Source organism: Phalangium opilio, unplaced genomic scaffold, assembly GCF_054372755.1.
Source record: "Phalangium opilio isolate 3A_F unplaced genomic scaffold, DU_Popi_V2 ptg000089l_1, whole genome shotgun sequence".
Lineage (NCBI taxonomy): Eukaryota > Metazoa > Arthropoda > Arachnida > Opiliones > Phalangiidae > Phalangium > Phalangium opilio.
In genome coordinates, this window is record NW_028324194.1 from 8,199,761 (window position 1) to 8,751,485 (window position 551,725).

Here is a 551,725-nt window from a genome sequence, read left to right on the forward strand (position 1 = left end):
ATGTCCAACGGTAATATTTTAAACATGTGAATCTGTTATATATTAAACATGTGCATCGGTAGTATTTTAAACATGTCCAACGGTAATATTTTAAACATGTCCAACAGTAATATTTTAAACATGTCCAACGGTAATATTTTAAACATGACCAACGGTAATATTTTAAACATGACCAACGGTAATATTTTAAACATGTCCAACGGTAATATTTTAAACATGTGAATCTGTAATATATTAAACATGTGCATCGGTAGTATTTTAAACATGTCCAACGGTAATATTTTAAACATGTCCAACAGTAATATTTTAAACATGTCCAACGGTAATATTTTAAACATGACCAACGGTAATATTTTAAACATGACCAACGGTAATATTTTAAACATGACCAACGGTAATATTTTAAACATGACCAACTGTAATATTTTAAACATGTCCAACGGTAATATTTTAAACATGTCCAACGGTACTATTTTAAACATGTCCAACGGTACTATTTTAAGCATGTCTTACGGTAATATTTTAAACATGTGAATCTGTAATATATTAAACATGTGCATCGGTAGTATTTTAAACATGTCCAACGGTAATATTTTAAACATGTCCAACAGTAATATTTTAAACATGTCCAACGGTAATATTTTAAACATGTCCAACGGTAATATTTTAAACATGTCCAACGGTAATATTTTAAACATGACCAACGGTAATATTTTAAACATGTCCAACGGTAATATTTTAAACATGACCAACGGTAATATTTTAAACATGACCAACGGTAATATTTTAAACATGTGAATCTGTAATATATTAAACATGTGAATCTGTAATATATTAAACATGTGAATCTGTAATATATTAAACATGTGAATCTGTAATATATTAAACATGTGAATCTGTAACATATTAAACATGTGCATCGGTAATATTTTAAACATGTGAATCTGTAATATATTAAACATGTGAATCTGTAATATATTAAACATGTGAATCTGTAATATATTAAACATGTGCATCGGTAATATTTTAAACATGTGCATCGGTAATATTTTAAACATGTGAATCTGTAATATATTAAACATGTGAAACTGTAATATATTAAACATGTGAATATGTAATATATTAAACATGTCCAACGGTAATATTTTAAACATGTACATCGGTAATATTTTAAACACGTGCATTGGTAATATTTTAAGATTACATCATGACACGTAAAAGTTATACACGTTATTTTCAGTTTTGATTTAAAACGGATTGAAAGGTTTCAATCCAATGTTACTGGCATTGAAAAGCGTTAAATTTCTTACCGAACGAGTTATGATATTGGCCTTTCCAATTAAAACGAAAGGAATCCTGGGTGAATGTTCTTATGGCTCGCGCACTTACGCTAATTGAAAGGCTGTATTACATTTGAGTAAAAGAACTAACCAGATATCAACGACCAACTAAGTGTCTTTCGGTCGTGTTTATCAACTTTGCGCACTTGTGGCGGGACCATTTAAACGTTGTCCGGACACCTATTGCAAGTTACAATATCTATTGAAGGGGTGAAACCCTCTTTATTTGTGGGGGGGGGGGGAATTTATATCTTTGGGATCTTTATATTTATTTTGTTTTTATCTACGCGCTATTATAATTAAATAGATAACGATGTGGCTACTACTATCGCCCAGCCCTTGGCTCAGCTTGTCCAATCTCTCTTTATGGACAGAATGCAGATTGTTAATTTTTCGATGGGTGATATAAAATGGATGCTCGACCAACCTTACGGATTACGCGTATTTTTTTTTTTTTTTTATCATTTCGTCACAAAATATTTTCATCAAAGTTACGCAACTTTGATGAAAAAAGGTATAAATTATTTTTATAAAACAATTGATATTTATAATCATGTTGTCAAAGTAAAAATTTGAGTATCCAATATGGCCCCTTAATGTTTAGTTTTTCAAGTCTTTGTCTACAAAAACAGTACTTTTTAAATAACCCAAAATGACCTCGGTTAGCATTAAAACATTGCTCTAATTAAAATAAAATTAGTTCATTAAACTAGAGACTAGCATATTGAAAGAAGAGACTTATAAATGTCGATAGCTAGAAGGGAGCCCTTTTTCAATGGTTGGCGAAAAGGAGGGTGAATTTTAATTCTATCTCAGTGCTTCCCAAAGTTTTCAAAGTTACGACACATATTTAGTTTGATTATGAATGCGTGACACATATTTCCAAGTGAAGTTTTTATTCTTGTCAATTTCAGAGAGGTATATTTTGAAAAGATTCCATATTTGGTATCCTCTATACTACCAAAATAAGGTGGTGAGAATACGAATGATAAAGCGTGTGTTAAAAAAAGTCCCTAGACAGACTGTAAGTCAAATATTATTTATAAGGCAGTAAGGACATACTGAACTACCACGTGGAATGTTTTATAGTAATACATTTTGTCAATAGACCCAACCAACAAATCTTTTGAAGTTTTATAACGGCTCAGATCTCGTTCTCGGGTTTTGAGGCGAGAAAGGGATAACCTAATTGGCTTGAATTTGCCATGCGCAGAACCTGTTTCACCCCAAGAGTCAGAAAAATAAAAGGTTAAATTTCGACGCTCAACGACAGATGGTACTAGAGTCAACTTTGTTAGTCACGTGATCCTATCCCTTAGATGGAGACGAGACCAAGCCAACTTTTTACCTCTCCGTGTGACGTAGTCCAGGATGACGTTGGTCAAGTTCCGATACTTTTTCTAAGCGGTCGACGCGTCGAGCGAGTGATAGTGGTTTTAGACTCGGACGAGGAGTTAGGATCATGGTGAAATCGGAATTATCAAACTATTAACTAAAGGTATCGTCGATTTCAAATTTCAAACGTCCAAAACGTTTCATAAACTTATGACTTACATATTATAAAAGATAAAGAGATGTCGAATCACCAAAGTATCGCTAAGCCTAGGTCAAAGAAATTTACCTAGATTTTCTCGTAGTTCAAGGCTTTCACTCTCAAATTAATATATTACACGCACTGGTAACAGTTTCTTTTAACAGACGCGATAATCTTCTAACATCATGCTAAGAATTTTTTCAATTGCTGGCGAACATTCGTTTTTCATTCTTAAAACATTTCCTACTTTAGCACTTAAGCGGCATAAATAACCAAAAATAGAAGTTCTCACTCTCGGCCCCCATAAACTTGTCGTCTGCTATTTGGATGTCCAAGTGTTTTGATTTTGATTGGCTACCGCGATGACGTAAACCGCGTGCGAGTCTAGAAAAGTACTGCCTATCCTGAACTAACATGATAGAAGGGCTAATGATACAGATATATATTCATGTTAATAAATAAATTCATGGTGTTACTATATCTTTGGCTTTGATATGGACAAATGTTACCAATCATACTGGCAAACCAAGAAAATTGTTGGAGTATAGCGAGAGAGTAGAGTTTCCACAGCAAGTTAGAGATATTGAAAACGTTTGAACAATTTACTATTATAAAATAAACTTCCTGCGGTTGCGAAGCAATAAAAAGCGATAGATGCATATTTAGGTTGTTAAAGGGGGTAGTGATAGTCATCTCGACACGGAGAGGTAATATTTTGGTTTTTCCAACTTGTTTATTTGTTGGTTGGGTCTATTAATGATTTTCTAATTCGACATTTAAAAGATGGTCTAAAACTCGATCTCACGACTCAAGAACGTGTCACGAATAAAAACTTTGGGAAACAGGGTCCTAAATCTTCTACGTCACTAGAAACACTAATTTAACTAAATCAATTTTAACAAGAAAACAATAATGTAAATCAATGTTTTGTCCTTTTCAAGTGGGATCAGATCTTTAGTTCATCCTGTAGTTCCTCAGTTCAAGAGCTTGGAGTCTTCGTTTCACGTGTCAATTGTTAAAAGCGTGTCGTAACTGGACAAGCATTACCAAGAAGGAAATCATCATTGAAGATAAGTACACGAGAATTATGGCGCCAAAATCACCCAGAGACATCTTCGAAAACGTTAAACCTTGCTTTGTCTTCAGGTATTTTGAGCAGGCGTTTTTAGTCAACAGAGAATTGGCTCTGATTTTATGTCCAGTCTCCCAAAAGTTCATTATTCTGTCGCGTAATGAAAATGTCAGCGAATGATTTTACCAATAATATTGTCTCTCTATACCTTATATTGATCAAGTCTTTCACTGTAGTCGAAGCCGCCTTGGACACTTGGAAAGCGACGGGGCACGATAAGAAAATATCTCTGCCGTAATGCAAGGCTTTTCCCGCTCTGTAACCGTGAAGGCAAAAGTATTCCAAATGGTGAACGGTGCCTATGTAGACGGCGTTCCCTTGATTGAAGACGTCGTCCTCGTCTCCCTTCTTTTGATTCATCTTTCGGAATCGTCTTTCGAATTCTAGCACATGGTCTTTATGATATTCCTAATTAGAATGAAAATTACTTTTTAATTGAACAGTGTAGGATCCTATTTGTAACGGAGAATAATAATTGCACTTGTGAACTATCATTCCTATTACAGAAGACTCAAAGCTGTCCGGGTACTCGCTAACCATGCACTATTGGAGTTTGCGAGAAACGTACGAGTGGTGTCTATGGGAATTCTAGGGGAAAGTTATAATTAGGTAGCTTTAAAGTAATAGAGGTTATTGAGATTGGCCAAGAAAAATTATTTAACCACGATCTACTTTTACTACCTCCTAACGTTAGGTAACAACTAACTAAAATTAATTAAATAATACTATTTCTTATACAAACTAACATTAATGAAATAATACTATTACTTATACATATTATTGTATAATATGTAAAACATGGACCTTAAACGTATTAAATACGAGGGCGTTAATTCAACGCTTAACATAAATAGCAAATGGTTTAAGAGTAACTTATCAACTTTGTCACGGAGAGACACGTCTTTTTCAACTGGATCCATTAGTCTTAGCGTCAATCCTTTTACTTTTAGTTTTCATCTTAGACCGTGATTGTTTTAAATGCGCGCACGACGATTAGGTTTTAGGCGCACGACGATTAGGTTTTAGGCGCACGACGATTAGGTTTTAGGCGCACGACGATTAGGTTTTAGGCGCACGACGATTAGGTTTTAGGCGCACGACGATTAGGTTTTAGGCGCACGACGATTAGGTTTTAGGCGCACGACGATTAGGTTTTAGGCGCACGACGATTAGGTTTTAGGCGCACGACGATTAGGTTTTAGGCGCACGACGATTAGGTTTTAGGCGCACGACGATTAGGTTGTACGCGCACACAAGACGGAGCAAATGATTATAAGCCGTATTATTAGTTACTATCGCGGTAACCGATGTTCGTTTCGGACGGATTTGACAATGGGCGCCAATGGACGACAGGCGCTCCAGACCTGGCAACGGCCGGACTTGGTAGTTGTGGTGTCGAGGTACGAGGTTAACGCCGACCGCTTAGGGTCCTCGTTCCACTCAGGCATCCAGAACTGCTTCCCAAAGTACGACTAGGGTCAGGGCTCAGGGATCTGGTTCTTTCCCCCGCACAGCTCCGACTGGAAGCGCGTCATCATCAATCTTGCCTCGTCCGTCCGCTCCGCTTACCATGCCTTATCAAGTGAGTTGGACAATGGGGCTTGCAACCCTTTTATAGTTTTTTCGTTCATCATATAACATTATGAGGACTAATCATCATGCGCCTTTTTGCGGTGTTCATGCGCACGAGGGGGGCCAATCATTGTTGCTCTTTTGCACGTCTTCTTAAACGGGTCGCGATTCCTTGGTACACGCACGAGGCATCAGTTTTTCGTTTCTTACCGTTTACTAATATAATCCGATAATGCGACATACACTTTAAAGGGAGCCATCGGAGGGTTTGCATTTCCCTCCCGCGGATTTCCGAGCCCTCTTCTAGCTACGAGGGGAGTGAATAGAAAGTATCCCCCTATGGCCACCTAGAACCAGGCTTCTCCCACAGAAAACTGAAACAAAGTTGGACGTGCAGATTCAGCGCCACAAAAGTGCAGCGTCGAAATTTGAAACGAATAGGCAGACTGGCTAGCATACCCTCCGGTGGCTCCCTTTAAATATCCTGACAATAAAAACAGATAAAATGTAATACACCATGGCTTGGCCAGCCTCAATATTTTCTATTATATTCCTTCACAACGGGGTAGGGGTTTTACAGAATTAGGTCGGATGTCTCTTGCCACCACCGAATATACCAAACCATCCTAGTTAGGCCCATGGTGACTGTGCACGGTCACCTTACTTTGTTTTCGACCAGCAGTAATAAAACAGCGTTACCAGATTAACCAATGCAACTTGGGGGGTCAAGGTTCAACAAACCTTTACCCAGAGATATTTTCCATTGAGCCTCCAAGAAAGCATCCAAAGCCCTGTCTAAATAATGCCTTACTTATTCATTACCTCTCCGAGTGACGATGACGTCATGGAGAGGTATTACGCTAGACGTCTATGTGTGTCTGTCACCGCGTTCGAAGTTAGCAAATTGGAGCAAACGTGTTCGATATTTCTGGACCTCGTATACGTATTTCACAGAAAATTGTACTTCGTTACTTTATCTATCTCACTTAAGCGCCACTCATTAACTAGCCATTATACCTTCATCGGCTACCTATTCGCGTAGATACCAATCTACAACATTGGCTCCTAATCCGTTAACATCTTTAGAGCTAAGACGTACGGGGCGATCGGCTAGGGTTACGAGGAACGTCTAGCCTCCCAATGGCAGGGCTTCCACCAAAAGGTTCAAGGAATTGCGGTTTTTCTTATCCCTTACAGTGAATCAACTAACTAAATAATTAAATAGATAAAATTGAATCTAATTACTTTAATCGTCATTAATTTACCTTAATTCTAGTTAAATCGTTTTAAGAAACTTTATTCCTAAAACCATTTTAACTTTGAACAAGTTGGGTAAACCAAAATACCACCTCTCCGAGTCGAGAGAAAGACTCTATTCGCTAGCGAAAACTACGTAGACGCCACCTATCCACACTGCGTGGAAGTATATAGTGTTGATCAGAATAAATCAGTTGTCCCGAATTCGGCATTGCCGGCTCTCCGCGTTATTAATGCACTGAAACTATGGAATCTCAAATAGCTATGCCATCATCAAAGGGAGTGTGAAAAAGAAAATCAAGTGATTTTTCATCGATTCTGCTAATTATAAGACCAATCTGCCTAGTGAAATACATCCGTATGGTTTAAAATCGTGGATAATTTTAAATAAGTCCCTGCCTTCCTTTTTACAAAATTCTTGTGGCACGCTCCATGTCTTGAGCCACGATTGTCACAAATTTTATCAAACCTCTCGATAAATTTCTTTCGATATGGAGCGTTCTTGGTTGGAGGAACTTATTTAAAATCTATATCTATTATTATATAAATCAAAGTCCTGACTGACAGACTAAACCGCTTGCCCTAGAAGGCTGAAAATTTTCAGTACATTACTCATACGTAGTAAGCTTGTACTAAGAAGGATTTTTCTAATCCGCCGCCATCTTAATAAATGGCGCCCAGAAATGTAAAAAATCTTCTCTATGCAACAAAGTCCGCGCTTTTCAAACGATTTCGCAAATATTTAGCACACTAGTTTTCTTTAACCTATAGACGGTCTGAATGGTCTTTTGGGTTTGATTTGTTGCCATCTTTCTAAATGGCGGCCAAAAACTTAAAAACCCTTCTTTATGGAATAATGTCCGCGTGAAAAGTAATAAAAAATGTCCCGACGGGCTGACGGGCAACGCCGAGTGCCTTCGATCCTAGGGTGCTACAAAAATATCAGTCGTCAGTAAAATCATAGAGAAAGAAAGATGTTACTGGAGTGGCCGATACAATGCCTACAACACGCGTATGTTGTACCGATGTGTAGCACAGAATCCACGCCGCTACATGTTACGGTTGGTGCGTACGACTATAGCGTCTTCTATGGCGAAAATAATTTAAAAATATTCAAAGAAACTTTGAAATATTTTAGTACAAATTTTAGTACACAGATGGCAGCACTATATTACGCACCAACCCAAACTTAGGCTGCTCATGGAGCGTCCACTCGGCCACTCCAGTAACATCTTTCTTTCTCTATGGTAAAATTACCAATTCTTTATATCATTTTGATGGACGTTCTTATTACACGTGAGCGACGCCGCGGGTAACAGATAGTTATCCATAAAATTTAAAACTAATTTTAATTTTAAAATCATTCTGTGATACATCTTGGATATTTCACTATGTAGTTTCGTCTTATAATTAGTAGAAGAATCGATTAAAAATCACTTGATTTTCCATTTGACCCTTTTTTTAAAATTATTATTTAATTAATTACTATGTAATTATTTTTTTTCATAATTGTGAATCTCACCATGTTTGAAATTCTAAAATACATAAGAGAAAGTCAGGAGCATTAAAAGAAGGGGAAAGAATCATAAGAATGTTCAGGCAGAACCAGAAAGGATCTCTAAAATTATATTTTTGGCTAACGAAAAAGACGACGTCATTTTAATTAATGTGTGAAATGATAACTCCGACTTTTGTCATTATTATTTTGAGTTCCAGTATTATTAAAAAAAAAAAAAAAAAAGAACAGCGCAATTTCTTCCGCCTCTAGTGTTAATACAAGCGGCCATAGCCCATATGTTTTGGTTGGTTTGATCACCACTATACGCAGGAAAACCAAGCTGCAGGGGTAGCGATTGCGGCGCCCCCTATTCCCGTTTCGCTAGCGAATAGTATCTGCCTCAATATTTTAACGCTAACCCTATATTTTTCACTTAGCTTCAGTGAATCATTGAATCATTTTCTCTACACTGTCTAAGATTCGCCCCATCTATCGATCATCACCTCTAGATTAATAACTTGCTGTTTCTACCTGTAAAATAGCACCGTGCTGAATAGAAATGCGCATGTTGGGGTACTTGAAGATATCATCGAAGATATTTATGTTTCGATCGATGTCCACCGTCAATTTTGTCGACAGGTTCGCTTTGAAGATTTCCATCAAAATGAAACAGCCGACGAAGTAGGTGGCCAAAATAACCTTCTTGGCAGCTTCATATCTGTCCCCCAAGTTGTCGGAGACCCCGAAAATAAAACGGCGTACTCTCGGTACCAATCGCTTGGCAATCGTCAAGAAATTGAACAAGAAGAGAAAGAGAATAACAATCGTCCACACCTTCGAAAGACAGTGATTGTGTTAGAAGAAGTCTCCTAAAGATGAACCGGGTACGCACCTTCGGCTTAAAGACTTCAATGATTCCACTCAGTGATATTTGGTATTCGGCTTCTTGGAAATAAGACAATATTTTATGTTCGTCATACCTAATCGGGTGGCTATAACTTCGGTTTATCCATTCCAGATTACGTAAGTCATAGTAAATAACTACTGTCGGAATAGGATAAACATCTCCTTGCTAAAACAGGATACGAAACAAATGAAATTGTTTTCTTCATTTCGCAGTTCGACCTGCACGACTAAGACCGTTCCACTTCGAATTTAAGACTTACCGGCGGGTTATCGATATTATCCCAGGGAATGTACGTTACGTTCATACTGCCAAAAAATATTCAACACTTATTCTAAACGCCAGTAAGCGGTTAACGTCTTCAAAATTTACCGGCCTTTCGGATATCCTAAGAATTCCACAATGAGCCTATCTCCCGGGACATAATTTCTCAGCTTAATAATTTTCTTCCCAGCGTCATACAAGCCCTAAAATGAAACTATCAATTTATTTTGGAACTCATGTCGCCAAGATAGGTAATGAGGTCGTCACCATCGTGGCCTTGCCTAAATCTCAACTAGGCATATAGGCCAGGACAGATAGGCTAAAAAGGCCTTGACCTAGAACATAAATCAAAGTCCTGACTGACAGACAGGCTGACTGATAATCAACGCCCAGCCCAAACCGCTTGCCCTAGAAGGCTGAAAATTTGCAGGAACGTAAGTAGTAGGCGCGTACTAAGAAAGATTTCCCCCAATCCGCCGCCATCTTAATAAATGGCGCCCAGAAATGTAAAAATCTTCTCTATGCAACAAAGTCCGCGCGTTTCAACCGATTTCGCAAATATTTCGTTCACTGGTCCCCTTTCACCTATAGACGAGCTGAATGGTCTTTCGGGCTCGATTTGTTGCCACCTTTTTAAACGGCGGCCAGAAATTAGAAAACCCTTGTCCTGGGTGCTACAAAAATGTTAATCATCAGTAAAATCTACCCATTCTTTATGTCATTTTGATGGAAGTTCTTATTACACGCGAGCGCTGCCGCTGTTTGAACATAAAGATGAAAATTGGTACATGGGTTGTTTTTGGCAAAACCAAAAATATACTAAAAGTCCCCTGCTGTAGAGCGCGAGTTTTCGCCACGATCTTGGAAAATGGCCGCCGGGAGCTACAATGTATTCCACACTCTTCTTCAAAAATTATGAAAATTGGTGCACATTATGATTGGAACCACATGAACATCATAGTAAAATTTTACAGCTCCGTGTTCGATAGTTTGGTCGCCATATTGAAAAATGGCCGCCGTGAATGATATATTACGGTATATTTCACCATAGTGTTCGAAAATTGTGGAAATTTATAGATATTATAATGAGAGCTGTGTGAACCTCACAGTAAAATATTGAAGCCTTTTATTAGATATTTTGGCCGCCATGTTGGAAAATGGCCACCGGGAATGCCATTTAGCTAGAGTGTATTCTTCAAAAATTATGATAATTGGTAAATATTATGATTAAGACCATCAGAACATCATACTAGATATTAAAGACGTGCTACTTAAAGGGGCTGTCCGACCCCCTCTCCTTTTTTACCCACCCGCTATGCTAAGCTCTACGAGGAAGATCGTCGTTTGTCCAACGGTCCGAACGGCCCCTTTAACGTTTGGGTGCCATTTCGGAAAATGACTGTGGGAAATGCCAAATATATTTCAAATATATAAATCTTTTCGAAAAAAAAAATTGAGTAGATGATTCACGGCGGTCACCTTCTAACAGCTCTTATCTGTGAAATTTTACGATGATGTTCATGTGGTTCCAATCATATTGCGCACCAATTTTCATAATTTTTGAAGAAGAGTGTGGAATACATTGTAGCTGGCATTCCCGGCGGCCATTTTCCACAGCAGAGGATTTCTTGTAGGTCCAAAAACAACCCATGTACCAATTTTCATCTTTGTGTCCAAATGTTCTAAATCAAAACCTAAAGGTCCTGCAGGGCTAATACGCGATACTCACTCTTCGCACCACATATCTCATGGACTCGTTCATGGTGTACTACGAAGTTCCTAGACTGACACGGAGATGGAAGAAAAGCGCGGGCAACGACTCACTCAGATTGCTGCAAGACGAGACGCGATGTTAATTATCTTCCACGCTTTGGACAGACGGTCTGATACCAGGATTTTTAAATTTAAGTATTAAAGGTCGACTTCCATCGAAAAGAGTTCTAGCGAACAGAAAACCGAGCATCGAGACTAACAATGGAGCGACCGTGCCGATTTTCGAATCCCCGCTGGGGTAAAAGATGGAAGGGTTCTAGCTAGGTGAAAGCCGTGCAATGTGGTTCTAGCGAACTGAATATACACAATAGAGAATTTCCTTCAGGGGAAAGCAAAAATTCGAGAGGAAATAAATTTAAAAGGATTTCTATTGTTCATCTTCAGTTCGCTAGAACCACATTGCACGGCTTTCAGTTAGCGAGAACCCTTCCAACTTTTGACCCAGCGGGGCTTCGAAAATCGGCACGGTCGCTTCATTGTTAGTCTCGATGCTCGGTTTTCAGTTCGCTAGAACCCTTTTCGCTGGAAGTCGGCCTTTAAAATAGTAATTTTTGTTCGATGAAGAATTGGTTCGGATACATTTTAGTTCAAGGTTGTGTAGGCCTAAATAAAGCAGAATGCGATGGCATAATAATAAACGATTACATTCTGCTAGTTTATTTAAGCGTGTGTGTGTAATTGTGTACACTTCTTACCTCCTTCTGAAGAAGAAGATATTCCTCAGAAGTCAGTGCTAACAATTAAACCCCGTTCCCCTCGGTAAGCGACTTATAATTTCAGTCGTCAACGTGAAAACTCCTCTCAATTACAGAAACCAAAATTTTACCGAGTCAAGCTAATGTCAAAGGTCTTGAAAAGGTCATCGGGAAAAGTTTAAGGGAAACAACTTTATAATTTCCCCGAAAAATACGCTTTGGTCCCATTGAACCGAATTCCCATTCGACAGAAGGGGGGGTTTTTTTGGGGTCCCATTCGACCGAACGTAGCCAAAGGTGCGATTTTATTATAGTCCCATTGGACCGAAATTCTATTGAACTGGAAGAAGACATACTGTGTGGTTTTGCATTAAATATATTTTTAATTTCACAACTTATTATTGTTAAAATAAATGTGAGTTGAAAATGTATTACTGCACTTATTTTAACTACGTTTTATTACGGCGAACCTCACCTCACCTACCCTAGCCTAACCTAACCTAACCTAACCTAACCTAACCTAACCCAACGTAACCTAACCTAACCCAACCCAACCTTGTTTGGAGGTAAAAAGATTATTTATATGAGTATTAAAAGCCCGCCTCTTACCACGAACAATTTATTAGCAATAATAGAAATATTTTGGAAAAGATGTCAGATAATTAATTGGAGAATATTTTGGAAAAGATGTCAGATAATTAATTGGAGAATATTTTGGAAAAGGTTGCAGCTAATTAATAGGAGAATATTTTGGAAAAGGTGGCAGCTAATTAATAGGAAAATCTTTTGGAAAAGGTGGCAGCTAATTAATAGGAGAATATTTTAGAAAAGGTGGTAGCTAATTAAAAGGAGAATATTTTGGAAAATGTGGCAGCTAATTAGTAGGAGAATGTTTTGGAAAAGGTTGCAGCTAATTAATAGGAGAATATTTTGGAAAAGGTGGTAGCTAATTAAAAGGAGCATATTTTGGAAAAGGTGGCAGCTAATTAATAGGAAAATCTTTTGGAAAAGGCGGGAGCTAATTAATAGGAGAAAATTTTTGGAAAAGGTGGTAGCTATTTAAAGGGAGAATATTTTGGAAAAGGTGGTAGCTAATTAAAAGGAGCATATTTTGGAAAAGGTGTCAACGAATTATTGGAAACAAACCAAACCTAACCTAACCAAACCTAACCTAACCTAACCTAACCTAACCTAACCTAAGCTAACCTAACCTAACCTAAGCTAACCTAAAATAACCTAACCTAACCTAACCTAACCTAACCTAAGCTAAGCTAACCTAACCTAACCTAACCTAAGCTAACCTAACCTAAGCTAACCTAACCTAACCTAACCTAACCCACCCGAAACCAAAATATTAAAATTTTAATTTAAAGACATTGATGGAACTACCATTAAGACTGTACTTCATTTTAAGCACAATTTGTTTATTAATTCTATATATCTCTTGCCTTGAAAGGAATGAAAGTGAGCGTTTTAATTAGTATCTCGAAACATTTACTTTTAATATTATTAACATACCTTTCGGAGATTCGAACCAACAACCTATCGCTTCGCAGTCCAACATCGTATCCACTACACCACCGAATCGCTGCCGGCTACAGTGTTTCAAGTTATATTCATGTATTTTTTAGGGGCGTATTCGGACGATTGGGATTTCGGTCCATCGGGAATATAGCCATTGGGCTGGAAATCTAAAATCATTGCGGGATATTCGGTCGAATGGGATTTCGGTCCATTGGGAATTCGGTTGAAAGGAACGATACCAAAAATACTAGCCCGGTAACAACCCATAATTCCACGCGATATAATTTCTGCCCGAACAGTTAAAATTTCGATAGCATTTCCCCATCTCGTTCAATTGCAAAACTAAAATGAACAGTAAAGCTTGATTTCTTTAAAAATCAGACTGAATATTGACCTTGATTGTAAAGCTTTGTCCACATTGAACTCGCGCTCGCGTGTCCGCGCCTTCGCCTATTCGCATCTTCGCAACGGATCACGAAAAACATTTGCACTTCTGTTCTGACACACGCAAATATTTTGCTTTTCCCATTCTGAGAGCCAATAAAGTTTGAGCAATCATTGCGCCATCTGCCCTTCTCCATCGACGTTGCCCAAAGAGAAAAACGAAACGAATCGCCCCAGCCTTCCTCTCATCTGTGATTGGTGCTTTTCTCGAGAGGGCGCGAAACTCTTGGCCTAGTTGCGAGAAATTTGTATAAGGTGAGGACCCAAAGTAGCGAAAACCCAATGTGAACAGCAGCGCGATCTTGCAAACAAGCAAAGCGAAGATGCGAACTCGCAAAATGTGTCAGTCTGGACAGGCCTTAAAGGGGCTAACCGGAGCTGTTGGGGGTGAAGTCCGCCCTTAGTTCAGGGGAAAACACCCAGCTCTTTGGCCATAAGGAATGGCGCCACCGTCGCGGTGGGCGGGTAAGCAATATGCTAACCAACAGTTTGACCCCCCCCCCTTCACCCCGACAGCTCCGGCCAGCCCCTTTAAGAAAACGAACCGGGCTCGTTTTGATGCGCGATCTAACCAATGACAAAGTGGAGATTAACAATTTAGGACTACGCCCGGATTCCGCGAAGCTGATTTACATAAATTGTGCAAGTTCACAGAGAGGTCCATTTCAGAATCATTACTATACATAACAAATGAGCTCTCTGTTTACCCCGAGATACTAATCATCAGCTTTTAAAGTAAATTTTTCACTATCTTGATTAGAAATGCGCTTCATTACAGCAAAATTGCATATTCTCGTGTCACTTCACCATTAGCATGCATATATATTCGACAAATGAGCTCGCTGTTTACCTCAAAGAGAGAAGTAATGATCTTTTCACCATCTTGATTAGAAATGCGCTTCATTACAGCAAAATTGCATATTCTCGTGTCACTTCACCATTAGCATGCATATATATTCGACAAATGAGCTCGCTGTTTACCCCAAAGAGAGAAGTAATGATCTTTTCATTATCTTGATTAGAAATGCGCTTCATTACAGCAAAATTGCATATTCTCGTGTCACTTCACCATTAGCATGCATATATATTCGACAAATGAGCTCGCTGTTTACCCCAAAGAGAGAAGTAATGATCTTTTCACTATCTTGATTAGAAATGCGCTTCATTACAGCAAAATTGCATATTCTCGTGTCACTTCACCATTAGCATGCATATATATTCGACAAATGAGCTCGCTGTTTACCCCAAAGAGAGAAGTAATGATCTTTTCACTATCTTGATTAGAAATGCGCTTCATTACAGCAAAATTGCATATTCTCGTGTCACTTCACCATTAGCATGCATATATATTCGACAAATGAGCTCGCTGTTTACCCCAAAGAGAGAAGTAATGATCTTTTCATTATCTTGATTAGAAATGCGCTTCATTACAGCAAAATTGCATATTCTCGTGTCACTTCACCATTAGCATGCATATATATTCGACAAATGAGCTCGCTGTTTACCCCAAAGAGAGAAGTAATGATCTTTTCACTATCTTGATTAGAAATGCGCTTCATTACAGCAAAATTGCATATTCTCGTGTCACTTCACCATTAGCATGCATATATATTCGACAAATGAGCTCGCTGTTTACCCCAAAGAGAGAAGTAATGATCTTTTCACTATCTTGATTAGAAATGCGCTTCATTACAGCAAAATTGCATATTCTCGTGTCACTTCACCATTAGCATGCATATATATTCGACAAATGAGCTCGCTGTTTACCCCAAAGAGAGAAGTAATGATCTTTTCATGTATCTTGATTAGAAATGCGCTTCATTACAGCAAAATTGCATATTCTCGTGTCACTTCACCATTAGCATGCATATATATTCGACAAATGAGCTCGCTGTTTACCCCAAAGAGAGAAGTAATGATCTTTTCATGTATCTTGATTAGAAATGCGCGTCTTTACAGCAAATGCGTGTTCTCACTTCCTTCAGATTTTAGTAATATTAGCGGAAGTTACTAAGATCTTCCATGAGAAAATAGATGAGAGTGTAATACTTGGGTCAAAATTAAACTTTAACCCCTCGGCACTTTCAACCCCGTTTTATACAATTATACGGTTTTAGTAAACGAAGCTTGAAAGATAAAATATGACTCAAATCCATATTCCTTACGATGTTCCTGCTTTGAAGCTAATTAAAAATTAATCACGTTTGTAATTAAACAAATAGTAGTGATTAATTCTGACTTCTGTAAGGTTTGGATCGTTTGAAATACTGGAAATTCTGAATATTTACAAGTATTTTTTAAAATATAATTGGATTAAAACAAAGGGTTGATTTTGAGGCGCTATGTTATTTTTCTAAAAGTTGCGTATACTCTCTTTGGTTGCTTTTCTATTAAATTATTGAGACAGACACTTCATTTTAGGGTTTCACGTAAATATCTTTATTTGTTTTAAGTTATAGATAAATGTATGACTATGGAATTTATTTCGGTAAAAGTGCATTTAGTGAAATGAGTATCCACTCTTTCCCTTGATTTGAGCACTGGGAACGCTGAACAAGTATTCCTTGACGCTCACTCTGGGGGTCAAAGTGCGGAGGGTGTGGCCAACGCGGTACACCATTGGTTTCTAGAAAGAAGGAAAAAACATCAGTATAATCTTACATCAAAATTGTATTGGAAGCTTCAACTTCAAATGCATGGTACCATGTTTTACAGCACTTTTTCGATTATATCAGGGATAGATTTAATTTTAGAAGTAGGAATGGAGAGCAGAGTAATGTGGGCGCGCGTCAAAGTCCCAGACCCCCTTCCACTGGACGGAGGGGTATGAAAGCGACAGAGGTAAAAAGTAATTACTTATTTTTCGCCGTCCCCGTCAGATCATTTAAAATTTTCGTTCGAGGGAGTGGTTCTATACTGGGACTGAAATACTAACCATTCTCCATTCCATGGTAAATCTCTTTGGCTATCAGAGAACTATATTTTGAACTATTTCTACTGTAGTGACCTTTGATCTTAAACGATAATTTCAATGAGTTGGTGAAAATCTGATGGTCATATGACCTGTGTTAACACAAGGTCACTAGACTAGACTCCTAGAGTCTGTAAGCCATGATTTATATGTAGGCCAATAATGACCTAAAACTATCTCGTTTTAGTATGTCTATGAACCCTATTTGCGATTTTTTCTGTCGAAATATAAAAGTTGAACTGAAATTTTCAAGCCGCAGTAACGTGTCTATGCGCAGCATTTGGGATACACTGTTGAAATAGTGCCCCTTAACAGTCTAGGAAATAAGAGTGTTTCTCAAACTACTCCTTGGGACTAGTAACCTCCTGTGTGCGAAATAATAAACTGGTCTCCGAACTGGTCCCCCTTATACATTTTGCAATTAATAAACTGGTCCCGAGGACCAGTAACCTCCAATTCTTGAATTAAAAAACTAGTCCTAGCAACTAATAAACTGGTTTTGGACCAGAAGAAGAGTGCTTTTTCCCAGATTGCCCCTTAAAAGCGTATGGAAATTCTTACGTGTTGAACAATGGGCCTTGGGACGTAGAAGACGGGTTGAGGAACTCTGAAGAGGACATCCTTCTCTCTGATGATTGGTCCAGGGGCTTCAACGACGGGACTGGGCAAGTCAACGAGCAAGTCCTTGTTTTCAATGGAGTTTCCGGGAAGAACAATGTTAGCTTGAGGAACGTCGACGACTTCTTGGGCTCCCTTGGGCAAGTCGATGGTGGGTGCGATGGCATCGTGGACCGGGACAGGGTATTCGATTGTTTCGCCAGCTAGGTTTTCGCCAACAACGGCTCCAACTTCAGGGGCTACCTCAATGGGAAGGGCTCCGGGAATACCAAAAGGTCCACCTACTCCGACATTAACCCCATGGGGGCCACCGACTCCGACGTTAACCCCATGGGGACCACCGACTCCGACGTTAACCCCATGGGGACCACCGACTCCGACGTTGACCCCAGCGGGACCGACGCCGACATCTACAGATTTTTGGGCAATGCACTGAAAAAGACAGGTGATACATTTTAAAACAAAGGGCGGTATGTATTCAATTCTTTATATCTTCTCTAGGCCTATGTGTTTTTCAGAAAGTGATTCTATTTTTTCCACATTTTTGCACAGTCACATTTCATTAAACCACCAAAAGTGTATAGATATAAAACCAAAAAGTACACTTCATTAACAATTCCCTGCCTCATGGCTGTAGACAATATGTTAACTGAGAAGCCTGCAAGAACTAACCAATCAGTGAAGAGGTTCTTGACGTCATAGGTTTCTAGACAGTAATACATGATGCTAGCGATTCAAACGTTAATTTTTGGTTCTAGAGCTAGCATCTGCTACCTTATGAGACTTTTCACGGCTTGTTCCCTGTGCCGAGGTCTTTAAGGTAATCACACACAGAGGGGGTCGACACTATTCTGAGTGGTAAAGGAGTTAGGGCTTCTCATATTACACGGCGCGAGCAAGTTTCAACGAAGTATACTTTTTGTTTTTATTCTATATACTTTTGGTAACACTAGGCAAATTTAGGTTCTGTTCGGTGGTTGAGTTCTTAAAAGGTTGAGACGGAGACGAACCTCTAGTCATTAAGCCTATTAAGAACGTACTATTCTAGAACCCTTAGTAATTTATTAATTTGCTTTATTTACTAAAATAATTAACTGAAATCATTGTTTAAAACTGCAGGAGCGCGAGTGGGGAGTAAATGAACATCTGTGTTTTTTATGTTATATCAATGTCACTTCAACTAATTTAAATGAACTCACTGTTAAATGGATGGGAAGAAAAAGGAAGCTAATTAAATTCGTGCTAGGAAATTGGGACTCTACTTCTAGGCTAGTCCTAGCTCTTTAGAGTTACAATATAAAGAAAGTAATGAAAGTAAAGCTTACCACGGCAGCCAACGCCAAAACAGTCAAAATCTGGAACATATTGGAGATTTTTACGATGTTTCGAAAGAACAAAGAGAAAGGAATTGTGATTTCTACATAAAAAGTTTTTGCTTTTATACTATTTTTTTCTTAATAGACTATATTGTATGTATCGAGCAAATTGATCTCTTGTTTGACAAGTTATTGACTCCTTCATGATGTTTGCTTTAAAGGACCAGCGACGTTCGCGTCGAGTTCCTCAGATCAGCTTTAGACCTTTTCGATGTAAAAAAGGGGTGGGCAACCCTCGGTATCGGGATATACAAGAGGGTTTATACATTGCCATCTCTGCATGCGCACTCTCGTGATACAAAAGACTGCAGCGCAGGCGCTGGAAAGCGAGATGGAAGGCGAAGTTTTAGCCCCGTGTTAGTTACGTGGAAATGGTCTATATGAGAAAAGGTGAAAGACCAATGTCATCGCGGTTTCAAATACATTATGCATGACGTCAAAGGTGACGATTTCCACAACTCCTCCCATTTTATTCAAACACAAAGGTACAGAAAATGACCTGTTAAAGATTCTATACTTTTTTATCCTCTTATGTCGCTGGTTCTTTAGTATCAAAATGTTTGTATGAGGCTGTGTTCGAGTGCTGAGAAATATGCTGGAAATTTTTATAGGACAAATAAGATCAAGTGTCGTACGCCGAATTACCAAGTAACCAATCTGAAACACTCCATTTATTTCGAAGAATTAAGCATTGCGAATCAGTCCGCCTCAGCTTTCGCCGTGTTGCAATTTGCTCTTGAATGGGTAGGGTGTGTAAATTACCCGATTTAATTCTTAGTTTTAAATCCCCAATAAGCTACAGATAAATCGTCATCTACTTGATAATAATGTAAATATCTAGGGAAAGTAAAAGATAATAAGTTCATGAGATATGTTGCCCATAAGTTTGTCACTGGTTAAGCTTGTCATGGAGTGACGTAGGTCATAGATTCTCTTAAAGTGACGCCTGGTGAGGCGCTGTCAAAGACTTAGTAATGCAGACTAAATAGGAGCTAGATGGAAGTCCTGCAAAATTAACCACCGAGTGTAGGACTTCAATTCTCGCTTCCGTCGTTCACTCGAACTAGCTCGAGCAGTAAGTCTCTGGCATTACGAAGTATAGGAAGTGTCCTACTTATGGAAGGAACATATCTTATTACTTATGATAGTGCTAAACTTCATTGCGATGAAAGTAGTCATTGTCAAGATAGGGTGAGAGGTGCACTTGACTTTTGTTAACTGCGTGTCATTAAGAAGGGCATGGTAAATTTTATTTTCGCCAATCATTTTGGTACATTTAAAGACGTGAAAATTAAGAACTTAACTTTGTTAAAGTGTTGTTTAAAATTAATAAATAAAGAAATTAGGCGTAAAGCGCGTCATTAGACAGGATGATGACGTCATATTTATGTCGCCTTCTGTTGGAAAGGATCTGTCGGTCTTACCAGCAGGGACTTATCAACTTGGAGAAAGTAGATATTTGCGCTTATTGGATTTAGATTGCAACTGGCGTTTGCGCCAGAGGGCGTAAGGGGTGTGACGCGTTAACTTCAGTTAATGGAAGAGGCCTTCAAGAATTATTGATAGGCCAATTTCTTAAATATGAAAATTAAAGTTTTTCATTTATTTTATTCTATTCGAAAACAACCGATGTTTCGACACAAAAAAGTTTTTTATGGCTTAATGCGTTTAAGTATTTGAAAAAAATTAGATAAATTGTTAATACTATATTATTAACTCATGATACTGCGAACACGTTTGCCCCGATTTGCTAACTGCGATCGCGGTGACAAACACACACACAGATACGTCCAGTGTAGTACCTATCCGAGACGTCATCATCACTCGGAGAGGTAAAAATATTGCTAGGGCCGGCCCTTGAAGGGAGAACATCCAAGTACGTCAGGAGTCTCAGCCTCTCAGGACTCAGGACCGCGACGTGCAGCGTGGGAAATAAGGCGGTGGCACAGGGCAAATGACCAGTTTAAAAATTGCCTGGACCAGTTTAAAAATTTTGTCAGTGGTCCACGGGACCACTAAGAAAATTCAAGGGTAACCAGAGTCCAGACATTATCTCAACTATTTAAATTACCCAGTTCTTTAGTTTAACATGGACCAGTTTATTTATTCTAGGCCAGGGGGGTTGCTGGCACAGTGTCCAGATTAAAAAATATCCTTATTTCCCACCCTGGCGACGTGCATAGTTTTACTATATCTATGACGACGTGTTCTATTTATTTATTTATTTATTTATTTATTTATCAAACACTGTTCGTGAAGCCAGCAGAGTGGCTTATGTACGAACATCGGATACAAAGTGAGATGTAAGAACAAGTTAATTAATGAATATAGGGCTAAGAAACAGTGTAGTATAATGAATGAGATTAAGTAGACTAACAGTATAAAAATAATAGGAACATAAGGGAATGGAATAAACGTTAGTATGAGGGAATAATCAGAACAAAAAAAAATTAAAAAAGTAAAAATTGAACTAGTCGAGGAAAGAGCGAAAATGGTCCGAGAGTTTGCGCCGGAAAGTGGCTTTATTGGTTAGGGTAACAATGTCCTCTGGCAAAGAATTCCAATCGTTTATGACTGTGCACGTGAAATGGGATTGGCGGAAGGAAGTACGGGCTCTAGGCTTAACTAACTTTTTGGAGTGGCCCCGGGTACGCGAATCGGAATGGCGGGTGAAAAAGACAGAGAAATCCAAATCAAGTTTAAGGTGGAAGAAATCGTGAACTAAACAGAGATTATTAATACGGTGTCGCGTGGAGACAGGGTCAATGGCGAGAAGGGACAGGCGGGTAGGGGCTGGCTTTTTACAAACGTTACTAGTGAGTTTGGTGAAGGCGTTTTGAGCTTTCTGTAAGACCTGTAGGTCAGTGGAGGTTTGAGGCATCCAAATAGGGGAACAATAGTCAATTATGGGGAGCGCGAGGGAGTTAAATTGTTGTCTCATTGTAGACACTAGACAAACACATTTTCGGTTTTTATCAGAATATAGGCCTAGCTCTTTTGTATTTATATCGGTTCTCTTTAAATGTCAAACAATAATCGGAAGTGATTTTAATTAATCTGTAAGATAACGAGACAATTACAGAAAATGCAATACTTTTTAAATAATATTACAGCTGCTTCTCCTGTAGTTTTTCTCCACATAATTCATTAATTCTCGAACCGCTAGATGGCGAGAGAAGTCCATATCAAAGAACTTGGAACATATGGTCCATACCCTCAACCTTGGAAGAGGTAAGTACTTCTCTCTTCCAAGCCTCAACCTCCTTGCCTGTTGGAATATGCACTATGGAGTATTATCAGATGAGTGACATATATTACGTTACTTACTATTTTAAGATTACGCTGCCCCTACCGTAAAACTACTCCATGCATATGGTAGAGTCTTTTATAATTCATACCTCAGCGATAATCGCCACTTCCGGGGACCGGAGTGAACTGTGACAGATTGCTTGTAGTAGTTTGTGGGTTGAGTTGCGCGAATGACGAGTCATGGAAAGTGAACTGTTGCGCTGCTAACTGATAATAAATTTTAATAAAATGATTGTTAAATTAAATTAAATTAATTGTTCCAAATTAAATTCGGAATGGAAATAAATCGGGAAGTTTAAATTAATCATTGGAATAATACCATCTTTTTGTTAAAATAAATTAAAATTAAAGCCAAACCGAAACTCGTAAGTACTGTCGCTACTCGCTTGTTAATGTTTTGTCAATATTTTCGCTAAGCCTTGGTCATTTTCAAAATATGTTTTAAGGGATTAGCTATCATAATTTTCAAACTAGTTCGTTCCAGTTAATAACCTTGAAAATTTAGTTATTTCCGAAGTGAATTAACGTTGTTTTTTATTTATTTTTAATCTTACAGTCGCAAATTTCATCAAAATGTACATAATTAAGCAATCGGAAGAAGTTAATCCCAATCCCAAGTTGTTACATCGAACGGCATCGATATCGGGGTCGGGCTTCGAAATCAAGTCGATGCTGGCTCTGATTTTAACGGCGATCTTCGTGTCCCTGATTTCGATCTATCTAGTCAGCCCTCGGTCTCCGATAAGTTCCTACAATGAGATTGAAACTAAAGAAGCCTCCTTCGATGAACGGGACAGGTTTCACTACGTCATTTTCTTTGATGCTGGGAGTACGGGAACCAGAGTCCACGTTTTGACCTTTTATAATAAAACAGGTAGGTGATTCTTTTCATTATTTTGGTTTTTTATGTAATTGGGGGGTAATATGACAGCGTGACACCTTTATTGCGTGATTAAACTAGGTTAGGCTTAGCATTTAAAGTTTTATCGATGACAAGTCACAAGTCTATGGGAGTAATGCAGTTTTTTGGCAATAATTCTGAAAATTCTGGTTAAAATCTCTTGAAATTTTAATGAGATGTGTAGAATAAGGTTTTTTATATTTGTGCAAAGTTTCAAAAGTTTCTCTTTTATAGTTTTTTTGTAAAAAAATTAAAACGAAAATTAGCCGTAATTAAAGGGCAAGCTTGGTCTTCAAACGGTTTAAATGGGTTTTCTTCTGTTTCACTGGTTCGAATCTCTTGAAATTTTAATGGGATGTGTAGAATAAGGTTAGTTATATGTATGCAAAGTTTCAAAAGTTTCTCTTTTATAGTTTTTTTGTAAAATAATTAAAACGTAAATTAGCCATAATTAAATTGCAAGCTTCGTCTTCAAACAGCTTAAATGGGTTTTTCTTCAGCTTCACTGGTTCGAATCTCTTGAAATTTTAGGGAGAGGAATATTGAAGTGTTCTAAATAATCGTGCAAAGTTTCTAAGTTTTAAATCGAATATTTCATTTACTAAAAATTCCCTAAATTACTAAATTTTTGTGAATTTTTATGAAAAAAACTATTTATTTTAAAACTTTGAAACTTTGCACGATCGTTTAAAACCCTTCAATAAGCCTCTTCGTAAAATTTCAAGAGATTCGAACCAGTGCAACCAAAGAAAACACGTTTAAACCGTTTGAAGACTAAGCCTTAGCTTTAATTATGGCTAATTTTCGTTTTAAAATTTTTACAAAAAAGCTGTATAAGAGAAACTTTTGAAACTTTGCACAAACTTAACAAACCTTAGTCTACACATCCCATTAAAATTTCAAGAGATTTGAACCAGTATTTTCAAAATTAGCGCCAAAAAACCATGTTCCTCCAGTAGACGCCATGTTAAAATGTTCGATTAAAGGGAGGGTGAAGTAGAAAATCAAGTGATTTTTTATCGATTCTTCTACTAATTATAATAGCAGTCTGCATAGTGAAACATTCAGGAAATACTTCCGAATGATTTTAAAATTCAAATTAGGTTCAGATTTTAAGGATAATTTGAAATAAGTCCCTCCGACCAATCGCGTAACGCCCTGCCTTTCTGTTAACAAAATTCTCGTGGCACGTTCCGTGTCGAATAATATTTATCACGAGATTTGATAAAATTAGGCGCGCCACGTGACAATCGTGGCGCGAGACACGGAGCGTGCCACGAGAATCTTGTTGATAAAAAGGCAGGGCGTTACGCGATTGGTCGGAGGTCCTTATTTAAAATTATCCTTAAAATCTGAACCTAATTGTAATTTTAAAATCATTCGGAGACTGTATTTCCTGGATGTTTCACTGTGCCGAATGTTCTTATAATTAGTAGAAGAATCGATAAAAAAATCACTTGATTTCCTGCTTCACCCTCCCTTTAGAATGTGTGATACGCATTTTGAGGGAGGCCCCCTGATTTGAGGGGCTTCTAATAGCGCGTGCAGCCAAAGCGTGATCAAGTGGGCTGTGGTTATATAACGAAGTCCGTGTTAACTTGGTTGGGGAATTTTATATTAATGTGGAAAGTTTCTCAAGTTTCTAATAGGCCTAATAGCAATTTAAACATTCAAGCCATAGCGATATACTGTATATCTTAGAAAACCTAATTGTCTAAATGAGGAGTTGACTCAATTATAACCAAAAGTATATAGATATAAAACAAGAAGTATCCTACACTTTGTTGAAACTGTATAATATGAGAAGCCCTAGGCGTAACTCCTTTACCACTTAGAATAGTGTCGAACCCCCTCTGCGTAAGATCGTTAGTGAACAATTAAACATTAAGGAGGTTATTTTCAAAATAAATGCTTATGAGCACATCGTCTGCTCATGGATTTATAATAGAAGCTTACGCTTCCTGGATATTTCACTGTAGCCTTCAGTAAGACATTTTGATTTTAAACACATTTATGTCATAAAATTCGCGCGGATGGGGACTGGGGGGGGGGCTGATGACGTAGAAATTGAGGCAAACTTTTTTCTCTCGGCGCGCGTGCGCGTGTGCTTTTCTAAAAATTGTTTAGCGCGCGCTATTAAAAATTAAAACTCAAGCGCGTGAAAAACTTCCACCCCCCCCCCTCTGAATTTGCCTCAAATTCTACGTCACAAACGCGCGTGCCAGGCTGGTACTGGCTCGCGCCATTTCAGACGAGGGATAAATGTGGTGCGCGTTTTAAAGTGAGTGAAGTATCCATGAAGTGTAAGCTTCTATTATAAATCCATGGTCTGCTAAAGTTATAATTAAGCCTTGGATTCGAGTATTTCTCGAGCAGTTGAAAAGCTACTCGATTGCCACTGCTTTTGAATGATAATTTCTACAATACACGCAACTGTTAAATGTTCAAAATAAAAACCCCAATAAAACCCGGGTTTTTCCAAACGCTGCCTTAATTAGAAGTTTCAACGCGAGTGAAATTTTCAGCAATTTCCATGAGGAAACTAATTTATTTCAGAGCAAATGGATTTAACGGCTGGAGATTACTTTTACACGCAGCCTGGTCTTTCCAGTTTCGCTAACAACCCTGAGCAAGTACGCGCCCACCATACGTTTTTAACGACCCCTTAAAGAGAGGGTGAAGTAGAAAATCAAGTGATTTTTTATCGATTCTTCTACTAATTACAAGGCCAGTCTGCATAGTGAAACATTCAGGAAATACCAGTTCCGAATGATTTTAAAATTATTTCAAATTAGGTTCACATTTGAAGGGTAGTTTTAAATAAGCCCCTCCGACCAATCGCGTAACGCCCCGCCTTCCTGTTAACAAAATTCTCGTGGCACGTTCCATGTTGAATGAAATTTATCACGAGATTTGATAAAATTCGCTCGCGACGTGATAGTCGTGGCGCGAGACGTGGAGCGTGCCACGAGAATTTTCTTAACAGAAAGGCAGGGCGTTACGCGATTGGTCGGGGGTCCTTGTTTAAAATTACCCTTAAAATCGGAACCTAATTTGAATTTTAAAATCATTCGGAGACTGTATTTCTTGAATGTTTCACTATACAGACTGGTCTTGTAATTAGTAGAACAATCGATAAAAAATCACTTGATTTTCTACTTCACCCTCCCTTTAAAAGGAAAAGGTCACGTGACATAACTGATTATACCTTAATTTAAAGAACGACCTTTTTCTAAATATAAAAGAAATTAAATATTAAAATAAATGATCTCGTATTACAAATGATAATTAATTAGCATTTAATTAGTCTTAAAAAATCGAGGACTACTACGCCAACCGCCATTAGTTTAGTGTCGTCTGCTAAATCTAACGTCTTACGCGCGTAATCGAGTGGACTATGCCCTACCTAACCCCGTACCAGTCTGGGAAATAGCAGTGCACTCCCTCTGGTCCAAAACCCGAGTATTAATTGCTTAGACGAGTTTTCAAATTAAAGAAGTGGGGGTTACTAACTGGTCCTGGGGACCAGTTTATTAATTGATAATCTATAGTAAAACTAAGGCTGGGGCACTAGTCATGTGACCAGTTTATAATTTGGGACACTAGGAGCAGTCACTGGTCCTAAGGACTAGTTTAAAAAAATACCCTTATTTCCCAGACTGTGAGAGAGATCCGATAACTTGGGTAAGGTAGGGGATAGCATAGCCCACTCGATCACGCGCGTAAGTGTTTCGATTTAGCAGACGCCACTAAACCAATGGCGGATGGCGAAGTAGTCCTTGATTATTTTTAAGACTAATTAAATGTAGGCCTACTAATTATCATTTGTAATAAGAGATAATTTTAATATTTAATTCCTTATATATTTAGAAAAAGTCCGATCTTTTAATTAAGGTATAATCAGTTATGTCACGTGACCTTAATTAACTTTTCCTTTTAATTATTCTCCTGTTCAAAACGAAATAATTAATTATCGAATGGGCGCGGGGGTATTTAGATTCCAGATAGCTTGATGCCTTTGTTACGCGAAGCGCAGCGCATTATCCCCAGTCATTTTTGGCAACGGACCCCCATCTGCCTGAAGGCCACCGCCGGCCTCAGACTCTTGCCAGAAATTAAAGCCGATAAAATTTTAGAAACAGTTGAGTAATCAAAATCATTTTTTTAATTCGTTATCTCAATTCAAGTTGAAACGCGAGCGAAAGTTCTGTATAAAGACCCTTTCAGACTGTACAACTTTTGACTCAACTAAATCCGGGTCAAAAGGTTGAGTCAGTGATCGTTTTTGAATTTGGGCGCTGGTTTAACTAATGTTAAAGGGACTGCAAAGAAGGCATCGGTGAGTGGGTAAAAATTATTTGAAATACGTCACAGACATCACGTGATGCCAAGATACAAAGACTCCTCATGGAGTGGGACTAGTTAACATCTAGTCCTTGTTTTTCGCGAGATTGCAGCGCCAATTCCATGAAGTGGTGGTTTTCGAAATAAAACGAACTAAGCTTCTTTGAACCACGCCTCTTCTTGGTCACGTGACTCTGACGTATTTCAAATAATTTTTACCCACCCGCCGATGCCTTCTTTACAGTTCCTTTAACAGAAGTTGGTTGGGCAAGTTGAATCAAGAAGCGATATCTAGTTTATTAGGGAGAAGGTTTAAGATGCTTATACTAAGTATTGGCGCGCGTCATAGTCAAAGGGGGGAGGGGCGTAAAAGGAGGCCACCGGGCTATAGGGTCTTTGCGCGAGAGTAAAAAGGGAGAAGAAATAGGGGGCGAAAACCGGTTTTCAGGGCATGTCAACATGGCGTCCTAACGTGGCCAGAGCGGGCAGCCGGCAAGGGGAGAGGAAAGGGGGTAGGTAACCTGACGTCACGCGCAAAGACCCTATTTCGCCTCTCCTCAGTCGGACAAATATGACTGTAATTTTCGATATCATTGGCGTCGCGCTGGCGTGAGTTTTCAAGAACCAATGAGATGCTGGCTTGTAATTTAGAGGCGGGGATTAACTCCGGACCTACAATAGGGAGCTAACAGTTCTGACCCTGAAACGTCACACCCTTCTATCTCTTACTGGAGTTTCATCCCCCTAACGGTTGGAAGCAGGTATTCTACGCGCAAAAATTCCAACCAGAGAGGGGCTGCGTGACGTCAGACTATCTCTTCCCCCTAGCCAGTTGTTAGCTCCCTATACGTTTGGACTGGAGATAAAGAGCTGGAAATGTGACGCGGATTTATATAACTTCTCTCTAATAAACTATGGATATCACTTCTTGGTTGAATCGCCACCGAATTATAAATTGATCACTCTACCAATTTTTATTTACTGACTCAACTTTTTGACCCATCTAGTTAGGTCAAAAGTTGTATCGTCTGAAAGGGTCTTTAATCTTACGGATTTTTGCATTTGAAGGTTCGTGCCTTTTTCGCCGCCACTCATTTTAAGTACGATCCAGAATGCGTCTCCATCTTAGACGGAACTGACGAAGGTTAGTACGCGTAATTATGGGAAAAGGTCACGTGACATAACTGATTATACCTTAATTAAAAGAACGGCTGCTTTTTCTAAATATAAAAGGAATTAAATATTAAAAAGAAAATAAATGATTTCTTATTACAATATGATAATTAGTACATTTAATTAGTCTTAAAAATAATCAAGGACTACTGCGCCATCCACCATTGGTTTAGTGGCGTCTGCTAAACAGAACCACTTACGCGCGTGACCGAGTGTGCTATGTTCTACCTTTACCTTACTCCTTATCTCTCTCAGCTTGTAAGAATTCAACCAATACCGTTTGGGGGTAAGATTGGGTTCGATTTAGCAGACGCCACAAAGCAATGGCGGCGGGGTGGCGCAGTGGTCCTTGATTATATTTAAGACTAATTAAATGTACTAATTATCATTTGTAATCGAGTGGGTTATGCCCTACCTTACCCTTACCTCCCTCAGCCTGTGAGAATTCAACCAATCACTATAGGGGTAAGATACGATTCTATTTAGCAGACGCCAATTAATCTCGTTCAGGCCAGGATAAGATAGGGTTCTATTTAGCAGACGCCAACCAATCCCGTTTGGGGCAAGATAGGGTTCTATTTAGCAGACGCCAACCAATCCCGTTTGGGGCAAGATAGGGTTCTATTAAGCAGACGCCACTTAAACCAATGGCGGCGGGGTGGCGTAGTAGTCCTTGATAGTTTTTAAGACTAATTAAATGCACTAATTATCATTTGTAATAAGAGACGATTAATTTTAATTGTTTAATATTTAATTCCTTTTATATTTAGAAAAAGTCCGTTCTTTTAATTAAGGTATAATGTCACGTGACCTTTTAATTTAAACCATTCTTGTCGCGTCTTGTTTTTAGGAATATTTGCCTGGCAGACTGTTAACTTCTTACTCGGTAAGTTCGCCATAGACTTGTGGCACCTCGCGTTGTTTATCCCGTAGAGCGAAATAGGGTCGAAGGTGGGAGGCTGCCATTACTCTATACCGTTTCTTTTGGGGGTCTTCAGAGAGGAATGATTTGACGCACAGCGACACCGTTGTGACGTTAGATCTGGGCGGTGGTTCCACGCAAATTACTTTTCTACCCAATGAGCTTAATACGTTGATGCTGAGCCCCAAGTCCCATTTTGCATCGGCTATTGAACCCAGGTTAGGGAAACCAGTCACAGTCTATTCCAAAAGGTAAGTTCTTTTTTTTTCGTGATGGAGTATGTGGGTGCAATGCGTTTCGTATTGGGTTGCCACAAAGGTCAGGGGAATGTCAGGGGATGTAAAATAGGGGTTAAAAAGGTCAGGGGAATGTCAGGGTGTGTAATAAAGGGGTTAAAAAGGTCGGGGAATGTCAGGGTGTGTAAAAAGGGGTTAAAAAGGTCAGGGAAATGTCAGGGTATGTAATAAAGGGGGCAAGAAGGTCAGGGGATGTTAAAAAAGGGGGCAAATGGTCAGGGAAATGTCAGGGTGTGTAAAATACGGGTTAAAAAGGTCGGGGGAATTTCAGGGTGTGTACAATACGGGGTTAAAAAGGTCAGGGGAATGTCAGGGTATGTAATAAAGGGGGCAAGAAGGTCAGGGGAATGTCAGGGGATGTTAAAAAAGGGGGCAAATGGTCAGGGAAATGTCAGGGTGTGTAAAATACGGGTTAAAAAGGTCGGGGGAATTTCAGGGTGTGTACAATACGGGGTTAAAAAGGTCAGGGGAATGTCAGGGTATGTAATAAAGGGGGCAAGAAGGTCAGGGGAATGTCAGGGGATGTTAAAAAAGGGGGCAAATGGTCAGGGAAATGTCAGGGTGTGTAAAATACGGGTTAAAAAGGTCGGGGGAATTTCAGGGTGTGTAAAATACGGGTGAAAAAGGTCGGGGAATGTCAGGGTGTGTAAAATATGGGTTAAAAAGGTCGGGGAATGTCAGGGTGTGTAAAAATGGGGTTTAAAAGGTCAGGGAAATGTCAGGGTATGTAATAAAGGGGGCAAAAAGGTCAGGGTGTGTAAGAAAGGGGGACAAAAGGTCGGGGAAATGTCATGGAATGTAAAATTATGCAACAAAGGTCAGGGAAATGTCGGGTATGTAAACAATTCGATCAAAAAGGGCAAGGGATGTGAAAATTGGGTCTGAAAGGTCAGGGAAGTGTCGGGAACTAAAATTGAGACAAAAAAGGTCAGGGAAACATCAGGAAATGTAAAATTGGCACAAAGAAAGGTCAGGAAAATGTCGGGAATGTAAAATTGAGACAAAAAGATCAGGGAAACATTGGAAAAATAGGTCCAAAAAAAGGTCAGGGAAACATGGGAAAAATAGGTCCAAAAAAGGTCAGGCAAACATCGGATAATGGGCCCAAAAAGGTCAGGGAAATATCAGGGACTGTAAAATTAGGCCAAAAAGGTCAGGGAAGTGTCGGGAATGTAAAATAAGGCCAAAAAGGTCAGGGAAATATCAGGGACTGTAAAATTAGGCCGAAAAGCTCGGGGAAGTGTCGGGAATGTAAAATAAGGCCAAAAAGGTCAGGGAAGTGTCGGGAATGTAAAATAAGGCCAAAAAGGTCAGGGAAGTGTCGGGAATGTAAAATAAGGCCAAAAAGGTCAGGGAAGTGTCGGGAATGTAAAATAAGGCCAAAAAGGTCATGGAAAAGTAAAATTGGATCAAAAAGGTCAGGGGAATGTCAGGAATGTAAAATTTGTCTATAAAAGGTCAGGGAAACTTCGGGAATGTAAAATTTGTTCAAAAAAGGTCAGGGAAACTTCGGGAATGTAAAATTTGTTCAAAAAAGGTCAGGGAAATGTCGGGAATGTAAAATTTGTTCAAAAAAGGTCAGGGAAATGTCGGGAATGTAAAATTGGGCCCAAAAAAGGTCAGGGAAATGTCGGGAATGTAAAATTGGGCCCAAAAAAGATTAGGGAAACATGCGAAAATATGCAATTTCTATCCTGTTTTGTAGTTATCTTGGATTTGGTTTGATGTCTGCCAGACTGGGCATGCTACTCTCGACAAATCCAACTCTAGATTTCGGTAAGTCTATCTGTTTTTCCTCTCTCTCCTGTCAGCACGCGTATAAGCTGTCGTTCGAGATAGGGAGTTGCCTATCCTATAGCGCGAAAACAAGCTTCCCCAAGCGCATTATTTATCCATGGTAATACAGCGGCGTCTCAATAGCAGCATTTTTGAACACGTTTTAGGAATCACGTGTAATAACAAATATTAGTAATCTAGTGTCCTCCTTGTGTACATACTTTGTACTAGAAACAATATAGTAACGATCTATTTTAAAGGGAAAGCATCATTTAGGCCTAAATTGTACAATCTTAAACACGCCGATAAACGTTACGTTTCTATTACCAAGAAGTGATATCTAGTTTATTAGGGAGAAGGTGTAAGATGCCTATTAGTATTCGCGCGCCTCGCCATAGTCCCAGTCCCCCTTTCATTTTGAAAGGGGGACTGGGACTATGGCGAGGTCAAAGGAGGCCGGGCTATTTCGCCAGCTCTCCTCAGTCGGAAAATATGACTGTAATTTTCGTCATTCGCGTCGCCACGCTGACGTGAGTTTTCAAGCACCAATCAGATGCTGGTTGTAATTTAGAGGCGGCGGGGATTAACTCCGTCCGGACAGACTACGTGTTGGACTGGAGAGAAAGAGCTAGAAATTAGTGATCGTACGGGGTGAGATTTTTGTCGGGTCGGGTTCCGGGTCGGGTTGCGAAAAAAACCCGGAAAATCGGGTCGGGTCGGGTCGGGGTTTTCCTTTTTAATAATATAAATGTAATTAACATATTCTAAAAAATTATACATAGTAACTATGTACTATGCAATGCAAGGAATTTATTTTCTGTAATTTAGTTCCAAGTTATCACTGCTTTAGTGAATCCAATAGTAGGCTAATCTGCCAATTGCTTTAGTGAATCCAATAGTAGGCGAATCTGCCATATCATTGCTATCTGATAGAACGTCGTGGGAGGGATTGGGGTAACTAATTGTCCCAGAACAGGCGCAACTTCCATCTGTGAAGTTTCCAAATTGTCCTTGTCCTATGTCTTTGGCAGTGGCTGAAAGGGGTTTCTGGAACTCGTGAAACTCTTCTACCACTTTTTCAATTTCGAAATCAATTGCTCGCAACTTTACACACAATTAATACATTGGCGTTTGAGGGACGACCATGAAATTGCCGACATATATCAGTTTTCTACTGGCTTTCGAAGCCTCGAGACAGAAAAAAATTAAATATTCAAGCTCGCCCTAATCAGATTCGAGTTCCTATCTACTGTATCACAAAGCGCGACCGTCAATAATAGCTTACCCTCTACTACGGGTCCACCCCAATTTTTTTTAAACCCGACTTCAAAATTGACTGGCCGGGTCGGGTCGGGTCGGGTTGGAAAAAGCCGGGGATCCCCGACTTCCCGGGTCGGGTTCGGGTTCCCCGTACGATCACTACTAGAAATGGGCGCGAATTTATACCTTCTCCCTAATAAACTAGATATCACTTCTTGTTGTTACCTAGTACATATAAATACAATAATAATACTTCAATATTTTCCAAATTTTATGGGGTTTATTTAAATAATTTGTATCTTGGTTAAATATTAACTGATTTGATAGAAATTAGTCTTAATTTTAAGAGAATAATAGCCCTTAATTGAATTTGAGTGAGACTTGCCCTTTAAGAACTCGAAACGCGCTATTAGTTCTGTTGGTAATCTGATTAGTTATCGGTGCCTTGAAATCACGTGTAACGAATTTTATTATTTATCTGACAAGATGCCTTCCTGCCTGACCTTATCTTAATATGCTTTGTGTAAATTCCTGACGTCAGTGATTTGGTTTCTATTAAAGGTTGCCTTTTAATTCCTATAGTTAATAGCATAAGTTTATAAGATATGTTCACCATAAGTTAAGTTTGTCACTAGTAAAAGCTGGAGCCTGGTGACTGGGGCGCTGTCAAAGGCTTAGTAATGCATACAAACTAAATAGGAGCTAGATGGAACTTGGTCCTGCAAAATTAACCACCACCGAGTGTAGGACTTCAATTGACTCCCTTCCGTCGTTCCCCCTCGAACTCTAACTCGAGCTGTAAGTCTCTCAATAGCATTACGAACTTGTATAGTTAGTGACGTCATCCTTATGGAAAGAACATATCACTTATAAACTTATGCACTCACAGAGTACCTCGTGGCACACGCAATTTTGTCCATAAACGCTATTTTAAAAGTTTACCTAGGCCTATAAATGCCACTACACAGCCAAGAAGTGATATCTAGTTTACTAGGGAGAAGGTATAAGATGTCTAAGTATTAGCGCGCCATAGTCCCAGCCCCCCATTTCAAAATACCAGGGAGGGGGCGTAAAAGGAGGCCGGACTATTTCGCCTCTCCCAGTCGGAAAATACAGAATTTTCGTCATTCGCGTTGGGCTGACGTGAGTTTTCAAGAACCAATGAGATGCTGCTGGTTGTAATTTAGAGGCGGCGGGGATTAACTCCGGACAGGCTACGTCTTTTGGACTGGAGATAAAGAGCTGAAAATGTGGACGCGAATTTATACCTTCTCCCTAATAAACTAGATATCACTTGTTGACACGGCGTTTTGCAAAAGCTGAATTAGATCATCGCGTATTGTTTAAAAAATAAACATTTTATCAATTCGGGTGCAGTTCCGATTGCCCCGAATTTAGGCATAAATCACGTTGATTAGATAAAGCGTATTTTGAAAATTGAGTAGAGCACAAACGAATGCCCCCAAGTTCAACGTTATTTAATCAAAAATGTAAAGATTCGAGGGTTCAACTGATAATTTTGAAAAGGGAGAATGAAGTCGTCATTTCAGGCGCGAAATAATCGGGCTCTTGGCAGTATTTTGACAGAAGCAATATTTGCATCATCAAAAACAATTCGCCCTGTTATATTGCGGCAACACTCAAATTTTCGTTTAATTTGATGGACGACTGTATCGAAACCGATTTGGGTTAGCGAGGGGTATGGGGGGCAGTATTTTGACAGAAGCAACATTGGCATCGTCAAATAATTCACCTAGCTGTTATATTGCGGCAACAATCAAATTTTATTGATTAATTAATTTGATGGACGACTGTATCGAAAGCTGATTGATTAGAATGCCTTTTAAAATTAAAATATTTTCTCTAAACTCCGGTTTTAGGGTTAGCGAGGGGAGATGGGGGGGGCAGTATTTTGACAGAAGCCACATTGGCATCGTCAAAGAATTCACCTAGCTGTTATATTGCGCGGCAACACTCAAATTTTGGTTTAATTTGATGGACGACTGTATCGAAGCCGATTTATTAGAAAGCGTTTCATATTAAAATATTTTCTCTAAACTCCGGTTTTTGGGGTATGCGAGGGGAGATGGGGGCAGTATTTTGACAGAAACAACAGTCATTGGCACGGTCAAACAATTCACCCTGTTGCTATATTGCGGCAACCCTCAAATTTTGGTTTAATTTGATGGACGACTGTATCGAAACCGATTAATTGGAAAGCCTTTCAAATTAAAATATTTTCTCTAAACTCCGGTTTTATGGTTAGGTGGCTAGAATGATAGATTCAGTTTCAGGCGGAAAGGGCACTGTGTGTAAAGGCTGGGTTGCTGTAATTTATTATAGTTGTCTTTGAAAACTGTATAGGGGAAACCTTCATTTGCATGACTTGCTTTTTTTTGTTGTGTCGGTGCAGATAATCTACCTGAAGATGTGACATTATATACGCCTTGCTTCTACCCTGGGTCCCAAAGACAATGGGTTTACGGTGATACCACCTATCGCGTCAAGTAAGTCAAACCTTCTTTATAAATCTGTCAGCTTAAACTAATTTCTAAGAGAAAACGGACCTTCGTAAGTGACATAATCGCGATAAGTATGACATGACACGCGAACTTCCATCAAAAAAGTAGCCTAACTAGTAATTAAATTTCTGTCCTTGTAAAACTACTATTCAGTCTTCCTATCAGGGCTTCATTAGCAATTAGTCAGTCTTTTATCTATAGATAATGTACGTCATACCGTAAGTTTATGAGATATGTTGGCCATAAGTTTGTCAGTGGTTACAAACTGGAGCTTGTCATGAAGTGAGTGACGTGGGTCATAGATTCAGGGTAAAGCGACAGACGCCCGGTGAAGCGATGCTGTCAAAGGCTTAGTAATGGAGACTAAATAGGACGATGAAAGTCCTGCAAAATCCACCTTATTCTCTATCGCCGCGAGTTAGGCTTATCTCGGGATTTGTGGACGAAGGGGAAGAAATTCGTCTGTCGTCTGCTACAAAGGCCAAAAATATGTACTGCAGCAGACGACAGACGAATTTCTTCCCGTTCGTCCACAAATCCCGAGGTAAGCCAAACTTCCAGCGATAGGGAATAAGGTGGATTAATCGAGTGTAGGACTTCACTTCTCGCTTCCGTCGTTCTCGAACTAGCTCGAGCTGTTAGTCTCTCAGTAGCATTACGAACGTGTATAGGAAGTGTCATACTCGTGGAATATATCTTATAAACTTGTGATCAAGAAGAGATATCTAGTTTACTAGGGAGAAGGTATAAGATGCATATACTAAGTATTCGCGGGCGCCTAGTCCCAGTCCCCCTTTCAAAATACAAGGGGGGGACGTAAAAGGAGGCCACCGGGCTATAGAGCTATCTCGGTTGCGATGTCAGTGCCTAGGTAAAACGTCACGGGCTTAGCTTTGGCAGTGGGCGGCCATGTTTGGTACCGCTTTGGTTCTATGGGCAAATAGCATGGGTGACGTCGCAATAAGGCTTCTGAGATAGCTCTATTTCGCCTCTCCTCAGTCGGGAAATATGACTGTAATTTTCATTATCATTCGCGTCGCGCTGACGTGAGATTTCAAGAACTAATGAGATGCTGCTGGTTGTAATTTAGAGGTGGCGGGGATTAACTCCGGACAGGCTACGTTTGTTTGGACTGGAGATAAAGCTAGATTATAAATGTGGAGGCGAATTTATTTACCTTCTCCCTAGTAAACTAGATATCGCTTCTTGCTTGTGGTCATACTTATTGGTTTTAAGTTACTTATGATTTAAAGTACGTTGTTATACTAAGAATGTTGGTTGGTGCTTGCGTTCGCGTGTGTTATTTTAGAGGCATCAATTCTACTTTTTTCGGTTATCACGCTTGTTATCATCAAGCGAAAGCCTTCTTAAGCGACAATATCTTTGTCCCCGAGGAAGCTGATAGCCGAGATATTTACGCTATGTCATACTATTTTGATAGAGCCGCCGATGCCGGCATTATCGGCAAGTAACCAATTCCATTTCCTTTCTTATCTTATCTTATCTTTCTATTCGTGGCACTCTGCCAGAAAAAAAACACTCTTTCAAATCTCTATTGTCAATGGCAAATAGAAAATACGAGAAAGTTAGCATAGGCAGAGCAGGGATAGATTTAATTTTAGAAGTAGGAATGGAGAACGGTTAGTATTTACTCATAGTCCAGTAAGCCCCTCCCTCCAACACGCAACGAAAAGTTTAAATGATCTTTGACTTATTGGCTCAGTTAAAGTACGTTTTGATGACGTTGCTGACGGGGACGGCGAAAAATAATGACGTAATTCCTTTTTACCTCTGTCGCTATGACCCTCCCACCTCTTCTTTCATAACCCCCCTCCCCGTTACGTGATAGGGGGTCCGGGACTTTGACGCGCTCTGTTCTCCATTCCTACTTCTAAAATTAAATCTATCCCTGGTAGAGTTACGAGCTCACTTTGCGATTATCACGTGATCGTCTGACGTCTGCTTAAACCAAAAGTATATAGATATAAAAACAAAAAGTACACTTCATTATCAATTCCTTGGCTGCCTTTGGTTAACTGTAGTAGACGACATATAAACTGAAATAAGCAAAATACCCTCCAATCAATTAACCCCCTATACGAATTAACCAATCAGGAAGGAGCTTCTTGACGTCATAGGCTTATAGAAAGTAGTAAATACATGATGCTGGCGATCCATACGTTCATTTTTGGTACTAGAGCTAACATCTGCAGCTACTTTATGAGCCTATAGAGCTATCTCAGTTATGACGTCAGTACTTAGGTAAAACGTCAGGGGCTTAGCTTTGTCAGTGGGCGGCCATGTTTGGTACCACTTTGACTCTATAGTGTGCTACCGCGAAGCTGGGGGGGAGGAAACTGTGACGTCAATATTGTGCCCCGAATTTGTATTGCCCAAGCTGACGACGTCTCGCGACTGCCAATATGGCCGCCTGAAAATAAGGTAAGAGATAAGAGCATGTGACGTCACTACAAAGTTCGTGTTAACACACTATGGGCAAATAGCATGGATGACGTCACACTAAGGCTTCTGGGATAGCTCTATTCATGGCTTGTTCCGGACCCTGTCCCACGGTCTGGTTTAGAGGGGGGGTCGACATTAGCGATGAGTTTCAATTCAACGAAGTGTAGGCATAGTCTACTTTTTGTTCTTAACACTATATACTTTTGCTTAAACGTAGACCTCTAGTAAACTGGAACCATTCCGCCAAGGCCTAATTACTTTACGTTATTTCTATTAGCCTTTGATGTTTCTAGCCGAGCAATTAGCGGAGATTATCACCGCATTAATTGTACTTCTAATATAATTAAAGATCGTTTTCTTTGGGTTCTAAATTTAGATCGTCAGTCAGGGGGAGTCGTTAAGGTGGATGATTTTGTCAGAGCCGCAAAATTAGGTCAGCTTAATTTTATCATACCTCTTTGTCTATTGTTCTTCTTCCCGAATGCTCAATTAAAGTTAAATGAACTAATTATCGCGCTTAGTTTGTTCGAGGTTAAACGAGAACGAATTGTTTCTGTGTTTGGATCTAACTTATATCGCCGCCTTTTTGAAGAATGGATTGGGCTTGCATCATCAAAAAGAATTACAGGTCAGGGGTCACACGCCTTTTTTTATCTTTCAGTCGCTTATAATTTAGAGGGGCGTGGTTTAGTTAACGTAATATTATACCTTAATTAAAAGAACGGCTGCTTTTTCTAAATATAAAAGGAATTAAATATTAAATGATCTCTAATTACAAATGATAATTAGTAGGCCTACATTTAATTAGTCTTAAAAGTAATCAATTACTACTGCGCCATCCGCCATTGTTTTAGTGGCGTCTGCTAAATAGAACCATATACCCCTAAAGGATTGGTTGGCGTCTGCTAAATAGAACCCTATCTTACCTCAAACGGAATTGGTTGGCGTCTGCTAAATAGAACCCTATCTTACCCCCAAACGGGATTGGTTGGCGTCTGCTAAATAGAACCCTATCTTACCCCCAAACGGGATTGGTTGGCGTCTGCTAAATAGAACCCTATCTTACCCCCAAACGGGATTGGTTGGCGTCTGCTAAATAGAACCTTATCTTACCCCAAACGGGATTGGTTGGAGTCTGCTAAATAGAACCCTATCTTACCCCCAAACGGGATTGGTTGGCGTCTGCTAAATAGAACCCTATCTTACCCCCAAACGGGATTGGTTGGCGTCTGCTAAATAGAACCCTATCTTACCCCAAAACGGGATTGGTTGGCGTCTGCTAAATAGAACCCTATCTTACCCCAAAACGGGATTGGTTGGCGTCTGCTAAATAGAACCTTATCTTACCCCAAACGGGATTGGTTGGCGTCTGCTAAATAGAACCCTATCTTACCCCCAAACGGGATTGGTTGGCGTCTGCTAAATAGAACCCTATCTTACCCCCAAACGGGATTGGTTGGCGTCTGCTAAATAGAACCCTATCTTACCCCAAAACGGGATTGGTTGGCGTCTGCTAAATAGAACCCTATCTTACCCCAAAACGGGATTGGTTGGCGTCTGCTAAATAGAACCCTATCTTACCCCAAACGGGATTGGTTAGCGTCTGCTAAATCGAACCCTATCTTACCCCAAACGGGATTGGTTGGCGTCTGCTAAATTGAACCCTATCTTACCCCCAAACGGGATTGGTTGGCGTCTGCTAAATAGAACCCTATCTTACCCCAAACGGGATTGGTTGGCGTCTGCTAAGGGATTGGTTGAATTCTCACAGGCTGAGAGAAGTAAGTTTAAGGTATGGCATAGCCAACTCGATCACGCGCTTAAAAGGTTCGGATTAGCAGACGCCACTAAACAAATGGCGGATGGCGCAGTAATCCTTGATTATTTTTAAAAACTAATTAAATGTACTAATTATTATTTATTTTCCTTTTGATATTTAATTCCTTTTATATTTAGAAAAAGCAGCCGTTCTTTTATTTAAGGTATAATCAGTTATGTTACCTGAACTTTAAACTTTAAGGGGGCGTGGCTAAGTCGAGCCAAGGATATTAAAATGGCGGATGGTTCTTTACCTACAAACTGATTTCATTTCATTTTTTCTTTCAGCTAATAAAGAAGTTACAGGGTATGGAAGCGAGCTGGGTATTAGGCGCGGCTTTTCAATTGTTGCGCTAATTAATAGTTAATCATAATTTAATTAATTAATATAAAAATTAATAGAAATAGTTTTTGTAAAAAGAAGTAAGTTTTGAGTCAGCGATAGTTAATTCATTTTTAAACAAACTAAATTAATTAAAATGGGATAATTAAATCTGAGAACAATTTGATTAAAAGGTTTAATTATCCCTTTAATTCAATTAGTTAAGATTAATTATTGAACGTAAAATATTCTATATTTTTTCTTAAAAAAAAAACCTTTTTTTTTTCTTTTTAATTATCATTCCCATTTTAATTGTTTAAGTCTTTAATTAATTAATTAATTTCTTGTTGTTGCTTGGATCGAGTAGAGTAAATGATCCCGAGTTTAGATAGCCAAGCTATTCAATATTTTTCTTATTACGTTCCTTGTAACTGTTAATTGTAGTTGTTAAAACGAAGAAAAAACAATTAGCTCGTTAATCTAATTAAATATGTTTAATTAATATGAGCGCGTAATTACAGTCGAGAGATTGAAGGATCTGTGATACATTTTCTTGAAAGTCGCGATTGATTTCAGAGATAAAGGCTATTTTTTTAGCACGACTCCATTATTTTTGTTGTACGCCTACGCCTATTAACGTAAGTCTTATGTCCGGTTTAAATCTTGGAAGTTGGAACACCTTTTGGTAATCACTGGATGTTTCAGTGCCAAATAATTTACTCAAGGTAATAAGAATAGCAATATAGGAATTCTGAATTGTCTACCCATTTTCAGACTGCTATGGTACTCATTTTCTAGAAAGAAGCCCTAACTCCGTACGCCCCGACGTTTCCCCTAACTTTGAACACCACACGTTTCCCCTAACTTTGAACACCACACGTTTCCCCTAACTTTGAACACCACACGTTTCCCCTAACTTTGAACACCACACGTTTCCCCTAACTTAATTTTGAACGCTCCCGGAATTTGAACACCCCCGACATCCCCCTAACATTGAACGTCCCCGAACTTCGAACACCCCGATGTCCCCCTAACATTGAACGTCCCCGAACTTCGAACACCCCGATGTCCCCCTAACATTGAACGTCCCCGAACTTCGAACACCCCGATGTCCCCCTAACATTGAACGTCCCCGAACTTCGAACACCCCGATGTCCCCCTAACATTGAACGTCCCCGAACTTCGAACACCCCGATGTCCCCCTAACATTGAACGTCCCCGAACTTCGAACACCCCGATGTCCCCCTAACATTGAACGTCCCCGAACTTCGAACACCCCGATGTCCCCCTAACATTGAACGTCCCCGAACTTCGAACACCCCGATGTCCCCCTAACATTGAACGTCCCCGAACTTCGAACACCCCGATGTCCCCCTAACATTGAACGTCCCCGAACTTCGAACACCCCGATGTCCCCCTAACATTGAACGTCCCCGAACTTCGAACACCCCGATGTCCCCCTAACATTGAACGTCCCCGAACTTCGAACACCCCGATGTCCCCCTAACATTGAACGTCCCCGAACTTCGAACACCCCGATGTCCCCCTAACATTGAACGTCCCCGAACTTTGAACACCTCCGACGTCCCTGAACTTTGAACACCCTCGACATCGCCCAAACTTTGAACACCCCCGACGTCCCCCTAACATTGAACGTCCCCGAACTTTGAACACCCCCGACATCCCCCTAACATTGAACGTCCCCGAACTTTGAACACCTCCGACGTCCCCCAAACTTTGAACACCTCCGACGTCCCCCAAACTTTGAACACCTCCGACGTCCCCCAAACTTTGAACACCTCCGACGTCCCCCAAACTTTGAACACCTCCGACGTCCCCCAAACTTTGAACACCTCCGACGTCCCCCAAACTTTGAACACCTCCGACGTCCCCCAAACTTTGAACACCTCCGACGTCCCCCAAACTTTGAACACCTCCGACGTCCCCCAAACTTTAAACACCTCCGACGTCCCCCAAACTTTGAACACCTCCGACGTCCCCCTAACATTGATGAACGTCCCCGAACTTTGAACACCCCCGACATCCCCCTAACATTGAACGTCCCCGAACTTTGAACACCCCCGACATCCCCCTAACATTGAACGTCCCCGAACTTCGAACACCCCGATGTCCCCCTAACATTGAACGTCCCCGAACTTTGAACACCTCCGACGTCCCCCAAACTTTGAACACCTCCGACGTCCCCCAAACTTTGAACACCTCCGACGTCCCCCTAACATTGATGAACGTCCCCGAACTTTGAACACCCCCGACATCCCCCTAACATTGAACGTCCCCGAACTTTGAACACCCCCGACATCCCCCTAACATTGAACGTCCCCGAACTTTGAACACCTCCGACGTCCCCCAAACTTTGAACACCTCCGACGTCCCCCAAACTTTGAACACCTCCGACGTCCCCCAAACTTTGAACACCTCCGACGTCCCCCAAACTTTGAACACCTCCGACGTCCCCCTAACATTGGTGAACGTCCCCGAACTTTGAACACCCCCGACATCCCCCTAACATTGAACGTCCCCGAACTTTGAACACCCCGATGTCCCCCTAACATTGAACGTCCCCGAACTTTGAATACCCCGATGTCCCCCTAACATTGAACACCCCCCTAACATTGAACGCCCCCGAACTTTGAACACCCCCCTAACATTGAACGCCCCCGAACTTTGAACACCCCCCCTAACATTGAACGCCCCCGAACTTTGAACACCCAACACGTTCCCCTAACTTAATTTTGAACGTCCCCGAACTTTGAACACCCCCGACATCCCCCTAACATTGAACGTCCCCGAACTTTGAACACCCCCGACATCCCCCTAACATTGAACGTCCCCGAACTTTGAACACCCCCGACATCCCCCTAACATTGAACGCCCCCGAACTTTAAACACCCAACACGTTCCCCTAACTTAATTTTGAACGTCCCCGAACTTTGAACACCCCCGACATCCCCCTAACATTGAACGTCCCCGAACTTCGAACACCCCGATGTCCCCCTAACATTGAACGTCCCCGAACTTTGAACACCTCCGACGTCCCCCAAACTTTGAACACCTCCGACGTCCCCCAAACTTTGAACACCTCCGACGTCCCCCAAACTTTGAACACCTCCGACGTCCCCCAAACTTTGAACACCTCCGACGTCCCCCTAACATTGGTGAACGTCCCCGAACTTCGAACACCCCCGACATCCCCCTAACATTGAACGTCCCCGAACTTCGAACACCCCGACATCCCCCTAACATTGAACGTCCCCGAACTTCGAACACCCCGACATCCCCCTAACATTGAACGCCCCCGATACTTTGAACACCCAACACGTTCCCCTAACTTAATTTTGAACGTCCCCGAACTTGGAACTCCCCGATGTCCCCCTAACATTGAACGCCCCCGATACTTTGAACACCCAACACGTTCCCCTAACTTAATTTTGAACGTCCCCGAACTTGGAACACCCCGATGTCCCCCTAACATTGAACGTCCCCGAACTTTGAACACCCCCGACATCCCCCTAACATTGAACGTCCCCGAACTTCGAACACCCCGATGTCCCCCTAACATTGAACGTCCCCGAACTTCGAACACCCCGATGTCCCCCTAACATTGAACGTCCCCGAACTTTGAACACCTCCGACGTCCCCCAAACTTTGAACACCTCCGACGTCCCCCAAACTTTGAACACCTCCGACGTCCCCCAAACTTTGAACACCTCCGACGTCCCCCAAACTTTGAACACCTCCGACGTCCCCCAAACTTTGAACACCTCCGACGTCCCCCAAACTTTAAACACCTCCGACGTCCCCCAAACTTTGAACACCTCCGACGTCCCCCTAACATTGATGAACGTCCCCGAACTTTGAACACCCCCGACATCCCCCTAACATTGAACGTCCCCGAACTTTGAACACCCCCGACATCCCCCTAACATTGAACGTCCCCGAACTTCGAACACCCCGATGTCCCCCTAACATTGAACGTCCCCGAACTTTGAACACCTCCGACGTCCCCCAAACTTTGAACACCTCCGACGTCCCCCAAACTTTGAACACCTCCGACGTCCCCCTAACATTGATGAACGTCCCCGAACTTTGAACACCCCCGACATCCCCCTAACATTGAACGTCCCCGAACTTTGAACACCCCCGACATCCCCCTAACATTGAACGTCCCCGAACTTTGAACACCTCCGACGTCCCCCAAACTTTGAACACCTCCGACGTCCCCCTAACATTGGTGAACGTCCCCGAACTTTGAACACCCCCGACATCCCCCTAACATTGAACGTCCCCGAACTTTGAACACCCCGATGTCCCCCTAACATTGAACGTCCCCGAACTTTGAATACCCCGATGTCCCCCTAACATTGAACACCCCCCTAACATTGAACGCCCCCGAACTTTGAACACCCCCCCTAACATTGAACGCCCCCGAACTTTGAACACCCCCCCCTAACATTGAACGCCCCCGAACTTTGAACACCCAACACGTTCCCCTAACTTAATTTTGAACGTCCCCGAACTTTGAACACCCCCGACATCCCCCTAACATTGAACGTCCCCGAACTTTGAACACCCCCGACATCCCCCTAACATTGAACGTCCCCGAACTTTGAACACCCCCGACATCCCCCTAACATTGAACGCCCCCGAACTTTAAACACCCAACACGTTCCCCTAACTTAATTTTGAACGTCCCCGAACTTTGAACACCCCCGACATCCCCCTAACATTGAACGTCCCCGAACTTCGAACACCCCGATGTCCCCCTAACATTGAACGTCCCCGAACTTTGAACACCTCCGACGTCCCCCAAACTTTGAACACCTCCGACGTCCCCCAAACTTTGAACACCTCCGACGTCCCCCAAACTTTGAACACCTCCGACGTCCCCCAAACTTTGAACACCTCCGACGTCCCCCAAACTTTGAACACCTCCGACGTCCCCCTAACATTGGTGAACGTCCCCGAACTTCGAACACCCCCGACATCCCCCTAACATTGAACGTCCCCGAACTTCGAACACCCCGACATCCCCCTAACATTGAACGTCCCCGAACTTCGAACACCCCGACATCCCCCTAACATTGAACGTCCCCGAACTTTGAACACCCCCGATGTTCCCCTAACATTGAACGTCCCCGAACTGTGAACACCCTCGACGTCCCCGAACTGTGAACACCCTCGACGTCCCCGAACTGTGAACACCCTCGACGTCCCCGAACTGTGAACACCCTCGACGTCCCCGAACTGTGAACACCCTCGACGTCCCCGAACTGTGAACACCCTCGACGTCCCCGAACTGTGAACACCCTCGACGTCCCCGAACTGTGAACATCCTCGACGTCCCCGAACATTGAACACCCCCGACATCCCCCTAACATTGAACACCCCCGACATCCCCCTAACATTGAACGTCCCCAAACTTTGAACACCCCCGACATCCCTGAACTTTGAACGCCCCACACGTTCCCCCGACGTTTCCCTAAAACTTGGAACACCAAGCGTCCCCCTAAATAAAGCTTAGCGATATTTGAACAACCTTTATTGAAATGTACAGCCAATTTAATTAATAACATTTTGAGATTTTTTTTATTATAATTATTATTTTTGATCCTTAATTAACTAACAGGCGGAATTTCCTTAGTTTTATGCGCAGCGTCTAGTAAAGGATTTTCGGTTCCCGACTGAAATCCGCTGCTAAATTCGCCTTCATCCGAGAACTCCTCGTCGCTAGCGTAACGCGGAGAAAACTTACAACCGCGATTTAAGAAGCTGGACAATTTGCCGCACGATGCCAAGATAAGACCCAAGTAAGGAGGGGACGGTTTAATGGGACGAGAGACGTATTCTGGGTGGAATTGAACCCCAACAAAGAACGGGTGCCCTGAAAGTACAATATTATAATAACCTGAGACCAATGAACACGTATGAACATTGGACAACACTGTCTTATATCAAACCTGTACCTGTGAGTTCCATGATCTCCATTCTTTTCCCCGAGACGTCCTGTCCAATGAACTTCATCCCCTTTTCTTCTAATTGGGGAACGTAGTCAGGGTTGACTTCGTATCGATGTCTGTGACGTTCCTCGACTATTTGTTTGCAGTTGTACAGTTTAACTATATTAACGAGATATTAATTCTCTTTTAAGTTAATTAATTAATTAATTAATTAATTGATTTGCTATTTATTTGAGGTGGTCGGGGATTAATGAACTCTTACTGACACATGATTGAGGATTCTTCTTTGAAAAGAGTTTCGCGTTTTCCCAGTCTCATGGTTCCTCCCATTTGACCAGGGTTGTGTTCGGGCATGTCAATTATCTACCATTAAGTTAAAAAGAAAAAACCAGTTTTGAACCGAAACATTTTGCTTAATTACTCGGCCCCTGTTTGTCGTAGCCCTAAGGCTTTAGTATGGTTAGATGGGGGACAAATAGGACTATAACATACCCAAAGGACATCCCCGTATCTCTAGTAGAACCAGAGTTACGAGCCTCCAAAGTTTAGTGTAATGATATTCCTCTGGAGGGGGTATGTTCACGAACATTTTGCTTAATTACTCGGCCCCTGTTTGTCGTAGCATTACGTTTATAGTATGGTTAGATGGGGGGCAAATAGGACTATAACATACTCAAAGGACATCCACGTATCCCCAGTAGAACCAGAGTTATGAGCCTCCAAAGTTGGGTGTAATTAAAGCGATGTTAACAATATGGAGGGACTGTTAACGTACATTTTGCTTAAGTACTCGGCCCCTGTTTGTCGTAGCCCAAAGTCTTTAGTATGGTTAGATGGGGGACAAATTGGACTATAACATACTCAAAGGACATCCCCGTATCTCTACTAGAACCAGAGTTATGAGCCTCCAAAATTGGGTGTGACGTTACTCCTATGGAGGGTATGTTAATGAACATTTTGCTTAATTACTCGGCCCCTGTTTGTCGTAGTCCTAAGTTTTTAGTATGCTTAGATGGGGGACAAATTGGGCTATAACATACTCAAAGGACATCCCCGTATCTCTAGTAGAACCAGAGTTATGAGCCTCCAAAATTGGGTGTAATGCTATTCCTATGGAGGGTGGTATGTTTATGAACATTTTGCTTAATTACTCGGCCCCTGTTTGTCGTAGCCCTAAGTTATTAGTATGGTTGGAGGGGGGACAAATAGGACTATAACATACTCAAAGGGCATCCCCTTATCTCTAGTAGAACCAGAGTTATGAGCCTCCAAAGTTTAGTGTAATGTTAATCCTATGGAGGGGACTATGTTTGTTTACGTTTTACTTAATTACTCGGCCCCTGTTTGACGCAACTCCAAGTTTTTAGTATGGTTGGAAAGGGGACAAATAGGACTATAACATATTCAAAGGGCATCCCCATATCTCTTTTAGAACCAGAGTTACGAGCCTCCAAAGTTGAGAGTGTAAAGCTATTCCTATGGAGTGGGTATGTTTGTGAACATTTTCCCTAATTACTCGGTCCCTGTTTGACGCAACCCCAAGTTTTTAGAATTGATGGAAAGGCTACATATAGGGTTATAACATACTCAAAGGACATCCCCGTATCTCTAGAAGAACCAGAGTTACGAGCCTCCAAAGTTGGGTGTAATGCTATTCCTATGGTGGAAGCTATGTTTTGTGAACATTTTGTTTAATTACTCGGCCCCTGTTTTTTCGTAGCCCTACGTTTTTAGTATGGTTGGATGGGGGGCAAATAGAGCTATAACATACTCAAAGGACATCCCCCTATCTCCAGTAGAACCAGAGTTATGAGCCTCCAAAGTTGGGTGTAATGCTATTCCTATGGAGGGTGGTATGTTTATGAACATTTTGCTTAATTACTCGGCCCCTGTTTGTCTTAATCCCAAGTCTTTAGTATGGTTGGATGGGGGATAAATAGGACTATAACACCCTCAAAGGTCATCCCCGTATCTCTAATATAACCAGAGTTATGAGCCTCCAAAGTTTAGTGTAACGCTATTCCTATGGAGGGGGGTATGTTTACGTTTTGCTTAATTACTCGGCCCCTGTTTGTCTTAATCCCAAGTCTTTAGTATGGTTGGATGGGGGACAAATGGGACTATAACATACTCAAAGGAGATCCCCATATCTCCAGTAGAACCAGAGTTATGAGCCTGCAAAGTATAGTTTAATGCATTTCCTATGGAGGGGTTTGTTTCTTTACGTTTTGCTTAAGTACACGGTCCCTGTTTGTCGTAGCCCTAAGTTTTTAGTATGGTTGGATGGGGGCAAATAGGACTATAACATACCCAAAGGACATCCCCGTATCTGTAGTAGAACCAAAGTTATGGGCCTCCAAAGTTGGGTGTAATTGTTACAGTTGAAGCAAACTTCCTAAATTTCCCTGACCTTTTCCTGGTACGTATGAACCCTACTCGCCCCCACCACTGACATTAATCCATTTTAATTAAAAAGGGTTAATAGTACTTACAACGGGTGTTTTAGTATCAGGATTAACTTCAGTTGATTCGGCATCTTCTAAGCCCAATACATTACGAGCGTACTCGACCACCGCGCACTGAAATCCCAGACATACTCCTGATCAAATTAACAAACATTAATATTAATTACTGAAATAAACTGATTAACTAAAAAGAATCTTAATTAATCTGTCAGACCCAAAAATGGTTTCTTGTTTTTTCTGGCCCATTCAATGGCGGCCACTTTGCCCTCAATGCCGCGAGTACCAAAACCACCAGGAACTAAGACACCGCTAACAAAATAAAATATCAAAATGTGCTATCACTGGTCCAGAATTATTTGTTAATTATTCATAGGAAGCATGGGATGATTTATAGGAAATTCGGGCATTGTTTGTAAGGGGGAACGGGCATTGTTTATGTGGGAAAACGGCCATCGCTTATGGGGGAAAAACGGGCATTGGTTATGGGGGAAAAACGGGCATTGGTTATGGGGGAAAAACGGGCATTGTTTATGGGAGAAATTCGGGCATTGTTTGAGGAAAATACGGGCATTAATTATGGGAAAATACGGGCATTATAGAAAATACGGGCATTATAGAAAATACGGGCATTATAGAAAATACGGGCATTAATTATGGGGAAATACGGGCATTAATTATGGGGAAATACGGGCATTAATTATGGGGAAATACGGGCATTAATTATGGGGAAATACGGGCATTAATTATAGGGAAATACGGGCATTAATTATTTATAGGGAAATACGGGCATTAATTATTTATAGGGAAATACGGGCATTAATTATTTATAGGGAAATACGGGCATTAATTATTTCTAGGAAACACGGGCATTAATTATAGGGAAATACGGGCATTAATTATTTGGAAATACGGGCATTAATTATTTGGAAATACGGGCATTAATTATTTGGAAATACGGGCATTAATTATAGGATTTTATAGTTTATTTATATGTCCAAAATAAAGGATGTTATTGCAAATAATTGGTTGGTAAGCATAGGAATTTCTATGAACTTACTCGGCCTTGCAAAGACACTGCCAAGCTTCGTGAAATAGAACTGGGTTCACATCCTTGGTTTTCGGTTCCAAATCGGCAGCTTCAATATACTACAAACAGAACATATCATAAACTATTTCATTAACCCTTTTAACCATTAACTTAATTACCATTAACGATAAATAAATCAATTAAATTAAATTAAATTGCAACGTACTTTTAAATTAAGTTTATGATTAATGGCGAGCGAGGCGTGTTGCAGCGATTTGGTGACGGAGGCGTAAGCGTCTTCCAACTTGGTGTATTTGCCGACTAAAGCGATGGTGACTTCCTTGTTCATGTTCTCGGACCTGAGGGCCAAATCCCTCCATTTGCACATCAGGCCCCTGGGCATCAATAGGGGTAACTTGACCCCCAATTGCTGAGTAATTAACTGGACCACGTTTTGTTGTTCCATCAGTAAGGGCACGTGATAAATCGTTTTGACGTCGTGGATACAAATGACTTGTTCGGGACTGACGTGGCAAAAGTTCGACACTTTCTCACGGACGCCTTGCGAGATCGGTTGTTCGCTGCGACATACGATCTTTGGAATAGCAATAAGATTTAGTGTTAAGTCACGTGATAACCATGAGGGCGATTCTTATTCCTGTCGTCTGCTAGAGATTTGTAGCTCGAATTATTAATTTTTCTTACCAAATCGGGTGAAATTCCGAGCCCGCGAAGTTCCCTGACGCTGGCTTGAGTTGGTTTCGTTTTTTGTTCGCCCGTACTTCGAGGCTATTGCATTGAATAACTTTTATAATTCCGGGTCGAGTACTCGCGTAATTTCGGGTCGAGTACTCGGCGATTTCGGGCCGAGTACGCGGCGATTTCGGGCCGAGTATGCCGCGTAATTTTAGGTCGAGTACTCGGGTAATTTTGGGTCGAGTACGCGGGTCTTTCGGGTCGAGTACGCGGCAAATTCGGGTCGAGTACTCGGGTAATTTTGGGTCTAGTACGCGGGTCTTTCGGGTCGAGTACGCGGCAAATTCGGGTCGAGTACGCGGCAAATTCGGGTCGAGTACGCGGCAAATTCGGGTCGAGTACGCGGCAAATTCGGGTCGAGTACGCGGCAAATTCGGGTCGAGTACGCGGCAAATTCGGGTCGAGTACGCGGCAAATTCGGGTCGAGTACGCGGCAAATTCGGGTCGAGTACTCGGCAAATTCGGGCCGAGTACGCGGGTCTTTCGGGTCAAGTACTCGGTCATTTCGGGTCGAGTACGCAGGCCTTTCGAGTCGAGTACGTGGCAAAATCGGGTCTGGTACGCGGCCATTTCGGGTCGAATACTCGGTCATTTCGGGTCGAGTATTCGGCAAATTCGGGTCGAGTACGCCGTAGTTTCGGGCCGAGTACGCCGTAGTTTCGGGCCGAGTACGCGGCGATTTCGGGTCGGGTACGCCGCGATTTCAGGCCGAGTACTCGCTTAATTTCGGGTCGGGTACGTGGAAATTTCGGACCGAGTAAGCGGAAATTTCGGGCCGAGTACGCGGAAATTTCGGGCCGAGTACTCGGCTAATTTTAGGTCGAGTACGCGGCATTTCGGTTCAAGTACCCGCGTAATTTTAGGTCGAGTACACATCTATTTTGGGTCGAGTACGGCGCAATTTCGGGCCGAGTACTCTTCTAATTTTAGGTCGAGTACGCCGTAGTTTCGGGCCGGGTACGCCGCAATTTCGGGCCGAGTACGCCGTGATTTCAGGCAGAGTACTCGAGTAATTTCGAGGCGAGTACTCTTCCAAATTTCGGGACGAGTACTAACGTAATTTAGGTCGAGTACGCGGCAATTTCGATTAAAGTACTCGCGTAATTTTAGGTCGATTTCGCGGCAAATTCGGGCCGAGTACTCGGCTATTCCGCTTCGAGTACTCGGCGTTATTTCGAGCCGAGTACGCCTCAATTTCAGGCCGAGTACTCTATAATTTGAGGATGAGTAGAATCTTACTTGAGGCACAAGACTGACATGAACTGAGCAAAAATTATCCTTCTTTACTCTGAACTGAAACTGTCGGAATGCTTCAACAAATGGCATGCCTTCAATATCACCAATGGTTCCACCCAGCTACAATTTCAAAAGCTCAATTTCGAGTACTCAATTCAGCAAGAGTCACGTGACATACCTCAATAATGCAGATTTCCGGCACTCGATCTTCAACTACAGGAATCTTCGCGACTCGTTCAACCCATTCTTGAATAGCGTCAGTTATATGAGGGATAACCTGAATCAAGCTTGAACCCGTTTTACCCCAGTTCAAGTTCATTAAAAATGCAGTTCATCATTACCTGAACTGTTTTTCCAAGGTAGTCTCCTTTCCTTTCCTTATTAATCACATGCTGATAAATTTTCCCCGTTGTAATATTATTATCTCGATGCAACGTTACATCGAGGAATCTCTCGTAATTGCCTAAATCTAAATCTACTTCTCCTCCATCATCCAGCACAAAAACTTCCCCTGTAAGATACTAATTAACTTAAAATTAACATTAAATTAATTAAACATACCATGTTCGTATGGCGAGAATGTTCCCGCGTCGATGTTAATATAAGGATCAATTTTAATTGACGTAACTTGAAATCCAAACGCCTTCAATATGGTTCCAATACTGCTTGCAATTATTCCTTTACCAATTCCACTAATTACACCTCCCGTTACTAATATATACTTCATGGTATTTCTTAATTTAGTGCCTAAAATATAACGCAATTAATTAAATTATTATTTCTAATTTAAATTGCGACTGTGGCTGTGGCACAACGCCAGTTCCAGTTCCCGCCTTACCAAGGAACATGTGCTCCGGGCTTCCTAATCAAAGTGACTAGGCTTATAGGGGGAAGGGGGGTACAAAAATTCAATAATGGCGCGCCGCTAACCTTGGAGTATAGAGACCTACAGGCGCCCGCCCAACTCCCAAGTAACACTCTGGAAAAACACACGTGACGTTTATCCAATTAATGATTTTTAAAACCTTTACGTAAAGTGGAGTAATATTTAATGGAGTTTAAACAGTGAAGTGTGGAATAAACTTGGTGGGGCATGGGCATTGGGCAAATACTCCGGCATAAGTACCATAATTACCCCTGATAAGTAAAACACGGCCGTTGGACTAATGTAACCGGCATTTTCACCCAAAAAACGAAGGAGGCGGCCTCTTGTAGTCACTTGAAATTGTAAATCGTCCGCGGAGGCTCATATTCAGACCTCCCCTACAGATATCTTGTAGGCCACGGACCAGTGTTGGTGTAATGGCGGCCTTCAAGCGCGCGAGTGTAGGCATGGTTTAGGGTTGTAATTAAAACATTATTTTTGTTGCGACATATGTTAAGCAATGATGGATAACGGTACTAATTCAGCAATTTATGTAGGTTAAATAACAATAATCATTAACGCTTAAACGATATTTGTAGCTTAGGCTTCCGTGCCCATTAGTATAGCAGACGAAACCTTAATGTTTACTTACTCAGAATTCAGACTGAGAATCTAAGAATTCTATCCATTTACCGAGATTCTAAGTCAGACTTCTGAGAAGCTAGAGGCACCCTTAGAAACGTCTCCCATTGGCTAAAAAAGTTGGGACAAAAAAGGCCGCACGGCGTCGCATATACCTAACTTGTATAGGACGCGGATGAACATGCTGGTTACATTAGTCCAACGGGCGTGTTTTACTTATCAGGGGTAATTATGGTACTTATGACTCCGGCGAATGACAGTGGACGAACTTGGAGGTATGTTTGTTCTTAATCAGGGTGGGAAATAAGGATGTTTTTAAAACTGGACGTTGGGCCTGGGCTAGCAACCCCTCTGGCCTGGAATAAATAAACTGGTCCATGACCACTGACCAGGGCGCGTCGTCTGCTAAATTGAAGAAGTGGATAGTAAAAATATATTAGCTAATGTCTGGACTCTGCAAACCCCTGAATTTTCTGACCCCCCTCCGATTTCATTTTTAAACTGGTCTAGGCAAGTTTTAAACTGGTCATTTGCCCTGTGCCACCGCCTTAATCTTGACTTGGAGCACAGCCCACTCGATCACGGGCTTTGCTTGCTTTGAATCCATTTTGCAATTATTATTTAAAAAACTCCCAGTTCTAAAATTGTGATACTTTTGCAGACAGGTAAAAGACCTCACATTAAAGTTGTAGGTCATTTGAATCAAATCAATTTCAATTCATTTATTTATTTATATTTGGGTACAACATCCGCAAAGACAGCTTGGTGACCAGCGTGGGAAATAAGGCGGTGGCACAGGGCACATGACCAGTTTTAAAATTGCCTGGACCAGTTTAAAAATTAAATCAGAGGGGGGTCAGTGGTCCACGGGACCACTAAGAAAATTGAAGGGTAACGACAGTCCAGACATTAATTCAAATATTTTCATTATCCACTTCTTTAGTTTAGCAGACGACGTGCTCATTGGTCATGGACCAGGGCTCTACATAAGGATATTTTTTTTAGTAGTCAGCCCTTGAAGGAGAGAGGAATGGAGTGGAAACCCCCATACCTATAGCGTTGCCTGTGTACTCCCACCTACGGCACCGTAGTCCTCCCAGCATCCTCAGCGGTTAGGTAGGGTCGTACGTCACTCGTACTGGATGAAATTGTAAAGGGCGCTCCCTCTATCTTAAAAATAGAAACTAGCTCTCATACAAATAAAATGACGCTACGCGGCAGCACTTAGCAATCGCCTACCGAAGGGTAGGGGCGTGCGCGAGGTACATTGGGAGAGATACGGTGCCGCAGGTCGCCCATCATCATTTCCAATCGATCTCAACTCCCTTATCCCTGGTCAGCCTGACTAGTGAGCCCCCCTATCCCAATTTATTTTTAGTAGTCACTGTCCCAGGGCTCCGCCTTTTTTCTCATCCCTGTCTTTATATCCCTGATGTACTTTAGTCATTACTAGCAGACAGCCTTTTCCCCTTTTGACAGTTAAGCCTTGTCTATGGTTCGAACTTCGAAGTTGTCAATCATTGACTGATTTGTCATCGCATTTTAAAATCCAAATACTTGTACCATTATGGCTGGTTCCCCAAATTTAGGGCGCTTAGTATCTAAATCCCGGCTTTTATGTCGTTCAATTTCAACTCCAGCCCGCCCGCACCCTTTTAATAAAACTAGCGGGAAATGGTCCTTAATATCCATCGGTGCCACGACTGCTGTTGGCCTTGCTAGTGTCATGGCCTGGAAAAACTATAATTCTAATGTTGGTGTGGTTTACGCTAGACAGCGACCGACGGTGAGACTAATTAATTAAGTTTAATTTAATTTAGTTTAATGAAGATTTTGAAAGATATATTGAGTTTGGTTTGGGTTTGGTTTTAGATTGAGGAACAGCAAGCATCACAGTTAACGCCCAGGGAACGCAGATTTATAAGATTTGCGTCTGTCGAGTACGAGGGACAACTTTACATGACGCCGCAAGATTTCTTGGAATCTGTCACTGATTCTGAGCCAAGACGTGAGTAAATCTAGCGTTTTTGAGGGGCCATTAATCTAAAGAGAATGGGAGAAGGTTTGAAAATCTCCATTTTTAAATACAAGGCTTAGCCAATCAGGTGGAAAGGGGAGGAGCCATATTAAGTCACTATTCTTTATTTCTATTTTTGAGGCGACCAAAGCGCCATCTAACGGATTTCAAAATTTTGTCGAAATGTCTTATTTAAAAATAAAATCGGCCACAGCCAACTCGATCACGCAGGCTGCACGCGCTATAGCGTGATCGATTGGGCTGTAGATAGGCCAATCTCTGTTATAACTTTGCTAGTTATTAACTACTATAGGCCTAGAAAGGGTTGAGGAAGATACCAGGAAATTATTAGTGAAAATCCACCTTATTCCCCAATCCAAATGCATGTGTTCAGTTGTTCACAAATCTTGTTCGAAATTATGCGTCGTCTGCTATAGCGTGTGTGGCCTAAGCGTGATGGAGTGGGCTGTGGCTTGACAAGTTCACAGTAGAAAATATTGGAGTTTACTTTCTACTCTGAAGCAGACGACGCATTATTTCCAACAACATCAGTTAAAAAAAGCGCGTTAAGCCTTGGCGCAGACATCAAGAATAAAGTGGATTTTGTAGCTATGAACATCAACTTCTAAAATCCTCAAAGGGAGAATGAAATGGTCAGACAACCTAAGTCTCAGTTTTGAAAGAAACAGGGTTAACGCGATTAACCATTCCACCAGCTTCCCAATGCGTATGCCAAGGCTTAACGCGCGGTTTTTAACTGACAAATCGGGCTTGGTGAAAATGATCCGTCGTCTGCTTGAGAGACGAAAATAATGAAATTGATCCGTCGTCTGCTTGAGAGACGAAAATATTGAAATTGATCCGTCGTCTGCTTGAGAGACAAAAATATTGAAATTGATCCGTCGTCTGCTTGAGAGACGAAAATATTGAAATTGATCCGTCGTCTGCTTGAGTGACGAAAATATTGAATATGAATATGAAAACTTTTTGCGTGTTAAGCCTTGGCACACACATTGGTAATAAGGGGTGGTTTTGTTAACTTTACTTAGCGAGAGTTAAAAGGAAGAAGCTAACGAAGAAGGAATTGGACCACCTACACGACAAAACACCCCCCAGGAAGAAGGGAAGCATCAAACTTTTCAGATCGCTGCATGACACAGGTAAATACGATTTTATAAATTAGCGCGTATAAGCCTTGGGGTTGGAGTTCAAAGATCATAAAGTGCTCGCAAAGGGTGGGGTAAAAATTCGATACTACCTTTAAAGCCGCGGTTTCCCCGCGTGAAATAATCGTCGCCAGATGTCGCTATGACCCTAATGCAAACTTTGGCGCCATTTTTCAAACTTATACGCTACGCAAGACTTTGTTTTGACCTTTGACTACTTAAATACCCCGACTGTTACTAGCTAGATAGCAGCCACCCGTCATGGTTTAGAGTTAACGCGTCATAGTCTTGGTTTATATTAGAGCGAGCAGCTTGCGTCGTCGTGCGCGTGATCGAGTGGGCTATGGCTTAAGGTAGGCTGCCGCAGGGTTCATACAAACCTGGAAAAATCAGGGAAATAAATAGTTGACAAAATCCGAAGGGAAATTTTAGAATTTTTGTGAAATTCAGGGAAATCAGGGAAATTTGCATCAAACCGGGGGCCGAGTAATTAAGCAAAATGTTCGTGAACATTCCCTCCATAGGATTAACATTACGTCCAACTTTGGAGGCTCATAACTCTGGTTCTACTAATGATACGAGGATGTCCTTTGAGTATGTTATAGTCCTATCGGCCCCCCACCCTCCTTCGTTAAAATGCTCCCTTGAATACGCCATGTACGGGAAAAACCTGGAAAACTCAGGGAAATTCGAGGGGTCGGACGTTTGTCAAAATCCCGTACACTTCGTTTGAAATCTGTTTAAAATCTCTTTCGAAAATCTCGAAATCCCGAAATCTCACGTCAAAATCTAAAAATCTTAAAATCTCACGTCAAAATCTGAAAATTTTAAAATCTCACGTCAAAATCTGAAAATTTTAAAATCTCACGTCAAAATCTAAAAATCCCAAAATCCCTATTTTAAAATCTGAAAATCCCGAAATCTTCACCTAAAATCCCGAAATCTCACATTAAAATCTAGAAATCCCGAAATCTTAACGTAAAATCCTGAAATCTCATCCTAAAATATCAAAATCAGAAAATCTCCTCGAAATCCGAAAATCTCCTCGAAATCTGAAAATCTCCTCAAAATCTGAAAATCTCCTTCAAAATCTGAAAATCTTGTTCCAAAGCCCGAAATCTCCTTCAAAATCTGAAAATCCTGAACAAAATCCCGAAATCTCCTTCAAAATCTGAAAATCTCCTTCAAAATCTGCAAATCTTGTTCCAAAGCCCGAAATCTCCTTCAAAATCTGAAAATCCTGAACAAAATCCCGAAATCATCTTCGAAATCTGAAAATCTCCTTCAAAATCTGGAAATCTTAAAATCTTGGAGTAGATTTCCAGATTTCTAAAATCTGAGTCAGAATCTCAAAATCTGGGGCAAAATCTCAAAATCTTTGTCAAAATCTTGAAATCTCAAAATCCCGTACACTAAAATGCCGAACGTCCGACCCCTCGGGGAAATTGGTTTTCCAAAGGTTGTATGATCCCTGTGCCGGTCGCGAGCTACAAATCATTCAGGGTTCGTATGGAACCTGGTTAGCCTGAATAAGTCAGGGATTTGGAAAATGGGGATAGAAGTCAGGGATAGGTCAGGGATTTCGTTTGGTATATCAAACCATGATTGCTTCGAGCAATGCTTAATATGGGCTGCAGGTGTCATCGTGAAGTGGGCTCTGGGTAAACACGTACTTAAAGGGAGGGTGAAGTAGAAAATCAAGTGATTTTTTTATCGATTCTTCTACTAATTACAAGACCATTCTGCATGGTGAAACATTCAGGAAATACCAGCTCCGAATGATTTTAAAATTATTTCAAATTAGGTTCAGATTTTAAGGATAATTTTAAATAAGGACCTCCGACCAATCGCGTAACGCCCCGCCTTTTTATCAACAAAATTCTCGTGGCACGATCCGTGCCCAATGAAATTTAGCGCGAGATTTGATAAAATTCGCGCGCGACGTGATAATCGCGGCACGAGACATGGAGCGTGCCACGAGAATTTTGTTAATAAAAAGGCGGGGCGTTACGCGATTGGTCGGAGGTCCTTATTTAAATTTATCCATAAAATCTGAACCTAATTTGAAATAATTTTAAAATCATTCGGAGACTGTATTTCCTGAATGTTTCACTGTGCAGAATGGTCTTATAATTAGTAGAAGAATCGATAAAAAATCACTTGATTTTCTACTTCACCCTCCCTTTAAAATGGCAAAATTTGGTCAGGGATAAGCTGGTAAAGTCGGGTATTTTCAATTTCGTCCGAACCCTGTCATTCCTCATTTGCGTTACGTAATGCATAAAATTAATGTTCTAGGGATCATATCGTACACTGAATACTTGTTTCTGCTGTCTGTCCTTACAAGTAAGCGTCGGCGCGTTTAAGTAATTGATAAAAACATTATGGCCAGGTTTTTAAGTGTCCCTTGTTTAACGTTAACTTTAAGAACCACATTCTGGGTTCCATATTGCCTTCAACATGTTTGACACCGATGGTAATCAACGCGTTGATAAACGGGAGTTTCTAGTGGTAAGTATACGGGATACGCCCACTTTTGCTTAATTTTAATTTTAATTTTAATTTCCCTCAAACAAATCCACTTGGCAGTCAGTAAATTGCAGCTAGCCTTAATTTGGCAATTAAGAATTGCAGCTAGGATTTTATTTTATTTAGTTCAATTTAGTTCATATTATTACTGGGTTGCCATAGTAACTCCTAGAAATTATCGGGCCTTAGCTTAAATTAAAAGGTCACGTGTCATAACTGATTATACCTTAATTAAAAGAACGGCTGCTTTTTCTAATTATAAAAGGAATTAAATATTAAATTATCTCTTATTACAAATGATAATTAGTAGGCCTACATTTAATTAGTCTTAAAAATAATCAAGGACTACTACTATTGATTTAGTGGCGTCTGCTAAATCGAACCACTTACGTGCGTGATCGAGTTGGCTATGCCCTACCTTACCCATACCCAGTCTGGGGAAATAAGGATATTTTTTAAACTAGTCCTTGGGACCAGTGATCCCTAGTGTCCGAAATTATAAACTGGTCCCAGCCTTTGTTCTCCTAAAGATTTGTAATTAATAAACTGGTCCCGAGGACCAGTAACCCCCACTTTTTGAATTAAAAAATTAGTCCTAGCAATTAATAAACTGGTTTTGGACCAGAGGAAGTGCACTGCTATTTCTCAGACTGCCCTTACCCAGCTTGCGAAATAAGGCGGTGGCACAGGGCAAATGACCAGTTTAAAAATTGCCTGGACCAGTTTGAAAATTAAATCTGAGGGGGTCAGTGGTCCACTTGACCACTACCAAAATTCAAGGGTAGCCAGAGTCCAGACATTATCTCAACTATTTTAATTATCCACTTCTTTAGTTTAGCAGACGACGCTCCCTGGTCAATGGCCATGGACCAGTTTATTTATTCCAGACCAGGGGGTCGCTGGCCCCATGTCCAGTTTTAAAAAAAAAATCCTTATTTCCCGCGCTGATCTTACCTCTATCTCAGCCTGTGAGAATGTAACCAATCCCGTTTGGAGTAAGATTGGGTTCGATTTAGCAGACGCCACTAAAGCAATGGCGGCGGGATGGCGCAGCTCTGTTGGAAATTTATAGTAAAACTAAGGAGGCACTGATCATGTGACCAGTTCATAATTTAGGAGTCACTGGTCCCAAGGACTAGTTCATAATTTAGGAGTCACTGGTCATGTGTCCAGTTCATAATTTAGGAGTCACTGGTCATGTGTCCAGTTCATAATTTAGGAGTCACTGGTCATGTGTCCAGTTCATAATTTAGGAGTCACTGGTCATGTGTCCAGTTCATAATTTAGGAGTCACTGGTCATGTGTCCAGTTCATAATTTAGGTGGCACTGGTCATGTGTCCAGTTCATAATTTAGGTGGCACTGGTCATGTGTCCAGTTCATAATTTAGGAGGCACTGGTCATGTGTCCAGTTCATAATTTAGGATGCACTGGTCATGTGACCAGTTCATAATTTAGGAGTCACTGGTCCCAAGGACTAGTTTAAAAATATATCCCTATTTCCCAGACTGGTAGAGTGGTCAGATAACTTGTGTAAGGTAGGGGATAGCATAGCCCACTCGATCACGCGCGTAAGAGGTTCGATTTAGCAGACGCCACTAAAGCAATGGCGGCGGGGTGGCGCAGTAATCCTTGATTATTTTTAAGACTAATTAAATGTTCTAATTATCATTTGTAATTAGAGATCATTTAATATTTAATTCCTTTTATATTTCGAAAAAGGCACTTTTATTTTAATTAAGGTATATATTAATTAACTTAAATTAATTTAAACTTGAGAAATTAAAATTAAATCCGTGGCAGCCCAGAAATATAATTATATTATTATTATTTTGTATCACACATTATTTGCATGTTATATTTTTGATCCGTCGTCGTCGTCGCCGATGACGTATTTCTTTAGGTTCTGCATGTTTTAGCGTCATCTTTCTTTAGAAAAAGCGCCGCTAAGATGGGCGCCTATCAAGGAGTTCCTGGTGAACTAGTAAGTTTAGGAACGCACTAGCGCACACCCACCCACCCATCTCTAATTAACTAACCCTAATTAGTAGAATTGCTTAATTTCTCTTTGGCACTAAATCACGCCGCCCTCCATTAACTCTTTTAACTCTTAAAAACAACTGGTAAAGGTATTTTATTTAAATGCACGTTAAAAAGAAACAAAATTAACTTAATTTTCTAAGGAAACTAAGCCAGTGATTTTTTTCGGTTCACCCTCCCTTTAAAAAGAATTACACTTCATTGTCCCTTTAAACAGTAGATTTAAAAGGTTAACATTAAATTGTTTTTCCAGTTTTTAACATTAATTAAAATTAATTACATTTTCGTTATTTAGCCCTACCTTGAATGAATAATTACTCTTTATTATTCCTTTAAACCATAGCCCACTCGATCACGCGCTCACTGTCGTAAGCCGCTCGCTCTAGCGTCGTTGAGCGCGTCATCGAGTGGGCTATGTTTAAACCAAAAGTATACAACATTAACGTGAAACTTGAGTTTTTATCTAACATAAAATAACATTAATTAAAAGTGATTCCATTTCCGTTATTTCACGCTACCTTGAATGAATAATTACTCTTTATTATTCCTTTAAACCATAGCCCACTCGATCACGCGCTCACTGTCGTAAGCCGCTCGCTCTAGCGTCGTTGTGCGCGAGATCGAGTGGGCTATGTTTAAACCAAAAGTATACAACATTAACGTGAAACTTGAGTTTTTATTTAACTTAAAATAACATTAAATAAAAGTGATTCCATTTCCGTTATTTCACGCTACCTTGAATGAATAACTTCCTTTAAATCATAGCCTACTCAATCACGCGCCCACTGACGCAAGCTGCTCGCTCTAGCGTCGTTGAGCGCGTCATCGAGTGGGCTATAAGAAGGGGTATACAACATTAACGTGAAACTTGAGTTTTTATCTAACTTAAAATAACATTAATTAAAAGTAATTCCATTTCCGTTATTTCACGCTACCTTGAATGAATAATTACTCTTTATTATTCCGTCAAACCATAGCCCACTCCATCACGCGCTCACTGTCGTAAGCTGCTGGCTGTAGCGTAGTTGAGCGCGTCATCGAGTGGGCTATGTTTGAACGAAAGGGGTATACAACATTAACGTCGAATTGAGTTCTTAATTAACATATAAAACGAAACTAATCATTATAATTAAAGTTTAGACGCAAAATGCTCATTTTTAATTGATAGCTTGAAAAGATTTTCTCGACTGTTGCCAGAAAGGGTAACATTCTTCGCGGATCCACAACTTCCATGGAAGGCCGGGAACTCGTAAGTACATTTTTAATTAACATTTAAAGGGACAATTAAATTGGCCAAACATTTATTAAATCTTCATCGGTTTAGATTGATAGATTAACATCAAAGTCATTTACAAATGTATTTCGTTAATTTGATTTAAATTATAATCCACCTTATTCCCGATGCTTATGCCAAGGCTTAACGCGTGACTTGGGCCCAATAAACACGCTCTTTCATTATTGAGGGACAATTCCGTGTTAAAATTATGTTTCGTCTGCTTCACAGTAGAGAATTATTTTTTCTGTGAAGCGGAAGACGCATTATTTGGAACAAGATTTGTCAGTTAATAGTCACGCGTTAAGCCTTGCCACAACATCGGGAATAAGTTGAATGAAGTTTCAGAAGTTGATTTTGATATCAATTTAAAGCCATTAACAATTAAGATTATGTAGTATTAAGAAAAATCTTCAAACCTGCTATGATTTTAAAGTGCGAAAATATAAAACGTCAGGCCAATGCTTAGCCAATCAGTTGTATTCCGCGCCGCCATTTTTCCTAAAAGGGGCGGAGCTATTTTGAGTCAAACTACTCCATTCTCTCCCTATTCGATGTGTGGGAAATCAAGTGATTTTTTAATCGATTCTTCTGCTAATTATAAAAATATCCCTTTATCATTTTAAAATTCAGCTTAGTTTGAGATTCCATGGATAATTTTAAATTTGCACCTCCGACCAATCACATAACGCCCCGCTTACTCGTTAAGAAAATCCCCGTGGCGCGTTTCCAATGAAATTTAGCGCGAGATTTGATTGAAATTGCGCGCCACGTGAAAATTTTGTTAACAAGAAGGTGATTGGTCGGAGGTGCAAATTTAAAATTATCCATGAAATCTATGAAACTTCAGTTGAATTTTAAAATAATAATGGGATATTTCCTGGATTTTTCACTATATGCGCATAGATTGGTATGTCTTGGTGTATAGATTAAAAATCACTTGATTTTCCATTTCACCCTCCCTTTAAACAGGGTTCGTACGGAGCCTGGATAAGCCAGGGATTTGAAAAATGGGGGTAGTAAGTCAGGGATTTAAAGTTTTGTCCTGAAACGTCCGGGTTTCGTTTGGTATTATAAAACCATGATTGTTTCGAGCTATGCTTAATATGGGCCAAGAAGTGATATCTAGTTTATTAGGGAGAAGGTATAAGATGCCTAAGTATTCGCGTGCCATAGTCCCAGTCCCCCTTTCAAAATACAAGGGGGGGGACGTAAAAGGAGGCCGGGCTATTTCGCTACACTCTCCTCAGTCGGACAAATATGACTGTAATTTTCGTCATCATTCTGGTCGCGCTGACGTGCACGAGTTTTCAAGAACCAATGAGATGCTGGGTGTAATTTAGAGGCGGCGGGGATTAACTCCGGAACTACGTTTGGACTGCTGAGATAAAGAGCTAGAAATGTGGAGGCGAATTTATACCTTCTCCCTAATAAACTAGATATCACTTCTTGGTATGATCATGAAGTTAAAATGGTCCCAGGGATATTTGATCAGGGATAAGACGCATGAAAAGTCAGGCATTTTCAATATATTAAAATTTCGTCTGAACCCTGTTAAAAATTAAACGCACTGCGCGATGTCGCGATTAAAATATTATTCGTTAAATTAAATTAAATCATAATTAAAGGCTTCGTTAAAATCTCCGAACTTGTTCCTCCGATTCCCCCTTATCTCTTGAACCTGTTGGAAAGGTAATTTGAAGTAGTTCCTTATTTCGTTTGTCAACAGGTTTTATATTCAAGACAGGCGCTGGCAGCAGTAAGCAGTCCAAATATATATTATTTTTACCACTTTTAAATTAATTATCTTTCGCTAATTAATTATATCTAATTAGTCTGGCCTATCATTCTTAATTATATTAACCAGCATGTAACGTCCGTTTTTTAATATTAATCCGCACTTTATTCGACTCTTGCTCGTCTCGTCTCGTGAAAATGGCTTTTTCAAACATTAACATTTGCGTCATCATGTCTTTTTAGTATGCGCTTAGATGTAACCATATTAGTCATGGGCACAAACCATTATGATATCGGTATCGGTGACCAATATGGCGCTTAAACTTTGCCATAATCCATATATCGGTTCAAGCAAAAGTATATAGATATAAAAACAAAAAGTGCACTTCGTTAACAATTCCCTAGCTGCCTTTGGTTAACTGTAGTCGACATACGTAAACTGAGATTCAAACTACCGTCCGTCCTCTCAACCCCCTGAACGAATAGAGTTATCTCAGTTGTGACGTCAATGCCCAAGTAAAACTTCACGGTGTTAGCTTTGACAGTGGGGCGGTTATGTTTGGTACCGCTTTGGTTCTATTGACAAATAGTATATGTGACGTCACACTAAAGCTTCTCAGATAGCTCTATTAAGCAATCAGGGAAGGGCTTCTTGACGTCATAAGTTTATAGAAAGTAGTACATGATGCTGGCGATCTAAACGTTAATTCATGGTACTAGAGCTAGCATCCGCGGCTTTAGGAGCCTATTCACGGCTTGTTCCCTGTGCCACGGTCGGGATGGTAATCATCCGCAAAGGGGGGGAGGTCGACACTATTCTGAGTTACATGGCGCGAGCAAGTTTCAACGAAGTGTACTTTTCGTTTTTATAACTGTATACTTTTGGTTCAAGGTTAATTTACCGATTTATCGGTCGATATTCGGTAAATCCCTCAAATTTAGCCACAGCGGGGATTTGAAAATGGGCTCAGTTTTCAGTTCGCTGCTAGTACCCTTTACTTTACAAATGAACCATCTGATTCAAAAATAAAGTTAAATTTAACACATTGTTATAAGTATAGTAAAACTTCAAATGCCGTCACTCATTAAGATAATTATAATCGTAATTATTTTAAACTTGTATGTCCTATGACCATTTAAATTCGTCACAAATTTTATTCTCACATTTTACTAATTCCGCTTCTAATTAATTTCACACCTACGAATTTAGAGCTATCTCAGTTGCGACGTCAGAAAATTATGCTCTCCATTATTACGTCATTAGACCTACCTACCATAAGTTCATAAGTTATGTTGGCCATAAGTAACACTGGTTACAAACTGGAGCTTAGCATATGTGTAGTGTCATACTTATGGAAGGAACATATCATTTATAAACTTATGGACTGGGCTGGGATGGCTCTATTTCTGCAGTTTGTCAAACGAACGAAAGACGTCGGGTTAATTTCTCGGACGTACTTGTTAATTAACTTTTCGTTTGACAAACTAAGCATGGTTCTACAATTATTGTTCTGATTAATTAATTTACGTTTATTTATTAATTATTAACATTTTTAACTAATTTGAATGATTCCACTTTGGTAATTATATTTTGGTTTTTCGGTTAATTTGTTTCGTCATTAATTAATTAATTTAGGATGATAATCCGTTGATTCCGATGAACACTGTGGACACCACTTTGTTGATTCATCTCTTCGGGCGAAAAGGGAACGAAGATCTGAATTACAAGGATTTTTACAAGTAAGTTATCATTCACAAAAATCCTTGGTTAGATTAGATGACGTAGGCCTTGTATTTCTTACTAACAAAAGCAAATAGGAATAGCGGAAAGTGACGCCAAGTCTCGCGCCCTGTTTAGACTCCCCCTTCCCCCCCCCAATCATTGACGTCAGCAGCTATTGTAAAACCGCACGTCAAAGAGGAATTATTTCGTGGTTGTAAAGCGGACGGTTAATCTCTCTTGTGATTGGTTGAACCCCCCCCCGTCCCCACTCCCGAGAGTTGTAGACCCCCGCTGCGTTTGCTAGAACCGTCGACCGTAGTAGCAATAGCTAAGGCGCTGTGATTGGCCCAATTGTAAAACCTGCCCGATAAGGCTGTCGGCTGGATAACGCAAATAAGGGAAAAAGCCTTAACAATATACCCTGCATAGGAATAGCATTACACCCAACTTTGGAGGCTCATAACTTTGGTTCTACTAGAGGTACGGGGATGCTCTTTGAGTATGTTATAGTCCTATTTTTCCCCCATCCAATCATACTAAAAACTTGGGGATCGAGTAAACAGGGGCCGAGTAATTAAGCAAAATGTTCATAAACATACCCTCCATAGATTAACATTGCACTAAACTTTGGAGGCTCATAACTCTGGTTCTACTAGAGGTGCGGGGATGCTCTTTGAGTATGTTATAGTCCTATTTGCCCCCCATCCAACCATACTATAAACTTAGGGCTACGACAAACAGGGGCCAAGTAATTAAGCAAAATGTTCAAAAACATACCCTCCATAGGAATAGCATTACACCCAACTTTGGAGGCTCATAACTTTGGTTCTACTAGAGATATGGGGATGCTCTTTGAGTATGTTATAGTCCTATTTGCCTCCCATCCAACCATACTAAAAACCTAGGGCTACGACAAACAGCGGCTGAGTAATTAAGCAAAATGTTCAAAAACATACCCTCCATAGGAATAGCATTACACCCAAATTTGGAGGCTAATAACTTTGGTTCTATTAGAGATACGGGGATGTCCTTTAAGTATGTTATAGTCCTATTTGTCCCCCATCCAACCATACTATAAACTTAAGTGGGCGCGCATTATCTCGGCCCCCTGGTGCAAAATTGCTCCGACTTCTTAACAGTCCCTTTAAGTTCGTGGACATGTCTGTGTAATTGTATAGATTCATGGACAACCTTCAAACGGAGGTTTTGGAGCTGGAATTTACGGAGTTTTCGCGGGGCATGCCCACCATTTCGGAGGTTGATTTTGCCCGTATTCTGTTGCGATATACTTACGTTCATAGTGATGACTACGAAGCCTACATTCAGAGAGTCGAGGAACGCATTCCCGATGAAAAGGTATGGACTTCCATCGCAATGCGCGGCGTCAATTTATTTATCTCTCCGCGATGTTCGTCCATCTGACGTACGTCATTGGTGTCTTTATAACTATATATACGCTTCTTATCTTTTGTGTGTTGCCCCCTAAAGGAATTTCAGGTATGACTCGCGCCCCATTTGTGCCCCATTTACCATTTACACCTACCAATCAAAATGAATTTTATATTTAGCTAGAATCTATAGTACTAGTTTCGTTTTGACCCCGTGACGCCCTAATTTCAAATTGAGCATGTAGTCTGTTGTCGAGTATCATTTGACCCATCCATAACTTCATAAGATATGTTCCATCCATAAGTTTGTAAATTCTGGTAACTTAGAAACCGGAGCTTGTCATGGAGTGAATGAAGTAGGTCATAGGTTCAGGGTAAAGCGACATACGCCTGGTGAGGCGCTGCTGTCAAAGGGGGCTTAGTAATGCAGACTAAATAGGACCTAGATGGAACTTGGTCCTGCAAAATTAACCACCACCGAGTGTAGGACTTCAATTGACTCCCTTCCATCGCTCTCGAACTAGCTCGAGCTGTAAGTCTCTCAATAGCATTACGAAGCATAAGTTCATAAGATATGTTCCATTAACTATGACGTACACTTCCTATACACGTTCGTAATGCTACTGAGAGACTTACAGCTCGAGATAACTAGTTCGAGGGAGAACGACGGAAGCGAGTCAATTGAAGTCCTACACTCGGTGGTGGTTAATTTTCAGGACTTCCATCTTCCTATATAGTCTTCATTACTAAGCCTTTGACAGCAGCGCCTCAACAGGCGTCTGTCGCTTTACCTCGAATCTATGATGACCTACCTCGAATCTATGATGACCTACCTCGAATCTATGATGACCTACCTCGAATCTATGATGACCTACCTCACTCACTTCATGAAAAGCTCCAGTTTGTAATCAGTGACCAGTGACCAACATATCTTATGAACTTACGTCATTAGTACCCCTCAAAGTTTATTATGTTGTTAATCATTTCCTTATTGTCCTTGCATAAATTTATCATTAAAATGTCTAATTAATTATAATTCTCGTATCATACGATACACTTGCCAATATGAACAAATTTATTTTGTTAAATATATTAGTTAAGCTTATCTAGGCTTAATAATTTCTAGGGAATCACGTTTGAGCAATTCAAAGCATTTTGCCAATTTCTGAACAATTTGGAAGATTTTGCCATCGCAATGAGAATGTTTACGTTTGCGAATCAACCGATATCCCAAGGTTAGCAAACGTCAATATAAGCACTCGAGAATAAAATCCCCTGGTCTCAAAAAGGCCATACATACATGGCAACGCGTTGCCGTTGCAATCCCAACATGTATGAAAGTTGGGTATTTTGTTTTAATTCCTTCAGAGGAATTTCATCGTGCCGTGAGAATCTGCACCGGTCACAGTTTGGACAGTAATCTGGTGGACACTGTCTTTCAAATATTTGACGAGGATGGTGACGGGCATTTGTCCTACAAGGAGTTCATCGCCATTATGCGCGACAGAATCCACAGAGGATTCAGGGTTAGAGAAGTGCACTTGTTATAATTTATCGACGCTAACAATCTAACCAATTAATTTTATCCTGGGAAGTTACTTGTTAGAGTTGTTAGGGAGGTGGTGGAACCCTTAGAGGGTGTTTTGGAGTAGGCGGAACCCTTATGGCGTGTTGGGGACGCGGCGGATCCCTTATGGCGTGTTGGGGACGCGGCGGAACCCTTATGGCGCGTTGGGGAGGCGGCGGAACCCTTATGGCGTGTCGGGGAGGCGGCGGAACCCTTATGGCGCGTTGGGGAGGCGGCGGAACCCTTATGGCGCGTTGGGGAGGCGGCGGAACCCTTATGGCGTGTCGGGGAGGCGGCGGAACCTTTATGGCGTGTTTTGGAGGTGGCGGAACCCTTCTGGCGTGTTGGGGAGGCGGCGGAAACCCTTATGGCGTGTTGGGGAGGCGGCGGAAACCCTTATGGCGTGTTGGGGAGGCGGCGGAAACCCTTATAGCGTGTTGGGGAGGCGGCGGAACCCTTATGGCGTGTTGAGGAGGCGACGGAACCCTTATGGCGCGTTGGGGAGGCGGCGGAACCCTTATGGCGTGTCGGGGAGGCGGCGGAACCTTTATGGCGTGTTTTGGAGGTGGCGGAACCCTTCTGGCGTGTTGGGGAGGCGGCGGAAACCCTTATGGCGTGTTGGGGAGGCGGCGGAAACCCTTATGGCGTGTTGGGGAGGCGGCGGAAACCCTTATAGCGTGTTGGGGAGGCGGCGGAACCCTTATGGCGTGTTGGGGACGCGGCGGAACCCTTATGGCGTGTTGGGGACGCGGCGGAACCCTTATGGCGTGTTGGGGACGCGGCGGAACCCTTATGGCGTGTTGGGGACGCGGCGGAACCCTTATGGCGTGTTGGGGAGGCGACGGAACCCTTATGGCGTGTTGGGGACGCGGCGGAACTTTTATGGCGTGTTGGGGACGCGGCGGAACCCTTATGGCGTGTTGGGGACGCGGCGGAACCCTTATGGCGTGTTGGGGACGCGGCGGAACCCTTATGGCGTGTTGGGGGCGCGGCCGAACCCTTATGGCATGTTAGAAGAAAACTTGAAGTATTCTTGTACTTATTTCAGTCTCATTTGGTGAAAACGGAAGGCTGGGACGCTTTCAAGTCATGCGTCAAAACTGAAATGCGCAATTAAAGTTGTATTAATTTGAGAGATTATTCAAATTTGTTTTTTAAAAAATTTGAAAACATTTGTTGAACTAACTTGTTTGTATTTTAAAAATATTTATTTAAAATGTTTTAATTATCGCGTTTTCAATTTTCTCAATAAAATTTCTAATGTTTACTGAAATCACGAAGTAGCTCTCAGGAAAAGGCGGACGAATACGTAATGTTAAATCTCGTAAGAAAAAGCGATGTTCTTCTTCCTTGTACCGCCATATTGAGGAGTTCATGAAATGTTATTATATTTGTGGTTATATGGAATTAGTTTAAGCAGTTTTAACCACCGCGGTGTGTTCAAGTTTTGTAAATACTCTGTAAATTTTACAGTATTATAAAATTAAAAGTGAAATTTATGATGAAAATTAAGGAGATTGATTCCAAAAAAGCGCGAACAGCTGGTGTCGTGGAGCACGTGATCCAGTGGGCTATGGCCAGTCAGTATTGCGCAGTCTGGGAAATAGCAGCACACTTCCTCTGGTCCAAAACCAGTTTATTAATTGCTAGGACTAGTTTTTTAATTCAAAAAGTGGGGGTTACTGGTCCTGGGGACCAGTTTATTAATTGCAAATCTTTAGGAGAACAAAGGCTTGGACCACTCCAGAGACCAGTTTATTATTTAGGACACTAGGGGGGTCACTGGTCCCAAGGACTAGTTTAAAAATTATCCTTATTTCTAAGTCTGGTATGCGGCTTTGGGGTTCAATTCAATTCAGCGTGGGAAACAAGGCGCTTTAAAAATTAAATCAGAGGGCGTCAATGGTAAGTATCCGCTTCATTAGTTTAGCAAACGACGTGCACTGGTCATGGACCAGTTTAAATAACAATCCTTATTTCCCACCCTGGTTCAAACTTTGAATGTTGCTTATTTCTGGCCCTTGACTGCTTGAAATCAAAGAGAATATAAGGGAGGAGTGGAAGCTCCCCGCTCCACAAGCGTAAATAGATATGTCTCGCCTAAATTATACTAGCGGTACGAGGGAGTTTCAGGCTCAGTCGCGCCACCTACGATACCGTTTAATGTCTCAAACGGAAATGCCTCGGTACTGCGCATTGAAGATGCGCGGTAGAAAAGCGTGACAAGATTTTCCCCTCTTTCGACTCCTCCCCTATACTCTCTTTGTTGAAATGCTGTCGCTATCGTCACTATCGTCTGCTACAAAAAAAGGCGCGAAATGAGTATTTAACCTGAGTCAATGAGTACAAGAAGCTCATTTCATTCGTAGCTTTCGTAGATGTTAAATACGCTTAACTTTAATTAATTGCGCGGTATTTTTAATCGAAAATAAAGTTTAATTTCTTTAAGTAATAATATTTGACGGAGCGAAACTTTTGAAACTGAACAACTTGCATTATTCGTGAAATATTTGAATTTTCGTGGGGACTCTTTCGGAGTGTAAAACCGCGCTAATTGAAATCATTTTGGATTAAATTCCACTCTGAACTTTGTATTTTGAATAAATTACTCGCGGAACTTCATTAGTATCGCTAGAAAATGAATATCGCGAACGGCAGCTCGAGTCAGAGTGAGGGCGAAATGCAGGAGGACGAAGAGATGGAAGTTTTTGAAAGAACGAACGGAGAAACCAACGAAGAGGATGAACGTGAACTTAAGATAAAAAACCAAGAAACCCGTCGAAAATATCGAGAAATTATAACTAAAATCCAGAATAATGGTAGGTTTTTGGAATCAAATTTAATTTAACGCCTCCTGTATTACGTTACTTATTGTTAAAACCTTAATTAATGTTAATGTAGAGGATAAAACTGCTTGCGAACGTAAAGACACCTTGGACAATATTGAAAATCTCTTTGAGGGTGGTAAGTTGTTCTTTAACCATTTTAATCGTTTTCATTGAATATTTTTGTTAAGTTTAATGTCTCAATCACATTTGGGCCTAATTCTGATTAGTTAAGATTTGAATGTAATGTTTATTGTTTGAAGTTACTCGAACGCGCGAGATGTCCTACGACGCCGAAGCCTTGGAACTCTTTTCACGAAGGGAATTGGATTCTATTGATAAAATGCAAACGAATTTAGTTCAATTCAATGAACTAGAGTTTTGCACAAATTTGGTAAGTAAGATTTCAATAAATGGTGGGAATTATTCTTTGTTTTGAGTATGGCGGACGGCATAGCAGACGACAGTTTCAAAATGACGTCATCTATGCAATTTTAAAAAATTAAAAATAGGCCAAAAATGAAAATTAGAGGAAAATATATTAAAATTAATTAGCATTTAATTAGTCTTAAAAATAATCAAGGACTACTGCGCAATCCGACATCATAGCCCACTCGATCACGCGCATCACGACGCGAGCTGCTCGCCCAGCGTGGTTCGAGTGGGCTATGCCGCCATTGCTTTAGTGGCGTCTGCTAAATCGAACCTCCCTAACCCCTAACGGGATTGGTTGAATTCTCATAGGCTGAGAGAGCTAATTAAAAGTAAGGTAGGGCATAGCCCACTCGATCACGCGCCTAAATGGTTCGATTTAGCAGACGCCATTAAACCAATGGCGGTTGGCGCAATAATCATCGTTTTTTTCCCCTGAAATGTTCAGGAAATAAGTTCGAATTTAAAATTCAAATTAGTTAGCTAGCTCATAGTTTTAGGCCGCCATTTTAAAAGATGGCGGAAGGCATGTTATTTTAAACCAAAAGTTTACCGTAAAGGTTGTCTATAAGATCAATCAATAGTATACTAAATGTTAGTGAAATATATTGAAATTTATGAAGGTCTTTATTCCGAAAGAAAGATTTTTATATTTCTGTCCGCCATTTTAAAAAATGGCGGAAGCGTAAGGACATATTACACCCTAAAAGTTCAGAATAAAGCCCATCTTTAGGATATAAATATTAAACCAGTCTATTAAATATAAATTAAATGTGTTGAAATATAGAAAGGTTTCTGCATATTTGGCCGCCATCTTACAAAATGGCTGCGGATTGGAAAAAATCTTTCCTATTACGTATTACTAGGCCTATTAACTTCTTAAGAGTAATGTCCCCACAAAATATCAGCAGCGTTTCCTGTCAATACATATTTCGAGCGCCATTTTGAAATATGGCGGAATGATATATTAAAACCCAATTTGCATTGCAGTTGCGTGTATTGGGGGCGACCAATGAAAACGAGATCGAGAATGCGAGAAATGACGATGAAGAATTTGATGGCGACTGTTTGGTCAAACTTGGCCACAAAGTCTGTCAATTTTTCAAGGAACCACCCACGTTTAGTTTCATGTAAGCCTGCTAAATCTCATTTCAAAATTAGGCTTAAAACGATTGGGTTTCTTCAAATTAGGCTTAAAACGTTTGGGTTTCTTCAAATTAGGCTTAAAACGATTGGGTTTCTTCAAATTAGGCTTAAAACGTTTGGGTTTCTTCAAATTAGGCTTAAAACGATTGGGTTTCTTCAAATTAGGCTTAAAACGTTTGGGTTTCTTCAAATTAGGCTTAAAACGATTGGGTTTCTTCAAATTAGGCTTAAAACGATTGGGTTTCTTCAAATTAGGCTTAAAACGTTTGGGTTTCTTCAAATTAGGCTTAAAACGATTGGGTTTCTTCAAATTAGGCTTAAAACGATTGGGTTTCTTCAAATTAGGCTTAAAACGTTTGGGTTTCTTCAAATTAGGCTTAAAACGTTTGGGTTTCTTCAAATTAGGCTTAAAACGTTTGGGTTTCTTCAAATTAGGCTTAAAACGTTTGGGTTTCTTCAAATTAGGCTTAAAACGTTTGGGTTTCTTCAAATTAGGCTTAAAACGTTTGGGTTTCTTCAAATTAGGCTTAAAACGTTTGGGTTTCTTCAAATTAGGCTTAAAACGTTTGGGTTTCTTCAAATTAGGCTTAAAACGATTGGGTTTCTTCAAATTAGGCTTAAAACGTTTGGGTTTCTTCAAATTAGGCTTAAAACGTTTGGGTTTCTTCAAATTAGGCTTAAAACGATTGGGTTTCTTCAAATTAGGCTTAAAACGATTGGGTTTCTTCAAATTAGGCTTAAAACGTTTGGGTTTCTTCAAATTAGGCTTAAAACGTTTGGGTTTCTTCAAATTAGGCTTAAAACGTTTGGGTTTCTTCAAATTAGGCTTAAAACGTTTGGGTTTCTTCAAATTAGGCTTAAAACGTTTGGGTTTCTTCAAATTAGGCTTAAAACGTTTGGGTTTCTTCAAATTAGGCTTAAAACGTTTGGGTTTCTTCAAATTAGGCTTAAAACGTTTGGGTTTCTTCAAATTAGGCTTAAAACGTTTGGGTTTCTTCAAATTAGGCTTAAAACGTTTGGGTTTCTTCAAATTAGGCTTAAAACGTTTGGGTTTCTTCAAATTAGGCTTAAAACGTTTGGGTTTCTTCAAATTAGGCTTAAAACGTTTGGGTTTCTTCAAATTAGGCTTAAAACGTTTGGGTTTCTTCAAATTAGGCTTAAAACGTTTGGGTTTCTTCAAATTAGGCTTAAAACGTTTGGGTTTCTTCAAATTAGGCTTAAAACGTTTGGGTTTCTTCAAATTAGGCTTAAAACGTTTGGGTTTCTTCAAATTAGGCTTAAAACGTTTGGGTTTCTTCAAATTAGGCTTAAAACGTTTGGGTTTCTTCAAATTAGGCTTAAAACGTTTGGGTTTCTTCAAATTAGGCTTAAAACGTTTGGGTTTCTTCAAATTAGGCTTAAAACGTTTGGGTTTCTTCAAATTAGGCTTAAAACGTTTGGGTTTCTTCAAATTAGGCTTAAAACGTTTGGGTTTCTTCAAATTAGGCTTAAAACGTTTGGGTTTCTTCAAATTAGGCTTAAAACGTTTGGGTTTCTTCAAATTAGGCTTAAAACGTTTGGGTTTCTTCAAATTAGGCTTAAAACGTTTGGGTTTCTTCAAATTAGGCTTAAAACGTTTGGGTTTCTTCAAATTAGGCTTAAAACGTTTGGGTTTCTTCAAATTAGGCTTAAAACGTTTGGGTTTCTTCAAATTAGGCTTAAAACGTTTGGGTTTCTTCAAATTAGGCTTAAAACGTTTGGGTTTCTTCAAATTAGGCTTAAAACGTTTGGGTTTCTTCAAATTAGGCTTAAAACGTTTGGGTTTCTTCAAATTAGGCTTAAAACGTTTGGGTTTCTTCAAATTAGGCTTAAAACGTTTGGGTTTCTTCAAATTAGGCTTAAAACGTTTGGGTTTCTTCAAATTAGGCTTAAAACGTTTGGGTTTCTTCAAATTAGGCTTAAAACGTTTGGGTTTCTTCAAATTAGGCTTAAAACGTTTGGGTTTCTTCAAATTAGGCTTAAAACGTTTGGGTTTCTTCAAATTAGGCTTAAAACGTTTGGGTTTCTTCAAATTAGGCTTAAAACGTTTGGGTTTCTTCAAATTAGGCTTAAAACGTTTGGGTTTCTTCAAATTAGGCTTAAAACGTTTGGGTTTCTTCAAATTAGGCTTAAAACGTTTGGGTTTCTTCAAATTAGGCTTAAAACGTTTGGGTTTCTTCAAATTAGGCTTAAAACGTTTGGGTTTCTTCAAATTAGGCTTAAAACGTTTGGGTTTCTTCAAATTAGGCTTAAAACGTTTGGGTTTCTTCAAATTAGGCTTAAAACGTTTGGGTTTCTTCAAATTAGGCTTAAAACGTTTGGGTTTCTTCAAATTAGGCTTAAAACGTTTGGGTTTCTTCAAATTAGGCTTAAAACGTTTGGGTTTCTTCAAATTAGGCTTAAAACGTTTGGGTTTCTTCAAATTAGGCTTAAAACGTTTGGGTTTCTTCAAATTAGGCTTAAAACGTTTGGGTTTCTTCAAATTAGGCTTAAAACGTTTGGGTTTCTTCAAATTAGGCTTAAAACGTTTGGGTGCCTTCAAATTAGGCTTAAAACGTTTGGGTGCCTTCAAATTAGGCTTAAAACGTTTGGGTGCCTTCAAATTAGGCTTAAAACGTTTGGGTGCCTTCAAATTAGGCTTAAAACGTTTGGGTGCCTTCAAATTAGGCTTAAAACGTTTGGGTTCCTTCAAATTAGGCTTAAAACGTTTGGGTTCCTTCAAATTAGGCTTAAAACGTTTGGGTTCCTTCAAATTAGGCTTAAAACGTTTGGGTTCCTCCAAATTAGGCTTAAAACGTTTGGGTTCCTCCAAATTAGGCCTAAAACGTTTGGGTTCCTCCAAATTAGGCTTAAAACGTTTGGGTTCCTCCAAATTAGGCCTAAAACGTTTGGGTTCCTCCAAATTAGGCCTAAAACGTTTGGGTTCCTCCAAATTAGGCCTAAAACGTTTGGGTTCCTCCAAATTAGGCCTAAAACGTTTGGGTTCCTCCAAATTAGGCCTAAAACGTTTGGGTTCCTCCAAATTAGGCCTAAAACGTTTGGGTTCCTCCAAATTAGGCCTAAAACGTTTGGGTTCCTCCAAATTAGGCCTAAAACGTTTGGGTTCCTCCAAATTAGGCCTAAAACGTTTGGGTTCCTCCAAATTAGGCCTAAAACGTTTGGGTTCCTCCAAATTAGGCCTAAAACGTTTGGGTTCCTCCAAATTAGGCCTAAAACGTTTGGGTTCCTCCAAATTAGGCCTAAAACGTTTGGGTTCCTCCAAATTAGGCCTAAAACGTTTGGGTTCCTCCAAATTAGGCCTAAAACGTTTGGGTTCCTCCAAATTAGGCCTAAAACGTTTGGGTTCCTCCAAATTAGGCCTAAAACGTTTGGGTTCCTCCAAATTAGGCCTAAAACGTTTGGGTTCCTCCAAATTAGGCCTAAAACGTTTGGGTTCCTCCAAATTAGGCCTAAAACGTTTGGGTTCCTCCAAATTAGGCCTAAAACGTTTGGGTTCCTCCAAATTAGGCCTAAAACGTTTGGGTTCCTCCAAATTAGGCCTAAAACGTTTGGGTTCCTCCAAATTAGGCCTAAAACGTTTGGGTTCCTCCAAATTAGGCCTAAAACGTTTGGGTTCCTCCAAATTAGGCCTAAAACGTTTGGGTTCCTCCAAATTAGGCCTAAAACGTTTGGGTTCCTCCAAATTAGGCCTAAAACGTTTGGGTTCCTCCAAATTAGGCCTAAAACGTTTGGGTTCCTCCAAATTAGGCCTAAAACGTTTGGGTTCCTCCAAATTAGGCCTAAAACGTTTGGGTTCCTCCAAATTAGGCCTAAAACGTTTGGGTTCCTTCAAATTAGGCCTAAAACGTTTGGGTTCCTTCAAATTAGGCCTAAAACGTTTGGGTTCCTTCAAATTAGGCCTAAAACGTTTGGGTTCCTTCAAATTAGGCCTAAAACGTTTGGGTTCCTTCAAATTAGGCCTAAAACGTTTGGGTTCCTTCAATGTCTTTCAGGTACGGGTCCTTTGAAACGCGCGAAGTTGAAGTGAAGCAACGTACCGTTCGAGTTCGAGAAGCCAGAGACAAAACCACGCCTCACACTCAACCTTCAGAGGTAAGCAATATCTTATTAATTATAGTTAAAAGTAAGGTAACCGCGTTTTGCGAATCCACCTTGTCCTTATTCCCTATCGCCACCGGAAGTTAGGCTTATCTCGGGATAAGTAGAGGCAGGGGAGTAACCGGAAGTATCATACCATAAGTTTATTATAAGTGATATGTTCCATAAGTTTGACAGACGTCGCTTTACCTCGAATCTATGACCTACCTCACTCACTTCATCTTATGAACTTATGGTCATTGTTACCTTTATGGTGTAATATAATTCTCCCTTGACGCGGCGCAGGTATCGCAGTTGGGTCAAGAGCAAGTGGACAAGACGACCGAAGAAGTCGAGTACATTTACGAGCTTCTCCATAGTGCTTACGTCCAAAATGGAGGTTAGATTCAATTCCTTTCCTTTTATTTTAATTATTTGATTAATTCAGGCATTTATTGTTGTCCATTGACAAATTCATTGTTAAAATAACCTTTGACCTAATTGCGGGGTGCTGAAAGGTCATGTAGAAAAATTAGATATACGGGGGGGGGGGTAGAAAACGTTCGTTGACCGGACTTTTAAAACGCGAGTAGCCTGCGTCCGCGAGTCGCGTGATCCAGTTGGCTATGGTTCGTTAGAATTAGCATTAGCCAGTCCGCTTGTGCTCCCGGTCAGGGTCAGTCTGGGAAATAGCAGTGCACTTCCTCTGGTCCAAAACCAGTTTATTAATTGCTTGGACTAGTTTTTTAATTCAAAAAGTGGGGGTTACTGGTCCTCGGGACCAGTTTATTAATTGCAAATCTATTGGAGAACAAAGGCTGGCACCACTCCGGGGACCAGTTTATTATTTAGGACACTAGGGGGTCACTGGTCCCAAGGACTAGTTTAAAAAATATCCTTATTTCCCAGACTGGTCAGGGTGGTAAGATTTTTTTAAACTGGACATTAGGCCAGCAAATCCCCTCCTCCCTGACTTGGTATAAATAAATAAACTGGTCCATGACCACTGGCCAGGGCACGTCGTCTGCTAAGCTAAAGAAGTGGGTAATTAAAGTATTTGAGTCGAATTTTCCTAGTGGTCCATGGGACCATTGACCCCCCCCCCCCTTGACATAATTTTTAAACTGGACCAGGCAATTTTTAAACTGGTCCTCTGCCCCTGTGCCACCGCCTTATTTGCCAGGACGAGTTAAACCGCAATTATGCAATACTGCATTTGTCTGGACATAGCCCATTCGATCACGCGCTCCACGACGCAAGCTGCTGCTGCTGCTGCTCGCGCGCGGAATTTTTACAAACTGGTCCTCGAGACTTGTCCGGTTGTCCCTGGTGTCTTGAATAGTTAAACTAGTCATAGGGACCAGTTCCCCTTACCCTATGTTCAAAGTTAAAAGTTTTTATGTTTAAAGTAGTCTAGCTTATACTAGCCCTCATTAGTTGTCTAGCTTTTGGGGCTAATAAGGCTCGGGGTTTGAAATAAAATAAAAGTGGTCCAAGGAATTAAAGTGGGTTTGGACAAGTTTGTGCCTGCTCCTGCCCCGTTATATGTAAAAAAAAAGTTTTCAATGCAGAAACCTGGGGTGGGTTTACAGGTGCAAATTAGGGTTTAACACGGATATTTCGTTTTGTATGATGTAGAGCAGCCAATATGTTATTTCAAGTTCTGCTTTGACCCCACTTCATTTGGGACCACCATTGAAAACATGTTCTACGTTTCATTTTTAATCAAGGTGAAATATGTTTCTTTTTTCTTAATTTCGTTCTAAAAGGGTTAAATCAGGGATAGAGAACAGTTAGTATTTACTTCAGTTATACCGACTCATAGACCACCCAGTATAGAGCCCCTCCCACCAACACGTAACGAAAAGTTTAAATTATCTTATTGGTTGGCTCACTTAAACAGCTACGTTTTGATGACGTTGTTGACGGGGACGGTGGTGAAAAATAGTGACGTAATTCTTTTTACCTCTGTCGTTATGACCCTCCCGCCTCTTCATTCATACCCCCCCCCCCTCCTCGTTCCGTGGAAGGGGGTCCGTCCGGGATTTGACGCGCGCCCACATAACATTACCGATCTGTTCTCCATTCCTGCTTCTAAAATTACATCTATCCCTGGTTGAACTTATGATATTACAGAGTGTTATACTTATGAAATAGACCGTATCTTATTGGCTTATGTTAATGCAGGAATAAGCATATATTTTTTATGGTATTTGTTGCAGGATGGTTTCGCTGCTTTTTCTCTTAGTCAACCTAATGGTTTACCCGTGCTCAGTAAGTACTATACCCCCAAATGTAAATAGAAAATACGAGAAAGTAATTGGGTACTTTAGAGGGTAATGAAAGCGCCCGGTAAATTACCATTGGGTTTTTTTTTAGTTTTTTAATTTTAAAATGCTGACAAAACGGTTATTGAACACAGTTTGATATTAAACGAAAGGTCCGCCATTGTCAAATGCTAACGTAAGAAAACTCTTCAAGTCTTCAGTAAACCCAAAAACAATTAAAATTTCGGTTCTAAGATCTTTTTGCCTTTCGATGGTAATTTACCGCGGTAATTTACGGTTGTTTAATGGGGTTATTTACGGTTATTAACGATTTATTTACCGAGGTAATTTAGCCAGCTTATTTACCGCGGTAATTTAGCTTTACTCAAGGGTAAAAATGTGGTATTAGAAAATCGGTAATTTACCACGATATTTTGTAAATGATCGGTAATTTACCACGATATTTTGTAAATGATCGGTAATTTACCACGATATTTTGTAAATGATCGGTAATTTACCACGATATTTTGTAAATGATCGGTAATTTACCACGATATTTTGTAAATGATCGGTAATTTACCACGATATTTTGTAAATGATCGGTAATTTACCACGATATTTTGTAAATGATCGGTAATTTACCACGATATTTTGTAAATGATCGGTAATTTACCACGATATTTTGTAAATGATCGGTAATTTACCACGATATTTTGTAAATGATCGGTAATTTACCACGATATTTTGTAAATGATTGGTAAATTATCGATTTACATCCCCATCTAATTTCACTTTCTATTTGCATTTGGTATCAGTAACTCGCGCATTTCCTATTTTAATCATTTTAATTTTAGTTCCATTAATGAAAAACGCGGAAAATAACGTTGATTCAGTGAGTTCATCTCAAGTTATTACTTCCGTCACGAAAGGAGAATACGATGTAAGTCCACTTATGACCTTACTTAAGCCTCGCCCCGTTCACACTAGAGCAGGAATACGTAGATTTCTTCTACTTGAGATCTTTAGGCTTAGAAAGCGCGCTATTTCTATGAAGTATTTAGGCTTAGAAAGCGCGCTATTTCTATGAAGTATTTAGGCTTAGAAAGCGCGCTATTTCTATGAAGTATTTAGGCTTAGAAAGCGCGCTATTTATATGAAGTCTTTAGGCTTAGAATGCGCGCTATTTATATGAAATCTTTAGGCTTAGAATGCGCGCTATTTATATGAAATCTTTAGGCTTAAGAATGTTTGTTTAAATGGTTGTTTTCAGGAAATTATAGAAGCTCTTAACATTAGAAGTTGCATCATTCAAAGACGCCAATCATAATCAAGAGAAAATAATTATTTTATAAAATTGATTTTGAAAAAAAATAATCCCAATTTCTAACTTATTATTTTGAATAATTCACGTTTTAGTTATTTTGTAAAATTCACATTATAGTTATTTGTAATATTGACATTTTAGTTAATTCTTTTTAATTTTGACGTTTTAGTTATTTGTAAATTTCACATTTTAATTATTTGTAAAAAATGAATTAAATTTAATTATCTATATTATAGTAAGTATTTAACATTCAAGAACCAATGTTTTCTTATGGAACAGATTTACCTTGCTGCTATTGGATTTGAGGTAAGTCGCCATTTTGGGAAAGAAACCTTAGCGGACGGAGTTACCTGGAGAGGTAAGTCGCCATTTTGGGAAAGAAACCTTAGCGGACGGAGTTACCTGGAGAGGTAAGTCGCCATTTTGGGAAAGAAACCTTTAGAGGACAAAGTTACCTGGAGAGGTGAGTTGTCATTTGGGGGAAAAAATTGAAGGACAAAGTTAAATGGAGAGGAGGACCCAAGAAGTGATATCTAGTTTACTAGGGAGAAGGTATAAGATGCCTAAGTATTCGCGCGCCATAGTCCCAGTCCCCCTTTCAACAGTACAAGGGGGGAGGGGCGTAAAAGGAGGCCGGGCTATTTCGCTACACTCTCCTCAGTCGGAAAATATGACAGTAATTTTCGTCATTCGCGTCGCGGTGACGTGAGTTTTCAAGAACCAATGAGATGCTAATAGCCCCTTCCAAAAAGTTTGACTGCCTTGTGCATCTTGTTGTTTAAGTTCTTCGCGCATGCGCACTTGGAGCTAAAAAACGTCATATGTAGGTTGTGAACTAGTCTATGCGGGGAAACTACCTGTTTGTAGTAAGAACTGAACTGACTCAAGACTAAGAACATTTTTTCAAAACTTTTTGGAAGGGGCTATTGTAATTTAGTGGCGGCGGGGATTAACTCCGGACAGGCTACGTTTGGACTGCAGAGATAAAGAGCATGGCGAATTTATACCTTCTCCCTAATAAACTAGATATTGCTTCTTGCTATAACCTTGTCCCTCCCCCAAGCTCAAACCTGCTTGCCCAAAGGTGTTGCTTTGGTGGTATCACGTGATTGCGCCAAACTCCCAACCTATTACTTAATTGGTATTTAAGAGATTTAATGTGAAATTAACGAAATTACCGCACAATTTCGAATAATGAAAGAACATCAAAATCAATCGGAAAAACATCCGTTAATCTTAATAAGTTATAATTAAAGTTGATCTCTAATTCTAACCAATCAACGACCGCGACACCACGTGACTCGCGTGGTTTTTATTTCTGTAAGATGTAATTGCTTAGAGGTCATTTAAATACGAGCGTCAGGCTTAGCCCCTCTATCTTTGAATTTCAATTATAATTTATTGAATAGTAGTCGAGTTAGCCGCCATTGCTCGGGTGTGTTTAAGCTACAGGAAAGAGTTTCGTGTCCATGTAACCAGAAGTGGATTATAGAAGAAGGATTACAGTACTCTGAGTCTGTATCCTCTTAATATAACATGATTCTTTTGCTCTTGAGTCTTCCGCTCATCAAACCTCAGATGGGCATCGCATCGTGAGGGGTGAATTCTATAACTGTTTGGTACTTAGGTCCTCAGCCAGCAATCAACCCACAAACCTTCATTGTCTTGACGTGGGATAAAAATCCATGCACATAGGCATGCGCCTTGGCAAATAATTATGCGCTAATAGAGTAATGATGAGGGAACTATGTGCATGATTCGTTTTAGTAACCTTGTTCACTCCAAATGTTGGGTATGATGTTTTGGAAGAATCATATGCCAGAATTACCCACCCCGATTTGTGCAAGTACACTTCCTTCGAAGAGAAGTATTATATACTTCTGAAGTAACATAATCATCAGTCTAGCTCCTCCCTCAAAGCCCGCCTAGATACGTTGACAGTATGGCTACACAATATTAGCTTATGAATTCCTAACAGAACAAACGTACAAACACTTTTTCAAATGCATATAATGAATCAAAGGTAGATAATAATTTATTTTTTATCAGCGTGTGAATTTAGTTTAGGGCAGTAAGTCAAGCCGTGTAAATGTTACAGTTACATAAATGTGTTTCGCGTACTGTTATTGACGCATGCGCGTCGTTTCCATGACAACCTTAAACCAGCTCTTTGGTAACATAACGCTTTCGCGGTCCGTTCGTTTTTCTAAAGTGACTTTACTCCAATCAGATCGCGATCCCCAGATCGGACAGTGGTCAAGCCAAGTCCGGGAAATATGCGGAAAGCCAAGCGACACCGCCGCGGATTGTGAAACTTAAATTCAACGGTGACCAACAGCGCGCGTTGCAAAGACAATTGGATTAAAGAAACGAAACTTGCCATTAAATTTGAACCAGAAATCTTGCCGCAATTTTAGGATACTCGGAGACGAAAGCTCTTAAGTCTTATCAAATTGGTGAGTAAAAATATTTGTTAATTTTAAATTAGTATGTCGGGACACAAGTGTGGCGTAGGGTTCGTACCAGTATGGCAGGGTTACTACGGAACCTGGATAACACGGATTAGTCAGGGATTTGGAAAAAGGGAAAAATGTCAGCGATAAGTCAGGGAGTTCGTTTGGTATCTGAAACCATGATTGCTTCGAGCAATGCTAATTATGGACTGCAGGTGTAATTATGAAGTGGGCTCTGGTAAACACGTACTTCAAATGGTCCCAGGGATTTTCAATATAAATATTTCGTCCGAACCCTGTGAAATGGGAAGCGGGACGGTTTGGGGGTAAAAAGCCTCAGCCAGGGTTGCCACCGTCAGGGAAATTTCAAAAGGTCAGGGAAAGGTGGGGGAGTTTTAAGAATTTCAAGGAAGTTGGGAAATTTGATTAAAGTTGTTAAAATATGCGTGGTTCAACCATCCAGATGGGTGACGTTTTAAACGGGCCGTTTTAACGAAATCGCGTTTACGTTAAATAATTATGAAATGCCATTTGTGCGAAATTATTCTATTTTAAACAAAAACAATTGCTCCTGAAAAGGTCAGGGAAAATCGCACAAAAAAGTCAGGTAAAATCGTAGTAAAAGGTCAGGGAAATTCGTAGTAAAAGGTCAGGGAAAATCGTAGTAAAAGGTCAGGGAAATTCGTAATAAAAGGTCAGGGAAAATCGTAGTAAAAGGTCAGGGAAATTCGTAGTAAAAGGTCAGGGAAATTCGTAGTAAAAGGTCAGGGAAATTCGTAGTAAAAGGTCAGGGAAATTCGTAGTAACAGGTCAGGGAAAATCGTAGTAAAAGGTCAGGGAAAATCATAGTAAAAGGTTAGGGAAAATCGCATAAGAAGGCCGGGGAAAATCGTAGAAAAAGGTCAGGGAAAATCGTGGGAAAAGGTCAGGGAAAATCGTAGAAAAAGGTTAGGGAAAATCGCATAAGAAGGCCGGGGAAAATCGTAGAAAAAGGTCAGGGAAAATTGTAGAAAAAAGGTCAGGGAAATTGTAAAAAGTGCATGGGAAAATCTTAGAAAAAGTCATTGAATTTGAATCCGAGGAAGAGGTGATCTGGATTTACCAACGGAACGCAGCAAAAAAACTTTTGAAGGCGGTCCGAACAGTACAATAGAATTCGCTGTAAATCGTCCATGGGCCATGGAACCCACTGTACATACCACCCTTTTTTTAACAACCTTTATTGCTCTAGTGTGAATGGGTCTTTAAGCTAAATTTCATAAGAAAGAAGAAGAGAAACTTGTAGCGAAGGTCGCGTGCTTTAATCGCGCAATTAAGCACGTGGGGTGTCGGTCGCTAATTGGTCACTCGCATGACCAATGATTATAAAACAAAATCAGTCCTAAGCTAAGCGTGTCAACTTTTGAAACTCGGGAGTTAAATTATACAAAATTAACTTAAAGGTTTTGGTAGGGCAGATCGAACCCCAAAAAGCTTACCATAAAGCACTTTGATAGGATTTAGGAACCACTGTACTGAATATTAGTGAAATATGTTGAAATATACAAAACAAAATTCCAAAAATAGGATTTTTTTTACATTTCTGGTCGCCATTTTCCAAGATGGCGGCCGATTGAAAAAATCTTTCTATAGGACTTTCTTCTACTTAAGAGTAACGTCCATGCAAAGTTTCACCCTTCTAGGTAAGGCGGTTTAGTCTTGGCGTTGATTAACAGTTGTCAGTCAAATATAGATTTTGCGAATTCCGTTTAGATATAATATACGATGTGGCCTTGTTTGATTAGAGTCCATTAGTACGAGCTGTCTGTCTGTCTACGCTTGACAAAGATCGATTCATTTTGTCGAAGGAAAATCGATAACTAGGTACAGATAATAACTTCATTTACTCCCTTTACCCTACAAGATAAAAAACAAGTTGGGAAACCAAAAGATACCTCTCCGAGTCGAGACGCAATTAAGACGTTTTTCTTAAATAAATAATTAAATAAATATAATTAATATTAATTATTTTTATCGTCAATAATTTACCTTAATTATAGTTAAATCGTTTTAAGAAACTTTATTCCTAATATCATGTTAAACATAACTATTGTTGACGTTTGAATTCAAGTCTATGCCTCTAACAATGTTTGCAAATTTAGGGTATATAAAAGGCGATTGATTCACTGTAAGTTATAAAAAATACCGCAATTGTGTGAGCCTTTGGTAGAAGCCCTTCCATTGGGAAGCTAGACGTTTCTCGTAACCCTACCCTAGCCGATCATCGCGTACTTCTTAATCCAAACGATGATAAAGGAGTAGAAGCCAAAAACTGCGTTCTGCGAACACGTTTGCTCCGATTTGCCAACTGCAAACGCGGTGACAGACACACACACAGACACGTCCAGTGTAATATGTCTCCGTGACGTTATTGTCACTCGGAGAGGTGAAAAGAATGAGAAATCTGAGGGAAGATAAAGTGTCAAGTATATTTATTTTTTCTTAATAATAGCCAAACAAACTTTCGATAATAATATCTTAATGGGCCAATTTGAAAAGGGGCCGTTCAATCTCCTTTCCATATTTTAATAAATATTAATATATACTCGTACGGTATAAATATAATTAGGTATATTCATAAGATATGTTGGCCATAAGTTTGTCACTGGTATCTTAGAAACTGGAGCTTGTCATGAAGTGAGTGAGGTAGGTCATAGATTCAGGGTAAAGCGACATACGCCTGGTCAGGCGCTGCTGTCAAAGGCTTAGTAATGCAGACTAAATAGGATTAGATGGAAGTCCTGCAAAATTAACCACCACCTAGTGTAGGACTTCAATTGACTCGCTTCCGTCGTTCTCCCTCGAACTAGCTCGAGCTGTAAGTCTCTAGCATTACGAAGTATAGGAAGTGTCATACTTATATGGAACATATCTTATAAACTTATGGGTTACTTATAGTTTTACACTAATCGAGAAAGTTTCGAATGTATTTCGTTTTGTTAGTTTAAGACTTGGAGTGAGAAGAAACAGTTCAACTCTGTTACAGTAAAAAGGGAGTTATTACCAGACGTTAATGGGTAGGTCTGGTCGTTAAGTAGACCGAGGTCCATGTAGAATTGACACCAAATATTTGCCAAGCTGCTACAGTCAGAACTAAGAGAACAAACCATGATGACCTATCGCGCTATCTATTCTTAACTAAACAAACTGTATCAAAGATAAAACACCTAAAGCTGCTGAAGATATATTTGCCAAGGCCTTTTTTTAAAAAAAAGTGTTAGTTTTGAGTTTAAGTGAAAATCGAGCAAATCAGGGAAAACCTTTGAAAACCCAGCGAAATAAATAGTTGACAAAAATTTCAGAGAAAGCTTTGTGAAATAAAGAATTTTCAGTAAAATTTCAGCGAAAACTCAGGGGAATAAATAGTTGACAAAAATTTCAGGGAAAACTCAGAGAAATACAGAATTTTCAGTAAGATTCAGGGAAATCTCAGGATAATAAATAGTTGACAAAAATTTCATGAAAAACTCTGAGAAATACAGATTTTTCAGAAGTCATTAACTTCTGTTTCCATTAATATTCATGGAAACCAGGGAAATTTGTGAGGTTTCTGTAAGTTTCCTCCGAAGATGTTGCTTCAACTTTGAAAGACCACTCCCGTTGTCATTACTTCATATATGGATGGGAAAAACTTGGAAAACTCAGGTAATTCGGTTTTCCAAAAGTTGTACGAACCCGGCAATTGATCAAATTTATATCAGCTAACGAAAATACGACTAATAATTTTAAGTTAAAGGTGCGGACTACTAAACAGACAACGCGAATCACTAAAGCTCGGGATTAATATACTAGTCCTCTGGCGTGGTATATTCTCTTTGGTCGCTTAGAGCCCCTATGGCAGACCAATACTTAGGCATTACAAGGTTATAAATTTATTTAAGTACAATTTTTGATTGAAGGGACGCCATTTTCAGGGTTAAACCTCTTTAGTGTCGGCGTTTAGACTGCTGTCTGCTTCCCGGTTAAAACTAAACGAGACGGACAACAAAATCAAATGATAAAGTAGCGCAATTCTCGTCTATTGATTTCAGGAATGTTTTCGTTCTCCCGCTTTATTTCCCACGGTGTTTTCAAACGCTAACTAAACTAGGGCCTAGTCGATAATACAGAGGCGATGTCGGTCAAACCTCTACCATTGACACATACCCGAGTATATCTCAACTCTATCACGCTCTAGTCGTACTCTAGCAGACCATTTTCAAAATTATATTTCTTAATGAGTTCCTACAAATGTCAAGGTCTATATAGTGTTAATGTTTATGTCAATAATGATGTTGTTCATGATATTGTGAATTTAAACGAAAAATACTTTGTTTCCTTAATGATTTTTTCTAACAAGTTAAGGAAGTTGAAACCGAGCAGTGTCTTCGCCTTTTAAGGTGGTCTTCAAGGGTAAGCTGAATAGGTTTTACAGCAAGAGCTGGTCATTCCATAAGTATGAACACTACTTATACTTCGTAATGCTACTGAGAGACTTACAGTCCTCGAGCTAGTTCGAGGGAGAACGACGGAAGTGAGTCAATTGAAGTCCTAAGTACACTCGGTGGTGGTTAATTTTGCAGGACTTCCATCTAGGTCCTATTTAGTCTGTCCGTACTAAGCCCCCTTTGACAGCAGCGCCTCACCAGGCGTATGTCGTTTTACCTCGAATCTATGACCTACCTCACTCACTTCATGACAAGCTACAGTTCAGTAACCAGAGATTAACAAACTTATGGCGAACATATCTTATGAATTTATGTTCACAGTCAATCAGAACTTGTGCTCTGATATGTTGTACCCTTTCAATATCTTCCTCTAAACCTCGTATCTCTAAATAGAGGGTTTTCATTTTCAATTGTCGTTGCAGAGTATGATAAAATGACGTCACTGACAGATTGGGGTGACTTTGGAGTTGGGGTTGGATACGATAAAGGTGGTACCCTACGCTTACGAGATAGATGGAAGCTTTGTTCATTAGACTATAAGATAATCAGTTCAGAGCTCGGCATTGCAAATTGCACTAACAATCGGCGCGTGACCCCCATTGCAAAACAACTCGACCAGGAAGACCCGCGTACATTCTGTCGAGGGCTCGGATAATTGCTCCAGTTACTGGCAGTTTAATTGCGTGGATCAATGTTTCCCAAAGTTTAATTTGCCTATTTATAAATACACGAATATATCTTGTTTGGGATTAAACCATTTCTATAATACGTTTTGCCCCATACGATACGACTTGCGAGCCAATAATTAACTGTAATCCAATAATGAATTAAAACTACCACACGGCATAGACATATACGTTTGTTAGTAATATATTCTACTAGCTGTTACCCGCGGCGTCGCTCGCGTGTAATAAGAACTTCCATCAAAATGATATAAAGAATGGGTAGATTTTACTGATTCGACTAACATTTTTGTAGCACCTTAGGAGCGAAGGCACTCGGCGTTGCCCGTCAGCCCCTAGGGATGCATTTTTGTGATTACTTTTCATGGGGACATTTTTCCATAAAAAGGGTTTTTAAGTTTTTAGCCGCCATTTAAAAAGATGGCAACAAATCGAACCCGAAAGACCATTCAGCCCGTCTATATGTTAAAGAAAACCAGCAGTGTACTAAATATTTGCAAAATCGGTTGAAACGCGCGGACTTTGTTGCATAGAGAAGATTGTTTTACATTTCTGGACGCCATTTTTTAAAATGGCGGCGGATTTGAAAAATCTTTCTTAGTTCTTGGGCAAGCGGTTCGGGCTGGGCGTGGATTATCAGTCAGTCAGTCAGTTAGGACTTTGATTTATATAGATATAGATAAATTTTAGCTCTCAGTAAGTCCTTAGTATTACGAAGTACAGGAAGTGTCATACTTATGGAACATACCTTATAAACTTATGTAGACATTTAGATAAGTCATCGATGAAAATTTATCTTAAATTTATTTCAAGTCGTGTTAATGCCGCCTAACCACATATTTTGAATCTTTTCTTCGCCATATTTTTTGACATGTGCATATTCTTGTTTGAAATGCTTGCTATACCCCTTGGTCAGAAAGATTATAACCTTGGTCAGCGAGCGATATAAGCGCCGTTCTTGATTGAGTTAACGCGACGTGGTAAAACACGTCTGGCAGATAGCCAAAAGGCACCACGTCACCATTTAACAAATTAAATTTTCCGCTACGATGACAAAAGTGATAAACTTCCACTTTGCAGAGTTTCGCACCCAACACGAAGAACGAAATTTGAGCGATTCGCCGCCACTTTCGAAGAAAATGGACCTTTTCCAATTGCCTTTTAATTGGTCGCGAGCGTAACGCGTTCAGACGTAGATACGGCTATTTTTGGGTGAAAAGGGAGCGTCAAATGGTTTTAGAATATAATCAAAATCTTTGAATGAAACTTTATCGGGGGAAAACTCTGGGGAAATAAATTGTTCACTAAAAACTCGAGGGAAATAAATTGTTCGCTAAAGATGTCAGGGAGATAAATTGTTGAGTAAGAACACATGAGAAATCAGGGATATAAATTGTTCGCTAAGGATGTCAGGGATATAAATTGTTGACTAAGAATTCAGGGGAAATCAGGGATATAAATTGTTGACTAAGAATTCAGGGGAAATCAGGGATATAAATTGTTGACTAAGAATTCAGGGGAAATCAGGGATATAAATTGTTGACTAAGAATTCAGGGAAAACTAAGGGAAATAAATTGTTGGCTAAAAATTAAGGGGAAATCAGGGAAGTAAATTGTTGACTAAGAACTCAAGGGAAATTTGGGGAAATTAATTGTTGACTAAGAATTCGGGGAAATTTCAGGGGAACAAATAGTTGTTTAAGAATTCAGGGAAAACTAAGGGAAAATAAGTTGTTGATTAAGAATTGCAGGGAAAACAAAGGGAAAATAAATTATTGGCTAAGAATTCAGGGAAAACAAAGGGAAATAAATTTTTGGCTAAGAATTGCAGGGAAAACAAAAGGAAAATAAATTGTTGGGTAAGAATTCTGGGGAAATCTGGGAAATAAATAGTTGACTAAGAATTCAAGGAAAATTAAGGGAAATAATTTGTTGGCTAAGAATTCAGGGGAAATCCGAGAAATAAATAGTGGACTAAGAATTCAGGAAAAACTCTGGAAAATAAATTGTGGACAGGGAAAATTCAGGGAAATATATAGTTGACTAAGAATTCTGGGAAATCGTTTTTCCAAAATTTGTACGAAACATGATTAATGTTATTGTGATCTAAAATAGGATTTTCGTAAGAGACATAATGGCTAGATCGTTCGGCTTATTCCCAACCTTGAGAAGAATTCAACCTAAAAAATCACTTCTAATGAATATTAATCGTGCAGTTTATAATTAATAAAATTGGTAAATTAACGAACTCTGCCCGTGCATTATGAACAAACGTCAAAACAATCAACGAAAGAAAAGAAATATCTTTTTAACAGTAGTGTACGGTTTGAAAAAATGCCTTTCCATATAAATATTTCGGGCCGGAGCTCCCGTTTTAGATTGTCATGGATTTCGCTGTCCATGCAACGCGTCTCGAATTCGAAATGAACTTTGAAAACCGTTAGCTCATTTTTATCGTTTTTTATTTGGCGAGTACAGTGGTCATTTCGGCGGCCAGCTCTAAGCCCCGCCCCCAAGTTTTGTTCCCAAGTTCGTAACTTTTATATTCGCGACGTCCATTTCTTTTTCGTTTTTAGACGTTTTCCCATTTTTATGTTCTTCAGACACGATCATCCTTTGCAAGTAAAAGTCCCGACTTACGCCGTTTTCCATTGGCTGCTAACAAAATTGCCACCATGGAGGAATATAAAATTATAAATAGATGCATTTAATGCAATTTTTAAGGGACTTTCGTTCTCAATCCAAGAAAATTACTCCATAGAAAATGCCTATGGAAAACGGCATTACTGATAACAGGGATAGATTTAATTTTAGAAGTAGGAATGGAGAACAGAGTAATGTCGGGGCGCGCGTCAAAGTCCCGGACCCCCTTCGACTAGACGGGGGGGGGGGGTTATGAAAGTAGAGGCGGGTCATAGCGACAGAGGTAAAAAGGAATTATTACGTACGTCATCAAAACGTAGATTAGAACTGAGCCAATAAGATAAATTAAACTTTCGTTACGTGTTGGAGGGAGGGGCGAGTCTATACTGGGCTATCGGCTATGAGTCGGACTGAAGTAAATACTAACCGTTGTCCATTCCTGCTTCTAAAATTAAATCTATCCCTACTGATAATAAACGCTGGCAAGCCCATGTCCCCTCTATCGCTTAGCCCATTGGAAGATGAACGCTAATGTTTTGGCAGGGACAGAAATTTGTATCTCAAGAAATAAAAGCTATACACACTAACGAAAGATATAACTCGCAATATTGGAAAATCTCGACAAGAAAGTGAAGTTTAATTTGATAATTTTTAAACCAAAAGTTGAGATAACATAACTGATTGTATCTTAAAAGAATGGCCTTTTTCTAAATATACAAGGAAAAAATATGAAAAACAATAAATAAATGATGTCTTATGATGAATAGCATTTCATTAGTCTTAAAAATAATCAAGGACTACTGCGCCAACCGCCATTGGGTTAGTGACGTCTGCTAAACCGAACCTCTTACCCTTACCTATCTCAGCCTGTGAGCATTCAACCAATCCCTTTAGGAATAAGTGGTTCGATTTAGCAAACACCACTAAACCAATAACGGATGGGGCAGTAGTACTTGATTATTTTTAAGAATAATTAAATGCTAATTGTTTTGTAATAAGAGATAGTTTAATATTTTAATATTTAATTCCTTTTATATTTAGAAAAAGGCCTTTCTTTTAAGGTGTAATTAGTTATGGTAAATATACTTTTCCTTTAATTTGGTCGGGAAGTGTCGAGATGGCACCACTTCGTTAGCTCGCCTTTTCTTTAGCCATAGCTCACACGATCATGCTTAACTGACGCGTGATTGAGTGAGCTATGTATTAGCAGACTATACATGAAAAGTCTTGGGAATCATTCATGGCGGTATTTGTAATTTTGGGTTCGACTATTTTAGTATTCGTAAGCTTTGCTTCAAAAATCACCATACACGCGACTCGTTTAAAGTCGTCTGCTCTCACGTCTAAACAGGGGAATGAACCTACCGACGTCGACGCGACCAAATCGAAATTTACTGTTGTGTGAATGGACCTTTAAAGACCTATATTTTTAGACTATGCAGCTTTGTGGACTTACGCTCGTACATTTATGATCCTTTGAAGTTTTAAAAATATAGAAATGGCCTGGCCGGACACTCCGCCCATTACGTCGTTATAAATAGGATTCACTGAAAATATTGACTGAGTTTTTCAGTTTTTAAAAAGGGTTGAAAGACTGCGTTTTTGCGGAATTTCCAATATTCTAATTCTTTTTAAATGTTTTTCCGATAACCTAAATTGATCGGTTGGTGTTTTGAAACCCCATAACACGCGCTTTTCGACGAAATCCCATTACTATAAGTTTACGATCATAAGTTTTTCTTATTTATTGAAATCGTGACCCATTGAAGTATAGCCCACTGCGTTTCTTGGACGCGAAATAAAGCTAGGTAAAGCTTGTTAATAGGGAGCTAACAGTTTGAACCCTGAAACGTCACACCCTTCTATCTCTTACTGGAGTTTCATCCCCCCCAACGGTTGGAAACAGTATTCTACGCGCAAAAATGCCAACCAGAGAGGGGGGGTGCTGCGTGACGTCAGACTATCTCTTCCCCCTAGCCAGTTGTTAGCTCCCTATTAAAGAAATAATTCTAATTCAAAGTCCTGACTGAGAGACTGACTGATAATCAACACCCAGCCCAAAGCGCTTGCCCTAGAAGACTGAAAATTTGCAGGAACGTTACTCATAAGTAGTAGGCGCGTACTAAGAAAGATTCCCCCCAATCCGCCGCCATCTTAATAAATGGCGCCCAAAAATGTAAAAAACCTTCTCTATGCAACAAAGTCCGCGCTTTTCAACCGATTTCGCAAATATTTAGTACACTGGTTTCCTTTAAACTATAGACGGGCTGAATGGTCTTTTCGGTTCGAATTGACGCCATCTTTTTAAATGGCGGCCAGAAACTTAAAAACCCTTCTTTATGGAATAATGTCCGCGTGAAAAGTTTAATAAAAAATGCATCCCTAGGGGCTGAGGGGCAACGCCGAGTACCTTCGCTCCTAGGGTGCTACAAAAATATTAGTCGAATCAGTAAAATCTACCCATTCTTTATATCACTTTGATGGAAGTTCTTATTACACGCGAGCGACGCCGCGGGTAACAGCTAGTACATTTATAATGGGGTAAAAGAAGGGCACTTTTCTCTCCAACGTTTTTACTCCATGGCGTCAAATTCCCAGGGTCTAATTTAAATAATTCAAATGATTTCAGTTGTATTCAATGAATCGATGATTCTAAAACGCGAAATAGGTTGACGTTGAATGCAAAGTTAAATATTGGTTAAAGAGAAGGGTTGGGCGACCTTGAAGCCCACAAACATCATAGTCCTGAAATAATGATTAAAGGCCGAGATCCAGTTACGAAAAGAGTTCCAGAATAGTGAAAATAAAACCCAGTGTCGAAGTAACAATGTGTGAAAGAGCTAATTTCAGAGTAACCCCTATGGCAAACCAAAGATATATTCCAAGGGCCTTCCAGTTTAAGGGACATTCCATACAGTTGGCTCCTGGTGATTGGCTTATTTTAAACACGTATGAAATTTGTCGTCTGCTTAGAAACTGAATCCGTTTTAGTCTTTGCGTTAGAAGAGCCATAAGTTCATAAGATATGTTGGCCATAAGTTTTTCACTGGTTACAAACTGGAGCTTGTCATGAAGTGATTGAGGTAGGTCATAGATTCGAGGTAGAGCGAGGGAGGCCTGGTCAGGCGCTGCTGTCAATGCAGACTAAATAGGACCTAGATGGAAGTCCTGTAAAATTAACCGAGTGTAGGCCTAGTCAATTGTCGAACTAACTCTCAGTAAGCCTCTAACATTACCGTTTTTCAGTACGCCCAATTAATGTTTTGCTGGATCTGGGCCTTGACTCGGCTATGCCATTATATCATGATCGTACAAATTTTAATCTCGCGTCCAAAACAATCAAATTTGCATTTTTGTATGATGCATGACGTGTCTCTCATTTCGGTCGATACTTTTCACGGCCAAGATGAAATTAACCCGCATTTCAGGCATCTTGGCCAAGTTTGAAAAGCAACTCTTGTATTAAACAATAGCAACTTACTATTTAGGGCAATATCTCAATTAGATACGTTAATGAAAGTTGGTCTACGAGTGAAACCAGTTCATAAACACGATATATTTGATATACAGGGTGTTTGTGAAAGGTCCATCAATAATGAAAGGGCGTATTTATTGGGCCATTTTGAGTCGAAAATGTTCTATGACATTTTTCCGTTCGGGCCACTGTTTTCAAGTTATGATTGGAGTAATTTACGGATGACCCCTTAAATTTAATTAAGAAATTGAAAGACAGCGCTAATTTAATGAAGGGGTCATCCCTAAAATATTCAAATCATAACTCGAAAACCGTGGCACGGACGGCAAAATATCATAGAACATTTTCGACTCAAAATGACCCAATAAATACGCCCTTTCATTATTGATGGACTTTTCACAAACACCCTGTATAGGTTAATCCAGGTCGTAGTCTACCTGCGTACCAAATTTCATTCAAATCAGTTCTGCCGTTAAAGAGGGAGATTGAGTAACGAGCATCCAAACTTTCACATTTATAATATTAGTTGCTCATAACCGACTTCACTAACTAACCACGTGACATCTATATCTACATAAATCAAACTCCTGACTGACTGATAATGAACGCCCAGCCCAAACTGCTTACCCATAGAAGGCTGAAAATTTGCAGGAACGTTACTCATAAGTAGTAGGCGCGTACTAAGAAAGATTTCCCCCCAATCCGTTGCCATCTTAATAAATGGCGCCCAGAAATGTAAGAAATTTTCTCTATGCAACAAAACCCGTGCCTTTCAACCGATTTCACAAATATTTAGTACACTGGTTTCCTTTAACCTATTGACGGGCTGAAAGGTCTTTTGGGTTCCATTTTGTTGCCATCTTTTTAAATGGCGGCCAAAAACTTAAAAACCCTTCTTTATGGAATAATGTCCGCGTGAAAAGTAATAAAAAATGCATCCCTAGGGGCTGACGGGCAACGCCGAGTTCCTTCGCTCCTAGGGTGCTACAAAAATATTGGTCGAATCAGTAAAATCTACCCATTCTTTATATCATTTTGAGGGAAGTTCTTATTACACGCGAGCAACGCCGCGGGTAACAGCCAGTTACTCCATAAATCCTTAAAGCCGGGGAATTTCAAAAATTGAAAAAAAAAAAAGCCCGAGGCTTCACAATCACAAAGCACACGCAATTAGGAATTGAAGTTCGTCAAATTTGTGGAGACGAACCTGCAGGGGTGAAACTACCTATGTATTTCTTACGGGCCCCTGTAAAACTCCCACCCGCAATACACCGGTGTGTAATTTTTTAATATAGTTCGTTTAATTTCGTACTTTATCAAATTGTCATTTTTGAAATAACACTGAATCCCAAATTATACTTTAAATGTATCTGCAAAACACGTGATGTGACATTAAAATTGTTATAGCGGCCGAAACTGATACAATGTATTTTCGAATATTCTAGTATAGCTCGACCCAAAGCAAATCGCAATTAAAATAGCTATTGTTAAAGAAGAGAAAAGTGAACGCGTTTATAGCGGCTTACCCTTTCCTTTGGAATTAACGATTTTTTTGTACTTTGCTTTGCTAGCAGCCGAGTCAGTCATCATACGGCCTTTTCTTTTGTTTGACAGCATTCTGGAGCTTCGGGTAAAATATCAAAGAGAATATACCAAGTAGAGGAGTGGAGTGGAAGGTTTAGTTACCTCGAGTTCTATAGTTATAGTTTTGGTGAATCACGTGATTCGCTTCGTCCGATTAAACATATATGGTAATTATATATGTGTAGCCATTTTGTCAACTTATTTAGGCACCGTAACTCTCCCAGTGTACCTCGCGCACGCCCCTATCCTTCAGCAGGCGATTGCCAAGTGCTGCCACCTAGCGCCATTGTATTTGTATCAGAACTAGCTTCTGTTTTTAATACAGAGGGGGCGCCTTTTACGATTCCATACCCCACCTAAACGCTTACCGAGGATTCTGGGAGGACTTCGGTGCCGTAGAAGCAACGTTATAGGAATGACTAGGGTTACCACTCATCCCTCTTTCTTTCAAGCCTAAAGTGGGAAGGCATATTATGTTAAAACCTCGGCCAAGACTTAACCTTCTTCTCCTCCTCTTGACATATTCTCTTTAGGGTAGAATATATAGTCATTGCGACGCTTTTGCGAGTGATACGTGACCTGAAAGAAGGAACTTGGATAAATAAAAATGATTGATTGTTATAGGAATTGGGAATAGCAAAACTACAGAGAGGGACGCGATCCTTTAAGACCATTATCGTCGGCCCAAGAGTGTCTCCGATTTACCGCAAATAAAAACCGTTCCACCGCTCACTCACAAAGATCTATATTTATATTTATATACACATGTACTGTACATACGTGTCAGGGTTTCTTGGTGTAATGGTTAAGACAGTCTTTCGGAAAAAAGTATGTTGTAACTTTTTAAAATGTTCAATAGCGTTCTAAATTGGTGCGTAATGTATTGCCGAAAGACGTGTGTGGTATACCGCATTAAGTCTATTATTGGCCTAAAAATAATTCATAGCTCCCTGTCTCTAGGAGTCTTTTCTAGTGAGTGTTGTGTTTCTTTAGTAAGGGCTATAACAAGAAGTGATATCTAGTTTATTAGGGAGAAGGTATAAATTCGCCACATTTCCCGCGGTAATTTTCGAACCCTAATTATTACTTATTTGACTCTGACCCGCTAAATACCTTTAATGTACGGATTGGTAGGATTTGGCACGTTAGAAACTTTATTTATGATTTTGGAATCGAAATTAAATATTAATCTGAAAATCTCACGACGCAATTTTCAAATCTGGAAACTTTTTTTTTCCTGAACTCATGCGGCTAGTAATTTCGGTTTCGTCCCTGTCATCGCTTGTGCCTATTTTAGAGCAAGGTTAAAAACCTATTTTCTTTACGTGGTAGACCTTTATTTTTGGTTGAGGCGGGTGGAGTTGGCTTTATTTGGCGGTGTGCACCGTTATTGAACGTTAACCGTGACCTAATAACATTTGAAAAAAAACTCTGTCCCTCCTTTAACCCTCAAATAATAGTCCGCCTAAAATATACAGTGTGGAACGGATCAAATCAAGATGTATTTTAAGTCGAATGGCCTTGTTCATAAGATATGTTCCATAAGTTTGTCAATTCTGGTTACAAACTGGGGCTTGTCATGAAGTGAGTGAGGTAGGTCATAGATTCGAGGTTAAGCGACGCCTGGTGTGGCGCTGCTGTCAAAGGCTTAGTAATGCAGACTAAATAGGACCTAGATGGACTTTGAACCGAGTGTAGGACTTCAATTCTCGCTTCCGTCGCTCTCGAACTAGCTCGAGCTGTAAGTCTCTAGCGTTACGAAGTATATTTAGTGTCATACTTATGGAACATATCAGTTATAAACCTACGCTTTTACTGCATTTATTTTAAAAGATGGTGGTATCTATGTAGTTTGCTAGTAATATTAAATATTAATGAATTTGTTTGAAAGGTACTAATGTTATTCCATAAAGATGATTGTATACATTTCTGGTCGCCATTTTTTAACATGGCCGCAGCTTCATATACTTTTTTCGTCAAAAAGAAACATTTTACTCGAAATAAAGGCCTTTTCAGACACTACAACTTTTGACTCAACTAGATGGGTCAAAAGGTCGAGTTAACAAAAATTGCTCAGTGAGCAATTTATAATTTGGTGATTCAACTTGTACAACCAATTTCTGTTCACACGTCCCCCACTAGTTTACCGAACTCAGGTTGACTCATAAATAGGTCATTAAGTTGTATCGTCTGAAAAGGCCTTTAGTTCGGCGTCAGAGATCTGTTCCACCCTGCTTTTTCATGTTTTTTTGGTCGCCGAAGGGCTATTTTACTACTATTGCCTACACCCTTGTAATTTCGCTGATGCGTGAATATTTTATAGGCTACGTCTATGGACGGTCCGTTTAAATCTTGATGATCATAGCGTTGAAAGGTCACTCGTAATGATTGGTCAAGCTCTAGACCTTGAAATTCGATCCTAACGGAGCTTTTCTAACGTTTATGTCGTGAAATTTTCAACAAAACTTAAATTTCCAAACAAAAATCATTACTAGCTGTGGTTTATAGAGAAATCGATCCACAATATTTTACTGAGAAAGGTCTATGCCAAGTGGTATTTCTTAAGTCTATTTTTGACCTACAAATTATTCATGGCTCACTGGACATCTCTAAAGGGTTGTTTTAATGTTTATACCGATTGAAACTTGCATTATGAATAAAGAGCGCGAGCTCCATTGTGAAGACCAAGGCTTAGTAGCTTTCATGTTGAATTCCACCAATAGCAACCCATCGATTTTGTATCGTGTAAATAATGATGCAGCCGAATTTCTTCGACAAAGGCTTCGCTTAGAAATTAAAATGGTCAAGGTTTTAAAAATGGCGTCGAAAAAACTTCTCGCGAGCTGACCAAAACCAGGCCTATGACGTCACTCATTCGTCTTATAGGGCAAAGTTCAATATAAAAATTGTTCAACGTAAATTTCTCTTAAATCCCCCAAAACCAAATCACAAGAGAAGAGTAATATATTTATAACTGAGACCAAGAAGCTGTATCTAGTTTACTAGGGAGAAGTTATAAGATGCTTGAGTATTCGCGCGCCATAGTCCCAGTCCCCCTTTCAAAATACAAGGGGGGGGGGACGTAAAAGGAGGCCGGGCTATTTCGTCTCTCCTCAGTCGGAAAATATGTAATTTTCGTCATTCGCGTCGCGCTGACGTGAGTTTTCAAGAACTAATGAGATGCTGGTTGTAATTTAGAGGCGGCGGAGATTAAATCCGGACAAGCTACGTTTGGACTGGAGATAAAGAGCTGGAAATGTGGCGAATATAAACCTTCTCCCTAATAGTGACAGTACTTGTAATGGCCAACGTTAAGGCGCATATATAGATAAACGTTAAATCTCATAGAAATAAAATAGTCGTGTTTCTCAAGTGTTATGTTTTATTGAGAGCAAAAGCGTCATTAGCAGCATGCGGTGGTCAAAGCCGACTAAAGTGAAGAAAATGTTCTCTCGTGTTGAGTTTCACTGAATATAGATTCATATTTAATGTTTTGAGAACTACAAGCTCATTCAGGTTCATTGGCCATGAGAAATTCGTGGGCGATGGAGCCGACAGTATAGCACGCAACCTCGGGAGATTTTCCGTTTCTTTCATTAAAATCCCTTGAAACTTTGCAATTAAATGGAGAAATCAACCAAGTCGAAAAACGTAATAAATTCGTTGAAACCCTGGCAAAATATCAAATATATACTTAAGGAAGATTAGGAAATCTCAAATAATATCGGTCAAAGTCGAGGGGTCGGACGTTTTTGAAAAGTGTACGGGATTTCGAAATCCAATTTGATTTCATCGGATTTTGTTTGATTTCAAAATTTGATAAAATCCAACGGATTCCGTCGCATTTTGCTATTTTTCCCGTGATTTCTTCGGATTTTGTGATTTTTTTTTTTTGATTTTGGATTTCGCGATTTCTTTGTTCATTTTGTGATTTCTTTGTTGATTTTGTGATTTTTTTGTTGATATTGTGATTTCTTTGTTCATTTTGTGATTTCTTTGTTGATTTTGTGATTTTTTTATTGATTTCGGATTTTTTATGGGATTTCGAAATCAGCATTGAATTTGGATTTCTTTGTTGATTTTGTGATTTCTTCGTGATTTTGTGATTTCTTTACTGATTTCGTATTTTTTATGAGATTTCTTAAGTTGAGTACAACATCAGGAAATCTCAAATAGTATAGGTCTAAATCTTTAACAACATCGGTAAATCTCAAATGAAATAGCTAAATCAAGGTGGTTCTATATTTAATTTGAGCACTAATTTTTTAATAGTACGCTCTGTTTTGTTCAATCAGCAGTTTCCTTTGCTTACCATCTATAACTTCCAGTCAATTTAATTCTATTCAATATTCAATATTTAATAAATTCTTCAAAAAAAAGTATCAAATTCCATTATCAGTCTTTGTGAACGTCAAAGTTGACATTGGCCCGTATACGGTGTAACGCGCTGACCACTGTCCAAAAAAACAATAAAGTGTATTGTTGGTCAATACGTCAATCATCGATTTGGGCTGGGTTCCTTGAAGTTATGGTTACGAAACCACTATGATGAATCACACTATCAAAATTACGAGAGCTCAAAATGACCATCCAAAATTTCTGATTACGTCAAAGTTACAGCAAAAAGTGATATCTAGTTTATTAGGAAGAAGGTATAAATTCGCCACATTTCCTGCTCTTTATCTCCAGTCCAAACGTAGCCTGTCCGGATTTAATCCCCGCCGCCTCTAAATTACAACCAGCATCTCATTGGTTCTTGAAAACTCACGTCAGCGCGACGCGAATGATGACGAAAATTACTTGTATTTTTCCGACTGAGGAGAGGCTGCGAAATAGCCCGGCGGCCTCCTTTTACGTTCCCCCTTGTATTTTGAAAAGGGAGACTGGGACTATGGCCCGCGCGAATACTTATGCATCTTAAACCTTCTCCCTAATAAACTAGATATCACTTCTTGGTTACAGTAGTGGCAAATTGATTACAGTTTAATAAACGTTGTTTTTCTTTAGTTTCATTTGTAGCAAAGCGGTTTCCACGTAATCATCGAGATTTTTTTGATTTGAATTGCATTTTTTTTCATTGCCCTATGCGGCCAAACATTTTTATTGCAAAATGGTCCTATAAATTCTATAAAAGCCTATATTATCCTCTAATTTCATGAAAGGTCCTGATTTATCCAATATTTTTGACTTATTCGAAGTTTTCGTATAGTTTAGCATCAAATTTATCAATATTTAGCTATTTTATCGAGATCACATTTGACTAGACAGTAGACCTTGAAATTGCGGAGCTCCCTAAATTATATTATATCATCAACTTACTCTTCTAAAAGTAAAATACAATTTATTTGTTTTTTGAGATTTATTACATAGTTTAAGCCAGTATTACGTTATATGAACATTTTTATTCCTACATTTTCCTTTAAAAAACACATTTTTTCCTATAAAATCCTATATTTTCCTATAAAACACATTTTTGCCCTATAAAATCCTATATTTTCCCATAAAAACTCATTTATTGTCCTATAAAATCCTTTATTGTCCTATAAAATCCTTTATTGTCCTATAAAATCCTTTATTGTCCTATAAAATCCTTTATTTTCCCATAAAAACTCATTTATTGTCCTATAAAATCCTTTATTTTCCCATAAAAACTCATATATTGTCCTATAAAATCCAATAATTCCGGGAATAAAATCCATTTTTCATATTAGTTTTTGACTGAGCGTTAACGCAAACAGTCACTAGACAAGCCTAATGGAGACAGTAAGCCATGACTTATATTATATGTAGGCCAATAATAGACTTAGCCAACTACCACATGACGCACTCCTTTATGGCAATAAATTATACCTAATTTGTCTACACTATGTGAACACTATTGACGCTTCTGACTATAGTCATTTAAAATCTGATACGAAAATCTCCGTTTGAAGAGACTTCGTTTGGTATTTGAACCATTTCTTCTTGGAACCCTGTTTTCTAAGGCAGGGGGGGGGAATCATTGGTTATGATTATATTGGAATAATCTTAGTGTTGGGGGCAAACCTCCGCAATTTCGCCACTGAATGGAAACAAAGGAATACAGCGATAAAAAGAATAAATATCGAAAAAGTCCAGTCGCGGCGTGTGTCCGGCTAAAGGTCCCCGCATCGATCGTCCACGCTGGTACAGGCACGCTTCCCACCACGCTCTCTACCAACCTCACCTTACCTGACTGACCAGCCCCCCACCAGCTTCTATAGAAACTTAACAAAGTAGGCGAGCCAGTTGTTAATGTTGTATTCAAAACCAAAGTATACGAATTGAAAATTATTTTTGATTTTAAAACAATATATCACTTGAGATTTTTCAAACGATGCATGCGTTGCGAGTTTTTCAAGTCAACTTTCAAATTTTGAGTTAATAAAGTAAATAGAGTTCGTAAGTTTATAAGTGATATGTCCTATAAGCATGACACTAGATATACTTCGTACTGCTAGAGACTTACAGCTCGAGCTAGTTCGAAGGAGAACGACGGAAGCGAGTCAATTGAAGTCCTACACTCGGTGGTTAATTAAATTTTGCAGGACTTCCATCTTCCTATTTAGTCCGCGTTACTAAGCCTTTGACAGCACCAAAACCAGGCGTCGCTTTACCCTGAATCTATGACCTACCTCCTTCACTTCATGACAAGCTCCAGTTTCTAAGTTACCAGTGACAAACTTATGGATGGAACATATCTTATGAACTTATGATAATATGGCATTGAAAAAATGTGTATGCCACGAGACCGTTCATTATGTCTATTATTGGCCTATAATTAATATCTCGCTGTCGAGTCGCGTCTAGTCTTGTGACTGATCGCGTTAACACGTGAATATAAAATCATCTATTCACCACCACACTCAAAATGATCGTATGGGGCAAAGGTCGATAAAGAAATTGTTCCAAATACAGTTCTATCAAATCCACATAACTCGCGTGTGATTTAAGATATGAACTTGCAACTACAAAAACCTTTGAAAACCTTTTTATAAGAAACTAATGGCGTTTTCCTTTGGGTCCTCGCGGAGCGCTCCCATGGAGGAATAAAACTAGGAGATCCTATTCTTCAAAAACAGTCTTTAACGAAGCTGGAAACTACTACTACCATTTTTATTGCTCCTTGGGAGCGCTCCGCGAGGACCCAAAGGAAAACGCTATAACATTTTAATCTATCAAATTCAGTAAACCGAGGTTAATCATAATGCTTAAATGTTTCGGGTCTAGATTAGAACTTCCTTAAGAGGTTTCATGGTTAGGGGTTTGCCTCGGACTCGGTCACAAACCTGCAATGTTGTTACTTCTCGCGAAAGTGGTTGTCTCTACTTGAGCGGCGCGTGTGGCGGACAAGGCTCTGTTGGTGCAGCAATCTAAATTGAGTATAAGCGTTTTTCTAATATAGATCGGGGTCCGGCGTTGCAAAATTAGGTCTAGGCCTTCCGAGTTAAAACTCTAATGATTTTTAGCCGCGGCGAACTTGCTCCGAAGCAACGCGCACCTCGATCGAAAGCAACCCATTTCCCAGAACGCCGAACGCCTAACACGACTCGCAACGAGTCAATAAGTACGCGTCATAAGTTAAGTCCACGTCTCCTAGCTCCTTAGGGAACCGTCCGTGTTTGTCGTCTTAAATGGTGCCCGATGTTGTCATTTACACCCTGCTGTGGATAACGTTACCCGATTGGAAAATTTTAAGCGCGATTATCTCGATGGTTTTCTAGTTCGGTAAATTGAATTTGAATTAAGTTGTGTTCGTGATTTGGTGCGTTGAAGGATTAACGCTACGCGTCTGTGAATTGGTGAATGGTGATTTTCATTTCAACACCCTTAAAAGACAATTAACGTTTAGTTTTTTAAAGTTATAACGAGGTAATTTGAAAGGTTTAGAGACTCATGGTAATAAGTTACACCATGAATCTGGTTACTCGTAGAACGGCAATTTAATTTTTATAATAATCAATTATTAGTCAACGATTTCAAAGTCTTTACATTTGTTCCTACTTCTCGAAACTTATACCAAATTTAAGTAAAACAAATAGAAGGATCCAGGGACTAATGTGTATTCTATAGAACTGAGTGGGTAATTTATCAAATACTGTAGCGGATTACAAACCAATTTATAACATATCTTAATTACATGGTAATTAACCATGGCTAATTACGAAATACTTTCGTCATTTCTTTGAACGGCAATTTTTAATTTGTAATTATTTTTGGTATTGATCAGAACGGTAATATAATTTTCCCAACATTTTAATACATAATTCCCTCCGTAGCACAGGGAACACGCGTGAATAGGCTCAGTATAGTAGCCTAGAATTAACGTTGTAATCGACACCATAGAGAACTATTTTCTATAGACCTTTGACACACAAAAAACCTCTTCTATGATTGGTTAATTCGTCTAAGAGTTGAGAGGAGGGTCATTTGTTTCTCATCTTACACGGCGTCTACAGCCAATGGCTGGAAGCTGTGAAAGAAGTAAACTTCTGGTTTTTATTTATGAACTTTCGGTGTTATACAGGGTCTGGCGGATTTACAGGGAGTAGAGAATTTGTATTGCTAATGTGTAGGCAAGAAAACTACCAGACGCCGACTTGATCACTGTTCAACGAGCTACCTTTTTGTCGATTTTTGATTGAAGTGATCCTATATAACATACTGTCTTCCTGAAAGTTTTCGAAGTTGCTAGTGAAATTTTGCCAGATCAAAATTAAATTTAATTATTTTATTAATAACTGAATAGTTTCTTAACTAAGGGGTCATCCTTAAAACACTCCGATGATCGTAACTTGAAAACGGTGTCCCTTCTATCAAAATGTCATTGAACATTTTCTATTCAAAATCGCCCAATGAACACCACCTATAAATTTTGACAGACCTTTTGAAAAACAAAATGAATTATATCAATATGTTTTATGAACCCCATCTAGGATTTTCGTAGTTGATCCGATAATCTCGGTTCGCGGTGTTTAAGGGAAATCTGAATTATAGAATGACTGAGTTTGTTTTAAGGGGTGGGGTGCGTGTTGTACGAGAAACTTCCGCTTGCTTAACAAGAGCAATTTCCCATTTCATTCATTTCCTACAAGGTGCGCCTTTAATCGCGTCTACCGGAAGTGCGGGGCGTCCCTTCCGTCGCTAGTGGTCAACGCTAATTTCCTTCCTTCCTTTCTACCCATTTCACTTAATAAGAAAATGTAATAATCATTGTTAATTAATTACGATGGACAACAGAGGGAAAGAAATTCATAAGGGACATCTTTGGCTTTCTTTTCATTATCAGTTATACCATAAGTTTATAAGATATGTTCCATAAGTATGACACCACACTTAATGAGGGCTAGTTCGAGAACCATAAGCGAGAATTAAATAATCTGTACTAAGTCTTTGACAGCGTCTCACCAGACTTGGCTTTAGGAGAATCTATGACCTACGTCACTTCATGACAAGCTCCAGTTTGTAACCAGTGACAAACATACGGAACATATCTTTTATAAGGAAGTGGAAAACCCGGAAGTGTTTCCTGTCTATCTTGACACTGAACATCAAATAATTTTTATCCTCATTCCCTAGAAAGAATATCTGCATGATGTTGTTATATTTTTAGAAACAAATTTTTCGCAGCTTTCAAGGTCAATAAAACGGTGTTTAGTTCGGGGTTACTCATAACGCTAAAATGTTACGGGGTCTAGAAGATAACATTCTTTGCAGTCTTATTAGCTAGGGTATCTATCACCTCTGTCCCAACCTAGAAAGAGAAGAACTGAAGCAAACTGCAAAATTTTATCGCGATCAACGACGTATCTTTTTATAAATGATTTCATTCCAATTTATTGTAGAACTGCGTTGAAGATTGGAAGTGGATATTGTAGCTTAGAAGTCGAGTTGGGGCGTGTCGTGCCATGGGCTGCGGGAGCAGCCGGGCTGGAAGCCACGTTGTTTCCCCGCTGAGCAAAGCCGTCATCTTACCGCACATCGCTTGGATCAGCCCCAATGGAACCAACGGAAACAAGACACCCGCTGCTAAGGCCAGCGATGTCCTTCTACTCGAAAAGGGAGTTCAGGTAACCAACCACTCGATTACTTGGGTCCATTGCGTCATGGAGCTGTATTGTAGACACTTTACCTTAGCGTACTAGGGTTCTGAGCCTACCGTGCTTACGCAAACCATCTCTGACGTAATTTCTCTTAAAGCTCGTGTGTTAACCGAAATTTTTGGCTATATTTCTCAGGTCGACAACTTGCTCGATCTGGTTGACAGAACAACACAAACAGATTTGCCTTTCGCGTACACGGAGGATATCCAAGAACTTCTGGACGACAATCAGAACTACGTCCACCATCACAAGAACCAAGTGGTGCGGGAGTCGAAGAGTTCGGGCGGATTACCGGGCTTGTCCTCGGCGGGTAGCGGCCACATCAACCCGATGATGCCCTTGAGGCCGCTGATCTCGGACGTTGAAACGCAAACCCACCACTCGACGGAATCTCCCACCGACGATGTTAAGAGCGTTCTGGTCCAGACAGAGCATCATATAGTCGTCCTGGGGCGACGCATGATGCACTTGGACATTAAACAACAAGCCAATAAAGTGACAATAGATATCGGGATACAAGTGGTCAACAGCAAGACTGACCATTTCACGCAAACGGACATTATGGTCATCGCCAGAAAGACCAATGATAATAACGAGCTAAAAAATGTTAGGAACCTGCTCAGAGTAAGATCAAATTGTTATACCAAGTTTTTTTTTAACTAATTTTAAGCCTCTGACAAATTACCTAACAGTAAGGGTTACCAATTCTTTCAAGTTTAATTTATCAAAACCTAAAATCTTCCATCTAGTTTTTGTCTAGTACAATAATTTTAATGGCGCTTTTAGGTAAAGTCTTCCGATCCATCCGTAAACTTCAGGAGGGACAAGCAATTACTATTAAAGAACAAAAACTACCTGGAGCTGCCAACGACGGCGGACTTTGAGGCTCAGACGGACCCAGTAACGCGAGCCCTCGCCGCCAACGCCGCCGACTCCGACCTCAACATCTTCGACACCATTGACGCCTCACCCATCGCGCACATTGAGAAAGAATTAGAAAGTGAGACATACTTCATGTTTTATCAAATTGTTTTTAGAAACGAGCGTTGAGGTTCTTGGATTTCTTATTTATTTATTGGTTTAAACATAAAGGAGTAGACGCATTAGCCTTTAAGGGAATATCTTGCCAAAAATATTCCTGAATTTCTGGTTTTCACATTGGCTGATTGCGTTCTATACTAAACACGTTGGTGCCGTGAGTGATTTAGACATTGATAATCAGGTGTATACCAAGAAAATTAGTGCCGGAAGTAGCTCCAAAAACACAACAAGAACTGAATATAACGCGGTAAAGTAAGAGTCACTCACCCTTTGGGAAACACTGCCATGGTTCAAGCAGTAAGAGGGCGCTCTTACCGGTAGTTGAGAGTATAACTTACAAAGCGAGAACTATCCAGGCTATCGTTCTACTCCGTTTCTTTATATCCTCTTTCGTTACTTTCACTTTTACCGCGGTTTCTTTCGCTAATCTATTTCGCAACGTATCTTTTCAGATGGGCAGATGACGATAAAGGGCGCTGGTATCCACGACAGTATAGCTAGGCTGTTAGAAGATGTTGAGGACTCATTGACCGAGCCCTCGGTGTCCGTCTCCTATCGGGTAGTGGAGGTTCCTAAACGCGACTCGGCCGTCCAGACCGACAACGATCCCATCACGGATGAGGCCCCCGAGTTCGCCGCACATCCGCCCCCTTGCAAGAAGAGGGAAATGATCCCCAATATGGCGGTCTTCAAGGAAATCGACGAACACGTTAGCGAGGTAGGATTGCTAATTTTTATTATAAATGTTAAAAAGTCGAAAATGAAATCGAACCTTCATAATGGGTAGGGGTTCGAATCCGTTCCAACCTTGAGAAGAATTCATTCAAACCACTTGTAATTTTAACCTCCCTCTAGTGTTACCATTAGTTCATAAGATATGTTCCATAAGTTTGTCACTGGTTACTGAGAGTTTGTCATGAAGTGGTGGATGGGTCATAGATTCTCGTAAAGCGGCGACGTGTGGTCAGGCGCTGTCGAAGGCTTAGTACAGACTAAATAGGACGATGGACTGCAAAACCGGGTGTTTTCAATTCTACACTTGTCCTTCCCGCACTAGCATTACGAAGTGTGGGAACATATGGGACATATCTATTGGTGTTACTGAATATCAAATTACTGAGGTCAAATTTGGAAAATAACGAATTTAGAAATAACAATCCCACGCTTGAAATAGATATAAGCAGAAGGATATAATACTTCTCTTCCAGAGAAGTGTACCACAAAGCGGGTAATTGTAACATTATTCTTCCCAACATCATTTTACATTTGGAGACGTTTACTAAACCGAATCACATACGCGATAAATAGTTCCCTCATCATTACTCTATTAGCGCTGAACTATATGCCAAGGTGCATGAGCTTGTGGATTTTTGCCCCACATCAAGACAATCAAAGTTTGTGGGTTGATTGCTGAGGATTTAGTAAATACCAAACAGTTATTGAATTCACCCCTCACGATGCCATGCCCATCTGAATTAAATTTGATGAGCAGAAGAGCAAACAAAAAGGGGTGAGCCTGGGAAGAATGACGTTACACAACTAAAGTATTGAGACGATACAGAGTGTCATCCTTCTTGTATTATCCCCTTCTGATATAAGTTTATATATTGAGTTATATAAAAATCCAATTACGAAATCAGTGCAAAATAGAGAAATCTTGCCTATACAAAGTATATATGACGTGTCTTCAACTATATGTCGGATGCATTGTTAGCAAAAAGGGGAGGGTGCCGTTCCGTAGCTATGCTTCTAGGCGACCTTGAACGTTTCCTTTGTTCGTTGAAGGTCCAGTAATAGTCTTTGTTGGATTACAATGGTTATGAAGAATCAATACATTAGGGGCAGGGATCAGCGGAAACGATATATACGGAGATCCCCGTGACACACCTAAGACCATAAAAGACCACATGCAGTGTTTCATCTTTGCCCAAGACCACCACGAGGAAACCAAAATATTAAGCCATGAATCAAATAAAACCATAAGTTCCTAAGATATCTTCTTTAAGTTTGTCATTTGAGAGCCTTTCATGAAGTGACGTAGCTAGGTCATAGATTCAGGGTAAAGTGACGCCTGGTGAGACGCTGTCAAAGGCTTGGTACAGACTAAATAGAAAGATGGACTGCAAAACCGAGTGTAGTCAGTTCTCGCTTGTCGTTCTCGAACTAGCTCGAGATGTAAGTCTCTAGCATTGGAACATATCTTATAAACTTATGCTTTTATATAATAATTGAAACGTAGTGGTGAATATACGAATGTTATATGGCCTACACTCCCAGAGACAGTGAGTCAATAATTACTTTTAGGCCAATAATAGACTTAAAACTACCCCGACTCTGTGATATATACACCGGTTATGTCAGTTTGAACCCTTTTTAGTAACGTTTTAATTCATCTTTCGTGACAAAACGTTGAATTCCGTTTTGAAAACACTACTTCGTGGACTCCCACTCCGAGTATGTGAGAATTGAAAGCTTTTCTGAAGGCATATGCCCTTGAATAACTGTACGCTTTCTTAATGCGGGGGAGGTAACGGTAGCGAGAGAGAGAGAATAAGAGGGAGAGAGAGAGAGAGAGAGAAAGAGAGAGAGAGAGAGAAAGAGAGAGAGAGAAAGAGAGAGAGAGAGAAAGAGAGAGAGAGAGCTTTTAAAATGGCTATTGATTAATTAACGATCCATCCGAGTCTAGAGCTTTCGTTGGCACGCGTTACGTCTACCCGTCTTCTACCTTGGAAGGTATTGGCTCCAATTTGGGACCAATTTTCCCCACCCATTTAATCAATCTAAATCAAATCAACTAGTAGGCAGACCGACAGACGGTATTTGCATATTGGAATTTTCATCGAGTGTCACTTTTGTCAGATTCAATTTAGCCTGGCCTCCCTGACTTCATTTGAACTTGACATCGGAGACCCTGAACCCCAACGACTTTGAAAGGCGGGGGACTGTAATTGAAGTTAATACCTGTAATTGAATGAAGTGTTTAACGATTTAAGAAGTGATTGTTTACAATTATAGCCACGTCTATATACCAACGTTTGCTTCTTAGTGGTTATGAAATCTGCGTCACTAGAGTGGCGTGAAAATATGGTTCCTCTTTTAGCAGTTGAGAATGAACTATAGGGTGTTAGTGTTTATTGTCTAGGAAACAATTCCCAGTTTGCACTCCTTTAAAACACCATGGCAAGCCGTTCTTTACCACTCAGAATAGTGTCGACCCCCCTCTGCGTATGATTATCTTCCCGACCGTGGCACAGGGAACAAGCCGTGAATTGGCTTCTAAAGTAGCATTACCATAATTAACGTTTGGATTGCCAGCATTATGTACTACTTTCTAAAGACCTATGACTTCAGGAAGCTCTTCCCTGATTAGTTAATTCGTGTAGGTGGTGATTGAGCGGAGGGTAGTTTGCTTCTCAGTTCACACATGTCGTCTACAGTCAAAGGCAGGGAATTGTTAATGAAGTGTACCTTTTGTTTTTATATTCTATATACTTTTGACACCATGTATGTAATATGACCAAAATTGCGGAACAAATTATAATAAACCCTTGAACTTTTATGGTAAAATTTCGGTTAATACGATTCCAAGAAAATCCACGTTCGGTATATACATGTCAAATTGAAAAAAGCTATACTGCAAAACGCTTTCGAGTTCAAGTCAAGGCGTGATAAATGAAGCATTCGGGATTTTGAACTCGTTTCATCACGCGAAGGAGAAAAGGGGGGACCGTCGTACCATTTCGTATGACCTCTTGGTAGATCAACGAACCAACGTTCACGAAATAATGAATTACCCGGCAATGCATGCAGTGGCAATTAAGGCATGCATGCACGCTTCGAAGGCCTTTCAGCGCGATTCAAGAAAACTGGGGCAAACTTAAAGGCCGCTTGACCGTATCGCCTTAATTATTGATTACCTTACTTCCTTTACGACTCTTACAAAATTAAGCGCCGGAAGAAAAAGCAGCAAAAAGATACCCACTTCCTGTTGCTAATTGATAATTAAGGGAATTAACATTTGGCGAGTGAACGAAGATCAGCCTAAGTAAAAAAGACTGGTAGGGGACAGTCTCGGGGACAGTTTGGTCAGTTTCCTCGTCGTCTTCCGTAGGGGAACACGACAATTGAGTGAAAGAATGATTTGGGTGACGACGATAGGGTGTCTGACAATTGGGAACGTGACAATTTGAAGCCTTGAAAATTGGTTGTCCGAAAATTGGATGAGCGACAATTTGGTGTCAATGAAACTGACAGACGCGTCAATTGGATGAATAAATTTTTATTTTTTTAAAAATGACAAGTATCTTGTCATTCTCAGTTATAATTTAAAACAATGAACTCTATGATAAATTGTGAGCAATAGCCTCGTAAATATGAAAGTGCTTAGGTTTGGTTGAGATAGGTTAGGTTTTGTCTTTTGCCAAACTGTTATTGTTTTACCACCAATATGTACTTTTTGAAAAATAATTTATCAATTCGTCCAATTGACTCTCTATCTGTTTCATCGACACCAAATTGTCGCTCACCCAATTTTAAATTCTCCAAATTTTCGAACACCCAATTCCAACACTCCCAAATGTCTTTCACCCAATTGCCGTAGTAGACCCATATAAGGCAATAAATACCACGACCAATACCGCGGCAAGAGCCGGCATGCACTCGACTGTTTCACGTGAATCAGTAAACAAGACAGGTCCCAGCTCCATACAGCAATATTTCTCATATAAATAAATACGTTATTCAAAACTTATTTAGTCTACGCCAGGTCAGGCTGTTGGTCTATGAGAATTTCGGCGTGTACTTTCTCGTTCCATTTGTGTCGATCGCCCATTTCCAAATCCGAGTACAGAAACTTAAATGTCAATCAATATCGCGTTAGAAATGAAACGCACGTCGCTGTACAGCGCGTACGAAGGCTGATCCTTCGGGTGCTATAAACAGCGCTTAATGTCAGGTGTTGAAGGGATTAGACTTTGTCACGCTAGCGTTTAACAAACAAGCCTTTAGGCCTCGGTTGCACGAAAACAAGCGTTGACACGTTTCTATGGTAACTGAATATGAAATAGATTTTATTTTATTTTACCATAAGTTTACAAGATACGTTCCATAAGTACGGCATTTTCTATACTTCGTATTGCTAGAGACTTACAGCTCGAGCTAGTTCGAGAACGACAATTCCTACACTCGGTTTTGCATTCCATCTTCCTGTTTAGTCTGCATTACTAAGCCCTTGACAGCGCCCCAGTCACCAGACGTCGCTTTTCCTCGAATCTATGACCTACGTAACTTCATGACAAGCTCTCATTAACCAGTAACGAACTTATGGAACATGTCTTATGAACTTATTATTTTACCCTTATTTCCGCCGTTTCTCTTGGTTTTTGCCAACATTCAGTTTATACTAATTTCGGATTGCACTGTATCACGCCGTTTCAAACGAACTTTTTATTATTTAAAGCAGCGGCTTAATGAAGCGAAACAGTTAATGGAAAGCTTAATCAAATGTCCTGAAAGACTCGTATTTTGTATTAAAATTTAATTTCCCGTAAGATTCTGCAAGATCACGATTTACCGTTAGGCCCTTTTAGAAGCACGCCGTGTATTCCAAATTTTAAGGGCAACTAAATGATAAGTTGTGCCTGGATTATCTGTTCTACTACTAATACTTTATTAACGTAATTTAACCTAGTCTTATACCTAACAAAGCCTAGCCTAGCCTAGACTAACCTAACCGAACCTAGCCAAACGTAATCTTACCTAACCTAATCTTAAGAAAAAATAACTTACATCGGTAAGATCATAAGAAATGTTCCATAATTTTGTAACTGCTTACTGAGAGATTATCATGAAGTATCTTAGGTCATAGTTTCTTGTAAACCGTCGCCTGGTGAGGCGCTTTCAAAGGCTTAGCATTACAGACTAAATAGGAAGATGGACTTCAAAATTAACCGAGTGTAGTCAATTCTCGCTTGTTGTTCTCGACTTAGCTCGAGCTGTAATTACGAGGTATAGGTAATGCCAAACTTATGGAACATATCTTATAAACTTATGGTAACTATGTTTTGGCAAGTACTGCAATTGGGGGAAACACGTATGGGTGGAGCAGGGAATGAATAGTTTTAGATGAATTCTAAAGATTGTTGGTTAGCATGTTTAATCTGAAAGTTTACGAGGGAAGTGTGTTATCTTTTTAGGTTCCAGAGTCGGCCAGATCTTCTCTGAAGAACTTGGTTCCGTACTTGACCTCGAAGTGCGTCAACGACTTGCAGAAAGTGAGGGCCTTCTTCAAATGGATCGCCAACAACATCACCTACGATTGGAGGTACATGGAGATCAAAATGTCCGCCGAAGAAGTTCTCCGAAGAGGAGAAGGTGTCTGCAAAGACTACTGCAAGCTTTTTAGCGAAATGTGCAAGTAAGAATCGAGACCAACTTCTTTTTTAAAGCTATGTTTTCACGCAATAACAAACCGACGCCATCTTTTCAGATTGGCAGATATTCGATGTAAAAAGCTTCACGGTTTTGCCAAGGGTTACGACTACCGACCCGGACACTGTTTCACGCCTGGAGAAGATATTACGCACGCCTGGAACGCCGTCTTCATCTTTGGTGCTTGGAGGCTCATCGACACCACGTGGGGCACAGGTATATCAGTCACAACATCAAGGGAAACTAGTGAAATTCCAATCGCTTTAGATATGCAATAACGTAAGTTCATAAGATATGTTCCATAAGTTTGTCACGGGTTACAAACTGGAGCTTGTCATGAAGTGACGTAGGTCATAGATTCGAGGTAAAGTAACGCCTGGTGAGGCGCTGTCAAAGGCTAAGTACAGACTAAATAGGACTAGATGGACTGCAATTATTACCGAGTGTAGTCTGCAATTCTCGCTTCCGTCGTTCTCGAACTAGCTCTCACTTGTAAGCCTCTAGCATTACGAAGTATATGAAGTGTATATACTCATACTTATGGAACATATCTTATAAACTTATCATAATAAACATAAATAATTTTCAAAACATGTCGTTAGTTTCAATAAATGATTATAAACCTCCATAGAAAACTCTTACTTACAACGATTGCAAAATCAATTGTTCCATTTTAATTTTACACGGAATTTTATTCCGTTAAAATTTAAGAAACGGCACCAAAACCCCTGTCCCTGTCCCTGTCCCTGTGCCGGACGAACGCTTACGATGAGAGAGAGAGGGAAACCGGTCGCGTCCGCGAAACGTACGCTTACGATGAGAGAGAGAGAGATCGCTAGCGTACGCGTGGCGATACGAAGCTCCGCGGAAAGAGAGAGAACTGCCTGCCTGGTATATTAGTGAGAGGGGGAAGAGGGAGAGGGGGCATCCCGCTCGGAGAGAGAGGAAAGAAAGGTAGTTTAAATCTCGCGGGCTTTTTTGAGTGAAGGGAAACAAGATGATAATTTTCGTGCACTACTGCACTTTGTGCGCGTGATACATCAGAGATTATGCTGGATGGTTAGGTTAGGTTTCGTAAAATAGAGGGGACGCTTTACGGTCATAGTGATTTCTGGTTTAGGGGATCCAGGATTTTGTTTAAATACATTATTTGATTCGTATGGTTTTTAAAAATTATACTTTAGTGGGGTGCACAATTTAGTTTCATTAATATTATTTGAAATGTGACGTTATTAGAAATTAAAGGGATACACGATTGTGTTTCAGAAATGTTTTTAGTTGTACGATTTATTGGAGATCAACTATACGGGGGGTCACGTGAGCCGTGTAAAATTACTATTAAGGCCCAGCGCTTGGGCCATCTTGTTGCTAATATTGCGGGCTTTTATTCTCGTTACTGTCGAAGAGTTTCCTATGGTGATTTTGTAAAAATTACGCTTAGTTTATCGAAAACTCCCCATCGTTAACCTGATGTTTTTAGTAATTGGAAATAGGTAGACATCAGTTATAATTTCCTAGAAAACAATACTATAACGCGTTCCTATTTGTTTTGTAGGCTACACGGACCACACGGGTCGCTTTCAGCGCAAAATCAACGAACACTTCTTCCTAACAGATCCAGAAATCATGGTTTGGACACATTTCCCTTATGACGAAGTTGAACAAAATTATTCCAGGTTTGTTGCCCAATATACGAATTTGTGCGCTAGAAGACGGCACCCTAACACCCCTTCCCATTAGGCCTAACCTAAGCCTAACCCAAACCTTGGGCCAATAACAGTGCCTATGGAAGTGCCTTTCCCTTTGGCAAGGCAAATGAAGCGTGCTATAAAAGGCTCGAAAAAAAGGGGGTGCAATAGTGTTTCTCAAAAATGCTTATAAAAAGCACTTTCGGTAGACTTCATGAACCGTCACGTGACTACAAAAGCTTGTCTCATTTTTGGTGTCACGTGAACGTAAATCGAGACATTACTCGAAACGTCAGTGAAAATCAAAAGGCACTTTCCAAAGAGCATTCATTAATCACTTGCAGACAAGTTAATACACAAGAGGAAGGCCGCCATCTGAGGTTATTTCCCTCCCTCGAAGAGCCAACGCCAGATGGAGCCCGAGTACACTAGACGCGGGAGGCTAGCCAACTATCACTGCCTCTAGCTATACTTCTTGGCGCAAGAGAAATTACCTAAGATGTTGGCCTGCCCTTTGCGTGTACTGTTTGCTTCTGGAAGGGTCTATCTCCCAGACCAAATTTAAGATTAACCTAAACTTGACCCTACGTGTTGCTTTCACTAACCCTAGTGCCCGACTTTCTATTATTTGTATTTGCTTTTGGTCTGATTGAAAAACTAATTTTGTAACACGTTACATGTTAGATGGCAACTGATTGATAAACCGATCAGCATCGAAGTATTCAACTCTTTACCTAAAGTGACTCCTTTCTTCTTCGAGTACTGTTTGAAAGTTCGCACCAAACCGCAGAACCCGGTCACGTTCAAAGTTCAAACGGAAATCAAATTGTCGTCGCACGAGCCGATGCGCTACAAGTTCAAGCTGTACCCGGCAGACGAACTGGAAAACTCCTCCCTCAACAGTTATGTCTTTTGTCAACTTAAAGAAGACCGCCTCGTCGGTTCATTCTCTGTAATACCGCCCATCGAAGGCACCTACTATCTCAAAATCTACGCCAAGTCCGAAAGGGAAATGAGGAACGACACTAGTTTGCACAACGTCGTCATTTTCTACTTGGACTGCATTCGCGCGCGCAAGTACCTCCAACCCTACCCCGTCAATGAGATACCTTGGGGTCCCACGCAAACCTTCTTCGACTACAAGGTGAGATAATTAAAGTCAATCTATCCCCCTCCAGCCCAAGTTCGTCGCTTTTTCCTTAAATGGGTTTTTGTCCTACTTCCGGGAGAGGTTCAAGGTTAAATTCGGTTATGGGTTTCCTGATACGATAATAAAACCACTCTAAACGTTTGTACCAGTCTGGACTCTCGCCTTCTCTTTATAGTGTAGGCAAAACATTAATTGTGTTCAGTCACTGCAAGTGTCACTTATAAGGATACCTCTAATATGAAATAACTACAGTTATTTTTCCATTTGAATTGAGTTTTATTGTAATTATTAATGCTATTTATCTCATTGCTTCTTATCGGAGACTTGTCTAAATACTAGTTTCTTCATACATATTCTAATCCACCACAGTTTTACTGATAGTTATTGCCCTCATTTCAGATGAAGCTAATAAACCACTCGGGTCCGGTCATCGCGACATGGGGTGGACGTCGAAAACTAACCTTGGAGTACAATGAAAACATGGTGGTAACCATTCAACTATTTGACGCGGACGCTATGGAAATGGACGTCAAAGGAACCATCCAAAGAGAAGACAGCGACAAACGAGTCATCTTCACGGTAACGCCCATCAGGATGGGTTATTTCAAGTTCCTCATCTTCGGCATGCCCAAACCCAAAAGCAAGGGAAAATGGAGAATGCCCTTATTGGCCTCATTCTTGATTGACTGTAAATTGTGCCGGACACCCGACGAAGATAATCCGGCCAAGGTCCAACAAGAACAGAAAAGTGACGCCGAAGCCAAAGACCCCAAGAAGAAAGAAAAGAAGAAGATGAGGCCCATGATGATGCGATAGACATTGACGCGCCACGTGGTAATGCAGAGACTAATGTAACACAACGCGTGATAGCTCTGGCCTAGTGTGCCATACGTTCGAACTTCTTCAAGAAGATGAAGCCACTGATGACATTGGCGCGTCATGTGGTCCTGTACTAAAGAAGACTAGTTAATAACAACGTGTCATAGTTCGTTCTGGCCAATATGGTAGAAGGTTTGGCCTACGTCGCAGACGCGTATGTCACACCTTAACAACGTGATATTGGGGTGGTATTACGTACCTAATGGATGATACGTCACATCTAAATAACACGTGGTACTGTGAAAATTGGTAGGTGACTTACCCAATGACGTAACTTATTCACAAAAACTGTAGGGCGTTGATATGCCCAGTTGTGGCCGACCATCATTAGCGAGTCCAGTGACCCGACGCGTAATATCTCCGTGTCACGAGACAGTATGAGGTCAATCGACTCGAATGTCACGTGACATTATTGAAACGCTGTGGAAATCGAATTTATAACTATTACGCGTGAACTATTTACTCCATAAATGAAATTATTTTAGAGATAGAAACCCGTATTTAACCTTGGCGTATTATTGAAAGCGCAACAATACAATAAGCATTTTGCAGCTTTGCAATACTACCGCAATTCCGTCCTGTTTAACTTCAGTTACGTCATAAAGCAATACATAATAATGGACTATAAGTCAATCGGCAAATGCTCAAATACCAAGAAATCGTGAGTCTGGTGACGAACGAACATTTCTTGATATACTTTCGTGAATGAATGCAAGTATTAAAACGAAGAAAACAATCAAAGTGACGAAGCGTGGTTTGTCTCCACATTCAAATCCGTCCAATAAGTGTTGAGTTGGGATGGTAACAATATCAGAATCCGCGCAGTCAAACGTTTATGGTCATAGGTCTCCGTTCAACATAGAAGGAAGGAATTAATTCGCCTAATTTTAAACTTTATCTCTTATGGTCCTGATGTTAGGCCCGCGCCTCTTAAAATCAAGCGGCATCTAATTGGTCATCTTAAACCCGCGACAGCGCGACGAAATTAACGAAAATTAAGCACGAGGCAAAATAGCCCTCGCCTTCTTTAGAGGCCGGACTATCGTGCGTGCCGATCTAGGGAATGAATTCCTTCTTTCTACCTTTAAGATCAGCTCCCTGAACGTCTCGGCAGTAATTCTTAAATTTGTGAACTCCGCGGCCCCTCTTCTTAAAGAACTCTTTGTTGTTCTTGGGAAATTTCCAAGTCCAACTTTAACCATGGATGAGAGAGTTAAATGGAGAACTGTTGGTGGCAGTGAAAGTCTCAAAGAATACCCCGGCAGGGGCGTGGCAAGTGCTGCCGCGTAGTGCCATTTTCTGAGACTGTTTCTCATTTTCATTTTGTGAAAACTAGCTTATTGTTTGAATACACAGGGTTGTGTGAATCGTATGACTCTACCGAAACACCGAGGAAGCTGGGGGGGGGGGACTGCGGACAACGTGATATGTTTTATGATTACCTCTCCATTTAACTCTCTCCTCTAAGCTCTAGCCATCTTTGACTTCGCTGTTCTTGATACTGGAATACATTTGCATAAATATTTTTGTCTCTTCTACGGAGTTAACTATACCATCTAGCTCGAGTGACGTTAATGGTTACATTCGTCGGGTTGCCTCATTATTTGTCTAATTCAAGTCGAAAGTTTTGTCCATCCGAAGCAATAGTACCAGCGTGAAAAATAAGTTCGAGGGTCTCGAGTCGACTTATTTTTGTAACCATTAAGATCACGCGACCTCCTTGGTGAAAATCTATTTATCTAAAATCTCGCGAAAGTACAGTTATGCCCGAGGCATCTTGTTTAAAATCGAAATGGTCTTGCGCACTATTACACCGCTAAATCTCGAAATTATACGTTACATAATCGAAAAAATGTTTCCCTACCCAGAATGCAACGCGACTCTCTTTAACGATACCGTTATAGATTGCCATTTTACACGATGTATCTTCAAGTGCCTTGCACTGGAGCATATAGTGGCGGAAATCTAACAGCCAATTAAAAACCTATTAATTAATATTTTCCTACTATTATCCCTCTTCATACGACAAGTCAAGATTACACTGTCGTAGTCGTTAGCTATGAGAACTATGATCATAAACGTTACTTGAAAAGATGAAACCATGCAGTACACGAACAAGACTGGACGCGGACTTAATGAACATACATTTTCTCTAAATAATATTGGTGTCTGTGATTCGTGATATAAATATTTACAGCGATATTGGGTTACGAAAGTAATCCAAATCCGCTTTTTATTTTACAAGCTTTTAGGTGTTGTCCTCTTTAATTTAAATAAGAGTTTTATATATTTTATTAATAACATTAGTAACGTAGTAAGAGTAAATATGACGTTTCACATCAAAACGGGAATATTAGCAAATTCTCCGTTCTAACCATATCGCTCCTTGGTACGTATTGGCTCCAGGAGTTGATGTCGCCTATGAAATATTTGACAGATGGTTGGCCACATTAACGAATGTCATACTCGCATTCTTACGTTACTTATGTTAATAAGAAGTTAAGTTTCGAAAATTAAATTCTTGATTTCTGGAAAGTCTCTAATTGGAAAGGAGAAAGCAAGTTAAAAACCAAAGGCCCGGTCTTTGTTCCAACGCTGGTCACGTGACCCGTCCTGCACCTACAAAGACGCGCGCGCTGTGTCTTTTTAAAAAGAGCCAATACTTAGACTTTGGTTAGAATTCTAGACTGGTAGCTGGTGAAAGATTTCACCGTGTCCATCGCGTAAATACTGGTTTGCTCAATTGGAAATCTTGAATTTAATTTGTCAGTTTAGATGTTGGGTCACTCGAATCGTCTCAGAAGGACTATCAGTATTTATTCTAAAGCTAGTTTTAGAGATCAAATTATCTCGTATGAACAAATCACTAATTAAGAAATTAAAGACTTTTCAATTTCAATAGAAAATAGAGTTATTTTTGAAAAGTCAATCACTCGATGTACCGAATGGTTTTCTATTTATAAATTGTAAATATTTTCAAAATAAAATCCTTAACTCTTAATGTATCTATTTTAAAAAGGCAATAAAACATCAAAATGAAATTTAATCAATTGTTTTTTCTGTTTTAAAGTCGTTTTATTGTGTTTTTTTACTGTTTAATTGTGTTTTTATACTGTTTCATTGTGTATTTATGTCTTTTTTGCTTTTATGCTGATTTATTGCGTTTTTATGCTGTTATTTGCAATTTTATGTTGTTTTATTGTGTTTTCATGATATTTTATCGTGTTTTTATGCCGTATTATTGTGTTTTTTGCTGTTTTATTATGTTTTAGGCTATTTTATTATGTTTTTAGGCTATTTTATTATGTTTTAGGCTATTTTATTATGTTTTTAGGCTGTTTTATTATGTTTTTAAGCTATTTTATTATGCTTTTATGCTGTTTTATTATGTTTTTATGCTGTTTTATTATGTTTTTATGCTGTTTTATAGTGTATTATTATGTAAGCAGGCGTCGGTTTATGAGAATCTATGACGTTTCACCTACGTTACTTCATGACAAGCTCTAGTCAGTAACCGGTGACAAGCTTATGAACTTATGCTCTAACTTAAGTCAGTATATTTTAAACTAAATGACAAATATTAGACGCGCTTTGTAGAATAATAAATAAGTCCGATAGTGGCCCGTTCTTGGTAGTTCTATCGAAGTTGAAAGGTGACGGGCAGTCCGCCAATCGGTTTTTGCACCATTTCTACTGATAAAAGTATTTTATCACGTGGTAATGTTGATTTTACAGTGAAACGTCTCAGTATCGTGCTCAACACCACTTTCATTTCCAACAAAGCATAGCGATATCCTGGAAAAGGTAAAGAAGTCTAGTTGGAATCTTTAAGAGGCTATAGACACCATACAAAAAACTGATTGAAGGTTATAACTGGTTAACATTGAAATAAATCGCGGTGATCTTAGCAATGGTGGACTTCTGGCTAATACATTTAATGATCTAATTTAAGGTTTTTAATTTGTATTACCTGGGCAGCCTCTGGGTCCCGACGAGAAGGCGAGAAATGCGAAAGGGTTAATGGGTCTTTCGGCATTGGGCAGGAAGCGTTCGGGCAAAAAGAACTCGGGGTCCGAGTAGACATCCGGATCACGGTGAACTTCGTCTATAACTACGACACAATCGGTTCCCTTCGGTACTACCACGTCACCTGTCAATTAAAAGCAAAACGCTTTGAGATTTACGGTTTAAGAACGTCCAAGTGGTGATATGAAATACCAATCAACAAGTCTTCGTCCAAACGTCTCGCAACTCCCGGTGCCGGAGCGTAAAGCCTAGCTGCTTCCTGCCAAAATTGAAACCACAATGATAAGACTATTTCTGTGTACATTCTCCAATAGGCACTGTCATAGAATATAATCTTAACTCAGCAGTGACAACCATATCACTTCTTCACTCGCGCCATTACTAATTTTGCTATAAGTAAAATAAGATCTTTGTTGCACGTACTTTGATGACGCAGTCTAAGTAGGGTAGTCTTTTGATGTCGTCCAGCTCTACGGGAGATTCGTTGTAGGAACCAAGCACTTCGTCCAGTTCTTGGTGCACTTTAATTTGGGCTGACTCGTTTTGTCCTAACAAAAACAACACCCAACTCATATTGAGTGCCACCGTGTCGTGACCCTGAAGACGTTACAATAAGTTAGATGCTTCTAAATGGTGTCTAAATTAACCAAAGATTTCACCCCGAAAAGAACAATTTCAACTTCATCTTGAACATCTTCTAGGAGGAAGTCTTCGCCCTTCAAATGCATATCCAAAAGGAGGTCCAAAAGTGAAACTTTTTGTTTAAATTCGGGATCCACTTTAGGAGCTTCTTTCTTCAACGCCAAGAACTCTGATTTTCTTTTCTCAATAATCTGACGATGAATGAGTGAATTTTAGAAAACAATTATCTCAAGCTTCTATTTCATCGCATGCTGACCTTCATTGTCAAATTCCTGGCGTAGTCGAGGGCCTTAAAGTATCGTTTACCCATTGGGAAGAATTTGAATAACCAATCGACCATGTACAGCGGATATACTAATCGAATGAGGAAGGCGCTGCTTAATCTAGTGGTTTTTAGAAATAGTTATAGTTCTTATATGACCCGCTACATGCTTGCCTCTCTAGAAGGCATATACTTAATACATGACTCATTGTTCCCGTTTATCAAGACAGGAAGTTTGCTCACTTACGATTGAATGCTTTTCAAGTACTCTGAGTCCTCGTTATTCTGAAATTCCAATTTCACTCCCATCGCAGTTTCTGTAAAATTAAATGTTTCAAAACATCCATCCAACATGTCAATTCTCTTAGAACTATAGTGGCCAATGGGTGAATTAGAATCGAATAACAAGCTTGGGTGATAAAGTGAAAAAATTAAGGTTGCACAAAGCAAAAGTGTATAGATATAAAACAAAAAGTACACTTTGTTGAATTGAAACTAGCTGTTGCACTGTAATATGAGAAACCCAGCCTCCTTAATCCCCCAGAATAGTATCGACCCCCTCAGCGTATGATTACCTTCCCGACCGTGTCACAGGGAACAAGCCGTAAATGAGCTCATAAAGTAGCAGATACTAGCTCCAGTACCAAAAATTAACGTTTGCATCGCCAGCATCATGTACTACTTTCTATAAACCTATGACGTCAAGAAGCTCTTCCCTGATTGGTTAGTTCATGTAGGCGAATGAGAGGAGGGTAGTTTGAGTCTCATAGCGTTTTCCATTGGGGTCGCCTGGGAGCACTCCAAGATCGCTCCGTATTTTGTTGATACGTCATCTCTCTAGCTCGGAGAACCTGATCTAGTTTGCTCCCGTGAAAGACAAAAGTTTTTTCAGGGTGGTTTTGTGACGTCTTCAGGCGCTCCATTTTAGTCGCTCCGTCTCTCGTGTCGGAGCCGTTGGGATCAATCCGGGAGCAAACCGTGACGGAGCGACTGGTGAAATAGAAAACGCGCCTCTGTCTCAGAGCCGCTCGTTTTTTCCCTATGAAAGACGTAATTCTTTTCGGAGCACTTTGGCAGTGCTCGGATCACCCCTATGGAAAACGTTATCGGTTTACACGTCGTCTTCAGCCAAAGGCCTAAAATTGTTAATGAAGTATACTTTTGGTTTTTATATCTATATACTTTTGCACAAAGGAACCCATGTAAATAATAAAATATAATACCAATAACTATGTCGAGTGCGCAGTAGCTCATAAGAGGCAGAATGTCCACTTCTTGACCCTGTGTTTTAGCTAACTTGTTCGCTAGAGTCAGGGCGCATTCCTGGAAAATAGGCAAGTAAGAGTTGACCATTTTCGGATGCAATGTTGGCGCTAACTTCTTCCGGCGATTTCGCCACAATTTTTTCTCGCTACAAAAGTCTCATTCAATATTAACGTAAGTATATTATTAGAATCATAAGTTCATCAGATATGTTGGCCATAAGTTTCTCACAGGTTACAAACTGGAGCTTGTCATGAAGTAACGTTGGTCATAGATTCGAGGTAAAGCGACGATGGTGAGGCGCAATCAAAGGCTTAGTACAGACTAAATACAAAAATTGTGGGACATTTTACAATTTTATTGGACAATGTCCAGTGTCCTGTGCTTATTTCTGGCCCTGATTACAGACTAACTTGGAAGAGGAACTGCAAAATTAACCGAGTGTAGTCAATTCTCGTATCCGTCGTTCTGGAAGTAGCTCGAGTCTCTTAGTAGCATTACGAAGTATACGTAGTGTCAAACTTATGGAACATATCTTATAAACTTATGTTAAAATCAATACGTTAAATATCTCTCGACTTCTCTTACCTGGTAAACAGCCCGTTTCGAAGCCATGGTTTTATGAAACGGTAAATGAATGACTTCTCAACATTTTCCTTGCTAGACAAAAGGCTCTGCAAGAATAAACAATGATCATAAACACTACGTTTCTGGCTAAAATGAAAATTATAGTGGTATTATAAGTTATTCTAATATTACTTGGACTGTTGAGGCTTTCGTAAGAACCACAACTGGCTTGAATAAAAAGCTCGTTAAGAGAATTCCTTTTTTCTCCCAATTCGAAATGCCGTGAGCCACCTCGAGGTACACTGAAATTGGTAATAAAAATTCTTTTTAATTATAAAACCAAAATTATGCCAGCAGCCATAGTAATAAAAAATGAAGACTTTGATCGGCTGACAAGGCTAGAATAAAGAAAGTAGAGGTGTGCGGTTAACCGTTTCAATCGAATAATTCGATCCGGTATTCGATAATCCTATTTTCACTATTCGATATGAATATCGAATACCGAACTGACTATTCGGTTAAAGTTCGACTACCATATATTTAGGTCCTTGGCACTAGAGAGACCCACCTTATTTTAAAAAATATCATCCAATTTTATTTGTCTTCCATTAAAGGGGCTAACCGGACCTTTCCCAATGTAAGTCTGCCTTCATTTCCTCTTATCGCCACTGTTTCTATTTTGGCGCTGCTGTCGGGCAAATGTCTCAAAGCTTTATACCCCTACTCCAACAGATCCGTTGGATATTGAAAAGATGGCGCCACCATAGACCAATTTACTACTTTTGGAAATTAGTGTCCCAACCCCAATTAAAAGTAGTACCCGGGAAAGGTCCGGTTAGCCCCTTTAAAAACTACTAACAAGTGCCTAGGAAAATTTTAACAAATACTTGGCCACCAATGAGGAAAGGTATTTTGAAATTTAGGAGCTTCTAAATGTTTTTCTCCTTGCTTTGTATTAACTATTCGCGAATATTAGGGAACTACCCGATTAATTGCGAATAGTTAGCATAGTATTCACGAGTATTAGGGTTAACTATTCGCGAATACTAGGCCCAACTATTCGCGATTAATCGGTTAGTAAAAAATTTACCAAGGCCTAACTATTCGGTATTCGATTTGGAATAAACTATTTGATTCGGTATTTGATAAGGAAAATGTTTAAGTATTCGGTAACCGGTTCGATACCCAAAAAGTGCTATTCGCACACCCCCAAAAGAAAGCTGGGTTAACTGAATGTGTCACCAGACCAGAGTTTTGTAAAACCGACGGCAATTTATTTAAACTGGGATGGGTAAGAATCCTATAATCGGATTCCGATCACAGCGTAGTATCACGTGATTATACCAACTTTACTATCGAGTCATGTCACAGAAACCTTCCCCAAGAAGTTTATAATATTTTGGATTTTGTCTCAAAACCTTTTTAAAAATGTATTTTTTTATAAAAAAAAAAATGACATATCGCACAAAGAACGAAAGGAAGGGGGAAAAAAGCACCCAGCCGCGCAACTGGACTGCACAATAGTTTTACAGCCCTAAAGAGCGCAAAACTAAAAATGAGCTTTATGGCTGAGCAAGCCTTTTTGAAACTTAATTATAATTTATATAAATTTAAAGGGAACAATTAATGCTATGTTATTCATTGATTTAAAAATGATTGTCACAATATCTTTAAGAAAATTAATATTTCTTTTCATCTATTTAAAATTCTGGTTTGACCTTGCAAGCCAAAACTAGTTTTTAATAATATATCTTGTACGCACGTATTAGTGCATAATTAGAAGAGTGTTTACGAAAACTGAAGGAAAACGCTTAAAGCGCCGGCCCAGACGTTCCGCGAATTATGTTTGTAACGATTGAAATTAAACCGTTTTATGAGGGAATTATTTTTTTTTAATTTGTTTTAAACCGATCCTTAAAGGGAGGGTGAAAAGGAAAATCAAGTGATTTTTTTATCGATTCTTCCACTAATTACAAGACCAATCTGCATAGTGAAACATACAGGAAATACCTTAAAATTACAATTAATTTCAAATTTTGAGGATAATTTTAAGTAAGTACCTCCGACCAATCGCGTAACTCCCTGCCTTTTTATTAACGAAAGTCTCGTGGCACGCAAAGTTTATCAAACCATACGATAAATTTCATTCGAACGCAAAGTTTTTGACAATTTTCAATTCCAATCAAACAATGCTTAATTGGGGTCACAAATAGGTCATTGTTAAAAGGCTTAATAGCTACGGGGCTCGCCTCCCTTCCAACCTCGTGAAGAACTCAAACAACAAACCACCCATTTTTGAAAGAACCTAGCTTCTGAAAGGGTTACCATAAGTTTATAAGATATGTTCATTCCATAAGTATGACACAACCTATACTTCGTAATGCTACTGAGAGACTTACAGCAAGAGCTAGTTCGAAGGAGAACGACGGAAGCGAGAATTGCAGCCTACACTCGGTGGTTAATTTTGCAGGACTTCCATCTAGGTCCTATTTAGTCCGCATTACTAAGCCTTTGACAGCAGCGCCTCACTAGGCTTCACTTTACCTCGAATCTATGACCTACCTCACTCACTTCATGCCAAGCTCTCAGTAACCAGTTCGACAAACTTATGGAAGGAACATATCTTATAAACTTATTGTGTTACTCATTGATACATTTCACGCTAATAGAAATAAATAGTTACTCACTGACATTATTGGGAATATTTCTAGTGTTGAAATGAAAAAAGCGTAGCAGTTGAAAGGTGCTGGCGTATCCAAGACCGAATTTGGGTATAGACTTCATAGAATTGTAAATTTTAATATTTTTTGGAATCGACGTGACAAAATCGAACACAAAAGTCACGGCGTAAGACACGATCTCGAAAACATTATCCAAAAATATAACCAGGGATTTAATGTCAAATTTCATCTCCGATATTAATAAAATTAACTAACTAACCGTTTTTAAGAAGGAATACAAAAATTCCGTTTGAAATATATCAACGATAAAATTCAATACACAAATTTCTATAAAACTTTTATCACGAACCGCTTCAAGAATTAAATTTATATTTTAAATATCTTATAAGTATCATATAGTCAGTAATTACCCCTTTATTTATTTGGGTCAAGATTAATTACAATTTTCTATTGAAAAACTCCCACTTTCAAATTTACGCAATTATTATATTTAAGCTATTGGTAAAATTTAAGAAAGATATTCTAAGAATTGTCACGTGAATACTAATTTTGAAGTAAGTTGCTTGGTTTATCATACTTAATACGATTTTATGCAATTTCTATTAAAATGTCGCAAAAATGGTGTAAGAAAACTAATTTCTCACTTCCACAAAATTACGTGGTAATAAAAGGTGTAGAATTAAAGCGGTTCAAGGTTTTGAAGGCATTTGAAAGTAAAATGGTATTTAAATTTAAAACTCTGCGGTTTTTATCTAGGCCTAGGTACTTCTCTCAAAAATAAATAAAATCAAAATGTTTATAACCCGAATTCTTTCCTGCCTTTCTGCGTGCATATGTTACGCTATTTGGAAGTCAGAAGAGCACGTGATTGAGGCTAGCCAATAAGGTATCTTTTCAATGAGGTAATCCTTTCCCAAAAGTAACGCTCGCCCGAAGGCTCACGGGATGAGATTCAAAAGCGAATACATACATAATTGCCTCGTTTGCGCATGGTCGGAAATCGACTATTGAGCATATCGTATCAGACTAGAGATGTGAAATTATCGTAATTTATGGTATTTTATCATTTTACAGGCTTATTACCGCGGTAATTTACGTAATTTAAATTACTATATTTCTAAAGTATTCCCCACAATATTTCTAAAGAATTCCCCACAATATTTTTAAAGAATTCCCCACAATATTTTTAAAGAATTCCCCACAATAATTTTAAAGAATTCCCCACAATAATTTTAAAGCATTCCCCACAATAATTTTAAAGAATTCCCCACAATAATTTTAAAGAATTCCCCACAATATTTTCGAAGAATTCCAAACAATATTTTCGAAGAATTCCCCACAATATTTCTGAAGAATTCCCCACAATATTTTTGAAGAATTCCCCACAATATTTTTGAAGAATTCCCCACAATATTTTTGAAGAATTCCCCACAATATTTCTGAAGAATGCCCCACAATATTTCTGTAGAATTCCCCACAATATTTCTGTAGAATTCCCCACAATATTTCTGTAGAATTCCCCACAATATTTTTGAAGAATTCCCCACAATATTTTTTAAAGAATTCCCCACAATATTTTTGAAGAATTCCCCACAATATTTTTGAAGAATCCCCACAATATCTTTGAAAAATTCCCCAAAATGTTTTTGAAGAATCCCCACAATATTTTTTGAAGAATTCCCCAAAATATTTTTGAAGAATTCCCCACAATATCTTTGAAGAATTTCTCAAAATCTCTGCTGTATAGAACGGAGGTGGCAGAGTCTGAATTCGCGACCAAGGTCAAAACGTTTCTTTGTGCCGTCGCCCTTGGTAAAAGTCCACAAGGGACCGGCAATGTGCTGTGAGATGAACCCCAGCAGATTACGCTGGACATTCGTGACTAAGTCGTATTTATAGCTAATAAAGGACCATTGTATCCTAATCTCCACACTTCGGAATGAACCGAGTCACCCAAGTGCTACTTCTCTACAAACGCTGATTGTGCAGCAAAATAAGGGCTCCAGCCAATACCCCAAAATAAGTTTGTCGATTACTCAACTGGCTTCTTAACTGTTCAGCTTGTGTCTCGGAGCGAAGTACCACTAATTGACTTCCACGTTCACGAAACATTACACCCAAAATATTCATGAAAAGGTTTTTCAACAACTATTACTAATTTCTAATTTCGTTCCTTTTATCAACTAATTAGCGACATAATTAAGAATAATTTGATACATTCGAAATGTATTTAAAAGTGTACCCATTCTCTTGAAACAAATTCTTAAGAGTGAGCTATTTTCTATTCGCGTGTAACGACAGGTCAAAGTTCAGGTAACTCTAAGTTAATGATAGACGTAAATAGTGATTTTAAATTATTACATTTTTAATGGAATGCACATACCGTCTAGTAAAAGATCTCAATGCCCGATAGAAAACGGATTAACCTTTTAATATTTTACACGCTGACATTAAATTCATTAATGAAGAATAAAGATCTAAGGAATAGAAAAATATATTGGGAAAATAAAAAATAATTTATCATTCGAAAATTTATTTTGGATAGAGAAATGCAAATTTGAGCCGACAAATTTTGAAAAGCGGCTAAGCCCTAAAAGCATTTTTGCGTTCCCAGTAACGCTTTCCATTTGGCTAGTAAAATGGAAATTCCCTATAGAAAAATAAAGAATTGCAGCTGCAAATAACCAAGATCGGGTCTATCAACGTGACATATATTTCACATGGCCAACTCTATCAGTCAATATTAAAATTCATACGTACTTTTCTCACGTATTTCGCCTTTCATATGACTAGGAAAATGCAAATTCACTGTCGAATATTATGAATTGCAGCTGGATTTAAAAATAAGCGATAAGAGCTTTTCGAAGGACTTTCCATCAATGCGACCTACATTCAAATATGACTTTAGATGAGCTCTAAATTACAATTTCAAAATTTTGTCACGTAATTCCTGTTGAAAAATAAGGGATTCCCGTTAAGTGCTAAGTGCTTTCCCGTGTTCCATCAACGTGATCAAGGGTGGTTGTCAGAGGGGAGCGAAGCCAGGGGGAAACCCACCTTTGACAGTGCTAAAACTCACCTATCGATAAACGTGCTTTTTTGGCTATAAATTGACAGGGTTGAGGCTAGACTTATCACCTTAGACCTTCATCACTGATCCTCGCCGAACTTCACGGAGAGCTCCTGACAGGTAAGCAATATATTCTATGGTCATCGGTTTAAACTTTGCTGGTGGCGGTGGTGTTTAGGCGACTTGCCTAGCTCTTCCCTAGATCTTCACCACTTAGTTAAAATAATTTGACGTTGATATTTGAAATCTTATCGTGGACCGGGTTCGAACGCGATGCCTTTCCTGAACCGGGCAGCTTGGCGCGGTTAACTTTAAGATTATATTTAAGTAAAGATAAGATTATATTGTTAAGTTAAAGTTCAGAGCTTTTCTTTATCCTTCTTTGGTGGTTTATTTGAGATTGTCCATCGGTAGGCCGTTGGTGGGCTGGACTCGATAGACTTACTTACGAATGCCATGGGATTCCCTAAGAACAGAAAATTTACGCAAAAGGCCGGGTTGTCGGCAGCCCCCTCTCTTTATCTAACCCAAGTGATACATTCTTGTTTAGCTCGTAATACGACCATTCTCTCCGATACAATAAATTCATTCTTGCTTAGTTACTAACCTAGACCGTTTAAATTTGTGACCCTATCTATCCACGCTGACCAACAGCGTTTCTTCGTTCCACCAAACCTTACTGAGATAGTATGGGGCTTTGTTAGCAGTCGCAAACAGGGCTAGCCACCACCTTTCAAGGAATGTTAAAGGGACCTACCCTTAAGAAATGCCACAGGTATTGGATAGCCAGGGAGAAAAAAAGCAAGCTGGAGTGGAAATGGATATGGCCAACCTGCGGAAATGAAAATCTCCCAGTGTACCATGAGCACGCCCCTACCCTTGGGTAGGTGATTGTTAAGTGCTGCCTGGAACCGCCATTGTATTTGTATGATAACTAGCTTCTATTTTTAAGACAGAGGGGACATCCTTTACGATTTCGAACTAATACGACCCTAACTAAACGCTGAGGATGCTGGGAGGACTTCGGTGCCGTTCAATAGGTGGGGGTAAAGAGGCAAAGTTATAGGAATGGGGGTTTCAACTCCATAATTGGGTATTTCTCAGTAATACCGACCCTTGGTACAGGGATAGTTTCAGAACCCCAAGCTCTCCAATTAGTTATGGTTTTGACGAATAGTTGACCCTACTAAGAGAGGTCCTTTCAAATTTATTAATTAGACATTTTTATATTTGAACAGATTTTGTTTCGAAGACCTTTTGATCTAATAAAAGATGAGGGATTTACTTTTCTCGCTGTTGTCGTTGTTGCTGTGGCCGTCGTCATGACTGGCAGTTACCAGGTGTCTGCTCAACGTACGTGTACATAAAGGTTTCTCTAGACGCGTTTGACTCATTCGCTTCCGCGCTTTTCAAACACGAAGTTCCCATCCGAGGCTTATTGATCAATTCTCGATATTTATCGCCTTTTGTATTTATAACGATATACAGGTAAAAAGACGCGTGCATAACATGATCGAGTTTGTTCTAGTCAGGCATTGTATAGCCGCGGGCAGTTTCAGAAATAGAGCGGATCAAAATAAAGTTTAATAATTTTCTTGAAGCAGTTTTTAAAATTACGAACTGGGATCAGTTTATTAGTTTGCAATTTTAATTAAAATGGACGGTGAACAACTCTAAATAATGGATATCAGGAATACATGGATTCTTTTTCACGTGGAATGTTAAACTGGTCATTTTCTTGGCCCTTCTGCTTGAATTAAAGGGGAGGGGGGTAGAAACCGCCATTATTGACGTCATGCATAATGTATTTGTAACCGCGTGTCGCGTGATATCGACTTAGCTAGCAACCTGTGTTGTTTAGTGACCAACGCGACCTCTGAGCGCCAAACCAGAATACGAACAAGTTCTCTTTGCGTCGACGTTTGTCCTATATAATTTTAATCAAAAATATAATATTGTAAGATTTTAACGAGGAATTTGCTTTTTACAGCCCCGCCAGGTTGCGATGGAACGTAAGTAATATTAGAAATTATTCTTCTTTGGTCAACTTAAAATTATTTATTTCTTCTTGGCACGCCTACTTTTAGCCTACTTCGTGACAAGTTCCCAGTAATCAGTAACAAACCTATGAAACGCACTTTAAGCAAAAATTTAATTCGAAGCCAAGACGCAATTGCAAAACGGTTAAATTTTCTAGTTTTAAAAAAAGGATGAGATCTTATACTCGCACAAGAAATTTTTCTAATCGTGCAATCAAATCTTGAAGGAGAGAGAGGGTGGAGTGATAATCCCTATAGCTATAACGTTGCAGTCTGTACCCCCACCTACGGAATGGCACCGAAGTCCTCCCAGCATCCTCAGCGTCGTACAGTACGGAATCCAAATACAATGGCGCTACGCGCCAGCACTTAACAATCGCCTACCGAAGGACAGCGGCTTGCACGCGGTACACGGGGAGGCTTTCATGACCACTCCATCTTACCTTTTCATCTCTATTTGACACTCGCTTAAAAATGTAAACTCTCATTCAAGTAAAAATAAAAATATATATTTTTAGAAACGTCACGGAAGCATTTGGCAACGGATTACAATGCCTAACCATTGGTCTTGGAGTTTTTGCGGCAGGTTCAGGGAAAGTTGCCACAAGCGCCCTTCAGTTACTTGGCCCTGTAATAGCGAATCCAACAATGCTAACTAACCAACAGATCTCTGATGTGATTAAGAGCCTCCTTAAACTTGTCGAACAGTATCTCAGTAGCGGGCAAACATAAAAATGAAGTACTTTGACTGTTTGAAGGGTGTTCAAGAAGAAGTATAAAAAATAAAAGAAATGATCGAATACTTCAATTCTGTCTCTGCTTCTTTCTCTTTCTCCCTGACAATTCAAAACAACTTATTCACATTCAGAGAAAATTCGATTAGGTGCTGCACCTAGCTGGGGCCTTATCAGCACCCCCCCCCCAATTGTCGCGCACCATTGTTCCCAATGGTACCTGCGGAATCACCGTCAAGGCACACGGGCTCGGCCAGCGGGTGACGAGAGCGCTATACCGGCGAAAGCGAGCCCAGCCAGGAGGAGGTCGGTGACAGGGAAGGACTAAGGCAGCAGAAGGCTCAAGGGGAAGTGCCATACCGTCCAAAGAATGTATCCGCTGTTGAAATCGCTTCGAACTTCTAATGAAGATGCTTTCAAAACTAGTTAGGCAAACAAGTTAACCGACTTATTCGTGATGCTGACACATATAAGTTGGACCATAAGTTCATAAGATATGTTGACCATAAGTTTGTCACTGGTTACAAACTGGAGCTTGTCATGAAGTGAAGTAGGTCATAGATTCTCGTAAAGTGACGCCTGGTCAGGCGCTGTTAAAAGCTTAGTACTGTCTATATTGGATGATGGGCTGCAAAATTAACCACCGAGCGTAGGACTTCAATTCTCGCTTCCGTCAACGAAACATTGATCGACCCTCGCAAGACACAAGAGGGTTTCTTTTTGCAAGTTTCGAATAAAAGTTCAGTTAACATAACTGATAATACCTCAAAATAACTGCCTTTAAAAAAGGTAAAATATTAAAAAAAAATAAATGTTTTCTTATTAGAAAAATAATTAATTGGCATTTAATTAGTCTTGAAAATAATCAAGGACTAATGCACCATCCGCCATTGGTTTAGTGGTGTCTGCTAAATCGAACTTCTTACCCTTACGTCTCTCAGGCTGTGAGAATTCAACCAATCCATTTAGGGATAAGCGGTTCGGCGCAGTAGTCCTAGTTTTTAAGACAAACTAAATGCTAATTATTTTTCATTTTGTATTAAGAAAAAGGCCGTTCATTTAAGGTATAATGTTACGTAACCTGAAATTTTCCTTTAATAATTTGCCCAACTCTTTAATTAACCTCAATAATTTAATGCTTGAGGGTCAACTGTCCATGTGGACACTTAGCCTAATTAATTAGAAAAGTTCCAAGGTTTCGCGATATTAAGTGGCCAATGTTCAGTTTTTTAATTTAAAGTTCTTGGGCTCTACTGGCCAGTTTAAATAAAATCCTTATTTCTCAACCTGGACTTGGCCCTGATATATTATCCTAAGACTGTAAATTTATCTTTGAATCCAACGTAAAAAATAATCATAACCTATTTTTGAAGCCGTCAAAACCCCACGCTAACCAGATAGATTTAAGCATGGGTGAAGCGAAGAAGAGAATACGTGTTCTTCAAATTGATCAAATTTTTCTTGTTCATTAGATTTCATCACCAAGAAATTTTGAATTTAGGGATAAAAATGAAAGGATATACTTTGGCGACTCGCGTCTCTCTTGGGTTGGTCGCCATCGTATGTGTCGTCGCCCAAGTGTCTGCTCAAGGTACAGGCTAATAAAAATTTTTGAACAACTTCCCTATCGTGTTTGCAGCGCCGAACCTTTATACCCTCAGGACACCTAACCATGGACAGGCAACTGAATAGGTTTTGCTTAGAGCAACGCTTGACACTAGCGCGGTGGATTATCACCGAACCCTAGTAAAGAATTATAACTAGGCGATAAGTTGCAATTTCTTAACGAGGGTTTAAGACGGCTTTGCCTGTCCATGGTTAGGTGTTCTGAGCTTTATCCTTCCTAAAACATTCTTCTTAATGATTACAAATATAATCTTGCAGATCTACCACGTTGCGCTATAAATTAAGTAATATTATATAATGATTTTGTTAACTTTCATGGTCCTGGTCAGCAAGTTCCGTTTTCTCGTTTGGGCTCAAATAAGTATGGCAAGTTTTGAAAAGAAAAGAACTAGATCCTTCGCGTCTTTCTCTGAAGCTATGTTTACAGTTACACGGGAATCGGTTTAGAACTGGTTTGCTGAACTTGTGAAGCCTAAAACGCTTAATCCAATAGGGATTTTTTTATATTTAGTGGCACCAATACGGTAAAATTTGCTGGTGGAATAAATTGCATATTCGATGCAGTAGGAGGGTCAGTGTCGGCTTACGGGGCCAACATTCAGAAGATTTCAGTGGCTCTTACATACATATTAGCGTCAAAAAATCCGGCAGAGCTCTTTGAAAATGTAAAAACACTTTTAGACGCGGTTCTAGGATGTTCCCAGGCTCTTGGTGGTAAACCGACATTTGCCTAAATAAAAGATCCAACCAGTATTTTAATTCTGTCTTCGTTTCTTTTCCTCTAACAATTGAAAACTATTTTTAAACACCATGGTTAGAATCTATTTCTTATGCCATGAATTAATTTTGGGGGTAAACGGTAATTGGAGCAACTAATTTTGGGGGAAACGGCAATTGTAGCGATTAATTTTGGGGTGAAACGGTAATTGGAGCGATTAATATTGGGGGAAACGGTAATTGGAGCGATTAATTTGGGGGGGGGGTAACTAGTAATTGGAGCAATTAATTTTTGGGGTAACTGTTGATTGGAGCAATTAATTTTTGGGGTAACTGGTAATTGGAGCAATTAATTTTTGGGGTAACTGGTAATTGGAGCAATTAATTTTTGGGGTAACTGTTGATTGGAGCAATTAATTTTTGGGGTAACTGGTAATTGGAGCAATTAATTTTTGGGGTAACTGGTACAGGGTTCATACAAACCTAGAAAACAGGGAAAACCTGGAAAAATCAGGGAAATAAATAGTTGACAAAAAAGTCAGGGAAAACTCAGGGGAAATTTTGAATTTTTAGTAAAATTCAGGGAAATCAGGGAATTTGCGTCGAACAGGGCCCGAGTAATTAAGTAAAATGTTCATAAACATACCCTCCATGGGATTAACATTACACTATATTTGGAGGCTCGTAACTCTGTTTCTACTAGAGAAACGGGGATGTCCTTTGAATATGTAATTTAGTCATATTTGCCAGTCATCCAACCATACTATAAACTTGGGGAAAGAGAAAACAGGGGCCGAGATATTAAGGAAAATGTTCATAAACATACCACCCTCCATTGGATTAACATTGCACTATATTTTGGAGGCTCATAACTCTGGATAATTTGAGCAATTAATTTTTGGGGTAACTGGTAATTGGAGCAATTAGTTTTGGGGGAAACGGTTGAATTGAGTTTCTTTCTCTCTAACAATTGAAAATATCTTATTAAGTTACCTTTGAAATAAATAATATCGGTATTTTACATTTTTCAATTCAAGATATTAGAAAATATTTTACATTATTTCAATTAAAGAAAATACTCTGGTACTATAAAAGATTATATGAATTCACATAAAATTTTCCATTTGAAATTTTCCCGACTTAATTTCGATATATCCTAAACATACTTCTATTTTGCTAATATATGAAAATCCCCATCTTAAAATGACGAATCCAACCAATTAAATATCGAAAAGATAAAATAATTTCTGTGCTCAATAAAACGTTTCAAACTTTATTTAGGAGTGTTTCAGAACTAGTTAGGTCTAGTCAAACAAGTTCTGTGTGGATACAAAACTTAATGACCATGAAAACATTTTCTACCATTTAAGAGATAAAATAATTATAATCGTTTCTCGTATTTTACATTATCTTCCTAGACGTGTCAAATTAAATGTAATTACGCTAATCTCATATGCTAATCAATTTTATTTTCAATAATAAATGGCAAGAAAAGTAACTATGGTCAGTAGCCCTATCTTGGAACACTTTCTCAAACTTTTTGGAAAGTCAGATTTTTCAGTAACAAATAAGTTACTGAAGTGAACAAGCAGACCATTACAATAAGTTTGAACTATTGCCGATCGATTGCACCCATTTTCAGATTGCTAAGACGCGTACTTTTCCTGCAAAATGGGTTTTAAAAAAGATCGATTTCAGCCCTAACTTGGAACAGTTCGTCCTAAATTGGAACGCCCCCGTCCTAAATTGGAACACCCCGTCCTAATTTGGAACACCCTAATTTGAATACGAAAATATCCGTGTTTTTGCAACTAATAATAAGCAAATATAATTTGTTAGCGATGCTACGACCATCTAGCGACCAACGCTTTCCATTTTATACCTGTACATATATTTTAAAGGGCACCGAGTGTCATCTGCTTAAAGCTTCAAAAATTGGCGCGCTGTCAGTTCACTACGGTTAAACATTGTAAATTAAATGCACTCTAACGGTATTTCGAATGAAATAATTACCAAGTTAGATCAAAGTAACCTACACTGTTATGTTTTTGTGGCGTAATTGTGTCGAATCTACATTTTACATCAAATGAGTCATGATACGGTGTTTGAAACCCAATATCACTAGGCGAAACATGCTAAATCAGCTAAAATTGGCATCACGTTTATGACTAAATCTGGACACTGGGCTGATAATACCCGTATCTTTTCCGCATCTTAATCTACGCTAACGGGACCAAAAGTATTAAACAGGTAATGAATCAACGCATCTTCTAAGGTCTTTTTGTTGTCCTTTAGTGAGTAAAACATTAGTTATGGATGTAAAAAGATAGATTAAATTTTCGTGTATCGGGGTGTTCCATTTTAGGCAAATGAGGACATATTTTCTATTCGAGTTTTCTCAATAATTTTTGGGCCTAACCTGGCGTTTAAAGTGTTTAATTTGAAGAGAAAGATCCGAAGTTTTCAATGGAATCATTTTCGTAAGCCTATGTTTCTCCCATTGGCCGTGAAAGCTTATTTCCCGAGACCCATGGGAGAACTTTCCCTTCATTTTGGAAAAAATAAATTATGCAAAATATGAGGTTGTCTAATTATGCTTGTATCTTATCTGGAATTTATGATAGGGTCTTGAGGCCGTGTTATATGGATAGAGGGATGTTCATTCTTCCAAATGAGCCCTTAAAATATTAATTTGAAGCTCTCAAACTTAAGTTATGACGATTTTAAGAAAAGTGTTCCAAATTAGAGCTGTTCCAAATTAGGGCAGCTGACCCTACTTTCTATAATTCTTTAAATTCAATATGTTAAGGCTGGTTTTCACCGACCAAAGTTTCATGGAACCATGAATCAAACAATTCAGGATATTTTTTGGGGGGAAAATTCCTTCTAACCAACAACAAGTTGTAATACGAAAGAGTACGAACACCATTGTGGAGACAAATTGCACTAACAGCAATCCATCAATTTTTTTTAAAGCCTGGTGCCCACTGAGGAATTTTAACGCGGCTCATGCTGGTGCGTCCATTGAAATATATGGGTGCATGAGCGCCAAACGCGCGAAAACTATTCAGTAGTCATCAGGCTTAGATATAGTGCTTGCGTGCCTACAGTACAGGGTAACGTCCCTGCAAAATTGCACCCTTTTTACCTCTCCGTGTGACGTAGTCCAGGAGAGGTTCTGTAACGGCCGTGTCTGTCTGTCTGTCTGTGTGTCTGTCCGTTGTTACACCCACGTGACCGCGTTCGCAGTTTGCGTATCGGAGCAAACGTGTTCGCCATTTCCGAACTGCTTTCACAGTCACGGAAATGGCTCCTCTACTTGAGTTCTCACACCACCATCTTCTGGTCTTTGTCCATCCCACACGGACACTAGTCTGTTCTTACTGGCTTCTAATCTTCGTCCATTCCACGTGGACACCAGTTTGTACAACTGGCTTCTAATCACCACCATCTTCTGTTCTTTGTCAATCCCACATTGACCCCCGTCTGCACTTACACTGGCTTCTAACACCACCATCCACTGGTCTTGCGTCTATTCCACATAGACACCAATCTGTATCATTGGCTTCTACTCCAATATCATCGTTTGGTTTTACGATATACGCGGCGATCAGCTAGGGTTACGAGAAACGTCTAGCCTCCCTAAGGTGGGAAACGTCAATATTAGCAAAGTTTGAGATGATAATAGGTATAACTTTATTTTAAACGATTTAACTATTATTAATGTTAATTATTGAAGATTAAAATAATTAAAAATAATTATATTTATTTAAATATTAAAGATAAACCTCTCGTGCAAAGAGAGAGATTATCATTGCCTCCTATATCTACCAAGGCCCGTGCATGCGATATATTTCCTTCATTGCCTCCCATATCTATCAAGGCCCGTGCATTGTGATATATTTCATTCATTGCCTCCTATATCTATCAAGGCACGTGCATTGTGATATATTTCATTCATTGCCTCCTATATATATCAAGGCCCGTGCATTGCGATATTTTTTTCAAAACAACAACAAAAATGGGAAGCTCCTCTCAGAAACATAATAATTTCTTTTCTCTGTATATGAAATGAAAATATGGATAGTATTGCGCTCCTTTAATGGTATGAATCCTTGCCTGTCTATTGATATTTTCCGTAGGAGTAATACGTTTTTAGCGAAGTCTAGAGAGGATAAACATAAGCGAGATTGTTTCGGGAAAAAAATACTGCTTCCACTAATGGATTTATACTCCTTGTTACTGTTGTATAGAGTAATCATGATAAAAGCTTAAAAAATTACGAGAGGACAGACCTTTTTTATCCACTTGTTTTATTCTTAATAAGAATATAAAACATTTATTTTGTATCAAAAAATATTTTTTGGTGCTAAGATTGCTTTAAAAAATCCAAACGGTTAGGCATTGGTAAAAAAAAACAAATGATTTTTTTCAAATCTAATGAGATAACGCCCACCTAGTTCAAAATTGCCCTTTTTTATCCGCGGGAGCCATTCTCAATGAGAATTTCGATGCTAGTAGGTTGTCAATTAAACTACCGGTATATTATTGTTGTTGGAAATTGGATATTAAGTCAAATTAGGTGGTTGTAAAGAGCCAGCAGGTTTTTGCCACTTCTTTTTGTGAGTGTTTGATTTTTGTATGTAAAATGGAGGAAGATAATGTTGAGAGTAAGGATGAAATGCGGAAGCGCAAAGCGCGGGAAAGGATGAGGGCAAAAAGGTTGACGTTTTCATTGGATACTTAAGATTATATAATCTTCTCGACACGGAGAGGTAATATTTTGGTTTTCCCAACTTGTAGTTAAGCGGTTTGCGATGGGCGTCCATTATTTTTAGTCAATTAGTCACGGATTTTCAATCACAGATGTGCTAAACTGATCCTAAAATAAACAAAAACGGGGCTCATCGTCTGAAGCTCTTCAAACTCACGGATGGCTAACACTCAACCAACTACATAGATTGCATTTATCTATTTTTATGCTAAAGGTTTTTAACAATAAGTGTCCCGCCCGAGTACATAAAGACTATGCTACCAGAAGGGGATAATATAAGAAGGATGAAACTCCGAATCCTCTTAATACTTTAGTTATGTAGCGTCATTCTTCCCAGGCTCACCCTTTCTGTTGGCTCTCCCGCTCAACCGTAAGGTGAATTCTATATCTTTTGGCACTAAATCAACCCTTGGGGTGGGACGAAAATCCACGAGCGCGCCTTGGCACATAGTTAAGCGCTAATAGAGTAATGATGAGGGAACTATTTATCGTGTGAGTGATTCGGTTTAGAAAACTTGCTCCAAATGTTAAGGGATGTTGGGAAGAATGACGTTACGCTTACCCCGCTATGTGGTACACTTCTCTCGAAGATAAGTATTATATACTTCTGATGCTACTCGTGGTTCGGTAAATAACTTTTATGTCTGCCAGAACCCAAGTACTCATAGTTCTCGGAGCCTCGAAACCAGGGGAATAAAATCATGAAACTCTGTTCCAGGCGATAAAAGAAAATTTAATTCAATATCTGATTTTAAAACAAAGATCCTAGAATATGTCAAAGATAGTTTTTAATTTTGATTAACATTTTTAACTTAAATCAGATTCCTACGTTAACCAGTTGTAAACTGATTGAAATATCCACGAAATGAAGCTATTATTACATAGATAATGATCGATGTGACACGCAAATCCGAGTCTTCAACGTCATGGCAGGGAGTAAGGTACGTTAGAGGGAGTTTTGATTTAATGCTAAAAAAACCGTCATACAGTGGCAAATGGTAAAGAAAGTGGGGGGTAGGAATTTTTATCTCCGTTCCTCAATTTTTGCTAACGCGCAGGCGCGAGTGACGTCGTTTACTACCGCCAGCAGAGAGAATTTAAAAATTATCTCTGCAGCCAGCGCCAGCTTCTGCTTCCATCGACTGCTGCCCCACTCACTCTGTTCGACTCGCCGTCGAGATAACCGGGAAGCCCGGAAGGCGAATTTGCGGTATCGTTCGGTAGGCGTTATAAAATATTCAACGTTTTAAAGCTCAAGTTTCGAAATTTTTTGAGACATTTACCAAGTCTTCAACTAAATATTATAACATTTTCTTTAAATTTCAACATAAATATAGCTCTGAGAATAAAATTAGACACGAAAACTACACTAAGCCTTGGTTAGATATCATCGGCTGAGGCCGAGCGGCGCATCTCGAGCCGCCGGCGGCCGGGCTTGCCGTAACGGCGAGAACAGAAAAATACCTCGTTAAAAAACAGATGCACGACGGTTTTTAAATTTGACGCATGCGCGCGGACACCGCGTTGAGTCCCCGAGTCAGCGCCAGAGAGAGACGATTTTAGCCACGAATCTAACGAACGCGCCTATTCACTTTAATACTCCCTCTAATGTTCCTTACTCCCTGGTCATGGTACAACTTTGCCAACCTTAAGGCCTTTTCAGACGATACAACATTTGACTCGACTAGATGGATCAAAAAGTTGAGTCAGCAAAAATTGGTAGAGTGATCAATTTTTAATTGGTGATTCAACTCGCGAAACCAACTTCTGTTCACACGGCCCCACCAGTTTACTCAACTCCATCTAATAGAGTCAAAAAGTTGTATCGTCTGAAAAGGCCTTTAATTTAAATTGCTTTCTTTTCTTTTGAAATTTTACCATGTTTTATTAAGAAAAAAGGATTACATTAAATGACCTTGTGTTAAAATAAATCATGAAAATTATAATCATTCTTAGATATCAACTGATTTCCCTCAATAATTAAAATACCAACCGACATATAATTACGGTTATAAACGAGTATGTGAAAAATGAAAACGTGATAGCACGCGAAGTAAAATTATTGGCCTTGCCGTCTTCGTTGTTGGGTGAAGGTTTCTTCTATATTATTTTAATAAGAATTTAAAATACTCTGGCGCGACACACGATATCGCTACTACTACGTTATTAAGGTTTATTAAAAAGTTCACTTGATTATTGCAAATTTTCTCTCAGAGAAAGATCAGTCGACATTAGGATCAGAGATGAAATTTGATTTTAAATCCTTGTTTAAATTTTTGGAAAATGTTTTCGAGATCGTATCTTACGCCGTGGCTTTTATCTACGATTATATCACGTCGATTCCGAGGAATATTAAAATTTACAATTCTATGAAGTCGATACCCAAATTTGGTCGTTTCTGCGCCAGCACCTATCAACTGCTACGCTTTCTAAGATTCCACAAGAGAGATGTCCCCAGCACTGTCAGTGAGTAACTATTTCGAGCTTTCTGTTACGACAAAGAACGTAAAAATATTTGGAGAATATTAGTTTCAGGAGGTTGGGTTGGTACTAGTAACTGTGAAAACGTTTTACAAATCTTTGAATAACTTTAGTTTCGCTAACGTTAGACACCTGAAACTTTCAGGATATGAAATATGATTCTTGAGACGCAATCCACCAAAAGTTCAGATTTTTAACTCTTTTAAATTTTGCACAATATCACAATTCCCAAATTCCTTAGATGACCCCAGATTTGAACAATCTCTGGTAAATATGAACACCCTGTCCCAAAATATTGAGCATTGGTGTTCGCATTTGTGTCCAATAATAGTTGAAGTCTTTGAAGCTGAAAAATTTTAATACCTGGACTTCAGGCAATTAAATTTTAATAACGTTAATTGGCTTAACCTTGTCGGCTAACCAAAATGTTGATATTGTTATGACGAGAAAAGTTGTTTACTTATTTTCAATTTCAGTGTATCTCGAGGTTATTCGTGGCTATTCGGTTTTGGAGAAAAAAGGAATTCTCTTAACAAGCTTGATTTTCAAGCCAATGGTGTTCCTATCGAAAGTCTCTACAGTTCAGGTAAAATATGTATATTCAAAAACTGATTTATGTACTAAGAACGTCGGATCGTAGCTTTAGCCTCTAGTACTATCCTCGCATACTTTATTGAGAAACTTCGTCTGCTTATATTTTGACTCCTCCCACAAATTCTGTATATAGCGACTTCTAGAGATCGAAAATGTCATTCTTATCTCTATTTTCGTGGTTAAATATTTTGTTCCGAAATTGCGCCAGTGGCAAAAAAGCAAAGTGGACAACAATGCGATATAACTCCCGATTTAGTGGAACTAAGTTGTAAAGTTAAGAATATAAATAATTGATGTTTCTTTTTTTTAAGTATCTAGTTTTCTCCAACATCAATTATTTATATTCTTAACTTTAAAACTTAGTTCCACTATATACAGAATCTGTGGGTGAAGTCAAAATATAAGCAGACGAAGTTTCCCAATAAAGTATGCGAGGATGGTACTAGAGGCTAAAGCTATGATCCGACGTTATTAGTACATAAATCCGTTTTTGATTAAAGTCAGTATGAAGTCTTATCTAAGAGAGCTACTGCCGCTCTCTTAGAATAATAGACCATATTATATACAAGTTTTCATAGTTATTAAAGACTACCTGTTCCCCGCGGCGTCGCTCGCGTGTAATAAGAACTTCCATGAAAATGATGTAAAGAATGGGTAGATTTTACTGATGACTAATATTTTTGTAGCATTCTACGAGCGAAGGCACTCGGCGTTGCCCGTCAGCCCGTCGGGACATTTTTTATTAGTTTTATGCGGACATTATTCTAAAAAGAAGGGTTTTTAAATTTAAGATCGCTATTTAAAAAGATGACATCAAATCGAACCCGAAAGACCATTCAGCCCGTCTATAGGTTAAAGCATAAGTTTATAAGATATGTTCCATAAGTATGTCACTACCCATACTTCGTAATGTTAGAGGCTTAATGAGAGCTAGTTCAAGAACGACGCGAGAATTGACTACACTCGGTTTTGCAGTCCATCCTCCTCTTTAGTCTGTACTAAGCCTTTGACAGCGCGTCACTAGGCGTCGCTTTACGAGAATCTATGACGTTTCACCTACGTCACTTCATGACAAGCTCTCATTAACGAGTGACACACTTATGGAACATATCTTATAAACTTATGGTTAAAGGAAACCAGTGTACTAAATATTTGCGAAATCGGTTGAAACGCGCGGACTTTGTTGCATAGAGAAGATTTTTTACATTTCTGGGCGCCATTTATTAATATGGCGGCGGATTTGAAACATCTTTCTTAGTATGTGTCTACTACTTATGAGTAACGTTCCTGCAAATAGGGCCAGCGGTTTGGGCTGGGCGTTGATTATCAGTCAGTCAGTCAGTCAGGACTTTGATTTATATAGATATAGATTATGGTTATTGTTTATTCTTTCAGAGCCTTTTGTCTAACAAGGAAAATGTTGAGAAGTCATTCGTTTACCATTTCATGAAACCATGGCTTCGAAACGGGCTGTTTGTCAGGTAAAAAGATGCAACGTCTTTTTGATAAAAAAGACAAAAGTTGAAATTGAATGGCACTTTTGTAGTGGAAAGGAATTGTGGCGAGATCGTAGGAAGAAGATAGCGCCATCATTGCATCCGAAATTGGTCAACTCTTACTTTCCCATATTTCAGGAATGCGCCCTGACTCTAGCGAACAAGTTAGCTAAAACACAGGGTCAAGAAGTGGACATTCTGCCTCTTATGAGCTACTGCGCACTCGACATAGTCATTGGTATTAAATTTCAGCGCCAGTTCACTGATATCCAATACATAAATTCTTTGTCACTAACCTAGCTGGCATGTTTGAAAAGCTAATTTAAAAGATGCATTTTACTCCTCAGAAAGTACCATGGGAGTTAAATTGGGAATTCAGAACAACGAGGACTCTAAGTATTTGGAAAGTATTCATTTGTAAGTACAGGCGGTCCACGGTGAACAGTGGGGAACTTACCATTTTTAAAAACCACTAGATTGAGCAGTGCCTTCTTATTTCGGTTATTAAATCCGCTTTACTTGGTCGATTGGATTTTCAAGCTCTGTCCAACGGGTAAACGATACTTTAAAGCCCTCGACTACGCCAGGAATTTTACAATGACGGCAAGTATACGATGTATTGTTTTAACAATTGATTGGACTAAATATTCACTCATGCATTGTCAGATCATTGAGGAAAGAAAATTCGTGTTCTTGGCGTTGAAGAAAGAAGCTCCTAAAGATGTTTTCGATTTTAAGTCAAAGGTTTCGCTTTTGGATTTCCTTTTGGAGATGCATCTTAGCGACGACAACTTCCGGTTGGAAGACGTTCAAGACGAAGTTGAAGCGGCCTTGTTCGGGGTAAAATCTTTCCATAATTTAAACACCATTTTGAAGCGTCAGATTTTTTTAAACCTCTTTTAAGGGTCACGACACTGTGGCAGTCAATATGAGTTGGGTGTTGTTCTTGTTGGGACAAAACGAGTCAGCACAAATGAAAGTGCACCAAGAACTGGACGAAGTGCTTGGTTCCTACAACGAATCTCCCGTTGAGCTAGATGACCTCAAAAGACTACCCTACTTAGACTGCGTCATCAAAGTATGTGGAACCAAGAACTAATTTTAAATATAACAAAAACAGTAATATCAAAAGCATAAAAATGATAAAGCCGTCAGTGCTGAGCCATACGTATATTATGTAACATTGCCTATAGACCTATTCACATTAAGGGCCGCGCATGAGAAGTTGCAATGTTTGGGGGCATGAGTTATAGCGCTTCTATGGAGTTAAACGTGTAAGCTAAACTACGATGGACGTATGGGAGACCTTTTGAAATTTAATATTAAAATAAAATGCCTAGTATTTAAAACCGAGATAGTACAATTAAAATCATGTTAAGAAATGAAGTGTTTAAGTTCTAATGGAAACGGTGCATTGATATTAGTAGGCCGCTATAACTCACTAAGCCTTGGCGACGGTACGGGATCATCGATTCATCGGCGAATAGACGGCGATGTCCGCCGTTGCCGTGCCGAAAGCGCTGTGTATAAATGCCCGTAAGCCCTGGCGCCCAATTTAGTGTGTAGAATTTCATTAAATGCCCTAATTTTAGGTCTATCAATTGAATTCGATAAAATTTCACCTCGGAAGTTCAATTAATACTTTTACAACAAGTAATACAACACTGTTTTATAAAAATAAACTCGAATGCGTAGCAAATAAGGCAAAAGGAATGGTTAAAAGTACTGCACTGCCCCCAAACCTTCTTTCTACGCATGCTCACCTCTCGAAATTTTTCCCCCCTTTTCACCCCCGCTCTACCGGTGAAAAGGTCTATTGAGCCCAATAAACATTGCCTGAATTTAGGGTGTGTCGAGACACTTTTGAAAACAGACAGAAGGAATCTTATCATTTTATTTCAATTTTTGGCAGGAAGCAGCTCGGCTGTACACTCCGGCACCGGCAATAGGGAGGCGTTTGGACGAAGACTTGTTGATTGGTATTTCATATCACCACTTGGACGTCCCATAACCGTAAATCTCAAAGGGTTCTGCTTTTAATTTATAGATGACGTGGTGGTACCGAAGGGAACCGAATGTATCGTAGTTATAGACATAGTTCACCGTGATCCGGATGTCTACTCCGACCCCGAGTTTTTTTTGCCCGAACGCTTTCTGCCCAACGCCGAAAAATCCTTGAACTCTTTCGCATTTCTCGCCTTCTCATCGGGACCCAGAGGATGCCCAGGTAATAACTTGTTGACTTCCTTAAATTATTTGGCAATGTAATCTCCAATTTTCTGAGCAGTGTTCCAAGATATTGCCTCGATCTGTCCATTGTTATAATTACGCCTTTTAAATTTATCGTTAGCATCGCGCTATAAACATGCCTTGAAGGGTATAATTGTCGGGGACACAGCGTTTGGAAAACACTGCCTTAGAACAATCACCTAACTCTAAATGAGGCCAAGCATTATCGGTTGCGGCAAAATTGGGCAAACTCTTAATCTCGATTAATTTAAAAACTTCTTAGGACTTAAGAGCTCTGCCAGTTTAAAGATCAAAATGTGATGGTCAACAGTGACGTCATCAAACTGACATGAATTATAGAAAGTTCTTTGATAATAAAACACTGTTCTTTCTTATTACAGGATATCGCTACGCCTTGCTGGATATGAAAGTGGTGTTGAGTACGATACTGAGACGCTTCACCGTAAAATCTACGCTACCACGTGACAAAATTCTCTTCTCCTTTGAAATGGTTCAAAAACCGATTGGCGGATTGCCAGTCACCTTTCTGCCTCGATAGAGCAGGGAGCACGTTTTGGTGCATGAGCGTGGGAACGGGGACAAAAAGATTCAGCGCAATATGGGGGGGGGGCAGGTCACAATGAACACTATATCTCTAGAGGGATTGGAACAGGGTAGGTTTTTCTCGTGTAGCGCATTAACTTAGGCAGTAGCGAGATAGTTTCATTTTTGAAAATGTTTTACGTTCTATTCTTGGCGATATGCCAGAAATATCACTTTGTGTTCCATTTTAGAGGGCCGGTAGCGGCTGTAGGCCTTTCTAGGTATGGACCCACAGTCCCACACGCTCCCTTAATGTTAAAGAAAAAACAAAACCCGGTTTTTAGGCTTAGCTTCCCATAAAAAACAAATAAATTTTATTCGTGATTCTATAGCGCTCAAGTAATGGCTAAGAATGGCTCAAGCAATTTACAATAAAGTCACATCATTTTGTGTCAAACATAAGCCGCTACTTTACTTTGTTTAGAGGTTAAAGCAAAGCTCGGGTCAAGCGGATCCCCTTTCATTTATAAAGGTCAGAATCAAGACGACAGAAAACATTTTAGGGCCTTAAGAAACGCCATTTTCCAAGATGGCCTCGAATTCGAAAAATCTTTCTTGGTGCGCGACTATTATTTAAGAATAACGTCTCTGACAAATAATTTCGGGGAAACGGTAATTGGAGAAAATAATATTGGGGTAAACGGTAATTGGAGAAAATAATATTGGGGTAAACGGTAATTGGAGAAAATAATATTGGGGTAAACGGTAATTGGAGAAAATAATATTGGGGTAAACGGTAATTGGAGAAAATAATATTGGGGTAAACGGTAATTGGAGAAAATAATATTGGGGTAAACGGTAATTGGAGAAAATAATATTGGGGTAAACGGTAATTGGAGAAAATAATATTGGGGTAAACGGTAATTGGAGAAAATAATATTGGGGAAAAGGGTAATTGGAGAAAATAATATTGGGGTAAACGGTAATTGGAGAAAATAATATTGGGGTAAACGGTAATTGGAGAAAATAATATTGGGGTAAACGGTAATTGGAGAAAATAATATTGGGGAAAAGGGTAATTGGAGGAAATAATATTGGGGTAAACGGTAATTGGAGAAAATAATATTGGGGTAAACGGTAATTGGAGAAAATAATATTGGGGTATACGGTAATTGGAACAATTAATATCGGGGTAAATGGTAATTGGAACAATTAATATCGGGGTAAATGGTAATTGGATCAATTAATATCGGGGTAAACGGTAATTGGATCAATTAATTTTGGGGTAAACGGTAATTGGATCAATTAATTTTGGGGTAAACGGTAATTGGATCAATTAATTTTGGGGTAAACGGTAATTGGATAAATTAATACTAGGGTAAACGGTAATTGGAACAATTAATACTGGGGTAAACGGTAATTGGAACAATTAATACTGGGGTAAACGGTTATTGGAACAATTAATACTGGGGTAAACGGTTATTGGAACAATTAATACTGGGGTAAACGGTAATTGGAACAATTAATACTGGGGTAAACGGTAATTGGAACAATTAATACTGGGGTAAACGGTAATTGGAACAATTAATACTGGGGTAAACGGTAATTGGAACAATTAATACTGGGGTAAACGGTAATTGGAACAATTAATACTGGGGTAAACGGTAATTGGAACAATTAATACTGGGGTAAACGGTAATTGGAACAATTAATACTGGGGTAAACGGTAATTGGAACAATTAACACTGGGGTAAACGGTAATTGGAACAATTAATACTGGGGTAAACGGTAATTGGATATTCTCTACACTTTCTATCTCTTCTAAACGTGCAGGCGTCCGGCAAGGACAGACGCTTGGGCCTTTTCTTAGAATTCACCGGTATTAAATTTGCATATAAAATTAAAAAAGGACATCGAATTTTTTGGTTACTCTTGTGGTTGGAAATGCAGAAGATATGGTTATGATAAGCCTATGATCAAATGTCAAACAAATTCAAATGATACCTTGCCATTAGAAAATTTCTTCAAGTGATTCTCGAGTCTTTCAACTATTGAACTTTGCAGTCGAAAAATGACAATGTCTGGCTATTGGGCTGCCAGACAACCAACGATCATTGCAGCACTCACTCAACAAACGGTCATACTGAAATAAATTCCCTATGACCTAGTTGAAAGCTCACTAACAAATTCATTCGAAAAGTTCGTCACGTACTTTCTCTGATATGTGAATAGTGAAATGGAACTACGGTGTCAAAAATGATTAGTTCTCCTTGGAAAACAAACAAACTAAAAGCATTTCTATGTTCAATCAACTGCGCCAAATGAACTACATGTCAGTTTGGCCTAGTTGAGCTGTATCATAGATAACATCTTTATTCGAAAGTTAGGTCGCGTTACGTTTTTTGACCTAGTGGAAGTATGACCCATTTCAACTACAAAAGGGTCAAAACGTTAAGTGGATTTTTGTGTTTTGATAAATGACCCAATTGAGTTCTCAATAACTGGGTGATTGTTAGGGGGAACGAAAAGAGGGAGGGGACGTACCTTTGGCAGCGCTAAAATCGAGTTGATCGACACACGTTCCTCTATTTGTATAAATTGAGGGGGATCAAGCGACATGGATCACCTGAAATTGACACCGCTGATCATCACAGAACTCCACGGCGAAGAAGGTAAGCTAGGCTTTAATATGGGTGACTGTTACTTTGCACCGGGTTCGTCATGAATTTTTAGTTTTTAATGGTGCTGGTGTCCCAAATGTCTCGCCTTTTCCCGTAGTCTCAATTTTTTCAGAGGTGCTGGTTTTCCCGTGGTTTCTCTTGGTACTTGGACGACCAAAATTAAGATCGCTCTCCTTTTAGTACCCCAAGTCCTTGTGGTTATGAGATTCGACAACATTCTTGTTTCTTGTCGTGGTGTGGTAGCGCAACCTGTTTGCAGTCCGTGTAATGTGACCCATCTATAGGTGGTGGTCTTTAAAGGAATCGTTTTCTCCACACTCCATGTCTCCCATTAGTACCTCAATTCATTCCTTATGGCAGAAGTGAGATGAGACTAGAAGTACTGAGCTAACCAAATTCTTCACTCGGCGAAAGTGAATATTCTTGATAATACACCAACGGTTGGCCCTCAAGTGGCGGTTTCAGAATTTCCCCTCCAAAACGTGGGACGCACGTGGCGGTAGACGGCCGAACTAGATTCAAGCACCCGCGTCCGTGTTCGACCGCTTTAGGTTGAGGGGAAGGGGGTAGGGAATTTTTTGGCACTCGACCAATTTTTTTCTCTCTAGCGTAGGTGCGCTTGAAGCGGCATAAAATCCTGAAATTTGTTCACTAGTGCCAGGATCTACTACCAATGCTAGAGCCCTTCACTTCTAGTCTCATCTCACTTCTGCTTATGGTTAAGGACCCTTGAACATAATTTTTCCTTGTCGTGGTGAGGCGGCACAGCCTCGCTGTCCCTGATCTGTCCCCGTAGGCGAACCACAAGAGCAATGGGCTCTTCTTGTGGGTCGATGTAATAAGGTGATATTTTCGATATGTAAAGATTTTTTGTTGTTGAACAGATTTCATTGCGAAGAAATTTCAACCTTAAGAAAAAATGAACGGATACACTTTGTCCACTTGCGTCGCTCTTGGCTTGGTCGTCATCATGTCCGGCATCTTCCAAATGTCTGCTGAAGGTACAGGCTCCATAAATTTACTCTTTGAGGTTCTATCAATCATCGATAACACATCAAGTTACCCGCCAAGGCTTATATGAGCAGTTTTAACTAGGCCTAGTTCTTTGTATTTAAACGATTTGGCTGAATCAGAGATTTCACACATGGTAGTAGTTGGAAAGTTGAAGACAGGAAAAGTTATAAAATGTCTGCAGCATCAAAAGCAGTGTTTCCCATAGTTTTCATGACACATCTTATCTTAATTCCATGTCAATTTAAATTTGGAATTCTGAGAACTTTAATCAGACTGATACCATGTACACCAGGAGGCGAGGCTAACTTTTACTGCACCATTGTTCGCCACAGGGTGGGAAATAAGGATTTTTTTAAACTGGAAATTGGGCCAGCGACCCCCCTGGTCTAGAATAAATAAACTGGTCCATGACCATTGACCAGGGCGTGTCGTCTGCTAAACTATAGAAGGGGATAATTAAAATAGTTAAGATAATGTCTGGACTCTCGCTACCCTTGAATTTTAATAGTGGTCAAGTGGACCACTGACCCCCTCCAATTTAATTTTTAAACTGGTCCAGGCAATTTTTAAACTGGTCATTTGCTCTGTGCCACCGCCTTAATTCCCACGCTGGTTCGCCAAGAAGTCTGGCCTCCTTGTGTAAATGGTATGAATCCTCTTAATCTGAACTTTACGTATGGCCTAAAATTACAACGTGGTCAATAATATGTTATTTGCGAATTTCGCCTTTGATCACTATTTATGGTTTTTTGACAAAATTTAATAGTCCAGTAATGACATGTCGTTTAGAAAACATTGGACACATAAGCCTCTTAAATTGACTATAATTTAATTATATACTTGAGAAGTTAGCATACTCTTAAAGATTTTTGGAGACCAATCCCTGGCGTACAATTTTTAAATTCCTCTACTATGAACAATGACCAATCATCCTTGGTGTTTACTGTTGTTACCCTACCCTTTTACACGCCAACCCTTTAAAAATTTTCTTCCCTACAATTTAAAAATATTAATTTTCATTACAGGTGCATGCCCTATACAGTGAGTAGCATTATAAATTAATTTTAGTAAACTTAGCCCTGGTCAGTTAATAATGATTGCGCATGGTCAAGTGACCACTACCAGGAATATATAAATTTAGTCAACTTGGAATCTTTAATAGGAGGGGCTTATAATTTTGTTAAACCACCCACTCCTAATTTCTCGCGTTTCATTGGTTATTCAAGCATGTAGGACACCCGTCGGTCCTAGGTCTTCTCGTTCAGGAATTGCAAAGATAACTTGTTTACATTCTGGTTCAGGGCTCATACGTCGCGTTAGTCAAGGCACAGGTTGCTAGCTAAGTCAATATCACGCGACACGCGGTTTCAAATACATTATACATGACGTCAAGGGTGACGGTTTCTATAACTCTTCCCCTTTAATTCAAGCAGAAAGGTGCAGAAAATGACCCGTTAAAGATTTCAAGTATAAGAAATCTTTGTATTCCTGTTTTTACTGCTAAAAACTATAACGCTTAAATTTATTTATATATTTTCTAACAGTGGAATTAAAAACAGATTACTTAGTATTCTTTTCGAAACTCAAATTAAAATAATAATGATTCATTATTTAGGGGCAGCAATGGGGATATATTTGCTCAGGCGTTAAATTGTGTGCTCGAAGCAAATGGAAATCAAGTAAATGCGTTAGCGAGTCGCGTTTCGGATCTCTCGATGCTTCTTAGCGAATTATTTACACTTAATGATCCGTCAGATTTGTTCGGTTATTTAGCGGATCTTTATTTTGCTATCCAAGACCTTTATACCACTCTTGGTGGTAATAAATAACCACAATCAGAAGAAATTAAAGATATTATGGAATATATTAACTCCGTTTCAGTCTCATTCTCTTTAACATTTGAAATGAATGTATAGTGTGTTAAAAAATAAATAAATAAATAAATTGGGTCACTCGCTGGCTAATATTACGGTATACCCTAAGGCTGTCTAAATATGATTGTATCTTCTCTGGATACTATGATACAGTCTTCTGGCTGTGTCCGATGGATTGAGGGTATTTCAATCTACGAATTAAGCCCTTAAGATATTCAGTTGAAGGTCCCAAACTTAAGTTACGACGATTTTAAGAAAAGTGTTCCAAATTAGAGCCGTTCCAAGTTGGGGTTACTGACCCTATATTAGCGTTCCGACGTAATCTCATAGGCTAAATGTGAATTTTCTCGAGAAGTCTTCTTTACTAGACTTTCAAACAGTTCTAAATTAAAACATCTTAATTAACATTGTGTTTGAATCTCTTCTTTAATTATAATGGGTCACCCTATAATCTTAACTTGAAAACTGTGTCTCTTATTGTAAAATGTCAGAGAAAGTTTTTGGCTTAAAGTCATCCATATATTCCACAGTACATACTTATGTCCTCCCACCCTCCCATTTTGGAACACAACGTATTCATACTAAATTAAGAACTTAATTACGTTTTCTAATTGCAATACTACTCGCTATGGAGTCCGGCGTCGCCCCTGTGTTTGAAGGGAGTGTAAAGAGGTAAGACTTCACTGTCTTTGTAGACGCTATTTAACACTAATAAATAGTCAATGAGCAAACCCACCATAATGTTGTCATTTTAGACAATATTTTTTACATCTTTAAGGTTCAATGAATCGATGCTGTAACGGGGTTATCGTTCAAGAGGGGACGCAACTTAGAAGTTCTGAAACTTCTCCACTGGGTTACTGATATCAGATACGCAGTTTGATCAAATTCGGAATCAAACCACAATGACGGAGGAGGTCACCTTCTTGGGTTAATTCCCTGGCACCAACCAAGAAGCACCGCTAGGGGCAGGGCGACCCGGTTAGCTTCCCTCCGCGTGTAGTGAACTCGGGTGAACTCGTCTGACGTTGCCTTTGGCCCGAGGAAAATAACCTAAGAGGCCTAAAACAAGGGTTTAATTCATCCGCTACTCCTCTTGGCATTATTCTCTTTGGTAGAAGTGTGCTAGTGCTCTATCATCGTGACCTATATTTGCAATATGGCCTAGTTCAGCTTTCAATAACAACTTCCAAGGCTGTTTCTCATCAGGGACAGAATCGGTAGGGAAACGATGAAACGAGCTATGAGAATTTCAGCGTTGCAGTAATAGTTTCAGCGGGGAACGAAATGTACTGTACCTTTGGCAGTGCTAAAACACTTCCATCCCCCTTAGTTGAAACACGTGCTTCACTCTGTATAAATTGAGTATAGGATGGCACGACGTGTACATTCCACACTATTGATCATCGCCGAACTTGACGGAAGAGCTTCTAAAAGGGTAAGCTATACGCGGAACTTGCTTTACATCTGGCTGAGGAAGACTGGGATGCGCGGAGAGTTATTGAATGACTTGCACTTTTCCGCCGTCTCCGTTTAGTTGCAAAAATAGACTGTTTTCAAAAATCGGAGGTTAAGTAAAGTTTGGTGTTTGACGACCTGGTTTTTTTAAGGTGATAGATTCGGCTTCAAATAGTAAGGGATTTGGTGGGCTGGCATCGTCTTAGTCTTGTCTAGTGTCTTTGGGTCCACATACTCAATGCATTATCTTAACACTATCAAGCTACTGCGCCTCCCCCTGCAATGGGGTCTATTTTCCGTTAACGTGATGGTCTATTTTCCGTTAGCGTGATGGTCTATTTTCCGTTAACGTGATGGTTTATTTTCCGTTAACGTGATGGTCTAATTTCCGTTAACGTAATGGTCTATTTTCCGTTAACGTGATGGTCTAATTTCCGTTAACGTAATGGTCTATTTTCCGTTAACGTAATGGTCTATTTTCCGTTAACGTGATGATCTATTTTCCGTTAACGTGATGGTCTATTTTCCGTTAACGTGATGGTCTATTTTCCGTTAACGTGATGGTCTATTTTCCGTTAACGTGATGGTCTATTTTCCGTTAACGTGATGGTCTATTTTCCGTTAACGTGATGGTCTAATTGCGTTAACATGATGCTGTTATTTTTTCCGTTTGCATTTTCGCCAGATTTTTATTGAAAAATCTTCGAATTTTGGCCACCTACTTGCGAAATAATTTGAATTTTTTCTCAATTACCGACCCTTGTCTTCTTAGTAACGTTAGAACCCTGGGTTAACCAATGAGAATTTGGTATTGACGAGTAGAGGTGCAATTTATTGGATGAAGCCACAAAGAGTCGTGATAAGATCACGCACGTTTTTAATTTAACTCCTTGATTATAGGTTCCTATTGTTCAAGAGATTTCATCGCTGATAAAAATGAACGGATTAATTTTGATTTCTGGCATCGCTCTCGGTTTGGTCGTCGTCATCTGCGGTATCTTCCAAGTGTCCGCTCAACTTTCAGGTTCTTAAGAGTAAATATAATCAGTGCAGTTGGCTCATTCGCTCTCACCCCAAATCAATGAGTTTTTTAGTTCCCAAATAAGTTCTAGTTCTTTGGGATTGTTCTAGGAAAAGGGCTAAGGCATTTTACACGCATACATCTCACTGCTAAATCTGTAACCCAAGACGCCGTAGCCATATTTGTCGTAGTTTATAAACCTTTCTACTATAATCCCGAAAATTATTGTTATTTAGTCTCTCCATCTCGACTCTGACTGCGCTGCACTGCGCATCTTAAGATGATATAAACCAAAGTAAGATGTAAACCACAAGGGAGAAATCCTAAGCCGTTTTTAGTAGTACAAACCTAAGGCGTCTGCGCGCCACTTATACGTTAAATCTTTTAATTGCTCATAGGCTATTAAAATATGAAAGACTAATGAGCCAAAATTCACCCTGTTGTTTGCAACGGGTAAAGCGCAAAATATACTTTTGAAAGTTTCTAATTACGAATTTAAATTTTACAGTTATTCAATCATGCCCAGCTTCAGCGTGAGTAATATTGGAAATTGATTTTTAAACTCGACCTAAATTGGTCAGTTAATTCAGGTAGCCATATTAAATGAATCAAGACGCTAGTCACTCATTGTAATCAGTGTAAACGCTGCACTCTTGACCTAGTTAAATTAGTTACCAGTAATTTTTAAAACCTCTGCCCTTTGAACTATTTTGATAATGGTGTTCTATGGCAACTCTGAAATAATTTTTAATTTATTAAACTGTTTTCATTTAGTCATTGGTCATAAAAGGATCAAAACGCTCGTAAATGATGTTTTCTCCCTTTAAGGAACTCCATTGATAAACAGGCTGGTGTCGTCGTGGGATGCGTAATGTCTTTAGTTAACCAACAAGGGACAGGTGTCGGAGATACTCTTATGACGCTTACGGATAGTCTTAACAAAGTCCTAAACTCAAACCCGGATAATTTCAATTCAAATTTGAGCGATTTTTTGATGACACTTGCAACTATTCTAAAAGACGCCACAGGTCAATAGAAATTTTGAAAAATAAAGTTCTTAAAGAATATTTGGATTCATAGTTTCTTTCTTTCTTTCTAACATTTGAAAATATCTTATTAAGTTATCTTGGAAATAAATAATATCGGTATTTTACATTTTTAAATTAAAGTTATTTTAAAATATTCTGCATTTTTAAAATTAAAGATATTTTAAAATATACTGGATAAAAGATCTATTTTGCCAATATATGTATGAAAAGCTCCATCTTAAAATGACGAATCCATCCAATTAAATATCGAAAAGATAAAATAATTTCTGTGTTCAATAAAACGCTTCAAACTTGTAATGAGGAAGGTTTCAAAACTAGTTAGGTCTAGTCAAACAAGTTCTGTATGGATACCCGTTTAATTGTCAACACAGCTTAATTGACCATGAAAAAAGGTTTGTACCATATTTAAGAGGTAAAATAATTATAATAGTTTCTCGTAATTTTACAAAAGCTTCCTCGACGTGTCAAATTTCACGTAATTATGCTAATATAATATGCTAATCAGTTTTATTTTCAATAATAAATAATAAGAAAGGTAATTGCTTTCTCTAATGGCTTTAATTCAAAATTTGTAAGCCGCCTTTCAGACGTATATTTGTTAAGGCTGGTTTTCACCGACCAAAGTTTCATGGAACCACAAAACAATTCTGGATATTTTGGGGGAGGGGGTTGGAATTCCTTCAAATCAGTTCGACAAACCACTTGTAATACGAAAGAGTTCGAACACCATTGCGGAGACAAAATGCACTAACAGCAATAAGTCAATTTTGTTTAAAGCCCACCGAGGAATTCTTTCGGGGCTCCCGCTAGTGCGTCCATTGTAATATTTGGACGCATGAGCGCAAAACGCGCGTAAAATAATCCAGTGGGCATCAGGCTTTACTTTGTTGTCTTTGTAAAAACGCTCAGTTTCATCATATAATAGCGATGAAGCCGAACTTCTTCAACGAAGTCTTCGGAACTACATTCGGGACATTTCTATTCGTTTTCGAGCCGCCTTTATAAAAAGCCTGCCCATAGAATATAAGCTACGTTCACACTTGCACTGGAGTCGGTTGACAAATCGTTTGCCCAACTAGTTTTGAAAAACTCTTTATTGCTAGTTCGAAGCGATTTCCACAGCCTCGGTTCACGCCTTAAGACGCTTCTGTTAGCGCTGTCTGAATATGCATTTGTTGGTGCTGTCTGCTAGGGACGGCCGGCGAAAATACCCAGCTTAATACTATAGTCTCATCCCATTTGAAATACCACAGAAAACGAGGGACTAGCTTCCAATCCAAAGCGGCTTTAAGTTGGTTCGCGAAGCAACTTCACGAAACCTCGTTTGTAATCAGGGCCGGAAATAAAGAAAAATTCTTATAGGACATGTGTCCAGTGACGCCCCCTTTGACTGAAAAAATTATAGGACATTGTCCACTGGAGTGTGCAAAAATACTGTCGTATCTTCATAGTCAAGCCATCAAAACTACGGAAAGTTTATTGGTCAAAATGTCCAGTGACCCCCTTAGTTTTTAGAAACATTATGGGACATTCTAAAATTTTATTGGGCAAGTCCAGTGTCCTGCGCTTATTTCCGGCCCTGTTTGTAATTAGCTTCTCGAGTATCACTTTTGTTCACACTTAACTTTGGAATCGTTTTGAATCGCTTCGAACCGGTTTCCCTTGTAAGTGTGAATGAGGCTACAGAGAACTAGTGTATATATCCGGGTGTCATTTCATTCAAGATGGCTGCGAATTGAAAAATAAAATTTCTTAGACATAGAATAGTGCTTGCCTACTACTTAAGAGTAACGTCGTCCCTGCAAAATTTCACCCTTCTAGTTAAGCGGTTTGCGATGGGCGTAAAATAATTATTAGTCAATTAGTCACGATTCTTGAAGCAAATACGAGTCATTAACGTCATGGTACAATTTTGGCACCCTTTAAACGATACAACTTTTGACTAAAGCAGATGCGTCAAAAAGTTGAGTCAGAAAAAAATTATTCAGTGATCAATTTATAACTTGGTGATTCAACTTGTTCAACTTCCGTTCACACGACCCAACTAGTTTACTGAAATCAAGTTGATTCATCTAAATGAGTCTGAAAGTTGCATCGTCTGAAAAGGCCTTTAATTTAAATTGCTTTCTTTTCTTTTGAAATCTTGCCATTTTTATGAAAAAAAGGGATAACATTAAATGACCTTGTGTAAAATAAATAATCAACTGATTTTCCTCAATAATTAAAATACCAAACAACATATAATCAAGGTTATAAACGAGTATGTGATACGATACGTAGAAATTAACAAGTTGGGAAACCAAAATAAACCTCTCCGAGTCGAGACGAATTTACTTTCCAAACACAGGTCCACCATGGACGAAAAAATACTGAAGGACGGATGGCAGAGGGAGAGAGTTGAAAAATACTTGTTAATTCGCCTTCTAGCGGCAGATAGTAGCAAACCAGATAGTGGGGGAATCAACGTTCTAACGAGGGAAGCAGCTAAAGTCTTGCCTGTGTACCCCCACCTACGGCACCGTAGTCCTCCCAGCATGCTCAGCGGTTAGGTAGGGTCGTACTGGACGAAATTGTAAAGGGCGCTCCCTCTATCTTAAAAATAGAAGCTAGTTCTCATACAAATAAAACGGCGCTACGCGGCAGCACTTAGCAATCGCCTACCGAAGGGTAGGGGCGTGCGCGAGGTACATTGGGAGAGATACGGTGCCGCAGGTCGCCCATCATCATTTCCAATCCATCTCAACTCCCTTATCCCTGGCGCTAGCGTTTTCCGGGATTTGACTCCGCATTTTCATAACCCCCTCCAAAAGGGGGAAGTAAGCTTTACAATGGTTGTTTAGTCGCTTAGTAATGGGGGCAGTAATGGGCTGCCATTGGTTCTTCAGTATTACTTCGTCCATGGGTCCACCAGCCAATGAGAAATACCGGAAATACGTAGCTCAAATTGGCGGGATATTACGAAAGGTTTAATCGTTTAACAATTCCCGGTGTATTCTCATAATTCTAATGAGCACCTAATATCTATCACTGAAGTGTGTATTTAACTTTCGGCTCACTCTGAACCGTTAACACCTCTTGTAAGAGGACACGAAACAAGGTCAATTCTGGCTTAAATCTAGGGCATCTTATTTTATAGACCCAATCGCTTCAACGCTTATTAAATTAACATACTTAGACTTAATTAATTTTCATGAAACTTGAAAAAGGCACACCTTGATTAGTTACTTGTTAATTTGAAAGTATTCCGAAACGTAACTTCGCTTTAGTTTTTAAATGATTCGATGTGCAGGAGCACCAAAAACCCCATGTTATTCCTATGGGAAAATCGGCGAAAATCTGTGAATTTTCATTTAACATTACGGGAGGGTGTGGGATCTTATCTAGAAGGGCCTACCGGCCCTCTAGAATAGAGAGACAAAGTATTAAAAGCCATAATATGTAGTGAAATTAAAAGTTGCGTTTACACTATATATAAATGTAGTAAAGCTGAAATAAAAGTAAACACCAAATTTGAAATGTTAATATCAAAAGATATTCTTGGAATATTGAGATGAAACAGAGCTTTATAGCTACACAATTACTAAAAGAATCGTAATGCCGAAAAATATTTAAAATATTTCCATTTAATATTCTGCAAAAAGGAAATGTTATCGTTTTGTAAGAGATCTTATCATCCTACTCGCTTTATATTAACTTTGATATGCGTGTAGTGTTTCGATTCGGATGCAATCTTCATTACTCGTTCTATATAAACTCTCACTTGTGTAATTACATAGAAATAAGTTTATCTTAAATGATTAATTAAATATAAATGATATTAATTATTTTAATCGCCAATAAATAGCTTTAAAAATAGTTAAATCGTTTAAAATAAAGTTGTTCCTATTATCTTTCGAAACTTTGCTAATATTGACGTTTAAAGTGAAGGGTACCCCTCTTGCCCGCTTTCTTCAAATTTTGGGGTATATATACGATTCGTTTCCATTATTATAATGATAGATAAAAACGCATTCGCGTGAACCGGTGGTGGAAGCCCTGCCATTGGGAGGCTAGACGTTTCTCGTAACCCTAGCCGATCGCCGCGTATATCTTAAAACCAAACGATAAAAACGCATTCGCGTGAACCGATGGTGGAAGCCCTGCCATTGGGAGGCTAGACGTTTCTCGTAACCCTAGCCGATCGCCGCGTATATCTTGAAACCAATAATAGATAAAAACGCATTCGCGTGAACCGATGGTGGGAGGCCCTGCCATTGGGAGGCTAGACGTTTCTCGTAACCCTAGCCGATCGCCGCGTATATCTTGAAACCAAACGATGACGAAGGAAAAGAAGCCAGAATGGACTGCCTAGTGTCCATGTGGGATGGACAAAGACTAGCAGATTGTGGTCCTTAGAAGCCAGTTAGTAAAGACTGGTGTTGGTAGATGAATGGCCAAATTACCGCGAACGCGTTCCGGAAATCGGGTATTTGTTTGCTCCGATTTGTAAACTGCGAACGCGGTCACGTGGGGTCTGACAGACAGACAGACACACAGACAGACAGACAGACACGTCCAGTGTAATACCTCTCCGTGACGTCATCGTCACTCGGAGAGGTAAAAAGCTATAACACCAGAAGGGAATAAGGGAGAAGGGAGACATTAGAGCCTGCTATGGTAACGAGAGTCCGACCAACCTCAAGAAAACCGCGAAAACTTTGCGCAAGTACACAGCTTTTAACCAATTTACTGCAAAAATAGTTCTTTAAGTTCTCCGCGGTATCAGCCTCAGGCGGCCTATTTGTCTGCTAGATTTTCATTCTCCAAAGGCTTAGGGCGGTCGATGTTTCGTTCTTGTGTAATTATAACCTCAAGTATGTATTTCATTGGAAATAATTTTTTTTTTAATATTAATTCAGAATAATTAGTTTCCATCTATTTCCCGTGCATCTAAATTAATTGCACAGCTTGATTTCGTTTATCAGCATGTTTATCTCCTTCAATGTAAATTTGTAAACAAAACTACTTTTTATACGTCAACCGAGACGTCACCTTATGTGACGTCACAGCTACGACAGAAGTTAGATAGCCAATCAGTGAAGGGTAGTTGACTTGAGGTTGGTAAGACTGTTGTTACGAGTATAAAGCATTATGGAGATATAAAGTGTGTCCCTTCTCTCTTATTCCCTTCTGATAACACGCTACTTAAACAAAATATTGGCATAATTAATTTCCAATTTGTCTTTGTTGTTTTTTTGTCCCTTGTTGGGTCCAGATTTCTTCTAAATAATCCTGTTAAGAATTTAAAACATGATATTCTGGCGCGGTATCGTACTACTACGTTATTAAGGTTTACTTTAAAGTTAACTTGATTACTGCGAGTAAGCAAATGCAAAGTTTTCTCTCTGAAAAGGATCAATCGAAATTAAGATCAGAGATGAAATTTGATTTTAAATCCGTCGCAATACTTTTGGAAAATGTTTTCGAGATCGTGTCTTACTCAGTAACTTTTCTCTACGACTTTATCACGTCGATTCCGAATAACATTAAAATTTACAATTCCATGAAGTCGATACCCAAATTGGGTCACGGATACTTCAGCAGCTTTCAAATGCTACGCTATTTTCAATTCAACGGGAGAAATATGCCCTGTAACGTCAGTGAGTAACTATTTACTTCGATGTCTTACGAATATTTGATAAAGTTGCTTGTAGGCTAGTTCATTTCAATTCATTAATTTTCCAATTTGATTAACTTAACTGCAATGTTAATGGGAGCAATTAAAGAGTCTAATCCAGTTTCTCCTTTCCTTCAAAACTTGCTGAGGTTAACGATAATAGTAAGTTTAGGGCACTGACGGTTAGCTGGGGCAGACGGGGCTAGCCCCCCTGAACCCTTCTAAGCATTGTAAAGGGACCCACCTGCAAACAAGCCAAGGACTTAGTGTGGACAATCCCTTCATAGGAAAAAAGCTATTATTATTATTATTATTATTATTTTCGAGACTATTGTCAGCCGACTGCAACCCGATTTTAAATGGTCACTGTCGTCTGAGCAAAGATTGGTTCGGTGACACTTTGGAATAACGTTATAGCTGTCGGATAACCAAAATGTCAACATTGTTATGACAAGAAAACTTGTTTCCGATTATTGAAAGGGCTCATTTTCAATTTCAGTGTACATCGAGGTGTATCGTGGCATTTCGGTTTTGGAGAAAAAAGGAATTTCCAAAACGAGCTACATTTTCAAGCCTATTGTATTTCTATCTAAAGCCTCGACAGTTCAGGTAAAAGACGGCAAAGACATCTAAGGTTTGATCATGAATATGTCTACCCTTAACTCGCTAAAAAGTTGAGCGGTAGCTCCGCGATAGAAAAGACCTTATGACGCCTTTAATTGTATATTACATTCTTGCTACGACAGAATTGGGAGTTATTCTTTAAGGTCAGTGTTGATTCTTGCAGAGCCTTTTGTCTAGCAAGGAAAATGTTGAGAAGTCATTAATTTACCATTTCATAAAACCATGGCTTCGAAACGGGCTGTTTTCCAGGTAAGAGAAATCGAGAGATATTTATTTTTCTTAAAATTTGTCTTGAAGTTGATATTTAATGGGACTTTTGTAGTGGGAAAGAATTGTGGCGAGATCGCAGGAAGAAAATAGCGCCAACATTGCATCCGAAATTGGTCAACTCTTACTCGCCCATTTTCCACGAATGCGCTCTGACTCTTGCGAACAAGTTAGCTAAAACGCAGGGTCAAGAAGTGGACATCCTGCCTCTTATGAGCTACTGCGCACTCGACGTCGTCATAGGTATTAAACTTCAGCACAAGTTCACGGGTTCCTAACGTAATGAAACAAGGGAATTATCAACATCAAGGAGATTTATTTCCAGCCTACGATAGTGAGGGTATTCTGTGTCAGGTTCATCTCTAGTGTTCATGAAAGTTAACATCCCATGACGAGGCCGAATGTATTTACTGTAGAGTAAACGGCAGTTGAACACCCAAAGTGTTCCCCTCCTAACAGTTTTTACAACATCTCGCACTTGGTCGTGGCCGAGATTTTACAAATTTATCTCTACAATCAGGCGAGCCCCGTTGGGAACGTTTAAAATCTCAACGTCATAACTTTCAGAACTAGAGGTTACGGCAAAAAAGTCTGATATATATAACCTTGATGTTTGATCATTCTCCTTGTGGCATGGTTAAACAAGCGCTAATTTAAAAGATACGTTTTATTTTGTAGAAAGTACGATGGGAGTTAAACTGGGAATTCAGAAGAACGAGGACTCTGAGTACTTGGAAAGCATTCACTTGTAAGTAAAGATGGTCAACAGAGAACAGCAAGGGTTGAATTAAGTTCATGCCTATTTCAGAGGCAAGCCCGAACGGGGAACTAACTATTTTTAAAAACCACTAGATTGGGAAGCGCCGTCATATTTCGGTTCTTAAATCCGCTTTACTTGGTCGATTGGATTTTCAAGCTCTGTCCAACGGGTAAACGATACTTTAAAGCCCTCGACTACGCCAGGAATTTCACAATGAAGGTCAGTACACGAAGTAACGTCTCAACAAGAGACCGGGCTAAATTTCACTCCCCCATTGTCAGATTATTGAGCAAAGAAAATCAGAGTTCTTGGCGTTGAAGAAAGAAGTTCCTAAAGATGTTCCGGATTTTAAGTCAAAGGTTTCGCTTTTGGATTTCCTTTTGGAGATGCATCTTAGCGACGACAACTTCCGGTTAGAAGACGTTCAAGACGAAGTCGAAGTGGCTTTGTTCGGGGTAAAAAAAACTAGCTTACTTTGTACAGAACATTGAAGCACCTCATTTATTTTAACTTGTTAAAGGGTCACGACACGGTGGCAGTCAATATGAGTTGGGTGTTGTTTTTGTTGGGACAAAACGAGTCAGCACAAATGAAAGTTCATCAAGAACTGGACGAAGTGCTTGGTTCCTACAATGAATCACCCGTAGAGCTAGATGACCTCAAAAGACTACCCTACTTGGACTGCGTCATTAAAGTACGTGAAACCAAGGACTTATTTTAAATATAACACAAATAGTTACGACATAAGTATAAAAGTGATATAAACGTCAAAGCTGAGCCATACGTAGTTCTAAAACACGGCCTATTGGGCTCAATAAATATTGCCAGAATTTAGGGCGTGTCGAGCCACCCACTGATAACAGACAGGTGTCATATAATTTTCGTTTAAATTTGGCAGGAAGCAGCAAGGCTGTACACTCCGGCTCCGGGAATAGCGAGGCGTTTGGACGAAGACTTGTTGATTGGTATTTCATATCACCACTTGGACATCCTTTAAACTGTAAATCTCAAAGTGTTTGGTTTTTAATTGACAGGTGACGTGGTGGTACCGAAGGGAACTGATTGTTTCGTAATTATAGACGAAGTTCACCGTGATCCGGATGTCTACTCGGACCCCGAGTTCTTTTTGCCCGAACGCTTTCTGCCCAACGCCGAGAAATCCCTTAACCCTTTCGCCTTTCTCGCCTTCTCATCGGGACCCAGAGGATGCCCGGGTAATTCAAATTAAAAACCTTATTTTAGATCATTAAATGTATTAGCCAGATGTCGATCATTGCTTAGATCGACTAATGGGATGCATCACCGTGAATTATTTTAACTTTTACCAGTCACAAAAAGTAGACGCGCTTTAGCGTCATAACTACAATAGAACAGTTGAATTTTCCATGACGAAGTGATTTCAGAACTCTGACAGTTTAAAATGTGATGGGCTACAGTGTCGTCATCAACGCATCTAACTGACATGAATTAAAAAAAAAACTTCCTTGAAAATACAAGACTGGTCTTTCTTTTTCCATTGCTGGAAATGAAAGTGGTGTTGAGCACGATTCTAAGACGCTTCACCGTAAAATCAACGCTACCACGAGACAAAATTCTGTTATCCTTTGAAATGGTTCAAAAACCGATTGGCGGACTTCCCGTCACCTTTCTGCCTCGATAGACCGATCTTTTTTTTTTAATCGTGTCTAATTTTCGACTTAGCATTTTAATAGTTACTTTCCTTAAGCAGTTCAAGTGTTACATTGTACAAGGTACAACAATGCATCTAAACAACAATCCGAATGCTATACCTCTTCTTACTTGTCGATTTGATTTGGGTGTTGCGCAACAAGCCCATGATGCGTTTTGCGTAGTTCAAAGAGCCAATCATAAGACAGGAGGAGGGAGCCTATTGAGTGTTACGGCTTCCATTCCCAGAAGCGCCTCTTGTTGAAAGTTGGGAATGAAGCTAGCACCACGCGGTTGATGTCCACCTTGACTAAGAACCACCCAAATCAAACCCAGAGGCTAGACGAGGTATTGCGGATGCCGGTATTGTTTTAGAAATTTAGGGTACAACGTCTAATTAGACAAGGAATAAAAATGTTTCGGAGTGCGATAAATTTTAAGGTTCGTAACACATTTAAATTCGTTTAACATTACAAACGGGTCTCGGGTCTTATCTGCAACGACCTACCGGGCCTGTAAAACTAATTCTTTTAATGCTAAATTCAACTAAACACGCGTCATACTTCATATTCAGTAACAAATTTTTAACTTGAAAAGTACCTAAATGCTCTTGTATTAAGTTTTACCTAAATATTAATAAATATTCTTTACACTTACCTATGAATGCCAATTTCATTAAAGATATTGCTTTGGAAAAAATCCAGCGCGTTAAGATCTTGACCCTCGGTTCCAACACCTTCTCTTGATAACACTGGTTTAAATCTCACTACAATTTCAAGATAGATTAGGCCTAGCTCATCACGATTGTAAAATAACTAACATCAATCACTGAGTGCCGAGGAAAGAACTAAGCACCCGTACACTGCAGAAATTTGCGAATTTGTTTGGAGTTTTTGATAATTTTATCAGAAAGCCCCGTGATTCGTTAATAAGGCCTCTGGTGGTTCATCACGTAAGAAGAGTTGTTTGATTTGCGGGTTAAGATGAACGATGAAATTATCTGCTCTGTATGAACGCGTAGGCTGGGTAGTCGGCAAAAAAAGTGTCTAACTTCCGGCGAGAGGGAATAAGGTTGATTTAGAAGTACATTATCGATCCATTAGTCCTAAAGCCGCAACTAAAGGTTTCCTTATATTGGACCGCGAGTTTTGAAAAGTATCTAATTGAACATTCCATTAATTCCATAGGAAAAGCAAATCGAAGACAATTTCCCTCGCGTATATACGCACCGCAAGAGACAGTGTGAGCCTCCCAAATTAGCTGTCCAAAATTAGCTTTTAAAAGTCGAAGTGTAGTGCGAACAATCAGTGAGGACGTATAATAAAGAGAGTCAAAGATAGAAGGGGAAGGTAACTATAAGGGCCCAGTGCGATATAGCTCTTACGCGCACCTACCTCGGCGCACAGCTGAGGAGTCAGACGACATAAAGGGTAAATACGAAAAGACGGTTAAAGGCTCACACCAGAGATCAGCGTGGTTACTGTAGCTCAGGCTAAGGTTAATTTACCAAGGCACTGTAAGCACGCGCGAGGATCACCTAATCCTCGGCCGTAATACCTTACCGAAACGTAAGAAAACTTATCTGATTTTTCCCCCTCTCTGTTGCGCCGATTGCGCATGTGCGGTACTCTCATATGGAGCCACAGCACTGGTACCGGTTTTGAAAGGGGGGCTGACGGATAATTTGGTCTCTCAGACTCTCCTTCTCAGAGCACCGTTTTGGAGACAAATTGCACTAACAGCAATCCATCAATTTTTTTGAGCGCCCGATGCCCACTGCTCACGCTCACGCGTCCATTGAAATATATGGGCGCGTGAGCGCAAAACGCGCGAAAACTATTCAGTGGGCATCAGGCTTAGACATAGTGCTTTCCTACAGTGCTTAAGAGTAAAATTGCACCCTTCTAGTTGAGCGGTTTGCGATGGGCGTTAATTATTAGTCAATTAGTCTCGGATTTTCAATTATATAGATGTGACACTCAAATCCGAGTCTTTTTTTTTTTTCCTAAGCTTTGTCTACGAAGGGATTTCCACACTAAGCCTGTGGCTTATTTACAGGTGGGTCCCTTTACAATGCATAGAGGGGTGGTGGCTAGCCCCTATGCCACAGCTAACCTACAACCTTTAACGTCATGGTACTACTTTGCCACCCTTAAGCCCTTTTCAGACGATACAACTTTTGACTCAACTAGATGGATGAAAAAGTTGAGTCAGCGATCAATTTTTAATTTGATGATTAAACTTGCGCAAGCAACTTCTGTTCACACGACCCAACTAATTTACTCAACTCAAGTTGACTCATCTAAAGGAGTCTGAAAAGGCCTTTAATTTAAATTGCTTTCCTTTCTTTTGAAATTTTACCATTTTTTTTAGAAAGAAAGAAGGATTACTTTAAGTGACGTTGAATTGAAAATATGAAAAATAATTACTTGGACTTAATTCAAAAATTTTCAAATATAAACTAATTTTCCCAAAAATTAATAAGTCAAACGAGATATAATCACGTTTATAAACGAGAATGTGATATGCTTTCCTAGAAATGAACAAGTTGAGAAACCAAAATCATTCGGAAGTATTTCCTGAATGTTTCACAATGCAGACTGGTCTTATAATTAGTAAAAGAATGATAAAAAATCACTTTATTTTCCACTTCACCCTCCCTTTAACTAATCATTGTGGTATAAAAGCCAAAGAGAGTTCCCTTAATATGGTTAAACTGAAACTGCTAATTAATCGCAATCCTTAAGAAAGAGGTATAACTTTCTCCCGAGAATTGTAACAAACCATAATTAGAACGAAATTCAAATTCTCTCAATATAGGTAAATTGTAGGTTATTCTCGTAACCACAACCACAGGAGGATGAAATTAAATAGCTCGCGATTTAATGACTCCTAATGAGTTTTCCCAAAATATAATTAAGGGAATTGTGTCTAGTCCAATTAATGTTTAACTTAACCTTAAATTAAACAATCAACGGTATTTTCGTTCTATATGTATGACACTATACCTTTACAAGTTCGTAATGCTAGAGACTTACAGCTCGAGCTAGTTCGAGAACGACAACCAGGGATTGGCCATATGTCTAATCAGCGCCACTAGCGGATGGTCTGAGAACTACTCCCATAGAGTCTAGGTATATTTAAGCGGGTTTGCAGAATTTCCGTCAGATGGCGCGGCGTTCGAGCCACCTGGTGATGATTCTGAAAACCCTCTTAAATATACCTAGTCTCTATGGGAGTAGTTCTCAGACCATCCGCTCGTGGCGCTGATTAGACATATGGCCAATTGACTACACTCGGATAATTTTGCGGTACTTCCACCTTCCTATTTAGTCTGCATTACTAAGCCTTTGACAGCGTCTCACCAGGCGTCGCTTTACCTCGAATCTACGACCTACGTCACTTCATGACAAGCACTCAGTGACCAATGAAAAATTTATGGAACATGTCTTATGATCTTACGCTTTTAATTGATAGAGTTTCAATAGAAGAGTTAAGAATTAAGAAACACTAAATTATACCTAAAAAAACGGCCCTTATCTAAATATTAAAATAAAAATAAATGATCTCTTATTACAAATGAAAATTAGAACATTTGTTAATTATTAAGGCTCTTTCAGACGATCCAACTAAATGACTCATCTAGATGAGTAAAATAGTTTTATCAACTTGCCCAACTTGCGAAGCGAAAACTTGGATAAATCTTTCATAAATTTTTACGGCCAAACGTTTTAAGCGCCACCCACCTTGTCAATTAATAAACAACCCAGTAAGGCACACTCTAAGAAAAAAATAATCTTCAGATATATACAGCGGAGAAATAAAAAGTAAAAACAACAAAAAATAAAAATAGTCGCAAAAATTACAAGGAACCGAAAGAGCATTTAGGCACAGAAACTACTAAGTTAGTAAGTTAGGGCGAGGAGTAATCAAGTCCGGGTGGCTGGTGGTGTTAGCCAGGTCATAATCGCGTGACGCAAAGGCTGACCAATTGCCACTAAAACCTAAATCCGCCGGCAGAGAAATCTAATCGTTGATGACTCGGGTTGTGAAGTGGTTTGGAGAATTAGCATAATTTCTGGTAGGCCTTGTCATTTAATTCAAGTTTTGGCGAATTGGAACTGTTTTTTTCTTAGACATAGTGCTTCTTGCCAACTACTTAAGAGTAACGTCCCTGAAAAATGTCACCCCCTAAAGCGGTTTGCCATGGGCGTTAATTAGCAGTCAAAACGTTCTATCCTCTAAAAAGGCCTTTAATTGGAATGGCTTTCTTTTCTTTTCTTTTTAAATTTTACCATTTTTCAAAAAATTTGCATTAAATGACGTTGTTTAAAATTATTTATAAAAATTAATCACTTCAATCATTGTTAAATATCAACTGATTTTCCTCAATAATTAAAATACCAAACGACATATAATCACGTTAATAAACAAGCATGTGATACCCTTTCCTAGGAATGAGCAAGTTGGGAAACCAAAATAAACCTCTCTGAGTCGAGACGCAATTAAGAGGTTTTTCTTAAGTAATAAAATAAATATAATTGATATTAATAGTTTTAATCCTCAGTAATTTACCGCAATTCTAGTTACATCGTTTTAAGAACATATCTTTTGTTGACGTTTGAATTCTAGCTTATGCCTCTTTAGTATCTTATGGAAATGTAGGGTATATTAGCGATTGATAATAAATGATAAGAAAACCTTAATTGAGTGAACTTTTAGTGGAAGCCCTGCCATTGGAAGGCTAGACGTTTCTCGTAACCCTAGCCGATCGCCGCGTACATCTAAATCCTAAGGATGGGAGTAGAAGCCAAAAATTGCTTTCTGCGAACGCTTTTGCTCCGATTTGCGAAACTGCCAACTGCCAACGCGGTGACAGAGACACACACACAGATACGTCCAGTGTAATACCTCTCCGTGATGTCATAGTCACTTGGAGAGGGAAAAAGTGAGAACATGCGACGTAAACAATATATTGGCATTTCCAATTTGTCGACAGTCTTCGTTTTTGAGTGAAGGTTTCTTATACAAGAATTTAAAACACAATATTCTGGCGCGACACACGGTATCGCGCTCTACAATATCGCTACTAGGCCTAGGTATATTATTAAAGTTTATTAAAAAGTTCACTTGATTACTACAAATTTTCTCTTTGAAAAGGATCAGTCTAAATTAAAATTGGAGATGAAATTTGATTTTAAATCCTTGTTTAAATTTTTGGAAAATGTTTTCGAGATCGTATCTTACGCTTTGGCTTTCGTCTACGATTTTGTCACGTCGATTCCGAGGAATATTAAAATTTACAATTCTATGAAGTCGATACCCAAATTTGGTCTTGGCTACGCCAGCACCTATCAAGGGCTACGCTTTCTACGATTCCACAAGAGAGATGTCCCCAGTACTGTCAGTAAGTAACTGTCTGTTACGACAAAGACTATTGAAATATTTGGAGAATATTGGTTTCAGGACGTAGGGTTGGTACAGTAACAGTGAACACTTTTTAGAAATCTTTGTATAACTTTAGTTCCGCTAACGTTAGAAACCTGGAACTTTCAGGATATGAAATATGATTCTTTAGACAAAATCCCCTATTTTTTCAGATTTTTATCTGTTAAATTTTCCGCAATATCCCATTTCCCAAACCCCTTAGAGGAGGACCCCCAAATGAGTATAGTCGCTGGTAAATGTGAACACCCTGACCCTAAATATTGAACATTGGTGTTGACATTTGTGTCCAATAATAGTTGATCTTTTATATTAAAGTCTTTCAAACTGAAACGTTTAATACCTGGACTTCAGGCAGCTAATTTTCGACACTTATCTTTTATTTTTTCGCATCTTTGCATTAACGTTAATTAACTTAACCTTGTCGGCTAACCGAAGTGTTAATATTGTTATGACGAGAAAAGTTGTTAGCTGATTTTCAATTTCAGTGCACCTCGAGGTTATTCGTGGCTATTCGGTTTTGGAGAAAAAAGGAATTCTCTTAACGAGCTTCTTTTTCAAGAATATTGTGTTTCTATCCAAAGTCTCCACAGTTCAGGTAAAATATGTATATTAAGTAGCAGAAAATGGACTTGCCATTGTTCGCCAGCCCATCGGGATAATACCCTCCTAGCGAGTTATAACTTATCAACACTTTGGCTTTTGTTAGCCAACACCAGGGTTCGAATTAAAAAAAAACCATCACTGTGATCTTCAATTTTGATGAATTTGAATTTTAGAAAAATTTCATTTTAAAGACAGTTTAAAATATTTATTGTTTCAACTTCAAAAGTATGAAATAATATTTATTACTTTTTTGAAAAATTTGAGACTTCTTTTAATAATAAATGACAATTTCTATAACGCGCGCGACTACTAGAGATAAAAAGCCCAAAAACCCAATATCCAACACCCAAATCGACCGGTTAGAAGCCTGGGAGGTATAGTCATTGGTCAGACGGCTTTAATGTATAATAGATTCTTGCTATGACAGAGTTGCGAGTTATTCTTCAAGGTGATGGTTTATTCTTGCAGAGCCTTATGACTAACAAGGAAAATGTTGAGAAGTCATTCGTTTACCATTTCATAAAACCATGGCTTCGGAACGGGCTATTTTCCAGGTAAAAAGATGTAATATCTTTTTGATAAAAAAGACTAAAGTTGAAATTGAATGGAACTTTTGTAGTGGGAAGGAATTGTGGCGAGATCGCAGGAAGAAAATAGCGCCATCATTGCATCCAAAATTGGTCAACTCTTACTCGCCCATTTTTCACGAATGCGCCCTGACTCTAGCGAACAAGTTAGCTAAAACACAGGGTCAAGAAGTGGACATTCTGCCTCTTATGAGCTACTGCGCACTCGACGTCGTTATAGGTAAAAAATTTCACCGCAAGTTCAAGGGTTCCTAACAACTGATTTAACGTGACAAAAATTCTGTCTCCATATTCTCGCGAATCTGATGCCGTAAAATTCGAATACCACAACGATTCACAATCCCTTCTTTCGATTCTTGAGCAAATCCTGGATATTCAATACATTAATTCTTTGACAACTTTACCTCTAAGAATCCTGGCAAGTTGAAAAGCTAATTTAAAAGGGACATTTTATTTTGCAGAAAGTACGATGGGAGTTCAATTGGGAATTCAGAACAACGAGGACTCTGAGTACTTGGAAAGTATTCACTTGTAAGTACAGGTGGTCCACTGTGAACAGTGGGGAACTTACCATTTTTAAAAACCACTAGATTGAGCAGTGCCGTCGCAATTCGGTTTTTAAATCCACTTTACTTGGTCGATTGGATTTTCAAACTCTGTCCAACGGGTAAACGATACTTTAAGGCCCTCGACTACGCCAGGAATTTGACAATGAAGGTCAGTACACGAAGTATCGTCTCAACAAGAGACCGGGCTAAATTTCACTCCCCCATTGCCAGATTATTGAGCAACGAAAATCCGTGTTCTTAGCGTTGGAAAAAGAAGTTCCCAAAGAGGTTCCCGAATTTATACAAAAGGTTTCACTTTTGGATTTTCTTTTGGAGATGCATCTAAGCGACGACAACTTCCGGTTAGAAGACGTTCAAGACGAAGTCGAGGTGGCTTTGTTCGGGGTAAAAAACGAGCTTACTTTGTACAGAACTTTGAAGCATCTGACTTATTGTAACATCTTTAGGGTCACGACACGGTGGCACTTAATATGAGTTGGGTGTTGTTTTTGTTGGGACAAAACGAGTCGGCCCAAATGAAAGTTCATCAAGAACTGGACGAAGTGCTCGGTTCCTACAACGAATCACCCGTAGAGCTAGATGACCTCAAAAGACTACCCTACTTAGACTGCGTCATCAAAGTACGTGCAACAAAGATCTTAGTATATTTATAGTAAAAATAGTTGACACGAGTAAAAAAGTAGTATGACCGTCACTGCTGTGCCAAGGTTATTATTCTAAAAATGTTTCTATTGGGCTCAGAAAATATTGGATAATTTAGACAGAAGGAGTCTAACCATTTGGTTTAATTTTTGGCAGGAAGCAGCTAGACTTTACGCTCCGGCACCGGGATTTGCGAGACGTTTGGACGAAGACTTGTTGATTGGTATTTCATATCACCAATTGGACGTCCCAAAACCGTAAATCTCAAAGGGTTCTGTTTTAATTTATAGATGACGTGGTGATACCGAAGGGAACCGAATGTTTCGTAATTATAGACGAAGTTCACCGTGATCCGGATGTCTACTCCGACCCCGAGTTCTTTTTGCCCGAACGCTTTCTACCCAACGCCGAAAAATCTCTGAACCCTTTCGCATTTCTCGCCTTCTCATCGGGACCCAGAGGATGCCCAGGTATTGACTTGTTGACTTTCGTAAATTATTTATCAATGCAATCTCCAATTTTCTCAGAAGTGTTCCAAGATATTGCTACGGACCATAATTATAATTGCTCCTGTTAAATTTATCGGTAGCGTTGAGCTACAAATATGCCTTCAAGCGTATTATTGTTTGGGAAAAACTGCCTTAGAACCATGACCTAACTCTAAATGAGGCCAAGCATTATTGGTTGCGGACTGCCTGTATTAGAATTGGGAAAACACGTAATTTAGGACGCGAGGTGGTCAGATAATGGACGATCTTTGAAACTTTAGAGCTTTGGCAATTTAAAAATTAAAATATGATGGACAACAGTGTCGTCTTCAACCTAACATGAATTAAGAATAAAACCTTTGAAAATAAAACGCTGTTCTTTCTTTTCACAGGATATCGCTTCGCCTTGTTGGAAATGAAAGTGGTGTTGAGCACGATTCTAAGACGCTTCACCGTAAAATCTACGTTACCACGTGATAAAATACTTTTATCCTTTGAATTGGTTCAAAAACCGATTGGCGGACTGCCCGTCACCTTTCTACCTCGATAGAACAATCTTTTCTTCAATCGTATATCTAATTTCTGACTTAGCTTTTTATGTTACTTCCCTTTATTTTGCGACAAACACGAGACGGTCAAAATTAAAAAAACCAGTCCGAATGCGCCATCTTGAATCTATACAATAATGAATATACATCCTAATGTTATACCCCATCTTACCTCTCGATTTGACTTAGGCGTTGCGTCACAAACTCATGACGTGTTTTGCGTAGTTGAAAGAGCCAATCATAAGACAAGAGGAGTGTTACGGCTCCCGTTCCTCGAAGCGCCTCGTGTTGAAAGTTGGGAGTGAAGCTATACCACCACGAGGTTGATGTCCTCATTAACTAAGTCCCATCCAAATCTTACCCGGAGGTTTGAAAGGGTACATTTATTGATTTACAGATTCATGGTACAAGGCCTAATCGGATATGGAATTTTAATAATAAAAATTTCGTAACATATTCAAATTCGTTTAACATTACAAACGGGTCTCGGGTCTTATCTACAAGTGCCTACAGGCTTTGAAGAAATAATTCTTTTAATACTCAACTAAACACGCGTTATAAATCATACCAGAAGTGAGATGAGACTAGAAGTACTGAGCTAACCAAATTCTTCACTCGGCGAAAGTGGATATTCTTGATAACATACCAACGGTTGGCCCTCTAGTGGCGGTTTCAGAATTTCCCCTCCAAAACGTGAGACGCTCGCGGTGGTAGACGGCCGAACTAGATTCAAGCACCCGCCTCCGTGTTTCGCCGCTTTAGGTTGAGGGGAAGGGGGTTGGAAATGTTTTTGGAACTCGACCAATTTTTTTTTCTCTAGTGTAGGCGCGTGGGAAGCGGCGTAAAATCCTCAAATTTGTTCACTAATGCCAGGATCTATTACCAATGCTAGAGCCCTTCACTTCTAGTCTCATCTCACTTCTGATCATACGCAGTAACTAATTTTTTAACTTGACAAGTAAATGCTATTATATTAAGTTTTACTTAAATATAAATAAATATAAATAAATATTCATTACGCTTACCTTTACACGCCATTTTCAGTAAAGATATTGCTTTGCAATAAACAAGCACGGGTTGCCTCTCGGTTTCAACGCCTTATTTTGGTAACAGTCGATTCAAGTTTAGTACAATTTCAATTTAAACTAGGCCTAGGTCATCGCGATTGTAAAATAACTAACTTTAACCGCCGAGTGCCGAGGAAAGAACTAAGCTCCCACGTGGAGCAAAAATTTGTGTTTGGTTGGACTTTTTTATAATGTTTTTCGGTAAGCCCTGTTTTTTCGTTACTAAGGCCAGAATGAAGATCGCGGCGGATTGTAAATTTTTTTCTTAGACATACTACTTAAAGGGATAGAATCGGATTTATCTGAGTTGGTCAAACTAACATTGGTTTTCTATAAATTAACCACCCCTAAAAACATGGGAGTCATTAGAAATCGCGAGAAACATTTATTAATTAAAATAAACGTGAATAAAAATTAAAATTTTGAACGCCAGATTTAAAATCGGCCACCATTTTCAACCCATTACCTACGTAGGTAAAGTTCGGCCTCTCATTGGTTGCTAGTAGTTGGAATGAAAACTGTAGTTTTAGGAGTAAAAAGTAGTAGGAACGAGAATCTAGGTCAGCTTGCCTGGTGAATCGTCGTCTGCTTATATGCTTAAGAATGTCAGACGAGAAAGTATTTCTGATCATTCCGGTCCTGAATCTGAGGATGAAAGTTCGAACTCTGATTCTTTGGATTCAGAAAATTCGGAACAATTTATAATAAACGAATCTGAGGGTAGTTCTTCTGAAGTAGAAGAATTTGGTGCGCAGTCATACCATATCGAGCCTCTGTCACTCCCGTCAATCTGTATCATACTGCGCTCACAGAATGAATCCCCCTACCAGTAGGAAAAACACTACGGAACCTAAGAGACTTATGAAGTCGAAATTGGTAGAGACAAACTAGTAACGTTTTTCGGTGGTTCGACTCTGTATCACCAGGTGTCCTCATGATCGCAAAACAAGGGCATTTTGGATCTTTTAATCGTAATTTAAAAATCATTAATTAAACTAAAATATAAAAACATATATATTTTCAGAATCCTTATTTGTCTATCTATCGAAATAAATTAACCTTATAGGGATTTATTGCAATGAAATTAAAAGAAAGTATCCCTTTAAGAGTAACGTCCCTGCAAAATGCAAACCCTCTAGTTAAGCGGTTTGTTCCGCGCCTTAATTATTAAGGCTCTTTCAGACGATCCAACTAAATCATTCATCTATATGAGTGAAATAGTTCTATCAACTTGCCCAACTTGGGAAGCGAAAAGCTGGGTAAATCTTTCCTTTTCACACGACTAAATGTTTACGGCCAAACGTTTTAAGCGCCACCTACCTTGGCAATTAATAAATAACCCAGTAAGGCACCTGTGTGACCGCCCTCTAAGAAAAAAATCCTCAGATATATACAGCGGAGAAAAAAAATGTAAAAACAACAACAAAAAAATAAAATAAAATAAAAAAATTACAAGGAACCGAAAGAGCATTTAGGCACAGAAACTACTAAGTTTGGGCGAGGGGTAATCAAGGCTGGGTGGCTGGTGGTTTTAGCCAGGTCATGACCGCGTGACGGAAAGGCTTACGAGTTGCCACTGAAACCTAAATCCGCGGGCAGAGAAATCTAGTCGTTGATGACTCGGGTAGTGAAGTGGTTTGGAGAACTAGCGTAATTTCTGGTAGGCCTAGTCATTTCATTCACCCTTCTAGGTAAAGCGGTTTGCTATGGGCATTAATTAGTAGTCAAAACGTTCTATCCTCTGAAAAGGCCTTTAATTGGAATGGCTCTTTTCTTTTCAAATTTTACCATTTTTCAAAAAACAAAATTACATTAAATGACGTTGTGTAAAATAATTTATAAAAAATTAATCACTTGGACTAAGTTCAATAATTCTTAAATATCAACTGATTTTCCTCAATAATTAAAATACCAAACGACATATAATCACGTTAATAAACGAGTATATGATACCCTTTCCTAGAAATGAACAAGTTGGGAAACGAAAATGAACCTCTCCGAGTCGAGACAATTACGATTCTTAAGTATTTAATCATCATTAATTTAGCTTAATTCTAGTTAATTCGTTTTAAGAAACTTCATTCCTAAAATCATCTTTAACAAGGCTATTGTTGACGTTTGAATTCAAGCGTATTCCTGTTAAACAGTTTTTTTTGGAAATTTACGGTATATAAAGCGATATAAATGAATCGTAAATATAAGAACATACAATAAATGGTAAGAAAAGCCGCAATTGCGTGAACCTTTGGTTGAAGCCCTGCCATTGGGAGGCTAGACGTTTCGCGTAACCCTAGCCGATCGCCGAGTACTTCTTAATCCTAACGATGGGAGTAGAAGCCAAAAACTGCTTTGTGCGAGCACGCTAGCTCCAATTTGGCAACTGCCAACGCGCTGACAGACAGACAGACACACAAACACGTCCAGTGTAATAACTCTCCGTGACGTCATCGTCACTAGAAGAGGTAAAAGTGATAACACGCGACGATAACCAAATATTGGCATAATTTCCAATTTGTCCAACGCCTTTGTTGTTTGTTTCTCCGTTTTTGGGCGTAGATTTCTTCCAAATTATCCTGTTAAGAATTTAAAACACGATATTCTTGCGCGACACACGATATCGCGCTTCACAATATCGGTACTACATTATTAAGGTTTATTAAAAAGTACAATTGATTATTACAAATTTGTCTTTCTGAAAAAGATTAGTCGAAATTAAAATCGGAGATGAAATTTGATATTAAATCGCTGGTTATATTTTTGGACAATGTTTTCGAGATCGTATCTTACGCCGTGGCTTTCGTCTACGACTTTATCACGTCGATTCCGAATAATATTAAAATTTACAATTCTATGAAGTCGATACCCAAATTGGGTCTTGGCTACGCCAGCACCTATCAAGTACTACGTTATTTTCAATTCAACGGGAGAAATATGCCCTGTAATGTCAGTGAGTAACTATTTCGATACGTTTGTTCCGACAAAGAACGTAGAAATATTCGGAGGATATTAGTTTCGGGGTGTAGTAAAAAATACAGGCTTGAAACCGAGAATATTATATAAACTTAAGCGACTTTTATGTACTGAATTGAACTAAACGCGTACGACGACTTTTAGCGTTCAAGAACCTTAGCGCGATCATAATCAACCGTGCTTTTAAACTTTCATTTCAAATGAGACTTAATCAGTCTCATCAGTTTTGAGGAAATTAAAACTTATCGACTATGAAATGATTTTCTGTCCCATAGGGCCGAATACCTAAACCGAACTGTGATGTTAAACAGAATATAGAGTGCGTACGCGTGTTATTTTTCAAATGACGCGCATAATTCAAAACGAAATATTTTTGCTTAAAGGGAGGGTGAAGTAGAAAAGCAACTGATTTTTTTATCCACTCTTCTACTAATTATAAGACCAGTCTGCATAGTGAAACATTCAGGAAATACTTCCAAATGATTTTAAAATTCAAATTAGGTTCAGATTTTAAGGATAATCGCGTAACGCCCTGCCTTTAAGCAACTTTTGTGATAACAACTAGGATAAGAATTTTTTTAAATAGCTGATGTTATATATTCAACTGAAAATTTTAATACCTGTAAAGGCTCAGTCACATGCTTTCAAAAGTATAATTTAAGATATGACTTGAAATTGCTCAGATTTTTGTTAAGCCTAATTTTATAAATATGTGTTTGGCCTAATTATTCAAATATTTTTTGACCTAATTGTTCAAATGTGTTAAGCCTGTATAGCAGTCATTGTTTTCACGCGATCAAAGACGCAACTTTTCTAATAGAAAAATATCATGTTTTTGGATGTACGTTTTGATATAAAATTGAAATTAGCGTATTCCAAAATAAGGTGGCTCCCCCATACCAGTTGGCTCAATAGGAAATACAACGTCAATTCGGTACCTTTGCCATTTCGATGAGGCCAGGCATATAACTGATATCCAATTAAAGTTTTGTCAAAATGATAAAAAACTGAATTTTAATTGATGGTATTAGTTTTTTCTTTGGCGCTTGCTAAAAACCAAGTTCGTTTTGGTTGCGGATTGAGTTTGTGCAGAAATGATTTAAAATCTTTCAAGCAAACCACAGTTTTTACGAACTACAATCGTGCATGTAAATGAGCCTTAACTTCAGGCAATTAATTTTCTACACTTCAATTCTCATTAATTCACTTTGTAATAACGTTAGCTGGCTTAAGCATGTCTGCTAATCAAATTGTTAATATTGTTGTGACGAGAAAAGTTGTTTGCTGATTTTTAATTTCAGTGTACCTGGACGTTATACGTGGCTATTCGATTTTGGAGAAAAAAGGAATTGTCTTAACAAGCTTCTTTTTCAAGCCTATTGTGTTTCTATCGAAAGTCTCTACAGTTCAGGTAAAATATATATAAGAAGTAGCAGCAAATGAACTTGCCATTAGCCGTCAGCCCATTGGGATAATACGCTCCTAGCGAGTTAAAAGTAATAGACGCTTTGGCAGACCGACAGGTTAGAAAGGGTATAGCGTGCGGGTGTATATTTATTTGTGTGAAGATAAATATTTCTTGCGACTAAGCCAAGAATTTCAGACCTTCACGAGAAACGCACCAATCACAGACGAGATAATGGATGGATGGGTGGGGGGGGTGGAGGGCTCGAATAGTTTCGTTTTTGTCACTTTTCACAATGGCGGAATCAGCGTGCAGCTCAGTCGAGTTGCTATTAATGGACAACTGAGGGTAAATGGCGCAGTGACTGCTGAAATTTCATTGGCTCTCAGAATAGGAAAATCGAAATATTTGCTTGTATATGAACAGTAGCTTGCATGATGTTCATGATCTGTTCTGCGGCGAAGATACGAATAGACGAAGGCGCGAACGCGAGCTCAATGTGGGCAAAGCTTAATATATGTTTCCTATGACAGAGTTGCGAGTTATTCTTCAAGGCGATGTGTTTATTTTTGCAGAGCCTTTTGTCTAGCAAGGAAAATGTTGAGAAGTCATTCATATACCATTTTACAAAGCCATGGCTTCGGAACGGGCTGTTTTCCAGGTAAGAAGATGTATAATATCTTTTTGACATAAAAGACTAAAGTTGAAATTGAATGGAACTTTTGTAGTGGAAAGGAATTGTGGCGAGATCGCAGGAAGAAGATAGCGCCATCATTGCATCCGAAATTGGTCAACTCTTACTCTCCAATTTTCCACGAATGCGCCCTGACTTTAGCGAACAAGATAGCTAAAACACAGGGTCAAGAAGTGGACATTCTGCCTCTTATGAGCTACTGCGCACTCGACGTCATCATAGGTATTAAATTTCAGCGCCCGATCACGGCTGTTCAATACATAAATTCTTTGCCACTAACTTTACCTCTAAGAAACCTGGCAAATTGAAAGCTAATTTTAAAAGATAAATTTTATTTTGTAGAAAGTACGATGGGGGTTAAATTGGGAATTCAGAACAACGAGGACTCTGAGTACTTGGAAAGTATTCACTTGTAAGTACAAGTGGTCCACGGTGAACAGTGGGGAACTTACCATTTTTAAAAAACAACTAGATTGAGCAGTGCCAGCTTATTTCGGTTATTAAATCCGCTTTACTTGGTCGATTGGATTTTCAAACTCTGTCCAACGGGTAAACGATACTTTAAAGCCCTCGACTACGCCAGGAATTTGACAATGAAGGTCAGTACACGAAGTATCGTCTTAACAAGAGACTGAGCTATATTTCACTCACTCTTCGTCAGATTATTGAGCAAAGAAAATCAGAGTTCTTGGCGTTGAAAAAAGAAGCTCCTAAAGATGTTTCCGATTTTAAGTCAAAGGTTTCGATTTTGGATTTCCTTTTGGAGATGCATCTAAGCGACGACAGCTTCCGGTTAGAAGACGTTCAAGACGAAGTCGAAATTGCCTTGTTCGGGGTAAAATCTTTGCTTAATTTAGACACCATTAAGAAGCATCCAACTTATTGCAACGTCTCTAGGGTCACGACACGGTGGCACTCAATATGAGTTGGGCGTTGTTCTTGTTGGGACAAAACGAGTCAGCACAAATGAAAGTGCACCAAGAACTGGACGAAGTGCTCGGTTCCTACAATGAATCTCCCGTAGAGCTAGATGACCTCAAAAGACTACCCTACTTAGACTGCGTCATCAAAGTATGTGGATCAAAGATTAATTTTTTTATAGGAAAAGTAGTTGACATGAGTAAAAAAGTACTATAACCGTCACTGCTGCACCAAGGTTATTATTTTAAAACTGTTTCTATTGGGCTCAGTAAATATTGAAGAATTTAGAAAGAAGGAGTCTAACCATTTGGTTTCATTTTTGGCAGGAAGCAGCTAGGCTGTACGCTCCGGCACCGGGATTTGCGAGACGTTTGGACGAAGACTTGTTGATTGGTATTTCATATCACCACTTGGACGTCCCATAACCGTAAATCTTAGAGGGTTCTGTTTTTAATTTATAGATGACGTTGTGATACCGAAGGGAACCCATTGTTTCGTAGTTGCGGACATAGTTCACCGTGATCCGGATGTCTACTCGGACCCCGAGTTCTTTTTGCCCGAACGCTTTCTGTCCAACGCCGAAAAATCCCTGAACCCTTTCGCATTTCTCGCCTTCTCATCAGGACCCAGAGGATGCCCAGGTAATAACTTTTCGACTTTCGTAAATTATTTATCAATGCAATCTCCAATTGTCTAAGAAGTGTTCTAAGATATTGCTACGGACCATAGTTATAATTGCTCCTTTTAATTGCGCTACAAATATGCCTCGAAGGTTATTATTGTTCGGGAAAAACTGCCTTAGAACCATGACCTAACTCGAAATGAGGCAAAGCAATTATGGGTTGCGGTTTGGCAGTATTAGGATTGGGCAAACACTTAATTAAGGACGCGTGGTGGAAAATGGACGATCTTTGAAACTTTAGAGCGCTCACTCTGGCAATTTGAAAATTAAAATGTGATGGACTACAGTGTCGTCTAGTGATGCCACGAATATTCGGTTACTATTCGGTATTCGGCCTATTCGGCCATTTTTTTCGTATTCGGTATTCGGCCGAATATTTCGTAATATTCGGCCAAATACCGAATCTGCAATCATGAAGGAAAAAAACGGAAAAATGACTCAAAAATTATTTATTTCAATAAGAATTTTTACTTTAATATTTATAATCATAATATTTCCAAACAGGCGATTTTTGTTTGCCGATGACATTTTGTAAAGCATATAGTGCTACGATCTACTCGCAAATGAACCAAAAACCTAAAGACGCTATAGACGGGTCCTATAGTGTTAAAGAGAGCACGTTGAAAAATCGTAACTTCCCCCTTTTCATTCCCTCCTTCCCGAGTTTATCACCAACGTTGAAAGCTTCCGCGCAGGCGCGCTGTAGCAGAGGCGGTAGAGAGCGGATCTAAATCTAAACAGTGTATCCCTCTCTCTGCTCGCGCGCCAATATTGCGCAGAGCAGTGATCGCGTTACAGCTAGTGCCGAGAGGAGAGGAGAGTTTTCCCACGTGACCCTACATTTCGTGTAGCCGTCTGCCTATTCACCTCACCCTTCCATACCCTTCTTCTTCCATGATGAGACCTGTCCCATTGCGGTCCGTGCGGAGGATTTACGTATTTCGCGGAACGGGTTACAGGTCATAACCGGTTTCGCGCGAGTTGCACATATCTCACGCCCGAATATTCGGTGGCCGAATATTCGGTGCTTCGGCCGAGAGCATGGCCGAATATTCGGTATTCGGTATTCGGCAAAATCAATATTCGCGGCATCACTAGTGTCGTCATCAACCTAACATGAATTAAGAATAAAACCTTCTTTGAAAATAAAACGCTGTTCTTTCTTTTCACAGGATACCGCTTCGCCTTGTTGGAAATGAAAGTGGTGTTGAGCACGATTCTAAGACGCTTCACCGTAAAATCTACGTTACCACGTGATAAAATACTTTTATCCTTTGAAATGGTTCAAAAACCGATTGGCGGACTGCCCGTCACCTTTCTACCTCGATAGAACAATCTTTTCTTCAATCGTATATCTAATTTCTGACTTAGCTTTTTATGTTACTTCCCTTTATTTTGCGACAAACACGAGACGGTCAAAATTAAAAAAACCAGTCCGAATGCGCCATCATGAATCTATACAATAATGAATATACATCCTAATGTTATACCCCATCTTACCTCTCGATTTGACTTAGGCGTTGCGTCACAAACTCATGACGTGTTTTGCGTAGTTGAAAGAGCCAATCATAAGACAAGAGGAGTGTTACGGCTCCCGTTCCTCGAAGCGCCTCGTGTTGAAAGTTGGGAGTGAAGCTATACCACCACGAGGTTGATGTCCTCATTAACTAAGTCCCATCCAAATCTTACCCGGAGGTTTGAAAGGGTACATTTATTGATTTATAGATTCATGGTACAAGGCCTAATCGGATATGGAATATTAATAATAAAAATTTGGTAACATATTCAAATTCGTTTAACATTACAAACGGGTCTCGGGTCTTATCTACAAGTGCCTACAGGCTTTGAAGAAATAATTCTTTTAATACTCAATTAAACACGCGTTATAAATCATACCAGAAGTGAGATGAGACTAGAAGTACTGAGCTAACCAAATTCTTCACTCGGCGAAAGTGAATATTCTTGATAACACACGAACGGTTGGCCCTCTGGTGGCGGTTTCAGAATTTCCCCTCCAAAACGTGAGACGCTCGCGGTGGTAGACGGCCGAACTAGATTCTAGCACCCGCGTCCGTGTTTCGCCGCTTTAGGTTGAGGGGAAGGGGGTAGGAAATGTTTTTGGAACTCGACCAATTTTTTCTCTTTAGTGTAGGCGCGTGGGAAGCGGCGTAAAATCCTCAAATTTGTTCACTAATGCCAGGATCTATTACCAATGCTAGAGCCCTTCACTTCTAGTCTCATCTCACTTCTGATCATACGCAGTAACTAATTTTTTAACTTGACAAGTAAATGCTCTTGTATTAAGTTTTACTTAAATATAAATAAATATTCATCACGCTTACCTTTACACGCCATTTTCATTAAAGATATTGCATTTAAAAAACACGCGCAGTAATATCTTGACCCTCGATTTCAACACCTTTTCTTGATAACACTCGTTTCTATTTTACTACAATTTCAAGATAGTAAAATAACTAACATCAACCACAGAGTGCCGAGGAAAGAACTAAGCACCCGTTCACTGCAGAAATTTGCGAATTTGTTCGGATCATTTTTTATCATTTTATTAGAAAGTTCCGCTATTGGTTAGTAAGGCCTCTGGTGGTTCATGACGTGAGAAGAGTAAGACCTTTGATTGGCTGGTTAAGATGAACGATACAACGTCTACTCTATAACTAACGCGTAGGATGGTAGTTGGCAAAAATAAAAAATTTAAAAGGACGTCGTAAAAAAGTCCACGGAAGTAAAATTGAAAATCCACCTTGTTCCCTATCGCCGGAAGTTGGACTTACCTCGGGATTCGTGCAGTGTAGTAACGGGAAGAATTTTGTCTGTCGTCTGAGACAATGGCCAAAAATATGTAATGTAACAGACGACAGACGTGTTTTTTCCCGTTATTCCCCTTTACGAAGCCTAACTTCCGGTGATAGGGTATAAGGTGGATTGAGAAGTAAATGTTCAATCCTGAAAGCCCCAAAGACGCGACTGAAGGTTTCCACATATTGGACCGCGAGTTTTGAAAGGTTCTTTAGTGTATCTAATTGACTATTCCATTAATGCTATAGTAAAAACCAACAGCCAAGGGTCTAAATATCAGCTAACATTAGGTCTATTGTGGACACAGACGATGTTAGTTATTGTAGTTGTTGATATCTTGAAGCACTTGATCATATACGTATTTATAAGCGTCTTCTGCCCATAAAAAGTCTATGTGCGCGTAGTCGGGTTCGACTATGATGTCTTGAACTATATTAGGAATTGATCGCCGTAAGAAATCGATATCCTGTTGATCTGCAAGAGCGTCCGTTCTACTACTATAAAACGCCATTTTCGCCGTGATCCGACTGACATCGTAAACTGGTGGTGTGTCCTGCAACCCAAAAACATTTCACGTCAAAGAATTCTAATTCCGAGAAACGCATTGCACTGTCTAAAATTTGACGGTCTGCTTTTAAAAGTCGATGTGTAGTGCGAGCAATCAGTGAGGAAGTATAAGAATTAGAGTAAAAGATTGAAGGAGGGATAACGGCATAGCTCGATATCGCTCTCACGCGCACCTACTTCGGCGCACAGCCGATGAGTCAGACGTCAGAAAAATATTTTACCATAAGTTTGCAAGATATGTTTCATAAGTATGACAATATTCATACTTCATATTGTTAGAGACTTACAGCTCGAGCTAGTTCGAGAACGACGGAAGCGAGAATTCACTAGGCCTATACAGTTTTGCGGTCCATCTTCCTTTTTAGTCTGTACTATAAGCCTTTGACAGCAGCGCCTCACCAGGCGTCGCTTTACCTCGAATCTATGACCTACCTCATTCACTTCGTGACTAGCTCGTAACCAGTGACAAACTTAGGGAACATATATTATGAACTTATGTTTTACGTATTGCCAAACAAATTACTTGTCCATATTTCTTTTGATTTTCTTCAGTGCCATAATCGTACATTGCAAACTCGTTCCTTGCCTTGATCTACTAACGATAAAATATACGTTTAAATATTTTCGAACGCATCCAGACCTATTGAAAGAAATTCTTAACCTGAGAAAAGTGAATCATGACGTAAATTGACGAGCCAGAGTTGCCGTGATGGATGTACACGGGAAGCCGAGTCTGCAAAGAGAGTACGATCAGGGCCGGAAATAAGCAAAGGGCACTGGACATTGTTCAATAAAATTTTAAAATGCCCCATAACTTTTCTAAAAACTAGTGGCCCACTGGATATGTTGAACAATAACTTATTCCAAAGTTTTGATAGTTTGACTATGAAGATGCGACACTTTTTTTGCACACCCCAGTGGACAATGGTCTTATAAATTTTCCAGTCAAAGGGGGCGTCACTAGACACATGTCCTATAAGAATTTTTCCATATTTCCGGCCATGAGTACGACGGTCAAGTCTAAATGTTTCTCATTACGCTCTGGGGTTATGAAGGATGATGGCCGGAGGATGCGTAATCTGAGTGAAATAGGCGCTCTGTGCAACGGCTCAGCTTGGGTGGGACACCAAAAAATTCAGGACTCAATTGTAATTGGCTAAAATAGGCTACAGACGAACCAATTACAATTGAATCCAACTATTCCTCCCTCATTTTCTGGAGTCCCACCCGACCTGAGCTGTGCCACAGTTAGCGCGCAGGCCGATTTCTCTCAGAGTGTGTACCCGCCCCCCATCATCCTTGGGGTTATGAGGGGATAATTTTTACTGGATTTACAGGTGCCAGTAGACAAATTAAAGTGTCATTAAACAGATTTGGCTTACTTATTAAATTCGCTCAAAAATATTTATTTCCGAAAGATTGTAAGCTTATCTTTCAGGAAATGCGGATATATTCAAGATAATCGACGTATTGGCTTAAGTATTTACCAGGAATACATGCATTTCTTATACTTGGAATCTTCAACAGGTCATTTTCTCGGCCTTTCTACTTGAATTAAAGGGGAGCAGATGTAGAAACCGTCAACCTCTGACGCTCTGCATAATGTATTTGTGCTTAGAAACTACGTGACACGGACATAGCTAGAGAGCTATGAGCCCCGAACCCAAGTGTAAACAAGTTCTCATTGTGACTTGTGAACGAATAGCCCTAGGGTCAAGGGTTGTCTGCTATAGATGGATGCGATATTGTACCGAGTGCGTAGAGAGGAGCAATTCAAAAGTGACCGAATTTGAGGTTTTGATACTTACCTCGTTTAAATGCCCTGAATCGAGACCACCGATAATCTGGTCAGTAAATCGGCATAAAGTGCTTAAAATGCTAACTCCGCAAATGAATCTGCTCTTGAAGGATTGCTCTAACGCAGTGGCCGGCATTATACCACTTACACCAGTTATGCTGGCTAACTCCTGATAAAAATGAAGAGACAATTTTACTTACATGAAAATCAAGCTGGATAACAAAAGATCGAGAATGCAGGTAGGTGGAAAAAGAATACATAGACCTCTTCTACTTGGTATTTTTAAATGGTCATTATCAGGGCCTTTCTGCTTGAATTAAAGGGGATGAGTTGTAGAAATCGTCACTCTTGACGTCATGCATAATGTATTTGTAACCTGTGCCCCCACTAAGGCGACCTATGAGCGCCGAACCCGAATGCAAACAAGTTATCTTTGCCAGTTACTTGGTCCATAGTAACTTAAAGACTGCAAGTAGAATAAATCTATGTACTCCTGCTTGGAACCATGCATTCTCGTGTCGTCTCAATTAGGCCTATTCAAAGTTATCTATTCCCTTACCGAAACGACATCGCTGGCCTGGTAAAGTTGCAAGATGGGCGCAGTGGTGTGTTCCATTTTGGCCACGGGTGACATGCAGCAAACAAAATTTATCTGAAATGTAACGATGCAATATTACAAACTGCAGAATTTTCTACGCTGTACTAAATACCTTATCATTATACTCCGTTCTGGTTGACAGAAGAACTAAAATGGAGGTCGTTCCCATAGAATGCGCCAAATACGTTAATTGCGCATGCTCCGTTGTTATTAAGATAAAATCAATCATGGCCGGCAAGTCGTACAAACCCATTTCGTCAAAACTGAATAAGCATATTACTCATTACTTTATTTTTCATTATTATTAAAGACCGATAGAAAGTAGCCAAGCCTAGACTAAACTTGAAACTAGGTAAAATATAGTAAAATTAAAAATCCCAGAAATATTAGTATTTCCATAAGTTTGTCACTGGTTACTAAGAGGTTTTTCACGAAGTGACGTCGGTGAAACGTCATATGCCTGGTGAGATGCTGTGTAAGGATTACTAATGCAGACTAAATAGGAAGATGGACCGCAAAATTAACCGAGTGTAGTCAATTCTCGTTTGTCGTTCTCGAACTAGCTCGAGCTGTAAGTCTCTAGCATTACGAAGTACAGGAAGTGTCATACTTATGGGACATACCTTATAAGCTTATGGTATTTCTTAATGTATTTGCGTTTCAATATTTTAGTCGATATGGTTATCAGATTAATTAACAAGGTATTTTAAGGCAATAAAAATTGAGTTAGAAATGACTTCATACTTGAAATTCCAATATTCGGAATCCTCCGTGGACAGATTGACGTGCTTTTGGGAGTAAAGTGTTCCTCTTAAATTGCCAAGAAATACATCGTACCCAGCATCCGCCAAAATACAAGCTACAATTGGGTTAAAAAATAATAACTTCAGTTTATGCAAAAATTTACTTAATACGTTACTGAAAAGAGTGTATTCCACGTGGTCTTTTAAGTCTATTTTTGGCCTACAAATAATCATTGGCTGACAGTCTCTATGGGACTCTAGTCTAGTGAAATTGGTTGTTCAACAAAGACACATAACAATCAGATGTACACCATCACATATAAAAATATCGTTGCTGTCAAAGGCTTACTACAGACTAAATAGGAGATGGACTACAAAATTAGCCATCAAGTGTAGTACCTGAATTCTCGCTCTGTTCTCTAATTAGCTCTAGCTGTAAATCTCTAGCATTACGAACTATAGGTTGTGTCTTACTTATGGAACATATCTTATAAACTTATGCTTAAATATAAAAATTGTTCAAATTAAAGTCATCTGAAATTCAAATAAATAGGCCCTTTATTGACTTGCAAATTAAGATGTGTTATGTGTCAAAAGATGCGCACTCTAAACTCCGAAAGCTTTGGACCAACACTTATCTATCAGAAAATTGGTGCTGAACCTGACATATCTTGGCTTTGGTAGTTCAATTACCCAAAGAGGAACTTATGTTGGTTATAAAGGTTACGTAGTACCATTGTTTTACCTAAATTTTGATAGGGGTAGTAGTTAATGGCGTAATTCCACCCACTTCCGGCTATACCGTGAATCAGCAAAATTAGCTTTTTCCGAATTTCCTCTTTGTTTCCTTTTCCGTAGGGAACCCGGAAAAGTCCCAGAATGTAGCCATCTTCAGTAGTAACATTGTACTGTTCCACCGGATACCCCATAGACGTAATCAATTCCGACTAAAAATGCAAAACAAAAAGCGTAATACCATAAGTATAAAGTATTTCTCTACAAATGTCTCAGTTTAGAAAATTCGGCCAGATGGTAGTATTGGGCCTCCACGGAGTTTAAAACGTTTATAGTCGTTACCTATAGTAAACGAGGTGGGGAACACGATGACGTCAAAATTTTTCACCGCAAATGATTTTTAAAAAAAAAAAAAGATATTGCTTATGGTTGTTTTTATATTTGATATTTGGGGCGCATACACTTGTTTAGATTATGTTTGGGATATTTTAGGTTCAGGTTAGGTTAGGTTAGGTTAGGTTAGTTTTACGGTTTAAGGTTAGGTTAGGTTAGGGTTTTAGGTTAGGTTCAGTTTCTATTAGATTTGTCCTTTTCCAAAATATTGCAATTTTCATAAAAAAAAAAACTTCAAAATCATTTGCAGTGGTAATTTTTAACGGCATCGTGTTCCTCACCTCATTTACTATCAGAAATGAGTACAAACTTTTAAAAATCCGTGGAGGCCCAATACTACTATTTTATCGAAAATTCAAAGGTGTTTTGGCAGAAATAAAAATAAGAAAACCTTGAAAATTAGAGGCTATTCGCTGGTGTTAAAGGGGCTAACCGGCGCTGTTGGGGTGAAGTCCGCCCTTAGTTCAGGGGAAAACACCCAGCTCTTTGGCCATAAGGAATGGCGCCACCGTCGCGGTGGGCGTGTAAGCAATATGCTAACCAACAGTTTGACCCCCCTTCACCCCAACAGCTCCGGCCAGCCCCTTTAAGAAGCACCGGTAGATGCAGTGCGAGTTGGCTAACGTCCATTCGCGTGTAGCTAACTCGGTTTACAACTGGCGTAGCTTTTTGGAACCAGGGAGAAAACGTAAGAGAGCGATCCTGCCCCTGTGACGTTTCCTTCTCTCAATTAATCAATGGAAAAGTCACTCATTAGTTATCTTAGTTTCTGAGAAATTGATTCAATCTTCACATGTTTGTGTATATAGTTTACTAGTTACAAATAGGGATATAATTAAACTAGCTGTTATTCGATTAGGCGTGTAGTAAGCAGAGCTGTGCTAATTAATTAGTTAGCTAATTGAATTTCTAATTAATTAGCAACATTTACTAATTGAAAATGGTAATTGAATTTTAATTACCTTGTGCTAATTGAGAAGTAATTCTAATTAATTAGTATGAATCGGAAAGGTAATTATCTAATTAAAATTTAATTAGATTTAGGATTAACTAATTAGCCAATTGGATTTTCAATTATTCTTTTACGCCAATTTGTTGTAAAAAAATCGAGGAATTAACTCTTGATTCTTCTATTTGAATATGAAAAAGCCTTATTATATCGATGAGGAAACCTTAGTGCTACTCTAAATTTTTCAGCTCCTCAAATATGAGAGAATACTAGTACTAGCAGAAGTGGTATGAGACTAGAAGTGAAGGGCTCTAGCATTGGTAATAGATCCTGGCACTTGTGAACAAATTTGAGGATTTTATGCCGCTTCCCACGCGCTAAAACTAGAGAGAGAAAAATTGGTCGAGTTCCAAAAACATTTCCTACCTCCTTCCCCTCAACCTAAAGCCGCAGAACACGGACCCGGCTCCTTGAATCTAGTTCGGCCGTCTACCACCGCGAGCGTCTCACCTTTTGGAGGGAAAAATTCTGAAACCGCCACTAGAGGGCCAACCGTTTGTGTTTTATCAAGTCTTTTCACTAATGCCGAGTGAAGAATTTGGTTAGCTCAATACTTCTAGTATCATACCACTTCTGGTACTAGTAGAAAATTTCGTAGTTCGCAACTGCCCCATTTCGAAATTTCGACTGTTTTACCTACTCGAATTTATAGCAGTGCGCATGTATTTACTACTCAGGAGTCCATTATAGGAACTGTGGCATGAAAATGAAGAAATGAGAAAAATTTTAAAATGACGGAAGGCTTGAGGCTTGTCTCATTTTTCGAGAATAATTCATGGCTTCCGTACCCGTTTTTCAATGGCATTAAAACATCACCAAAGTACTAAACCCATGAGCACTTCTAAACTTTTATGTTTACTTATGGTTTCTTTTTTACCTTAATTAGAAAATAGTAATTCTAATTAATTAGTTTGATAAATAAATGTCTAATTTCTAATTGAATTGAATTAGTTTCTATGTCTAATTGCTAATTTGCTAATTAATTAGTTCATAAATATTTCTCTAATTGCTAATTTACTAATTAATTAGTTCATAAATATTTCCCTAATTGCTAATTCTAATTCAATTAGTTGTCAGCTAATTAGCACAGCTCTGGTAGTAAGAACTTCCATCAAAATGATACGAAGAATGGGTAGATTTTACTGATGACTTAGAATTTTGTAGCACCCTAGGAGCGAAGGCACTCGGCGTTGCCCGTCAGCCCCTAGGGATGCATTTTTGTGATTACTTTCCACGAGGACATTATTCTATAAAGAAGGGTTTTTAAGTTTTTGGCCACCATTTAAAAAGATGGCAACAAATCGAACCCGAAGGACCGCATTCAGCCCGTCTATAGCTTAAAGGAAACCAGTGTACTAAATATTTGTGAAATCGCTTCAAACGCGCGGACTTTGTTGCATAGAGAAGATATTTTACGTTTTTGGGCGCCATTTATTAAGATGGCGGCGGATTGGGGAGGAAATCTTTCTTAGTACGCGTCTACTACTTATGAGTAACGTTCCTGCAAATTTTCAGCCTTCTAGGGCAAGCGGTTTGTGCTGGGCGTTGATTATCAGTCAGTCATGACTTTGATTTATATAGATATAGATTTAATAGTTATACTTACGAGACTTTTATTATAATCTGGATCGAAAAAGTTTACCGTAGGCGATAGGTCAATTTGTAACAACGAACCCACCGTGACCCCGAGGGTACCGAGCGTAAATTTGAGCGCATTTGGTAAGACTTCAGCCGCCTCTGTAAAACTCGAATTGCAAACGGCAACTTTCAGTAAAGAACAACACGTAAAAAGGAACACGAAATTCATTGAGCAAAGAATACGTTGAACAGACTGATACGACTACGCGAGAGCCGATTAAATTTCCCATGACACGGAAAGTTATAATCCAATTTCGAGTACAGTCAATGGCCTTGTTTGGTAGTCGCAACGTACACGCTATACGAAACCCGCTACCGCTTCATTCGACCAAAGAGGATGTAGCAAATGGAACCCGAATAAGCGTGATGCGCGTAAAATTGTTTACAACCCACGGAATAGAAACTGGAGCAAATTGATAATTAGTTTCAGCATTAATACAAAGATTTCTTTTACTTGCATTCCTTAATAGGTTATTTTCTAGGAATTTGTTTGAATTAAAGGGAAGGAGGTGTAGAAAAGGTAACCCTTGACGTCACGCGTAATGTATTTGCAACTACGCGTCGGTTAGCCACCTGTGTCGCGTCGAACCCGAATGTAGACAAGTTATTTTTCCGTCCTGTCAACGAGTTAAGGTCGACGGTTGGCCTATATGTGTGAATAGCCAATGAAACGCTGAGGAATTAAGATATGGCGGTTTAAGCCCTTCCCCTTGATTTCAATCAATGCTTGTTCTCTCTTAATGATTCCAAGTAAAATAAATTTAAGTATTCTTGGCTTCACAAAGGGAAGGTTTTAAATATGGTTGCCTTGAGTTACTCAAATTGAGATGAAGGCTAACACCCAGCCATTAAAAATGTTGATTAACGACCTATTCTTCACCCCTCATAATAATAATTAGTTTTAGCACTAACCCCTAATTAAGCATCGTATTTATGAATTTGAAACTTATGGTTAATTACTGAAAGCGAAACACTATCGTGTAGAAATTTTATTTGTATTTGGGTGAAGGCTATTTATTTATTTGTGTTAAGGCCTTTTCCGACGATACAACTTTTGACTCAAATAAGTAATGTTAAAAACTTGAGTCAGCAAACATATTGGTCAGGGATCAATTTATAATTTGGGGATTCAACTTGTCCAACCAACTTCTGTTCACATGACACAACTCTCAAGTTGACTCAAGTAAATTATGTCAAAAACTTGAGTCAGCAAACATATTGGTCAGTAATCAATTTATAATTTGGTGATTAAACTTGTCCAACCAACTTTTGTTCACACGACACAACTCAAGTTGACTCATCTAAAAGAGTCTTAAAGTTTTATCGTCTGAGAAGGCCTTTAGTGTCAACATAGACAAGCGGGTCACCCGGTTTCTACTATACCTTAACAAACCCAATATAGTTTAGCTAGTTAGTTCATAAATGTCAAAATGAAAATTATCCAAACGTGTTAGAGAATTTTATTTCCGAATCATCTTCCGATGTATTATTCCTTCTGCTGGAATGGGACATTTCTACTCTGATGAACGTTAGTTGCTGTACTTGTTTATATCTTGAAGCATAGGGTTATAAACGATTTCGTAAGCGTCTATCGCCCATACAAAGTCTACGTGCGCGTAGTCGGGCTCGACTATAAAGTCTATAACTATATTGGGAATTGATTGCCGCAAGTAATCGATATCCTCTTGATCGGCAAGAGCGTCTGTTCTACTACTATACAAGGCAATGTTCGCCGTGATCCGACTGATATCGTAAATTGGCGGTGTATCCTGAAATCAAAAACTTTTTTTTAACACAAAAAGTTCGATGTTTCCCAAACATTTTCGAAAAACACGAATGTAATCCTGGGTAAAATTAAGGTGCGACAGCAGTTCATTTTAGTCAGTTCAGTTCTAGCAGCAGTCGATCAAACCAAATTTACTCGAGCAGTTGCGCTTACAATGGCCGTTTTCAGTTTAAGATTTAACCAAGTATCTAGTTTACTAGGAAGAAGGTATAAATTCGCCATATTTCCAGCTTTATCTCCAGCCCAAACGTAGGCCCCGAGTTAATCCCGCGTCTAAATTACAATCAGCATCTCATTGGCTCTTGGTTAAAAATGGTCTGGCTGGTTCTTTCCAACCCTGACCGTTTCAAACCACTTACGAAGCAAAACTTTACTTGACCAAATTACATTTACGCAATCACCTGTCCATATCTCTCTTGATTTTCTTCGGTACCATAATCGTACCTTCCAAATTCGTTCCTCCCCTTGAGCTACAAGCCATAAAAGATGACTTTAGTTTTAAGACGCCTTTAGTTTCAAGACAATTTAATTTTAAATTCGTCCGAAGGCGGCTCTTTACCTGACCATAGTGATCGAGGACATAAGCCGATGTTCCCGAGTTGCTGTGATGGCTGTACACGGACAGACGAGACTGCAAGGGAAATAAACCCACTCAAGTTAAGTTACAAGGTTACGGATAAGTACACTGATAACTAGTTTCGTTTCAAGTCTGCGTTTACCAATACCAAATCACGAGACTTTCGAATCAACGTTTTTAGAGTTAAAATATCGTAAATCGGATTTGCAGACGAAATTGACTGAATGTCACGTGGAAGTTAATTCATTAAGCCTATGTTCCATAAGTTTGTAACTGGCTACTGCATCTTGCCCTGAAGACAGGTAGGTCATAGATTCTCGTAAAGCGACGCCTGGCAAGGCGCTGTAAAAGGGCAAGCACAAACTACATAGGAAGATGGACTGCAACACCGAGTTCTCGAACTAGCTCTCAGTAAGTCTTAAGCATTACAAAGTATATGGGGTGTCATACTTATGGAACATATCTCATAAACTTATGGTCTATTATACGGTCCTACAAATAAGAGCCTTGAACGTGGTAACTAACATCTTAAATTGACTTTGTGCAGCGAATAACGGTTTTGCCACAATTTATAAATTAATTATAATAAAATACGAAACTTCCGAAGTTCAACATTCAATAGTCGCTTGTTAATTTGAAAGTATTGTGAACCTTATCTTCACCGTAGTTTCTTAGATATTCGATGTACTGGACCACCAAAAAAACAATGCTTTTTCTATGGAACGCTAAGCCTAAAATCTGACATTCATTTCTTTAACATTACGGGAGGGTGTGGGTTCTTACCTAGAAGGGCTCTTCGACCTCAGACCTCCTACCCATGGACAGGTATCCCCGTGTTAAACCGCGGTTTTCAAATTGAAACGCGTAGCACGCGCCCTCATGTGTCGGCGGACCGCAATATATCTCCACAAGTGACACGTGATCATTTAAAGAGACAAAATTCGTTTTTTGGCCAAGGCTTAATATTATATTCCTCTTAGAAAGTAAGCCAGAGTTATATTTACTAAACTATTATAAATATAACGTTTATAAATCTTTAATGAGATGAACTAAAAATAAACGAATGGTAAAGGTTTACTCTTTAGGCACCTATTGACGCCTATTTGGCCACTGTTCTCGAGGGAGCAAGAATTAATATTTTTCACGTGAGTCTGTTTGTGGATATGAATTTCCAGTAGCCACCACCGCGGCGCTTTCGTCAGGCGTTACCCATTGCTAACCTAGCTCCCTATCCTCATGCCTGTCCATGGGTAGGTCGTCTGAGCTTTAACCCTCCAGAGTTGGTGGCTCGCTTTCCCCTGTCTAGTCATGTCAAAAATCCCCTCCCTAATCATACGCTGAGGGGGGTTGACACTATTCTTGGATAAAGAAGAGCTTATCATACCACACGGCGGGAGCAAGTTTCAACGAAGTCTACTTCCTGTTTTTGTATTTATATGATGCTTTCGGCATTACCTGATTTAAATGACCCGAATCGATGCCACTGCGAAGTTCATCGGGTAATCGGCATAAAAGGCTAAAAATTGAAACTCCGCAAATAACTCTGCTTCTTACGGATGGTTGCAACGCGGTGGCCGGTATCATCCCTTTCACACCAGTTATAGCGGTTAATTTCTGAAACAAGATGGTACAGGCCATATTAGACTTCTGTTAGCTAAGTTAGTTCATAGGTTAGGATTTAGAGATTCCCGAAACTGAAATTTAGCATTATGGCAAGCGGTCCCAATTTTGTTTTTGGAGAAATTATTCACTTTTTTGACTGCTTCGTTATTCAACTTAATATTTTTGCCTTGGATGTAATTTAAATTCAAGCTCTCACCGGAATAAGACCCGTTAATTGGTAGAGTTGAAGAATGGAAGAAGTGGAGTGTTCATTTTTGGCCACCGGTGACATGCAGCAAACCAAACTTATCTGAAATGTTAGTACGATGTACTATTACGAGTTGCTCAATTTGTTATTCAAGCGCTCAAATTGTTAATACCTTATCATTGTACTCCGTTCTGGTTGAGAGGAGGGCAAATATGGAAGTAGTCCCCAGTGAATGTCCAATGTAGGTTAATTTCAAACTCGCCGTTTTTCTTAAGATAAAATCAATCATGGCCGGTACGTCATATAAACCCAATTCGTCAATACTAAAATGAGACGTCACAGTTTTGAAAGTTAAGACCTTCAAACAGTGTTTTTCTAAAACTTAACAACATTACCTCATACCTGAACTTCCAATATTCGGGATCCATTGTGGAAAGACTGACGTGTTTTTGCGAGTAAAGATTTCCTCTTAAATTGGCCAAATATACATCGTAGCCGGCATCCGCCAAAATACAACCTAAAACAATTGGTATAGCTTGAGCAGAAACTTGGAATCATTTCTTATTGAAGGTATTATAAAGAACCGTCAACTCTAAGTCTACTCCTTCAGAGCTCGCAAGTCGCAAAGATTACTTGTATCAGAAGCGGATAATAGAAGAAGTATGACACTCCGTATCCTCTTAATACTTGAGTTATGTAACGTCATTCTTCCCAGGCTCAACCTTTTTGTTTGGTCTCTCGCTCATCAAAATTAATTCAGATGGGCATCGCACCGTGCTAGGGTGAATTCTATAACTGTTTGCTAGGACTAAATCCTCAGCAATCAACCCATTAATCTGATTGTCTTGACGTGGGACAAAAATCCACAAGCGTATGTGTCTTCGCCAAATAGTTAAGCGGTAATAGAGTAATGATAAAGGAAATATTTATCGGGTATGTGATTCGGTTTAGAAAACATGTGCACTCCAAATGTAAAATGATGTTGGGAAGAATCATGCTACAATTACCCCGCTTTGTGGTGGTACACTTCTCTCGAAGAGAAGTATTATGTACTTCTACTCGTATACATATTTTGCAAGGTTCATTCATGAAGCAGCGTTCATTTCGAAAATTTAACGCGTTGTTAAAACAATTTCAGTACAGGTAGAGTTTCCGCTCGTTGCACGTTTTTTAATAAATAAAGAGTATTTTTTAAATTTGTTTATCCGCGAAATTGAAGTTTACTCGTGGCATTGCGCCGATTTGTTTACATTTCCCAATATGTTTTATTTTAAATTGGTTTTGTTGGAATATTTTGTTTACCTAGATTTTGATATGGGTAGTAATTCATGACGTAGTCCCACCCGTTTCCGGCTGTACCGTGAACGATCAAAACTGGATTTTTAAATAATTGATATCTGTTTCCTTTGCCGTAGGGTATTCGGTAAACGGTCAGAATGTATCCATCATCCGTTGTAACTTCGTATTCTTCCACCGGATATCCCATAGACGTAATCAATTCTGACTAACAATAGAAGAAAAAAGTGAAACGTTACGTTATCCATCTTATATACAGGGAGTTTCTGATAACTTATAGGGTGTGATTTGGATCAGACTGAGTGAAAAGTTTCGAAGAATATGGGGTCTACAGTATTTAGTTACGGAGGTACGGGCCCCAAACATTGGCCCCTAAAACAAGGAAATTGACACTGAAATGTGGGGTGCCCATCTTGTCAAACCATTTGAATAGAACCCAATCTAAGATAGTTAATCAGTCTTTATCTAGCAGAAGTGTACTTTTAAAGGTAGAAGTGTGCCTATCATGGGTCGAAAACATGACTGAGAAATCCTAACCATCGTTTCAATGGGAAACCCCTCATTCGACTGCTTCTTCTCACCTACATCCTCCAAGGGTGAATGTTACAAACACAAGCAAAAACCAATGGACACCCAGACATCAAAACTATTATTGAGGACATATAGACGTAATCTAGAATTACGTTCACTTATGTCGCCCTACTTTTTCAAATTTCCGCTACCGGGGCTTCTGGGTCAAGTGCTTACTACGTGTATGTACAACAATGACCCTCCATAAACCACCCTGAATCAATTTTGTACTAGCTAAGCTACCAGCCTTGGAAGAGTTTCCTGTCTAGTAGACACTATACTGTGAATATGAAATATCTACGTGATAGTCTTAATTTAAGAAACTACGTTTTCTTCAACTTCCCAAATCAATAAACGTTTTATTAAATATAAAGCGGTTCAATGTGATCGAGAATAGCACAGTATGTTCTTCGTAGGCTTCATGGCTAGGGACTTTCCTCCCAAGTCTACTCTCAACCTTGCGAAGAATTCAACTTCTTATATAGGGTAATGGCAGTGCAATGTACGTAAACGTCATACACTTCCATCTCTTAGCTCAGTCTCACCCCCAATTGGGCGCGTAGAGTATCCCCTCTACCGCCACTAGTCTTAACTTTCACTTACTGATCAACCACGATGCAGTTTGGTCAAACATGAACGCAAGATCTCTGAAGCAAGTAGTCCACTTAGTCTTGCGAAACCGTATCGTTACCGTTCTAAGTTCGTAAATCATCCGAAAGAGGGCGCCCATTACCTAAGTCCGAAAGCATCGTTTAAGAATCGTTATCAGATGGCGTTCTGTTCGTATTTGGATACGTGACGTTACGTTAACGATACGGTTTCACAAGGCTTAGTGGACTACTTGCTTAAGAGGACTGGTAAACGAGATAGATTTTCTCTCTATAGCGCGTTTGCTTTGTAAAAAAAATAACTAAAAAAAAATGGGTACGGCCAAGGTTGTTGAAATATTTTTCCAATAGGATTTTGAAGAATGACAAAAGACCGAATGACCTTGAGCCTTACCAAATTCTCAGCCCCCATCCCTTCCCTCGATGCTATGCTAGAGAGGAGTCGGATTGTACAGTGGAAGGCGGGCATTTTCCGGTTCCTTTAGAGATCCAGCGTTCATGGGACAAATTAGGAAATTAACCCATTATGACGGTGCGTACACAAACAAACGACATTTTTACATGCGTATAAGGTAATTATACTTACAAGGCTTCGATTGTAATCTGGATCGAATATATTAACCGATAGCGATGGATCACTCTGTAAGGTCGAGCCCACCGTGACCCCGACGGAACCGGCTGTAAATTTGAGTGAATTTGGTACCAATTCGAGCGGGTTTGGAAACGTCGAACCGCAAACTGAAACTTCCACTAAGAAACAAACGGCGAATACCCTCGTGAAATACATTTTAGAGCGCGGGGACCGACGTACCGAATGTTACGCGGTTTTTGGTAAAAGAGATCAGAGGGATTTTACGCAACTTCAACAAACAACAAACATATCCAGAAGTCAACGAACTAGCTTGACGGGTAAACGGATGAAACGTACACGCTACGGGGAAACATACCAGAAGTGAGATGAGACTAGAAGTGAAGGGCTCTAGCATTGATAATAGATCCTGGCATTAGTGAACAAATTTGAGGATTTTACGCCGCTTCAATCGCGCCTACGCTAGAGAGAAAAAAATTGGTCGAGTTCCAAAAATATTTCCTACCCCCTTCCCCTCAATCTAAAGCGGCGAAACACGGACGCGGGTGCTTGATTCTAGTTCGGACGTCTACCGCCGCGAGCGTCTCACGTTTTGGAGGGAAAACTCAGAAACCGCTACCAGAGGGCCAACCGTTGGTGTGTTATCAAGAATATTCACTTTCGCCGAGTGAAGAATTTGGTTAGCTCAGTACTTCCTAGTCTCATCTCACTCCTGGTATACAGGTATAATAGCGTCATCACTAAACTTAAGATTAAGCGGCAAATGGTGTACGAATTTTAATTTAATCCTAAATTTTAGTGAATTAAATTAGTTAAGCACGAGTGTTTTACCGAACTGGAACACAAAATAATCTTGCGACATACAAAACTGCTACATGTAGAAACAAGTTGCGAAACCAAAATAAACCTCTCCGACTTTGACGAGAGCCATCTACCCAATTAAGAGATTTTTCTAGTATTTTAATTAAATAAATATAATTTATATTAATTATTTTAATCGTTGGTAATTTACCTTAACATAGGTATTGTTAACGTTTGAAACCTATTGAACACCTTTATCACAATTCTTAAGGCGATTGATTTAGAAAAACAATAATAAATGCCGCAATTGCGTGAATCTTCGATGTCAGCCCTGTCAATGGGAGGCTAGACGTACGTTTCTCGTAACTCTAACCGATCACCGCGTACATCTTAACCCTAACGATGATAATGGAATAGAAGCCAATATTTCTTTCTGTGAACTGCGAATGTGGTACGGAATTGCGAATACGTTTGCTCCGATTTGCCAACTTCGAACGCGATGACAGACAGACAGACAAACACACAGATACGTTCAGTGTAATACCTCTCCGTGACGTCATCGTCATTTGGAGAGGTAAAAAACCCCTTTTATTAGCATAGAAATTTTAATTCCTATAATAAAAAAGCAACGCTTAATTATTAGCTACATGAGTCTAAAATATGACAGAAAGACAAATACATAAGCTTCTTAAGCAGGCTACTAAACAAACGCCAACGATCACAAAACTCCGGGAACTATAGAACCTAAACATCGAGGTTACCAAATAATGCCTAATCTTCTACTCCACGTGCTGCTAGTTAGTTCATGAATGTCAAAATGAAAATTATCCAAACGTGAAAGAGAAACTAATTTTATTTCAAAATAAAGTCACTTCGTCTTCCGATGTACTCTTCTTTCTGCTGGAATGGGTCATTTCTACTCTGATGAACGTTACTTGCTGTACTTGTTTATATCTTGAAGCATAGGGTTATAAACGTATTTATAAGCGTCTATCGCCCATAAAAAGTCTATGTGAGCGTAGTCGGGTTCGACTATTAAGTCTATAACTATATTGGGGATTGATTGCCGCAAGTAATCAATATCCTCTTGGTCAGCAAGCGCGTCTGTTCTACTACTATACAAGGCAATGTTCGCCGTGATCCGACTGATATCGTAAATTGGCGGTGTATCCTGAAATAAAAAAAACATTTTTATTTACACAAATACAATAGTTCGATGTTCCCCAAACGTTTTCGAAAAAACAGGAATGGAATCCTGGGTAAAAGGTGCGACAGATCATTTTAGTCAGTTCAGTTCTAGCACCAGCCGATCAAACCAAATTTACTCGATCAGTTGCGCTTACAATGGCCGTTTTCTGTTTAAGATTTAACCAAGAAGTGATATCTAGTTTATTAGGGAGAAGGTATAAATTCGCCACATTTCCAGCTTTATCTCCAGTCCAGAAGTAGGCCCGGAGTTAATCCCCGCCGCCTCTAAATTACAACCAGCTGCATCTCATTGGTTCTTGAAAACTCACGTCAGCGCGACGCGAATGACGAAAATTACAGTCATATTTTCCGACTGAGGAGAGTGTAGCGAAATGATTCCTCACTATTCTAAGACTAATCACGAGTCTCTGTGGTTAAAACCACTTGGTTAAAAATGGTCTGGATGGTTTTTGCCTACCCTGACCGTTTCAAACCACTTACGAAGCAAAAATTGACTTGATCAAATTACATTTACGCAATTACCTGTCCATATCTCTCTTGATTTTCTTCGGTACCATAATCGTACCTTCCAAATTCGTTCCTCCCCTTGAGCTACAAGCCATAAAAGATGCCTTTAGTTTTAAGACAATCCAATTTTAAATTCGTCCGAAGGCGGCTCTTTACCTGACCATAGTGATCGAGGACATAAGCCGATGTTCCCGAGTTGCTGTGCTGGCTGTACACGGACAGACGAGTCTGCGAAGGAAATAAGCCCACTCAAATTCGTTTCAACGTTACGGATAAGTACACTGATCACTAGTTTTGCTCTAACTAATTCTAGGTCAGTGTTTACCAAATCGGATTAATCGACGAAATTGACAGATTATATTATCGAAAAACTTGTTACGTGGAAGTTCATTAAGTCTATTATGATCCTTCAAATAATAGCTTTGAACGTGGTAACTAACATCTTAAATTGACTTTGTAGGTATAGCTTTTATAAATTAATTAAAATAAAATTCTTGGACTTAATTGTTCCTAATGAAACTTCCGAAGTTTCACATTCAATAGTGGCTTGTTAATTTAAAAGTATTCCGAACCTTAACTTCATTGTAGTTTGTTTGATAATCGATGTACTGAAGCACCAAAATAACAATGCTTTTTCTATGGGAAGCTAAGCCTAACATCTGTGATTTTTCTCTTTATCATCACAGGAGGGTGTGGGTTCTTATCTAGAAGGGCCTATCGTGGGTATCTTTCCACTAGTCCAGCTATGTCTAGTAAGTGCTTGTTTACCACAGGGCCTATAAAATAATTTTTTCTGGAAACATATTAATATCCAAAAAACAAAATCAAGTAAATTATAATCGACCCAAATACTCGCTAGTTCGAAATTTAACTTTGAAAAGCATTGTAATTTTCTACTCTTCGCAATACCTTGTTTAATCGACCCGAATCGATGCCACCGCCAAGTTCATCGGGTAATCGGCATAAAAGGCTTAAAATTGAAACTCCGCAAATAACTCGGCTTCTTACGGATGGTTGCAACGCGGTGGCCGGTATCATCCCCTTTACACCAGTTATAGCGGTTAATTTCTGAAACAAGATGGTGCAGGCCATATTAGACTTTTTTAGCTAAGGCGCTAAGCGACCCCTGGTGAGTCAAAAGGTAAGGATTTAGAGGTGCTCGAAACTGAAATATCCCGTTTTAGGCATAAACACACCATCTTTAAGAAATTTAGCATTATAGCAAGCGGTAGCAATTTTGTTTTTGGAGAAATTAGTCACTTTCTTTGACTCCTTCGCTACTTATTATTTTTGCCTCGGATAAAATTAAATTCAAGCTCTCACCGGAATAAGACCCGTCAATTGGTAGAGTTGAATAATGGGAGAAGTAGCGTGTTCCATTTTGGCCACCGGTGACATGCAGCAAACCAAACTTATCTGAAATGTAAGTACGATGTACTATTACGAGTTGCTCAATTTGTTATTCAAGCGCTCAAATTGTTAATACCTTATCATTGTACTCCGTTCTGGTTGAGAGGAGGGCAAATATGGAAGTAGTCCCCAGTGAATGTCCAATGTAGGTTAATTTCAAACTCGCCGTTTTTCTTAAGATAAAATCAATCATGGCCGGTACGTCATATAAACCCAATTCGTCAATACTAAAATGGGACAAAATTTCAGTACATCATATTTTTGAAAGTTTATACACTAAAATAGCGTTTCTCGAAAAATTGTTCAAATTATAGTTCTTGGAAATCCAAACAAATTCGCGCAACAATCACAATTTTCAAAATTTAACGGCTAAACTTAAAAATATGACCTCATACCTGAACTTCCAATATTCAGGATTCATTGTGGAAAGACTGACGTGTTTTTGCGAGTAAAGATTTCCTCTTAAATTGGCCAAATAAACATCGTAGCCGGCATCCGCCAAAATACAACCTAAAACAGATGGTATAGTAGTTTCAGCAGGAATACATAGATTTAATCCACTTGGAATTTTTAACAGGCCTTATTTCCCCATACTAATATCTGATTGAAGGCAAGGGGATGGGCTTAAAACTTTGTTAAACCGCCCACTCCTCCTACCTTTGCGTTTCATTGGCTATTCACATGTATAAACAACCGTCAACTCTAGGTCTACGAGCTCCTTTAGAACACGCAAATATTACTTGTATAATATCAGAAGCATGACACTCTGTATCCTCTTAATACTTGAGTTATGTAACGTCATTCTTCCCAGGCTGAACCCTTTTTGTTTGATCACCCGCACATCAAACTTCAAATGGGCATCGCACCGTGCTACGGTGAATTCTATAAGCTTTTGGTACTAAATCCTCAGCAATCAACCCACAAACCTTGAGTGTCATGACGTGGGACAAAAATCCACAAGCGCATGCACCTTGGCAAATAGTTAAACGCTGCTAATAGAGTAATGAAGAGGGAACTATTTATCGCGTATGTAAAATGATGTTGAGAAGAATAACGTTACACTTAAGTGGATTTGTGGTACACTTCTCTATTATTATTATTATATACTTCTACTTTTATACATTCGGCAAGAGTTTTCACGAGGTAACGCTATAGTTCATAAGGTCAAAGAAGATGACTCTGAGTTCAAAAGCGTGCAAAACAGCGTTCATTTCAAATATTTGACGGGTTGTTAAAACAATTTCAGTACAGGTAGAGTTTCCGCTCGTTGCACATGTTTTAATAAATAAAGAGTATCTTTTAAAATTTGTTTATCCGCGAAATTGAAGTTTACTCGTGGCATTGCGCCGATTTGTTTACATTTCCCAATATGTTTTATTTTAAATTGGTTTTGTTGGAATATTTTGTTTACCTAGATTTTGATATGGGTAGTAATTCATGACGTAGTCCCACCCGTTTCCGGCTGTACCGTGAACGATCAAGACTGGATTTTTAAATAATTGATATCTGTTTCCTTTGCCGTGGGGTATTCGGTAAAGGGTCAGAATGTATCCATCATCCGTAGTAACTTCGTATTCTTCCACCGGGTATCCCATAGACGTAATCAATTCTGACTAACAATAGAGTAAAAACGAGGAACGTTACGTTATCCATCTTATATACAGGGAGTTTTTGAAAGTATGTCATAACTTATAGGGAGTGTTTTTGGATCAGACTGAGTGAAAAGTTTCAAAGAATATTGGGTCTACAGTATTTAGTTACGGAGGTACGGGCCCCAAACATTGGCCCCTAAAACAAGGAAATTGACACTAATGTGGAGTGCCCATCTTGTCAAACCATTTGAATAGAACCCAATCTAAGATAGTTAATCAGTCTTTATCTAGCAGAAGTGTACTTTTAAAGGTAGAAGTGTGCCTATCATGGGTCGAAAACGTTGGCTCACGAATCCTAACCGGCGTTTCAATGGGAAACCCCTCATTCGACTGCTTCTTCTCACCTACATCCTCCAAGGGTGAATGTTATAAAAACAAGCAAAAACAAATGGACACCCAGACATCAAAATTTCTATTGGGGACATATAGACGTAATCTAGAGTTACGTTCACTTATGTCGCCCTACTTTTTTCAAATTTCCGCTACCGGGGATTCTGGGTCAAGTGCTTACTACGTGTATGTACAACAATAAACTTCCATAATCTAAACCACCTTGTATCTATTTTGTACTAGCTAGCACAGGGTTCTTAACAGGCTTAATGGCTTGGGACTTACTTCCGAAGAATTCAACCAACAAGCCGCTTCTTTTATAGAGTAATGGCAGTACAACGTATGCAAACGTCATACCCTTCCATCCCTTAGCTCAGTGTCACCCCCAATTGGGCGCGTAGAGTATCCCCTCTCACAAGAGCGGGACCACAGTCTACACCTTTCTCTAGTCTTATCTTTCACTTATTGGTCGATCAACCACGATGCAGTGTGGTCAAATTAGGAAATTAACCCATTATGACGGTGGGTAAACAAACAAACGACATTTTTAAATGCATGTAAGATAATTAATTATACTTACAATACTTCTATTGTAATCCGGATCGAATATATTAACCGATAGCGATGGATCACTCTGTAAGGTCGAGCCTACCGTGACCCCGACGGAACCGAGTGTAAATTTGAGTGCATTTGGTACCAATTCGAGCGGGTTTGGAAACGACGAACCGCAAACTGAAACTTCCACTAAGAAACAAACGGCGAATACCCTCGTGAAATACATTTTAGAACGCGGGGACCGATGTACCGAATGTTATACAGTTTTGGTAAAAGTGATCAGAGGGATTCTACGCAACTCTAACAAACGACAAACATTTCCAGAAGTCAACGAACTAGCTTAACGAGTAAACGGATGAAACGTACACGCTACGGGGAAACATACGTATACAGGTATAATAGCGTCATCACTCAACTTAAGAGCAAGCGGCAAATGGATTACGAATTTTAATTTAATCCTAAATTTTAGTGAATTAAACTAGCTAAGCAACCCGGCGTTGCGCGGGTGTTTTATCGAACTGGAACACAAAGTAATCTTGCGATATACAAAACTGCTACATATAGAAACAAGTTGGGAAACCAAAATAAACCTCTCCGAATCGAGACGAGGGTTATCTACCCAATCAAGAGAATTCTTCAATAATTAAATATAATTTGATATTAATTATTTTAATCGTCGGAAATTTACCTTAATCCACCGCCGGAAGTTATGCTTAGCTTAGGATTCATGGGGGATAGTGACGGGAAGAAATTCGTCAGTCGTATGCTACAAAAGCCGAAAATATGTACTGTAGCGGACGACAGAACAATTTCTTCCCGTTACTCACCCCTATGAATCCCGAGCTTAGCCTAACTTCCGGCGAAAGGGAATAAGGTGGATTCTAGTTAAGTCGTTTTAAGAAACCTTATTCCTGAAATCATTTTAAAAATGGGCGATTGATTCACAGTAAACAATAAGAAATGCCGCAATTGCTTGAACCTTTGGTGGTTGCCCTGTCATTGGGAAGCTAGACGTTTCTCGTAGCCCTAGCCGATTCCCGCGTACATATTAACCCTAACGATGATCATGGGGTAGAAGTCAATATTGCGAATACGTTTGCTCCGATTTGCCAACTACGAACGCGGTGACAGACAGACAGACAAACACACAGAAACGTCCAGTGTAATACCTCTCCGTGACGTCATCGTCATTTGGAGAGGTAAAAACCCCTTTTCTATAGCATAAAAATTTTTATTTCAATAATAAAAAAGCAACGCTTAATTATTAGCTACATGAGTCAAAAATATTACAGAAAGACAAATACATAAGCTTCTTAAGCAGACTTCTAAACAAACGACAACGATCACAAAATTCCAAGAACTAGAAACTAAACCTCGAGGTTACCAAGTAATGCCTAATCTTCTACTCCACGTGATTAATTCTTTTTGCTGCGAATCGCGATTTAACAAACAAGCCGACGTGTCATGTGCCACCTAAGCAGACCACGTTTCGATCTGATTTACAATCAAATTTAACCTTTTCAGTCCTTGATAATAATGTCTTTCCCGGTCTCATCCCGCTTTGAGTTGATAGCTTTATTACGTCTTCTACCCAATCTATTTCGGTTTGATACTTTAAAGTATACAATCTCGGCTAACAGTACGCAAAACGCGAACAATTGAAGGGACAAAGTGATAAAAACTATGGGTAGCAAATGCTCGAAAGACAATGAGCTGGTTTCGGTGTTTTCTTTGCCGACCGAGTCGCTGGTTAAACATTTACGATAGTAATCCACGTTGGCGTCCTCGATCCATTTGTCGAAAATGGCGCTCTCCGATAAGTACAGAACCCTTCAAAATAATTAGAGGAAACCTTAGTCACGTTCACATTTACAGAGAAAGCCAGTTCAAAGCGATTCAAAATGCAACGCGGCTTAATAGAACACTTAATTTTATAAGATTTGTTCCATAAGTTTGTCACTGGTTACTGAGAGCTTGTCATGAAGTGAGTGAGGTAGGTCATAGATTCAGGGTAAAGCGACATACGCCTGGTGAGGCGCTGCTGTCAAAGGCTTAGTAATGCAGACCAAATAGGAAGATGGAAGTCCAGCAAAATTAACCACCCAGTGTAGGACTTCAATTCTCGCTTCCGTCTTTCTCGAACTAGCTCGAGCTGTAAGTCTCTAGCATTTCAAAGTATAGGTAGTGTCATACTTATGGAACGTATCTTACAAACTTATGACAGAAACGTCTTGAAGCGTGAGCCGAGGATGTAGAAATCGCTTGAAACTGGTAATGAAGACGGTTTAAAAACTAATGGAGTAAACTACTTCGGAACCGATTCCCGCTTAAGTGTGAACGCATCTTTAATAAACTAATTCAATTATTTGAGACCAATTTAAGCAAAGGTAAATAGAAAATACCGAAAATGTAAGAGGGCGAAGGCGAAAATCGTAATTTTCAAGCGTAAAATGTTTACTGTCTACCACCTCGATATATTGCTATTGGTAAGCCCCGCTGCATTCTTTCATCAAGATGGGGCAGTTTCCTATTTACCTTTGATTTTTTTTTGGCATAAGCAACTTACAATTTATTCATTCTGTCGAAGAGAGGTGTTGGAAACGAGGGTGGAGCGTAAATTCTAAGAATGTTGGTGAATTGGCTTCCAGGTATGAAGTAGAACCATCTCTTTCCGACCATGGTGGGGCAAAGATGCGCCACTACCCACTTGTTGATGGACGAGGCTCCCATTAAAACTCCTTTCCCCGATTTGATAATGTCGTACATTTCGCGTTTGAAGAAATAGTCGTTGGCTTTCATGCCGTATCGATTCTGCTTCAAGACATTCTTCCAAATCAGTTGAAACACTTCCATCGCCGAATTCTGAATCAATATCGCGGTAAAACATACTTTAGTCTCAAAACTAACCAGCTAAGCTACTTGGCATTGCTCGGGTGTTTTCCATTCAACTTTAACAAAAACTCCATCCACGTCGACACAAAGTAGTAATATCGATGTACTGTTGTACCCTTTAATACATCTACGCCATAAGTTTATAAGATATGTTCAATAAGTATAACATTACCTTACACTTCGTAATGCTAGAGACTTACAGCTCGAGCTAGTTCGAGGTAGAACGAAGGAAGCGAGAACTGAAGTCCTACACTCGGTTAATTTTACAGGACTTCCATCTTCCTATTTAATCTGCATTACTAAGCCTTTGACAGCGCCTCACTCACCAGGCGTCGCTTTACCTTGAATCTATGAATAACGTCACTTCACGACAAGCTCTCAGTAACCAATGACAAACTTATGCCCAACATATCTTATTAACTTATGCTACGCGCTTTACTTCTAAGACCATTTTCAGTATAGATCAGCCTCGAATGTGCTCAAATTAAACTGGAATCATTCTTGATTATTACCTTAAGCGATTCTTCGAGAACTCCGGATTTTCTAGTGTAGACGATAACTTCGGGTCTAGCGGCTAAGTCGTACAGATTGTGCATGGTATCGTCTTGACCTTTCAACATCAGAGCAGTTTTTAATTGACTCGAAAATGCGCTCATTAGAATCAAAACCATTAGGATCCAAGTTCCAAATATTAGACGCGTTTTGTTAATCGGAGGAACTCGAGGAGTGCCTGGAAAAAAATCAATAACACGATTCTAGATCAGAGGTTAATTACGAAGCTAAAATGTAACGGGGGGTTCTAGAATAGGAAAGGGTTCTTAACAGAAATTTCTTAACGTATGCTTTTAATCACTAGCGATTGAATTCTACGATTACCTTCCAAGAAGAGCGTGGCCATGAACATCCAAAAGTTACTTTCGACGTGTCCCGAACTGGGCTCGGGCTTTGACTTTCTTAGAAGTTTAACATCCATCTTTTCCAAAAACGACACGATCCCAGACAGAAGTATAATACCAACGAGAAGCGTATACCAGAGCTGAAAAGCGTGGGAAAATCATTTAAAGAGTTTAACTTAGTGATTACCAAAACTTCGTGTCCTGAGAGCTTCAGAGTAACTTTTAAATTTCAAGTGAAAAAGTTGTGTAATAGAGTTCATATATAAAATCAAATCCCGTATTTCTGGACTCTTGTATATAGTATAAGAAGTAGATAATACTTCTCTTCGAGAGAAGTGTACAACAAATCGCGGTAATTTTAAAGCAAAGGGCGGCTCCGTTGATGCCACTGAAAGATGCCTTTTCTGCTACGCGTTGGTTAAGCTTGGCAAAGGCTAGTTAAACCAAAGGCAGGAACCAATGGAACCTAGTGCATTAGGTCTGATTGGTTCCTGCCTTTGGCAAGGAAAAGTTCCTGTCCAGAAGATTGGCCAGCATGCTAGGGGTGATAATGGAGCCGCCTGTTACTTTAACATGATTCCTCCCAACATTCCTTAACATTTGGAGCAAGGTTACTAAACCAAATCACCTGCACCATAAATAGTTCCCTCGTCATTACTCTATTAGCGCTTAACTATTTGCCAAGGCGCATGCCATTGTGGATTTTTGTCATGTGTCAAGACAATCAAGATTTGTGGGTTGATTGCTGAGGATTTAGTAAATACCAAACAGTTATAGAATTGAACCTAGCACGGTGCGAAACCCATCTGAAGTTTGATGAGCGGAAAAGCAAAGCATTGAAGAATCATGTTGCATAACTAAAGTATTAAGAGTGTTTAAGAGTGTCATCCTTCTTCTATTATCCCCTTCAACAACATAAACCTAGATTGTAAATTATTAATTTGAGTATTATTACCTCAACATCGAAAGCCAAGAAAAGCTTTGAAAAATCAATTTCTTCGACGTATCCTGCTGAAGCCATAAACTGAAAAGCAATGACGTAATAATGGCTTCCAATGCGGATGTCTTCTAAGTCTTCGGCAGTCAAAAGCTCCAGACCCAAAAGAAGATCCGTTTCCTGCGCATTAACATAACCAATTTCTTCAATCACTTTCATAGGGTAACGCGTATTTTTGTCAGTTAGTCTGCCTGTCTCTAAGTAACGCGTATTTTTCTTTAGCACCATCAACTTTTAGTCTTGAAAAATATAAAAACCTGAAACTTGCAAGGAGTATTGACGATTGGAGTAAATATTATAATAGAAAAATGAGCCTTTTTAGTGGCGTCTGCTAAATCGAACCTCGTTCATTTAATGAATTTGAAATTCAACATAAATTTTCTTTAGAACTCTTGATCCTGTTCCTTCGCCAGACGTACTAATTACAACCGATTAACTCCTCTGCTAGAGTTAAACTTAACATTATAATTAAATTGAAATATTAAACTGACATTTCTCTGCATCATTCCTCTGCAACCAGTCCAAGATCCGTTGGGATATCTCATAGAGACTGTACATTTATCGGGGGCCACACGGAGTTCGTATCTATGAACCAATAAAGACAACGATTAAAATTACCTCTATTTTAAAACGGAATTAACTTTCAATTTCATTAATTAAATTAAATTCAATGAATGAATTTGTGACTTACGTAAAATTGGCTCTGGCTGCTATATTTTCGTACATGGTAATTAGAGGACCGACGAAAGGAGAATCCGGGTTTGATGTCGGAAACATGAATGGTGGCATCTACCAGATAAAAATCAAGTTATTTAAACAATTACAAATACTCGAAAACGAAAGAACCATCAGCAGTAGTAAATAAACGTAGGGTTCATACAACTTTTGGAAAACAAATTTCTCTGAGATTTCCAGGTTTTTCCCATATACTTCCCTGTGTTTTCCCAGGTTTTTCCCATATACTTCCCTGTGTTTTCCCAGGTTTTCCCATATACTTCCCTGTGTTTTCCCAGGTTTTTCCCGTATATGAAGAACTCCATGGAGCAAATATTAACGGAGGGGGGATATGACAATTACATAATCAAAGGACATCCCCGTACCTCTAATATAACCAGAGTTTTGAGCCTTCAAAGTATGGTGCAATGTTAATCCTATGGAAGAACATTTTGCTCAATTACTCGGCCCTTGTTTGACGCAAATTTTCCTGATTTCCCTGAATTTTACTAAAAATTCAAAAAATTTTTTGTCAACTATTTATTTCCCTGATTTTTCCAGGTTTTCCCTGTTTTCCAGGTTTGTATGAACCCTGAAACGGAAACATGACGCGATCTCCGTTAATTTCCAAACATTAAATAGGACTTTGACGTAATTTTTCGCTTATTCACGCTACTCGGTTTATAGAAACTCTGCTTAAAACTATAATTTCAGATTACTTTGCGTGAAAAAAAACCCTATAAAAATATTTTTATAAATAGATCTAAATTAATTTAAAAAAATTAAAGTATAAACCAACATATTGGAAATTTTCCACAAAAATCGTTTATCGCATTTAAATTCAATCTAGATATTTTTAATACTCACCGGAACTAAACAAGTCCTTAAATGCATTTTTTAATTAATTTAAATTAATTTTAAATATAAACTAACTAATTTTCGTTATTTGGGAAATGTTGAACCTTTCAGTTGAAATACTTCGATGAAACTGTAAGCTTTGGTTTGGTGTTTGGGATCTACCCGTAAATAAGCGTCAGGCTTAGTGTGGACATCCCTTCGTAGGTATAGCTTAGATTAGAAAACGAATCGTGGTTTAAGTTTATTATTTTAAAATTACTAACTGCAGGCCTAATCATCTAGATGGAATTTTACGGTTTGTTGAAATGAATTCCGCCCGCTTCGTTTTAAACCCGAAATTATTTTCGTCCATTAGAAAAAGGGAAAACAAACAGATTATTTATTAAAAGCAATCAGAATATTACTTTTTATTGGAAAAACACGCGAATGGCAGTTCTTTTGAATGAAAATTAAAAAAAAACAAAACAAAAAAACATTTATCTGTCGAAGGCTAATGAACATATTACTGTGGAAAAACCACAATGATTGGCTGTTGTTAAGCCCACCTACCTTAATAACACCAATGAGAATATAGCAAAGAGGAGCAGCAGATTATCTTTGGAATCACTTTGCTTTCGAAAATAAACACGGATATGCCTTTAACATTATGAATAACGTAAATGATTACCTATTCATTCAAATTTGAGTTCGTTATTGTTAATGGAACACAAGATCGCATAAATCGATCATTTAGACGGACACATTTTGTTCGAATATAATATAAATGAACATAATAGAATATTGAAAAAATAAAGCCTTTGATAAATGGCAGCTAGGCCTTTGTCGAGACATTTTTATTTGTTTTCGGAGCCCGAAACCCATAAGGCCCGTCTATAGGATAAAGGGAACCAGTAATCTAAATATTAGTGAAATCGAATGAAACACACAATCTGGCGCCATTTTTTAAGATGGCGACGGATTGATCAAAATCTTTCTTAGTGCGTGCCTTGTACTTAAGCGTAACGTCCCTGTAAAATTTCGGCGTTCTGGGTAAAGCGGTTTAGGTTGGGTTGGGTTAGTTTATGGGCCACTCAGGACTTTGACTTGTATAAATACAGATCATCATTATGGTATCTTGGATACGAAATCAGCTAAAGGAGGGAATAGCGTGTGGTTGTAAGAGTCTCGCTCTGTCCACTCCAAGGTGATAAACTCCTTACAACGATCAATAATGAAACGATAAAAAAAGTTGTTGTGTAAATAAGAAACGAACAGAGTAAAACGCATTTCCGTCGACTAAAAACAACTAAAAGAAATTGAAAGGTCGCTTAATTGTAAGAAAGGGGATTTCGAAACTATGTAAGGGCGCCAAGTATCGACCAGTAATTCCACTTTCTTCAAGACCGAGTAAAAGCTTCGTGACTCATTCGTTTCGGACCAGATCACTCTTGGACGTCAACAAGTGTATTGGCTTCAGCAGCTAATCGGGTCACTTTCCAATTTCGAAGAAATATATAGGTAAAATACCGTTTTGCTTGATAATGTATTCTCAACACTACCTATACTTCGTTATGCTATATAGAGACTTTACAGCTCGACTAGTTCGAAGGAGAACGACGGAAGCGAGTCAATTGAAGTCTTACACTCGGTGGTTAATTTTGCAGGACTTCCATCTAGGTCCTAATTAGTCTGCATTACTAAGCCTTTGACAGCGCCTGACCAGGCGTCGCTTTACCTCAAATCTATGATCTACTTCAATCACTTCATGACAAGCTCCAGTTTGTAACCAGAATTTACAAACTTTGGATTCGAGAGTTGTTGTATACGAAAGTTTGCCCCGGAGTTCAGAATTGTTTTACAACAATAGATCTGTTCTACGAAAACTCATCTTTCCAATGGGAGCAAACAGAACCATTCGAGTCTTACTGAGCGATACGGTAAGTACTGTCAGCTTAAATGAACATATATTTGACATTAGGTGCAAGGGAAATTGAAACGTAAGTCATGTTCATATTTGAAAAAAGATTCGAAACTCTCCCAAGATCGTGTAAGAGTGTTACATCAGTAAATCGAGAGAGTAGTTAAAACAGTTTGGTGCAGTATAGGTTCACGAAATAAGTGACGAATTTCAACTCTGGATTCTGGTTTATGACTCATTTTGGTTGTTAAATATAACTTGTTATGACACTTTATTCCACGCTCTTGGTCCAGCTTTGAATTCTTCATTTACAGCCTTAAGCGAAGTTACTGGGTTATACCAGGAATGTATGGAGGGGGGTTGGAATGACTAAAGGGGCTCCCGGTACTCCCTTGATGGTGGAAACATAAGGCGAGGACTTATTTACTTTTTTTGTTTTTTGAAAAGTATAGCTCCTCCCCCATCGTCGGCTTAGCCATCTCCTAAAGGCGGTAAATGTCTCCTCGTTTCAAACTAGGGACCGAGCGGATAGAGGGTGGAGTTTTTGGCAGCCAATGAAAATCTTTAAGCGGGAAATAATCGTATTTCGTCAGTCTATGACGTCGCTAACATAAAATAAGCCACGCCAGATGTTTCCATTATCATTTCACTCCTATTATGATTTGACCTTAGCCATTCCAACTCCCCTCCATTCATTCCTGGTTATACCAAAGAAAATATAGGGGAGGAGTGGAAAGAGGGGAAACTCTTGTTGCTCTTTTCTACCGCGCATCTTCAATGCGCAGTACCGAGGCATTTCCGTTTGAGACATTAAACGGTATCGTAGGTGGCGCGACTGAGCCGGAAACTCCCTCGTACCTTTAGTATAATTTAGGGGCAACAATGTAATTCAGCCTTGTGGAGCGGGGTAGCTTCAACTCCTCCCCTATATTCTCTTTGGTTATACTCACGAAAATGTTTTTAAAAGAAGGGTTTGCATCGTAATTATAAGGCACTTTGAGGAGTGTCTAATTGCTTAATTAATTATAACTAACTTTATAGTTCTATCCACTTATTGAGCTGAAGCCTGGCAAGGAGATGAATCAGTCGGGAATCGAAGACTACGAAGGAGTTATTGTCGATATCCTGAACACCGTACGAAAACAATTAAAGTAAGTTCATTTTAAATTATCTGTATTCGGCGATTGAGTGGTTATTCTTGTAACAAAGGTTTAAATAAAGGAGGATTAAATATGTAATGTCTATAAATGAGGCTGCAATTTACATAAGCAAAAGTCTTAACTCACTGATAGACAACGCCCAGACTCTACAGACCAAACCTCTTTAGCTATTACGTTGAAATTTAGAAGCAACCTTATTATAAAGTAGTAATTACACACTAAGAAAGCGTTTTCGAATCAGCCTTCAATTTCACAATAAGAAAGATATCTAGATTAGGCTAAACGTTCGCAATGTTGATTAAGGTAACTTGAAAGTCATCGTATTATGAGATGAGAATAATTATAGTTTACAACTCGAAAAATACTTTGACTCTAAATTGTATTTTCATGTTTTAGCGTAACATTTCGGGCGGTGCATAACGTAAGTGGCGTAAATCTCGAGATATCACAGGCAAGAACAGAATAATGCACCCCTTAAAAAATTCCGAGCCTTTAAAGCGGACTCCAAAACCCTTTCAATAATCACACCCGCTGATAAAACGTACCATTCGACCCGTTCTTGTTTGAAATGTCCCTTATTTCATTGGAACCTTAGTTCCAACTAGGTAATGATGCCAAAACTTGCGAATAATATTTTAGGAAAATGAAACGTGGGATTTGAGAGCGTACCCCAACGTTATTACGTACCAACGTTCGAGGTTATACGAATCTTCGGCCGAATTGTATTATACCAAAGTGCTGATGTTCTCGCAATTATCGACAACGCATCGAGGAAGTTTCCTTTCAAATATAATTACCATACCAACGTGGGTATGTACCACCATTAAAATGATAACATTTTATCCCGTACTGAATGGTTTTCCACGTAGGCTAAGATTTAGTAAAATTTACTAGAATCAGAAGGGGATAATAGAAAAAGGATGACACTCTGTATCCTCTTAATGCTTTAGTTATGTAACGTCATTCTTCCCAAGCTCACCCTTTTAGTTTGCTTTCCCACTCATCGAATTACAAATGGGCAAGGTGAATTCTATAATTGTTTGGCATTAGATCCCCAGCAATCATCCCACAAACTTCGTCTTGACGTGGGACAAAAATGCGCAAGCGCGTCTTGCCAAATATTTAAACGCTAATAGAGTAATGATGAGGGAACTATTTATCGTGTATGTGATTCGGTTTAGTAACCTTGCTCTAAATGATCCGATGTTGGGAAGAGTGACGTTACACTTACCCCGCTTTGTGGTACACTTCTCTCGAAGAGAAGTATTATATACTTCTGCTTGAATCAAATCAAGTAAATTTTACCTTAAGGTATCCATTTAAAATAGTACTTGCTTATCATTCAGTTCCTAGGACTGCTTTTCGGTGCCATTCTGATTCTGTCCGCTCTGACGAAATACTTCGAAAGATCATGTAAATTCTCGTCATACGTTTGGATGTACCTCGCTAGCGTCTTACTACAAAGTAAGATTGATCAGAAATACCAGTTAACGTCGAGATGCACTTTAGTTATCAGTCAAAAAAGTAAGTATTTTAATACATTTTTGACAAAAGGTTCTGTGGAGAAGGTTGGCCAAAGAATATCGGCGCATTTACACAATATTTGGGCGGCAACGTTGGTCGTGGCCAACATCGTTTTGATGTCCTACATCTCAGTGGACGTCCTCATAGGAGAGAAGGTTGTCATCAACCATTTACGGGACATGTTGCGAGTTGAAAACCTTCGTTACACCACTATGGTTTCTGACGCTATGGAAGACTTTTTCAAAGTGAGTTTACGTTCAAGCTTCAATTTCTCGCGATTACGGAGATGGTGTTTTGAAATTTCTGAGATTTTACACGAGAGTTGTCTATTATTGAAGGCTTTACCGGGACATGAAGGCGAGAGAATCCGAGAGAGATATTTTAACACAAGTGGGAAAGATGTTTTTGCGGCAGTGCACTTAGGAACATTAGTGTACATCAACTGGTACGAGGAACTACATGGCATGAACAAATACTGCAACGAAACATTACCAGAGGGAGATGGTCGACCACTGTTCTACGAGTCACCATTCGTCTTGAACACGGATAGCGTTGCATTTCGGCTTTTGAGAAATCATTCCATTGATAAGGAGACCATGGAAGGCATCAACAGAATGTAAGAAAAATCAGTGTACATGATTCTACTATACTAAAACAAGAACACACTCAGGATACGTTAGAGCTTAAAAAAGGTAATGCTGTCAGCATGAAGTTATTTAGCAATAAACTGGCGTGGATTCATATTCAAACATTCTTCAATGTTTCAAAATAACAATCTTTGATCTTGGAACCTTCCAATGGTGCTAGAAACGAATTTAAGCAGTTATCTTGAAGTTAAGTCTGGTTTTCACCGACCAAACATTCGACGTATTTTTTTTAAAATTCCTCATTGAAACGAAAGAGCGGTAACTCCATAGTGGAGAGCTAGGCTTACATTTCATGTTAAAATGCATAGGTCCGTAAGCAAATTTATCGTGTCGTTTCAGAATTCGATTCGCAGCGTCTTCGTGTTTGTGCGATCGAGCTAACGAGAACCAGTTTTGGTGGATGAACGCGAAATGCGTCACGACAAAAAACACGATGGGAAATGAAGAGTTCACTCTCTACGAAAAGGAAACGCGTCTTTTGATGACCATTTTCATTTGCAGTCTAATTCCAGCGTTCTTCGTTATAATCTGCGAAGTGATCACGAAACTTGTCTGAGTTAAGAAACAAAATTGTATTATAAATCAAGCGCCAGAGTAAGAAAGTCTAACAGAGATTTCCACTGACTGCACTAGAGCACTCTAAGTGCACTCTGGGCGAGTTTTCGTCCGCCATTAGAAACTCGAGTGTAACACTTGCCCAGAATCGCGTTTTTCACTGACCCCCAAAAACTGCCTGAGAATTGCTCTTTCGGGCTGCGTAAACTTCGACGGAGCGACGGTGCTCGTGTAGGGTTCTAAATCGGTAAATTACCATGGTAATTTACACGGTAATTTACCAGGGTAACTGTAATTTACGATTTTCTCGGGTAAATTACGAAAACGGTAATTACCCTGGTAATTACCGTGGTAATTTACGCTGGTAAATTACCACGATGGTAATTTACCACCGAATTTTCATTTCTAACACTTGGAAAATGGTCTAAAAGCTCCATATTTTGATCTACCCGTGCATACACACTTATTTCTTCCCATGATATATGAGTAAGTCATAAAAGGTTGATCGGCAAGCGTGGGAAAAATTTGATTAAGGAAATGAAATTTGATTTTCTCGTCTATTCTTGTTGTCGAGTTCGTTCGCTTTAGCTGGAAAGCTGTAGTTGTTAGAATTTTCTAGAGATGGGCCCATACCGATACCAATATCGGCACCGAAATTTGACTAAACCGATATATCGGCACCGAAATTTGACTAAACTGTTATCGGCCCTTCTCTAGAATTTTGTTTTAAAAACGTGAAATAGCAAAAATTCACAAAATTGGTAAGAAAAAGAAAGTGGATGTTGCTGTTCAAAAGTATTTTGAGCTGCAAACATCAAAACTCGGTGTTTAAATATTGTAAAACACTATGCTATAAAAAGAATACCTGTGTTCAAGTGATATTTTCATTATTTAGCTTAAAAACGATCAATATAATTTAATTTTTTAATTTTCGTAAATTACCATGAACGGTAATTTACGCGGTAAATTACGGCGTAATTTACCATTTTCCAAAATTACGGTAATTTTCGAACCCTATGCTCGTGTATGTATGACGTAGTAGAATGTTTGATCGATCGTGTTCTACTGACGAAACGTTTTCCGCCAAAACTCACCGAGGGAGGTGCATTTTTCTCAACCCTGAGATCACTCTTGGGGCACACAGTGGAAATTGCTATGATACTGACAATTGGAAGGGTTTCCCCTGAATCACAGTGGAACTGAACAAGAACACGAATGCAATCTAGACCTATTTTAACTTTTTTAAATTATGAAGTTTGAAGTGTCATGAAATGTAGAAGGTTCAAACTTAAATAAATAAACGATTATTTCACCCCTTCTGAAAAGGGTGTTTAAAAGTGGTTTCGATGACTTTAAAGGCACTGGTTTTTAAAAGAGAACTATAATTTCCTGGTTATTTATCATTTTCTCGAGATTAAATGCAACTACACGGCGTCTCCAGTGCCCTAAATTTATATCCTTTCAAATTGATCCCAATTACCAGAGACTTCCTCGAATTGATGATCAAGCATCAGATAACAGTAGTCCAAAATAAAAATATTACTTGTGTTTGTGCTTCTTTGATTATGGAAACTAAACAGTAGAATATTACCAAATCAGTCCATTAGATTAGCCTAGGAAGTAACCTAAATGGGGGTCTGGGACTCCCCTCTCTTGTGTAGTTGAAGCGCGACACATTCGCCACCTCGCGATAACTTTTCTCAGACCTTCGGTTTAGGTGACAGGGCCGGAAATAAGCACAGGACACTGGACAATGTCCAATAAAATTTTAAATTGTCCCATAATTTTTTAAAAAAATACTAAGGGGGTCACTGGACAGTTTGACCAATAAATTTTCCGAAGTTTTGATAGCTTGGCTATGGAGAATCGACACTCCAGTGAACAGTGTCCTATATATTTTCCATTCAAACAGGGGTCACTGGACACTTGTCCTATAAATTATTTTTTCTTATTTCCGGCCCTATTTAGGTGCGACTGGTACACCAAAAATTTGCCCTATTGGGAGAGGACCAGCTATTGACCGAAGAAGTCACGCCCCGGAAACGCGAAGATTTTCAGGAGAATTAGAGTTCGGGATTTCAAACAGGTTTAGAAAAGGGGTGAAAACTAACCCCCATCCATGGAGTTAAAAAGGAGATCTAACTCCACCGCTATATAAGCTATTGTAATTGTTTACTTCATAAGCTAATTTATTGGACTTCCGCAGATAATTATAATGTACTCGAAAAGAATTTGAACTTTGTTAGTGGAACCATTCCAGACTGTTTTCACTGTTAGTTGCTGAGTCATAAACGATCAATAACGCTCTTATTGCGCGAATAATGAATATTAAATTAAACAATGCATTACATAGCGTGAATAAAACAATGCATTACACAATGTGGTTCAGATTGGAATTTTGGAAAGAAATACGATCTCACTTTAATTCTTCAATATTGTTAGCGACAAATCATATCTTACATTGCGTTGTTTTCTCCGAACCAGCCGGTCTCGAGTGAAAGCGCAAGGTCTTGTATAGAGTGTTGTTTCAATATTAACATCTAAAGCAAATTGACTTGTAACGCGATATAAATACATTCCCAGTTTCAGCAACGCGTATAATGGTTTAGATTCTCATAAACTCATGGACCGAATATGAGTTTTCTGAAACCTTTTTTTCGTGTAATGGTTACCACGCTTCACTAGCCAATCAGAGGCTTGAAATGTATCGATTTTCTTTTGTCTATCTAAAGTGAGTGGCATATATTCGCGAGATTTTTCAGCTCTATATAGTTTCTACCGGAGTTCACGCAACATACACAATTTGGTAATACTCTACTGTCTAGTTTCCAGAATCAAAGAAGCACAAAGACGCGTAATATTTTAATTTTTCACTTTGGTCTATTCCTTCAAAACCTAACCTAACCTAACCTAACCTAAATTAAATCCAGCCAAAACCGAGGGGTAAGACGTATGTCAAATTCCGTACAGTTCGTTAAAAATATCTTTAAAATCTCGAGATCGCAAAATCTCAGCCAAAAATATCATAGCGCAAATTTTATGAAATCTCTCGATAAAATTAATTAAGGAGACAAATCGAAAGATAGTTTACACGCATGGAGGATTCGTACCATTTACACCTGAAGGCCAGGCTACCAGGTGGACAAAAACGGACGGGTTTTTATCCTCCAGGTAACCCGGCCTCCTGCAGTGTAAATGGTAATGGTGCTGTGTGTAAAATATCTATAAAAGAATAACAGCGTCCCGTTAACTGCAACAAATACGTTGTTATTCTCTTCTTCAATTAAATAATTAAATTTTCGCCAGCCTGATAGACGCCGTGTCATTTATTATTTGTTTCCGTGTTTCGTTAAAAGGAATAAGGATTGAATTTAATAATTAATTTAAGTGATTGGAACTACGAAAGATATTTTTACTCGGTTCTCTTCAGCGACACACTCGCTTACGTCTCTCGTTGAAGAACAGTACTGGCAGACTTCGGTCACCAACAAAATCGTATTATTTCCATCGCTACTTTGAATAAAAAAATTATCAACCTGCGCTCTAAATACCATCTTCGATGATGGAAAAGTCTAAAATAATTCGTCCGCATCCAATATTTTAGGTCTGATCGGGGATAGATTTAATTTGAGAAGTAGGAATGGAGAACAGAGTAATGTGGGCGTGCGTCAACGTCCCGGACCCCCTTCCACGGGACGGAGGGGTGTGAAAGAAGAGGCGGGTCATAGCGACAGAGGTAAAAAGGAATTGCGTATTTTTTGCCGTCCCCGTCAGCAACGTCATCAAAACGTAGATTAAAAATGAGCCAATGAGATAATTTAAACTTTTCGTTACGTGTTGGAGGGACGGGCTGGGTACTGGGCTATGAGTCGCGCTGATGTAAATACTAACCGTTCTCCATTCCTAATTCCAAAATTAAATCTATTCCTGGTGTGATATATTTATATGCCGAGTTTAAACAGAGAAAGGAATCTATAAACATAAAATCCCTGAGGCGGATGTCAGTCTGTTTTTCCTTCCAAAAGGTTTGCACAATGAATAATTTAATCCAACTACAATAGACCGATAAAAATATTCACCTACTAGTTGTTTTTACCGCAATACACACCGTCTCGAGAGGCTCAAAATTGTGGTCCTTCATGATTGGTCAGAATATGTGGGGAACTTAGTAGAGCTCTTAATACTAATAAAGTTACGCCTAGCAGGCCAGATATTTTTCGATTAGGCAGGGAAATAAGGTTTTAAGTATTTTTCTGAATAAATCTCGTTGTGTTATATTATACTCGTGAGTAGTGTAGAGCTGTAGGCCGGCGTGTCCGAGGTTTAGCCTCTATTTTGAAACTGATAATTAACTACTTAAATAGCATTAAAAAAGGTGCTAAGCCTTAACAGCGTTGTTGATAACAACAAGGACTCAAAGGCAGACGACAAATAAAAATAATAATAAAAAAATCTTCGTAGTTCAAGGATTTCAAGTAGAATCGAGAATAATATGAACCGAACCGACCGGACTTCAATGCCAAAATCCACTACTGCTGAGGGATAAACAACTTACAGGCGAATTTTTTATCGAAATACTTTGGTCAAAATTTTACATTAGTCCTGTTTTTTAACTCCCCTAAAACTTCAAGTAGCCAATCAGGAGGTTGGAAAGTAGTGCTGCTCATGGGATTCTGGGAGAGGGATCCACGCCTTGTCCGCCTTCTCTAGGCCCGTAGTTTTCTTTGCCCGAACTATTTTTCTCTCTCTAAAAGCTGTGAGTAGGCCATATTTGGGGGAGGGGGGGTCGCGAAGATAGAGGGGTAGAAATCCAATCCCTCAAACGAGTTGCAGCTCGCGGAGGCAGAAGTATTTTACTATATTCTATTTTCTCTTGATACCAATTGCTGTTAGGCCTAAATATTATTTGAAACGCTTGAAATTTTATACGGAGTGGGATTGCGTGAAATTGAAACTGGCTGCAATCTGTCCAAGTTTTGATCCTAGTTCGCTCACGGTTCTTTTATTGTGATTCGTCGTCAAGTGAAATTAATATTTCGATACATCGTACCAATGGGAGCGAATAGAACCATTCGGATCTGGCTACATTGGGTAAGTAGCGCAAATGAACATCTTTCATTTAAATTTAGGGGGAAAGTCTTTCCCAAAATTTCCAGGTGACCAGGTCTTGGTATATCGTTTGAGAGGAATTTATTTTATTTCAATATTGACCTTTGCCCTATGCATGTAAAATATTTGGTGAAAATGTTATTTTTATGGCCTCTGTTAAACAATGTCACTAGACTCCTATAGAGACAGTGGACCATGAATTATTTGCAGGCCGATGATAGACTTAATTGATTACCACGTGACATACAATTTTTTCTGAAACAAATTATGTCAATAGCATTTTCTGCCTCTAAATTTAAAATGATGTAATAAAGTATGTCAGATTTCAAATCTTAACATTGACACTGATACCTTGAACTGTAAGTTTATATGTGATATGTTCCTTAAGTATGCAAGAGACTTACAGCTCCAGCTAGTTCGAGAACGACAAGCAAATATAGACTACACACGGTTTTGCAGTCCATCTTCCTATTTAGTCTGTACTAATTGGCCTTTGACGGTGCCTCACGAGAATCTATGACGTTCCACCTCACGTCACTTCACTCGGTAACCAGTGACAAACTTATTACAGACGATTGTTATTTATTTAACCATAGTTTGATCGGCTAATCACCCCGAAAGAAGATGAGGGCAGCGATTGGACGCAAATCGAGGGCTACGAAGGCGTTATCGCAGATATCTTGATTGCAATACAAAAACACTTGAAGTAAGTTACTTTTTCCATTTTTCAGTTGTCGATAACAAACTCATTTATTATTGCTTTACAAAATCGTGTTTCCTTGATCGTAAATTGTATTTTCGTGTTTCTTAGCGTAACATTTGAAGTGATGTTTCAGGTAAGTATATAAAATTTGATAATTAAACTTTTAGTGGTTGGGTTAGTCCAAAATTGCCAAACAAACCAAACCTTCCGTAAAATGAATGAATCTTAGCTTTAAAGAACTAAAGACCTAAACTCAGTGTTCCCCAAAACGCCGCGTCGTGACTCGTGAGAGTTTCACAGTTTCGAGACAAAAAATCGTAATTAGGATTTATAGACAAAACTGGCATATTATATTATGATCATAAGTTCATCATAAGATATGTTCCATAAGTTTTTCACTGGTTACTGAGAGCTTGTCATGAAGTGACGTGGGTCATAGATTCCTGGTAAAGCGACGCCTGGTGAGGCGGTGTCAAAGGCTTAGTAATGCAGACTTAATAGGAAGATGGACTGCTAAACCGAGTGAAGTCAATTATGGCGTTGTTCTCGAACAAGCTTGAGCAGTAAGTCTCTAGCAATACTAAGTACAGGTAGTGTCATACCAATGGAACATATCTTATAGAGCCCATATTTAACTTCTATTTTCGTGTCCATTTAAAGGGAGTGTACAGATTAAAATTTTTGTGGATTACCTATTTATCCTTAGCTGCAACCGTGATAGCCTTACACCCGCTTTATTTACCGCGTGTTAGCCAATGGTCTAACGAGAAATTCTTTACACTCCGTTTGAGAAGCGCGATTGTTGCAATGGTACCTGCCAACAAATTAGTGTTCCCATTAAACAAAACTCGATACTACGACAGGAAGAAGAAATGTGGGATATGAAAGTGTACCCGCACGTTATTTCGTACCGCCGATCGAGAGTATACGAATTTTCGGCCGAATTGTATTATACGAAGGTGCTAATGTTTTCGCAAATATCGACAACGCATCGAGGAAGTTTCCTTTCAAATATAGTCACCATACCAACGTGGGTATGTACCACTATTAAAACGATAACTTTTTATCAAATGGATAGCTTTCCACGTAGGCTAAAATTTGAGCCCCCTGGAGCCGCTCTAAGAAAACGGACCGTATTTGGGGGTTCTTCTGCAATACTTTGGTACCTGTAGCGGCTATTGCTCTTCCCAAAACAGCACATACATAAATACACTTTGTTTCATTAAATATAAATAAACTTTTTAATGCTAAATTATTTCAACTGTAGGGACCACAGGGAGGGATTTGGTGAAAATATTGCCCCTAGGAATGACATTGCCATTAAATATAGGCAGTCAACTGTATTGGTATACGTTTGTACGTAAACCGAGAGCGTTCCTTTGTAGTCCAGAGAAAAATCGCGTAAATTGGGTTCAACTGGCATTAAGAGCCGTAAAATAACACCCCCCCCCCCAATGAACCAAAACAAACTATACGTTGAGCCAGCAAGAATCACCGCTTGTAATCAAAATCTAAGACTAAAAATGATCAGTCTAATTAGAGATCTACATAATTTTGGTATCTCGATTTTTCTAATAGACTAATTTAAAAATATAGAGTCACGAACTACCTTGCTGGGTTGGTTAATTCTAAAATAAATGCTTAAACGTATTATTCAGTTCCTTGGACTGCTTTTCGGTGCCATTCTGATTCTGTCCGCTCTGACGAAACACTTTGAAAGATCAAGTAAATTTGCATCATACGTTTGGATGTACCTCGCTAGCGCCTTACTACAGAGTAAGATCGATCAGTAAAACCAGTTGAGGTTGAGATGTTCTTCGACTATCAGTCAAAAAACGTTAATATACAGGTTCAGTGGTGAAGGTTGGCCGAAGAATATCGGCGTATTTATACAATATTTGGGCGGCAACATTGGTAATGGCCAACATCGTTTTGATGTCGTACATCTCAGCGGACGTTCTCATTGGTGAGAAGGTTATCATCAACCATTTACGGGACATGTTGCGTGTTGAAAACCTAAAATACAGCATCATGGATTCTAATGCTATGAAGGACTTCTTTAACGTGAGTTTACTATCACACTCCAATGTCTCGCGATTAGCGAGTCCACATATTGGAAACTCTAATCGATAACTGTAGAGAACGAGTTTTTGACCTCTGTAACAGAAACTTCATATTTATATCGCAAATGCTTTTTAACACCAGGAAAATAACCATACGATACGGAACTATTTGAGGGCGCGCAATAACATGTTTAGGTTTTGTTCCAGTAAATAGGCATGCCGATTAAAATCATTTTACGAAACGCATTTCATCCCCCATATTGAACGTCACAACTTCAAGGCCAAGTCAAACAATTTTGGTTATTTCGGTATTAGCAGAAGTATATAATACTTCTCTTCGAGAGAAGTGTACCACAGAGCGGGGTAAGTGTAACGTCACTCTTCCCAACATCAGAGCATTTAGAGCAAGGTTACTAAACCGAATCACATACACGATAAATAGTTCCCTCATCATTACTCTATTAGCGTTTAAATATTTGGCAAGACGCGCTTGTGGATTTTTGTCCCACCCCAAGACGAGGTTTGTGGGATGATTGCTGGGCATTTAGTGCCAAACAGCTATAGAATTCACCTTACGGTGCGATGCCCATTTGTAATTTGATGAGCGGGAAAGCAAACTAAAAGGGTGAGCCTGGGAAGAATGACGTTACATAACTAAAGCATTAAGAGGATACATAGTGGCATCCTTCTTCTATTATCCCCTTCTGGTATTAGTTAGTGTAATGCAGATATCGAATATCTGTGAGATAGAAGCTTTAGGCACCACCCTTTATGCAGGAAAGATAAAAAGTTACAGTGTATAAGTGAAACAGTTAAGCCAAACTAGTCGTTTGATTTATTATGTCGGATGTCCCTAGAACTTTAGAATGGCTGAAAGCCGTGCACCTACAGAATCAGGTATGTTTTTCGGTACAGTCTCTACCAGGACTTGAAGGCCAGAGAATCCGAGAGAGATATTTGGAAAATGTCGTCGTGCGCGGAGATGACATTTACGAGGCAGTCAAGTTTGGAAAGTTACTGTACATCAACTGGTACGAGGAACTCGATGCTATGAAAAAATACTGCTGGGAAGCATTTGAAAAGAATGAATCTCTACCTATGTTCTACCAGTCACCCTTCATAGTCAATACGGATAGCGTTGCAATTCTGATGAGAAGAAATCATCGCATTGACAAGGGCACTTTAGAAGGCATCAACAGAATGTGAGACATTTAAAATATATGGGAGTAAAATTTCGCTGTTGCAAATCGGACGAAACGAAAATGGCGCGACTATGGATGAGTTTAATTTTCAGCAACCAAAAGGTTTCGTAGCCAATCATTGGCCTGGATTGAATAACGTCATGGTTCATCACTCTTGAATAATTAAACGATAAGTAGAATAACATATTTTGTATTTGTCCTACGCGGTCGAGAGAAGACGACACTCATTTGTATAGTACGTTGGATAACTTTAGAGTCCCAAATGGGAGACCTCACATAGGGTGATGTTAATGTTTTCCAGAACATAATTGTTGAGCTTCGGAAATCACTTGTCAACTTTCTTGTCAGGCTTACGATATTTAATATTTTGTCCCATAATTTGTTACTATGAAAGGGCAAGTCTCATTTAAAATGCACTTTTTAAATCCAATTTAATGAGTTAAGGGAAATTTTTTCTCATTCAAATAAGACACGTTTCGTTAAAATCGGTTAATACTTCACCAATTTAAAATTTATTTAAATAATTTAAAAACCAGGTTCACCAAAAGCTCGACTGAGATATTCGAAATGGGCGGGAATTCTTTTCTTTCCTTTTCCGCGTCATAATTACGTAACAATTTTCTTACGCGCAGTTCTTTGGTCACGCGCTTCAATTTAAAGTTTCAAATTAGGCTTAGCAATAACATATATACGTATAAGATTAGGCTTAAATAAAGTGGTGTCATTTCAGTATCCGACTGGCAGCGTCCTCGTGTTTGTGCGATAAAGCTTTCGAAAAGAAATTTGAGTGGATGAACAGGAAATGCGTCACGACAAAAAACACAATGGACAACGAAGACTTTACCTTCTACGAAAAAGAAACGCGTCTCTTGATCAACATTTACATTTGCAGTCTAGTTCCAGCGTGCTTCGCTTTAATGTACGAAATGATCAAGAAGAAAGTACTACGCGGCGCTAAGAACCGAAGTATTAACAATAACAATACAGAACGGAAGTTGGAATCTCTAATACTGGGAATTCCAAGTATCATTCGTCACTAAGGAGGAATATTATGTTTAAAACTAATCGGATCTAAGCCCGTTTGTAAATGCGTTTAGGATCTATTTAAGTTGAGAGAAATGGAGAATTTCACTTTTTATAATAAAAATTTCAAGTCTGATGATTGAACCTTTGACCCAACTATGATGCAATCGTTGATGTTTGCCCGTTTCGATAACAATCGCGTGAGCTCTACTTTGTCTTCCGCTTTATTACACGGTTGTATAAACGCGCAATGTACCAAACTTGCACTTTAGCCGGGAGTGTGGCGCACTCCTGTAAGCCAAGCTTCTGGGCGGCAAAGTTTGAGGGAATACGACACATGTCGGCGATCCAACCCTATAGGTGCCGACTGTCCCGTGTCCGCCGGAGGTGACTTACCCCACTTCCACCTTCCGCCACCTCCCAAGTAAACCTCATTTCCTTCCCTGTTTACACACATACGACCTAGCGGCCCCCGTCGGTGTTGGGCCGCGTAGGGTCTCACGCTCACTTCTTCCTGGTGCTCAAGGCCTTACGGCTAAGCACTAGTGTTCGTTGATGGAAAAAAAACTTGCATTTTAGTCACAACCAGATCTAGTTGCGTGAATTTTTAGAAAAGTTCAAACTAGCTGCAAAAAAAGCTCAAAGAGCCCACAAAAGTGCTTCTCAAAGCAATCTCTCTTTAGATTGCAAACCGATTCTAGCATGAATGAGAAGTAAAGGAATTAAAGCGCACCAGTGGATCCCCTACAAAGGGACTTTCCTCCTGAACTCCGGGTTAGGCTTGGCAAAGGCTAGTGCGCGGGATTTTACACGCACGCATAAATCCCTCCCACAAATGCCTCTAGCTTCGCCAAGCCAAAACGGGAGTTCGTAAGGATAAGTCAACTTGTAGCGGATCCACTGGAGCCGCGTTACGCTTTAAGAAAAATGCACATATCTTTCAGATATGAGATTAAAATGTACAATGCTGTATTCAACCAAACTTAATTTATTGATTAACACGATTCATTTACATTCTCTTTTTCTTTACCTTTGTTGGATATCAGATAAGATAAGGAAATAGGCCTAAGATTAATGGCGTTTTCCTTTGGGCCAGTTTTCCGTTGCTGCCTCAGGCGGCAAAAAATCCGAATTTGACGCTATGCTGCTACCGGATCAAACAAATTATTGACAATCGCAAATGTCAATGGAACATTCCCATGAAAGTGACATATTTTTAAGCTGTTTGCCTATAGGCAATGTTCAGCTTTATACGGCGACCGCTGGAAGCAGGCTGGCTGGCTTGCTGGCTAGCTGGCTGGCTAGCTGGCAGGCAGGCTGGCTGTTTCGCGTTCGCGTTCATTTTCGTAAATTTAAATTACGCGGCAGAGTTTGCCGGAATTTCATTATCCACCGCACTAGCGACATCTATACTATATTCGATCATATTTTCGACGAGAAAATCCTTACACTCGGAGGCATCGGGACTAGATCTCACGAGTGAGTGACGACGCCGGTGTGGGATGCGGATACTCAACGTTTGCGCCACTACGGATTGTTGTTAAGCTATTGATATTTTTCCTGTACTTTTCCACGCCTTGCTTATTGGTAGCGGGAATCCCTAATTTCGGGTTTTGTTAAAGACAATATCACACTGCAAACAGCGTTAATATGCCTTGCGCATATCTTGTTTCATTGTCCAATGGAACACTCTTTTCGTCTGACTTAGGTAGGAAATAGCTGTGCTCAGGAGAAGCTAGGTATTATACAAGTAAACGCTGCGTACTCCATTGGTAGGGTGTAAAATTCGAATCATGAACCGATAAATGCAAGTTTGCCATGTAAATCCATTGGTGTTACGATCACGTGATCGTGACGACACAATAAATGTTGTAGTATGCATATTCCATTGGAAAAATGTCACATTCCCATCGCCCTAATTGCCGGAACAAAATCGTGAAAGCCGAATTTCCCTTCCGAAAAGTAGTTCAGTTCAGTTCTGCTCAATTTGGAGCTTGCGCAGTGCCGTTCTTTGATCATTTTTGATGCACTTTACCACACCCACTTTGCTTTTCGACCTTTGGGAATCCAACTGGGCCTAGGCTTTACCAACGCCATCTACATTTTTTCTAGGGACATGAATATGCCTGATAATTTCACGGTCGCTCCGCGTTGATTACATCACTACTTAGCATGCCGACGTTCGAGCAGACGATAATTATGAAACGATAGCCCATGAAATTGTATTCCAATAGACTTTTTAAGCGCCATGTTTCGAATTATTATTGCCGTGTTGGCAAGTCAGTAGTGCTGGCATGGCGCTGGGAGTTCAAGGCTAATTTTACCATTGGAGCATGCACCGCGTCTCATCACTACTGAGCTTAAACCATTGGAATACGCAAAGGTTTTTCGAGCGCCTCCGGCAGTAAAAAATCTGCCCAAAGGAAAACGCCAAAAGAGATCTATTTTTCCCTTGATATGTATCATGTGACAATGAAAGCCCCGCCCTAGACATTGTTGTCTGATAATAGTTTTGATAAATTTAGTTAGTCTCAATTATGATCTCACGGTGTAAAGATGTTTCAAGGAATAAGTCTAATCCCTAATAATTTATTGATAACCAGTTCTTTCAAACTTGTATTATGAACCTAAATATATTTTAAACTATTCTAATAAATTAACTTAATAGCATTTCGTAGTTCGTGTATGCATTATTGGTAACGTAATTTAATAATTTCAATATGGTAGCAGAGCGTGGTTACCGATAATGCTATTAATTTCGCGACGCCGCGATATTAAAAATAAAGCTGTGTGACCCGGTGTAATAACTGTACATGATAAATGCGGTAATTACTAAACATAACGGTTACGGAACTATACGGGCCTTGGACATACCGACATTTCCGGACATGCGCGGTAGACGGTCTTACGCCATACAGGATGAGCAACGTGGTTAGGCTTAACAAGAACGAACGACATGCAATAGAATAGGAACAACATTTTACGTGATCAAACAAGTGAAAAGAACATTCGAGAATACGAGACAGCACAGAAATGACAAGAAGAAAGCATCGAGTGGTGAGTCAAAATAACAATAGTACAAGCAAGAAATAAGAAGAGACTATATTCAAAGGACTCTATTATAAGATTATTATATTATATTATTATAATATTATTATTACTGTGTAACATTTAGACTAAGAGGTATTCAAGTTAAGATAATAGTGCATAACCATTAGATGCAGTAAGCTTATACCAGAAAGTGTTATACATAGAAATAGGGTTAGTAATATATAGCAGTTCACTATGTCGGACGATGATTTTGGTGCCTCAGGCAGCTCGTTTTCTTTTCGCAAATTGCAAGATGATAATTATGAACTGTGGAAGTTCAACATAAAAATGGCCTTAGTAGACTATGGTTTGTGGGGAATTATTGATGGAACTGATATAGACCCTGGTACGACCGCCGCAAACGATGTAAGGAAGGCATATAAGAGAAGGGAAGAAAAAGCCATGTCGAAGTTAGCATTAGCGGTGGATGAGACTCATAAAAGGATAATAGCTCGATCGAAGAGTGCCAAGGAAGCCTGGGATGTATTAGCTAAGATTTACGAACCAAAATCAAAGGCAAGAATGGCAGACTTGAGGGAAGAATTCATTAGCTGCCGATATAAACCTACTGAATCTATGGCGACCTATGTAGGCAATGTTATGAGCATAGCAGGACACCTTAAAGATATGGGATTGGCTGTGTCGGATAAAGAAATAGCATTCCAGATGCTACATAAATTACCACCAACATATAGACAAGTTGCATCTTTAGCATACCATTGGAAAGACTCCTAATTCACCCCAGATAACGTTAAGGAGTTATTGATAGCCGAGTATGACAGACAGAAGCGGGAAGATAATGAGGATATAGTAGGAACATCACACTCCGGTTACTCTTCAACCATGAGACATAGAGGACAACAAAGACCGAGAAGTAAGAGCCGTACCAGAAGTCCTTCGCGACAAAGAAGACAAAACCAGAGGTGTTATAATTGCGATAAAGAAGGACACTACGCTAGAGATTGTTGGAGGTCAAAGGGAAATAAGAAATCGGACAATTCAAGGGATAGTCGAAGAGCGTTTTTCGCATCTGCCCTAGTAGCTGTAAAGAATAACGAAGATTGGGTGTTAGATACTGGAGCATCACATCACTTCTGCAACAACAGGGATTGGTTTCAAGAATATAAAGAAATAAAATCGGTAGTAGAAATCGCAGAGGGAGGAACGAAAGCGATGGGGATAGGAACGGTAGACTTATCGATACGGAACGGAGAAGAAATAATAACACTTAAAGATGTCATTTATGTACCTGGCTACAACAGAAACCTCATTTCAGTAAGAAAATTCGATAATAAGACTGTTGTTCACAATGGGATAGTGAAGATGTACGATAACCATGACAAGTTCTTTCTGAGTGCTCGTTTAACGGATGAAAATCTTTATATAACCGACGCCAAAATACACAGAGAAGAACGAGACATAAGATGTCAGGATTCCACAAAGAAATCACATGTCAGCAACATGGTCGACGCTATGAGGTGGCATCAACGATTAGGACACCCAAGCGAGAACAGAATGAAAGCACTGATGGACCATAAAATGGTCGTTGGCCTACCAAAGCTCAAGGGGGGAGCAGGCGTTTGCCAACCGTGTATATTATCCAAGTCTACAAAGGCCCCGTCCAGACCAATCACTGCAATAGCAACAAAACAAGTATTGGAAATTATACATAGCGACGTTTGGGGACCCGCACCCACTATTTCACGAGGCGGCGCAAGGTACATTATTACCTTCATCGACGATTATACAAGGAGAGCCACGGTGTACATGATGCAAACCAAAGATGAGGCGTATAAGAGATTTCAGGAGTATAAGGCATTCGTGGAGAGGCAGACAGGACATCAGATTAAGACGTTAAGAACTGATAATGGAATGGAATACTGCTCCCGACTGTTTGAAACGAATTGTACTCAACTTGGCATTAATGTACAGAGAACAAATCCATACACACCGGAAATGAATGGTGTATGCGAAAGATACAATCGCACATTATTGGATGGCATCAGGACACTATTAGAGGCTTCTAACTTACCACAGAAATTATGGGGGGAAGCAGCGTTGGCCTTCACCTATCTATCAAACCGATTACCACATGCAAAATTACCCAACATAGTACCTTTGGCACGTTGGTCAGGGAAAACACCTAGCGTACGTCATTTGAGACGATATGGTTGTATTGCTTATGCCCATGTACCGAAACCAAACAGGAATAAGCTACAAAACAGAGCGAAGCAAGGTATAATGGTCGGCTACGCTGTCAAGACTAAGGGATACAGGATTTGGTTTCCCCAACAAGATAATATTATTGAAAGCAAACACGTCACCTTCAATGAAGAGAGATTAGGTATGGACATGTATCGTGAACTTGGCGACCATACGTATGTAGCAGAGGAACCAGACGTCATAACCAGAAAAGACCCAGACCCAGTCAAGAGGAAAGTAACGTTTGCCGAAGAAACAGAGGACAAGATAGAAGAACAAGGTAACCAAGAAGACGAAGAAGATCCTTTTGAAGACGCCGAAGACGCCGAACAAAATATAACGGAACAAAAAGGACCAGAACAACCAGATAAGAATGAAGAAGGAGACGATGAAGACTGGCAGGAAAATGAAGAATACGTCACGATTAAAAGACCAGCGCGTAAAGATGTACAGCCAAAACAGAGCGAAGGAGACGAAGAACAAGATCCAGATTTACCAAAGGGATGGTACAGAAAAGAAGTCACTCGAAAGTCAGGAAGAACAAAAGGGAAAGTCGACGTCTATTACATAACTGATGATACCAAAAGACTACGTTCAAATAACGAAGTAGACGCATGCTTAAAGCAACGACGAATAAAACATGACATGACCAAATTCGATTTCAAGCCATTGAACAAACAAAAAGATTTTAAATCGCACCTAGGCAACGTAGCTTATCATTGCCTTACGGTACCCAAGTCATATGAAGAAGCGATACAAAGTCAAGATGCCGAGAAATGGGACAAAGCCATGAAAACTGAGTTAAAGACCATACAAGAGCGAAAAGTATACGATTTAGTCAAGAAACAGCCAAATCAGAAAGTGATCGGAACAAGATGGGTATACGCCATCAAGAGTAACGCGCAAGGCGAAATAATACGTCACAAAGCCAGATTGGTCGCTCAAGGTTTCACTCAAGAACAGGATCTCGATTACTCGGAGACATATGCGCCCGTGATAAATTTCTCGTTAGTCAGAGTTTGCGTTTTACTATTCATCGTATGTCTTGGATGGGCGCACAAGCAATTGGACGTAAAGAACGCTTACCTATACGGTAATTTGGATGAAACCATCTATGTCAAGCAACCAAAAGGGTTTGTCGAATTAGGCAAGGAAGATCACGTCTGGCAATTACAGAAGGCTCTATATGGATTAAAACAGAGTGGCAGACAGTGGTACCGAGAATTGGACAAAGTCCTCCAGGAACTTAACTTTACAAAACTAAAAGGATGTAATTGCGTATATCTTTATGAGACGAATGCTGTGATATTAGTTTATGTCGATGACATCATAGTTATAGCTAGAAATAACGGGATAATGGACACCGTAATGACTCGAATAAGATCTAGATTTGATATAAACGATTTGGGAGGCTTAAAGTATTTCTTGGGGATCGAATTTGATCTGTCGACAAAAGGGAGTGCATATATCCATCAATGTGGTTATATAGAAAAGTTGAAACGAGAATGGATAATCGACACGCAGAGGGTATATAAAATACCAATTCCAGTGGGAATCACATTCAGCAAAGATCAATGCCCACCAGACGAATACCCAGTTGATTTTCCGTATCGGAACTTAATCGGTATACTGATGTACTTAGCACAACGCACTCGACCCGATATTATGTACGCGGTTACCAAGTTGTCCAGATACTCATCAAACCCAGCTCAAATACACTGTGACAATTTAATGCGAATTTTAAAATACGTATTTGATACTAGTGATTATGGACTGAACTATCATGCCTTAAGTTACATTACCATAGAAGCCTATACCGACGCTTCTTACGGCATGGACCTCGACGATGGTAAATCTACTACTGGTGTAATAATTAACATCGGTGATAACCCCGTTATGTGGAGATCAGCGAAACAAGACTGCGTCGCACAGTCTAGCACAGAAGCGGAATACATAGCCTTAGCAGAAACCGCGAAAGAAGTAGTCTGGCTCCATAGGATTATTAATGAAATGATAACAACTCTTCAGTTGGAAAATAATGTTAAAACACCGGATATATTTTGTGACAATCAAGCGTCAATATCGTTATCACGAAACAACATAGAAAATAGACGCACAAAACATATTCTAGGAGAGCGATAGCTCTCTTAGATAAGACCTCATACCGACTTTAATGTATAAGGATGGTTTTTTGATTGGTTATAACTTTTTTTGTATCGTATTAACTGCTTTGAAAAAATTCCACAGAACTACAATTCGGGCCCTCAATATGTGGTTAAAATTTCAAGAAGATCCACCCATTAGTTTATTGTATAAAAAATAAAGTTGCTAAGGGTGGTTTTCATTTCCATAAAATTAATCAGCCCTTTTGGTGAAAAAGTTAAATTTTCCCATAGAAATAACATGGAGTTTTTTTCAAATTTAGCCATTTTGTGGCCACCTTTTTGACATGAAATATTCGTTTGTTACGTTTGGGAACGGTTTTATATCAAAATTTAAACCTTTTTCTAGGACCATTTTTAAGGTTTTTGAGAAAAATTAATTTTAAGTATGTTTAATTTTAAATTTTAATAACTACCCCAATCTGCGATATTTTAGCATGGATACGCTGTTTTATTGGTAAATATCAGCGCGACCAATATTGGCCTTTTTTTACGTATAGTTGCGTCATAATAATCCGATTGTTTTTTCATAATGCCTTTTGGTTGAAATGGCCTATCGATAGTGAGATAAGACTGCTTTAATATTGCCGCCGTGACAAATTACCCCGTTTGTGGCCGCCATTTTTTTAAGGGGAAAAAAATTTGAGAGTGGGTCCTTTTTCGTTGCCATTTTCATATTTTTGGAGGATTTGCTCATGGATGGATTTTAAATATAATATAAAGTAGGTTTCAAGCTTTAATATAAGCCTAATTTCATAATTTTCCACCTTTTTATTGTCCCACAATCTATTTCTAAACTTGGCACTTTTTTTAAGGCGGTGAAATTGCGCTAAGCCTTGGCTTTCCGTTAATTTTTGCCGTTTAAAAAAATGTTTACCTCTCGTTGCCCGTTACTTCGCCTTCTCGTATCGTCGTACTTAAGTTTAGACTTGTTTTCTTAAATATTACTTAAATGTATAAAATTTCAATATTATAATTGTGTAAAACGAATTCAATGTTGTTTGTTGATGGGACGCGCCTTGCATTTGAATTTCGTTCCCTCCCTTTAATGGGCCGGAGAATGTTTCTTTACCGCCGTCTTTCGGTCGCTTCAGCCTGAAAACAGCTGTAGTGAGAAATTTTATTTACTATCGCTCTCTCAGATATGACTTCATACTGCTCTTAATGTATAAGGAGGGTTTTTTGTTTTAAATGTATGCGCTCAGTGTGTTGTTGTGTTTGCATTTTAATGCTTCTAATCGTTGTGCGCGTCGAGGTTTACGAATCCAACGTGTGTTACGAAATGAAAATCAAGGGTGGATACTAGTATGATTTAGGCTTTAAAAGGAATTTGACGGCGACATGCAGTCAAGCAAAACGGTATTAGGCCTTGCATATGAAAATTTAAACCTTTTTCTAGGACCATTTTTAAGGATTTTGAGAAAAATTAAGTTTAAGTGCTAAATTTCATGTCTTTTTGCAAACTCTACGCATAAGAGTTTGTTAACAGGTTTCTAAACTGGTGTCACCGGCCAATGATAACAAATACGTACATCATTTTGTTCGTTGAAATTGCTGGTAAATTAATCGAGATCACACGATCACTAAACCCTGTCAACAAACCAATTAATATTTTTTATTCAGACTCTTCCAATCATTTTTGTTGGGTAACTATTAAATTTTTTATTATTTTTTTAGTGCTTATTTTTAGTTACCTAAGAAAAAATTAAACGATGACCAGTTTATTTATATAATGATTATTTTAACATTGCCCAAGAAAACAATAAGCAATAGCCTGTTTTTAATTCTCACCAGGTGCCACTGATAACTGCTACGAAGATAAATTGTTTGTCAAATTGCTGGTAGAATAAATTATTGATTAAGTCGCACGATCACAAAACCGTGTCACCAAAAAAACCAGAGCTGTGCTAATTAACTGGCAACTAATTGAATTGGAATTAGCAATTGGACAATTATGACTTAATTAGCAATTAGGCATAGAGGCTAATTAAATCCCTTTACACACTGATAAACAAATAAACCCTGTCAACCCCACTCTTGGACTACGGGACCATCTAGTAACGTTTGTTTAATCGAAACCACACCATTTATTTGTTTTAAAATTCGACAAAATTTCATTGAGTTATGAAGATTGAAGAAATTGATTAACGCGAGTTGATAAAGAAATTGTTTCATTTATTAATATTTGCTTAGGGACCGTCCATAAACTACGTCACGCGAAAAAAAGCATTTTCTAACCCCCCCCCCCGTCCCCCCAGATCACGCTTTTCTCAGACCCCTCCCCTAAAAACCACGTCACATTTCTTTAACCCCCCCCCTCCGCACTATGATTTGTCTTAATTTACAAATTTAATTTCACTAATTTTTTGAGTGATATGCCGCCCTCTCAGAAATATTTTGCTCGGCTGAAAATTCGAAGTTCTCTTCCGTTTTAAGCTTTTTCCCTCTGATTAACCTTTAGAATTTTAATGTCTGGATGAGCTTTTTATAAGCTTCAAAAAAGTTCCATAAAGCTTAGTTAAAGGGGCACAATTTTTAGGTTTCGACACTGTCACCGAAAACAGACTAATCGAGCTTGAGATTTAGAAAATTTGCCAAAGAATCGAAACCATTTCAATCGGCAGGGGGATTTGATTCATCCTCACAAATAATAGGGGTGAATAAACAGAGACATAAGAGAGTTTACGCTGTTTATTTTAAATGCGCTATTTAAATTGGCTATATAAAGGGGTAAATAGTAGATAATTGCTTAAATTTTCTACTATTTAAGCGATGATGGAATAACAATTTTGGTAAATTATTGTAACGGTGGACTATGGAATGTTGTCTTTCTTCTTCTTCTATAACATTAGAGAGCCAATCGGCCTCTTACTGACTTCGTAACAAAATCAATGCTAAATGTGACGTCACGCATCGAAGAACCCCTCCCTCCCCCTTGTCACGGACAGTCACAAATTTAGAAACCCCCTCCCCCCCATAAGAGTGTGACGTAGTTTATGGACGGTCCCTTACAGCAATTAATGATACATTCATATTAGTATAAATTGTTTATTTCTGTTAATAGGAGTTAAAGGGATAAGAAAATGTTTTTATGAAATATATTTGTAGCTTCAAACGGGTCAACCATTTTTTAGATAACTGGAAAACTAAATGGTTTTGAATCAAAAAGAATGGACTAAGGAAGGAAAAGTTAGTTTATTTTTTCAAAAGATAACAAAATGGTAGGGAAATCATTTCCTATGTTCAAGGGGTAATGAAATGACTGGTAAACCTTTTCTTCAGTTAAAGGGATAATATTTATTAAAATGGATTAATTAGAATGAACATTAATTTATTAAAATGGATCAAAAAGAATGGAATAATGATGGGAAAGTTAATTGAATTTTTTAAAAAATAACAACATGGCTGGGAAAATGAGTCTTCAATTCAAGGGATAAAGAAATAACTGGGAAACGTTTTCTTAAGTTCAAGGGATAAAGAAATCACTGGGAAACATTTTCTTAAGTTCAAGGGATAAAATTTATTAAAATGGATTAATTAGAAAGGTCCTTTAAAGGACCGTTCTAATTAATCCATTTTAATAAATTTTAATAATTTAAATTTAAATAGATGAATATTGATGAAAAAAATTATTTGGTTCAAGAGATAACCATTTTTAAGTCAAGGAATAACGTAATTGCGGGTCAAAAGTGTCTTAAGTTTAAGGTATTACAAAATGGTTGGGAAACCATTTCTCCCGTTACAAAGCATAAACAAATGATTGGGGTAACCATTTATTATTTTAAAGGAAATGAAAATTTTCTAAAATGGATTAATAAGAATGGAATATTAGTCCATTAAAATGAATTAAAAAGAATGCAATAATTTTGGATGAAATTAATTTATTTTGTTAAATGCTTCAATATTAATAAATGTTTTGACAAGAAATTGAATGAAAATTAATATGGTGATGATGCTACAAAAAAATATAAGAAAAATTATATTAATTATCTTCAATGAAAATTTTTAATTGAAACTCAAGAAAAGAATTGAGAATGCAAAAATATTTAAAACTTAGGCTTTCATGATATTAATGAAAAAAAAAAACCCCCCAATAGTAACTTCTTTTCCTGTGCCCCAATATAATAAAAGTGTTAACTTTTTTAAATGTGGTTTAATACTTACAAAATATTTACAGTGAGGTTTCCATATTGTTGGTTGGGATGGTGGTTGGGGTGGTGGTTGTGGTGGTGGTTGGGGTGGTGGTGGTTGTGGTGGTGGTGCTTGGGGTGGTGGTGGTTGTGGTGGTGGTGGTAGTGGTGGTTGTGGTGGTGGTTGCATTACCTATCATGTAACCGTATATAAGACAACTATATATATGCTTGAGCCTTTAACAACTTTGGCTGGTTTGGGTGCGATATACTTTTTTATAATTCATTTTGGTCTTACATGCAGAGTTTCTCAGTCCTACAATTTCAGTTTAATATCTCATTTTCTTTAGATACTTTTATACCATAGAATATCTTTCTACCCCATTGCCAATATTAGAACAAAATTACGCTATGAAAGCCATGGCGATAAAGGGCTCTAACTAAGATTGCTTGCATTAGGCCTACCTAGGGATAGCAGGGAACTTCACTGTCTTTTTTAAATTCAGTAGGGAGCTTTCAGATGGGATAGTAGTACGTCACACCCACCCAAGTCTTCTGGGAGCCATATTGGGTGGTCTCGGCTTCATTCCTGCTTTAAACCCTCCAATATGGCAGCGTAAATTATGTCACGAGACTCAGCTCCAACTGAAAGCTCTCTATAACATTTTATTAAATTTAAAACTAGTTTCCCTAAATGAGATTTTTAACGAAGTGCATAGAAGTTTTTAGGTAGCCCTGGGAAAAGCAATCGAAAATATTTAGTACCTCCGTTTTGCGGACATTCCCGCATTATGTGGCCGGCCTTCTTGCACTTGTAGCAAGTGCGGACCCATTGCCACCGTCCGCGACCGCCACCTCGTCCGCCGCCTCGTCCTCCGCCCCGTCCGCGACGGCCGCCCTGGCCGCCCCGTCCGCGACCGCCGTCGCCGCCGCCGCCGTAAAAGTAGGCATTAACTACTTTAATGTTTTTGCCTTCCATTACTAAGCCCAAACCGACAAACAAGAAATTTTATTGAATAGTTTACAATCAATTACTTTCTATCTAGTTTAAAGTTTGACAATAAATTTAAACATTATAACTTCAAATTTTATGACTTAGCTTCAAAACCCGTTAATTAATAATTTTAACTATTAAAAATTGTGTTTAAAACATACTTACGAGGTTGATAAACGGCTTGCTTTAACAAGTAATAGTACTTTCCCGCCAAAAATATTCCCCGGGCTAGGGGAAGTACCATAGAGCAATTAAACTAGAGTGATAGCACGATTTTACAGAAACGTTTCCAGCTATAATCGCTCCATGCTACTGTTCCAGACTCCAGAGGGCAATAAATTAAAAAAGCTTATTCTCTTGGCTTCTTTTTTGGCGGGAATTGTTACAATTTCCACGTCGTTCCGTTCTCTTACAATTCCGAAGACTTGTAAAAGAATATTAATTGCCACGAATCTTAATTTTTAAGGTTTTATATGATTTATAAACTTAAGTATTTTTGGTTTTTTTATGTTCCTATTGTACAATAACTTTTGTTCTCATTTCAGATTGTGAAATTGTCTTATTTATTCTTAGTCTTAATAGGTTTCACTTTCTCTTGTAATTATATTATCTTCATTAATTTATATTGTATTTTTTTTTCTTTTTACAATTTGCAATTCTGTCAGAAGTTTTTTTTTTGACACTGGGTTCTTTCTGTGCGCCTAAAAGGTACCCTGTGTACCTTTTATTCAGCCAATTCTTTGTGTTTGGCAAGTGGGTTCTCTGTGCTCTCATTAATTGGGTTCTCTGTGCTCTCATTAATTGGGTTCTCTGTGCTCTCATTAATTGGGTTCTCTGTGCTCTCATTAATTGGGTTCTCTGTGCTCCCATTAATTGGGTTCTCTGTGTTCCCATTAATTGGATCTCTTTGTGTATCCAAATTGCAAGTTCCAGTGTGGGATTAAGGTTTCCTTGTGACCCATTGCAAACTGTGTCAAATACGGTACTGCTTGTACTGACTAGAACTCTGCAGGGGTTGAATAAGATTTGCTTTCTTGTGCGATTCGTAAATTTTCATAATGTTTTGTCGGGAGAAAATAAAGAGAAAAAATAAATGCTTAGCAATGCAAAAAGAAAGAGCCCAAAATAAATTGGAACTGTTAGTTAACAGTAAAGCTTTGCAAAAAAAGAAAGCTAAGCGAGTTAAGAATAAGGAATGTTATTTGAAAAACCAAGACAATTTTCAGAGAAGAAATGCAAATAACTATGTTCAGCGTAAACTTGCGCTTGGTACAGCAAAAGGTTGTAAAAGGGCTATGGCACCAGGTGGCACCACTAATGTTGCTTTTTGCTCAAAAAAATTAAAACCCAAACATAAACCAACTAAAGTAGATAAATTTGGTTTTGCGAAAAAGCTCCTCAATGCGGGGATTTTCAAAACGAAAAACAAAAAAATTATAGCCGAAAGCTATAAAAGGTTTTTAGTCAAACGTCTAACTGAAAGACTGGTGGCGTCAGAGTCTTTTAACGGTGAGACTAAAAAACAACGCACGAAGTCTATCTCTCACAAGCTAAAATGCCAAGTGCTAGCTGGTAGAATATTGCATTTGAAAAGGCAATTATATTCGGCTTACCACGCCCAACTAACGAGCATTGTTAGTGAATTTAAGGATTTTGTTCAGAAAATCAAAGAAATTGGGTCCATTGACCCTGGCAATTTGACAGAAGTTGTGGGTGGGAAAAGGCTTCACAGTAGCATGAAAGAGGCCTATTTTCATGAAACTACCTATTATGTGATTGGAAATAATGGTAAAATATTGAAAAATGGCGATGAGTCACATTACGGCAAAATTTTTAAATTGGATTCTGATGGTAGTATAAGAAAAGTTCTGAGAGACCGTGCTACCAGTTCGACTAAAGAATTGTTTGTTGACGAAATGGGAAATATCGTTGACATGAAAAACAATAACGCAACAAGTAATGTTGAATTAGTTTTACAAGTTAATGAGTCGGGTGTTGTTACGAATCTCTTCAACATTGTTGAAACTGAAGAGAAGAATCCAAAAGCAAATTTTGTGATCAATGAAGGTGGCTTTATTGAAACCTTAAACAAAACTGTATATTGGGAATGCAGTGATATTTGTAATGTTCGAACTCGAGCCATTGCAAAAGTACTAGCTTTCGTAAACACAGTTGCCAATGCGAATGAAAAATCTTTGACTAAAATTTTTGACTCTGATTTGGACCTTTGCGAATTAAGAAAACAATTTTGCAAAAAATCAAACGTGTCTATACCACCAGATGGGGACGAAATAGTGGTGAGAATAGTTCCGTTCCTAGGACACACTGCTTACTGCGCTGATAGCGAAGAGTGCCAAAGTCATTTGCGTGCTTTAGCTGAACTGGCTCCTCACTATTCGGGAATTAGAAATATTCTGAATAATATTTATCACGTCAAAGCGTTACTCAACGCGTTAACTAAAATCTCAACTGAAATTGAAAGTGGTGATTACGAGTCTGTGACGAATGTCATGGCGGAATTAAGGAAAACCCTTGCTACACGTGGGAAAAATTTAAATAAGGAACAAAACGATGCTCCCGAAGGAAGCGTTAACGCTCCTCAGCCGAGTCTCGATGAAAGTCAAATCTTGAGTCTTTACGAGAATCAATTCGCTCGGGCAATGCTAAACACCAACGAGTTTCACGATACGCCCTGCGACTGCTGTTTAAGATTACTGAAAAAATCTGATTTAAGAGCAGTAGAAAAACTGGTAAACAGAGCTGTTTTTGAGAACGAGGCCTATCTGATTTTAAGAGCTGGTTGGATAATGAATAATTCCGACACGAGAGAAGCAGACATGCTACTATGTCGTTACTGCGCTACGGATTTGGGAAAGGGTAAAGTTCCCATCAGATGTTTTCTGAACAACTTGGCGGTTGACAATCCTCCACTAGATGTCACCAGTTTAAACATGTTTGAGAAAGTTTTAATTCAGCTTGTGAAGGCCTTCCACACTGTGGTGCGGTTAGGCACCAAAACCAACTCCAACATGCAGTTTGGCACGGTTAAAGCTTTGAAGGGAAGAGTAATTTATCTTCCAATACCCGTGGAGAAAAATTTGAAGATGATTCCCAAGACATTGCCCAAAAATCACGAACTGCATATCTTGGTCAATGGCGTTCCCACAGCGGACAAAAAAGTTTGGCAACAGGTTGTTTGCCTCGAAAAAGTGTTGAAAGCATTCAGTGTGCTGAAAAAGATAAACCCTTTTTACAAAGACATTGATATTTCGACAATGAATGAGGAATATATTTGTGGCACGCAAGAAATTGATGGAAATGAAAATTCATTGACTCCCGAAGAATTACTGAGCGTAACAGATCCACTTGCGTTAATTAATGATGGATCTGATGCGTTGACACGTGCTTCCGCTGCGCTTCCAACAGAAGGACCAGCGGATAGTAGTCACGACGTCCAAGGTGACCAAAACGCTTCGAACATGCAGGACCAAGATGAAAATCAGTCTAGCCTTGCACCAGGCGACGCCTACAAAATTCTAACACAGCCCGAGGCTTTGTTGCGAAAACTATCTGAGGGTGAAGCCAATGATCTGTACGATCATTACTCTATTCATCCAGTGAACGTTCAACCACCGAAAGATTTACTTGGCGCTTACCAAATGAAGCGCGTCGAAGCCGAGCCGGTTAGCACTTGGGACAAAAATCTTGAATACATGAGCTTCGTTCATTTGTTCCCTCGGGGTCGCTTTGGCAAGCACGATGATAGACCATTTGGCAAAATAACGGAAACCGAGTATCGTTTATCCCGTCTTTTGAACAAAAGTCCAATTTTTAGACGAGATTACGCCTATTTGTTCCATTCTTATCAAGAATGCGAAATGAAAGCGATTTCTAGCAGTTTGAACTACGTTCTTCGTGTTAAAAAACCCATGCCAATTGGGGTTGAAAATTTGCTCAATCGAGTTGAATCTGGCGATAAAGAACTTGAGAGTAATTTAGCTACTTTCTTGGGTCATATTCGAGGAACGAAGGACTACTGGTATAAAGTTCTTAGATACGTTTTAGCGATGATTCGGGAATTTGGTCCTCCCACCTGGCTTCTAACTTTTAATCCGGCCGAGTACGATGATATGGAACTGCACGATCACTTGAGAAAAGTGAATTCAGACGTTCCAGGAGTAGAGTCGATGACGGTGGCTGAATTGTTGAATTTAGACCCACTTAGCGTCAATTTGCACTTTCACAACAAAGTGCGGTCGCTGTTAAACAACTTTGTCTTGTGTAAGCAAAATCCAGTTCTTGGCATGATAGAACATCATTTTTGGAGGGTTGAATACCAATCTCGGGGTTTACCTCACTACCATATGCTTTTGTGGGCCAAGGACGCTCCAAAGATTGGAACTTCTTCGACCGAGACTATTTTGGATTACGTGCAAAAACACGTCACGTGTTCAATGCCAAGAGCATCGGTAAGTCCGGAACTACACCGGCTGGTAAAAAAATTCCAAACTCACAAATGCACCTCCAGTTGTTATAAGAAGGTGAAAAATTCTAAAAAAGGATTGAAAGTGTGTCGTTACGGTTTCCCTCGAAACGTAACAAACATTGCCACTATGAATTCTGTTAGATCAGTTACTCGTCACCGTAAAATGAAAAAGGTGCAGAAACGACTGTACGACTTGCCGAGAAAACAGCACGAAGTTTTAATCAATGATTACAATCCCACGCTACTTTTGGCTTCCAAAGCCAACATGGATTTGCAATTTGTCGCTGACAAATCGGAAATAGTGGCAAACTATGTTACGGCTTACGTGACAAAGGGAGACCGGGCTGACGTGGACCAAACTTTTGCCGAGTTAGGCAACGAAAGTTTGTCCAAAAAATTATTTGCCTATAGATTGAAATCTTTGACGTGCAAACAAATAGGAATTTACGAAGCTCTCGATATGATGCTGGGCCAAGACCTTTTCAACAAGTCCGACAGCACTAAATTTATTAACACTAACTTAAAAGAAAACCGATCGAGAATTTTGAAAGGTTACAAGGAACTCGCGCGTTTGAGGGAAACTGACCCCGAAAGCACGGACACTTGCCAAAAAGGGTTCGTCGACGACAAATATCCGAATCGTCCCGACAGCTTGGAAAATCTTAGTTTGCGGGAATTTGGTCAGTTTTACGATTATGCGATGCGCTCTGAGGGTGTCGAGAAAAATGCGAATGTAATCCAGTTGAAAAACAATCTGGGTTTCATGAGAAAGAGAATTAAGCCGTACATAATAGAGCACTTTATTCACGACCCGATAGAGGAGAAAGAACAGTATTGTCACGCTCTACTGATCCTCTTCAAACCGTGGCGTGACGAAACTGAACTATTGGGCGATTTTGAAACATACGCCGATGCTTTCGAAAACTCGCTTTCGGTGTTAAAAGACATGAGAGAATACCACGAGAAACTCTCGGTTTCCAAAGAAGTTGAAAAGAAACGGAAGGCTTCTAAAAAGGCGAAAGAGCCAGAAACCATAGTCTCGGAGACTGAAAGTGACGACAATGAAAATGCGCTGCAAGGGAAGGAAATTGTTATCGAAACCGAACACGCGATGGCTGATGTGGAAGCTGCCATGGAAATGAATTTCGAGACTGATGTTGACAATGTGGCGTTACTAAACTCGGATCAAAGGCGAATTTATGATCGCATCATGGATCACTTCTCCCAAGAGGGAGAAAAATGTAGAAACAAGTGCCTTTTTGTGTCGGGACCTGGTGGCACTGGCAAATCGTTTCTTATCGACACTCTCGCCAACGGCGTAAGGCGACGCTTTCAAAATCCTGCTAGCGTGGCAATTGCCGCGCCAACGGGTTTGGCAGCGTTGAATGTTAATGGCGTAACATTACACAGATTACTAATGTTGCCGGTAGATCATGGGCGTATTGCCGAATACCATTCCCTAAGTTCGGACAATATGAGCATTATGAAAGAAACTTTGGGTAATTTAAAACTGTTAATTATTGATGAAATTTCTATGGTCTCATCGGTTTTACTGACACACGTTCACTTGAGGCTGAACGAATTTTGGGAAATGAACCAACCATTTGGTGGAGTTGTATTTATTCTTGTCTTGGGAGACTTTTTCCAATTGCCACCGGTTCAAGGAAATCCCGCGTTTATCAAAATCACTTCCGAAGAAGCCAGACTTAGATTCAATTGCATCGGAGGAAGTGATCTTTGGAAGTTTTTTAAATACGATGAACTAACGCAAAATGTTAGACAAGCCAACGACCAAAGTTACGGCGACATTCTAAGCAGAGTTAGAATTGGAAATATTTCCGAAGCTGATGTTGCAACCTTAGGAACTAGATTGGTTGAGGGAGGTCAAAACATCGAGGTGGCTATGGACCTTTTCATTAAGCTGTCCAATGAAGGGTTTCACCCAATTTGTTTGATGCCTAAATTAGCCATGTGCGTAAAATTCAACTTTGATATGCTGCGAAAAAACGGCGAGAAAGTTGAAGTCATTCGTTGTCAGGATAGACTCGCTGACTATGGGAAAAAAATGAATAAAAACATTCTCAGGAGACTGCAAGGGCTACAAAACGAACCGTCCAAAACAGGCGGTTTGGAGAGCGAGTTAGTTCTTTGCGTTGGCTGCCGAATAATGGTCAGAAGGAATATCAGTTTTGAAAAAGGCGTTGTAAATGGTACGATGGGTTTCGTAACTGGATTCAAGAAGGACGAACAAGGAAACGTTACTGGTATTTTTCTCAGAGTAGATCGCGAACCGAATAACGATGACGCTAACACTGACTTTTTAGTTGAGAAAATTTGCGTCAAATTTTTGCTCATGGCAAACGTTTACGTTAAACGCTCCCAGTTTCCCGTCATCCTGGCGTACGCTATTACGATACACAAAAGCCAAGGCATGAGTTTAAAATGCGCCATTATGGATTTGGGTCCGAATTTATTCGGAACTGGCATGGCGTACGTGGCTTTATCGAGAGTGACGTCCTTAGCCGGACTCCATCTATTACAGTTCGATCCGACTAAAATTAAGGTGGATGGACGAGCCATTATGGAGTATAACAGGCTTCGCAAAAAATATAGGCCAGATCTGCCTCTTTTGGAAATAACGGAGTTGAAAGAAAGTCGAGGTAGGAAAAGAAGTGCGCCTACACTATCTAAAAGCCTTTTAGAAGGCGAGGAAGAGAGATGTGCAGAAACACCGAAGAAGAAAAGGAAAACCCAACAGAGTTTGGATAGTTTGCCCTTGAAGGGTTTAGCTAACGATGACCAAGTAACGTGCTATTCTAATAGCGTTTTGCAACTACTCTTATTAGTGCCGGAATTAAGAGAATTGGTTAAATCTTACAATGGATCATTCGTTGAAAAACCAGTTTTACGTTGCCTCCATAACACGATAAACGACATCGAGAGTTCTCAAGGAAGCTTCAGTCGTAAAGGGTTGGAACTGAGAATGGCTGTCGGAAATCATTTTACGCTAAACGATCAACAAGACGCCAGTGAATTTTTGATGGTCCTTTTGACGACACTAAGTCAAGAAATGGAAGCCGATTACTCTAAAGCTCTGAAAGATCTTTTTTGGTCAAAGTCGCGAAACGTTACCAAATGCCCCAATTGTCAAGTTGAACAAAATTCGGAGAATATTGTTGAAAGCAACATTTTCAATCTTCCACTAGAAAACCGAGATAAAATTGATTGGAAATCTCTAGAAAAAAGGATGAGATTAACAGAGGTGCCATGCGTATTTTGTAACAACCCAAAAATACAAGAGCGTGATGTATTGATATCCAGCGGGAAGTACGTATTTTTGTGTCTTCTCCGTGGCGATTACAAAGATGGTCGACCAATTAAGATTTCGACCAAAATATCAAGTTTTGAAAATCAAAATGTCACTATGAGTAAGATGCTTTTTAAAACTAAAGGGGTGATTATTCATAAAGGTGAATCGTTGGCCGAGGGACATTATGTGAACTTTGTGAGAAAAGACAACGGCTGGTACGAGGTCAGTGATACAATGATCAGAAAAAGGGAGAGATTCGTCAGTAACTTGACTGACGTCACTGTTCTGCTCTTGGAAAGAGTCCAGACGCATTAAAGGGAATCTAACGTGCTTGAAGAATCCATATCAAAATTACCCCGAGTAAAGTCCAAAATTTCAATATTCATACCAGAAAGGAGCATCATATCTGTCAAAGATATACTAATAGTTTCATATTCACTTTAAAGTAATTTATGACTGGGTAAGATTGTTAATCCTAGAGCAAGTTTAAGGTTAACGATGGTTCTGGAGTAATTTTGATGTTGCCTACTATAATAACCGTGAAAGGGAGAGGAGGGAGGATTGTAGGGCCATGCTATTGTTACGAAAAAAGGGCGATGATTCTTGCATTAATTTTAGAATTTTCAAGTGAAGGGTTTTTAGTACTCTTGCCCCAATGGTGTTTTATGTAAAAAACACGCTAAAAACGTAACCCCTGTTGGTAATGCTATGTGATTAAATATAATTCTTTAATAAGCTGGTGAAACTATTGAGATAAACTCATCATATTAGTTAACATTGAACAGATTTTTTGAACTGAGATTTAGACACTCGTATCCAAATTTTAAATAAATACTTATTAAAATTAATATATTCAAAGAGTTTTCTAAATATCAGTTTCGCAGCTTCCATTTTTTTCTCTTTTAAGCGCGCTATTTTTTTTTAAATTAAGACGCCCATAACTTTTTTACATTAACAATTTAAAACCATTCAAAAACATTAAATTAAATTAAATTAAATTAATCTAATCTAATATTATCCTGTTACAATATCAAAGATTAGCAAAGCTTTTATGTTTAAATATTATCTATTAATATAACCTTTTCTTTCTATAACTTATCAATAATGTGTACCCGACCCAATCCGATACCACTTACAAAAATTGATTTTTAAACTATTTAATAGTTAGGCTTAAAAAAAGCCATATGAACTTATTAATTTGTCCTATAACTAATATCCTACTATTGTTGTATAATTTGTTTTTATAAAGTGTGAAAATTATTTCCCAAATTGTGGTTACCAATATTATATATAGACATTACCCTTGTAATTAAAACAACTAAACCATTTTTCCAATTAATATTCCAGGAAGTTTTGCATAGTCTCTTTGTGTTTCTCACCAGCTGGGGTAGTCTGCGTGGCAGATTGCATTGCGTAAATCCAACAGGGGTACAATTTGCAAAGCCTTCTGGAATATTTTTTTTTCCCCAAAAATTAATAACCTTTTCATTGTCCCTTTGGTAACCCACGCGCAAAACAATAATTGCCATGTTCTAGCAGCACTGTTTCCAAACTTAAAGTTAAGAGTTGCGTGACAAAATTTTAAAAATAGACCCTCAAAATCTTATATTTAAATGAACATATAATTGCCAGTAAATTGTAAAGTTTTCTTTCAACCCCCGCCCCTTTACGTAACTAATATAACGAAGATCAAAATTATTCCGAAATAAATACTACAAGCAGTGTATATTTTCAAGTTTGAAACATACAATTTAAAGACTAATTTCGTACAACTACATGCTAAGCTTCAACAGAAAAATAATTCATCATAGCTATTACCAGTATAATAAAAGACTAAACCTACACAGCTCAAAAATATGATGATCATCATCATTAGAAAAAAACCCGCAACAAGACTTCGATAGACAAATCAAGAAATATATTCAACTTCTCCACCGAAATAACAGACACTTTATACTGGCGTGTTCAAAGAGTGAAAGCGTCTTTGGATTAAGAACAGCAAAGATATTCAAAGAAATAATCTTTCTATTGGCTTGAGTCAGTGTCTATAGAACATCAAGCTGTATCAAGGCCAAATAATACATGTCAACTCTTTGGTTTCCCTATATAACTACGTTACGGTTTGGCAAGCCGCGCCTACAAGTTTATCAACACAATAGAAGTTCATAACAGCTATAGATTCGCAAAACAACCTTTTCCGGGCAAAAAGTTGCCTCAACGTTGTTAAAATTTAGAACAGCAATGGATTGTTACTAAAATTATGTGCTTGACTATGTTGGGAGTTGGGCGCACTCCTGTAAGCCAAGCTTCTGGGCGACAAAGTTTTGAGGGAATAAGGGACTTGTCAGCATGCCTACCCTACAGGAACTGACTACCCCGTGTCCGCGGGTGGTGAAATACCCCAAATCCCCCCTCCTTCACCACTCGATTAAACCTCAAGTACTTCACTCGTTACTCTAAAATACCAACTGATTAACGTTGGATTTCAATTTTCATCAAAACGCCTTAAAGCTAATTAAAGCTAATATACCATGATGGTATATTACATTGTTTAACGGACGTTTGCCAAACAAAGCAAGGTCGAGGGAACCAGTAAAAATTGCTGCCAATTAATGACGTTAAGCAGTAATGCCTTCTGAGTTCAATAGTAATAAATATAGAAAAAAAAAACTAAAATCAACTGGATTGGAGATGTCGCTACCAAACACAAGGCACCTCATTAACTCTCTGAACTGAACTGCAGATTTTACATCAACAAAACAAAATCAAGCGCGATGGAACCAGTAAAAAAACTACAATTAATGACATTAACTCCCAACGCCATCTGAGTTCGATAGTAATAAATATAGAAAAAAACCTAAAATCAACTGGATTGGAGATGTCACTAATGAAATACAAGGCACCTCATTAACTCTCTGAACTAAACTGCAGATTCTACACCAACAAATCACTACCAATTTTAAAAAGCATCTTTAAGTATATTAGGACTAATTTAACAAACTCCCCTTCCCTTTTTTATACCTTAAAAAAATATAATATTGAAACACATGCTTACTATTTTTCTGGCAATTATATAGTCTCAATTTGACAATCCTAGGATTAAATGTGTGTAAATATTTTTTCATCATTGAATTGTTCACTTGAGAGATTAACAAAATTATTATAGGCATTCATACGATAATGTTGAAGTCTCTCACTTTATAAATCCAACCTTCACGTATGACTGTCCTTGAACATTTTTTTAATCCCTCTCACGCATTCATTGTGAAACTTACATTTTAGATTCATTTAAAATTAATTATAGTTACTCTTAGCTTTTCCCTGTTAAGGTCTATTTTTTGGCAGCAGGTCGCAATCGCTAATTATCCTCAAAAGCCTTTCTGGTGTCAAAAACAATTTTATTTGGAAAAACCCTTTAAAATATGCAACTTTTACCTTTAAACGTAAAAAACAATATTTTTATTGACTGGAATAAATTTATAATGAATACCATAATTAAATAACAACTAGGGAAATTAAGCCCAAATTACATGCTGTAAATAAACGTGGCAAGTATCAAACCAAATGTTTATTTAAATAAATATTTTGCGCCTTCCAATATCATAATCATGCGTGTTTAAAAACTTGAAAATAGTCAAACAAAAACATTCTTAATGCAATTTAGTACTTGAAAGTAATTTTTAAACAGGCATTACTTAAAAACATTCCTATTTGTATTTTAACTATTATATGAAATAATATTATTAACCCTAAATTTTGTCATCAATAAATTACCGTAACTGTCATTTAACTTTATTTATTAAAAATAAAATAGTTTACAGGGCATAAAATAACATTAATTTCATGGTTACAAGTAAATAATAATTTAATCCTGTTATTTCCTATATTTAATGATAAATCAAAGCATACTTCCATTGCCTGACCTCCTAGCATTCCGGCAAATCATTTAAACATCAACTTCAATTTCCCAAAGGCTGAATCCAATTAGAATTGTACTTAAGGGTGGAGCTAATAACATTAAAACTGAATGACTGAATGTGTGCCTGTTATTGTATTTCTTATTATTATTATCAAATTAACATCTTTCCCAAAATATTACAAAATTGGATTTGTTTTCACCCCGAAATATTGCTAAAGTATTGCTAGTTTACTAATTTAATGCCATTTTCGACAAAAAAAATACTATCTTAGTTCTTTAAACTAGGTTAAAGTTAGATGGCATATTCTATATGTTTCATTTCCCGTCAAGGTTAAAAAAATTATCCATTTTAAATAAGATCTTGTTCAAACAATGACATTGGAAATGGGGCTCAAAAATTTGTAATAGAGCATCTGGTCTTGGTCCACCTGAAATAGAGAGCTTTCAGTTGGAGGAGGAGCCGAGTCTCGTGACGTAATTTACGCTGCCATATTGGTGGGTTTAAAGCAGGGATGAAGCTGAGACCACCCAATATGGCTACCAGAACCGCGGTAAGACTTGGGAGAGTGTGACGTACTGCTAGTCAACTGAAAGCTCTCTATAGTGTGATACTACAATCTTTGTCAGCTCAGGTCATACAATTTAGACTAAAAATATTCATGTGACGTTCCCATAGCTCCGATCTCTCAACAATTTTCTATTGAATGATGAACTACTTCCTATACGGAGCTAACAACTGGCTAGGGGATGAGATAGTCTGACGTCACGCAGGCCCTATCTGGTTGTCATTTTTGCGCGTTTCCAACCGTTAGGGGGATGAAACTCCAGTAAGTGATAGAAGTGTGTGACGTTTCAGGGTCACAACTGTTAGCTCCCTATTCTACGGCATGCAGAAATAAGCGTTGAAATAATCAATATAAAATCACCAACGTGTCTACACAAAATTAATAAAAATTAAGACCGAAGTCACAGATATTAATCAAAACGCGTCTTGGATTTAACCAAGACCTAAAAAGTATCGATAAGAAGAGAGTTAAGCAAGTGACTGAAGGCCCAGATATAAAAAGTTTTTTTTAAATTAAGACTTACATGCTTAAGATGCTGTTCGGACAGTGGGACAAAGGACGATCTTTCTCGTAGAGCTTAACATGGCGGGTGGGTAAAAAAGGAGAGGGCGTCGGCCGTCGGACAGCCCCTTTAAGAAACTAATGTTCCATCACCCTATTCCATTGAATAAACTTAATTTACTGGTAGTCAATTTATTCCCTCTCAATAATTTGAAAAATTTACTTATCTCGGGTTTTCGAGCACAATTCCATTCCCCGTTTACATTTTATAACTACATTTATCATTTTTAGGGGATTTCGTCATGAAAAATACCATAAAACTACACGTAACAATGACAAAACGATTTAGTCGTAGTCTGCTTTAGCTTCTGCTATGCCCGATACGAGCAAGGAGGATGCATAGTTGTATACATCGACTAGAAGTACGCCTTGTGCCACTCTCGTGCCTTCTTTCGCTGGCCTCGTCACCAAGGTAATAGCCCACTCAATTACGCGTTAAGCTGCTCCAAAATTCCGTGTGAATAGTACTTTTTAAGGTATTCGTCACCAAATAGTAATTGTTTTTGAGAACATTCCTAGGCTTGAAATAGGACAACTACGAAATAATTCGACCAAATTTTATTTTGTAAATAATAATAATTTCAATTTCTATAAAAGTATTCTACCTATTGCGTACAGAGTGCTACCAGACGTCTCTGCGGCTACTAGAAATACTACATTTATATAGGAAGATTCGCGGCGACAAGTATATAAATCCAGGGCTATCCCTGATAAATCCCATATTCCTTTAAAAACCGTTAATACATTCATTAACCTTGTTCCTGAACATATACAAAGTCCAGGCTAGGAAATAAGACAGGTTTACAGGTCAAAAACCAGTTTATTAATAGCTTGGACCACTTTTTTTATTCAAAACGTGAGGGTCACTGGTCCCAATGACTAGTTTATTAATTCCAACTTTTATTAAAAATTGATATGGGGACCTCTTTAATTATTTTCATTTTAACATAAATTTCGGCTCCATGAGTCCAGTTGTGTATACAACCCTAAGCCGAGAGAGATTTTTTTAGAAGAGAGAACGGCCGCAAGTCCTGGGACCAGTAGAAAAATAAATAGGGGAAGGGTTACTGACCCCGGAACCAGTTCCATATTTAAGACATCAGGGGTCACTGGTCCGAAGGACTAGCTCAGAAGCCTGATACAGACTAAGTAGCAGAGTCGAGTCACAGCCTCCTAGATCACGCGACTGGGTGAACGCAGGCTATATTGCAAACTAGCCAAGTCAGAATTTTCAGGCTACGACCGCGCTGAGTGAGTCCAGCTGACACTCTCACACCCTTAGCGCCCTTAAGTTGACAATTACAAGTTTACAACAAAGAAAATCAAAAAAATTTCGAATAGTATGCACCCCCTACTGCTTGCGAACCATAGAAACGATAGAGACGCCATGGGCCTGGCATAGAACCGTGTGACCGTAGTCTATCATACCGCTGCTATAGACCCTTTCTACTTAAAAAAGAGAGATGTCAATCCTCAGTATCGGGATATACAGGGGGTTGACCCCTCGACGTCTCTACTCTTTTTATGATCTTTCCATCGAGCGATATGGAAGGAAAAGTATTTTCCCCGTGTCTTTCCCTCTTACATATATTAAGTTTAACCAAGACTAAAAATCATAACGTCCCTATTGAATTTGCCGCCATTGTTCAAATTTGCACAAAAACAAAAGGTTTCACTATAAATCGTTCAGACCATGAACGGGGATATGTTAGCAACCTATTAACGACACAAAGCCATACACGTACTCTCCTAAAAATGATAAATGTAGTTATAAAATGTAAACGGGGAATGGAATTGTGCTCGAAAACCCGAGATAAGTAAATTTTTCAAATTATTGAGAGGGAATAAATTGACTACCAGTAAATTAAGTTTATTCAATGGAATAGGGTGATGGAACATTAGTTTCTTAAAGGGGCTGTCCGACGGCCGACGCCCTCTCCTTTTTTACCCACCCGCCATGTTAAGCTCTACGAGAAAGATCGTCCTTTGTCCCACTGTCCGAACAGCATCTTAAGCATGTAAGTCTTAATTTAAAAAAAACTTTTTATATCTGGGCCTTCAGTCACTTGCTTAACTCTCTTCTTATCGATACTTTTTAGGTCTTGGTTAAATCCAAGACGCGTTTTGATTAATCGATATTAGATACCATTATGTAAGAGAATGTGTGGAAAAGGGACTCGTTAATATAGCATTTATAAGAACTAATAACAATATTGCTGATTTGTTTACAAAGGCGATAGCCTCAAGAAAATTTACCGAATTTTGTAAAATTATGAAATTGTATTATTAATAACCATTAATATTGTTATATAAGTTACTAAAAGTGAACGAATTTTAATAACCATTAATATTGTTATATAAGTTACTAAAAAGAAAACATTGGATAAATATCAAGACAAAAATAGGGGAGCATGTTGGATATCAGATAAGATAAGGAAATAGGCCTAAGATAAAGAGATCATGTGACAATGAAAGCCTCGCCCTAGACATTGTTGTCTGATAATAGTTTTGATAAATTTAGTTAGTCTCAATTATGATCTCACGGTGTAAAGATGTTTCAAGGAATAAGTCTAATCCCTAATAATTTATTGATAACCAGTTCTTTCAAACTTGTATTATGAACCTAAATATATTTTAAACTATTCTAATAAATTAACTTAATAGCATTTCGTAGTTCGTGTATGCATTATTGGTAACGTAATTTAATAATTTCAATAACCTTCATTAACGAGGGTGTCTTATTCTCGGCGATTTCCCTTTGTTAATATCAGCTCCATGGTCCTGCAAGATTTTGGCGATATTTTGAAATCCTTTCGCGTTGGCGATCGACCACGGTGTGTGTCCCATTTCGTCTACGACGTTAACGTCGGCGCCTTTCTCGATTAGTTTCTTGACAATAATGCTGGAATTATGCTCGCTGACGTTAATAAGCGGGGTACGCCCATACCGGTTTGTGGTGTTGACGTTGGCCCCGCCATCTATGAGTAACACCGCGCATTTTTCCACTTTTTCGAATACAGTGTAATTGCTTTCAACATTGATGCAAACCCAGTTTAAGGGGGTGTTACCCTGAAAGTCCTTTAGTTCAAGATCTACCCCTTTTTCAATTAAGAATTTGGTTACATTTTCACTTCCACTATCGGCCGCCCGAGTTAACATAGCTTGGTTACGATAACCAAGTGGTTCATTAGGATCTATGCCTGTTTGTAAAAATAATTCGACAATATCTTTTCGATCATTATAAATGGATTTCATTAAAGCGTTATCGCGAATTTCCACTCCTTTATCGAGCAGGACTTTCACCAGTGCCGTAAAACCCTCCTGAGCTGCAATTGCCAAAGGAGTTGGAGCCTCGTACCCCTCGCAAGTTCCATTCGGATCCGCTCGGCCTTTCTCTAAGAGGATTAGTGCTATCTCTTCTTTCCTCATTGCAATTGCAAATAAAAGGGGGGTAAAAGCATTCCCATCCAAACACCTGTTAATATCTGTTCCGTTCGCTAACAAATTCAATAGCTTTTCTTTGTCTCCCGCTTTAATCGCTTCGATGACGTCATCCGTCGATAGAGAATTCCCAATGATTTCCCTCAGCGATTCTCCTACGAGCATATGAGCTCCATTTTTCAGCAATAATCTCACCACAATATCAAATCCTTTTAGGTGGGCGATAGACCAAGGTGTGTTTCCCCTCATGTCCACGGCGTTCACGTCGGCGCCCTTCTCGATTAGTTTCTTGACAAGAATGACGGAACTAAACTCGGTAGCGAACATAAGTGGGGTCCTCTCTTCCTCGTCTATGGTGTTGACGTTGGCACCGCCATCTATGAGTATCTCGGAAGTTTCTTCTAGATGAAAATAATTATCCCGTCTATAATCTCCTAGAAGTCTGCAAGCCCGGTTTAAGACGGTATAACCGTCACAGTCTTTATGTTCAATATCCGCTCCATTTCCAAGCAACAATTTGGTTAGATTTACGTTCCCGAAAGTGACAGACAAATAAAGCAAAGTTCGGTTACATACAATACACTCTATGTTAGGGTCGAGGCCGTTTTGTAAAAATAACCCAAAAATGTCGATTTCGTAATCAGCCATTTGGATCGCTAAAGCGGCAGACCATTCGTCAATTTTCACTCCTTTAGCGAGAAGAACTTTAATCAGCTTTATCGATCTCAACTTCGTAGCTGGTACCAGTGAAGAATGGTAACGACTTCCGACGCAACTCGCATCCAGATCGGCTCCCATCTCTATGATATGAAGGGCTAACTCCTCTTTTTTCTTCAGAATTGCAAAATTAAGAGGAGTTTCATCCGCTGATTCCAAGCACTCGTTGATGTCTGACCCATTCGATAATAAAGCCACTAGCTTTTCTTTGTCTCCCTCTTCAATCGCCTCCATGACGTCATCATTCGATTGAACGCCATCTACAAACAAAACCTGACAGAAAAGCTGTTATTTATTATTTACATTTATTAATTTCACTTTCAGTACTTCCTATTTCGAAAGGGAAGAACAATTCCCGCGATGAGAGACAACCAATATTTCTCATCGAAACTAAGGTTGATATTTTTACGTCAATCACTTTTTACATTGTGACGTCTATATTATTTCATAGGGTTTTGCTTTTCTATTTTTGACGTATTCTTCATTAAGACCGTCCGTTTTGCGTACAAAATGCCCATTTGACCCACAGAGAATTCGCCCTAAGGTTCTGGTGCAAAGTTCCAGAGATGAAATTTAGTATAATACCGTGAATGCAGCCAAGAAGAGCACCACCAAGAATTCACACATCATTTCTAGAGCTTTATTCCGACAAGACTTCGGTTGAATGTCGAATGTACGATATCCGAGAGTGGAGCGTGCCTTCCCTTTTTATGTTAATCGAGCAACAAGGAAGTTAAGCATCATTATTCGACGCAGGAGTATTGAAAGTAAATAATTAAAGAATACAGTCTGTTTAAACTTCCTCGATTACACGTGCTTCCAAATGAACAAGGTCGAGGTTAACAAACACGGAACTCACGTTGTCTCTACGAAACGTCGGAGAATGGCATCCGAGTCTGTCACGTGTTAAGAGCTTGTAACGCGTGTATGGAAGTTAGGGTAAATACACGTGCAATGAACATCCTATTTGTTGAAGCTTGAATAATAAGAAATGTCAACACAGAATGGCCGGAAGCTGAAGCTATCATTACATTGCAAAACAAGTGTATTTACTGAACCCATTTTAGAGTGATAGTTTTTATTTTAGAAGGACTGTTTGTATTTGTTTCATGTTTTTCTTAATTGCTTTTCAAACTTCACCATTTTGATTTTCACGTGTTAACCCGTAATTTAAGCGGGGGGCTATCACGTGTTTTCCCTTTGCCAGTTGCCAAGTGCATTTCGAGTTTACACGTCGACCAAAGGTAAGACCATCATATTACAGCTCCCTATAAGTACTGGAGGTAGGTTAGGTTTTGTAAACAGCGCTTTCTCCCAAGCAATCCAAGCCCGTCATCTATAGCTCAGTTTTACAAGTTTAGTTTGCCCATTAACCAGGATTCGGAGTTACGTTAACTTTCGGAAGTTCCGGTTTATGATAATGGCTGTCAGAGCTAAATGGCGCTAACAACCTTTAAATCGGTGGAAACTCAGTGCAGTATTAAGATGTGTTAACAATGTTCTAGCATGATGAAGACTAGTTTGATCATTTGAATTCAAATGCACTTCCGTTTCACCACACGTGTTTAAAAAAGGGAAAATACGCATAGACCGCCATTTATTTTAAAATCCAAAAAAGGTGCACTACAACTATCATCCTCAAAATCCAACAGTAGGTACGGGACAACTTGTTTCGTTCCACGCTCTTCTCTCTCAAACCTTCCCTCATGGGCTGCCAATTGGCCATATGTCTAATCAGCGCCACTAGCGGATGGTCTGAGAACTACTCCCATAGAGACTAGGTATATTTAAGAGGGTTTGCAGAATCCTCGCCAGGTGGCTCGAACGCCGCGCCATCTGACGGAAATTCTGCAAACCCGCTTAAATATACCTAGACTCTATGGGAGTAGTTTTCAGACCATCCGCTAGTGGCGCTGATTAGACATATGGCCAATTGCTTCTGCTTGCCACAATTACTAAAAATTTATTTCGAGCCAAAATCACTCCGCGTCACCCAATTTAGTTTACGCTTGTCAGATTTAATGATAAACAAAACAACTATTTATTCAATGAAACTTATTTTATTTCTGTTCTCATAATTGCCCTTCTTACCATAAGGACTCCCTTACTCTCTACCCAAGGTTGTGAATTTCTGCCCCATGGTCCTGCAAGAATTTGGCGATCTGGTCAAATCCTCTCGTGTTGGCGATAGACCACGGTGTGTTTCCATACATGTTCCTGAAGTTAACTTCGGCGCCCTTCTCGATTAGTTTCTTGACGATGATGCTGGAATTTGCGGAAGTGGCGAACATAAGTGGGCTTGTCCGATCCTGGTCTGCTTTGTCTACTTTGGCCCCGCCATCTATTAGCACCAGCGCACATTTTTCTATCTTGTCGGATAGAGTCGGGTTAAGCTCCATTTCCCGGCAAGCCCAGTTTAAGGCGGTATGACGAAGACATTCCCTGTGTTCAATATTAGCTCCCTTTTCAAGCAATAATTCGGTAATATTGACGCACCCTTTAGCGACCGCGAAAAACAACAAAGTGCGGCCGCAAGAATCTAACTTATAATTAGGGTCGTAACCTTTTTGTAAAAACAACTCGACGATGTCTTTTCGATCATGGTCTAAGGCGCTCAGTGCCGCGTCTTTGTCAATTTTCACTCCTTTATCGAGAAGGGCTTCCACTAATGTCGTAAGACCCAGACGCGTCGCTCTTTCCAAGGGAGTGTGATGCTCGAACCTTTGCATGCAAGCCGCATTCGCATCGGCTCCTTTCTCTAAGAGAATCAGAGACATCTCTTCTTGCTTCAATTCAATCGCGAATGAAAGGGGCGTGAACAGATACTTGGCCGAGCAATCGTTGATGTCTGCCCATTTCGATATTAATAGCGTGAGCTTTTCTTTGTCCCTCGCCATAATGGCCTCGATGACGTCATCAGTCGACGGAGCGCTCCAAGGGAGTTTTTTCAGCCTGGTTCCTTTATGTATACCAGCTCCGTTGTCCAACAAGACTTCGATAATGTTTTCAAATCCATTTTTGCCCGCGACGGACAATGCCGAGTTACCAAAGTCATCCGTGGCGTTGACGTCGGCGCCCTTCTCGATTAACTTCTTGACGACAATGATGGAATTACTCATTGAGGCGTAAATAAGCGGGGTGATCCCATCGTTGTCTTTGGTGTTGACGTTGGCCCCGTCATCTATTAGCATCAGCGGACATTTTACCGAATCCTCGGGTAATGACCGTAGGTCTTGGCAAGCCATATTTAAGGCGGTAAAGCCCTTGCAGTCTTTCTGTTCAGTGTCAACCCCGTTTTCAAGCATGAATTTAATAGCGTTTATGTTTTCTCCAGCGACCGCAAAGTGAAGTACAGTAAGGTTACAATCAAAAAATGTTTTGTTGAGGTGGAAGCCTTTTTGCGCAAATACTTGGACAATGTCTTTACGATCATGTTCGTAGGCGTTCAGTAAAGCGCGTACATTGATCACCGCTCCTTTATAGAGTAGGATTTTAATCAGTCTCATGGAACCCTGACTGACCGCTGTTGCCAAGGGATTATTACTCAAAGGATCGTTTTTCCAGCAAGAGGCGTTCGGATCGGCTCCCTTTTCAATCAGGAATAGTGCCAATTCTTCATTTCTCAAAGATATCGCGAACGAAAGCGGCGTATGTTTTACCCGATGCGAGCACTCGTTGATCTTCGCCCCTTTCGATAATAAATCCAGAAGCGTTTCTTTCCCTCCCGCTTCAATCGCATCGATCAGGTGATCAGTCGATGGGTCGTCCCAACCACCTCCTTCCACCTCTTCTGTTACGACTATTCAAGCTCCATTTTCCAACAATAATTGCACGATATTTTCCAATTGCATAATTTTTGCTTCGGACAAAGGCGTGGCTCCGTAACTGGTCTTGGCGTTAACGTCGACCCCCTTTTCGATTAATTTTCTGATGATAACGGTGGAGTTGGAGAAGATGGCTAATAAAAGCGGGGTATACTCCAGACGGTTTTTGACGTTGACGTTGACATTGGCCCCGCCATCTATTAACATGAGCGCGCATTTTTGTCTGTTGTCAGATAGTAGATTCGAATCCTTATCTTTCCAATTTCGGAGAGCCAATAATAAGGCGGTATTGCCTTCGCAGTCTTTCTGTTCAATGTCAACTCCCTTATCAAGCGATAACCTGATTAGATCGACGCATCCTTCTTCGGCCGCTCCAGTGAAGAAAGTTTTCTCACAAAAACCTAATGTTTCGTTGGGATTGAAGCCATTTTCAAAAAGTAATTCGGCAATCTCGATTCGATTATAGCGCAAGGCGTTGACTAAAGCGTATAGACCGATGTGAGCTCCTCTTGCCAGAAGAGCTTTAACCAGCGGCGTGGACCCGGCAATCGTCGCCGCTGTTAGGGGAGAAGCCTGAATTGGATTTTGAAAATATTCGCGAGTTTCAACATCTTCGCAAGCTTCATCCGGATAGGCTCCTCTCTCTATGAGAAACAGGGCTAACCTTTCTTGTTTCCTTTTAATGGCAAAATAAAGTGGCGTTTGATACACGGGATACAAACAGTTTTCAAAGCCTTTGTTTTTGGTTGCCAGTAACTTTTCTTTGCTTCCCTCTTCAATCGCCGCCATGACGTCGTAATTCAATTCAACGCCATCTACGAATAAAACCTGAAAGAGTAAGCTTTCATTACCACATTGCAGCTAGTGTTTACCAAGTTGCTAGTGCGCTTCTTTGGCCCAATCACATATATACACGGACGTCAGGGATTTGGAAAATAGAAAATAAGTCAGGGATTTAAAGTTTCTTCCTAAAACTTCAGGTATTTCGTTTAATATATCAAACCATGATTGCTTCGAGCAATGCTAAATATACGCTGCAGGTGTAATTATGAAGTGGACTTTGCGGGTAAACACGTACTTAAAATGGTCCCCGGGGTATTGTCAAAATTTGGTCAGGGATAAGCTGGAAAACTCAGGATTTTCAACCTGATATATGACTCATCTGGATTTTCATGTCAATTGTTCAATTTTTTGGATTTCAGAGAGCTATATATTGAACAAATAAATAGGTATATTGCCCTTTGCCCTTTGACGATAATTTAAATGTCGTGATGAAAATCTGGTCGTTACGTGGGCTATGTTAAACAAGACTATAGTGAGGATAATCATTTGTAGAACGCTGACTTCAAATTACTACGTGGCTTACACGTTAGTGTTCAATTACCGTCTTCTACGCCGAGGTTCTAGTACGAAGTTTCAGAGATGAAATTAGTATATTTACCGTGAATGTAGAAAGGAAGATAAATACCGAGAACTCCTTCATCATTTCATGAACTTAATTCCGACTAACTTCCTTTCAATGTCGAATGTACGATATCCGAGAATGGAGCGTGCCTTCCCTTTTTATGTTTAATCGAGCAACGAGGAAGTTCAGTTTCATTATCCGACGCAGGAGTATTTAAAGTAAATAATTAAAGAATACAATCTGTTTAAACTTCCTCGATTAAATGAGTTTCCAAATGAACAAGGTCGAGGTTAGCCTAGACCTTATGTGGAAGACTAGTAGCCAAGTCTGGTATACTTAAAACGAATGGCTATTAAATATATTGCGTGTTTGGAAAGAATCGTCAAAACAAACGCAGTGGCCGTAAGCTGAAGTTACCATTACATTTCAAAACAAGAGTATTTACACAGCCCATTTTAGAGTGATAGTTACTGTATTTGTTCCACGTTTTTCAAAATTGTTTTTTAAACTTTGTAAAATTCACGTATTACCAAATGAAAAGGTCGTGGCTAACCCATAAGTTAAGCGGGAGGCTATCACGTGTTTTCCCTTTGATAAATTCCCAAGTGCTTTTCGAGTTTAGCACACGTCGACGAAATGTAAGACGAATATCTATTTGCTCAAGTTTTAAACAATTTGAGCGTAGAACTGTTCACGAGAAGTTTCAAAACCGAGGCTTACTTTACCACCGTACCGCAACAACGACAAGGCACATATGACCTTGGCAAATCCATTTTACGTTTGAAGAGAAGAAACTGTATTACTTCTAGGTTATTCTTTCACGAATGGCTAAAAGTGCACCTTTTTTTAGGGTAGAAACTAAAAAAATAATGTTTTTAGAAAAGATGGCAATAAACAAGCTAATTAGCAATTATTTGGAAAAGGCAGCAATATTTAGGGGGAAAACATATCGAATTTAGGAAAAATTTGGAAAAGGGGTAATTCCAAAAATAGGTGCACGTTCAGCAGCTCATATCCTTTCACATAAGGATGATTGCTTCTTTTGTATTTGGAGATTGAAAGGGGTTACGAAAGGTCACCCAAATTAATTTATGCTTGTCAGATATGATGTTACACAAACCAAATATTTATTTATTTATTCAATAAACGTAATTTATTTCTATTATCTTAATTATCCTTTTACTTTTACCTTTGCGGATCATTCTCAGCGAGCTTTTTTCTCAGCGCTTCCCCTTTGTGGATGTCAGCGCCATGTTTCAACAAAAAATTTGCAACGTTTTCATTTCTTCTTTCGATGGCGGTAGACCATGGTGTGTTCCCTTCCTTGTCCATGGCGTTAACGTCGGCGCCCTTCTCGATTAATATTTCGGCGACATCGGTATTATAGACTCGGTGCAATGCTGTCTCGTTATCAATGTCTTTGGCGTTAACGTCGGCGCCCTTTTCGATTAATTTCTCGACAACGGTGGTGCAACCCCATGAGGCGGCGCACATTAGTGGGGTTATCTTGTAAACGTCGGCGGTGTTGACGTTGGCCCCGCTATCTATTAGTAACTCCAAACCTCTTTGCAGATTGTCGTCTCGTTCCGGACTAAAACCGTTCCCATGGATGCAAGCCCAGATGAAGGCGGTTCTACCGTCGCAATCTTTATGTTCAATATCCGCTCCCTTTTTAAGCAACAATTTGGTAACATTTATACACCCGTAAATTACCGCCTGATAAAGCCATGTTTGGTTACAATCATCATACTCTTTGTTAGGGTCGAAGCCGTTTTGTAAAATAAATTCTAAAATATCCGTTTGGTCATGAAATATGACGTTCCTTAAAATTTCGTCATTAATTTCCACTCCTTTATCGAGAAGGACTTTAGCCAGGGTCTTAAATCCCGCCTCCGTCGCAGCAGCTAGTGGAGAACGGTATTCTACTGCAGCGCAACTTACATTCAGATCGGCTCCTTTCTCTACGAGAAGAACAGCTATCTCTTCTTTCTCCCTCCAAATTGCAATTGAAAGGGGTGTTCCGTACTTCATACACTCGTTAATGTCAGCCCCATTCTCTATTAAGTCCAGTAACTGTTCCTTATTTCCAGCTTTAATCGCTTCGATGATGTCACCATTCGCTTGAACGCCATTTAGAACTAAAAGCTGAAAGAAAAGCTTTGATTTAATATTTGAATTTCACTTTCAGCACCACCAATTTCGAATGGGCTTTTTCTTATTGAACTCTAAAGACCAAGTCTTACGAAGAACAATTCGCGCAGTTTTTCTCATCGAAACGAACGTTGATATTTATACGTCAATCACTTATTACATTGTGACGTCATAGTTAGTATTTTAATTATTTTTGACGTATTCCTAAGATTGTCTTTTTGCGTTAAAGACGGCCAACTGACCCGCAGAGAATTCGATGTAAAGTTCTAGTACGAAGTTTGAGCGGTGAAATAGTATATTTACCGTGAATGCAGTCAAGAAGAGGACCACCAAAGATAATTCCTTCATCATTTCGAGAAATTAATTCCGAAAGGACTTTGGATCAATATCGAATGTACGATACCCGAGAATGGAGCGTGCCTTCCCTTTTTATGTTAATCGAGCAACGAGGAAGTTCAGTTTCATTATTCAGGCCAGGAGTATTTAAAGTAAATAATTAAAGAATACAATCTGATTAAACTTCCTCGATTAGATGAGTTTCCAAATAAACAAGGTCGAGGTTAAACCAGACGTTACGTGTAAAGCTGAGTCTGAAACGTTTTTTTCTTTGCTCATTCATTTAGAGTTAAAGCGCACGGGCCTAAGGTAAACTTAAAACGAATGTCTATTTGTTCAAGTTTTAAGCTGGCATATTTGCGTGTTTGAACAGAATCGTCAAAACAGAGGCCGGAAACCGAAGCTAACATTACGTTATAAAAATGTGCTTGTTTATTTTATATTAATCACTTTTTTATCAATTTTCACGTCATAATTGAGATCTTATTCCTCAAGTTTTAATTTCTCAAATCTCTGAAAAATCACTAATAGGGCATAATAAGGTTGATTTCAGTTTATCGTCTTCTGCTCGATGTTCTAGTAACAAGATTCAAAGAGGAAATAGTAAATTACCGTGAATACAGACAGGAAGAGGAACAAAGATAATTCACACATCATTGCGAGAAGTTAATTCCGACAGGACTTCGGTTGAATGTCGAGTTTACGATATCCGAGAATGGAGCATGCCTTCCCTTTTTATGTTAGTCGAGCAACAAGGAAGTTAAGCTTAATTATTCGAAGCGGGAGTATTTAAAGTAAATATGAAAAAATGCAATCTGTTTAAACTTCCTCCATTACACGTGCTTCCAAAACGAACAAGGTCGAGGTTAACAAACAAGAAACTCACGTTGCCTTGTTTTACGTGGACACCGCCAACTGGAAAGGCCTTCGGCTGTAGCCAGCCAGGTTTGCTCGACCCACATGAGTAAAGCCAGATTACCACGACGGAAACCCGGCAGAAAGGGGTTCGACCGAAAAATCTTTACGCCGAGCCCGACGGAATTTCCGTTCGGTCGGGCGTAAGTTGTGTTCTATTTTTTCGGTCGTGTTCAGCGTTACGCCGGTGTCTCAGCCAATAAAATAACCCGACTGACAACGTCATGAATTTCAAGAGCGCACGCATGCGCGAGATCGATTGATTGACGCCACTTTTTTGTGGTTGACCAAGGCTTATCGGAAACAAGCCACCAAGAAAGAAAAATGAAACTAATGGAAGTTTGAGATTTGATGTTAATAAGGAAGACTTTATGGAGGTTAGAAAATATCCCTTCTTGTACGATTTAAGCGACAAGGGGACAAAGATACCAATTCAGAGTGCGTAATAGATGTTGTGGAAACCACTCAAATCTGTCGCCTGACCAAAAATATTTACCGCCCAACTCAAAATTCAGTCGTAGTGTGGGACTACTGTGCCTTTCCTCCTAATTTACCCTTATCTCTGTCAGCCTGTGAGAATTCAACCAATCCCGTAGAGGTAAGAGGTTCGATTTAGCAGACGCAACTTGACCAATGGCAGAGGGCGCAGTAGTCCTCGTTTTAAGTTTAATTAGGCCTAAATGCAAATTATTTTATAATTATAAATTTTTATAATATTTCATATTTAGAAAAGGCCATTCTTTTAAAGCAAAGCGCGGCTCCTGTGGATCCCCTACAAGTTGACTTTCCTTACGAACTCCAGTTTTGGCTTAGCGAAGGCAGGAGACATTTGTGGGCGGGATTTATAAGTGCACTTATAAAACCCGCCCACTAGCCTTTGCCAAGCCAAAACTCGAGTACAGGGGGAAGTCGCCTCGTAGGGGATCCGCTGGACCCGCGCTTTGCTTTAAGGTATCAGCGAGTCAGCGACTAATCACCAAACTTGGTTTATGCTTATCAGATATGCGATCAATAAATTACCATTTATTCAATCAAACGGAATTTATTAATTAGCCCTTTTTTCTTTATCATTTTTTTCTTGAAAGGGCCATTTGTTATCTATTACTCTGTATGGTTGCCGAAAATGGCGCGTTTTTCCATTAACTTCTTGACTACAACGCTGAAATTACTTTTAGTGGCGTAAAAAAGTCTAAGGTCTTGCTCGTTTGTGGCGTTGACGTTGGCCCCGCCATCTATTAGTACTTCCACACATTTTTCTATCTTCTTGGTTAGAGTCTGATTAACCATCATTTCGAGGCAAGCCCAATTTAAAGCGGTGTAACCGTAACAGTCCCTGTGTTCAATATCCACTTCCTTTTCAAGCAATAATTTAGTCATATTTACGTATCCTTTGGCGGCCGCGTCGAACAACATAGTACGGTTACAATAACCTAATGTTTTGTTAGGGTCGAAGCCTCGTTCTAAAAATAACTGGCGAATATCTTTTCGATCATAATCGTAGGTTGTCGTTAAAGCGATTACGTCGATGACGGCTCCTTTATCGAGTAGGGTTTTCACCACTGGCATCAAACCCTCGCGCGTCGCTACTTCCAAGGGTGAACAAGAATCGCGGAGATAGCAAACTCCATTGACTTCAGCTCCATTCTCTATGAGGATTCGAATTATCTCTTCGTTCCTTTCGGCAATTGCGAGTGAAAGGGGCTTGCAAATAATCGACTCCAAGCACCTGTTAATATCTGTTCCGTTCGAAATTAAATCCAAGAGCATTTCTTTGTCTCCCATTTTGATCGCCCAGATCACATCATCAGTCTTATAATCCCTCTTAACGATTTCTTTCAGCGATGATCCTACACGTACGTCAGCTCCATTCACCAACAATAATTTAGGAATATCTTTCAGTCTTGTTTTATTGGCGATTTCCAATGGTATTTTTTTTAAATTGTCCATGGTGAAAGACAACGCTGTGTTTCCTCTATTGTCCATGGCGTTAACGTCGGCGCCTTTTTCGATCAATTTCTTCACAATATTGAAGGAACCACTCTTAGAGGCGTAAATTAATGGGGTACTATTGTCATATATGTCTGTGGTGTTGACGTTGGCCCCGCCATCTATTAGCATCGCCATACATTTTTCTAGAATGTCGTATTCACTCACGTCATTATATCCCAGAATTGAGCAACCGTAGTTCAAGGTCGTGTAACCTTCATCGTTTTTATGTTCCATATCCGCTCCCTTTTCGAGCAAAAATTCAGTTAGATTTGCTCTTCCGTAAGCGACCGCGAAAAAAAGCCACGTTCTGTCGTGTTCATCGGATTGTTCAATGCCCTTCGCTATAAATAACTCTAAAATTTCCGTTTGATTGTCAACTATGTCGCCCATTATAGCCTCGACGTCAATTTTCACTCCTTTAGCGAGAAGGACGTTAACCAGGGTCTTCGATCCAGTCTTGGTCGCTGCTAACAATGGAGACGAGTAAGCACTTCCACGGCAAGATGGACTCGGATCGGCTCCCATCTCTATCAGAAGTAAGGCTAGGTCTTCTTTCTTTCTCTCAATTGCGAGTGAAAGGGGTGTACTACCCTCCCAATCCAGGCACTTGTTAATGTCTGTTCCATTCGCTATTAAATCCAATAGCTTCTGTTTGTCTCCCGCTTCAATCGCCTTCATGACGTCATCATTCAATCGAACGCCATCTACAAACAAAACCTGAAAGAAAATCTTTGATTACAACAGCGAATTTCACTTTCGCCATTTAGTATTTCGAAGGGGCTTTTAATGTAGAACTTTTAAAAGTCGAGTTTTACGATGAAGTTCAGTTCGAGCTTTCAACTTATCAAGTCTTAGAAAGAACACTCTTCAGGCATAATAAGACAACCTAACCAATCAGCATAGCATGACGGTGTGTTAGGTTGACTTCAGTTTATCGTCTTCTGCTCGATGTTCTAGTAACAAGATTCAAAGAGGAAATAGTAAATTACCGTGAACAAAGCCAGGAAGAGGACCACCAAGAATTCCTTCATCACTTCGAGAACTTTATACCGACAATATTTCGGTTCGGTGTCGAATGTACGATACGCGAGAATGGAGCGTGCCTTCCCTTTTTATGTTAATCGAGCAACAAGGAAGTTTAGTTTCATTTCTTGACCCAGAAGGAGTAAAGTAAATAATTATAGAATACAATCTGATTAAACTTCCTCAATTACACGTGATTCAAAATGAACAAGGTCGAGGTTAACAAACACGGAACTCACGTTGTCTCCACGTCGTTATGTCGGAGACTGGCATCTGAGTCTGTCACGTGTTAATCGCTTGTAACGCGTATATTGAAGTTAGGATAAATCAGGCGAATACACGTGTAATGAACATGAGATGAACAGCCTATTTGCTGAACCTCGAATCATATTGCGTGTTCCAAAGAATTGTCAACGCACAGTGGCCGGAAAATTGAAGCTATCATTCCATTGCAAAACAAGTATATTTACACAGCCCATTTTAGAGTGATAGTTACTATATTTTTATTTTAGTAATGTTCGTAATCGTTCCATGTTTTTCAAAATTGTTTTTCTAACGTCATCGTTTTCACGTGTTAACACATAAGCTATTCAGCAGGCTATCACGTGTTTTCTCTTTGCCAGTTGCCAAGTGCATTTGGAGTTTAGCACACGTCGACCAAAGGTAAGATCAATATCTATTTCCTCAAATTTTAAACAATTTGAGTGTTGAACTGTTCGTGAGAATTGTGAAAATTAAGGTTTACTTTTTAACTCTCCTACCGCCGAAACTCTGCAAACGAAACGATCCGTCACAACTACATTTAAATTTTAAGAGAATGAACTCGATTACCACTAGGTTTTTACGCTTTGACATAAATTGTGATAGCTCCTTTTCTATGGGGAGATTGTATAAGGGGTTTCATTTAATTAGTTTATTCATTTTAGAAATGATGTTAAACAAAACAACTATTTATTCAATAAACGTAGTATTATCGTTTAATTGCGGTTTATTCTGAGCCGTCTTTTTTCTCAGCGCTTCCCCTTTGTGGATATCAGCTCCATGGTCCAACAAAAATTTTGCGACGTTTTCATTTCGATTTTCGATGGCGGAAGACCATGGCGTGTTCCCTTCCTTGTCCATGGCGTTAACGTCGGCGCCCTTCTTGATTAACATTGCGGCGATATCGGTACTATCGACTCGGTGCAACGCTGTCTGGTTATCAATGTCTTTGGCGTTAACGTCGGCTCCCTTCTCGATTAATTTCTCGACGAGAATGGTGGAATTCCACCAGACTGCGCACATAAGCGGGGTTTTCTTGTAAATGTTGTCCGCGGTGTTGACGTTGGCCCCGCTCTCTATTAAAAACTCCATACCCCTTTCTTGATTGTCTTCCTCTTCCTGACTATGGCAATTCCTACTCCAGCAAACTCCGTTTAAGGGGGTATTATCCTCACAGTCTTTATGTTCAATATCCGCCCCCTTTTTAAGCAACAATTTGGTAACATTTACATTCCCGTTAAGGACCACCCAAAAAAGGCATGTTTTGTTGCAATCACCAAATTGTTTGTTAGGGTCGATGCCGTTTTGTATAAATAATTCTAAAAAATCGCTTTTATCATAAAGTAAGGCTTCCCATAAAATATCGTCGTCAATGTGAACTCCTTTATCGACAAGGACTTTAACCAGCGTCTTCATATCCATCGAAGCCGCATCAGCTAGTGGAGAATGGTATTGTCTTCCGGCGCAACTTACATTCAGATCGGCTCCTTTCTCTATGAGAAGGAGGGCTATCTCTTCTTTCTCCCTCCAAATTGCGAGTGAAAGGGGTGTTCTATCCCACGAATCCAGGCACTTGTTAATGTCTGTTCCATTCGCTAATAAATCCAATAGCTTCTGTTCGTCTCCGTCTAATATCGCCTCCCTGACGTCATCCTTCGGTAGAACACCATCTACAAACAGAACCTTCAAGAAAAGCTTTGATTACAACATTTGATTTCACTTTAACCACGAAGGGTCTATTTCATGTGCAACTTTAGAAAAACTACCAATTCTTTTCTTGCAACCTAACAATAAAATTTCTCCATTCACAATTTTTAATTTTCCAAGTCTCTCTAAGTTGGTTCTTTCGGCATCCTAACCCGTATAGTGTGTTAGGTTCAGTTCAGTTTACCGTCTTTTACGCGAGGTTCTGGTGCAAAGTTTCAAAGATGAAAATGGTATATTTACCGTGAATGCAGCCAGGAAGAGCACCACAAAAGATAATTCCTTCATCATTTCGAGAACTTTTTTCCGACAGGACTTCGGTTGAATGTCGAATGTACGATACCCGAGAATGAAGCGTGCCTTCCCTTTTTATGTTAATCGAGCAACAAGGAAGTTCAGTTTCATTATTCGACGCAGGAGTATTTAAAGTAAATAGTTAAAGAATACAATCTGATTAAACTTCCTCAATTCCACGTGCTTCAAAATGAACAAGGTCGAGGTTAACAAACACGGAACTCACGTTGCCTCTACGTCGTTATGTCGGAGACTGGCATCTGAGTCTGTCACGTGTTAATCGCTTGTAACGAGTATATTGAAGTTAGGACAAATCAGGCGCATACACGTGCAATGAACATGATATGAACATCTTATTTGCGGACCTCGAATAATATTGCGTGTTCGAAAGAATTGTCAACACACAGTGGCCGGAAGCTGAAGCTATCATTACCTTGCAAAACAATCGTATTTACACTGGTACTCAACCCATTTTAGAGTGGTAGAAATTATATTTATTATTTAAGAAGAAATTTTCGTATTTACTTCTTGTTTTTCTTAATCTCTTTTCAAACTTCATCATTCTCACGTGTTACCAAGGTTGTAAGGTTTCTGGCGTACGCGTTATGTATGACAATAAGTCCTACTTGATGTTATAGTATTATTATACATTGTAAAATGAAATTGCAACGTTTTCGAAATCGGTAACTCTGATTGGCTGTTGTTGCTCCGGCTCGTTTTGCACTCTGCTCTGGATAACAACAGAAGTGAGATGAGACTAGAAGTGAAGGGCTCTAGCATTGGTAGTAGATCCTGGCACTAGTGAACAAATTTGAGGATTTTATGCCACCGCTTCCATCGCGCCTACACTAGAGAGAGAGAGATAAAAATTGGTCGAGTTCCAAAAACATTTCCTACCCCCCTTCCCCTCAACCTAAAGCGGCCGAATACGGACGCGGCTCCTTGAATCTAGTTCGGCCGTCTACCGCCGCGAGCGTCTCACGTTTTGGAGGGAAAATTCAGAAACCGCTACTAGAGGGCCAACCGTTCTTGTGTTATCAAGAATATTCACTTTCGCCGAGTGAAGAATTTGGTTAGCTCAGTACTTGGTCTCATCTCACTTCTGATAACAATAATAGAGTAGTGACTATCGTCAATTAGTTTTTTGGACCAACAAAACTTATTGATTGTTGATGAAGTTGCAAATTTTGAAGAAAATGTGAAATAATTATGGAGCAAAACGAAATAACCTATATCGAATGTGCAAATGAAATTAATCCAATTCTTTTACCACTAATTGTTTGCTTATTTGAGGTAAAAATCTTGTCCCAAAATTGAGATAAGTGAAAATTGACTCAAGGAGATAAATCGATAAAAGAACTGCAACAAATACGTTGTTATTCTCTTCTTCAATTAAATAATTAAATTTTCGCCAGCCTGATCGACGCCGTGTCATTTATTATTTGTTTCCGTGTTTCGTTAAAAGGATTGAATTTAATAATTAATTTAAGTGATTGGAACTAAGACAGACGTTTTTACTCGGTTCTCTTCAGCGACACACTCGCTTACGACTCTCGTTGAAGAAGAAGACTGGACACTGGTAGACTTCGGTCACGAACAAAATCGCAACTTCGAAGACCGAATTTTAGATCTAAATACAATCTTTAATGATGGAAGCGTCCAAGATAATTCGTCTGCATCCAATAGACGAGGTATGATAGTATTTTAATGCCGACTTTAAAACGCAGAAAGGAATAAAAAATCCCTGATCCCCTTATGTGAATCCGATTTCCCTTCGAACGCATTTTATCTTACTTCCCGGTATGACAGAGAGTTGAAATTCGGGAAGGAGTTTCCCAATACCTCTACAATAACGTAAAAAACCCCAAAAAGGACTTTACGGTATGGCCTCTGACCCTCATGAAGGAATACATAGATTCCTTCTCCTTGGAATCTTTAACAGGTTATTTTCTGCAGGCCTTTCTGATTGAATTAAAGGGGACGAGTTGTAGAAACCGTCACCCTTACCCATGCATGATGTATTTGAAACCGCGTGTAACGTCATATTGACTTAGCTAGCGACCAATGAGCGAAGAATTCGATTACATATCAAGTTCTCTTTGAGTAGACCTAGGGTAGACGGAGTCAATAGCCAATGAAACGCGAGGAAGGAGGAGTGGGCGGTTCAACAAGGTTTTAAGCCGTTCCCCGAATTGACTGTGGTCCGAAGAAAAGGCATTCAATAAAGAAATTGTTAGAGCCTAAGATGTTTATACCCCGTCTCCAGTCTGGTGTCAACCTTATGGTATCCGAACACTACCTCCCTTGTCTGCCAGAGTGCGATTAAACACTAGTTAGAGTATAATTAAGCGTCGTAACTCGGGAGGTAGAATCAGAAATGTCAAGCGATTCAATGGATGTGTCCCTTCTCGAACAGGAGATTTACTTCACAACTGAGGTCGGCACAAATCGAATATTGCATTATTTTATTCATTTCCATCCTTTTCATTCTTTTTTTCAGTCTCGTCCTTTAATTTATCGTAGTATTACTGAAAGCAAGACTGATGATCTCGTAATTGACGACTTCGATGGAATTATTCCCGAAATCATGTTCGCCATAAGGCGAAATCTCAAGTAAAATATAGACCTATCGTTCAATGCGAGGCCAATATACTAACCACAACGCCACCCTTACTATAAGTGGATACATAATAAACCGAAACAGATATATTCTCCTCTCAGGAACCTTAGTACAGGAATAGAATATATAATCTACTAGCTGTTACCCGCGGTGTCGCTCGCGTGTAATAAGAACTTCCATCAAAATGATACGAAGAATGGTTAGATTTTACTGATGACTAATATTTTTGTAGCACCCTAGGAGCGAAGGCACTCAGCGTTGCCCGTCAGCCCAGCTAGGGATCATTTTTGTGATTACTTTTCACGCGGGCATTATTCCATGAAGAAGGGTTTTTAAGTTTTTAGCCGCCATTTAAAAAGATGGCAACAAATCGAACCCAAAAGACCATTCAACCTGTCTATAGGTTAAAGGAAACCAATGTACTAAATATTTGAGAAATCGGTCTTTGTTGCATAGAGAAGATTTTTTACATTTCTGGGCGCCATTTTTTAAGATGGCGGCGGATTGGGGGGAAATCTTTCTTAGTACGCGCCTACTACTTACGAGTAACGTTCCTGCAAATTTTCAGCTTTCTAGGGTAAACGGTTTGGGCTGGACGTTGATTATCAGTCAGTCAGGACTTTGATTTATATAGATATAGATTAGGTTTCCTATGCTAAATCATATACAGGCAGGAGTGTCAAGGTAACATCTGTAACAAAGGCAGGACAGGACCTTCTATTCCAGTACTAGTTCTAGTTCCTCTTCATGTAGTATGCCTAGGTCAACGTTAGCGTTGTTGAAAGACGTTGGGATTCTTCAATTTTATTAAAATATGTCTTTTTTTGTTTTAGTTTGACGTACCAGCAAGCCAAGTCGGTAAGATTTAAATGTTTTCGTAAAAGCCGAATATCCTGGCTTAACCCTACTTTCACTCAATTATAAAGAAATTAAGGAATTTACACGCAGTGCCGGAAATAAGAAAAATTTCTTATAGGACACGCGTCCAGTGACCTCCCATTATGACTGGTAAATTTATAGGACATTGCCCACTGGAGTGTGCAAAAATAGTGTCGCATCTTCATAGTCAACATATCAAAACTTAGGTTAGGTTAGGTTAGGAAATTTATTGTTCAAAAGGTCCAATGATCCCCCTCAGTTATGGGACATTTTAAAATTTTATTGGACAATGTCCAGTGTCCTGCGCTTATTTCCGGCCCTGTTTACACTCATTTTGGTAAAAGAATTCAATGGTGTTTATTTATCGTGTCTTTTGGCGAAAAACATAAGAGTGAAGCGAGAATAAATAATTGGATGAAAATGGTGTAACACTTACACCTCAGCTTTTCCACAACACCAGATGTCACGAAAAGCTTGGACTTCAGTAAAACAAATGACACTTCCGTATATTTAATGTAGGAACAAAATCATTGGGACCTGAAGGTCTTCCCGCACGCTTTCACATATAATCGTATGCAAGACTCTAAATTTTCGACTGAAATCTACTACACCAGAGTCACCATGTTCTCGCGGCTTTCAAAAACGCAACGCGGAAGTTTTCTGTCCAATATAATAACGATACCATTATGGGTAGGTAATAGAGATGGGCCGATACCAGTTTTAACCGATACCGATATCATTCGATACTTGGGAAACCGATACGTACCGATATCGATATTTTACCCGATCCTTCGAATAAACCGATATTAAACCGATACCGATGAATTAATTAACCGATATCAATAATAACAATAAGAAAATAGGGGTTTACGAACAGATTATCGTTCCACCTTGATATCGATCGATAGATATCAAATAATCGTCCATTTTTCGAGTTTTCAATAGAATCGATATTTCTAATAATCAACAATTATTCGAGTTTTAATAAAATAGATATTTTTATTGATCGATAAATATTGAAATTTTCACAATTCGCTTGTTGCCTCACCAATACAGTTTGTAATTAGTAATTACGTTTTCAGTTCTATGGCTTAGTTTTTCTGGCCATTTTGGTTCTTTCGGCGTTAACGAGGGCTTCGGAAAAATCAAACAAATTTGGATCTTACATGTGGATGTATTTTGCACCACTCTTTCAGAAAAGTGAGAAAACAGTACACCATTACCATTCTCATCCACAGTACAAGTTTCTCCGTTGTTGTCCTATTTTTAAAATTTTAGGTTTTCCGGTGAAAATTGTCCACCGCGTTTCGGCGCATTTGCTAAATATCTGGTACGCGGCTTTGATTGTCCTTAACATTGTCGTGTTGTGCGACATTACCGCCGATGTTTTGGTGGGACAGAAAAATATGCTGAATCATTTAAGCGATATATTGCGATTTAAAAACGTCAAATACGTCACAGGTATCTCGACAGCCTTGGAAGAATTTTTTGATGTGAGTAATTCTATTGAAAGGCACTACGCAATTTTGCACCCAGGAGCCGTGATAATACGCTCCCCTTAAGCCGCCCGTAAAAAGAGGAACAACAAATGTTGCTAGGGGGATAAGAGTAACCCCAAGCGTCCCCAACAAGCCTTGCGCCCGGGGGCCAGTGCCCCCTCGCCCCCCCCCCCTTCAATCCGGCCCAGGCCCTACACTTATTTTAAAAGAACTTAGCGATCTTCACTCGGTGTTGTATCGATGAGTTTTCCACGTATTTCTTAGGAACTCCCAGGGGATTTTGGAAAGCAAATTCGACAAAGGAATTATGACTCCGAGTTTTATTATAATGATGATTTCGTGAAAGTGGTGAAAGGCGAACTCGTTTACATCGACTTTCACGAAGACGTGGATGAAATCAATGAATTTTGCAAAATAGAAATGAAAAACAAGAGCCACACCAAACGCCCTTTATTGTACCGGTCACCGTTTCCCTTGAGAATTGATTCAGTCGGATTCTACATCTCGCGAAATCACACAATGGACAAGGTCACTCTACAGAGAATCAATCGGATGTAAGTAAAACCGGTCTGGGGTTAGTTCAAGAAAAACCACCAGTTAGTTGTGTATATGCCACAAGAGACACCGGAAAATGTTAAAGAACATTTTTGACTCAAAATTGCATTCCGCTGTATTTCTGTCCTACCATTTTAGACCACCATTTACCACGTTGGTGGTTTTCAAGTTTGTGAGGGTGAAGCAACGATAAAACAATTTTCACAATTCAAAGCAAGTGGAATTCAGAAAAATTACGTTCCTTTTAGCGGAAGTTTTTTTTTTTGACAAAAATTGCCGAACCGTTTCGCTCTAAATTCACTAGAACCATATTTTGAGGGTCACGTGTATTTAAATTGATACACAGTTTCAGCATGGATAAATAATGTGCGTGAGGAGGCTCGTTTTCACTCTACAGGATAGGCAACTCCCTATTTCGGACGACAGCTTATTCTGTATATACTCTGTTACAACATCGGTTGTCAGCACGCGTAAAGCTAAGTCAGTAGTGAGAAAAGGGGGGTCCTAACCCAAGAACCACCATGTTAAACCTATGGAGTTTTCCAGAGTACCACCATGTTATTTCCCATAGGGTTCCCATATGGAACCCATATGGAACCCATATGGAACCCTTAGGGAACCCATATGGAACCCATATGGAACCCATATGGAACCCTTAGGGAACCCATACTATGTATTTTCTATGACGCCCCCGTTTTTATGACGTAAAGATCGGGGGGGGGGGGTGTAAAATGGGCACGTTTGATTTCCTGACCTATAAAAACCAAAATGCGGGTTATTTAAGTATTGAAGGAGGGAGGGGATGTGAGGGGATGTGATTTAAAAAGAATTTTTTTTTTACGACGTAAAGATCAGGGGGTGGTGTGAATATGTTGTGTCTGGACAGTTCGATTTCCTGACCTATAAAAACTAAAATGCGGATTATTTTTTAAAGTATTAGAGGAAGAGGGGATGTGATTTAAAAAGAATTTTTTTTTACGACGTAAAGATCAGGAGGTGGTGTTAGTGGTAAAAAATTAGTCGAATATGTTGTGTCTGGACAGTTCGATTTCCTGGTCTATAAAAACTAAAATGTAGATTATTTTTTAAAGTATTAGAGGAAGAGGGGATGTGATTTAAAAAGAAAAAACCCCTCTGGGAATACAAGACATAAGAAAATTTATCTCGCGATTATGTATAAATACCATCTTACTCGAGAAAATGGGAAAATTTGTATTTACACTACAAACGTTGAAATGAATACGTTGGAAGTTGTTAAGCTCTCTCAAGAAGCGATTATTCCAACTAGAGGGTCTGCAAATTCAGCCGGACTTGATTTGTATTCTCCTCGAAATTATGAAATTCCTGCTCAATCAACTATGTTGATAGAAACAGATCTTCAAATACGTGCTCCTTCAAATTGCTACGTCCGCATTGGTATGGTTTTAATTCCCGAACCATCATCCTAAAAAGGGGTGTATTTTTAAAGTTAATTAAATTTTTCAGCCGGACGTTCGGGTTTAGCGTTGAAAAACTCAATTTCCATCGGAGGTGGAGTTATAGATCGAGATTATACTGGTAACGTTGGGGTTATCTTATTTAATCATTCAAACGAGATGTTTATCGTTGAGAAGGGAGATCGTATTGCTCAACTCATTTGTGAAGTTATTGTGTCCCCTGTTTTGTTAGTATGTGAGGTAAAACTACGCGTTTTCAAAACAACTTTATATTGGAGTATAACCTTATTTTCTTCCCTCAAGTCTCTTGAAATGACCGCCAGAGGGATGAACGGTTTCGGCTCAACTGGAAAATAACGAATTTAAATTCATACGAGAATCGAATAAAAAAGCGTCCCCCGTTTTTTTTTTATGATGTAAAGATCGGGAGGTGGTGGTGTTAGTGGTAAAAAAAAAACTTTATGTACCACTTAATATTAATTATCTGCAAAACTTGTAATGTGTTAAATAAAGACAAAAATATTTCAATCAAATTTGTTTATTTTGGAATATGAATTACAAATTTGTTTTTACTTTAAAACTAAAGATAAATGTTCGTGGTAAAAGCTGTCCGGGGTTTTAATATCATTCATTTGTCGCATCACCCAAAGTAAGTAATTATCCACGTGCAATTTCGCCTTTTCCTCCAGAAGTTGCGACGGGCTGGGCATTTTGAGGGTTTCAGCTATGGTTGCATTAAGTCCATGACCCAAACGACTGAAAATTTCTCCATCTCTGATATTTTCGAGAATGATGGTACTTGCGGGGCGAATAATTTTTCCAATTATTTCTTCCTGGTCTCTGTACTCAAAATCCCTCGTCCGAATCATCTTCTCATCAAATGGAGGTCTTTGTTTCGTTATTCGAGCAATTTTTCCTTTCTCACTCGTTTCATGTTCGAAGTAAATGGTAAACATACATGGCATTTGAAGACAATAGATTACCATGTACTGGAATTCATTTCTCCCCTCAAAACGTGTGTATGTAACGATGTAATGCATTTTTCCCGAATGAATTCGAAGCGATAGAGTAGATGGTTCTTATAACAAAATCTAGTAATCAACGACGCTTTACGGTATTTTTTTTAAAACATTTAAAACTTTTTAGTATTTTATAAACGTAATAACAAACTAGAATATCGTTTAAAACAGGATATGTTGTATAGGATTTAATAATCCGTTTCAGACTCCACCCTTTGTGCATTTTATGAATGAAATCAATTGAGTATAGTCCGCATGTTGAAGATCTAAAGTCTTGAATTTGTTTATTTTGTATTTGAAACTGACGCGCTAGATGATGTATTTTCAAATTGTACGATTCGGGTCCTAACCCAAAACTATCAAAAAAAATCGCTTTTCCCCCTTTTTTATTAGCTTTGACACCCAAGCTAATCCAATGTTGTCCAGGCTGATCACTCGTTTGATTGTTAAAAACTATATAGTAATCACCTTTCCTTTTTTTAGCGATGAAATTGGAAGGGAAAACCCCGTAAAATTTTCTACCGCAAATTTTGGAAAGAATAGATTCTAGCTGCAGGGTATCCATTTTCTTTCCTCAGTTATGAGGGGTTGTCTAATTATACGTAATACCTCTGTCCCTGGATATTTTCAATGTTGATTCGAATTCGGAAAATAAAATGACTGTTATATTGTCAGTTAAAGCCGCTTTAAATTTTAAAAGTAACTGTAAAGATCCTGTCTTAATCGGCTCTAAATGTTCCAAACCCCCTAGTTCATCGGCGGTTAGAGGGATGACGAAAAATGAATTTCCACTAACGTATTCGTCATATGTTATATTCGATCCGGAATTAATATTATAATTATTAGATCCCGTGAATAAGCTGAGATATTCTCTATGATATCTTTTCTCAGCGAAGTTCGGGGTAAATGCGGGGGAAGGATACCGACGAGTATCTATTATACACTCTAAGTGAGTGAGACCGAAATGTTCGAATGTGTAAGGCGAGGTGTGTATATTACCATTAAAATTAGTGGACTTACACATTGCGACAATTAATCTGTTGGGTAGGGTACCATTATACACCATGTCTCTGTACGTTTCGATAGTCCCCTGAGGTAGAGTGAAAAATTTGACCTCACTGCGGTTTAGGTTATAGACAGCCGGTCTATGTTCTAACGTTAACATGTGTCCGAGAACCAAATCGGGGTTTAATTTCCATTTTTTAACATATAGACTACTATCTACAATTTCGATTTTATATTGATCGTTATTGGTTGAGGGTGTCATTAAAACAAACTCATCGGGGTTTCGATTAAATTTTAATCGAAGCGAAACCCCATTTAATAGGGCTTTATTCATATTGAACAGTTCATGGTAAATTGGACCGAAGACAGTTACAATTTTCGACTGAGATATAGTTTGCATTCTCCTTTTTAAACCGTTTGAGGTGGTAGAGTTAAAAAGGTTGTCAATATCTAAACCTTCATTTTCATGTGTATATAATCTAGTCGACATTTGAGTTCGTTTGGTTTCTCTATTGAAATTGAGATGATCTGTTATATACCCTTTATAACTATACGTCGGTAGACCACTACTCAAACTGACCTCATTCAAGGCTACATCTAAATTAGAAAATAAAGCGGATAGACAATTGTTAACAGTAACCACTTTAGCATCGTTAGGAAGGTTATCGCCGTCGGCTTTAACTACCTTAAAGCTTACTGATAATAAAGTATCATCTAATTTTAGATAATGATCGGCTGAACCATGAACGAAGAATTCTAACGGAACTCCGGCGGTAAATGAATTACTCAATGGTTTTATTAAAACGCATTCACTCGCGTCCAAACAATTATTTGTAGCCGGTTCGGAAAAAAAATCGAGCGAGCTCATGAGTAACGTGGTATTATTGGCCATTTTTGTTTTTTAATCCAAGTAGTCTGGAAGACGTCTGGTTCTTTTTCTCTTAGGATTAGATGTGGTGCTACGACGTTTTTTTTTTCTTTTATATACGCCCTTCCCGGATTGAAGATTATTTATAACATTCATCCCTGATTCTTTCAATCGTTTAACAGCGGCTTCTTTGAAATTAGCGCCCTCAGCCAAATCCCCTAACACATTCGAAGTAGCACGTAGCGCCTCATTTTTTAAAACTCGACCAATAGGTTTGTATATGGGTTTTAAAAATGAAAATAGTGATCGAAAAACCGAACCGAACGAACCACCGTGTTGATAATACGGTACGGAACTAAAATATGGCAAATCTCCCCCAGTCTGGTTGTTACTATTATGGTATCGTGAAAAGTATATTATATAAGGATTGTCGCTAGAATCCATTACGATTTTTATGTACCGAACACACTATGAGTCATTCATGAATTAAATAGGTTTATGGGAAGACAAGCCTTTTTATATTCAAGAGGAAGGTTTTTTTCTTATGTGGAGTTTGAGAATGGTTTTGCCCTTTAAGAATTTTAGAAAGTCACCGTAACTAGTTCTAATATTGATTTCTATAGCTTCGAAAGAATTACATTTTAAGGGATAATAATCGGGGAAATCATAACTTTTCACTAAAACCTCCTCTCTTTCGAGATTTCGCGGGATGGGGACGGTCCGTAAAATTGGAGCCATTGTTGAAGCGTACAGGCTTTCTTCGACTAGAGATGAGTAAATTAGGAAATTTTGAATACCGGATCGTACATCGTGTACCCGGTTTGATCGAATTAGACCTTCGAGTTTCACGTTAATCTGATCTGAACTGAAACCTAAAATGTACGCCAAATTAGGGTGTGATTCGGGGAATTTTATAGAGACGGGTTCGCTAGTAGCTATCCGTGTTTTCCCATCATACGATTTAGATATTGTTACTTTATTTCTAAATTCACGGGGAATTACCTGGATCATGGAGTTATAAATCTCTTCTATACTAACATAGTAGCCGGGTGTGATATTGAGTTCGAGAGATTCGTCTATGTGGGAAATTTTCTGCGTTTCGCAAATTAATGACGTTTCGGAGTCTATAATTACCCCCGGTTCCATGTCCTCAACATGCGGTAATTCATCAGACCTAACTATCCCCCGAAATACGACCCAACCCTCATTATCCTCTTTACTTTTAAACCGTAATAATTTAGCCAATTCAGGACTAAATTTAACCAAAACCCCATTTGAAACTTCAATTTCAGCGTACATTTTCATTATAGTTTTAATTTCTTTAGAATTCGAATCTGTAGTAAATCTTTTACTTTCGAAAAGTCTAAAATTGAATCGTCCGTCGGAATTACTGTAGCCGAGATTGTGAAGCCATTCCTCTAAAAGTCTGTATAATTCATACCCCCCCGCGGACCGTTTACCTTTCCCAAATTTTTCCCAGTCCATGACGTGTGTTGAGGAATTTTCAATAACTTTTTCAGATGAAACTAAGTGAAAATGGGTACAGTCATCCGGGACATTTTCATATTGCAAAGGCATTATCAACTCTTTCAACCCACACTCGTAGTTCCCGTGTAAATGTATTTCTTTTGGTAATAAAATCTTAAACTTACTACTAGAATTGTCATTGAAAACATCCAAAGACGCGGTTGATATACAATGAATATAAAACGCGTCCATTATGATGTGAGTCGTATCATCTTATGATCAGGATAAATAAAAAGAGTCGTCATATATAGATTTCAATATGTTTATTGATATAAAACAGACACACCAAAATTTTTCCACAAGGGGAATCATGATTAAAAAACCTGAATAAAAACCGATATTTTTCCCGAATTGCAAATGCAATATCAAAAATATAATTACGTTGTTATAAAACCAACAAACTTACAAAACACAATTAAAAATTTAAAATGGTAATTAATACTTAATTTCAGTTTCATAACTAGTGAAGAAGCGAGAAGAAATTTTAACTTGTTTATTTTTTTGATTCATGAGGTCGGTTTTAAAGTCTTCTAACTTTAACAAACTATTAATAATGTCGATAGTTTCTTGAGCGTTTCCGGGGGCACGTCTTAAAACTCTTTGGTAAAAGTTAATATAATTTAATACTTCGCTCATCTGTAAATTTTGGACGGCCTGATCATAGAACGAAGAAACCCTATCACTCCAATCTAGGGTCACACACTGATGGCCCAGTTGGTTTTCGTATGAGTTTTGACAACCAACACACGAATTCTCTGCTATTTTATTTATTTCCCTTATGAGGAGATACGCCAACGTTTGTTGGGCTTCAAAGTCCCCTGTCAATTTAGGTGGGAAAAATATGAAATGTATAGTTGGAATTAAATATTTTAAATAATTCCATTCGTCAGGGGTCATCATTATCCCGGTTATACTACATGATTTTTTTTTCTGACGTGTTATAGCGACATTATGTTCAACACCTGCGTTTAAAACAGTTAACCACGCTCCATCGTTATTATGGTCCGACAGTGGGTATATTAATTGAGCGGGTGTCAAAAGTAAATTGTTATGACCTCTAAATGATTTAGAAAGTCTGATATTTTCTTTCGCTTCATTAAGTTTCACGATGTGTGTGTCAGTCAAAACTACGCCATCATGTGTTGGTAACCATCTTCCGATTTCAGACGAATAACGGAAAGAGCGTATGTTTAAGAACATATTCCCATTGTTGTTTTGTCTGGAAATAGTAGCGTATTTGACCAAAGTTCCATCTTTCTTTCTATATGTTGATCCTAATGGCGCTTTAAACAATATGTCAAAGCCACTTTTATTGTCATGAAACACGGGATCGGCTACGTCCATGTTGTAAAAATCGGGGCTGTAATTGGACGTCAAATCATTAACACTATAAAAAGCTATATAAATATAACAGATTATTCGGTAAAATGAAAAAACATCCAATTACCAAATTAGAGAGTCTTGAGCCATTTTTAGCGTTGTTCGCGCGTTGGATAATTGTAGAAGACTGAAAGCTTCCAACTGCAACCTTTCCTCTTATGTGATTTTAGTTTCGATTTACTGGACTCTCAAACCTTTTTTTTTTTTAAAAAAAAAATCGGACCCAACTTCGAATTCGTGGTGGAAATAAGCTGCTTAAATCTTACAACATTGTATAAGATCCGGGCTGTAATTGGAAGCAAATCATTAACACTATATAAAGCTATATAAATATAACAGAATATTCGGTAAAATGAAAAACATCCAATTACCAAAATAGTGATTCTTGAGCCATTTTCAGCGTTGTTCACGCGTTGACTAATTGAAGAAGAATGAAAGCTTCTAACCTCAACCTTTCCTCTTATGTGATTTTAGTTCCGATTTCCTGGACTCTCAAACTTTTTTTTTTTTTTTTAAAATCGGACCCAATTTCGAATTCATGACGGAAATAAGATGCTTAAATCTTATGACATTGTATAAGAAATAGTTTATTCTATTTTCACGTTCAATATAATATATTACGGATATATTGTCGAAACGAACTTTTTTCATTTTAATAAACGTCGAAACTACATGCGAGGACGTGTTTTCGGATTAATCGTTGTGGGTGAATTAATAATGGATAGTTATTTCTTTGGTTTTTAATGTATATTGGATATTTTATGAAGATAAGTCCTACATGATCTACCATAGAAACTAAATGTCCTATTTGACCCACATATGAAACTATTTCAAGGTGGGATTAGCTAGTGATAAAAACGTTAAATTACATCAATAAGGATTATAGGTATCGGATTAAGCTTTGCGGGGGGATTAATAGTGGATAGTCATTTCCTCGGTTTTTAATGTATATCGGATATTTTACGGAAATAAGTCCTACGTGATTTATCGTAGAAAACACGAGTTTATGGTATTTTTAAATATCCTATTTGACCACGTATGAAACTAGTTAGGTGAGTTTGAATTCTTTCAGATTGTATATGTATTATACTATACTAATTTATTCGTTCCAGTGAGTATAAAAGTATCGGTCCTTCCTTCTAGAACCATCATTCTCAAATAATTTCACGATATAGTAACATTAAGATAGAAAATGACTGTCACCCCAATCTTCGTCGGCGAAGAAATCAAAGCAATTTTGCGCTATACGGCCACCCTAGGCCGAATCCCATCTAGAGACGACCTACCCGAGTTTACATTCCGAGACTTGGAGGTAAGAATTTAACAAATTGATTCATTTTTATATTAAAAATTAAATATCACAACGACGTTTTTATTCATTTGTTTAAGATTTTGGTGCGATCGATACATGTGGGGTTTGTTATAAAATTTGACTTGCGGCCGGAGATATCGTCGATCGACGTCTCCGTCTCTTACCATCCTAACCTAGACCGGCTCGTTCGGAGAATTGGAGGACCAAATAGCGTCATAAAGGTACGTTTTCTCCCCCCTCTCTCTCTCTCTCTCTCTCTCTCTCTCTCTCTCTCTCTCTCTCTCTCTCTCTCTCGCTTAATTACATCATTATACCATGTTTCCTTTATTTCTTCACTAGGTCACCAAACTGGAGACGTTCATCCTACCGCATGAACGGGCGAAATCATTAATTTTTAAGGATTATTTCGAGAGCCGAGGTAGCGGCCCAATGTAAAAAAAAAAAAATTTAATTAAAAAAAAAAAAAAAAAATATATATAATCATGGAAAAGAAAAAATGTGAATAAATAAATGAAAATTAAATATTAAACAAGTAATGAAAAGTCTCTATATTTTTTTTTTTACAACATTTTATTTTTAAAAATCTTCATCATCCCAATCAATTAAAATTGGGGGCGAAGATTTTACAACTTTTTTTCTGGTTTTCTTATTAACCATAGTCGGGGGTTTCTTCTTTTCCAATAATTCAGTCTGGCTTCTAGTTATAATCGGTTCTTGACCGGTATTTCTGTTCACTTTACCAGAGACATTATATTTTCGTGATTTTTTTACGATTGGTTTCGCGTTAGTGGGGGTAAAAGTCGAAGCTGTGGGGGTTTGAACTGCGTTAGTTTGAAATGTTGGGGTTTGAAGGGGAGGAGGAGGAGTTGGAGGAGGTGTATAGGTGGAAGGGTTAGAATGAATAATTATAGGTGACGATTGTATATTCGGTGGGGTTGATGGTAGATTGCTAACGCTAACCGTTTTCGGAACAATGTGTTTTTTAGAAAACTGATACTTTTGAAGCAATTCTTGATACCGTCGAGTTTTTTCTCTCGATGTAAGACCTTTTGTTCGAATTACTGTGAACATTTCCCGGTCAAGGTCCGTCATTTCATTGTTAATTAGATCTTGATTTGATCGAATTTGATCATATGGGACGAGAATTAATTTTTGAAGAGTATTCATTGTCCGAGTAATGTAGAAATACCACTGATAATGCTTGGTAAAAGCGAAGAAATTAGCGGGAAAAATCCACCGTGTTGTTTCAATTTCAGAAGAGACTTCTTTCTTTTTAACGAAATATTTTTATCAGCTAGTTTACGTATCAAATTCCTGTACTTGACTAATTTTCTCCTTGTTTTATTATCTATGATAACATTTCCTTTTTTTAAGTTGCTTGATAGTTGACATATGAATTTAAGTTGCGGATCGTTTACGCAATCCACCCCTCTTAAAGGAAGACCGTTTAGACTACTAAATCTCCTCGATGTTCTCGACATAATGATGAAATTAATTGTTAAATATAGCTATTTATAAAATATCATCGGTAGATCTTCCAAAATTCCGTGTCCTCTTAACCTCAAATCATCGGGGCAATCCACTCTGAGATCCAGAATTAGATACGCGTACGGCGATAAACTAGTCGCATCCTCATACGCCAACAATAATTTATTGGGTTGTTTGGGAAAGACCTGTCTCGAAAGCAACGCAATCTGATTCTTATCACGCATCATTCGCTTCAAAATTAAATAATGCGTGTTCAGGCTGATATCTCGCATTACAGAACCTTTAAAAATTAGACATATTCAAAGTATGGTAATAAAATATATGCAAATAAAATCCATACACAACCTTGCTTGTACATATTTTGACTTAATAATATGCAGCTGGCGTTTTTATGGTGCGCATTTTTAATGAATAAATTTCCGACAGTTTTATTGTCTTTCAATTCGTTTAGAAGGTCATCGATAATAATCAAGTTATTTACATTACAGTCTAGTAAATTTTCAAGATCATCGGGGATTCCCTTAACAAATTCCAAAATTGGAAGTTCCTTTAGTAACTTTTCAAACTCGGTTTGATATGAACCGTACATATAAATTATTCTCTGTATTTTCGGAGTTATGCAAAACTCGTGATTACGTAGTAATTTAAAAACAAACGTGCTTTTACCTGAAATAAAGTTTTAAAGTTAATAATTAATTGTAAAAACAACAAAATTGACGTAACCTGATAAACTGGGTCCGTAAATAGCATAGTTGCTAGGATGACGAAACTTCAGATAGCACGAGTTCATTTTTAACAATGGATGGAATGATGTTCCGTGTCCGATATTTATACATGATTATTATTTTTTCTTTATTAAATCGATTTCACTAATCCATGAGTTGAAGGATTCGTCATATGAATACCATTTAACGTAATGTTCTTTAGTACCATCGGATTTTTTACGCGTTTTTAAAATTTTTTCGATACGGAAAACGCAATCATTCAAATCTTTCCCCACGATTTGCATTTCCGGTTGAAGGAAAGTGCCCTCGATCAACCGAGAATTCAGATCTTCAATCTTATAGGTCCTCGGTTGTGTATTCAAAACCTTGAGCACTCTAAATAGTTCATCACTCCATCTTGGCTTGAATTTTTTATTAAACACGTTCGTTTGTTTGGAAATTCTAATAATGTTTCCCACGTATATATCTTCCGAATCTAAAGGGGGGCTGAAATCGATTTTACCAAACATTCTATACCAAACTTCTGCCGAGTTTTCGCTGTTGACTTCATTAGGATTCATTCCGATTGTTCTATGGAAACTGTCGTTATAAGCCTTTACTAAATTAGGTAATACATTATTGTAGTTAAACGTGTTATTCGCTGTCATATACTGGTAAATTCGATGTTTCATAGTTTGTATAAATCTATATAAAAAAAAAAAAACCAAGTTAGACGCTTCCTCCCATTTAATAAAAAGTCTCACCTTTCGCATATGGACGATTTCATTTCCGAAAACGTTGTATAATATTTTATACCCTTACTTTTTAAATATATCTGGAAACGAGGACCGAATTCCGAACCTCTATCGCTAGTAACTAATTTAGGTTTGTGTCGATTACTTTTTAATAGGATATGTTTAAAAGCTTGAATTACCGTCTCCACCCTCTTATTTTTAATCGGAACTAACGAACCCCATTTTGAAAAATAATCCACGCAAGCTAAAATATATCTGACCCCTTTATTATACCTTTTTAAGCTTTGCATATCAATTAAATCCAAACCCCAAATTTGGTCAATACCAAATGAAATAACTCGCGGTCTCAAATAATTAATTCTAGCTGGTCTGTGTAGAGTATAAACATTTTGTTGTTTGAGAAATTCTTTAACATCTCGTACCCGATAACCAAACTTCTTCGCTTCCCTAAAGAGAGCAGCGACACTGGCGTAGGACCCTGGGCTTTTACTATTATAATAAATGCTTTGAATTTTCCCCCAATCTTTCCCCTTGTTTCGTGTCTCCTCCGCTCTACGCTTTTCCATCTCATATCCTTTTCACAACCTAAAAAAAATCGATGCCTAAACTTTCACCTTTCTTGGTCTATTCACGCTCTTTACCGTCTTTCTCAAATGTTTATTCACATTCCAAAACCTTTTCCCCCGTCTAACTACCCTCCTACCTGACTGAAGTTTCCACGAAACCTTAGACGGGACTATTATAATTCTCTTACGTAACATCATGGATCCAAATTCTGAATGAGTATGGTTTATTCATACACTTGTTATTTATAGGAAAATAACGCAACTAGGAATAATAGACATCTTACTAATATTTTTTTATTATCACACATTACAAAATAGGGTTATTTTTCCACTATATCCTTATTCCCGTAAGGTAATGAAGTAACACCATCTTCCAAAATATACCGTTTATCATCATAACACGATAACGCGGCTTTCCGAACTTTCAAGGTATAAAGTTCATGATTCTCAGACTGGAATCGATACATGGTCTCTGACGTACGTTTCCTTTTGAAAAGACAATTTTTATAGTCCTCGTGTCTTATTTTGTTTTTCACAACAGTTTTACAAATCCCCTTCAACGTTTTTTTTTCTTCCGTTTCACTCAACAAAAGACTATAAATTTTACTACGGAGCCCTACGTATTCGTGAATGGGCTTCCCCGAAGTTTCATCTTTGAACTTTCCCAACGCCTTTTTATTGACCTCATTGTAGAGAAAATGGTTCTTAGGATAATTGCTAAAGTCAAATTTATCACCGTGTCTCTCTAAATCTTTATACACGTTTTCCGTTTGAACTTCAATACAGAATGAATCAGTGTCGGTGAATAACAATTTCACACGATCATTATATACTTGCTTTAAGAAATTGAAGTAAAAATCGAACATGAGATGTTTTGATAATTCAAGAACAGAAAACCCTATGTAAATTGGTCTATTTAAAGTAATTTTTTTGGGGCGCATGGAAACGCCCACTAAATCTTTGTTAAATACCGTCACACTTTTAAACGAGGGTTGACTAACTTTCTTTAACAATGTTTTTTTCGTGTGAGCTAAATGAAATACTATTCTTTTCCTTAAATTTTCCATTGATTTACCAAATAACGAATTGACAATTAGCTTGAACAATGATTGTGTAAATTCGTCGGGCGCTAGCTTCCGTTGTTCGGTATTGAATTCAATAAACGGTCTAAGCCAACGCTCTTGTCTGAATTCTAACGCTCTATGTATTTTTGTTAAGACCATACCTTGTTGTAAGTAAAGTTTTAGATTTCTATAATGGAGAACATACTTCGTTTTAGACATTTGGTTGGGAATTAATTTTGGGTTTGATTCTTTAGGAGGTATGTTAAATTCTGCTAACACATCTTGACAATATGGTGAAAGTTGGGAAACCTGAACGCTCAACCTTTCAGGAGCCAAAGGGAAATCCGATGTAAAAGCATGAATTTCCGGGGGGTAAAGAAGGTCGCATTCGATGATGTATCCTAGATTATTATCATCGGGTATTTTGGGGATTTTTGTCATTAAACTATTTAATTCTGATTCGGGGACCCACTTAAAACCATCAATTGGTAAATAATCGCTTAAACTTGTCCCATATCTGAAATGATAGACTAACATTAACCCCTTGCAATTATTTTTAAAAATCGACAAGTAACTCACAGGTTATTACAATCCAGATAGAGAATGTAACTCGTTGGTTTATCATTAACATATGTTTGAGGAATAAGCGGGTTATTGGCAGCGGCGTATCGGTGTGTTATCATAGAAACTCCTCCACGGATTTCCGATTCTAGGAAGAGATACTGGTCGATGTCTAATAATAACTCTAGTTTCACCCCAGTTTTGAAAAGCATCGCTTGCCAGGCGTAACCTGGTACTGTTGAAAATATTACTTTCTAGTATTTAAGAACTACATTACCAACACCTTACGTGTGAACGAATGTAGAACATCAAGGTTGTAAAATTGAAAACATTTGTCTCTAAACTCGTTAAAAACATCACATAATTGAACACAGTCGGTAAGCACGTATAGATCATGTAGGTCACCTAGATATTTAAATGAATCCTTTAAAATTTTCAGCCTTTAGATTTTCTTGTTAGAAATAAAAAGCTATTACCCATATTTTTCAATTGGAATGTATTCCAAATTAATTTCACATGTTCATAATCCTCTTCATCGATACTTTTATCCGATAGAGTACTGAAAAACGCTTCTTTATCCGGAAGCGCTGTCTCATCGAAAACCTTCGAGGAAGTTACATATTCGTATGGATACGGTAATTTTTTTAATAGCAATTTCGCTTTGTCCTCTTCAAATAGGTTATTAAGAACCTTAAATTTTTCCGCCCCTTCTTTACCCAAATTCATCACGAGATTCGATAATGAAGTGTTTAGAAATCTAAAAACAATTACTATAATCACTTTTACCCGAGTAAAATAATGAAATATCTTACCTAAATGAGTCGATAAATCGGATATTACTAAACGTAAACGAAATGTAACGTTCCGTGTTTGAGGGGATGCAGGACAGTTTTTCATTTTTGAAAGATCCAGCCTTTTGAAGAATTAAATGTAAATCATAGCTGAAAAAATAGTGTTATGTTTTTAATCCTATTTTAGAATTTCATATTCAAACTATTACTTGGAGAGATTATGAAAAATACATGGTAGATATTTAGGGGGTTTGATTTTCAAATTACACGAAGAATGCGCCGCTCCACGAAACTGACCAGTTAAATGACAATGATCACGTACTGGTCGGTCATCATCATCATCATCATCGGCGAAATTCTTCTTACAAACCCTACAGTGACTTGAAAATTGAAACTCTTTCTCCTGTTTATCCGTCATAATTAGTGGAATATTTATAGAGAGCATGTAACTATTAATGTCAGCCTCTATTAGCATTCGTTTGAGAAAAACACTAACAGCGTCCAATCCTCTGTTTAAAGGGGGCTTCAATTAGAACCGGTTAAAAGCAATTGGAAATTAAAAAATGCACCTGTAAACAAACGGTTTTGATGTTGTACCATCGCTATTCATAACGATGTATGCAAAACCACAAGTGATATGTTGATTAATTTTATGCGTGTGCGAAACTTTGTTATCTTGTTCGGGGCCTGCAATCGGAGATAGAATAGATTCGAAATCGGCAACAACGTATCTCGGTATTTTTTCCCTCATTTCATAATTCTTAAAAGTAAATTCTTGTTCTTCCGGCATTTCTATTAATGTCGGCGCGTGTTTTTTACAGTCGTCGATGTGTTTATCCCTTAATGTTTGTTTGGAAAATCTGTGTAGACATCTCCGACAATAAAATGTCGCGGCTTTCTTTTTAGTTAAATTAGAAAGAAGTCTCGATAAACTTTTAATCAGACAGAAATGTTTCTTTCTTCCTTTAGAAATTAACAACAGGTCTATTTGACGCCGTTCTTCACATTCGTATTCACTGATGAACAAAGGGTAGACAAACTTTTCGAATCCGAAAATATTGATACTTAAATTGTTACGCTTTTCGAAGGAAATTAGCTCACTCGGTGACACTTTGAATGGACTTTTAATATTTCCCATGTCTATTTCATCCAAATATCTCGCATAGTTACTAACTCTTTCATCGTGTAATTTAGCAGGATGTAATTTAGCTAGAATAGAGTATTCGAAACATCTCTCATCCTTATTTCGAATATTTATCAACGCTTTTTTCGATTTCAAAAACGGTGGTAGCTCGAAATATGACGCTGGTCTTAGTGGATGATATGATACGATATTTACTTGTAAAAACAGAATTTTGTTCAAAACCCAGTTGCTACCACCTTTCTGGAATTGTTCCAAAGAGTTCATTATTTTCTGAACACTTCTCTCTATTTGTTCATAAATCTCATCCTCGCTTAAAGTTGTATTTGTATAACCACGAAAGAAGGGAAACTCAAAGACTTCCTGCGTTGAATTAACTAATTGTCGACTAAACCGGACATTAACCACAAGGTACCATTTAATACCTCGTCTTTCAGTCAAATGTTTCTTCAAATACGTATATATCGCTTCTCTATGTCTACTAGTAAAAGTTAAAATATCAACTTCATTTTCATTCGCCTCTATCCGTGTCGTTACTAGAGCGTTACGTAAAATCGGAACTTCATTCAACTCTAAGTCATTAACTCCTGGTTGATTTAAATTCCTTTCACTCGATGTGTTAGTACGTGAAGTACTAGGTTGATTCAAATTATCACGTGAAGTACTAGGTTGATTCAAATTATCACGTGAAGTACTAGGTTGATTCAAATTATCACGTGAAGTACTAGGTTGATTCAAATTATCACGTGAAGTACTAGGTTGATTCAAATTATCACGTGAAGTACTCGGTTGATTCAAATTATCACGTGAAGTACTCGGTTGATTAGTTTTGTTAGGTGGGTCCGCATCATCCTTCCCTCGATCGGGGTAATTCTTTCTCAGTTGTTTTAATCGTTTATGAATGGATAAATGTTTTTCTAATCTGTAACAGCGTGAAAATGTCGCGCCGCAAACTTTACAAGTTAATTTGTTTTTTTGATGAACTTCGCGTATATGTCTATTTAACGTTTTCTTATAACTAAACTCCCGATTACAATCCGGACAGGTGAAATTCATGACGGTAACTGAAAGTGCGGGTCTTTTCTCGAGTAGGATGGTATTTATACATAATCGTGACATAAATTTTCTTATGTCTTGTATTCTTAGAGGGGTTTTTTTTCTTTTTAAATCACATCCCCTCCTCCTCTAATACTTTAAAAAATAACCTACATTTTAGTTTTTATAGGTCAGGAAATCGAACTGTCCAGACACGACATATTCGACTAAATTTTTTTTTAACCGCTAACACACCACCCCCTGAACTTTACGTCGTAAAAAACCATAGCTATGTCCTGTATTCCTCGAGGGGGTTTTTCTTTTTAAATCACATCCCCTCCCTCCTTCAATACTTAAATAACCCGCATTTTGGTTTTTATAGACCAGGAAATCAAACGTGTCCATTTTACACCCCCCCCCCGATCTTTACGTCATAAAAACGGGGGCGTCATAGAAAATACATAGTATGGGTTCCCTAAGGGTTCCATATGGGTTCCATATGGGTTCCCTAAGGGTTCCATATGGGTTCCATATGGGTTCCATATGGGAACCCTATGGGAAATAACATGGTGGTACTCTGGAAAACTCCATAGGTTTAACATGGTGGTTCTTGGGTTAGGACCCCCCTTTTCTCACTACTTAAGTCTCTACGTAACGTAGCTTTGCGCGTGCTGTCAAGAGACGAAGAACTTCAGGATCTTCAGGATTTAAAATATACAGGAGTTTTTTTAGCCCAAGTGCACGGACCTCTAGACCTTAGTTTTAAATAGGTGTGAAATTGCCTACAGCCCACTACACGTATTTGAAACTAAGGCCTAGAGGTCCGTGCACTCGAGATAAAAAAACTCGCGGATATTTTAAATCTTGAAGATCCTGAAGTTTTTCGTCTCTTGACAGCACGTACAAAGCTAGATTACATAGAAACCTAGGTTTGCGCGAGCTGACAACAGTTGTGGCAACAGAGTATATACAGAATAAGCTGTCCTCGGAGATAGGGAGTTGTCTACCCTATATCGTGGAAACAAATTTCCGCACGCGCATTCTTTATCCATGGTTTCAGCAACAAAATAGGCCTAGTTGAGGTTATTTACTTTTCTACGAACGCGAATCTAACAAAGCCAATTTCCCACATAAACGACACAGCTCTCAATTGACTGCCACAGAACTTTTTCCAAATCTAGCAATAGCTATGCCTAATTTCTGCATGTACTACACATTCTCTTTTTGCAACATGACGAAGTCATGGCTATGTCTATAATGGCATTCGTAGCCATATGCGAAGGGGGCGAAATTAGCTGTTAGCGTTCATTTGCTGGGTTTCAAGGTTGAGTTTACAGATTGTGCTCATGTTCGACTAATTTTGAGTCTTTGCGTTCACAGTTTGCGGTACGCTGCTTCATCGTGCCTGTGTGATCAGGCCATCAAGAAGGCCTTTGCGTGGCTGAACACAAAATGCGTCACGGCAGGGAACCACATCGACGACGGAGATTACGCGGATAAGGAGAGCGAAGTGCGCATGTTGCTCAGCATCCTCAGCATTAGTTTAATGCCGGCATGCCTCATTGTGACATGGGAAATCTGTTTCAAACTGTGTCCGTGTTTCGAAACCGCCAGTGTTCAAAACACAACCCGTCGCGCCGCCGGGAGTGTGGCGCACTCCTGTAAGCCAAGCTTCTGGGCGGCAAAGTTTGAGGGAATACGACACATGTCGGCGTTCCTACCCTATAGGTGCCGACTGTCCCGTGTCCGCCGGAGGTGACTTACCCCAATGCCACCTTCCGTCGCCTCCCAAGTAAACCTCATTTCCTTCCCTGCTTACACACATACGACCTAGCGGCCCCCGTCAGTGCTGGGCCGCGTAGGGTCTCCCGCTCAATTCTTCCTGGTGCTCAAGGCCTAACGGCTAAGCACTAGTGCTAGTAGGTGGAAAAAAAAAAAAAAAAAAAACCCGTCGCGCCAAGAAGTTGCAATTTCTTAATTAAACTTCGACATAGGCCAGTGTTTCCCAATCGCCGTGTTTAAATTTAGGCTTTTAGAGAGCTTTCAGGTGAGAAAATAGTACGTGGTCACACCCTCCCAAGTCTTACCGCTGTTCTGGTAGCCATATTGTTGGTGGTCTCAGCTTCATTCCTGCAGTTTAAACCCACAACCAATATGGCAGCGTAAATTATGTCACGAGACTCAGCTCATCCTCCAACTGAAAGCTCTCTATAGGATTCATAGACAAAATTGCAATAGAGTGCTGTCAGAAGCGCCGGTGTGACGTCACCCATGCTGTTTTCCCATAAAGAAAAAACGGTAACTGTCATGGCCGCTCATTGCTAAAGGCAGACTCGTGACGTTTAACCTTGGATCTGACGTCACAACTGACAGCACTCTATACCCAACGCAATATAAATAATATATAAATATAACATATAATATAATATATAATATAATAATAATATATAATAATATAAATCAAAGCAAAGTCCTAACTGACTGACTGACCGTGATGCGCGCGTTCACGTGTTTGGTCATATAATTTCTCAAAAATATAATTGCAAAACTTTCATTTGTAATACGTTCCGTGTTTTGAATTGAAAGGCGCGCTTTCATTGGACAGAACTCCCACCTTATTTCATTGGCCTGTCTTTCACAATGATACATTTCCCTTGTATAATGCTTACACTATTTTAAAAGATCCAGTTTGAAACATTTAAATGTTAATCAAATTATTTAACTTTATCTTTAATTAAACTTAAACGTTAATTGTTTGTGATAAATTTAAACTCGCGGTAACGCGGTGTAACTGTAAACAAACGAAACCAGGGCTCTACATAATGCACTAGTCAAGAAAAATGCCTTGACTACTAAAATAAATCGAAATCTGGGGTTCACTAGTCAACTTGACTAGTAAAAAAAATGTCCCAAATATTCGTAAACCATGCGTCTCACTAGTCAGTGACTACTAAAAAAAATTGGGATAGGGGGGCTCACTAGTCAGGCTGACTACTAAAAAAAATATCCTTATGTAGAGCCCTGAACGAAACCATGTTACCAATCGTCTGCTATAAAACCGGGGATGATGGGGATCTTTAAGATGGGATAAGACAGAGAATGAGTTACGATCCCTTGTGGAGTGTGGTTCAGCCTTTGTTCTCCTATAGATTTGCAATTATTAAACTGGTCCCGAGGAGTTAAAAAAACTAGTCCAATCAATTAATAAACTGTTTTTGGACCAGAGGAAGTGCACTGCTATTTCATACTCCCAGCCGTGCTCCCAGGACCCAGACTGGTGCCGGCCAAGACTTTTAACTGCGCGTGTCGTCTGCTACTGAATCTGCTGTAAAAAGCACGTGTCGTGTCGAAAAACCAAACCGCCTCTCCCCCCTCCCGTCAGTTTGCCGCTAATTAAGGCTGATAATGTTTGTTTGCTGAATTAATTGGATTAAATAAAATTAAAAATGGACGAGTCGGTAGTTATTAAGAGCGAAGTGCCAAATGATGATAACATTTCTCAAACAAGCGATGTCATAAGCAAGGAACAGAAGAAACTGCTCAGAAAACAATGGGTTAGAGAAGGTGGTTACAAAGAATTACGTAAAAAGAGACGAAAAAAACAACAAAAAAAGAAAAGGTCATTCCAAAAACCCCCAGAAAAATATGATAGCAACGATTTAACTGAACAGCTAGGGCTAGAATTCCCCATTCAAGTTGTCAGGGACGATGAAACACTTCCATCACTAAGTCACAGAGCCAAAAAATTATTATCATGCGCTATTGAGCAGTTACTTTACGCAAACGAGGATGAAGAACTACAAGGTATGTTAAAGTTTACTTTCATTGAGATGTTAGAGCGAACAGAACCTTTAAAATCACTTTTAAAAATGTCACCATGACCATATGGAGTTCAAAATGTTAAGATTTAAACCAGGGCTTGAAATAGAACTACTAGGGCTTAGTAATTTGTCTAGACGTTAAATGTGGAAATTAAAATAAGTTGTGGAAAATTAAAATAAGTTGTGGAAAATTAAAAAAAAATTAAAATAAAAATCAAATCGACGTTTTTACTTTTGCGCGCGGTATGGAGCGCAAAAGTAATGGTCTGACTCCGGCCGGCTGGCTGGCAGGGTTTTTATTCAAACTCCCATTACGCAATTTTCCCGCAGAAACAATCCATTGTAACATTCTGCAACAAATCCATGGTCACGAGTACTTCGTATCGACAACGAAAATCGGCGGTCAATGTTTAGTCCAGACATTTTCGAAGGCTAAAAACGTGTCTCTAGTACGCAGATTCATGGAACATTACACCAAAGACTTGTACGTGATTTGCGTCGATCTGGGTGCCACACACGTCACTCAGGCCCTTCTAGTCTTCTCTTTGCGCATGATCCAAACCCGCACTGAACTGAAACTTTCCCAAGATGATTACGCGTATTTTGAAAACTGGGTAACGCGAATCGCCGAATTCTGTTTGGAGAATCTAGAAGACTTCATACTTCACGAAACAAACAGCACGTACGTGATACGTACACTCGTGTTGGTTCTTTGCGGGAGAAGTTGCGAACCGGATATCATTCGGAACGTCAAGAAATTCATGCAGACGCAAAATCTAGGTATTGACTTTCGCTTATTGCATTTTCTGCTCCGGGATTTTCCGAAACATTTTGCGTGTTCCATTTATAGGTTTAGATTAAGCTCGCGTTCGGCTTATCACGCGATTTAAATAGAGTGCTGTCAGTTGTGACGTCAGATCCAAGGTTAAACGTCACGAGTCTGCCTTTAGCAATGGGCGGCCATGACAGTTACCGTTTTTTCTTTATGGGAAAACAGCATGGGTGACGTCACACCGGCGCTTCTGACAGCACTCTATAGGTATATCTGGTATAAAATAAGGCGTCGTCTGCTTCTGAGTCGAAAATATATTGTAAAAAACTAAAAACGGGCGTTAAGCCTCGGCAGACTCATCGGGAAGAAGGTGGATTGTTATTTAATTTTTAACAGACTGTTGTTATTCTTGTAATTCCCAGATCGAAAGAGTAAATGGTGGAACGCTATTCCAGAGTCTTTTGTAAAATTGTTCAATAAGTTTACTAAGAGCATCATGACAAGTGATAAACTAACAGGTAAGAGCCTTTTTGACCCCAGACCCCGCCCCCCTTAGACCCCATACAATTACAAAATGTTAGTAGCTACGACAGTCTTTCCAGTCCTTAAATTTGGAAACTGGTAATTTACCATGGTACTTAACCAGTATATTACCATTGTAATATTACTGTAATTTGCCATGGTACTTTACCATTGTAAAATTACGGTAATTTACGGCGGTATTTGGTAAATTATAGGTAAGTTACGACGGTAAATTCAAATTGCCAACACATTTCTAGTCGTGAGACTTTAAAATCCTAATTAGGGATCATACAACAAATAGACGTAATACCGAAAAAACAGTTTAAGAGTGTACCACGTGGTAGTTTTATAGTCATTAAAGGCCTACAAATACATATGACGTGGAAAGATGTGTCAAACCCCTTTATGCATTGTAAAGAGACACGCATCACGCGATAACAAGCCACACGTTTAGCGTGCACATCCCTTCATAGGCAAGGCTTAGATTATACAGTATAAAAAGGGGTTCCAAAAATGGTGGGAATTCTACGAGTCGAAAATGTTCCATGACTGTAAACAAGTTATGAACATTGCAAGTTTTACGGATGACCCCTTAGAAATTTAAGTAAGGAATCCGAAAGCGCAATGCTAATTAAGGGGCCATCCTTAAAACCCTTAAATAAACCATAACTTTGAACATTTTCCAATCAAAATGGACCATAAATCGCATCGTATAATCGGGCAAAAGATGTGAACACTCAACTATGAAAACTTTGGGAAACCCTGTATTAAAAGCTACTTAAATGACCACCAATACGGTGCCTTTCTTCCGCTGACAGAAATGGTGACGTCAGAAAGCAGCGCGCCCGTCATTCAAATTCTTCTATTGATTTTGAAAGGGACTAAGAGCAAGTTGAATTCCCGATTAACCAAGAAAATTGCCAATGCCACCTTTACCACCAAGCCCGAAACAGAGTAAGACTAAAATCGCTATTACTAAATACGTTATGCATGACGTCAATAATGACGGTTTCTACACCCACTCCCCTTTAATACAATCCCGAAAAATGACCAGTTAAAGATTACAAGTAGAAAAAAATCTATGTAGGCCTATTCCTGGTAAGATATATTGTACACCCTTCAAGTTTCATAGTTCAACATTTTAGTACACTAATAGCCCCTTCCAAAAAGTTTGACTGCCTTGTGTATCTTGTTGTTTAAGTTCTTCGCGCATGCGTACTTGGAGCTAAAAAACGTCATATCTAGGTTTTGAACTAGGCTATGCGGGGAAACTACTTCCTGTTTGTAGGAAGAACTGAACTGACTCAGATTAAGAACATAATCAACATTTTTTCAAAACTTTTTCGAAGGGGCTATTACTTCCGTCAGCCATAACATTCGGTGTTCGGCAAATATCGTTCATTTAGTTCAAGCATACGTTCATAAGATATGTTCGCATAAGTTTGTCACTGGTTACAAATTGGAGCTCGTCATGAATTAACCTAGGTAGGCCATTGATTCTTTTCAAGCGACGCCTTGTACACAGACTATTTAGGACTAGATGAACTGTAAAATTAACCGAGTGTAGTCAATTCTCTCTCGCTTGTCGTTCTCCCTAGAACTAGCTCTAGCTGTAAGTCTCTAGCATTACGAACTGTATAGGTCATACTTATGTAACACATCCTATAATAAACTTATGGTTCAAGAGATCCATTTTGGCAATAACTCCGATGTACGCTTTTGCCCAAGTGCAATTTCTGCAGTTTTCCACCACGAAAACGCCTCGTTTGTTGTCGAGAGGATGGTGGAAGTTGCTAGTGAAGAAACTCGACTATGGTTGTGGAGAAACCATTTTGAGAAACAATTCGCCCAGATGTGCGCCAATTCTAGGGGCAATTACATTGCTCAAAAAATCATCACCACTTGCAACAGCAGAGAGGAAGTAAGTTACCAATTTGCCTTCGTCATACCTAGCTTTACTAACAAACTATCCAAATACCCATACGCTTCCTATACGAGGTAATGTTTTCTACTGCATTTGAAGCGAATTTCGGCTGCAGTTTAATTTAAAGAATCGGCACTTGGCACTAGATGCTCCCTTAGTCGAGGCTGCAAGGGCGTGCCAACTACGAAGGTCCCCGCTCGCTCAACTCTATGGGACTTTAATATTAGGCAGACATTTTGCCCCCGCTCTAGTAGAAAATTTTGCTTCGTGTTGGCACGCCCCTGGTCGAGGGGGGAGTTCATTGGCCCGCTAAGTTTGGCAAAGGCCTGGTAGTTTTAGCTTCGCAATCGTAAACGAGTTCTGATTAGCCCTACCTTTTGCAACGATTAAATTGGGGTGTAGAAGATGAGCCAGCAATGTTAGGGCAGCCCCAGGATCCGAAATTTACTTTAAGCATTTCAGGAATTTATATAAAAAAACATTCGTGCACTTGGATTTTGATCTAATAATTTGGTGCGACCAAAAATCGTTACTAACTCGAAACACGGCCCTATAACTCTAATAAAATTCCGTAGTTTTGTACCTATTATATTCATAAATTGATGTAGTAATTTTGTCGCAACGTAGCTAACGAAGATTTTCGACATAATGGCGCCAAACTTTGGAGAAATTTTGGAGCAACGGTCTTTCACGGTTTTCAGCAAGCTGGCCTTAATGTGCAAAAATCTCAAGTGTTGCCAGAAAGAATTTACCGAAGTAATTATACTTAAAAAATTCATTAACGAATTTCTTAGTAATTATTTAGAATGGAGGAAGAATACTCGGAAAAATGGCGGGCGGTCTACGTAATTCGCGTGTCGTAGACCGTCCGCCATTTTTCCGAGTATTCCACACCCATTTTCTCGCGTCTCACTGGACCTAAGCTGTTCCGCAGTTAGCGCGCGCCGATGACTCTCAGATTACGCATCCCCCCTTATCCTCGGCCCTATTACCTCATAATTGATTTGACGTCACGGTTTTTGAAAGAAGCAGACAGCTGCTTTACGAACCCTTTCGAGGATTAACAAGCCATATTTGTTCAAAATTTTTACAAGGCAATGATGCAATTATTGCAATGCCACGATCCGGAAGAACGGCGGAATGATATCGCCCCTTTAATTATAAATATGCAAAACTGGGAACTATTTCACAAGCGGAATGTTTCGCAATTGATTGTTGTTAATGCGGGAGCTCAAATTGTTCAGTACATGTTGCAGTTCAAAAAACCACTCAAGGTAAGTTTGTTTCAATTCAGTTTTTAGGCTAGTTTTCTTCATAAGTAAAACATAAGTTCATAAGATATGTTCTATAAGTTTGTCAATGGTTACTGAGAGCTTGTCACGAAGTGACGTAGGTGAAACGCGAGGGGGTAGACGCTCTGGATATCTGTGTACACCTGAGTTCAGAAGAGTTCAGCTTTGACAGTGCATTGAGTTCAAAACCATCGGAACTCAGAGTTCAGCTTTGACAGTACATTGAGTGCAAGACATTGTACACCTGAGTTCTCAAGTGTCTACCCCCTCGGTGAAACGTCATAGATTCAGGGTAAAGCGACGCCTGGTGAGGCGCTGTCAAAGGCTTAGTACAGACTAAAACCGAGTGTAGGGCTTCAATTCTCGTTTGTCGTTCTTGAGCATTACGAAGTGTAGTTAGTGTCATGCTTATGGAACATATCTTATTAACATATGGTAAACTGTAATTGCGGTAGATTTTGAAGAGCCTATTGAGCATGCCCGAAAAGTGTCTTATCCAAATGGCCCGCTGGAATACGTCCTATCCTATTTACGAGGCCATTTTCAAATGTCCATTTTTCATTGATGAAGACGAAGATCGCCTAATCACGACACTCAAGGTAAACCGTGTCTCTTTAAATTTACATTAGCTTAAATCAAACGCTGTCGGAGGTTGATAAGTTTGAGATTTAACGGATTACTTGACATTTGCACCTCCGACCAATAACGTAACGTAAAACTATTTCAGCCATTTTTAGTCAGCGATTTAGCGACGAAAATGCACGGGAGCGAATGTTTGCGTCTTATTTGGAAGAACGCTTCAATAAAGTCCAAAAGAGTAATAGCTCAAGAATTATCGATGTCGGCCGAAGTTCTAAAATCGGACACTTTTGGTTGGCCCTTGTACCAGGAGTTCGATTTGCACAATTACACGAGCAAGCATCAAGACTGGGAAATGGCTCAAAGTTTGCTCACCAAGAAACGAAATTATAGTTCCAATAACGGATGTGATTTGTACCAACCTCCCTTAAAGAAAATTAAAAAAGAAATTGAATAAAATGATCAATTTGTATTTTGTCTGTCTATTCTTTTGTGTTCTGAGATCCAGCGTGTATTTGTTACTTAGATGAAGGCTAAGGACGTATTCTATCATAATATTATAGGTTTACTTACGTCACTTCATGACAAGCTCCAGTTTGTAACCAGTGACAAACCAGGGATAGATTTAATTTTAGAAGTAGGAATGGAGAACGGTTAGTATTTACTTCAGTCCGACTCATAGCCCCCCCAGTATAGACTCGCCCCTCCCTCCAACACGAACGAAAAGTTTAAATTATCTTATTGGCTCAGTTTTAAACTACGTTTTGATGACGTTGCTGACGTAATTCCCCTTTACTCTCTGTCTTCTTTCTTAATGACGCGCGCCCACATTACCGATCTGTTCTCCATTCCTACTTCTAAAATTAAATCAATCCCTGGACAAACTTAAGGGACATATCTTGTGAACTTATGGAAGAACTTATACACCATACATACTTCCCTCGCCAAGTTCACAGCAATAAACTAATGCATTCTCTAAAGTATTTCTACGGCATACTTCCCTTGGTAAGTTAACAGTAATAAACTAATGCATTCTCAAAATTATTTCTACGGCATACTTCCCACGCCGAGTTAACAGTAATAACTTTCTGCATTCTCTAAATTAATTCTTCCCTCGCCAAGTTAACAGTAATAACCTTCTGCATTCTCTAAATTAATTCTTCCCTCGCCAAGTTAACAGTAATAACCTTCTGCATTCTCTAAATTAATTCTACGGTATACTTCCCTCGCCAAGCTGGCAGTAATAAACTTCTGCATTCTCTAATTTACTTCTAGGGTGGGCGTAACGGTGTTAGGTTTTTTATGGTTGCGGGAAACTCCTCGTAACAAATGACAGATTCACTTTTCCACTTTTTATATTACTTTACAAATTACTTTTTTCTTCGGGTTTTTTTTTTAAAAAAAAACTTTTTTTTCTAATCTCTACGAGATAAAAAAAAATGTTACCCTCCTTGAGAGATCTGGATCTTCCGTTTTCGTTTTTTAACGAGCTATATAACGAAGAAAAGGCGGCCACGTAGGCCGGAGGTCACTCCGCGCAATTCCGAATCTAACACCAAGAAACTATACATACATTTAACGCCGATAGTTTTACGACGCCGAAAAATAAACTCCTCGGCTTGTACTATTCAGTCAGTGTTCAATCGGCACAATTCATCAATTCATGTAAAACAGAGCTTACCAAAATATATGACACATCTTAATTTACATGTGATATTTTATTCCTCGGATTTCAGAAAACTGTATTCTAAACAATTTCTGTTTGGTTTTGCTTTATGCAGAGTGTTTATGAAATGTCTAGCATAATTTAAGGGGTAAGGGTGTTCATTGAACGATATTGAGTCTAAATTGTTCTATGACATTTTGTCACAATTCGTTACTTTTCAAGTTGAACCAAAACTGCATTGTTGATATTTGAAACACACTATTCATTTAAGTGATTTGGTAAGTTCTTCTCAAGGTTGGAACGGAGGTGAACCTCTCTTACCCCCTTAAGACGATGTTAATTAAGTTGGTCCTATTTTAGACCCCGTAACATTTCAATCAAAGGATAATCACCCAATTAAAATTAAATGTTGTAAGAATGTTAGTTATTTAAAAACAATAAAGATCATGAGCATTTATATTTAATATTGAGGGGGTGAAAGAGTTTTCATTGGCATTTTCTATGGAGTAATTTTCTTGGATTGGGAACGAAAATCCCTTTAAAATTGCAGCAAATGCATCTATGTCTAATGTGATACTATTCCATGGTGGTAGTTTGCTAGCAACCAATAGAAAAGTGCATTATTGTGGTACATAGGCAGGAAACACTTGCCGGCATTAAGCCAATTAAAACACCCGGAAAACACCAGGTGTCTCAGCTACTAAATGAATAAATGAACATTAACGTTCCTAACCACTTCTTACTTAGTAAAGACTATCGCTTTAAATTGCAATTATGAAAAAGGAGAGTAAACGTAGTCGATCGCTCCACATATTGAAATATTTCATTAAATTAAAAAAAAAATACGGTTCTTTAAAATTAATTTCCATTCAGATAAATAATCTTGGCCGGAGGGAAATATTTTCAAAAAGCTGATTACAAAAGTTGCTCGAACATTAATATTTAACTTCAACCTCAACCTTTCCATTCAAAGGCTACTTAAACGTATCAAAATGAATAGCCCGATCGGCTAATGGTTTGGCCCAAACACAATCTTAATAGGCCTATTATTGAGCAACAAATAATTCACGGCTCACTGTTGCTGGGAGTCTAGTTACTGCAGCTTATTGCAAGAGAAAACCTCTAGCCCCCTGATTGGCTACTTGAAATTTTAGGGGGGGGGGTAGAAAGCAGGGCTAAAGATAAATTTTGAACCAAGTATTTTACTCTCTTCTATTTTCTTTTGCTAATAGTATTGTTCAAAATAAGGTCTACGTAATCCAATAGAGTAATATCGGTAGAGAGGGGGAGTGAACTGTGTATCCCCTTCGTTGAAGGCAACTTTGTATTAGAGAATACTATTTGCCTTCGGAAGGGGGGATATCACTAAGATAAGAGAAAGAGGGTTATGACGTTGCCATATATGTAAAAGATATTACTCTATAGGATTCAGAGAGGTGTGGCTTAAAATGGCTCCTCCCCTTTCCACCAAAATGGCGGAAAACTTCACAGAGTGAGGGTCCGATGCTTAGTAGGGGAGATTTTCACCCCTTTGCCCACTCCCTATTGACCTTTTAGATGTGAAAAACGGGTAGAAAACCCTAAGTATTGGGACACAGTATAGCGCACTCTCACGACACAAAAACCTACAGCGCAGGCGCCAAAAAGTGAGATGGAAGGCGGAGTTCTATCCCCGTGTCTTTCCCTCTGAAGGCCTTTTCATACGATGCAACTTTTGACTCAACTAGATGGGTCAAAAAGTTATGTAAGTGATCAATTTTTAATTTGGTCGTTCAACTTGTAAAGCTTCTGTTCAGACTACTCAAGTAGTTTCCTCAACTGAAGTTGACTCATATAAATGAGTCAAAAACTTGTATCGTCTGAAAGGGCCTTTAGTTACATCGAAAATGCTTATTATTATAATTATTTTCATTTAAGTGTTCCTTAAAAAGGGTTATGTATTGCGCAAGATTTCCTTGAAGATGTTTCCCACTAGTGTCTCCGTTCACATTGTACATTTGTGTTATCGAAAGCGGTAATATTTCATTTGACGGTTTTGCAGGCGGACGGGGAGAAGGGGGGGGGTGGAGAGCGGGTTTTCGTGTCGGAAGAATAGGGGCCTCTAATTTATAAGAGTCAAAGAAAGATATAGATCAGAATCATCTCGCCGCCGGTGAATGCAAACAGTTTTTTTTTTAAATTAAAACCCAATACTCCGAGGGGTAATACGCTCCTGAAGACTGAAGGTTTCAAACTTAATATAATAGCAATAATAGCCGTTACTGTGTAGACCCTACAATAAAAATAGCCATGAAATATCTGAATGATAAGGTTATTTCACAAGCTAACCTTTGTCACACCTTGCAATATACATGTTGCTTCTGATAAGTATGTCATAACTTATAGAGCGTGTTATTTGGGTCAGACTGAGAGAAAAGTGTCAAAGAACATGGGGTGTAAAACAATTAGTTTCGGAGGTACGGGTCCCCAAACATTGTTCCCTAGAACAAGGAAATTGGAACACGTGGGGAGTAAGACATATCAGCCTGCCCATCTTGTTTAGACGATTCTAATAGCTTCCAATCTAAGAGCGATAATAAGCCTGCATATGGTACAAGTGTACTTTTGAAGGTAGGAGTGTGGCAAGCTGGTAATGTACAAGTTGTTCAATGTGATCATTTTGAACAATACCTCACATGTTAACTTGGTACGAACAAAAGATCCATTAACTTCAAACTCCTGATTTAGATTGAACGGGCTATATTAAAAACTTGGGTGTTAACTATACCCGAAGTCAGCGATTTAATTATGATGAACAGTAATTGATTCAAACGTTTCGTGGTATATTACCCCTCGTGGACACCCCACTGACTACATGACACACATTGTCGCGTTTAATTTTTTTCATTGCCCAAACCCTTTGGGCGAAGTGGTTTCCCTGACTTGATTTGAACGTTATATCTTCTCCAGCCCAAAGCGGTGACAGTTCCGGAAAAACCGTGTTACGAGCTCCTTCAATCATAAGTAACTTCGTAGCAATAAGTATACGGTACTTTACATTGTTTACCGTAACTCAAAATCTCATAAGAAATGATGGTTACGTCTTTAACACGTTGTTCATAGGCTGGATTTTTACTAGAAAACGTGTCAAGGGAAACTGAAACCACCATAATATATTACCACTTGGTGTTAGTTTTGATTGAAAAAAGTAATAAGTTTCTATATGTCATATAAGGAATACATAGATTTCTTCTACTTGGAATCTTCAAGAGACCATAGACCCCATCTGATTGAAAGTAAGGGGAAGGGCTTAAAACTTTGCTAAGCCAATCGCCTCTCCTTCCTCGCGTTTCATTGGCTATTCACCCTAGATTTACTCGTTCACAGAACGCGAAGATAACTTGTTTACTTTCGGGATAGGCTGATACTTCAATGCCACTTTGCTTCTAAGTTCAAATACATTAGGCGTGACGTCAAGGGTGACGCTTTCTACATCTCCTCCCCTTTAGTTCAAGCAGAAACTCGCGGAAAGTTAAAGATTCCAAGTCGATGAAATCAATGTATTCCTAATATCACTTATTTGTACTAGCAACTTCGATAACTTTGTACCGTAACTGACGGTATTTCATTCGAGTGCATGTCATACTTGTGGCGGATATGTTCTTTACGCTTGTATCTATCTATCTTATTGGCTGAAGGCGTTGGTGTTACTTTCTTTCTCAATTCTTGTATTTTTTATGTCTTTCTCTGTCTCTATACGCGGTGGATTTTATCGGAGTGCGGAATCTTCGTAACCAGTGTCTCAGGTTCACAAAAAATGCTCTCGAAATTAATGAGGAGGATTTCGTATAAAAGGGATTCGCCTCTCTTCGAGATCATCACTTCAACTTTCACTTTCTGACAAAGTCGAAGAAACAAGTACTCGCAGCAACAACATGACTTCTCAAGTAAGTATCTTCTCAGTTACGAGTTAAAAGATAAGTACTGACTTGTCTTAGCTTGTACTTGTCTTTACTAGGGTTAATTGTTAATTGTATTCAGTGAAAAGAGTTAATTTAAGACTCGATTAAAATGGAAGAGCGAGATATGATTTAAATTATTCGAGTAATCGTCCATTCCATAAAGGGTTGAATCGATTAAAATTAGTTGATTTTTTTTTAAATAAAAATCGAACATTATTCAGATTATTTAATTCGAATGGTAAATCTCATATTCACTTTAGTCGTAATTAGCTTGAAAAGAAAATTTCAAAAAATTTTTAATGTTAGTAAAATCATTAATAAATGTTTTAAATTTATTCGGTTAACAAAAAAAGGCGATTAATTTCAATCTAAATCGAACATTAGCCAGAGCATTTGATAGGAAGATTTTCTGTAGATGGGTTTGCGATTTAATCGATTAATCGTGTTCTATCTCGATTCGATTATAATTAAAATGCATCAAAAATTCGTAACTCTTAAAGCCTGTCCGAAGTAGGGCAAGTTGTTGGTAGAATTTTCAGTTTTTATGTAGATATATTTGGGAATGTTACTGTTATTTGGTTACGCTACTAATTGACCTTGTTATTTGCACAATGTAAGCGTGGTCTCTAACTCCCACACCTTCAAATAATCTGGGGTAAAATGTAACGAGGTAGCTCAGTTATTTGTGATCCTCCTGACCTTGGGTCTCTGATCTCGAAGATGTTTTTCGTAGGCGTGCCCCAACACAACCAAAAATTATAAATTAATTTAAAATCCATTGTGCATCCCGTAAAATCCTTTCGAAATTTTAGTTAATGAGAAGTTAACCTCAAATTACTTCGACCAGTTCAGATTCTCCCCTAAAACTACTCCGTGTAAAATGCCAATGGAAAAATGGCATGATAATAACAATTTCGCTAAAGTAACAAAAACAAATTCAATTAAACAGATTCTAGCCGTCTTCGCCTTGGTGTGTGTAGCGGCCATCAACGCCCAACTTTTGTCGGCACCAGCTGTAAGTACACCTCTTTGCAGCTGCCAAGAGAATCGCGAGTGACCGTTTTTGTTTCAGGAACCTCCGCAACCATACGCCTTCGAGTACCGAAACGTCGGTGAAGATGGTGGAGTTTCTTCGCATCGATCCCAAGGTGACGGAGCCGGTCGCGTCACCGGAAGCTACAGCATCAGCGACCCAGACGGACGTTCCCGTCAAGTTGATTACATCGCCGATGAATTGGGATACCGCGCCACCGTCGTTTCGAACGAACCCGGTGTCGAGAGCAGCGCCCCCGCTGACGTCAATGTGCAACAAGTCAACAGTCCGGCCCCAGCTCCAGTCGCTGTTGTTCAACCCGTTCAACCAGTCAGACGCGTCATCGTCGCTCGCCCCGCCCCTCGTCCCGTCTACTTGAGGCCCGCCCCTCAACCCATCATCATCGAACGCCCCATCGCCGTAGCGCCCACCAGCGGGTACAGAGTCATCTCGGTTCCCCGCGCCAGTTCCGGCTACAGAGTACTCGAATCCGGTTCTCCTTACGAATACATCGTTCGACGATAAACCCCGATTCTCAATGAACTTAATTCTAATTGACTTTCACCTTCTGTATAAACGCGACTAACTAGAATCGTATCCATCATAAGTTTGAAATAATTGCGTTCATAAGTACGACACTTAACAATGCTTTACTGAGAGCTCGCGGAGGAATACAACATGCTTCATCCCAGTAGAGGAACAATCCATGAAGTCGGATCAACAATGCAGCTTCTACTAAAACCATGACAGCAATGTATCCGATGGTGGTAATCTTCAATTGCAAGCTCTCAGTAACCAACGTTTTGAAACTTACGGACGAATTTAGGACAAACTTATGGATGGTTCAACTCAGTTCTGATCTGACTTTACTCTCGGTTGTTGGAACCCAAAGCTAACGCGCATTTTAGGGTGAAATGACTTTTCTGGACTCTTATACGTATTTAAAGGCTAAATTAACTAATTCTTCGAATGTTCATGTTTTGTTGTATAACAAATACCTCCCGGTGTATTGGACTATTTATATCGCTAAAAGTATTTTGAATAAAGAATTTCTTCCCAAATATAAAATGATTTTTCGTTTATAATAAACTATGATGAAACTTTTAGGCATAGTTTATCCATAGGATACTGCATATTATTGTAATATATTTGTCAAAGATATTTTATTGACTTCAAGCTGGCAAAAGAGATTATTTTATCTTGATTCAGCGAAATCGATAAGATTTTGCTACAAAACTCGAACTTCATCATCGACAACCCGAGAAATGTAAATCCATTATTTCTGCTCTGTTTCCTTCAGAACTGAAGTAAACAACGTTTAAAGGTTCGAAAGGGTATAATGTTCACTCATGCCACAAATTAAAAGCAACCCCACAAAGGCTCGGAAAATAAGGTGAAACACGCAAAAATGTTTCCTATGACTGCGCTTTTTAATTGTTTTCCTGGGCGCACTCGGTATGGACGAATCGATCCACGCAAGCTAATTTAAACTCAAAATCAAAATAATACTGCAGTTAAACATCTACTAGGCCTAGTGAGGGCCTGCTTGAGGAAGAACTGAAAAAGATAAGTATTTGATAAAATATTTCACATACATAACTGCACCGACTAGAATGAAAAAGTGAAAACTAATTTACGAAACATTGAGTCGACAACAAACGAAGACATACAAGCTCTTTAACAGAAGTATTCAATTGTAAAATACTTTGTTACTTAGTGCAACCGAAAAAGCTTGAAGTATAAGTGCCTTCAAGATGGTTAGAGAGTCCTCGCTTGTTGCGACTGCTAAACTATATTTTTTTTTGTAAAACAATTCCATCGTTCAGCGCAGTCTTAAAACTACCCACGATACTAAAAACTAGTTGCTTAGCAACGAACGACAACAACAGTCAATACGTCAGCGATCCCAAAATAAGATTTTCGTCTAAAGAAAGTTAGGACCATTATCCCGGCTCTAATTCCATCTTAACGTTTCAACAACTCATTCCACAAATTAAAAGAAACATACCAAAGCGAAAGCTAGGAAAATAAGTTCAAACACGCAAAGGATTTACACAAGATTTCCGTCCAACTTTTCGCGTTGTGCGAATGGCGATCCCCAAAATACCTGAATACATTCATTATTTTGCAACTGGTTCTCCTACGAGACTGCGTCGACTACAATTAAGAAATTGAAAAGCAATAATAATGCAAGAGGAAACACCAAAATACTACAGAGCACCCTTCATTGCAGTAAGTTTAAAGCATTTCATGATTTACTACTGTTCAAAGATAATGTAATTAGTTCAATCGCAAGGATTAATACAGATCAGCTAAGTACAGTACCTTATATTTTTCACCATGCAGTTATCGCCATTTGTTTTTTTGAATGAACAAGGAGAAGTAACTGGCTACATGATTAAATTCCTGCATGTTCTACAAACACTCGACAATATCAAGTAACGAAGCGTAACGTTATAGTGGTTTGCTTTTCTGTTTTGCGAAATAACCGCAAAGGTGGGAATGTTTTTCAGCGTTACTCTTATACCGAATGCTGATGAGTTTTGGGGAACGAAAGTTAATAATTCGTGGAATGGTCTTCTAGGAACGCTCGAGAGAAATGTACAATTTCAAATATTTTCTGTACCAAGAATTCATTCTCAATACAAATTAAGAATATGTTATAAAGGCTTTAGATGCTAATGCAATCCACACGCGTACTTTGTAGCGACATTTCATGATTTCTTTGTAAGACTGATAGAAAGTAATTAGCACACTTTGTCATTTTAATGTAAAATTTTCGTGGAAATAATTAGAGCAGAGTTGATTCAAAAGTCATGTACGGAGATTAATTGTCACGTAAGATGGGAGGATTCGTTTAGAATCAGAGTCTTACCATATTCTTATAGGAATACGAATTAGTTCTTGGTCATCTTCTTTCATTAATTATTGATCAAAACTTTTCAATACACAGGAGGGAGATTTTGCAATATCTCCATTGGTATTAACCACTGACCGTTTCAATTCCTTTCCATCTTCGCACACAATTTTGATTTCGAGATCCCATATATTATTCGGAACCAACCAATCAAATGAAAACGATATTTTCTCTGTTGTCAATAAATGGGTAACTTGTCTTTCTTAATTTCCATAAAAATTGTAATCCTTTCCTAAAGTGTACAGATAAAAGCTTTCTATTGTAGATTAATTCGAATATGCAAAAATATGTTTCGTTTTGGTTTGAAGCAGTTGATTTATGTGTTTATATTTAATACATCCAGATAATTGCGGGGTCCGTTGGTGTCGTTCTGCTGATTTACATGACGGGGAAAATAAACTCTAAATATGGCAAAGTCAAATCTGAACTGCCCTTCATGTTTTTGTTGCAATGCCTTCTGGGAACGCGTAAGAACTTCTAGAGCAACGATATACTCGTTTCAGAACTTAAAATCTATTTCTTTCTCAGGTCCCCAAAGTTTCAATTGCAACGGAGTCTCTCGTTTTCTTTCGGTCTCGTGGAGTCTGGCGTCTTTCGTTCTATTGGTTTTCGTATCGTCGGAAATGACGTCACAGTTTTCGAGCAAATCGGAAGCACTTCCCTTCGACACCATCGATGATGTATTTCACTTTCCTAATGCGAAGTCTTTGCTGGTAAAAAACTCGGGATTTACAAGTTTCATTCAGGTCAGGTTAATATAAGAATTACACGACACTTTCTCATTCGGTTTATAATAGTGTTTTTTTTATTATATTTTATTTCATTAATTTTCGATGTAGCAAAATGCGTTGATTAACAAGGCATATGCGGAAGTAATAAAACGAGCAGATGCGAACCCAGATTTGTGTTACCAGACATACGGCACTTTGACAGAAAACGAAGATATTCATTCAGGAATTGAAAATCGAGAAAAATTTATAATTAATGGGGATATACTACAATGGAATATAATCAAGACCCGGTACGCAAAGACAGGAAGTTGCAAAATGAAACTAAGCCAGCCTTTAGCGATAAACTACGTGACGTTGTTTTTCAAGAAAAATATTTCGCAAACATTGATCACGACCATCAACAGAAGGTTAGTGTCCCTTCGATGTTGTATGTATATGGCTGAGTTTATTTCAGCGTATTTGTCAGGTTGCGCCAATTGACCGAGGGCGATTGCTTGAAGGATCTGAACCCGTCTTTGGTGAACGAATTGCATCCCTGTCAGAAATCGGAAACCCCTGATGCGTTCGTCGTCATCAACGTCTCCGCCTTTCGGTATGTTATCGATTGGGCGTGTTATCAAAACAGCATTGTCCAAAATGGCTTTTTCATAAACGCGTTTGTCATTATAGCCATTTCTCGTTTTAGCGCATTTTGATTACAGCGTTTATATCTTGAGCGTTGTTTCGTATTGTTGAAGGAATAAGTATTAGAGCTCAGCATTATCTATCCATTATCCACGTTATTTTATCCATAATCCAGAATTATCAACAGAAGTTGTATATTAAATCGAATTATGTCCACAACATTTATCCATAAATAATCGATTATTCACTTATTTACGGATAACGGATGGATAATGCCAAGCTCTAATTAGTATTGATTTCAGGTTTAGGTTTGAATTTTAATGGTTGTCAAACAAACAGTTTCGTGGTCTAGTGTGTTAATGCGTTTTAATGTTTGGGTTATTTGAACTCCTATAAATTACCTTCCACCTTATCCAAAATATCCGTCTATTAATTAGCTGCCACCTTTTCCAAAATATTCTGATATTGATTAGCTGCCACATTTTCCAAAATATTCTCCTCTTAGCTGCCACCTTTTCCAAAATATTCTCCTATTAATTAGCTGCCACATTTTCCAAAATATTCTCCTCTTAGCTGCCACCTTTTCCAAAATATCCTCCTAATAATTAGCTGCCACCTTTTCCAAAATATTCTCCTATTAATTACCTACCACCTTTTCCAAAATATCCTCCTAATAATTAGCTGCCACATTTTCCAAAATATTCTCCTCTTAGCTGCCACCTTTTCCAAAATATTCTCCTATTAATTAGCTGCCACCTTTTCCAAAATATTCTCCCATTAATTAGCTGCCACCTTTTCCAAAATATTCTCCTATTAATTACCTACCACCTTTTCCAAAATATCCTCCTAATAATTAGCTGCCACCTTTTCCAAAATATCCTCCTAATAATTAGCTGCCACCTTTTCCAAAATATTCTCCTATTAATTACCTACCACCTTTTCCAAAATATCCTCCTAATAATTAGCTGCCACCTTTTCCAAAATATCCTCCTAATAGTTAGCTGCCACCTTTTCCAAAATATTCTCCTATTAATTAGCTGCCCCCATTTCCAAAATATTCTCCTATTAATTACCTACCACCTTTTCCAAAATATTTTACAATTATTTAGCTGCCACCTTTTCCAAAATATTTTCCTATTAATTAGCTGCTACCTTTTCCAAGATATACTCTTATTAATTTGCTGCCACCTTTTCCAAAATATATTCCGCGAACCAGTCCATAACCTGAGGATCGCAAACGGTTATGAAACGCTGTAGTGCTAAACCGCTGGTTGGGAAAATAGCGCTATATTGAGAAACGCGGAAACAGCAACCGCTGTTTTGGGAAATAGCGCTGTATTGAGAAACGCGGAAACAGCAACCGCGGTTTTGCTTCCACGCGGTTTTGCAAACCGCTGTTTTGGGCACCGCTTTATTCCAAAACGCTCTTTTGAAAACCGCTCAACTACCCGTGAACCTCCGCTTTCATGGTCATTTTTCGCGTTTGTCTCTTCGGATTCTCCGCGTCCCTCGTCACTCTCGTTCTCGAAATATACGTTCACATGTTGAAAGTTAACATGGTAGCGTCTTAGCTTACCGGAGTTTTTACTTCGATATTAATCCTTTAAAAAGTACTTAAAACATAGCAAAAAAGATGTAGTGTATACAACAGCATATCCATCACCTAAAAAATCGCTTCTTGACACACAATGTTATTATTTACTGCACAAGTTAATAGAAGAAATTCGGCCGCTTCACGGTCCACCACACAAGTTCATACAAGAACAAGAATGTTCTATAAGGTCCTCAACTACAGTGATTACAAGTTCGGAGAGTGAAAAATGGGAAATGTTCAAATGAACATGAAATGGGGTAAACATGACACGTCAGTTTGACTGGCATGTACTAGCTGGCCAGTGCAGTGCCAACAGAAGCATACGATCAAATAAAAAAATCACTTTAAGACCATTCTCAGGTATACTAAATATTTTTAACTAAGCTTGCACAAGTTAATAGATGAAATTAGGTAGCTTCATGGTCCACCACACAAATTCATACACAAAACAAGAATTTCATATACGTCCTTCAACTCAAGTGATTAGAAGTTAAGAGAGTGAAAAAACGGGGAAAGAATCAAGAAATGGGCTAAACAAGACACGTTAGTCAAACTGGGGTGTAGTGGCGTATATAGTCTCTCCGGTGTCTTGTATTGGACTATTTATATCACTACAAGTCGGGAAAACCAAAATATTACCTCTCCGTGTCGAGAAGATTATATAACCTTAAGTATCCAATGAAAACGTCGACCTTTGCGCTTCCGCATTTCATCCTTACTCTCAACATTATCTTCCTCCATTTTACATATAAAAATCAAATACTCACAAAAAGAAGTGGCAAAAACCTGCTGGCTCTTTACAACCACTTAATTTGACTTAATATCCAATTTCCAACAACAATAATATACCGGTAGTTTAATTGACAACCTACTAGCATCGAAATTCTCATAAGGAATGGCTCCGGCGGATAAAAAACGGCAATTTTCAACTAGGTGGGCGTTATCTCATAAGATTTGAAAAATATCATTTGTCTTTTTTACCAATGCCTAACCGTTTGGATTTTTTAAAGCTTTCTAGCACCAAAAAATATTTTTGAATGAGGATAAAAAAGGTCTGTCCTCTAGTAATTTTTTAAGCTTTTATCATGATTACTCTATACAACAGTAACAAGGAGTATAAACGCATTAGTGGAAGCAGTATTTTTTTCCCAAAACAATCTCGCTTATGTTTATGCAATGAATGAAATATATCACAATGCACGGGCCTTGATAGATATAGGAGGCAATGAAGGAAATATATCGCATGCACGGGCCTTGGTAGATATAGGAGGCAATGATAATCTCTCTCTTTGCACGAGAGGTTTATCTTTAATATTTAAATAAATATAATTATTTTTAATTATTTTAATCTTCAATAATTAACATTAATAATAGTTAAATCGTTTAAAATAAAGTTATACTTATTATCTTCTCAAACTTTGCTAATATTGACGTTTAAAGTGAAGGGTACCCCTCTTCCCGCTTTCTTCAAATTTTGGGGTATATATACGATTCGTTTCCATTATAATAGTAAGGAATAACCGCAAATGCGAAAACCTTTGGTAGCGATCCTACCTTAGGGAGGCTAGACGTTTCTCGTAACCCTAGCTGATCGCCGCGTATATCCTAAAACCAAACGATGATAATGGAGTAGAAGCCAATGATACAGATTGGTGTCTATGTGGAATAGACGGAAGACCAGTGGATGGTGGTGTTAGAAGGCAGTGTAAGTGCAGACGGGTGTCAATGTGGGATTGACAAAGAACAGAAGATGGTGGTGATTAGAAGCCAGTATGTACAGACTGGTGTCCACGTGGAATGGACGAAGACCAGAAGATGGTGGTGATTAGCAGCCAGTAAGAACAGACTAGTGTCCGTGTGGTATGGACAAAGACCAGAAGATTGGTGGTGTGAGAACTCAAGTAGAGGAGCCATTTCCGTGACTGTGAAAGCAGTTCGGAAATGGCGAACACGTTTGCTCCGATACGCAAACTGCGAACGCGGTCACGTGGGTGTAACAACGGACAGACAGACACACACACAGACAGACAGACACACAGACAGACACGGCCGTTACAGAACCTCTCCTGGACTACGTCACACGGAGAGGTAAAAAGTACTTTGAATAAAGAATATCCTCCCAATATATTAAGTGATTTTTTATGACCAAAAATTATGAAACGTTTATGCTTAGCTTTTTAAAATGATACCGATTATTATAGTTCTAGGGGTACATTTATTAAAGGAATTTTTGCACTTCTAGCTAACATGAGAACATCATTTCCACGGCAACCATAAGATGTCGCCAAACAACAAGAACTTTATCATCGACAACCCAACTAATCTATAGCCATTATAGCTGTTCTTTTACCATTAGAACTGAAGTAAAAAGTTTCGAAAGGGTAGGCCTATTATATTCGCTCATGCCACAAATTGAAAGTAAGCCTCGTAGGCTCGGAAAATAAGGTGAAACACGCCAAGAGTTTAATTCTTCGCGTGGGTGCACTCGGAATGGGAGAATTTAATTTAAACTCACAATCAAATGGTACTGCAGTTAAACATCTACTAGCGAGCGCCAACTTGAGAACGAACCCAAATAAATGAGTTTTTGAAAATATGCTTAATACGTTTGCCATTTCGGAAATATTTCTTTCATAACTGCACCAAGTACATTGAAAAACAGAGAACTCATCTAAGTATAGTAAAGAGTTCAAAACCAACTCTTTTTAAATATATCAGTTCATCATTAACTATTTTAACAGTTTTGTTCTTAAATTAACACCGACTCCAACACTCCTAGAGCTGGGAGACTCCATTTTCCGGTTTTATTTTTTGAGAGGTTTTAATGCAAATTGGGTCCATGGGTCCTCGGCAAGGATGCGATTCATCAGGTTTCAATATGTGTGTAAGCAGGGAAGGAAATGAGGTTTACTTGCGAGGTGACGGATGGAGTGTGGGGGTCAAGTCACCTCCGGCGGACACGGGGCAGTCGGCACCTATAGGGTGGGATCACCGACATGTGACTTATTCCCTCAAACTTCGCCGCCCAGAAGTTTGGCTTACAGGAGTGCGCCACACCCGGCTCCGTTACTGTCGGAACTCGGAAACGCGAAATAAATGAATGATAGTCTAGACTCTTGAGGGCGCTAGAATATTCCCAAAAATATAGGCCCCTCCCTCATATTATGAAAAGTATGACTTTATGTTGCCATCATTGCCTTGTTTCAACGTTCTTATAGTATCCTGAATTCGTTCTTGATTGAAGTAAGTAAAATTTAAATGTAAAATACACGCGTCAATAATTATTGCGACACTAGAAAGTGGTTGCTTAGCAACTAACGACTCGAGTTCGACACGTCATCGATCCCGAAATAAGATTTTCCTCTCAAGGAAGGTAGGACCATTATCCCTGCTCTGATGCCTTCTCTACTTTAGAAAACTTTAATATTACTTTTATGGTTTCAACGGGTTTCAATATTCACTCATGCCCTAAATTAAGAGTGACATAATAAAACGAAAACCCGAAAAATAAAATCAACGGGCAAAGTGGTTTCGTAGCAATTTTTCACATTATTCGCGTGGTCGCTGGCGTTGCGCGAGAATCGATCCCCACAAGTTAAATTCTTCACGCAATAAAAAATACTGCACGGAATTCCTATGAAGAACGGCGTACCTTGAGAAGGGACCAAAACACATTCTATTACATTTAATTTTTTTTGCAAAGGGTTCTCCAACGAGTACAATTGAGAAATTAACAAATCACTATAATGCACGACGAAACAGCAAAACACTACAAAGCACCCTACATTGCAGTAAGATTAAAGCATTTCATGATTTGCTACTGTCATAAGTTTATAAGATATGTTCCATAAGTGTGTCACTCGTTAATGAGATCTTGTCATGAAGTGACGTAGGCAAAACGTCATAGATTCTCGTAAAGCGACGCCTGGTGAGGCGCTATCAAAGGCTTAGTATAGACTAAATAGGAGGATGGACTGCAAAACCGAGTGTAGTCAATTCTCGCGTCGTTCTTGAACTAGCTCTCATTAAACCTCTAGCATTACGAAGTAGAGGTAGTGACATACTTATGGAACATATCTTATAAACTTATGCTACTGTTCAAAGATGATGCTACTAGTCCAATCGCGAGGTCTTCTTTGAAATAATACAATAATGCACTAAATTATGTTCGGCCGTTGTTTTACATACACTTCAGATGAGTACGTTGTATTTTTAGCCACATCGTAGTAGGCCTATACGATGTGGCTCTTAGTTTGCCCCGAGCCTTAGTAGTAGTAGTGGTAGTGGCCGGAGTTTTCGCTATCGTTATCGTTAGATTTTAGCTTAAAAGGAACTCTATAGTACCTCAAACCACCAATAGGTGTAACTGAGCTCGGTTAGAGATTTTATTTTAATTAAGATGTTTTCACATCGCACCCGGGAATTGAACCCGGGTCGCTGGCTTTAGTTTATCTCTAAAGTGTCGGGGATGAGAGGGATGGTACCTCTCTATCTGTGGGGTCGGATACTTTTGAATTTTTATCTGTGGGGTCGGACACTTCTGATTTTTTTAGGGTCTTTGAATTTTTTTATTTTTAATAATGTGTTAATTAAATAGATAACGATGTTCCTACTATTAAGGCTCTTGGGCCATCTTTCTTTTCAGTTTTCGCCATTTGTTTTTTCGAATGAACAAGGAGAGAAAACTGGCTACATGATTAAATTTCTGCATGTTCTACAAACACTCGACAATATCAAGTAATTAAGCGTTACGTTATTAGTCTGCTTTTAAATTTTGTGTAATAACAGCAATCAAGGAATGATTATTAGCGTTACTCTTATTCCGAATACTGATCAGTTTTTGGGAGCGAAAGTTAATAATTCTTGGAACGGACTTCTAGGAATGCTCGAAAGAAATGTATAACTCCAAATAAATTCTGAACCAAGAATTCATTCTCGATACTAAGAACATGTTAACATGGCTTTAGCTTCAATAGAACGAAATTACATGGTTTGGTTTTAAAGCACACTTTGCCATTTTATGTTCAATTTTTGTGAACATAAATTAGGGCGTAGTTGATTCGAAAATAAGTAGCTATGAGCCTTATAAGGTGGTTAATTTTCACTTAACAATGGAAAATTTGTTTAGAATGCGAGTCTTTTAGTAATAAGAGTTAGTTCTTGGTCAACTTCTTTCAATAATAATAATCGTGGTAACGTTTTCAATACACAGGAGGGAGATTTTTCAATATCTCCTTTGGCATTAACCACTGATCGTTTCAATGCCTTTCCATCTTCGCACCAATTTTTCATTTCGAGAACCCAAATATTATTCGGAGCAAACCAATCAAATGAAAACGACATTTTTTCTGTTGTTAATAAATGGGTAACTTAATTGTCTTTCCTAACTTCCACAAAAAATTGTAATCAGACGTCAAGATATACTTTCCTGAAGTAACAGTAAACAGGATTAAACTGAAAATTCTCTGCAAAAATATTTTTCGTTTGGTTTATAAATTTATGTTAAAGCAGTTGACTTATGTGTTTATATTTAATATATCTAGATAGTTGTTTTGTTCATCGGTGTCGCTCTGCTGATTTACATGACGGGGAAATTTAACTCTAAATACGTGAATGGGAAATCGGAACTGCCCTTCATGTTTCTGTTGCAATGCCTTCTGGGAACGAGTAAGAACTTCTAGAGTAACGATAAACTCATTTCAAAACTTAAATCAATTTCATTCTCAGGTCCACAAAGTTTGAATTGCAACGGAGTGTCTCGATTTCTTTCTGTCTTGTGGAGTCTGGCGTCTTTCGTTCTATTGGTGTTCGTATCTTCGGAAATGACGTCACAGTTTTCTAGAAAATCGGACGCACTTCCTTTCGATACCATCGACGATGTATTTCACTTTCTCAATGCGAAGCCTTTGCTGACGACAAACTCTGCTTACTTCAGTTTCATTCAGGTCAGGATAATATAAGAATTTACGAGTCAATTTCTCATTCGTTATAGGCCTAAATAAGCTTTTTTTTAATTTCTCTTATTCTCGATTCAGAAAAATGCGTTAATTAACACGGCATATGCCGAAGTAATAAAGAGAGCAGATGCGAACCCAGATTTGTGTTACCAGACATACGGCACTTTAATCGAAAACGACGACATTCATTCGGAAATTGAAAAAAGAGAGAAATTTTCCATTTCTTCGGATGTTCTTCACTGGAATATTATCAAGGCCCGGTACGCAAAAACTGGAAGTTGCAAAATGAAACTTAGCCAGCCTTTAATGATAATCTACGGAGTGTTGTATTTCAAGAAAAACATTTCGCAAACTCTGATCATGAACATCAACAAAAGGTTCGTGACCCCTTCGAAGTTCCTATGTTTACGGTAGAACTAATTTGAGCATATTTGTCAGATTGCGCCAATTGACTGAGGGCGATTGTTTCGAGGATCTGAACCCGTCTCTGAAAAACGAAATGCATCCATGTCAGAGAACGGAAACCCCCGATTCGTTCGTCGTCATCAACGTCTCCGCTTTCATGGTCATTTTCCGCGTTTGTCTCTTCGGATTCTCCGCGTCCCTCGTCACCCTCGTACTCGAAATATACGTTGACATGTTGAAAAGTAACATGCCAAAGCCTTAGCCTATTAGACCAATTAGACCAACATTACTCCGTAAAAATAAAGTATACCAAAAAGAACAGTGTCTACAAAACCATATCCAACAATCACAGAATCCTTTTCTAGCCATTCTTCTGTTCACTGAATGTTTTAACTACTGCAATAGTTAATAGATGTAATTCGGCCCCTATATAGTCCCCCACAGAAATGCAACCAAATGTAAATGAATTTTGCTTGACCAAAGCATCATCAACAATCGCGTTCGCAACAAAAGAAGACAGTTTTTCTTTTGTCGCTTAATTAGTGTTTGTTTCTATCGCGCGTCACTTGGTATCAGTCCACTGTAAGTGACATTAAACGAAGTTCACTCACTTAGCAAAGAAGGACTAACGGGCCAAGAACAATAAAAAATAATTGACCACGGAGTAATGTTATTCCCCGAAGGAACCATTATCTCTCTTATTTCCATCAGAACTTTGGAAAACAACCAACGATATTTAATGGTTTCGACACGCTACAATAATCAATGTTGCTGGAAATTAAAAAGTAAAACTAAGCTCAGAAAAAGTTCGTTTCCTCAAGCTGCTTTCAAAATTCCTTGCCTTGGGTGGACGCGGTATGCAACAATTAATCTCGAAAACTATTTTCAACGTAAACTGTCCAAAATACCCGATGTCACATTGGCAAATATATTCGGGTCAAAAACTAATGAGACCAAAAACTGGTTCCTTACCAACGAACGTCTCGAGTTCCCAAAAGAGAGAGTTCCTTTCATCGATCCCGAAATAAGATATTCGTCGAAAGTGAGCTAGGACCATTATCCTTACTCTAACTTCTAGAAAATTTTGGAAAATAACATTAGAACTTTCACGCTTTCAACGGGGTACAATATAAATTAATGCCACAAATTAATAGCAATATTCCAGAACGGAAGCTCGTAAAAGAAGTCCAAACACGCAAAGGCTTTACTTTGAATTTTCCTTCAAATTATTCGAGAGGGTGCTCGTGTTGCGCGAAAAAGAGAAAGCTTAGCCCTAAACGCGATAAAAAAATACTGCATTGTTGCTATGTTGCAGTACGGCGCAACTTGAGAAGGAACAAATTACTTGATTCCTGATAACATTGAAACACTTTTCATTGAAATTGGCTCTTCTACAAGACTGCGTCAATTACAATGAGAAATTAAGAAGTAAAAATAATGAACGTCGGAACAGCAAAATACTATACAGGGTGTTTCTGATAAGTCTGCCATAAATCAAGGGGCGTGTTCTTTGGGTCAAACTGAGTGGAAAGTGTCAAAGAACATGGGGTGTACAAGAATTTGCAACGAAGATATGGCCCCCCAAACATTGGCCCCTAAAACAAGAAAATATTCGAAAATGTAGACTAAAACAAATTCAGCCTTATCAACTTGTTTAGAAATATGAGACAATTTCAATAGTTTCCCTCTAACAACGTTATTGAACTTTCACCTGGCAGAAGTGTATTAAATGAGTAGAAGTATGCCTACTCTAGTAAAGTAAAATCAAAGTATCATGGTACCTTTCGGTTGGTATTACTTTTATTCTTAACAAGTTAACATGGACGTTACAGGTATTGTTCAAAATGTCCACCAACGGCGTTAAGACAAACATGAACCCGTCTTTCGAAAGATTCTTGGACATGTTGGAAGATTCCTGGCATGTTCCTGATTGTTTGACAACCTTCAATAATTCGTCTTCGCAAGTCTTCCTCGTCACGGACTTCATTCTTGTACACGATGTCTTTGAGATGACCCCAAAGATAGAAATCGCACGGATTTAAATCCGGAGATCTGGCTGGCCACGCAACTGGTCCTCCACGCCCAATCCACCTCAAATTAAACGTAGCATTAAGATGTTCTCTAACTGCACGGCTGAAATGTGGGGGTGCCCCGTCGTGCATAAACCACATGTCACGAAGTAATGCTAACGGTATGTCCTCGAGTAGTTCAGGTAAAGTGTCTCTTAAGAACGTGAGATATGCTTCACCATTTAGTCTGGGTGGAAGAAAATGCGGACCTAGTAAATGATTACCGACAATGCCGCACCATACGTTTAAAGAAAATTGCTGTTGGTGACTTCTAACACTAGTTGCGTGTGGGTTTAATTGGCGCCATTCGTGGTGGTTGTGATAGTTCAGAATTCCATCCCGGGAAAAATGTGCCTCGTCGGTTACTAAAAGGACCCGTGGAAATTGATTGTCCTCTACTCTGGCCAAAAACCACTCGCAAAAGTCGATGCGTCTTGGATAATCTGCCGGGTTAAGAGCTTGCACCTTTTGAATATGATACGGGTGAAACTGATGTCCGCGGAGAATTCGCCAGACCAAAACGTGATTAACATGTAATTGTCGTCCAACTTGTCTGGTACTTGTCGAGGGGTCCTCATCGAACATGGCAAGGACGTCTTCCTCGATTTCCTCCATGTCTTCTGGAATGTCTCGCTCTCGAACGTTGTTGGGTTGTACTTGTCCGATGTCCCTCAAGCGCCTGTCAACAGCCTCGAACGTACGACGATTTGGTATGCGTCGTTGCGGAAATTGTTCCTGGTATCGCCGCTGTGCTTCCACTGAATTGCCCTGCGCCAGTCCATACATGAGATGCATGTCTGCATTGGTATACGCCATACTGTACTACCACACGTTCGTTCGAAGTGATACTGTGACGTTATCAACATCGCGTTACTTTATAGCAAACCACCGTTTAGTTTTTACGTTTGCGTCATGACTGTCAGCATTGTTTTGTTAACTTGTTAAGAATAAAAGTAATACCAACCGAAAGGTACCATGATACTTTGATTTTACTTTACTAGAGTAGGCATACTTCTACTCATTTAATACACTTCTGCCAGGTGAAAGTTCAATAACGTTGTTAGAGGGAAACTATTGAAATTGTCTCATATTTCTAAACAAGTTGATAAGGCTGAATTTGTTTTAGTCTACATTTTCGAATATTTTCTTGTTTTAGGGGCCAATGTTTGGGGGGCCATATCTTCGTTGCAAATTCTTGTACACCCCATGTTCTTTGACACTTTCCACTCAGTTTGACCCAAAGAACACGCCCCTTGATTTATGGCAGACTTATCAGAAACACCCTGTATAGAGCAACCTTTTTTAAAGTAAGAAAAGAATTTCATAATTCACTAAGATTATGTTCGGCTCCTGACTTTAATACACTTCGCTGAGTACGTTATATTTTTTATGCCAGTATTCGCCATATGTTTTTGTCAATGAACAAGGAGAGAAAACTGGCTACATGATTAAATTCACGCGTGTTCTACAAACAGTCGACAATATCAAGTAATTAAGCGTGTCTGTTTTTATGTTTTTCGTAATAACTGCAATCATTGAATGTTTTTCAGCGTTACTTTGACTCCGAATCCTGATCAGTTCTTCGGAGCCAAAGTAAATAATTCGTGGAATGGAATGCTAGGAATGGTGCAGAAAAATGTATGTAATACGATTGAGTTCTTGGTCAACTTGTTCCAATAACAATTGAATGAAACGTTTTGATTAAACAGGAGGGAGATTTTGCAATAATACCTTCGTTGTTAACTACTGATCGTCTCAACACCTTTGCATCTTCGCACACATTTTTGAGTTTGAGATCCCAAATATTATTCGGAACAAACGAATCAAATGAAAACAATATTTTCTCTGTTGTCAATAAAGGGGTAACTTGTCTTTCCTAATTTCCATAAAAATTGTAATCAGACGATTCCCTTTCCTAAAGTGTAGATTAATTAGAATATGCAAAAATATGTTTTGTTTTGGTTTGAAGCAGTTGATTTATGTGTTTATATTCAAAATATCTAGATAATTGCGGGGTGCGTTGGTGTCGTTCTGCTGATTTACATGACGGGGAAGCTGAACTCTAAATATGGCAAAGTGAAATCGAAACTGCCCTTCATGTTTTTGTTGCAATGCCTTCTGGGAACGAGTAAGAACTTCTAGAGCCACGATATACTCATTTCAAAACTTAAATTCAATTTCATTCCAAGTTCCACAAAGTTTCAATTGCAACGGAGTGTCTCGTTTTCTTTCGGTTTCGTGGAGCTTGGCGTCTTTCGTTCTTTAGCTTTTCTTATCCTCGGAAATGACGTCACAGTTTTCGAGCCAATCGGAAGCACTCCCCTTCGATACCACCGACGATGTATTTCACTTTCCCAATGCGAAGCCTGCATTAACCAAAAACGATGAAATTTAAATTTTATTCAGGTCAGGTTAATATAAAAATTACGCGTCACTTTCTCATTCGTTAAATAGAAGGTCTTCAAGGTTCTCTTCGTAGTTTTGAAGAAATGTTGTTCAATTTCTTTTATTTTCGATGTAGAAAAATGCATTGATCAACACGGCGTATGCGGAAGTAATAAAGCGAGCAGATGCCAACCCAGATTCGTGTTACCTGACATACGGCACTTTAATGGAAATTGATGAAATTCATTCGGGAGTTGAAAATCGAGACAGATTTATTATTAATACGGATATTCTTCACTGGAATATAATCAAGACCCGTTACACAAAGACAGGAAGTTGCAAAATGAAACTAAGCCCGCCTCTAATGAAAACCCACTTGGTGCTGTATTTCAAGAAAAACATTTCGCAAACTCTGATTAAGACCGTCAACAGAAGGTTCGTGTCTCCTATTGATTTTTAAGGTTTATAGTGAAATTAAATTTATCATCAGTCAGGCTACGACAGCTGACCGAGGGTGATTGCTTGAAGGATCTGAACCCGACTTTGAACAATGAATTGTATCCCTTGTCAGAAAACGGAAACCCCTGACGCATTCGTCGTCATCAACGTCTCCGCTTTCATGGCCATTTTCCGCGTCTGCCTCTTCGGATTCACCGCATGCTTCGTCACTCTCGTTCTCGAAATATACGTTCACATGTTGAAAAGTAACGTGGTAGCGCCTTAGCTTACACGTGTCATTCCATTAGACCGACTCTACTCCGGTAAAAAGAAAAGTATCCACAAAAGCATATCCATCACCTACAAAATCATTCTCTGGTACACTGAATATTTTCAACTACTGCACAAGATGCAAGTCGACCGCTCATGGATAACCCCGGTCGCGACGGTCATAAAAGCGCCACCTCGTACACAAAAAGGATAAAAATGTTTCCTGTAAGAAACTGGATATTTCCCCGCGTAAAAATCGGCACGCATGTACCTAGATATATAGCGGAGGCTCCGACCCTACAATAAAAATAGCTATGAAATATCTGCCTGATATGGTTATTTCACAAGCTAACCTTTGTAACAACTTACAATATACATGTTGCTTCTGATAAGTATGTCATAACTTATAGGGTGTGTTCTTTGGCTAAAACTGAGCGAAAAGTGCTAAAGAACACGGGGTGTAATACAATTAGCTTCGGAGGTACGAGTCCCCAAACATTGTCCCCTAGAACAAGGAAATTGGAAAACGTGAGGAGTAAGACATATCAGCCTGCCCATCTTGTTTAGACAATTTAAATATCTTCCAATCTAAGAACGATAATAAACCTGTATATGGCACAAGTGTACTTTTAAAAGTAGAAAGCTGGTAATGTTAAAGTAGTTCAAAGTGTAATAGCACAGTTATGAGTGAACACTATGAACCAATAACGATGTTAACTAGGTACGAATAAAAGAAGCATTAACTTCACAAACTCCTGATTTAGACTGAACGGGCGATATTTAAAAACTTGGGTGTTAACTATTCCTGAAGTCAGCGATATAATTATAACAAACAGTAATTAATTCAAACGTTTCGTGGTGGTATGTTACCCCTCGTGGACACCCCACTGACTACATGACACACATTGTCGCGTTTAATTTTTTTCATTGCCCAAACCCTTTGGGCGAAGTGGTTTCCCTGACTTGATTTGAACGTTATATCTTCTCCAGCCCAAAGCGGTGACAGTTCCGGAAAAACCGTGTTACGAGCTGCTTCAATCACAAGTAACTTCATAGCAATAAGTACACGGTACTTTACATTGTTTACCGTAATTCAAAATCTCATAAGAAAAGATGGTTTGTTCTCTAACACGATGTTCATTGATTGGGTTTTTACTTGAAAACGTGTCAAGGGAAACTGAAACCAACATACTATAGTACCACTTGATGTTTATCAAAAGTTAGTTTTTATTTATGATTCACTCATGATGTTATATTAGGAATACATAGATTTCTTATACTTGGAATTTTCAAGATACTAATATCTGATTGAAGGGAAGGGGAAGGGCTTAAAACCTTTGTTAAACCAATCGCTCCGCCTTCTTCGCGTTTCATTGGCTATTCACCTTAGGTTTACTCGTTCACAGAACGCGAAGATAACTTGTTTACATTCGGAATAGGTTGATAGCTACGTCAATGTCACTGGCTTCTAAGTTCAAATACATTAGGCGTGACGTCAAGGGTGACGTGTTCTACATCTCCTCCCCTTTAGTTGAAGCAGAAACTCCCGGAAAGTTAAAGATTCCAAGTCGATGAAATCAATGTATTCCTAATATCACATATTTATACTAAGCAACTTCGATAACTTTGTATTGTAACTGACGATAATTCATTTGTCATACTTGTGGCGGATATGTTCTTTACGCTTGTATCTATCAATCTTATTGGCTGAAGGCGTTGGTGTTACTTTCTTTCTCAATTCTTGTATTTTTTATGTCTTTCTCTGTCTCTCTACGCGGTGGATTTTATCGGAGTGCGGAATCTTGGTAACCAGTGTCTCAGGTTCACAAAAAATGCTCTCGAAATTAATGAGGAGGATTTCGTATAAAAGGGATTCGCCTCTCTTCGAAATCATCACTTCAACTTTCACTTTCTAACAAAGTCGAAGAAACAAGTACTCGCAGCAACAACATGACTTCTCAAGTAAGTAACTTCTCAGTTACGAGTTAAAAGATAAGTATTGACTTGTCTTAGCTTGTACTTCGCTTTACTAGGGTTAATTGTTAGTCGTAATTAGTGGAAAAGGTTCATTTAAAAAGAGCTTGAGATTATTTCAGTTTAGTCGAGTAATCGTCCATTCCATAAAGGGTATTAATCGATTAAAATTAGTGGATTTTTTTTCAATCAAAATCAAACGTTATTCAGATTATTTTATTCGAATGGTAAATCTCATATTCACTTTAGTCGTAGTTAGCGTGAAAAGAAAATTTAAGAAATATTTTAATAGTAAAATTATTAATAAGCCTAGATGTTTTAAATTTAATCGGTTAACAAAAAAGGAGATTAATCGTTTATAATTTCAACCTAAATCGAACACTATCCAGAGTATTTCATAGGAATCTTTACTTTAGGGGGTTTACCGTTTTGAGATTTAATCGATTAATCGTGTTCTTTCTCGATTCGATTATAATTAAAATGCATCAAAAATTCGTAACTCTTAAAGCCTGTTCGAAGTAGGGCAAGTTGTTGGTAGAATTTTCAGTTTTTATGTAGATATATTTGGGAATGCTACAGTTATTTTGTTACGCTACTAATTGACATTGGTATTTGGGCAATGTAAGCGTGGTCTCTAACTCCCACATCTTCAAATAATCTGAGATAGAAAATGTAGCAATGTAGCTCTGTTATTTGTGAACCTCCTGACCTTGGGTCTCTGATCTCGAAGAGGTTTTTCGTAGGCGTGCCCCCACATAACGAAAAATGATTCATTCATTTAAAATCCATTGTGCATCCCAAAAAATCCTTTCGAAATTTTAGTTAATAAGGAATTAACCTCAAATTACTTCGACCAGTTCAGATTCACCCCTAAAACTACTCCGTGTAAAATGCCAATGGAAAAATGGCATGATAATAACAAGTTCACAAAAGTAACAGGAACAATTTGAATTAAACAGATTCTAGCCGTCTTCGCCTTGGTGTGTGTAGCGGCCATCAACGCCCAACTTTTGTCGGCACCAGCTGTAAGTACACCTCTTTGCAGCTGCCAAGAGAATCGCGAGTGACCGTTTATGTTTCAGGAACCTCCGCAGCCATACGCCTTCGAGTACCGAAACGTCGGTGAAGATGGTGGAGTTTCTTCTCATCGATCCCAAGGTGACGGAGCCGGCCGTGTCACCGGTAGCTACAGCATCAGTGACCCAGACGGACGTTCCCGTCAAGTCGATTACGTCGCCGATGAATTGGGATACCGCGCCACCGTCGTTTCGAACGAACCCGGTGTCGAGAGCAGCGCTCCCGCTGACGTCAATGTGCAACAAGTCAACAGTCCGGCCCCCGCTCCAGTCGCCGTCGTTCAACCCGTTCAACCAGTCAGACGCGTCATCGTCGCTCGGCCCGCCCCTCGTCCTGTCTACTTGAGGCCCGCCCCTCAACCCATCATCATCGAACGCCCCATCGCCGTAGCGCCCACCAGCGGATACAGAGTCATCTCGGTTCCCCGCGCCAGTTCCGGCTACAGAGTACTCGAATCCGGTTCTCCTTACGAATACATCGTTCGACGATAAACCCCGATTCTCAATGAACTTAATTCTAATTGACTTTCACCTTCTGTATAAACGCGACTAACTAGAATCGTATCCATCATAAGTTTGAAATAATTGCGTTCATAAGTACGACACTTAACAATGCTTTACTGAGAGCTCGCGGAGGAATACAACATGCTTCATCCCAGTAGAGGAACAATCCATGAAGTCGGATCAACAATGCAGCTTCTACTAAAACCTTGACAGCAATTTATCCGATGATAATCTTCAATTGCAAGCTCTCAGTAACCAACGTTTTGAAACTTACGGACGAATTTAGGACAAACTTATGGATGGCTGAATTCATTACTGATCTGACTTTACTCTCGGTTGTTGGAACCCAAAGCTAACGCGCATTTTAGGGTGAAATGACTTTTCTGGACTCTTATACGTATTTAAAGGCTAAATTAACTAATTATTCTACTGTTCATGTCTTGTTGTATAACAAATACCTCCCGGTGTATTGGACTATTTATATCGCTAAAAGTATTTTGAATAAAAAATTTCTTCCCAAATATTAAGTTATTTTTCTTTTATCATAAATTAACTATGATGAAACTTTTAGGCATAGTTTTCTATAGGATACTGCATATTATTGTAATATATTTTTTCAAAGATATTTTATTGACTTCAAGCTGCCAAAAGAGATTATTTTCTTTTGATCCAACGAAATCCATAAGATGCCGCCACAAAACAAGAACTTCATCATCGATAATCCCCATTATTTCTGCTCCGTTTCCATTAGAACTGAAGTAAAGAACTTTAAAGGTTCGAAAGGGTATAATATTCACTCATGCCACAAATTGAAAGTAAGCCACGTATGCTCGGAAACTAAGGTGAAACACGCAAAGAGTTTCTTAGAACTGCGCCTATTAATTCTTCGCTTGGGTGCACGCGCAATGCTAGGATCGATCCCCGCAAGCTAATTTAAACTCACAATCGAAATAAGGCTGCAGATTAAGACATACTGGGCCTAGTGTGTACCAACTTGAGAACGGACTGAAGTAGCTTAGTCTATCATAAAATATTTCATAAGTTTTCGGATTTATTCTTACATAACTGTAGAATAAATTCCTAAGTACCAAATTGTATAATACTTTGTTACTTAGTGCAATCGCTGACTTTTTCGCGAATTTTCTTTCATTTAGTAGACCAACCGAAACTCGTGTTTTTAAAATAGTGTTTTCTTTCGGTCTTAACTTTTGTTGCATTTCATAAACGGGAGAATGAAGTCGCATCTTCCTCTAAGGTTACATACCAGTATTTATCATATTCGGCCACAATAAGATTCCCGACCGAAAATGCATAAGAAGTAAAAGAGCATTCGATTTGGTTTGAGCGTCCTCGAATGCTGCGACTGCAAAACAATAATTATTGTTATAACAATTCCATCTTTAAGCACAATCTCAAAACTTCCCAAGATATTAAAAACTAGTTGCTAAGCAACGATCGACAACAGCCAAAACGTCATCGATCTCGAAAAAATAATTTCCTCAGAAGAAAGGTAGGACCATTATCCCTGCTCTGATTCCTTCAAAACTTAGGCAACCAACTTCAGGTCTTTCCATGTTTCAACGGGTTTCAATAGTCACTCATGCCACAAATTAAAAAGAAACATACCATATCGAAATCTCGCTCAAACACGGAAAGGGGTTTCGCAGGATATCTTTCAAATTGTTTTCGTGTGTACTTTGTGCGAGGCGCGATCCCAAAAAGCTAAATTCTACACGCAATAAGAATACTACGCGGTTGCAATGTTGAAATACGTTGCAACTTGAGAGGGGAGCAAAACAGGTGAAAAACATTCTTCTGCAATTGGTTCTCTAACAAGGCTGCGTCGAGTACAAGTTGAAAAGAAGTAATAATAATGCACGACGAACCAGCACAATACTACAAAGCACCTTTTATGGAAGTAAGTTTAAAGCATTTCATGATTCAAAGATAATGTTACTAGTCCAACCGCAAGGATTCATACACTTCAGCTGAGTACTTTTATGTTTTTTTACCAGTCATCGCCATTTGTTTATTTTAATGAACAAGGAGAGAAAATTGGCTACATGATCAAATTCCTGCATATTCTACAAACATTGGACAATATCAAGTAATTAAGCGTAACGAGATTGGTCTGCTAATATGTTTTTCGTAATAACCGCAATCATTGATATCTTTCTCAGCGTTACTCTTATCCCGAATGCTGACAAGTTTTGGGGAGGGAAAGTTAATAATACGTGGAATGGTCTTCTAGGAATGCTCGAGAGAAATGTATAATTAAAAATATTTTCCGAACCAAGAATTCATTCTCGATACTAAGAATATGTTAACATGGCTTTATCATCTTCTACAATCCACACGTACTTTGTAGCGAAATTTCGTGGTTTCGTTGTAAGATAGATATAAAGAAAATCATTTCAATGCTAAATTTTCTTGTAAAAATAATAAGGGCATAGTTGATTCTACACTAGTAGTGTTGAATCTTATATGGAGATGAGTTATCACTTAACATGGAAGTAATTGATAATGCGAGTCTTGCCATATTCTTAGTTAGTTCTTGGTCAACTTCCTTCAATAATAATTGATAATTGAGTTAACATTTCGAATACACAGGAGGGAGATTTTGCAATATCTCCTTTGACATTAACATCAAATCGTTTCAATTCCTTTCCATCTTCTCACCCACTTTTGACTGCTAGAACCCAAATATTATTCGGAACAAGCCAATCAATTGAAAACAATATTTTCTCTGTTGTCAATAAATGGGTATATTATCTTTAATAATTAAAATATAAAATTGTACTTAACGTCCCAAGAGTTTATCAGTCTTTATATCTACGGGAATTAAGCTTTTTATTGCACATTAAACTAAATATTCTCTACAAAAATATGTTTACTTTTGGATTTTAATTCGTATTCGTATTCATCTTGAAACAGTTGACCTATACCCATGCTAAAAGTAATGATATGTATTGTATCTAGATAATTGTGTGGTCCGTTGGTGTCGTTCTTCTGATCTACATGACGGGGAAATTGAACTCTAAATATGGCAAAGTGAAATCAGAACTTCCCTTCACGTTTTTTTTGCAATGCCTTCTGGGAACGAGTAAGAAGTAACAAAGTAACGCTATGTACATTTCAAAACTGAGTTCAATTTCATTCTCAGGTCCCCAAAGTTTCAATTGCAACGGAGTGTCTCGTTTTCTTTCGGTCTTGTGGAGTTTGGAGTCTTTCGTTCTATTGCTTTTCGTATCCTCGGAAATGACGTCGCAGTTTGCCAGCAAAAAGGAAGCGCTACCCTTCGACACCATCGACGATGTATTTCACTTTCCCAATGCCAGGCCTTTGTTGGTAAAAAACTCGGCATATACCAGTTTCATTCAGGTCAGACTAATATAAAAATTCACGTCACTTTCTCAATCGGTATAAAGAAGTGTTTTTTTTTTTAAATTATTATTTCTTATATTCTCGATTTAGCAAAATGCGTTGATTAACACGGCATATGCGGAAGTAATAAAGCGAGCAGATGCCAACCCAGATTCGTGTTACCAGACATACGGCACTTTGACCGAAGACGACGATATTCATTCAGGAATTGAAAATCGAGAAAAATTTATCGTTTCTGGGGAAATACTTCACTGGAATGTAATAAAGAGAAGATACGCCGAGACTGGAAATTGCAAAATGAAACTAAGCCAACCTTTAATGATAACCTACGTGACGTTGTTTTTCAAGAAAAATATTTCGCAAATTCTGATCAAGGCCATCAACAGAAGGTTAGTGTCTCCTTCGAAGTTTTAAGTTTATGTTTCAATTACTTTCTGCCATTTGTCAGACTGCGCCAATTGACCGAGGGCAATTGCTTCGCGGATCTGAACCCGTCTTTGAAGAACGAAATGCATCCCTGCCAGAGAACGGAAACCCCGGATTCGTTCGTCGTCATCAACGTCTCGGCTTTCATGGTCATTTACCGCGTCTGTTTCTTCGGGTTCTCCGCATCCCTCGTCACTCTCGTTCTCGAAATATACGTTCACATGTTGAAAAGTTAAAATGGTAGCGCTTTAGCGTATTGGAGTCTGACCATTAGACCGGCATTACTCCTTTAAAAAGTACTTTAAACATAGCAAAAAGATGTAGTGCCTACAGAAGCATACGATCAAATAAAAATCACTTTAAGACCATTCTCAGGTATACTGAATATTTTTAACTAAGTTTGCACAAGTTAATAGATGAAATTAGGCAGCTTCAAGGTCCAACACACAAATTCATACAAAAAACAAGAATTTCATATATGTCCTTCAACTCAAGAGATTAGAAGTTAAGAGAGTGAAAAAAGGGGTAAAGTAAAGTCAAATGGGCTAAACAAGACACGTTAGTCAATTTGGGATGATACTGGCGTGACTGTATAGTCTCTCCGGTGTATTGGATTGGACTATTTATATCACTAAAATTATTTTGAATAAAGAATTTCCTCCCAAATATTAAGCGATTTTTTTTGTCACAAAAACTATGATTAAAGGAAATTGCATAATTTTTCAAAAGGATAACGCTCAATCTTGCAACCATAAGATGTCGCCACACAACAGGAACTTTATAATCGACAACCTGAGAATGAAAAACCATAAAGACTGCTCTATTTCCATAAGAACTGACGTTAAAACGTTAATTTTTTGAAAGGGTATAATATTAATTCGTGCCACAAAAAAAGTAACCCTCGTAGACTCAGAAAATGAGTTGAAACACGCAAAGAGTGGTTTCTTAGAACTGCGCCTATTAATACCTCGCTTGGATGCACGCGCAATGCTAAGATCGATCCATCTAATTAAAATTTTAAGCATCTAAATAAAATATACTTTATAAACGCGTCAAAAACACTAAAAATTGGCTGCTTAGCAACGAACGACCCGAGTTCCGGCAACAGTGGAAGAGTAGTCGATCCCGAAATAAAATTTTCGGCCAAAGAAGGGCAGGACCATTATCCCAGCTCGGATTCCATCAAAACTAACAACTTTAGGCAATTCTTGGTTTTAATATTCACGCCACAAATTATAAGAATCATTACAAAGCGAAATCTCGAAAAACAAGTTCAAACACGCAAATGTTTTTCTTAGCATTTTACTTCAAATTATTCTGCTGGGTGATACTGCCCAAATTGAGAAGGGACCAAAATACCTGAATGCATCCCATTACATTTAAGAAGCAATAATAATGAACGTCGAAACAACAAACTACTACAGAGCACCTTTCATGGAAGTAAGTTTAAAGCATTTCATGATTTACTGTTCAAAGATAATGTTACTAGTCCAATCGCAAGGATTTCCTTGAACTAAGATACTTCGCTAGATTAGATTCGGTTGTTGTCTTTCATAAGCTTCAGCTGAGTACGTTACATTTTAACAGTTATCGCCATATGTTTTTTCGAATGAACAAGGAGAGAAAACTGGCTACATGATCAAATTCCTGCACGTTCTACAAACACTCGACAATATCAAGTAATTAAGCGTAATGTTATTGGTCTGCTAATATGTTTTTCGTGATAACCGCAATCATTGATATCTTTCTCAGCGTTACTCTTATCCCGAATGTGGATGAGTTTTGGGGAGCGAAAGTTAATAATTCGTGGAATGGTCTTCTAGGAATGCTCGAAAGAAATGTATAATTAAAAATAAATTCTGAGCCTAGAATTCATTCTCGATACTAAGAATATGTTAACATGGGTTTATCTTCTTTCTAATGAAATTTAAAGGTTTTGCTCTAAAGGGTGGTATTGCACGTTTTGCCATTTTAAAATTAAATTTTCGTGAAAATAATTAGCTGTTAGTCTTATTTGAAGGTAAATTGAATTAGAATTCAAGTCTTGCCATATTCTTTTAGTAATACGAGTTAGTTCTTGGTCAACTTCTTTCAACATTAATTGAGTTCACGTTTCGAATACACAGGAGGGAGATATTTCGCTAATACCGATGGTATTAACCACAGACCGTTTCAATGCCTTTCCATCTTCACACCCATTTTTGACTTCGAGGCTCCAAGTATTATTCGGAACAAACAAATCAAATCAAAACGATATTTTCTCTGTTGTCAATAAATGGGTAACTTGTCTTTCCTAATTTCCACATAAAATTTTAATGAGACGTCAAGTTTCACTTTCCTGAAGTTAAACAGGATCAAGCTTTCTATTGTAGATTGCACTGGAAATTCTCTGGAAAAATATGTTTCGTTTGGTTTATAATTCTATGCATGTTGAAGCAGTTGACTTATGTGTTTATATTTAAAATATCTAGATAATTGTGGCATCCGTTGGTGTCATTCTGCTGATTTACATGATAGGGACACTAAACTCTAAATTCGGGAATTTTAAATCGGAACTTCCCTTCATGTTTTTGCTGCAATGCCTTCTGGGAACGAGTAAGAAGTAAAGTAAGACTATTCTCATTTCATAACTGAAATCAATTTCAATCTCAGGTCCCCAAAGTTTCAATTGCAACGGAGTCTCTCGTTTTCTTTCGGTCTCGTGGAGTCTGGCGTCTTTCGTTCTATTGGTTTTCGTATCCTCGGAAATGACGTCACAGTTTTCGAGTAAATCGGAAGCACTTCCATTCGACACCATCGACGATGTATTTCAGTTTCCTAATGCGAAACCTTTGCTAATAAAAAACGGTGCAGTTACCAGTTTCATTCAGGTCAGGTTAATATAAGAATTAAACGACACTTTTTCAATCGATAAATAAAAGTCCCTCGTTGTTGTCCTCTTAAACCTATTTAATTTGTTTTCGATTTAGAAAAATGCATTGATTAACACGGCATATGCGGAAGTAGTAAAGCGAGCTGATGCGACCGCAGATTTATGGCATCTGACTTATGACACTTTAGTGGAAAATGACGACATTCATTCGGGAATTGAAAATCGAGAAAGATTTATAATTTCTGAGAATGTTCTTCGCTGGAATGTAATAAAGAGAAGATACGCCGAGACTGGAAGATGCAAAATGAAACTAAGCCAGCCTTTAGCGATAACGCACTTGGTGTTGTATTTCAAGAAAAATATTTCGCCAACTCTGATGAAGACCATCAACAGAAGGTTAGTGTCCCCTTCGAAGTTTTACGTTTATGGTTAAACTAATTTCAGCATATTTGACAGAATGCGCCAACTGACCGAGGGCGATGTCTTCGAGGACCTGAACCCGTCTTTGAAAAATAAATTGCATCCATGTCAGAAAACGGAAACCCCTGATGCATTCGTCGTCATCAACGTCTCCGCTTTCATGGTCATTTTTCGCGTCTGTTTCTTCGGGTTCTCCGCATCCCTCATCAGTCTCGTTCTCGAAATATACGTTGACATGTTGAAAAGTTAACAGGATAGCCAGAGTCTGACCTTTGGACTGACATTACTTATTCAAATAGAACCGTGTCTAGAAAAGCATATCCATCACCCACAAAATCGCTTTTTGACCATTCTCGGGTCTACTGAATATTTTAAAGTACTGCAATGGTTAATAGATGTAATTAGGGCGCTACACGGTTCCCCACTGAAATTCATATAAGGTCCTTCAACCGCGGTCCGAAAGCACCCAATGTACTTTTAGTTTGTAAATAAACTTATTTGATTAATTGCATTAAGTATCAGTTTCTTATTAAAACAAACCAAAAGTAACAATTAAAACACCTTGGATCCAAAATTTAACATTTAGGGACTTTATTATCGACAACCCGACAATGAAAAACCATTATTTCTGCTCTGTTTCCATTAGAATTGAAGTAAACAAGATTAATGGTTCGAAAGGGTATAATATTCACTCATGCCACAAATTAAAAGTAACCCCACAAAGGCTCGGAAAATAAGGTGAAACACGCAAAGAGTATCCAAAGACTGCGCTTTTTAATTGTTTGCCTGGGTGCACTCGGTTAGGGAGAATCGATCCCCTCAAGCTAATTTGAACTCACAATCCAAATAAGACTGCAGATTAACAACTACTAGGCCTATGTGAGCGCACACTTGATAACGGACAGAAATAGATGTCTTTGATAAATTATTTCAGGAGTTTGGAGATTTAATAACTACACGGACTACAATGAAAAATTGAGAACTAATCTTCGGACTATTGAGTCGACAACAAACTACAACTTCTTAAACGGATGTAATTCTTAAGCATTCAAATGTAAAATACTTTGCTACTTAGAATGAAGTATAAGTGCATTCAAGTTGGTTTGAGCGTCCTGGTTTGTTGCGAATGCTAAACAATAACTTCTGTAGAACAATTCCGTCGGTCAGTGTAATCTCAAAACCTACCAGGATACCTGATGTCATTTTAAATATATATTAAAACGCATCAAAAACTAATGACACTAAAAAGTAGTTGCTTAGCAACGAACGAAAGCAAAAGTGGACGCGTCAACGGTCCCGAGATAAGATTTTCCTCTAAAAGTTAGGTAGAACCATTAGCCCTGCTCTAATTCTTTCTTAACGTTTCAACGAGGTACAATATTGACTTACGCCACAAATTAAAAGAAACATACCAAAAAGCAAGCTTGTAAAACAATATCAAACGCGTAAAAGGGTTTTCATAGGATTTCCGTCAAATTTTTCGCGTTGCGCGAATGGCGATCTCTAAAAGCTAAATTGTACACGCAATTCTGGCTATGTCGAAGGACGCCGCAACTTGAGAAGGAACAAAATACTTAAATACATTCAATTTTGCAACTGGTTATGTTTCGAGATTGCGTCGACTACACTTAAGAAATTAAGAAGAAATAATAATAATGAACGTCGAAATAGCAAAATACTATAGAGTACCCTTTACGGAAGTAAGTTTAAAGCATTTCATGATATACTATATGCAATTATGCATACTGTTCAAAGATAATGATATGTTTTCGGAGAAGTTAAATGATCGAAGCTTGACTTCACTTCACTTACTATTAACTTTATTATTACTTATAAATTCTAAAAGTTCTACTTCGCGTTTACATTAGATTTGACATTAGAAGGAGAACTATTACATGTCTGCTAGAGTACCCTTACTTACCACTAACATCTATTTATATGCGAACACAGTGTGCTAAAGAATATAGTTTTTTATTTGCATGTTAGTTGATGAGTATAGATTAGGTCTATACCTTCACCATTAAATTAGTTTTCTATGCCATAGCAAAATACAGGGAGTTTCTGGAATGTATGGCACAAATTAACAGGCATGTTCCTTGGGTCAAAAGGAGTCCGAAAGGCTCTATGATGTATTGGGGTAAAGCGCTCCGTTGCGACGTTATGGGCTCTCAAAAGTAGGCCGAAAAACAAGGATATTTTGCAGAATTATAGCACAAGTATTATGGTTTTGACCCAATTGTTTTCGATTATTGAGCATAAGGCAATTATCGAAATAAGTTCAAACCTAGTGGAAGACCGTGAACGTGTTAAACGGCCAAAAGCGTTAATCCCTTTGTTTTTATTAATGATTGCAATTAAAGGTAAGGAAAGTAGCTCAGATATCGGTTACTTGTTTGTTCAGATGTACTGGTAACTGACCAGTCTTTTATTCTTTATTTCAATTAGACACATTACTTTTACAATAATTTGAATGAACCCCATTACTTTTACAATATTAATTCGAATGAACCCCATTACTTTTACAATATTAATTCGAATGAACCCCTTAACCTTTACAATAATTCGAATGAACCCATTAAGTTTTACAATAATTCGAATGAATCCCTTAAATTTTACAATAAATCGAATCGAACTCATTAATTTTACAATAATTCGAATCGAACCCATTACATTTACAATATTAATTCGAATGAACCCCTTAACCTTTACAATAATTCGAATGAACCCCTTAAGTTTTACAATAATTCGAATGAATCCCTTTTTACAATAATTCGAATGAATCCCTTTTTACAATAATTCGAATGAATCCCTTTTTACAATAATTCGAATGAACCCCTTAAATTTTACAATAAATCGAATCGAACCCATTACATTTACAATATTAATTCGAATGAACCCCTTAACCTTTACAATAATTCGAATGAACCCCTTAAGTTTTACAATAATTCGAATGAATCCCTTTTTACAATAATTCGAATGAATCCCTTTTTACAATAATTCGAATGAACCCCTTAAATTTTACAATAAATCGAATCGAACCCATTAATTTTACAATAATTCGAATCGAACCCATTACATTTACAATAATTCGAATGAACCCCATTACATTTACAATAATTCGAATGAACCCCATTACATTTACAATAATTCGAATGAAACCCATTACATTTACAAAATTTCTAATGAACCCCATTACTTTTACAATAATTCGAGTCGAACCACATTACTTTTAAAATAATTCGAATGAAACCTAATTACATTGTTCAACAAAAATTGTTCAAAATGGGCACCATCAACGTTTAAGCAAACTTGCGCGCGTCGTTTGAAAGATTCACAAACACGTTCGAAGATTTCTGGCGTGTTACGGATGCTATCACATCCATCAATTATCCTTTGTCGTAAGTCTTCGACATCGCGAACTTCACTTCGGTATACCAAGTCCTTGAGATGGCCCAAAGAAAAAAATTGCATGGGTTGAGATCGGGAAATCTTGCTGGCCACGCAACAGTTCTGCATCGACCTATCCACCTCCGCGGAAAAGCGACATAAAGATATGCTCTAACTTGAAGACTAAAATGGGGCGGTGCGCCATCGTGCATGAACCACATTATTGGTCGCAGTCGTAACGGTACGTCCTCAAAAAGCTCCGGTAAATTGTCTCGCAGAAAGGTCAAGTACGCCTCCCCATTTAGTCTCGGTTGCAAAAAGTAAGGTCCAATCATGGAAGAAGAAGGGTATGGAATGGTCCTATAATGTTAAAATGAGCGCGTTGAAAAATCGTAACTTCCCCCTTTTCATTCCCTCCTTCCCGAGTTTATCACCAACGTTGAAAGCTTCCGCGCAGTCGCATCAGTAGTAGAGGCGGTAGAGAGCGGATCTAAGTATCCCTCTCTCTGTGGCTTGCGCGCCAATATTGCGCAGAGCAGTAATCGCGTTACAGCTAGTGCCGAGAGGAGAGGAGAGTTTTCCCACGTGACCCTACATTTCGCGTAGCCGTCTGCCTATTCACCTCGCCGTTCCATTACCCTTCTTCTTCCATGGTCCAATTAAATGATCTCCTACAATTCCGCACCAGACGTTCAAACTAAACTGAACTTGATGTTTCATGACAGTGGTCGCGTGCGGGTTTTGTTGCTTCCACTCGTGATAGTTATGCAAATTAAGTATACCGTCAAGCGAGAAATTGGCCTCGTCGGAAACTAGCAAAGTACGCGGACAGTCTAAGTCATTTACCCGTGCCACAAACCACTGGCAGAAATCGACCGGTCTCGGATAATCAGCTTCGTTCAGGGCCGGATTAACAATTTTTTGGGCCCTAGGCAAGGCTTTAGTTCCGGGCCCCCAGCCCCCACAGACCACATTTTAAGAGAATCTAAGAGACATACTATTTTTCATATCTTTAGTTGACTTAACACTTAACTGCATATTTAAATTTCTTTTTGAACTCACTAGTTAAATTTCTTTCTTTCTAACTCAAAACATTTATCAATTATCTCTTCATAGTCTACAAAGTCGTTTATTAAATCCTTTTCAATATATGTCAAAGATAAAGAATTTAATTTATCCTGGGCTAATGTGGTTCTTAAGTAGTTTTTCGGTATGGTCCCATTTCTCCCAATTCAGTGTTTCCCAAAATACATTTTTATCCCAAACTTTCCGATTCCCAGTTCTCCCAATCTTATATTTCCCAATCGGAATTTTTATCCCAAACTATTCAATTCTCATTTCTCCCAATCGAATGGTTTCGTCTAATATTTTATGCTGCAAAGGGTTGCTTTCAAAACGACTTTGATTATTTTAATGCGAATGGGCAAATAGGTTAGGTGAGTAATATTTTATAAATCATTAAACTATGGTACGCCTTTTCCAAATTATTGACGTTTAGCTTCATTGACTTCTCAAATAATATGCCTTCTCCAAAACATTACTGTTATGATAGGTTAGGTTAGGTTTGGTTAGGTTATTAATATTTTATAAATCATTAAACTATGGTACGCCTTTTCCAAAATATTGACGTTTAGCTTCATTGACTTCTCAAATAATATGACTTTTCCAAAACATTACTGTTATGTTAGGTTAGGTTAGGTTTGGTTTGGTTTGGTTTGGTTAGGTTAGGTTAGGTTAGGTTAAGTTTAGTTAGGTTAGGTTTGGTTTGGTTTGGTTTGGTATGGTTAGGTTTGGTATGGTTAGGTTTGGTTAGGTTTGGTTAGGTGTGGTTAGGTTAGGTTTGGTTAGGTTTGGTTAGGTTAAGTTAAGTTAGGTTAGGTTAGGTTTGGTTTGGTTAGTAATATTTTATAAATCATTAAACTATGGTACGCCTTTTCCAAAATATTGACGTTTAGCTTCATTGACTTCTCAAATAATATGCCTATTCCAAAACATTACTGTTATGATAGGTTAGGTTTGGTTAGGTTAGGTTAGTAATATTTTATAAATCATTAAACAATGGTACGCCTTTTCCAAAATATTGACGTTTAGCTTCATTGACTTCTCAAATAATATGCCTTTTCCAAAACATTACTGTTATGATAGGTTAGGTTAGGTTTGGTTAGGTTATTAATATTTTATAAATCATTAAACTATGGTACGCCTTATCCAAAATATTGACGTTTAGCTTCATTGACTTCTCAAATAATATGACTTTTCCAAAACATTACTGTTATGTTAGGTTAGGTTAGGTTTGGTTTGGTTTGGTTTGGTTAGGTTAGGTTAGGTTTGGTTTGGTTTGGTATGGTTAGGTTTGGTTAGGTTAAGTTAGGTTAGGTTTGGTATGGTTACGTTTGGTTAGGTTTGGTTAGGTGTGGTTAGGTTAGGTTTGGTTAGGTTAAGTTAGGTTAGGTTAGGTTTGGTTTGGTTAGTAATATTTTATAAATCATTAAACTATGGTACGCCTTTTCCAAAATATTGACGTTTAGCTTCATTGACTTCTCAAATAATATGCCTTTTCCAAAACATTACTGTTATGATAGGTTAGGTTAGGTTTGGTTAGGTTGGGTTAGTAATATTTTATAAATCATTAAACTATGGTACGCCTTTTCTAAAATATTGATGTTTAGCGTCATTTACTTCTCAAATAATATGCCTTTTTCAAAACATTACTGTTATGTTAGGTTAGGTTAGGTTAGGTTAAATAACTTTCCTACCAATGCAAAACATATCATTGTTAATAAAACAAAAAAAAATCTCTTTGAACTTATTAACATAAGTTTTATGCTGAATTGGGACAAAAGAAACTGGGGGAAAAGACATACTTTTGGGTCAAATGGGATTCGGAGATAATGAGATATGAGAATTGGTAGAAACGGTTTGGGTTAAATGGGGGTAAACCAGTTTTTCACTCTTTTTAAAGCTGAAAAGTATCTTTCGCCGCTTGCATTGCAAACACAAGTAAATTCTCAAAATAATAAGTTTGGAATAGTTGAAATGATATTATTGGTACGAATGAAGGAATGAAAGAATTCTGAGTTTTGGCTTTCTTCATTCTTCACGAAATGCTTGAAATGTAGCCATTCGTTTTCAAGCGCTTCAAAATTTAAATCATTGCAATACGTTTCTGCCAATTCTTGGAAAGCTCCAGAGTAAGATTCATCGGGGGCATTAATGTTAAAAATAGGTTTGAACTTTTCATCAGTGTCCTTGTTAACTTCAGATTATTTTTTAGTATTTGCCATTAGATTGTCACATAAGACGTAAAACTCTTTTGTTTTGAAAGCGTCCCGTCCACTCAGTGTGTTATCATCGTTTTTAGCCACATCGTATGATGTACATCTACGATGAGGCTCTTAGTTTGGCCTGCCGTGTTGTACTCGTACTAGTACTAGTACCAGTAGACGTGAAAGAGTAGCGCGTTTGGTAGTATAGAATTTTTCGTTCGTCATTTAAGGGAGAGTGAATGGGAGAGAATTGTGGTGAGGTAATTTTTACGTTCGTGTATTTTAAGAGGATGGGGATTATAATTGTAACTTTAAGCATTGCATTTAATTGTACCAGTAAGGTTAAGCAAGTACTAGCTTGTGGCCCTGCATATTACAATTATAACGTAAGTAAATTTATTGAAGTAAGGATTAAGGGTTATTATTTTTGTTAGGGCATCGAGGGGTTATTCCGAGGGGTCGGACGTTTGTCAAAATCCCGTACACTTCGTTTGAAATCTGTTTAAAATCTCTCTCGAAAATCTCGAAATCCCGAAATCTCACGTCAAAATCTAAAAATCTTAAAATCTCACGTCAAAATCTGAAAATTTTAAAATCTCACGTCAAAATCTAGAAATCCCAAAATCCCTACCTTAAAATCTAGAAATCCCAAAATCCCTATTTTAAAATCTGAAAATCCCGAAATCCCTACCTTAAAATCTGAAAATCCCGAAATCTTCACCTAAATTCCTGAAATCTCACGTTAAAATCTAGAAATCCCGAAATCTTAACGTAAAATCCCGAAAACTCATCCTAAAATATCAAAATCAGAAAATCTCCTCGAAATCTGAAAATCTACTCAAAATCTGAAAATCTTGTTACAAAGCCCGAAATCTCCTTCAAAATCTGAAAATCCTGAACAAAATCCCGAAATCTTCTTCGAAATCTGAAAATCGCGTTCAAAATCTGAAAATCTCCTTTAAAATCCCGAAATCTTAAAATCTTGGACTAGATTTCCAGATTTCTAAAATCTGAGTCAGAATCTCAAAATCTGGGGCAAAATCTCAAAATCTTTGTCAAAATCTTGAAATCTCAAAATCCCGTACACTAAAATGCCGAACGTCCGACCCCTCGGGTTATTCACTCTCATTTTCTGTACTTCTTTTAATGGGCATTTACGGGTATTTCGTTTAACCACTGTTAAAGGATGCTCATCGTGGGGGTACTCACGTTTTCCGTTCGTGTCACACTGTTATAATTATAACAGAAGAAAAAAATGAAGTAATAATTTTAAAACAGTTAAGGTAACGCATCAAGGGCTATTCACTCAGATTTTCTGTACGCCTGTCAAGTACGGTACGATGTGGCTACTATTACGAGCCCAACCCTTGGGTCGCCTTGTTCTTTCCTGCGCCTTCATCAAAGAACCGTTTACGTATTTTTTCCCTTTCTTCGTTACTTTTGTAAATTATCTATTTTGTGAGCTGAGCAATTATTTAAAATATTTCAAATTATGACGAACACCCTGAATAAAGCTTATCAAGGAATCATACAATGCAACTCCAGTGTTAAATGACGGTCACTGGTCAGTAACAACACGAATTCAAAATGATATTTCTTTCTCCGAGGATTGCGACTTCTGAAAATACATTTTCATTGAATTTTTAAGTTTCTTTTAGTCTTTTTCTTTCTTTCTTTATAAATTGCCATAATGTTTTTGGGTAACGGGTTTTTCAACATTAGGCTGCCGTTACATCTCAACTGGCTTTTCCATGGTATCAGTGACGTTATGTTTTGGTAGAGAAAGAGGGAGAAATATATTTTTGGGTTTTTCATTTTCTCAATTTTTGAAAACTAGCTGATTACGGGCCCCTCAGATATCCGGGCCCTAGGCAATTGCCTAACTTGCCTAGTGGTTAATCCGGCCCTGGCTTCGTTTAAAGCTTGTACCTTTTGCAAATGGTATGGGTGGAACTGATGTCCTCGAAGGATTTTCCAGACGAGTACATGGCTAACGCCCAATTGCCGCCCGACGTTCCTGGTACTGGTTGTTGGATCATCTTCGAAAATTGTCAAAACGGTGTCCTCTACATCCTCGGGAACAATCGCCGCACGAGGTTCAGGTCCCGACAGTTGAAGTTTCCAGGTTTCTCTCAAGCGTCTGTCGACTGCCGTAAATGTTTGTCGATTGGGAACTTGCCGTTGAGGAAAGTACTCCTGGTACAAGCGCCGAGCTTCCACCGCATTTCCCCGAGCCAGTCCATAAATAAGATGCATAACTGAGTACTCTGCATTCGTGAAGCAGACCATGATTAGTTCCAGATAAGCTTCCAAATATGCACGTACGCCATGAAGCACGTTAAGGTACACACATTTAAGTCGTCTGTAAAAAACCTACAACTTCTGACGTTGAAAACTACCCTAATGTTTAGACCAACACAGCATAATTTGTTTTGCTTAAACGTTGATGGTGCCCATTTTGAACAATTTTTGTAGAACAATGTAATTGGGTTTCATTCGAATTATTGTAAAAGTAATGGGGTTCATTAGAATTATTGTAAATGTAATGGGGTTCATTCGAATTATTGTAAATGTAATGGGGTTTATTCGAAATATTGTAAATGTAATGGGTTCAATTTGAATTATTGTAAATGTAATGGGTTCAAATCGAGTTATTGTAAATGTAATGGGTTCGATTCGAATTATTGTAAAATTAATGGGTTCGATTGGATTTATTGTAAAATTTAAGGGGTTCATTCGAATTATTGTAAAACTTAAGGGGTTCATTCGAATTATTGTAAAGGTTAAGGGGTTCATTCGAACTATTGTAAAGGTTAAGGGGTTCATTCGAATTAATATTGTAAAAGTAATGGGGTTCATTCAAATTATTGTAAAAGTAATGGGGTTCATTCAAATTATTGTAAAAGTAATGTGTCTAATTGAAATAAAGAATAAAAGACTGGTCAGTTACCAGTACATCTGAACAAACAAGTAACCGATATCTGAGCTACTTTCCTTACCTTTAATTACAATCATTAATAAAAACAAAGGGATTAACGCTTTTGGCCGTTTAACACGTTCACGGTCTTCCACTAGATTTGAACTTATTTCGATCATTGCCTTATACTCAATAATCGAAAACAATTGGGTCAAAACCACAATACTAGTGCTATAATTCTGCAAAATATCCTCGTTTTTCGGCCTACTTTTGAGAGCCCATAACGTCGCAACGGAGCGCTTTACCCCAAAACGTCATAGGACCTTTCGGACTCCTTTTGACCCAAGGAACATGCCTGTTAATTTGTGCCAGACTTTCCAGAAACACCCTGTATATCAGATAATGCGTTGCCTACGTTATAGCGTAGGCAACGGATAATGTTATTAGTCCAATCACTAGGACTAAGATAATTCACTAGATTACGTTCAGCCTTCGACTTACATAGGCTTCGGCCATGCTTCCAGTGGCGGGTTTAACGGTAAGCGGACTAAGCGGCCGCTTGGGGCCCCGGGATGCCATGGGGCCCCGAATTGAGCAGAATTAATTTTCTTCCATTAACAATTTTTTTTTTAAAGTAAAAAATGGAAGAGACTTATAGTTTTAAAAGGAAATAAATGAGGAATATTTTCCCTTTCAGTATTACCAAGAAGGGATTTATATAAGACTAGCTGTTACCCGCGCCGTCGCTCGCGTGTAATAAGAACTTCTATCAAAATGATATAAAGAATGGGTATATTTTACTGCTGACTGATACTTTTGTAGCACCCTAGGAGCGAAGGCACTCGGCGTTGCCCGTCAGCCCGTCGGGACATTTTTTATTACTTTCCACGCGGACACTATTCCATAAAGTAGGGTTTTAAGTTTTTGGCCGCCATTTAAAAAGATGGCAACAAATCGAACCCTAAAGACCTTTCAGCCCGACTATATTTTAAAGGAAACCAGTGTACTAAATATTTGCGAAATCGGTTGAAACGCGCGGACTTTGTTGCATAGAGAAAATTTTTTACATTTCTAAGATGGGGGCGGATTGCAAAAATCTTTCTTAGTAGGCGCCTACTACTTATGAGTAACGTTCCTGCAAATTTTCAGCCTTCTAGGACAAGTGGTTTGGGCTGGGCGTTGATTATCAGTCAGTCAGTCAGGACTTCGATTTATATAGATATAGAAGACCTAAGTTGCGAGATTTTGCGCTTCTACTCTTACGCCGGTGTCAGTGGACAAGTAAGCACCCCTTTCATGCCCGTCATTGCTCTGCGCTTTCCCATTGGATCCCATGGGGATTGGTCATACGGACGTGAATGACGTGTTCCACCTAGAGAAAAAGTAAACCTCGAGCAAAGGAAACAGAAAATGCAGTGCTGAAACGGTACGACGGTTGCTTCTAATTGCCATGAACAAGTTAGTTAAAGGTTTTGAACATACATAACTTGATGGATTTTGAATATGTGTCTCTACGTGAAAATCGTTCGTTCTGTAATTGTTTCTAAATTGAATCAAGTGTACTATACCAATGATTTCGTGAGTTCCAGAAACCTAACCAAGGCTTAACGAAAAGGTAAAAGAAATTGATGGTGGAAACAAAGAGAAGGGAAATAGAGGAGAGATAAACGCATAGGCAGCCGTGATCCATTCGTATTGAGAAGAGAGGAAAATTTGTGGTACGCGGCGGCTCTTAACGCGCAACTTATTCGCGCACAGTTGACGTTATTGGTTCTCCTATTTCGGGCTACTACGTCACCAAAATTGCTCGGAGAGGTTTAAAACGTACGCTTTAAAAATCAAAAGCCGAGGCTTAAGTGAAATGTTGTTCAGCCAAGTGGGCTTTTTTAAGCAAAGAGTTATTTATTTATCGGACGTAATTTAAAATGGTTTACCACAAAAAATGCTGCTACTTGAATTGTAGTAGCAATACGCGGTATTCAAGTAATCCGAAAATGAACGGTATAACTTTTAAACCATTTCCAAAACCTATAACCAAACATCAACAATGTGTGAAATGGATAAATAACTGTGGTAGGTCAGACCTTACTCCGGATTTAATTAAAAAACATCATTTGGTGGTGTTATATGTTTACAAGTAAGATGTTTTTAATATTTTCCTGAAACATTACACGGCTCTAATCTTATACTATCTATCGTTAGGATTATAGTGAAAAATTAAAAGTGCCAACTCCTATCTCTTCAAAGAAGAGGGCAGATAGGACATAATATTTTGTAAAATAAACGTTCAACAATAGAAACTTAGAGTCATTTAGGTATTTAGGATAATTAAAAATTACGTACGAAAATGCCTCGAACAAAAAATTGCTGCTACAAAGCCTCGGCTTTTGATTTTTAAAGCGTACGTTTTAACATCGTTTAAACCTCTCCGAGCAATTTTGGTGACGTAGTAGCCCGAAATAGGAGAACCAATAACGTCAACTGTGCGCGAATAAGTTGCGCGTTAAGAGCCGCCGCGTACCACAAATTTTCCTCTCTTCTCAATACGAATGGATCACGGCTGCCTGTGCGTTTATCTCTCCTCTATTTCCCTTCTCTTTGGTGGAAAGCATGGAGGAAGGATACGAGCTATGGGTTCTATAGGAGCGGCCAACTAATAGGCGAAAGAGAAGCCAAAAAGGGAACTGGTGGCGCCACTAGACGGCGAGTAAAGTTACTAAAGTATAAAAAAACAGGTATTTTTGGGAATTCGGAAAAAAAGACAAATTTCTAGCATTTCTTATTTATTTTTGCAGTTAGGAGCACTGCAATAATTTATTAGCCACATGTTTCGATTTGTTTTTTCCCCCCATGGTTTTGAATTTTTTTCGAACTTCAGTTACTTTACTCGCCGTCTGGCGGCGCCACCAGTTCCCTTTTTGGCTTCTCTTTCGCCTATTAGTTGGCCGCTCCTATAGAGCCCATAGCTCGTATCCTTCCTCCATGGTGGAAAGCTTTGCGGTAAAAACGAGCTGCTCCGAGACGGCGGCGCGTCTTACAATGACCCAGTCGCTCCCTCCCGGTTTCCTCCCGGATTGATCCCAACCGCTCCAACTCTAGAGACGGAGCGCCTGAAAACGTCACAAAACCGGTCTGAAAAAACTTTTGTCTTTCATTAGGAGCAACTACATTCGGTCCTCCGAGCTAGAGCGATGACGTAACACGTAAATTTGGAGCGATCTCGGAGCGCTCTCAGGCGACCCCAAAGAAAAACGGTGTAAGATAAAATATTAAGTCCCGGCGCATTTTTAACCCCCCCTCTCACCCATTAAGGGAGGATTGTCGACTATCACGCGCGCACAGGACGCTATTTTAGGCCTTCTCATATAAATTTCTTCTTACAAGTACTATTTAATTTTAATATCTTGAGTTTAGGGGCCCCAAAATGGTTACCGCTTGGGGCCTCCACTTGACTTGAGCCGCCACTGCATGCTTCGGCTGATTACGTTGTATTTTTTACCAGTTTTCACCATTTTTTATTTCGAATGAACAAGGAGAGAAAACTGGCTACATGATTAAATTCTTGCATGTTCTACAAACACTCGACAATATCAAGTAATTTGCGTAGAGTTAGTGGTGCTTTTATGGTACTCATAATAACCAGAATCATGGAAATGTTTTTCAGCGTTACTCTTATCCCGAATGTAGACAAGTTTGGGGGAGCGAAAGTTAATAATTCGTGGAATGGAATGCTAGGAATGCTCGACAGAAATGTATAATTCCAAATAAATTCCGAGCCAAGAATCCATTCTCGATACTAAGAATATGTTAACATGGCTTTACCTTTTTTATCGAAAGGCTGATATAATGCAAATAGCACACATTTGCCAATTTATTGTTAAATTCTTGTGAACATAATTAGGGCGTAGTTGATTCGAAAATAAGAAGCTTTGAGTTTTATAAGAAGGTTAATTGTCACTTAACATAAAATGATTAGTTCAGAATCCGAGTCTTACCATATTCTTACAGTAATACGAGTTAGTTCTTGGTCAACTTCTTTCAACAGTAATTGAGTTAACGTTTTCAATAAACAGGAGGGGGATTTTTTACTATTGCCTTTGTTCGTGACAAGTGATCGTTTTAATTCTTTTCCATCTTCGCACACAATTTTGTCTTCGAGAATCCAAGTATTATTCGGAACAAAGAAATCAAATGAAAATGATATTTTCTCGGTTGTCAATAAATGGGTAACTTGTCTATAGTAATTTCCATATAAAATTGTAATCAGAGACGTCGAGTTTCACTTTTCTAAATTTGACCAAACTTTACTTCAATCATGAGTTAATAATATGTTAGCTCCCTATAAGTTACTCAGGCAATTCATTTTTATACTCCAGCGTTTTCTCCCGCGCCGCCGGCTTCCCAATTATATGCGACGCTCTGCGGCCGCCACGTGAACGAAAATCATATTTACTCTTCTTTCCGGTTTTTCCCCGGAAGCGCGTGTAGTGGAAGCTAGCCAATGATATCGGAGCTATTTAAGCATCCGAATATTTCGCTCAGTAGCCTCGGTTAAGAAAACAGTTAAGAGATCAGTGGATTGGACTTAGCTCAGTTGTATAATTTTCTGGTTTCAAGACACAATAACAACTCTTATCTTAAGCATTCTTTATCAATATAGGCAAATTTCATTGAGTTCCTGGATTTTTTTGTCTCAGTACTGAAACAAATCGCATAATTTAATGTTAAATTGTCAAAACATAAAAATTCACGACTAAAACACTCCCTTGGTGAAAATGCAGCCGACGACTCGAGGTCGAGGAGCCGTACGAGCGGGATTTTTATCATTTTTTTTTTTGCGACAAGAGAGAGCGCAACATTCGGATTCTTTTCCCGCGCGGGCGAAATGAGAAGAAATCGCTGGATACATTACGCCTATGGAGCCTGAGTAACTTATAGGGAGCTAACATATTATTAACTCATGCTTCAATATAATATGTTTATTTTAGCTTTCAAATTCGTGTCCATATAGTTGATTCGAGGGATCGGATGTTTTTAAAAAGTGTACGGGATTTCGAAATCCAATTTGATTTCTTCGGATTTCGTTTGATTTCAAAATTCTATAAAATCCAACGGACTATGCGATTTTCACCGTGATTTCGACGGATTTTGGAATATTTCCCGTGTTTTCCTCGGATTTTGATATTTTTCCCGTGCTTTCCTCGGATTTTGATATTTTTCCCGTGATTTCGTCGGATTTTGTGATTTTTTGGATTTTGGATTTCGCGAATTTTGTAATGGATTTCGCGATTTCTTTGTTGATTTCGCGATTTCTTTACTGGTTTTTCGATTTTGTTACTGATTTCGGATTTTTTATGGGATTTCGAAATCAGCATTGATTTTTCGGGTTTCTTAAATTGGATTTCGCGGGTAGCGTACGGAACTTCATGAATGACCGACCTTTCGAGTTGATCAATGTTTTATTCTGAAAGTGTTGATATAAATTGAATCTAGATAGTTGTTCTGTTCTTTGGTCTCGCTCTGCTGATTTACATGACAGGGAAACTAAACTCTAAATATGGAAAAGTCAAATCTGAACTGCCCTTCATGTTTTTGCTGCAATGCCTTCTGGGAACGAGTAAGAACTTTTAGAGAAGCGATATGCTCATTCCATAACTGAATTCAATTTCATTCTCAGGTCCACAAAGTATGAATTGCAACGAAGTTTCTCGTTTTCTTTCGGTCTCGTGGAGTCTGGCGTCTTTCGTTCTATTGCTTTTCGTATCCTCGGAAATGACGTCACAATATTCGAGCAAATCGGAAGCGCTCCCATTCGACACCATCGACGATGTATTTCACTTTCCCAATGCGATGCCTGTGTCAACCAAAAACGATGCAATTTTCAATTTTATTCAGGTCAGGTTAATATAAAAATTAAGCGTAACTTTCTCATTCGTTAAATAGAAGTTCCTCAAGGTTCTCTTCATAGCTTTAAAGAAATGTTGTTCAATTTCTTTTATTTTCGATTTAGAAAAATGTATTGATTAACACGGCATATGCGGAAGTAATAAAGCGAGCAGATGCCAACCCAGATTCGTGTTACCAGACATACGGCACTTTAATGGAAATTGATGAAATTCATTCGGAAGTTGAAAATCGAGAAAGATTTATTATTAATACAGTTTTTCTTCACTGGAATATAATAAAGAGCCGGTACGCAAAGACAGGAAGTTGCAAAATGAAACTAAGCCCGCCTCTAATGAAAACCCACTTGGAGCTGTATTTCAAGAAAAACATTTCGCAAACTCTGATTAAGACCGTCAACAGATGGTTCGTGTCTCCTATTGATTTTTAAGGTTTATAGTGAAATTAAATTTATCATCTGTTAGGCTACGACAGCTGACCGAGGGACCGAGGGTGATTGCTTGAAGGATCTGAACCCGTCATTGAACAATGAATTGCATCCCTGTCAGAAAACGGAAACCCCCGATTCGTTCGTCGTCATCAACGTCTCGGCTTTCATGATCATTTTCCGCGTCTGTCTCTTCGGATTCTCCGCATCCTTCGTCACTCTCGTTCTCGAAATATACGTTGACATGTTGAAAAGTAACAAAGAAGCGCCTTAGCTTACGCGTGTCATTCCATTAGACCGACTCTACTCCGGTAAAAAGAATAGTATCTACAAAAGCATATCCATCACCTACAAAATTGCTTTTTGATCATTCTCTGATACACTGAATATTTTCAACTATTGCACAAGATGCAAGTCGGCCGCTTCATGGTCCACCACATAAGTTTATACAAAAAAAATTTATGGAAAACCCCGGTCGCGACGGTCATAAAAGCGCCACCTTGTACACACAAAGAATAAAAATATTTCCTGTATGAAACTGGATATTTCCCCGCGTAAAAATCGACACGCATCTACCTAGATATATAGCGGAGGCTCCGAACCTACAATAAAAATAGCCATGAAATATCTGCCTGATGTGGTTATTTCACAAGCTAGCCTTTGTCACAACTTACAATATACATGTTGCTTCTGATAAGTATGTCATAACTTGTAGGGTGTGTTCTTTTAGTCAGATTGAATGAAAAGTGTCAAAGAACATGGGGTGTAAAAACATTAGCTTCGGAGGTACATGTACGGGTCCCCAAACATTGTCCCCTAGAACAAGGAAATTGCAACACGTGGCGAGGAAGAAAAATCAGCCTGCCCAACTTGTTTAGACAATTTCAATAGCTTTCAATCTAACAACCATAATAAGCCTGTATATGGTGCAAGTGTACTTTTAAAGGTAGAAGTGTGCCAAGCTGGTAATGTACAAGTAGTTCAAAGTGTAATAGCGCAATTAAGAGTGGGCATTTTGAACAATACCTCTAAATAACGATGTTAACTTAGTACGAACAAAAGAAATATTAACTTCAAATTCCTGATTTAGATTGAGCGGGCGATATTTAAAAACTTGGGTGTTAACTATTCCTGAAGTCAGCGTTGTAATTGTAATGAAAAGTAATTGATTCAAACGTTTCGTGGTATATTACCCCTCGTGGACACCCCACTGACTACATGACACACATTGTCGCGTTTAATTTTTTTTCATTGCCCAAACCCTTTGGTCGAAGTGGTTTCCCTGACTTGATTTGAACGTTATATCTTCTCCAGCCCAAAGCGGTGACAGTTCCGGAAAAACCGTGTTACGAGCTGCTTCTATCATAAGTAACGTCATAGCAATAAGTATAATACGGTACTTTACATTGTTTACCGTAATTCAAAATCTCATAAGAAATGATGGTTTGCTCTCTAACACGTTGTTGATTGGTTGGGATTTTACTTGAAAACGTGTGAAGGGAAACTGAAACCACCATAATATATTACAACTTGATGTTTATCGAAAGTTAGTTTTTGTCATATAATTAATACATAGATTTCTTATCTGATTGAAGGCAAGGGGAAGGGCGTAAAACGTTGTTAAACCGCCCGTGTCTCTTTCCTGGCGTTTCATTGGCTATTAACCCTAGGTTTACTCTTTTACTCAACTCGAAGATAGCTTATTTATATTCGGCAAAGGTTGATAGCGATGTCAATGTCCCTTCGCTTCTAAGTTCAAATACATTATGCATGACGTCATGGGTGAGGCTTTCTACATCTCCTCCTCTTTAGTTCAAGCAGAAAGTTGAAGATTAAAAGTCGATGAAATAAATGTATTCCTAATGTCACATATTTACGCTAGCAACTTCGATAACTTTGTATTGTAACTGACGGTATTTCATTTGAGTGCGTGTCATACTTGTGGTGCTTATGTTCTTTACGCTTGTATCTATCTATCTTATTGGCTGAAGGCGTTGGTGTTACTTTCTTTCTCAATTCTTGTATTTTTTATGTCTTTCTCTGTCTCTATATTACGCGGTGGATTTTATCGGAGTGCGGAATCTTCGTAACCAGTGTCTCAGGTTCACAAAAAGTGGTCTCGAAATTAATGAGGAGGATTTCGTATAAAAAGGATTCGCCTCTCTTCGAGATCATCACTTCAACTTTCACATTCTAACAAAGTCGAAGAAACAAGTACTCGCAGCAACAACATGACTTCTCAAGTAAGTAACTTCTCAGTTACGAGTTAAAAGATAAGTACTGACTTGTCTTAGCTTGTACTTGCTTTACGAGGGTTAATTGTTAATTTTATTTAGTGGAAATAGTTCATTTAAGACTCGATTAAAATGGAAGAACGAGATATGATTTCAATTATTCGAGTAATCGTCCATTCCATAAAGGGTTGAATTGATTAAAATTAGTTGATTTTTTTTCCAATAAAAATCAAACGTTATTCAGATTATTTAATTCAAACGGTAAATCTCATATTCACTTTAGTCGTAATTAGCTTGAAAAGAAAATTTCAAAATTTTTTAATGTTAGTAAAATCATTTATGAATGTTTTAAATTTAATCGGTTAACAAAAAAAGGTGATTAATTTCAATCTAAATCGAACATTAGCCAGAGTATTTGATAGGAAGATTTTCTGTAGATTTAATCGATTAATCGTGTTCTATCTCGATTCGATTATAATTAAAATGCATCAAAAATTCGTAACTCTTAAAGCCTGTTCGAAGTAGGACAAGTTGTTGGTAGAATTTTCAGTTTTTATGTAGATATATTTGGGAATGTTACTGTTATTTGGTTACGCTACTAATTGACCTTGGTATTTGGGCAATGTAAGCGTGGTCTCTAACTCCCACACGTTACCATAATCTGTGATAAAATGTAACACGGTAGCTCAGTTATTTGTGATCCTTTTGACCTTGGGTCTCTGCTCTCGAAGATGTTTTTCGTAGGCGTGCCCCAACATAAGGAAAAATGATTAATTTATTTAAAATCCATTGTGCATCCCGTAAAATCCTTTCGAAATTTTAGTTAATGAGAAGCTAACCTCAAATTACTTCGACCAGTTCAGATTCTCCCCTAAAACTACTCCGTGTAAAATGCCAATGGAAAAATGGCATGATAATAACAATTTCGCTAAATTAACAAAAACAAATTCAATTAAACAGATTCTAGCCGTCTTCGCCTTGGTGTGTGTAGCGGCCATCAACGCCCAACTTTTGTCGGCACCAGCTGTAAGTACACCTCTTTGCAGCTGACAAGAGAATCGCGAGTGACTGTTTATGTTTCAGGAACCTCCGCAGCCATACGCCTTCGAATACCGAAACGTCGGTGAAGATGGTGGAGTTTCTTCGCATCGATCCCAAGGTGACGGAGCCGGTCGTGTCACTGGTAGCTACAGCATCAGCGACCCAGACGGACGTTCCCGTCAAGTTGATTACGTCGCCGATGAATTGGGATACCGCGCCACCGTCGTCTCGAACGAACCCGGTGTCGAGAGCAGCGCCCCCGCTGACGTCAATGTGCAACAAGTCAACAGTCCGGCCCCCGCTCCAGTCGCCGTCGTTCAACCCGTTCAACCAGTCAGACGCGTCATCGTCGCTCGCCCCGCCCCTCGTCCCGTCTACTTGAGGCCCGCCCCTCAACCCATCATCATCGAACGCCCCATCGCCGTAGCGCCCACCAGCGGATACAGAGTCATCTCGGTTCCCCGCGCCAGTTCCGGTTACAGAGTACTCGAATCCGGTTCTCCTTACGAATACATCGTTCGACGATAAACCACGATTCTCAATGAACTTAATTCTAATTGACTTTCACCTTCTGAATAAACGCGACTAACTAGAATCGTATCCATCATAAGTTTGAAATAATCGCGTTCATAAGTACGACACTTAACAATGCCTTACTGAGAGCTTCAATTGCAAGCTCTCAGTAACCAGTGTTTTGAAACTTATGGACGAATTTAGGACAAACTTATGGATGGTTGAACTCAGTACTGATCTGACTTTACTCTCGGTTGTTGGAACCCAAAGCTAACGCGCATTTTAGGGTGGAATGACTTTTCTGGACTCTTTTATACGTATTTAAAGGCTAAATTAACTAAATATTCGAATGTTCATGTTTTGTTGTATAACAAATACCTCTCGGTGTATTGGACTATTTATATTGCTAAAAGTATTTTGAATAAAAAATTTCTTCCCAAATATTAAGTGATTATCTTTTTATCACACACCATGATGAATGTTTTATGGATAGCTTTTCAAAAGTATTCCACTTGTTATTGTAACACATTATAGACTTCTAGCTGACTAGACATCAGTTCTACGGTAACCACAAGATGACGCCACATTGCAGAAACTTTAGTATCGACAACATAACTAATCTATAGCCATTATAGCTGCTCTTTTTCCATTAGAACTGATGTAAAGAACTTTAAAGTTTCGAAAGGGTATAATATTCACTTATGCCACAAATTGAAACTAAGCCTCGTAGGTTCGGAAAATAAGGTGAAACACGCAAAGAGTTTCTTAGAACTGCGCCTATTAATTCTTCGCTTGGGTGCACGCGCAATGCTAGGATCGATCCATTTAATTAAAATTCTAAGCACCTAGGCCTAAATAAAATATACTTTATAAATTTACTTTTAAAAATTGGCTGCTTAGCAACGAACGACCCGAGTTCCGGCAACAGTGGAAGAGTTATCGATCCCGAATAAATTTTCAGCCAAAGAAGGGCAGGACCATTATCCCATCAAAACTAACAACTTTAGGCATTTCATGGTTTCAATATTCACGCCACAAATTATAAGAATCATTTCAAAGCGAAATCTCGATTCTCGAAAAACAAGTTCAAACACGCAAATGATTTTCTTAGCATTTTACTTCAAATTATTCTGCTGGATGAAACTGCCCAAATTGAGAAGGGACCAAAATACCTGAATGCATCCCATTACATTTTATTTTTTTGCCATTAGTTCTAATACAACTAGATTTAAGAAATTAAGAAGCAATAATAATGAACGTCGAAACAGCAAACTACTACAGAACACCTTTCATGGAAGTAAGTTTAAAGCATTTCATCATGATTTGCTACTGTTCAAAGATGATGCTACTAGTCCAATCGCGAGGTCTTCTTTGAAATAATATAATAATTCACTAAATTATGTTCGGCCGTTGTTTTACATACAATTCAGATGAGTACGTTGTATTTTTAGCCACATCGTAGTATACGATGAGGCTCTTAGTTTGACCCGAGCCTTAGTAGTAGAAGTAGTAGTAGTAGTGGTAGTGGCCGGGGTTGTCGCTTTCGTTATCGTTAGATTTTAGCTTAAAAGGAACTCTATAGCACCTCAAACCACCAATAGGTGTAACCATGAGTGAATAATATGTTACACCATGAGTTAATAATATGTTAGCTCCCTGGGAGCTAACATATTATTAACTCATGGTGTAACTGAGCTCGGTTAGAGATTCTATTTTAATTAAAATGTTTCACATCGCACTCTGGAATTGAACCCGGGTCGCTGGCGCACCAGTAAGACACGCTACCACACCAGTAAGACACGCTACCACACCAGTAAGACACGCTACCACTGAACCATAGAGACTTAATAATACATTAGAGTTTTCATCCTTCAGTTTACCTCTAAAGTGTCGGGGATGGGGGGGGGATGGTACCTCTCTATCTGTGGGGTCGGATACTTTTGAATTTTTATCTGTGGGGTTGGACACTTCTGATTTTTTTAGGGTCTTTGAATTTTTTTCTTTTTATTTATGTGTTAATTAAATAGATAACGATGTGGCTACTATTAAGGCCCTTGGGCCATCTTTCTTTTCAGTTTTCGCCATTTGTTTTTTCGAATGAACAAGGAGAGAAAACTGGCTACATGATTAAATTCCTCAATGTTCTACATATACTCGACAATATCACGTAATTAAGCGTTACGTTATTAGTCTGCTTTAAAATTTTGTGTAATAACAGCAATCAAGGAATGATTTTTAGCGTTACTCTTATTCCGAATGCTGATCAGTTTTTGGGAGCGAAAGTTAATAATTCTTGGAACGGACTTCTAGGAATGCTCGAAAGAAATGTATAACTCCAAATAAATTCTGAACCAAGAATTCATTCTCGATACTAAGAATATGTTAACATGGCTTTAGCTTCAATAGAACGAAATTGCATGGTTTGGTTTTAAAGCACACTTTGCCATTTTATTGTTAAATTTTTGTGAACATAAATTAGGGCCTAGTTGATTCGAAAATAAGTAGCTATGAGCCTTATAAGGTGGTTAATTTTCACTTAACATGGGAAAATTTGTTTAGAATGCGAGTCTTGCCATATTCTTTTAGTAATACGAGTTAGTTCTTGGTCAACTTCTTTCAATAATAATAATTGTGGTAACGTTTTCAATACTCAGGAGGGAGATTTTTCAATATCTCCTTTGGCATTAACCACAGATCGTTTCAATGCCTTTCCATCTTCACGCCCATTTTTGACTCCGAGAATCCAAATATTATTCGGAGCAAACCAATCAAATGAAAACGATATTTTCTCTGTTGTCAATAAATGGGTAACTTGTCTATACTAATTTCATATAATTTTGTAGTCAAAGACATGAAGTTTCACATTCCTAAAGTTTATCAATCAACAGGATCAAGCTTTCTATTGTAGACTAATTTGAATGTGCAAAAAAATGTTTAGTGTGGTTTATAATATTATTCATGTTGAAGTAGTTGACTTAGTTGTTGATATTTAAAATATCTAGATAATTGTGGCATCCGTTGGTGCCATTCTGCTGATTTACATGATAGGGACACTAAACTCTAAATTTGGGAATTTTAAATCGGAACTTCCCTTCATGTTTTTGTTGCAATGCCTTCTTGGAACGAGTAAGAACTTCTAGAGCAACGCTTTACTCGTTTCTAAACTGAAACCAATTTGAATCTCAGGTCCCCAAAGTTTGAATTGCAACGGAGTGTCTCGTTTCCTTTCGGTCTCGTGGAGTTTGGCGTCTTTCATTGTATTGGTTTTCGTATCCTCGGAAATGACGTCACAGTTTTCGAGCCAATCGGAAGCACTCCCCTTCGATACCATCGACGATGTATTTCACTTTCCCAATGCCAGGCCTTTGCTGTCGAAAAACACGGCACAATTCAGTTTCATTCAGGTCAGATCAATATAAGAATTACTCATTACTTTCTCATTCGGTTAATAGACGTCCATTGCTTTCATCTTTGAATTTTTTATTTTTTATTTTTGATTTAGAAAAACGCACTGCATAACACGGCATATGCGGAAGTAATAAAGCGAGCAGATGCGAACCCAGATTCGTGTTACCAGACATACGGCACTATAACGGAAAACGACGACATTCATTCAGGAATTGAAAATCGAGAAAGATTTTTTATTGCTGGGGATTTGCTTCGCTGGAATGTAATCAAGACCCGGTACGCAAAGACTGGAAGTTGCAAATTGAAACAAAGCCAGCAGCCTTTAATAATAAGCTACTTGGTGTTGTATTTCAAGAAAAACATTTCACAAACTCTGATCATGACCGTCAACAGAAGGTTTGTGTCTCCTCTTAAAGTTTTAGGTTTATGATTGAGTTTATTTCCCGTATTTCTCAGGTTGCGACAACTGACCGAGGGCGATTGCTTGAAGGATCTGAACCCATCTTTGAAGAATGAATTGCATCCCTGTCAGAGAACGGAAACCCCGGATTCGTTCGTCGTCATCAACGTCTCGGCTTTCATGGTCATTTTCCGCGTCTGTCTCTTCGGATTCTCCGCATCCTTCGTCACTCTCGTTCTCGAAATATACGTTGACATGTTGAAAGTTAACACGGTGGCGCCTTAGCTTACAGGAGTTTCACCTTTACTTCGACATTACTCCTTTGAAAAGTACTTAAAACATAGCAAAAAAGATGTAGTGTATACAAAGGATATCTATCACCTACAAAATAAATCTCATCTTGACCCTAGTGCAATAGCATGAAATTTTAGTGAATTTTGGTGACATTAGCATCATCAACTATCACGACTGCAACTTTAGACCGACGATACTCCTACTTAAAGAATAGTATCTGCAAAAGCATATCCATCACCTACAAAATCGCTTCTTGCCCATTCTCTGGTACTGAATGTTATTATTTACTGCACAAGTTAATAGAAGAAATTCGGCCGCTTCACGGTCCACCACACAAGTTCATACAAGAACAAGAATGTCATATAAAATCCTTCAACTACAGTGATTACAAGTTCGGAGAGTAAAAAGAGGGGAAATGTTCAAATGAACATGAAATGGGGTAAACATGACACGTCAGTTTGACTGGCGTGTACTATAGCTGGCGTTTGTAGTCTCTCCGGTGTATTGTATCAGACTATTTATCCCACTAAAATTATTTTGAATAAAGAATTTCTTCCCTAATATTAAGAATTTTTTGTGACCAAATATGATGAAACGTTTATGCATAACCTTTCAAGGGATACCGATTAATATTGCAAAACGCTTCTTGAAAGATATTTTACAGACTTCTAGCTAACACAAGATTATCATTTCTACGGTAACCATAAGAGGCCTCCACACAAGAGCAACTTTATTATCGACAACCCTATTAATCTATAGCCATTCTATTCCCTTTAGAACTGAAGTAAACAACATTAATGAAGTTAGAAAGGGTATTATATTGCGCTCATGCCAAAAATTAAAAGAAACTCTCGTAGGCCCTTTTCAATTGTTTGCCTGGGCGCACTCGGTATGGACTAATCGATCCCCGCAAGCTAATTTAAATTCACAACCAAAATAATACTTCAGTTTAACATCTACTAGTGAAAGCCAACTTGAGAACGAACTCAAACACTCAAGACTATGATAAAATACTTAAAACGTTTGCAATTTCTTTCATAACTGCAGCAAGTACATTGAAAAACAGAGAATTCATTTACGAATAGTATTGACTTAAACCAACTATACTGCCCCTTTTATTGAAGTAAGTCTTACACATTTAAATGGAAAGTACAGTGTTAGACGCTCAAAACTATCGACACTACAAACTGGTTGCATAGCAACTAACGAGTCGAGTTCCCAAAAAAGTCGACACGTCATCGATCCCGAAATAAGATTTTCCTCTCAAGGAAGGTAGGACCATTATCACTGCTCTGATGCCTTCGCTACTTTGGAAAACTTTAATATTACTTTCATGGTTTCAACGGGTTTCAATATTCACTCATGCCACAAATTAAAATACACATACCTAAACGAAACCCCGAAAAACAAGTTCAAACACGCAAAGGGTTTTTTCGGGATTTCCTTCAAATTATTCGAGTGGGTGCACGCATTGAGCGAGGCGCGATCCCCACAAGCTTAGTCCTACACGCAATAAGAATATTGAGCGGTGGCTATGTCGAAGCACGACGCAACTTGAAAAGGGATCAAAACACCTTAATGCATTCAATTGCATTTCATTCTTTTGCAACTAGTTTAAATCAAATCATGATTTTGATTTTCTACTGTTCAAAGACAATCTTACTAGTCCAATCGCAAGGACTTCCTGGAAATAAGATAATTCACTAGATTATGTTCGGCCGTTGTCTTTCGTACACTTCAGCTGAGCATGTTATATTTTTCACCATGCAGTTATCGCCATTTGTGTTTCGAATGGACAAGGAGAGAAAACTGGCTACATGATTTAATTCCTGCATGTTCAACAAACACTCGACAATATCAAGTAACTAAGCGTAGTGTTAGTGGTCTACTTTTATGTTTTTCTTTATAACCGAAGGTTAACATATGGGCAACATGTCTTTCCTAATTTGCAAATAAAATTCTAATTAAAAGTGTGAAAACTAACGACTCTAGAAACGGGTTACTTAGCAACGAACGTGAGTCTAGTTCCACAACAGTCGACCGCCCTTTCATCGATCCCGACATTAAGTTTCTCCACGAAGAAAGGAAGAACCATTATCTCCGCTCTGATTCCTTCAAAACTTACGTAACAACCTTTCTTACTTTCATTGTTTCAACGTGGTTCGATATTTACTCACTCTATAAATTTAATGAAACATAAGAAAGTGAAAGCTTGGCCAACAAGTTAGAACACGTAAAACGTTTTATCGGAATTTTTTCAAATAATTTTCGTAGTTGCTGGCGTTACGTGAGAATCGATACCCACAAGTTAAATTATACACGCAATAAAAAATACTGCACGGTTGCTATGTTGAAGAAAGGCGTAAGGGACCGATACACCTGATTACAATCTAAAACATTTCATTATTTTGCAATTGCTTCTCCCACGACAACATTTAAGAAATTCAGAAGTAATAATAATGAACGTCGAAACAGCACAATACTACAAAGCACCCTTCGTTGAAGTAAGTTTAAGCATTTCATGATTTACTACTGTTCAAAGATAATGTTACCAGTCCAATCGCGAGGACTTCGTTGAACTAAAATAACTCACAAGATTGAGTTCAGCTTTTGTCTTTCGTACACTTCAGCTGAGTAATTTATATTTTTTACCAGTTTTCGCCATATGTTTTTTCGAATGAACAAGGAGAGAAAATTGGCTACATGATTCAATTCCTGCATGTTCTACAAATACTCGACAATGTCAGGTAATGTTAATGGCCTGTTTTACGCTACTCTTAATAAAGGGATTAATGGAAGTGTTTTTCAGCGTTACTCTCATCCCGAATGCTGATCAGTTTTGGGGAGCGAAAGTTAATAATTCTTGGAATGGAATGTTAGGAATGCTCGAAAGAAATGTATAATTGAAAATATATTCTGAACCAAGAACACCTTCTCTATACTAAGAATATGTCAACATGGCTTCAGCTTCTTTTACAATCCACGCTTACTTTCATGCTTTGGCTGGAAATAGTAAACTTTGTAATCTAATGCTAAATTGTCGTGAAAATAATTAGGGCATAGATAATTTGAAAATAAGAAGTTACGAACTTTAAAAGGTGGTTAATTTTCACTTAACACGGGAAAATTTGTTTAGAATCCGAGTTTTGCCATATTCGTACAGTAATAGGAGTTAGTTCTTGGTCATCTTCTTTCATTAATAATTGATAAAACCTTTTCAATACACAGGAGGGAGATTTTTCACTATTACCCATGTCACTAACCACAGATCGTTTCAATTCCTTCAAATCTTCGCAACCATTTTTAATTTCAAGATCCCAAATATTATTCGGAACAAATCAATCAAACGAAAACGATATTTTTTCGGTTGTCAGTAAATGGGTAACTAGTCTTTCTTATTTCCAGATACAAAAATGATCAAAGATGTCCAGTTTCTCTTTCCGGGAATTAAGTTTTCTATTGAAGGCCTAGATTAAACTGAATATTCTATGGAAAAATATGTTTAATTTAGCTTTTCAATTTGTATCCATCAAGAACGAAATGTTCAATATTCTAAAAGTGTTGATACGAATTGTCTCTAGATAATTGTGTGGTCCGTTGGTGTCATTCTGCTGATTTACATGACGGGGAAGCTAAACTCTAAATATGGGAGAGTGAAATCGGAACTTCCCTTCATGTTTTTGTTGCAATGCATTCTGGGAACGAGTAAGAAATTCTAGAGCAACGCTAAAATCATTTCCCATATCTGAATTAGATTTCATTCTCAGGTCCCCAAAGTTTGAATTGCAACGGATTGTCCCGTTTTCTTTCGGTCTCGTGGAGTCTGGCGTCTTTCTTCCTATTGGTTTTCGTATCCTCGAAAATGACGTCACAGTATTCGAGCACATCGGAAGTACTTCCCTTTGACACCATCGACGATGTATTTCACTTTCCCGAGGCGAAGCCTTTACTGACGAAAAACACGGCAGAATTCAGTTTCATTCAGGTCAGATTAATATAAGAATTACGCGTCACTTCTTCATTCGGTAAATAGAAGTCGTTCGCGGGGTGACTTTTCATTTCGATTTAGAAAAATGCCTTGATTAACACGGCATATGCGGAAGTAATAAAGAGAGCGGAAGCGAACCCAGATTCGTGTTACCAGACATACGACACCTTGACCGAAAACGACGATATTCATTCAGGAATTGAAAATCGAGAAAAATATATCATCTCCTCTGATGATCTTCACTGGAATATAATAAAGACCCGATATGCCAAGACAGGAAGTTGCAAATTGAAACTAAGCCATTCTTTAATGATAACCTACTCGGTGTTGTATTTCAACACAAACATTTCGCAAACGCTAATCAAGACCGTCAACAGAAGGTTCGTTGTCTCTTCTTAAAGTTAAAGGTTTATAGTAAAGTTAATTTGAGCATATTTGTCAGATTGCGCCAATTGACCGAGGGCGATGTCTTCGATGACCTGAACCCGTCTTTGAAGAACGAATTGCATCCCTGTCAGAAAACGGAAACCCCTGATGCGTTCGTCGTCATCAACGTCTCCGCTTTCATGGTCATTTTCCGGGTCTGTTTCTTCGGGTTCTCCGCATCCCTCATCAGTCTCGTTCTCGAAATATACGTTGACATGTTGAAAAGTTAACATGGTAGCCAGAGTCTGACCTTCGGACTGACATTACTTCTACAAATAAAAAAGTGTTTAGAAAAGCATATCCATTAAATACAAAATCGATTTTTGACCATTCTCGGGTCTACGGAATAATTTAAAGTATACCGCAATGGTTAATAGATGTAATTAGTCCGCTACACCATTCCCCACCGAAATTCGTATAAGGTCCTTCAACCGCGGTCCGAAAGCACCCAATGTACTTTTAGTTGTAAATAAACTTAATTGATTAATTGCATTAAGTATCAGTTTCTTATTAAAACAAACCAAAAGTAACAATTAAAACACCTTGGATCCAAAATTTGACATTTAGGGACTTTATCATCGACGACCCGACAATGAAAAACCATTATTTATGCTCTGTTTCCATTAGAACTGAAGTTAACAAGATTAATGGTTCGAAAGGGTATTATAATATTCACTCATGCCACAAATTGAAAGTAAGCCTCATAGGCTCGGAAAAGAAGTTGAAACACGCAAAGAGTTTCCAAAGACTGCGCATTTTAATTGTTTGCTTGGGCGCACTCGGAATGTGAGGATCGATCACCGCAAACTAACTTAAACTCGCCATCAAAATAATACTGCAGTTTAACATCCACTAGTGAGCGCTAACTTGAGTACGAGTTTAAGGAAAAATACTTCATACTTTTTCAATTTCTGGGTTATTTTTTTTTTGCATAACTGCACCAAGAAATAGTCAGTTTAAAACCAACAATCCTGCCCCTTTAATTGAAGTCTTAAGTATTTAAATGTAAAACACTTTGTTAGACGCTCTAAAACCAGAGACACTAGAAAGTGGTTGCTTAGCAACTAACGACTCGAGTTCCCACAAAAGTCGACACGTCGTCGATCCCGAAAAAAGATTTTCCTCTCAAGGAAGGTAGGACCATTATCCTTGCTCTGATTTCTTCGCTACTTTGGAAAACTTCATTACTTTCATGGTTTCAACGGTTCCAATATTCACCCATGCCACAAATTAAAAGTAGCATACCAAAACGAAACCCCGAAAAACAAGTTGAAACACGCAAAGCGTTTTCTTAGGAAATCATTCAAATTATTCGAGTGACTGCTCGCTTTGCACAAGGCGGGATCCCCGCAAGCTAAATTCTACACGCATTAAGAATACTGTGAGGTGGCTATGTCGAAGAACGGGGCTACTTGAGAAGGGACCAAAAAAACATGAATACATTCTATTACATTTCATTCTTTCGCAATTGGTTCTTGTATCGTTTCTAATGTTTGTGGTCGACTACAATTGAGAAATTAAAACCTGATAATAATGCACGTCGAAACAGCAAAATACTACAAGGCAACCTTCATGGCAGTAAGTTTAAAGCATTTCATGACTTATTACTGTTCAAAGATAATGTTACTAGTCCAATGGCAAGGATTTCCTCGAACTAAGAAAATTCAATAGATTATGTTCAGCATTTGTCTTTCATACACTTCAGCTGAGTAATTTATATTTTTTACCAGTTTTCGCCATTTGTTTATTCGAATGAACAAGGAGAGAAAACTGGCTACATGATTAAATTACCCAATGTTCTACAATTATTTGACAATATCAAGTAAGAAAGCGTGATGTTATTGGTCTGCTTTTATGTTCTTTTGTAATATCTGCAATCATTGGAAATATTTTCAGCGTTACAGTTATCCCCAATGTTGATCAGTTTGTGGGAGCGAAAGTTAATAATTCTTGGAATGGAATGCTAGGAATGCTTCAAAGAAATGTATAATTCCAAATTTTTTTTGAGCCAAGAATTCACTCTCGATACTAAAAATATTTTAAATTGGCTTTAGCTTCCTTGTAATGAAATTTCATGGTTTTGTTGTATTTGTCATTTTAAGGTTTAATTTTCACGGAAATAATTAGGGCCTACTTGATTCGGAAGACACGGAGTCTTTCGGTTTAGAATCTGAGTTTTATCATATTCTTATAGCAATAGGAGTTAGTTCTTGGTCAACATCTTTCATTAATATTAGAGTTAACGTTTTCAATACACAGGAGGGAGATTTTTCAATAATTCCTTTGTTCGTAACAAGTGATCGTTTCAATTCCTTTCCATCTTCGCACACATTTTGGACTTCGAGACTCCAAATATTATTCGGAACAAACCAATCAAATGAAAACGACATTTTCTCCGTTGTCGACATATGGGTAACTTGTCTTTCCTAATTTTCATATAAAATTGTAACCAGACATCAAGTTTCACTTTCCTGAAGTCTATCAGTAATCAGGATCTAGCTTTCTATTGTAGATTAAACTCTCTGGAAAAAGATGTTTCGTTTGACTTATAATTTTATTCATGTTGAAACAGTGGACTAAAGTTTTTGATATTTAATATATCTAGATAGTTGTTTTGTTTGTTGGTGTCCTTCTGCTGATTTACATGACGGGGAAACTAAACTATAAATATGGAAAAGTCAAATCTGAACTGCCCTTCATGTTTTTGGTGCAATGCCTTCTGGGAACGAGTAAGAACTTCCAGAGCAACGCTAAACTCATTTCCCATATTTGAATTAGATTTCATTCTCAGGTCCCCAAAGTTCGAATTGCAACGGAGTCTCTCGTTTCCTTTCGGTCTCCTGGAGTTTGGCGTCTTTCGTTCTATTGGTTTTTGTATCTTCGGAAATGACGTCACAGTTTTCAAGCAAATCGGAAGCACTTCCCTTCGACACCATCGACGACGTATTTCATTTTCCCAATGCCAGGCCTTTGCTGTCGAAAAACACGGCACCATTCAGTTTCGTTCAGGTCAGAATTACTCATTATTTTCTCATTCGGTTAATAGACGTCTTTCATGGTTTTCATCTTAGAATTTTTTATTTCTTTATGTCTGATTTAGCAAAACGCGTTGATTAACAAGGCATATGCGGAAGTAATGAAGCGAGCAGATGCGAACCCAAATTCGTGTAACCAGACATGTGGCACTATAACGGAAAACGACGAGCTTCATTCACGAATTGAAAATCGAAAAACATTTTTTATTTCTGGGGATATGCTTCACTGGACTGTCATAAAGAGAAGATACGCAAGGACAGGAAGTTGCAAGTTGAAACTAAGTCAACCTTTAATGATAACCCACTCAGTGTTGTATTTCAAGAAAAATGTTTCGCAAACGCTTATCAACAGAAGGTTACAACTAAGGGCTTTAGGTTTGTTGTGAAACTAATTTTCACCATATTTGCCAGACTGCGCCAATTGACTGAGGGCGATTGTTTCGAGGATCTGAACCCGTCTTTGAAGAACGAAATGCATCCATGTCACAGAACGGAAACCCCTGATTCGTTCGTCGTCATCAACGTCTCGGCTTTCATGGTCATTTTCCGCGTCTGTCTCTTCGGATTCTCCGCATCCCTCGTCACTCTCGTTCTCGAAATATACGTTGACATGTTGAAAAGTTAACACGGTAGCGCCTCACCTTACCAGAGTCTGACCTTTGGACTGACATTACTTCTACAAATAGAATAGTGTTAAGCAAAGCATATCCATTAAATACAAAATCGCTTTTTGACCTTTCTCGGGTCTACTGAATATTTAAAGTAGTGCAATAGATGTATTTAGTCCGCTACACGGTTCCTCACTGAAATTCATATTGGGTCCTTCAACCGCGGGCCGAAAGCACCCAATGTACTTTTTGTTTGTAAATAAACTTATTTGATTAATTGCATTAAGTATCAGTTTCTTATTAAAACTAACCAAAAGTAACAATTAAAACACCTTGGATCCAAAATTTGACATTTAGGGACTTTATCATCAACAACCCGACAATGAAAAAAAAACCCATTATTTCTGCTCTGTTTCCTTCAGAAGTGAAGTAAACAAGATTAATGGTTCGAAAGGGTATTATAATATTCACTCATGGCACAAATTAAAAGTAACTCCACAAAGGCTCGGAAAATAAGGTGAAACACGCAACTGCGCTTTTTAATTGTTTGCCTGGGTGCACTCGGAATGCGAGAATCGATCACCGCAAGCTAATTTAAACTCGGCATCAAAATAATTCTGCAGTTTAACATCCACTAGTGAGCGCTAACTTGTGAACGATTTAAAGGAAAAATACTTCATACGTTTGCAATTTCTGAATTCTTTCTTTCATAACCACACCAAGAACAATGAAAAACTGAGAATTCATTTACGAAGAGTATTGAGTTCAAAACGAACTAATATTGCCCCTTTAATTGAAGTACGTCTTAAGCATTTAAGTGTAAAATACTTTGTTAGACGCGTGAAAAACTAGCGACACTAGAAAGTGGTTGCTTAGCAACTAACGAGTCGAGTTCCCACAAAAGTCGACACGTCATCGATCCCGAAATAAGATTTTCCTCTCAAGGAAGGTAGGACCATTATCTTTGCTCTGATTCCTTCGCTACTTTGGAAAACTTTATTACTCTCACGGTTTCAACGGGTCACAATATTCACTCACGCCAGAAATTAAAAGTAACATACCAAAACGAAACCCCGAAAAACAAGTTCAAACACGCAAAGGGTTTTATCCCCACATAGCTAAATTCTACACGCAATAAGAATATTGAGCGGCGGCTATGTCGAAGTACCAAGCAAATTGAGAAGGGATCAAAACACCTGAATACATTGTATTACATTTCATCCTTTTGCAATGGTTCTCCTACGAGACTGCGTCGACTACAATTGGGAAATAAAATTGAAAAGAAATAATGGCGCACGACGAAACAGCACAATACTACAAAGCACCCTTCATGGAAGTAAGTCTAAAGCATTTCATGATTTATTACTGTTCAAAGATAATGTTACTAGTCCAATGGGCCGGGCAATGGCAAGGATTTCCTTGAACTAAGATAATTCGCTAGATTAGTTTTGGTTGTTGTCTTTCATACACTTCAGCTGAGTACTTTTATTTTTTTTATCAGTTATCGCCACTTGTTTTTTCGAATGAACAAGGAAAGGAAACTGGCTACATGATTAAATTCTTGCATGTTCTACAAGCACTCGACAATATCAAGTAACTAAACGTAACGTTAGTGGTCTGTTTTTATGCTTTTCGTAATAACCGCAATCATTGATATCGTTCTCAGCGTTACTCTTATCCCGAATGCGGATGAGTTTTGGGGAGCGAAAGTTAATAATTCGTGGAATGGGCTTATAGGAATGCTCGAACGAAATGTATAATTCCAAATAAATTCTGAGCCTAGAATTCCTTCTCGATACTAAGAATATGTTAACATGGCTTTATCATCTTTGTAATGAAATTTAAAGGTTTTGCTGTAAGGGTGGTATTGCACGTTATGTCATTTTAATATTAAATTTTCGTGAAAATAATTAGCTGTTAGTCTTATTTGAAGATTAATTGAATTAGAATTCAAATCTTGCCATATTCTTTTAGTACACGAGTTAGTTCTTGGTCAACTTCTTTCAACAATAACTGAGTTAACGTTTTGAATACACAGGAGGGAGATTTTGCAATACCTCCTTTGGGATTAACCACTGATCGTTTCAATTCCTTCCCATCTTCACACCCAATTTTGACTTCGAGGATCCAAATATTATTCGGAACAAACAAATCAAATGAAAACTATATTTTCTCTGTTGTCAATAAATGGGTAACTAAATTGTCTTTCCTAACTTCCACAAAAAATTGTAATCAGACGTCAAGTATCACTTTCCTGAAGTTTATCAGTAAACAGTATCAAGCTCTCTATTGTAGATTACATTGGAAAATCTCTGCAAAAATATGTTTCGTTTGGTGTATAATTTTATCCATGTTGATGCAGTTGACGTATGTGTTTATATTTAAAATATCTAGATAATTGTGGCATCCGTTGGTGTTATACTGCTGATTTACATGATAGGGACACTAAACTCTAAATATGGTAAAATGAAATCGGACCTTCCCTTCATGTTTTTGTTGCAATGCCTTCTGGGAACGAGTAAGAAGTAATAAAGTATAACGCTATACTCATTTCAAAACTGAAATCAATTTCAATCTCAGGTCCCCAAAGTTTAAACTGCAAAGGAGTCGCTCGTTTCCTGTCTGTCTCGTGGAGTCTGGCGTCCTTCGTTCTATTGGTTTTCGTATCCTCGGAAATGACGTCACAGTTTTCGAGTAAATCGGAAGCACTTCCCTTCGACACCATAGACGATGTATTTCACTTTCCTAATGCGAAACCTCTGCTGGTAAAAAACGATGCACTTACCAACTTCATTCAGGTCAGCTTAACATAAGAATAACACGTCACTTTTTCATTCGATAAAAAAAGTCCTTCGATGTTGTCCACTTAGGTTTAAAAAAATGTTTTTTTATTAAATTTATTTTCGATTTAGAAAAATGCATTGATTAACACGGCATATGCGGAAATAATAAAGCGAGCTGATGCGACCGCTGATTCATGGCATCTGACATATGGCCCTATAATGGAAAACGATGACATTCATTTGGGAATTGAAAATCGAGAAAGATTTATTACTAATGCAGATATGGTTCTCTGGAATGTAATCAAGACCCGGTACGCCAAGACAGGAAGCTGCAAAATGAAACTAAGCCAGCCTTTAGCGATAACCCACTTGATGTTGTATTTCAAGAAAAATATTTCGCAAACTCTGATCAAGACCATCAACAGAAGGTTAGTGTCCCCTTCGAAGTTTTACGTTTATGGTCAAACTAATTTCAGCATATTTGACAGAATGCGCCAGCTGACCGAGGGCGATGTCTTCGAGGATCTGAACCCGTCTTTGAAGAACGAAATGCATCCCTGTCAGAGAACGGAAATCCCTGATGCGTTCGTCGTCATCAACGTCTCCGCTTTCATGGTCATTTTCCTCGTCTGTCTCTACGGATTCTCCGCATCCCTCGTCACTCTCGTTCTCGAAATATACGTTCACATGTTGCAAGTTAACAAAGAAGCACCTTAGCTCATGGGTGTCAGCCCTTCAGACAGACAATACTCCTTCAAAAAATAATGCCTACAAAACAATATCCATCACCTACAAAACCACTTTCTCTAACCATTCTCCTGTTCACTGAATATTTTCAACTACTGCAACAGTTAATAGATGTAATTTGGCCCTACATAGTCCCCCACAGAAATGCAACCACCAAAAGTGAATTTTGGTTGACCAAAGCATCATCAACTATCGCCTTTGCAACAAAAGAAGACAATTTTTCTTTCGTCGCTGAATTAGTGTTTCTAACACGCGTCACTTGACTAGATTATCACATCAGTATAATACCAATCCACTGCCGAAGTTAATATCGTGACACGCTTCGAAAACTGGTGACATTAATCAAAGTTCACTCACTTAGCACTAAAATGCGCAGAGAAGAATCAACAAATAATCATATATCACGAAATAATGTTCTTCCCCGAAGGAAAAGAAGAACCATTATTCCTCTTGTTCCTTTTGGAACTTTGAAAAACCATTAACGGTATTTAATGGTTTCGACACGCTACACTGTTGCTGGAAATTGCAAGTAAAAGTAGCAAGGGAAAGTTCGGAAAGAAAAATTGAGAACCAATAGTATTGATTCGCCAACAAGCAAAGACATAATGAACTATCCTGCCCCCTTTAATTGATGTCAGTCTTTAGAGTTTAAATATAAAATACTTTGTTAAAAGCGTGAAACGACTTTAGAAACTGGTTACTTAGCAACGAACGTGAGTCTAGTTCCACAACAGTCGACCACCCTTTCATCGATCCCGACATTAAGTTTCCCTCCGAAGAAAGGAAGAACCATTATCTCCGCTCTGATTCCTTCAAAACTTACGTAACAACCTTTCTTACTTTCATTGTTTCAACGTGGTTCGATATTTACTCACTTTATAAATTTAATGAAACATAAGAAAGTGAAAGCTTAGACAACAAGTTCAAACACGCAAAACGTTTTATCGGAATTTTTTAAAATAATTTTCGTGGTTGCTGGCGTCAAAGAGGAGAGAGATAGGGAGATAGAAACGCACTTTATAAAATCCGCCGAAAAATGGGAAAATAGGGGGGTAGTAAAAACAATTTTCAGTACATTTAGTTTTAGGACGCATACCCTTTGCGCATAGGGGGATTGACCTCCTCGCCTTATCTCTCTCATCCCCTACGTCAACCATGTGCGAGAAAGTTGCGCTAAGGCGCCGCGGTGAACCGTGGATTTACCCCCGTTTTCACCACGCATGGATCACGGCTGCCTATACTGATTCTCTCTCCCTCTTTCTCTCCTCTTTGCTGGCGTTGCGTGAGAATCGATCCCCACAAGTTAAATTCTACACGCAATAAAAACTGCTGCACGGTTGCTATGTTGAAGAACGGCGTAACTACAGAAGGGACCGAAACACCCGAATACATTCTAAAACATTTCATTCTTTTGCAATTGCTTCTCCCACGACTACGTTTAAGAAATTGAAAAGAAATAATGACGCATGAAGAAACAGCACAATACTTTAAAGCACCCTTCGTTGAAGTAAGTTTAAGCATTTCATGATTTACTACTGCTCAAAGATAATGTTACCAGTCCAAACGCGAGGACTTCGTTGAACTAAGTCATAAGATTGAGTTGAGCTTTCGTACACTTCAGCTGAGTAATTATATTTTTACCAGTTTTCGCCATATGTTTTTTCGAATTCACAAGGAGAGAAAATTGGCTACATGATTAAATTCCTGCATGTTCTACAAACACTCGACAATATCAAGTAATGTTAATGACCTGTTTTATGCTAGTCCTTATAAAGGGAATAATGGAAGTGTTTTTCAGCGTTACTCTCATCCCAAATGCTGATGAGTTTTGGGGAGCGAAAGTTCATAATTCGTGGAATGGAATGTTAGGAATGCTCGAGAGAAATGTATAATTGAAAATATATTCTGAACCAAGAACACCTTCTCTATACTAAGAATATGTCAACATGGCTTCAGCTTCTTCTACAATCCACGCTTACTTTCACGCTTAAGTTGGAAATAGTAAACTTTATAGTAATGCTAAATTGTCGTGAAAATAATTAGGGCATAGATAATTTGAAAATAAGAAGTTACGAACTTTAAAAGGTGGTTAATTTTCACTTAAACTTAACATGGGAAAGTTTGTTTAGAATCAAGAGTTTTGCCATATTCTTTTTAATACGAGTTAGTTCTTGGTCATCTTCTTTCATCAATAATTGATGAAAACTTTTCAATACACAGGAGGGAGATTTTTCACTATTACCCATGTCACTAACCACAGATCGTTTCAACTCCTTCAAATCTTCGCAACCATTTTTAATTTCGAGATCCCAAATATTATTCGGAACAAATCAATCAAACGAAAACGATATTTTTTCGGTTGTCAGTAAATGGGTAACTAGTCTTTCCTTATTTCCAGACATAAAAGTGATCAAAGGTGTCCAGTTTCTCTTTCCGGGAATTACGTTTTCTAAGTGTTGATACGAATTGTCTGTAGATAATTATGTCGTCCGTTGGTGTCATTCTGCTGATTTACATGACGGGGAAGCTAAACTCTAAATATGGGAGAGTGGAATCGGAACTTCCCTTCATGTTTTTGTTGCAATGCATTCTGGGAACGAGGTCCCCAAAGTTTGAATTGCAACGGAGTCTCTCGTTTTCTTTCTGTCTTGTGGAGTCTGGCGTCTTTCTTCCAATTGGTTTTCGTATCCTCGAAAATGACGTCACAGTATTCAAGCACATCGGAAGTACTTCCCTTTGACACCATCGACGATGTATTTCAATTTCCCGAGGCGAAGCCTTTGCTGACGAAAAACACAGCAGAATTCAGTTTCATTCAGGTGAGATCAATTTAAGAATGAGGCGTCACTTCTTCATTTGGTAAATAAAAGCCGTTCGCGGGTCTCTTATTGGGTTTAAAGAAATGTTCTTCAATTTCTTATATTCTCGATTTAGAAAAATGCATTGATCAACACGGCATATGCGGAAGTAATAAAGCGAGCAGATTCGAACCCAAATTCTTGTTACTAGCCATACGTCACTTTGACCGAAAACGATGATATTCATTCAGGAATGGAAAATCGAGAAAAATTCATCATCTCCTCTGATGATCTTCACTGGAATATAATAAAAACCCGATATGCCAAGACAGGAAGTTGCAAATTGAAACTAAGCCATTCTTTAATGATAACCTACTCGGTGTTGTATTTCGAGAAAAATATTTCGCAAACGCTGATCATGACCGTCAACAGAAGGTTCGGGTCTCCTCTTAAAGTTAAAGGTTTACAGTAAAGTTAATTTGAGCATATTTTCCAGGTTGCGCCAATTGACCGAGGGCGATGCCTTCGATGATCTGAACCCGTCTTTGAAGAACGAATTGCATCCCTGTCAGAAAACGGAAACCCCTGATGCGTTCGTCGTCATCAACGTCTCCGCTTTCATGGTCATTTTCCGTGTCTGTTTCTTCGGGTTCTCCGCATCCCTCATCAGTCTCGTTCTCGAAATATACGTTGACATGTTGACAACTTAACATGGTAGCGCCTTAGTTCATAGGTGTCATTCCTTTAGACCGATAGTACTCTTTAAAAAGTACTTAAAACATAGCAAATCGATGTAGTGTTAACATAAACGTATCCATCACCCTCAAAATCGCTTTTAGACCATTATCTGGTATACTGAATATTTTTAACTAAGTTTGTTAATAGATGTAATTCGGTCACTTCATAGTCCACCACACAAATTCATACAAAAAACAAGAATTTCATATATGTCCTTCAACACAAATGATTAGAAGTTAAGAGAGTGCAAAAAGGGGGAAAGTAAAGTCAAATGGGCTAAACAAGACACATTAGTCAAACTGGGATGATACTGGCGTGACTGTATAGTCTCTCCGATGTATTGGATTGTAGTGCAATTTTTTTGCGCATTTACAGACCTTGGGATTGGACTAGTTATATCAATAAAATTATTTTGAATAAAGAATTTCCTCCGAAATATTAAGTGATTTTTTTATCACAAACTATGATTAAAGGATAATGCATAATTTTTCAAAAGGATACCGCTCAATCTTGCAACCATAAGATGTCGCCATACAACAGGAACTTTGTAATCGACAACCTGAGAATGAAAAACCATAAAGACTGCTCTATTTCCATAAGCACTGACGTAAAAACGTTAATGTTTCGAAAAAGTATAATATTAACTCTTGCCACAAATAAAAAGTAACCCTCGTAGACTCAGAAAATGAGTTGAAACACGCAAAGAGTTTCTTCGAACAGCACCTATTAATTCCTCGCTTGGGTCCACGCGCAATGCTAGGATCGATCCATCTAATTAAACTTTTAAGCATCTAAATAAAATATACTTTATAAACGCGTCAAAAACACTAAAAATTGGCTGCTTAGCAACGAACGACCCAAGTTCCGGCAACAGTGGAAGAATAATCGATCCCGAAAAAAAAATTTCGGCCAAAGAAGGGTAGGATCCCAGCTCAACTAACAACTATAGCATTTCATGGTTTCAATATTCACGCCACAAATTATAAGAATCATTCCAAAGTGAAGCTTCCCAACTTGAGAAGGGACCAAAATCCCTGAATGCTTCCCATTACATTTCATTCTTTAGCAATTGCTTCTCCCACGATTACGTTTAAGAAATTGAAAAGAAATAATGATGCATGACGAAACAGCACAATACTACAAAGCACCCTTCATGGAAGTAAGTTCAAAGCATTTCAGATTTACTACTGTTCAAAGATACAGGTCCAATCTCAAGGACTGACTTGATCAAAGATAATTCGCTGATTAGTTTCTTCTTTTGACTTTCATACACTTCAGCTGAGTACTTTTATATTTTTTACCAGATATCACCCGAACAAGGGGAGAAAACTCGCTACATGATTAAATTCCTGCATGTTCTACAAACACTCGACAATATCAAGTAATAAAGCTTAACGTTATTGGTCTGCTATTATGTTTTTCGTAGTAACCGCAACCATTGAAATCTTTCTCAGCGTTACAGTTTTCCCTAATGCGGATCAGTTTGTGGGAGCGAAAGTTAATAATTCGTGGAATGGAATGCTAGGAATGCTCGAAAGAAATGTACAATTAAACATTTAGTCCTAACCAAAAATTCATCCTCGATATTAAGAATATGTTCACATGACTTTCGCTTTTTTTTATAATTCACGCGTAACGAAATTTCGTGTTCTGGTTGATATAATGTAAATAGCATGTTTTGTCATTTTAATGTTAAATTGTCGTGGAAATATTTAGGGCATAGTTTATTGGAAACTTGAGGCCTTTTCGGACGATGCAATTAAATTTTGACTCAAGTAGATGGGTCAAAAAGTTGAAGCGTCTGAATAGGCCTTAAGTAGCTTGAGTCTTATATGGAGATGAGTTATCACTTAAAATGGGAGGATTAATTGATAATGCGAGTCTTGCCATATTCTTAGAGCAATACGAGTTAGTTCTTGGTCAACTTCTTTCAATAATAATTGAGTTCAACGTTTAAACAGGAGGGAGATTTTTCGCTAATACCGATGGTATTAACCACAGATCGTTTCAATACTTTTCCATCTTCGCACCCATTTTGGTTTGTTAGAACGCAAATACTATTTGGAACAAACCAAGCGAATGAAAACGATATTTTCTCTGTGGTCAATAAATGGGTAACTTAGCCTTTCATAATTTCCATATAGCATTGTTATCAAAGACGTAAAGTTTCACATTCTTAAAGTTTATCAGTCTTCATAACTACGGGAAATGAGATTTCTGTTGTAGATTGAACTGAATATTTTAGGCAAAATAATGTTCAATTTTGCTTTTTAATTCCTACGCATCTTGAAGCGGTTGACATGTTTATTCTAAGAGTTGACATCAAATGTATCTAGATAATTGTGTGGTCCTTTGGTGTCATTCTGCTGATTTACATGACTGGAAAACTAAACTCTAAATACGTGAATGGGAAATCGGAACTGCCCTTCATGTTTTTGCTGCAATGTCTTCTGGGAACCAGTAAGAAGTAATAAAGTAATACTACGCTTGTAACTAACATAAATTTCAATTTCAGGTCCCCAAAGTTTGAATTGCAACGGAGTCTCTCGTTTCCTTTCGGTCTCGTGGAGTCTGGCGTCTTTCATTCTATTGCTTTTCGTATCTTCGGAAATGACGTCACAGTTTTCGAGCAAATCGGAAGCACTTCCCTTCGACACCATCGACGATGTATTTCACTTTCCCAATGCGAAGCCTTTGCTGGTACAAAACTCGGCATACACCAGTTTCGTTCAGGTCAGGTTGATATGAGAATTACACGTCACTTTCTCATTCCCTTTAAATTAGTGTTTTTTTAATTTCTTTAGAAAAACGCGTTGATTAACACGGCATATGCAGAAGTAATAAAGCGAGCGGATGCGAACCCAAATTCGTTTCATCAGACATTTGCCTCTTTAACAATTAACGACGACATTCATTCAGAAATTGAAAATCGGCAAAAATTTATAATTTCTGGGGGTGACACTCACTGGAAAATTATCAAGGCCCGGTATGGAAAGACAGGAAGTTGCAAAATGAAACTAAGCCAGCCTTTAATGATAGCCCCCGGCGTGTTGTTTTTCAAGAAAAACATTTCGCAAACTCTGATCAAGACCATCGACAAAAGGTTAGAGCCGCCTTCAAAGTTTTGGATGTTTATGGTGGAACTAATTTCACCGTATTTGTAAGGTTGCGCCAACTAACCGAGGGCGATTGCTTCGAGGATCTGAACCCGTCTTGGAAGAATGAATTGCATCCATGTCAGAGAACGGAAACCCCTGATTCGTTCGTCGCCATCAGCGTCTCCGCTTTCGTGGTCATTTTCCGCGTTTGTCTCTTCGGATTCTCCGCATCCCTAGTCACTCTCATTCTCGAAATATACGTTGACATGTTAAAACGTTAACACGGTAGCACATCACCTTGCCAGAGTCTGACATTTAGACTGACATTACTTCTACAAATAGAATAGTGTCTATAAAAATATATCCATCACCTACAAAGTCGCTTTTTGACCATTCTCGCGTCTACTGAATATTTTAAAGTACAGCAATGGTTAAGAGATGTAATTAGGACGCTACACGGTTCCCCACTGAAATTCATATAAGGTCCTTCAACCGCGGTCCGAAAGCACCCAATGTATTTTTAGTTTGTAAATAAACTTATTTGATTAATTGCATTAAGTATCAGTTTCTTCTTAAAACAAACCAAAAGTAACAATTAAAACACCTTGGATCCAAAATTTGACATTTAGGGACTTTATCATCAACAACCCGGCAATGAAAAACCATTAATTCTGCTCTGTTTCCTTCAGAACTGAAGTAAACTAGATTAATGGTTCAAATGGGTATTACAATATTCACTCATGCCACAAATTAAAAGTAACTCCACAAAGGCTCGGAAAATAAGGTGAAACACGCAACTGCGCTTTTTAATTGTTTGCCTGGGTGCACTCGGAATGCGAGAATCGATCCCCGCAAGCTAATTTAAACTCACCAGTTTACCATCCACTAGTGAGCGCTAACTTGAGAACGAGTTTAAGGTAAATACTTCATACGTTTGCAATTTCTGTTTTTTTTTTTTTGCGTAACTGCACCAAGAACAACGAATAGTAATCAGTTTAAAACCAATAATCCTGCCCCTATAACTGAAGTAAGTGTTAAACATTTAAGTGTAAAACACATTGTTAGACGCGTCAAAAACTAGCGACACTAGAAACTGGTTGCTTAGCAACGAACGACTCGAGTTCCCACAAAAGTCGACACGTAATCGATCCCGAAATAAAGATTTTCCTCTCAAGGAAGGTAGGACCATTATCTTTGCTCTGATTCCTTCGCTACTTTGGAAAACTTTATTACTTTCATGGTTTCAACGGTTATAATATTCACTCATGCCACAAATTAAAAGTAACATACGAAAATGAAACCCCGAAAACAAGTTCAAACACGCAAAGTGTTTTCTCAGCATTTCCTTCAATTTATTCGAGTGACTTCTCGCTTTGCACAAGGCGGGATCCCCGTAAGCTAAATTCTACACGCATTAAGAATACTGCGAGGTGGCTATGTCGAAGAACGGGGCTACTTGAGAAGAGACCAAAATACATTCTAAAAATATTTCTTTCTTTCGCAATTGGTTCTCCTACGAGACTGCGTCGACTACAATTGATAAATTAAAAACTGATAATGACGCACGTCGAAACAGCAAAATACTACAAAGCACCCTTCATGGCAGTAAGTTTAAAGCATTTCATGATTTGCTTCTGTTCAAAGATAATGTTACTAGTCCAATGGCAAGGATTTCCTTGAACTAAGATAATTCACTAGATTATTTTTCAGCATTTGTCTTTCATACACTTAAGCTGAGTACGTTATATTTTTACCAGTTATCGCCATATGTTTTTTCGAATGAACAAGGACAGAAAACTGGCTACATGATTAAATTCTTGCATGTTCTACAAACACTCGACAATATCAAGTAACTAAACGTAACGTTAGTGGTCTGCTTTTCTGATTTGCGAAATAACCGCAAAGGTGGGAATGTTTTTCAGCGTTACTCTTATCCCGAATGCTGACAAGTTTTGGGGAGCGAAAGTTAATAATTCTTGGAACGGAATGCTAGGAATGCTCCAGAGAAATGTACAATTAAAAATATATTCTGAACCAAGAATTCATTCTCGATACTAAGAATATGTTAGGCGTTAGCTTCCTAGAAATGAAATTTCATGGTTTTGTTGTATTTGTCATTTTAAGGTTTAATTTTCATGGAAATAACTAGGGCCTACCTGATTCGAAAGACACGGAATCTTTCGGTTTAGAATCTGAGTTTTGTAATATTCTTATAGCAATACGAGTTAGTTCTTGGTCAACTTCCTTCATTAAAAATTGAGTTAACGTTTCCAATACGCAGGAGGGAGATTTTGCAGTATCTCCTATGTCACTAACCGCTGATCGTTTCAATTCCTTTAAATCTTCGCATTCATTTTTGATTTCGAGAACACAAATATTATTCGGAACAAACCAATCAAATGAAAACGACATTTTCTCCGTTGTCGACATATGGGTAACATGTCTTTCCTAATTTTCATATAAAATTGTAATCAGACGTCAAGTTTCACTTTCCTGAAGCTTATCAGTAAACAAGATCAAGCTTTCTATTGTAGATTAAACTCTCTGGAAAAATATGTTTCGTTTGGTTTATAATTTAATCCACGTTGAAGCAGTTGACTTATGTACTTATATTTAATATATCTAGATAATTTTGGGGTCCGTTGGTGTCATTCTGCTGATTTACATGATAGGGACACTAAACTCTAAATATGTCAAAGTCAAATCTGAACTGCCCTTCATGTTTTTGTTGCAATGCATTCTGGGAACGAGTAAGAACTTCTAGAGAAACGATATGCTCATTTCATAATTGAATTCAATTTCAATCTCAGGTCCCCAAAGTTTGAATTGCAACGGAGTGTCTTGTTTTCTTTCGGTCTCGTGGAGTCTGGCGTCTTTCGTTCTATTGGTTTTTGTATCCTCGGAAATGACGTCACAGTTTTCGAGCAAATCGGAAGCACTTCCCTTCGACACCATCGACGATGTATTTCACTTTCCCAATGCCTGGCCTTTGCTGTCGAAAAACACGGCACAATTCAGTTTCGTTGCGGTCAGAATTACTCGTTACTTTCTCATTCGGTTAAAATACGTCCTTCATTGTTTTCATCTTAGGTGTTTTTCATTTTTATTTCTTTATTTTCGATTTAGAAAAATGCACTGCATAACACGGCATATGCGGAAGTAATAAAGCGAGCGGATGCGAACCCAGATTTATGTTACCAGACATCTTTAACCGATAACGACTATATTCATTCAGAAATTGAAAATCGAGAAATATATATAATTAATTCGGATATGCTACACTGGAATATAATCAAGACCCGGTACGCCAAGACAGGAAGTTGCAAAATGAAACTAAGCCAGCCTTTAATGATAACCCACGTGACGTTGTATTTCAAGAAAAATATTTCGCAAACTCTGATCAAGACCATCAACAAAAGGTTAGAGCCTCCTTCAAAGTTTTGGATTTTTACGGTGGAAATAATTTCACCGTATATGTCAGGTTGCGCCAACTGACCGAGGGCGATGTCTTCGAGGATCTGAACCCGTCTTTGAAGAACGAAATGCATCCATGTCAGAAAATTGAAACCCCTGATGCGTTCGTCGTCATCAACGTCTCCGCGTTCATGGTCATTTTCCGCGTCTGTCTCTTCGGATTCTCCGCATCCCTCATCAGTCTCGTTCTCGAAATATGCGTTCACATGCTAAAAAGTAACACGGTAGCACCTTAGCTTATATTTTAAATCACAAGATGTAATTCGACAGCTTCATGGTCCACCACAGAAAATCATACAAGAAAAAGGACTCAACTCAATTGATAAAAAGTTCAGAGAGTGAAAAAAAGGGGAAAGAAACAAGAAATGGGCTAAGCATAACACTTCAGTCAAACTAGGGTGTCCTGGCGTATGTTGTCTTTCCGGTGTATTGTATTGTATTGGACTATTTGTATCACTAAAAGTAATTTGAATGAAGAATTTCCTCCCAAATATTAAGCGATTTTTTATCACAAACTATGATGATACTTTTATGCATAACTTTTCAAAAGGATATCGCTTATTATAGTAAGGCATTGTAGACTTCTAGCTGACACGAGATGATCAATTCAACGAAATCGATAAGCTTTCGCTACAGAGCACGAACTTTATCATCGACAACTAGAGAAATGAAAAACCATTATTTATGCTCTGTTTCCTTCAGAAGTGAAGTAAACAATATTTTTCACTCATGCCACAAATTAAAAGCAACCCTGGTAGGCTCGGAAAATTAAGGCCCGTTCAGATTACCCAATTTTGGTCAGCTGACAAACCATAGACCAAAGCAGATGACCAAAGTTAATAATACCAGAAGTAATATAAGAAACTTCCGTACTATATTACCTCTGATAATATTCAATGAGGGACAACCATCAAAACTTAATAATCAACTCATGTTAAAAAAAGGCCAAGGCCCGAAATCGATTTTCATGCTTTCAGCGACTAATAAATAATGGCCACTACTCTCTCTCGAGCATGAAGAAAAAACGACACGTGTCTCATGACGTAATAGTTTCGCCAATTGTGATTGGTTTGCCCACTTTAGTCGGCCCGACTCGATCAAATCGCCTTCCTACCCGATTAAAATCCGAGCTTCGACCTGACAATAGTACGGTTGGGTGAGACGTTCATATTACCTAGCAATCTGTCCTGACTGGTCAATTCGGCTTTGTCAGATGACTAAAGTTGGGTAATCTGAACGGGCCTTAAGGTGAAACACGCGAAGAGTTTCCCAAGACTTGCCCTTATTAAATGTTTGCCTGGGTGCACGCGCGGTTTTTGAGTATCGATCCACGCAATTTAATTTAAACTCACAATCAAAGTGGTACTGCAGTTAAACATCTACTAGTGAGCGCCAACACGACAACGGAAAGAAATAACTAAGTTTATGATAAAATGCTTAACACGTTTGCAATTTCGGAATTCTTTCTTTCATAACTGCACCAAGTACAATGAAAACATGGGAATTCATTTACGAATAGTATTGAGTTCAGAACCAACTATACTCCCCCTTAAACATTTAATTGTAAAGCACTGTGTTAGACGCGTCAAAAACTAGAGTCACCATAAACTGGTTGCTTAGCAACTAACTAGTTGAGTTCCCACAAAAGTCGACACGTCATCGATCCCGAAAAAAGATTTTCCTCTAAAGGAAGTTGGGACCATTATCACTGCTCTGATGCCTTCGCTACTTTGAAAAACTTCATTACTTTCTCGGTTTCAATATTCACAAGTAATGTAACATAGACATAGCCCCGATAAACGATTTCAAACACCCAAAGGGTTTTCTCAAATTGTTTTCGTGCGTGGTCGCTTTGTGCGAATGGCGATTCCCAAAAGCTAAATTCGACAGGCAATAAGAATACTACGCGGTTATAATGTTGAAGTACGGCGCAACTTAAGAAGAGACCAAAATATTTCAATACATTCTAAAACGTTTCTTTCTTTCGCGATTGGTTCGCCAACAACACCGCGTCGACTACAGTGAGATATTGAAAAGAAATAATGACGCACGAGGAAACAGCAAAATACTACAGAGCACCCTTCATGGCAGTAAGTTTAAAGCATTTCATGATTTACTACTGTTCAAAGATAATGTTACTAATCCAACGGTAAGGATTTTCTTGAACTAAGATAATGCACTAGATTATGTTCGCCCGTTGTCTTTCATACACTACATCCGAGTATCTTTTACTTTTTTACCAGTTTTCGCCATATGTTTTTTCGAATGAACAAGGAGAGAAAACTGGCTACATGATTAGATTCCTGCATGTTCTACAAACACTCGACAATATCAAGTAATTAAGCGTAACGAGATTGGTCTGCTAATATGTTTTTCGTAATAACCACAATGATTGAAATCTTTCTCAGCGTTACTCTTATCCCGAATCCTGATGATATGGGGGGAGCGAAAGTTAATAATTCGTGGGATGGAATGCTAGGAATGCTTCAAAGAAACGTATAATTTAAAATATTTTCTGAGCCAAGAATTCAATCTCGATACAAGGAATATGTTAACGTGGCTACCGCTTCTTCTACAATCAACGTTTAACGAAATTTCGTGGTTTTCATTTTAATGTTTAATTTTCGTGGTAATAATTTTGGGAATAGTTAATTCGAAAATGAGTAGCTTGAGTCTTACATGAAGATTAATTATCACGTATCATGGGAGGATGGGGTTTAAAAGCAGAGTCTTACCATATTCTTATAAGAGTTAGTTCTTGGTCAACGTCTTTCAAAAAAAATTGACTAATCTTTTTCAATAAACAGGAAAGAGATTTTTCGCTAATACCGATGGTATTAACCACAGATCGTTTCAATGCCTTCGCATCTTCGCACCCATTTTTGACTTCGAGAATCCAAATATTATTCGGAACAAATCAATCAAACGAAAACGATATTTATTCTGTTATCAATAAATGGGTAACTCGTCTTTCCTACTTTCCATATGAATTTGTAATCAGGCGATTCCCTTTCCTAAAGTGTACGGATAAAAGCTTTATATTGTAGATTAATTTGAATATGCAAAAATATGTTTCGTTTTGGTTTGAAGCAGTTGATTTATGTGTTTATATTTAATACATCCAGATAATTGCGGGGTCCGTTGGTGTCGTTCTGCTGATTTACATGACGGGGAAAATAAACTGTAAATATGGCAAAGTGAAATCGGAACTGCCCTTCATGTTTCTGTTGCAATGCCTTCTGGGAACGAGTAAGAACTTCTAGATACATTCATTTTCCCATATCTGAATTCGATTTCCACCTCAGGTCCCCAAAGTTTCAATTGCAACGGAGTCTCTCGTTTTCTTTCGGTCTCGTGGAGTTTGGCGTCTTTCGTTCTATTGCTTTTCGTATCCTCGGAAATGACGTCGCAGTTTGCGAGCAAAAAGGAAACGCTCCCCTTCGACACCATCGACGATGTATTTCACTTTCCCAATGCGAAGCCTTTGCTCTCAAAAAACTCGGCATACACCAGATTCATTCAGGTCAGGTTGATATGAGAGTTACGCCTCACTTTCCATTTCAGTATAAACAAATGTTTAAACAAATTTTAAATATTTGATTTAGAATAATGGATTGGTTAACACAGCATACGCGGAAGTGATAAAGCGAGCAGATTCGTTTCACAAGAAATTTAGCTCTTCAAACGAAAACGACGACATCCATTCGGCAATCGAAAATCGAGAAAGGTTTTTCATCTCGAGTGAAATTCACAACTGGAATATTATCAAGGCCCGGTACGCAAGGACAGGAAGTTGCAAAATGAAACTAAGCCAGCCTTTAATGTTAGTCTACGGAGTGTTTTATTTCAAGAGAAACATTTCGCAAACGCTGCTCATGACCGTCAACAAAAGGTTCGTGTATCCTCTTTAAGTTTTAGATGTTTATGGTGGAACTGATTTCACCATAATTGACAGACTGCGCCAGTTGACCGAGGGCGATTGCTTGAAGGATCTGAACCCGTCCTTGAAGAATGAATTGCATCCCTGTCAGAGAACGGATACCCCTGATTCGTTCGTCGTCATCAACGTCTCCGCGTTCATGGTCATTTTCCGCGTCTGTCTCTTCGGATTCTCCGCGTCCCTCGTCACTCTCGTTCTCGAAATATACGTTCACATGTTGAAAAGTAAAACGGTAGCGCCTTAACTTACCGGACATTACTTCTACAAATAGAATAGTATCTACAAAAGCATATCCATCACCCACAAAAGCTCTTTTTGACCAATCTCTGGTATACTGAATATTTTAAATTACTGCAATAGTTAATAGATATAATTAGGCCTCTACGTGGTCTCCCACTGAAATGTAGGTATAAGACGTCTTTGTATTAAACTTGATATCACTCTATTAAGCCTTCGTCGTCAACATATCAAAGTAAAATTGCCACTTGTAAATAATACTTGGCTTTGAACTTTTGCGAAATGAACCGCGAACAATTGAGAATAACGATAAATGTATCGACAAAATCTCAAGACCTCCCAAAAATAGCACGATGTTACATTTGTAAATATAAGTGTTTGGATACAATCACGAGAGCTACGCTCAGGTCCATTTAATGTACTTGAGGTTAACTTGTATATTTCTCGTACTGATGACGCAAGCGATAACATAGTTCGCTGAATGGCCGAACGAAAAATTGTCTAATAATTAAGATGTTTTAAATCTGATATTAATCACGGCTTTTCATTATTTTTTTCAGTTCCTTATTTTTTTAAATAAAAGTTACGTTAGGTTTCCTTCGCATTAGATTCAAGAATCTCTGCAAAAGACATTAAATTCCCAAATAACGTTTTCGGCGTAAAAACATAATAATCACTCTTTCAAACCTATGAAATGAACAAGAACACAACGGCCAGAAGGTAACAATACCAAGAACGGATTCAGGAGACCATATGGTATCCTGAATTCGTTCTTGACCATACTAAGGCCGAAAAACACTTTTATTTTTAATTATATGATAATAACTTTGTACCTTGCAAAATTTAAATTGTCTTTAATCTAAAATAAAGAAGCCCATATAAGCTTCAGTTTCGGGTTCCTGTTATGGCCATTCTTTCGAACACGCAATACAGTTAAAACTTGAACAAATAGCCATTCGTTTAAGAATACCAGACTCGGCTAGTGCTATAGTGGCCTTCCACATAACGTACGGGCTAACCTCGACCTTGGTCTTTTTGAAACACGTGTAATTGAGGAAGTTTAATCAGACTGTATTCTTTAATTATTTACTTTACTCCTCCTGTGTCAGATAATGATAATGAACTTCCTTGTTATTCGATTTTCATATGCTCGATTAAACATAATAAGAGAAGGTACGCTACAATCTCGGGTATCGTACATTCGACAATCAACCGAAGCTAGTCCTGTCGGAATTAAGTTCTCAAATGATGAAGGAATTCTCGGTGGTCCTCTTCTTGGCTGCATTCACGGTAAATATACTAATTTCATCTCTGAATCTTCATACTAGAACCTCGCGTAGAAGACAGCGAACTGAACACTAACTTGTAAGTGACGTTCTAGTAATTTGAAGTCATCGATCTACAAATGATTATCCTCACCGGATAGCAAACTAGTCTTGTTTAACATAACTCACGTAACAACCAGATTTTCATCACGACATTTAAATTATCGTCAAAGGTCAATATACCTAAATATTGTTCAATATATAGCTCTCTGAAATCCAAAAAATTTAACAATTGAGAAGAAAATCCAGATGAGTCATATATAAGGGTTTGGACAAAATGTTTATATTGAAAATCCCTGATTTTTCCAGCTTATCCCTGACAAAATTTTTAACATTATCCATTGGGACCATTTTCAGTCCGTGTTTATCAGAGTCCATTTCATGGTGACACCTGCAGCATATTTAGCATTGCTCGAAGCAATCATGGTTTGATATACGAAACGAAATCCCTGACGTTTTAGCAAGAAACTTTCAATCCCCGACTTATTTTCCCATTTTCCAAATCCCTGACTTCCGTATGAACCCTGGATATATGTAATTGGGCCAAAGAAGCGCACTAGCAACTTGTTAAACACCAGCTGCAATGTGGTAATGAAAGCTTACTCTTTCAGGTTTTATTCGTAGATGGCGTTGAATTGAATTACGACGTCATGGCGGCGATTGAAGAGGGCAGCAAAGAAAAGTTACTGGCTACCAAAAATAAAGGCTTTGAAAATTGCTTGTATCCCGTGTATCAAACGCCACTTTATTTTGCCATTAAAAGGAAACAAGAAAGGTTAGCCCTGTTTCTCATAGAGAGAGGAGCCGATCCGGATCAAGCTGTTCAAATTCGCCAATATTATGAAAATCCAACTCAGGCTTCTCCCCTAACAGCGGCGACGATTGCCGGGTCCACGCCGCTGGTTAAAGCTCTTCTGGCAAAAGGAGCTCACATCGGTCTATCCGCTTTTGTCAATGCCTTGCGCTATAATCGAACCGAGATTTCCGAATTACTTTTTGCAAATGGCTTCAATCCCAACGAAACATTAGGTTTTTGCGAGAAAACTTTCTTCACTGGAGCGGCCGAAGAAGGATGCGTCGATCTAATCAGATTATCGCTTGATACGGGAGTTGATGTGGAACAGAGAGACTGCGAAGGCAATACCGCCTTACTATTGGCTCTCCGAAATTGGAGAGATAAGGATCCAACTCAAATATCTGAAAACAGACAAAAATGCGCGCTGATGTTAATAGATGGCGGGGCCAACGTCAACGTTAAAAACCGTCTGGAGTATACCCCGCTTTTATTCGCCATCTCCGCCAACTCCACCGTTATCATCAGGAAATTAATCGAAAAGGGGGTCGACGTTAACGCTAAGACCAGTAACGGAGAGACGCCCTTGTCCTTTGCCAAAGATAGGCAATTGGTAAATATCGCCCAATTACTGCTGGATAATGGAGCTCGAATATTCATAAGAGAAGAGTTGGAAGGAAGTGATTGGGACGACCAATCGACTCATCTCCTGATCGACGTGATTGAAGCGGGAGAGAAAGAAACGCTTCTGGATTTATTATCGAAAGGTGCGAAGATCAACGAGTGCTCGTATAGGGTAGAACACACGCCGCTTTCGTTCGCGATTTCTTTGAGAAATGAAGAAATAGCACTATGCCTGATAGAAAAGGGAGCCGATCCGAACGCCTGTTGCTGGAAAAACGATCCTTTGAGTAATAATCCCTTGGCAACAGCGGTCAGTCAGGGTTCTATGAGACTGGTTAAAATCCTACTCGATAAAGGAGCGGAAATCAATGTACGCGCTTTACTGAACGCCTACGAACATGATCGTAAAGAGATTGCCCAGGTATTTGCGCAAAAAGGCTTCGACCTCAACAAAACATTTTTTGGTTGTAACATTACTGTTCTTCACTTCGCGGTCAGGGAAAAAAACATAAAGGCGATTAAATTCATGCTTGAAAACGGGGTGGACACTGAACAGAAAGAATGTCATTTCAACTTTACCGCCTTAAATAGGGCTTGCCGCGACCTGGAGTCATTACCTGAGGATTCGGTAAAATGTCCGCTAATGCTAATAGATGGCGGAGCCAACGTCAACACCAAAGGCTACCTGGGGATCACCCCACTTATTTTCGCCTCTATGAGTAATTCCATCGTTGTCGTCAAGAAGTTGATCGAGAAGGGCGCCGACGTCAACGCCACGGACGACTTTGGTGACTCGGCATTGTCCGTCGCGGGAAAAGATGGATTTGAAAACATTATCGAGGTCTTATTGGACAACGGAGCTGGTATACATAAAGGAACCAGGCTGAAAAAACTTCCTTGGAGCGCTCCATCGACTGATGACGTCATCGGGGCCATTATGGCGAGGGACAAAGAAAAGCTCACGCTATTAATATCGAAATGGGCAGATATCAGTGATTGCTCGGCCAAGTATCTTTTCACGCCCCTTTCATTCGCGATTGAATTGAAGCAAGAAGAGATGTCTCTGATTCTCTTAGAGAAAGGAGCCGATGCGAATGCGGCTTGCATGCTAAGGTTTGAGCATCATACTCCCTTGGAACGAGCGACGCGTCTGGGTCTTATGACATTAGCAGAAGCCCTTCTCGATAAAGGAGTGAAAATTGACAAAGACGCGGCACTGAGCGCCTTAGACCATGATCGAAAAGACATCGTCGAGTTGTTTTTACAAAAAGGTTACGACCCTAATTATAAGTTAGATTCTTGCGGCCGCACTTTGTTGTTTTTCGCGGTCGCTAAAGGATGCGTCAATATTACCGAATTGTTGATTGAAAAGGGAGCTAATATTGAACACAGGGATTGTCGTCGTCATACCGCCTTAAACTGGGCTTGCCGGGAAATGGAGTTTAACCAGACTCTTTTCGACAAGATAGAAAAATGTGCGCTGGTACTAATAGATGGCGGGGCCAACGTAGACAAAGCAGACCAGGACCGGACAAGCCCACTTATGTTCGCCACTTCCGCAAATTCCAGCATTATCGTCAAGAAACTAATCGAGAACGGCGCCGACGTTAACTTCAGGAACAACTATGGAAACACACCGTGGTCTATCGCCAACACGAGAGGATTTGACCAGATCGCCAAATTCTTGCAGGATCATGGGGCAGAAATTCACAACCTTGGGTAGAGAGTAAGGGAGTCCTTAGGGTAAGAAGGGCAGTTATGAGAATAGAAATAAAATAAGTTTGATTGAATAAAAAGTTGTTTTTTTATCATCAAATCTGACAAGCGTAGACTAAATTGGGTGACCTCCTTTCGTAACCCCCTTTGATCTCCTCGCACAAATCGAAAGGTTAGTAGAGTTCTCTCTCTTCGAAAATGTAGTTGGAAGGTCATATGTGATCTCGGAGGGACCAGAATGACAGCCTACACCAATGCAATCATGTTGCCATTTCAAAACACCCAGCATGCTTAGCGATAGCGTGGGCCTACTCTTCGGGTGGCATCTAGTGGACAAAATAACAAAGTTTTCTTTAAGGCTCACAAATAAGATGTGGCAAATAGCAAGGGGTTTTTATGTTCACAAATAAGATGTGGCAAAAAGCGAGGCATGCGATAGATAAGGCTGCAATCTTAGGCCCAAGTAAAATAAAGCATAGTGGCGTTTTGCAATGTATTGATAGCTTCAGCTTCCGGCCACTGTGTATTGACAATTCTTTCGAACACGCAATATTATTCGAGGTTCCGCAAATAAGATGTTCATCTCATGTTCATTACACGTGTACGCGCCTGATTTACCCTAACATCCATATACGCGTTACAAGCGATTAACACGTGATAGACTCGGTTCCTAGTATTTGAGGCAACGTGAGTTCCATGTTTGATAGCCTCGACCTTGTTCATTTGGATGCACGTGTAATCGAGGAAGTTTAATCAGATTGTATTCTTTAACTATTTACTTTAAATACTCCTGGGTCGAATAATGAAACTGAACTTCCTTGTTGCTCGATTAACATAAAAAGGGAAGGCACGCTTCATTCTCGGGTATCGTACATTCGACATTCAACCGAAGTCCTGTCGGAATTAAGTTCTAGAAATGATGAGGGAATTATCTTTGGTGGTGCTCTTCCTGTCTGCATTCACGGTAAATATACCAATTTCAGCTCCAAAACTTCGTAGAACCTGGCGTATAAGTTAGGATATCGAAAGAACGATCTTGGAAAATTAAAAATTGTGAATGGAGAAAATTTATTGTTAGACTGCAAGAAAAGAATTGGGAGTTTTTCTAAAGTCGCACATGAAATAGACCCTTCGAAATAAGAACTGGTAAAAGTGAAATCAAATGTTGTAATCAAAGCTTTTCTTGAAGGTTTTGTTTGTAGATGGTGTTCAATCGAAGGATGACGTCAGGGAGGCGATCGAAGCGGGAGACGAACAGAAGCTATTGGATTTAATAGCGAATGGAACAGACATTAACAAGTGCCTGAATTCGGAGGGGAGAACACCCCTTTCTCTCGCAATTGGGATGAAGAATGAAGAGTTAGCCCTCATTCTCATAGAGAAAGGAGCCGATCTGAATGCAAGTTGCGCTGCAGAAAAACACCGTTCTCTACTAGCTGATGCGACGAAGGCGGGATTGAAGACGGTAGTTAAAGTCCTTCTCGATAAAGGAATGGAAATTTATGGGAAGTCATTCGTTATGACCGAACGGATATTTTAGAATTCTTTATACAAAACGGCTTCGACCATAACAAAGAATATGCTGTTTGTAACCGAACATGGCTTTTTCGGGCGGTCCATGACGGGAAAATAAATATAATTAAATTGTTGGTTAAAAAGGGAGCGGATATTGAACATAAAGACTGTCAGGGCTTCACAGCCTTAAACGGAGTTTGCTGGCATAGGGGTTTTTTACATCAGGAGGAAGCGGAAGAGAATCTACGAAGAGGTATGGAGTTACTAATAGATAGCGGAGCCAACGTCAACCCGGCCGACAATATTTACAAGATAACCCCACTAATGTGCGCATCCAGATGGAATTCCACCAGTGCCACCCCTGTCGTCAAGAAGTTAATCGAGAAGGGCGCCGACGTTAACGCCATGGACGAGAATGGAACCACACCGTTGCTACGAGTCGAAAATACCGATATCGCCGAAATTTTAATCAAGAATGGCGCCGATGTTAACGCCATGGACAAGTGGGGAAACACACCGTGGTCAGACGCCTCCAAATATGGGAATGAGAAACTCGCAAAATTATTCTTGGACCGTGGAGCTGACATCCACAAAGGGGAATCGCTGAGAAAAAAAGCTCGCTCAGAATAAATAATAAAGAAAAAGATAACAAAATAAATAAGTGAAGGAAAGAAATTAAGTTTGATTGAATAAATTGTTGTTTTGTTTTGTTTAACATTCATCTGACAAGAATAAACTTAATTGGGTGACCAGTTGGTGACCTCCCCTTCGTCCTCATAAGAAGAAAGGTAGCTTGGCATATTTAATTCAAAGATAAGAACCCAAAGTTATTCGAGTTCTCTCTCTACAAATGACTAGTCGACAAGGTCATGTGTAATGTCTGTTTTACAGAGTTTTGATGTATAGAGGGAAGCAGACGCTGACTCCCTCTCACATGGGAATACCGTACGCGTCTGTTGAGGGGCGTGACAATGCGCTGTTGTCACGGCGCACTACAGCCTTAAAGCAAGTAGTCCACTTAGCCTTGCGAAACCGTATCGTTACCGTTTTAAGTTCGTAAATCATCCGAAAGAGGACGCCCATTACCCAAGTTCGAAAGCATCGTTTAAGAAATGTTATCAGATGGCGTTCTGTTCGTATTTGGATACGTGACGTTACGTTAACGATACGGTTTCACAAGGCTTAGCGGACTACTTGCTTAAGTTTATCTTTGAGGGTTCTCAGGTCTTAAATGGATTCTTCGTCAGAAGACCCGGGTAATCAGCTACCAGACTAAGGGTTCTGTCAAACCGAATAAGAAAACCCTTTCGAGCAATCACCGTGTCAGCAGTTATCACTCTATCATATCCTTATCATGTCCACAGTGTCACAACCAATGTTGAACGTGTAACTTAACAATTTCATCCCTCTCAAATCATTACAAATACTTTTAAACAACAGAGTTTATCTTCTCCGAGGCAGATAATTGACTCAAAAGGCAGAGACTTTGAGAAATCATGAACAGGAAACGAAATTCAATGGTACAACCTCTTCAATTATATTTAAAAAAAAATGGGAGAAATTAAGCAAAAAATATAAAATTCGAACAATCGTTTTCAAATTAGATATATATATTACGTACATAAAAGAATTATTATTAATTACGTTAAAATGTAGTGAGTAAATAAAGAGAAACAATAGCTTCTATTTTCCGGCCACTGTGCGATGACAATTCTTTCGAACACACAATATGACTGTAGGTTCAGTTAATAGGATGTTAATCTCATGTTCATTACACGTGTATGCGCCTGATTTATTCCAACTTCAGTATACGCTTCACAATCACAAGCCATTAACACGTGCCAGACTCAGATGCCAGTCTCCGACATAACGTGGAGGCAACGTGAGTTTCGTGTTTGTTAACCTCGACCTTGTTCATTTGATATTTGGAAGCACGTGTAATCGAGGAAGTTTAAACAGACTGTATTCTTTAATTATTTACTTTAAATACTCCTGCTTCGAATAATGAAACTGAACTTCCTTGTTGCTCGATTAACATAAAAAGGGAAGGCAGGCTCCATTCTGGGATATCGTACATTCGACATTCAACTGAAGTCCTGTCGGAATAAAGCTTTCGAAATGATGAAGGAATTCTTGGTGGTCCTCTTCTTGACTGCATTCACGGTAAATATACTAAATTTCATCTCTGAAACTTCGCACTAGAACTTCGCGTAGAAGACAGAAAACTGAACTAAAACTAACACACTATGCGGGTTAGGATGCCGAAAGAACATCTTACGAAGAGTAGAAAAAATCAAAAATTTACGAATGGAGAAATTTTAATTTATTGTTAGTTTGAACGTTGCTTTTTCAGTTCCACATGAAAAAGCCTCTTCAAAATAAGGACTGGTTGAAATGAAATCAAATGATGTAATCAAAGTTTTCTTTAAGGTTTTGTTTGTAGATTGTTTTCGATCGAAGGATATCGTCAGCGAGGCGATTGAAGCGGGAGACAAACAAAACCTCTTGGATTTAATAGCGCGTGGAGTAGACATTGACAGTTGCCGGTATTGGGTGGACCGAACACCCCTTTCACTCGCAATTTGGAGGGAGAAAGAAGAGATAGCTCTCCTTCTCATAGAGAAAGGAGCCGATCTGAATGTAACTTGCGCTGGAAGACAACACCGTTCTCCACTAGCTGATGCGACGGAGGCGGGATCGAAGACGCTGATTTAAGTCCTTCTCGATAAAGGATTGGAAATTGACGACCAAGTTTTATGGCAAGCCATACGTTATGACCAAACGGATATTTTAGAATTCATTATACAAAACGGCTTCGACCCTAACAAAGCATATGGCGATTGTAACCGAACATCGCTTTATCAGGCGGTCTACTACGGGAAAGTAAATGTGACCAATTTTTTGCTTAAAAAGGGAGCGGATATTGAGCATAAAGACTGTGAGGGTTATACCGCCTTGAACTGGGCCTGCGGGTATCGGAGCGGTAATAGTCAGGAAGCAGACGACGCTTTACAAAGAGGTTTGGAGTTACTAATAGATAGCGGGGCCAACGTGAACACCGCCGACAATATTGACAAGATAACCCCACTGATGTGCGCAGTCGCGTGGGATTCAACCACACTCGTCAAGAAATTAATCGACAAGGGGGCCGACGTTAACGCCAAAGACATTTATAACCACACATTATTGCAACGAGTCCGAGATGCCGATATCGCCGAAATGTTAATCAAGAAGGGCGCCGACGTTAACGCCATGGACATGAAAGGAAACACACCATGGTCTAACGCCAGCAAAAGTGGAAATGAAAGAGTCGTACAATTATTGTTGGACCACGGAGCTGACATCCACAAAGGGGAAACGCTGAGGAAAAAGCTTGCTGAGAATAAACCGCAATGAAAAAAGAATAAGAATAAATAAGCGATGGAAATAAATCATAAAAATAAAAATTACGTATGATGAAAGAGAGCATTTCTTTTCTGTTATCTAGCAAGAATAAACAAAGATGGGTGACCAGTCTGTGACCTTCCTTAACCCCTTTGCCCACCCCCTCCCTCGTCCTCATACAAAGAAAGGTAGCTAGGCATACTTAATTTAAGAGATAAGAACCCAAATGTATTACAGTTCTCTCTCGCTCTATCTACAAGCTCGTGTGTAATGTCTCGTTTACGGAGTTGTGATGTATTGATGAAAGCAGACGCTGACTCTCTTCACATGGGAATACGGTAAGCGCCTGGTGAGGGGCGTCATGCGCTGTCGTTACGGCGCACTTCAATTTATCTTTAAACGTTCTCAGCTCCTATGTGGATTCTTCGTCAGACGACTCCTGCAATCAGCTACCAGACTAAGGGTTCTGTCAAACCGAATAAGAAAACTCTTTCACGTAATCACCGTGTCAGCGGCTATCACTATAACATGTTCTTATCATGTCTATAGTTTCAGTAAGGTTAAACGTGTAACTTAACAATTTCATCCTTCTCAAATCATTACAAATACTGTTCAACAACCGCTTATATCTTCCCCTAAAAGTTAATTGACTCTAGTCATGAACAGGAAACGAAATTAAATGGTACAATCTCTTCAATTATATTTAACCAAACTGGGAGAAATTAAGCAAAAATATGAAGTTAGAACAATCGTTTGCAAATTATAAATATAGTACATGAAGAATAATTACGTTTAAATTTAGTGAGTAAATAAAGAGAAACGATAGCTTCAATTTTCCGGCCACTGCAGTGTGTTGACAATTGACAAATTCTTTCGAACACGCAATATGACTCTAGGTTCAGTAAATAGGCTGTTCATTTCACCTGATTTATTGTAACTTCCATACACGCGTTACAAGCGATTAACACGTGACAGACTCGGATCCGAGGCAACGTGAGTTCCGTGTTTGTTAACCTCGACCTTGTTCATTTGGAGGGCTATGGAAATACGTGTAATCGAGGACGTTTAATCAGACTGTATTCATTAATTATTTACTTTACTCTTTCTGGGTCGAGAAATGAAACTGAACTTCCTTGTTGTTCGATTAACATAAAAAGGGAAGGCACGCTCCATTCTCGGATATCGTACATTCGACATTGAACCGAAGTCCTGTCGGAATAAAGCTCTCGAAATGATGAGGGAATTATCTTTGGTGGTGCTCTTCCTGGCTGCATTAACGGTAATATATACCTATATCATCGCTGAAACTTCTTACTAAAAGCTTCGGGCAAAACCTATGCGGGTCAGGTTGCCATCCTTTACACGAAAATAAGGTCTTACGAACTTGTCAAACCATATTAATTAAGGTGTCAACTATGACGTCACAATTTGAAAGTGGTTGACTTTAAAAATATCAACGATGACAAAAATTGAACGAATTGTTCTTCCTAAGACTTGGTCTTCAAAGTTCGAAAAGGGAAGTTTAATGTTGTGATTTTCTTTCAGGCTTTATTTTTAGATGGCGTTCAATCGAATGATGACGTCATCGCGGCGATTGATGAGGGAGACAAAGAAAAGCTAATGGCTTTATTTTCGAACGGGACAGACATCAACGGGTGCTTACAACCAATGGATGAAACGCCTCTTAATTTCGCAATTCTATGGAGTAAAGAAGAGTTAGCCCTCTTTCTAATAAAGATGGGAGCCGATCTGAATGCGAGTTGCGAAGGAAGTCATTTTTCTCCACTAGTTGCGGCGATGAAGACGCGATCGAAGACGCTGGTTAAAGTCCTTCTCGAAAAAGGAGTGGAAATTGACGACGAATTTTTATCGGACATCATACGGTATGACAAAATTGATATTTTAGAATTAGTTCTCCAAAACGGATTCGACCCTAACAAGGAGTGTAATAGTTGTAACCATACATGGCTTTATCCGGTGGTACTTTACGGGAGAGTAAATCTTACCAAATTGCTGCTTGAAAAGGGAGCGGATATTGACCACATAAACTGTGAGGGTACTACCGCCTTAAACTGGGCTTGCTGGAATCGGGATGGTAGTCAGGAAGCGGACGACAATCTACAACGTAGTTTGGAGTTTTTAATAGAGAGCGGGGCCAACGTCAACACCGCCTACAATATTTCGGAAAAAACCCCACTAATGTGCGCTGCCGCGTGGGGTTCCACCACTCTCGTCAAGAAATTGACCAAGAAGGGCGCCGACGTTAACGCCATGGACAAGGAAGGAAACACACCATGGTCTCTCGCCAGCAAATATCGGAATGAGATAGCTGCGAAATTTTTGTTGGACCATGGAGCTGACATCCACAAAGGGGAAAAGCTGAGAAAAAAGCTCGCTGAGAATAAACCACAAAGTAGAAAGTAAAAGGATAATGAAGGGAGTAAACTAAATCATGTGAATTAATAAATTACGTATGCTTAAACGAAGAAATTTATTTTTTATCTGATATCTGTTATCTGACAAAAATATGCGTAGATGGGTGACCAGTCGGTGACCCCTTTCTCCGTCCCCCCTTCCGTCCTCATACAAAGACAGGTAGCTATGCATATCTAATTTTAAGATGAAAACCTAAAGGTATACTTATGGAATATATCTTATAAACTTATGCTCGGACTAGAGAAGTTTGTTTCAGGGGTAGCATATTCTATACCGCTAACACGAGAGACACGTTTCATGTGGGGACGTCAAATTCACCCTAGTATTTGGTTGGGCAAAGACTTTAGGTGCCATATTGTTATCGGCAAAAGAACGTTAATTTACACGTAACTTCGCACCAAGCAAAAACATAAATATTTGCAATCAATGATGCCCACCCATCAACAGCGTTTTCGGATTGCTAACTACGCAATCACCCCACAATAAAAACCCTTCCTGCAAGAAGGAAGTAAGCCCATTTCAATTATAGATGGCCAATAGGAAACATTTCTTCTTATCCGTCTTGGGAACCAGAAACTTTCTTAAACTTCCTCACGTCTTATTTGATACTAAATTTTATAATTGAATAAAATATTTACGAATTATAATACTATACTGAAAATAAGATCAACTTAAAAAAAAACAATAAAACGTGGTCTCTTGGGGTACCTAACGTTAAAATAATTTCGTTTAAGAACTTTCAAAAGTGTCAGGTAAAAGTATTTTAATTAATTTGCGCCATGTCAGCGCAGCTAGCTACGATCCACGAAATGTTGTCATAATGTCAGATCATCCTCTTAATCTGCCAGGGTACATATTGTGAAATTGTTTTTGCAGGATAATCTTTATGTTTATTCGAAGAACTAATCTTCTTAACTGTCAGATTCAGCTGTAACTAGAACTTCAGAAATACAATGACAGAAGCAGTACTACAATTATACACTTAGTCGAAGGTATAAATAGTAAATCTGGCTGTCCATTGAAATCAAAAAACAACCCGACTATGAGTGGGTTCACGTATTTTAGCATTGTCGTCGTGTCTTTGAGCATCGTTTGGCTTTCGCCCGAAGTCGGAGCCTGCAAGTTTATGACGTTATCGGGGAAATGTGGAAATATAACCGAGAAAATGATGCGGATGCTCTATTACTGCTGCCGTAAGTCAAGACAAGTCCTCATTCGCTTAATCTACGCGTTACTTCAAACCATTTCGTAGCCTTAAGAAGTTTTCAGACGATACAACTTTTGACCCAGATGGGTCAAAAATTTTGAGTCAGCAAAAATTGGTAGAGTGATCAATTTATAATTTGGTGATACAATTTGTCCCACCAACTTCTGTTCACATGTCCCAACTAGTTTACCCAACACAAGTTGACACTTCTAAATCAGTTAAAATGATGTATCGTGTGAAAAGGCCTTAAGTTCGGCCTTAAAGTTCTCGCACTACATTGTCCGGACTAAGACTTCTTGGCAAAAGGGTTGTAATCATATAATAAGTTGAAGCAGGACTGTATAGACTTAGTCTACTTACAATCTTTATGAGGCTGTAGACCCCATACTAATACCTGACTGAAGGAAAGGGGAAGGGCTTAAAACTTTGTTAAATCGCCCGCTTCACCTTCCTGGCTTTTCATTGGCTCATATTCAACCATATATAGGACAACCGTCGACCCTAGGTCTACTAGTTCAGAACACGACTGGGTTCAGCACTCATAGGTCGCGTAAGTCGAGGCACAGGTAGCTAGCCAAGTCAATATCACGAGAGAGACACGGTTACAAATACAATACGCGTGACGTCAAAAGTGATGATTTCTACAACTCCTCCCCTTTAATTGAAGCAGAAAGGCCCATACAGAAAATGACCCGTTAAATATTCCAAGAATAAGAAATCTATACATTCTTGCTGCATATATATTTTCAGAGGGTTATGCCGGATCGCAAAATGAAACGTTTTCTAACTGTGAATTAGAAAACTACGCCTATTCGGTAAGCTATGAGTATTTTGCCAATGAAAATTTCATATGAAGTGTAAATTAGAGACAAATTAAACAAATTATATTGTAGCTGGCTAAACCCTTCTCGAAATGCAAGGAATTTGCGCCGGGAAGCGAGAACATTGGCGATTCCGGCAGAGACAACGAAATTGCCGTTCGACTATTCATGTGCAATAACCATAAAAAACTTGTTAGTTTAAGAATTCAAATTTAAAAAAATACTTGAACGCGTATCTCAAGGGATTTTCAGTGTCACTTAGCCGTGGCAATTTCTTAACGTCTGACGCTCGAGTGGCACTCAAACTTAAAACTAATTTTAATTCAAGATATATTTAATTTCAGGATATTCCGAATTTGGCGAAGTGTTTTCTACGTCACGTTGGGAAAGAAGAAAACCCAGATATTGACCCGCTGTATTTCGAGGATTACACAATTAGTGTTCTTACGGTAAATGAATATCCCTTTTCATAAAATATTATACCGCTATATTTAAGTATTAATAATTTAATATATCGTTTTTTTCAGAATTGTTACCATTCAAGTTACAAGTCCGCTCCGAAGCTCTTCCCAGAACACTTTAATTAATAATTAGCAACAAATGAGAATACGCGTATATAGTAGGCGTATATAGCGGTCGAAGGCAGGAAGTCTTCATTATTCGATTTCTAGCAATAAACCAAATTATATCTAATAATATGCCTTAATAAATAAAACTTCAAATAAATGCATTGGATGTAACGTGTTCTTGCATGTGGATGTTCTTTAGGGGCGTGGTCTACTGTAGTACCGCTTTTTCAGCTCCACTGGACAGATAGGGGGAATCTGGAGTGTTCTATTATTAGAAGTTTATTCAGTATAGAAGTCTGCGCAACGTTGCGGGTCACGTGCCTATTTTTCCGCGTTACTTAACTGCGCATGACCGCTGCGAAAAACGTTATTTTCCAGCGTAATCGCCGGCAGATGCTAAATTAATTTCCTCAATGATTTGACATCTTACATACATGGAGTAGAATACCTTAAACTTACAATTTAAACATCAAATTCGAAGAATGGTGGTCATGTAAGTCAGGGACTTGGGAGCCTCGTAAAAACATGTTTTAATCTCAGAAACTTTGGTGTGACGTCACCCATGCTACTTGCCCGTAGAACCAAAGCGGTACCAAACATGGCCGCCAACTACCAGAGCTAAGCCCGTGACGTTTTACCTAGGCACTGACGTCACAACTGAAATAGCTCTATTAGGTTTGGCCAAGAAGTTATATCAGTATCTCAGAGAGAAGATATAAATTCGCCAGATTTCCAGCTTTATCTCCAGTCCTAACGTAGGTCCGCAGTCAATCCCCGTCTCTAAATTACAACCAGCATCTCATTGGTTCTTGAAAACTCACGTCAGCGCGACGACGAGAGTGAGGAAAATTTCCGACTGACGAGAGCGAAATAGCCCGGCGCCTCCTTTTACGTCCCCCCTTGTATTTTGAAAGGGGGACTGGGACTATGGCGCGCGAATACAAAGGCATCTTATATCTTCTCTCTGAGATACTGATATAACTTCTTGGTTTGGCAGTTTGGATTTATCTTCTCTCCTTTGTTGCCAAGCGCTGATGGATGACCTTTTATAATATCGACTCCATTAGTTGAAAGACATAAGATAAATATTCCTTCGATTAACATTAGATTAAGCTTCTAAATTATGTTTATAAAGTCGTGTATACTTTGACTGTGCGTGATACCAGTTATAATTACAACATCATGAATAAGTCCATTAATATGATAATAGCCTACCGTTCTCGCATTAGTATCAGTTAATGTAAACAGTCTCAACCTTTCGCATTACCCTAATCGAAAAACCATATTCAACTAATTACAACATATCATCAAGAAGTCAAAATTATCATTTTTCTGTAATTAAGCAAGGAGCGTTCCGCCTATACTTCGCTTCCACGTAAAATATTGGCTATGAATAAAACATTGGGGCCATTTTTTATCTCTCTGTCTGACTATATAATAACAACGTAGGTTATGAGAACAGAGTTTCGGGTGAGTTTGAGGAACACGAAAAACAAGCTCCGACCTCGTACCTGGAAAGACTGAGTTGGAAGGAACGCTGGCTTTTGGCGTCGCTTAATTCTTGGCTCACATTGAGAAAGAGGGTTCAAACGTGAAAGACTTGAATTTACCTCTTTTGGATTTCAGAGCACTTTATTATCAACAATTTGTCTAGTTTTTTCGCCCAATACGACCAAAATGTTTGGTGGAAATACGTTGGCCGTTGTTAATCAAGGTGACTCCCCTAGACTCAGCGAGATTATTTGAAGGCCAATAATAGACTTAAGGCCTTATCAGGCGATGCAACGTTTCGACTCCTTTAGATGAGTCAACTTCAGTTGAGTAAACTAGTTAGGTCGTATGAACAGAAGTTGGTTTTACAAGTTGAATCACCAAAAAATTTATCACTCTACAAATTTTTGCTGACTCTTTGACCCATCTATTTGAGTCAAAAGTTGTGTCGTCTGAAAAGGCCTTACTCTTCTTTCAATATAATCTATATTACGTAAATTTTTTCTATCAAGCCTTTTTCTGCATTTGGAATTAAAAAGTTTATTTGATAATCCTGCCACGCAGTTTTTACATCTTTCGACGCAGTAACAAGTCGCGACGCAGTAATGGAGTAACATTGATTTATCGAGCTACGCTAACACAGGTAAATATAATATGATGTAGTTTTCTTGTTCATTATTTTGGTCCGAAAGAGTTAACCGTTTAGAATAGCGGGCACAAAATTATATCGAACGACAGAGCAGCAGCAGCGAAGAATTAGTCTTCTTTCGTTTCTAGATTGTGGATTAGAATTTTCAGCGCTAATAAACTGTAGAATCTTTACAGATAGCGATGTCTCTCGAGACGGTTAAGCTGAGTACAATACACACGGTATGATGATATATTTACATTTTATAATAACTTTCAGAGAGAAAAATACTAATGCGCTAAACACCCTACACATTCTCCGCATCAATTGTCAAATTTAAGTTGTTTGTTTATTTGATTTATGTTATTTATGCGCCGTCACATTTCGTTCGTTTTCCAATTGGACAAAACTGCACGCTGACTCAGAAAAATTAATTTTGGTTTAATTTCAATCATTCTCTTTCAGTTTTATCCTTTAATTCATCAGAGTGAACGAGGCGATCCCGCTCAACCCTTGATACAAGACTACGATGGAATTATTGCCGAAATCATGATCGCAATAACGAGATATCTCAAGTAAATTTTCTGATTGATAAAAACGATCTCCAATACTCGTTGCGTTGTTTATTTAAGTTAGGGCTCACTACGGTTTAGCTCAATTTGAAGGCTATGGCGGATATTTGATACAAGTCCATTGGGAAAGTTCGTCCTAATTCTAGCGACTGGGATTTCTAGCCAATGGGTTTCTGTTCAATGAGGGTATACCAAATGGCATAGCTTGTCGGTCGTTCAAAAAGATTTAAGCATGCAGTGCCGGATCAACACCCTCGGGGTCCCCTAGGCACAAGTGGAAAAATCCGGCACAGGATTTAACAGATAGACGCAAGATGTTTTTTATGCTTTGAGAAATATACAGGGTGTATCAGAAAGGGACGGTGGTAGGTACAGGGTGTATATATGAGGGACTTTAGTGGGAAATGTTCTAAGACATTAAGAAGCTAAAATCCACATTTTCAAGCATTATAACATAACAAAACCTTATAACAGTCCATCTTCTTAACCAAACTTTATATTCCTACATTTAAAACATCGATGTCGATTAAAATTGATTTTTTTTTTATTTTCAGCTTGACGTATCAGCATGTGTACGATGTAAGACATTCATTACGATCAACAAAAGCTTGATGGCGACGCGACAAAGAATACTTTAAGCTTTTTGTAGAAATACATATAGTCAGGGGAGAGTTGTTAATTTTTCGGTGTTACTTGGCGGAATTAGCCAAGTTTGATTTTATAAGTGAAATATGTTAAAAACATGATAAGCTATCGATTTAGACTTGTCTTCAAAATTTCATCAGCTGAAATTAATTAGTTTTAACTCTTTCAATTAAACGAAAAATTCACTTTTTTGTTGCTGGAACTTTGTGAATTCAAGAGCTCGGTGTTTAAGTTTGGAATATTTTTCAACATGTTTTATTTTGCACACAATACGAACAACTTTCTACGCCTATCTTAAAATTATATTTCAGCTAATCAAACAACTAATATGATACATTATGCATTAACTAAACTGAAATTAAGTGAATAACTATCTCATTAAATGTTTAATAATCCAAAAAATGAAAAATAGTTCAAAAACACCAAAAATGCTTAATAATACCCCCGAGTAAAATCCCTTAAAATCTCGAGTAAATCCTTTCTATTCATATGAGAACGTTCTTCAAAAGCTAAAAGTTCGAACATCCGAATGCAAAGGGAACGGAGCCTTTCTTCAAAACTACATTAAGCAAGTGCTTAACTTGCTCTCTTTTATCCATGCAGCGCCAACTGGAAGCTTCATTTAGCAACCCTAGAAGAAATGTGTATATACTTTCACGCCCACGATCAACAAAATTACGGTCGCTGGGCACCTTTATACATAGCTGACATGAAAGAGCTAGAAATTGAAGATCCCGAAACTTGGAGCTTTTTAAACAATGGCAACTTTGTTATTACCAAAGGTAAAGTTCCATTCACTTCATTAGATCCTGACCATGCAATTGGACAGGAACATAAGAAAATGAAGATCAGAGGCGGAGTCGTTGGAATAACAGGAAACCCTACAGCTCTCCAAAATTACTTCACAATTGCACCACTGTTAAGTTCGATGGTTGAAAAATTTAAGAAACAAGCAGGCATAGAAAATAGAACCCCTTCATCGCTTCACCATGAAAGCTATGGAAATAAAGGATATAAAATTGTTAAACATGCCATAAGTATATCCTTAGCAATTTCCAAAGAAGGCAATCCATTTCTTGACGATGATATCCATAATTTGATGACATTTGCCGTACCGTCTACCGAAATCGCAAATGACATTTTGAATAGGGATGAACTTGGAAAAGCAGCTTTCTCCAAATTTGTCGAAGAAAGACTTATTCAACGTTCCGTGGGGTTTTGGGATTCACAAAAACGAAACAAATATAAATATTTCAAGGACTTCGGATCTCAAACCACCATTAAAGTCAAAGGTGATCTCCAAACTCTTAAGGAAGAGAGAAGCCTAATCTCAAGACTATTGGTTGTTGCAAAGGCAAGACCAGATCTGGCCGCGAAAGATGCCATTGGGGAATACGAGTTTCAGGTGTCACCTCCATCACTTTTCAATCCCGACGGCACTATGCACACGCTAGCTAATAAACACGAACTTAAAACGGAAATCTTAAAGCTGCCACTACCAGAAGTCCTAAACATCTATGGCCGTACACTTCCTGAAAGAAAGGTCCTCATTATTGATGCCATGTGCGTCGTGCAATCCTTCCAAAGCTCTAAGGATATTACCTCGGCACAAGAACTCTCAGATAAATTTGTGCAAAAAGTTGAGCGCATGGGTTTTATGTACGACGAAATAAGGGTACTGTTTGATCAATACGTTGTGGCTTCTTTGAAAGATGCAACACGTTCTAAGAGGATTGGGAAAAATACAGCCGTCCACTACCACGTAAACGACGCAACCAAATTTCATAACGTGAAAAAATTTCTTCTCCATTCTGAAACGAAGTCCGAATTGACTTCTTATCTTTCGGATAAATTATTGTCTTATTTTAAAGACAGTGAGACGATCTTAGTAGTTTCTCATCATAATCTGATTTCGGCGAATCGTCCATTGGAAGATGTTTTTGCAAGCCAAGAGATGAGACACCGTCGTCATTCATTGGAAGAAGCAGATCAGCAAATTATTCTTCACGCCCAAGACGTTGCGAGAATAAGTCCCAGAGGCACTCAATCAACTGGATGTATATTCGCTAGACGCTGATGTTCTAGTGTTCCTCACAGGATTTTACAAAGATATACCAACTAGTACAACGATGATCCGAATCAAAGACCAATATAAAATTAACGACTTCTACTACAGACTAGGACCAAAAACAGCCTCAGCGTTGATCGGTTGGTATTGCTTTAAAGGCTGTGATAGTACGGGATGTTTCGCAACCAAAGCTCTTAAATCCCACTTCAAAACCTTAATGGCATGTGATGACAGCATCTTGGATGTATTTGCCCTTTTTGGAACCAATGCCCTTATATGTCATGAAATCGTTGCACAAATGGAAAGGTACGTCTGCCTTCTCTACAAAACGAATGCAGATCATTCCTTTGAGTCTTTGAAAGACCTTCGTTGGGATATGTTTGCCAAATCCGGAAAGGAAGGAATGCCACTTCCACCAACAATGGCTACCTTGATACCACACATTAAGAGAGCTTATTTACAAAGCTTAGTGGTTAAAAAATCTAACACAACAACGCCAAACTTTCCCAAACCAACGGAGTTCGGTTGGGAGGAAAGGAATGGTGTTTTCCATCCACAGCGGTGTACGTTGCCTCCAGCACCAGAAGCTCTTTTAGCTTTGCGAAAATGTTCTTGCAAGAAAGGCTGTCATGGTAGATGTGGTTGCTTCAAGAACAATTTGAACTGTACAGACCTTTGTAGTTGCAACGAATCATGTCATAACAGAAAAATTATTGAAAATATTGAAGAAGAGACTTGCTAATATGAACTTTTTATGAGTTGCACATTGCAATTTACCTGATTAAAACGGTTTTAAAAATTCACTTTTAAGCATAAATAACCAAAAATATTGTTAAATATACTTTACTTGGTAAAATTTAGTTTATTTAAATATAATGTATTATGTTGCTTAGAGTGTGTGTAAGATAGGTAAGTAGTGTTAAGCGTATGGGAAGCGTAGCGAAGTTAAAAGCTTTAGGTCTAAGAATCAGAAAGTTACAGCAACAAAAAAGAAAATTTTTCGTTTAATTGAAAGAGTTAAAACTAATTAATTTCAGCTGATATAATTTTGAAGACAAGTATAAATCGATAGTTTATGATGTGTCTAATCTATTTCACTTATAAAATCAAACTTGGCTAATTTTGCCAAGTAAAATACAAGTGTCTCCTGACTAATAGATATCTTCTACTCGGAATCTAAAAGATGCCATAGACCCCACACTAATATATGATTTTATGTAAGGGGAAGGGCTGAAAACTTCGACAAAGCGCCCGCTCCTCCTCCCTGGCGTTTCATTGGCTATTCACCCTAGGTTTACTCGTTCACACAACGCGAGCATAACTTGTCTACATTCGGGTTCGGCACGGATAGGTCGAGAGTTACGTCAACGCCACTTATACTTTTGGTGTGACGTCATGGGTGACGGTTTCTACATCTCCCCTTTAGTTCAAGTAGAAAGGTACAGAAGATGGCAAGTTAAAGATTCCAAGTAGATGGTGCAGGTAACCAGGAACAAAATTAAAAATGCCTCGTAGCCTTTTTGAAGCTTTTGTCGCATTGCAATCAGAGATTGAGTACCAATACATGACGCCTTCGCAGTTTTTCCTCTCCCTAAGCGTTTACGCCTATATTTAAGGAAGAAGAAGCTTGGGACATGAGGACCTACCCGCAGGTTCTATCATACAATCGTTTGGAGGACTATGGATTTACGACTGAAATCTACTACTCAAAAGTCACCATGTTTTCGCAAATATCTCGAACGCAACGTGGAAGTTTTCTCTCCAATATATTCACGATACCTTCTTGGGTAAGTTATATAACGTGATAAATAGGCCCAGAGATTTTACGGTTTTTGAGGCAATCATGACGTAGCTGGGAAATCGATAATACTTTGCGTGTTATCGATTAGTCGATTCGTGTTTCAATTCGAGCATTGCAAAGTCACATATAATTCTTGATTTCAGTTTCTCGGATTAGTTTTTCTGGCCATTTTGGTTCTTTCGGCGTTAACGAAGGCTTTCGAAAAGTCAAACGAATTTGGATCTTACATGTGGATGTATTTTGCACCACTCTTTCAGCAAAGTGAGAAAACCGTACACAATTACCATTCTTATCGACAGTATAAGTTTCTCCGTTGTTGTCCTATTTTTTCAATTTCAGGTTTTCCGGTGAAAATTGTCCACCGCGTTTCGGCGCATTTGCTAAATATCTGGTACGCGACTTTGATTGTCCTGAACATGCTTGTGTTGGGTTATATTACCGCCGATGTCTTAGTGGGACAAACAATCATCATGAACCATTTAAGCGATATCCTGAGAGTTAAAAACCTGATGTACACGTCAATTATCTCGGACGCCATGGAAGACTTTTTTAAAGTAATTTTATGGCTTAGCAAGTGAACATTACGATGAGTTTTGAACGTTGTTCTCTATTAGGGAATACCCGGAATTGAAGGAGAGAAAATTCGAGAAAAGGCTTCTTATGATATGGACTACGATCGTTTCAAGAAAGTGGTGAAAGGTGAACTTGTTTACATCGACTGGCACGACGATTTGACTGAACTCAATGGATTTTGCGAAGATGAACTAAGTGTGAAGAAAAATGACGGTCCTTTGCTGTACCAATCGCCTTTCCCCTTGAAAACGGATGCAGTTGGATTTTTCTTGTCTCGAAACCACTCCATTGCCAAGGACACAATGCGAGGAATAAATAGAATGTAAGCATGTGCTAGTCAATTCCAAGTTCATCGCCCATTTGTTAGACAATGAAAGGTCATCTAAATAGTTGATTGACAAATCTTCAGGGGTGTTGAGACGAAACGGTAATAATTCGCCTGGAGTTATTAACCGATACCACAAATACCAATAGTCCCTTGGGATTAATCCCGATAAGAATAGTGCAGCACTTCTGCTAATAATTTGTCCAACTGATTTCGATTCTTCCGTTTGCAGTTTGCGTTACGCCGCTTCATCGTGCCTGTGTGACGAAGCGATCAAGAAGGCGTACGCGTGGATGAACACCAGATGTGTCACGACAGAGAACCACGTCCATGACGGAGATTACGCCGATAAGGAGAGCGAAGCGCGCCTATTGTTCAGCATGTTCCTCGTTAGTCTAATGCCGGCATGCCTCGTTGTGACATGCGAAATCTGTTACAAACTATGCCCGTGTTTCAAACAACGTTCGACTAGAAGACAAGGCGTCGCAAAAAGATGGTGCGATTAACCATTTGGACTTAAAAATGGCTACGACAAGCGGCACTCACAGGACGTCCTCACTTCAGCATGCTATATTAGAAGACAAACACCGCGCAGTGAACCCCCAGAAAAACATCATACCATAGTTTATGTGTACCAAAGTTAAATTTTATCGAAATAAATACTTCTGAGCATTGGCTTTTCTCAAAACCGACTTGGCCTACAAAATTTATCCCTGAAACGATTATACAGGCCGTGTTTTTGAAAGGTCCATCAATAATGAAGGGGCGTGTTTATTGGGTCCAACTCAACGGAAAGTATCAAAGAACATGGAGTGTACAACATTTGGTTAAGGAGATATGCCCCCCCCCCCCAAACATTGGCCCCTAAAACAAGGAAATATCCAGCAATGTAGAGTAAGACTTTAATCAGAGTTTCCAGCTTGTTTTTTTAAAACTTTTAGACAATTTCAATAGCTTTCAATCGTTGTACTTTCAAACGTTTAGCACTTTTACTCAGCAGAAGGGCGCGAATGTGTAGAAGTATGCCTACAACGGGAATGTCTAGTCAATCCCTGTACAATAGTTCTATTTTAGAAGAACTACTACGGGCAGACGTACCAAAAAGCGTCAGATATATTTTCAAATGTCTAAAATTTATTTAAGCTGGGGTGCAATTGTATAAATCAAGATTAAATAAAAGAGTGGTCTCTTTACTTCAGTCATTCCAGACTAAACAGCTTATCACAAAATAGGCCACCCATAAAAAGCCACCGCCATTTGCTATGACCCACGTACTATATCCACTTCCGCGCAGTACACAAAGGCGTGAGCCAAAAGGTCATACCACTGACACCGTGATACTTAGTCTTCCCCGAAAAAAGGTGGGCACCCATAGGCATTAAGTTGGGCTTCAACGTTACCCCTCCGTTACGAGTCCTTTTGTTCAGTAGTGCTTTTAAAATTCCGCCCATTCGAGTTTCCCATTGGCAGTTTCGAATTTTGGGTCTCTCCTCTGTTGCCAAGCGCTGGATGACCTTTAACATTATGGACTCGATTCATTGGCAAGCGCGAGTTAATTATTCCTTTGATTAACCGGTAGCTTGCTTCTAGATTATGTTTATCAAGTCGTGTATACTTTGGATGCGCTTGATATCCGTTATAATTACAATACCACGAATAATTTCGTTAATATGATAATAACGTCCGTTTCATGATATGGAATATCGCGTGTAAAATGGTGTAAACATGTTTAACCTTTCGCTAACCCTAATCGAAAAAAAAAACATGTTCATCCAATTACAACAACCTCTCAATAAGTCATAAAGGCGGAGAGGGGTCAGTATTGGATATGAATAATACATTCAAGAAATTTTTATCTACCTGTCCTGTCTGAATACATAATACAAGGTAGGTTGTGAGAAGAGATTCTGAATCCCTTTGTGGTGTGTATGCGGAACACGAAAAACAAGCTTGGTGAAGAACTGTCAAGAAACGATTCCGACCTCGCGTCTGAAAAGACAGACAGGGTTGCCACAGTACCTGGAAATCCTGGAAAACCTGGAGAAGTCAGGGAATTTTGAAGTTTCAGCAAAGTCAGGGAATTTGATTTTAGTGGGTAAAATTTCTGGGGATAAGTCTTTGTTGAAAGAGCAACGAAAGTTTCTCCTCATCCTAATCTCTTAACACAGAAAACTCAAGAGCAATCCTTAAAAATGCTGTCTAGAATAGTTTTTATAAAGTAAATGCCTTTAAAAAAATCTCTTGAACTGTTATTTATTTTATTAAAATGTTTCTTAATGATTTTGGTGCAACAAATACATTGGATATAAACTTAATGTAGATCGAGTTTATTTAATTATAAGAACTTAAAACGTGCTCCAAACATTCACACTTTTGGCCTAAAAAAGGTCAGATAAAAATCTCAGAAAAAGGTCAGGGAAAACCTGGAAAAGTCAGGGAATTTGGTTCTGAAAATTCTGTGTCAGCCCTGGCAGAATGTAGCTAGCGTCCAGGCTGGCTTTAGTGGCGGGTGTCGCTGAGTTAGTTCTTGGCTCACTTTCTCAGCACTCTCATTGAGGAACAGGGCTCAAATATATAGCACCATAATTTTCTTTTGGATTTCAGAGAACTTCATTATCAACAATTTCTTAATTTTTCTTTTACGACCTAAATGTTTGGTGAAAATATGATGACCAGGCGATTCGACTGACTTCTATTGATTTGTGGCATAATCTTCTTTCAATAAATCCATATTTTAGTCTATGTATAGGGGCTACTTGAAATTAAAATGTCGACCACAAGTAGATATACTAATCCGTAATCGTAATTTTCCTTGTTTATTATTTTGGTCCGAAAGTGTTTGTCGTCGCTTAGAGTAGCGGACACAAAGGATATCAAACTGCCATACGAGCGGCCGAGCAGCTAAGAAATCGGTCTTCTTTCGTTCCCAGATTGTGGATTTAAAACTTTCAGAGCTAATTAAGCACAATCTTTGAAGATGGCTGTTGATCCTAAGACAGTTAGGCTGTTAACAGCATTGCCGGTAAGATGTATTTAGATCTTATAAACATTTTTATATAGAGAAAAATACGTTCCAGTAAATTGGCACAATTTATAGTCGTCGACTGATCCCTACCCTCGTTATCTTACCAACTGACGTTAAGCACCCCTCATCCTTTACTAAGCACAATCCATCAATTTGGATCACGTTCTTTACAATTCGTTTGTTTTTGAATAGCTTGGCTATATCATCATATATAGGGTCAGTATGCATAACTGTGGACACTTTTTGCATAACCTTGAATAACTTCCGTTGCTTATATGTTAGACTCAAAATTAAAAAAGCAATGGAGAGAAGCATTCTTAAGACACATTCTCACAATTTTTCAACTTTTTAAATGGAATACATTTTTCACAAAGTAGAGTTCCCCAAAGGCCGAATTCGTGCTCAACTTTGGACACTTCTATGTAACTTTGGACGCCCCCTTCCTAACTTTGGACACCCCTTCCTAACTTTGGACAGCGAAAAAAGGGTGACTTGGGGACGCATTAGGCGAATCACAATTTCAAAAGTAAAAATATAGGCTTAGCCTAGGCCGACCTAGACGTATGCCTAAAATATATAAAAAATCAGAAATTTCTTTAAAACAAACTTTATTAAATATGGGGCTACTTATGTAGGTTTTTAGGTATATAGGGCCTAGGCCTATTTAGGCCTACCTATACTTCATTCCTTTTAGGCCTATATGGGGGAATAAAACGTTTCTTTTTAAGCCCAGTCCTACATCTACTAGGCCCATTGCAAAGGCTAATATCGCGAGTTAATTAGGGTTAACAAACGGAGAAATCGGCCAGCATGAAAGTGTCCAAAGTTAAAAATTTGCCCAGGTGTTTTTAAAGCTGAATATTTCGTCGAATTTCCCGCGTAAGACAGTGTTTAAAATACGGATTATGAAGCCAAAAGGTTGCTCTTTCGAATGGTTTCTAGTTTGTTCAGGTATGATTTCTCTAATTTTCGTCAAACCTTATTTCCCGGGACCAAAGGGTTGACCCCCGTCAAATTTGGCCGTAATTTAAATGGACGAGTTTGGGGAGTGGGCTAATTTGGCTCGTAACGTAGTCGGATGTTATTCTACGACTTTGAAGTATTTTTTTCTAAATTCCTCACATTCTAAGCTTTAAAATAAGCTATTTCATTATCAATTTGATGCATCCAGTAATTAAATATGATTTTTATAATAAAAGTGTCTAAAGTTGCAGCTGTCCAAAGTTAGGCACACTGACACTAGAGGTTACCATTAGTGTTCGTTCGGGGAGCCACGACCCCGGTACCTAACATGTAGAATGAAGTCAAATGTTCTTTCGGCGTAACCTGTTCCAAAAACCATCGTCTGATTAGTCTCAAATAAGAACAGTTAAAGGGAGGGTGAAGTCAAAGAAAATCGAGTGCCAGAATTTCCGTTGCACGCTCTACGTCTCGCGCCACGATTGTCACATCGCGAAAAATTTTTATCAAATCTCGCGCTAAATTTCATTCGGCACGGAGCGTGCCACGAGAATTTTGAGAACAAGAAGGCAGGGCGTTACAAGATTGTTCCGAGGTCCTTATTTCAAATTTCCCATTGAATTTTAAAATCATTCGGAGATATTTCCTGAGAAGTGCGACCACGACTTGTTTTATTTTCGGGGACACCTTGACCCTGACCCCGATTAATATTTTACCCGATACGAACTGTAGTTACCATTGAGTCAGAGAAGTGAATTAGAATTTAAAAATCTGATTACGTTCTTCGCCTGATGTGTAATTGCAGTTAGCTTCCTTAGCTTCATTGTTCGTCAGGCGTCTGATACGATTTAAATACCCGACTCGCGCTACCATCAGGCATCAGGCGAATAACGTCGCGACTGAAATCGTCCTCGTTGTTTAATTTCGATCTTTCTCTTTTCTTATTTTAAGTTTTATCCTTTATATTATCTGAATGATCGAACCAGGGGTGATCAACTCGAAATTGACGACTACGATGGAATGATTGCCGAAAGCGTGAAAGCAATAAGGAGATATCACAAGTAAATTTACTAGTATCTTTAAGAAAAGGCACTAGCTCCTATACCTGTAGTGTCATGCTTATTTTGAATCGTTGTTAAGGCGGCATACTATCCTTTTAATCAAAATGCGTAATCCTACATTTGCAAGTTCCAACACACCCATGTTAATAAAAATTACTGAACCTTTCTATTTTTAGCGTGACGTTTCGGCTAGTGTTCGAAGTAATTAAGACTTTACTTTCGTCAACTCCAAAGAAAGCAACCATCTAAAGCTTACAGACGACGCGACAATTCACGTTCACCCGCACTTGATTAACGCCGCGTTTTACCTCTCCGAGTGACGATGACGTCACGGAGAGGTATTACACTGGACGTGTGTGTGTCTGTCACCGCGTTCGCAGTTGACAGAAAATGGGAGCAAACGTATACGCAATATCCGGTCCGCGTTCGCGGTTCACAGAAAGCAATATTGGCTTCTACTAGGTTTAAAATGTACGCGGCGATCGGATAGGGTTACGAGAAACGTTTAGCCTTCCAATGGCAGGGCTTCCACCATAGGTGCACGCATTTACTGGTTTTCTTATCATTATTGTACATCAATCGCCTTATATACCCTAATTTCCAAAAATTGTTAAAGAGGCATACGCTTGAATTCAAACGTCAACAATAGCTATGTTTAAAATAATTTTAGGAATGAAGTTTCTTAAACCAATTTAACTAGAATTAAGGTAGATTACTGACGATTAAAATAAATAATATCAGTTATATTTATTTAATTATTCAAGAGAAACCTGTTAATGGGGTAGATATGCCTAGTCTCGTCTCGTACACGTTTATTTTGGCTTGCTGGTGAGGTTTCGTCTTAAGTATTATTGCGTGTCAACTTTCGTTATTTCATCAAGTGAGGGTGAACAAGAAGATAATAAAAATACCTCGTAGCCTTTTTCAAGCGTTCGGTCGCGTACTAATCAGAGATTCTCTCTCACCCTAGAGTCCGACGCCGCCAAAAAGTTGTCGGCGGCGGCGTTTGTACAGTTTAGGCATATTGGCGACGGCGCGCCGCCGGCGCGCCGTCCTATAAGCCGGCGGCGGCGTTACATACAATTTTAATGGCGGCGGCGGCGTTAGAGGCGCGCAAGTTCCCAACGAGTGATTAATGTCGTATGTAGTTCTCAGTTGTGAAGTGGTGGTGTTCACAAGATCAGTCCATGTTCGAAAATACTGGTTGAAATCTGTAGAAATTTTAATGAGATTTGGAAAATAATTTTTGGTATTTTTGTGCGAAGTTTAAAATGTTTCTCTTTCCTAGCTTTTTGTAAGAACATAAATCAAAAAAATAACCATGGCTTAGTCTCAGTTTAAATTTGTTTCCTTCAGTTTCACTGGTTCGAATCTATTGAAATTTTAGTGAGAGGCATATTAAAAGATTCTAAATTATCGTACAAAATTTCAAAAATTTTCCTAAGCGACTAAATAGGTTGTAGGATTATGCACAAACAAAAGTTTAATGAATTTTGTGAAGAGAATTGTTCGTTTGAAAACTTTGAAACATTGCATCATAATTTGAAACCCTGCAATATGCCTCTCACTAAAATTTCAAGAGATTTGATTTAATTAGGGCTAATTTTCGTTGTAATATTTATAAAAAAACTATAAAAGGAAATGTGTGGAAAATTTCCTAAAACTAGCAAACGTTGTTTTACACATCTCCTTAAAATTTCAAGAGATTTGAACCAGTAGTTTCAAAATTCTGGCTAAATAACTGTTCCTCCCATAGCCGACCATGCTAAAAATAGCTCCTTCGATTTTGAGCGATAAAGCCCAAAATTACCAACACGCGCTTTTACACAGGAAAAACATTGGCATGTAAAGCCAAAGAGTGATCGAGTGGGCCGTGTTTGTAGCAAGGAAGGAAAGGCTAGGAGTCTAGCTCCGTCTAGTACAAATTTATAATGACTAGGATTTTTAAACTGGTCCCTCTTCAATTTTCTTAAACTTTCTCATTTAATAAACTGATCCCAAGGACCAGTAACCCCGGATTTAGAATAAAAAAACTGGTCGGAGCAATTAATAAACTGGTTTTGGAACTGTCCTATTTCCAAGACTGGTTGGCACGCCGGCGTACGCCGGTGATATTTCGGCGTCGCGGCGCGGCGGCGCGCTGTTTAAAAGTACATACGGCGGCGGCGGGGTTAAAAACTAGAAATGTGGCGGCGCGCCGGCGTACTATCGGCGGCGTCGGACTCTATCTCACCCGAACGTTGTTGGGCTACATTTAAGGACGATGGCCTTTGGGACATGAAGGCTTACCCGCACGTTCTCTCATACAATCGTTTGGAGGACTATGGATTTACGACTGAAATCTACTACTCAAAAGTCACCATGTTTTCGCAACTCTCTCGAACGCAACGAGGAAGTTTTCTTTCGAACATATTCACGATACCGTCGTGGGTAAGTTACAGTCCGCGAAACAGCACACTTCCTCTGGTCCAAAACCACTTCATTAATTGCTTGGACTGATTTTCAAATTAAAGAAGCGGAGGTTACTGGTCCTCAGGACCAGTTTATAAATTACGAATCTATAAAAAACTAAGAGGGACAAGTCCAAGGACCAGTTTATTATTTTGGACACTACACTCTAAGAAATCGAAGTGTTAAAAATGTGTTAAAAGGGTGTGAATTTAGAATACTCTTTTTTTTACACCGTAAAAACACCCAAAAGAGAGTTTTTATTACCTTGAGTTTTTGTGGCCAATTTAAGGTGTAAATACAGTGTAAAGTAACACTTTTAAAAACACCCTTTGAAATTAAACATGGAAATTTATAATATGGCTGGTTTCTTAAATAAGGTCTTTTATTTCCATTAATGTTTGAATATTAGAGTAAAAAATTATTTGTTAAACATTTATTTAAAGATGATATTCATGAAAGAACATATTTTTCCTTTAAATAAAATAACTAAGAAATTGGTAATCAGGCGGTATTGTACCATTATAAAACACTGCTAAACGTGTTAAGCGACACTCTTACAGGTGTTAGGCGACACTCTTAACGGTGTTAGGCGAGAATCTTAATAGTGCTAGGCGACACTCCTAATAGTGCTAGGCGACACTCTTAAAGTGTTAGGCGACACTCCTAATAGTGTTAGGCGACACTCTTAATAGTGTTAGGCGACACTCTTAATAGTGTTAGGCGACACTCTTAATAGTGTTAGGCGACACTCTTAATAGTGTTAGGCGACACTCTTAATAGTGTTAGGCGACACTCCTAATAGTGTTAGGCGACACTCCTAATAGTGTTAGGCGACACTCCTAATAGTGTTAGGCGACACTCCTAATAGTGTTAGGCGACACTCCTAATAGTGTTAGGCGACACTCCTAATAGTGTTAGGCGACACTCCTAATAGTGTTAGGCGACACTCCTAATAGTGTTAGGCGACACTCCTAATAGTGTTAGGCGACACTCCTAATAGTGTTTGGCGACACTCCTAATAGTGTTAGGCGACACTCCTAATAGTGTTTGGCGACACTTTTAATAGTGTTAGGCGACACTCTTAATAGTGCTAGGCGACACTCCTAATAGTGTTAGGCGACACTCTTAATAGTGCTAGGCGACACTCCTAATAGTGTTAGGCGACACTCTTAATAGTGCTAGGCGACACTCTTAATAGTGCTAGGCGACACTCTTAATAGTGCTAGGCGACACTCTTAATAGTGCTAGGCGACACTCTTAATAGTGCTAGGCGACACTCTTAATAGTGCTAGGCGACACTCTTAATAGTGCTAGGCGACACTCTTAATAGTGCTAGGCGACACTCTTAATAGTGCTAGGCGACACTCTTAATAGTGTTAGGCGACACTCTTAATAGTGCTAGGCGACACTCTTAATAGTGTTAGGCGACACTCTTAATAGTGTTAGGCGACACTCTTAATAGTGTTAGGCGACACTCTTAATAGTGTTAGGCGACACTCTTAATAGTGTTAGGCGACACTCTTAATAGTGTTAGGCGACACTCTTAATAGTGTTAGGCGACACTCCTAATAGTGTTAGGCGACACTCTTAATAGTGCTAGGCGACACTCTTAATAGTGCTAGGCGACACTCTTAATAGTGCTAGGCGACACTCTTAATAGTGCTAGGCGACACTCTTAATAGTGTTAGGCGACACTCTTAATAGTGCTAGGCGACACTCTTAATAGTGCTAGGCGACACTCTTAATAGTGCTAGGCGACACTCTTAATAGTGTTAGGCGACACTCTTAATAGTGTTAGGCGACACTCTTAATAGTGTTAGGCGACACTCTTAATAGTGTTAGGCGACACTCTTAATAGTGTTAGGCGACACTCTTAATAGTGTTAGGCGACACTCTTAATAGTGTTAGGCGACACTCTTAATAGTGTTAGGCGACACTCTTAATAGTGTTAGGCGACACTCTTAATAGTGTTAGGCGACACTCTTAATAGTGTTAGGCGACACTCTTAATAGTGTTAGGCGACACTCTTAATAGTGTTAGGCGACACTCTTAATAGTGTTAGGCGACACTCTTAATAGAGTTAGGCGACACTCTTAATAGTGCTAGGCGACACTCTTAATAGTGTTAGGCGACACTCTTAATAGTGTTAGGCGACACTCTTAATAGTGCTAGGCGACACTCTTAATAGTGCTAGGCGACACTCTTAATAGTGTTAGGCGACACTCTTAATAGTGTTAGGCGAAACTCCTAATAGTGTTAGGCGACACTCTTAATGAGATAAAATAAAAAACTTACTAGAAAAATTAAACGAATAGAAAGGGTTTTTTCATTCTTAAATTCCTTATTTTATATTTAGAAGTTACAACGATTCCATCCCTAAAAATCTAATAATTCTTGATGTTCTATTATCTAATCTCATCCCTCAGCCCTTTAAAAAAAGAATGACCATCGTCTACTATATGGATATTCACGCCAAGTTTTGCTGCGTTTCAAATTTCGCGGGAAATTTAGGTTCTAAAGCGTGCCCCTTGCGGACGCATTCGGCGAATTAAAGGGACCGAAAAAAATTGTCGAAACAAGGATGATAGGGGGTGGATACGAATTCTCAGAGAAATACGCGCCGCAACTTCGGACGCGATTGGGTCTGGTGGGACGCTAAAAATGGGGAAGGAATACTCGGGATGAAAGGCAGGTGGGCTACCTCAGAACTAGACCCTATTTAGCGCCATCGTGTTGGCCTAATTTTGCATGCATATTGCCAAAGTTATTTTAAACCTTTTTCTCATAAAAAAAATTTGCAATTGAAACATTAAATTTTATATAGAGTTAATATTTAATAATTATTGTTTCGAAATTGTTGCTAAAATAATAGTGCACATAGATGACGCTGCAATAGGGAAACGCCGGTAGGAATTTCTTTGACGGCGCTAAACGCGTCTGATAGAGTTCTTTCTTCCGCTTTCAAGGGGGATTGAAAGTATTATAAGATCAAATATTTCATTAAATAATGTTTTTAACATATATGGTATAAAATGATCATTTTTATGCGCGAAAGAAGAAAAGGTTTAATAATCAATGTAAGTTTTTTCAAACATAGTAAAATCATGTTTGGTTTCATCACTATGCGTTAGTAGTTAAATTCCATTTTTTTCATCAAATGACTAATCTTTTCAATCGTCCTTGAAATAGGACGTAACAACTCTTGGTGACGCCCAGCGCGTACAAATAAATCCCTACCGGCGTTTTCCTATTGCAGCGTCATCTACGTACACTATTATTTCAGCAACAATTTCGAAGCAATAATTATTAAATATTAAGTCTATATAAAATTTAGTTTATCAATTGCAAATTTTATTTATGAGGAAAAAATTTAAAATAACTTTGGCATATGTATGCGAAATTAGGCCTACACGATGGCGCTAAATAGGATCTAGTTCTGAGGTAGCCCACCTGCCTTTCGTCCCGAGTATTCCTCCCCCACTTTTAGCGTCCCACCAGACCCAATCGCGTCCGAAGTTACGGCGCGTATTTCTCTCAGAATTCGTATCCACCCCCTATCATCCTTGGTCGAAATAGGCCTGAATTAATAATGTTGGCGAAGTTACAAGGTCAGGTTTTCTGGTTGTTTAACGTTAAAGAGTTACCAATAATGAAAATATTTCTCTGATGGTCGTGTTTTTTCCCTACCCTTGAACAGAATTTGCAATGGAAACCAACCTTGGGACGTGCCATTTAACCGAACTCCCGCGCCTAGTTCGGCTTTACCAAAGTACGAAATAGCGTCAAAAGACGGCACTTACTGAGTGTGTATAATGCTAATATATCTCCGATAATAATAGAGCAGTAAAGGCATACCTTGTTTAACGATTTGCTAGCTTATCTAAATATAAAAGAAAGGTGAAATAAGCCATAATCAATAACATATCCTTTGATATTATTGCAAAATGATGCTTAAAAGGATAAACTTATATTTAAATAGGGGGAAATAAACAATTTACAGTAAATTGTTGAGATTTTAATGGATTTTTAATGAAAGTTTTGTTTGTATTTCAAATTTATATCAGCAGAAGCAAGCAATTTTAGATCAGAATAAATTTTGTTATTATTAGGGTTTTCTAAAAATTTTTTATTCAACCGAAGCCCAGCACTTTGAGCCTTTTAGGAAGAGTGTGGGCGCCGTGTACACTTAAAATTAAATTAACCTTCTTTGTTGCGCCATCTATATTTAGTTCAGCTTTTGATGATTTTTATATATTCATTTTCTTGGTTTTGAATAAATATAGACTTAGTTCATTAATATTGGCATTAGGCAACACCAGACGAAGCCCCGGTCACTACACGCGGAAGGCTGGCCAACTCCCACTGCCTCTAACGGTGCTTCTTGATGTGAGGGAAACCACCTCCGATGGCAGCCTTGCCCTGTTGTGTTTGCTTCTCTTATGGCAATAATCAAATGTTCTCTGATGGTTCTAGGTTTTAAAACCACAACGCTAGTATTTTTTTTCTTAAAAAAATTAGGATTGAAGTAATATCAATAGTAGCGTCATAAACTCTGGATCTCTAAAGGGACTGGTAAACGGGATAGATTTTTCTCTATAGCACGTTTCCTTTGTAAAAAAATAAACCATAATACACCTAAATTTAAACTACTACTGGTATGATGTTTAAGTTTAAACCATGTAGAGACCATTTTCAGACCTCTAGTCTAGTGTTGACAGGCCAACTTGTGGGGCACTTGCTTTTTTGACATGTTTTATCATCATTTTGAGAAAAATTAGAGTACAAAAAGGGTTTTGCTTTTGTAAATGTTGTAGAGTAAATTAGATTAAACGCGTTTCTGGTGCTCGAAAAACTCTTAGTGAAAAGAGATTATTAAATTTAAGAAGAACGTCTAAATCTACTGCCTGAATATTATGGCCTCAAAAACCAATTTAATTTCCATTGCATTTGTACGAATCACAAACTGTCTGCCTTTTTTCAGAAGGTTTAATACGGGAAAATTTACCGATTTTTCCATGCAATTTTACACTGCATTTCAAGATGATCAAATGGCTGACTTAATGCATATTAAGTTAGCCATTAGCACACTTCACTCCTGAAATACACTAACTGAAAGGGGTATAGTTCTGCACGTGAGAAATTTCCTCCTACTCTTAAGGGTGTTAAGCGACACTCTGAAAGGTGTTAAGCGACACTCTTAAAGGTGTTAAGCGACACTCTTAAAGGTGTTATGCGACACGCCGAGAGGTGTTAAGCGACACTCTGAAAGGTGTTAAGCGACACTCTGAAAGGTGTTAAGCGACACTCTTAAAGGTGTTAAGCGACACTCTTAAAGGTGTTAAGCGACACTCTTAAAGGTGTTAAGCGACACTCTTAAAGGTGTTAAGCGACACTCTTAAAGGTGTTAAGCGACACTCTTAAAGGTGTTAAGCGACACTCTTAAAGGTGTTAAGCGACACTCTTAAAGGTGTTAAGCGACACTCTTAAAGGTGTTAAGCGACACTCTTAAAGGTGTTATGCGACACTCTTAAAGGTGTTATGCGACACTCTTAAAGGTGTTATGCGACACTCTTAAAGGTGTTATGCGACACTCTTAAAGGTGTTAAGCGACACTCTTAAAGGTGTTATGCGACACTCTTAGAGGTGTTATGCGACACTCTTAAAGGTGTTAAGCGACACTATTAAAGGTGTTATGCGACACTCTTAGAGGTGTTATGCGACACTCTTAAAGGTGTTATGGAACACTCTTAAAGGTGTTATGCGACACTCTTAAAGGTGTTATGCGACACTCTTAAAGGTGTTATGCGACACTCTTAAAGGTGTTATGCGACACTCTTAAAGGTGTTATGCGACACTCTTAAAGGTGTTATGCGACACTCTTAGAGGTGTTATGCGACACTCTTAGAGGTGTTATGCGACACTCTTAGAGGTGTTATGCGACACTCTTAGAGGTGTTATGCGACACTCTTAGAGGTGTTATGCGACACTCTTAGAGGTGTTATGCGACACTCTTAGAGGTGTTATGCGACACTCTTAGAGGTGTTATGCGACACTCTTAGAGGTGTTATGCGACACTCTTAGAGGTGTTATGCGACACTCTTAATGGTGTTATGCGACACTCTTAATGGTGTTATGCGACACTCTTAATGGTGTTATGCGACACTCTTAAAGGTGTTATGCGACACTCTTAAAGGTGTTATGCGACACTCTTAAAGGTGTTATGCGACACTCTTAAAGGTGTTATGGAACACTCTTAAAGGTGTTATGCAACACTCTTAAACGTTTTATGCAACACTCTTAAAGGTTTTATGCAACACTCTTAAAGGTTTTATGCAACACTCTTAAAGGTTTTATGCAACACTCTTAAAGGTATTATGCGACACTCTTAAAGGTGTTATGCGACACTCTTAAAGGTTTTATGCGACACTCTTAAAGGTTTTATGCGACACTCTTAAAGGTTTTATGCGACACTCTAAAGGTTTTATGCGACACTCTAAAGGTTTTATGCGACACTCTAAAGGTTTTATGCGACACTCTAAAGGTTTTATGCGACACTCTTATCTTTGACACCCATTGCTTAAAAGTGTTATTAAATCCTTTCAGGGGTGTAAAGGAAAAATTGAAACGGTGTCAAATTTCGATCCATATAAACTTATTTTAAAGGTGTTAAAGAACACCTTAGAGTGTGTAATTTAACACCCTTTGGGTTGTAAACCAACACTGGAAATGGTGTTGAATTTAGCACCATCAAAAAGAGTTAAAAAGGTGTAGACTTACACCTCTATTTCTTAGAGTGTAGGTTTGGTCACTGGTGCCAAAGAATAGTTTAAAAAATATTCTTCTTTCCCAAGCAAGGTTATAGTTACGCGACAGTGGATAAACAGAGACGTACTCAGTTTTAGTTTTTGATGGGCGATTTATTTAAATCATTTATTGATTTAAGGAAAAATATTGAACAGTGATGAGCGATTCTTACAAAAAACAAAGTTGTGTTTAACCGGTGAATCGATAATACTTCGCGTGTTATCGATTATTCGATTCGTGTTTCGATAAGAGAATTGCGAAGTCACATTTCATTCTCGATTTCAGTTTCTCGGATTAGTTTTTCTGGCCATTTTGGTTCTTTCGGCGTTAACGATGGCTTTCGAAAAGTCAAACAAACTTGGATCTTACATGTGGATGTATTTTGCAGCACTTTTTCAGAAAAGTAAGGAAACACCATTACCACTCTGTCTTATCGACAGTGTGTCCGTTGTCCTATTTTAAGCTTGGAGTGGTTATATTACAACAGTTCCACTGACTTTGTTAGTATCCTTGTTTCTTGAAAGTATTGAGAAAGAGAATTCACCTCGTTACATCGTGGCAATCCCTTATTTGATGGGTAACTGTATCGAAGTCGATTCCTTAGAAAGCGTTTTGTATTAAAATATTTTCTCTAAACTCCGGTTTCAGGGTTAGCGAGGGGGGATGGGGAGTATGGGCAAGGTAGCTACAATGAGATATTCAGTTTCAGGCGGAAATGGCACTATTTATAAAGGCTGGGTTGCTATTATCTTATTGTAGTTTTCGTTGAAAAATTCTCCTGATAGTTGTAATAGGTTTTCAACTAAAGAGTGTGGAAAGATATACTGGCTTCTACGATTATGATCTGTGTGTGTGTATGTTTGTGGATTGTCTGTGGAGGCTGGATAGGCCAAAAGACCTTTTTATCTAGTTGTGGAAAGGACTTAATATACCCCAACCGTTGACCCATCTCGAATATTACCTTAGCGAGTTAGAAAATACTGTACTACATAAGCACATACAAAAAGAACACCCCCAAGCACACCTAGCTCATACGGAAAACCATTTACGTGACTTGTTTAATTTTAGGTTTTCACGTGAAAATTGTCCACCGCATTTCGGCGCATTTGTTGAACATTTGGTACGCGACTTTGATTGTCCTGAACATGCTTGTGTTGGGTTATATTACCGCCGATGTCTTAGTGGGACAAACAATCATTATGAACCATTTAAGCGACATCCTGAAAGTTAAAAACCTGATGTACACGACAATTATCTCGGACGCCATGGAAGACTTTTTTGGAGTAATTACATGGCGTAGCGAGTGAACATTACGATGAGTTTTGAACGTTGTTCTCTATTAGGGAATACCCGGAATTGAAGGAGAGAAAATTCGAGAAAGAGCTTCTTATAATGTGGATAGCGATAAATTCAAGAAAGTGGTGAAAGGCGAACTGGTTTACATCGACTGGCACGAAGAAGTGGCTGGCCTCGATGAATTTTGCAAAAACGAACTAAATGGAAAGAAAGATGAGGGCCCTTTGTTGTACCAATCGCCTTTCCCCTTGAAAACGGATGCAGTTGGATTGTTATTGTCTCGAAACCACTCCATTGACAAGGACACAATGCGGGGAATAAACAGAATGTAAGTCAATCCCAAATTCATCGCCCCCATTCAGGTTTACATTGAAAGACCACTTGTACAGTTGATTGTTAAATCTTCAGGAGGGTAGCACCGAAAAGGTAATAATTCACTTGGAGTGAAATTCACATTGAGTTATTAACCCATACCACTAATACCACAAATACAAATAGTCGCTTGGGATTATTTCCCGATAAAACCATAAGAATAGTGCAGCACGTCTGCTAATAATTTGTTCGACTAATTCTGAGTCTCGCGTTTGCAGTTTGCGGTACGCGGCTTCATCGTGCCTGTGTGACGAAGCGATCAAGAAGGCGTACGCGTGGATGAACACCAAATGCGTCACGACGGAGAACCACGTCCAGGACATGGACTACGCCGACAAGGAGAGCGAAGCGCGCCTTTTGTTCAGCATGTTCCTCGTTAGTCTAATGCCGGCATGCCTCGTTGTGACATGCGAAATCTGTTACAAACTATGCCCGTGTTTCAAACAACGCTCGACTAAAACACAAGCCGTCGCAGAGAGATGGTGCGATTAACCATTTGGACTTAAAAATGGCTACGACAAACGGCACTCACAGGACGTCCTCACTTTAGCTCCTTATATTAGCTGACAAATACCGCGCAGTGAACCACATCAAACCATAGTTTGTGTACCAAAGTAACATCACATCAAAATTGGTTTTTCTCAAAACAGACCACGCTAGACTAAGAAATTATGTGCTAATTAAAACTAGACTAAGGAGTCTGTAAGAATTGAAAACAAAATATTTTCCAGATAAGCTCCGAAAAACGATTATTAGCCACCAAAAAAAAAACAAAATCTATATAAATCAAGGTCCAGACTGATTGACTGATAATCAACGCCCAGCCGAAACCGCTTGGCCTAGAAGGCTGAAAATTTGCAGGAACATAACTCATAAGTAGTAGGCGCGTACTAAGAAAGATTTTCCCCCGAATCCGCCGCCATCTTAAAAAATGGCGCCCAGAAATGTAAAAAATCTTCTCTATGCAACAAAGTCCGCGCGTTTCAACCGATTTCGCAAATATTTAGTACACTGGTTTCCTTTAACCTATAGACGGGCTGAAGAGTCTTTTGGGTTCGATTTGTTGCCATCTTTTAAAATGGCGGCCAGAGTATTTAAAAACCCTTCTTTATGGAATAATGTCTATGCCTGTAAAGTAATCACAAAAATGCGTGTCCCTAGCTGGGCTGACGGGCAACGCTGAGTGCCTTCGCTCCTAGGGTACTACAAAAATATTAGTCGAATCAGTAAAATCCACCCATTCTTTATATCATTTTGATGGAAGTTCTTATTACACGCGAGCGACGCCGTGGGGAACAGCTAGTAAGTCATATTTACAGCAATTCCCTAGAATTTGAATTACTCGACGCGTAATCCCTAACTGATCACCGAGCTATGATCATCCATTTTACAAGTTCGTGACTTATCCAAGCTCTACAATCTACACTACATTTATCATAGGCGGGGTTTTTTCATGCCTGACGTCGTTATTAACCAAACAACACAAAAAGCCACAGGGACGTAACAAAGCGAGCGTCTAAAACCACCTTATAATAAAACTGGTACTTACAATTTAACGACGATCCAATCTAAAGACGGTGACAAAATGTCACAGACACAAAAAGGCGCGCAACCGCTTTGACCTGAAAGTTCGTTAATGCGCGCGCAACATTTGTAGCAGAAGCTCGATTGTAAAATAGGCCTTGAAGATTAGGGTTAAGGTCTATGGGACGCTGCGCTTTGGCCTGACAGCTGGGTAAGGGACTATAGGACGCGGCGCTCTGACCTTAAAAGTTTGCTTATTCGCGCGCCAAATTATGTACTCACCCATTATTTTCGGCATCCCGATGAACTCGTAGATAAACGTAAATCGCGTCAAGTTCAAATGTAACCGCACCACAAAAGTCAAAGTTCAAGCAAGCCGATATAAAAATAGCGCGAAAAACTAACACCATAGTGACGTCATTTTGGGTCTTTAGAATAGTACGGTTTGGTTCCCGCGATTCTCCGTGCAGTCCGGTTGTGCACTAGACCGCCCAAATCTTGATCCCTCGCTGATGGCCAAACGTGACCCTTCCAAGAATTGTCCATCGTGAGGTCATTCAGTCCAAAAAAACTGACCTGAAATTAAAATAATTATTTGACTTAGCTAAACATCAGAATAATTCAAACGCAATTAAAAGCTATTTTAATTGTGTTAGATGGGAAAAATTATTTTTATTCCTGAAATATTTCTAAATATCCGAAAATAATTATCTAATTTTGCTCTATTTCTATTCATAATCAGTTAGTTTAACTATTATTTAATTGTAATCAAAACTGATTGAGATTGCATTATTGGCCAATACGACTACATCGCTAAGCCTAGTTTGGAACTTTAATATGCGTGAATAGTTGCGCAGAGAGCTAATTTTCGTCCTATTGTATCCCCTCCCCCCTTGTTGGGCTTCCTTGTGTAACCCCTTCCCTTTGAACTTAATATATTTCTTTTAGTGTCTATTTCACCGCTTTGCCAGAAACCTTTATTAGGCTATTATGTTTACCAATTTTGTTTATTTAAATCATTATTAAGTTTTAATCGAAATAAAATGGCTAAATTTATTCTAAGTTGACGAAAATGTTTTGATCTTACCAAGGCTTAAGAGTACCAGTCAATTGCAATTCTTATTTTGCAACAAGAACGATTAGAACTGGTTTTTCAAATTAAATGAGCTCAATTACTATCCTGAACTCGATAAAATGCGAATTTCATTTAAAATAATGTTAATACTCGCGTTAAAACTTGTATATTATAAACCGAAGGCTCGAAATCCAAAATGCTAAGTTCGAGAAGAAGGGTGTTCTAAAATGGCGGCCATAAACTCAAACTGGAACTAGACTACAACGTGATTAAGCGAAGCCATGGAGCCGATGAGTGCCCGACACCCGACTACCCCGTCGAAAATGAAGGGGACGACCCGAGGCTTAAAGGGATGTACAATCCGTTATGTATGGGCGGGGCCTATATCAAACTTGTCTTCCATCAAATATAGCTCTACTGAGCATGCGTGAAGTTCGTAGCATTATCAGTGCATTGGGAATGGGCATCTACCGTAGAAACAGACGTTCAAGCAGACGACAGCCTAATCACTACTCCAGGAAATAGTAACACTACTACTAAAAAATATAGTTCTTGAGTCTTATAGACACGCCCATACATAACGGATTGTACATCCCTTTAAAAGTCTTGGCCCTATTGCAAGGGGGAAAACTAAGTTCTAGCGGGAACTTACATTACAGGAAAATAATCAGCCCTATGGCCCTACTTCACTAAATTCGAGGGACCTGAGATTAACGTTAAGTCTTAAAATAAAGGGAATTTAAAATCATAACGGTATATGAATTAATTAAAACAATCTTACCTTCTTGAATCAAAAGAGACGTATGTGTAAAATAGAAGAATTTATTTACGATAAACGAGACTGATACGTGATGTGCTGTAATCTCACTCTCAGACCATAGCCCACTTGATCACGCACGCTGGCTGCACGCGCTTTAGAAGCCCGTCCAAACGATTTTTTTTACATGTTAGCTCGCGAATACGGCGCGTCACATAGGTTCGGTCTAAACTTTCAAACCCGTCTGGTTTTAACAGGGCCGTCTATGGGAGGGGACCAGTTTTTTCAACGTTTTTGACAATATTAGTGCATCTACTGGTTCAAATCTCTTGAATTTTTAATGAGACGTGTATTGAAAGGTTTGATATTATCCTGTAAAATTTGAATTCTTCAGCTATAATAGTTTTTTTTATAAAAAATAAAAATCATCACATAGTAGAGAAATTGAAGGGGCAAAATTCTCTACTATGTAATGATTTTTATTTTTTATAAAAAAAACTATTATAGCTGAAGACTTGAAATTTTACAGGATAATATCAAACCTTTCAATACACGTCTCATTAAAAATTCAAGAGATTTGAACCAGTAGATGCACTAATATTGTCAAAAACGTTGAAAAAACTGGTCCCCTCCCATAGACGGCCCTGTTAAAACCAGACGGGTTTGAATTTTAGACCGAACCTATGTTATTCTCATTTTTAGGGTCGATTGAGCGGGCTTCTATAGCGCGTGCAGCTAGCGTGATCAAGTGGGCTATGCTCAGACGAAGAAGGAACTGACGTACCGGCGGTGGACTGAACATATTCCAAATATGGAAAAAAAAGGAAGGTTAAGTTTAACGTCGTCTGCAACGGCTCGGGGGGGGGGGGGAGACAATTACAAATGTAATACTGAAGAAGTTGGTAAAACCAAAATTTACCTTTCCGAGAAGAGACGGGGGCCTATTAACTTATCAGAATATGGAACTGTTGCTACTTTTGATAAGCAACTGCATGTGTTAAATTTAAAATAATGAATTATCAAAGCGTTATAAAGAGTTCTTCTTCCAACTGACAATGGAGGATAGCAGACGATGTAATAGGCAACCAGCTCAGGGTGGGGAAATAAGAATTTTTTTAAACTGGACATTAGGCCCAGGGCCGGAAATAAGGTAAAATTCTTATAGGACTCGTATCCAGTGACGCCCCCTTTGACTTGAAAAAATTATAGGACATTGTCCACTGGAGTGCGCAAAAATAGTGTTGCATCTTAATAGCCAAACCATCAAAACTACTGAAAATTAATTGGTCAAAATGTCCAGTGACCCCCTTAATTAGTTTTTAGAAAAATTCAGGGACATTTTAAAATTTTATTGGGCAATGTCCAGTGTCCTGTGCTCATTTCCGGCCTCGCATTAGGCCGCCAGCGACCCCCCCCCCCCTGGAATAAATAAAGTGGTCCTTGACCATTAACTCTTAACTAAAGAAGTGGATTTCTTGACTCTGGTTACCCTTGAATTTTCTTAGTGGTCAAGTGGACTCGAAATTGATTTCCCAAAGAACACTCCCACTGTAATTCGGTCCTACCACCCTCCCCTTTATAGAACACCCTGTACCTATAGGATTGACCTCATCCCTTCACCAAGTCCGCCTTCTGCGCATGTACCAAAGTAACACAAATAAAAAAACGAAAGATCTCAATCAATCATGAATGTCATTTTAATTTGAAATTAGAGCGATAAAATCAGGAATTGGCCATATGTCTAATCAGCGCCACTAGCGGATGGTCTGAAAACTACTCCCATAGAGTCTAGGTATATTTAAGCCGGTTTGCAGAATTTCCGCCAGGTGGCTCGAACGCCGCGCCATCTGACGCAAATTCTGCAAACCCGCTTAAATATACCTAGACTCTATGGGAGTAGTTTTCAGACCATCCGCTAGTGGCGCTGATTAGACATATGGCCAATTCATTGAAAAATACAGAAGGGGCGGGGTCACATTTTATGATTGTACAGTATTATGACGCGACACGCCCATAAAACGAACGATTAAATGAACTGCAACTTGAACAAAACCATTTTTGACATTTGGAATTTCAATTTGTACAAGAATTATTCTCTCGATCAACACGCCCAATTTCACCTTTAGCCCCTCCCCCTTTACGAATTTTATTTCCATGATTTCAAATTTGATGATAAAGTAGGCTTATTTCAGAGGGGATGGGTAGGGGAAAGGGGGCGTGGCAATTACAATTTGTACAAGAATTACTCACTCGCCACGCCCATATATTTCATAGGGGATGATTTGGGAAAAGGGGGCGTGGCAGAATTAAAATTTGTACAAGAATTACTCACTCGCCACGCCCAAATATTTCTTAGGAGATGATTTGGGAAAAGGGGGCGTGGCAGTTACAATTTGTACAAGAATTACTCCCTCGCCACGCCCAAATATTTCATTGGGGATGATTTGGGAAAAGGGGGAGTGGCAATTACAATTTGTACAAGAATTACTCACTCGCCACGCCCAAATATTTCATTTGGGAAAAGGGGGCGTGGCAATTACAATTTGTGCAAGAAATACGCGCCGCGCCACGCCTAGCCCCAATTTCGCCTTTAAAGCCCGCCCCCTCCCCATTTCAGACGCAGCAGGGATATTTAAATGGGGATGAGAAAAGTGGGCGTGGCGATTTAAACCTGTACAAGAAACATTCAGTCAAACGTTGAACTTCCTCTTCAAGTCCCTCCCCCTCCCCTTTTGTTGGTTTTTCAATTATTAATTATTACAAATTTGACGATGACGTAATGAGAGTTCGGTTTATTCACGGAGGGGGCGGGGGGGAATGGGATAAAAGGGGCGGGGCGGGGGGCGTGTCAATTCTAATGTCGTTTTGACTTTTTATGTTTTCTGGTGGGACTGCTGGATGACATCCGATGTTTCAAACTGGGAGAATGTGACAGATGGTGAGATGATCGACGAGGACTTCGACTCCGTGACCTTCAAGATAAAATCATATAATTTAATTAAGGCTGTGAGGTTTCCCCATACATTTCCCTTAGGTTTCCAGGGTTTTCCCCATACATTTCCCTGAGGTTTCCAGGGTTTTCCCCATACATTTCCCTGAGGTTTCCAGGGTTTTCCCCATACATTTCCCTGAGGTTTCCAGGGTTTTCCCCATACATTTCCCTGAGGTTTCCAGGGTTTTCCCCATACATTTCCCCGAGGTTTCCAGGGTTTTCCCCATACATTTCCCTGAGCTGAGGTTTCCAGGGTCTTTCCCCATACATTTCCCTGAGCTGAGGTTTCCAGGGTCTTTCCCCATACATTTCCCTGAGCTGAGGTTTCCAGGGTCTTTCCCCATACATTTCCCTGAGCTGAGGTTTCCAGGGTCTTTCCCCATACATTTCCCTGAGCTGAGGTTTCCAGGGTCTTTCCCCATACATTTCCCTGCAGTTCCCAGGTTTTCCCCCAAAATACATTTCCCCAAGCTTACCGTCTAGTTTTCCTGGGTGATCGTGCGTGGTTGGAGCTGGACTTGCGATGCGGACTTCTGGGGGGCGAATTGGTCCTCTTGCGGTGGTCAGCCAGGGCGCTGCTGAGGAAGCGAGGGCTATTAGCGGTGGCGGCCGAGCCTTTCTTCTTGTCATCCAGCCTGTGATGGTAGGAGGAGGAGCTATTACTGTCTCCGCCCATCCTGCCTTGAGAGGGGGCGGGGCTAGGGCTGCGACTGTAGCTGCGTTCCGACGCCCCCGACTGCGAGGCGCTATCGGAACGCGACGCCGTCTCCAGCATCTCTTTCCGGTGCTCCTCCTCTAGTTTCTCGCGTTCCTATTGGTTTCAAAACCGAGTTGGTCAATCGATGGGTTAAGGGTGGTTAAGGAATTTCGAAGAGATGACTAACTTACTTTTCTGATGAGTTTTTGTCGATATTGTTCAACTTGATCGGAAATGCTGCCTTTGGATTTGCCAGCGCGTCTTCCCGATTCAAGCTCGTCTTGGAATTTCATGACCTTCAACTGAAATTAGACCATTCTCGCGTTTTATAATACGCCCAGGGTTGTCGGGCTATTTGGTCAGTTTTCCCGGGGCCCGGACCTTCTATGGGGCCCGGGTCACCCGTAGGACTGTCTGGATGGGGGCCCGGGTCACCTGTAGGACTGTCTAGATGGGGGCCCGGGTCACCTGTAGGACTGTCTAGATGGGGGCCCGGGTCACCCGTAGGACTGTCTAGATGGGGGCCCGGGTCACCTGTAGGACTGTCTTGATGGGGGCCCGCAAACTCTCTTCATGGCTAATTTGAATCTGCCATCGCTTAGGGAATAAAAATCCTAAGCTATGATTGGGTCTGCTATACTGGGCTAAGGGGCAGTAACGCATCATGACCATGGGGTCTGATATGCTTCGCAAAGAGGCAGTACCGCGTCATGACCATGGGGTCTGATATGCTTCGCAAAGAGGCAGTACCGCGTCATGACCATGGGGTCTGATATACTTAGCTAAGGGACAGTAACGCGTCATGATTTTGTCTGCCATACTTAGATAAGGGACTGTAACGCGTCATGACCATGGGGTCTGCTACGCTTAGCTAAGGGACAGTAACGCGTCATGATTGGTCCTGCTATACTTAGCTACGGGACAGTAACGCGTCATGACCATGGGGTCTGCTACACTTAGCTAAGGGACAGTAACGCGTCACGATTGGGTTTGCAACAATTAACTAAGGGGCAGTAACGCATCATGACCATGGGGTCTGATATGCTTCGCAAAGAGGCAGTACCGCGTCATGACCATGGGGTCTGATAATATATTTAGCTAAGGGACAGTAACACGTCATGATTGGGTATGCTACACTTAGGTACGGGTTAACACGTCATGACCATGGGGTCTCCTATACTTATCTAAGGGACAGTAACGCGTCATGACCATAGGGTCTGCTACACTTAGCTAAGGAATAGTAACGCGTCATGACTATGGGGTCTGATAATATATTTAGCTAAGGGACAGTAACGCGTCATGACCACGTGGTCTGCCACAGCGTCCTATACTAACTATTACCGCTAACCCTCAGCTTGGCCTACGCAAGAATAGATTTGAACTGACCTCAATTTCCCTTAGCCTGGCTCTCCTCTCTTCGGAGACATCGTGTTTCATGCTCTCGATGAAGGCGCTGGCCGCGTCCGCGCCATCCCGTTCCCGTTTATCGTAGTGTGTTCGTCCGCTTTTACCTCGACTGTCCATTGGTCTAGCAATTGACCACAACATTATTATTAATCCTTCCATTGGTCAAATACTTATGACAGAGGACTTACCTTCCATCGAGGTCTTGGTCACCTTCTTGTTGTTCTAGTAATTCCCATTTTGAGGTTGTGATGGCTAACCATAATTAATCAAACACCGATTTTAATTATAAAGGTCAATTTTGACCATTTCTATTTTACCTTGAGCTTCTACAGTTTCGGGATCAATGGCTTCCCATTTTGAGGGAATGAATTTCATTTTAGCGAGAGAGCCATCGTCCATCGGCATTCCGTCAATGTCGTCCGATACTGACCAATAACCCAAAAGTAGATTTTTAGAAATTAAGCTAGTAATCGGCCAGGGGTCAAATTTTTACACGCAAGAATTGTAAGATTCTCGAAAATTTAAAACTAAAAAGTCAGGGGCGTAATCGCGAAGTCGGGGACTAATCGCAAAGTCAGGGGCGTATTCGAGAAGTCAGGGGCGTAATCGCTTAGTCAGGGGCGTAATCGCTTAGTCAGGGGCGTAATCGCTTAGTCAGGGGCGTAATCGCTTAGTCAGGGGCGTAATCGCTTAGTCAGGGGCGTAATCGCTTAGTCAGGGGCGTAATCGCTTAGTCAGGGGCGTAATCGCTTAGTCAGGGACTTAATCGCGAAGTCAGGAACTTAATCGCGAAGTCAGGAACTTAATCGCGAAGTCAGGAACTTAATCGCGAAGTCAGGAACTTAATCGCGAAGTCAGGAACTTAATCGCGAAGTCAGGGACTTAATCGCGAAGTCGGGGACTTAATCGCGAAGTCGGGGACTAAATCGCGAAGTCAGGGACTAAATCGCGAAGTCAGGGACTAAATCGCGAAGTCAGGGACTAAATCGCGAAGTCAGGGACTAAATCGCGAAGTCAGGGACTAAACCGCGAAGTCAGGGACTAAACCGCGAAGTCAGGGACTAAATCGCGAAGTCAGGGACTAAATCGCGAAGTCAAGGACTAAACCGCGAAGTCAAGGACTAAACCGCGAAGTCAGGGACTAAATCGCAAAGTCAGGGACTAAATCGCGAAGTCCGGGACTAAATCGAGAAGTCCGGGACTAAATCGAGAAGTCAGGGGCGTAATCGCGAAGTCAGGGACTAAAACCGCGAAGTCCGGGACAAAATCGCGAAGTCAGGGACTAAATCGCGAAGTCAGGGACTAAATCGCGAAGTCAAGGACTAAACCGCGAAACTTCCAAGTTGAGGAACACAAAAATCCATAGAAAAATGAGTCGATTTTTAAAGAAACCAAAGGTTTTTCCTTGAGAATGTTGCAACCCAGGACATTAACCCAGAACATTGTGAATAGAAGAAATGTGACTCACGCGGAACTCCGTCAATGTCATCTGGATCGTGTCTGAGGGGGTATCCGTCCAGATCAACGTCCCCACTCAATGGAACGCCATCTATGTCTTCCGTGTAGGGAACTATTTCGGGTAATGGCAAAGACCTCTCCTCAACAACCTCCTCCATTTTCTTAGCAAGTAAAAACAATACAAATCGGGTCAACGATGGCCCCGGGGTCAACCCCTGTTAAATGACCTGAGGGACTTACATTTGGGACTAATCCCAAGAAGATATTTTGACATTTGATGAGGAATTCATTGGGGTAAATGGCCCAATCCTCCCAAGCTCGAAAAACACTCATAACCCTTTGCTAAATATAACAAATCAAGTTATTACTTACCTACCATCTCCTTCGCGTCAAAATGAATTACCTTAAAATGCTCGGCTTTGAGTCTCCCTTCAATGTTCTTGAAACAGTCGTGAACGTCTTTGAATATTGTTGGTAACTTGACTTGTAATCTGAAACGTCACAACATGGGTCATGATAAAGGCCTTATCTAAGGGAGGTACCACATTAAGTCAAGCTTAGAAATAAAACCCCGATAAAAACACGCAAAAAACCCCGATAAAAACACGCAAAAAACCCCGATAAAAACACGCAAAAAAACCCGATGAAAACACGCAAAAAACCCCGATAAAAACACGCAAAAAATCCCGATAAAAACGCGCGAAAAACCCCGATAAAAACGCGCGAAAAACCCCGATAAAAACGCGCGAAAAACCCCGATAAAAACGCGCGAAAAACCCCGATAAAAACGCGCGAAAAACCCCGATAAAAACGCTCAAAAAACCCCGATAAAAACGCGCGAAAACCCCCGATAAAAATGCGCGAAAACCCCCGATAAAAATGCGCGAAAACCCCCGATAAAAACGCGCGAAAACCCCCGATAAAAACGCGCGAAAACCCCCGATAAAAACACGCGAAAAACCCCGATAAAAACACGCAAAAAACCCCGATAAAAACACGCAAAAAACCCCGATAAAAACACGCAAAAAACCTCGATAAAAACACGCAAAAAAACCCCGATAAAAACACGCAAAAAACCCCGATGAAACACGCAAAAAACCCCGATGAAAACACGCAAAAAACCCCGATGAAAAAACGCAAAAAACCCCGATGAAAACACGCAAAAAAACCCCGATGAAAACACGCAAAAAAACCCCGATGAAAACACGCAAAAAAACCCCGATGAAACACGCAAAAAACCCCGATAAAAACACGCAAAAAACCCGATAGAAACACGCAAAACCCATAATGTCCCAAGAAAATCCACAAAACCCAATAAAACCCTGGTGGTCTGGTTTATTACAATAAAACCCAGGATTTTTTGAACCTTGGTTTTTTTATTCTAGAAAAGCAGTGTATTCTAACAAAGAAGCACAATATTTAAATCGGTTCTTGAAATGAAAGACATAAAGCGAATTCCATTGAAGACCAAGAAGGTACTACTTACCCTTTTCTGTAGAAGGAGGCATTGGCGACTTTGACGCTGCAATTATGCAGGACATCGGAAACCAGGAATAAGCGGGCGATCTTTTTATGAAGGGCAGTTTGCAGAATTGAAAGCGATTCGGCGATGCAGTCGATGATTTCTTCGGCGGCTTCCGCGTGCTCAATGCAGTAAATCATGGCTTCCGCTATCTTCGGTTTCTCCGGAGTTAAATTGCGCAACAAATCTTCCAGACGATCCCGCTGACTAAACACGTAGAAAAGGGGGGGGGTTGATATTTGCCCGATAAACTAACAGAACTATCTCAGTTGTGACGTCAGTGCCAAGGGAAAACGTCAAGGGGGCTTAGAATATGCAGTGGGTAACCCATGTTTGATAGCACCAAGGAGCAATATCTAGTTTATTAGGGAGAAGGTATAAATTCGCGCCACATTTCCAGCTCTTTATCTCAGCAGTCCAAACGTAGCCTGTCCGGAGTTAATCCCCGCCGCCTCTAAATTACAACCAGCAGCATCTCATTGGTTCTTGAAAACTCACGTCAGCGCGACGCGAATGATGACGAAAATTACAGGTATTTTCCGACTGAGGAGAGGCGAAGTAGCCCCCCGGCCTCCTTTTACGTCCCCCCTTGTATCTTGAAAGGGGCACTGGGACTATAGTGTGTCACCACGAACTTTGTAGTGACGTCACATGCTCTTATCTCTTACCTTATTTTCAGGCGACCATATTGGCAGTCGCGAGACGTCGTCAGCTTGGGCAATACAAATTCGGGACCCAATATTGACGTCACAGTTTTTCCCCCCTAGCTTCGTGGTAGCACACTATAGGGAGCTAACAGTTCTGACCCTGAAACGTCACACCCTGTTCTATCTCTTACTGGAGTTTCATCCCCCCTAACGGTTGGAAACAGTATTCTACGCGCAAAAATGCCAACCAGAGGGGGGGGCTGCGTGACGTCAGACTATCTCTTCCCCCTAGCCAGCCGTTAGCTCCCTATGGCGCGCAATACTATGGCATCTTATACCTTCTCCCTAATAAACTAGATATCACTTCTTGGTACTACTTTGTTAATTTTATGGGCAAATAGCATGGGTGACGTCACAATGAGGCTTCTGAGATAGTTCTGTCTATAGGCCTTAAAGATGGGAGGGACGGAATGATGTGAAAAATTACGTACGCGTCACTGAGGGATCCCTTTTTGAGGTCTTCTAGTTTGGGGGGCGGCGGTGGAGGAGGCGTGCTCCTTTCTATTAATTCTTCGGGCATTCCTTGCAAATACGGGTTAATGGGGGGCGGTTTCCAAATGGAACCGTTCTTAAACATTTGGAAAGGTTCCGTTCGCCATTTGCTAGGGTGATCTCCCTGGAAAAAGCAGGGCAGGCGGAAGAACGCTTTTAAAATCGAAGAACAAGGAGACGAGTCGTTCCAAGGATGATGGGGGTAGGATACGAAATCTGGGAGAAATAGGCCTGCGCGCTAACTGTGGAACGGTTCAGGTTGGGAGGGACGCCAAAATCTGAGGGAGGAATAGTCGGACTCAATTGTAATTGGTTCGTCTGTAGCTCTTCTACAATTGAGTCCGACTATCCCCCCCCCATTTTTGGAGTTCCACCCAGGGCCGGATTAAGCAATTTTGCACCCGGGGACCTTTCTCGGCCCCTGGTGAAAAAACCCGGGAAAAAATAACACCAAATGTTGCTGAGGGAGAATAGTTTAACTCAATGCGCCCCCAACACAGTGCCCCCTCGCCCCCCTTTAATACGGCCCTGGTTCCACCCAAACCCGAGCCGTTCCACAGTTATCGCGCATGCCTATTTCTCTCAGAGGTCGCATCCCCCACATCATCCTTGGTTGTTCAAAATGAATATTCAACCTGTAACACGGAGAAGAGTCTCCAACGATAATAGACGTGCGCGGGACTTTGGTTGTCAAACAGAAATCTAAACAGAACCGGATGAACATCGTTAACGAAATTTGCCAACCATCAAACTAATTTTTACTAATTACGGGGGCCAATTCTCTAACTTATCGCGAGTGATAACAAAAGTTGATAGATTACAACATAAAGTGTACTTCATTGAAGTTTCCTAACGCCGCGTAATACGAGTAACCGCATTTACCTTTCAGAATAGGTAAGATTACTTTCGCGGACGTAGCACAGGGAACACGCGTGAAAGTTTAAGAATTGCCCCCCCCTTCCCATGTCTGATATCGCGGCTTGTACTCAATCATAAATAACACTAAAACAATTAGTACGATATGCGCGGAAAGAATTAATTTAACGAGGCGTGTTCATCTCCAAGTGAAACGCGGTTAAGTAATTTTGTTGCCAATGAAGAACACCAGAAACGCGAGCGCTTATTTTGACATATAATTATAGCGCGAATACGTAGATTTCTTCTTCGTCTTGGAATCTCTTTAACAGGTCATTTTCTACATGGGCCTTTGCGCTTGAATTAAAGGGAAGGTGGTGTAGAAACCATTGTTACCCTTGACGTCACGCGTAATGTATTTGAAACCGCGTGTCGCCTGATATTGACCTGTGCCCCGACTAACACGACCTATGGGTGTCGAACCCGAATATAAACAAGTTTTCTTCGCGTCATGCCAACGAGTAGACCTAAGATGGACGGTTGTCCTTTTTGCGTGAATAGCCAATGAAACGCGAGGCAGTTGGAGCGGGCGGTTTAACAAAGTTTCATGCAATCCCCTTACCCTCAATCAGATATTAGTATGTGGGGTCTAAGACCTCTTAAAGATTCCAAGTGGAAGAAAGATACTAGTCGTGTCATACTATATCGTAATGATGTTATTTACGACTGTCTCCATAAGTTTATAAGATACGTTCCATAAGTATGACTCTCCCTATACTTCGTAATGCTACCTATTTAGTCTACATTACTAAGCCTTTGACAGCAGCGCCAGACCAGGCGTATGTCGCTTTACCCCGAATCTATGACCTACCTCACTCACTTCGTGACAAGCCCCAGTTTCTAAGTTACCAGAGATTAACAAACTTATGGAATGAACATATCTTACGAACTTATGACTGTCTCTAATAGCTTTTGATGGGTGCATGGGTTTATTTACCTGAACATTGGATTATTAATTTCGCTATTCATAATCATGGCTTCAAACATGGGCCCCTCTCTTACGACAAACTCGATCATACGATGGATCAGGCAAAGCAGACTCCTGAAAACAACGTTCTAGTTACGCCACAAAAACCCTACACACCGCCCAGCCGTCTATTCCATAAAAACCACCCCCAATAACCTTTAACCTTTAGAACAATTCGAGAACCCACAATCTCAAAACTAATCGTAATAACCACTTCCCCAAAAAGGATCGAGTAAAATTGCTGCCGACGTTCAAGTTTTAAACGCAACAGAAGCAAGAATACAACCCGAACATTAATACACTCCTGATTCTACCGCGAACATACCAGACAAGAGTAAATCAACAAGAACTGTAGGTGAAACAAGTTTAATTTTATAAGTAGGAATGGAGAACGGGTAGTATTTACTTCAGTCCGACTCATAGCCCAGTATAGAGCCCCTCCCTCCAACACACGAACGAAAAGTTTAAATTATCTTATTGGCTCACTTAAACGGCTACGTTTTGATGACGTTGCTGACGGGGACGGCGAAAAATAGTGACGTAATTTCTTTTTACTTCTGTCGCTATGACCTTCCCGCCTCTTCTTTCATACCCCCCCCTCGTCCCGTGGAAGGGGGTCCGGGACTTTGACGCGCGCCCACATTACCGATCTGTTCTCCATTCCTACTTCTAAAATTAAATCTATCCCTGACGAGATATTTTCGAAAGATTTAAAGATACGCCGTGACTTATTCGCTAGCCCATAGCCCACTAGATCACGCAAGTTGCTGCCTCAGAACTTCGAAACTAACTCTTGTCGCGAAACTTTGAAAGGTATTATGGGTAAAAAGAAGGCTCATGTCGGAAAGCATGTAAACCCCAAATAAAAAGTTTTCCAATTATTATTAGGCCTTGGAAAAGCAAAGTCCCTGTCCGGGTATAACTTCCCACACTTTTTATTTACTCTTGCCTTTGCCTAATTGTCACTCGATTAACAATTAAGACCGCCGTTTTATTACGTATTCACTTAAACGGGCGACGCCATATTAGCTATTGGGTATAGTTACTACTCGTCCCAAAGGGCGAATAGTTCCGGAAAGATATTCCGAGTATCTGAACACCAATACACGGATGTCTTTCTATTTTACAGTTCGTAAAAATAAACTCCCCTGACATATGTCTCCGAATACCACGCCCGAATACTGAATGTTCGACGCTCGGCAAATGGCGAACGTACGTTCGACGCTCGGCAAATGGCGAACGTACGTTCGACGCTCGGCAAATGGCGAACGTTCGACGCTCGGCAAATGGAGAACGTTCGACGCTCGGCAAATGGAGAACGATCGACGCTCGGCAAATGGCGAACGTTCGATGCTCGGCAAATGGCGAACGATCGACGCTCGGCAAATGGCGAACGTTCGATGCTCGGCAAATGGCGAACGATCGACGCTCGGCAAATGGCGAACGATCGACGCTCGGCAAATGGCCAACGTTCGATGCTCGGCCCAAAGCGAATACGCGCGTCGCCAGTTTTAGGTTAGCTATAACTCAACTACAGATTTACAACTAAATTCGCGTCATAATCAAAAAAAAATGAAAAGAGGTCAACCAGGGTTCAAACCAAGACGTTTTAGATTGGAGGCGAGATGTCTCTCCCATCAGCTCATCATCCAGCAGCGGCAGAAGCGAAAGATGACTCGGTCTGGACTTCGGAGGGAATTGGGAATTCGATGGTAGCCAATACAATAACGGAAGGCAATTGTAACTGGACTACCAGCGTTCGCGCTAATCGCGCAAAAATAAACTGATTGCCCATTTTTGCCGCTAAACATATCAGCCTGAACTGAACTGAACTTAACTTAGCTTAAAACTAAAGTTCCAAAAAGAAACAGAACAGAAAGCGTGAAGAGAGGAGAAACATTTTGGTCAAGTGCACCTGGGATGCGTCACGTGACTCGCGTTATAAAATATACGTTTTTACTTTTGCGAATTTTGGAGCTGCAAAAGTAATGGCGCGACCCATTCTGGCTGGCACTTTTTAAGCCTAAAACAAACCAGCCAAGGCGAGTCTGCCAGATTTCGAAATCGAGGTTTCCATTGAACAAAACTCTCCCCTCTACACTTTCTGCATGTTTTTACTGACGAATTACAATTTGGTAGATTTCTGTATAACCTAAATTCGATTAACTAGGCTACAACTTGGAACCACTTAAATATTGCTCCCTAAATCTGTCCATATCGGTTTCATTTCGGTTAACATCGATTTCACGATATCGGAATCGGTTTATGTTCGATATAGGCAACATAGTTCCAAAAGTATATAGATTTAAAAACAAAAAGTACACATTGATGAATTGAAACTTGCAGGCGCCGTGTAATATGAGAAGCCCTGCCTACTTTATCCCCCAGAATAGCTTCGACCCCCTCCTCTGCGTACGATTACATTCCCAACCGTGGCACAGGAAATAAGCCGTGAATAAGCTTCTAAAGTAGCAACAACTAACGTTTGGATCGCCATCATGTACTACTTTCTATAAACCTATGACGTCAAGAAGCTCTTTCCCGATTGGTTAATTAGTGAAGGGGGTTGAGAGGAGGATAGTTTGAATCTCAGTCAGAGAATTGTTAATGATGAGTAACTTTTTGTTTCTATAGCTATATACTTTTGCCATAACTGTCTATAGACTAAGAATCAATTCGTTTCGGTTTTCACAATTCCAACTTAACCGCGATTCCCGGGGAACGCGAGTACTTACGCGAGCTGAAACACTACTTAACATGATTCCAAGTAGTACTTTAACAAATAGGAAATCGCCAATTTACAATATAAAACGGGCAATCAGGTTAGATTGTCGCGAATTATTACGTTTCATTCATTTGTTAGGGGGGATCGTTGTAGGATTGGTTGTTTGAAAGAGAAGAAAAAGGTGTGTTGAAATAATAAAAGGCAATACCTTTCGGTTGGGATAACCACTTTGACAACCGCATTGGCTAAAATCTGCAGGATTGTGATCGGACACCAGAGAATGAACAAGATGCACACACGTCAATAACTTTTAACCCATACTCAAAATACCTTAAATAATCACTAAAACGTGATAATACCGGTTTTGCCAAAATGCGAGGCCACACCCCGTATTATCACCAATAGGCTTAACACCAATCTTTAATGACGAAAAATAAAAGCACTTTCAATCTCGCCAAGTTTAAATTCTACCTTCAAAATGAAGCTCACATTTTACAACGAGGACCATTTTCCCTAACTTTCCTCCGACGTTTTTCACCTATTTTTAAATTTCCCCGACGTATTTGGTCTATTTTTAAATTTCCCCGACGTATTTGGTCTATTTTCAAATTTCCCCGACGTATTTGGTCTATTTTTAAATTTCCCCGACGTATTTGGTCTATTTTTAAATTTCCCCGACGTATTTGGTCTATTTTTAAATTTCCCCGACGTATTTGGTCTATTTTTAAATTTCCCCGACGTATTTGGTCTATTTTTAAATTTCCCCGACGTATTTGGTCTATTTTTAAATTTCCCCGACGTATTTGGTCTATTTTTAAATTTCCCCGACGTATTTGGTCTATTTTTAAATTTCCCCGACGTATTTGGTCTATTTTTAAATTTCCCCAGCGTTTTTGGTCTATTTTGAAAATTCGACCGGCGTTTTTGGTCTATTTTGAAAATTCGACCGGCGTTTTTGGTCTATTTTGAAAATTCCCCCGGCGTATTTGGTCTATTTTTAAATACCCCGGACGTATTTGGCCTATTTTTAAATTCCCCCGACGTATTTGGTCTATTTTGAAATCCCCCCGACGTATTTGGTCTATTTTGAAATCCCCCCGACGTATTTGGTCTATTTTGAAATCCCTCGACGTTTTTGGTCTATTTTGAAATCCCCCGACGCTTTTGGTCTATTTTGAAATTGTCCTAATGTTTTTGGTCTATTTTGAAATTCCCCCGACGCTTTTGGTCTATTTTGAAATTGTCCGGTTTTTGGTCTATTTTGAAATTGTCCTAATGTTTTTGGTCTATTTTGAAATTGTCCTAATGTTTTTGGTCTATTATTAAAGTTCCCCGACGTATTTGGCCTATTTTTAAACTCCCCCGACGCATTTGGTCTATTTTCAAATTTATCCGACGTATTTGGTCTATTTTTAAATTGTCCTAACATTTTCAGCCCTATTTTAAAAACCTTGACCCATGGCAACCCTGATTTGTTGGTTCAAGTTCGAGACTCGAGCTAAACTATACGATCCTCCCAAACTCGTGGCAGCGGATGAATACAATAAACTAACCCCGATAGAAAAGGTGAGCTGGACAAGCGAGGGAGGAAACTGCTTCTATCTTTCGTCTTATTTGGGGGTTTGGGGGTGCGGGGAGGTCGCGAGTAGGTTTTACCTTTTCGAATAGTTCCTTCTGAGGTCCGTTGGTGGTGGGGAGGGGCTGTCCGGGCGGCGGCAGCTGGTCGCGGTCCTTCTTGCGCGGCTGGGCGTTGAAGGGCAGTCCCGAGGGCGGCGGCGGCAGCGTCAACTCGACCATGGCGGGCGGAATGTAGACGGGGTGCGGCGGGATGGGGATGGCTTTGCCCCATCCTAGCTTCATTTCAAACGACATTATATCTTTCCCTTTCAACACGAGAGCGCAGAAATAAGCGGCGGCCGACACCAAACAATAAACGAGATCTTAGTCAGAATTGTCATACACCACAAACACCACCAACGCGAGACAACTACTTTACAAAATAGGCTTAACACCATACCAATTCGGAAGAAGAAAAAAATGACATAATTAGTGACCCTCAAAACTGAAATGGAACTAGCGCGTCATAAGTAGCATCGTCCACACCAAACATTTGGTCAAGTACTGTCTGAACCTTAGTCCACAAGAAAAAAATGCAGTGCCTGGTAGGTTTGGTTCGACAGGGGTAGGATGAGGTTGGGTTCCGTTGACCTATGGTCAGGTTAACTCAGTTTTTGTTGAGTTGCATTAGGTTGGGTTTGACCAGGGTCGGGTGCAGTTGCGTTATGTTGACTAACGGTTAGGTTGTGTTGGGTTGCATTGACTTATGATTAGGTTAACTCGGGTTGTGTTGAGTTTCATTAGGTTGGGTTATCGTGAGGTTAGGTTAGGTTATGCTTAGGTTAGTTTATGCTTAGGTTAGCTTAGGTTAGGCTATGCTTAGGTTATGCTTAGGTTATGCTTAGGTTAGTTTATGCTTAGGTTAGGCTATGCTTAGGTTAGGCTATGCTTAGGTTAGGCTATGCTTAGGTTAGGCTATGCTTAGGTTAGGCTATGCTTAGGTTAGGCTTAGGTTAGGCTATGCTTAGGTTATGCTTAGGTTAGTTTATGCTTAGGTTAGGCTATGCTTAGGTTAGGCTATGCTTAGGTTAGGCTATGCTTAGGTTAGGCTATGCTTAGGTTAGTTTATGCTTAGGTTAGCTTAGGTTAGGCTATGCTTAGGTTATGCTTAGGTTAGTTTATGCTTAGGTTATGCTTAGGTTAGGCTATGCTTAGGTTATGCTTAGGTTAGGTTATGCTTAGGTTAGGCTATGCTTAGGTTAGGCTATGCTTAGGTTAGGTTATGCTTAGGTTAGCTTAGGTTTCCATTTGGTTGGGTTATGCTTAGGTTGGGTTGTGCTTAGGTTGGGTTATGCTTAGGTTAGGCGAAGTTATCGTTAGGTTAAGTTAGTTAAAGTCACACTGCACATGTTGAATTGTATTAGGTTAGTTCGGGTCCAAAACAAAATTGACTTCTATGGTCTCAATGAAGTAAAAGCATAAGTCCTAGGAATTTTCAATTGGAACATATTGTTCTACAATTACTTTGAAAAACTCGAGTACGAATTAGGCTTAGCAGATTGGGACACTTTTCATATTAGAACACTAACTCTTCATCAATCAATCAATCAATTTATTTAGACCAGTTCCTGGTCCGAGTAACTAAACCTTTTTTTTTTGCCACCAACGTACACCAGTGCTTAGCCTTTAGGCCTTGAGCACCAGGAAGAAGTGAGCGTGAGACCCTACGCGGCCCAACACCGACGGGGGCCGCTAGGTCGTATGTGTGTAAGCAGGGGAAGGAAATGAGGTTTACTTGGGAGGTGACGGAAGGTGGAATTGGGGGTCAAGTCACCTCCGGCGGACACGGGACAGGATTGCCGACATGTGTCGTATTCCCTCAAACTTTGCCGCCCAGAAGCTTGGCGTACAGGAGTGACTAAACCTTAATGATCTTTCCCCTAAATCTAATCCCTCCGTAACCAAACCCAAAAAATGTCACCCAACAACCTGTACGCGCTGCTGTCTCTGAAATAAATGCATTAATTACGTTAGCAGCGCCTCTGGTGGATGGAGACCTGAAATGCGTTAATAACATTGGCAAGGTCGCGTAGTGGAATGTTGAGTCACTGAAACTGGTGTCAATTCCGAAGGGTGGTTAGGTGAAGGGTTGGGGACTCACCATTTAAGTGTTTCATGGCTCTTTCACCATCTTTCCTGTTCATGAAGGCCACAAAGCCGCAGTTCCTTCCGCGAGCTCGTTCTTCCTCGGAACGGGGCCACATGATCTTGACGCTGGCCAAGGGACCGTATTTACCGAATATCTCGCACAGTTGTTGTTCCGTCATCTAATCAAGCCCATTAATCATAACCGTTAACATTTAATCTACACGAATTAACTAGATTTATCCCTTCCCTCTCCGACTAAGTTTAAAAATAATAAACTTATTGGTCACGCGAATTAAGGCCCGGAAATTCTTTCTCACACGAATTAAGGCCCGGAAATTATTTCTCACGCGAATTAAAACCCGGAAATGATTTCTCACGCGAATTAAGGCCCGGAAATTCTTTCTCACACGAATTAAGGCCCGGAAATTATTTCTAAGACGAATTAAGGCCCGGAAATTATTTCTCACACGAATTAAGGCCCGGAAATTATTTCTAAGACGAATTAAGGCCCGGAAATTATTTCGAAGACAAATTAAGGCCCGGAAATTATTTCTAAGACGAATTAAGGCCCGGAAATTATTTCTAAGACGAATTAAGGCCCGGAAATTATTTCTCACACGAATTAAGGCCCGGAAATTATTTCTAAGACGAATTAAGGCCCGGAAATTATTTCTAAGACGAATTAAGGCCCGGAAATTATTTCTCACACGAATTAAGGCCCGGAAATTATTTCTCACACAAATTAAGCCCCCAAAATTATTTCTCACACGAATTAAGGCCCGGAAATTATTTCTCACACGAATTAAGGCCCGGAAATTACTTCGAAGACAAATTAAGGCCCGGAAATTATTTCTCACACAAATTAAGGCCCGGAAATTATTTCGAAGACAAATTAAGACCCGGAAATTATTTCGAAGACAAATTAAGACCCGGAAATTATTTCGAAGACAAATTAAGACCCGGAAATTATTTCGAAGACAAATTAAGGCCCGGAAATTATTTCGAAGACAAATTAAGGCCCGGAAATTATTTCGAAGACAAATTAAGGCCCGGAAATTATTTCGAAGACAAATTAAGACCCGGAAATTATTTCGAAGACAAATTAAGGCCCGGAAATTATTTCTCACACGAATTAAGGCCCGGAAATTATTTCTAAGACAAATTAAGGCCCGGAAATTATTTCTCACACAAATTAAGGCCCGGAAATTATTTCTAAGACAAATTAAGGCCCGTAAATTATTTCTCTCAGAAATTAAGGCCCGGAAACTATTTCTCACACGAATTAAGCCCCCAAAATTATTTCTCACACGAATTAAGGCCCGGAAATTATTTCTCACACGAATTAAGGCCCGGAAATTATTTCTCACACAAATTAAGGCCCGGAAATTATTTCTCACACAAATTAAGCCCCCAAAATTATTTCTAAGACGAATTAAGGCCCGGAAATTATTTCTCACACGAATTAAGGCCCGGAAATTATTTCTCAAACAAATTAAGCCCCCAAAATTATTTCTCACACAAATTAAGGCCCGTAAATTATTTCTAAGACAAATTAAGGCCCGTAAATTATTTCTAAGACAAATTAAGGCCCGTAAATTATTTCTAAGACAAATTAAGGTCCGGAAATTATTTCTAAGACAAATTAAGGCCCGGAAATTATTTCTCACAAGAATTAAGGCCCGGAAATTATTTCTCACATAAATTAAGGCCCGGAAATTATTTCTCACACAAATTAAGCCCCCAAAATTATTTCTCACACGAATTAAGGCCCGGAAATTATTTCTCACACGAATTAAGGCCTGGAAATTATTTCTAAGACGAATTAAGGCCCGGAAATTATTTCTAAGACGAATTAAGGCCCGGAAATTATTTCTCACACGAATTAAGGCCCGGAAATTATTTCTCACACAAATTAAGCCCCCAAAATTATTTCTCACACAAATTAAGCCCCCAAAATTATTTCTCACACGAATTAAGGCCCGGAAATTACTTCGAAGACAAATTAAGGCCCGGAAATTATTTCTCACACAAATTAAGGCCCGGAAATTATTTCGAAGACAAATTAAGACCCGGAAATTATTTCGAAGACAAATTAAGACCCGGAAATTATTTCGAAGACAAATTAAGACCCGGAAATTATTTCGAAGACAAATTAAGGCCCGGAAATTATTTCGAAGACAAATTAAGGCCCGGAAATTATTTCGAAGACAAATTAAGACCCGGAAATTATTTCGAAGACAAATTAAGGCCCGGAAATTATTTCTCACACGAATTAAGGCCCGGAAATTATTTCTAAGACAAATTAAGGCCCGGAAATTATTTCTCACACAAATTAGGGCCGGAAATTATTTCTAAGACAAATTAAGGCCCGTAAATTATTTCTCTCAGAAATTAAGGCCCGGAAACTATTTCTCACACGAATTAAGCCCCCAAAATTATTTCTCACACGAATTAAGGCCCGGAAATTATTTCTCACACGAATTAAGGCCCGGAAATTATTTCTCACACAAATTAAGGCCCGGAAATTATTTCTCACACAAATTAAGCCCCCAAAATTATTTCTAAGACGAATTAAGGCCCGGAAATTATTTCTCACACGAATTAAGGCCCGGAAATTATTTCTCACACAAATTAAGCCCCCAAAATTATTTCTCACACAAATTAAGGCCCGTAAATTATTTCTAAGACAAATTAAGGCCCGTAAATTATTTCTAAGACAAATTAAGGCCCGTAAATTATTTCTAAGACAAATTAAGGTCCGGAAATTATTTCTAAGACAAATTAAGGCCCGGAAATTATTTCTCACAAGAATTAAGGCCCGGAAATTATTTCTCACATAAATTAAGGCCCGGAAATTATTTCTCACACGAATTAAGGCCCGGAAACTATTTCTCACATAAATTAAGGCCCGGAAATTATTTCTCACACAAATTAAGGCCCGGAAATGGTTTCTCACACGAATTAAGGCCCGGAAATTATTTCTCACACAAATTAAGGCCCGGAAATTAATGTTCAGACGAATTAAGGCCCGGAAATTAATGTTCACACGAATTAAGGCCCGGAAATTAATGTTCACACGAATTAAGGCCCGGAAATGGTTTCTCACACGAATTAAGGCCCGGAAATTATTTCTCACACAAATTAAGGCCCGGAAATGGTTTCTCACACGAATTAAGGCCCGGAAATTATTTCTCACACAAATTAAGGCCCGGAAATTAATGTTCAGACGAATTAAGGCCCGGAAATTAATGTTCAGACGAATTAAGGCCCGGAAATGGTTTCTCACACGAATTAAGGCCCGGAAATGGTTTCTCACACGAATTAAGGCCCGGAAATTATTTCTCACACAAATTAAGGCCCGGAAATGGTTTCTCACACGAATTAAGGCCCGGAAATTATTTCTCACACAAATTAAGGCCCGGAAATTAATGTTCAGACGAATTAAGGCCCGGAAATTAATGTTCAGACGAATTAGGGCCCGGAAATTAATGTTCAGACGAATTAGGGCCCGGAAATGGTTTCTCACACGAATTAAGGCCCGGAAATTATTTCTCACACAAATTAAGGCCCGGAAATGGTTTCTCACACGAATTAAGGCCCGGAAATTATTTCTCACACAAATTAAGGCCCGGAAATTAATGTTCACACGAATTAAGGCCCGGAAATTAATGTTCACACGAACTAAGGCCCGGAAATTAATGTTCACACGAACTAAGGCCCGGAAATTAATGTTCAGACGAACTAAGGCCCGGAAATTAATGTTCACACGAATTAAGCCCCCAAAATTACTGTTCACGCAATTTAAGACCCTTAAATTATTGTTCACACAAATTAAGGTCCAAAAATTATTGTTTACACAATTTAAGGCCCGGAAATTATTACTCACACAAATTAAGGCCCCCAAAATATTACTCACACAAATTAAGGCCCCCAAAATATTAGTCACGCGAATTAAGGCCCCCAAAATATTAGTCACGCGAATTAAGGCCCCCAAAATATTAGTCAACAAATTAAGGCCCCAATTATTTCCAGGTTTGTAAGAACACTGAATAAGCAAGCAAAGAAAGAAAGAAAGAGTGTGTGTGTGTTACGTACCTTAGGGTTGACGTTGCCTAAGTAGAGATTAGTCGTATTTGGATCCCCCGTATCGTAGGATCCAAACCCGGGTATGCGATAATCATCGGCTAAAGTGGCAACAACAACTTGAGCAAATGTTCCAACACAACAACCCTGAATCCCTCAAATCCCTTTGCCCACCCCTTGCTCCCACCCAACCAATCGCGTGCGTGTCCCCCATTTATATTCCCCCTCTTGCCATCCTTACCTAGTTTAATTTGAGTGTCAGCATTGACCTCGCTGCTGGACCCCCCTTTGGAGGGGGCGGGGGCGCTGCCGCTGCTGGAATTGGAACTGCTGGGTCGCAACACTTCCCCGCTCCTTAACGCCGACTTCAAACGGTGACGTTCTTCCCGCTCCTCTTGAATGCTGCAACATACATGAACAGTTGCGATTGGACTAATTGCAATTGACCTTTTGAACCCATTTTTAAATTCTACGACCTCCGCTGACGCCTCACTAAAACCTTTTTACTTAAAAATTTAATCAACCTTATTCCCGATGCGTGTGCCAAGGCTTAACGCCATTTTATTTTAACTGACGAATCTGACAGCTTCACTAATGGCAAAGAACCCTTTTATTTCCATTTCTTTAGAATTTAAGTTTGCCCAATGCGTGTGCCAAGGCTTAACGCGACTTTTAAACTGACGAATCTGGGTCGAACAGACGCGTCGTCTGCTTCACTATTGACTAACCACGTAGCTACATTTAATTCTAACAGTTTCGACAAGTTTCTAACTTTTATTTCCTTTTCTTTAACATTTAAATCCAGCCAGTGCGTGCGCCAAGGCTTAACGAGCCTTTAAACTGACGTATCTGAATCATACTCGCGCGTCGTCCGCTTCACTTTTGGCAAACACGCAGCTACTTTAAATGTAACAGTTTCTAGCGTGAAGCAGACGACACATCATTTTGATCCAAACTTGCCAGTTGAAAAAGGTGCATGTGCCAACTGCCAAGGCTTAACGTGATTTTTAAACTGACGAATCTGGGTCAAAATGATGCGTCGTCTGCTTCACCTAACTAAATTAAGTTGAACAGTATCTACTGTGAAGCAGACGACGCATCACTTTCATCCAAATTTGTCAGTTTAAAACTTAAAATTAGAACGTTAAGCCTTGGCACGCGTATCGCGAATAATTTGATTTCATTAAAAACGCGAAATTTTTCAGTTTAAAACTTAAAATTGGAATGTTAAGCCTTGGCACATGTAAGGGAATAACGTGGATTTCATTAAAAACGCATAAATCCAGAAAAAAAACCCAAAACTCATCCAAATTAAAATAGTTTATAATTACATTTTGAGTTCTTCTTTGAACAATTCGAGATTGCTCTTTTTCTTCTCCTTTTCTTTCTTTCGAGCCTTTTCCTTGGCAGTCTCGTAAGAAGGCAAATTTAGCGAGGGTTCTTCCTTAACTCTACTCTTCGTAATTTCCGCCGTCTTAGACTGTGGTTTGTAAAGTTTACCAGTTTGCGTCGTCTGCTTCTCTTCTAAACAGCGCGAAAATTAAAAATAGACGAAAATTATTAACTTAACAATTAGTAATTTAATAATTTAAAGAAATTAAGCTCGTAATTACCTCCTGATCCGGCATTAATGACCGTTCCTCGAACAAAAAGCTTTCCATGTTTGGAGGGTTCTTCAAAGGCGGCCACAAATTCCTCGTAAGCCTCGGCAGCCGCTTTCTCCTCTTCCTGCTCAATAGAACAAACGTTTACATTTACGATTTAACAAATTAATTAATTAATAACGAGTTCTTACCTCTTTCTTAATCTTCTCCTGTTCCTTTTTAGACGCCGGTTTTTTCCCGATTGCGCCGATATTAAAGGACTTCACTTTGGGTCCCAACTACGTCACGCGTTCGGAGAATCTCATTAGCGCTAAACGATAGTGCAGAAGTAACGCTTATTATATTTAACTTACTTGTCCACTCATATTGAATGTTTCAATCACGTCGCAACTTCAACAAATAATCATTTTTAAACCGAATTATATATTTATATTTAACTGTTTTAACATTAATTATTCAAATGTACACTACTTAAGCCTTGGCCAGGCCGCGCCGCCGACAAATTGCGCCAAATTAGCGGCGTCTTAACAAAACTGAAGCAATTGTGAAATTATCTTTCCTCCGTGAGTTATTGCAAATTAAAATAACAATTTGCGTATTTATTATCGTCGGTGTTAAAAGTTAAACTTAATTAATTAATCGGGATTAATATTAACATCGACTTCATTTTTTTTCACTTATCACTATCGGCATTCGATTAGGGCCGTGCAGACTATTCGTTACTATTTGGTCGGACCAAATAATTTGGTCAAAATTGAGGTTTACTATTCGCACCGACGAATCGAATAATGGTTTTCAAAATTCTAGAATACCAAATAATGAGCTTCGAAAAACCGACTATTCTATAGCGGATAAAACCACGAGAAAATGCATGTTTTTATCTGTCCATTGACCAAATTATTTGGTATTCGCAACAAGTTTTTGAATTTTTCAGTTGATTTTGTGAACTTGAGGGCGCTGTGATAGCGTTTCCGCTGGATCATGGCCTCAGAGATGACGCGACTCGGCAGACACAGCCTGAAAATACCGACGTGGCTATTGTTAAATATTGCCTGCTTTCACCGAGTCGCGTGATCTATGAGGCTATAGCTGGAATCAGCCACTCCAGTCTAGAAGTTCATAGACAAGAATAATCCACGAGAGGTTTAAAGAGGTAATGGGTAAATGAACTTGTCGAAATTCCTTGTAAGTAACATATCACTACAGTATAGGGCTATAAAAAAAGTATGGTATCATCATGGAAGAGCTCATGCACTGCAAAGCGAGTAGGGATATATTGACAGCTAACCTAATTTTGATTAAAATGAAACATTGGTTCGTTCAAAAATAAGTTTTCAGGTTTTAAATAGTACCTTTCAGTGTCCCATCATTTATAAATTTGAAATTTGGTAGAATAGTTTTATAGAAATTTAAATTTGGTCGAATTTATGGACTTCACACTATTTGGTCAAATTATTTGGTCATTTTCCTATTCCGAGCCGAGAGATGGCTCCCAAAAACATTGCTATTTGGTATTCGACGAATACCTTAAAAAGTACTATTCGCACAGCCCTACATTCGATCGTGAGTCAAGGACTACTGTATGTTCGAACCCTGCGTAAATAGTAGAGGCCCACGCATGCATGGTTATTTAAAAAAAATTGGGTTTTTGTTGGAAATTGCAATTTGCGTCCTTGAGCGCATGATCGAGTGGGCTATAGCACGGCCTACTTAGATCACGGAGGAGATTATCTAAGTAGGCCGTGGCTATAGCATGAGCAAAATGTCCAATTTCAGTCTCGGAAATAAGGATATTTTTTAATCTAATCCTTGACTCCATGGGCCCAGTGACTCCCCCTGGTGACCAAAATAATAAACTGATCTCCGGACTGGTCCCAGCCTTTGTTCTCCTACAGATTTCCGATTAATAAACTTGTCCCGAGGACTAGTAACCCCAACTTCTTGAATTTAAAAACCAGTACTAGCAACTAATAGCTTTTCCTGAGAGCGCTCTGAGACTATATCTATGCTCCGTGATCGCTCCATAGTTTCGTGTCACGTCATCGCTCTACCTCGGAGGACCGAATGTAGTTGCTCCCAATGAAAGACAAAAGTGTTTTCAGAGCGGTTTTGTGACGTCACTAGGCGCTCCATTTTGGTCGCTCCGACTCTAGAGTCGGAGCGGTTGGGATCAATCCGGGAGCAAACCGGGAGGGAGCGACTGGGCCAATGTAAGACGCGCCTCCGTCTCCGAACAGCTCGTTTTTTACCATTGAAAGACCATTTTTTTTTCAGAGCGCTCCGGGAGCGCTCGGATTACATCAAAGAAAAACGCTATTACAAACTGACTTTGGACCAGAAGAACGGAGCTATTTCCCAGACTGTTTCACTGCGCAGTCTGGGACAGGGTGGGAAATAAGGATTTGGAATAAATAAACTGGTCCATGAAGCCCACTTTGACTGGAAAATTAATAGGACATTTCCACTGGAGTGTGCAAAAATGGTTTCGCAGTTTTTAGAAAAATTATGGGACATTTTAAAATTTTATTGAACAATGTCCACTGTCCTGCGCTTATTTCCGGCCCTGACCAAAAATAGTGAATCAATATTTTGTAGTCTGCTACACCGATTTAGGCTTAGGCGCTCACGACCATTGAGTTCTAATATATGTATTTCTAGAGTTTTTGTTGAATTTCCTCCTCGCGTACTCGGATTCGTCGAATTTCAATACTTTATCATTAGTCGCTAGCGCCATCTGTCGCCTTACGTGAGAAGCTTAAAAGAATTTCCCACGATTTTGCGGGAAAGCGCCCCGCAAAATCGCCGCAGCTTGAGTTTGAAAATTAGGCTTAGGAAGAAGTAAAGCGCCAAATATGAAAGTTAGGTAATTGAAAAACAGTAAGTGGAGCCTAATAAATAAAATTTGATATTTAATAAATGGAATATTGATCAATTTCTTATTAAATGCGTGTTTTTACTTGGGAATTATATGTTATTAGTTATTAAAGTAACACATAATGAGAAAATGTATTAAATTTAAAAATGGGTTGAAAATGCTCAGTAGAAAAGTGTATCAACACTGGTAGAAATAAAAATGTTTTGTGACATAAGTATATAGTATACGTATAGAAAATTAATAAATATTTAGATAGTTCAACCCTTTTTGAACTGTACCATTAAGATTCCCTACAAAAAATTCGGAATTACCAAAACAATGATGTCAGGCCATTAATGGAATTGAATGGACTCCAAAAAAAGACATTTGCAGTGATCATTTTTGTCAAGTTGACTATCACAAAAGCTCAAAAATATATATACTATCGGTTAATGCAGTTCCTTCTCTGTTTTTACTCGAATCTAGCAATTTACTTCCATTATCATAGCGGTTTCTAAACATTTCCTATCTATATTAAGAAATTATAGCAGACGCCATAGTAACAAATGTGTGTTTTTAAGTGAAATAGATGGCGCCACCACCTAATGATAAAGTTATCCGTCCGTCCCATAATTTCAAAAACGATGGTCGCGCGAGCGCGAAAACCCGATATCCAAATAGAACTCTAGAAAGATATATGTTCTGAACTCAATGCTCACGACAGCTAAACATGGCATTGGGAGGGGGCTTGACGTAAAGTTATTGGACGCTTATCGATTGTAATAATGCAGTTAATTGAATAAAATGGCCAAAATAAAATTATAATTCTTTAGCGAAGTCCATTTGTAATAAAGTATTAATATTCGATGATGGGTGAGTCAATGAAAAATGTTGCTCAAGACGAAATCAATTCGCCGTTCTTGTACGAGTCGAAAAGCCTCCACAGCACCTCCTTCCAGAAACTTTTCGAGTTCGTCGAGAACGATATTTTATGCGATCTCGAAATACGCGCCGGTTCAAAGGTCAGTGTCCAGCGGCATCGTCAGTTTTTATAAATAATAGAGTAATGGCAGCCCTCTGCCTTCCACTGTATTCATCTCTATGGGGAAATAACATGGGGTGCCATTAGTCTATTAACGGAAATAGGGTAATGGCAGCCCTCTGCCTTCGACTGTATTAATCTCTATGGTGAAATAACATGGGGTGCCATTAGTCTATGAACGGAAATAGGGTAATGGCAGCCCTCTGCCTTTGACTGTATTAATCTCTATGGGGAAATAACATGGGGTGCCATTAGTCTAATTGTTGGGGGGGGGCAGTCTTTCAAATGTCATAGGGTGGTCCTGGCTTCGGTCAGTTCCTATTTCCGCGCCATGTTCACGTCGGGTCTATCGGAGAGCCGCCAAAGAGTGGTCAACATCGGCGACATTGAGGCCGTGGTCATGAAGGCCCTGATTGACTTTGCCTACACAGCCAAAATCATGGTGACGTGCGAGAACGTCCAGGCTATTTTGCACGCTGCCTCCCTCTTGCAACTGGATTCTCTGATGCAAGGATGTTGCCGTTTCATGGAGAACCATTTGCATCCTACCAATTGTTTGGCTGTAAGAATACTTAACTATCTATTTAGCTATCTTGATTTCAAAAGGATGGGGGGAGGCAATAAATAAGCCGACTTATTCGTGATGCGTGTGCCAAGGCTTATCGTGTGATTTAACTGAGGTAAAAAATAATGCGTCGTCTGCTTCTTTGAATAGATTCGTCAGCAGACTTAGAAATAAGGATAATTTTTAAACTAGTCCTTGGGACCAGTGACCCCCTAGTGTCCTAAATAATAAACTGGTCACCGGAGTGGTCCCACCCTTTGTTCTCCTATAGATTTGCAATTAATAAACTGGTCCCGAGGACCAGTAACCCCCACTTTTTGAATTAAAAAACTAGTCCAAGCAATTAATAAACTGGTTTTGGACCAGTGGAAGTGCACTGCTATTTCTAAGTCTGTTCGTCAGTTAAGTCGTGTTATTGCCAAGGCTTATCGCGTGATTTAACTGATATAAAAACCTGGGGTGGGTCAAAAAAGATGCGTCGTCTGCTTCTTTGAATAGATTCGTCAGTTTAAAGTCATGTTATTGCCAAGGCTTATCGCGCGATTCAACTGACAAATCTGGGAAAAATTAGCTATCTTGATTTCAAAAAGATGATGGGAGGCAATAAATAAGCCGAATTATTCCTGATGCGTGTGCCAAGGCTTATCGCGTGATTTAACTGATAAAGAAAACTGGGCTGGGTCAAAAATTATGCGTCGTCTTCTTCTCAGTATCATTTAGTTAAATGTAGTCCGATAAGCCTTGGCACACGCATCGGGAATAAAGTGGATTGGCTAAATAATAAATTTTTGAGTCAATAGAGCTATCTCAGTTGTGACGTCAATGTCTAGGTAAAACGTCATGGACTTAGCTTGGGTAGTGGGCGGCCATCTTTGGTACCGATGTGGTTCTATGGTAAAATAGCATGGGTAACGTCACGCTTAGATATAATAATATTTATTTCGCAAAAAGAATTCGCTGGCAACCACAGAGGCAAGCCTATATGTGGTGGTTACCGGGACAACACATGACATAAATAAAGAGAACCATACAGAAAACGAAAATTTAAAAAAATAAATAAATAAAAAAAAAATATTAAATAAATATTAACAAAATTACAAATTTTCACGTAACCAAATATTAAAGACAAAATCAGACACTAGAGACCGAAATTGTGGTATTGAAAGAGTACAATTTTGACGAATGTCGCAAGGCAGGCTATTCCACAATCGCACTATCCGGTAAAAATACGAGTTCTTTAAGGCCAGACATCTTGCGTATGGGATGAAGTAGGTGGGGACAGAATGCCTCGAGCTAAGGCGGACAAAATCATCTAGATCAAAGTACGGAGAGCGCGCGAGTCTAAGAAACGTCACTAAGTCAGATACGTCGCGGCGAATCGTTAACGGTAAGAGAAGTAGATTCTGTAGACGCCTAGCATAAGGGATGTGATTTGGTTTGCCCGGTCTGGGTGACTTCAAGTAGAAACTCGTGAAACGGCGCTGGACACCCTCAAGAGAATCAATGTCCTTCTTCAAGTAAGGGTTCCACACCGGAGTAGCGTACTCTAGGACAGGTAGGCACATGGATCGATAGAGGGTGATAGACGCTTTGGAGTACCCGGAGGTTCGACGAATCAGATCACACAGACGTTGCGCTCGGTTTCTAGCGTGAGTGACATTAGAGGACCAACTTAAATCGCTTGATATCTGGACACCTAGGAGTTTCATGGAGACAACGCGATTTAATGGAACGTTCTGTATAAAATAGAGAACGTCATCTCTTGGGCTTCTAAGATAGCTCTATACTTTTGAAACAGATCTAGTTTACCATACACATTTTTAAAGCGAGTTATTAAGCCTAAATGCTCCCATAGTCGTGGGGTGGAGGGACCCTAAACTGAGCAAAGGCTTAGTTAGTTTTAGCTCTGCCCTCGTGAACTACGAGTTCTGATTGGTTCCTGCCTTTGGCAACGGTATAATTTGCATGTAGAAAATTAGCCAGCCCAGACATTTGCTTTAAAAATTGATAATAAAGTCGGTATTCTTTGTGCAAAAACGAACCCAAATACTTATGATTTGAACAGCGCAACCTAACCTAACCTAACATAACTTAACCCAAAAATATATCAGAGCTATTAATCCAAGATGGCGACGCCAACATCAAATTTATTATGTTTTCATGGAGGTTTTATTAATTATGTTATTAATGTAAATCTATTAAAAAATGTTTGTCTGGACATTTCATTCTACCTTTAAAGGGTCTGCAAAGAAGGCATCCGCGGGGGGGTGGGTAAAGATTATTTGAAATACGTCACAGACATCACGTGATGCCAAGATACAAAGACTCCTCATGGAGTGGGACTAGTTAACATCTAGTCCTTGTTTTTCGCGAGATTGCAGCGCCAATTCCAATCATGAAGTGGTCATTTTCGAAATAAAACAAACTGAGCTTCTTTGGACCACGCCTCTCCTTGGTCACGTGGTGCCTCTGACGTATTTCAAATAATTTTTACCCACCCGCCGATGCCTCCTTTACAGTCGCTTTAAAATATTAATTGTTACGTGAACTGGTTTTAAGGTTCGCCAGTTCGCGGAGTGTCATGGCCTAACGAAGTAAGTTAGTCTACCTTGGTCCCTCATTAAGAAATAACATAAGTTTATAAGTAATGTTCCTTCCATAAGTATGACACTACCTGTACATGTTCGTAAGACTAGAGACTTACAGCTCGAGCTAGTTCTCCTATTTGGTCCGTACTAAGCCTTTGACGGCAGCGTCTGACCAGGCGTCGCTCAGACTTAGAAATAAGGATAATTTTTAAACTAGTCCTTGGGGCCAGTGACCCCCCTAGTGTTCTAAATAATAGGGACTTGGCAGTACTACGTCATGCAACGTCAGGCTACCTAGTTCTAAAAAACATACCAGGAGGAGGGGCTTATATAGCTTTCATTCTGTTAGGAAAAAAAAACATACCATAATGGCGCTAGGGGCGGAGTTAAGCCCGAATTGCCAAGTCCCTATAAACTGGTCTCCGGACTGGTCCCAGCCTTTGTTCTCCTATAGATTTGCAATTAATAAACTGGTCCCGAGGACCAGTAACCCCATGCACTTTTTGAATTAAAAAACTAGTCCAAGCAATTAATAAACTGCAGGTTTTGGACCAGGGGACATGTGCTATTTCTAAGTCTGGCGTCGCTTTACCCTGAATCTACGTCACTTCACGAAAAGCTCTCAGTTACCAGTGACAAACTTATGGATGGAACATATCTTATAAACTTGTGGTGGTATAAGATTATAATGGAGTCTTATGTATGTGACGTAGTTTGGCTCGATCGGCGAACAATTACACTCTTCGTCATTTTCCTCGCGTTCTGAGTTTGGCCCACGATGATTTCTTGTCCATCAGCGCTGGACACTTGCAAGATTTACTCTCTTCGTCGGATCTCTGCGTTCAAGACGAAATTCAGGTACAATTGTCCCTTGAAGATCAATGCGCTCTTGCAGTTTTAGGCCGACAATGCGCTCTTGCTGCAGTTTTAGGCCGACAATGCGCTCTTGCAGCAGTTTTAGGCCGACAAGGCGATCTTGCAGCAGTTTTAGGCCGACAATGCGCTCTTGCTGCAGTTTTAGGCCGACAAGGCGATCTTGCAGCAGTTTTAGGCCGACAAGGCGATCTTGCAGCAGTTTTAGGCCGACAAGGTGCTCTTGCAGCAGTTTTAGGCCGACAATGCGATCTTGCTGCAGTTTCAGGGCGACAATGCGATCTTGCAGCAGTTTCAGGGCGACAACGCGATCTTGCTGCAGTTTTAGGCCGACAAGGCGATCTTGCTGCAGTTTCAGGGCGACAATGCGATCTTGCAGCAGTTTCAGGGCGACAAGGCGATCTTGCAGCAGTTTTAGGCCGACAAGGCGATCTTGCAGCAGTTTTAGGCCGACAAGGCGCTCTTGCAGCAGTTTTAGGCCGACAATGCGATCTTGCTGCAGTTTCAGGGCGACAATGCGATCTTGCAGCAGTTTTAGGCCGACAATGCGCTCTTGCTGCAGTTTTAGGCCGACAATGCGCTCTTGCTGCAGTTTTAGGCCGACAATGCGCTCTTGCTGCAGTTTTAGGCCGACAATGCGCTCTTGCTGCAGTTTTAGGCCGACAATGCGCTCTTGCTGCAGTTTTAGGCCGACAATGCGATCTTGCAGCAGTTTTAGGCCGACAATGCGCTCTTGCTGCAGTTTTAGGCCGACAATGCGATCTTGCAGCAGTTTTAGGCCGACAATGCGATCTTGCAGCAGTTTTAGGCCGACAACGCGATCTTGCAGCAGTTTTAGGCCGACAATGCGATCTTGCAGCAGTTTTAGGCCGACATTGCAGCCCTAATCTAGACAAGTCGAAACTGTTAGCAGCTCAACAGTTACTAAAATGTCCTGGCGGTTTTTTTCTTGGGGGAAGGCCTTCGAGGTGGTTATGCAATGGGTGAACCAAGACGTGGACAACAGGAAAGACCTGTTACCGGCTCTGTTATCCAAAGTGCGTCTTCCCACGCTACCGACGGCTTACCTCTTGGAGGAAGTGGAGAGTAACGAGCTGATTCGACGCAGCATCGAGTGCCGCGACCTCCTGGACCAAGCTAGGGACTACAAACTATGGCAGGCTGACCTCGTGCCCCTAACTGGCAGCCCCGCTCACCCCAACTTCAACGGAGAGAGGTGTCGACCCAGGAAAAGTTGTTCTGGTAAAGAGTTTCCTACCAAGGCCCCCATTGACCTTTGACCAAGGCCCCCATTGACCTTTGACCATGGCCCCCATTGACCTTTGACCATGGCCCCCATTGACCTTTGACCATGGCCCCCATTGACCTTTGACCAAGGCCCCCTTTGACCATGGCCCCATTGACCATGGCCCCCATTGACCTTTGACCAAGGCCCCCTTTGACCATGGCCCCATTGACCTTTGACCAAGGCCCCCTTTGACCATGGCCCCATTGACCTTTGACCAAGGCCCCCTTTGACCATGGCCCCCATTGACCTTTGACCATGGCCCCATTGACCTTTGACCAAGGCCCCCTTTGACCATGGCCCCATTGACCTTTGACCAAGGCCCCCTTTGACCATGGCCCCCATTGACCTTTGACCAAGGCCCCCTTTGACCATGGCCCCCATTGACCTTTGACCAAGGCCCCCTTTGACCATGGCCCCCATTGACCTTTGACCAAGGCCCCCTTTGACCATGGCCCCATTGACCTTTGACCATGGCCCCCATTGACCTTTGACCAAGGCCCCCATTGACCTTTGACCAAGGCCCCCATTGACCTTTGACCATGGCCCCCATTGACCTTTGACCATGGCCCCCATTGACCTTTGACCAAGGCCCCCATTGACCTTTGACCAAGGCCCCCAATGAAGGAATTGGTGTCTTTTTCTTGTTTGGGGTGGTTAGGTTTGTTGTTCTGCATTGGTGGGCGTGGTCTAAGTGGAGATCCCTTCGCCTCGGTCGAATGTTTCAGTCCATTGCGGAAGACATGGTTCACCAGCAAGAGTATGAATACCAAAAGACGACACGTCGGCTGTACTTACGCAGAAGGTAAGCCTTTGCATTCAATCCTAATTTAAGCCTATCGGGCACTCATTTTTGAGGAGTGACGCTCTTATGACGTCATCCACATCGGTCTGAGGGGAAGGGGAACCAATTGAGACCACTGTTATTGTCGTTGTCAGGTAAATTGTACGCGGTGGGCGGGTGTAACGAGCAGGAGCATTTGGGAACGGCGGAGATGTTTGATTTGAAGGAGGACACTTGGGTTCTGTTGTCGCCCATGTCCATTCCCAGGAGGGGTCTGGGCGCCTGCTTCCTGGGAGGGGCTCTCTACGCCGTCGGCGGATTGGACGACACCACTTTCTTTGCCACCGTCGAAAGATACGACATTTCTTCCGACTGCTGGAATTCCGTCGCCTCCATGAAGACGCCCAGGGGAGGCGTGGCCGTTGCCGCTCTTAAGGTCAGTACAAAAACCTATCAATTAGTTATTGGCGCGTCTTCTTGACCATCGAGAATCTTGTAGCAAAATGAGCTCTCGAGTAGTTCAGTTCAATTGCGCTTGCATTTGCAATACGTACTGTTGCAATGAGGTTAGCGAGAATCAAAAACTTTTGGGATAATAATATTAAAATGCATTAAGCTATTAAGCGCTGACGTCACGAATTCATTAGAGCTATCTCAGAAGCCTTAGTGTGACGTCACCCATGCTATTTGCCCATAGAACCAAAGTGGTAAATGACATGGCCGCCAACTGTCGAAGCTAAGCCCTAACGTCACAACTAAGATGGCTCTATAGCGTCGCTATCTCAGAAGCCTTAATGTGACGTCACCCATACCCCCAAACATGACCGCCCACTGCCTGCACTGCCACTGCCGGTGGCGTTTTACCTAGACACTGACGTCACAATTGTGATACTAAACCTCCTGAGACGCGCGCAATCCATTATTCTTAATTATTTGGGAAGAGAAACCATTGAAGGTCTAGGATAGTACTTGCGACGGGTCTAGGATAGTACTTGCGACGGGTCTAGGATAGTACTTGTAACGGGTTAGGCCTAACTACCCATTCACATAGACACCTCCTCCAGAGGCTTGGTCCATATCCTGTCGTCAGCTTTAAGTGACACTGTCACCGCGACTAACCCGGCCCTTACTAGGGGATACAATTATACAGTATAGCCACTGTTCCATACTGCCCAACCTGGCCCTTACTAGGGGATGCTAGGCTTTTATAGCCAGTGCACTGTTCCATACTGCCGCCTCAGTCACGTGTCTAGCAGACGACAGGATACCCTACATACTATGACGTTGCAGGGTTTCCTGTACGCGGTCGGCGGGAACAACGGTCCATTTTCGTTGAGTTCCTGCGAGAAATACGACCCGCATTTAAACAAATGGACCTTCATCCAACCAATGGGTCAGTGCCGAGCCGGAGCCGGCGCCGCTGTCGTAGACGGACTCCTATACACTGTCGGTCAGTCCCTAATTGTCGCCAACGACTGACCACCCTCCGCCGTCTTACTAAATGATGACGCGTGTCTTAACTTGGCAGGTGGTTTTGATAACAATTTACCATTGTCATCAGTAGAGAGGTACGACCCTGACAAAGATCAGTGGACGTCCGTCAATCCCATGCAAGTGCCCAGGGGCGGAGTGGGCGTGGCCACCCTGGCCGGGAAGTTATACGCCGTCGGTGGACATAATGGAATCATTTACCTCAATTCCGTAGAAGTTTATGACCCCCTAACTAACAGGTAAGCTACGCCCCCCCCCTAAATATTTCAACACCCCCCCAAGCTACGGCCCTGGCTACCCAAAAAACATTCTTCGTCAAATTTGACGAATTCTTTCAATATTCGGTCTTTAAGTTTGACGAATTTGAAGAAATTTCTCTAATGATTTGAGTCTTCCAAGTTTTCTAGGCTTAGTTCCTATTTCTCTCAAATTTGACGAGTTGTCTCGAAATTCTTTCTCGAATTTGACGAGTTGTCTCGGAATTCTTCCTCAAATTTGACGAATCGTCTCAAAATTCTTCCTCAAATTTGACGAATCGGTTCAAAATTCCTCAAATTTGACGAATCGGTTCAAAATTCTTCTTCAAATTTGACGAGTCGTCTCAAAATTCTTCCTCAAATTTGACGAGTTTTCTCAAAATTCTTCTTCAAATTTGACGAGTTTTCTCAAAATTCTTCTTCAAATTTGACGAGTTTTCTCAAAATTCTTCAAATTTGACGAATCGTCTCAAATTCTTCAAATTTGACGAATAGTCTCAAAATTCTTCCTCAAATTTGAAGAGTTGTCTCAAAAATTCTTCCTCAAATTTGACGAATCGTCTCAAAATTCTTCCTCAAATTTGACGAGTCGTCTCAAAAATTCTTCCTCAAATTTGACGAATCATCTCAAAATTCTTCCTCAAATTTGAAGAGTTGTCTCAAAATTCTTCCTCAAATTTGAAGAGTTGTCTCAAAATTCTTCCTCAAATTTGACGAATTGTTTCGAAATTCCTCTTCAAATTTGACGAATCGTCTCAAAATTCTTCCTCAAATTTGAAGAGTTGTCTCAAAATTCTTCAAATTTGACGAATCGTCTCGAAATTCTTCCTTAAATTTGACGAATTGTCTAAAAAATTCTTCTTCAAATTTGACGAATTGTCTAAAAAATTCTTCTTCAAATTTGACAAGTTGTCTCAAAATTCTTCCTCAAATTTGACGAATCGCCTCGAAATTCTTCCTCAAATTTGACGAATCGCCTCGAAATTCTTCCTCAAATTTGACGAATCGCCTCGAAATTCTTCCTCAAATTTGACGAATCGCCTCGAAATTCTTCCTCAAATTTGACGAATCGCCTCGAAATTCTTCCTCAAATTTGACGAATCGCCTCGAAATTCTTCCTCAAATTTGACGAATCGCCTCGAAATTCTTCCTCAAATTTGACGAATCGCCTCGAAATTCTTCCTCAAATTTGACGAATCGCCTCGAAATTCTTCCTCAAATTTGACGAATCGCCTCGAAATTCTTCCTCAAATTTGACGAATCGCCTCGAAATTCTTCCTCAAATTTGACGAATCGCCTCGAAATTCTTCCTCAAATTTGACGAATCGCCTCGAAATTCTTCCTCAAATTTGACGAATCGTCTCAAAATTCTTCCTCAAATTTGACGAACTGTCTCAAATCCGCGCTTTGCTTTAACATTCCACATCTGTAGATGGACGCAACTGTCTTCGATCCAACTGCCTCGGGCGGGTGCGGGCGTGACGTGGGCGCCCAGTTCCTTGGCGTACTTGGAGACGTTAGAGGCGCGCTCCAATCAGGCTGTATTAGAAAAAGTGGCCAATAAGAACGGTGGCTCCTCCAATGCCAACGCCAAAGAGGAGCTGCAGCTGCTGAGTCCGGAATCCAACAACGTTAGCGGCGGCGTCATCGAGAGATCTCGAAGATCAACGCTACAATTATAGTCGAGTCCGATTGAACTGTCTAGACATTATAGTAGGTAGGTTTAGTTAAGATAGTTAAGCGCGATTTGAATGTAGGGTGGTCGCGAACCGTTCCTACAAAACGCGTATTATGAAAGACTGATTGATTGATTGATTGATTGATATCAATTTTATCCTTAAATATTAAATTTTAAAATTATAAATTAGGACCATAGAATAAAAATGGCGCCGGCTGTTAAGCCTTGGCGGTTCCTAACGCGTCTGGTGCTTGGACTGAAGTCCAGTATGTTCTATTTAGGAGTCGAATTAATATAACTTCTATGACCTTTGCCCCCAACCACCTAAACAATTAGTTACGATCATTGGGAGTGTTTTAGACTCTGATCCCTTGAAATTTAAGTTTGAAACAGTTTCTTAACTGAAAAAATCTGGGTCAAATTGACGCGTCGTCTGCTTCAAATATTGAAACATTTTGAATCTGAAGCAGACGACGCGTCAATTCGACACTGATTTGAAGTGATTTCATCAGTTAAACTCAGGGCCGGAAATAAGCACAGGACACTGGACATTGTCCAATAAAATTTTAAAATGTCCCATAATTTTTTTAAAGACTAAAGGGGCGTTTTCCTAGCGACGGTTTTTTTCCGCCGCGTGCGACGGAACACGCCGACGGGACTACGCTCCCCACTGAATCAACGGGAAAATATGAAAGTGTTTTCCTAGAAAGAGTAAGACGTAACACGTCCGCTTCCTTCGTCGGCGCATTAAGCCGACGTCGTTCAAAAGGAGTCAAGCACGTTGCGCGCTGAGCGATTTTTCAAGTTTTTAGGCCTTGGTTGTAATATTAATTGTCTGGGTTAAATCTAAAATATTCTTTAAATTTCACACTGTCAGAGAGCAAATGGTTGTTAATCAAAATAGTGTAAGCTCCTTCTTCTCGTCGACGTAAAAACATTTTTCTTGTTGCCCCTCGTTTCCTTTTAATGACTCTATGATAGTCTTCCTCCTCTTCAGCATCATCCAGATATTTTTACCTCTCCGTGTGACGTAGTCCAGGAGAGGTTCTGTAACGGCCGTGTCTGTGTGTCTGTCTGTGTGTCTGTCTGTTGTTACACTCACGTGACCGCGTTCGCAGTTTGCGTATCGGAGCAAACGTATTCCCAATTTCCGGACCGCATTGACAGTTCACAGAAATTTGGAAAATTGTATTTCTCTCCGTTGGCTACTCTATACTTGAGTTCTCACACCACCATGTTATACTTGAGTTCTCACACCACCATGTTTGGTCTTCGTCCATCCCACATGAACACCAGTCTGGTACTTTTCTGGCTTCCAACACCACCATCTTCTGTTCTTTGTCAATCCCACATTGACACCAGTCTGCACTTACACTGGCTTATAACACCACCATCCACTGGTCTTCCGTCTATTTCACATAGACACCAATCTGTATCATTGGCTTCTACTCCATTATCATCGTTTTGTTTTAGGATATACGCGGCGATCAGCTAGGGTTACGAGAAACGTCTAGCCTCCCTAAGGTGGGATCGGCCACCAAAGGTTTTCGCAATTGCGCTTTTTCCTTACTATTATAATGGAAACGAATCGTATATATACCCCAAATTTGAAAAAAGCGGCCAAGAGGGGTACCCTTCACTTTAAACGTCAATATTAGCAAAGTTTGAGAAGATAATAGGTATAACTTTATTTTAAACGATTTAACTATTATTAATGTTAATTATTGAAGATTAAAATAATTAAAAATAATTATATTTATTTAAATATTAAAGATAAACCTCTCGTGCAAAGAGAGAGATTATCATTGCCTCCTATATCTACCAAGGCCCGTGCATGCGATATATTTCCTTCATTGCCTCATATCTATCAAGGCCCGTGCATTGTGATATATTTCATTCATTGCCTCCTATATCTATCAAGGCACGTGCATTGTGATATATTTCATTCATTGCCTCCTATATCTATCAAGGCCCGTGCATTGCGATATAATTTTTCAAAACAACAACAAAAATGGGAAGCTCCTCTCAGAAACATAATAATTTCTTTTCTCTGTATATGAAATGAAAATATGGATAATATTGCGCTCCTTTAATGGTATGAATCCTTGCCTGTCTATTGATATTTTACGTAGGAGTAATACGTTTTTAGCGAAGTCTAGAGAGGATAAACATAAGCGAGATTGTTTTGGGAAAAAAATACTGCTTCCACTAATGGGTTTACACTCCTTGTTACTGTTGTATAGAGTAATCATGATAAAAGCTTAAAAAATTACGAGAGGACAGACCTTTTTTATCCTCTTGTTTTATTCTTAATAAGAATATAAAACATTTATTTTGTATCAAAAAATATTTTTTGGTGCTAAGATTGCTTTAAAAAAATCCAAACGGTTAGGCATTGTTAAAAAAGACAAATGATATTTTTCAAATCTAATGAGATAACGCCCACCTAGTTGAAAATTGCCGTTTTTTACCGCGGGAGCCGTTCTTAATGAGAATTTCGATGCTAGTAGGTTGTCAATTAAACTACCGGTATATTATTGTTGTTGGAAATTGGATATTAAGTCAAATTAAGTGGTTGTAAAGAGCCAGCAGGTTTTTGCCACTTCTTTTTGTGAGTATTTGATTTTTGTATGTAAAATGGAGGAAGATAATGTTGAGAGTAAGGATGAAATGCGGAAGCGCAAAGCGCGGGAAAGGATGAGGGCAAAAAGGTCGACGTTTTCATTGGATACTTAAGGTTATATAATCTTCTCGACACGGAGAGGTAATATTTTGGTTTTCCCAACTTGTTTGATTAGAATATAAGGCAGTATTTGTTTGCCTTTATGCAGCATGTTTTTGTTGTAAATCATCCGCTGGTCGCTGTTCCGCTACGAAAGACGCGTCGTGCTATACTATTCCTTGGAAAACATTTCGCGCCGCATGATATATCGCGCCGCGCTCAGCGGAATGCGCGAGCGTGTTCCGTCGCACGCGGCGGAAAAAACCCGTCGCTAGGAAAACGCCCCTTAAGGGGGTCACTGGACATTTTGACCTATAAATTTTCCGAAGTTTTGATACCTTGACTATGGAGAAGCGACACCATTTTTGCACACTCCAGTGGACAATGTCCTATAAATTTTCCAGTCAAACAGGGGGTCACTGGACACATGTCCTATAACAAATTTTTCTTATTTCCGGCCCTGGTTAAACTGACAAATCTGGGTCAAATTGACGCGTCGTCTGCTTTAAATGTTAAAACAATTTGACTCTGAAGCAGACGACGCGTCAGTTTGACACAGATTTGTCAGTTAAGATTAACAAACTGTTTAAAATCTGGGTCAAATTGACGCGTCGTCTGCTTTAAATGTTAAAACATTTTGACTCTGAAGCAGACGACGCGTCAATTTGACACAGATTCGTCAGTTAAGAAACTGTTTCAAATCTGGGTTAAATTGACGCGTCGTCTGCTTTAAATGTTAAAATATTTTGACTCTGAAGCAGACGACGCGTCAATTTGACACAGATTTTATCAGTTAAGAAATTGTTTCTAACTAAATTTTAAAGGTGACGGTGAAGATGCCATCGGCTGGCGGTTAAATATTGTTTGAAATACGTCACTGACACCACGTGACAACGAGATATAAAGACTCAACATAGAGTGGGACTTGACACCTAGTTTTTGTTTTTTTCGCGAGATTCCAGCGCCAATTCCCCCCGGAGGAAGCGGTGGTTTTCGAAATAAAACTAACTAAGCTTCTTTGAGAACCACCCACGCCTCTCTCCTCGGTCACGTGGTGCCTCTGACGTAATTCAAATAATTTTTACCCCCCCCCATACCTTCTTTACAGTCCCTTTAAAGGGATCATCCCTAAAACACTTGTTTAGGGGGTGTGTCCCTTGGGGGGGGAGTAAAATGTCACTGAACAGTTTTGACTCAAAATCAGTCATAGAAGCATCCCACTGAACTTTGGTCAAAGCACCAACTCGTAAAAATAAACGTCGTTATATTGAAGCCCGAAAACTAAAACCGCGCAGTACAATGAGAAATAAATATTAATCTGAAGCCATATTGAATTTCGCCAGCTGCGCCTGCGCGGGCGTTCTTACGGTTTTCGAGCTGCGATATTCCGTTGAAATAGTTTAGTGGACTTTTAATCTCATCATTCTAAACAAACAAACAAACAAACATCTATTTATAGATAAATATATATCAAGAAGAGTGTAAAATAAATATATACTAGAGCAATTATAAATATATTATCATATACTAGAGCAATTATAAATATATTATCAAAAACGGATTTATGGGATAAGAACGTCGGAGTTAGTGAATTCACTCCCCGTCCTCGCATACTTTATTGAGAAACTTCGTCTGCTTATATTTTGACTCCACCCACAAATTGTGTATATAGCTACTTCTAGAGATCGAATTTGTGGGTGGGGTCAAAATATAAGCAGACGAAGTTTCTCAATAAAGTATGCGAGGATGGTACTAGAGGCTAAAGCTACGATCCGACGTTCTTATCCCATAAATCCGTTTTTGATATTATAGAGAAACCTTAACGTTAACGAAGAGATTAATTAAGCTCAACATTATTTAAACCCGGTTTAATTTGATTTTATTTTGACACGAGTGTATCACGCGTTTACGGGTACTGTTAATACGAGTAGTATGACCCCCTAGATACGCATCAATCCAAGATGGCCGCCGTCGCAATATGACGTCACGTCATGGCCGACATTGTGGATTTTGATAACGTCATATGGCGACGGGGGTTAATACGAGTAGTATGACCCCCTAGATACGCAGCAATCCAAGATGGCCGCCGTCGCCGTATGACGTTATCAAAATCTCAACTTTTGGTTTGAGTTTGTGATGACGTCAGGGCCGATATCTTGGATTTTGATGACGTCATATGGCGACGGGTATTAATACGAGTAGTATGAACCCTTAAATAACCAGCAATCCAAGATGGCCACCGCCACTGTATGACGTCATCAAAATCCAAGTTTTGGTTTGAGTTTGTGATAACGTCATGGTCGATATCTTGGATTTTGATGACGTTATACGGCGGCCATCTTGGATTGCTGCGTATCTAGGGGGATCATTAAGTACTACTACTAATACGCGCAACTTCAATACCTTCACAAACCTAATAAAGACAAAAGCCGCCTACTCCTTTCTAATTGCGACGTCAGTGGCGCGGATTTTCATTTATGCTCCGATCCCGCTTAAAAATGTGGGATCAGCCTATAGAGCTATATCAGTTGAAGGGGGCCTGCCAATAAACGTAGCCGGTTTTCACCCTCCCTCCGTGCGGGCCGCTGAAGAACTCTATGTTAAATTTCCCGCATAATATGGCGCCTAGGCGGGGACTAGCGTAACCCCGCCTCAAAAGCTCTCCTTTCCCCCTGAATTGGAATAGCTCTATTGTAGCGTTTTCCATTTGGGTAATCGGAGCTGATTCGGAGCGCCCCCCGACAAAACAATTCTTCTTTCATTTGTAAAAACCGAGCGCTACGAGATGGATTTTATCCCAAACTCACCCACGCGAGACGGGCCGACCAAAATGGAGCGCTTGATGACGTCACAAAACCGCTCTGAAAAAACTATCGTCTCATTGGGAGCGACTAGATCCGGTGTTGCTCCCGAGCTAGAGCGATGACGTAACAAGAAAATACGGAGCGCTCCGGGGCAACCCCAATGGAAAACTCTATAGAGCTATCTCAGAAGCCTTAGTGTGACGTCACCCATACTATTTGGCCATAGTACCCAAGTACCAAACATGGCCGCCCACTGCCAAAGCTAAGCCCGAGACGTTTTACCTAGGCACTGACGTCACAACTGAGATTATTACTATTACTATGCGGCGTTATGTTAAAGGGTTTGTAAAGAAGGTATCGGTGGGTGGGTAAAAATTATTTCAAACACGTCAGAGGCGCCACGTGACCCAATCAAAGGTGTACGTGGTTCACAGAAAATTAGAATTAGTTCGTGTTTCATTTTGAAAACTAGCCCTGATTTCAATAAAAATTAAAATGATATGAATTCAGTATTACTATTCAAGAATTGATATTACTAATTAAGAAGCATTATTAATTATTGATGAACCATTTCAGTATTCGTGTAATCCAAACGTAACATTCAAAAGTAATAAAAACAATGGTTATTGACTGGCAATTGCTTTCCGCCGAAATCATTTTTAATGAATTGCAGACTTATTGCTAACTTAAAGGACCTATTGGTCCGCCTGATCCGACGGGGTCGGATGTTCGGCATTTTAATGTACGGGATTTTGAGATTCCAAGATTTTGCCCAGTTTTTGAGATTCTGACTGAGATTTCAGAAATCTTGAAATTTAGTCCAAGATTTCGGGATTTTCAATATTTTCAAATTTTGAAGGAGATTTCAGGATTTGGAACAAGATTTTCAAATTTTGAAGGAGATTTTCGGATTTGGAACAAGATTTGCAGATTTTGAAGGAGATTTCAGGATTTTGTTCAGGATTTTCAGATTTTGGGAATTTGCAGGAGACGTGAAGATTTCCTATTGACTTCCGGTGTCCAAGGGATATTTCGAGAACTTGAAATATAGGTTTAGGCCTTGGCCTAAGACTTTAAACTTGTTTTAATTTACCATAATTCGTCGCCGCAATTAATAATTCATAGTTTTTAAGCAAAAGACCTTTACAACAAATTTCTATTCATATAAATGCGGCACCCACTTAAGACAAGAGTTCCATGAAATATTGCCGGACTTTCCCCCATGCAATTGCAGATCCAGATTTAAAATAAATTCCCTTCCATTGACACCCACGCACCTACCTTTTTACCCTTCCATTGACACCCACCTACCTTTTTACCCTTCCACAACTACTTTATCCATCCACCCTGAATTAAAAATACCCATAATTCTCTTTAAAAAAAGGAAAGATGGTTTAGTTTATTAGTTAACGTTACAAATCATGAAAAAGATCCTGAAAATGTGAATTAATAATTAAATTGTATTAAATATTCCGAGAAGTTGCTTGGGGTTTAACATTTTAGTGAAAGCGGCCAGAGAAGTCTCTTCCAAATTGAATTGAACTGAATTAGAGCCGCGTTTGAAGTTGATACTGCAAAGAGGTAAGCGTGCGTCTCTCGGTTACATTTCTCCGCATTCGTCTCTTCCCTGTTCTCTGGGGGGATTTAACTTGATGAGGTCATCAATTCTCAGGATGGTAATGGCCGCTTCCGTGGCGAACTTCAGGGACTTGATCTTGGAGATTGCCGGCTCTAAAACGCCCGCCTTCTTATTGTCCCGGACTGTTCCTTCGTAGAGATCCAATCCAACGCTGAAGAATTAATTAAAATTGAAACGTCATTTAAAATTTTTAAGATATTCGTTAATTGCTCGTTACTTCTTGAGATGAGCGTGTTCCGGTTTCGTTTGGGAACTGTTATGGTAAGCGCGCAATTTGGCCACTAAATCGGTGGCATCTTTGGCGGCATTAACGGCTAACGTCTTGGGAATAATCAAGAGAGATCGGGCGAATTCCGCAATCGCCAATTGCTCCCGAGAACTCTGAGAGAACAAACTCCGTTAAAGCAATCTTTTCAACACAATTTTCCAAAGCTTCTGCCTTAGTGTGACGTCACCCATGCTATTTGCCAATAGGGAGCTTACAACAGGCTAGGGGGAAGAGATAGTCTGACGTCACGCAGTCCCCCCCTCTCTGGTTGGCATGCATTTTTGCACGTAGAATACACTGTTTCCAACCCGCAGTTAGGGGGGATGAAACTCCAGTAAGAGATAAAAGGGTGTGACGTCACGTTTCAGGGACGTCAGAACTGTTAGCTCCCTAAAGAACCAAAGTGGTACCAAACATGGGTTACCCACCGCCAACGCTAAGCCCGTGAAGTTTCACCAAGGCACTGACGTCACAACTGAGATAGCTCTATTAGAAGTTGAAAAGTGTCTTACGAGTGACGTGGCAAAGTTTTCTAGATAGATGGAAAGTGCAGCTTCGACGGCCCCGCCCCCGGGCACTACGCACTTGGATTCCATCACCCTCTTGACGACGCACAACGAATCGTGGATGGATCGCTCCATCTCGTCCACGAAGAAATCATTAGCTCCGCGCAATATAATTGAAGCCGCAGAGTGCGCCTTGGGTCTACGCGCAGCAAACAACAAACAGATGAATTTTATGGACGGATTACGCGTTCCCAGGCGCAATGCGTCTATCGGGGTCAGGACTGACTCTTACCCTTTAATCAAGAGCAGTTCATCATCACAAAGGCGCTCTTGAACGACTTCGGCGGCCTCTCCCAAACTGCTGGCTTCAAAACTCTCGTCTCCTTCGATGTTGGCCAAGCTCATCAGGAGTGTGGCTCCCGTGGCTTTGGCTATCCTCTTCAAGTCCACCTTCTTGCACCTTCTGACGGCCATGGCTCCCGCTTCCACAAAATACTTCAAGCACAGGTCGTCAATGCCGCCAGTTGTCAAAATGACATTGGCTCCCGCTCCCAGAATCTTCTGGATTCTCTCTTTCGTGATGTCAGATTCCCTAATTATAATAACACGAACGTTTGCATCTCACAAGATTTAACCCAGAGTCATTTGGGCTCGACTTATGCCCACCCATTTACTGAAATCCCCGACTTATCCCCCACCCATTTTCCCAAATCCCCGACTTATCCCCCGCCCATTTTCCCAAATCCCCGACTTATGCCCACCCATTTACTGAAATCCCCGACTTATGCCCACCCATTTACTGAAATCCCCGACTTATCCCCACCCATTTTCCCAAATCCCCGAATTATGCCCACCCCTTTTCCCAAATCCCCGAATTATGCCCACCCCTTTTCCCAAATCCCCGAATTATGCCCATCCCCACCCATTTTCCCAAATCCCCGAATTATGCCCACCCCTTTTCCCAAATCCCCGAATTATGCCCACCCCTTTTCCCAAATCCCAGAATTATGCCCACCCCTTTTCCCAAATCCCCGAATTATGCCCACCCCTTTTCCCAAATCCCCGAATTATGCCCACCCCTTTTCCCAAATCCCAGAATTATGCCCACCCCTTTTCCCAAATCCCCGACTTATCCCACCCATTTTCCCAAATCCCTGGCTTATCCCCGCCCATTTTCCCAAATCCCCGACTTATCCCCACCCATTTTCCCAAATCCCTGACTTATCCCCACCCATTTTCCCAAATCCCTGACTTATCCCCACCCATTTTCCCAAATCCGAAACTTATCCCGCCCATTTTCCCAAATCCGAAACTTATCCCGCCCATTTTCCCAAATCCCCGGCTTATCCCGCCCATTTTCCCAAATCCCCGGCTTATCCCGCCCATTTTCCCACATCCCCGGCTTATCCCCACCCATTTTCCCAAATCCACGGCTTATCCCCACCCATTTTCCCAAATCCACGGCTTATCCCCACCCATTTTCCCAAATCCACGGCTTATCCCCACCCATTTTCCCAAATCCCTGACTTATCCAAGTTCTCCATGTTTCATAAGGAGCCCTGTTGTAGAAGTTACCTTTGCCTGATGGCTTCCAATTTCTCGGGTTCGGTGACAAGAACCTGGACGCCCAAAAGCATCTTGACCCTCTGGAGGCTGAAATCTAGACAGGCGATCTTGGCGTTGACCACGCGTTTGGGCATGGCCTGAGACGCGACGGTGCAATTCAGGGCGTAACCGTGCACCAGGATACTTTCCCTGGAACTGCGTCCGTGGGCTTTCAAGACATTGACGGCTTTGATGGGATACTTGAAGCCTCCCTTGCCATCCGACACCTTGACGGCCGTCGCCGCGTCAACCACCATGTTGGAAAAGAAATCGGAATCCCTGCTCTAACAGTTAAGGGATTTAACAATGAAATTGACCATTAGGTCAAAGGTTAATGATCATTTTCTTGAAATTTTTGCAATTTGCTTGAGTTATGATCATTCATGGTTCATACAACTTTTGGGAAACCAATTTCCCCGAGATTTCCCAATTTATTTCCCTGAGTTTTGGAGTATTCTGTGGAGCAAATGTTTGTGGACATTTTGCTTAATAACTTGGCCCCTGTTTAACGTAAACCCAAGTTTCAAGTATCCTAGTAAAGGGTACAAATAGGACTATAACATACTCAAAGGACATCCCCGTATCTCTAATACAACCAGAGTTATGAGCCTCCAAAGTTGGGTGAGACGTTAATCCTATGGAGGGAATGTTCACGAACATTTTACTTAATTACTCGGGCCCTGTTTGTCGTAGCCCTAAGTTTTTAGTATGATTGGATGGGGGGCAAATAGGACTATAACATACTCAGAGGACATCCCCGTATCTCCAGTAGAACCAGAGTTATGAGCCTCCAAAGTTGGGTGTAATGCTATTCCCATAGAGGGAATGTTTATGAACATTTTGCTTAATTACTCGGCCCCTGTTTGACGCAACCCCAAGTACTTAGTACCGTTGGAAAGAGGAGAAATAGGACTATAACATACTCAAAGGACATCCCCGTATCTCCAGTAGAACCAGAGTTATGAGTCTCCAAAGTTGACTGTGACGTTAATCCCATAGAGGGAATGTTCACGAACATTTTGCTTAATTACTCGGCCCCTGTTTGACGTAACCCTAAGTTTTTAGTATCGTTGGATGGGGGACAAATTGGACTATAACATACTCAAAGGACATCCCATTATCCCTAATTGAACCAGAGTTACGAGCCTCCAAAGTTAACGAACATTTAGCCCAAATTACTCATAAAGAAAACCAATTTAGTAAAACCAAAGGATACGGTCCAATTAGCTTCGAGGACATTGAAGTTTTGGCGCAGTTAACGATGGAATCTCGGCCCAATTCATCAACGCTGATGGTTAAATGATCCTGAATGTATTTACAAGCTTCCCTGAAAAGACACAAAACCCAACCGACAAACGCACAATCTTAATTAACATGAATAATTGTTCCTTATTATAATAAATAATACTAATTAATGCTAATTAGATGTTAATTAGTGTTCTCATAGTCTGCCTTAATAGAGTTCTCTTCACCAATGAAAATCAGAAGAGGGTTTTAATCATAGACACCAAAAGACACCCAGATAAAGAGGGCCTATCCCAAGGGGTCGGACGTTCCGCATTTTAGTGTACGCGATTTTCAGATTTCAAGATTTTGACAAAGATAAAGAGATTTTGCCCCAGATTTTGAGATTCTGACTCAGATTTTGAGATTCTGACTCAGATTTTGAGATTCTGACTCAGATTTTGAGATTCTGACTCAGATTTTGAGATTCTGACTCAGATTTTGAGATTCTGACTCAGATTTTGAGATTCTGACTCAGATTTTGAGATTCTGACTCAGATTTTAGAAATCTGGAAATCTACTCCAAGATTTTAAGATTTCGGGATTTTAAAGGAGATTTTCAGATTTTGAACGCGATTTTCAGATTTCAAAGAAGATTTCGGGATTTTGTTCAGGATTTTCAGATTTTGAAGGAGATTTCGGGCTTTGGAACAAGATTTTCAGATTTTGAGAAGATTTTCAGATTTCGAGGAGATTTTCGGATTTCGAGGAGATTTTCGGATTTCGAGGAGATTTTCGGATTTCGAGGAGATTTTCGGATTTCGAGGAGATTTTCGGATTTCGAGGAGATTTTCGGATTTCGAGGAGATTTTCGGATTTCGAGGAGATTTTCGGATTTCAAGGAGATTTTCTGTTTTTAAGGAGATTTTCGGATTTCGAGGAGATTTTCTGATTTCGAGGAGATTTTCTGATTTCGAGGAGATTTTCTGATTTCGAGGAGATTTTCGGATTTCGAGGAGATTTTCTGATTTTGATATTTTAAGATGAGATTTCAGGATTTTACGTTGAGATTTCGGGATTTTACGTTGAGATTTCGGGATTTTACGTTAAGATTTCGGGATTTTACGTTAAGATTTCGGGATTTTACGTTAAGATTTCGGGATTTTACGTTAAGATTTCGGGATTTTCAGATTTTAAGGTAGGGATTTTGGGATTTCTAAATTTTGACGTGAGATTTTAAGATTTTTTAGATTTTGACGTGAGATTTTAAGATTTTTTAGATTTTGACGTGAGATTTTAAGATTTTTTAGATTTTGACGTGAGATTTTAAGATTTTTTAGATTTTGACGTGAGATTTTAAGATTTTTTAGATTTTGACGTGAGATTTTAAGATTTTTTAGATTTTGACGTGAGATTTTAAGATTTTTTAGATTTTGACGTGAGATTTTAAGATTTTTTAGATTTTGACGTGAGATTTTAAGATCTTTCAGATTTTGACGTGAGATTTTAAGATTTTTTAGATTTTGACGTGAGATTTCGGGATTTCGAGATTTTCGAGAGAGATTTCAAACGAAGTGTACGGGATTTTGACAAACGTCCGACCCCTCGGCCTATCCAGTCTTAAAGGGAGAATGAAAGCCCGCATTATTACGCCATCAAATACATTTCATTCTCCCTTTGAAGGGAGGCAAGATAGTCCTTGCCCCCAAAGTTCTACTAAGAGTTAGTGTTTGTGGTGTTGTTAACTGACTTGCAAGCTAGACGATATCCGCTGATGATGGAAGTGGGGTGAATCTTGCACTTGACCAGTTCATCGGCGTTCTTGAGGAGTTCGGCGGCGATAATGACAACAGAGGTGGTCCCGTCGCCCACCTCCTGATCTTGCAAATCGGCCAGTTCCACCAAAACCTTGGCGGCCGGGTGCTCCACCTCCAGAAGCTTCAGTATCGTCGCTCCGTCATTTGTAATTGTAATATCCTATCAGCCAAATTTACAATTACTTTATAGATGGTGTAACACACATGGAGGATTCATACCACCATTTACACCAGGAGGTTGGGCTACCTTTTTGTCCTCCTGGTAGAATGGACTCCTGGTGTAAATGGTGGTATGAATCCTCCATGTGTGTAAATTATTATTTTTTTTCACATCATAAAGGCGCTAGTTTTTCTCTACATCCCGAATTTGATTTTCCCTGACCTATTTAGGCCAAACCTAAGCTAGTTGGCAATATTTGTTACTTGAAACAAGTATTGCTGGAATTCTGGTCTATTTTGCAATTTCATGACTTTTCCCGACATTATTTCATGATTTTTTTCCTATTAAATTTTTGGTCCATTTTTAAATTTCATGACTTTTCCCCAATATTTTTGGTCTATTTTTAAATTTCATACATTTTCCCTTTACATTTAAAATCTATTTTTAAAATACTTAACTTTCCATGACATTTATGACCTTTTTAAATTATTTCATGACTTTTCAACTGACATCTTTGGTCTATTTTTAAATTTCAAGACTTTCCCTGACATTATTGGACAATTTTTAAATTTTATGACTTTTCCCTGAAATGTTTGGTCTATTTTTAAATTTCATGACTTTTCCTTGACATTTTTGGTCTACTTTCAAATTTATCACTTTTCCCTTGACATTTTTGGTCTTTTTGCAAATTTCAGGACTTTTCAACTGACATTTTTGGTCTATTTTTAAATTTCAAGACTTTCCCTGACATTATTGGACAATTTTTAAATTTTATGACTTTTCCCTGAAATGTTTGGTCTATTTTTAAATTTTATGACTTTTCCCTGAAATGTTTGGTATATTTTTAAATTTTATGACTCTTCCCTGACATTTTTGGTCTTTATTCAAATTTCATGACTTATCCCTGACCTTTTTGGCCTTATTTTTAAATTTCATGACTTTTCCCTGGCATTTATGACCTTTTTTATTATTTCATGAATTCCCCTGACATTTTTGGCCTTATTTTTAAATTTCATGACTTTTCCCTGACATTTATGAACCTTTTTTATTATTTCATGATTTTTCCCTGACATTTTTAAATTTTATGACTTTTACCTGAAATGTTTGGCCTACTTTCAAATTTATCACTTTTCCCTGACATTTTTGGTCTACTTTCAAATTTATCACTTTTCCCTTGACATTTTTGGCCCATTTTTTTAAGTTACTTGCAACTTTTATGAACCCAAACTAAATTTCCTTGAATTTTCCCTGACCTTCAAACGCATTTATTAATTCCCTGACATTTCCATGTTTTCCCTGAGCCATTATTACAATACTTCTCTTAAATGTGGGCACACAACATCTCCCTCAAAGAACATCCATAACCAATTGTACTTACACCAATATCATCCACCAACATTTTATCCAAGCCAACTGGACCCAAGGAACTTTTAACAATATTAGCTATAGAGCTGGCCGCCATCACTACAAATCAAAATTAAATAAATAATAATTAACATTAACATTAAATAATCAACGCGTCTGTTTTTGGCGCGCATCATTTTGACACCATATAAGGGCATTTCCCAAACCCAAGCACCTCCCACACACAAATCCATAATACTATTAAGTTATTAATGTTATAATCCCACTCTAATATGAACAAAGCCTAGTCCATATCCTTAAAAACTTAATTTTAATCAAATCAACTTAATGCCAATTAATTTAAAGTGTAAATATTGGTTTTCTTTAGCAAGGGTGTGCCGCGCAGCACGTGGGGGGTTATGGACTGTCATTGTACTTGACCAAGGCTTAAAGAAATCAAATTAATAATTCTTAATTCTTACCATTTTGAGTTCTAATATTAGCTCCGGAGGTCCTGGTTCCTCCCACGCTTAACGCATTTATAACAGACATTTTCGATAACTTTATTTGTTAATTTAATTAAATACTTTAATTACTCTTCATAAATTATTTTATTACGTTCTTTGTTCGTCTGAATCTGACAATGAAACCAACTTCTGCTGCACAAGTTACCGAATGGGCCGATCACGGACTATGAAATCGCATCTCGTGAATCAACGCATAGAGGTTAGGACCGTCTCTCTACCCGGTGGCGAAATGGTACAGTAGGCTCTGATAGTGTGCAGTCTGGGAAGTAAGTATTTTTTTTAAACTAGTCCTTGGGACCAGTGACCCCCTAGGGTCCGAAATAATTAACTGGTCTCCGGACTGGTCCCAGCCTTTGTTCTCCTTTAGATTTGCAATTAATAAACTGGTCCTGAGGACCAGTAACCCCCACTTCTCGAATTTAAAAATTAGTCCGAGCAATTAATAAACTGGTTTTGGACCAGAAGAAGTGTGCTATTTCCCAGACTGGTAGTGAGTATTGCGACTCGAATACAAATTATCGACATCCTAGTATATAATATTGAAAAGATGAGCAAAATACTTTTATTTAACAATTATTCAAATTTATAGAATCATTTATAAAATTGCATTTAACAGTTTATGGAAAATACTTGTTTGATTAACGTGTCTATATATCAAATTGAGCGTGATCGAGTGGGCTATGATTAAACATTGGGTAGGAAAAAAATTAGGCTAGTTTGAAATCTGGAAAAACAAGCAATAGATGAACTTAAGGTTCATTCACAGAATAACACATAAAATTGTACAGAACGGTTATATACAAAGACTGTTTGATCATGTTACGAGCATTGTTTAATTAAACGAGATCAAGTGTTCTCATTTTTATTCCGCTAGGGGTACCACAAGTTGCTTGAAACACTGCCTCCTTTACTAAAGGAGGAAGTACTTGAAAACAGTCTTGCTCCGAAACACACTTCCTCTGGTCCAAAAACAGTTCATTAATTGCTTGGACTAGTTTTTTAATTCAAAAAGTGGGGGTTACTGGTCCTCGGGACCAGTTTATTAATTGCAAATCTATAGGAGAACTAAGGCTGGGACCACTCCGGAGACCAGTTTAGTATTTAGGACACTAGGGGGGTCACTGGTCCCAAGGACTAGTTTAAAAATTATCCTTATTTCCCAGACTGGGGATCAGTCCGTAGACTAGTTTATTATTTAGGACACTACACACTAGGGGGATCACTAGTCCCAAGGACTAGTTAAACAATTATGCTTATTTCCCAGCCTGCCGAAAACCCAACTCGCCGGTTTCCCTCAATTTTCTGCTAGAATTTCTGCTACAAAAGTCAACGTGCTTTCGGGAACAAAAGCCAGTGTTTCAGCTAAAACGCCGGCAGTCTGGCGCGCGTTATCTCTGGTTCAAAGTACAGAAGTAATTGACGTAGAGAAGCGGGACTTTGACCAGCCTTGATTTTTTAACGTAACGATTAAAGTTTATCGGCCGATTAAGAAATAAGTGTTCTTTTCCGATCTAGTCCTCTTTCTTAACAGTTCAACAATGAGCCAGAAGCCAAATTACAAAGTTGGTGAGTTACATTTAAATTAATTACGAATTATTGCCGCGGAGAAATAACACCTACTAACGAAAGTGGGCTACATGCTAGTTAACCTGACGTAACGTAACCTAAGAGGGAACAGTAGACATGTCCTGCGTTTAATAGATATTAGAACCAAACCCTAAACATTGAATAATCCGTGTTTAATTAGTAATGAATTGGGGTATTTCAAAGTATGCCCCCATTAATAAACCCTAGTTTATTTCCTACATTTATCCAATAGTTAATTTGCAAGCTCTATGTTTAGTATATAGGCAGCTGTACAAATTCAAGAAATTAGTTCAGAATAAGCATTAATCCTCAATTTAAATAAAACGTGATGTCGTTTTCAGACTAGGAGGATTGATACAGTTTTCACCAGGAGGCCAGGTTACTTGGTAGTACAGTATGTGCGCCAAGTAGTCAGGCTTCCTGGTGTAAATGATGTCGATCCTCCTCTTTGATTGGTGGGTTTACCTTTTAAAGGGAGAGTGAAATAGCCAGACACGTTTATTTAATTGCGGTTTGAGTAAAATGACATCTAAATACTTCACCAGAAATTATTCCCATTAATTTTATATTTTGAAGTACACGAAGTTGACTAATTGAAAAGGCATTTCATTACCATGAATTAGAGCTATCTTAGTTGTGACGTCACGGGCTTAGGTTTGGCAGTGGGCGGCCATATTTGGTACCACTTCGGTTCTATGGGCAAATAGCATGGGTGACGTCACACACCCTTCTTCTTCCATGGTCACACTAAGGCTTCTGAGATAGCTCTATTGTTTTGTACTTATGTCGCCATGAATGCCTAGCAGTAAGGGAGGGGGGAGGTCATCTTTGCAGTGGCAAATATAGCTCTCTGAGTTGTGACGTCAGTGCCTAGGTCAAACATGACGCGCTTAGCTTTGGCAGTGGGCAACCATGTTTGGTACCGTTTTGGTTCTATGGGGAAATAGCTTAGGTGACGTCACACTAAGGCTTCTGAGTCTCGTCTTCTAAATCTTCTTTGTTATCAAATTATTTACTGATGGTTCTTGAAGTCGCCTATAGGGAGCTAACAACTGGCTAGGGGGAAGAGATAGTCTGACGTCACGCAGCCCTCCTCTGGTTGGCATTTTTGCGCGTAGAATACTGTTTCCAACCCGCCGTTAGGGGGGATGAAACTCCAGTAAGAGATAGAAGGGTGTGACGTTTCAGGGTCAGAACTGTTAGTTCCCTGTAAGGAAGGTTGCAATCCTTTTTCAATTTTGGTTCAACCTGGGCTTATAAACTTTCTAAATTAAAATTACTTCCGCGTTAATTGTTACGTTTGTAAAAGAAGAAAGAGTCGAATAAATTAGATTTTAAAGGGATGGTGAAGTGGAAAATAAAGTAATTTTTTATCGATTCTTCTAATAATTATAAGACTAGTTTGCATAGTGAAAATCCAGGAAATATCTCAAATGATTTTAAAATTCAAATTAGGTTCAGATTTTAAGGATAATTTTAAATAAGCCCCTCCGACCAATCGCGTAACGCCCTGCCTTCTAGTTAACAAAATTCTCGTGGCACGCATGCTCCATGTCTCGCGCCACGATTATCAAATCTCGCGCTAAATTTCAATCGACACGGAACATGCCACGAGCATTTTGGAAATTCCAATTTTTAGTAAAATTCAGGGAAATTTGTGAGGTCTGAGTAAGTCTGCTCTGAAGTGGTTGCTTCAACTATAAAAAGAAACCACTCTCGTTGTTATTACTCCATGTATACAAAAAAATCGGGGAAATATATAAGAAATAGGGAGTTAACAGTTCTGACCCTGAAACGTGACGTCACACCCTTCTATCTCTTACTGGAGTTTCATCCCCCTTAATGGTTGGAAACAGTATTCTACGCGCAATAATTCCAACCAGAGTGGCTGCGTAACGTCAGACCATGGATAAAGAATGCGCGTGCGGAAATTTGTTTTCGCTCTACAGAATAGGCAACTCCCTATCTCGGGCGACAGAATATTCTGTATATACTCTGTAACAACATCAGTTGTCAGCACGCCCAAAGCTAGCTCTCTATGTAATCTAGCCTTGCGCGTGCTGACAAGAGACAAAAAACTTCAGGATCTTCAGGATTTAAAATCGTTTAAAATATCCTGAAGTTTTTTGTCTCTTGACAGCACGCGCAAGGCTAGATTACATAGAGACCTAGCTTTGGGCGTGCTGACAACCGACGTTGTAACAGAGTGTATACAGAATATTCTGTCGCCCGAGATAGGCAGTTGCCTATGCTGTAGAGTGAAAACAAATTTCAAGCTCAGGCGCATTCTTCTTCCATGGTCAGACTATCTCTTCCCCCTAGCCAGTTGTCAGCTCCCTAATAAATTTTGTGGCTGGGCTCCCTGATAGATTCCTGTTGGGGCCCTACACTTTCTTTTAAAGGGATAGTAGCACTCTCCATCTACGTACTATTATCCCTTTAAAAATAAATGCATTGAGAGTGTGTTGTGATTGTGTTTGTCAGCCGACATCGGTTTGGCGGCGTTTGGTCGCAAGGAGATCATCTTGGCCGAGAATGAAATGCCCGGTCTGATGTCCCTTCGCGCCAAATACGGCCAATCGAAGCCCCTGAAAGGAGCCCGCATCGCCGGCTGTCTGCACATGACCATCCAAACGGCCGTCCTCATCGAGACCCTGACGGAATTGGGCGCTCAGGTCCAATGGTCCAGTTGCAACATTTTCTCCACTCAAGATCACGCCGCGGCCGCCATCGCCGAGACCGGGGTCCCCGTCTACGCTTGGAAGGGGGAGACCGACGAGGAGTACATTTGGTGCATTGAACAGGTAAACACACCTTTATTACTTACTTATTCGACCATTCTTCATTCGCGATTATGGAAAAGGTCACGTGGCATATACCTTAATTAAAAGAACGGCTGCTTTTTCTAAATATAAAAGGAATTAAATATTAAAATGATCTCTTATTACAAATAATTAATTAGTACATTTAATTAGTCTTAAAAATAATCAAGGACTACTGCGCCACCTCGCCGCCATTGGTTTAGTGGCGTCTGCTAAATCGAACCACTTACACGCGTGATTGAGTGGGCTATGGCCTACCTTACCCTTACCCCTATCACAACCAGACTTAGAAATAAGGATAATTTTTAAACTAGTCCTTTGTACCAGTGACCCCCTAGTGTCTGAAATAATTTACTGGTCTCCGGACTGGTCCCAGCCTTTGTTCTCCTATAGATTTGCAATTAATAAACTGGTCCCGAGGACCAGTAACCCCCACTTCTTGAATTTAAAAACTAGTCCAAGCAATTAATAAACTGGTTTTGGACCAGTGGACGTGTGCTATTTCTAAGTCTGATCACAACCATACTCAGGGTTTCCCGATAGTATCGGATCGGTTGGTTCGATACCGATACTAAACCGATACTCGTTTAAAATGCGTTATATGGCGCTACATGACATTTTTAGGTCTTTTAGTAACGTAATGATAGTGATAATATCTTACTTCAATGAATTTCAATCGTGACGAGTTCTCATTTATCTAAAAAGTACCTGAATTCAGTTTATATAACAACTAATAAGCGAAAATCTTTCTTAGTACGCGCCTGTAGGGATGAACCGAAACCATATCGGTATCGATCCATGTTTGTACCGGTATCGATCGGTATCGGGTCAAGCCTGGTATCGGCCATGGTGTAGTGGCGTCTGCCAAATCTAACCTCTTACGCGCGTGATCGAGTGGGCTATGGCCTACCTTACCCCTATCTCAGCCTGTGAGAATTCAACCAATTCCGTGATGGGTAAGCGGTTCTATTTAGCAGACGCCACTTAAGCAATGGCGGCGGGGTGGCGCAGTAGTCCTTGATTATTTTTAAGACTAATTAAATGTACTAATTATCATTTGTAATAAGAGACGATTTATTTTAATATTTAATTCCTTTTATATTTCGAAAATGGCCAATCATTCTTTTAATTAAGGTATAATCAGTTACGTCACGTGACCTTTTCCTTTAAAAACGGTGTTATGGATGGGGGGCGTTTTCAGAGTAAGGGTCAAAATAAGCGGCGCGTCAATATCTTGGAATTTATTCGCAGACGATCGTGTTCGCCGATGGTCAGCCCTTGAACTTGATCTTGGACGACGGCGGAGATTTGACCCAATTGGTTCACGAGAAATACCCCCAGTATCTGCCTGGCATCAAGGGACTCTCGGAAGAGACCACCACTGGAGTTCATAACTTGTACAAGATGCTGAAGAATGGAACACTCAAAATTCCGGCCATCAACGTCAATGATTCCGTCACCAAGGTAAGACCACAACCCTTTTATTTCATTCTATTTTTATTACCTACGGAGAGGTATTAGACTGGACGAGTCTGTGTGTGTGTCTGTTCGTCACCGCGTTCGCAGAAAGCATTATTAGCTTCTACTTCCAGAGGTATTAGACTGGACGAGTCTGTTTGTGTGTCTGTTCGTCACCGCGTTCGCAGAAAGCATTATTAGCTTCTACTTCATTATCGTCGTTAGGGTTAAGATTTAAGCGGGGATGGGATAGGGTTATGAGAAACTTCTAGCCCCCCAATGGCAGGGCTTCCTTCCACCTAAGGTTCACGCAATTGCGGCTTTCCTTATCATTTATAGTGAATTTATCGCCCTATTTATATATACCCTAAATTTGCAAACATTGTTAGAGGCATAGACTTGAATTGAAACGTCAATAATAGCTATGTTTAAAATGATTTTTGGAATGAAGTTCCGTAAAGCGATTTAACTAATATTAAGGTACATTACTGTCGATTAAAATAATTACTATCAATTATATTTTAATTTAATTATTTAAGAAAAACCTCGTAATTGTTTCTCGATTCGGAGAGGGTTTATTTCGGTTTCCCAACTTGTTTTGATTATTTTCGTAGAGCAAATTCGACAACTTGTACGGATGTCGCGAGTCTTTGATTGACGGGATCAAGCGGGCGACCGATATCATGTTGGCTGGGAAGGTGGCCGTTGTGGCCGGTTACGGGGACGTGGGCAAGGGATCGGCCCAGTCGCTGAAGGCCTTCGGAGCCCGTGTCCTCATCACCGAGATTGACCCCATCAACGCTCTGCAAGCTGCCATGGAAGGTAATTACTAGTCTTCTTTTGTCCATTTTGGTGCATTGGGTTGGTGATAGGGCTGTGGGTTGGTGATAGGCCAACTGGAAATGGTTGGACAAGGTTTTGGGTGGGCCACATGGTTCTTGATACCTATTTACATTCGCGGTGAGACATTACTTAGTGGACAGGTCAAGAAATAGTTTCCTAGGGCCAAAACGAACCCCCGAGTACATTTTAAGTCTTCGGTACCAGGGTCGGGAGATGTTCGGGGTTGGGGTTTTGAACACTGTACAGTGGTACTTAGAGGGGAGGAGCAACGGGGACGTGACGTCAATATTGGTAGTCTGAATTGTATGGCCTAAGCAAAAGTCTGTACTTAGCCTTTGACAGCAGCGCCTCAACAGGCGTATGTCGCTTTACCCTGAACCTATGACCTACTTCAGCGTGGGAAATAAGGCGGTGGCACAGGGCAAATGACCAGTTTAAAAACGAAATCGGACAGGGGTCAGTGGTGAAATTTCAAGGGTAACCAGGGTCCAGACATTAACTCGAGTATTTTAATTATCGACTTCTTGAGTTTAGCAGACGACGTGACGCTCCTGGTCAATGGTCATGGACCAGTTTATTTATTACAGGACAGGGGGGTCGCTGGCCAAATGTCCAGTTTCATAAAATATCCTTATTTTCCACCCTGACCTACGTCACTTCATGACAAGCTCTCAGTGACCAGTGCTACAAACTTATGGTGTCTTTGTGACTGGTGTCAGGTTACGAGGTGGTGACGATGGAAGAGGCGGCGTGTAAGGCGTCTATTTTCGTGACGACGACCGGTTGCAAGGACATCATTAAAGGTGAGCACTTCTTGAAGATGAGGAACGACTCGATCGTCTGCAACATCGGACATTTCGACTGCGAGATCGACGTCAAGTGGTTGGAGGAAAATTCCAAGCAGAAAATCAACATCAAACCTCAGGTAGGGAAACCCTTCTTGTCGTTCTTTGTTTGTTTGCCAAGTACGCGTCATGCTCAAATAACGCGTATGAATTAAATTATGCTCGAATTTTATGGGCTTTCATTACAAAGGTTTACGCTTAAACTTTTTGGGTTCTTGCGCTAAGATCCGGCCCCAATTCGGGTCTGCAATATTGCACCCGAGTACTTTGCGCTTTTCTTCGTATTGCAGCGCGAATTGCGCGAAGATTTAACGCGTTGCAATTGCCCTCTAATATCCTACAGAAATTAGGCTTAAAGTTCGTGCTGTAGGCTAGTACTAAAATCAAACGCTAGTTCAGATTCTGCAAAACGGCAATAAATACGGCTGTACTTATTTCTGTTACAAATAGTTTTGCGCGTCTCACTGCAGTAACTTTGCTCGAATTGCGCTTCAAAAAAGGCTAATAATAATAACAAAAGTGGATGAAGGGAAAAGTATGAAAATGCAGCTAAAAGCAACTCTCGAGTCATCAGAGTTTCGCCGTAGTTGACCGTTTTATTTTGGCGTAGCTATACTGCATGGGCCTGTTCACTCCCTTAAAATAGGTCTTGTGTTAATTCGCGGTTACCGTCGTCTGCTATTGTGTAATCTCGGTAAATTAGCTATAGCGCGAGCAGCTTGCGTCGTGATGCGCGTGATCGAGTGGGCTATGGTTAAACCAAGGAGTATAAATGTCTGAAATACTTTCAGTCGCGAGTTTGCAAGTCCATCAGTCACCAGAGAGAATTTAGAAGGGGAGTGGAAGGGGTGGTTTGGAATGTAACGCAACGTCGTCTGCTAAACGTTATCTAGGCAGGTCGACTTCCGGTATGATGCGGTTGTAACAGAGAGATTTTAGAACACGTGACCGGAAACTCGCCTACCCCAAAAAGCTCAACGCGACATCTTGTTTGGGCGTCATCACGTTTAATAGAGTCAAAGGGGGGGGGCCTTCCACTCCCCTTCTAAATTCTCTCTGCAGTCACTAGTAGACTAATTAGTTATTGGCGAAACTTTGATGTCCGCGTTCTTTAACACAGGCTCTATGGCCATTCCCTCTCATCCACATTTGATAATAATAATATAAATCGCCTACTTGAACTCTTATCGTACATGAATTACTGACCCCTTCTAATATTTAGAACAATTAAGTCCCAAAAACGTAAATCAAAATCTCGAGTTACATCAACGTAGTTGGTAGATTGCCGTACTTATTGGTGTCACGTTACCTAAGTCTGATATTAATCTGGCGATAGTGTGATGTTTGTAAAAAGATATTGATGCTTTATCACTTTGTGAACGTATTGAACGCGCGTCAGAGATCAGAATGACGTCATTTGCTTATATATCCAGTTTAGATATGGTTTTTTCGCCATTTTAACATATCGCAAATTGAATTTCGCTTATTTTTCAAAGTTCGCTCAACTTTTCTCTGGTTTTGAAAATTTGAGGTTACGTTCTTGCTTTTGCCAAATATTGCATTTTCGAAATTTGTTTCGCTTTGCATTGCATTTCAGTTTCACTTCCCTTGGTCACTATTCCGTTTATAGTACTTTTACTTGGTCACAATTCCGTTTATAGTACTTTTACTTGGTCACAATTTTAACATAATTTATTTTTGCCTGTTCACGATTACTTTTTTGTACATCACTTATGATCACTATCTCGTTCACAACTAAAATGGCTTATCTGCTTGCGCATAATTACTAATTTCTTCCATCACATTAACTCCGTTTGGACAATGTAGTTTGGTCACTTCTCCTTCCGCTTTAACAAATCATTTTTTTGGTCACGATGTTCATATTTCATTATATTTGGGCATAGGGTTCCATTTTTGTCTGTTTGGTCACTATTCCATTATCTTGGACATAAGGTCATTTTTTACAATTTGATCTCTTTGGTCAGTACCTCTTTTATAATTCTTCATTTCCTTGGTCATAATTCCAATTTTGGTGACTGTGACCTTTCCTGATTGGTCAATTCCGTGTTTTCGTGTTCTTTTGACGTCTGCTTTTTCGAATCCCTTGCCGCGGCTTGACCCCTTCATTTGAAATCGTTGACTGAACTTTTGTTCATTGCATTATGTTGCGCATTGAAGGTTGACCGTTACCAGTTGGCCAATGGTCGCCACGTCATCCTGTTGGCGGAGGGTCGTCTAGTCAACTTGGGTTGCGCCACTGGTCACCCCAGTTTCGTTATGAGCAACTCCTTCACCAATCAGGTCTTGGCTCAGATTGAATTGTGGACTCAAACCGCCAAATACCCCTTGGGAGTTCATTTCCTACCCAAAAAGGTACGTAAAGAACGGAATCGGGTCGAGGACACGGTTGACATCGATGTCGTTGCCCGATGTCGTTGGTGACTTGTTCTCACCTACCTATCCATCCCTTGTTGTTGTCGTTGACCAATTTGGGGGCTTTTTTCAGTTGGACGAGGAAGTAGCCGCTTTGCATTTGGACCATTTGGGTGTCAAGTTGACCAAGTTGTCCACTTCTCAATCGGAGTATTTGGGAGTTCCCTCGGAAGGTCCATTCAAGGCTGACCATTATCGCTATTAATTCATTTTTTTTCTTTGTTACACTTCTTTGTTTTATAATAAAACTATGCTAATAATAAAAGCAATTTCCAAAAATTGAAGTCTTAATTAATTGTCTTATTAGTATCGTAGTTTCTCACATTTGATTCCTGAAAATGGAACACTGCCTTAAAGGGACTGTAAAGAAGGCATCGGCGGGTGGGTAAAAATTATTTGAAAGACGTCAGAGGCACGTGACCGAGGAGAGGCGTGGTCCAAAGAAACTTAGTTCGTTTTATTTCGAAAACTACCACTTCATGGAATTGGCGCTGCAATCTCGCAAAAAACAAGGACTAGATGTCCAGTTCCACTCCATGAGGAGCCTTTGTATCTTGGCATCACGTGATGTCTGTGACGTATTTCGAATAATTTTTACCCACCCGCCGATGCCCACTTAGCAGTCCCTTTAAGGGTCCTAAATTCTGGTTTTCGTGGAACCGAAGCTAATTTGGAGCGATGTTTCGATGTGTGTGTTTGTTTGTGTCTTGGGGTAATTTCAGATAAACTTCAATATTTCGGCCCAAAACATCGTAAATATGGTTAGGTACATAGTTTACCAATTGGCACCTCTTTCCACTAAAAATTTGACGATGTCATTGCGTCGAAAATAGGGGGGTCCAATACCATGGGGGGGTCTTTTATCTTGTCGACTTTGCAGCAAAGCGCGGGTCCCTTCGTTGTCCATTAGAAACTTTCCCTCTGAGCACCAAAAATGGGCTCCGAGAAGTGTCGCCCTCTAGTGGCCGGAAAATAGAACTTTTTCAAATACATTTAATTTATATATATAAGTGCTGTTTCACTGTTTCCTTGCTGGCATTTTGTACGGTACTAAAATCGGCTCCATTTTCAATCAGCACCAATTACGCCACTCGTTCTTACCTTAAAGCGGCTGGCCGGAGCTCTTGGGGTGAAGGGGCGGGGGTCAAACTGTTGGTTAGCATATTGCTTACACGCCCATTCCTTATGGCCAAAGAGCTGGGTGTTTCCCCCCTGAACTAAAAGCCGCCTCCCCCAACAGCGCCGGTGAGCCCGTTTAACTTTGATGGTTAATGATTGGAGTCGTGTCGCTTTCACAGTCAAAGTGGTCGTTCATGTCACTGCAATTCGATATCAGGCCCAGCTTATTCTCCTTACGATTGTTCAAAGGAAATTCCCGTATCTCTTTTAGAACCACAGTTATGGGCTTCAAAAAACCCTATGGAGACAATCAATGTTGATATACGTTTTGCTTAATTACTCGGACCCTGATTGTTGTAACGCCAAATATTTAGTATCGTTGGAAGGACATCAATAGAGCTACCTCAGAAGCCTTAGTGTGACGTCACCCATGCTATTTGCCCATAGGACCAAAGCTGTACCAAACATGGCCGCCCACTGCCAAAGCTAAGCCCGTGACGTTTTACCTAGGCACTGACGTCACAACTGAGATAGCTCTATAGGACTATAGCGTGTTCAAACGGTTTCCCATAGGAGCAATATAATACGCTAAAATGTTATGTCAATGTGGAATAACGAATTTCTCGAAATAGGTGAATGTTTTTTAATTTATCCTTGAGGTAGGTATAGTTATTAGAACACTCTGATTAGAACACATTGTGTCTTTATTGAACCAGCTAGTAACCTCCTTGCTCCGGTTGCTCGTAACAGAATATTTCGTAATGTTTCAAACTTAACGTAAAATATAATTATCTTAGTTTTATAACTCTATATAGTAATATATAATGTTTATTTAACATTTCTATCGTGGAATTGGTATCGTAGTGGCTTGTCGGGAACGTTCAGCAGCCTGGTTAGCATTCCCACGTCCTCACCCTCGTACGTCAAACGGTACCGTTGCAAAATCTACAGAAATAAACCAATAACGTCATTTAGTTACGATTTTATCTAACGCGAGATTTGACTGAATTTTGTTCTGGCATCTATGCTTGTGTCAACTTCATATAGGAAGGAATGGAGGGGAAATGGTCAAACTTATAACGTTGCCGATGTACCCCCACCGACGTAACGGCACCCAAGTCCTCCCAGCATCCCTGGCGTTTAATTAGGAATCGTAAAGGACGATCCCTCTGTCTTAAAATTAGAAGCTAGTTCTCGTACAAATATAATGGCGCTACGCGGCAGTACTTAACAGCGCCTACCAAAGGGTAGGGTCGTGCGCGAGTTACGGTGCATGCCGCAGGTCGCCCGTCATCATTTCCAATCCATCTTGCCTCTTTACTCCCTGGTATCAACTGTATATGCGCATGGCGAGACCATTTCAACCGCTGAAACCTTTTCATGATAAGCCTTTTTTGTAGCTAGCGTAACGACTGTTCATTTTGTTGGGCACAAATTAGTGTTGAAAGAGGCTCTTTGGACAGTGGGACAAACGACGATCTTCCTCATAGAGCTTAACATAGCGGGTGGGTAAAAAAGGAGAGGGGGTTGATAGCTCCTTGAACTAAGCCCAAGGGAGATATGGCCTAGCCGTTTTAACCCTGCACATTGGTTGAAGATATGACCTACCCTGAGTACTACGGTGTACAGTTCTTGTTCGGCGATTCTCCTTCCGATGCAAGAGCGGACTCCGAACCCGAAGGGCAGAAAGGCGAAAGGATTCATCTTTTCTTCGTCATTCTTCTTTAACCATCGTTCCGGTTGATACTGGTCGGCGTTCTTAAAGTTACTTTCCAATCTGCCGGCCGCCAACATTTGACAGAAGATCTTAGACTAAATAAAAAACATAGTTTCATTATGGGTTTCCAATTACCACCACAGAGTGACCACACGCCACTTAAAATCGAGGTCAATGCTCGCCAAACTAAACTAAGGGCGAATTCCATTGGATTTTATCGATGCACTCTGAGAAATTCTCCGTCTTCCTTTCTTTAGTTCTAGATCACAGATCGAACTCGCGTTTCGAGTGATCCGCTCGCATTTATTGATGACTGTGAAGAAAAGCAGATCTGTACAGATCGCTCGGTAAATCTCCGGAGAAGTTTTAACGGGGAAGAATTAACCTAACCGCGGAAACGATACGCATTTTATTTCCAGAGCTATCTTTAATGATTAAAATTTAACGTTCTTAGACTTAATTGTTGTTAATGAAATTTAGAAAAGGCACACCTTGAATAGTTACTTGTTAATTTAAAAGTATTCCGAAACGTAACTTCGCGGTAATTTTTAAGTTATTCGATGGGAGTGTACCACCAAAAACCCCATGCTTTTTCTAAGGGACGCTAAGCCTAAAATCTGTGACTTTTTCATTTAACATTACGGAAGGGGGTCAGGTAGAATTTCTGATCTTGGCAGAGCAAATAAATGGAATACGCTTTTAGTGTTTGTCACTGTGAACTATAACTAACATTTTTGGGTATTTGGTATCCCTGGAGGACCATATCTTCATCGACGGTTCGGACCATTCCCGAGGTGACGGGTAGCAGTCTCATGCTCTCTTTCAAACAGGCCTTGGTGTATCGCATATTGTTAAGCGTTTCCTGAGTTACGGGCGAGTCCAATCTCGGTAACAAACTGATGATTTCCTGGTGAACTTTTTCCTGAATCTCTGGATGTTTGGCCATGAAGAACAGGAAGAACGCCGTTGAGTTCGACGTCTGAAATTAATTTAGAGAGGAGAACTTTACTTCTTTGGCATTATTTAGTCACTATGATGAAAGCACACTATTGGAAACATTTTTTATCTGTGGTGCCGGTTAAAGGAACCAAGCTATGAACCACGCCTCTCCTTGGTCACGTCTCTCTGACGTAGTTCAAATAATTGTTACCGCAACGTTGTTACCCACATTTTTTAGCAGGAATAGTTGCATTTTCCCATGAAATATTTCTATGCTTACCAAAAATAATTATATTTGCACCTAAGCAAAACCGTTTTCAAAGCAGCTTCAGTCAAGCTAGAGGAGATCGTTCAGAGATTGTTTTACTGACCGTGTCGATTCCGGCCAAGAACATATCCCGGATCATGACTGAAATCATACTGGGCGGTGTCTTCTTCAATATTAAATTCTCCAACAAAGTCAGCTGACTCTCATCGTCATTCACTTTGCTTTGCAGTCTCTGTTCGGCTTGTTTCAGATATTTCAAGGCTACGCTAATTTCAAGAACAAAGGCTTAGGCATAAATGTTACTACTACCCCGTTAAATTGAGTCTAAATAAAACTTAGACTCTTTAACCTTACCTGGTGAAAAACTTAATGTTTGCTTCAAATTCCTTGAATTTCCTCGTCGGGTAAACTCTCCAGAGAGGAAGGCTCTTGAATTCCAAAGTGTACATTTGTTCGAAAACGTTAACGGCCGATTCAATCAACTTGGTCGCTTCCGAATCCTTGTTGATGTCGTTGCGCAGACACCCCAGATGCGTGTCCAACGCCACGACACCAACCGCTACCAAGAACAACCCAACAAAATTATACACCCAGTTCTAAAATCCTTTTAAATGGAGAACGAAATGATCAGATTTAAATATTTCAATCGATTTTGGCTTTATCATAACTCTCAAATATTTTGCCCAGATTAAGCCCCTCCCCCAAATTTCAAACCCTAGCGACGCTACTGTCTTTTATGGAGAACTACCTTAGCTACCGGATTTCTTTTTTTTTCGGAACTTACATTCGAGGGCCCATTTATTGAGTTCCATCATGAGTCCATCAACTTCTTTGTTGTCTTTCCTCAAGTACTGTATTCTGTCGGTCAATTCTTTGGCCACGCTGTCCATCGAGGACAAGTACGTAATGACCGTTCTTGGTTTCATCATGTGAGGCTGCACCTTCGATCGGATCTCGTACCATTCTTCACCGTTTCTAAAATCCCCAAAATTTATCATGTATACATTTCGTTCACTAATGCGTTTTAGATAGTGTAACATATTCCCGATATTTGGCGAGTGCCGAATGTTGTCAAGCAGATAGAGAATGCTGTTATTATGAGCATGTTGGGAAAACTACGACAAACATAGTATTCGTCTTCATTTTCTATGATCGGCGAGCATCGCGTAAAGATGCGTTGAGATATGTAGGTCGCAGGCTAATTTTTGCACACGGTACACAAGTAGGTTAACCCATCTCCACTAATGGCTCGGGACTCGCCGAATAGGGAATATGTTGTAGGGAAGGTGAATTGGCTTGAAGTTAGTCTTACGTGTTTATTAGCCCCTTGTGTGGCAGTTCTTTCTCGAGATTGTTGGCGACTTTGCTCATGGAGGCGAGCAGGGGTCGTTCGGGCATTTTGCTTTCTTGTTGGACGACTTTCTGGATGTCATTGACGTCGTAGATCCAGATGAATTTATTGAAAGTCGTCAAGTCAATGCGAATCAGCGGTCCATAGTCGTGGTACAATTGCTCTGCGGCATCCCCGAAACGATTCAAGTCGTAACTGCCTTAAAAAGAGAAACTATACGTAACTGAACCTGACGTGATCGGAGGTGACATTTCGCTAGCTAAGTCAATGTCATGAAAAGCTAGTATTTATTGTATCTTACCAATGTACGGGAGAAATTTCCATAGTGATCCTACGATGGGCAATGATTTGGGTCCTGGAATTTGACTGCTTGTTTTCGCTTGTTGGTACTCGAGATGATTGGATGGCGTTGAGGGTTGGTTCAATGTCGAGGTCACCGAACGTCTACTGTTTGTTAGTAGCGTTCTCCGTAGAAGGTGACTACTTAAAACAGCGCTTCGAACCCGATCCATGGCAACGAAATTAGCTATAATACAAACATTTGTCACTGGTTAATGAGAGCTTGTCATGAAGTGAATGACGTAAAGCGACGTCTGGTCAGGTGCTGTCAAAGGCTTAGTAAAGCAGACTAAATAGGACTAGATGGAAGTCCTGCAAAATTAACCACCACCGAGTGTAGGACTTCAATTCTCGCTTCCGTCGTTCTCGAACTAGCTCGAGCTGTAAGTCTCTATAGCATTACGAAGTATAGAAATAGTCATACTTATGGAACATATCTTATAAACTTATGATAAAATTGACATAATGTATCACCGATATCAGTTTATGTTGTAAAATTAAGTCATTATTAGCCTAGAACTAATTACCGGATCACTGCCATGACGTGTTATGTATTTATAATGACGCGTACTTTCAACTAAACTGATGAACTGTCGCATCTCTATTTCAATAGTCTATATCTAACACGATTTAAATTAATTAAATGATTTTAAAATTTAGCACCACCAAATCACAAAAGGATAAATTAACAGTGAACGAAAACCCAAGAGCCTACTTAACTTAAAAATAATAATAATAATATTTAAGAATTAGTTTCTCACCAATAACTGGTTGTGTTCGTGTAGTACTGACTTGTCTGGTTCATTTCTCTCCATCCTTTAATTTTATCTAATCTTTTTCGGGCGACGATTGTTTGTAAGGAAACAGTTGTGAAGGTCTTTTCTCTCTATCATTATTGAAGGGGCTGTCGTAATCTTGAACGAACCTTGAAAACCAGTTAGGTTATTTTATTTAATCAGCTAGCTTGCGATGAAACAAATTTGAAGCCAAAATAGATGCACTCTACGCTAAAAGTTAATTTATCAAGTGATTATGGAAGATAAACTGCATTTTTTGTGTTTGTGTGTTTGATTGACACTACGGCTACCATACAAAAAGAATTCAGATATGTAGTGTGAAAGAACTCAGTAATTTTGAGTAGGATGTAGATGTGTTACTCGTTAAATCGTTGCTCAGTTTCTAGCTATAAACACATTAGTGTCACACCCAATGTCATATCACAAGGATTAATTGTCGGTTTTCGTGCAGCGCTTATGATGAACTATTAGTTCCACCCAAGTTGTGAAAGAACTTGTTTTTGGTATTGTAGTAGTGTTAGTTATGGGTGGTGTTGTTGGACACTAAATTTAGTGTTAGTTATTGGTGTTGTTGTAGTAGTTGTTATTAATATTGAAATTAAGACTACTTTCCTTACGCAATAAATATTTTTAAAAACGTTTTTTTATTAAAAACGGAGACGACTAGTTTCGCTCTTTGTTACAAAGGCATCATCAGGTCTGATCTGTCGCTCGCTAAAATTCGATTTAGGAAACAGACCTGATGATGCCTTTGTAACAAAGCGCGAAACTAGTTGTCTCCGTTTTTAAAAATATTTATTGCGTAATGAAAGTAGTCTTAATTTCAATATTAATAATATTATACGTAGGTACCGGTATAAGTCACTCAACTTACTTAATAGTAGTAGTTGTTGGTGTAATAGTAGTGTTAGTTATTGATGTTGTTGTAGTAGTTGTTGGTGTAATAGTAGTTTTAGTTATTGGTGGTGTTGTAGTAGTTGTTGGTGTAATAGTAGTGTTAGTTATTGGTGGTGTTGTTGTAGTAGTTGTTGGTGTAATAGTAGTATTAGTTATTGGTGGTGTTGTTGTATTAAGGATTAATGTTACGGACTCATTATAACCTTTGAAATGACATTGGAAAATAATTTGTTTTGTATGCAAGCCTTAGAACTAATTAGGTTGACAGATTTGATCTCCATTAGTGTTCTAATAAATAAAACAATATTTTCGTGATAAAATCTTTATTGAACATACAGGAACATTATTAAAACCCTACACTAAAATTACATTATGCTTATTTAAAGTTATGGCTACACTAAATTATACATGTCGGACTTCAAACTTCGAGAAAAAGATTTTTGGGAGCAGAGATGACCCTTAAGTGCGACGTATCGTTCTGAAAGGAATGACCAAATGGAAAGAGACATTAAAATTATATCAATACTATCAATTTCATCTCAAGTGACGGAATGGGAGTGGCCGTAATATCGCGTCGTCCCCTCGTGGTCAACGGTGAACCGTATAAAGAGTCTGTTCAGACAGTAAGGCCAAATCTACGTCCACTTTTGTAACGACACGGCAACTTCCTCCAGCTTATTAACGCCATTATTTAATTATAACAGTGAAGATAGCATCTTACCAAGGACTTGGTCGGGCTCGGACGTTCGAAAAAGGCGCTGCTCCTACGTCTGACTAAGGGTGTACTGAATCCCCTTGGCTGAAAATTGAAGTATCTTGATTAGTATGCAAAGTCTCAATTAGTTAACTTCCCCAATTTGACCGAACGACATCATGGTTGACCAATCAGTAACATAAGAAGAGATTTGTTTAAAATTGACATCCCTTTATAGTAATTACTGCCTTAAAGATCTAGCTCGGACCAATCAGAAGGATGTACGCGTTTAAGAAGACTATGGTAACCCAACACGCGCCATCTTTAGCTATAGATAGGGTCACTTACCATCCAATTGACTGTGATTTGTAGAGTCTCGTTGTTTTTCGGCGTGGCCATAATATCGGGAACGTTAACCGGGTTGTTGGTTGTCTTCTTCCCAATGAACAAGACCTTGAGGAATCTCTTAGCCTTGGTCAAGTAGGAGGAACGATTGGCTTTGTTGGCAATCTCGTGTCCTTCCACCTTATGCAGTCTGGCTTCGCTGGACAATCGCTTGGACTTCCTGGGCGCCAATGTCTCCCTTTGGTTTGGTACCATCCCTGGCAGTCTAATCCTAGTTGAACTGCGACGAGGTGCCATTATCTTACGAATTGATTTAAACTGAGAGAGCGAGACTATGGATAACTTTTATCTGAAACTTTACTAGTAATACATTTGAGAGTTGTCTGTTTATCGTTTTTATAGCAGATGTAAAAAATAACAATTTAAAATAGTTTTTTAATTTTCATAATGATAAAATTAATTTTCTATAAAAATTACAGAATAAGTAGGCTGGCTATACCTTAAAAAATTCACTATTACAATATCAACTTTTGTTTTTATCCCAATCTTGGTTAAGATATGTTCCATAAGTTTGTCACTGGTTACAAACTGGAGCTTGTCATGAAGTGAGTGACGTAGTCATAGATTCGAGGTAAAGCGACGCCTGGTGAGGCGCTACTGTCAAAGTACAGACTAAATAGGAAGATGGACTGCAAAATGAAGCGAGTGTAGGATTTCAATTCTCGCGTTGTCGTTCTCCCTCGAACTAGCGTGAGCTGTAAGTCTCAGGCAATACGAACTTGTATAGTGTCATACTTATGGAACATATCACTTATAAACTTATGGTATGACATCTACAAATGTTCTTAAAACGAATGCAACCCAATCATTCATAGATGCCACTGAAGACCTTTATACTGATTGCACTTGGCATTTTTGTTCTGTTCCTAATTTACCAGATGAGATCCCATTGTCCAACCAAGTGCAATAAGTATATTGGAAAAATCGACCTATTCAGGTCAACGTCTATCGATGGCTTACGCCGTTTTCCATTGGCATTTTCCGTGGAGAAATATTGTCGGAGTGAAAATTGAATTTTTTATGATAGTGCATTAGGTCTTCAAAATTATTGCGACGTGGTGCAGTTTTTAGGGGCCAATGGAAAACGGAATAAATCCTGTGCATAGTTTACACACAAGGAGGATACCATTTACACAACGGGTGTTACACAATGAGGCGTGACTCAGTGGTGGAGTCTAAAGCCAGGCCTCCTTGTGTAATAGGTATGAATCCTCCAGGTTTGTAAACTATGAATAGTTGTTTATTTATTTATTGTTAGGTTTCGGGTGGGTCACTTTCCCCGGGAGGGTTTTGTCCTTCCGGATTGCTGTCCTCTGGCCTCGGGTACACGTATGCGGGATCGTCGTTGCAACCCTGAAATTGCCGAAGAAATTGTTCTTTAGTATATATTGGTGGTCAGTCCGAACTGGAGGAACCTACGGTAACAATGTATCGACTTCGAACCAGTGCTTGGTCGATACTGTATCTTCCCGAGGCCACGTTCACTGACCTTTTCAACTCCTCGTACAGGCATTCCGTGATAGCTTTCTGAAACAATAACTCTAAGTATATATAAAAGGCAGGGCGTTACGCGATTGGTCGAAGGTGCTAATCTGAATTTTAAAATCATTCGGATGTATTTCCTGGAAATTTCACTATATGCAGATGAGTCTTAAAATTAGTGAGAAGAATCGATGAAAAAAATCACTTGATTTACCTTTTCACCCTCCTTATTTTAAGGCCTTTGCAGAAGGTTAACCAACTTTCGCCTCAACTCTAGTTGAGTAAATAGTTGGGTCGTGTTGTAAAGGTCTTTTCAGACGATACAAAATTTGATTCAACAAGATTGGTCCAAAAGTTTCTCTTCATACGTCGCAACTAGTTTACTCAACTTATTGAGTCAAAACATTCTATCGTCTGAAAAGTCCTTAAAAAGGCCTTTACTTGAGTCGACTTAAGGCCCTTTCAGACGATACAACTTTGTGACTCCTTTAGATGAGTCAACTTGTTAGGTCGTGTGAACAGAAGTTGGTTGGACAAGTTAAATCACCACCAAATTAAAAATTGATCACTGACAAATTTTTGCTCACTCATCTTTTTGACCCATCTAGTTGGGTCAAAAATTGTATCGTCTGAAAACGACTTTAAACAGGCTTTACTTTGGGCAGTAATTGGTCTAAATGAATTCCATTTTACCGTAGCGGTTTCGTTGTTTTTGTCGTAGGCTTGACAGGCTCCTTCTAAGTCTACTCCTCCATCGGAGTACATCTTGATGACGGAGTTGCAGTTTGAAACACTGACGTTGGGCTAACGTTAGAATGAAGGCGAATTAAATTAGTACGTTGCTTTCATTTTCATTTAAGACGTTTATATTTACGTTATAAATGAAATAGGGTGCGTTGAGGTTAAAGCAGTTTTGGAAGCCTTCGTCCACTAAATTCGCTGCGTGTGAAAACATACTTCGTTAGTTGTGCCAGAAAGCCCATAGTGGTCATATAACAACCGGCATTTTACCACCAGTCGTACAATATTCTATATTTTTTGTGACTATTCCGTATTCACCCACTTCATTCACAGTGGTCAGAAAATTTCATATGAAACCTAGGTATACTTAAGGACCAAGTCTAACTTTTCAAATCCGCGTATCCCTCCGCCTATGGGACTACAGTGACTGCGTTCTTGCTGTCCACTGACCATCCACATCTACATAAGTTCATCATAAGATATGTTCCATAAGTTTGTCACTGGTTACAAACGGGAGCTTGTTACGAAGTGAGTGAGGAAGGTCATAGGTTCAGGGTAAAGCGACACCTGGTGTCTGGTGAGGCGCTGTCAAAGATTTAGTAATGCAGACTAAGTAGGAAGATGGACCGCAAAACTAACTAATTCTCGCGTTGTCGTTCTCGAACTAGCTCTCATTTAGTCTCTAGCATTACAAAGTATACTTAGTGTCATACTTATGGAACATATCTTATAAACTTATGGAACATATCTTATAAACTTATGGAACATATCTTATAAACTTATGGAACATATCTTATAAACTTATGGAACATATCTTATAAACTTATGGAACATATCTTATAAACTTATGGAACATATCTTATAAACTTATGGAACATATCTTATAAACTTATGGAACATATCTTATAAACTTATGGCTAGGCTTAATTGGGGGGGTAATTACGGGAAAGTTTAATTTGTGAGATAATTATGAATGACGTACTTCCGCAATTGATGGGTATGGTGGTCAAGTACTGCGCTTGGAACTTGTGGTCCTCTTCCGGTGTAGTTTCGATCTGAGAATAGGCCACCAAGATGAAACTACACAACAAAGTTAACATGGTTACCAACATTGAAGCTTTCGTATCTCCGTGGTGGTTCAACATCGCGTCTACTTCTCTTCACGACAAAACCAAATATATTTTTTTCCGATAAATGTAGTACGCCTACTAGGCCTAGCTTGATCAAATTAGAAATAGGTTGTGTAGCGGTAAATGCACCTGCAACTTGCCCTAAATACAATATCCTTTAGCGGTTTTACCAATAAAGTATGCAGAGTGTTTCAAAAATTGTGGGTCAATAGGTTCTATGGGGAATGGATTTGGATTCGAAAATGTTTTATAACATTTTGGCCCCAGCAGGATCACCCCCTGAACGAGTTATGAATTTAACAGACCATTTTCTCAGCCTTCCTGCTTGAATTAAGTGGGAGGGGTGTAGAAACCGTCGTCACCCCTGGTGTCACGCGTAATATAGTCGGGTACTACGAACTTTCTCGTGACGTCACACCTACCTTTCTTTCACCATCCATATTGCAAGTCGTCAGCTCAGGGAATACAATTTAGGCTAACCAATATTGACGTCAGGTCCCCGTAGCTCCTCCCCTCTCAGTATTACTCTAGGGGTCCGCGAACCCAGATTACTCTGTTCTCCATTCCTACTTCTAAAATTAAATCTATCCCTGGTTAGATAAATTGGACTAGGAAAAGCTTTCTTCAAAATAGTTGAAATTTAATTAAATGATTCGGTGATTTAGGTTCGGTTATTTACTTGAGTATTTGATCATTATTAATAAATAGAGTGGCCAATTAAAATACGGGATCAAGTGGGCGTGTACAAGTTTGGCCCAGACCTCTTTGGAGAGAAAGGGTGCATTTTTCAAGAAAAAAGGTTCCCGGTACCCAACTAACCTATCATAGGTTAGGCAATAAGACACTATAGGAACGTTTCTTGAAGTAACGCAATGCGTAAGATTTAGCTCAAGTCTTAAGGTAAGCCTATGACTTATTGTAACGCTGTTTTCGGTGAAATTACCGTCAACTACTTGAGTATTTGATCAAGATTAAGCGGATCAATTGAGACAAGGAAGATTCGCAATTCTGAGAATTCTCAATAAATGAAAAACAAGTTATGTAAAGGGAAAAATCAATATTTTATTCACTCGGTTACATTTGAAAGTATTCATTTTCGGGCGACTTACGACGACTTTGCCTTCTCTACCTCGCTTTTGCAACCCTTGAAAAATAAGTGAAAGATTTTAAGTACGAGGTCCAGTTTTAGAGTTGGACAAGGTTTAATGGGTTGTAACAATAAGGGCACCAAGCCGCCATCCGAGCATACTCACGTCGATTATTTCGTCGCTTTTCTTAATGGCCTCGGCAAGTTTCGCGTTGGTGTTGGTATTTTCTTGTTTGCCAATCGCATTGAGCAACTTCTCTGTACCCTGTCAAGACGTAAAATGTCAGACAAGATAATCATTTCGGTAGGACATCAGTGGTATCCCCTTATTGCGAAAGAAGTAGCTCCAATCCCCCTAAGTTAGGTCAGTATCGCCAAACCCGTAAATACTGATTTAGGAACCGTCGAGCTAGTCTCTTAAGCACTATACCCTTTAGTTTTATAAACGCCAACTTACGTCGTTAAAGTTTTCCGTTTTGCAAAGCTCATTTAAATCAACGCCGGAGTCCTTTTTGGCTTTACCCGTCTGCAATGAAAATGAAAGATAAAATAAAACTGTGTCATCCTGTTATTAACGTTGTTTTTCACATTTTCAGAGATGACCGTTTACCATAATTATTTTTAAAATTAATACATTTGATATTTATTTTGGGCTGAGATACTTTATGTCAAAGGTCAACGTACGAATAAGCCTAATTGTTCTTTTTTCTTCCGTAGTTATTCACTGGACTGTCACCGATAATTCGTTTTAGTTTAAACACAAGTATATTATGAACATTGAGATATTGAATTCAATGAGAGGTATCAGTCGAATCATCCCTCAGCCCATCCTCCACAACAAGAAGATTGAGCGTGTTTTTTAAATTATTTTATAGTTTCAAATCGGAGGCAATTTGCTTCGGTGGTTTGTCGAGAAATTGTCCCATTTTGTGAATGGGATCAAGTTCAGCGACGTTCCATTCTAGTCGCGACAAAGGAATTGAAAGAGTTTATTTACGTCGTATGCGAATTTTCCTTCCTTAGAAGCTTTCATTATGCAGTCTCTGTACGAACCTCCAAGTTCTTTCTTATTATCTGGAAATGAGAGAAAACAGAGCGTTAGTTTTTCACCATCGATGACACCTCCTTGGCCTAATCTTGATGATAAAGAGAGTTTCTGGCTATCGATTTTAGCCACGTAATTTACAATGGCTACAGAAGGGGATAATGGAAGAAGGATGACACTCTGTATTCTCTTAATGCTTTAGTTACGTAGCGTGATTCTTCCTATTCTCACTCATTTTTGTTTGCTCTGTCGCTCATCAAACTTCAGATGGGCATCGCACCTTGCTAGGGTGAATTATATAACTGTTTGGTATTTACTAAATCCTAAGTGTAAAAATAGGTATAAAAATAGACTCGGTTACAGGCTTATTCAGGTTAGTTTATGTTCAGCCCTTTTGGGGCGTTTTCACATTCACCCGACCTGTAATGTAGTCTGCTTTATTGTCAACTAGTTTCAGTTCTCTGAAGTTGTCAAAGTGATAAGTTCGCTTATGTTATTATGTCATTATTACTATTTATATTTTGGAAATAAAATACACTGCACCGGACTAGTTTCGACTTGGTATTCATTGATAGAATTCAAGAACCTTAACACTAAGCAAACAAGTAGGCACAAACCTTGATTGTCTTGACGTGGGGGGACAAAAACCCACAAGCGCATGCGTTTGCCTTGGCAAATAGTTAAGCGCTAATAGATATAGTAATGATGAGGGGGAACTATTTATCGCGTATGTGCATGATTCGGTTTAGTAACCTTGTGCACTCCAAATGTAAAATTATGCTGGGAAGAATCATGTTGCAATTACCCCGCTTGTCAAAGAGAAGTACACTTCTGCTGTAATCTTAGCTTTATCCGCGAAGAAATACGGGTGGCCCCCCCTTTGCAATGCATAGAGGGGTACAGGTGACTAGCCCGTCAGCCCACCGCTAATCGGAAGAGCTCTTTGCTATTTTTGACGGAAAAGAGGGTACCACCGCGGAGGGATATTCTCTAACTACGGAGGGAACGGTCCGGGGTCGAACCCGGGACCCTTTTACTGTGAGGCGAACGAGCTAATAGCTTCGCCTCACCACTAGAAGTTTTTGTAACTGTTAGAAAGCGCGAGCGTTAAAGTCTATGACAAAAATAGGGACAGTGCTGCAAGTCAATTTCTAGTATTATTAAAAAGAGCTCTTATCGTGGTTAAGAAGTGCTGTCTCCCTATGACTCCTTCAAGTTTTCTATGACAAAAAACATATTTACCGCAATTTTTCTTCATAACGGCTCGGTAGTCTTCGAGATTTTGCTCGGACGGTTTTTCAGCCACAACCGCGACGACGAGCACCGAGCATAAGAGAGCGAGAGCGGACAAGTACTTCATCATATGGCGTTAAGGGTTGTTTGTTCTTCAAAGCGATGATAGCGTTACTGAAGGAGACGAACCGCTTTTATAATCGGAACTGCGTGACTCGGCATTAATCTCGAGTAACCCGTAATAACTTACGGCTGCGCGTCATCGCGAATGAGTTCCAAATCCAGTAATAACCGAACATTATACAATGCGGTTCGCGTCTGACGTACAAGCTCGTTGCAGAAGCGACATTAATAATAGCATTTACTGCTCTGGGGCAGACGTTTAGGGCTGTAGAAAACCAAGATCAAAGCAATCCCGCGAACGAGGAATCCGTGTTGAATTAGGGATCTCGGCCCTCGACCCGCGTATCGCGTTTTATGACGTAACAGTCCAAGAAAATGGCGATCCATCCTGAAGTCCTGTATAGTCTGCTACTACGAACTTTCTATTGACTTCACACCCTTCTATCTCTTTATTACCATATTGAAAGTCGGCAGCTCAAGCCATACAATTTAGACTACTAGTATTGACGTCACGTTCCCGTAGCTCCTCCCCTCTTAGTAACACTCAGTCGTCTACTAACCAATAGGCTAATTGGCAATCAACGACCGGTGCTAAGGCGATGAAAGGCGGGATATTGAGCAATTGTCGGGTGAAGCTTTGTGTACTCAAGGGGAACACCAACTTGTTCAAGACACGCGCGCCTAATGCGCTTAAAAATTCAAAAAGGTGCGCTAAATCAATTAATAACGAATCCCCGAGAGTGTTGTTACATTTCTTTTTTTGAATTTACATATCGAACAAATAACACGGAAACTAAAAAATGGAAATATTGTGGATAAATCATCAAAAACTTAACACGTCAATCTTGAGCCCACTGTAGTTATAAATTCTGGGCATTTGATCAAATAATTATCAAATAACATTAATTGATCTCCGTCAAAATGAGATGCCACCCTAAACAAACAGATTGGTCCAATCACCAAAAACTAAATGAAAATAATGTAATACACAAAATGAAATTCTGAAATATTTGTAATTTCGTCAAATAATTTTCGAAAATAGTCAAATGGACTCTAGCAAAACACCGAGAAAATTGCATTAAAAACTGTTTAAGCCAATAATAAACAAATATTGAATGTTTCATCAACCAATTTACCAATATCATGAAATATCCATAAAAATTATCAGGCTTGAAAACACCAAAATATTGAACCTATCATCAAAAATTCGATCTTAAACCAAGGCCAATAATAATGTTTATCAAAATGTATCATATAATTTTCAAATCACCTTAACATATCATGTAATGTAGGCCCTAATTTTGATAAGATAAATTATTATTTAATTTCGACCTTGAGTGGTCAATTTTGACTTGACGTTGATCAAAACGATCAAGGCTTATTCGGATCTCACGACTGATCGATAAAAGTATAATACTAAACGATATTTGATATCTGAACTCTGCTTCCGTGGACGCGATTTTAATTAAAATTTTGTAAATTGTTTTTGTATAATTAACTATTTTAAATTTTCGATAATCGATTTAGCTCAGATTGATGACTAAAAGATGAAGGTGTAAAAAGAAATCGGTGAATGACTTATGTAAATTGTTCATTATTGGAAGGTAAAAATACTGAATTTGCTTGTTTAACTGAGAATATAAATCGACCAAGAGTGTACGCGACTCTGTAATTACTTAGCGTTCCTTCAATTTAAGCACGTTTCGGTTTTTGGATGGAATCAATGGCCTCAATCCAATATTTTTTTTTTATAAATTTCAATTAATTCTTAACCAGATGCTGGCTTCATTTCTTTATTAAACAAAAATCATTGGCAAAAGTTAGCTTAATGTCTTGGTCCATATCAGAGGCGACGAAACTTAGCTAGCACCATTTATGGAGGTGCAATGTTACCATACCTTGGGCCTCGCGCCAGATCCCCTACAATCACTGACGTCATGGGCCATGGGTCTTTTGAACATTTCCCCTACGTCTTAGGCCTCTCGAAAATAATAATTGGTTTAAAATGGAGGTGTTTTTCTGCTTACAAAATTCTTGGGTTTGGCATTAACACTTAAGGAGGATTTTCTCCTTCCGGATTGCTGTCCTCGGGCCTTGGGAACACGTATGCGGGATCGTCGTTGCAACCCTGAAATTGACCAAGAAATTGTTCTTTAGTATATATATTGGTGGTCAGTCCGAAATGGAGAACCCTACCGTAACGATGTCTCTGCTTCGAACCAGCGCTTGGTCGATACTGTATCTGCCAGAGGCCACGTTCACTGACCTTTTCAACTGTTCGTACACGCATTCCGTGATAGCTTTCTGAAACAGTAGCTCTAAGTATATACAGAAGGCAGGGCGTTACGTGATTGGTCGGAGGTGCTAATCTGTGAAATCCCCAATTAATTTGAATTTTAAAATCACTCGGAGGTATTTCCCGGATGTTTCACTGTACGCAGATGGGTCTTATAATTAGTAGAATAATCGAAAAAATCAATTGAGTTTCCATTTCACCATCCCTTTAAGGATTTGCAAAAGGTTATCCAACTTTTGCCTCAATTACACGTGTCAACTCTAGTTGCGAAGGGCTAACCACTCTGATTTTCTATACTTCTTTGAATGGTTAGGTATGCGATTTCATACTGTGAAAAGCTTCCCATCGAGGCGCTACTAACTCACGTTTTCCATTTGTGTCGCACTCGTATAATTATAACAGATGTAAATAAATTGAAATTGGGATTACGGGTAATCATTTTAGCTTAGTTAAAGGTATCGCATCGAGGGGTTATTCACGGAAATTTTCTCTACGCCAGTGAACTACGGTACGATGTGGATACTATTGGGTCATCTTGTTCACTCGTAAAGTAGTTTCGTCCAAAAGGGGTTTTATTTTGCGAAGTAATTGGTCTAAATGAATTCGATTTTACCGTGGCGGTTTCGTTGTTTTTGTCGTAGACTTGACAGGCTCCTTCTTGATTTATTCCCCCATCGGAGTACATCTTGATGACGGGCTTGCAGTTTGCAACACTGATGTTTGGCTAACGTTAGAATTAAGGAGAAATAAAAAGGTACGTGGCTCTCATTTTCATTTTAAGAAGTTTATATTTACGTTATAAATGAAATTGGGCGCGTTGATGTTAAAGCGTTTTTGGAACCCTTCGTCCACCAAATTCGCTGCGTGTGGAAACATACTTCGTTAGTTTTGCGCTGTCAAAGGCTTAGTAATGCAGACTAAATAGGAACTAGATGGACTGCAAAATTAACCGAGTGTAGTGCAATTCTCGCGTTGTTGTTCTTGAACTAAAGCTCGAGTTGTAGTATAGGTAGTGTCACACTTATCATTTAACATTTATTATAAACTTATGGCTTAGGATTAATGGGGGAATTTTTCTAACCGTAAAATTGATAGCTTTCTTAGAAATGTTTTTAGTTTGTAAGATAATTATGATTGACGTACTTCCGCGATTGATGGATATGGTGGTCAAGTACTGCGCTTGGAACTTGTGGTCCTCTTCCGGCGTGGTCGCGATCTGAGAATGGGCCACCAAGATGACAGTGCACAACAAAGTCAAGATGGTTGCCAACATTAAAGCATTCATCTCTCCGTGGTGGTTCAACATTGCGTCTACTTCTCTTCACGACTAAACCAGATATGTTTTTCCATAAATTTAGTACGCCTACTAGCTTGATCAAATTGGAAATATATGTTGTGTAGCGGCAAGTGCACCTGCAAGTTGACCTAAATACAATATCCTTTAGCGGTTTTCTTTCTACTTGTAATCTTTAACAACCCATTAAATGGGGGGGGGGTGTAGAAACCGTCGTCACCCCTGGTGTCACGCGGCATATTATAGTCTGGTACTACGAACTTTCTCGTGATGTCACACGATGATTGGGTGATTTTTAGGTTCGGCTATTTGTTTGAGTATTTGACCACGATTAAAAAAAAGAGTGGTCAGTTGAAATACGGCATGTTTACCATAAACGATCCCCCCCTTTATGAAGAAAAACATTAAAATTATTTTAGGATCGATTATTTTTGAAGAAAAGTGCCCAACTAATCTATCATAGCAGGTTAGGCAATAAGACTCTGTAGGAACGTTTCTTCAAATTTTCTCTACAATATCGCATCGCGTAAGATTTAGCTCGAGTCTTAAGGTAAGTCTAGGACTAATTGCAGCGCTGTTTTCGGTGAAATGACCGTCACTACCTATACTTGAGTATTTGATCAAGCTTAATTAATAAAAGGATCAACTAAGATACGTATGATTCGAAATTCTGAGAACACTCAATAAATGATAGACAAGTTCGGTATGTTTCCTTAAGGGAAAATCAATATTTTATTCACTCAATCGGTTACATTTGAAAGTCTGCATTTTCCCGACTTACGACGACTGATTTTTGCAATCCTAGAAAATAAGCGAAAAGGTTTTAAGTACGTCGAGGCCCAGTTTTAGTGTTGACAAGGTTTTATGGGCCGTAACAACAGCCCAACAGGCCGCCATCCGCGTATACTTACGTCGATTATTTTATCGCTTTTCTTAATGGCCTCGGCAAGTTTCGCGTTGTCGCTGCCGATTTTAGCTTGTGTGAAAATCACATTGAGCAACTTCTTGGTACCCTGTCAAGACGCAAAATGTCAGCCAAGATAATATTTTCAGGCAGGACAGGACACCAGTGGCATTCTCTTATGGCTAGAGAAGTAGCTCCAATCCCCCTAAGTTAGGTCAACATCGACAAATCCTTAAATACTAATTTGGGAAGCGCAGTTTGGATAATCTTATTAATTGATAAATCTAGCTCATTTTCCAACAGTGTTCGTAGAAGGCTAAAGAAACCTAAGAGCTCTTATAGTTAGAGTGTCAATCAGTGTGCTCCGGGGGGGGGGTTACAATTTCGCGTAATTAGGGTGAGGGGTAACTATGGAGGTTTACTAGTAAATCTCTACCGCTCAACTCGGCTGCAACGCTGGGCTCCGAGTGTCATGGATACGTCTTCAGTAGAGGGAAAGGAGAGGAGCCATTCTTAAGCCATATCCCTCTATGCACCACACTCTTTAGTTTTATAAACGCCAACTTACGTCCTTAAAGTTTTCCGGGGTTTTGCAAAGCTCCGCAAAATCAACGCCGGAGTCTGTTTTGGCTTTACCCGACTGCAATGAAAATTAAAGATAATTTTATTTTTTAAATCAAAACATTTGATATTCATGTGGGCTGAGATATTTTATGTCTAAGACCACCTTGAATTCAAAATACGAATTAACCTAATTTTCAATATACAAAACCATTCGGTATAGATACGTCATTGAACTGTCACCGATACAATCGTTTTAGTTTAAGCACGAGGCGGGAATTATCAACGTTATATGATATTGAATTCATTGAGAGGTTGGCCTATCAGTCGAACCATCCCTCACAAAAAGATTGAGCGTGCTTTTTAAATTAGGGCCTAATTCATAGATAAATATCGGAGGCGCTTTTCTTCGCGCTGACATATTTGCTCGGTGGTCTGCCGAGAAACTGTCCCAAGCTTTGTAACTGCGATCAAGTTCAGCGACGTTCTATTCTAGTCGCGACAAAGGAATTCAAAGAGTTTATTTACGTTGTACGTGAATTTACTAGAAGAATCCTTTATGCATTGTTTGTACTTATCTGCAATTTTCTTATTATCCTTATTATCTAGAATTGAGAGAAAACAGTGCGTTAGTTTTTCACCATCGATGACACCTCCTTTGCACAGTCTTGATGATAAAAGAGAATTTCTCACTATCGCTTCTATTCACATATAGAATAGAAGCGAAGTATATGGTGCTTCTCTTCGAGAGGAGTGTTGCGAACTTGCGAGTGTACCACATAGCGGGGTAATTGTTACGTAATTCTTCCCAATATCATTCCCAACATTTGGAGTGCGCAAGGTTACTAAACCGAATCACATACCCCTTAAATAGCTACCTCCTTATTACTCTCATTAGTGCAGGTTAACTATTTGCCAAGGCGCATGCGCTTGTGGGTTTTGTCCCACGAAGGCGCTAGTTGCTTGTAAGTGTTACACGCACGATTGTACCTCGTAAAAACAGGATTCTGATTGGTATTTTTTAAATCTTTTCTGCACGAGCTCAAGCTCGGGTATTTTCGTGGCTGCTTGTAGCATCGCTTGTTCCTTGGTTTGGTTTTTAACAAGCTCAATCCGCAGCCAAAACAAATTTGGTTTTTATTTTCTAGCAAGCGCCAATAAAAAGCTACCACTATCAATGAAAGTGCAGTTTTTTATCATTTGGATAAAATTTTAACTGGTTATCACTAAATGGCAAATGTACCGAATTGACGTTATCCAGGTTGAGTACGAACCCTGATAGAGGGTAAAGGCTGATTTACATGGTTTCTAAAATTCTGCTTGTGCGTGAACTTTTCGCTAGTGACAGAGCTCGAGATTTTTTAATTTACGTTTTTACAGGCTCAAGCGCAAGCTTCAAGCATTTTGATTTACATGGTTTTAAAAACATATTTTAAGATATAACTTGAAATTGTTCAGATTTTCGTTAAGCCTAATGTTTCAAACTTTTCTTAAGCCTAATTTTATAAATACGTGTTTGGACTAATTATTCAAATATGTGTTTGATATTCATAACGTCAATTCGGTACATTTTCCGTTTCAAAGAGGCCAGATATGTAACTAATATCCAGTTAAAATTTTGTCAAAATGATTAAAAACGGATATTTCATTTTTGGCGGTAGCTTTTTTTTTGGCGCTTGCTAGAAAAAAACCAAATTCGTTTTGGTTGCGGATTGAGCTTGTTAAAAACCTAACCAAGGAACAAGCGAAGCTACAAGCAGTCATGTAAATGGCCGAGCTTGAGATTGTGCAGAAAAGATTTAAAATATTTCAAGCAAAATCCTGTTTTTACGAGCTACAAGCGTGCATGTAAATTAGCCTTTAGAGGTGGCTAACCCCGTCTACCCACCGCTAACCAACAGCGTTCTTTACTATTTTTTGATGGAAAAGAGAAATCGGGTATCACCGCGTAGGATTATTCCTTAACTATATATGGAGGGAACTGTCCGGGATCGAACTTGGGACCCTCTTGCTGCGAGGCGAACGCGCTAGTTGCTTGTAACTGTTAGAAAGCGCGAGCGTTAAGGTCTATGACAAAAAGCGGGACAGTGCGGGACTATTACTATTATTATTAAAAAGAGCTCATATCGTGGTTAAGAAGTCCCGTCTCCCTTTGATTCCTTGAAACGTTTCGATAACGAAAACATATTTACCGCAATTTTTCTGCATAACGGCTCGATAGGCTTCAAGATTTTCCTTGGATGGCTCTTCATCCATTTTCACGACGACGAACACCGAGCATAAGAGAGCGAGAGCGGCAAAGTACTTCATCATATGGCGTTAGCGGTTGTTTGTTCTTCAAAGTGATGATAGCGTTACTGTAGGTGACGAACCGCTTTTATAATCGGAACTGCGTGACTCGAAACCTTTGTGTAGGCAACTTGATTGGTGGTTGGCGGGGCTCGCGTGCTAAAAGCGCTTTAAAATTCAGCGTGGCGCCACAAAAGTCATTTATAATGCAACCTCGACAGTGTGTTTTGACATTTTTTTTGAAATTACATATGTTCTGAATAACAAACTTCAAACAAATGACACGCAACCCAAACAATGGAAATTTTTAAAAAGATCATCGAAACACAATTCACAGATCTTAATCCAATCAAATTTTGCTGATTTGATGAAGTAATTATAAAATAACTTTTAATTTCCATCAAAATGATACGTCACTCTACACAAAAAGATTGGCCCAATCATCACAAAATAAATAGATCTATCATAAACAAAGGTAATTCTTAAATAATTGCAATTTCGTAAATAGTTCTCAAGTACCGTCATCATATGACATGTGACTGTTTGGACCAATAAAAAAACCAATGATATTTATCAAAAATTTAAAGTTTCATCAAATAATTTTCTAATATCTTGAAATAATTTTCTAATATCATGAAATAATTTTCTAAAATCATGAAATAATTATGTAAAATCATGAAATATTTTTCTAAAATCATGAAATATTTTTCTAATATCATGAAATATTTTTCTAATGTCATGAAATAATTTTCTAATATCATGAAATATTTTTCTAAAATCATGAAATATTTTTCTAATATCATGAAATGTTTTTCTAATATCATGAAAAATTTTCAAATATCATGAAATAATTTTCTAATATCATGAAATATTCATAAAACTCATCACGCTTTAAAAACACGAAAAACATTGGGTCAATCATAAAGAACTGTATGGTTCGATCTTAAACCAATAATAATGTTGAGAAATTATTATATAATTTCGACCTTAAGTGGTCAATTATGATTTAATGTTGACAGGAGCTTCGTCATCTGCTCCTGATGTTGATCAAAACGATCAAGGCTTATTCGGATCTTACGACTGATCGATAAAAATATAATGCTTTCAATTGATCAATTACAAATGATCACAATAAATTACATCAGTTAATTACATCGGTTAATGGCGTATGCAAATTGTTCATTATTTGTAAACGTACGCGATTAAGGTAAAAATATTGCATTTGCTTATTTATCCAAGAGTAAATCAACCAAGAGTGTACGCAACACTGCCAGTCAGTGTTGCTTCAATTTAAGCTCGTTTCGTTTAGAGATGGAGTCATGGGACTAAATCCAATATATTTGCTTTTTTTTATTAAATTTCAGTGAAATCTTAACGAGTGTTAATTAGATACCCGCTTAATTTCTTTATCTTCCCTAAAACAGTCATTTGCGACTGCTTAATTGACATGAAATTTTATGTATGTTGTAACCTTTCCCACCAAACCCCGTATCGCGAAGCTAAAGGACAGCAAATCTGACCTCCATTGAACCGTTCCTAAACAACCAATTTAAAACTACCGCGGACTAAATATAAACCCAGGCAAACCTAACCTAAACAACCAATTTAAAACTACCGCGGACTAAATATAAACCCAGGCAAACCTAACTTAAACAAAAACCTAACCTTAGTCTAACCTAATCTCAAGCCCTCACTAAACCTAACCCTAGTCTAGTCAAACCTAGCCCTAACCAAACCTAACCCTAGTCTAATCCTAGCCCTAAACTAACGAAACCTAACCCAACCCTAGCCAAACCTAGCCCTAATCTCACTAAACCTAGCCCTAACCTCACTAGTCCATCTAAGCTTAACCCTAGCCCTAACCAAACCTAACCCTAACCTCACCTAACCTAACCCTAGTCTAACCCGAGCCCTAACCTAACCAAACCTAACCCAACCCTAGCCAAACGTAGCCCTAATCTCACTAAACCTAGCTCTAACCTCACCAAACCTAACCCTAGTTCATCTAAACTTAACCCTAGCCCTAACCAAACCTAACCCTAGTCTACCTAAACCTAACCAAACATAACATAAACCCTAACCTAAACTAACAATGGTCATTAATGGTTATATGATGTATGCCAACTTATTAGAGAGGGTAGAACGTGGCATCTAACTTGACCCCTCGGTTCCCTGACAAACCCATGTATTGTTGCCATGAATACTATTGTTATGAATATTAATTTGACCGCTATAATCCGGTTTTTTTTTCGCGTTTCATCTATGAACAAATCTAGTTCATGGAATGAACCTCCGTTTCGTGATTCACTCTTGATGGGAGGATACAACGACATTCGGAGAGTGTAAAGGATGTTGCGTTGCTATGGGGCGTTGTCAGTTGTCGAGGCGCGCTGAAAAACACGTGTCATTAAGTCATACGACCCTCTGACGCACCTTGATCATTTACATATGACACGAGGCGCTGGAAAACTAGGGCAACATATACTCTTACGCAAGAACTACAATTAAAATTTGCATTTTATTCAAATATTGTCGAGAAAAATTCGGAATATTTATTTGAAAATGTCATATTCTTTATCGACTATTGACGTCAGACTTGAAATTCAGATCTGTTATTCGTGAAGATATGCAATTTATATCAAAGTAAGAAAAAGTATTTTTATTTATGATGCATATTTATTTGTGACACAAATCTAAGGTTAAATTTAAGCCTAAGGATGTATCTCCCTCGGTATCATATAATACCCCGAAACAAATTCGCACTGAGACAAGAATACTCCTAAAAATGGGCCAAAATTTAACGGACTGTGTTTAGGGTAAAATACCCCAAAGACCATAGGATATTTAGCACAAATTACCCCAGACAATATCTCCTAAGAGGTCTTGAGGACTAAATACCCCGATCAAGGTTCTTCCAAGAGGTCTTGAGGACTAATACCCCGATCAATGTCTTTCCAAGAGGTGTTGAAGACTAATTACCCAAAACATTGTCCTTCCAGAAGGTCTTGAGGACTAAATACCCCAAATAATGTCCTTCCAGAATGTCTCGAGGACTAAATATCCCTAACAGTGTCCTTCCAGAAGGTCTTAAGGACTAAATACCCAAAACAGTGTCCTTCCAGAAGGTCTTAAGGACTAAATATCCCTAACAATGTCCTTCCAGAAGGTCTTAAGGACTAAATATCCCTAACAATGTCCTTCCAGAAGGTCTTAAGGACTAAATACCCCGATCAATGTCCTTCCAATAGGTCTTGAGGAATAAATACCCCGAACAATGTCTTTCCAATTGGTCTTGAGGACTAATACCCCAAACATTGTCCTTCCAAGAGGTGTTGAGGACTAAATACCCAAAACAATGTACTTCTAAAAGGTCTTAAGGACTAAATACCCCAAATAATGTCGTTCCAAAAGGTCTTGAGGACTACATACCCCAAAGAATGTCCTTCCAAAAGACAAAATATGCCGAATCAATATCCCTTCAAGAAGAATTTTGGACAAATACTGAAAATCAAGGAACAAAATCTCCCAAGAATCATTTCGGACCAAATCTTCAAAACTGTAGCCCCCCAATAGGTACTTAGGACCAAATACCAATAAAAATGTCCATTCAAAACGTATCTAGGATGAATACCCCTAAAATCTCCATAAAAGAGGTATTTAGGGATCAAATACCCCTAATATTGTCCCTCCAAGAGGTCACAAATATAAATTAAACAAAAACGGAGTTAATTCTAAACTATTTTTATTTAAAAACGATTAACAAATTGTGGTGGGGGGGGGGCTGGAAATGTACAGGTTTCGTTTTGTACAAAAATTTCAAATTGTACAAAAAAATCTTGTAAAATCTACAAAGAGGTTTCGTTGAAAAAGACTCATTTAAAATGACCACATTTGTGACAATCGCGAACCTCATTCGATCAATCGACATTCGCTTATATAAAATACTTCAAAATTTAATTTACTATAATTATTTATAAAAATTAGAACCTTTTAAACCGAGAAACAATGCATTTATTAATACTTATTAGAGTTGGCATTGTACGATTAGTAATGGAAGTGACGTCACGCACAATGTGATCAAATCTTCCCAATATCCTATTTGACCGTCTTCTTCTTAACTTCTATTTTAAAATTTTCTTCCGTCATTTTTTTCTTTTTTTTTTCAAGCAAATCCAATATTTTCTTATAATTCTATTTTTTATCCTATATTTCCTATAATTTTAAATTCCTTATTCTATTTCTCTATTTTTCCTTTCTTTTTTTTTCAAATAATTATTTTCCTATCTATTTCAATAATTTCCGTTTTTTTTCTCTTTTTTCAACATTTCCTATAATTTTTCAACTTTCTATCGTATATTTCCCATAATTTTTCAACTTTTTATCTTACATTTCCTATAATTTTTCAACATTTTATCTTATTTTTCCTATAATTTTTCAACATTTTATCTTATTTTATCCTATAATTTTTCAACATTTTATCTTATTTTATCCTATAATTTTTCAACATTTTATCTTATTTTTCCTATAATTTTTCAACATTTTATCTTATTTTATCCTATAATTTTTCAACATTTTATCTTATTTTTCCTATAATTTTTCAACATTTTATCTTATTTTTCCTATAATTTTTCAACATTTTATCTTATTTTTCCTATAATTTTTCAACATTTTTATCTTATTTTCCCTATAATTTTTCAACATTTTATCTTATTTTTCCTATAATTTTTCAACATTTTATCTTATTTTTCCAATACTCTTTCAACATTTTATCTTATTTTTCCTATAATTTTTAAACTTTTAATCTTATTTTTCCTATAATTTTTAAACTTTTTATCATATATTTCCTATAATTTAAAATACCCAATTTTCTCCTTTTCTCCAATTAATTCTCATTGTTTTCCTATCTATTCCAATTAATTCCCAATTTTTTTCCAACATTTCCTATAATTTTCTACATTTTATCTTATTTTCCTATAATTTTTCTATTTTTTTATCCTATATTTAACTTATTTTAAATATTTAATCCAATTTTATACAATAATTTCGTATTTCTTCTAAGTCAAATTAAATTTTTTTCTGGAATTTTTCAAATAAATCTAATATTTTATTATAATTTTTCTACTTTTTATCCTATATTTTGTATAATTTAAAACCTTTAATCCTTTTTTCTTCAATAATTCCATTTTTTTAAACCTATAATTTCAGATTATTTCCCTATCTGGGCACTTACGATCACATTTCCACTTGTCAAATTTTTATCACAAACAATTGGTGTAAATTTAAAATTAGTCTATAAATATTTGGAAGATATTGTTCATAAACAACCGATTTCTCAAAGCCATTCCGTTATCCCGAACTATAGAAGCGAGGTAAGAACGAGGGGGAAACCACAAGTTTTCAGACTTCTAATTTCTGCCCTTCTAATTCTCACACACTTTCTTCAAAGGGACTTCAAGAGAGTTCCAAAGGAACTTCTTTCGTGACTTTGAAAAATGTGTAGACCTCATTTCACAAATGGTTACCCCCTCGGCTAATAATTTCATTAACTGAACTTTGTAAAAACTGCAAAACTAAATTTTGAAACCGTCAGGGTCATGTGACAATCGAAACTTTAACACAGATCGCTACTTAAGCAACGTGGTTTCCTGCAAAGTTTATGAATTTGGCTTCAAGTTAATCGTGACGTATCACTTCGAGTCAAGAAATCACGTGATTAATATCTGAATTAAATTGCGTTAAATTTGCATAGTACATTGTTGCGCGTAGAGAGCCTTTGAGAAAGAATCGCCCAAAGATTGGCGTGGTGGGAAAGTTTAGTTGACTAAAGAGCTAGACGAAAGATTTTTATACCGGTATCAAAAATAACATTATCATTATCATTATGTTTATATAATTAATTTCAGTCTTTGTAAAAGTACAACTGGCTTTGACGCAAAGGCTTAGAGCACCACGTGACATTTGGAAAATGTCTATTATTCTCGTTTACCATGATTTGCCCATTATAACGGAAAACGAGCACGGTCAGTTAGTTTTCTAGTTTAAGGCACTTTCAAAAGTTCAAAGGCGTTTCAGTTCTTTCAGTTGCAAGTCCTAAGAACCGCCTACAGTCTTTCAACAAATTTGCGCAGTTTCAAGATTCAAAGTGTTAGTTCGGTTGTTAAAACTGTTGTAAAGCGAGGTCTACCAATTGTTGATTCCATACAATGACTTCATTTCAATCTCGTTGTTGCACCATGACGTGAAATTGTCACGAGGAATTTTGTAAAACTCGTGAAATTTTGTTAAATCTCGTGGGGTTTGTTAAATTTTTGTTCTCTTTTTTGGCTAATTTCGTGAAATTGCGTTGCATCATGACGCGAATTTTTATTTTTAATCTCGTGAAATTGTAAAGAATCTCGTAATAATGTGAATTTTCCTGGTGGTAACATTTGATGGTGTTTTCCAAAAGAACCAGTTAGGTTTCCCTCCGTTTTATAAAACCGACTATCGTTGTCGAGTCCGTTTTAATTTTCAGTCTTATCTATTATCATTGGTCGTTGGAATTGCAAAGTTCAATTGACTAAGAAGCGTCTGACTTCGATGTTGAAATACGAACTGTCTACGTCATTAATGACGTAGACTGTACAAATTGTTACGGTTAAAAAAGGTTGGTGGCTCTAAAGCACCGAATAAATAGGTTTTGGTTCGTCTCATTCCAATAATAATAATGCCAAAGCTAAGGCGACTAGAATGGCGGACGCTTTCACACCGAAATTGGCGCTGTTATGTCCCGGGTTGTGTTGTACGACGGGTTTGGGGTCCAATGGGCTGTCTTCGTCGTTACTGGCGGTGTCTTTGAAGTCATCACCGTCCACGTCCAATCGGTCATCGTCTTCATTGTCGCTGGTTCTCGGTCGGCCAATCGCCGATTCCGTCGAACCTTCGTTGGTGGCGCCGATGTTGACCACGGGTCGGTATCCTTCCTCCAGACCGCTCTTACCGGCCGACATGGACTTGCAGTCGAACCACCAGACTGCCGTTGAACGAGGGTAAGGGTTCGTCGATGTCTTTTCAACCTGGAACCAATAAATGAAGGCAATGTTATAGGGCGAAAATTATGCCGGGATAAAGCCCTGTTCACATTATGGACCGTTTGAAAGCGTTTTGGACCTTTTGGAAAGGCCTAACCACGTGTAAAAGCGACTTAAGAATTTTTCATATTTGACCAAAACGTAGCAACTGCAAACTCTTCAAAGGGATAATGCAACGGCCAGACCACTATCCGTTCTAATAATACCCCAACTCTTTAGGCTAAACAAGTGAAAGACCTTCTAGCTCATTTTCTTGTTTCATTTGACTTAGTTTGTCTGTATGTCCATTACATATTCCCTCTAAGCGCGCCTTAAGCAGCCATATCACTAGCGAATTCAATTGACTTAAAGGAGGTTCTGTTTTGACTTACCATAAACTCGTTGTCATTGAATCTGTAGTAATTCTTTCCCTTGAAGAAGTAAGTCCTTCCGTTTTCCCATTGAAAGGCGGCGTCCAAGTTGTTGGGCAATCCTTCCCAACCGGAAATGGGTTTGGGGTACTTGTCGCTAACGGGGTTGTCCGATCGACTGTCGAATCTCCAGTATTTGTCGCCCTTGAAGAAGTACGTCTTGCCGTTTCCGCTCCATAACAAAGCCGCGTCGATATTGTTAGGAATGCCCTTGAAACCGACGGTGATGTCCTTGGGATATCCAACATCTCCTCGCATATTCGTGTATCTCCAGTACTTGTCGCCCTAAGTAACCAGATGGTTAGAGTTAAGACAAGGAGGGGAAGGGCTGGTAAGCCAAATACAGCCAATAATAGCCACGCCATAAGCCATTACCAACTGTTCTTTCATTTACCTTGAAAAAGAAAGTTTTGCCGTCGGACCAAGTTAAAGCGGCGTCAATGTTCGATGGTAAATTTCCCCAATCTTCTTTGATGGAACGAGGGTAACCGTCCGCGATACCGTCGGTCATGATACGCCAGTAATAGTTTCCTAAAAGGAAAGGAGAACATTGCGTTAAATAACAATTAGAGGAATACATCTCCCAACCCAAGCCTTACCTAAGCCTAGTTTAGCCCAACCCAAGGCTAACGTAAGTCATGCTTAACCCAACCCAAACCTAACCTAATCCTAGCCTAATCCGACCCAAACCTAAGCTAAGCTAAGCTGAGCTTAACCCAAACCTAACTTAAGCTAAGTCTAGCTTAACCCAACCCAAGCCTAACCTAAGCTGAGCTTAACTCAACCCAAGCCTAACCTAAGCCGAGCTAAACCCAACCCAAGCCTCACCTAAGCCGAGCTAAACCCAACCTAAGCCTAACATAAGTCATGCTAAACCCAACCCAAGCCTAACCAAAGCCTAGCTTAACCCAACCCAAGTCTAGGTTAACCCATTCCAAGCCTAATCTAAGCCCAGCTTAACCCAACCTCAGACTAACTCAGTATGAAAATTATGGGGTAAATTATTTCCTAGTGACCTTGATATACCGGAGTAAATACAAATCGCTCCCCAGTTCACCCAAGTTCTGAGAAATTAGGAATGACTTTGATATACTACTATCCTAACAATTCCCTTGCTCGTGGTTTTTATATCATTCGAAGTCGAGTTTTGCCAATCTTACCTTTGAAAACGTATGTGTTTCCGTCGCCGGTTCTAGTGACCGCATCAATTTCGGGGGATTGGCACAAGTCTGGGGCGTCACCGGTGTCCGTGGTGGGACGTCTTCTGGGCGTCAATCCACCGCCGGGTTTCTCGTCTTCCGTAGTCGGTTTACTGGCTTTCGACCTAGAACCTGCAAAATGCAAACGTCATTAGCGTCTTAAAAACTTAAGCACCCCTGAGTAATTTAACCGTGACTACTTTTAACTTTACCACACTCAATGGACAATTACTTTAAACGGGGCGTGTCTTTTTTAAAAGCGTGATGACGTAATGAAATGAAAATAACCAAATTTTATACGAAAATATATGTAAGATCAGTCATCTTTTAATTATTGGCTTTGAGAGCAGTATTTTTAATGGGAGTGATATTGAATGTTTTATTTGAAGCGTATTGCGATGAGTTTTGTCTCTTTTATTACTACTCCATGGTGGAAGTCACCTAGCGCTCAGCCAGTCTATTAAAAGCTTGGAGGAAAGAGGTGATATGGAGTGGTATTGAAGATTGGCGAGGGCTGCTGACACGACCCTACCGAAGCTCTGAGGATTCGTCACCATTTCGCCTCTTTCCTCCAAGTTCATAACCTCCGAAAAAAGGCAGTAGAACAACAACGAAGTTTTGTCTTTCACCGTAGGACAAGCTTCAAAAGATTCTATGACAATCGCGGCATTTGCGGTGCAGTTTTCGGTGCAGAACGACAAGACTTAATTGTTCTCTCGCTACAAAGGAATGATTCTTAGTGCTTACCATAGAGAGCTTGAATTCCGGAGATGTCGTCTTCGTCCAGTTTGAAGTTTGGGTCGTATCCCATGTAGAAAGGAGCCATCAACGATGTCTTGACGTCCGAGTGAGACAATCCCAATGAGTGACCAATTTCGTGAGCAGCAACCATAAACAGGTTAGTTCCTAAACACATTTCGAAAAATTAAGGCTTAGTTAAATTAATATGTGTAAATAAGTCCTGATTGACCGACCAACTGATATTCATTGACAAACCCAAACCCAATGAGCTGAACCCTAGTTTTGTTTGGACGTTAATTTACATACGTCTTCGGCTTATTGTTAACTTAAATCGAGTAATAATAATTAAGTATTACCTCTGTAAGAGTTGATGCTCCATTTTTCTTCGTCGTCGAAATGAACGTCTCCGCCATATTGGGGGAAAAAGGCGTGGGCGAGTGTGTGACTTGGTCCATCGAATGGATCGCCGTCTCCATGTTCCCCCGATTCGAATCGGATGTCGATGTGAACGCGACCCGTCTTCTTGGCCACGAAATTTAGCGGCGTTTGGTCGCTCCAAACCTATATGGAAGACAATTGTTTAATATCTATACCCAAGATGAAGTCAAGTTGTCAGCGTACCTTGAATGCTCGAGCTATTTCTTTGTCAACCTTGACTGTTTCCTTGATACGGCTCGGGTACTTGCTAATTTTGTATGTCAACTCCGTTACTCTCCATTTGCTACCTGTTCCAAAAAAAGAACCAAAATTAACGATAATTAGAAAAATTAGCTTCAAAATCTTCGCCACCCATACGCTTAGACCTCAGAATGGAATTGGCCAATTCTAAAAGTCCGGTAGACCGATCTAGATAAGGACCCACATGCCCACACCCTACCGTAATGTTAATGAAAAAATTCGCAGATTTTAGGCTTAGCGTCCCATAGAAAAAGCATTATTTTTTGGGTGTTCCTGTACATCGAATTACTAAGTAACTTCAGCGAAGTTAAGGTTCGAAATACTTTTAAATTAACAAGCAGCAATTGACGATACATTTGTGTACCATGCGTTGCCGTTGCAATGAGGACAAACGAACGACAATGAGAAAAGTAATTTTTTTTTTCAAATCTAAACTTGTTAATACGAATAATTATCTTTTTATTTAATCGCAAACTTCGTTGGTTAATTTAATTCTATAAACGGAAACAAAAATAAATGGAGACACGTGATTGCGTGTCCTTGAAAGTCACGTGCCCCTTTATCTCTAGGGTGGTATTTTCGTGGGAATTTAATCGGATAATGATATCAAAATAATCCATTATGTATTCAACTTTAAATTCAAGGAAAATTATAAAATATGTTAATATGTTATTATTTTATATTGAGAAGGAGTTGAAACAATAGAAAAATCCTTGGGAAAGACCACCAATTATCGCTAATTTATTTCTCAGTCTTACATTAAACAATGAACTAATTAAAAATACCACACCCGACGGTCAAGTGCAACCTCCAACTGACAAATGCTAAGCTAATTACAGATTTGTCCCCAAAGAAGTGAAATAGGTAGGCAACCATTTTATAATTGTTTTCGGGTGGATAAAATTACACAGTTCATTAACGAAACTAAATTTTTAGAAATTTTTACCATTAATTTAATATAAATTATGATAGAAGTTTCAAAGGTTGTGAGAAACCGCTGGCTACCATAAAAGCACGTGCTTCCAACAGGAAATGTCACGTGACATCAGGTTATAATGGTTGATAGAACTTGTTTTATTTAGTGTTAGGCTTAGCACGTCAGCTCTTGAAAATTTATATATTCAAACCCGAGCTTTTTTGAATTTTTTTGGGGGCCTAAATGCTTTCGATGTTCTGCATCGTTTTCGAACTAGGAGTAATGCTACCATTTACACCAAGAGGCCAGGCTATTTGCCGGACAAAGTGCATCACTAAGTAGCCTGACTTCCTGTTGTAAATGGTATCAATCCTCATATGTATTAAAATTATAATTTTCTGCAACCTTTCCATTTCAAATCCTTATTTTTTCTGTTGATTATTCTATGTATATTTACTCAGTAATGCAACAATATGTAACAGCGACTGATGCTCGTCAAAGATTTGACATTGAATTTTATTCGGGAATCGGTGTTTGTTTGACATAATTCGTTGTTCAAGAACAGGGTCAAGTTTAATGGTTAATTTGATAAGGGCGAAAGCCGGGCTACCGTAATTGGAGCGACCTTATAACGGAGAAAACTAAATGAATGGCACCCACAGCGCTTCTGGTATTCCCATTGTTATACTGCATTGTGCTCGATCAAATTGTGTACGCGCCTTCCGCTTTGACCCTGAATTTAATCGGGGTGCCCTTTTTCTGTTCAAACTTCCTTTTAAATATTTGCTCTTTTCATTTTTCATAACAATACTCGCGAGTCAACCAATCTCTATCATTCAATGTCGTTTAAAAAATTTAATCATCTGAAAAACTAATTCTAACCATTGAAGTAGAGTCTAAATGATATCTTTGCTAACAATGAGTTTAAAATGGTTGCCTAATATAAGCTGTGATTATCCTTTAAAATCATGGATTGGTATTTAAATTTTAAAATCAATTCTTATTTGATTTTAAAAGCCTTTATAATTCAATAAATTCACCGATAAACTTCCTCGGCACTAGACGTGTTTTCAACCCGTTCAGAATGATCATAAGTTTATAAGATATGTTCCTTCCATAAGTATGAAACTTCCTATACAAGTTCGTAATGCTATTGAGAGACTTACAGCTCGAGGTAGTTCGAGGGAGAACGACGGAAGCGAGAATTGAAGTCCTACACTCTGTGGTTAATTTTGCACGACTTCCATCTTCTCCTATTTGGTCTGTACTAAGCCTTTGACAGCAGCGCCTCACCAGGCGTCGCTTTACCTCGAATCATGACAAGCTCCAGTTTGTAACCAGTGACAAACTTATGGCCAACATATCTTATGAACTTATGGAAAGATCAATGCGTAATGTTTTAACCCTTGACCGTAGAAATTATTCGCAAGAAAATGCAGTTATTTCAAAATGGTGGAATTTCATCATCACCTGGTTCTATGACGCTTGAAAAGATGTAATTTACTAGCTACGTTCTTCCTTTTAGAACTAGTGTTCTTAAACCCGAATAACTCCGCAATTAAACTATACTGAACTGCCAAATAACTCTGATTCGAAGTGACATTTTATCGCAAAAGAACCATTAGTTCTTATTTTGTACACGCGTCACCTACAATTTTAAATCTCTTCAAATTGCGTATTAATTTTTTAGAACAAGACAATCTCTTTGTACGCGTCTAGTTTGTCGTTTCAATGCCACGCCAACCGAAACATTTTATTTGAAGTGTAAACAATGAAATTTCTTAGATTTTATTGGTAAACAGACACTCCATTGATCATAATTTACATTTAATTTTCTTTTAATCCGTCATAATTCATCAGGAAGTAATTAAGATTTGAGTAATTCGTTTAAAGCAGCCGTCAATCACTTTACACTCAACCTATGCATGAGGAAAACTTCATCAAATTTCAAAGAGAAATCAAGAGTTGTTAATAATTTTCAGACTGGCTTATAATTCTATTGCGTAAAAGTTGCCTCTAATACAAAGCTAGCTTGGCTTCCATTTTTCTCATCAATTTGCAAATAAAATACTACTGGACAAAGGTTGTTACGCTAGTAAAGCTTTGGTACCATTGTTGCAACAATTTGCGATGGAAAACTTGCATCGCAACAAATCATGCAATATTTGGCATTTACCTCCCATTTTTGAAAGAATTTTGCAACGCAACATTAACTTTGCGACTAAAGTACGTTTCTTGCCTCATCTCGCCTAAATCAAGCTTTGCAACAATTTTGCAATAAAACCCTCTCTTTGCAACTGAAATATATGAGTTTTTTCTTCGAATCTTTCAAATTCATCGTAGACGCGATCATTTGAGTTAATTGCTTTATCTCGTGGTAATTAAGTGAATTTTCAAGGCCTCGAAAGGCAAATTAGCTGGCGTGTTTTCAGACGTCTTTCAATACAATAATGGAAGCGTGCCATTTCAGGCAAATAATTAAAATATTAAGTCGTGCTAGCTTGATGAGTTATTGTCCTCCGCCATTAACCTTGACTATAGCGCCACGAATGCAGTAATGGCAGTTAACCGCCTTTCACTACCTTGAACTCTATGGCTAAATAGCATGGGATACCTATACTGTGTATGAATTAAAGGCCGAGTTCCAACATAAAGGGGTTCTAACGAACTGAAAACCGAGCATTGAGACAGACAGCGTATTCCATTTAACTGCTCCAAGATCGCTGCCGATTTGCTCCGATGGGCCTTATAGACGACTTTTCTGCTACACAGTGGCTAAGCTTGCTAAAGGCTAGTTAAGCCAAAGGCAGGAACCAATGGGAACTAGTGAATTAGGTCTGATTGGTTCCTGCCTTTGTCAAGGTAAAATTCGTGTCCAGAAGGTTAGCCAGAATGCTAGGGGTGATCATGGAGCCGCGCTTTCCTTTAACCTGACAGATTGGTACGGAAATTAAACCTCAAATAAATGTAATTTAACGGAAATCTAGAGTCATAATTGAAATACGCTATTAGTGTCGATGAGATGCTCGGTTTTCAGTTAGTCAGGGCCAATTTGGTTGTATGTAACTCGACCTTTAAATTGTATCTCATTTTGAAAGTAAATATTACAGAGAAAAAACGTTAGAGCTAGGACTTCATTAAGGTCTTAATTGCTTGGGAGGGAGATGAATTCTCGAGTGTCGAGAAAAAGAAGTGAATTCGTTAATTACCTTGAAGCGCGTATCGCTTTCTTCTTCGTGCGGAGTCTCCGTGTCCGACTTTGTCCCTGACGCCGCAACGAGGAGTGTTCATCATCTTCACCGTGTCGTCGTCCAAAGAACCTATTGTCAACACACAAATAATAATTATAATATGCTTTTCAAATGACTTTCCAAATAATTTCCGAATCGATTAGGCCTGCGAAGTTTTCTAAGAAATTTTCATAATTTTGACGCCCTTACATGCAGACAATACAAATAACTATTAGCATAAGGAAAGTAGAGATTTAACGCCTTTTCAACACGTCAATAAAGAGTGTTTTTCTACCTCTAATGGCAAAAGAATCTGTCGTCTGCTAGAAAGAGTCAACCCTTTCCGAGAAATAAAAACACTTTTTCCAGACGGAAACAAGGTATCTAACGCCTTTGTGGCTTTGTCCTGTGTACGACCAAAATATGGTTGTATATAATATGACCTGTGTTAGAGACAGTGACCTCTGAATTATTTGTAGGCCAATATTAGACTTAATTATGTACCATTGCCATTTTCTCGACACAGCGTTATCAAATCTCTAGACACGTTATGTGTCGCGTCAAACCCTTTTTGAAACGCTGATTTATGTGATCTTTCGCTCAGTGAAAGACCACTTGAAACCTCCGAAAAATGTATCTTATCAAAACTGGAACTTGAAATTTTGTAAACTTATAACATAGGCCTCGTTTATCCCGCCATCTATTTGCATTGTCTGTTCTTAGCTATAACTCAGGGGTTTGTGTAGAAGAGCGTGTCCTTACCCGTGACATTAATGCCGGCGAACCTCTGGAAGTCTTTGACGGCGTCGAGCATGGCTTCTTCGCTGATCATGGACTCCGAGAAACCCTTGCTTTCGTTCATGTAACCAAATCTTTGCAAATACATCTGCGAAAGAAAACCAATTAGCTCGTTAATATCACATCATTCAAACTGTCGCGTTGTACATTTAAAGTTGCACAAACCTACAACATTAAGTGTTCTATTTATTAATTTCTAAATTTGTTTGACAGAACTGCAAGTGTTTTTAGTCCCATTCTTGAACCCCTCTTAATATTAATTATATTTATAGTTAACCCTTAATTAAGTATCATTGCATTGAAATTGAAAGTTGTGATAAAATAATTTTTAAAAAAGAAAAAAAAAATATTTCAGAAATTAATAACGGCCTCCTCTTTCAGTGTCCCTTTGGAGACAAAGGAAGAACGAGTACTACTACATCTACCACAACGACTACAACCACAGACCAGTGCAAACTAAGATGCGCCTAAAAAAAACATGGCTTCGACTAATTTTTGCAGGTATTGTACATCTTGTATTAAAATACAGTTTGAAACTGGTTCCCCATTATGACAAATGTTTGTAGTTACGTTCACAGACTAAGTTGATTACTAATTACTAGTTCTTCGTAATTATACACAAAATGAAGTCCTGGGGCGTGTTTTCATAATATATTACGAAGTCATAAAAATTTAGATGGCATTCAAGCTCGAATACCTCATATCTTATAATCATGGAGACATTATAATATGTGTTGCCTTCCAATTAAGACCTCAATTAAATCCGAACCTGTTTCAATTAGCCCCTCCCTCTCGTAATAATTGGTTATACTCATATTATTACGAGAACAATTTAAACAATGACAAATTGGTTGCGGTCGTTAACGATATTTAATTTTGCAAACTTAATACAATGCTAACAAGGATTTTATAAATTCACCCCTAGCGAGGGGCTATTCACTCCCTGCAGTTCAACAAATCTTAAAGATTTTTAGATGTTTTTAAAAATGAAGTGGGTATTATCCTTGAATATGATTGTAAGGTTTAATTATTGGAGAAAATTTAAAGGCAAGTCTTGGAAGGCCTGTTTCCGTTAATTGCCGCCTTGTTAATTCTCGCTACATTGTTTTGCGGATAAACACCGTCCCCTTTAATTACTTCTCAAATAAAAAATGGCTCAAGCTCAATATTTTTTCACCTTGAAAGAACTTTTTACTTTTCAAGGTGGTCTTTACCGCGAGAGAAAATCAACAGATATTGGAACGAATTTTAACGGAGAAAATGTTAAGGTGATGAATTGAAAGTTATATCTTTTGTCAAAAAGAATTATAAAATGGCTAATTCGAATTTTAGGAAACTATGAAGCCTGGGTTTTTGCGTTTTTGCTGATCCAAGATGCCTCTAATTTTATTTTTAAAATTAATGTTCTTTTGAAAACATTATCATGGTTGGCCTTGAGCAGAATTTGGGAAAATTTGTGTAGGAAAGAATAATCGAATCGCACAAATAGTTGGCTATGCTCAATTTACTTAGAATTCATCATCTGGATGCGATGTCCCCCTGGGAAGATAAAGCTAGGTAGGGAAGTTTGGTGCAATGTTATAACAGCGATTGCCCTAAAATCTTCAGTCGTCGGCGCCGATCAGTGCCGGATCAACACCCTCGAGGGCCCCTAGGCACTAGACGTTCGGGGGACCACTGCGATATGACAGCTGAGAGCTTAAGGCTGACCATCAGGGGGACCCCTTGGCTCCGGGGCCCATAGGCACGTGGTTAGTGCCGAGTGGATAATCCGGCACTGGCGGCGACGTACTAGCGCTCAGATTTCTAACGCATCTTGCTGAGCCAGACAATAAATCTGTCTCTGGCGTTGCACTCCAATTATGCGCAGTTAAAACCACGGAGCACCGTGTTAAAACTAACACTGAAAAATAGACACGTGACCTGTTAAGTTTCGCGATGAGTGACGTAACTCCCCTGACTTTATTTTCCTCGTGTCCCCTTGGGCTGAAGTATTTGTTTTAAAAACAGCCTGAGTACTTGTTCATCTGCTTCGAAGTCTATTCAAATTAAAGGGGGAAGCAATTGAAAAGTTTTAAATGTTCTTGTCTGTCTCTCGAGTAATATTTAAAAGGAGAAATTGATGTTGGTAATAAGACAAACGTGGAATTAGGTTCGGCTCGGGGAAAACCCTAAATTGCTTTTCTTGCCAACAATAAGATGTCTTTTTATTTCTATTCAACTGAAAAACCAAGGTTGCGATCGTCTTATTCATAAATTTATTAAAAAAAACTCGTGTGGAATTATTTTTAAATTAAATTGCGAATTGATTCTCGTTTTTAAGGTGTTGACTCGAGAATCAGTGAAATTTCTTAGAAATCTATATTTCTAAGAGAGTGCCCGAGGATATCTTTGGAAAAACCGAGCTAGTGGCGTCTGCTAGGCTGAACCTCTTACCCCTCCCTAACCTACCCTTACCTCTCTCACCGTGGAAGAATTCAACCAATCACGTTGGGGTAAGAGGTTCGGGCTAGCAGACGCCCTCCAAACTAATAGCGGCGGGGGGCGCAATAGTTCTTGATTGTTTTAAGACTAATTAAATGCAAATAATTATTTTGTAATAATAAATCATTTATTTTTCATATTTATCGCTTTATATTTAGAAAAAAGCCGTTCTTTTAAGGAGGTGTTAAATCTAAATGCGTTTCCACTTTGAAGAATCATATCTATCGAGGTCAAACTATGAAAGTAATTAAATTCAATACGGTAATTAAAACCTAATAAGACTTCTTCGTGGCATGGGGCCAACGCTCGTTATTATAATGAAGATGATTTTTATTTTTGGCGTCTGACCAATATTACTTAAATACTAGTAAAAATTCATTGCTGCGTGTACCACGTGGTCACGCTCAAATAATGTTAACCAAGTACACGTAGTTAACCATCCTCGTATATTCAATTTTATTTCTTATTTCTTTCGAAAGAAGAAGCGCCAAATACGCCCACTATACCGTAACTGCCATCAAATATTAGACTAGTGACAGCCCGTATAAAGTTTCCATGCAATTTAGCATTGCCAAAGGCGAGTTACTTCCGGTAAATGGTAGGCCTACAGTACGCGAAATTCATATTTTTACGAAACTTAAGTCAAGCGTTACAACTTGAGGAGCGGTCTAAGCCTTGGGAAAGTGATAAAGTTAAATTGTACGTTTACCGAAAATTCAAAAAGGTATGAATTTCGTGAAGATTGTAGCTTTTGAAATGAATAGTCTTCAAACACCTCGGATTTTAAGTGATTGAAGTGAAGATTCGGGATATGTATTATAAAACTAGAACCCCCCGAAGCCAGTTGCATGGTTGCGTATGAGATTCTGTTGGAACTATTTTGGTCGCATTCTGGGATAGTAACCTTCCGCGTCTAACTTTGTTCGCAATAATTGTTAGTCATAAACCTTCTACAAACGTGCAAACCTTTGCACTCAACTATAGTCATATCAATCTAACACTATGGAGTTTTTTCTCGCCAATTATCTTAGATATTAAATTTAGGTTTTATTATTTCTAATTTTGTTAATTTTAATAAGAACTGCTACTTCATCAATTAGCTCATTTGGTTAAACCAATTTAGGCGACCCAACTTGCTTTGACTCATCTAGTTGATTCAAATACTTATCTTCCTTACGTGGCGACCTTTTCTCGGGTTAATTAGACGAGTCAAAACAATGAACCACTGCTAAATTTTCTTTCACTAATTAGCTCTATTGGTCATCCAGTTAATGCAATTTACACGACTCAACTAGTTTACTCATGAAAGTTGAGTAAGAAAAGACCATGCAACCTTTTCACCCAGCTACTTGACTCAACTCAAATTTGACTCATCTGTTTGACTCAAGAAGGTCGTATCGTATGATCCATTTGAAGAGGAGTTAATTTTAATTTTCTTTTTATTTATATTTTAGAGAGAATGTATTTATGTATTTATTTTGTTGTTTGAGATGGTGTGTTAATACAATGGAATTTTTACGCAGCTAGATACACAGTCAATTTTCCCTTAAACACATCTATAATAATGACTGGGAATTAACGGAAAAGACAAGAGGAAACAATTTAGTTTGAGAAGCTGTTTTGTCTTTCGAGGGGGAATCCCATTCCCACTCACTCTTACTGTTGAAATTTAGGCCTACGATTCGACCTATAGATGTCGGGACGTCACTTGTTTTCCAGTCATATGATTGGCTTTTTGAAACGCCTATAGTTGCTTTCAATAATACTGCGCCTCCTTTTGTAGCCATGGCAACAGAGATTTGCAAACAGGTTTATATAAAAATGGCTGCCTCCAGTATAGTAAGCAGTAGTGTAGTTCCTACTGTACTAGCTAAGGACGGGGGTGAACCCCCTTGTCATTAAACTCTGTTAAGAACGTCCTACCTAATACGAGGGATAGATTTAATTTTATAAGTAGGAATGGAGAACAGAGTACAATGTGGGCGCGCGTCAAAGTCCCGTACCCCCTTCCCCGGGACGGAGGGGGGGGTGTTAAGAAAGAAGAGGCGATCATAGCGACAGAGGTAAAAAGGAATTACGTATTTTTCGCCGTTTACGTCAGCAACGTCATCAAAACTTAATTTAAAACTGAGCCAATAAGATAATTTAAACTTTTCGTTACGTGTTGGAGGGAGGGGTGAGTCTATACTGGGTGGTCTATTAGTCGGAATAGCTGATGTAAATACTAACCGTAAGTACTCCATTCCTACTTCTAAAATTAAATCTATCCCTGTTAATACTTCATACTTAACCCCTATTTTATTGAATTTGGAAGTGTAAAAAAGGAACAGATAATTCAAGAACACTTTTCTCGACTGTAGTCCTTTAAAACAGTCAGGCGACGTCGGGTAGCTGTAGTTAGTGGTTCCGTTGGGGTATTAAAAAGATAACTCGATTGGTCTTCTTGACGGTGATGTGAATGCCTTTAAATTGTGAGGGAATTAATTTGGCGAAGGCACGCTTCGCTACTGTCTGATGCTTCGTTTGATGCTTAGGGCTTAATTACGTGTTTCCGCTTGAGGGGACGCCCGCCCAAAAGCCGAATTAAAGTGGGTTACGCTAGCTCAACCTTCGTTCCTTCACTTTCACCCTCGAAATAACCACACAAATTTCAAATAAATGGCAGAAGTTGAAACTCGACGCGTTCCGAGTTTTTAGAATATCATCTTCATAGTTGCGAAAGAACGCCTAGCTACTGTCTATCGTTTTGTGGTGCAACTGGAAGATGAACTGCATTGGTCAGATTCAGTGTCCCAAGAGCTTCAGTGTACAAAGTTTGGTCTTCACCAGTACAATAAGAATGACCTATCAGGGATAGAAGGTTGAACCTGATCCCCATAACCTAAACGAATACACCGTCAATGAGGATCACGAGGCGTAGTTAACAACTACTTAAATTAGACTCCCATAATGAACTGCATCTCGGTCGGTTGTTCAATTCTTTCTACCACTTCATTGCCCCTTGAAGACATTTTTCACTCTTTATTAGCTTAGCTTGAATAATGAAAATTCTCGTCATCTATGGATGAAACTAGTTCCTTCCAAGAGTATAACTGAACTGAATTGACCTGAACGTATCTACGAGAGAAAGGAGAGTGCGCACACGCGACTGCGCGTGAGATGTCTGTTCTTTTCTAATTACAAATTCCAGTTCCGTTTGTTGATCAAAGAATACAAAGTAAATAGTTTTAACTTTTCGGAAATAGATGTTGGTTTTGCCATATTTGAGCAGCCGCCAAAATGACGTTGTGTTGGCCTACAATTACACTGAATAGACTTTGTCAAATTAATATTTGAAATATCTAGGTGCAATATAGAAATGCGAATGAACTACTATATAGGGTACGAGCTGCTAATAAAATTGGAAGTTGGGGTCCACAAACCTTACAAATATATCTATCGATAAAACATAGGGTATTATATTTCAATTTCATTGAATCAATATTTGACAAACCGATAGCGAATTCATTCCACAAAAAGTTTGTAAGATATGTTCTACTACCAGAAGTGAGATGAGACTAGAAGTGAAGGGCTCTAGCATTGGTAATAGATCCTGGCATTATTAAACAAATTTGAGGATTTTACGCCGTTTCAATCGCGCCTGCGCTAGAGAGAAATAAATTGGTCGAGTTCCAAAATAATTTCTTATCCCCTTCCCCTCAACCTAATTTTAGGCCGCGGAACACGGACGCGGGTGCTTGAATCTAGTTCGGCCCCCGTCTACCACCGCGAGCGTCTCACGTTTTGGAGGGGAAAGAGTCAGAAACCGCTACTAGAGGGCCAACCGTTGGTGTGTTATCAAGAATATTCACTTTCGCCGAGTGAAGAATTTCGTTAGCTCAGTACTTCTAGTCTCATCTCACTTCTGATAGTTCCTATACTTCGTAATGCTACTGAGAGAATTGCAGCTCGAGAACAACAAGCGAGAATTGAAGTCCTACACTCGGTGGTGGTTAATTTGCATTCCATCTAGTTCTATTTAGTCTGCATTACTAAGCCTTTGACTGCGTCTGAGTCACCTGGCGTCGCTTTACCCTGAATCTATGACCTACCTCACTCACTTCATGACAAGCTCCAGTTTCTAAGTTACCAGTGACAAACTTATCGCCAACATATCTTATTAACTTATTGTTTTAAGTTTTTTAACGACTTCATCGCGTAAAAGAATTAACACTGTAATTAAAATGCTAACGAAAACAGTCATCACGTGTTTAATTGATGTTACGTAAAATCCAACCAGAATTGTTAATGATATTGAATTCCGGAAGCTATAAAACAAGGCGACGATAAGTTCGATGACTCACAAAACCCTATCGCGTCTGACTCAATCACTATAGAACATTTGACGCTTCATACAAACATCCATAGACGACAAATCGTTGCGAATCAATCATCAAAAGCATTTGACCTTCCGATCTAACATATTTTCGAGGGGCTAATCACTCTCAGATTTCCTATAAACCGATTACGGATTAAGCCTGGTTCCCACTTGGCGAAAATAGGGCGAAATTTCAACGCGAAATGATCAGCGCGATAAAATTGAGCGAATTTTTGATATTCGCCGGGAAAAAATCGTATTCGCGGAACTGAGCGACTTGTTCTATTTTTTTAGTCGAGGCGAAAAGGGGAAACAAATTCGCCCTAAAAGCAACCAATCAAAACCCAGATTCAGAATTTTGTAATGCCTCCTTTCTTTTGTCGATCACTTAAGTTTTATTTTAAGCCTACTACTGTTTTATGTTTTAGCACAACACAAATACACAATGGGGGAACATCGGTTACAATATATAAGTGAAAACTACATTGATAGAATCTAAATTAAAGTTCTGATAATTCAATATTTCTTTACCTGAAGAAACTCGTGGTCACCTCTCATTTCCCGAAAGCCATTTTTGAAACGTTAAATTTAAACAAAGGCCATTTTCATTATTTATTTTGTTTAGGTTTTCCATTTTTAATTCGCAAGAAAATAATTAGGCTTAACGTGAAAGAAAATCTCGCGCGCGATCTCTTCAAATTTCGCGCTAAGTGGGAACGCCGGCTCTGGCGAATAAATAATCGTCAAGAAGTTTCAGCCGGCGAATACACATTTCGCGTGTTTTTTTTCGCCAAGTGGGAACCAGGCTTAACGCGTAATAATTTAAGCACTGTCAATTTTTCAGAAGCTTTTTAATTAAAGATTACAAGTAATCTCTTTAATACAGTCAAAGGTACAGCCATGTACACCGAACGTTCTGAGTGGCGGGCCCCTCGCGTATTTGTGGCGTCATTCGTTCGTCACTCGGGGGGGGGGGAGGCCGCGGAAGGTCAAGCGTTTTAAATTTCATCTCTCATTGAGTCATTCATTCTGATATTTTCATATTTTATAGTCAACTCCCTTCAATGTATCTGTATTTTATTTGAGGAACTAGATTACCTTGTCAACTACGTAACGCTAATTTCTATTTTAAATTCACACGCTGTATTTTTTTTGGATAGGAACTCCGGATTCGTAAGTGATTACGAAATAAATTCGGTATTTTGAGTAGAAACACCTAAAGCGGGTTTATTAGTGATTGTAAAGTTGAATATTGTGATATTACGAAATTTTTCAGGAAGGGAACTTTGGTTTGGAAACCGGAAATTTGAGGGTCAAGTGATGTGTGTGTATGTTATTCGTATGAACAATCATAAATGTCTCATTTGGGAACCATAAATATAATTAGTAATAAATTAAAACTCTATAGGAAGTAATTAACTAAAGTTCTAGTAATATTTTCATATCTGTAAGCATAACTTCGTGAGATACGTTCATTCCGTAAGTTTATCACTGGTAACTTAGAAACTGGAGCTTGTCATGAAGTGAGTGAGATAGGTCATAGATTCAGGGTAAAGCGACATACGCCTGGTGAGGCGCTGCTGTCAAAGGGGGCTTAGTAATGCCGACTAAATAGGACTAGATGGAAGTCCTGCAAAATTAACCACCACCGAGTGTAGGACTTCAATTCTCGCTTCCGTCGTTCTCCTTCGAACTACCTCGAGCTGTAAGTCTTTCAGTAGCATTACGAAGTATAGGTAGCGTCATACTTATGGAAAGAACATATCACTTATAAACGTATGCTGTAAGTAGAGGTTTGATTGATAATAAAGTTTCTGATAGAACTAACTCAGAATTTTAAATAATTTAAATTGTAAATTTTCACGTAATTGTGGCGCGTGAACCCGGAGCTGACGTAATACGTCATTGTACCCCGTTTACTTCCGCCCAAAAAGATCAAAATGAAACTGCATTTCTCTTCTCATTTCATTCTCGAATTCTTTAACTGTGTAAAAGTTCAAGAACAAACAACATCGTCGAAGAATTAAGATGAAATAGGTACGCTACGAGTGGTATGAGCAGAGTTAAGTGTCAGTTGGCAAACTGGTTCTAAGGCGTCTCAATGACATGACGTCACCTTTATTTTTCAACTAAATTCTCTCGTAATTACGTCGAAGGTGAAATCTGAGAAATATTCATATTTATATTCCAAACACGATTTATAGACACTACAAACACTTCGTTTCGAAAGATTTATTTAAAATGAACAGTTTTCACCTTTCGAAAATTACTAACAAAAACCTTACGTCAAAGGGAGATTGAATAAATTAAAAAAAACTTTGCCGTTAATACTTTGTCTAAATGAAAGTCCCAAGTGACTGATAATGAACACAAATATTCGACTGAACACAATGGTATAGTATAATTTGCAGTGACAGACACTAACTCTTGGGTACAGTAGGTTCGCACTGTAAGAAAGATTTTACCAATGGCATCATGAAACGTAACCTACACACCTTTTAAGCTAAGAACCAAGTTGATCTTAAGTTTCAACCGATTTAATTAATATTTAGCTTACTAGCTGATATCTATATTCTTTAGACGGGTTTTATGGTCAACTTTTGAAAAGATTGGACAAGTCCTATGACTCCATCTTTCAAAATGGCGACCCGAGCAAGTAACCAAAATATCTTGACCGATCCCTTTGTGGCTTGTTAATTTAATATATCTATTAATCAAAACTCAGTTTTCTAGACTGTACAGCAACGACGAACCCATAATTATAAAATATCGCTTCGAGTTAATCGAATAAAACCGTGGCCATGTTTTCTACGTCACTTGGATTTGATTTTGGATATTATAATATTTACTACGTATGACGACGATTTCTGTTGACTAAGATGAAATTCATTTCATCCTCCCTTTAAAAAGTGAAAGTCATTACTAAGCCTGCCTGGGAGTTGTTACAGAGAATTTTTATTTAGAACGCGATCCAATTTCGGTTTACTCTTACAATGTATCAGACAAGTTGTCTGTTTTTTTAACACAAGTAACCTGATAAGGCTAAGTAAGTCCCTTGTACTTATGTTTGAAATAGGTCTTGTGTTGGACGACTGATAACGCCATGGCCCACTTAATGGGATCGTTTTAATTTAAGCCGTTGTTTTGCTAAACAGAGAAGAGATTCCGGGAATGCGTCTCTGTTTAAGCGCATCCGTCGCTGGAATCCCAACACAGTCAAGATAAACAAACAAATAACGTCTCCTTGAAAATGACGAACAAACGTGGATTACCCCGCCACCCATTCTTAGTATCATCTTAAGGTTATAAGTGGTATGTTCCATAAGTATGACACTTCCTATACTTCGTAATTCTATGAGCTTACAGCTCGAGCTAGTTCGAGAACGACAAGCGAGAATTGACTACACTCGGTAGTGGTTAATTTTGCAGGACTTCCATCTAATCCTATTTAGTCTGCATTACTAGGCCCAAATTTGACAGCAGCGCCTCACCAGGCGTCGCTTTACCCTGAATCTATGACCTACCTCAATCACAACATTACAAACTATCAGTAACCAGCGACAAACTTATGAACTTGTGATATTACGGCAATAGAGAGCTTTCAGTTGGGGGATGAGCTGAGTCTCGTGACATAATTTACGCTGCCATATTGGTTGTGGGTTTAAACTGCGGGAATGAAGATGGGACCACCAACAATATGGCTACCAGAACAGCTGCGGTAAGACTTGGGATGGTGTGACGTACAACTATCCCATCTGAAAGCTCTCTATGACAAGAGTCATACTAATTGTTTTTACGTTATTTATATAATAACTTGGTAAAATTATATTTCCCTGCGAATCTCGTTTCTCCGTACATTAGGAATAAATTGCTGTTTCATTTAGAGGCTCTGAATGAGATACTCCGATTTATGCGTAAATGTCGTCACTATTAGGTAGTTCAATTACGACACTTCGTGATAAACACTTCGTCATTCATTTCCAAAAAGCGAAACCGAGAAAACTATAACCTATCACCTTTTAGACGAAGAAGTCTTCAAAATACTAAATATTTAGTTTAGTTTGGTTAGGTTTTCTCTGACGAGGGACCTATCACTAAGCGTACGGTGGACCACTTCAGCACTATACTAAAGCGATTACGCGTAATGTGAGAGTGATTAGCCTCTCGCAAATTGCAATCTATATCTATATAAATGTACTAAAGAAGATTTTTCCAATCCACCGCCATCTTTTTAAATGGCGCCCAGAAATTTAAAAACCCTTCTTTATGGAATAATGTCTGCGTGGAAAGTAATCACAAAAATGCGTATCCCTAGGGGCTGACGGGCAACGCCGAGTGCCTTCGCTCCTAGGGTGCTACAAAAATATTAGTCATCGGTAAAGTCTAACCATTCTTTGTATCATTTAGATGGAAGTTCTTATAACACGCGAGCGACGCCTAAGGGTAACAGCTAGTCAGGTCCTATCTATTAATTGACAATTGTTTAGAACCACGGCATAGACACATATTTTGTTGTTGTTGTTTACTTTACTTTTGATATTGAAATGGTTTCTTATTTAAAGTTAAGGGTATGTATGGAGGTTACGGTGTCTGGGTGTATGGTTAGCCTGCGTTGTTTTTACGCGTAATTTAAGCGAGCGCGCCTCTGCCTTATTTGCGGGAACTTTTGCCGGAAACGCCAAACCCACACCAACCTGTACTTAAACACACAAACTCTCGCTTGTCTCTTTTTCCCGTCTTTTGAGGTCAAACGGATTTAGACAAAAACCAGAAGTTTCCCAAGAAATCAAAATACGCTTTCGCCGAATTCGCCCGCGCCTTAAACTTCAAATCAACATAAAATATAAACATCTGTATACAAGTTCAGTGTTTTTTTAAACAATTTATCTTCGAATATAAACAACGGAAAATTATAAAGGCCATTCAAGGGAGACGAAACTAATTTGACAATTCGGTGTCTGTCTGTCATATTATCCTACGTCACAGATTAAGCAAAAATCAACTCGTTCTCTAAGAAACTACCGACTAAGGCACCCGTTGCTGATCTTGCCGAAATATTAGTTGTTTGTCAGGCTCAGGCTGCCTTTTTAATTAAATTCATTTTCAATTAAATCAAGCTCATGTATAGGGTATAAAAATTCATGAAGCAGTGAATGAAATATTGGCGAAATCGGTTGGCAATTTTCTGGCCTTTATTCCATTCCAGTTCAGTTTAGTTTCCCTTTAAAAAGTGAAACTTTCCTTGACGAATTTCTATCCCTTTTAATTTCATTGGAATTTTTTTTTCTTTTATAATAATTATTTTTTTTTGGTAAACGTAACCTTGAAACGAAATCCATTAGACCTTTTCAATAGAAATCTCGCGCAATTTGGATCCCAAGCTTTATCAAGCCATTGCGCCAATTAAATCATTTTTTAACTTGATAGCTTAGTTAGTTATCAGGAATAAAATCGGCGGAGTCAGCTATTCAGCTGATGGAATGAAATATTTTGATGACTTCGACGGATGAGTGATCCAGCAAATTTTTTTTGTCTGACTAAATACCTTTTCAGACGATCGTACCAACTTTTGACTCAAGTACAGTTGGGTCAAAAATTTGAGCCAGTAAATAAAAATAGATCGGTGATCAATTTATAATTTGGTCGTTCAACTTGTAAAGCTTCTGTTCACACGTCGCAACTAGTTGACTCAACTCAAATGAGTCAAAACTTTGTATCGTCTGAAGAGGCCTTTATCATGAATTATAAGCCCTTTTATGATATTTTAGTACAATATTGTTTAAAATGTGACAGAATGAAGATGACTCCACCATTCATTTTTTCAATTATTTATTCTACTTTAAGCGCATTGCTTAAACCAATTAATTTAATTTCCTCTTCATTATTTAATTATTCTAACACCCTTTTAATACCCAATTAATTTTCAGACTTTTAAAAACTCAAATATTGGTTAGAAGACTTGATTATCATGAATTTGTCTCCGCAGTTTAATGTGTCATATCCGAGCCCATAAGTGCTACTTTAATTGACATTAATTTATTTATTGCCATTTCTATAATTTTTAGATATTTTAAATAGTATTTAAATTTTTTGAGTTTTTTTTTTTTTTAATTTAACCGAAATTTTAAATATTAATTTAAAACAAATTTTAAAGAGACTATTTTAGGTAAATTTCTAATATATTTAATTAAAAATATTAAATATTAATTCTAATTTTAATTAAACTTGAAACAAATTTTATTTAGCTTTAATACTACTAATTCTAATTTTAATTAAACTTAAAACAAATTTTATTTATCGTTAATACTACTTCTAATCTATGTTTAAAAAAACCAAATTTAAGATAAACTCTACGCTCTTAATTTCAATATTAAATATTAACTCCAACTTAAATTTAAATTAAATCTAATTACACTTACCATGGCTTGTATGGAAGATTTGCTATCCGCGCATTGAACATGACTGGACATGAGAGTGACCACTCCAATTAACCCGCCTAAAACCGCGTAGAGTAAGGACGAACCCATTGTCTTTAATTAATACGCACCACCACAATTAAAACAATTTAACAAATACTAAATAACTAATTAATAATAGTAAATCTCTTGGGTATACTGAAACGGTATAAGTTGAACTCGACTCGGACGACGTCGCCGAGCACCGAAAGTTTATAACCGACTGACTGGATTCCTTGAGGTATTTTTGCTTATATTATGAAAAGACAGACACCGGGTGTTCCCCCCCCCCTCTCCCTTTGCAATTAGCCCCATCTCATACTTACCCCTTTGGTGGTGTTAAAGGGGGGATAGGAAGTCCGCTTATGACGGGCGGAAGGACACACGCGGATGGGAGGAGAACGCTGACGTCACTCACTCACTCTCTAAGAGAGAGAGAAAAAGAGGAATTATGGTTTTTTGAGGAAAAACGGGACGTTAAAGGGATCGTCAAATGGATGCAAAATAATACCGCACTTTTCTCTATAATGATGACTTTTGATTTCAAATTTTATTTGTTAAGAAATTTTATATAATTTTGTTACTTATTACATAATCGATATTCGTGGAGGGGTGTTGCCTGGTGATTATTTTCCGAATACCGAGTGGGCATTTGGCTAAGAAGAAGCCGGGCATTTGGCGAATAACGAGCGACCTTTTGCCGAATATCGAGCTAATATTTGCCGAGTGGGTATTTTTCGAATAATAGGCGAATACCGAGAAACTATTAGAAGTGGGTCTTTGGAAAATACCGAGTTAATATTTGCCGAATACCGAGCTAATATTTGCCGAATACCGAGCTAATATATGCCGAATACCGGGCTAATATTTGCCGAATACCGGGCTAATATTTGCCGAGTACCGGGCTAATATTTGCCGAATACCGGGCTAATATTTGCCGAATACCGGGCTAATATTTGCCGAATACCGGGCTAATATTTGCCGAATACCGGGCTAATATTTGCCGAATACCGGGCTAATATTTGCCGAATACCGGGCTAATATTTGCCGAATACCGGGCTAATATTTGCCGAATACCGGGCTAATATTTGCCGAATACCGAGCTAATATATGCCGAATACCGGGCTAATATTTGCCGAATACCGGGCTAATATTTGCCAAATACCGAGCTAATATTTGCCGAATACCGGGCTAATATTTGCCGAATACCGGGCTAATATTTGCCGAATACCGGGCTAATATTTGCCGAATACCGGGCTAATATTTGCCGAATACCGGGCTAATATTTGCCGAATACCGGGCTAATATTTGCCGAATACCGGGCTAATATTTGCCGAATACCGGGCTAATATTTGCCGAATACCGGGCTAATATTTGCCGAATACCGGGCTAATATTTGCCGAATACCGGGCTAATATTTGCCGAATACCGGGCTAATATTTGCCGAATACCGGGCTAATATTTGCCGAATACCGGGCTAATATTTGCCGAATACCGGGCTAATATTTGCCGAATACCGAGCTAATATATGCCGAATACCGGGCTAATATTTGCCGAATACCGGGCTAATATATGCCGAATACCGGGCTAATATTTGCCGAATACCGGGCTAATATTTGCCGAATACCGGGCTAATATTTGCCGAATACCGGGCTAATATTTGCCGAATACCGGGCTAATATTTGCCGAATACCGGGCTAATATTTGCCGAATACCGGGCTAATATTTGCCGAATACCGGGCTAATATTTGCCGAATACCGGGCTAATATTTGCCGAATACCGAGCTAATATATGCCGAATACCGGGCTAATATTTGCCGAATACCGGGCTAATATATGCCGAATACCGGGCTAATATTTGCCGAATACCGGGCTAATATTTGCCGAATACCGGGCTAATATTTGCCGAATACCGGGCTAATATTTGCCGAATACCGGGCTAATATTTGCCGAATACCGGGCTAATATTTGCCGAATACCGGGCTAATATTTGCCGAATACCGGGCTAATATTTGCCGAATACCGGGCTAATATTTGCCGAATACCGGGCTAATATTTGCCGAATACCGGGCTAATATTTGCCGAATACCGGGCTAATATTTGCCGAATACCGGGCTAATATTTGCCGAATACCGGGCTAATATTTGCCGAATACCGGGCTAATATTTGCCGAATACCGGGCTAATATTTGCCGAATACCGGGCTAATATTTGCCGAATACCGGGCTAATATTTGCCGAATACCGGGCTAATATTTGCCGAATACCGGGCTAATATTTGCCGAATACCGGGCTAATATTTGCCGAATACCGGGCTAATATTTGCCGAATACCGGGCTAATATTTGCCGAATACCGGGCTAATATTTGCCGAATACCGGGCTAATATTTGCCGAATACCGGGCTAATATTTGCCGAATACCGGGCTAATATTTGCCGAATACCGGGCTAATATTTGCCGAATACCGGGCTAATATTTGCCGAATACCGGGCTAATATTTGCCGAATACCGGGCTAATATTTGCCGAATACCGGGCTAATATTTGCCGAATACCGGGCTAATATTTGCCGAATACCGGGCTAATATTTGCCGAATACCGGGCTAATATTTGCCGAATACCGGGCTAATATTTGCCGAATACCGGGCTAATATTTGCCGAATACCGGGCTAATATTTGCCGAATACCGGGCTAATATTTGCCGAATACCGGGCTAATATTTGCCGAATACCGGGCTAATATTTGCCGAATACCGGGCTAATATTTGCCGAATACCGGGCTAATATTTGCCGAATACCGGGCTAATATTTGCCGAATACCGGGCTAATATTTGCCGAATACCGGGCTAATATTTGCCGAATACCGGGCTAATATTTGCCGAATACCGGGCTAATATTTGCCGAATACCGGGCTAATATTTGCCGAATACCGGGCTAATATTTGCCGAATACCGGGCTAATATTTGCCGAATACCGGGCTAATATTTGCCGAATACCGGGCTAATATTTGCCGAATACCGGGCTAATATTTGCCGAATACCGGGCTAATATTTGCCGAATACCGGGCTAATATTTGCCGAATACCGGGCTAATATTTGCCGAATACCGGGCTAATATTTGCCGAATACCGGGCTAATATTTGCCGAATACCGGGCTAATATTTGCCGAATACCGGGCTAATATTTGCCGAATACCGGGCTAATATTTGCCGAATACCGGGCTAATATTTGCCGAATACCGGGCTAATATTTGCCGAATACCGGGCTAATATTTGCCGAATACCGGGCTAATATTTGCCGAATACCGGGCTAATATTTGCCGAATACCGGGCTAATATTTGCCGAATACCGGGCTAATATTTGCCGAATACCGGGCTAATATTTGCCGAATACCGGGCTAATATTTGCCGAATACCGGGCTAATATTTGCCGAATACCGGGCTAATATTTGCCGAATACCGGGCTAATATTTGCCGAATACCGGGCTAATATTTGCCGAATACCGGGCTAATATTTGCCGAATACCGGGCTAATATTTGCCGAATACCGGGCTAATATTTGCCGAATACCGGGCTAATATATGTCGAATACCGGGCTAATATATGTCGAATACCGAACAAATATGTAGTGGGGATGGGGTACTCTGGGTTTCACGGCGAATACCTCCGTCCGTTGTGTTCGTCATACGACCATGCTGACCCAACTTCTAAAATGGCTACTCGGCAATTGGCGAATGCCTGGCGATGAGTATTTAACTTATTTGTTTCCTAATTTCACAGAAACAATATATTTAGTCTCTCTAAAATTAAATTTGGAAATCGAATTGGATTGAAGAGTTGATTTCAGTGCCCCTTTAGAAGTGTTGCCGGTTTTCCCGTGTGCCCCGGGGTGCTTTGGAGTTGAGTTGAGTCAGCTTGACGGGCGTTAGTGGGAAATCCTCCATCAATCTGGGATGAAAACTTCCACGTTCGGAGGTTCAACCTTCCAAGGGCCAAACCCACTTTAACTTTACCGATGTTTATCGTCTTAATCCTTGATGAGGAAATTTGAAACTCGGCAAAGTTTTCACTTTTCGGGAACTTTTTTCAAGGTCCCAAAATATTCCCTTTTTTCTTTCTTTCTTTTGTTTTTAATCTTTGTTTGAATTTAATGAATGTAAAAGTGTAAATGAATTTAATAATATTTCTTCAAAAACATTTTTTCCCAATGAAACGTTTTTCGAAATCCTTTCAACGAAATAGATTAGCTTTGAAAGTTAATACACCATAAGTTTATGAGATATGTTCACCATAAGTTTGTTAATCTCTGGTAACTTAGAAACTGGAGCTTGTCATGAAGTGAGTGAGGTAGGTCATAGATTCAGGGTAAAGCGACAGACGCCTGGTGAGGGGCTGCTATAAAAGGCTTACTAGAGACTAAATAGGAAGATGTACTTTGAAACCGAGTGTAGGACCAGCGTGGGAAATAAGGCGGTGGCACAGGGCTAATGACCAGTTTAAAAATCAAATCGGAGGGGGGTCTGTGGTCCACAGGACCACTAAGAAAATACAAGGGTTTCCAGAGTCCAGACATTAGCTAATATATTTTAATTATCCACTTCTTCAATTTAGCAGACGACGCGCCCTGGTCAGTGGTCATGGACCAGTTTATTTATTCCAGGCCAGAGGGATCGCTGGCCTAATGTCCAGTTAAAAAAGAATCCTTATTTCCCACCCTGTGTAGGACTTCAATTCTCGCTTCCGTCGTTCTCCCTCGAACTAGATCGAGCTGTAAGTCTCTCAGTAGCATTACGAAGTATAGGTAGTGTCATACTTGTGGAAAGAACATATCATTTATAAACTTATGATATACTTTATATAGACCATTGAATAGTGTTTGCTTCTCTATTGGAATTAATCCAATGGTCTATTATACACTATTTTGATGTACGTAATAATTCTTGATATTCTGGTATTCCCAAGTGTTACAAAATTACGCGCAATTAACGCCCTAAAAACTTTCCCGAAACTCTTATCAAAATAAATCAAAATTGCCTTTTATATGTAAATGGAAATTTTAATATCATACGTCATCAAATTCTTCCATGATTTTATATAACATCAAAGGCAACTTTTGTCCACAAAATACTTAACCCTTTTTAATTTTAGGTTATATCCGTATTTAAAGGAATAGCGACGTGATTTGAAAATAATCTCAAATCTAAAGAAAACCTTATTTTTTTGAGAGTTTAAACTCTTCTGATTCCAAAAATATGCTTGAAAAATATTTAATTATGAGGGAAAACACAGAAAAAACACTTTGAAAACTTGAAATTTGGGGGACCAAGGCAAATTTGCGGAGAACATTTTTGGCGGGTTTTTCTCCTTGATACGTCACTCACGGCATCTCGCGGAAAAGCCAAGCGCGAGACTCCCGAGTCTACTAATGCGGCGCGCGCGCGAATCTGAATAAATTAGGCTTAACGCGGCGCAGCGACACTAACAGGCGCATCACGTGAGCGACATCTAGAGTGAAAATTTCTCCTTACTACGTCATCAAGCGAAAGAAAATCTCAACTAGGCCTTTTCCAAACACAAAACTTTGATTGCAATTTAATAAATTGCTACGAAACCAAATAAAAAAGTAAACATATCATAATAAACTAGATTTTTCAAGGATTTTTTTCGCATTTTAAGTTTGAGGATGACGAAAATTATGTCACTAATACTTTAAGTTCATTATTTCTATAGACAAATTCGTTAATTACATGAAGTTGTTTTACCAACTTAGATCGATGTAAAAATTTATTATTATTATCTAACCATCTCAATAATTTTCCTTTTAACTAAAATTGAAGAGGAGTCTTGATTTGTTGTTTCAGCGGAAATGGAAATCGTTTTTGGGGAGAAAAAGTCTGGAATTTGTTTCCTCTCTCGGTAATCGGAAGGAGTTTAGAACGAAGGGCGATTCCTTTTCAAATACCCGGAACCCTACGACAACTCAAACTCGAACTGACTCCCACGAACCCTTCCTTCTTAATGGGGCGCTACGAGCCTTTTTCCAAGAACAACACTGATACTGAGGCCACGGGTACACCCGATTGATGGGCCACCTGTTATACATAACACTCATTTGTTTAATGCCTAAAAGCAAAGTGTAGTTTACAAATTTTAAAACGGTGATTTTCATCGTTCAATTCGCACTTTAAGCACTAGCACCCGATTTATTTAGAAGGGTTAAAACATTAGCCAAAGAAAAGAACCAATGCCAAAACTAAAATCTTGGAGGAATAACATATCTTTCACCTTTGCTTTGTCAAATAATCCATTTCAAATTACGCCATCATATTATCAACCGCTGATATTAATTTTCAAGATGCTCTGAAATTTCATCTTTATCAGTTGAGATCATCCTACTCCTAGAATATCTTCTTTCGTCTGACTGTTGATACTGAGATTGAAAGTTTTTTAAATACTGGCAGATAAAATTAATAGGTAACTTCCTTCCGTTCGAATAGTTAGGCTAAATACCCCGCCATCTAAAAATGTCTACAGGTTGATCGGCTCATACCGGAAAAGCTCCTTTCGGAATTCACCTATTACTATACGGATGTGCAACCCGCGTTCTGGGCACCTTAAGAAACTATTGTTTATTCCGCTATGAATCGAGAATATTCAATATTCACTGACATAGACCCCATTAAAAGTATCTTGTATATTTGTCAATGCTGATCTTATCAGAAGTGAGATGAGACTAGAAGTGAAGGGCTCTAGCATTGATAGTAGATCCTGGCACTAGTGAACAAATTTGAGGATTTTATGCCACCGCTTCCATCCCTGCGCCTACACTAGAGAGAAACAAATTGGTCGAGTGCCAAAAACATTTCCTACCCCCTTCCCCTCATCCTAAAGCCGCGGAACACGGACGCGGCTCCTTGAATCTAGTTCTGCCGTCTACCGCCACCCGAGAGCGTCTCACGTTTTGGAGGGGAAATTCAGAAACCGCTACCAGAGGGCCAACCGTTCTTGTGTTATCAAGAATATTCACTTTCGCCACATGAAGAATTTGGTTAGCTCAGTACTTCCACTCTCATCTCACTTCTGATCTTATTTATGCTCAATCAAAATTAATTTGAATTCATTCCCAATGTGATTTACCAAACTGCATCCTGATTGTCCAGTTGATCAATCAGTAACATTAGGGAAATTAAGCCCTAATAGCTTACCAAGCTTATCATAAAGTTACGAGTTCATTATCTAGGTATAACAAATAATAATGTTTTTGTGTGCAGGGAAAATACATTGGTGGATTGTATTAACTCTTTTATTTTCATTGCGCCATGTTTTTCCCAGTCAGTTCCCACCAATTCCCAAATAGAAACATTACCCAATCAACTACAAACGCTAATAACCCATCTAAGAAAAAACGGGTGGATTTTCCAATAATTGTAAATTCATTCACCTCGAGGGCGTTTCAGCGCACACCCGATCGCTTAGGTATGCATAAAGCTAACTGGAATCATTACGTCCCATATCTATTGGCATGTTTATTTCTAGAAACGCGGCATTTGTGGGCCAAGTTTGAGAACAGCTAAGTCAATATTAGGCGACATGCGGTTTCAAATACATAATGCATGACCAGGGATAGATTTAATGTAGAAGTAGGAATGGAGAACAGAGTAATGTGGGCGCGCGTCAAAGTCCCGGACCCCCTTCCACGGGACGGAGGGGGGCGGGTATGAAAGAAGAGGCGAGTCATAGCGACAGAGGTAAAAACGAATTACGTATTTTTCGCCGTCCCCGTCAGCAACGTCATCAAAACGTAGTTTAAAACTGAGCCAATAAGGTAATTTAAACTTTTCGTTACGTGTCTTGGTGGGAGGGGCTCTATACTGGGTGGTCTATGAGTCGGACTGAAGTAAATACTAACCGTAAATACTCCATTCCTACTTCTAAACTTAAATCTATCATGACGTCAAGGGTAACAACGGTTTCTACACCTCCTTCCCTTTAATCCAAGCAGAAAGACCCATGCAGAAAATGACATGTTAAAAAGAAATCTACGTATTCCAGCTTCCCACAAAATCCACCTTGATAAGTTGAGAAAATGTCTACGCAACGTTTCCCATTAGCTTTATGTATTCCTCAGGTGTATCTTTTATAACAGGTACAGTCGCTCGCTTGAACAGGCGGCCGTCAATAGGAGCCCTCGGGCACCGAATGTAGGTGTACGTTAAGAGTAAGCGAGGCTCGCTGACTCGTTACTTGAATATGTAATCGTGAGTCATTTTCTTTTTTAAACGACTAATCTCGAGAGATCTCATTCGTCTTTGTGAGAAGAAGGAAAACCCCTGTTTAGTAGCTACTATCAAACCGACTATAATTCCCACTAAGTATCGTTTTAATCAGAAATTCAAACTAGTTCTTTTTTAAACGAAACGCAATTACAAAAGGATTCTTTGTGCTTTGGTGGTCACCATCAAAATCTAATTAATTCTAGTTTTATCTTAATATTGCTTCTCTTTACAATTTTTTGGTTGAAATCTGCATATTTCTCTAAGGCCATGTGTTACCATAATATTACACCATAAGTTCATAAGATATGTTCCATCCATAAGTTTGTAAATTCTGGTTACAAACTGGAGCTTGTCATGAAGTGAGTGAGGTAGGTCATAGATTCGAGGTAAAGCGACATACGCCTGGTGAGGCGCTGCTGTCAAAGGCTTAGTAATGCAGACTAAATAGGACCTAGATGGAAGTCCTGCAAAATTAACCACCGAGTGTAGGACTTCAATTCTCGCTTCCGTCGTTCTCCCTCGAACTAGCTCGAGCTGTAAGCAGGGCCGGAAATAAGCACAGGACACTGGACATTGTCCAATAAAATTTTAAAATGTCCAATAATTTTTCTAAAAACTAAGGGGGTCACTGGACATTTTGACCAATAAATTTTCAGTATTTTGATGGTTTGGCTATTAAGATGCAACACTATTTTTGCACACTCCATTGGACAATGTCCTATAATTTTTCCAAGTCAAGGGGATGCCACTGGACACGTGTCCTATAAGAATATTTCCTTATTTCCGGCCCTGGCTGTAAGTCTCTCAGTAACATTACGAAGTATGGTTAGTCTCTTACTTATGGAAAGAACATATCACTTATAAACTTATGATTACACGATTGGGTCGTAATAAATTTTAATCATTTTAAAATGAAATCTCCGAGTAATTTTCTTCGAAATGTTTGGGGATTTACATATGAATTTGGATTCTTGTCCTTAATTCGCAAAGTTTTATTAGATTGCTTCGTCGCTATTCAAATTTTGAACAAAGTGTGTTCAAATTTGCAATACAGGGTAGAAACCTGGTGACTTAAAGGGGCTGCAAAGAAGGCATCGGCGGGTGGGTAAAAATTATTTGAAATACGTCACAGACATCACGTGATGCCAAGATACAAAGACTCCTCGTGGAGTGGAACTGGACATCTAGTCCTTGTTTTTCGCGAGATTGCAGCGCCAATTCCATGAAGTGGTGGTTTTCGAAATAAAACGAACTAAGCTTCTTTGAACCACCCACGCCTCTCCTTGGTCACGTGCCTCTGACGTATTTCAAATAATTTTTACCCACCCACCGATGACTTCTTTACAGTCCCTTTAATCCCATATCCATTAAAGAAATTAGGGACTAGTCATAAATCGCCTTCAAATTATCGCTTATGAATTTGGAATGGCTTTCTACAGAATGTCATGGTTAGAAGTCAATGTCCCTAGGGTGAGGGTTGAACCGTTTTATTCATTTTCCTTGAACTCGACTTTGTTTTGAACGACAGACGTTGACTCACTTCTGGGAGTCATTTGCCTGCCAAGAAACCAGCGCCGGAAACCTTGACTATTTAAATTTATCAACAAGAAATTACGAAAACTAAAACAACTGCAAAAATATTCCAGAATATTATTCATCTTTTAATAATGGGTTTTGAAAATAATATTCTTAGTTTCTTCGTTGCATGAATCACTTTGTTATTCTTCATTACAAATTACCATAAGTTTATCATGGCTCTAAGTACACTAATATTGGTTAAAACTGGGCATCTTTCGCGGGCTACTGTGACGTCAGAACTCGTATAGCGCTAAGATCCGAAGCAGCATGGGAAATAAGGAATTTTTTAAACTGGACATTAGGCCATGCAGCGACTCTCTTGGTCAGGAATAAATAAACTGGTCCTTGACCATTGACTAGGGCACGTCGTCTACTAAGCTAAAGAAGTGGATCATTAAAGTAGTTGAGATAATGTCTGGACTATGGTTACCCTTGAATTATCTTAGTGGTCCCGTGGACGTCTTGAACATCGCTTAAGGTTAAGATTTGGTACTCGTGGAAAAGCGAATGTATGTATGGCGCAACTCAAAAGCGTAACGGGAACTATTTTATTTCGTAAATCGTACAGGAGCGCCTTCATTAAACTAAATGATTCCAGTAAATCAACCTAACTTCCTTCCGCAATTGTATCCTTAACTTTCGTTGAATGAAAGTGCCGCGATGTTACGCAATTGTATCAAACACGAATTAATGATAAAAGGTGCGCCTTTTATACCGTTTCGTTGAGTTGCGTAAGATTGCGTTGCTTTGAAGAGACAGTTCGCCAATCCAAGGAAGGGTCTCCTCTTATGAAACTAGCATGCAGCTAAGGGGACCCAGCTTCGCTAACTTTCAGGACCTTAGAACAAAAATAAATAGAATAACAAAAGCTGTGCCACTGAAGAGATGACCAAATCGCGGGGCCTGTACCTCAATTCAGTTTCAACCCTACAATCGTCCCAGGCCCCCATAAGGTACGAGGCCACGGGGAAACTGAC

At 39.1% G+C, this 551,725-nt stretch overlaps 44 protein-coding genes and 6 long non-coding RNA genes across 67 annotated transcripts; 24 read left to right on the plus strand and 26 right to left on the minus strand.

Annotated features, from left to right (window-relative positions):
• Nucleotides 1-2,219: 2,219 nt before the first annotated feature.
• LOC149647357 (uncharacterized) lies at nt 2,220-3,171 on the minus strand. Its single transcript, XR_016371930.1, has 2 exons — nt 2,403-3,171; nt 2,220-2,297 (listed from the first exon to the last, which is right to left on the minus strand). It is a non-coding gene; the product is annotated as an uncharacterized LOC149647357 (long non-coding RNA).
• A 14-nt stretch (nt 3,172-3,185) lies between these two features.
• LOC149647358 (uncharacterized) lies at nt 3,186-9,445 on the minus strand. The gene is made up of 5 exons (XM_089850291.1): nt 9,379-9,445; nt 9,226-9,278; nt 8,865-9,167; nt 4,155-4,414; nt 3,186-4,096 (listed from the first exon to the last, which is right to left on the minus strand). The coding sequence occupies exons 1-5, from the start codon at nt 9,443-9,445 to the stop codon at nt 3,883-3,885; spliced, it is 897 nt and encodes a 298-aa protein (XP_089706417.1). The 3' UTR covers nt 3,186-3,882.
• A 6,907-nt stretch (nt 9,446-16,352) lies between these two features.
• On the minus strand, nt 16,353-18,994 carry LOC149647359 (uncharacterized). The gene is made up of 3 exons (XM_089850215.1): nt 18,852-18,994; nt 17,470-17,958; nt 16,353-16,563 (listed from the first exon to the last, which is right to left on the minus strand). Exons 1-3 carry the CDS (start codon nt 18,888-18,890, stop codon nt 16,438-16,440), a joined length of 654 nt encoding a protein of 217 aa, XP_089706341.1. The 5' UTR covers nt 18,891-18,994; the 3' UTR covers nt 16,353-16,437.
• A 3,339-nt stretch (nt 18,995-22,333) lies between these two features.
• LOC149647360 (ectonucleoside triphosphate diphosphohydrolase 5-like) lies at nt 22,334-40,610 on the plus strand. Its single transcript, XM_089850204.1, has 13 exons — nt 22,334-22,576; nt 22,768-23,085; nt 25,669-25,745; nt 27,110-27,253; nt 28,525-28,600; nt 29,480-29,515; nt 29,628-29,802; nt 31,553-31,623; nt 35,297-35,390; nt 36,715-36,869; nt 38,245-38,301; nt 38,390-38,496; nt 39,975-40,610. Exons 2-13 carry the CDS (start codon nt 22,785-22,787, stop codon nt 40,041-40,043), a joined length of 1,362 nt encoding a protein of 453 aa, XP_089706330.1. The 5' UTR covers nt 22,334-22,576; nt 22,768-22,784; the 3' UTR covers nt 40,044-40,610.
• Nucleotides 40,611-45,551: 4,941 nt separating this feature from the next.
• On the minus strand, nt 45,552-52,559 carry Ctps (CTP synthase). The gene is made up of 13 exons (XM_089850205.1): nt 52,309-52,559; nt 52,032-52,217; nt 51,812-51,981; nt 51,649-51,747; nt 51,474-51,590; nt 50,184-50,267; nt 49,705-50,073; nt 49,509-49,597; nt 48,666-48,760; nt 48,479-48,585; nt 46,253-46,349; nt 45,993-46,145; nt 45,552-45,910 (listed from the first exon to the last, which is right to left on the minus strand). Exons 1-13 carry the CDS (start codon nt 52,316-52,318, stop codon nt 45,645-45,647), a joined length of 1,842 nt encoding a protein of 613 aa, XP_089706331.1. The 5' UTR covers nt 52,319-52,559; the 3' UTR covers nt 45,552-45,644.
• Nucleotides 52,560-54,402: 1,843 nt separating this feature from the next.
• MICU3 (Mitochondrial calcium uptake 3) lies at nt 54,403-69,924 on the plus strand. Of its 4 annotated transcripts, XM_089850206.1 has the most exons (13): nt 54,438-54,763; nt 54,850-54,985; nt 56,044-56,154; nt 58,459-58,506; nt 58,589-58,671; nt 60,592-60,672; nt 61,897-61,977; nt 63,731-63,760; nt 65,375-65,478; nt 66,640-66,817; nt 67,976-68,084; nt 68,218-68,375; nt 69,465-69,924. In XM_089850206.1, the coding sequence occupies exons 1-13, from the start codon at nt 54,545-54,547 to the stop codon at nt 69,531-69,533; spliced, it is 1,407 nt and encodes a 468-aa protein (XP_089706332.1). In that variant the 5' UTR covers nt 54,438-54,544; the 3' UTR covers nt 69,534-69,924. The 4 variants fall into 4 exon arrangements, with proteins under 4 accessions (XP_089706333.1, XP_089706332.1, XP_089706335.1 ...); XM_089850207.1 differs by lacking the exon at nt 63,731-63,760 and having other exon boundaries at nt 54,403-54,763; XM_089850208.1 differs by lacking the exon at nt 60,592-60,672 and having other exon boundaries at nt 54,446-54,763.
• An 827-nt stretch (nt 69,925-70,751) lies between these two features.
• Nucleotides 70,752-80,733, plus strand: Nse4 (SMC5-SMC6 complex kleisin component Non-SMC element 1). The gene is made up of 10 exons (XM_089850210.1): nt 70,752-71,235; nt 71,318-71,380; nt 71,505-71,635; nt 72,664-72,803; nt 76,830-76,929; nt 77,221-77,314; nt 78,553-78,644; nt 79,137-79,188; nt 80,036-80,121; nt 80,452-80,733. The coding sequence occupies exons 1-10, from the start codon at nt 71,055-71,057 to the stop codon at nt 80,506-80,508; spliced, it is 996 nt and encodes a 331-aa protein (XP_089706336.1). The 5' UTR covers nt 70,752-71,054; the 3' UTR covers nt 80,509-80,733.
• Nucleotides 80,734-105,529: 24,796 nt separating this feature from the next.
• On the plus strand, nt 105,530-118,533 carry LOC149647364 (uncharacterized). Its single transcript, XM_089850217.1, has 9 exons — nt 105,530-105,897; nt 106,066-106,554; nt 106,717-106,930; nt 107,424-107,689; nt 113,166-113,386; nt 113,459-113,616; nt 114,956-115,076; nt 115,773-116,232; nt 116,638-118,533. The coding sequence occupies exons 1-9, from the start codon at nt 105,736-105,738 to the stop codon at nt 117,052-117,054; spliced, it is 2,508 nt and encodes an 835-aa protein (XP_089706343.1). The 5' UTR covers nt 105,530-105,735; the 3' UTR covers nt 117,055-118,533.
• Nucleotides 118,534-119,759: 1,226 nt separating this feature from the next.
• LOC149647365 (cytochrome P450 4C1-like) lies at nt 119,760-123,460 on the minus strand. Its single transcript, XM_089850216.1, has 8 exons — nt 123,271-123,460; nt 122,295-122,364; nt 122,042-122,168; nt 121,803-121,976; nt 121,567-121,740; nt 121,336-121,402; nt 121,088-121,267; nt 119,760-120,912 (listed from the first exon to the last, which is right to left on the minus strand). Exons 1-8 carry the CDS (start codon nt 123,398-123,400, stop codon nt 120,755-120,757), a joined length of 1,080 nt encoding a protein of 359 aa, XP_089706342.1. The 5' UTR covers nt 123,401-123,460; the 3' UTR covers nt 119,760-120,754.
• Nucleotides 123,461-136,242: 12,782 nt separating this feature from the next.
• LOC149647366 (uncharacterized) lies at nt 136,243-137,320 on the plus strand. The gene is made up of 2 exons (XR_016371931.1): nt 136,243-136,994; nt 137,110-137,320. It is a non-coding gene; the product is annotated as an uncharacterized LOC149647366 (long non-coding RNA).
• A 3,124-nt stretch (nt 137,321-140,444) lies between these two features.
• On the plus strand, nt 140,445-146,905 carry LOC149647367 (cytochrome P450 4V2-like). The gene is made up of 12 exons (XM_089849643.1): nt 140,445-140,454; nt 141,733-141,984; nt 142,476-142,585; nt 143,989-144,074; nt 144,140-144,327; nt 144,437-144,506; nt 144,566-144,692; nt 144,756-144,929; nt 144,994-145,167; nt 146,002-146,068; nt 146,137-146,316; nt 146,720-146,905. The coding sequence occupies exons 1-12, from the start codon at nt 140,445-140,447 to the stop codon at nt 146,875-146,877; spliced, it is 1,596 nt and encodes a 531-aa protein (XP_089705769.1). The 3' UTR covers nt 146,878-146,905.
• Nucleotides 146,906-162,787: 15,882 nt separating this feature from the next.
• Nucleotides 162,788-164,925, plus strand: LOC149647368 (cytochrome P450 4V2-like). The gene is made up of 8 exons (XM_089849644.1): nt 162,788-162,845; nt 163,184-163,253; nt 163,358-163,484; nt 163,547-163,720; nt 163,786-163,959; nt 164,164-164,230; nt 164,300-164,479; nt 164,798-164,925. Exons 1-8 carry the CDS (start codon nt 162,788-162,790, stop codon nt 164,923-164,925), a joined length of 978 nt encoding a protein of 325 aa, XP_089705770.1.
• Nucleotides 164,926-180,451: 15,526 nt separating this feature from the next.
• LOC149647369 (cytochrome P450 4V2-like) lies at nt 180,452-181,308 on the plus strand. The gene is made up of 3 exons (XM_089849735.1): nt 180,452-180,553; nt 180,616-180,789; nt 180,852-181,308. Exons 1-3 carry the CDS (start codon nt 180,548-180,550, stop codon nt 181,089-181,091), a joined length of 420 nt encoding a protein of 139 aa, XP_089705861.1. The 5' UTR covers nt 180,452-180,547; the 3' UTR covers nt 181,092-181,308.
• A 2,506-nt stretch (nt 181,309-183,814) lies between these two features.
• On the minus strand, nt 183,815-192,709 carry LOC149647370 (gastric triacylglycerol lipase-like). Its single transcript, XM_089849645.1, has 10 exons — nt 191,824-192,709; nt 188,774-189,027; nt 188,245-188,342; nt 188,082-188,196; nt 187,450-187,600; nt 187,299-187,391; nt 186,750-186,908; nt 185,603-185,674; nt 185,465-185,533; nt 183,815-184,927 (listed from the first exon to the last, which is right to left on the minus strand). The coding sequence occupies exons 1-10, from the start codon at nt 192,022-192,024 to the stop codon at nt 184,688-184,690; spliced, it is 1,452 nt and encodes a 483-aa protein (XP_089705771.1). The 5' UTR covers nt 192,025-192,709; the 3' UTR covers nt 183,815-184,687.
• A 661-nt stretch (nt 192,710-193,370) lies between these two features.
• Nucleotides 193,371-197,526, minus strand: LOC149647371 (gastric triacylglycerol lipase-like). The gene is made up of 8 exons (XM_089850219.1): nt 197,331-197,526; nt 196,431-196,545; nt 196,201-196,351; nt 196,038-196,130; nt 195,674-195,832; nt 194,201-194,272; nt 194,043-194,111; nt 193,371-193,624 (listed from the first exon to the last, which is right to left on the minus strand). Exons 1-8 carry the CDS (start codon nt 197,512-197,514, stop codon nt 193,385-193,387), a joined length of 1,083 nt encoding a protein of 360 aa, XP_089706345.1. The 5' UTR covers nt 197,515-197,526; the 3' UTR covers nt 193,371-193,384.
• A 3,201-nt stretch (nt 197,527-200,727) lies between these two features.
• Nucleotides 200,728-206,244, minus strand: LOC149647372 (gastric triacylglycerol lipase-like). Its single transcript, XM_089850218.1, has 9 exons — nt 205,581-206,244; nt 204,430-204,631; nt 203,414-203,528; nt 203,095-203,245; nt 202,932-203,024; nt 202,518-202,676; nt 201,765-201,836; nt 201,624-201,692; nt 200,728-201,063 (listed from the first exon to the last, which is right to left on the minus strand). The coding sequence occupies exons 1-9, from the start codon at nt 205,779-205,781 to the stop codon at nt 200,824-200,826; spliced, it is 1,302 nt and encodes a 433-aa protein (XP_089706344.1). The 5' UTR covers nt 205,782-206,244; the 3' UTR covers nt 200,728-200,823.
• Nucleotides 206,245-206,765: 521 nt separating this feature from the next.
• LOC149647373 (glutamate receptor ionotropic, kainate glr-3-like) lies at nt 206,766-216,351 on the minus strand. 4 transcript variants are annotated; one of them, XM_089850222.1, is made up of 9 exons: nt 216,301-216,351; nt 215,657-215,749; nt 211,032-211,129; nt 210,832-210,925; nt 210,299-210,460; nt 209,324-209,483; nt 208,960-209,177; nt 208,122-208,417; nt 206,766-207,385 (listed from the first exon to the last, which is right to left on the minus strand). In XM_089850222.1, exons 3-9 carry the CDS (start codon nt 211,127-211,129, stop codon nt 207,076-207,078), a joined length of 1,338 nt encoding a protein of 445 aa, XP_089706348.1. In that variant the 5' UTR covers nt 215,657-215,749; nt 216,301-216,351; the 3' UTR covers nt 206,766-207,075. The 4 variants fall into 4 exon arrangements, with proteins under 4 accessions (XP_089706348.1, XP_089706347.1, XP_089706346.1 ...); XM_089850221.1 differs by lacking the exon at nt 216,301-216,351 and having other exon boundaries at nt 215,657-215,948; XM_089850220.1 differs by lacking the exons at nt 215,657-215,749; nt 216,301-216,351 and having other exon boundaries at nt 211,032-211,269.
• On the plus strand, nt 213,256-227,890 carry LOC149647374 (uncharacterized). 2 transcript variants are annotated; one of them, XM_089850224.1, is made up of 9 exons: nt 213,256-213,409; nt 213,556-213,828; nt 214,851-214,960; nt 215,366-215,390; nt 215,609-215,779; nt 225,166-225,283; nt 225,357-225,571; nt 226,486-226,772; nt 227,503-227,890. In XM_089850224.1, exons 2-9 carry the CDS (start codon nt 213,787-213,789, stop codon nt 227,810-227,812), a joined length of 1,278 nt encoding a protein of 425 aa, XP_089706350.1. In that variant the 5' UTR covers nt 213,256-213,409; nt 213,556-213,786; the 3' UTR covers nt 227,813-227,890. The 2 variants fall into 2 exon arrangements, with proteins under 2 accessions (XP_089706350.1, XP_089706351.1); XM_089850225.1 differs by lacking the exons at nt 213,256-213,409; nt 213,556-213,828; nt 214,851-214,960; nt 215,366-215,390; nt 215,609-215,779 and adding exons at nt 223,579-223,640; nt 224,371-224,541.
• Nucleotides 216,368-218,493, plus strand: LOC149647375 (uncharacterized). Of its 2 annotated transcripts, XM_089850227.1 has the most exons (4): nt 216,368-216,433; nt 216,524-216,738; nt 216,832-217,109; nt 217,480-218,488. In XM_089850227.1, the coding sequence occupies exons 1-4, from the start codon at nt 216,406-216,408 to the stop codon at nt 217,694-217,696; spliced, it is 738 nt and encodes a 245-aa protein (XP_089706353.1). In that variant the 5' UTR covers nt 216,368-216,405; the 3' UTR covers nt 217,697-218,488. The 2 variants fall into 2 exon arrangements, with proteins under 2 accessions (XP_089706353.1, XP_089706352.1); XM_089850226.1 differs by having other exon boundaries at nt 216,524-217,109; nt 217,480-218,493.
• Nucleotides 227,891-228,535: 645 nt separating the features above from the next.
• On the minus strand, nt 228,536-427,284 carry LOC149647376 (uncharacterized). Its single transcript, XM_089850242.1, has 3 exons — nt 427,008-427,284; nt 255,935-257,646; nt 228,536-228,825 (listed from the first exon to the last, which is right to left on the minus strand). The coding sequence occupies exon 2, from the start codon at nt 257,605-257,607 to the stop codon at nt 255,940-255,942; it is 1,668 nt and encodes a 555-aa protein (XP_089706368.1). The 5' UTR covers nt 257,608-257,646; nt 427,008-427,284; the 3' UTR covers nt 228,536-228,825; nt 255,935-255,939.
• LOC149647377 (uncharacterized) lies at nt 239,114-240,679 on the minus strand. Of its 2 annotated transcripts, XM_089850229.1 has the most exons (4): nt 240,539-240,679; nt 240,145-240,360; nt 239,414-239,572; nt 239,114-239,204 (listed from the first exon to the last, which is right to left on the minus strand). In XM_089850229.1, exons 1-3 carry the CDS (start codon nt 240,615-240,617, stop codon nt 239,421-239,423), a joined length of 447 nt encoding a protein of 148 aa, XP_089706355.1. In that variant the 5' UTR covers nt 240,618-240,679; the 3' UTR covers nt 239,114-239,204; nt 239,414-239,420. The 2 variants fall into 2 exon arrangements, with proteins under 2 accessions (XP_089706355.1, XP_089706354.1); XM_089850228.1 differs by having other exon boundaries at nt 239,114-239,572.
• Nucleotides 263,788-265,104, minus strand: LOC149647378 (transient receptor potential cation channel subfamily A member 1-like). Its single transcript, XM_089849646.1, has 2 exons — nt 265,057-265,104; nt 263,788-264,747 (listed from the first exon to the last, which is right to left on the minus strand). Exons 1-2 carry the CDS (start codon nt 265,102-265,104, stop codon nt 263,788-263,790), a joined length of 1,008 nt encoding a protein of 335 aa, XP_089705772.1.
• Nucleotides 267,106-269,289, minus strand: LOC149647379 (uncharacterized). The gene is made up of 2 exons (XM_089849647.1): nt 269,256-269,289; nt 267,106-268,697 (listed from the first exon to the last, which is right to left on the minus strand). Exons 1-2 carry the CDS (start codon nt 269,287-269,289, stop codon nt 267,106-267,108), a joined length of 1,626 nt encoding a protein of 541 aa, XP_089705773.1.
• On the minus strand, nt 269,335-272,356 carry LOC149647380 (ankyrin repeat and KH domain-containing protein mask-1-like). The gene is made up of 2 exons (XM_089849736.1): nt 271,225-272,356; nt 269,335-270,960 (listed from the first exon to the last, which is right to left on the minus strand). Exons 1-2 carry the CDS (start codon nt 271,270-271,272, stop codon nt 269,968-269,970), a joined length of 1,041 nt encoding a protein of 346 aa, XP_089705862.1. The 5' UTR covers nt 271,273-272,356; the 3' UTR covers nt 269,335-269,967.
• LOC149647381 (uncharacterized) lies at nt 273,602-277,531 on the plus strand. Its single transcript, XM_089849648.1, has 8 exons — nt 273,602-273,712; nt 273,776-273,888; nt 274,729-274,753; nt 275,294-275,464; nt 275,857-275,974; nt 276,053-276,267; nt 276,538-276,827; nt 277,444-277,531. Exons 1-8 carry the CDS (start codon nt 273,653-273,655, stop codon nt 277,529-277,531), a joined length of 1,080 nt encoding a protein of 359 aa, XP_089705774.1. The 5' UTR covers nt 273,602-273,652.
• On the plus strand, nt 277,317-285,438 carry LOC149647382 (uncharacterized). Of its 3 annotated transcripts, none has more exons than XM_089850235.1 (3): nt 277,317-278,244; nt 278,314-278,504; nt 283,805-285,438. In XM_089850235.1, the coding sequence occupies exons 1-3, from the start codon at nt 278,001-278,003 to the stop codon at nt 283,910-283,912; spliced, it is 543 nt and encodes a 180-aa protein (XP_089706361.1). In that variant the 5' UTR covers nt 277,317-278,000; the 3' UTR covers nt 283,913-285,438. The 3 variants fall into 3 exon arrangements, with proteins under 3 accessions (XP_089706361.1, XP_089706362.1, XP_089706360.1); XM_089850236.1 differs by lacking the exon at nt 283,805-285,438 and adding an exon at nt 278,568-278,797; XM_089850234.1 differs by lacking the exon at nt 283,805-285,438 and having other exon boundaries at nt 278,314-278,797.
• LOC149647383 (uncharacterized) lies at nt 285,237-285,839 on the plus strand. The gene is made up of 3 exons (XM_089850237.1): nt 285,237-285,375; nt 285,453-285,596; nt 285,715-285,839. Exons 1-3 carry the CDS (start codon nt 285,256-285,258, stop codon nt 285,808-285,810), a joined length of 360 nt encoding a protein of 119 aa, XP_089706363.1. The 5' UTR covers nt 285,237-285,255; the 3' UTR covers nt 285,811-285,839.
• LOC149647384 (uncharacterized) lies at nt 286,883-288,308 on the minus strand. Of its 3 annotated transcripts, none has more exons than XM_089850233.1 (3): nt 287,587-288,308; nt 287,209-287,464; nt 286,883-287,143 (listed from the first exon to the last, which is right to left on the minus strand). In XM_089850233.1, the coding sequence occupies exons 1-3, from the start codon at nt 287,611-287,613 to the stop codon at nt 286,884-286,886; spliced, it is 543 nt and encodes a 180-aa protein (XP_089706359.1). In that variant the 5' UTR covers nt 287,614-288,308; the 3' UTR covers nt 286,883. The 3 variants fall into 3 exon arrangements, 2 of the variants coding, with proteins under 2 accessions (XP_089706359.1, XP_089706358.1); XM_089850232.1 differs by having other exon boundaries at nt 287,209-287,529; XR_016371932.1 differs by lacking the exon at nt 286,883-287,143 and having other exon boundaries at nt 287,372-287,464.
• LOC149647385 (uncharacterized) lies at nt 289,158-294,104 on the minus strand. Of its 2 annotated transcripts, XM_089850231.1 has the most exons (8): nt 291,874-294,104; nt 291,514-291,813; nt 291,326-291,454; nt 290,990-291,270; nt 290,802-290,918; nt 290,532-290,748; nt 290,158-290,469; nt 289,158-290,088 (listed from the first exon to the last, which is right to left on the minus strand). In XM_089850231.1, exons 1-8 carry the CDS (start codon nt 293,562-293,564, stop codon nt 289,209-289,211), a joined length of 3,927 nt encoding a protein of 1,308 aa, XP_089706357.1. In that variant the 5' UTR covers nt 293,565-294,104; the 3' UTR covers nt 289,158-289,208. The 2 variants fall into 2 exon arrangements, with proteins under 2 accessions (XP_089706357.1, XP_089706356.1); XM_089850230.1 differs by having other exon boundaries at nt 289,158-290,469; nt 291,874-294,103.
• On the plus strand, nt 296,241-302,860 carry LOC149647386 (nucleolar protein 9-like). The gene is made up of 9 exons (XM_089850240.1): nt 296,241-297,284; nt 297,632-298,081; nt 298,496-298,591; nt 299,414-299,549; nt 300,324-300,516; nt 301,147-301,275; nt 301,614-301,793; nt 302,267-302,410; nt 302,539-302,860. The coding sequence occupies exons 1-9, from the start codon at nt 296,927-296,929 to the stop codon at nt 302,845-302,847; spliced, it is 1,995 nt and encodes a 664-aa protein (XP_089706366.1). The 5' UTR covers nt 296,241-296,926; the 3' UTR covers nt 302,848-302,860.
• Nucleotides 307,545-309,948, plus strand: LOC149647387 (uncharacterized). The gene is made up of 3 exons (XM_089849738.1): nt 307,545-307,982; nt 308,947-309,012; nt 309,070-309,948. Exons 1-3 carry the CDS (start codon nt 307,971-307,973, stop codon nt 309,553-309,555), a joined length of 564 nt encoding a protein of 187 aa, XP_089705864.1. The 5' UTR covers nt 307,545-307,970; the 3' UTR covers nt 309,556-309,948.
• Nucleotides 321,068-325,259, plus strand: LOC149647388 (uncharacterized). 2 transcript variants are annotated; one of them, XM_089849740.1, is made up of 6 exons: nt 321,068-321,230; nt 321,292-322,721; nt 324,614-324,634; nt 324,724-324,815; nt 324,878-324,965; nt 325,037-325,259. In XM_089849740.1, exons 4-6 carry the CDS (start codon nt 324,772-324,774, stop codon nt 325,205-325,207), a joined length of 303 nt encoding a protein of 100 aa, XP_089705866.1. In that variant the 5' UTR covers nt 321,068-321,230; nt 321,292-322,721; nt 324,614-324,634; nt 324,724-324,771; the 3' UTR covers nt 325,208-325,259. The 2 variants fall into 2 exon arrangements, with proteins under 2 accessions (XP_089705866.1, XP_089705865.1); XM_089849739.1 differs by lacking the exons at nt 324,614-324,634; nt 324,724-324,815; nt 324,878-324,965; nt 325,037-325,259 and having other exon boundaries at nt 321,292-322,711.
• Nucleotides 328,209-330,456, plus strand: LOC149647389 (uncharacterized). The gene is made up of 3 exons (XM_089849741.1): nt 328,209-328,382; nt 329,354-329,419; nt 329,477-330,456. The coding sequence occupies exons 1-3, from the start codon at nt 328,371-328,373 to the stop codon at nt 329,960-329,962; spliced, it is 564 nt and encodes a 187-aa protein (XP_089705867.1). The 5' UTR covers nt 328,209-328,370; the 3' UTR covers nt 329,963-330,456.
• Nucleotides 344,196-344,454, minus strand: LOC149647390 (uncharacterized). The gene is made up of 2 exons (XR_016371812.1): nt 344,421-344,454; nt 344,196-344,360 (listed from the first exon to the last, which is right to left on the minus strand). It is a non-coding gene; the product is annotated as an uncharacterized LOC149647390 (long non-coding RNA).
• Nucleotides 355,122-357,206, plus strand: LOC149647391 (uncharacterized). The gene is made up of 3 exons (XM_089849742.1): nt 355,122-355,220; nt 356,172-356,237; nt 356,295-357,206. Exons 1-3 carry the CDS (start codon nt 355,209-355,211, stop codon nt 356,778-356,780), a joined length of 564 nt encoding a protein of 187 aa, XP_089705868.1. The 5' UTR covers nt 355,122-355,208; the 3' UTR covers nt 356,781-357,206.
• Nucleotides 365,137-365,688, minus strand: LOC149647392 (uncharacterized). The gene is made up of 2 exons (XR_016371933.1): nt 365,644-365,688; nt 365,137-365,550 (listed from the first exon to the last, which is right to left on the minus strand). It is a non-coding gene; the product is annotated as an uncharacterized LOC149647392 (long non-coding RNA).
• LOC149647393 (uncharacterized) lies at nt 366,162-369,172 on the minus strand. Its single transcript, XR_016371813.1, has 2 exons — nt 368,716-369,172; nt 366,162-368,466 (listed from the first exon to the last, which is right to left on the minus strand). It is a non-coding gene; the product is annotated as an uncharacterized LOC149647393 (long non-coding RNA).
• LOC149647394 (uncharacterized) lies at nt 386,274-386,805 on the plus strand. Its single transcript, XM_089849743.1, has 2 exons — nt 386,274-386,454; nt 386,518-386,805. The coding sequence occupies exons 1-2, from the start codon at nt 386,363-386,365 to the stop codon at nt 386,744-386,746; spliced, it is 321 nt and encodes a 106-aa protein (XP_089705869.1). The 5' UTR covers nt 386,274-386,362; the 3' UTR covers nt 386,747-386,805.
• Nucleotides 393,563-396,108, plus strand: LOC149647395 (putative palmitoyltransferase ZDHHC13). The gene is made up of 4 exons (XM_089849649.1): nt 393,563-393,578; nt 394,520-394,594; nt 395,156-395,377; nt 395,444-396,108. The coding sequence occupies exons 1-4, from the start codon at nt 393,563-393,565 to the stop codon at nt 396,106-396,108; spliced, it is 978 nt and encodes a 325-aa protein (XP_089705775.1).
• On the plus strand, nt 407,910-408,912 carry LOC149647396 (uncharacterized). The gene is made up of 4 exons (XM_089849650.1): nt 407,910-408,015; nt 408,150-408,320; nt 408,478-408,595; nt 408,674-408,912. Exons 1-4 carry the CDS (start codon nt 408,007-408,009, stop codon nt 408,910-408,912), a joined length of 537 nt encoding a protein of 178 aa, XP_089705776.1. The 5' UTR covers nt 407,910-408,006.
• On the plus strand, nt 409,150-409,752 carry LOC149647397 (uncharacterized). Its single transcript, XR_016371814.1, has 2 exons — nt 409,150-409,229; nt 409,465-409,752. It is a non-coding gene; the product is annotated as an uncharacterized LOC149647397 (long non-coding RNA).
• Nucleotides 427,285-430,232: 2,948 nt separating the features above from the next.
• LOC149647398 (U2 snRNP-associated SURP motif-containing protein) lies at nt 430,233-452,521 on the minus strand. The gene is made up of 22 exons (XM_089850239.1): nt 452,185-452,521; nt 452,023-452,109; nt 451,841-451,955; nt 451,559-451,751; nt 450,469-450,629; nt 450,240-450,328; nt 446,158-446,323; nt 444,096-444,322; nt 442,648-442,691; nt 439,685-439,789; nt 438,468-438,534; nt 437,772-437,956; nt 436,598-436,840; nt 435,515-435,602; nt 435,352-435,453; nt 435,122-435,272; nt 433,971-434,078; nt 433,842-433,905; nt 433,633-433,774; nt 432,438-432,548; nt 432,026-432,360; nt 430,233-431,529 (listed from the first exon to the last, which is right to left on the minus strand). The coding sequence occupies exons 1-22, from the start codon at nt 452,194-452,196 to the stop codon at nt 431,412-431,414; spliced, it is 2,913 nt and encodes a 970-aa protein (XP_089706365.1). The 5' UTR covers nt 452,197-452,521; the 3' UTR covers nt 430,233-431,411.
• A 2,882-nt stretch (nt 452,522-455,403) lies between these two features.
• On the plus strand, nt 455,404-465,858 carry LOC149647399 (kelch-like protein 8). The gene is made up of 10 exons (XM_089850241.1): nt 455,404-455,707; nt 456,005-456,289; nt 458,852-458,886; nt 459,594-459,738; nt 460,713-460,995; nt 461,700-461,843; nt 461,978-462,258; nt 463,113-463,272; nt 463,351-463,552; nt 465,003-465,858. The coding sequence occupies exons 1-10, from the start codon at nt 455,552-455,554 to the stop codon at nt 465,250-465,252; spliced, it is 1,941 nt and encodes a 646-aa protein (XP_089706367.1). The 5' UTR covers nt 455,404-455,551; the 3' UTR covers nt 465,253-465,858.
• Nucleotides 465,859-472,142: 6,284 nt separating this feature from the next.
• CCT1 (chaperonin containing TCP1 subunit 1) lies at nt 472,143-480,025 on the minus strand. Its single transcript, XM_089850243.1, has 9 exons — nt 479,820-480,025; nt 479,372-479,457; nt 477,767-477,993; nt 476,009-476,119; nt 474,763-475,071; nt 473,480-473,779; nt 473,194-473,386; nt 472,631-472,794; nt 472,143-472,564 (listed from the first exon to the last, which is right to left on the minus strand). Exons 1-9 carry the CDS (start codon nt 479,887-479,889, stop codon nt 472,375-472,377), a joined length of 1,650 nt encoding a protein of 549 aa, XP_089706369.1. The 5' UTR covers nt 479,890-480,025; the 3' UTR covers nt 472,143-472,374.
• Nucleotides 480,026-481,217: 1,192 nt separating this feature from the next.
• Nucleotides 481,218-490,131, plus strand: Ahcy (adenosylhomocysteinase). The gene is made up of 7 exons (XM_089850244.1): nt 481,218-481,430; nt 483,936-484,255; nt 485,525-485,737; nt 486,346-486,553; nt 487,294-487,499; nt 489,598-489,792; nt 489,926-490,131. The coding sequence occupies exons 1-7, from the start codon at nt 481,403-481,405 to the stop codon at nt 490,055-490,057; spliced, it is 1,302 nt and encodes a 433-aa protein (XP_089706370.1). The 5' UTR covers nt 481,218-481,402; the 3' UTR covers nt 490,058-490,131.
• A 1,526-nt stretch (nt 490,132-491,657) lies between these two features.
• LOC149647402 (putative cytochrome P450 301a1, mitochondrial) lies at nt 491,658-496,396 on the minus strand. Of its 3 annotated transcripts, XM_089849744.1 has the most exons (9): nt 496,347-496,396; nt 495,548-495,772; nt 495,208-495,445; nt 494,680-494,870; nt 494,250-494,454; nt 493,999-494,161; nt 493,419-493,667; nt 492,580-492,783; nt 491,658-491,916 (listed from the first exon to the last, which is right to left on the minus strand). In XM_089849744.1, exons 2-9 carry the CDS (start codon nt 495,756-495,758, stop codon nt 491,800-491,802), a joined length of 1,578 nt encoding a protein of 525 aa, XP_089705870.1. In that variant the 5' UTR covers nt 495,759-495,772; nt 496,347-496,396; the 3' UTR covers nt 491,658-491,799. The 3 variants fall into 3 exon arrangements, with proteins under 3 accessions (XP_089705870.1, XP_089705871.1, XP_089705872.1); XM_089849745.1 differs by lacking the exon at nt 496,347-496,396 and having other exon boundaries at nt 495,548-496,116; XM_089849746.1 differs by lacking the exon at nt 496,347-496,396 and having other exon boundaries at nt 495,208-495,441; nt 495,548-495,701.
• A 1,280-nt stretch (nt 496,397-497,676) lies between these two features.
• LOC149647403 (uncharacterized) lies at nt 497,677-498,668 on the minus strand. The gene is made up of 3 exons (XM_089849747.1): nt 498,322-498,668; nt 498,001-498,078; nt 497,677-497,757 (listed from the first exon to the last, which is right to left on the minus strand). Exons 1-3 carry the CDS (start codon nt 498,613-498,615, stop codon nt 497,698-497,700), a joined length of 432 nt encoding a protein of 143 aa, XP_089705873.1. The 5' UTR covers nt 498,616-498,668; the 3' UTR covers nt 497,677-497,697.
• A 4,433-nt stretch (nt 498,669-503,101) lies between these two features.
• On the minus strand, nt 503,102-505,362 carry LOC149647404 (uncharacterized). The gene is made up of 4 exons (XM_089849651.1): nt 505,106-505,362; nt 503,816-503,892; nt 503,276-503,344; nt 503,102-503,173 (listed from the first exon to the last, which is right to left on the minus strand). The coding sequence occupies exons 1-4, from the start codon at nt 505,224-505,226 to the stop codon at nt 503,102-503,104; spliced, it is 339 nt and encodes a 112-aa protein (XP_089705777.1). The 5' UTR covers nt 505,227-505,362.
• Nucleotides 505,363-509,858: 4,496 nt separating this feature from the next.
• LOC149647405 (uncharacterized) lies at nt 509,859-512,807 on the minus strand. Its single transcript, XM_089849652.1, has 4 exons — nt 512,467-512,807; nt 510,803-510,879; nt 510,282-510,353; nt 509,859-509,918 (listed from the first exon to the last, which is right to left on the minus strand). Exons 1-4 carry the CDS (start codon nt 512,585-512,587, stop codon nt 509,859-509,861), a joined length of 330 nt encoding a protein of 109 aa, XP_089705778.1. The 5' UTR covers nt 512,588-512,807.
• A 4,298-nt stretch (nt 512,808-517,105) lies between these two features.
• Nucleotides 517,106-541,133, minus strand: Mmp1 (Matrix metalloproteinase 1). The gene is made up of 10 exons (XM_089850245.1): nt 540,866-541,133; nt 527,570-527,693; nt 526,787-526,897; nt 522,605-522,708; nt 522,340-522,544; nt 521,990-522,148; nt 521,204-521,374; nt 520,438-520,574; nt 520,005-520,328; nt 517,106-519,618 (listed from the first exon to the last, which is right to left on the minus strand). Exons 1-10 carry the CDS (start codon nt 540,971-540,973, stop codon nt 519,253-519,255), a joined length of 1,809 nt encoding a protein of 602 aa, XP_089706371.1. The 5' UTR covers nt 540,974-541,133; the 3' UTR covers nt 517,106-519,252.
• Between the last annotated feature and the right edge of the window lie 10,592 nt (nt 541,134-551,725).

Bases quoted from the DNA above. Each gene is read 5' to 3' on its own strand.
- LOC149647358 (XM_089850291.1), bottom strand. From the start codon at position 9,445: ATGAAGAAAACAATTTCATTTGTTTCGTATCCTGTTTTAGCAAGGAGA. The intron at 9,279-9,378 runs GTAGTTATTTAC...CTTATTTCCAAG, and splicing joins ATGTTTATCCTATTCCGACA to AAGCCGAATACCAAATATCA. The intron at 4,415-8,864 runs GTAGAAACAGCA...CATTCTAATTAG, and splicing joins AGCACGGTGCTATTTTACAG to GAATATCATAAAGACCATGT.
- LOC149647359 (XM_089850215.1), bottom strand. From the start codon at position 18,890: ATGTTCCAGATTTTGACTGTTTTGGCGTTGGCTGCCGTG. The intron at 17,959-18,851 runs GTAAGCTTTACT...TGTCTTTTTCAG, and splicing joins TTTTGGCGTTGGCTGCCGTG to TGCATTGCCCAAAAATCTGT. The intron at 16,564-17,469 runs GTAAGAATTTCC...CCTTCTTTCTAG, and splicing joins CAAGGCCCATTGTTCAACAC to AAACCAATGGTGTACCGCGT.
- LOC149647360 (XM_089850204.1), top strand. From the start codon at position 22,785: ATGTACATAATTAAGCAATCGGAAGAAGTTAATCCCAATCCCAAGTTG. The intron at 27,254-28,524 runs GTTGAGTAATCA...TTGCATTTGAAG, and splicing joins CCGATAAAATTTTAGAAACA to GTTCGTGCCTTTTTCGCCGC. The intron at 38,497-39,974 runs GTCAGGGGTCAC...TTTTTCTTTCAG, and splicing joins ATCATCAAAAAGAATTACAG to CTAATAAAGAAGTTACAGGG.
- Ctps (XM_089850205.1), bottom strand. The intron at 51,982-52,031 runs GTATGTTTAATT...AGTATCTTACAG, and splicing joins ATTCTCGCCATACGAACATG to GGGAAGTTTTTGTGCTGGAT. The intron at 49,598-49,704 runs GTACGTTGCAAT...TTCTGTTTGTAG, and splicing joins ATCATAAACTTAATTTAAAA to TATATTGAAGCTGCCGATTT.
- MICU3 (XM_089850206.1), top strand. From the start codon at position 54,545: ATGGCTGGTTCCCCAAATTTAGGGCGCTTAGTATCTAAATCCCGGCTT. The intron at 54,986-56,043 runs GTGAGTAAATCT...AACTTTACTTAG, and splicing joins CACTGATTCTGAGCCAAGAC to CGAGAGTTAAAAGGAAGAAG. The intron at 61,978-63,730 runs GTAAGTACATTT...GTTTGTCAACAG, and splicing joins CCATGGAAGGCCGGGAACTC to GTTTTATATTCAAGACAGGC.
- Nse4 (XM_089850210.1), top strand. From the start codon at position 71,055: ATGAATATCGCGAACGGCAGCTCGAGTCAGAGTGAGGGCGAAATGCAG. The intron at 71,636-72,663 runs GTAAGTAAGATT...TTTGCATTGCAG, and splicing joins TAGAGTTTTGCACAAATTTG to TTGCGTGTATTGGGGGCGAC. The intron at 77,315-78,552 runs GTTAGATTCAAT...TGTATGATGTAG, and splicing joins TGCTTACGTCCAAAATGGAG to AGCAGCCAATATGTTATTTC.
- LOC149647364 (XM_089850217.1), top strand. From the start codon at position 105,736: ATGGGCTGCGGGAGCAGCCGGGCTGGAAGCCACGTTGTTTCCCCGCTG. The intron at 107,690-113,165 runs GTAGGATTGCTA...TTATCTTTTTAG, and splicing joins TCGACGAACACGTTAGCGAG to GTTCCAGAGTCGGCCAGATC. The intron at 113,617-114,955 runs GTATATCAGTCA...TTTGTTTTGTAG, and splicing joins CGACACCACGTGGGGCACAG to GCTACACGGACCACACGGGT.
- LOC149647365 (XM_089850216.1), bottom strand. From the start codon at position 123,400: ATGGTCAACTCTTACTTGCCTATTTTCCAGGAATGCGCCCTGACTCTA. The intron at 121,977-122,041 runs GTCAGCATGCGA...ATTCATCGTCAG, and splicing joins CCAGGAATTTGACAATGAAG to ATTATTGAGAAAAGAAAATC. The intron at 121,741-121,802 runs GTGAAATCTTTG...TAACGTCTTCAG, and splicing joins TTGAAATTGTTCTTTTCGGG to GGTCACGACACGGTGGCACT.
- LOC149647367 (XM_089849643.1), top strand. The intron at 144,328-144,436 runs GTATTAAATTTC...TTTACTCCTCAG, and splicing joins CGCACTCGACATAGTCATTG to AAAGTACCATGGGAGTTAAA. The intron at 144,930-144,993 runs GTAAAATCTTTC...ACCTCTTTTAAG, and splicing joins TTGAAGCGGCCTTGTTCGGG to GGTCACGACACTGTGGCAGT.
- LOC149647368 (XM_089849644.1), top strand. From the start codon at position 162,788: ATGAAACAAGGGAATTATCAACATCAAGGAGATTTATTTCCAGCCTAC. The intron at 163,254-163,357 runs GTAAGTAAAGAT...AAAAACCACTAG, and splicing joins TACTTGGAAAGCATTCACTT to ATTGGGAAGCGCCGTCATAT. The intron at 163,960-164,163 runs GTACGTGAAACC...TAAATTTGGCAG, and splicing joins ACTTGGACTGCGTCATTAAA to GAAGCAGCAAGGCTGTACAC.
- LOC149647369 (XM_089849735.1), top strand. The intron at 180,790-180,851 runs GTAAAATCTTTG...CAACGTCTCTAG, and splicing joins TCGAAATTGCCTTGTTCGGG to GGTCACGACACGGTGGCACT.
- LOC149647370 (XM_089849645.1), bottom strand. From the start codon at position 192,024: ATGAATTTCGTGTTCCTTTTTACGTGTTGTTCTTTACTGAAAGTTGCC. The intron at 188,197-188,244 runs GTAAATTTTTGC...ACCCAATTGTAG, and splicing joins TCTTTTCAGTAACGTATTAA to CTTGTATTTTGGCGGATGCT. The intron at 186,909-187,298 runs GTAAGGGAATAG...CATTTTTATCAG, and splicing joins AGGCCAGCGATGTCGTTTCG to GAGTTAGCCAGCATAACTGG.
- LOC149647371 (XM_089850219.1), bottom strand. From the start codon at position 197,514: ATGGGATATCCGGTGGAAGAATACGAAGTTACAACGGATGATGGATAC. The intron at 196,131-196,200 runs GTATTAACAATT...CTAACATTTCAG, and splicing joins GAACGGAGTACAATGATAAG to ATAAGTTTGGTTTGCTGCAT. The intron at 194,112-194,200 runs GTAAAGAGCCGC...TATGGCTTGTAG, and splicing joins TCCTCGATCACTATGGTCAG to CTCAAGGGGAGGAACGAATT.
- LOC149647372 (XM_089850218.1), bottom strand. From the start codon at position 205,781: ATGTATTTCACGAGGGTATTCGCCGTTTGTTTCTTAGTGGAAGTTTCA. The intron at 202,677-202,931 runs GTGAGAGCTTGA...ATCTTGTTTCAG, and splicing joins AATTGACGGGTCTTATTCCG to AAATTAACCGCTATAACTGG. The intron at 201,837-202,517 runs GTATTGCGAAGA...TTTCCTTCGCAG, and splicing joins ATTCGGGTCGATTAAACAAG to ACTCGTCTGTCCGTGTACAG.
- LOC149647373 (XM_089850222.1), bottom strand. From the start codon at position 211,129: ATGCCACCATTCATGTTTCCGACATCAAACCCGGATTCTCCTTTCGTC. The intron at 210,926-211,031 runs GTAAGTCACAAA...ATTGGTTCATAG, and splicing joins GCAGCCAGAGCCAATTTTAC to ATACGAACTCCGTGTGGCCC. The intron at 207,386-208,121 runs GTAAGTTGCTTA...ATTATTTTGAAG, and splicing joins TTCGACAGAATGAATAAATT to GGTTCTGTACTTATCGGAGA.
- LOC149647374 (XM_089850224.1), top strand. From the start codon at position 213,787: ATGGGAGCAAACAGAACCATTCGAGTCTTACTGAGCGATACG. The intron at 215,780-225,165 runs GTATGTACCACC...CGTATTATTCAG, and splicing joins TAATTACCATACCAACGTGG to TTCCTTGGACTGCTTTTCGG. The intron at 226,773-227,502 runs GTGAGACATTTA...GTGTCATTTCAG, and splicing joins TTAGAAGGCATCAACAGAAT to TATCCGACTGGCAGCGTCCT.
- LOC149647375 (XM_089850226.1), top strand. From the start codon at position 216,406: ATGTACCTCGCTAGCGTCTTACTACAAA. The intron at 216,434-216,523 runs GTAAGATTGATC...TTTTGACAAAAG, and splicing joins CGCTAGCGTCTTACTACAAA to GTTCTGTGGAGAAGGTTGGC. The intron at 217,110-217,479 runs GTAAGAAAAATC...GTGTCGTTTCAG, and splicing joins ATGGAAGGCATCAACAGAAT to AATTCGATTCGCAGCGTCTT.
- LOC149647377 (XM_089850229.1), bottom strand. From the start codon at position 240,617: ATGGTACTTCCCCTAGCCCGGGGAATATTTTTGGCGGGAAAGTACTAT. The intron at 240,361-240,538 runs GTAAGTATGTTT...GTTTGGGCTTAG, and splicing joins GCAAGCCGTTTATCAACCTC to TAATGGAAGGCAAAAACATT. The intron at 239,573-240,144 runs GTACTAAATATT...GTTACATGATAG, and splicing joins GGAATGTCCGCAAAACGGAG to GTAATGCAACCACCACCACA.
- LOC149647376 (XM_089850242.1), bottom strand. From the start codon at position 257,607: ATGGAGGCGATTGAAGAGGGAGACAAAGAAAAGCTAGTGGCTTTATTA.
- LOC149647378 (XM_089849646.1), bottom strand. From the start codon at position 265,104: ATGATGAAGGAATTATCTTTGGTGGTCCTCTTCTTGACTGCATTCACG. The intron at 264,748-265,056 runs GTAAATATACTA...CTTTTCTTTCAG, and splicing joins TCTTCTTGACTGCATTCACG to CTTTTAGTTCTAAATGGCGT.
- LOC149647379 (XM_089849647.1), bottom strand. From the start codon at position 269,289: ATGCCAGTCTCCGACATAACGACGTGGAGACAAC. The intron at 268,698-269,255 runs GTGAGTTCCGTG...TTTTGTTTGTAG, and splicing joins CATAACGACGTGGAGACAAC to ATGGCGTTCGATTGAATGAT.
- LOC149647380 (XM_089849736.1), bottom strand. From the start codon at position 271,272: ATGATGAAGGAATTATCTTTTGTGGTGCTCTTCCTGGCTGCATTCACG. The intron at 270,961-271,224 runs GTAAATATACCA...CTTTTCTTGAAG, and splicing joins TCTTCCTGGCTGCATTCACG to GTTCTGTTTGTAGATGGTGT.
- LOC149647381 (XM_089849648.1), top strand. From the start codon at position 273,653: ATGTCAAGCGATTCAATGGATGTGTCCCTTCTCGAACAGGAGATTTAC. The intron at 275,975-276,052 runs GTGAGAAAACAG...TTAAAATTTTAG, and splicing joins TGCACCACTCTTTCAGAAAA to GTTTTCCGGTGAAAATTGTC. The intron at 276,828-277,443 runs GTAAGTAAAACC...TGGAACCCTTAG, and splicing joins CTACAGAGAATCAATCGGAT to GGAACCCATATGGAACCCAT.
- LOC149647382 (XM_089850234.1), top strand. From the start codon at position 278,001: ATGTATAAATACCATCTTACTCGAGAAAATGGGAAAATTTGTATTTAC. The intron at 278,245-278,313 runs GTATGGTTTTAA...TAAATTTTTCAG, and splicing joins AAATTGCTACGTCCGCATTG to CCGGACGTTCGGGTTTAGCG.
- LOC149647383 (XM_089850237.1), top strand. From the start codon at position 285,256: ATGACTGTCACCCCAATCTTCGTCGGCGAAGAAATCAAAGCAATTTTG. The intron at 285,376-285,452 runs GTAAGAATTTAA...CATTTGTTTAAG, and splicing joins TTACATTCCGAGACTTGGAG to ATTTTGGTGCGATCGATACA. The intron at 285,597-285,714 runs GTACGTTTTCTC...TTTCTTCACTAG, and splicing joins GACCAAATAGCGTCATAAAG to GTCACCAAACTGGAGACGTT.
- LOC149647384 (XM_089850232.1), bottom strand. From the start codon at position 287,653: ATGAACTCGTGCTATCTGAAGTTTCGTCATCCTAGCAACTATGCTATT. The intron at 287,530-287,586 runs GTTACGTCAATT...ACTTTATTTCAG, and splicing joins TTACGGACCCAGTTTATCAG to GTAAAAGCACGTTTGTTTTT. The intron at 287,144-287,208 runs GTTGTGTATGGA...TAATTTTTAAAG, and splicing joins TCAAAATATGTACAAGCAAG to GTTCTGTAATGCGAGATATC.
- LOC149647385 (XM_089850230.1), bottom strand. From the start codon at position 293,564: ATGTCACGATTATGTATAAATACCATCCTACTCGAGAAAAGACCCGCA. The intron at 291,271-291,325 runs GTAAGATATTTC...AATTGTTTTTAG, and splicing joins CGATTTATCGACTCATTTAG to ATTTCTAAACACTTCATTAT. The intron at 290,470-290,531 runs GTGAGTTACTTG...CTATCATTTCAG, and splicing joins TATCTGGATTGTAATAACCT to ATATGGGACAAGTTTAAGCG.
- LOC149647386 (XM_089850240.1), top strand. From the start codon at position 296,927: ATGGACGAGTCGGTAGTTATTAAGAGCGAAGTGCCAAATGATGATAAC. The intron at 300,517-301,146 runs GTAAGTTACCAA...GTCGCAACGTAG, and splicing joins CTTGCAACAGCAGAGAGGAA to CTAACGAAGATTTTCGACAT. The intron at 301,794-302,266 runs GTAAGTTTGTTT...TAATTGCGGTAG, and splicing joins AGTTCAAAAAACCACTCAAG to ATTTTGAAGAGCCTATTGAG.
- LOC149647387 (XM_089849738.1), top strand. The intron at 309,013-309,069 runs GTAAGTACACCT...TTTTTGTTTCAG, and splicing joins AACTTTTGTCGGCACCAGCT to GAACCTCCGCAACCATACGC.
- LOC149647388 (XM_089849739.1), top strand. From the start codon at position 321,139: ATGAAACTTAGCCAGCCTTTAATGATAATCTACGGAGTGTTGTATTTC. The intron at 321,231-321,291 runs GTTCGTGACCCC...CATATTTGTCAG, and splicing joins ATCATGAACATCAACAAAAG to ATTGCGCCAATTGACTGAGG.
- LOC149647389 (XM_089849741.1), top strand. The intron at 329,420-329,476 runs GTAAGTACACCT...TTTATGTTTCAG, and splicing joins AACTTTTGTCGGCACCAGCT to GAACCTCCGCAGCCATACGC.
- LOC149647391 (XM_089849742.1), top strand. The intron at 356,238-356,294 runs GTAAGTACACCT...TTTATGTTTCAG, and splicing joins AACTTTTGTCGGCACCAGCT to GAACCTCCGCAGCCATACGC.
- LOC149647394 (XM_089849743.1), top strand. From the start codon at position 386,363: ATGAAACTAAGCCAGCCTTTAATGTTAGTCTACGGAGTGTTTTATTTC. The intron at 386,455-386,517 runs GTTCGTGTATCC...CATAATTGACAG, and splicing joins CTCATGACCGTCAACAAAAG to ACTGCGCCAGTTGACCGAGG.
- LOC149647395 (XM_089849649.1), top strand. The intron at 394,595-395,155 runs GTGAGTTTCGTG...TTTTGTTTGTAG, and splicing joins CGACATAACGTGGAGGCAAC to ATTGTTTTCGATCGAAGGAT. The intron at 395,378-395,443 runs GTTCTCCACTAG...TTCTCGATAAAG, and splicing joins TTGCGCTGGAAGACAACACC to GATTGGAAATTGACGACCAA.
- LOC149647396 (XM_089849650.1), top strand. The intron at 408,321-408,477 runs GTAAGTTATATA...TCTTGATTTCAG, and splicing joins TATTCACGATACCTTCTTGG to TTTCTCGGATTAGTTTTTCT. The intron at 408,596-408,673 runs GTGAGAAAACCG...TTTCAATTTCAG, and splicing joins TGCACCACTCTTTCAGCAAA to GTTTTCCGGTGAAAATTGTC.
- LOC149647398 (XM_089850239.1), bottom strand. The intron at 434,079-435,121 runs GTGAGTCACATT...GTTATTGGTCAG, and splicing joins TGACATTGACGGAGTTCCGC to TATCGGACGACATTGACGGA. The intron at 433,775-433,841 runs GTAAGTCCTCTG...GTCAATTGCTAG, and splicing joins GACCAAGACCTCGATGGAAG to ACCAATGGACAGTCGAGGTA.
- LOC149647399 (XM_089850241.1), top strand. From the start codon at position 455,552: ATGATGGGTGAGTCAATGAAAAATGTTGCTCAAGACGAAATCAATTCG. The intron at 459,739-460,712 runs GTACAATTGTCC...TCTTGGGGGAAG, and splicing joins GCGTTCAAGACGAAATTCAG to GCCTTCGAGGTGGTTATGCA. The intron at 463,273-463,350 runs GTCAGTCCCTAA...TTAACTTGGCAG, and splicing joins CGGACTCCTATACACTGTCG to GTGGTTTTGATAACAATTTA.
- CCT1 (XM_089850243.1), bottom strand. From the start codon at position 479,889: ATGTCTGTTATAAATGCGTTAAGCGTGGGAGGAACCAGGACCTCCGGA. The intron at 479,458-479,819 runs GTAAGAATTAAG...TTTGATTTGTAG, and splicing joins TAATATTAGAACTCAAAATG to TGATGGCGGCCAGCTCTATA. The intron at 475,072-476,008 runs GTATCCTTTGGT...CTGTTAGAGCAG, and splicing joins TCCTCGAAGCTAATTGGACC to GGATTCCGATTTCTTTTCCA.
- Ahcy (XM_089850244.1), top strand. From the start codon at position 481,403: ATGAGCCAGAAGCCAAATTACAAAGTTG. The intron at 484,256-485,524 runs GTAAACACACCT...ATTTATTCGCAG, and splicing joins ACATTTGGTGCATTGAACAG to ACGATCGTGTTCGCCGATGG. The intron at 486,554-487,293 runs GTAATTACTAGT...GACTGGTGTCAG, and splicing joins TCTGCAAGCTGCCATGGAAG to GTTACGAGGTGGTGACGATG.
- LOC149647402 (XM_089849744.1), bottom strand. From the start codon at position 495,758: ATGGATCGGGTTCGAAGCGCTGTTTTAAGTAGTCACCTTCTACGGAGA. The intron at 494,871-495,207 runs GTAAGACTAACT...TGGGGATTTTAG, and splicing joins CACAAGGGGCTAATAAACAC to AAACGGTGAAGAATGGTACG. The intron at 494,162-494,249 runs GTAAGGTTAAAG...TCTTGAAATTAG, and splicing joins AACATTAAGTTTTTCACCAG to CGTAGCCTTGAAATATCTGA.
- LOC149647403 (XM_089849747.1), bottom strand. From the start codon at position 498,615: ATGGCACCTCGTCGCAGTTCAACTAGGATTAGACTGCCAGGGATGGTA. The intron at 498,079-498,321 runs GTAAGTGACCCT...TTCAATTTTCAG, and splicing joins AAATCACAGTCAATTGGATG to CCAAGGGGATTCAGTACACC. The intron at 497,758-498,000 runs GTAAGATGCTAT...CATTCCTTTCAG, and splicing joins CGAGCCCGACCAAGTCCTTG to AACGATACGTCGCACTTAAG.
- LOC149647404 (XM_089849651.1), bottom strand. From the start codon at position 505,226: ATGATGAAGTACTTGTCCGCTCTCGCTCTCTTATGCTCGGTGCTCGTC. The intron at 503,893-505,105 runs GTAAATATGTTT...TCTCATTTCCAG, and splicing joins CGTTATGAAGAAAAATTGCG to ATAATAAGAAAGAACTTGGA. The intron at 503,345-503,815 runs GTAAATAAACTC...TTTTCATTGCAG, and splicing joins AAGGAAAATTCGCATACGAC to ACGGGTAAAGCCAAAAAGGA.
- LOC149647405 (XM_089849652.1), bottom strand. From the start codon at position 512,587: ATGATGAAGTACTTTGCCGCTCTCGCTCTCTTATGCTCGGTGTTCGTC. The intron at 510,354-510,802 runs GTAAATAAACTC...TTTTCATTGCAG, and splicing joins CTAGTAAATTCACGTACAAC to TCGGGTAAAGCCAAAACAGA. The intron at 509,919-510,281 runs GTAAGTTGGCGT...GACCTAACTTAG, and splicing joins CCCCGGAAAACTTTAAGGAC to GGGGATTGGAGCTACTTCTC.
- Mmp1 (XM_089850245.1), bottom strand. From the start codon at position 540,973: ATGGGTTCGTCCTTACTCTACGCGGTTTTAGGCGGGTTAATTGGAGTG. The intron at 521,375-521,989 runs GTAAGCACTAAG...TGCATTTTGCAG, and splicing joins CGGAATTCAAGCTCTCTATG to GTTCTAGGTCGAAAGCCAGT. The intron at 520,575-521,203 runs GTAAGATTGGCA...CTTTCCTTTTAG, and splicing joins AAACACATACGTTTTCAAAG to GAAACTATTACTGGCGTATC.